Raw genomic sequence first — 576,716 nt, forward strand, 5'->3', positions numbered from 1 at the left:
AAGGCCACAAAACAGGCCACTTTGGTCAGTAAAGTGTAAGTTAAGCCACGTATAAGCCGGAATGACTTCCCCATACCTCATTATGTGCAGATTTTTCCATCATTTACCCTCTTCATTACAAGTGTTTCAATAGGAAACATCAATGATCAAAATATCTGTCCCTTGATGCTGGGGTGACTCGGCTGCTTGCCCTGGGTGTAGATCATGTCCCTCGGGGCTAGGCCTCTTTTATATTTGCCCAGTTAAGCCACGTTGGGGGAAACTGATGAGATACAGTCAACGAGCTCAGAGGTATGTTAATAGGGAAGCACTTCTTAAACTTTAGTATAGGCGTAAGAATTACATATTGGTAAAATGCAGACTTGAGCGCCTTGACCTAGAAATTACGGTTCTTCGTCTTCTTCTTTTTTTAAAAAAAATTCTGATTCTTTAAGTGTTTGTTATGGTACAGGAATCTGGATTTTAAACAAATGTCCTGGGTGATTCTGATTAAGGTGGTCCTGTGGAAGGCACGGAGACACACTGACTTGTTGGGTTGTGTCATACATACTGGGGTTGATTTTATTATTTGTTTATTTCTCAGTGACACCCAAGCAACTCCAAAGGGAACAATTTTAAGTGCTCTATCAGCTAAATATCTAGGGACCAGTAGGTGAATATATTTTATACAAAGAGGAATGGAATAGCTTTATGCAATAAGATCAAGTTCCTGGCTCCTATCCTAGAATAATGTAAGATCATTTCATTGGTTACCAGCTGGACGCTAACCAGAAAAAGATAAATATTTGTGGATTCAGAGATGGTATTCAAAGAAATACTGTATGGAAGGGTGAAGTCTAATGCCACCTGGAATTTTCAAAATCATCAATCAGAGTAATCATTTTTAAATGTGTCACAAAGTAATATGCCAAATTATAAATTATACATTCATTTGCTTAGTTCTTACCCGTGAAATTCTTATATAAATTACCATTTGTCTTTTTTTTTCCATCCTTTTCCTACTGTGTAGGTTGTAAAGGCTCAGAATAGATACTGACAGTTAAAAAACAAAATAATATAACTTACCATAATATATTCCAGCATCTAAGAAGATGTAAAAGTTTAAACCTAGCTGTCATTTATTTCTGTAAATATAAAGCTCTGTTAATGCTTTCAGGTGAGATAGGCCAGGACTGTCATAAGTCATTTAAGTTAATGTACTCTTTATACTCCAAATCTTAGCCCTTGGTGTCCTCCCACCCCCCACCCTCAATTTGGAGGAAGAAGCTAAACCAGCCTTTGTTGCTAAACTACACTTCTACTTTGTATATAGTACCCATGGTAAATGTGACCATATACTGTAAGACCAGCAATTCCTATAATAATGGTGAGGATGATGATCATGATGATGGAGGTGATGATGGCTAATATTTATTGAGAGCTTACAATGTTACAAGCATTAAGTACTTTATGTGTATTAACTTATTTGAATGGCACAAATCATTATTATTCCCATTTTATAGATGAGAGGATTGAGGCCCAAGGAGGTTAAAAAACTTACCCCAAATCAATTAAGTCATAAGTAGGCTTCAAACTCAGGCAATCTGGTTCCAGGGCCAAACTTCTTTACCTGGTACTTTCTATAATCCTACCTTCCCAATGCCTCAACAAAATTTGGGATAATATTCCAAATGAAGAATCTAAGAAAGGGGCTTCCACTGGAGGTTATTTCCACCCGATCTGCATTCTCATTCTGGAAGTGGCAACACATTATTTATAAATTTAGTAATACAATTGGTTTAAACTAACTTGGGAACATTTGGTACCTCTTTCATTACAGTTTTCTCCTTAATTTTATTTTATTAATTTATTTAAAAAATTTTAATTTTTATTTATTTATTTTTGGCTGCATTGGGTCTTCGTTGCTGTGCATGGGCTTTCGCTAGTTGCAGCGTGCGGGGGCTACTCGTCGTAGTGGTGCGCGGGCTTCTCATTGTGGTGGCTCCTCTTGTTGCAGAGCACGGGCTCTAGGCGTGCGGGCTTCAGTAGTTGTGGATCGTGGGCTCTGGAGCGCAGGCTCAGTAGTTGTGGTGCTCGGGCTTAGTTGCTCCGTGGCATGTGGGATCTTCCCGGACCAGGGCTCGAACCTGTGTCCCCTGTGTTGGCAGGCAGATTCTTAACCACTGCGCCACCAGGGAAGCCCTTCCCCTTAATTTTAATGTGTTGTGATTTTCATAAGAACTGTCTTGTGATATACAGTATTTTAAGCCTGGATCAGAATTTACATACAAAAACCCAAATAAGAGAGAATAACTATTGGCTTTCAAATGGAAAATAAGATATTTGATGAAATTGAAACCATGATCTGTTTATAAGGACCTTCCTTAGCAGGTACCTCATATTTAACCAAAAGAGTAACCTGTCCAGGACAGAAAGTCCTTTGGCAAGGGAAGTGGCTTAGATGTGGCAACCACAGACTTTACATGTAGAGACGATTCTCATTCCTAATTCTTCACTGCTTAGGGCTCTAGCATTGGTATTGCAATTTGTGGAGCAAAACCCAGCATCTGAAAAATGACAGTAATATGGGAAGTGTCTACGCAGAAAATATCTACAACAAAATACGTTTTTTGACACATTTACTCATGAAGAGGGAAATTTGCTGAAAGTGATGGGCTTCTGAGGGACAATGCAGAATTCTTTGGTGGGCTGGAGACTCACTGAAGGCATTCTCTTTGTTCCAGAGCCGGCAACAGAAGAGGTGAGGGCCTAGCTCCTCCCCTGGCAGCCAGACTAGACTATTTGGAAGAGCAGTGAGATGTCAATATATTTAATAATTCTAGATAAACTTCTTATAATTATAGATAAATCGAAATAACCTGAACTATTAGGCAGAACCGAGAAAATGAGATCTTCTTACCCATTGTGGTCAGCTAAGTAGACGCAATAGCGTGACTAGTGGTGATGGTGATTATGATGAAATCTGCAGTGACTTACATTTAAGATGTTTCATAATTTGGACACAAATGCCATTATGCAAGCATGGGGAAGCGTGAGAGTTTGTACTTTGTTTTTCTATGTCTAAGGATCAGAGGGTTTCAGATGGTGTACTTAAAATAAATAAGCGCTAAGGGGATTTTTTTTTTTTGAGACTTGACTCGTTTATACAAAGGTGGAAAAGCTAAATAAATCTATGAGGAAAATGAAATATTTCCCCAAGATGCACAGATACAACACAGAAATCATCACAGATCACTGAGAATAATAGATATTTTCGAGAAGAAATTTGATTAGAGGTGTAATACATTACAGGTAGTTCTGAAACCAGTGGAGCAACTGGAAAGCCATGCAATTCTCAAATTAATAATAATTAGTTTTGTTTGTATCTCTTAGTCAAATAAACCTAGACTGAATGACTCAGAGAGACAGAAAAAAATTCTAGAAATTCTTGGGAATCATAATTTTAGAGGAAGAAGGAACCATTGAAATTATTTAGTTTTTAAATCTCCTAATGTATAGACAATGAAACTGAAGATAAGTGGTTTGTTTGTTGTTACAGGTCAGCCTTAGAGTCAGAAAACAGCAGAGCCAGGACTTTGATGGCTCCAGGCAGGTCTCCTATCTCTACTGTTTCCTGTGTTTGTTACACTTGATGTCCTAACTGAAGCACATTATGTCTTAAAGCAGCTGTCCCCAACCTTTTTGGCACCAGGGACCGGTTTCGTGGAAGACAGTTTTTCCACAGACCAGGGGGTGGGGTGGGGTGGGGGGATGGTACAGGCGGTAACACAAGCGATGGGGAGCGACAGATGAAGCTTCTCTTGCCTGCCCGCCGCTCACCTCCTACTGTGTGGCCTGGCTCCTAACAGGCCGCGGGCTGGTAGCGGTCCGTGGCCCGGGGGTTGGGGACCCCTGTCTCAAAGGGTGTTTGCACTGAGTCTTCGTTGCTGTGCGCAGGCTTTCTCTAGTTGGGGCGAGCGGGGTCTACTCTTCATTGCGGTGCGCGGGCTCTAGGTGCGCGGGCTTCAGTAGTTGCGGCACGTGGGCTTCAGTAGTTGGGGCACACGGGCCCTAGAGCACAGGCTCAGTAGTGGCAGACGGGCTTAGTGGCACACGGGCTTAGTTGCTCTGCAGCATGTGGGATCTTCCCGGACCAGAGATAGAACCCATGTCCCACGCATTGGCAGGCGGATTCTTAACCACTGAGCCACCAGGGAAGTCCCAAGGGTGCTTTCTGAATTTCATTTTTTGGTCTCAGGCTAGGGTTAGCTTGTAAGTGCTTAAAGATGTCAGCCAGTTACCTGGGGCTTTTTTTATGTGAATGGTCCAATGCCCCTCATCAAAGTTTTCCCAAGATATTATATGAGGGCATAGAATAGGCAAGATAATTGCCTTGGGGACTAATTTCACGACACATACCATTTTTATGAAACAAAAGCAGCTTGGTGGATTATTCATTTCTTCTGAGTGGTTTATTCAAAATTAAAAATAAGTTGGGAAGGGAAATCTTCATTTTAGCAATCTTTAATTACCATAGCCAATTCGGGGGGCAGACCTATGTAGGCAGGATGAGAACACCGGTAGACAGCCATTTAATTATATGCGAACTCTGCTTAGTGCTCTTACCATTTGGTCTAAGTTAGTAACTCTTGTTAAAATGTGGTTGCTGGGACTTCCCTGGTGGCGCAGTGGTTGGGAATCCGCCTGCCAATGCAGGGGGCACGGGTTCGAGCCCTGGTCCGGGAGGATCCCACATGCCGCAGAGCAGTTGAGCCCGTGAGACACAGCTGCTGAGCCTGCGCTCTAGAGCCTGCGAGCCACAAGTAGAGAAAGCCCGCACACAGCAACGAAGACCCAACACAGCCAAAAATAAATAAAATAAATTAAAAAAAAAATGTGGTTGTGATTTTGGAAGCTTTTTCTTGCTCATTATTATTTCTAATACTAATATTTCTAATATCTTTAAAAATAATTTACCCTACTATTAATTTCATGGTCATAGTCATGATACTTCTGTGAGGCAGAGTGAAAAGCTATCATTATCCATATTTACCAGTGCGGGGACTTCCCTGGTGGTCCAGTGGTTAAGACTCCACACTCCCAATGCAGGGGGCCCGGGTTCGATCCCTGGTCAGGAAACTAGATCCCTCATGCCACAACTAAGACCCCACATGCTGCAACTAAACATCCTGCATGCCACAACTAAGACCCAGCACAGCCAAAATAATAACAATGAGAAATTTAAGGCACAGAAAAGTTAAGCAGATTTCTCAAGTTCACAGCTATTTGGTGGAAAAGTCAGGATTAAAAGTTTGGGATTAAAATATACACACTAATATATATATACAGTAGATAACCAGCAAGGACCTACTATATAGCACAGGGAACTATACCCAGTATCTTGTAATAACCTATAATGGAAAAGAATGTAAAAAAAAAGAGTATATATATTCATATATATATATGTGTAACTGAGTCATTTTGCTGTACACCTGAAATGAACACAACATTGTAAATCAACTATATTTCAATTAAAAAAAAAAAGTCAGGACTAAAGTTCAGGTCTTTTGACTTCCAGCCAAGTTTTTTCTTCTGGATGCTTTCTTTTGATTTTAACATTAAGAAAAGGATCTTACTTGGTACTTGTAACACCTCACTCTCTGTTTTGTGTATACATATGACTGTTTCTGTTTTTGATTATAAGCATCATTTACTCGTTACAGCATGCCCTGCCCCACAGTTCTTGAATATAGCAAGCACTCAGTAAATGTTTGTTTTTAAGAATCAAGTACGTGAAAATCATTTTTATAGGATGAATGCTATCTGTGGCAGGACAGTGAGGCATCGTATATAATTAATTCAATTCTTTTCCCCTTCATCACAGTTTAAGAGCTTCAGGTCTAATTAGCAGATACCGGTCAGAAGGCCTGCATCAAATTTTTGCTATCATCACTGAGCTATTAGCTTAAAACATGGGCCTCATTTTCTTCATTAAAAACATGAAGATGTAGTACTTTCAATATGAGAAAAATAGTTTCCATTTTCAGAATCACATTACATTTCTTGGATGGTAATTAATATTTCTTCAGTCTTACCATATGCAAAGCACAGTTCTGAGTTCTTCATTTAGGTAAGCTTTTATAACCTCCTAACTCAGAGTTGGTGCTATTATTATGCTGTTTACCCATGAGGAAACTGAGGCTTAGCAAGGTTAGGTAACTTGCCCAAGATCTGGTAGCGAATAAACGGCAGAGACAGCCGAAAATCTAGGTCTGTGTGACTCCAAAATCGAAGTTATTAATACTACACTATATTTCACCTATACCTTTACAACTCTGACACAGCTAAATTTTCCAGATGGCTAATATCCTCCCCATGGTAGACATTAAATTTCATGTAGTTACCCCAAATAGAGAACTGTGTTCTGTCAAGTCCTACTAAGATAAAAGTTCAGTCTAAGGAAACTCCTTTTCATAGACGTTCCTTGTTCTAGACCTGAGATTGTATCTTTATGCGACTTTAGGTTGCAGTATGTTCCCAACACCCACTTTTTAAGTGTTTTGCTCAGCCACCTGTATGCTTTCTCTACACTTCTCCAAAGTGGAGGAAAGGAAAGAAAAATTTTTCTGAGATTAATAGAGGGCTCCAGATTTGGGGGATAATATGTTTGAATCAGCAGCCCATTGAGCAGGTTTGGCCTCTAATTGATTACAACTCCCTCTGAATCACTACTCCAAGAAGAATGAAGGTGCTTTTTTTTTTTTTTTTTGTGCGGTACGTGGGCTTCTTACTGTTGTGGCCTCTCCCGTTGCGGAGCACAGGCTCCGGACGCGCAGGCTCAGCGGCCATGGCTCACGGGCCCAGCTGCTCCGCGGCATGTGGGATCTTCCCGGACCGGGGCACGAGCCCGCGTTCCCTGTATTGGCAGGCGGACTCTCAACCACTGCGCCAGCAGGGAAGTCCAAGGTCCAGGCTTTTTGATTCTTCCTTCTATCCCTCATTCAGCTTGGTTGTTAGGATTATGTTAACCAAGCAAAGAAAGTTGGGCAGGAAGGAATTGAACCAATTAGTTCAACCACCTCCTTTTCAGAGAGATAACTGAGTTCCAGGAGAGTGATTTACTGAAGCTCATGTATATAAATCTGTGCTGTCTCATCACCCAAGACTCTACAGTAGTTATCAAGTAAATGGCACACCTGACAGCTGATGAAAATTTCTGGACTGGGTTTAAGTGTGAGGAAGAAGAGGGCCTAGCAATTAAGAAAAACTCTGAAGGCACATATCTTGGATCCCAGTTCTGTCTCTATTTATTATTAGCTGTGCTCTCTTGGGCAAGTTACTTCTCTGTGACTCAGTTTCTTTGGTTGAGGGTGGTAACAGTACCACCCTCATGTGGTTGGTGTGGGGATTAAATGATTTATTACACTTCTAACGCAGCCATTAAAGCATGCGGCTGAACTCTCATTAACCATTAGTTATTTCCACCAAAAATTTCACACGCTTAACTCCTTGGATTTTGAGCTCTTCTGATACTCTCCTCCAGCGTTCCTCCTCGTCTGAAATCTTCTCCACAAAGTCGACGCTTGCATTTTCAAGGAACTCAAATGGCTTATTTTCACGGGGTTTCGACAAATAGATGTGACATACACATAACACACACACCACCTCACACCGAAGGTACGTGGAAACAGCACAATGGAAGAGTCTGGGGGAGCTGGCGACTCAGGGGTGACGAGTTGCTGAAAGAGCCTTCGTTCTGAGGAAGACGGCAGAGGCCGGGCAGTTAAGGACACACACACACACACACACGCGCGCGCGCGCGCCGCAGGCACAGGTGAGAACTGCCTCCCTCCCTGGGGCGGGCGCCATCGCGGCGTCGAACTGGACCGGTCGCAGCCCGCCAGGCCCAGGTGGGCTTGAGGGTGACCGAAAGGCACACACAGCCGGAACTGAACTCAAGTTTGCGCTTTTCCACAGCAATCCTTTAGACAAAGGGACTTCTTATCTAGGTCACTTTTTTGGTTTGTTGCCCTCCTCCTCCCGGCCCCCAGCTTTGTTCCCAATTTCCCCCAGCGTTGGCTCGACGGCGCCCCGCACGTCGCCCGTTCGTCTGGCAGCCAACCCGTTCCCCTTTGTCGTCCACCGCTCCTTCTAGAGAGAGGTGGGCTGGCCGCCGACCTCGGGCAGGGAGGAGGAATAAGGGGATGAGGAGGCGGAGATCCCCCCCCCGCTGGCACCGAAGAGCGATCCCCGCGAGCCGCCCGCCCACCGTGGCCAGACAGCCCCTAGTCCCCCGGGCCGGGGCCTGGGATGGAGGCGGGGCGCTGCCTGCGCCTTCTGATTGGCTGCGGGCGTCGGGGCGCCGCTCCGCGATTGGGCCGCGGGGCTGTCTGGCGCGAGGGCGCGCGAGGTGGGGAGGGGGCGGTTGGAAGCTGCTGGAAGTCAGGGGGCGGGGCGGGCGCGGGCGGTCGGGGGTGCGGGCGGGGACGCGGGACGCGGGGACGCGGGGGCGCGGGGGCGCGGGGGCGCGGTGGGGGCGTGGGGGCGCGGAAGGAGGGCCGAGCGGGTCACCGCCCCCGGCCCCTCCCCGGCCCCGCCCCGCGCGCTCCGACCGCGGGCGGCCAGGGGGCAGGCGCGCCGGTCGCTTCCCCGTCCTCGGCGTCGCCCGGCTCAGTCGCGGGCGAGCGGCGCGGGCGGCCGGAGCGCCAGGCAGGCCATGGCCACCACCAGCACCACGGGCTCCACCCTGCTGCAGCCCCTCAGCAACGCCGTGCAGCTGCCCATCGACCAGGTACCCGAGGCGGCCCCGCTGGCACCGCGCCCTCGCCGCCCCCTCCGCGGCCGTGTGCCATCCGCGCGGAAGCCGGGACCCGGGACCCGGGGCGCGGGCTGGGGCGGGGGCGAAGGGAGGAGGCGACCCGCTTGTTATTGTCCGCTCGCTGCCTGGCGCCCGCTGTCCCCCCGCCCCCAGCTGCCCACCCAGCCCCCACCCCGCCCGGGCAGCCCGCGGGGGCTCCGGGCACCGACGTGCGCGCGTGCATGCTTGGCCCTGCTCCCTGCCACAGCAGCGCCCGACCCGGGGCGTGCGTGCACCGCGTAGTCGGCGATCGGAGTCCCGAAGCCGCTTCCAGTGCGTGTGGGCACGGGTGTAGACAGTGCGTGGAAAGGCTGTGCTTTGGGGGAGCCGGGGTGTCTGTGCCCTGCGCGCGTGGCACCCGATACTCCACGGGGAAAGGATGGACGTGCCTAGGTGGACGGTGCGCTGGACACGACGTGTGTGGCGTGGAGGAGGCCAGCTCCGGGGTCGGCGACCGGCTCTTTGGGACAGTTTGCGTGGAAGTGCGGCGTATTCAAGAGAGAGAGGCAACAGTTTGGGGCAAGGCAGGCAGGGGTTAGGAAGAAAAGGCAAACTGAGTTAATGATCCCAGGGTGTCTAGCGGAGAAAGTGGCAACCTTGTAGATGGAAACACCTCTTCCCCCGCCCCCCCCCCCCCAAAAAGCATTTGACACAGTGTAGGGAAGAGTGACATCTAATTCCTCACTTTGAGTTTGCATGAAGGGCCTAAGGGTTACTGAGATATAAACAGGATTGTGTGGGAAAAGCAGCGCCATTTTTATTCAGAAAAGAAAGTTTGGGAGTATTTGTCAGAGTGACATTTAGGGTAGTTGGTGGGGCAGAGATAATTGCTTTAGCCCCAGGCTAGAGGTAGTTCACTGAAAATTTTGCTTAAAATTATTTCAAGTGGACTTGATCTAGAAGTGTTTGCACTTTCCAAGGGATCCGGGTTCACTGTCCGCCCGAATGTGTTGCTGTCATTGATGTCATCAGGGATTTCATTTATAATACTGGATTCCTCTGTGTCCAGACTCCGTTTCATAGCAGCAAGGTGGGAAATGACCCCTGTGTCTAACGTTATGACACTAAGTGCTTTGTGCTTCAGTGTTTTAAAAAGTTAAATAGAAGTATGTTCAATGAGTATAAAAAAATTCTACCTCTGTTCAGATCTGAATTCCTTACTTATAGTTCAGTAATAGCTGTTGGTTCTTAGTAAATACCTATCCCCCATACATCTTGAACTACAGTTATAATGTGAATCTTGCTAATAGATTCAAGTGCCACTAGTGAAATTAATCGCATACTATAAGAAAGTAGTCTTCTCTGTTTATTAGTAAACTGATCAGAACTTACGGTTTTTCGTCTTCTCAGCCCTGTGGAGAATTCTCACTTTTCTGAAGTGAAGCACAGTGTATGGCCTTTTAGTGTATTACAACCCTCCTTGACTTAAGTAGGTTGCTGCCAAGGTATCAGCAAATGCAGGGTAGGTATCTGTTTAAAAATTGTTTTGCCAATGAGAGCAAGAGAGATAGGCCTATAGCTTTCCACTTATCTTAGGGAACAGGATTATGCTCTCTTTCTCCCTCTTCCTCTCTGTTTCATTTTCTCTCTCCCTATCACGATGAAATATTTTCTCTACTGCGCTCATGGCTTCTAATTTATATAATGCCTGTGACTTTAAAAGTGATTTAATATAATAAACTCATTTAAAAGTCTCAGCAATCCGGAGCAGGTTCTTTTTAGTGCTGACAGAAGCAGGAGAATCACGGGAAGGGGACAGGACTTACAATTTTGACTTTCCTCCTTTATTATCTACAGGTTTTGATTTGGTACCTTGGACACCTTTGTTCTCTTGAGACCATTCTGAATTTGCATAGCCACTTGTATTTTGGGTTGTTTTCTCTTAGCAAGTCTTAAGAATATTGGATTAATACCACACAAGCCTTAACTTTTTATGGTAATAATAAACTGTTTCTCTGAAGCACCGAAGAATTGACTGTTTTGCTGATAAAGCACTTGGAATAACTGAAAAATCATTTAGTAAAATTGGATGAAAAAGTAGTCACTGAGCCAGTATTTTGAAGTTGAGCAAAATAGAAATTAACTTTGGTTACATGTAAATAACTGGGTCCCAGTTGAGAGAAAGCCTAAGAACTAGTTGTAATCAAATAGAGTGATTCAACAGGAAAAAGACAAATCAGGAGATGAAAAGTGTGAAAATATAACTTTTTAGTGTGTTAATTTGGTATACACTAATTAACAGTGTTTTGAAAATTTAGGAAATTATAAAAGCAGTTATTTGATGTCAGAGGAAGAAAAGGACCTTAGAGCCAGAAAATAGTTAAACTTTTTTACTAGAGTGAGTGTGGAATTTACAAAATGATAGAAAGTACTGGTATGTATGGAATAGAAGAATGCAGGTTGCAGGGTCAGGTAGGAGAGAAAGGAGGAAATATGTTGCAGTAAAGACCAGGCAAGGAACAGGGACAAAAGATCTTGCCTGCCTTAGGCTCCTGGATTCTTTCATCTTTTCTGAGAATTCCAGAGTGACCTTGAGGTAACCATAGTATTTGTTCAGTAGGTCTTATATTTAAATAAAAATATAAAATCTGGTATTGAGTGAGGTTCGATGATGCCTTAAGATGGGAAATATTTAGCATCTGATGTTTCCCCTTTCTAGGCCTTGCATTCCAGGCGACTTTATTTCTAGGGTGGTTAGTTATCATTAAAGGAATATCTGTGGGGATTTGGACTGAGGGAGAGACAAGGGCCAAACGTGCTATCGAGAAGACATCAGATGTCATTGAACAGAACCGTATTCTTTATTAGTTGGCTATGTGGTGAATTTTTTAAAAACCCCAACATGAATACCAAACAAGGGAGAATAATTGTGTCCAGATCAACCTATTTTTTTAAGAGGTTTTTTGTTTTTGTTTTTTAACCTGAACATATATGTTCTATTGCATTTGACTTACCTCACTTCTGAGTTATCAGACTGAGGGGCTCTCTAGCCCTCTCCTTCCTCCCTCTCTTTACCCTTCCTTTCCTTTCCTGTCAAACCATTTTTCTTTCCTTATTTCCCTTGACGCTGTAATTACTATGAAATTGGAGTAAGATTCCCTGGTGACATGATGTCCAGGATGGCATACTTGGCCGACAGCCAGTGAGGGATGAGACTGACCTCATCGAACAGTCCTGTTTGGGGACAGGGTCCTTGTTTTAGAGATGACGTGCTGAACTTTTTGGGGTGGGGAGAGGGGGCAAGAGGGAGACTTGAGATACTCGGAAAGGTTTGGAGGAGGGAGGAAGAAGGACCAGCTGTTGTAACCAATCCTGCCAAGTCAGGTAATAATTATCACGGGTCACATCTTACAGTTTGCAAATCTTTTTCACATGCGTTATATTATTCTCCTGCGTCCTCACAACACCTTATGAAGTCAGATAAAATTCAAGTCCTGAAGTGTTTTAGCTTCAGGTACGTATGTACATATGGTATTAAGCATTTGAGTAAAAGGTCCATTTTAATTTCTATTCTGAACACGTGGCAAATCATTTTGACAGATCCGTGTTTTAGATGCAGGTTGCCAGTGTATTTTTGGAGGACAGGGTGGAGAGGAAGAGCTTTCCCAACACTGGAGTGCTGGTGGTGATGGCTGGAGTGGGGAAAGCGATGTGTGTACAGAGCAAGAATCCTCGTTTCCTGCTTTTTGGCCATTTCGTTGATTGGCGGATTGCTGTATATTCTCCCCCGCCCCATGCCATGTAGACAACCAATGAAGTGAAATAATATATTAGGGAAAAGAATAGTTTAGAACATTAACTGCTTTAATCCTCTTACAATTCTGTGTTGTGATGAACCCTGTTGTATAGATGAAGAAATAAATGACGTTCTCAGTTTTGAGCCTTTTGAAGATAATGACTTTTAGGAGCAGAAGGTGAATGGCAACCAAACAAGAAAATCAAAGGTGTGTTTTATTTTAAAGTGGCCATTTGAATGCTTTAGGTTTTGGACACAAGTATCTAACTCACTTGTCGCACCTGTCTACTTTTACAGCCGTAGCGAGCCTCGGCCTTCATACTGAGAGCCCTGCCGTACTGAGGCAATCTGCTGTGGAAGATTCCTTTTCATCAGGAAGGCATATGGGCCTGAGAATCTTGAATCTGTATTTTGGGCCCTGTCAGTTAACTAATTTTAGAAATGTCACTTTACATAAATGAGTTTCCCCCTGTGTAAAATGTGTGTTGCACTTAGTTTTAAAATTCCATGATTCTGTGTTTGTTTCATCAAGCTGCCTCAAATTCTTTTTGGACCGAGTTGGAGGGAATATAAATATGAACTCAGGGGAGGAAAAGGGGCTAATAAATTTCGAAGTTGAAACTGCCTCTGTGGTTAATCTGAGGCAGTGAGGCAAAGGACCGCGTGCCCTAAACTGTAGTCCATGTCGGTTTCCCTGTGTCTGTTTCCCTTCATCGGTAGGAAGTAGTCATGCCGTGGTGATGACTGGCTTGGAACCAGATTCTGCCAGCCTTGTGCTCGTTGGCAAATTACTGTATATTTCTTTAAGGCCCAGTTTCCTCACCTATAAAATAAAGATAATAAATAGTAGCTATTTGTAGATTATTGTGGAGATTAAAATACATAATCTATGTAAAGTACCTGGCTCCTAGTATACATCTGCTGCACGTTCCTTTCTTCTTTACAAATTATGAAATATTTGGAACTTGTCTTCTGTTTTTCTTTTGGGAAGTTAACATCTGTTCACATATATTCCATTTTAAATCTCTAGGACTTCCTTTTTAGGAAGGGAGATATCAGGCTCAGGTTCAGTCCTATTCCCCACACAGTGATTAAAGTAGGATTAAAATCTCATTTTGAATTTGGAGTCAAAAGTGGTTTTTCTGCTTCCTCACTGTTCAAGAGGTCTTTGTCCCCTGCTTTAAAAGTGCTTCCTGTGTTATTACTGCCTCGATAGGTACAAATAACCCTAGTCTCTGTTTACTGTGGCCCATCAGGGCTGACTTTCCAGGGAAATAATCAAAACAGCTCACACACAGCTTTTGCCTGCAGTCGATTTAACAGGTGGGAGTCTACGATGATAGAACTTGGCAAGACTTCTTTAAAATAAAACAACCTGTAAACAGGACCCCCAGCAGAGCGATCATTTAATGATTTTACAAATGACGTGGGTCCTGCTTTGGTAAACGTGTAGGGTTTGGAAAAGGGGAGGGATAGCTGATATGTGGAAAGATAGAATTCGGATTCAGGAGATCTGAATAGGCAGCAATGATGTGCCCCCCTCCTTTGCTTATCAGAAGCCTCACTGTTCTTCCAAGCCCGCATCCAGTGCACCTTGCAGATGAATCTTTTCCTGAATCCCATCCGATGTGACTGCTGTTGTATTTGAACCACAGTAGCATTTTGGATTTGGCACTGTGCTGGCATTTACACTCTGCTTAATGTTGTATGTATCTGGCAGGGTTCTGGTAGGAGACAGATTGAACTAGGTAACCAAGGAGACTTTAAGAACCATTTACTAAGATATGGGCAGGTTTAGGGAAATCGGCAAGGAATAGGGTGGTCTCCCAGGACCAGCTCCTCTAGGCCTGGAGGGGCCAGAGGAAGGAAGGGCAGAGCCCTAAGGGGGTCAGAGCCCCACGAGGGGAGCTGTAGGGGCTCCTGTCAGGAGCAGCTGCGGCCCCCAACGAGGGACCCATCCAGCCTGCGGTAGCCTTGAGGGAGGGGGTGAGGGGAGATGAATACCCCACTCCCTCCCATCCTCTCTTTCCTGCTGGTGCCTCCTTCAGAGGGCAAGTTGATACTTTGGGGGCGCAGAGGACAGTGGAGAGTGGGTCTGGAGGCCGTGGAAATCCTGTGCAGGACGTTGTGATTACTGACATGTCCTTTACAGTGTTACTCATCTCTCTACGTGATGAACACAAATAAAACACCTTTTGTCAGGCCCTTAAGGCACATCCTTATTCTGTCTCTTTCTTCTCAGTCACACGTTTTGAAAGAACAGTTGCATCTTGCTAATCTCTGCTCGCTCTTACACCATCATAATCAGGCTTCTGCCTGCAACACTGGTAGCCACATCTAGCGCAAAGTGCGTAATACTGATCAGTTACTTCTTGCTTAAACCTCTTCCCAGCTTCCCTGCTGCCCTTTGCAGTGCTTTTTCAAGTGTGGCTGTGAGACCACTTGTATCAAAAATCATGTGGGATTGTTGTTATATATTCCCAGGCTCTGCCCAGAGCTACCCAGCGAGGGCCAGGGAACCTGCATTTTTAAGCAGGCTCATTCTTACCCACCTTCTCCTACCATCAGAGGTAGAGAGCTACCTGGCCACATTATTTTTTTTTTTTTTTTTTTTTTTTTTGTTGGTACGCGGGCCTCTCACCGCTGCAGCCTCTCCCGTTGCGGAGCACAGGCTCCGGACGCGCAGGCTCAGCGGCCATGGCTCACGGGCCCAGCCGCTCCGCGGCATGTGGGATCTTCCCGGACCGGGGCACGAACCCTCGTCCCCTACATCGGCAGGCGAACTCCCAACCACTGCGCCACCAGGGAAGCCCTGGCCACATTATTTTTAAGTTTCTCCATATTACTAAAAGGTTATCAAAGTGTGATGCATTTTTTAAATGTTTGCGTTTAACCGATTAACTTGTAATCTCCAAAAGGTCATGCAGTGTAATTGTGCTGTTGACAATATAGTCACAATATACGGGAAGAATAAAATTCGTAAGTGCACACTAGGCGGTGTGGCCCCCAGTTTTCAGCTGAATGACGTCCATGTCCCTTTCCAGTCCTGTCACTGGATCTCTAGTGACTGCCTGTGTAACCTCATGTGTAGAAAATGTCAGAAGTCTAACTTTGGGGTCCTTCTGGGCTGAGAGGCCTGCCCTGAGAGAGGCCCTGCCCCACGCATTCTCAGGCCTGCTTTATCTCTGGGAACCCCTGGCCCACAGGAGAGGCCTAGAACCTCCCGAATATGGCTGCCGGCTCCTTTTCTGTTATTTGGGCCCTGCCCCTACTTTGGCCACCCCTCACACACCCACACTCTCTCCCCAGAGGAGCAGGAAATTGCCAGAAGCCCCCATGCATGTGGCAGTGGCTGGGCTGGAAGTGCAGTCCTGGTCTGCTGCCCGAAGGATCTGCAGAACCAGTTAAGTTCCCCCAATATGTTTCCTTATCTTTTAACTCCATGCCTTTGATCAAACTATTTCCTCTGCCTGGAACCCCCTCCACACTCCTTTGGGTCGGCAAACCCGTATTTTGCAATACTCTGCTAAAGCTTATGCCTCCCGGATGAAGCTTTTAAAGATCTGGCCCGTCCTTTCCAGTGGCGCGTCACTCCCCAGGGGGCCACTTGTGCGCGTCTAATGCAGGCACCAGCGGTAGGTAAGTACATGCTGCTGCCTGAGGCTGTGGGCATCCCCGGCGGAGCCCCTTCGAGGAGCTGTTCCTCGAACCTCTGCCGCGGTTCTGCAGTGAGGCTGGCGCTGCAGAAGCAGCTCGAAGAGAAGATAGACAGGTAGCCGTCCTGCTCAACCTCTGTCGTTCGCTCTGGGCTCCCCCAGCCTCTCCTGTGTCTTCCAAGCAAAAGCCCAGCATCGCCTCGGTCTGGCTTTTTCAGGAGAGGGGTAAGGGGCACACGTTGGGGGTCTTTGCCCCTTTCCACAGCTGCCTGTCAAGGGTGTGTATCGTCCTCGCTCTCGGAAGTGGTGGTCCGAGAGCCCCCGCTGATTGGCGGTGATTTGGCCGCCCTTGCCCTTGTCAGTCGGGGCCTCGGGGGAGCTGCCTCGGCTTTCCCTGCTCTGATGGCACCTGCAGCACTTCATTTCTTTTGCTTACTTCGCGCGCCTCCCTGCCAGGGTGTAGACTCCTCAGGCACAGGGCCTCTTACCAGGTTTGCCTCTCTCGCGCTCAGCACCGCCGGGCACGGAGGGCGTCCGGAGTGAGCGGCTCGCGTGGCGGGAGCACCGACCAGCTAAAGTTCCGCTCAGCACTGATTAGCAGGGCGGTCCAGGCACTGACTGCGCTTTCCTAAGCGGCAGGTTCCTGGTGTGTATCCCGGGGCGGGTGAGGGCCCCTCCCGCAGGGCTGAGGTTGGCATCAGGGGTCCTGCCGGCAGAGGGCCGAGCACACAGAGCTCAGTCTGTGCTGGGTGTCGCAGCTGCCGAGCTGCTTTTCCAGGGCTTGTGGAGGACACGGTGTGTACATCCCTCGGGTGCATCAGGGTGTGCAGTGCCCGTTTGCCGTGATGCATTTTGCAGGCATTGGAGGGTCCGGCGTGTGGCGACAGTGTGCTGGCCGTGCGGGATACAGAGGAGAAGGTGGCTGCAGCTTAATGCAGTGGTTCTCACACTTTTCAAGGCAGCAGCTACCAGAGGAGTTGGCCGGGCGGCCAGGCGGAGGCTCCCGGCTGGGGTGGTACCCGTGCCCAGCTTCTGAGCAGCCCTGCACCAGGGGCTCTCAGGGATCCTTTTCCCGGGGACACTTCACTTTTCCAGCGTCTTTCGTTGACACCCACACCCTCCCTGGCTGGAAGGCTGGTCGTGGGGTCAGGACAGCAGTGGCGTCCCCTCCCTGGATGGGGTGCTGCCTTGTCTCTGCAGCTCCTTCGGCTCCCCAGCTGGCCGAGCTCCGCAGATCGGGGTCAGGTCACTGTGACTCGGTCCCTCCGTGTGGGCACTGCTGTGCTTCCTCCTAGCTGCACAGCCGCGGGAGTTACGGGGTGCCTCTGATGTGAGTGTTTACGTAAAGGGCTGCACAGTACATCTCCGTGGGTTAGAAGGAAGCTGTGTAAACCTTTCTGGCTGACTTTTATTTTCCTCAGGAGGGTTACTTAAAAGGAGATGTGCAAAGCATTGAAGAATTTTGGAGGAATGTGACTGGGGATTCAAAGGAAAATGAAGATAACTGTGAGAGGTACCAGTTATCCCCAGCTAGACGATTACACTGTCATTACACTGTTGGGTGATAAGAGGTGACTGGAAAGAGAAGCTCTATCAGCATTGTTATCAAGCTATTCAGAAAAAAGCCTTCAGAGTGCAGAACTGTCTTTCTCCAGAAAGAACAAAGGGCTGTCCTTACAGCCCTGTGAGCGGGGCCCTGCAAGAGGGCTCCTTGCTGATCCACCCCCTTGTCCCCCAGCCGGCCATTCCGGGGAAGCCTGGCTTTTGGCCGGCAGCAGGTGTCATCAGGGGATCCTCCCCCGGCGGCCTGTGTCCTTGTGGAGTGAGGAAGCCAGGGGCAGCCCAGTTGCCAACTAGAGGGACCTCCCTCTTCCGTGAACGTCTGGGCCTCTGACCAGCTCGCCTTGCTCCTGTCTTGGCATCGGACGGAGATGCCACATACTTTCTGTCTTAAGCCATAATCCCATAGAAACTTTTTTAGTTTTTAGAGGTTTTCTGTGCCAAACTAGATATCTGTGGAAGGTCAGAGTTGTAGACAATATATACTTTTAGACATATTTAAATTACTCAGTTACATGTTATTTTAAAATAAATAGCTCCCAGCTTATACAGACAAAAAATTCTGAATCCTTTTAGTTTCTTTTTTAAGGTAGATTATAGGTAAAACTAAGCCTATGAAAGACATTCAGGTGATACTTACCTTGTTAAAACTGGAGAGAGAGGCTCTGCCTTTTGCAAAACCACTAGTTTCAAAACCGCTCGTCCTTTGGGTGCACAACGAATAGTGGTTGAGTTGAATGTATCTAATTTAACAATATCAAATTTCAAAGATAAATGTAAAGACTTGCGGTGAAGTTCTCGAAGTTAACTGTGTAGAAGGAGACTTGCCTGAGACCAGGTGAAGTTCTCGAAGTTAACTGTGTAGAAGGAGACTTGCCTGAGACCAGGTGAAGTTCTCGAAGTTAACTGTATAGAAGGAGACTTGCCTGCGACCAGGATTAAATTTTATGAATAAATCATGGGAGTTTCTGTTTACTGTAAGATGTTGTTACCTGATGAGGTCATGGGTTAGGTGAAGTAGTTAATGCCAACATAAATTCCAAATTCACATGGCTAGAGGTTGCCGGGCAGGGAACATGAATGGATATGAATGTAGATGCGGCCATTTTCTGAGATATGGACAGCATGACCACGTGAAAATCCCATGCCCAGGCTAAAAGCAAAGCCCCCCTCACATTTGCTGGTGGTTACCAAAGCTGATTTTTCAAGGGAAGCTGGAATTCTGGAGTTTTTGGTGAAAATTTGTGATTTTTAAAATTTTGGCTGAAGTTTTCTTAAATCTTCTGTTTTTTGAGCCCAAAAAACATAGCTAGGCCAGATTTAGCTTATTGGCCATCAGGAAGTAGGTAGCAGTTTCTATTATAGTTGGTGGTGGTCATTCCAATCTGAAGAACACTGTGCTCTTCTGAGATGTCGGAGGACCCGATTATAACCATAGCAGGACAGTCAGGGCTGCAGAAGGCTTGGGAGCCATGTCATGGGATTGTTGAAGATGTAATTCTTGTATTTCATCACTTAGTAATTTCGTCCTTAAACTGGCCAGCAGGATTTCAGGTTAAATTTTGTCTGACTAGTTCTAGTCATTTGGAGAGGGTCACACCTTAGAAATAATCTTGAAAGTTAATATCCCATTAAAGTGGGAAGGTTGGACTTTCACACCGCTATCATTTTGTTCTTTTTGCAGATCCAGTATTTCAGTTATTAACTGGCCTAAGTGGTCAAGGCTATCTTATGGGTGTGATGTTAAAAAAAAAATGTCTAGCTAATAGAGAATGAAGTCTCTTGGAAAGGTCTTGATTGCCCAATAAGCCCCTACCAATGTTTCAGGTTTTTAACGTGTACATTGAGTTCTGGACAGCATATTTTATCTTGTGATAACTATTCAGGCTTTGGAGTTTAACTTTAATCTACAGTGCGTTTCACTGCAGGTGTTAGGGTGCCTTTTCTAATATGGGACTGGCACAGCTGTTCATGTGAGCTGCTTACCAAGGATAGAAGTGACGAAGATTTTTGGTGTCTGCGTAGAGCCGAGGGGACAAGGTAGAAGTACCCTTTGGCTGGTATTTAGTATCTCTGGGGATGGCTAAGTGTCCTCAGTCTAAGATTGTCATCCTTCTATGCGGTCCCTGTAGCTTTCCTGTAGTATGAGACTAGTTACGTCTTCTCCTTTTGTTCTTGGAAAATATTTTAAAAGCCACATAGTAAAGGAAAATCTTGGTATATTCGGCATCACAGCATTGAGCTTCAGCCTTCCGTTAGATTTGAATGGAAATTCTGATCAACTAGTCAAAATCAAAGAACAGAATTTTGGGGTATTGTCGGTATCGTTGGGTATTTGCTACACTTCTCCATATGGATTGGAAGGATTCGTTTCTAAAGAGTTAGCGTTCTCTTTTAAAGTATAGGGAATATGAATTAACGGGGAGCTAAGTGTGCTGTTCCAAGTAGGCTTTTGGCACAGGCTCAGTTTCAGCACATAGGACTATGAAATGATTGATGCAATAGCTTTGCTAGGAACGTGGCATTTGGTAGGAAACGTGTGAGTCGATTTAGAAAAAAATCCTGCTCGGAATATTAAAGACAAAAGGATGTTGGGACCATTTCAGCAAAGACAAAATAGATTAGAATCGTGCCAGAGGGCTGGTCGTGGATCGTTTTCTTTCTTATATTGATTTTATTGAAAGCAGGAACCTCTGGAAAATAATGGAAATATTAAATTGCTTTTGCCCATTTTGTCCCTAACTCCAGATTTGGTAAACGCACCTTTCAGCTGTTGTAAAATGAAGGCGAATGTCAGTACAGACCAGCTCCCTGGCTGGGCTAGTACTGTGGGTAGCAAGGAGATTAGCTATCTTTATGTTGGACAGTAAACAGTGAGCAGCAGGGCAAGGTTCAGCCAGGGAAAAGCAAGTGTGTATTAGTATAAGTTATATATCAGGGAAGATGGACTGGATCAAAATTAAGAGCCTTCTCTCGCGCTGGGACCCAAGGAAACGAGGTAGTAGCAGTGCCGAAGACAGACTTTGACAAATGGACATCATTCTGAGAATCGTAGAGTAGGAAAGTTTTAGTCTATAGTGAGTGTTGTTACTTTTATAACATTTTTATAAAAGGAAGTTGCTGGCTTATTGGTATAATTTTAGAGATTACGAATTACCATTTTGGCAGTAAAGATGGAAAAGGGTAAGTAGGTATTATTGTTCATCGAGCACCTGGTGTAGGCCAGGGGTTTTCTAGGCCCTGGAGGGATGCAAAGATGAGTGAGAGCTGGTCTGGCTCCTGAGCTTCTAGTCTAGAGGGAAGAGAAAGACTGATACATTTGCACAGCATGTAAAGGTGTGTCAGGTGGACTTAGCTTGGATAAAGCTGCTGCAGGGCGTCCCAACAATAAGTCAGGGCCTTTTTTTTTTTTTGCGGTACACGGGCCTCTCACTGTTGTGGCCTCTCCCGTTGCGGAGCACAGGCTCCGGACGCGCAGGCTCAGCGGCCATGGCTCACGGGCCCAGCCGCTCCGCGGCATGTGGGATCTTCCTGGACCAGGGCACGAACCCGTGTCCCCTGCATCGGCAGGCGGACTCTCAACCACTGTGCCACCAGGGAAGCCCAGTCAGGACCTTTAAAGGTAATAGACTACTTGTTTTCTCACATAAGTTTTGATGTAAATGGTCCAGATTGGTGGATAGTTCCACTTCACCTGGTCCTACAGAGACCAGTGTTCCTTCCAACACATTGTTCTGCTGCCTGGGGCCTTATCGCCTGATTGCAGTTGAGGCTGGTTTGTTGAGGGCAGTGGTCCTTAAACGTGAGTTTGCATGAGAATCCCCTGTAACACTGGTTAAAACACAGGTTGCTGGGCCCTATGATCAGAGTTTCTGATTCAGTTAAGTCCGAGTTTGCAAGTGTGACAGGTTCCCAAGTGATGTTACTGCTGCTGGTCTGGCAGCCAGACCTTGAGAACTTAGAAGGTTCCAGTCCTCCAGCAGACAAGGGGGGAAAGAACCCTTGTGGCTGCAGGTGTGGGCCAGAAGTGGCACATACGCGTTACTTTGACCGTGCTTCCTTTTGCCAGCGCTCTGTCACGTGGCCACAGGTCACAGCAAGGATACGGGTGGGGTGAGGGCTAGTAAATGTAGCTCGTCTGTGGGAGGGCAGGGCAGGCTCCACCATGCCGGCATCATCTAGGGAGAAACAGCCGTAACTCGGGCTTGGATTGGTCAGGGCAAGGTAACGTCTGAGCCAGAATCTCGAAGGATAAATTTTCCTGGCATCCCAGAGCAGAAGTGCGACTTGTAGTTAAGGAAGCAGGGAACGCGGGAAGCAGGGCAGGCTCGCCCTTTGAATAAGTATTGATTGATGGCCAGGCTTTTTGTGAGTCCTTGAGCTGCAGAGACTAGAGGGGAAATGGGCAGGGTCCGATGCAGCTGATTAAAAAGCACACGGGTTTCGTGTGTTAAGGGTCTAGCAGTGAAGACCATGGGTTCAGGAATCAGCTTAGATTTGAGCTGTGCTTCTGTGTGAGCGGCCTGGACCTTGCTTCATCTGCACTGCTGAGCCTCGTGGGTAGGAAGCACTCTGTAAATGTCAGCGATCATGGTCATCGCACCTTTGGTGTGAACTGCTTGTGTGAAACGAAACCCTCACGGGAGTCTCTGGTGAATGGCCTTCTGGCTTCTGCGTGAACACATCTGTGCTGGAGAGCTTGCTCCCTTCGCTAGGGCAGCCAAGGCCATTTCTGGGTAGCTGTCATGGTTAGAAGGTTTGTCATCTTGGTGCTTACGGACTTTCTGGAACAATCCGGAAGTGGTCTGAGTAAGCCCACTTCTTCATGGTCACCTTTTGGATTGTTGGAGACATTCCGTCTGTCTTCACATGGTTGGCTTATGAACAAGCGCACTTTAGTAAATCAGGTATCGCTACCCCTAAATCTTCTGCTTTGGAATGCAGAGGCTCGTGAGTGAACGTTTCTAGCTGTCCTGGGATGGGTAGCCCTGCACCTGAAAGTCTGGTTTCCAAGGGTTGCCCTCTTTAGAGCATTGCATACTTGTTTGAAGATTTATTGCTTTTTGCCTCTATTATTTGCTAGTATGTACTAAAAATAAAAATAAAATTGCTGATTTGGTAATAGGCATGTTCTTTGAGACAAAGATATTTGAGACACTGATAGAAATCACTAGGCATACCCCGAATACCACTTCTTTAGGCTCAGTGGACTCCTGGTACTCATGGTTTATTGTGTTCAGGCGTGAGAAAAAGAGCATCACTGAAGAACGTGGATGAAATGCTGGAAATGTGTTATCTAAGGTTGCCTTTAAATAGGGGCCCATCGAATCACAATTTTGGTCAAATGTCTGATGGCTGAGTGTTAAAATCAATAGTGAGTTAAAGCTGAATATTATCCAGACAAATCTCAAAACTTTCTTTGTCTTCGACTCCTGAAAATGGTTGATGGTGTCCTGTAATCATTTCTGCAAACAGTTGTTTCTTTGTAGATTCAAAATAATAGGAATTCTCTTCTTAAAACATTCTTTTTTTTTCTTAACGTCTTTATTGGAGTATAATTGCTTTACAATGGTGTGTTTACAATGGTGTTTGCTTTATAACAAAGTGAATCAGCTATACATATACATATATCCCCATATCTCCTCCCTCTTGTCTCCCTCCCACCCTCCCTATCCCACCCCTCTAGGTGGTCACAAAGGACCCAGCTGATCTCCCTGTGCTACGCAGCTGCTTCCCACTAGCTATCTATTTTACATTTGGTAGTGTATATATAAGTCCATGCCACTCTCTCACTTCGTCCCAGCTTACCCTGCCCCCTCCCTGTGTCCTCAAGTCCATTCTCTACGTCTGCATCTTTATTCCTGTCCTGCCCCTAGGTTCTTCATGACCATTTTTTTCCTTAGATTCCATATATATGTGTTAGCATACAGTATTTGTTTTTCTCTTTAAAACATTCTTATGAAGACTATTGATCTCAGGTTTAATTAGTGAGAATAAAACATGTTTTGGGAACCCCAATTCTCTTTAACACTTTCTTTTTTTTCCATACTCCTTATATATTTTTATTACATATGTATGATTCATTGTGGATATTATTGTTTGTGAGTTTAGCATTCTTTCTCCTTGTGAAATTGAGATGGCAGAGCTAATTATTCTGCTTTTAATTCATTTGCATAAGATGTATAGAATTCCCAAATAGAGCTTTTTCATTAAAAAAGGTCATTTTTTTCATGATGTAAAACTAAATAACTAAAAATCGAATATGGTTCTTAAAGGTTACTTTGTTTTATGTTAGTACACTAAACAATTTTATAAGTATAATAGAATTATAAAATAATATCTCTTATTGACTTCTAAAAATTTTATAAAAATTTTCCTCAGTGAATATAATGTTCTTCCTAAAGCTGTCGTATAAATGAACCCTTTCTCAACTCTCACATTAACTCATTTGCTTTCCTGTTAATAGTTTCATACTCATCAGTTATAACAGCATTTTACTCTCATGATAACAAGCACATATTCATATTTTAACTGATAGAATATTAATATATAGGCACACAAGGTGATTTCACACCAATTTAAATGTAGAATTCTTATTTATATATTTGAAAGTTAATATTCATTTATGAACAATAGATATGAATGACATGCACTGTTTATATTACTGGTGTTATTTTGCTGATCAGAAATGACAGTAGGATTAAAGACCTAAATGTAAGACAGGAAACCATTAAAATCCTAGATGAAAACATAAGCAGAGCACTCTTTGACATAAATCGTCATAATCTTTTTTTGGATCTGTCTCTGAAGGCAAAGTAAACAAACGCAAAAATAAACAAATGGGACCTAATTAAACTTAAAAGCTTTTGCACAGCAAAGGAAACTATTGCCAAAACAAAAAGGTAACCTACTGAATGGGAGAAAATATTTGCAAGTGATATGACAAATAAGGGATTAGTATCCAGAATATATAAACAGCTCATATAGCTCAATATTAAAAAACCAAACAACCCAATTAAAAAATGAGCAGAAGACCTGAATAGACATTTTTCCGAAGACAACATACAGATGGCCAACAGGCACATGAAAAGATGCTCAAGATTGCTAATCACCAGAGAAATGCAAGTCAAAACCACAGTGTTATCACCTCACACCTGTCAGAATGACCATCATCAAAAAGACCACAAATAACAGATGTTAGTGAGGATGTGGAGGAAGGGGAACCCTCCTGCGCTGTTGGTGGGAATGTAAATTGGTGCAGCCACTATGGAAAACAGTATGGAGGTTCCTTAAAAAACTAAAAATAGAACTACCATATGACTCAGCACTTGCACTCCTGGGTATATATCTGAAGAAAACAGAAGCACTAATTCGAAAAGATAGGTGCACCCCAACGTTCATAGCAGCACTTTTACAGCAATGACGATATGGAAGCAACCTAAGTGTCCATCAACAGATGAATGAATAAAGAAGAGGATATGTGTGTGTGTGTGTGTGTGTGTGTGTGTGTGTGTGTGTGTTTGTGTGTGTATACAGGAATGAAAATTTGCCATTTGCAACGATATGGATAGACCTGGAGGGCATTATGCTTGGTGGAATAAGTCTAACAGAGAAAGACAAATGCTGTATGTTATCACCTATATGTGGAATCTGAAAAATGAAAGGAATGAATATAAAGAAATTTACAGATCTAGGGAACAGACTAGTGGTTACCAGTCTGGAGAGGGAAGCGGGGGAGGGGCAAGATAGGGATAGGGGATTAAGAGGTACAAACTACTATGTATAAAATGAATAATCTACAAGGATATATTGTACGGCATAGGGAATATAGCCCATATTTTATAATAACTTTAAATGGGGTATAATCTATAAAAATATTGAATCACTATGTTGTATACCTGAAAGTAATGTAATATTGTAAGTCAACTGTACTTCCATTAAAAAAAAAAAAAGAAATTAGTCTATCTCAAGTGATAAAATTGAGATAAGTGTGAAATTCAAGGATGCTAGAAATGACCAGGAAAACGGCATTAGGCCTTTTTGTCCTTTTACAGGCCAAGATGCAGAGCAAAGCAAAATCGTGGATTTGGGCTGAATAACAGGATGAAACCAAACTTTAGTTCATCTATAACTTGAAAAGTTGGCGAAATTAGGGTTTTTGTTTTGTTTTGTTTTTTGCTCATTAGGAGCTGATTCTTCTCTTATAACATGTAGATGTGTTTGACGTTTGTGCATTTCCAATTTCGTGTGTTTTCACTAATGTATTTTGTATCCTAATAGGGAACTGAATATAGTTTGTGTGTTTTCTATCTGATTTTAAAAGTAATATATATTCATTGTATAAAATTTATAAAACACAGAAAGGTGTAAGATGAAAATTTAAAAATCACTCATTGTTCTTCAACTTTTGCTACCTTTCTTTTTAGTGTGTGTATATTTAAACAAAATTACCTGCATACTGAATGTAAGATTTTTGTAACCTTTTGTTTTTACGTAACACTTTGAGAGTCACTTCCAATTTTATTAAATCGATTTTCAAAACCAATATAGTGTTCCATCATTTGGATATATCATAGTTAATTATTCCTCTGTTGTGTACAATTTTTTGCTATCATGATATTGCAGTAAATTTCTTTATATATTTGTTTGGTGCATATAGCTGTTTATTTCCTTAGGAAAAGAAGTTTCCCGAGTCTGAAACAATATGCAGAATCACTGGTTTTGAAACAATTATTAGAACTTTTGCTTTTGCTTTTAATTTATTACAGTTTGTTTTCTCCTTTAATATTTTAAGTTGTTTTCACTTTTTATTTCTTCATACTTGCACCCTTTAGAAGTTACATTGCCTTGTCCTTCAGTACTTGAATGTTTTGTGAGTCAGAAAGTTACCGGAACTCCCCAGCTTGGGTGGTGTCAGCTCTGGTCCAGTGGCTGTGCTTTCCCCACTGCCTTTACCAAGTGCTGAAAGGATGGAGATTATGCCTTAGAGGCGTGGCCTCCTTTTACCCCTTGCCTCCGGGCGTCTTCTGCTCTGTTTCTGTGTCTGTTTACTCGGTCATTTCCCCCACTAGATGGATCTTCCTTCTCTCCATTGCTGGTGCCCTCCCTCTGCAGGCATTTGTCAGATGTTTGCATTGCATACAAGTTTGTGATGATTATATTTCTAATTTTTAGAAAAGTGACATTACATTCATTTTAAGACTCCCAACCACCTGGAAGTCTACCAGCAGGATTTATGCTCAACCTGTTCAGAGCATTTGCTCACCAGTTCTCCTTGCAGGCTTGGTTCCCATTCCAATTGGTTTAGTGTTGAGAGAGTTAGACACACCGTGAAGAGGAACCACACCACTGGCGGGTCGGCTGGTACGTTAGGGATGCTGGAGACTGGTGTCTGCTGCCGGCACACCTTGCTGGTGCCATCTGCCTGCCTCGTGCTCAGAGGTCCGGAGCCCCTGCCAGCGAGGGTCATGGTTAATAGAGCAGACATTCGCATTTTTCCTTCCTCCTTTTAGAAGCCCTACTTCATGTTCCTGAGAATAACAGGGAAAACTCCATTCTTTCTTGATTTCTCTACTTGTAGGTAAAGAAGAAACAAAAAATTATCACATAGCTTTAATCTTGTAAAGGAAGTGATGGTAGGCATTTAGTGCAAATCATGTGTCTTAGCCCTGCTCAGACCGCTGTGGGGAATCGTCTTCCCACTTGGAATGGACCCCCAGGTCCCGCCATGATTCGGCCCTGCTGACCTCTCTAACCTCATGTCCCACCATTTTTTTCTCCTCTACTTTGTCTCCACTGGCCTTCTCACAATTGCTTGAATACTGTGAGCACGTTCCCACCCGGGGCCTTTGCCCTGGTGTCCCTGCTGCCCAGATGTCTGTCCAGCTCAGTCCCTCACTTGCGGTAGCTCACTGCTCAAGGCCTTTAAAGGAGGCCTTCTCTGATCTCCCCATCCCCAAAATAGAACCTCCTATCATTTTGCTCTTCGTCAGTCTTTTTTAAAATATCGACCTTACATTCTTTGTACCTTTTGACATTATCCATTTATTTGTTTATTGTCTGTTTCTCTCACACTAAAGCGTAATCTCCATGAGAGCAGGGACTTTGTTTTTTTTTTTCTTTCTTCCACTGTCTAGTCCCTGGAGCAGTGCCTGGCGCATAGTAGGTGCTCAATACGGTTGTGTCTATTATGTTAGGGAACTATGAATCTGATGATTATATGTGCTTTTTCGATTTTAATTTCTTAATGCTAACTGAATACAATTTACAGCAGCAAATGATAGAGCAAATGACCTGTTTTAGCATTAACTGCTCTTTCCGTTTTGGAATTTCAGCTTAAGCTTAATGCAATACCAGTCTGGGAACTTATTTTTCTCTTGCTGCGAGGCAGCGGTTTCAAATGGCGGTATTGCCGCTTTTTAGGAAGGAAGCTTAACCTTTCTAGGCTGTAGAAGCCTCCATTCCCTCATATATAAAATAGAGTTAATGATCATGCTGACGTTTTCAGGTTCTAGTAATTAATAACCCTTTCTTGCCAAATTTAGCCCTGGCTGAGAGAGAGAGAGATACAAGAGTCAGACGTGGATCAAATTGTCGGCCTTACTGATGAAAGCTGAATTGGAGGGTGTGACTTAGGGGTCCTGCCACGTGGAGTTCCCAGTACTTTACTCCTGAGTTACTTGAACTCCTCCGACACAGGCAGAGCTGGGCGCCTGCAGGTTCCCCCGAAGGAGCAACTTCCCCAATTAACTTCCCACACAGTGAAGCAGGCTGAGGCTGGCAGGTGTAAAGGAAGCCCCAAAGGTTTAGTGAAGTCTTTCCTCCTCTGACGGGGAGGCGGGAGCATTGCACCAGAAGAAACAGGAGGCCCGGGGAGTGGAGGGTGCCCCAGTCAGGTAGTACCTATTGTGGGGAGGACTTCTGTCAGATATTTTCTCTGTAAAGAGTTTGGAACATAGCGAATGCTGAATACCTATTAGCCATTACTATTATAACACCTTTGCATGTCATCACTTATAGCAGTTATCGTACTGGACTACAATAGGTGTTTGGTTTTTTTAAAAATATTTATTCACTAGGGTAGACTGGAAGCTCTTGGGGGAAGGAGCTCTTCATTATCTCTTGAATCTCCAATGCTAGACTAGCTAGTGTTGGCTTGTAGCAGTCAGTGAATGGATATTTGTTTGAGAAGAAGAATGGCTTACTGGAAGGAACGTGGGTTTTGGAGTCAGAAGAAGGGAATCTGCTTTAAATTCTTTTTAGACCAAGGAGGAGATAAGAAAGAGTGAATACCAAGAAAGGAAAGTGGACTAATATATATATATTTAAGATTTTTAACAATAGTAGTTGAAACAATTTCTGCTTCATCAAAGAAAGTAGCTAAACAAAAGAGCACACACCCAAAATGTTTCAGTTTATCTAGGTTTCACTAGGTTTCTTTTCTTCACATTCATAGGTGGTGGTAAAGAAGTTAGGCTCCTGCAGAATGACGAATGGTTTACACATGTTAGGATGTGTTTCTAGTTAAAAAGTAAGGACAGGGACTTCCCTGGTGGCGTAGTGGTTAAGAATCCTCCTGCCAATGCAGGGGACACGGGTGTGAGCCCTGGTCTGGGAGGATCCCACATGCCGCAGAGCAACTAAGCCCGTGAGCCGCAACTGCTGAGCCCGTGAGCCACAACTACTGAGCCCGTGAGCCACAGCTACTGAGCCCGTGCCCTAGAGCCCGTGCTCCGCAACAAGAGAATCCACTGCAATGAGAAGTGCACGCACCACAACGAAGAGTAGCCCCCGCTCACCGCAACTAGAAAAAGCCCGCGCAGCAACGAAGACCCAACGCAGCCAAAAATAAATTAATAAATAAATTTATTTTTAAAAAAAGTAAGGACAAAGTAGGAGAAATAATTATTGAAATACACAGTGAGGTCTTTTTTGATATATCCCAATATGAACAGTAAGTGAATGTTTTATGGGAAGGTGTGCATATGTTCACAGAGTTTAAGAAGAGGGCAGATGTCACTAGTAGACAGTCGTTAGCCCTTTCCTGTCTGCCTCCCCGCTCAGGTGTCCTTGAATCCAAGCTCCTTGTCGTCCTTAGCGATGCTTTAGCTTTAGCCGTTTCTGTGCCCTGACAGCATTGTCACATACTCTTCCGACGGCGCGTGGTGGCACGGTGAAGTCTGTAACGATGTTGGTGCTCCTTTTTCACTGTGGCGAATATTACCTGCATTAGCTCTGACAGAGACAGCCTTTCTCTTTCTTTACCCTGGGGCTTCCTTGGGCTTCTGCAGTCATGATTTCACTTGCAGATTAAAATGTCAAATGGCACATTCTCAAGACTAGGTTTGGTCTTCAACATCCGGGCAAGCGCGCCTCCCCATGGCTGCAGGGGGAATGGGTGCCACCCCTGCCTCCTCGGGATGTCCCTGGAGCACACCACCTGCGCGGGTCCTGGACACGCCAGGCGCTTTCAGCCCCGTAGTCAGAATTAGCGCTTGTGTATTGGAAAATAGTAGTTTTCGGAGCTCCTGTTTTTAAAATGGGGAGGAGAGCGACTATTTTCCAGGTCATTGGGAGTGTTATTTAGTTAATGGAGGATGTAAGATGCCTCGCACGTTCTAACTGCTCAACGAACGACGTTTCGGAATACGGGCAGGTGGAGTGACATCACCGGCATGTGGTGAGCGCCCGCCTGTGCTGGCACGCGCTGTTCATTCTCATCGCTCCATCCACCCCACTGCTCCTCATGACCGCGCCCCGATGCTCTGGCTGCAGACAGACAGACGGCAGGGCCACAGCTGCCTGGTGCCTCCCCGGCCTCCTGGCTGGTGAGTTGGCAGGACTTGGAGTAGAACCCAGAGCTGGTGACACTTGTGCAGTGTGGCTTCCACTGCTATGTGCACACGGGCCAGTAAGTGCTTTTGATAGTCAGTTACTTCCGAAATGGGGGAGGGGGGATAAATTAGGAGGTTGGGATGAACACATACACACTCCTATATAAAGCAGATCACCAGCAAGGACCTAATGTGTAACACAGGGAACTACACTCAACATTCTGTAATAACCTATGAGCGAAAAGAGTCTGACAAAGGATATCTAGCTATGTATCTATATAAAACTGAATCACTGTGCTGTACACCTGAAACTAACGTGACATTGTAAATCAACTATACTTCAATAAAGTAAAAAAAAAGTATATCATGGAAAGGTTTTTTTGTGTGTGTGTGGATTTACTATTGAGTGGATAACTTTTTTAGAATTATGGGTTTGTTTGGTAAATCACTTCTAGTAGGACACAGAATGGGACCCTTAAAAACTGATCATTTTTGTTGGCAGTTAAATGGGAAAGGAAACTATTTTCTTTGTTTTGTGGGCTGGGGAGCATAAGATTTTAATGGTCATTGTTTCTCCTTTGGGAGGAAAAAAACTTCCAAAGACTTAGTTTTAGGCAGAGAAGCAGGCAAAGTTTAAAACTCTTTAAAGATAATTTTCTGTCATTTAAATTTGCTATTTAAAAGTTTTCTTTATATAAAAATTTTTTGTTATTAAAATTAACAATACTTGCCCGTTGTAGAAATTTGGAAGGTATATTATTAACATAAAATTTGGGGCTTCCCTGGTGGCGCAGTGGTTGAGAGTCCGCCTGCCGATGCAGGGGACACGGGTTCACGCCCCGGTCCGGGAAGGTCTCACATGCCGCGGAGCGGCTGGGCCCGTGAGCCATGGCCGCTGAGCCTGCGCGTCCGGAGCCTGTGCTCCGCAACGGGAGAGGCCACAACAGTGAGAGGCCCGCGTACCGCAAAAAAAAAAAAAAAAAATTTGAATTCCACACCCTTAGGGATAACATCTGCACTTCGAGAATTTATCTTTCTCCCCTTGGATAATGGTCTTCTGGAGCCTTTCACTTTCCATCTCAAATGTGGGGTGACTGCTCCCCTGGCCTACTGCACAGTTTGCATTCTTCAGCTTCCTTTTACTGTACCTATGAGCCAAACTCATTATTTCTGAATCCTTGCCTTCTTTCTTGGTTTAGACTTTTATTTTTGCTGAAGGGCATCTCCAAGTAACTTCCCAAGAAAGACTACATGGAAAGTAAGTTTTCTGCCTCTTTATATATTTGAAATTATCTTCATGCAACTTTAGGTTGAAAATATCTTTCCCTTATAACTTTCAAGATATCGTGCCATTATCTTTCAGCATGTAGTATTGTTGATGAGAAGTCTGATGCTAGTCTAATTCTCTTGACGAGTAGTTGACCTGATTTTCTTTCTTGAAGAGTAGTAGTAGGATCTTCCATGTTCCTTGATGTTCTTAAATTTCACATTGTGTCTGTGTGTCTGTGGGCCCCAGTCGTTGTGGTGCGTGGGCTCAGTAGTTGTGGTGCACAGGCCTAGTTGCTCTGTGGCACGTGGGATCTTCCTGGACCAGGGATCGGTCCCATGTCCCCTGCATTGGCAGGTGGACTCTCAACCACTGCACCGCCAGGGAAGCCCCTTTTAATTAACTTTTAATTTTAGGACTCTTTTAATTTACAGAGAGTTGTGAAGATAGACGGAAAGTTCCCATATAACCCACATTCACTTTTTCCTGTTGTTAATGTGTTACATTAGGATGGTCTTTTATCACAATTGTCCTTATCAGGGTGCCAGTGTGGTCAGCTTCTGGTGAGGCCTCTCTCCCTGGCTTGCAGATGGCTGCCTTTTTGCTGTGTGTTCATGTGGACTTTTTTTGGTGTGTGTGTGTGTCTGGGGAGGGAGAAGGGCAGGAGCTCCCTCTCTGGTGTCTGTTCTTATAAGGGCACTAATCCCATCCTGAGGGCCCTGCCCTTATGACCTGATTACATCTCAAAGGTTCCATCTCCAAATTCCATCACATTGGGGGTTAGGGCTTCAGTGTATGGATTGGGGGGATACAAATATTCAGTCCATAGCAAGGTCCTTCCTGTGACCCAGGACCCTGTGCAGGATATTCCCATTTACATTTAGTTGTCAATGTTTCTTGGGTTCCTCCGGACTGACAGTTTCTTAGACTTCCCTTGTTTTAGGTGACCTGATAGCTTTGAGAGTCATCAGGGATTTTGTAGAAAGCTCCTCAGGTGGGGTTTGTCCAAAGTTTTCCTCACGACTAGTCTGGCTGGTGGATGTCTGGGAAGCAGAGCACAGAGGTGCAGTGTCACTTCCGTCACGTCATAACCAGGGCACGTCTTTCAACCTGACCTAGCGCTGTTGATGTCAGCCTTGTCACCTGGCTGAGATGACGCTCGTCGGGGCTCTCCATGGATGCTGCTCTTTTCTACGCTGCCTCTCCACAGTGTCCTCCGGAAGAGGGCATCTGGGCAGCCCGCACGTGGGGGCAGGCCATCTGCCGAGCTGAACAGAGGAACGAGCTCATCTGGTTTCCTTTCGGCTTGTTAGTGCGTGGAGCGCTAGAGGAGAGCCAGGCGGAGCAGAATGTGGCGTGCGAGCAGCGGCTTTGCTCGGGGGCTCCTGGGGGAAGGGGCTGCCGTGACTTACTGGTGAGGGATGTATGTGAGGGAGAGGAGTCTGGGGCGACGCCTGTCCTGCGTGGTTGGCCTAAGCAGCAGGTCAACGATGGGGGCTCCGGGGGCGATGTGGCTTTTGGAGTATGGGAAGGGAACGATAGAGAGTCTCCTTTGGCCGTGTTAAGCTTAGGGAGCCTGTTAGACTTGAAGAAGGAATGCTGAGTAGACCATTGACTGTGAGTCTGGAGTTCAGGATGGAGGGCAGGGCTCAGGACGCAATTCAATAATTCCATTGTGCTTTCAGACTAAGACTTTGGTTTGGTAGAATAAAGAGCCTGTGGTAGTTTGATCAGAATGATGAGAAAAATTAAAGTCAAACAAATGTCCTTTCTGAGCGCGTCATGAACAAAAAGAAGAAATGATTTGGGTCAGCATCAGTAGCCCTGTGTCCCAGCTTTTATGGCCAGTTGAGCAGTGGGAAATCCAGAATTTGATTCGGATGTCTTAGTTTTTTCCCCGAGGAACTGTGTGCATATATCTTGGGGGTCTGGGAGACAGCCAGTGTGCAGGGCATTACATCTCCTCCTCCTTAGAGGGAAGCCAGGCAGGAGTGGGAGGCCTCCCGCAAGCTGGATTTTGACGCGGCCACGGCTGTGTCTTTTGTCTTCTCTCAGGCAGAACGCCAGCCCTGTGGCCCCTTCTGGATCCCTCCTGCTTGCGTTCCCTCTCCTGTGACCGGTGCGGGTGACCGGCTTTCCTGTCTTGGTTCCTCTCCTGGTGATGATGAAGAGAGGAGACTGAGGGATTTATATTATTTGGCGCCATAATAGGACTTTCTAAAGGTCTTTGACAGTTACACATCAAATGACGTAACATTTGACCAGCGGTACTGATGGCTTAAGTGTTAAGTTGCTATATACGTAGAAGGTGGTCCATTATCACTTAGAAAATGGAGTAAGTGAAGAATTTGGGGGAAGTTATAGTGCTTTCTTTTTTCCTTTTCTCCCCCAAAGCTCTTTACTTGTTTTTAGATCCCTTTTGTACCAGTACGTCTTCCCTTTTCTGGGGAGTATTTATAAAAATCAGATTTGCAGGAGATTGTGTACCAGTACCACGTGCTCTCAGAGGATGGTGAAACCCTCCCTCATGCTTCCAGCTTCAGGAGAACCTTTCCAACCTCCCTGGGTGCCCCTCTTAGGGTTCATCCAGGAGAGGAGTGATTTCCAGAGTTTGGGGTTTATCATTTCCTTGCTGTTCTTCATAGTGTTCACCACAAACGTGTGTATCTGTAACAGCATCCCGTTTAGTTTTGCTCAGTTTTGATTTTGACCTTTATGTAAATGATTCATACTGTGTGTTTTCTTCTGAGTCTTGCTTTTTCCATCAGGTTATGTTTATTTACATTGGTGGCTGTAGCTGTGCTTCGTACATTTTCACTCTGGACTAGTGTGAATATACTCTCACTTGTTTGTGTTCTCCTGTCCAAGGACGTTTGCATGGTTTCCGGTTTCTTACCGTATAAACAATGCTGCACTGGACGTTCTTGTTCATGTGTCCTTGTCACATGTGCAAGAGTTTCTCTAAGTTTTGTCTCCCTACTGGTGGCCTTATGGTCATGGAGATTGTATCTTTAACTTTACTAAACAATGGCAAAATGTTTTCCAGAGTGGTTATATCAGAATACAGTCCCACCGACCGTGTATTAAAAGTTCTTTTCTTCCTCATCCACACCAGCACCTGGCTCCTATTGTTACCAGGTTAAGAAATTTTGGCCAGTCTTGTGGGTATGAAAAGATCTTTTGTGATTTCCATTTTCATTTTTCCTGAACGAGTGAGGTTAGTGTGTTTTCATATAGCTCCTGGCCATTTGTATTTCCTCTTCTGTGAAATGCTTAGTCCTGTCTTTTGCCTGTTTTTAAATTGGGTAGTTTGTCTTTCTCATCTTGATTTTTACAGGTTCTCTCTGTTTTGGATTTGAATTATTTCTCCATTATATGTGTTGTAAAATATCTTTTCCCAGTTTGTAGCTTGATTTTCCATTTTCCTTACGGTGTCTTTCAATGAAGACATTCTCGATTATTTATTTATTTTAAAAAGTAATTTTAAAAATTAAAACATTGTGATAACATATATAAATATATAGAAGTTACCATCTTAACCACTTTTAACTGTACGATTCGGTAGCGTTAAGTATATTCACATCATTGTGTGACAGAGCTCCAGAACTTTTTCATCTCGTGAAATGGGAACTGTATACCCATTAAACAACTCTCTGTTTCCCCTCTCCTCCAGCCCCCGGTAACCACTATTTTACTCTCTGTTTCTACGAGTGTGACTATTCTAGATACTTCCTGTAAGTGGAGCTCCCCTCATGGGGTCTGAACCAGCTGACCAGCTAGGCAGACCACGTCAGGTCAAGGATCAGAAGTATGTCTCATGTTTGTTTGGGGGTTTTTGGTATATTTCATAATCTAGAAGTGTAGATAGAGGGTATTCTTATTTTCATATTAAGAAGCTATTGCATAAAGAGGTAATGAATGCCAGAGACTACCTGGTCAGGGCCAGAGCAGGGATTTGTGTCTATGGTTTATTAGGTAGTTATGAGCCGCTTACTTTAGACCGGCAGCCATAGGCCTGCTGTGATGCGCTTGGTGCCGTTCACCGTGGTCCCGTTTCTGTGCTCTTTGATACGTGTAGTTCCCAGCAAACTAGTTGCATCTCGATTGCCTTTTCCTTTGAGGGGAAACTTTATTAAAGTCAGTCGTTCACAAACTTGACTACTTTAACTTTCATTAGTAATACGTACTTGTGACACATCTCAAGAGACTCCCCTCCTATAAGTCGAAATCGCTGCCTTTGATGAATTAATTATGTGACTTTATCAGCTCTGTGGTGCTGCTTAATATTCACCTTGGAGTTGGTGTAAATATTTGATAATCTGTGTTGTACAGATGGTCTGCCAGCTGTGGCTTCCCTCCTAGCCCGAGAGCAGAAACTTGTTAGCAGTTTGCTGGGGCAGTCAGTGTATCAGACTGGTGGAGTCTGGCCTTCCAGGACAGCCTATGTGGCAGGACCCAGGTGGATCTCTTGTGATTGACTTACCACATGACACTGCAGAGTTTGCAGGTCAAATTCTTACTGTGATTTAGATCCAAGAATTACTTTTTAGCTCCTGCTTAGTGTTCAAATAACATCAAGCAATAGGAAGAAGAGATGACACATAAATTTGGAATAATATGGAGATCAGAATAAGGTAAAACAAAATATGAGTTTGCAAGTGTTTAACACACATGTGTCACGTGCTGGTCATATGTCAGAAACAGATGCTGAGGAATACAGTAAACGAAATAGACGAAAATCCCTGTTCTCATGAAATGTACATTCTAGTGATTATCTTAATGATTTACTATAGGATAATTCAAGCTACATGACATTAACAGGCATAATGATCAATTGTGATTTTCTGGGTAGCAGTGTCTGAAACCTTTAAAAGTTCTAAAAAAAAAAAAAGGAATTAAACATGCTTACATTGGCTCATTCAGATAATGTGTTGTTTAAATGCTTAATGGCTAAATATTCCAATGGCAAGGTGTTCAGACCCCAAGGTAATCATTAAAAGTTAATACTTTTTATGTTGACATGATTGTTATTGAAAGTGTACTATTTTTGATGGGAGGCAATGTAATTTCAAAATCAAGTCAACATATTTGTAAGTTGATATTGTATTGAACTGAAATCTGATGATAATGAGGTAACCCAGGAGAAAAGTGAGTCTTTTGCATCATTTGAAGCCTGTGTAATTAATAGGATAGCGAAAATTGACTTTTTTTTTTTTTTTTTAATAGGGTGGGTGCTTTTTACCCAGTAGCACCTAGGCCCCTGGATATGAATGCTTTCAAGTTAAGTCACTATTCTTATTTGGACTAAAGCTTCTAATAGTCATAGCAGAAATGAATGAACGAATGGGTATTAGAAATATAATAAATAAGTAAACAGATTTACAAGATACTTTGAGATAGTGATGAGTACTGTAAAGTCAGTAAAATGAGATATAGTAGATGTTAAAAAATGATTGGGATGCTGCTTTAGCTTGCAAGATACATGGACCTTTTGAAGACATGATGTTTGAGTTCTGATGTGAAGGGTGAAGTGTCTGCATTTTGTGCATTCCAGGTATGGGGGCCTGGGGAGGCTTGGGCCTTGAGGCGGAGGTGCGTGTGGTGTGTTAGGGAAGATCCCGCGTTGAAAGGTAGCCAGTGAGAGAAATAGTGGTAGATGAGGCTAGAAAGGGGGCCTGGCTCTTTGAGGGCAGAGTAAGGAGTTAAGATGTTATGTTGACCATGATGGGCAGTCTGCTGGATGGAGTGTTTTTTTAAAGAGGAGGACTGACATGGTCACATGACTGTAGTGTGGTGCCCAACTTGGAGAGGCAAGAGGGGACATAGGGAGCCCCTGTGGGCTTGGGCGTCCAGGCAAGAAGAGATGGCAGCAGTGGAGATGGAGACAGGGCATGCATGGCACATGCAATATGGAGACAGAGCTAAAAGGACTTAGGGACGGATTTGACGTGGAAGGTGTTAAGAGTGTGTGCTTGCTGGGTGTTCGGTTGAGCCACTGAATTTGTGCTGGTGCACTGGCTGAGATAGGTAGATTTGGGGGAGAAGTTGCCTGGATGACTAAGTACCCTTTTGACTGCAGCGAGTTTAGGATACTTATCATTGTTCAAGGAGGTGGCGAGTCTGAAGCTCCGTGGAGAGATCAAGATTAAAATTACAAAGTTAGGTGTCAGCAGTGTAGACATGAATTCCTGGGAGAGGATGGAATCTTCAGTTTCCTCCTTTAAGTTGAGGAAGTCGGACCGCATGGTCTTTCCTTCTTTCTGAAAATCAGACATTTATTGAGTCACAGAAGCTGTCTGTGAGAAACTTGAAGTGATGGGAATTTTCACTAAAATTCTTTTAGCTTTTTAAACCGTGAAAGTGACGAATGGGAAGGAAATACAGGCGTTTAAGTATTCCACATCTGTATTCCTTCCAAAATTGCTTGTCAATTGCTTGTCCACAAAGCAGGATATATAACTGAAATGAAATATCTTTCCAAAAGCAAAGGTAATCTCAATCACATTGTTAAGGTTTGCAGTTAAACCCAAATGATGGTCAATGTGGATTTATTTTTATTAAAACATTTAAACAGCTTTATTGAGGTATAATTGACGTACAATAAAATGTGCCTTTTTAGAGTGTACAATTGAATGTTTTGACACATGCATCCATCCGTAAAACCACCACTGCAATAAAGATAACGCACGTCTCCATCACCCCAGAGTCTCCCTGTGTCCCCTAGTAATACCTGTCTCTTGCTTCTCCCTGCCCTGCATCCCCAGGCAACCGCGGATCTGCTTTTTGTCATTATGGATTAGTTTGCATTTTCTAGAAATTTGTACAAATAGAATTGCACTCTTCATTTTTCTGAATTCTTTTACTCAGTTTAATTATTTTGAGATTCATCTATGTTGTGAGTGTCACAAAAGTTCATTCCTTTTTCTTGCTAAGTAATATCCTCTCTGTGGATGTACTAGCATTTGTTTATTGCATCATTGTGAATTTAGACTCCTTTTCCTTTTTCCCTTTAGTAAGTCTTCTGATTTGCTAATATTATTTGTAACCACCTAAGAGATAAATATTGAGTCTCTCTCTTTCACCACAAATGCTCCTAATAAAAGGGGAGATGGTTCCTTGTTCTTATATTTATTTCCCCTTTATCCTTTTTAGGAATGAGCTCCTCAGTCATTTGTCGGAGTACGTTTGACAAGTGGTGTTGATGCGAAGCAGATCAGCCCTTGTTTTGTGTCTGTGCTCTGTGTGATATTTTGGGATGTGTGTATGGTGAGTTTATTTTATCTGGGTTCAGCTTATTTCCGCAGATTGCCTTTACTTGAGTTTCATAATCTAGCAGTTGTGGATGCAATGAATCTAGCACCTTTTAATTTTCCAAGCAGTTAGAAATAAATTCCTTCTTCGTTCATAGGAATCTTGTATAGATGGCAAGACTGAAATTAAATAAACTCTCATTAACCTCGTAGGTAAGAGGTGTGTCCTTTTAATCTCTGGTGTCTTGATTGAATCACTTGCTTTCTGCTTCTGTTTCGGTGCCTTTGAGAAAGCTTACTACTTTTTGGTTTCTGTGGATGATCTGAGAATACACTTCAGGATCTGTCAGAGCCGGGAGTCTGGCTCTTTTTAACGTCGTCAAATTTAGCACAGAGTAGGAGGTTAGGGGATGTCTGGGCTCTCACTTTGCAGCTCTCTGTGCTGTTGTCTGGGAAGGAAGAGGAGGGACAGTTGTATCTAAGGGCCGGCCCTGTCCTGGTGGACACGGGGCTTTGCGGGCTAAACCCAGTGTGCTTTGTTTATGTGGGATTCGGGTAGGCAGTTGCCATGTAATTCAGGAGGCAGGATGGAGCCCCAAGAGGCGTGCCCTCTGCCTCCCAACCTGCCTGGCAGCCACCGTTGTTATAGCTCGTTTGTGTGTCTTCTTGCCCACCTCTGAGTTTTATGAGTGCAGAATCTCCCATGTCTGTGCTTTCTTCTACCTAAATAGCGTTTACAGAATGTTGAGGAGAATGCATACTTATGCTTACATATTTATTTTTTATTTCTTGTTACGGAGTTTCTAATTGGAGCAATTATTATTAAGGCCTTAAGTCTCTAAGGAAGAAGATAAGGTATGAGCTGGTATATTCATAATACTCTATACTATTTAGGCAAACTCTTGAAGCATATTTTTTTCCTCCACTCTTTCAGTAAATTAAAAGCACAGATGGAGCCAGGCACTGCAGTCTGGGATGGGTAGGGATTCATAGATGAATAAAATTTGTTCCCAAGCCCTGAGAAGTTCACAGCCTAGAGGGAAAGTCAGACTAATAGTCCAGTAAGTGACAAGTGCTGTATAGAACTGATTTAAAAAGTGTTCTGGAAGCCCCAGAGTATGAGTACAGGTTCCATAGTTTCTATTCGAGGAGCGGGGTGATCCCGTTAACTAAGATACGGGTCCTCGGAGGAAACAAGCCAATTGGGTAGAATGGTAAGATAGACGAGGATGCAGTGAAGAATTCTATTCATGTGTCCAACTTGAGTTTTGTGCAGAATGTTATTCTTCTGGCGAATCTGTAGATTTCCATGGCAGTTTATAAAGACTTGTTTCCCAAAGTTTTGGTTGGGATTCACTTTTACTATTTATGGGGAGGTTGTGGTTGTTGAATTAAATGAGTTTAATTTACCAATGTTGCTTCTAGTAGGAGTGGAGTTTAATTTACCCTATGCTTGAAAGAGTTGTTTTTCTGTGGCAGTGGCCTAATCGTGTTTGAAAATGCTTATATGCTGTAGGACCTGGCTGCCGTTGTGTTAAATTTAGGAGGATGAAGCTAGCAATGCAGACTCAGTGTAGGGAGATGAGATAATTACAATCTTAAATCCTGGTGCTCAATTTTTGGTTTGGAAATTTGAAAAGAAGCATGAATTACTTTATTTATTTAAAGAATCAATTTTATTTATTTATTTTTGGCTGCATTGGGTCTTCGTTGCTGCGCGCGGGCTTTCTCTAGCTGCGGCGAGCGGGGGCTACTTTTCATTGCAGTGCGTGGGCTTCTCATTGCGGTGGCTTCTCTTGTTGCGGAGCACGGGCTCTAAGCGTGCGGGCTTCAGTAGCTGTGGCACGTGGGCTCAGTAGTTGGGGCCCGCGGGCTCTAGAGCGCAGGCTTAGTAGTTGTGGCACATGGGCTTAGTTGCTCTGCGGCATGTGGGATCTTTCCAGAGCAGGGATCGAACCCGTGTCCTCTGCTTTGGCAGACGGATTCCCAACCACTGCACCACCAGGGAAGTCCCAGCGTGAATTACTTTTAAAACATTTATTTGGGGGTAGATAATACATGTCCATGGTGCAAAATAAAAAGCTGGACAGGGCTGTACGATGACAAATAAGTCTCCCTTTACCTCTGTCCTGTACCCTGAAGGGCAGCCACTCTTACCAGTTACTGGGGTTTCCTTCCAGAGAATGGTGTGGTAGAGACTGCTAGCTCTTCCCCAGAAGTCAGTTTTTTTCCTGTCCTGGCACGTTTCCTGGTCAGCCTTGTAGGGGGGCGGGCTCTGTGACTAGCTCTGTGTGTGAGTATGAGAGACAATGATCCGCGTCCCATTTTCAGGCGAGGGCTCTTCAGAAACAAGTGTGCCTTTTCCATCCTCTCACGTTTCCCTTCCGAAGGCCGGATGCAGCCATGATGAGGTTCTGGGTGATGGCATCACAAAACGGAGCCAGGACCCCGAAATCATCTGCGCAGGACGGCTGCCCACTGCCCAGGAATATCTGCTCTAGACTGTTACCTGAACCTCAATTTTGTTGGAGCCATTGCGTACTTTTTTGTGTGTCTGTTTATTACAGACACCTAATGTTACCACAGCTATTACATAAAGTTTAACAAAAAATTAAAAAGCCAATATCTCTGTAACCACCCTGGGCAAGAAACAGATGATCGCCTGCACACAAAAGCCCACTGTATGCCTCTCACTGTGACCTCTTCCCTTCCTCCGTAGATTATCACTTTGCTGACTTCAGCGATATTCATTTCATGCTCTTTATAGTTTTACCACTCATGTGGGCATCCCCAAACAGTATGGTTTATTGCTTGTTTGGGGGAACTTTTTATAAACATATGTTTTTATGTTGTATGTGTTCCTCTGCGTTAAATTCAAGAGACGTATGGCTTCTTTCACACAGCGTTGTGTGTTGAGTTTAGTCCATATGCTGTAAGAAGCTGTAATTTTTCATTTTCATTGTTCTGTGTGTTGCCTGTTGTATGAATACACCACCATATATTTAGCCGTTTTACTGTTAATGGGCACTGGGTGTTTTCTAGCATATGGCTATTATGAACAGCACAGTTTTGAACATTCTTGAACATGTCTCCTGATCCCCATGTTATACCTCTAAGTAGTGGAGTGGCTGAGTCCTAGGGTGTAAATATCTTTAGTCCTGTAAGAAGGTGCTGAGCTGTTTCCCCAGGTGGTTGTGTTAGCATGTGTGAGATCCCATTGCTCCACACCATGGTCTACTTGGTATTGTCAGACTTAAAAAGTTTGTCAGTCTGGTCGATACATAATGGTATCTTATATGGATTTAATTTATATTATTTCCTGAAGATACGAGTGGTTCTTTGCCTTGCCTTTGGGCCCCCTTGTATCTACTTGACTTTGAGGTTGGTTGATGAGGACACATTTCTCAAACATAAAGCACACGAGTTTTGCCTGCGGAATTAAAAAAAAGAATTCAAGGTTCTGTTTCAGACCAGGGGAATAAGAATTCTGGGGCTAGTATTCAAAACTCTATTTCTAATCAGCTATGCAGGTGGTTATTACACAGCTGGACTTACACTGGTGGATGCAAGCACAGTGCTGACGATGCTAAAGGTTGTATCTGTGGGGCCTTGAGAACCCCTAGGATCCTTGGCCACGGGCTGTGTGCCTCATTCCCCCAGCTCCGCCCATGCAGGGTCTCCCAGAGACTGCCTGTTTACCTTAGCAGCCACTGGCTAAGAATGTAAGTGTGCTACCCAAAAGCCATTTATACTGATAGAAAAGTAACATTAGATGTAATCTATGTTCCATTGATAGAGATATGGAGGCAGCAGCTGATTTGGGGGTACTTCTGTTAATTTGTTGAGTATTGCACTTCATCTTTTTAAAATTTTATTGAAGTATAGTTGATTTACAATGTTGTGTTAATTTCTGCTGTACAGCAAAGTGATTCAGTTATACATATATATATACACATTCTTTTTCATATTCTTTTCCATTGTGGTTTAACACGAGGTATTGAATATAGTTCCTGTGCTGTACAGTAGGACATTGTTGTTTATCGATCCTATATGTAACAGTTTGCATCTGCTAATCCCAAACTCCCCTCGCCCCCTTGGCAACCACACGTCTGTTTCGTAGATAAGTTCACTTGTCATATTTTAGATTCCACATATAAGTGATATCATATGGTATTTGTTCGTCTTGAGCTGCCTTGAAATTTAAGTTTTTTCACTCTCAACTTATTATAAGCCAGTTGTTGGCTTATTATAGAATGCTTGGCTCTGATGTGGCGGTAATGAACTGTCACATGGCATGTGTGGCAGTTTATACAGTTTTTCATAAGAGGTGTAGCTGTTGGTTTGGTATGTCCGTGGAAGGAGGTGAGCTGACAAGCCTCCGATGTCACTGTCGTGGACGCTTCCCTCCCTAAATGCTTTTGCAAATTTGTTTGGGGGTATTATTAATAATTTCTTTGAATATCCTTAAAAATAAGTGAATCTCGTTGCTGTTTCTTTGGAGTGGCATAAATTCCTGAGCAGCAGGCTTTCACCCTGCACGCCTGGACGCTGACTTAATTGTGAGGTTGAACCACGTCATTTGGTGTCGAAGAAAACTCTTCTCTCACCACCTCCTGTGGAACGTGCTCCTCAGAGGGCATCCTCTGGTTTGTCTACAACAGGTGCTTTCACAGGTACTTCTCTGTGCAACTTTTCACAAAAGTTAAATTTTTAATTAAAAAAATCTTAAATTAGCTAGATTTTATACCCTTGTTTCTTTCCGCTTCCTGCGCCCTGCCTCCCCTCCCACCCCCGCTCCCACATTTCTGGGGGCAGTTCTCTGAGGGTACATCAGGTCACTTGTATAGGTGTATTTTCAACAAAATGGTGTTGAAGAAAAGAACATAAAGCCTTTTGGGTCTGTATTTCTTTCCATTTGGAAGAAAGCTTCTACGAAGGGTTGACCTGTAACAAACCAAAACAAATGTACGCAAGCTCAACGCGGCTTCCCTTTTATTGTGCGTATTAGGTGTGGGAAGTAGCCGTTCGGCGGCCTTTTGTTAGCTAGGAGGGACACACTTTGCGGATCGCGAATTCTCTATATGGTCTTGTCTGTAGCAATCAGGTTGGACCTTCAGACCTCCTCTAGAAGTAGAGAGGCAGCCGTTGAACAGCCTAGACTCAGATCTGGGTTAGAGCCTGGGGTACTCACTTGTGTTGTAAGTGACCTTGAGCTGGCCGCGTAAACCCCGGGAAGTAGCACCTTGCTTCAAGGATTAAAGGCGGGAAGTCGTGGAAAGGGCCAGCCCATGATGTGATGGATGTCCACGCCTCGTAGGTCTGTTAGTTCTCTCTTGCTCTATTTCCATCTGCAGTATGCATTTGCCTCCCCAGCCCTACCCCGCCCATGAAAGAATGACTAAGATATGGGAACGTTTTACCTTTAAGACCTTTCACAACAGCTATTTGTACATCTGGGTGTGTGCCCATTCTGGTGTCTCCTATGTAAAGTAACAGTCTGCATTTCCCCACCTGCATATCCTACAGGTTTTTTTTTCTTGATATGAATTGCTGCCCCCTCCTCCTCGAGTTGCCACCTTTGTCTGACTGGCCGAACCCTTCTTCTCCTTTGCAGCCCAGTCACAAGGCCCGGATTCCCGCTGTGCCTCTGGGTGCTCCCCCAGGCCAGGGTCTAAACTGCACCTGCTCCTGGGGCTCTCCCCCTGGCACTTCAGTTGTGCCCTAGCTCTGCGTGCTTTCAGGGCAGGGTCCCGCGTCATGCATCTTGCGTCTCCTGCGCAGCTGTCCTGGCCGCTAGTGGGTAACGTGTGAATTATTCGTAGGCAGTATTAATTTGGACGGGTTACCTAAACACTGGGACTCGGCTTCCTCATCTGTGAAATGTGGCTTTCTGCTCTGGACATGCTCTCGCCAAGCTCACTGATAAAGGTGCAGTTGCCAAGGTAGGTGGCTTGTCTTGGATCTTGTGCCCTGTGCCCTGACCGTGACCGTGGCCTCTTGAGCCTCCTCTGGCCCCGCCCACACACAGTGTGCCCGTTCTTGCTGCTGTGACTTGGCCCGGCTGTGACTTGCCTGCTGTGGGGTTCTGCCCTGGGCCCCCTTGTCTGTCCACAGCTCTCCTTCCGCCGTGTCCATCACTCCCAGACTCGCATCTGCTCTGCTGGCTCCAGACCCGCCTCGCAGATGTCGTCTGAGCGAGCGTGCTTGCCCCCTGCACACTCTCAACTGAGCGTGCTCGAGGTGGGGGGGAGTCTTTCTCCCCTAGGACCCACGCCTCCCCGCATTGGTTCATGTCATCATCCACTGATGACTCACGGCCTTTCCTCTTCCTTCAGGCCCTGGTCCAGTGGCCAGTCCCAATGGCTCTGTGGCCTGAGTGTCCTTCGAGCTGGCTCCTTCCTCTCTGTCTCCTTGCCACTTGAGGCCCTCCTTTCTCAAGGAGGCTGGGACAGCAGCGGCCCGCACCCTGTTGCCACACACTCCTTGTTCTCGTCCTTCTTTTGCGAAAGCAGAGCTTGGGTCACATGTTGTCGGTGTTTTTTGTTTTTTAAATTAATTAATTTTATTTTTGGCTGCATTGGGTCTTATTTGCTGGACGCGGGCTTTCTCTAGTTGCAGCGAGCTGGGGCTACTCTTGTTGCGGTGCTCGGGCTTCTCACTGTGGTGGCTTCTCTTGTTGCGGAGCACGGGCTCTAGGCGCACGGGCTTCAGTAGTTGTGGCACATGGGCTCAGTAGTTGTGGCTCGCGGGCTCTAGAGCGCAGGCTCAGTAGTTGCGGCGCACGGGCTTAGCTGCTCTGCGGCATGTAGGATCTTCCTGGACCAGGGCTGGAACCCATGTCCCCTGAATTTGGCAGGCGGATTCTTAACCACTGCACTACCAGGGAAGTCCTTGTCGGTGTTTTTTCATCACTTATGGGCTCCGCAGGACATGCAGAGCCCCCCTCTCTCTGAACCCACCCCCATCCTGACGTCATCTCCCGCTGTCCCCACTACACCCTGCTGCCTTGCATTTTCAAGCCGCAGTGCTTCCTTCACATTGGGGTTTTTTGTTTTCGTTTTGTTTTTGCTGAAAATGCCCTTTGTCTAATTTTGCGACACCGTGGTTCTCATACCTGGAGGATTACTGGGACCTGTGTTGTTCTTTTTGAATTATCGACTTCTGCGCCTGCCCCCAAAGATTTGGATTCAGTGTCTGGAGTGAGATCTGGTCTCATTTTCTGTAAGACGACAACGTTGAAATGGATGCTTACAAAGATACAAAATTCTGTATGTCAGTGGTTCTAGAATGCTTCTGTATTAGTTCACACTTTGTTTTATGTTAGCCAAATAGGAAAAGAGAGAGAGAGGAGGAGGGAGAGGGAGGGAGCGACTCCTTGGATGTTAGTGGAGATCAGCTGTCATTAGGTCTTATGTCCCCAACTTTGTGACAGTCAGCCCTTCATGCTGTTTCCTTTGGGGTGTCCTCAAAGCACTTTCTGTATAGTCTTTAATAACTGAGTTGAAGTTCCTGGTGCGTGTGTTTGCTTTTATTTTTATTTATTTATTTATTTTAACATCTTTATTGGAGTATAATTGCTTTACAGTGGTGTGTTAGTTTCTGCTTTATAACAAAGTGAATCAGTTATACATATACATATGCTCCCATATCTCTTCCCTCTTGCGTCTCCCTGCTTTTTTCATTAGATTCTAAAGCCATCCAGGGCTAGCGCAGGGCTTATGCGTCTTTTGGTTTCCCATGCTTTGCCCAGAGTAGATGCTCCGTACCTTTTTGTTTAGTTATGAGATATTTGAAAGTTTTTAAACTGTAAGAAGTTTTGTAGATGTGAGTAGTTATTAATGTCAATATTCATTTTTCTGGTATATCTACTTTTTGCTTAATTAAAAAAATATTGTTGGAACCCTTTAGGAGAGAAAAAGTGCTTAGAACCTGTTGGAATGACATTTTGCTTGTATTAAGTCTAGCTGTTTCGAAGAACAATGGTCTCTCAGACAATGTACAACAATGTTCAACTGTTCTTCTCCTTGTAATGCAAGAAAAAGCACATAGTTGTCTGTGTCTTTAGGCAGAGATATCTCTGTGGATCTGTGGCAGCATCGACATGTAGATGGTGTGATTTGTTCCTAATTTAGGTCCCTGCAACAGTGATCTTGTTGTTGTTAAATGTGTTTCTTACAAGTTCCGAATGTCAAACGTATTTTTCTTGTATTTGTAGATTCTAAGGCATGTGTACCTTAACGTTCTGTGAGAATCTACTTCATAAGAGATAGAAATGCAGGTTTTTCTTGAGTCTTTAAATACCACAGGAGAGTCTTATTTGTAGTTTTTTATTTTATCATTTTGCAAAGGCAAAAGTAATGTTAAGGGAGAGAAAAGAGCGGCTGCACTATTACCAGCTTGTATGCATTCCTGAAAATTGAGAACGATGTCGTTCCTGGTGAGTTATGAGGACATTTAAGAACTTGCCTTGGCGGGCTTGGGGGTGAACGCTATCCCTCATGGCTTTCTCTTATTCACGTACTTGCCTCCTGGACCAATGCTTGAGGCCCCCAGAGCTGAGACGTTTGGTTCCTTTCAGTGGTGGTTTCAGACCAGCAGCGTCCCCTTGACCCCCTCGCCAGGGATGGTACGGAGCTCCAGATGGAAGAGGGTGCATTCTACAGACTCTCGGGGACCTTCACCAGATCCTCACCCACAGGAGTTTTGGAGAAACTCAGAGCTCTTCTTTTCCACCAGTTACAGGGTCGCCCAAGTCATTAAAATAAGTTTCTCTTTCTCCCAAACCATAGGGTACCCCGTGCTTTCCATTTCTGTGTCTGCATCCCTGTGTCTTCCAGGGTCCCCCCACCCCGCAGGCCTCTCCCCACGCTGGGCGCCAGCGTCCCTGCCGAGTGTAGCACCCAGGTGTGCGTCAGCCCTTCACTTTGAACTTGAGGCTGTCATCTCTGGGAAGACGCCCCGATTTTTGTTTTGTTTCTTTAGTAAACTGGGAGATCTTAATTTTCTGTAACCTTGGTGTTTTTGTCCTGAGAATTTAAATGTAACATCAAGTGAAAAATTCAAGTCTGTGTTGCTAATATGAAATTTTAATTTTTCTTTACAGGTCAACTTTGTAGTGTGCCAAGTCTTTGCCTTGCTAGCAGCCATTTGGTTTCGAACTTACCTACATTCAAGCAAAACTAGCTCTTTTATAAGACATGTCGTTGCTACCCTTTTGGGCCTTTATCTTGCACTTTTTTGCTTTGGATGGTAAGTAATTATTTTGATCATATTTAATGAAGACTTTGGACGTCTTTGTGAATTGAGTGTGTAGACGGATACATCATGTAGAGTTTTGTTCTTATAGTTACTAAAAAGTTTTATATTTTTATTTTTAATACAAAAAAAAGAGTGGAGAGTGGGCTCTGTCCCTTCAGTTGGGGTTCAGAGGGCAATTTATTATTATTTATAACTTATGAAAAAGGACAGATGAAGAAAAAGGATATAAAGACATTTTATTCTGCCATGAGTAGCTCTTTCACCTGTTTTGCAGGTCTTTTATGCCAAGACAAATGAACCATTTAAAATAGCTTTTTTCTTTCTGTGCAAGTGGCTTTTAAGAGTCTGGTAAAGCCCATTGATAGAACTCTATTACCATTTTTTAGATTCTGCCATTAGCCAAAAGAGGTTTCTTGTTTGGTTGGTTTTGGCGGGGAAGAATTATTTAGCATGGAAAGCTGTTATTTATGGCCCTTCAGATGCTGTGTGTATGTGTGTTTCCTTCACTTAGCTCCCTTCTTAATCGTCAGGGCTGTGAAGCAGTACAGAAACGCTGTCACTTCCTGTTCGTCCCAGGTGACGGTGGTTGTATGTGACAGAGGGAATCAGGAGAAGCGCACGGTGTCTCCACGAAACAGCAGAGACGCTCAGTGGGAGGACCCTCTGCTCTATGACTTCTCCCGAATTTTCCCTCTTAAGTGAGAGCTTATGCCGCTTGCTCATTTGCTATGCTTACACAGTCCCAGAGAAGGCTTTCTAGGTCTGCTGTTGAGCAGACCGTTGCTGGACATGGAAATTCCCTGAGAGGATGGAAATGCGGTCACTTGAGGTTTAGCAGCTTCTGTCGTGGGGTGCAGGCTGTTGGACTTTGACAGTGCCTCTGCATTTGTCCTAGGAGGTTTCTTTTGATTCTTGGGAGGGTTGAAATGTACTGGTATTTCTGAATCTAGTTTTTGCCTCTGGCAATTGCACATGTGTCCTAGAAACTCACGAAAAATCCGAGATAATTTATTCAGTCTCTGCCATGTTGCCCTCTGACAGGCCCTGCCAGTGGTGGGTGTGTGCGGAATCCTTGGGGTCTCAGTGGGATCTCTTATATCAGATCTAGGCATGGTTTCTCCACTTCTTTCATAACATCAAATTTATGTCATCCAAGTTTTCTTAGGTTTCTCAGGTGATTCTATTTAAACTTCTTGTAAATCCTGTCATGGGGGTAGTGTGTGTGTGTGTGTGTGTGTGTGTGTGTGTGTGTGTGTGTGTGTGTGTATTTAGCTTTGTGTTATGGAGCTTTCGAATACAAAAGTACAGAAAATAATATACTGAGCCCTCCTATATCCATTGTCCAGCTTCAACGATTATTAAAATTCTACCGTTCTTCTTTTATTCTTTCCCCAACTTATTTTTCTGGAGTATTTTCAAGCAGATCCCAGTCTACACATTTCACCCGTACATACTTGGTGTTCAGTGTGTATTTCGGCAGCATATTTTGAGGAGGGGTCGGGGAAGGCTTGCCGTCCAGAGTGGCCAGCTCCGGGACACCCTTCACGTTGCAGTCTGTGGACACAGAGTAGAAGACTGAGATGTGAGCTGTGTTTCCTGGGGCCGTGTGACTCGGAGCACTGCCAGAGGGGAGGTCTTTACCGACGGGGTGCTTTCTTGCTGTGAAGGCTTCTCACATGCTTTATCACAGTGTCCTGAGGAGCCCACCTTAATGTCAGGTGGTCCTAAGTATTTCAAATTATATGTGATAGCCAGGATTTTTTTTTTTTTTTTGCGGTACACGGGCCTGTCACTGCTGTGGCCTCTCCCGTCACAGAGCACAGGCTCCAGACACGCAGGCTCAGCAGCCATGGCCCACGGGCCCAGCCACTCCGTGGCATGTGGGATCCTCCCGGACCGGGACACGAACCCGTGTCCCCTGCATCGGCAGGCAGACTCTCAACCACTGCGCTACCAGGGAAGCCCCGGATTTTTTTTTTTTTTTTTTTTAAATAGAGTTCTCTATTCTTTTCTTGGAGGAGAAAATTTTTATATTCCTTTCGTTTGGAAGAGAGTTTGCTTGTGCCTCTGTGCCGGGTAAAAGGTAACTCCGCTAATCGGAATGAGCAGGGAAGTAGCGTATCCTTCTGATTTGCACTTTAGCACTTTGTTTTTTAGGCTCAAAGGTAGTCCTGTTTCCTGTTGATTGTGACTTCTCTTTTGGAAGACGTGCTAGTGAGTTGTCTAGATATAATTGGCTATTTTACCTACTTGTATTTGGCCTCAGCTTTTTTTTTTTTGAACCATCATTTATAAGTTTCTATGAACTGAGAATTACTTTATACTTTTATTTTCTTATTTAGCTATATGACAGCAGTGTAGAGTAACAGACTGGAGCTTAGACTCTGAATCCAGGCAGACCTGGGTTCCACTCTGTGTGCCTCGGCGGCAGCCGTGTGACTAAACATGTTATTCAGCCTCTTTAGCATCACTTTTCTCATCTGTGAAATGGAACCAGTGATGGTTGTGATGACTAAAAGATGTAATACTTCAGAAGGGGGCTCAGCACAGTAGCCAGCTCCTCGTGAGCAGGGAGGGTTACTCAGGGTCAAGACCGTTATTGTGACTGTGGTCTGTTGGTACCATTGTCCAGTCGGTGGTCCAGATTAGAAATGTTTATGTTTATCCAATCTCTTCCTCAGTTTATCATACAGTAGTAAAGTATGTCTTTCTCTCTAGACTGGAAGGTCTCTGAGGACAGAGACTGTATCCCCTGACTCTTTATTCCCAGTGGCCAGTACTGTGCCTTTCGGAAAATGGACATTCGTAAAGATCAGTGGAACAATCGAAGAGGTGTTTCTCAACCTTTTTAAAACTCTGTTTTTGCTAAAAATAAATTTTTTACCTGCCTTTTGTGTGATTTGAAATTCAACATATGTAAAATGTGATATCTAAAAACAAACTGAAGTTTGGGGATAAAGGATTGTTTTGTTTGAAAGATGGTGATACACAGTCCATGGGGTTCCACTCCAGCTCACCCTGTGAAGAATCAGCCAGTGGATCAGTTGCCCAGGAGGAAACAACTTGAGTCTCAGTGTCACTTAGGGTACTAACTGGGTATATGTTAGGGCTTTGTTTCCTCAACTCTAAAATGATGAGGGCTAGATTATAATAAACTTCTAAGATACCTTCTTGCTTGCATTTTTACCTCCCTAATACTATTTGAAAGCGTACTGTGTGCCACATAACCCAGCCAGCACTTTTCATGTGTTATCTTTTAATCCTGAAAAGTGCTAGGTAGCTCCTGTGCACTTATTATGCTCATTTTTCTAATGAGGGCAAGTAGAGTAGCTGTGGATGGGAAATTACGAAGAAAGTCACCAGTGCTACGGCTGAGTGTACAGGCAACCTGCTGCTCGTTGTGGAGGCCAGTGAAATAGGGGGCAGTGCGGGTCCACTCTGTACAGATAGACTTATATTATCCCAGGAACAAAGGCTTGTACAACTGACAGAGTGTCCTATTGCACTCCAGAAGATCGCCAAGCTTGTCATCTGAATGGCGATGCCCGGGGAGTGGGCGTCTCAAAGTGATAGAGGGAACCACTTCGCTATTTGAAACATAGAACTTTTAGCTTCTAAGTTGTCATATATCCCTCATGTTCCAAGGAAGTTTATTCAGTAGGAAAGGAAAGATACTTCCCCAAGAGTCTTCAGAATCTTTTTTCATTTAAGACATTTATCGTTGATGAGTTCTATTCTAATTAATAAAGCCCTTGCGGGTGTCCAGCAGGCCACTTCAGCATTTTCACATGAACTCCGTTAGTGCTGGCAATAAATAGGAGCTGGTAATTAATTTGAAAAGTGTGCGTTTTCATCATGTTTTCTTAGCTTCTTTCTGTTTCAGTTTATACACAAATATGTTTTTCTGCTGCCTCCTGGTCCTTTGGTTATATAGTAGCATTCCAGGCCAACATTGTTCCCGTGTGTGTGTGTGTGTGTGTGTGTGTGTGTGTGTGTGTTAGGCAGAGGAAGAGACAAGTAGACAGACTGACAGACGTTCTTTGTACAATGAGTAAAATAAGTTTTTTCTATGGGCCTGCCTTGGAGCCTACTTCTTATTTGTAATATTTCTATGGAAAATGAAAAAAAATTAAGTAGCTTTTCCACATTGGAGGTGCCTGTTATTCTATGATGATTAGGTTAGAAAGTAATTTTAATCATAGCTTAAGATACTTATTGATACTTTTAATTGTATACAATGATTTGAAAAATTTTTCATACATTATTCATGCCATCAAAGGGGAAAGAAAATGGAAATTTTGTGTTTGTGTGTGTGTGCGCACATGTATGCATAATCTCAGGGATAATTTGGGTGGATTTTAAAACCAGAGAACTGAGTCATGTTTTGCCTGAATTTTGTGACATGAATGGATAAGTTAGTTCTCTCATTTAATGGTAGATTTCTACGTTAGAACGTTAGAAGAAACTGTGTCATCTCAGTGAGAACGTTTTGTAGATAGATTACTGCACATTAAGGACTGACTGCATTTGTGTAAGGAAGCTTATTTGACTTGAACCATCATGTTTTCAGAATAAATAAATTAGGGTGTACCTGCTTTTAAGTGAATTCTAATGTTTAGTATTTTTTGCTATTTTGTAAGTAATACTTGAAAAGATAACTGCAGATACAGAGCTGTATTGGCGGAGTTAGTTTGGGTAAGCCAAAAGCTGATGTTCTGTCGAGACTATTCTGAAATCCAGGTTTCTTACTCCTTTTCATCCCTGTTCCTGAGTTACAGAAAAAGCTGTAAACCTTGAGCCTCAGGACCCCATAGAGCTTTCAGGTAGCTGGTAAACGTGGAATGCTAGGACCCCAAGTGTGGCTTTATGGGGTTTTGTCTTATTTTTCCAGCTCTTGTGGGGCTTGTGGGATGGGACTCCCTCTCTGGGGTATCCACAGAATTTTAGGCTTTGGAGGTTTGCTCCCTCTTTTTTATCTGGCAGTGTTGTGTGTTATGTATAAGCACTTTTTAGCCTAAATTATTTCAGTTTGATGTTTGTGCGTGGGCTCTTCTAACAGTGTGCTTACTTTTCACAGGTATGCCTTACATTTTCTTGTACAAAGTGGAATTTCCTACTGTATCATGATCATAATAGGAGTGGAGAACATGCACAAGTAAGTGTTCGCTTTATTCACATATAATACGTATTCCAACATAATGGAATTGGGTCAAGTAGAATTTTATTACATTAAAATTATTATTTTTAATAATAATTGTTAAAAATTATTGTAAATTGTGATCACTTTTTCAAGAACTGTCATAAATACAAAAATAAAACCCTTGGTGTGCAGCACTCTTCTGCTTACTTAGAGCAGGGTCTCTCAATCTCAGCGCTATTGACAGTTTAGGCTGGATCATTCTTGGGTGCGTGGGACTGGCCTGTGCACTGTAGGATGTTGAGCGGCTTCCCTGGCCCCCGCCCACTAGATGCCAGTAGTACCTCCTCCCCAAGTTGTGACAACCATGGATGCTTCTAGATATTTTCACAGGTCCCTCGGGGGCATAGCCACCTCCAGGTAAGGACCTACTGGCTTAGTCTAGGAGTGGCAGCAGTGGAGCGTTGGAGTGAGTCTGACACATTGGAGGGAGATTTAGAAGGTACATTCGGAAGGATTCAGTGATTGATGGGAAAAAGGATATCAGGAGGACTCCAGGTTCCTGGTGTGAACGGTCAGGTAGATGGAAGCACTGTTTTCTGAGTGTAGAGAACCCTGGAGGTGGTGAGCATGTCTAGGGGATAAGCGTTTCAAACAGGTATATAGTCACCTAAAACGGTGCTTCATATGTAGTAAACACTCTGGGTATTTGCTGAATAAGTGCCTGTTGCCTTTAGGGTGTCCGTGAGGCAGTTCATCGATGCTGGGGAGGTGGTGTGGAGGTCTGGGCCAGAGATGTTCACTGGAAAGTAGACGTGTGCAGCGCTTACTTGGTTGAACACCAGGGGCCGGGTCCCCGCAGATCTTGCTGGCTAATCCCGCTGGGGGTGTTCCGTGATATCGGTGGTGCACTGTCTCTGAATTCTGACGTACATGTGGCTCCAAGAGTTCTGTACAAGGAATGATGGACTTGTAACTAATCGATTAGCTTTTTTCCAAATCTCATGCTATTTTGCATCTTCCGTGTTTGACTCATGGGTCACCCACTCTGTTTTGACCCAGTGTCTTCCCTCAGTTTCCACTGGTGCCACCTGTGTTGATTTCCCCCTCCCTTCTGTACTGCAGTACTCCAGGTTCTTGGTGTTTTGATTTTAATTTTTATAAGAGGAGTAAAATATTTTGATGGTGTATCAAAAAAATATTTTGATGGTATATCAAAAAAAAGCAATTTTTATACCATCATGACCCTATTTATAAAATCTCATACAGATGACAGGTTCAAAGCGATACTGTCTTTAATATCTGAACAAAGGAGCTGTATGTTTTGAATCTGGAAAAAGAAGGAAAATCTGATTAGATTACTGAAAACAGGTAACTTGTGTATCCCTGCGTAAACAAAAGTCTTTTAAATCGAAAGGCTAGTAGATTCATATTTGGTCAAAGGAAATTGTTTCTTTTTCTGAAAGGCAACGGCAGTCTGTGAAGTTAACTTTTAAGGCTTCAGACCCTGTCCAGTATGGCGCCCTTAGCCACATGTGGCCTGTAGATTGAAATTAATTGACATCTAAAGCTCAGTTGTCCAGCCACACTGGCCACATGGCACGTGCTCGATAGCCACAGGTGGCTGGTGGCTACTGTACTGGGCAGTGCAGACAGAGAAGATTTCTGTGGTCATAGAAAATTCTGTTGGAAGGTGCAGCCTTAGAGACACACAGTTGGATACAGTTGATTTTGTTGCTCTTTTACAGTAAGTGATCAGGAGGAAAGTGCTACTTGCATATATGTTGCCCGTGTTTAGAATCTGACACCATCCACGGAGCAGGCTATTATAAATGGGTTTGCCATGTTAGTTGCTAGTGTTGGCAATAAGGAGTAGGTGAGTAATTCAGTTAGAAAGTGTGTATTTTAATCTCTTTTAGCTCCCTTCAATTTCAGTTTATACCTATGTGTTTTTCTGTTTGACTTTACTTTTTCCTTTTTGTTTTTTTTCTTGTTATCCGTACATGCTTTTTCCCCCCTTTTCACTTAGGCCTTTACATTAATTTAAAATGTTTAATGGGTCCAGACTTCAGAATTTCATTCAAATATACTGGATGGGGCTTGTAGCATTACTTTGTTGTCTGAAGTTATTGTTTATGTATAATACAGTTCTGTTTATTTCTTTCAGTCTAGTTTTACATGGTATGTGTAATATGTTTCTTTGAACAACAAGGGTTTAAATCTTTTTAAGTGAAGGATTTGGACTCCCTGAGTATTTAACAGTTTAAAAATTCTTGGATCTCTTTGTTTTATATACTTTGTAAGCTGTTCATAGTGTAGTTTTTGCACTCTCTGTAACAAATCCATTTGTAAATTAAAATATTTTAATATAAACTTTATTTTTGTAGCTCCCTTTATTTCACACTTATATGTATGCTGTTTTATTCTGATCCATAATTAGATAACTTACCATTAAAATTTAATTTATTCTAGAATTCAGTGCTTTTTAATTTACCAGTAAAATTTAATTTATTCTAGAATTCAAAGCTTATTTTCATATAAGCTTTGAAGTTTTTGAGGAAAAAAAATTGAAAACCTTAAGTGTTAGAGGCAAGAAGAAAAAGAGTATTTAGGGGTAGAAGGTCCTATATCTTAGGATAGTGATTCTCCTTAATTAGTCTGGGGAGGATTTAACTTTCACAGATTTGACCAGCGTTTCTGAGAGCAAGGGTTGGCAAACTGTCTGTAAAGGACCAGATAGCAAGTATTTTAGACTCTGCAGGACACACAGCCTCTGTCACGGCTCTTCTCAGTTCTGTCGTTGTGCACAAAGCCAGTATGTGAACAACGAACTTGACCTGTGCTTCCATCAGACTTCCTTTACCAAAAAAGCGGGTGGACCATATACTAAGCACACTCCTGCCACAGGGATTTGAAAAAAGAGAGGCAGGCGGACACACACTCTTCTGCTAGTTTCAAAACTATGAAATAGGGGCTTCCCTGGTGGCGCAGTGGTTGGGAGTCCGCCTGCCGATGCAGGGGACACGGGTTCGTGCCCTGGTCCGGGAAGATCCCACATGCCGCGGAGCGGCTGGGCCCCTGAGCCATGGCCGCTGAGCCTGCGCGTCCGGAGCCTGTGCTCCGCAGCGGGAGAGGCCACGACAGTGAGAGGCCCGCGTACCGCAAAAAAAAAAAAAAAAAAAAACAAAAAACTATGAAATAAGGTTTGCCAAGTGGTAATTTTAAACTTGCTATAGCACAAAAAATGGAATAATGGACTTTATTAATGATTCACTTTGGATTATTGTTCTGAAGCAGATGGTTTCTAAAAAGCTGGTTGAAATGTTCGCCTTCTTGGCATAGCTCTTGCTTGAAAGGGAAGTGAAATAATGCAGGACTCAGGACTTGATGTTTAACACTTAGCACGATAATGAAAAATATCTTATTCAAAAAATTATAAAGGGAATAGTAAAATCACAGTATATAAGAGCGATACACAAACATTCTTTTTATTTCTACATATTGAAATAGTCCAAAAGTGAAATTTGTTAAAAGTTCATTCACAGGAGCATTGAAAAGGATAATATGCTTAGGAATAAATTTATTGAAAGAAATGCAAGACCACTAAACTGAAAATAAAAATCTTTGCTGACAGAAATGAAAGAAGACCTAAAGCATGGAGAGAGACACCACATTCATGGATGGGCAGACTCAGTATTGTTAAGACGGCAGTTCTCTCACAGTTGATCCATAGAGTCAATGCAGTGCCTGTCAAAATTCCAGCAGGCTTTTGGTTGCAAAACTGCCTGTATAAATTCACTAAAATTCATTGAATTGTACACTTAAATTAGGTGAGTTGATGGCACGTAAATTTTACTTCAATAAAGCTATTAAAAAGATTTAAAAAATTGCAAAGGGAGGTGCAAGAAGGCGGATCAGTCTTAAAGTAGCGTGCTTTCTGAGAGTTGGTTCAAGAGTTTTGTATATTTTCTCACTTAGGCAAATTTATAGATGTTCAGATGCATCCACGTTTTCTTGAGTTTAGTTATAAGAATGAAGGGTTAAAAGGAACGTTGAAAACCTGCAGTGCCCTCGAAGGAAGGAAATCTAGGTGTTGAAGGGGGACGTGAAGCTGTCTTCAGATGCTTAAAGGGAGTATATGTGCTGTTCGTAGGAATTCTGAGATGGAATTGGTACCGCTAGGTGAAGTATGAAGATGCACATTTTTGACCCAAGGAAGGATGGCCTCAGTTACAGTGAGATGCTTAGGGGAGTAATGTCTTTTGCCTTCATGCGCCACAAATTCAGTGACGGCAGTCATGTCTTACCGGTTTGGTTTTCTGAATGTAGTACACCACCTTGGAGGTTGTATGCTCCCACTAGGTGTCTGCTGAATGAATGAGTGAATGATAACCTGACTTCTGCATGACAGCAAGCCCTTCCAAGTAGCCTCCTAGAGCTCTTGCTTCTGGGTCACGGTCTCTGCCTCCTTCAAAATCCCTGTGCACCATCTCAGGGCTGCCCCGTGAGAATTTTGTGAACAAGCATTGTAGCAGCCCTGATTCTCAGAACCGAGCATCTCCTGAGCTTTGCTTGGATCTCTGTTCCCAGGGAGAGTGGAGTGTAGGGGAGAGACAGAAGGGATGGGAATGGGGGAATGGGTGGAGGGAGAGCCTTTCTCACTTGGTTAGAAGAGGAAGGAGGATAGCGATGCGTTTCAGGTGCTCCCAGCTGGGGCTGGGAGGCATTTTCCCTGGAGAAGGTAGCGCAGTGTGGCTGCGTCCCGTGGTGTTCTGATGGGCTTAATAGGCTTCTGTGGATGGGCGTGAGAACCTAAGTGCCCTTCATGTTAGTTTTGCGTTTTTTGTTTTTTAACTTTTCTATGGGGAAGCTTGTTTCGAGTTCCGAAAAACAGTCCCAGATTTTGGAACATGGCACAAGGCAACTGCCCTTGTTTAAATATAAACAGCAGAAATGTGGGATAGTTAACATGGGAAGCACAGGAGAGCCTGATAACCTTGAGAAGTTAAGCAGAAGTATTTTCTTTATAACCTGGCAAGTAATTTTCACCAAAACAAATGACCTAAAGAAAACATGAAAAAGAGGTAGATACACAGAGGAAAACTGCATCTGTGAACGGGTTGCCAAGCTTTGTATGGGATGATATTGTACAAGCTGTAAGAAGGTGATTTTAACCCCACCGTCCCATGGCTCAGCTACCCACCAGTTTGAACAAACACCTTGTGTGCCACAGTGTTTCCAGAAACTCAGAGACAGCGGAGATGTGGTCCTTACCCTCTGATAGGCACCGCTGAGTTGGAGATGTTAAGACAGTCAGTCATGCAACAAGTATTTGTTACGTGATGCTGGGACCCAGTGATGGATAAAAAGACACGCTCCGTCTCTGCAAGACACTTGCTGTCAAACTACCGATCACACTGTGCTTACTGTTACAAAAGATGATGCCCTCAGGGCTGAGGAAGCATAAAGGAGTGACCAGCTGGGAAGGTAGTAAAAAGAAGAAAGTGTATCTACACCAGCCATTTACTATGTGCTCAGCAGAATGAAACAGTTGGAAACAGAATACAGACGTTTGGTGTTAAATAGACTTATGCTAAAATATATTTTTAAATATTGGGCACTATTAAAAACCACGTTCCTCAGAATCCTCTTGTATTGGTATAAGATTGAACAGCAGGCCTAGGGCATGAGAGAAGATCAGCTTCCAACTCTGAATTCCCCCCAGGTGGCCTTAGTGGTTCACTGGATGAGTAATGGGGGCAGATATGTATGGGTTTGAATTTAGGTTCTGCTACATTTCATTAGCTCTGGGACCTTAGCCAAGTCACCTTACCTTTCTGAGTCTAAATTGCATTAAACCGGTGACTCAGCTGAGGAGCATGTGGGTGCCCAGGTGAGCCCAGGTAAGCTTTTGTCTGCATACAGGGTTCGGTTGCCAAGAAGAGGGTTCACATTCTGGGGGAAATGCTTTCAGAGGCCGTTCCTGGTCACCGAGTGTTTCGCTGGGTTTTGCTGCCTCTGGCGATGTCACGTCAGAGGTTGCTGTCAGGATTCACGCAGTCGCTGTAATTCATTTTTTCTCCTCCCAGACTGTGAGCTCCTCGGCAGGGATGCTTTCCTCATTTTATGCTACCATTGCTGAGCGTGTGGATGACAGAAGCTCAGGAAGAGAGGTTCTCTGTTCTGTTCTGTTCCGTTGAATGAACGTTTGTCGGCTTTTTTTGCACCTCCTTTTGGTTGGGTGTTTCCGAGCAGATTATATTCATCCGTGCGGCAGGCCTCGAATGGCAAGCTTGATGGGTTGAGTGGCAGTCGGTGGTGGTTCCCGCTCCCTACCTGATTTTCTGCCCCTGACGCTGGCTGTAGAGCAGCGGGCCTGGGCATGGGGGTGAAGTTAGGGAAGGACCAGGCAGTTTTAGCTGCTGTGCTTTTGTCTCAGTCGTCCGTGACCCTGAAGAGCAGGTAGGCCAGGGATCCATTTTCACCTGTCATCTGCCAGTACCACCGAGACTCCTGCAATATGGATATCTGGAAAGAAATAGCGTGAAGAGCTGCTTGAAGTCTACTAGGAAGGAATGAAGATCTCGGAAATGCCGTCTGGCGGGCAGAAGCCTCAAGTCACTTGAAGATTTGTCCTCATGAAGTTAATGAGCAGTAGTTAGTGGCATGGCAGGAACTCTGTGGGGAGAATATTAACTTCACCAAGGACAACCCCATAATCCCATGAGAGGGAATAAAATGTGGCAAGAAGGAAACTGGACTCTTAGACTTTTTCTTTTCCACTCTCGGTGGACCATACTCAAAAGCCTTTCGGGCTTCCCTGGTGGCGCAGTGGTTGAGAGTCCGCCTGCCGATGCAGGGGACGCGGGTTCGTGCCCCGGTCCGGGAAGATCCCACATTCCGCGGAGCGGCTGGGTCCGTGAGCCATGGCCGCTGAGCCTGTGCGTCCGGAGCCTGTGCTCCGCAACGGGAGAGGCCACAGCAGTGAGAGGCCCGCGTACCGCAAAAAAAAAAAAAAAGCCTTTCAGTGGCTTGGAATGAAGGTACAGGCCCTTTGGGTATTGCTGTGCTATCCTGAGCTAAGAGCTGGATTTCAACTGGAAAACCGTAAGTAATTCTAAAATTGATTTTTTACATTATCTTATCCTTACAACAGTTGCTGTTGCAGTAATTATTCGTATCCATCACTGTGCAGAGCACATGGATTGACAGCTAATCCTAGCAGCAGCCCTGGAGGTGGGTGCAGTAGATCTGTTTCCCCAGAAGCAGGTTAGTAGGAGGTAAATCTGGGATTAGAGCTGGGTGTGTCTGATTGCACCCAGTACCCAAGCTTTTTGCTTCTGCACTTTATTACTTCTAAGCATTAAGCTTTTTTTTTTTTTAAGCCTTATGATTAAGAGAATGCATCATTAAATAGAAGTACCCTGAATTGATTGAGGAGAGGTAATGGGAGCCAACAGGGTCCTGAACAAAGGCAGGGATTTGTATGTGTTGGTTACGCTTCCTTAGAGCAAAGATGCAGATACTTGTATCCAAAAGGATGCAGTGGCCTTTTGGCATATTGTGCTCGGGAGCTGAGGTTTTTCAATATTCTCAATTCCCATGGGAAGGAAAACCCATTACTTGGTGAGAGGTAGTAGGATGTCCAGACCGTGTTGGATCCTGAAGAATCTTTAGGACATACCATCATACCATCAAATCCTGCACTCGGGAAGGGGTCTGATTCAGATTCCTTTACACCATTAAGGCACTATAGTATCTCTTTGGGAGGTATTTGAATTCTAAGTTGTGTTTCCAGTTGTAAACTGGATCTCTGTTAAGGATGCAGTCATTCTTGAGCCAGGAAGGGAAGCTTTTTTTCTCTTTGGTTTAAGGGTTTCTATATGAAGTAGGAGGATTACGGTAATGTGGGGTTGCTGACAACACGAGCACCCATCCCTTGGTAAATAACGCTGTTACTTTGGGTGTTGCTGTTATATCTGAATATGTTAGCGTAGGAAGAGGTTTGCACAGGTGGGTCATGTAATGGGGCCCTGCCAGGTCAGGTTTGTCTAAAATGCCAGTTTGATAGCTCATTCTCCAAATTAATCAATTAAAAAACAAAAGGGAGTTTTGAAGATATTATCCAATTAGATGACATATCTTTCTTGTTTTGAAAATAACAATTCATATATTAATAAACATAACCAGATAGTTGTAATAATTAAAAATAAGAATATGGGGCGAGAGAGAGTCATGGACATATATATACTAACAAACGTAAGGTAGATAGCTAGTGGGAAGCAGCTGCATGGCACAGGGATATCGGCTCGGTGCTTTGTGACCGCCTGGAGGGGTGGGATAGGGAGGGTGGGAGGGAGGGAGACGCAAGAGGGAAGAGATATGGGAACATATATATATGTATAACTGATTCACTTTGTTATAAAGCAGAAACTAACACACCATTGTAAAGCAATTATACCCCAATAAAGATGTTAAAAAAAAAAAGAATATGTACTTCTCATTGGCAAAGTACAAGGACTCACCTTTTCATCTTGGGTACCTCTGGAAACTAATCTTTTACAACAAGATCCTAATCCTTGGGCTTCCCTGGTGGTGCAGTGGTTGGGAGTATGCCTGCTGATGCAGGGGACACGGGTTCGTGCCCCAGTCCGGGAGGATCCCACGTGCCGCGGAGCGGCTGGGCCCGTGAGCCATGGCCGCTGAGCCTGCGCTTCCGGAGCCTGTGCTCCGCAACGGGAGAGGCCACAGCAGTGAGAGGCCCGCGTACCGCAAAAAAAAAAAAAAAATGAAAAGATCCTAATCCTTGATAGGATGTTGAAGGAAAAATTAAAACCCATGTAACCGTCTGTTAAAATGATGAACATAATCATTCATCTATGTGTCATAACACCATGCTATTTACCTAAAATATGTGGTCCGTGTTGGAGTTTTGGGAGAGAAAAAGCTTGCATGAATGGTCTCTTTTTTTTTTTTTTTTTTTTTTTTTTTTACTTTTAGGTAAGAAATGAGGAAATTGTTTTGGAAAATTCGGGCTTGCTGAATGCTGAGTCTGCTTGTGGTGTATTGTTATGGTACATTTATAGACTTGACATGGGCAGGTTTTGTCTTCACTGTGTTAGAAACAGTGTGATTTAATAGGGTGCTTGGACTTGGACTTTGGAGCTTGAATGGTGGAGTGACTTCCATGTTCAGTCACTTTGTTGAGTGCTCTGTATAAATATTCCATTTAACTGTGCCTACAGTCCCGTGTAGGGGTGTCATTATCCACTGTACAGAGAAGGAAACTGTAGTTCCAATATGTGAGGTCACTAGAACCAGTAACAAAACCGGTAACGGTCAGCCCTGGAAGTCTGTGAAGTTAATTTCTGTTGTTAGATTATTGATTTACTGAGATTCTTTTAAAGTTTTTTTGTTTCTTTGTTTTTTTTTTTTAAGTTGGAGAAACAAAAAGAGATTCTCGCCTGCTTACCAGATAGCATAAACAGCCTGGTTTATTTTCTGAAAAATAGCAAGAATGGAGACATTGTATTGGGACTGGCTTTTCCTTGGTCTTCACTAGAATGTGGTGTTGGGATCTTTTTAAAAGGCTTTACCCTTTAGAGAAATATTTGGATACTAGTGATTTTATTCTCTAAATAATCTTCCTCTGTTGAAAATTGTTCAGATTTTTACAAGCTCCATGCTTGAGGTTGATATTATTTCAAATACATAATAAATACAGACTTTTAAAAAATTTTTATGAGAGTTGATTTATGATGTTGTAAATACTACTATAAAATAGTGCTTTAGTGACTTCCCTGGTGGCTCAGTGGTTAAGACTTTGTGCTCCCAGTGTAGGGGGCCTGAGTTCAATTCCTGGTCAGGGAACTAGATCCCACATGCATGCTGCAACTAAGAGTTCACCTGCCACAACTAAGGAGCTGGCGAGCCACACGTAAGGAGCCCACGTGTTGCAACTGAGGAGCATGCCTGCCTCAACTAAGACCCAAGAGCAACAAATAAATAAATAAATATTTTTTAAAAATAGTACTTTAAAATACTATTTTAATGTCAGTTGACTAAAAAGAGAATTTTAAAATTCTTTCTGATAAATTAATTTGTGTAGGGGAAAGATAACTGACCTTGTCCCACCTGCTGCCGCTGGCTTATTAAACAGAGTCCGTATTTAGAGTAGTTATGGAGAGAGAGACAAAGAGTAACAGGGGAAATATCTGATGACCTGAAAAATGGCCGGGCATTTTGGTGAAAGGATGTTACAGCAAGTGAGCCTGGGCATCTGTTTCTCACAGTGAAAACTGAGCTGTGGCTTAAACTTAGCGAGGCCCAGAAAAGAGATGGGATTGCTCATCTTTTCCTGGCCTGGAAATTAACCTTGGGGTAGTACAGAGTATGTGCCTTACCAAGACTTGCCTTGGGAAGAAGATAACATTTCAGGAAGGGCTTGGCACTATTTGCCTTTCAAAGTTTTAAAAAATCTTGTCTAGAACTCATTTTGTTGGAGCATAGTTTCATTTCAAAACATGAGTGAATTTAGAGCTATTATTTAGAATAGTATGCAAAGCATTTTTCCTTAGACACGACAGCTTTAAAATGTATAGAGAGTGGACTTAAAGACTTGAAAGTAAAATCCAACGAAGAAAATGATAAAAGTTAAGAAATGAATAAGATGAAACCCCTAAAGGACAATGGACAACTTTAATTGCAAATAAGTTACTCTTATTTTTTTATTTTTTGCGATACGTGGGCCTCTCACTGTTGTGGCCTCTCCCATTGTGGAGCACAGGCTCCGGACGCACAGGCTCAGCGGCCATGGCTCATGGGCCCAGCCGCTCTGCGGCATGTGGGATCTTCCCGGACCGGGGCACGAACCTGTGTCCCCTGCATCGGCAGACGGACTCTCAACCACTGCGCCACCAGGGAAGCCCGCAGATAAGTTACTCTTAATAGCTAAACTGCCAGTAATAGCTGACGTTTATTAAACACAAATCCTATGTCAGATACATGTTAAATGCTGAGGTGCATTCCCATGCAATCCTTACAGCTGCCTGTACTGTAATGATTGTATCTCAGCTTTATAGTCGGTCATACAGAGTGAAGTAAGTGAGAAAGACAAAAACAAATACCGTATGCTAACACATATATATGGACTCTAAAAAAAAAAAAAAAAGTGGTTCTGAAGAACCTCGGGGCAGGACAGGAATAAAGGCGCAGACATAGAGAATGGACTTGAGGACACGGGGAGGGGGAAGGGTAAGCTGGGACGAAGTGAGAGAGTGACATGGACATATATACACTACCAAATGTAAAATAGATAGCTAGTGGGATGCAGCCGCATAGCACAGGGAGATCAGCTCGGTGCTCTGTGACCACCTAGAGGGGTGAGATAGGGAGGGTGGGAGGGAGATGCAAGAGGGAGGGGATATGGGAACATATGTATATGTATAGCTGATTCACTTTTTTGTAAAGCAGAAACTAACACACCATTGTAAAGCAATAATACTCCAATAAAGATGTTAAAAAAAAAAAAGCCCCATGCAGCCACTAAAATTGGCTCTTCCCCAACATTATCAACGTGTGCATTTTCCGTGGGAAATATTCAGTGTCCCATCCATTTTATTTTGGGGGTGTTTTCCCTCACTGCTAATTGGTGTGTATGCAAGTGGTATAAATTATTCTTAGTGTGAATGCTGAATTGGAAAGCTAAAGTTCTTAATTCTAATTCTTGTGTTAGTTTCTTAATTTATCTAGGCTTCATTTGACGACTCCTGTTAAATCTAAGAGCCATAAGTTAATCAGTGATTTTTAACCATTTTTCTCGCCCCCAGTACACCCAACAGAGCATACTTTTATCAGGAATAGTATTTTCTATAGCAGTAATTCTCACCTCTTTGGGATAAAGAATGGGATAGTGATTCTGATTTATGACCCACTCCATCCATCCCTCCCCCAGACAAACAGAAACAAAAGGTGCTGGCCAAATTTGGTATCTGATTTAAGGTTTGTGCCTGCTAACATGTCAGATGGAAGTTCTCTTGCCTTCCCACGACTTCTTTCCCAATCTTGGGTCTTATCTGGCCGCTCTGGTGTTTGTTCCTCCAAAGTGCTGTCATCTACCCTTCTCTAGGTTAGCAGTTTGCAAAGTATGGTCCAGAGACCCCAGGAGTCCATGCAATCCTTTTAGGAGGCTGTCAAGTCAAAACGGTTTTCATAATAATATTTAGATATGATTTGCTTTTTTCACTTTCTTTCCCCCCTGCATGTACAGTGGGGCTTTCCCGAGGCTACATGATGTGTGATACTGCAGCGGAAACATTTGCGAATTCAGCTGTCTTCTTATTAAGTCAGATGTTAAAAAGATTTGCAAAAGCATAAATATAGTGCTGCCCTTCTCAGTAATTTCTTTTTTTTTGGTTTTGGGAAACATACTTATTTCTCATAAAAACATTGTTTCATGAAAACCTAGCATTGTAGGTTTATTGTTGTTATTCTTGAATTAACAAATATTTTTAAAATTCTCAGTTTTGTTCTCATATGGTGAATATCAGTGGCCGTTATTTAAGTGGGTTATGCTTCTTTGGTTTTGTCAGTAATTTTGAAGAGTGTAGAGGACCCTGGGGCCAAAAAGCTTGAGGACAGCTGGTCTAGAATTCTCTCATGCCTCTTGTAACCTGGCCCTGCCATCGGAACCATCTGGGCTCTTACAGTTCCTTGTGTTCGTGCCCTTGCCGTCTACTTCTTTGCCTGCTGCCGCTCTGCCTCTGAAATCTGCCAGCTGAGACCACAGATTCTGTACCCAAGCTTCCTCACTCCCTTCCTCCACGATTGGACGAGCTCCTGGAGGTGCAGTGAAACGACAGAGACGGGTTGAGAGCGTACACACCGTGCTAGAGGGGATGCTGGTTCCAGGTGTTCTCCTGACCTCACCTTCCTGCTGTACGTCGTCTCTGCCACCCTTGCTCCCATGTCACTCTGTACACCAGGCAGATGTCCAGTCTGGGGTGGACACAGATCCCTATCGTATTTGGGCAGCAGAGTGTTGGAGAGAGACCCATGTGATGGTTCTGGGCTGCTACAGATTCATGATTTATTCCTTCACTTAAGCCTTCAGTTCTCTTGAAAATTAGTTGAATTGACACTTTTCAGTTCCCTTTCCCATTCTTTTCAAAGGTTAGTGTAAATCTTAGCCACCTTTATATCTACTCACCTTATCCACTCACGCTTAGCAGATAACATAAATTTATAAGTAAAAGTTGAAGATAAAGATACTTTGTGGGAGATGATCCTTAAAGATGCAAGGTAAGGCGTTTAGAAGTAACAGAAACGGAGACAAAGGAGGAGGGGAAATGTCCCTGGCAGGAGGAGACGGGAGTCAGTGGCCCGCAGGTGTTCCTTCCCTGCAGGATGGTGCTGCCGGCTCTCTGGTCCTGCCCGTCTCCACTGCGGCCCGAGTGATGAACACCCAGAGAGCATCTTGGGCCCCAGCTCTCTCCTGCCTTGCTTGCACCCTCTTCGGGCAGCTGAGCAGCAAAGCCAGGCCATTGGGATAAATCCTTACTTCTCCTGCATGTTAGCCATCACTGAGAACAACCTTGCTTCAGTTTCCTCTTGGGTTATTTTGAGGCTTAGACATCTGAAAACCACGCCTGGCGTGGTCAGCCTGCAGTCGGTGGTGGTGCCCGTCAGCTGTAATTATTTCCCTCCTGACCCCTCCAGTCCGCTGTTGCTCTGCAGCTCCAGCCGCTTCATTAGATCACATCACACAGCTGGACTTCCATCGTCTTCCTTGCTGCCCTTGCTTTGAAGATCTTCACAGAATTAATTGAATCACCTCTTTCCTTTTCTCCTTTTCCACCTAAGTATTTTTCACCCCGAAGTATAAGAGAAGAAAGATGAGTGACCTTTCATGCAAGTGGGGAGGGAGCTCAGGACCCTTTCTTTGTTACAGTGCAGCCCTGAAGAACAGAGAGTGACAGGTTCCTGGCCTTCCAGTTGGGAGGGGCCCAGGATCTCTGACTTGGGGTGGTAGGGGTGACATGAAGCCTTTTCCAAACTTTTTTTTCACGGTCCTGGTTTTAGTAGCAACTAGAATAGGCTGAAATCTGGATGCATTTTTGTGGGTAATTATCTTTCTCAGTTCAAGATTCTGTCATTACATTGTCTGCCAGACATCGTTTTCGATGTTTTTAAAAACTTTAAATTTTCATTTCTGTGTATTTATTGACTTAAGGACTATTTCATCAGATGATATTTTGAGCTACAATTCAGAGATCTTAAATCTTGATGTAAACTATAGAAGTCTTTGCTTTTTTTTTTTTTTTTTTTTTTTTTTCCGGCCATGCCGCGCTGCCTGTGGAATCTTAGTTCCCCAGCCAGGGATTGGACCCGAGCCACGGCAGTGGAAGCGCTGAGTACTAACCACTGGACCGCAGGGAAGTCCCATAGAAGTCTTTGCATTTTGAACGATAAAATAATCTTGCTTAATACCAACAGCCAATACCCAATTTTATTTGTGTATCTGAATCAACTTTGGAAATTTTCTTTATAAAACACAATTAAGTGACTTCATTATGTTATAGAGCCAGGTGTGGGAACAGAGTTAGATTTCTTAAAAGAGCTGAACAGGAGCCAGGCGGTTCGGGTCATTTCTGTCATCCATAAACAAAGTGAGGACAGGAAAGAATCGAGTGGCTTCATGTATCCATGTCACTGTTTGTGTCTGGTATAGTGAATACAGCTAAGCTCCTTTCCTTTTTTTCATGAATAAGGCTTTGTAAAAGAACAAACACAGTGCCTCACGACTTGTATTGTATTTGTAACCTGTGGAGACCTCATGGTTCCAGGTGAGAGGGCACCTGGGCAGAGCGCCAGGGCAGGGAACCCAGCAGGCCCTGCCTTCCGAGCCACAGAAGTTTTATTGTGGAACAGAGATTACCTGCAGGTCTCTAGGAAGAAATCAAGAGTGTGTGCTGGTCCCTGGACTCCAGAACCTGGTGTCTCTATATCCAGGGAAAAGCCTAAAATGGGGATCCTGGGGAGGTGGTTACTGACCCCACAGAGGACAGTGGCACATTAGTGACTGGGAACAAAAGGGGGGCCTCTGAATCTTTATGAAGACGGCATGGCTGGCTTTTGCTGGTAGAGCAGCTGGTTCTTTAAAGTGTTTTAAAATTCCTCTGTTAGAGTCACAAATACAGAGCCGATTTCCTAGTAACAGAGCTCAGCTGACTCTCCCATTGAGGGCTGGCAAGCTCTTCTTGCCACCAGGACTTTTCTAGGTGTGGATATGTTTCTGATTTTCTGGATCTATTTTAGAACTTGAATTTACCCCCCACAGAAATAATATTTCCATGCTAGCCTACCAAATCCTATTTTAATTGACAGAAGTTTTTGAGGAATGGGAAGGTCCGCAAATTTTCTCCCTCCAAAACAGCGATAAAACTGGATCAACTGGTCAAAACCATTTTAAGGCTCTGGAAATTGACCAAAAGTAAACAACAATTTGAGATGCATTTATTTAAAAGAAAATAGGTGACCTTTGAGTGAGAACAGTGGGAATTGTGGTGTTCTTGCCTGGGCTTACCTCCATTCTTCATTCCCTGGCAGAGTAGTTCGCCTGGGGCAGGGATGGCCACAAAAACAGCAGCTTTGATTGACTTGATTTAGAGTGGAAGGCAGAAAACCCATGCAGTGGTTCACAGAGAATGCCTTCAGCTCTCCTGTCCTGAGGATGAGAGATCCTGGCAGCGAGAGAGCTATAAAGGGACTAGAGAAAATCTCAGCACAACCCTGGCTGACTGGAGACTGCATCCACGCCAGGGGAGGTCTGGGAAGGCCTGAGGGACAGGGAAAGCTGGGGCGGACTTGAGAACTGCTGGACCATAGAATGAGCTCTCAAACCCACACGTAGATCCCTCGGCGGAGGGCAGAAGCCTTACTGGCTGCAGGTGTTTGAACACAAGCCCTGACCAACCCTTGGCTGACCACTGAGATTACAGACAGGGGTGACTCCTCGAGTGAGGCTGAAAAATAAAACCAAGAATTTAAAAAGCTGAGTGGAGATGTCAGCTGCTGTGTGCCACGGGTGAGAGAGAGTCAACACAAAGTAGCACAACAATGCTCAAGAAAAAAGACCAAGTTCAGTTACTATATTATTTTAACGTGTCCCTTTTTTTTTCTTTTTTTTTTGCGGTATGCGGGCCTCTCACTGTTGTGGCCTCTCCCGTTGCGGAGCACAGGCTCCGGACGCACAGGCTCAGTGGCCATGGCTCACGGGCCCAGCCGCTCCGCGGCACGTGGGATCTTCCTGGACCGGGGCACGAACCCGTGCCCCCTGCATCGACAGGTGGACTCTCAACCACTGCACCACCAGGGAAGCCCAACTTGTTTTTTTTAAATCAATTTTTATTGGCGTATAGTTGATTTACGATGTTGCATTAGTTTCTGCTGTACAGCAAAGCAAATCAGTTATACATATACATATATCCAGTCTCTTTTAGATTCCTTTCCCATATAGGTCATTACAGAGTACTGAGTAGAGTTCCCTGTGCTATACAGTAGGTCCTTACTAGTTATCTAAGTAGCGTGTATATGTCAATCCCAATCTCCCAATTTGTCCCTCCCCCCACTTTCCCCCTTGGTAACCATAAATTTGTTTTCTACATCTGTAACTCTGTTTCTGTTTTGTAACAGATTGTAGTTTTAAGTGCAGTGGGAGCCCACCAGGGAATTCTAAGTAGTGTCACAACATTGTTCCCACTGCTCTGTGTGGATAGGATTGTTAGAGGGTGGGCGTGGTGGAAGGACCACCAGTCAGAGACAGCGGGCAAGTCAGATGGGAGACAGGAGGGTAGCAGTGGAGATGGGGAGGGGTGGGTAGATACGGGCTCGGTTTCAGAGGTAGAACTAGTGGGATTGGATTGCAGATTGGTTGTGGGGTGTGACGACAAGGGAGGAATCGACTTTTTCTGGCCTCAGCGGCCGGGTGGACTGTGTTAGGTGGGAATGGGGGGGATGGAGGGAGAAGCCGCTTACTGGGCAGGAGGGCTTTCTCTGCCAGGTTAAGTCTGAGAGGCCTCATTAGATATTCGTGTCGGGACAGCAGGCAGACAAGGCTGGTGTTAGGCTTTCAAGGCTTAGAATTCAATGAAATCATCTAAGAAAAAATGTACATGGAAAAGAGGAGAGGACTGAGGCTTCATTGAACAGCTTGGCTGGAGTCACCAGCTGGGAAGAGATCAAGCCAGCTTTCCAGCCGGGCCAGTCTTCACTCCAGAATCGACTTCTGTGTTCTCCTGATACACCCTAATTTACAAACCTGACTTTTTCTTCTTAGTTTCTGTAGCCAGTATGTTACGAGATATTTTTTAGTTCCTCCTAGGAAATCCTTAGCATTTGCTGTCCCATCCCCTGTCTTAGCTCGGAACTTATTTCCTCCTGCTGTGTAAGTGCTCTTCTGACTCCCAGCCTTCTGTCTTACCATCCATCATATATATGGGTTAGTCTTTATTATTTGCCTAAAAACTATTTCATCGTATTGCTCTTTGTTCAAAAATCTTTGGACGCCTGTGGGAGAATAGCCTCAATACTCAGTCGAGAAACTCACGGCCCTTCAGAAAACTCTGAATCCATTTTACCCACTAAGCTCATTTCCTGTTGTTTCTCCCAGTTTTCACTAGGTAGGCGTCAGGCTGACCAGTCTTGGCCCTGGGCACTCAGCCTGACTGGGCGGCGTCATCTTTTCTGTGCCTGTCCTGCTCCGTGTTTGCAGCTACGTCGATGCTGTTGCTGTCCTCCCGAGGGGAGCCTTCACTTGCTTCCCTGGCCTGCGATGATCTTTTCACGCTGCTTCTGTTCTGCCTCTTCACAGAACGCCTTCTCTTTGTCAGGCACCACGCCAGGCTCAGACACGCAGATGTCTGAAGTCTTCAAGGAGTGCGGTCTAGTGAAGGATACGGACATCTAAGAGAGCAGTTTTCACAAAATGCGATTAAGACGCTCTAAATAGACATAGTGAGACGGGTGACTGGCATTTTGATGGCTGATCCCGGGAAACCCAGCACTGCAGTCACGATCGGCTGCCAGACATTGTGACCATTGTTCCTGGCTCGATGTCAGGTTCTTGAGATGGAGAAGCCATATCTTATTGTTCCTTCTATAAAAGGCAAGTGTGTGGAGTCAAAGTGACATCTTTAACAAACCAACTCTGGGAAGAGATGAGACACGTGATCTAAAAATGTGAAGAATGGCTACTGTGTATCTTTAAGAGGGTGTGTTTATAAATGTGGTGATAGTGGAAGGAGGCTTTCAACTTGGTTCTTAAAGACATCATGTGGTTAGATAGTTGATAGTCACCTATTGGCTACCTGAGGATAAACTTAACCTTTGGTTCTAATACTTTAGCAGAAATAATGTATTTTTTAAAAAAATATTTATTTATTTGGTTGCACCAGGTCTTAGTTGTGGCAGGCGGGCTCCTTAGTTGCAGCTCACTGGCTCCTTAGTTGTGGCATGCAAGCTCTTAGTTGCAGCATGCACGTGGGATCTAGTTCCCTGACCAGGGATCGAACCCAGGCCCCCTGCATTGGGAGCATGGAGTCTTATCCACTGCGCCACCAGGAAGTCCCAAAAATAATATATCTTAGAATGTGTTATTGTACACAAAGTAAAAAGAACAAGAAACGTTAAGGATCACATTTATTAAAATTCCATTAAATTTATGACTGGCCTATTAGAATAAAATGCAGATACTATCAAAAAGATTTTAGAAAACTGATGTTTTGATGATGGTTATAAAACTAAGTTTTGAGACTTGCAGTTAATTGTAGCAGATTAAACACACACATTTATCTGAAACTCCACTTAAATGGTAGTGAAACATCAAAGAGGTGTAAACTACAAGACGGGGGCTGGAGATGGCATAAGAAGCCGAAACCGAAGTGCCTGCGAGGATGGTGCTGTTGAGGACCAGCTAGTCTGTCCTGCCAAGTCCAGGGCTGGATCCGGGAACTGGCCTGGCAGCCTCTGGAGAGCAGAGCCTGCATGTGGGGTGTAGGGCTGTGGAAGGCTCTGTCCTGGTGACCGGTGTCAGACCCTTCGACTTTGAAATGGTGCACGTGTTACTTTCATAAAAGTAGAGGTGAAGGAAAAGCCGAGCGCACTCCGGGATGCTGGTTTTAGAATAACAGCCTCATATTTAGGCCACCTCCGAATGCCACCCCGTAGAAAAATAACTCTTCAGGTTGCCTTGCACATAATAGCCACTAAATGAAAGCGAACAGACTTGATTCATCATAAATTTTTACATAGGAAACTTGAACAGTTTTTAAGCAGTCATCTTTCCAGGTCTCTGCTGACTTTATCAGGCTTAAGATCCTGTTTTGAAATATACCCAGAAATAGAACACTCACCTTTGCTTTACGTCATTCGCCCGTAGGTCAGCAAACTCTCATTATGTCTAATAATTGTGTTTGTATTCACATGACTGTTGTATTTTTAGTGCAAAAATTTTTACCTGTGTACATATTTAGCATTTTAGCCAGTTGTCTCTCTGGCTAGTTAATGTGAGTATTGTACAGTTTTCTGGTTACTTGTTACCAAAGCCTATTTTTAAGATCCTGTAAATCATTTATTAAGTACTTTGCAAACTCTGTTTCTCACTAGTGCCATCTTTGGAGTTAAATCTAGTGTCCACCCCCTGCCAATATTTACTGCTTTTTTGTATCAACAGTTCTTGGCTTACATTTATTGCTATTTATATAGATTAAAATGTAGAAATAACTAGATTAAGTGAATTATAGTTTTGATTATTTAATTTGAAATGGTGTATTCTAGAAATGGAAATATGTAATTGTGGATAGTAATTTTGGAATAGATTTTGAAACGAACGGAGTGTAGGTTTGGAGAAGTATTTACTTAGAGGTGTTTGCTTTTTAAACTGAATGGAGTCTCTCTTCAAAATTACATAATAACCTATGATATGCAGGGTTATATGCCAGTAAGTAGAGGTAAGGTTTGGAGATACCAACTGGAAGAAAATTTGACCCCTGACTTAAAGGCTGTTGTGACCCCCTAGCAGTTTTAACCTGAGTTTACCTTCTGTCAGCTTTACAGTTTTCACTTAGCAGGGCCATCGAGACAGAGGGAGGGGAATCAAATAAGACTCAGGACAGTTTAGCAAGAAACGATGATAAAAGAACACAGTTAACTTTAAAGTGAAATGGAGCCCTGTTTCAGCAAATCGTGACCAACCTGAGACAGCACTGATGGTGACTAACTTATCCTCCCTCGAATTGCTGGAATTCCAGTGATCACCTGTGTGCATGTGTGATGGGTGATCTCAGTGTTGCCAGGCTTCTCTAAGCTTCAGTAATATTCTAGTTTCATCTGTCTTAAATAATTCTTTATTTCTTAAGTTATCAAAATAGAAGCCTCTGTAAATGTGTTTCATTCATCCAGTAGAACCAAAGAAAGAACTCTTTTTTTTTTAAGTTAGATTCCGGGGCAACAAAAGTTCGTGAAGAAATTTGGATTTTGTTCTAAGTGTGGTGGGTGGCTGCTGGCAAGTCCTGAACATTCTGGATGCTGTGTGTATAACAGACTTGGGAGGGCGTGGGAGCAGGGGGCTAGTCAGGATGCTCGTACAGTGGTCCAGGCCTGGACCTGCTTCCAGTGGGAATTACTCAGTCCAGGATAGATTTTGATGATAGATTTGAAAATGGATGTGGGTCATACATGATGTGAACTATGAAGAGAGATATGAAGATTCGGATATGGGATGTGAGTATAGAGATACATCAAAAATGCCTTTAGTTTTTTGGGCAAAGCAACTGGGTGAAAGATGATGCCATTCATCAAGACAGAGAAGACTAGGGAGAGGAATTGTTTTGGTGAGGTCAGAATTTCTATTTTGAACATGATAAATTTGAGATGCTTGTTAGGCAACCAAATAGAGATGTTAAGTAGCTTGTTGATTGTTTGAGCTTGGAGGTTAGGAGACACGTCTAATCTAGAGATATAAAATCTGGGTGCTGTTGGTATACAGCAGTAGGTAAACACCTACACAGCTTAAAATCATGGAACTGGAAATCCTTTTGGAAATAGGTGCAAATGGAGAAGAGGACTGAACCCTGGAGCCCCAGGTTGAGAAGGAATCTGCAATGGAGATTGTAAAATTTGTTTCCAAATAATTTTTTTTTTTTTTTTTTTTTTTTTGCGGTACGCGGGCCTCTCACTATTGTGGCCTCTCCCGTTGCGGAGCACAGGCTCCGGACGCGCAGGCTCAGCGGCCATGGCTCACGGGCCCAGCCGCTCCACGGCATGTGGGATCTTCCCGGACCGGGGCACGAACCCATGTCCCCTGCATCGGCAGGCGGACTCTCAACCACTGCGCCACCAGGGAAGCCCTCAAATAATTTTTAAATCAACTTTATTTAGATAAAATTTACCTAAAACAAAATAGAACCACCAGTTCCGTGAGTTTGGACAAATGTATAGACCTGTGTAACCACCACCCAAATCCAGAGACAGGACACCTCACTCATCCCCCAAAGTTCCTTCATTCCCCTTGTAATCATTCTAGCCCAGTCCCCTGCCACCAGCTATCTGCTTTCTATCACCATAGATTAGCTTGCCTGTTTTAGAAGTTCATATAAGTTGAAGTATATAGTAAGTAATCTTCTGTGTCTGGCTTTTTAAACTCAGCTTAATGTTTTAAAATTCATTCGTGTCATTGTGTTGATCAACAGTATGTTCCTTTTATTACTGAGTACCCTTCCAATGTGTGAATATACCACCATTTACATATCCTTTCACCTGTCTATTAATGGTCATTTGGATTATTTCAAAATTTGGGGGACTTCCCTGGCGCTCCAGTGGTTAGGACTTTGCCTTCCAAAGCAGGGGGTGCAGGTTCAACCCCTGGCCAGGTAGCTAAGATCCCACATGCCTTGCAGCCAAAAAACCAAAACATAAAAACCAGAAGCAATATTGTAACAAATTCAATAAAAACTTAAAAAAAAAAAACTGTCCACATCAAAAAAAATCTTAAAAAACATTGTATGTATTTAAAAAAAAACCCCAAATTTGGGTTATTAGGAATAAAAGTTCTAAAACATTCTTGTACAAGTCTTTTTATGGATATATGTCTTCATTTCTTTTACGTAAATACCTAGGGAGGATTTACTGGGACATAGGGTAAGAGTATGTTTAATCATATAAGAAACTGCCAGACTTCCCCAAAGTGGTTTTACCATTTCACACTCCTACAGGCAATGTGTGAGAGCACCAGTCGTTTACCTTCTCATCAACGCTTGGTTTTATCTGTCTTTTCAATGTTAGTCATTCTAATGTGTGTACAGTGGAATTTCACTATGATTTTAATTTAGATTTCTCCTGACTGATGATGTCAAGCATCTTTTCTTGCCTTTTTGACCAATTGTACATCTTCTTTTGGGACACGTTTATTCGAACCTTCTGACTTGAATTTTATTACTATCTTATAATTCATTCTTTCTGTTTTCTGGTTGTAAGTCTTTTGCAGGTATGTGGATATATTCTCCCAACCTGTGACTTGCCTTTTCGTCTTCTTGGTGGTGACTTTTGACAAATAGAACTTTTAAGTTTTGATGAAGTCAATTTAACAATTTTTTATTTGATACTTTAGAGCTTTGTGTGTCTTTTCTAAGATGTCTTTGCCTGCCTAAGGTTATAAATATTTTCTTCTAGATTTATGGTTTTAGTTTTTATGCTTATGTCAGTGATCCAGTCTGAGTTAATTTTTTTGTGTGTGCTATGAGGCAAGGGTTGAAATTAGTTTTCTTCCGTGTGTGTATCCATTTGTCCCAGCACTATTTGTCCACATACCGTCTTTTCTGTTTTGAATTGCAATTCACCATATATGTGTGACTTTATCTCTAGACTGTTTGTTCTGTTCATTGATCCGCGTGTCTAACGTGCACAGCACTTGTAACATCTGAATACTAACTTTACTTTCTCCTTAATTATTTTTTAAAGTTCCATTGTATAATTTTTTTTAATGTACTTACTTTATTTATTTATTTTTGGCTGCGTTGGGTCTTTGTTGCTGTGTGCAGGCCCCCTCCATTTGCAGCGAGCGGGGGCCACTCCTTGCTGCGGTGTGAGGGCCTCTCATTGCGGTGGTGTCTCTTGTTGCAGAGCACGGGCTCTAGGCACGAGGGCTCAGAGCACTGTAGTTGTGGCTCGCAGGCTCTAGAGCGCAGGCTCAGCAACTGTGGCACACGGGCTTAATTGCTCCGCGGCATGTGGGATCTTCCCGGACCAGGGCTCGAACCCAGGTCCGCTGAACTGGCAGGCGGATTCTTAACCGCTGCGCCACCAGGGAGGCCCGTCTCCTTAATTGTTTTTCTCTGTTTGCTTACATACTTTTTGTTTTACAGTGTTCCTTGTATTTTTAAAGTGGCTTCAAAAATTACTTAGAAATGCAAAGACTGCAGAATGTTTTGAAAGAGAAGAGTAAAGTTTGAGGACTTAGGCTACCTGATTTCAAGATTTCCAAGAGAGCCTTGGAGAGTATAGACAGTGGGGAAGGCAAAATAAGGAGAAAATGCAGTTAGTACTCAGCTATGCAGGCCTTTCCTGAATCTGGGCAGCACCCAAAGCCGTCTGAGCTCAGGCACCTTGGAAAGTGAACAGTTTAATTTGATTTCAGCACATTAAAACAGCTCCTTATTTATTAGTTTTTGTCTTTATTCCCATCAAGATTTTGAACCTTTTGTTGATGTTGCCTGTTTTCCTCATTTGGGGAGAAATTCTTTCTCAGTTCACAGCATTGCTAGCCCATTAGTTTCCATAGTCCCTGAGCACTTTGTTTTTCCCTGAACAATTTCCAATTTGTATCTAATATCTAGAGAATGGGTATTTTAGATGTGGTTTCTGTTTTTAAAATGGGGCAGTCATTCAACATTCATATTTTAATGAGTAATAAAAGGTTCTTTCTGGAACTCTTCAAATCTTGTTGATTTAATTTTGTTATGAGTGATGATAATATCAGGGTGCTTTGAAAAACTGCAAAGAGCAGAAATCCCAGCTCATAGTGGTATAATGGTGTAACAGTACAGGAAGATTTACCTCCTGAAGCAAGAAGTCCTGAGGCAAGGCAGTTCTAGTTGGTTAACTCAGCAACTCAGTTTTAATGAGGGCATCAAAAAGTTCTATTTTTTGTTCTATATAGCTTTTCTGCTTCGCCATGTCAGCATATTGTCTGTAGGCTCGCTCCTTTTATAAGCTGGGCTTATCAACATGACAGTAGCAAGTGTCCTACTTCAAGGAGAAAGCCTTTCCAAAAGCTCTGTGTCATGTTTCATTGACCGTACTTAAGTTTTATGCCCACATGTAAACTGGTCTGTTGCAAGGAGGGCGAGACCACAGTGATTCAGTTAGCATAGTCAGGCTCCCTCCCTGTGTGTCTGCCTTTTATAAGGGAGAGAACTACGGTTCAGAAGTAAAGAAACTTTCTTAAGATCACACAGATAGGAAGAGTAAAAAGTGATGGGGCCATTATTTAAATCTAGATCATGTCTGTCTGGATTTTATTTGCATGCATATTTTTCTGTTGGAAGACATTCAGTGAAACCCATGCAGTGACCATAGCACTTATAAGAATATCGTGCCCGTATGTATTGGCTTATATGTCTGCTTTCCTCTGCTGTTGTGTGCACTTGAAAAATCAGGGGCTTTCCCCATCACCCTTTCCTGCAGCCTATCTCAGAAGAAAAGATAACAACAAAAGTTTGGTGTGCTTTGGTATCAGTTAGGAATACATTTCAGTTGCAGAAAAAAACCACCACCTGAGATGTTTTTCTGGACTTAGGTTATTCAGAGCCAGTGTAGCTGCTCAGCAGTGTTTATTAAAGGAGCAGGTTTCTTGTTCTGCGGTGCTGTCCTTCGCCTGTTAGGTCGCTGCTTCATGGATGCAAGATGCTTGCTGCAGCAGCAGTCAGATCCGTATTCTGGGCAGAAGGAATTCACACCACACCAGCTGCGTGTATCCCCTCTTGTTCTTTGATTCTCACAGAATGCTTTCATTGGCTTTTGACAAACTCATAACTAACCTATGGTTGCAATTCAACCATGATTTGACAGAATTAGACTACAGATTTTTCTCCAGTTCAGTAAAGAAGTTCCTCACATCACGGGCAAACAAGTGTTATTCCGTTATGAATGTCGGTTGATATTTTTGTTTACATTAATGAGTAAATTGAAAGTGAAGCGATAAAGATATATGTGAGCACTTCACTCTCCTTGTCCGTAATGTGAGTAAGAGCAACTTCTTTGCTGAATTGAATAACAGTTTTTAAATACTGGAAGAATAAGATTTCCTCCTTTTTTTTGGCTGTTCACAGTGTAGTGGCTACAGGTCATGACACACTTTTACAAGTTTAACGTGCATTGTTGGCGTTCTCTTCATTACTTCTAATTCGGCTCAGCCAGCTTCTTCCGTAAAGGGCCAGATAGTAAATATTTTAGGCTTTGAGGGCCTTGCAGTTGCTGGTGCAACTATTCAGCTTAGCTCTTCTAAGGCAAAAGCAGGCATAGACAATATGTATGTAAACGGGCATAGGTGTGGTCAGATAAATTTCATTTATGTAACAGCAAGGAGGGGGCGGGATTTGTCCTACAGGCTTCAGTTTGATGATCCCGGCTTTAAACATTCTATAGTGTTTGCCAGTTTTCAAGGTGTAAATACTTCCACCACGGTGGATTTAAAGCTACTCACTTGATGCCCCTGAATGTAGAATTGGGAAGAAATGCTCAGTAGCTCACAATTACATACTGTTTCTACCGCACAGATACAGGAGATGGAAGTCACCTCAAGAGCAGAGAAAATAGCAAAAGTCAAGAAGTGATGGAGGAGTGATGAGTTTGAACATTTAATACCTTTGAAAGATAATTTCTTTCATCTTATGTTTGTATCATTTAGTTTTTAGTCATGGCTGAGTTTAACAACCACTTTACAAAAACTCTTGAAAAGTTAACAGCCTTCATAAGCTGGTATGAGCCGGATCTGGAACACTCCTGCAGACGGCCACCACCATGGGCCACACAGACGCGTACCTTCCCAGGAGCCTCAGCAGACGCCTGCGTACACCTCATAGGCAGAGCTGTGTCTCTTGCCACCTCTAATGGCAAGAGAGGCTGGGAAATGGAATATTTAGCCTTTGGCCTCTATAGGCAAGGAAAGCAAGGGTGAACAGAGATGGAAATGCACATGGAGTGAGTCAGCCTAGAGTGTCTGCTACAGTTCTGCTCTAGAACTTTTTCCATGATATATCCGTATATGTTTATATATATACATACATATGTGTACATATATAGAGAATCTAAAATGGGATTGCATTTTAAGCCCACTGTTCTTTAGCTTACTTTTTCCACTTGACTCTGCCTTCCATTGTGTGTACATATAGATACCTCTTTATTCACTGTTACTGAATGCTGTAGTGTGGCTTTCTATTTATTTTATTATTTACATTTATTATAGCTAATATCATTGGAGACATTTAGCTGGTTTCCCATTTTTATCATTAAATACAGTGCTTTAGTGAATATCTTTGTATGTATCCTTGTGCATATATATCAGTATTTTTATTTTTTAGGCTAGACTTCTTGCAGTGAAATTGGCGGTTCAAAGAGTATGTACAAATTCTGAGGTATGCTGCAAAATCACTACCGAAAAAAGATGTTTAAAATTTCATCCCTACCAGCTATGTTTGCGAATGTCTGTTTTTCCCTCCCAAACTGGATATTATCTACTTTTAAACTTTTGCCAGTCTTACTAGTCTTTTTTTTTTGGCTGCTCTGTGCATGGCATGTGGGATCTTAGTTCCCCAGCCAGGGATCAAACCCGTGCTCCCTGCAGTGGAAGCGCGGAGGCTTAACCACTGGACTGCCAGGGAAGTCCCTACTTTTAAACTTTTGCCAGTCTTAAAGTATTATCTACTTTTAAACTTTTTATATTGGATAAGTATTATAATTCTAATATGCATTTCTGGATTATTATTATTATTTTCTGGTCATTCTTTATCATGAATCTAATTTATTTTTCTAAATGGACTGGCCGTTATGATTTTTTTATTCTATAATTTGATCATTCACATTCGCATCCATTTTTTCACTTGAATTCTTAATTTCTTTCTTTGTTGACTTGTAGAATTTCATCATTAGGGATATTAACCAACATGTAGTAGATAATTTCTGTTACTTATTTAATTTTCTGTCATCTCTCATACAGAAATTTCCAATAATCTCTATATAATAAATATTGTCACATTTTGTCTTTGTGGCATTTATGATTTTTGTCATGCTTATGGAGGTTTCCCCAGTTCCAGAAATTTGAGGATATTCTTTTGTGTTTTATTCTAGACTTTTTACTGTCTTATTTTTTTTCACAGTCTGACTGGATTTTTGTATGTGTGTGAACTCGAAAACTATTTTTATTTCTGAAAGGAGAGCTAACATTTTACACTTCATTTGCCTCATTCATCTTTTTCCCACTAATTTCATATGCCAGCTTTATAATTACCAAAACTTTCAGTTGTACAGTGAGTCTTTTTTTTGAACCTTCTTCTCTGTAAGGTTAATCTTTTGGCCTGTTTCTGCATCAATACTGCATTATGAATCACCGTGACGTATTCTTTTATCTGGTAGGAGAGGGCAAGTCCTCCTCGTCATATGTTTGTTTAGTTTTCCAGAAGACCTTGCAAGTCAACTAATCAGGTTCCACTTAAAGTATTGTTGGGGGCTTCCCTGGTGGCGCAGCGGTTGAGAGTCCACCTGCCGATGCAGGGGACACGGGTTCGTGCCCCAGTCAAAAAAAAAAAAAAAAAAAAAAAAAGTATTGTTGGGATTTTGCTTGGGATTATGATGCTAAATTTAGAGATTTGAGGGGAGTGGACTCTAATGTTATTTGAATTTTCAAAATAAGTCTAAAAGTAAGTTATTTTACACTAACACATATACCTCTTCTTTCCCACTTCACAAACTTTCATGTGCTTTCCCCCATGAATTACTAGCGTTTCAGGGCCAACAAAGTACTGAATATTTTGAGAGATCTTTTTAATGTTAAGAAAGCATCCTCTTCCCTTAGTTTACTGAGTTCTATTTGTTTTGTGGAGACATAATAGAATTTTATTAAATGCCTTTCTATCTATCTGTTATAACTATTTTTCCCCTTTGACTCACCACTATGATGATACATATTACTAGTCTTCCTTTACTGAATCATTCTTGCATTTATCCAATAAGCCCTGCCCGGTCGAGGTATCTTATTTTAAATTACAATTCGTTTTAGTGTGCTAAACTCTTTTTTTTTTTTGGTGGTACGCGGGCTTCTCACTGTTGTGGCCTCTCCCGTTGCGGAGCACAGGCTCCGGACGTGCAGGCTCAGCGGCCGTGGCTCACGGGCCCAGCCGTTCCGCGGCATGTGGGATCTTCCTGGATCAGGGCACGAACCCGCGTCCCCTGCATCGGCAGGCGGACTCTCAACCACTGCGCTACCAGGGAAGCCTGAGCTAAACTCTTTTTAAGGAATTATTTCAGTTATCTAGTGCAGCAGGACAAATCACCCCAAGTTTAGTGTCTTAGCAGTGATCTATCATTATTTTTCATGGTTTTCTGTTTTGAGTAGACCCAGCTGAACAATTTTTGCCTAGGGTCCCATGTGGTTGTTATTAAATATTGGCTGGAACTGCAGTTATTTGAAAGCATGACTGCTTGACATCAAGAAGGTTTCCTGCTAAGGCTGGCAGTTGATGTTGGCTGCTGGCTGGGAGATCAGCTGGGATGATTGACTGGAGCACCTGCATGTTACCTCTCCATGTGGGCTTGAGCTGCTCACAGGTAATGGCTGGGCTCAGAGACAGTGTGCCAAGGACAAGCATTCCAAGAAACCTAGGAGGAAGCAGCAAGACTTCCTATGACCTAGCCTTGACGTTGCAGGAAGTCATTTCCATTGTATTCTGTTGGTAAACCAAGTTATTTCGACCAGATTCGAGGTGAGGAGAATTATATTCCAGCTCTTGAGGTGCAGAGCTACATGTGCAACAGGGAGGGTTGTTACTGGGGGCAGCAACCTTAGGAGCCCTTCTGTCCTCTGGCTCCCAAAGTTCACAGTCATCCCACATGAAAAATGCTCTTACTTGGCTCCCAGGATCCCCCAGAGTCTCCTCTCATTATGGCATCGAGCTCGAGGTCTTTGTCTCGTCATCTCAGTCAGGTCTAGTACGGATGAGGCTTCTTGGCTGTGGTTCTTCTCCATGTGAGGACCAGTAAACTAAAGGGGCCCCTGGGGGACCCAGTATACGGTGGTGAGCAGTGATAGGATAGCTGTAGTAGACCTTTTTGTTCAAATAGGAGGGGAAGGCAGGTCACTTAGCAATCCCCGGTCCGTAACAATTGTGAACTCCAGACAGACACCTGTTATCACTTCCTTGATTAGGGCCCAGACCTAGTCCCTGCAAGTGGTTCTCTGTGGCTCTTGGATTCACCCTCTAGACTCTTGACTCCACACCCTGAGCTCTCCTTCCTTTTTCATAAGAAATAGCCGGATTTTGCAGTTGAATAGTTTTCTTAGCCTACTACCCAACAGTAGATAGTTGGGCACCCAAAGATCTGTTTTCATTTTGAGCTGTCTCTCCCTTTCAGTCCAATCTCATGTAACTCCCTTAAAAATGATGTGGGCTTCCTGTGTATCTAATTATAACCCCCTGCATTAGACAAAAGCTGCACCCGCAGATCTCTTTTTGATAGTCTCCTTTTTAATTTGGTCTGAAAGTGCTGTGGGACAACATCCTTAAGGTTCCTAAAAGTGTTCTTGCCTCGTAGAGAGTCTAAGAGGTATATACCCTTAAGATTCTTAGAAACTCTTTTTTTAAATCTAAGAGGTTCTATAAAGTTGTCCTTAAATCTTTCTGAGGTGTCATCAAGAGACCCTTGACTTCATCTTTACCCTGATTACTTTAAGAATATTTTGCTGACAAGAAAGACTATCCTGAGCCCTTTCTATTTTTCCTAAGTTCTGCTCAAACCCTGCACATTTTCTTTTTTAGTTCATCTCTCTCTACCCTTACCTTGTTGTATGCATCTAAGAGAAACCTTTCAGCACTTTTATTGGGTATTTTTCTTATCCTCCACGTTACAGCAGGCAGCAGTGTTCCCCAGTCACTGTATAACCTGGGGTGCCTTTTCTCTGCTTCCAGTTAGAATTTCCCTCCTGCTCTTTAGGTCTTCGGTAGCAATCTCCTCGAGACCTTTCCTGCTGCCACCTGCTCCCTGTCCTACAGCCAGTGTGTGTTAGGTTTTTCCTATGGTACCACCCTGTTTTCACTTACCAATTTCTGTTCTGATTACGTCACTACCTCAAAATGCAGTGGCTTAAAATAAAGTGCTTACTGTTCTGTGGGTCAGGAATTCGGGAAAGGTTCGGCCGAATCGAGCCCTCGTTTTCACCTGACATCAGCTTCTTCACGTAACATGTCTGAAGACTTAGTGCTCTCTGGCACCTCACTCTCTGACACTCCCTCCTCCAGAGCCTGTACATGTGTTGGTCTTGGGACAGTCATGCTTTTCTCCTGACGAACAACTTCCAAAAGGCAGGAAGGAGAAACTGCCAGGCTAATTATGGGCTGCGCCTGAGCTAGCAAAGTGTTCCTTCTACCATAGTCTACTGGTCAGTGCAGTTAGAGGGCCAATGGAGATTCAAAGCGGGTAGAGAAAGAGACTCCGCCTCCTGATGAGGGGACAGAGGGGCAGGTTGTAGAAGAGCATGTGAAATGGGGCCCTCTTTGGAAAATGCGATCTGCCACATGATATTCAGAAGTTATGTTAGGTTTGATTTCTCAGCGTTTTGTGTGTGGGTATGCACATGTGCCATTTTATCAGATATAGCTATCAGGAATATAGTAACTCTGTAAATCATTTGAATAGGAAGCTTTCCCCCCTTTTTCTTTGCTCAGGAATAATCCAAGTAGCTCGGAATTACCTCCTGGTATAAAGTTTGAAAGGACCTTTTCATAAAAGCTCCTGAATTGCCAACCTGAGAAGTTTAAGGTTTTAACTTAGCCAAATACGTTGGTCTTTTTCCGTTGATTTCTTCATTATATATGTTTAGAAAGTCCTTCGCCAATTTGAGAATGTTTGAATATTTATCCACAGCCCCTTTGTGATTTGGTTTTATGTTGTATTCATAATTCTTTAATCCATCTAGAATTGTTTAGATGAAGATACAACTCCCTTCCCCCAGCCCGTGGTTAACTAATTAGGTGGTAATCAATCCATTCCTGCTAATTTGCATTGCAGCCTTCATTTTATGCAATGTTATATATCCTAGAGCCTGTGGATTTCTGTTCTATTGATATGTAAATTCTTTTTCCCATACTGTGTGTTTAATTATTGTAACTCTCTCCTATACATCTTAAGACTGAAAATTACTAAACGTTCATGTTTTAAAATGTGAGTATATACCACCTGACCCACACTGTTTATGATTTTAGACACTTGAGGACAAGTTTTAAAAATCCTATTAAGAATTTGTTTAATGTATATTTCAGCCAAATATTTTCATACTAGATTTTGTTTTCTAGAAGAAGGAGGAATAAATAGAACAGATATCAATATTCAACATATTCAGTTTCATGCTGTAAGCATGACTTTCAGATACATAATTTGGTGTACAGAGTTTTTTCAGAAGGAAAAAATGTATAAAGGTAGGAACTAAATGCACTTACCATTGAAGATGGTACAAAGTTCAAGTAAACTGAAGCAGACACTAGTAAAGATTTTTAAAACTTGTTGAAGAAAGCTATTTGTGGAGTAGATCTAGTAATGTTTAATTTTTTGAACTGTATCATATAGTTAATAAATTAGTTAAAAATGTATTCTTTAACAAAATGAATCTTTTTATTTCACTAATCTAGCTTATTTTTGTTTTCCAGATATTGTTTTGTGTTTGCTTTGGGTTACCTCACAGTATGCCAAATTACTAGAGTCTATATCTTTGATTATGGACAATATTCTGCGGATTTTTCAGGGTAAGCCTGTTTATCTATTCTAACATGTTGGTTAAAGGACAAAATATAGTTGCATTTAGTAGTTCAAATGAAAAACTCTGTTAGTTGAAAATTCTTTTATGAATTTAGCATTTTTCTTCTTGTAAAGTGGTCTTTTATAGTGCTACATAAGTCACAAAAATAACCTGGTTTTAAAAATTGACTTATACAAAATTGCTAAATATACGGCAATTAAATTTGTTGTACAGCATTCTGATATTGAAAGCATTTTCTAATTCTGTTAGAAATTTCTGCAATCACTTATAACTAATGAAAATCAGCCCCTTTGAGCCTGCATCCTTGCTACCTTCCCTCCTTCACGCCCCCCCTTCCCTCCGTCCTTTCCTTCCTTCTTCCTTTCTCTGGAGTCCCTTTTATACAGTCGTTTCACATCTGATTGCTTGTTCTTGCTTCTCAGCACACTGTGGGACTTTCTTTGGACCAGAGGTCCTCGGACTAGCTTTGTCATTCTGAATTTCCAAGAGAGGGCACTTGAGCGTGTATTTTACTTCTATGCATTGCGCTCCTATGGAATGTTTTACATTCTTATATTCAGTATTCTACTGAGTGGTAGAAATAACTTCTGGCTTTTATTCCTTCAAAGGAGATTGAGTCCCTCCTTGGTACTGGAGAGGTCTTTTCCCTGTAACAAAACTGATGGAGTGTCTATTATGAGATAAATGCAGTCCAAGTCCTTACAAATGAACTTGCTTACCATCTTTATAAAGGGACACCTGCTAACACCTAGGTACCAGGTGGGGAAGTTGAAGATAAAACTCTATAGTCTTTATGTCAAACCTGACAGATTTCTCTGTTGAACAAGATACAGAAGACCTGCTTTTAAGTCAGTCTTGAGTCATCTGGACAGGATAAAAAATGACCAGTAGGGCTTCCCTGGTGGCGCAGTGGTTGGGAGTCCGCCTGCCGATGCAGGGGACACGGGTTCGTGCCCTGGTCCGGGAAGATCCCACATGCCGCGGAGCGGTTGGGCCCGTGAGCCATGGCCGCTGAGCCTGCGTGTCCGGAGCCTGTGCTCCACAACGGGAGAGGCCACAACAGTGAGAGGCCCGTGCACTGCAAAAAAAAAAGAAAAAAAAAAATGACCAGTAAATCCAACTTAAGGATAAGTAAGTGGAAAAAATAAAACAAATCATGACATCTATGAAAAAAACTGTTCAACAATAGAAAAGGCCCAAAGTTGTATGAGCTTAGAGAAAAATCACTGTTATAAAACAAGAGAATTTCAGAAGATGAAATATCTTTTTCTCCTTAATGAGATCAAAGTGGATTTTACTTTTATTAAACAGATTTTTAAAACAGGCTTGGATGAAAGGAGACTGCATCCAAAAGAACAAACACAACCAAGACAAAACAAAATTGATTAAATACGCTGAAACACTAGTTAGTCAACTTAGCAACATATTGAATAGAATTGAGAAATACACCTGGCATTCAGAAGAAGTGAATAGGTGCTGGCCATCTAGCTTATAAACAATAGGAATTCTTGAAGAAAAGAGCTACTGAGCAGAGTCAATAAATGTATTGGGCCACCATGAAAATCTTGGTGAACCCGAAGAGGTAACCCAGGTCCCGCGTTGTCATCCTAGTATAACGAAAGTAGGAACTAGCTGCTTATATTTTTAAACCGCCAGATTTAATAAGTAGTTTAACGTAGCTGACTTGAGTTTATTAGTATGGATTGGTACAAGTACAAATTCATGAGGCCCAGTATTTGCTGGATCCTTGTAACCCCTCCTTCGTTTCAATCTTAGTCATTACCTTTTTTATTTACTTTATCTGCTGTTCTAAACTCATGTCACTCTCTAGCTAGGGGTAGGCTGTCAGAACAGCAACATCATTTCGGTGGCTTTACATAATGAAGGTTTATTTCCCATTCACAGTCCAGTCCAGTGAGGAGGGGCCCTCTGCTCTGCACAGTCATTCAGGGAACCAGGCTCCTGCTTTCTTGTGGCCCTGCCTCCTTCAGGGTCTCTGGAATCCTCTTGATTACGTAGATGGAGGGGGCGTGTCCAGCAGTGAGTCGAGCAAAGAGAGAACATGCCATGCTTTCTCCCATTCTGTTGGAAAAGGCTAGTTCCATGACCCCACAATTTAGAGGATAGTTTACGTTAAGAACAAAATGCGCGTGACATGGCTTTAAGTATTTTAATGAAATTAAAATGTTCATTTAAATGTTTAAGTATAATTTAAAATATTGAAGTATGTCAAAGAGAAATAACATAGCATTTTAACGGTGGACAACCTGATATAAAACTCCCAGTTTAATGTGTGATTTTTATCCATTAGGAGAAAATATCTGACCATTATCAGTGAACTGATAAAGATTAGACAGAGACACATCAGCTCAAGGAGAGCATCGAGGCTGAACTAAGTTAAAGGCTCTCTCTTATTTTAATGGGCACAGAAGAGAAAAGAAGCATTTAGAAGCCTTGAGTGTGTTACAACACATGAGCAGAAAAGATCCTGACTTGACCCTAATTAGGATAGATATGGTAGCCATCCAAAATGCTGGCTGTCTGAAGAAGGTAGAACTGAATAAAGGGAACCATTCTTTGTGCTAAGCTGTCCCGTTGCCCTGAAGTTGGAAAAGGGAAGCCAAGCTCTTGCTGAGGACTAGCAGGGGAACTGTGTTGTACAGGGCAGTGTTACTTGCAGAGGTGTGGAACACTGATTTTGTGTGTGTGTGTGTGTGCGCACGTGTGTATGTGTGTGCAATGAGAGAGAGAGAAATAGGTTGAATATACATTTAAAATGTTGATTAGATAAAAGGGACTCACCTCTTAATAGAAGCTTCTTTTTGCAGAAAGGTTGAAAAGCTAGGTTGTTAGCTTTCACGTTGGCCTCAGAAAATAGGTACAAGAGAAGTATAAAACTGAAATAGCTTTTCTTTATATCAGCAATAACCGGTTAGAAAATATAATGGAAAAAGGATCCTAGTTTCAAAAGCAGTAAAAACTATGAAATATTTAAGAATACATGTAAAAAGAAATGCCGGGACCTCTGTATAGAAAACTATGAAACTTTACTATAGGATATAAAAGAAGACTGACTGGAGAAACATCTTGTTTATTCAGAGTAACAGTCAGTATTGTAAAGACGGTCCTTTTTCTCTAGTTAATCTGTAAATGTTATGCAATTTAAGTTGAGGTTTGGAGGGAAATTAGACACATTGAAAAGTTTCTCTAGAAGTGTTTGAGAGTAGCAAATTCAATATAAAAACATACTCTGCTTGTAAAGCAGCTTTCATTTCAATATTGTAGGACTGACATAGGAGTAGCCAAATCCAAGAAGCCAGCATCGAGAAACAGACCCGTGGATCTGGGAAATAAGTGTACAGAATGAAAATGCTGGGATTATAGGTCAGTGAGGAAAGCCCCTCTCGATATTCCGTAAATGGTATTGAGACAGAAAAGGAAATGTAAATACTTGCATCCTTGTAGGTGGAAGCAGAAAAGGAGATTTTGGGGGAAGGAAGAGAATGAGTTCTGATTGGAATATGTCGATTTTGTGGAGCTGAAGGGCTGGTTAAGCATCCACCAAAAAAAAGATATGCGTGACATATTTTCCATTGAAGTCAAGAATATATTTTAGAGCTAACCGGATAGTATCAGATGCTCAGGAAGTGTCTTATTACCGGCTGCCCACGTGTGTTCATTCAGCTAAGATTTATTGAGCATGTGCTATACGTTTCGCTGGGTGCTAAGTACTTTTGCAGGTGACAGTCATGTCAAGCAGAAGAAGGGAGAGACCACTTGGCCTAAAAGCTCCGTGCCGTCCCTCTGTACTCACTGAGCTGAGTCCTGGAAGATTCCTGCTGCTCTTCACCGTCCTCCGCTCTGCTGTGCCCCGTACCTGTGTTGTAAATAGGGTTGATGTAAATTATTCAGCCCATAAACCGCATGTTCCATTTATCCTGTTTCATCCTGTGGGAGCGTCTCCCGACACCTTGACCTACATTTGGTTAGGGAAAGCATTCCGCCCAGCTGCCACTGATGTAGTTCAAGGTACCAGGAGTAAACAGGCACGGGTCTGTTATATGGTTTCGTATGTCTGTTCCCCGCCCTACCTGAGCCTTTCCCCCGATTTTATGTTTGTTCACAAAGCAGTGTGGTATCACGGTATTTACCAGAAATCTGCAGTGTTCTCTTAAGACTCGAAAGAGTGGATCACTGGCCTTCAAAGCCCCCACTGTGTGTGCCCAGCCTCACCTCTCAGCCTGTCTCGTCTGATGCTGCAGTCACTTTCATGTCCTCACACTTTACTGCCCGTCAGATTCTTTCCGCCAGGAGCACCCTTCCCAACCCTACCTGCATATCCAGACCTCCCTGCTCTTAAAGGCCCAGATGAAATGACTCCTGTTCGAGGTGTTTCCCCCTCAGTTTGCTTAGTTTGAAGTTATCTCTCATTTCTCTGCACATTTCTTCAAATATCTCATTTAGCACTTAACACTTTTATATGCAACTCTTCATGTACCGGTTTAGCTCCTAATTTAGTGAGAAAGCTCCTTCGGAGACAGCACTTTACAGTTAGTATTGCAGCCCTCCAGTGCCCTCTGCTGAGTAGCAGTTCCAATATTTATTGAACGAAGATTTTATCAAACATCTGCTGTGCCTCAGATACTGTTCATGGTATTTGTCCTATTGCCGTTTAATCTAATCCACACAGTGGCTTTATTATCCCCATTTTATGGATAATAATTTTGAGGGTGGGGCAGTTAAATAGCTCCCCCGTCTCCACAATTGATAAGTACTGGAGTCGGGACGTGAGCTGTTTTCTGACTCATGGGTCCACCTGTCTGTTCCCCACGTCTCCGCCCGGTTGTCCAATGAGCATCTCACACTGAACTTGCCTAACACAGAATTCCCAATTTCCCTTCCTGTTCCTCCTGCACTCCTTCTCAGCCAGCCCTATCCTTCTGTTTCTTGCTGTGGTCAAAAACCTTGGTGGCTTCAGGTCTCAAACCCTGTATCTGGTCCATCGTCAAATCTTCATCAAATCTCACTGTCTTTACCGTCAGAAGGTGGCTGGAATCCATTTCACAAGGCCTGTGCCGTCACCCTGGTCTGGGCTGCCGTTCTCGCCTGTCTCTTAGTCCCATCCCAGCACCCCAAAGTCCTTTCCACCCAGAGCTGGAATATACCCATTTAGAACCAAGTTAGGTCTCTCCTGTCACCCTCCACAGTTCCCAATGTGTCTTGGGTCACAGCCTGTGTCCTCACAGCGCCCTGCAGAAGCCTCCTAGATCTGATCCCTGCCCCCTGTCTGTCTTCACCATCTGTTCCTGTCCTTACTTGCCTCCTCCAGTCACATCAGTGTCCTTACCAGCCTTCCAGCAGGCCAGTCACACCCACCTGGGGGCTGGTGAACTTGCCTCACCAGGGCTTGCTCCCTGACTCAAGTTCTCTGTGAAACATCACCCCCGGGTGAGGCCAGTCCTCACCTGCATCCTGGCACTCCCTCTCCCCCACCCCGATGAGCAGAACAACAGCTGGCATATGATATATTGACCTGTAAGTTCATCTGTTATCCATCCCTCCCCAGTACAAGAACGAGAACCCTGTCTCATTCACGGCTGTGTCTCCAGCACCTGGTGCCTTGTAGGTGCTCATGAGATACTTGTTTTCAGAATGACGGAGTAAAGGGGATGGATGGATGGCTCAGAAGCCTTTTCCATCCTCTCTCACTGCACATTCCTTTGGTGTTAGGTCCGTGGGGTTTGTCGGTTGCAGTGGGTTTTGCTGTTTTGGAGGAGAGAACACCTGTGTATCAGACATGCCTGAGAGTGGAGAAGTAAGTTTGGTTCTGTTGTTAGGTCCCTTGTACCCTGGTGACAAACTGACCTTTACCTAGCAGGTGCTCGTAGTTGCTTTGTGGCAGCATTGTTAGAGTTCAGCAGTCTCCTAGAGATCATGGAACAATCCAGAAAGTGATTGTTCTTTTTTCGTATTCATTCTCTGATAATGTTTAACTACAGTTTGAGTTTCACTGTGTGATAGAAGTAAATCTCATTACTCTCCTTCTTTGTAGAGGAAAAAAAAAGCATGTCAATGTTTTAGTTAAAAAGCAAAGTTAATTTGTACGCTTTTAAAAAAATTATAAGAAGTCTAGAGCTTGTTAGTTCTTGACGTCTTATCTTATGTTACCCGAAGCTCTTTCATCGGTTGAGGTATTTGTTTTGAATAGCTAGGTGGCACATTTTTCCATGTCCCTGGCAGAGTGCCGGGGAGAAAGTGTGTGTAGTTCCACCTGAATCTAGCGATGTCGTGGTGCAGAACGTGCAGGCGGCTCCATCCAGGCCCGGACCTCACTCCATGGAGGCCCGGAAGCCGACTGCCTGCCCTCCCCACTCCACCTCGCAGCCTCCGCCCCAGGGAAGCAGGAGAGTCTGATTCACGTCGCGTTATCTCAGACGTCCAAGGACCTGGGAAGCGATTAGATATTGGAGGCAAACAGGTAGTTAAAATGTCAATAAAGGTGTAAGTGAAAATTGCCTGAGTCACTCTAACTGTCGCCATTCAGGTATTTGTGAACAAAGTGCACGGCTCGGAAAACCACTGCAGCTCATCTCTTTGTCAACCCTGGGAGCGTTTCCACTTAGAAACGTCCTCTGTGCACGCACGCCACCCCTGCCTCCGTCACTCTGCTCTGTCTCCCGGCCAGGCTCCTGCCTGTGTGGGACTCATCGGTCTGCCTTCCCCTCTGGTTTACTCTTCTGAGCTCTCGTTAGTCTATTCCTCCCATGCTGAGCTTCCCCCTAGTCCTTTTTTGCTTTCATTCATAAAGTGCTCCTTCATAGTCACTCTGTAATGATTTTGTCTTCTGTCATGTTCCTGTCACATTAGCCACCCCCTGACCCCTGCCTGGGGCAGGTTGGACCAGAGGCTGTGGAATGGCCACCCCTTTAAAACCAAAGGAAATGTTCCGGGGTAACAATCGTCGGTTAAGGAAACAGAGAAGCGATGAGAGACATTTTTACAAGCCGGTCAGAACTTTGAGCCCGAGTATATAGCAGGTGCCGAGGGTACAGAGGTGAACAGGGCAGGGTTCCTGCTGCTAAGTAGTCCCTGGGTTTTGTGGTGACAGGAAAATAACCCAATAATTACAGAACAGTCTGGTGCCTGTTTCCAAGCACAGAGGAGAGCGGACAGGAGGGAAGGAATGTAATCAACGTCCGGAAGGAGTGATGGGTCTTGACACTCAGAAGATTCAGTTGATGTGGTATTTTAGAGATATTTATTCAGCACACATCCTGTGCCAGGCACTGTGCTCGGCACTGGAGGGTCCGTGGCGAGAAAGACTGTTAGCTCCATATAGCAGGGACCTTCTAAAGAGGGAAGAGAGATTTTAAAACACAGCCATCACTGGATAAATGAAACACCCATGAATGTGAAGAATTCTTTGAAGGAAATAAACAGGACGCTGAGATGAAGTGAAGGGCGTGTGTTGCATTTGGGCAGAGGTGGCTGCTGGGGCGGAGCTGCGCACGGGCCTCTTGTACGAAGGGACTGTTAGCCTGAGACCTGAAGCAGGGGCCGGGGATCTCCTTGCAAAGCAGCTCCAGGAGGAAGCAGCATCTGGGGAGAGTCTGGAGCACGTGGGTCTGCCCCCCGCCTTCTTCCCGCCTCTGTTAGGGAGCGTGCTCCTTGGAACCACTCTGTCCCCCGACGCAGCTCACTTGCACGAGAGCCTGCGTCCCGCACACCTGACAGAGTAGAAGTTGCTTGGGGCTGCCAGTAGGCGCAGTAAGGGCGTGCACTCAAGAAGCACATATTTGCCTTTGGGGAACATCTGACGTATATGGACCTAACAATTTAGTACGGCACTGAGCTGATAGTATAAATTTAATAATTATTTTTTCAGGTGTTTTTATGATGTTTTAAGGTGATGCGAGAATTAAAATTTAGAACCGAAGAGTATTTTCTCATCCATTTTTTAACTAAACTATGAAGAGAATTAGGCAGGTGAGAAAAATGATTCTTTTCCCCCAGGGAAATGGGAGTTACAAGGTATTTTTATAATCCTCAAAGGCATGTAAAATATCTTGCAAAGTTAAAAAATAAATGGCAACTGGGTGTTGAAAGCAAGCAGCCTGGGGGATAGGTTAGCCGAGGAATCATTTCCTGAGAGTGAGTGATGCATGTGTAGGAACTGACCTTTAAGGGATCTCAAGAGGAATCCTCTCTGTTAGTACTTTGAGTTTAAGAGCAATCGTCATCTGACAGGTTTTTCGTGAGATCTTGCCTGTTAGGTGAGGACAGTGGGCTGTAAGTTCTCGGGGGGCCCAGGTCTGTGCATCTCATGCCAGCGGTCGGACCATTTACAACAAACCCTTGATGACGTTGCTGACACGGTGAGAAATCACCTCCTTTCTTTACATGTTTCAAGATGCTGGTTGTTTTGGTGAAGGTGGCAGTCTGTGCTCTGAGCGGTGGGCACGGGGAGGGGTGGGGGTGGGAGGGTAGGGGGGAAGCTCAGGGTCTTCGTGGTGCCGCTCCCCGGCTGCGATGGGCCTTCCATGATTTCCTCCTGGTTTTATTGAGATTCCAAAACTATAAACAGGTAACTTAGGGTTAATTGTTCTTTAATACTCATGTCTGTAAGCTAACGTAAAGGATGAAAATGTAGCCTGGTGGGTTTTCTTACGTGGATTTTGGTTTTCTTCGCAAGTTATCCATTCAATTAGAGATTAGGAAATATGGGGAAACGGTTGCCATTTTCTCACTTGTGACACACACTTAAAGTCCTCTTTCTGTGGAGTGTAACCTGGTTTGTGTGCGTTCAGTACTGCTCCAGGGCGTTTTAACAGCTGCTCCCCCGCCTTGCCTGGCTCCTGGAATAGCGACATAGATGTCGTCCTTTCTCTTTTTGCCCATTTCCCTCTTTCTGCTTTGCTCCACATTTCTTACCCAAACTCCTTTAATTTTCTACCTATTCGCCTTTTCCCAGGCGACTTACTTTCCATCTTTAAATTCAGCCCTGAGGCAAAAGGCAGCAGAGTATTGAAAAGTACTGAGTGAGAGTGGGGTGATGGGGTCCCCTCTGGTGGCTGTGTGGTCCTCAGCTCTGGCCTCAGGTTACAGGCAGGAAGTGAGGAGGTGGGGCTGCATCTCTGCTCACACGGGTTTCCTTTAGAGGATGAGCCTTTTCTTAGAGCAAGGGAGAGAACCCAGATCCCCTGTCTTCTGTCGCTTCCCCAAACATAACAGCCCTGGAGTTCTCTTTGAAATTCCTTGGGGTCTTGTTTCTATTTAAAAATTTCAGGATTTTGTAGTCATAAGCAGAATAAAAACTCTTTCATATATCATAAGTATTATTTTAAATTTCTTCTTGTAAAATATTTATTTTCTGTTTTGTCATAGCCCAATGATGATAATTACCCAGAAGATCACTAGTTTGGCTTGCGAAATTCATGATGGTAAGAATTTGGAAATTAATTTTTCATCACCGAAAAGGTTATATTCCAACCATCCTTTGTTTGAGAGATTATGATAACTTTCTGTTAGAGGAAAGAAAGGGATGGCGGTAAGATAGGGAAAATATTGAACTCTGCTTAAGGCTACTAACGTGTGCTTGTTTTCTTTCACTGTTTATTCTTAATTTTGCATTCAGTTCAGTGACAGAAACAAAGTAAAATAGTGTGAGTCAGGCCCGTGACCCACATCAGTGGCACTTTAAAATACGAAGGAAATAGACATTTGGTCTAAATCAAGTTTTATTAATCCCTGCTTCATCTCTGTGTTACATTTGTATTAAAATCTGCATGTTTTCCCCCTGCCCCACTCCCTTATACACATGAACACACGCACACTTACGTATCCTTTTAGTACAAATACGTACATATTCATATTCTGTATCCTCAGTGAATGGACACCTTGCCATGGCAAATGCTGGCAGTCAGGACTCTGAGTCCTAAGAGTTAGACTCTGGTTTCTTCAGAGATTGAAGGAGGATTCTCTATAGGACAATCATTTATATGTAGCCTGGATGGATTTGCAGCCTCCTAGTATCCATCACCCATCCTGTGCCACCTGCTCGGGAAGACCCACAAGAATTTTCGAAGTGTGTTGTTGCTTCTTAGACCTCCTCTGGCCTTTAAACTGGGTTTAAGATTTAGCAAGCTGAGGACTTCCCTGGTGGCACAGTGGTTGAGAGTCCGCCTGCCGATGCAGGGGACACGGGTTCGTGCCCCGGTCCGGGAAGATCCCACATGCCGCGGAGTGGCTGGGCCCGTGAGCCATGGCCGCTGAGCCTGCGCATCCGGAGCTTGTGCTCTGCAACGGGAGAGGCCACAACAGTGAGAGGCCCGCGTACCGAAAAAAAAAAAAAGATTTAGTAAGTTGATGTGTAATCATAGGTAACATTCTCCTGTTTGGAGGAAAGGTAAAGAAGTGGTTGAAGATGGTATACTCAGTTCAGTTTCATTCACTAGAGTCACGTAGGAGTGAGGAAATCCTTCCTTGCTTTATACTGTCCATACCATTGAGGTTAGTCATTGGAATCGTCCAATAATAGAAACATTTTCATGCCTCCTTTTGAAAAGTACTATTAAATATGCTAGCATTGGGGAACTTTTAAATGTAATAATACTTTCCTTTAGAAAAGAGTCAAATTAGTTCCCTGACATGTGTTATTTATTTTGCCCAGAGCTGGACGTGTTTGGTTATATGATGGTCCTTTCACATGACTGAGCCTGTGTTGTAATGAGAAAGAAAGGGACTAGTTATACCAAATAGTTAGGCCAAAATTGGGATTACAACCTGAATTTCGAAGGAGGAAAGTAATGCAAGTGTGAATGGGAAGAAATACCATTCTTTTCTTGGGAGAAATCATAATTGATAAATTGCCTATTTTTATTTCTCAGGGATGTTTCGAAAGGATGAAGAACTGACTCCGTCACAGAGAGGCTTAGCGGTAAGGTATGTGCCTTTAAATCGTCTCCTGCCGAGGTTCACGCTGTCCCTGCTGGGGACACACACTTACTCATGGCCAAGGCTAACTTGTCCTCCTAGAAGCTCTTAGTTCATGAAAACCAAACGATCCTCCGTCTGCACGCCTCCCGCCACAAAATCCGGCTGGGCTGGGCCTCCCTTCTAAGACTCCCACAGCACCTTGAGTATTTCATCACACAGCAGCACCTCCTGTGCACCACAAGGCAGCTACGAAGTCTTCTGTCTCTTCTGCGAGGCTCTGAGTTCCCTGAAGACAGGAAGGTTGTTTGGTCTTCATGTAGTAATTATGAGTCATAATCACAGCTACCATTTATAGGCCAATGACCTGATGGCAGGTGCTGGGCTTAGATGTGTTAATGTAGCACAGAGACGCCATGTTTGGAAATAATGAAGAACCAGCAGGATATTCTCATTGGTACTTGAGGAATTCACTGTGGGAGAACCTGCTCCTTGTTTACTGTGCGTCCTCTGTGGACTCAGCTGAGGAATAGCTTAAGTTCTTGGCAGGGCCTATCTTAATCTAATATAATTAGACGTCAGATACTCAATTTACCTAAAGAAGAACTTCCCACAAGCACCTCGTTTCCTGTAAATCTGGAACTAATAATATATTCTTGGCTGTCAGAAGAATGAAATGGTTTGTGTAGTAGGAAGGCCCTACCCTCAGTGCTCACCTTTGATCCCAGGTAGTACGTCTTGAGGATCTTATATTTTCCCCATCTTTAAAATGATTCTATTTTGATATTCACTCTGGCCAGTCTTTATATATCAGCGAATATGCACTTGAATTTATTTAGCTGCTAAGAGGTTAGTTTGACCTGGGCTCTGTGATCTGTATGAGTCCTGGGTCCATCCCAGGAACCGCTCGTCAGGAGCCACTCAGCCCTGGTCCCCCCTTTCCCTCCCACACGGCCACCTGGCAAGACCACAAACCCAGTTACATTCAACTCTCCACCTGCCCGAACAGCAGAAGGAGGCAGAGTGGAAAAACGTTGTCTTGCTGATTGGAGTGTTTCGGATTTGTTACCCCAGGTTTAAAACTATGGAGCTCAGTATTAACCACAGTTCCCCTGCCTCCCCCCGCCCCAGCCACTCACTTTCCACCTGCTGCAGCACTGGGAACAGCGTCCTCCTTTCTCCCCCACTCCCAGCACCCCGTCCCCGACATGCACGTGGGATGGTGTTTGCTTTTTGGAGAAAATAAGGCAACTCTGCTTCATTCTGCGACCACCAAACCTACCAGCCTGCCTGTGTCTGTAACAGAATACTCTCCTTTCCTTCCCAGTGCCACGTATACACCGTCCGCAGTCCAGCCCAAGGCCAACTTTTCACGTCAGCGCTGAGTCCAGTTGCTTCTTGAGTACAAAACTCAAGGATTTTGCTTCTTCGGTTATCCCATCTTGTGCCTTGTCGCTCATCAGTTTTTCCCCCCTGTGGGCTCATTCCCACCAACTTAAAGGGAAAAGACTCCTTGACCTCACAGCCCCTTCCAGCTTCCACCCATGACTCTCCACTCCTTTAGAGCAAGACTCCTTGAAGGATTTCTCTATTCTTCCTTCCTCATCTCCTTTTCTCTCCCCAACCCACTGCAGTCAGGTTTCTGTCCTCGATGCTTGTCTGCCACCATTCTTTCAAGGTTGCTCTTCACCTTGGCAGATTTAATGGTCCGCCTCGGTCTGTAGGCTGCTCGACCTCTCAGCACCGCGTGACCCGTTGGCTCGCTCAGTCCGTGAAACACCTTCGCCGCTTACCATCCGGGCCACCACGTGCATCTCACCGTCCTCGTGCCTCACCGGCTGCTTCTCTTGGTCTCCTCTGCTGAATCCCTCTGCCTCACTGCGAAGTGTTCCTGTGCTGCTGGGCACATCCTTGGACTTTTCCATCTTCTCCGGGCGATTGCTTGCCTTCCATTGGCTTTAATACGGTCCACGCATTTGAAGTCTCCTACGTTTATATCCCCATCCAGCCTCTCTCCTGGGCCCCGGCCTCGTATGTCCACCTGCCATTGCAGCATCCAGGTGTGGAGGGTAAACAGTGTCTCAGATGGAACCTGTTTGGAACAGAACTTCTGATTTCTGTGTCCCTTGTCCCGCACCCCAACCCCATCTGTTCTTCCACCGTTACTTCCCTCCCAGCTGCCTCGCTCTCTACCTGGTCCACTGACATCACCGCGGCCTAACCTCGCTCTCCACCTGGTCCACTGTCCGAGCTTTTCTGGCTGCTCTCCATTTTCTCTCCTGCCCACCCGGCAGCCAGAGATTCTTTTACTACGTATTGTATTATATTATCACCCTCTCCTGATGAAAACCCTCCCGTGGCTCCTCATGCCGTCGAGAATAAACTAACAAAGGTCTGACGGCCGCCTGGCAGGTCCCACAGGAGCCGTAGCCTCCTTTCCTCCCTACTCAGCCCACCCGTCACTGCACAGCCCTCCCCTCCAGCACCCTGTAGCCCTTGGCCCTGCTTTACTTTCCTTCATCATGTGTATCACTGTCTGATGTTTTATAATATATTTATGGGGATTGTCCCTCTCCCTGGCCCCCACTTGTCAGCTCCAGGAGGACAGACCTTCGTCTTCCTTATCATTGCATTCCCATCTCCTCAACGGCAGTTTGCCCTGGGGTGCTTGTGGGCCCCAGGAGACATTTGCCAATGCCAGGGACATTTTTGGTTGTCACTGAAGGAGAGGGGCAGTGCTACTGACTTCTGCCAGGTCAAGGCCAGGGATGTGGCTAACGTCCTACAGTGCACAGGACGGTCCCCTTCAACAAAGAAATATTGTCCCTAAATGTCAGTAACGCTGAGCCTGAGAAGCCCTAACCTGGGATGACGCACAGTTAATATCAAATAAGTATTTATGGAATGAAGAACGAATCTCCCACTTGATGTCATAAATAGAGTATTACGGTTATACTTAGTTCTCGTTTCATAGCATGTAGTATAGTTATCTGCCTCTTTCCTAACATGACTTGTCATTTGTACGTCAGCAAGTTTCATGGTTCAGAATCATCTGTCCTTGAAAATTGTGATACATATCTGGACATGGTAAGATTGAGATGCGCCTTGACAACCTGGCATTGTTTTGGTCTTGAAATAAGTGGTGTTGAAATGGGGCTCTGTTGCCTGAGCACAGGGGCTCTTCGGCAGCTTTGTGACGACGGGGCACTCGTCCAGGTGTGCGAGGTGGTGAGAAGGCCCTCTGTTACATGGAAAGAAGTACAAGAGAAAATCTGCCAAAACATTTTGCTCCCAATCACTTGTGAGCCCTCAAGAAAAATTACTTAACGTTCCAAAAACTTTTAAATGTAGAAAAGTAATTCAGGAAGAAATTTTTAAGGAGTTTTGGCTAAGGGGTGACCTAGCTGAGTGTCAGTTGAGCCAGAAGCACTGTTTTCTCTTTGTTTTATTTAATAAAAATATACGTGAGGGGGTTCCATCGACTCCTCTCGGCCATAGAGACTGTGCTTTTTTAGGAGATCGCCTGTCATATTAGAGAGGAAGACAGGGCTGTAACACGTTCAAGAGCCTACTTACTTTCCCCGGGTGTAGTTGTGCTTTTATTTGTGGTAGTTTATAGCTGTCAGTGGATGGCAGACTTCACAGATGGAGCTGGTTTTAAAAAATGAAAAAAAATACACTTCTGATGCATTTACATGATAATATACATGGTCTGCATAATCTCCTGCGTTATTAACTGGTTTTCTCCCGGTTACCTGCATTGAGAACTGGAATACTTCGTACACTTTAGATACTGTGTACCATTTGGACTGACCTGAGAGCAGTTGAATTAAAAATGTTGCAGTAGGGCTTCCCTGGTGGTGCAGTGGTTGGGAGTCTGCCTGCCAATGCAGGGGATGTGGGTTCGAGCCCTGGTCCGGGAAGATCCCACATGCTGCGGAGCAACTAAGCCCGTGTGCCGCAACTACTGAGCTCACGTGCCACAACTACTGAAGCCTGCACACCTAGAGCCCATGCTCCACAACAAGAGAAGCCACCGAAATGAGAAGCCCGCGCACTGCAACGAAGAGCAGCCCCCGCTCGCCGCAACTAGAGAAAGCCCGCGTGCAGCAACGAAGACCTGACGCAGCCAAAAATTAATTAAAAAAAAAAACATTGCACAACATCCTTGATTCCTTTCTCCCTTACGCCGCACATCCGGTCCATCAGCAGACCCCAGGGCTGTCCTGCCAGAAGGCAGGCAGACGCTGCTGCTCCGCGGCGCCAGCCCCGTCACCTCCCCCTGGAGGTCAGCGCAGCGGCCTCCTCACTGGTCTTCCCCGTCCACCCTTCTCTGTCCACACCCAGGGGCTAGAGGGATTCTTTCAGAACATAGGTATTTTAAAAGCCGACCGTAGTTTTTCAGCACATTCAGAATAAAATCCAAGGTTCCCTCCGCGCCTTGCAAGGCAGGCCCCTCACCTCGGCTCGCTGACTCCCTTCCTGCCTCTCTGCCTGGCTCAGCCCGCCCAGCCACACCGGGCTCCCTGATGCTGGCCCTGCCCCCGGCTCAGGGCTTTTGCCCTCATCGTTCCCTCTGCCTGGAGCCCTTGTCCGGGACATTCACACGACTCGCACGTCTCCTGATCAGAGAGGCCTCTTCTGACTTATTAATATAACAAAATGCCCCCTTCTCCTTGCACGTAGCATCTCTGAAGTTACGTTATGTATTTTTTTATTGTTTATTTTCTGCAGCTGTTCCGTAAGCTCTATGAATGCAGCGTTCCCCTGTTTGATTTACTGCGGTATCTCTAGACCCTGGAGCGTGTGTGTAGTAGTCGGTGCACACGTAGATTTGTTAAATGAGTGAACGATTGACTAGTAAGAGATGATTCTTCCTGCCGTATCTTGTCCTCCTCGGGTTTGTTTCATCATGAGGAGTTAGGCGGAGACCCTTCGTAGTTGCTCATAAAGACCTGTATGGAAGCTCTTTTATCCAGAAATACTGTTGCGCATTCCTTCATCCTGAACCTTTAAATTCTCATTGTTTGGATGCAAATGAAAATCAGAGCTAGTTTTATTTTGGAAATGCTAAGAGAAGTGAGGATGGAGAAGATCATTTCTGTCACATTTTCTGGAAGCGAACGTTCCCTCTCACATGTTGCATGTCTTTTCGTTGCAGACGCATGCCGAGCCTTCTGGAGTATTTAAGTTACAACTGTAACTTCATGGGAATCCTGGCAGGCCCACTCTGCTCTTACAAAGACTACATCACTTTCATCGAAGGCAGATCGTACCATGTGACACAATCAGGTGAACACGGAAAAGAAGAGATACAGTATGAAAAGACAGAGCCATCTCCAAATGTAAGGTCATGAGGTTCACCTGCAGCCTCTCTAACATGTATTGATTAGCCTTGTTTATTTCAAGATACTAATGTTTTCAAGTTTTGAGTTTACCCATCTTTTATTTTAAAAACATTTTTCGAGGTAAATGACACTTCACACAGTACCTAGTGGTGATGCCTGGTAGAAGTACAATCATGACTGAAGAACAAAAATAAGGTTACTTTAAAAGCTGTGCTGCGTTCCTTAGTGAGGATAATGCTTTGTAGTCATGGAGTATTTTACAGAAAAGCCCGTCTCGTGGATCTGGCCGAGCCTCATTTTCCAGGCTTTTTCCTTAGCTGTACCTTACGTCTCTCCTCATGCTGACCATTGCCAGTTGAAATCTTACGCCTCTTTAAAGGCCTACTTCAGATATCACCTTTTCCATAAAACCTTGTCCAGTTTTCACAATACAGAAGATAATAATAGTGAACACTTTCCCAGCACTTTCAGCCCCAGGACAGTCTTGCGAGGCAGACGCTTTATTCTCACGACTTCACGTATGAGGAGGCTGAGACTCAGAGGCTAAGTAATTTGACCAGGGTTTCCAGGGTGGCAGTGGGAGAACCGGAATCCAAGCCCAGGCTGTCTGAGCCTCACACCCGAATGTCATCTTTATTCCTTGGAACAACTGATACGTCTTGTCCGGGGAGCCCGTGCGGCTCTGTGCAGGCCAAGTTCTGCTGGATTTGATCTGGTAGAATCTAAAAGTCCATGAGAAATAGGCCAGTCAACAAGTCTGTGAGACAAAAAGGTGGGGCTAGGGCTTCCCTGGTGGCGCAGTGGTTGAGAGTCCGCCTGCCGATGCAGGGGACACGGGTTCGTGCCCCGGTCCGGGAAGATCCCACATGCCGTGGAGCGGCTGGGCCCGTGAGTCATGGCCACTGAGCCTGCGCGTCTGGAGCCTGTGCTCCGCAACAAGAGAGGCCGCGATAGTGAGAGGCCCACGCACCGCAATGAAGAGTGGCCCCCGCTCGCCGCAACTAGAAAAAGCCCTCGCACAGAAATGAAGACCCAACACAACCATAACTAAATTAATTAATTAAAAAAAAAAAGGTGGGGCTAGTATGCTTTCTCTGAATGTGGGGTTTGGAGCAGAGGACCAGCTCCTTGCTAAGTTATTATGAAACAAAGAGTGAATGAAGACGTGCACTCATTTGCAAAATCTCTCGTATTTTCTCTTTCGTGCCATGCAACTCATTGTGTTTTACACCAAAAAGATGCTCTCGTCTTCACAGTTTCCGTTAACTGGCCAAGTGTTAATTGATGAATGCCAGCTCAAACTGGGACGAGAAACTGGGTATATTCAGATCTCTTCGCTGACTGTTTTGTGTCAGGCTGACCACTTAACCCTTCAGAGGCCTCACTGCCGTAGGAGGAGCTCAAGGTACTTATAGACAGCTTCTATATCCCAGAGGTTTATTCTAGAATACTGAGAAGGGAATGAAATTAGGAATTTAGGAAATTCCTAGTAAGGAATTTAGGAATTCCTAACTAGGAAATTAGGAATTAAAATGCTAGACTTAATTTTGTAAAATGCTGGAAAAATATCAAGTGCAACAAACATATAAGTAGTGGTAAATCAAACCCAACAAAAACAGTGCAAAGTTGTGTATTACTTCTGTCACCTCACTCTGAATTTTTATGGGATTTGCTCTTAGAAAACATCACTTTCCTCCTTCAGGTCATGGACATCATAAATAAGAGATTGTTGACAATAGCAAATACTCTTCATATATTATCTCACTGTTTTAGTATATTTTAAATTTAAATTCCATATGTACATAGTTCACACACACAGTGGTAGTTATTTACAGATCACTTAAAGGCACTTAGAAACTCTTTGTGTTGTGAGTGGGGTGTGTAGACTCTTTGAATCCAAAGTGGGTCAGTCAGGTACCCAGAGGCCCCTTTGTTGGGGGCCTCCCAATTGTCTTTATCTGCGTTAGTTAAGATACAGGTTTGGCTGCTGAACCAAGGACCAAAATAACAGGAGGTTAAACAAGGTGGAAGTTTATTCTTCTCTTACGGGACAGCTCAAGTGTCAGCGGTCCATGGGTAATATGGCCGCTCCACGGGCGGGGGATCCAAGCTCCCGTTTTGGCCATCCTTAGGGCGTTTCCCTCATCCTCATGGTCTGAGGATGGTTCGCCACAGAAGTTGTCCATGTTACTTGTGACCACATAGCTACACTCAACTGCAAAGGAGGCTGTGACGTGTGGTCTTTAGCTAGACTTCACCGTGCGCAAATAGAAAATCCATTGCTATGTAAGAAGGGGGGCACGTCTCCTGGGACACCTGCCAGTCTCTGCTGTGATGCCGGTAGGTCTTTTCTCTGAGGCTGTTTGGTTTCTTGAGTGCGGGCTTCTCCCGTCTTCTGCCCCGGGTGTTCAGACTTGACTGCTGTTCTCTGGAGCTGGGAGGGAGGGGCTGCGGACATCGCCTCTCGGGATGCATCCACCACAGGCTCGATTCATTCCAGCCCCACTCTGGACCCGTGTCCTGAAGCCTGGCTCTTTTCTGGTTAGGCTTCCCTGAGAGTTAACTTCTGGCTTCCTGCCAGTATGGGGGAGAGGAGGCTGAGGGAACTGGGGTTACACCTGGCTTCCCAGCTTCAGGCCCCCTCACCCCTGCCTTTCAGAGTTCCTGATCCCGCATTGACTTAGCTTTTTTGGGGACTCTCGTTGGTGTGTGTGCCAGCTGGTAGTTGAGATCAGGTATATGTTACTTTAACTTGTTTTAAACTGAGACCTGGAAACTAGTGTGTACAGTCTAATGGCCACAGTACTTCTCATTATGTTACTCAAGTGATGTATCCGATTTTTAGGTTCACATATGAGGTCATTCGGTTCATCTCACTTCATTTACAATTATAATTTTTCCCTAGTTACCTGTTGCAAATTCAGATGTGTAGGTTAGATATTTTGGAGGTAGGAGTGAAGAAAAGGTAGCCTTACTTTACTGGAGGAAGCTTTGAAAGACGACCAGGAAAATGAGAATAAGAACAGTTGCAGCGAAGAGCCCTTGACCTTCCAGCGCCTCCTGACAATACGTAAAGACTTCGAAAGTGCAGGAATCAGGCATGTGCTCTGACTCTCGCCTTTGAGCCTTTCTTTTTGGCCCCATTACAGAAAGTGTTAAATACGGGTGTTCATCTGCAAATAACTGTAGTTAATTGGAATATTATTTGATTACTGTTCAGGACACTAAATCCAAGTATTTTGTTACATTCTTTCTTCTCAATCCAGCCTTTTCTTTCCTGTTTCTTTACCTCTGTGGCCTGTATAATCTCCTTTATATTGAATCAGATTGAAATAGTCTAGCCTACTGAAAACATAAAAACACCATGAGTTGGTGTTTGTCAAGGTAATTGAACCTTACCAGAATAAAGCTTATCCCTTTCTTTCCATCAGAATCTTTATGCAGATCTTTTTGTTTTCTTGGGTGTGGCTCTTTTGGTTTTATCATTTGAACAAAATTGCTTTAAAGAACTTTCAGGTTTAAAGAAACGTGAAAGTTGTTTATTGTAAAAATAGTTTTCCATGAAATACCTAGAATTTGGAAAGTAGGGAAAAAGCACAATGGAAAAAATAAGCCGTGTGTGTGTGTGTGTGTGTGTGTGTGTGTGTGTGTGTGTAGTCACGTAAAATCCACTACCAAAACTTACTAATGTTAACATTTTTACGTAGTCACCCTATACACCTGTGTTTGCTTTTAGTTTTTCTAAGTTTACTGAAAGTCCTGAAAATACACATTGGGGTTTCTAGTGTGATTTGAGCCATAACCCAGAGGCAGTCATTAGACATAAGGCTTCATGTGTTCATACTGAGACGGTGGCGGCTTTAAATGCTGAGCACGCCTGAGTTCAGGATTTTGGATGGAGTTACAGGGTTAATACTGCCTTCAGGAGGAGTTATGTGGCAATAATACGTAAATACGTATCGATTAAGTTTATGAAGAGTCTCGTCTTGCTTTCAGGTGGCAGTTATTCAGAAGCTCTTAGTCTGTGGACTTTCCTTGTTATTTCACTTGACCGTCTCTAAGACATTACCTGTGGAGTATAACATTGATGAGCATTTTCTAGCTACAGCTTCATGGCCGACCAAGGTTATCTATCTGTACGTCTCTCTTTTGGCTGCCAGACCGAAGTACTATTTCGCATGGACGTTAGGTAAGTGACACGTGAATAAACCTTCGTGTCAACGTGTGGAAGTATAAATCTTACCCTGGTGATAGCCGGGAGAGTACCCTGTTGAGAATATATAGTTCAAGACCAATGAGAAAAACTAGGGTCATCTATTCAGGAGAAGCAAACCTTATAGTTCATGTCCTACATATAAGGATAGAGCCTAAAAACTGTTAGGAGAGCCTGAAAACTGGATCAAGGCCCATTTTATTATAATATCATATAAAAATGAGAATGAATCTACTTTGACTGTTTAAGAATTAAAGATGATAGTATATGATAACGTACATCTTCTGGGAGAACACAGTAGTTTGTTACATAGGTTTGTAATAGTTTCTTTTCCTTTGTGTATTACAGCTGACGCTATCAATAATGCGGCAGGCTTTGGATTCAGAGGATATGACAAAAATGGAGCAGCTCGTTGGGACTTAATTTCCAATCTGAGAATTCAGCAAATAGAGGTTAGTAAATCATTAAGAAGTTGGTTACCATATGACACTTTAAGTAGCATAATTTGCCTTCATAGATTATGATGTGATGTCCCAACAGTGGTACTGAAAGATTTGTAATAATAATACTCATTCTTTCAATCAGCCAATATTTATTGGTCATCAACCATGTGCCCCAGGCCCTGGGAATAAGATCAGTACAATCTGGGCCCTCCTGGAGCTTTAATCTAGTGGGGGTTCCAGGGATACAGAAAGATTGGCTGTGATCAGAGAGGTATAGGGCGTTTCTAAGATAGGAGGCCAGCTTAGACTAGTGAGGTGATTGAGTGTGTGTGTGTGTGTGTGTGTGTGTGTGTGTGTGTGTGTGGGTGTTAGGAGGATGGGGCTATGTCAGGCAGAAGGCGTCGCCCTCCTGAGACAGTGACCTATTAGGAGGGTGCTGTGTAGGCCCAGCATGATGGTGGCCTCAACCAGGGTAGTGGCAGTGGGGCTGGAAAGACGTAAACACACTGGACGCTGTTTAAGAGACTCAGCAGAACTTGGTGATACACTGGAATCAGCAAGAGAGAACGAGTTATGAATCATGCCCAGAGGTCTGGTTTAGACCGCTGTGTTCACCGTGGTACCTTTCACTGGGGTAAGGAGCAAGGAGAAGGCTCAGGTATGAAGGGAAAGGTGGTGTGTTCAAATGTCAGACTTACCCGAGTGGTCCAGCAGGCCAGTGAACGCTGAGGCATGGGCTGAGATTGTAATTTGGCAACTATCGCACTTCAGGTTTTGGGAGGAACCACGAGAGTAGCCATGAGGGACACTGAGGGGATGGGAAGAGACGAGAGCCCCCAAAGGAGCCCCCATCTTACAGGCCAGGCAAAGGAAGGCATGCGGGACGGGGTAGCTGCAGAGAAGAGAGGAAAACCAAAAGCATGCATTGCTCTGCAAGCCTGTGTAAGGGGCTGCTCCCGATGGGAGAAGTTACCAGAACTTTGGGTGAGAGGCTGACTGGGAACGAATAGTGAGTGGAGCAGCTGGACCCACTGCTGGACCTTGGCACCTGCAGTTGTGGGACCACAGGAAATACAGGCCTGATCAGGTATCTAGATCCTTCTGCTGTTAGAAGGGACCCAGAAGATAGAGAAGTAAGTTAGACACCAGGGCCAGAAGCGGGGAGTGCCATAGGACCAGTGACCCGATTTCCCGCACAAATGCATGGCATGGGAGAAGTGGGGGGCAGAGAGGGGCTGTTACACATTAGAAGAGACATCAGCCAGACGTGCCATATGTTTGGATCCTGACTGACCCCACCAACTGGAAAACCATGTTTTTAAACTGTCAGGGGTATTTGAATACAAAATGGATATTGGATGATATTAAGGAATTATTGTTAATTTGGTTAGACCTGGTCATAGTTTTTTTTTTTTTTTTATTTTGGTCATAGTTTTTAAAATTTATTTATTTATTTTTTTGTAACATTATTTTTTTAAATTATTCTTATTCTTTTTAAAAAAATATTTATTTGGCTGGGCCGGTGTTAGTCGCGGCCTGTGGGCTCCTTAGTTGCGGCATACAAACTCTTAGTTGTGGCACATGGGATCCAGTTCCCTGACCAGGGATTGAACCTAAGCCCCCTGTGGTGGGAGCGCGGAGTCTCAACCACTGGACCACCAAGGAAGTCCCTGATCATAGTTTTTTTTTGAAGGTCCCTATTTATTGGACATAAATTCTGACCTATTTACAGGTGAAATAAGATGTCTGGTATTTGCTTTGAAATGCTCTTAACAGTGTCAGTAATAAAATGAGGAAGGACAGGCGAAAATGGATAATTGTGGAAATTGGGTGATGAATATATGGCCCTGTTTTAACGTTTTGTTCATTATTGCCAACTAAGGAGCTTTTGAGACTTTTTTTTTTTCCTAATCAGGCCCCATGAAATTTTAATAGCACAGATATATTGTATATCTCTTTATATCCTGTATGTATATATGTGCCTTATTCATGAAAGAGTAAGATTTTTTGCCTCTTAAGAAGTTTTCATCCTCAGAGTTTGATGAGAGCAGTAAATAACGGACCAGAGAATCTAAAGTGGTGAGAGGTGCGGAGCCAAGGAGGGATGGTTACACAGGGAAGGAGTAGCGGCCAGGAGACCAGAGCTTCTCTCTGAGATCGGAGGGTGGCATTAGTGGGGGAAGCTTGAGTGAGGCACTGGAAAGGTAGGAAGATGTGCAGACCACTCCTCCAGGGGAAGCAGGTCCTGGGAGGCCAAGACTCCCAGCAGCTGGGGAGGGGGGCACTGAAGGAAGTGAGGCTGCACCTGATGGGGCGTCCAGTCCGGCCCCCAGTGAACGGCCGCTGAAAGGTCATTCACCTGCTCCATCAGGAGTGTCTTTGGGATAATTCCATGGCAACCCCTGTAAGTGTTAACACACAGGAGAAAATGGTGAGAATCCATTTATCTCACAGATGTTCCCTCCAGTAACTCCTTTTATAGAATGATGTTACTCTATTAGAAAAAACGGCGTTAAGGAAAGAGATCGTACACTACCATCATTGTCAAGTAATGTACTCTTAGCACAGTAAGATGTTACTTACCTTTAAAGCTTCATTATTTTGTCGGCCAAAGAAGAAAGTTCCTTTGTTTTTCAGATGTCAACAAGTTTCAAGATGTTTCTTGATAATTGGAATATTCAGACAGCTCTTTGGCTCAAAAGGTAAGCTCCCTCCAGAACCACCATCAGCTGAGCGTTGGCCTCTAGTTCCTTTTTTTTTTTTTTTGACCTCTAGTTCTTGAGGCTGAGCTTCACTGGCTTCACATTCTTAAATAAATTAAATTAACGCTGTGACCTTGTGTTAACCGGGAAGCAGAGTTAAGCAGTCTTGACTCTGCTACCAAGTCAGAGAACTATTTAGGCGTGAGTCATGAATGTAGCCACCACTGACCTCGTAGCCTGCCTTGAAAGGTGCCCACCAAGGTTTGAGATCACCAGTATGTCCCTCATTCATGGGAGATTTGGCCAAACAAAAATGCCTACACAGCCACCATACGTATGCCCTAGATTTTGCACAACGCTTCCAGTTTTAAAATATTTCAGGACAACAGACCTTTATATGTTGGGCACAGGATGCAGAGACCCAGCCTCTGCAGTGGGAGGTCACCATCTTGGTACAAACTCGGCAGTCATCTCTATGCAATGCCCCCTGTCATGAGGATGATGAGAGAGTGAGTGGGAAGCATGCGAGAATGAGGGGCAAAGAGGCGCCTGTGCTGAGAATTATGAGGGCTTGTCACGTGCACACGGGGAAGGCAGAGGACCGATTACAAAAGACGGAGTTAGGACACTGCGCAGAAGCTCCCAGTCGTCCTTTCTCCTTGTTCTTGATGGGACACACTGCCCGATCTTGAGTTTATTTCATAAAAGACTGCTCCTGTGATGGGAGGGCTCTAAGCACCGTTCTGTGTAAAGAAGCCTTCTGTTGTCATGTCCTTTACTCATGACAAGTTCAATCCCTTTACCTCTTGAAATATCCAAAGCACATTATCATTGCTTCCTGGTGCCTTGCAGTCTCCCCAATGGGTTATTTTTTGTTGTTATATTTTAAATTTGATACCTTACGAAAATCTTATTTTCATCTGAGTTCTCTACCTGTGACAGGAAAACTTTACACTGAGCACAGCCTACTTCCCAGAAGACTATCGTTAGATCAGTTGAAAGTTCTAAATGTTACTAAAGAAAATAATAAAATAATGTAAAATAAAAATAACTTTTATATTTGTTAAAGTTCTTCTGTACATAGCATGGACTCCCAAACACTAGAAATGATCATTTTGGCCATTACGTGTACCCGTGAAAAGATGGAAATGAAATTTCTTTTCATACATCTGATCCCTAATAGCTACAACCTCCATTTTCCTAGCTCCTGACCAGGAATAAGAGTGATCGTTGTGGACCTGATAAGCTCTAATCACTCATGTTTCCATGGTTTCCAGGGTGTGTTACGAGCGCGCCTCCTCGAGTCCAACCATCCAGACGTTCATCCTCTCTGCCATTTGGCATGGGGTGTACCCGGGCTACTACCTGACTTTTCTCACGGGAGTGGTGATGACGCTGGCAGCGCGAGCTGTGAGTATGAGTTCCTTCTCATCCTGCAGTGCTGGTCACGTGACCTGGTGTCAAAGGCCCAGTGAGCCTCTTACCTACCGGGCAGCCTTGCTCCTTTGGCCAGGTCAGTGCTGCAGGCTGGCTGAGAGGTGCGCCTGGCAGGTGTGTTGAGTGTGCCTCGCGGGCTGCGTGCTCGGCTCATCTGGGAGGAAGGCCCGGCCCACAGAGGCCTCCACACCGTGTTCCTCGTTGTCACAGAATCTTCGGAAGGATTGCTGAAAACTGGGTGAAATGGAGATGACCAGACGCGTAGGTTTATTTTAGAGATGTTTCCTGAAAACTCCAGCCTTTGAGTCCTCTTTTAGATGAAGAGGGGACCGTGGCCAGGCCTAGATAACGTGGACGGGCCATTCCCCATGGCGGACACCAGTGCGAAGCAGGCCGCAGGTCTGTAGGGTATTTGAGACCTAGTGTATTATCTGGGAAACAGTTGAGGAATTAGGTTGGCGACATGGGAAAGCAGGGGGGCAGTTTAGTGTAAGTCCTTGGAAGTCAATCGGAGGCAAGTGACGTGACAAAAACAGTGTTTGAACAAGCTTCTTATGTCACTTACAGGTGAGGTGGCTTCACTTAACAAACTAGCAGATGTTTATTGTATTCAGTTTTAAGGTACCTTGGAGATATATGAGGTAAATGTCAAGAAGTATTAACTAAAGGCTATTCTTCTGTGGTTTGTAGTCTAGGGGCGTAAGGTGTATGTATGTATGTGTGTAGGTATCTGTCTGTATGTGGGGGTACATATACCACAAGGCATATATGATAGATTCCATCGCTTTTATGGATGGTAAGTACCATAGGTGTCTAGAGGGAAGGAAATCCTTTTTGGTTGGGTTGACTAGAGGTGGCCCCAGTAGGAAAGTGTGCTTGGATTTGGGCTTTGAATGATGAGTTATTTCAGTAGTGACTGAAGCGTAATGGGGGAAGAAAATGCCCTTCTAGGTGTAGAAATGACATTGGCAAAACCAGGTTAGGAAGTGTGTGGTGTATTTGGGAATGACGAGCAAATCTGGTTGAAGCAGAGCCTTCATGTATGTCTAAAGGGTGGATGATTCTGGAAAGGAAGAGGGCAGGGGCGGGGTGGGGCTGGAGAGAGAGGAAGAGGCCAATAATAGAAGAACTTGAACAGCAAACTGGGGAAGAGCCTAATCCTCATTCTGTCCCACATCAGGGAGTCAGGGAAGGTGGGTGAGGGTGGAGATGGGATGCTGAGAGCCATGCCTTGGGAAATGGATTTGCCCCGGTGGACAGAAGGGGAGAGAGTGCAGGTAGCTTTTGCCGCCTTCAGCAAGGCAGAAAACCTGGGTAGCATCCTGCCACTACGAGTGCTGGTGTGTGTGGAAGAGCCACTAACCTCAGACTGCATCCCCTCTGAAGAACTCGCGTGGCATCTCAGAGCAGGGCCACGCTTCACCTATAACCATATTAGGCGAAAAAAGCGGGGACACAAGAGAAAAAAAATAGTGTTCGGTTAAGTTTGCACATTTCAAAATTGAAATGTTTTGACTGTTTTAGAAGCTAAAAAGTATTAAAATAGTGGTTATTAGAAAGCACTTTTTTCCTGAGAAGCCCTTCCCAATTTCCCCTAATGAATGATGTGTGTAATTGCCGTTGATTTTAATAAGCGCTCTTTGACCTAAGCTCAGTGTATAATAGCTGTCTTTCACAAATGCAGAGGTTAAAGAATAGGAAGGATGTCTCCTTTCATTGTAGTAGAAAAACTGATCACGGAGTGAACCTTATTTACGTATAGGCAGACATTGCAGATTCGGTTCCAGACCACGGCAATAAAGTGAATATTGCAGTAAAGGGAGTCACACGAATTTTTCTGGTTTCCCAGTTCACATAAAAGTTATGTTTACACTATTGTGTAGTCTAAGGGTGCAATAACATTATGTCTAAGTATACGTACCTTAATTAAAAAATACGTTATTGCTAAAAAATGCTAACCATCACCTAAGCCTTCAGCAAGTCATAGTCATAACATCAGAGGTCGTTGATCACACAACACCATTACAAATATAATAATAATGAAAATGTTTGAAGTATTACAAGAATTACCAAAATGTGACACAGAGTCAAGAAGTGAGCAAATGCTGTTGGAAGAATGGCTCCAGTAGACTCGCTCGACACAGGGCTGCCACACACCTTCAGTTTGTAAAAACCGCAGTATCTGCGAAGCATGATAAAGTGAAGCACGATAAAATGAGGTGTGCCTGTACTATAGTTTACAAAATATGATTTAAGGAGCTCTAGGAAGTGTAATTTTTAACTTTGGGGGGGGAACTTTTAATTTTAATACCACTTCAAATCTACAGAAAAATTGCCAAGAACTCCTATACGCACGCCCTTTACCCAGATTCACACATTTTGCTCATGTGCTTCCCCATGCACTCTCCATATTTTTTATACATAACGTGTATTAGTTTTTTCTGAACCAGATCCAGCTTTTCCCATAGTAACAGTATCATTTTAGATGCCCACCAGCAACGTATGGGAGTTTCGCTTATTCCACATCCTTGAAACAGTTGATATAGTCAGTGTAATTTTATAAGCAATGTTAAAGGTAAATATTTTTGTTTATTTCAGGTGAGAAATAACTTTAGGCATCATTTCATCGAACCTCCCCAACTTAAATTATTGTATGATGTCATAACATGGATAGCAACTCAGATAGCAATAAGTTACACAGTTGTGCCATTCGTTCTTCTTTCTATAAAACCATCATTTATGTTTTACAGGTAAGTGTTACTCTTAAAAATATGCCATCAGAAATTTTTTAAAAATTTTTAATTGAAATATAGTTGATTTACAATGTTGTGTTAGTTTCAGGTGTGTAGCAAAGTGATTCAGTTATTTACATATGTATGTATGTATGTGTGTGTGTGTGTGTATATATATTCTTTTTTAGATTCTTTTCCATTGTAGGTTATTACAAGATACTGAGTACAGTTCCCTGTGCTATACAGTAGGTCTTTGTTGTTTACCTGTTTTATACATAGTAGTGTATATATTTTAATCCCAAACTCCTAATTTATCCCTCTCCCACCCTTTCTCCTTAGGTAACCATAGGTTTGTTTTCTGTGTATGTGAGTCTATTTCTGTTTTGTGAATAAGTTCCTTTGTATCATTTTATTTTATTTTATTTATTTTTCATTTTAATTTATTTTTAAAAGAAAGCTTCTTGCTCTTGGGTAGAATAGAAAAATAGTACCCTAGCTTGCTTTCTGCAGTTAAATGCATTGTCAGTTACTTTAAAATCTTAAACCAAGCAGTCACAAGTTTATTTATGGAATGATTAACACCACTCAGACCTCAGATGAGAGTGTGATTTACAGCGAGGAGTATCAGCTGGGTAACCCTTGCTTCAGATCTCAAAGGTTACACTGGGCAGTAGAGCTCTTCTTCCTACACTTGGATGTGAACTAGATGATTGTGGTGGTCATTTCACGATATATACATATACCGAATCATCATGTTGTACATCTGAAACTAATAATGTTATATGTCAGTTATCTCTCAATTAAAAAAAGAGAGAGACTTCAGACTAGCTTTGGCCCACAAGCTGTAGTTTGCTCACCCCTGCTCGAGAGCCAAGGTTTAAGAGTTTATTTGTTAAAGCAGAGGCTTAAGAGTCACTGGGGATATTTTAGGGACGGAAGTAAAATATATCCTCTGATAGTCACCAGTAACGGTTGGTAAAGTCCGTGGAACATGAGTTCAGCGATAAGACTGCTAACTCCCAAAGGAAAGGAAAACTTAAAAAAGATGAACAATAATGAATATGATGAAGCAGTTAAAAAACAGCACAGCTTGTTCTTTATAACGAATTATTAATTCTCTTCATTTCTTCAGTCAAAAGATAATAAATTACTTGCATTTCATTTATTGGTTCCCTTTTCACTCTTTTATATTTCATTGGTACTTTTTCATCTCTACATAATAGAAATTATTGTTTTTGTTTTTTTTTTTTTGGCGGTACGCGGCCCTCTCACTGTTGTGGCCTCTCCCGTTGCGGAGCACAGGCTCCGGACGCGCAGGCTCAGCGGCCATGGCTCACGGACGCAGCCGCTCCGCGGCATGTGGGATCCTCCCGGACCGGGGCACGAACCCGTGTCCCCTGCATCGGCAGGCGGACTCCCAACGACTGCGCCACCAGGGAAGCCCCAGAAATTATTGTTTTGAATTCCATATTTTGTTTATCTGTTTATCTTCTCTCCCTCTCCCACCAAATTCCATTCCCCCCATAGTAGATAGTGGTATCTTTGAGATCAAAAACTATTTTCCATTACCCTAGCATTTAGAATGACAGCACAGAGTCATAATAATCATACAGGAAGACATATGTAACTCCTACTAAAGTGTCCTTTTGAACAGAATTATTACATATGTCTAAATGTGACTGAGCTATTGGTTGGATTTTCTGTCTCAGGATTTTCTGTCTCACGTACTTTGTTCACAGGCACTGGCACTTACAGCTATAGAACCAGGAGGTCACATTTGGTTTATATTTAATTTGAGGCATGATACTTCTAATAATATCTTTAATAATGTGACCTTTATTTTGTGACCTTTATTTTGTAACCATCAAGAAGCAATATTGCTTATCTATTACTCACATCACTGGAATATTTGTAACTTAATTAGGGACAGTAAATAGCAGGCAAGGCTATTACTGTCCCTTTACTACCTCCATACTTTGCTCAATATTTGATTCTATGGATTTGAGAGTTTTTTTTTCAGATCTCTGCAGCTATTAATAAGTACATTTTGGTTTTTGTTCTACTTAGTCCTGGCCTTATGACCTTTACAAAGGAATGCAATATGATATCTAGTATGAGTGCTTTATAAATACCCACTGGCGTACATGGTTAGAGTTTCATCTAAGGGGGATGGGTAAAAGACTAGTGTAGGGCTTCCCCGGTGGCACAGTGGTTGGGAATCCACCTGCCAATGCAGGGTACACGGGTTCGAGCCCTGGTCCGGGTAGATCTCACATGCCACGGAGCACCTAAGCCCATGCACCACAACTACTGAGCCTGCTCTCTAGAGCCCGCGAGCCACAACTACTGAGCCCACACGCCACAAGCTGCTGAAGCCCGCACGCCTAGAGCCCGTGCTCCACAACAAGAGAAGCCCCCGCAACGAGAAGCCCGTCGATACAACTGGAGAAAGCCCGCGCACAGCAACGAAGACCCAGTGCAGCCAAAAATAAATAAATTAAAAAAAAAAAAGAATAGTGTAGTAAATATAGACATCCTAGGTGGGGCTTGTGACATTTTGACAAATGTCAAATTAAGTCTTGTTAATTATCAGAATATAATAAAGTAAAGTTTTCCCTTTTTTTTTTAGCTCCTGGTATTACAGCCTTCACTCTGCTGGTATCTTAGTGTTATTGTTGTTACCGGTGAAAAAAACTCAAAGAGGAAAGAATACACATGAAAACGTTCAGCTGTCACGATCCAAAAAGTTTGATGAAAGAGGAAATTCTTTGGGACAGAATAGTTTTTCCACAACAAACAATGTTTGCAATCAGAATCAAGAAAGAGCCTCTAGACATCCATCATTAAAGCAATGATGGGGAAAGCACTCTGATGGCTACTTTTTGTCTGTTAACAGAAACCAATCTTAGCACCTTTCAAGGGGTTTGTGTCTGTTGGGAAAGAGATCACGTGGGGGGAAATCGGACAGTTTTAGGTAGGGAATGCCCTGTATACCAGCTTGAAAATGGAGTGAAAGACCCCTCCCATGCCATGTCCCTGTGGGCCATGCCTTATCAAAAATGTTTCCATTATTTCAATGGGCACTCAGGACCTCAGCATATGTCCGTAGGGTCATAAGTGTGCCCTGCTGCTGAATGTATGTTGTGTATCCCAAGGCACTGAAGAGATGGAAAAATAATTGTGTCAATCTAGATGATTGAGAAAAATTAACTTTTCCAAATGAATGTCTTGCCTTAAACTGTCTATTTCCTAAAATATTGTTTCCTAAATGGTATTTTCAAGTGTAGTATTGTGAGAACACTATTTCAATATTAGATGTTGTATGCTGCACAGGAATTCCGGAGGAATTTGAACAGGATATTTAAGACTGTGGATACTTTAAAATGCAATAAACATCTCAGTATTTGAAGGGTTTTCTTAAAGTATCTCAAATGACTACAGTATGTTGTGAAACTGTAAAGTGATGGATGCTAATTTCCTGGAGAGTTTAATTACCCTGTGTCAGGCAGAGAGCCCTTCAAGGAGGGATTTCTTAAACATAATTAAAGGTTGGTAATGTGATATTTTAAGCTATTTTTCTTAAAAAAAAAACAAAAAACAAAAAAAAAAAAAAAACAAGGGAGAGAGAGAGAAGATGACAAAGGAAAGAAGGAAGACGTGAATGAAGAAAGCACTGCGGGGGCCGGAGCCTGAGCCAGTGGCAGCTGGGACCAGCGCACACAGGTGTGCAGGGCAGGTGACCGATGCTCTGCAGACGTGTGCTCTTCATCCCTATTTATCTGAGTTCTTTGTGATTCTGTAAGACATAAAAGTTTAATAACTTTTTATTACGTTGACTTTTAAAAGAAATGTATCAAGCATAAATTATATAGAATGATAAAAGGATTGTGAAAATAATAGTGGGAGATTGCTTGAAGGTTTTGAAAGAGAAAAATCACTGAGTGAAATTACTCTCTAGCTAATCACTTTTTATCCTTGACAGTTTAATTCGTATTTGGGAAAGTTTTAGGAAAATGAAAACTTAAAGTCATTGGGTCTGAACCACCTCTGTAGAGAATAATATAAATTAGTTTCCAAACTCTTAACTTCTCACATAAAAGTTTTGCCACTAACTCTTGTTAATGAGTTTCAGGTTATTTAAGTAGAAAAATGTGCTTTTATCTTATGGGCTGGTTTTACCATAATTAATTTCACCTGAATTGCTGGGTGTCTCCTTTAACCCCACAGTCTTGTGATGCTGCAGTAGCTGAAAGCAGAGGAGTGGGGTGTGATGCCAGTCTGGCATCAGGGCCACGGCCAGAGATGATGAATCACGGGCAGAAAGGGAGAAGGATGGGCAGGGCCTTCTGAGTTCACTTTTCTGTGACCCATCTTTTGTGGAATTTATTTTCTTTTTTGCCTTAAATTTTTAAATGAAATGCAAATTGTCTATCTATGATGAGTCTCTCTTTTTTTTGTCATTAATAAATTTGCAAATGAAGTTAAGGACAGAACAACTCTCTGGCTTAAGCTGTGTAGTATTTCAATTAAAGATGAAAGGAAAAGCAAATGTACTTGGAACTTTTGAGGTCTAATCAGCAAAAATATCAGTGTACCTTCCCAGAACTTTAGAAATAGCTTCCTCTTTGTTTATATGAAATGTTTTTATTTTTCTAAAGGTAATTTTTTTTTTTCTCCACCTGATGATGTTAGCCATGCCCTGTTACCTCCTGGGAAAAGATGGTTTGCTAAATAAATTTTCTGTTTTCCCATGCATTGAATTTAAGCAAACTGTGGAATGTGAGAGACTAGAAAAGATTAATCATGGAAAGTATCTGCCCCCCACAATGTCTCCTCCATTTAATTAATGCTGCAGAGAATCTGATCACTATTAAGAAAAAGTAAACAAATGTAGAGGTTAAAAGACAAGTCTAGACATGTCATAAGTGAAAATAAGAAAGTGCGTTAAAAACTTTCTTTTTGTTCAGCCTACCTAGCCATTAACAAATAATCATGATTTAGTTCTATTACCTGACTATTTTTTATTCCTCAGCCTATAAACCTAATATCACTGTTATCTGTTTTTTGCTCAATGAAGGTAATCATAGCACTGCCAACTAGAAAGCAAGATGATTGATGAATTTTCCAATTACTTTGAAGATAATACCTTATATATACAATTTGACTGATTTCCATCCCCCTGGATTATCCAGGTTTTTTGTTTTTTGTATGAAATGGGTTTTGAATAGCTTTTATTTAATTTTGGAGAAATTATAATCACAGGTATACAATCTAGGAGAAAAACTAAAGAAAGAATTCTCATTCTCAGCTTGACCTTCCTCCTCAAGAAGAGACTTTTTGTGCTCTATAAACTGAATATATCTACTTGGAGTGTTGTAAGGATTAATACTTTACTTCTAATTATAATAGAAGAATTGAAGACTGATATATCTCTACTATGTTAAACTTAAAGGGATTCGTTGTAACATGTGCTTCTTTTTAAATCAACAGAATAGGATTCAGGGCATATTTATATTATTTCTCCACTCTTCAGTTGCCATGAAACCACTCCAGAGATGATCAATCAGCATCATATTTATATCAATATTTTTGGTTATTATTATACTACTCAGGGAAAAAAATGGACAAAATACTTATTTTTCCCACAATTTTATTTTTTTGAAACAATAGCAGTTAATTTATTTTGATGTATCTCAGCTGTCACCATTTTACAACCCGCTTATTCTTGGTTTTTAAAATAAGCATTTATAATTGGAACTCAGGGTAATTGAAGAAATTTACTTAGCTTCTAAAATACCCAGCATAATAGAGAAGGTTTATTTGGCTTCCAAAATGTCCAGCCACCACTTATGCCTCCACCATACTTTTGCTTAAAAAGTATTTTTGTTACTGATTCCCACCATGTGTGATGTTCACATACAGGATTTCCACAGATACCAGTTTGGAGAAAAATTTTCCAGTAAAAAGAATGGTTTTAAAAAGTAGAGGTAACCCACATTGAAGCACTAATTGTCCTGGGAGGAGACCTGGGTATTCATCTGGCTCAGACATTAGTGAGCCTTGGGACTTGGACGAGTGACCTGTCCTCCGGCCGAAAGTTCCTTAATGAGCCCAAAGGGTTAGTTCCAAGAGTTTGTGACCAGTTGTGTTTGTAATGAATGGAAACCATTAGCAAGATCTGTAAGAGTCACGAACCGGGGCAGATTCACCATCAAGATTATCTTCATGGTCCCTTATTTTTACTACTTGAGCTCAAAGCCCTGACTTTTCAAGTTTTTTGAGGCAATCAGAAGGCGTGCAGCATACCATTTCTACTGAATACAGCCCTTGAAATGAATCTTTCATAACGAAATAGTCTCCACTGAAGGAAAATATTTTCTTTTTGATTTCTCTGCTTTCTGTTTGTGCTGTGTACAACTGAGGAATATATATGCTAAAAACTATGTTATATGAATTATCAATTTTACTGGACAGGGTTTACCACCATATAACTTCTCAAATATTATTTCATTCAAAGATATTTAAAGAATATTTAATTTAGTTATACCTTATTTTAAACTACAGAAAAAATTACTTTAAAATGTTGACATTAAAATAATTATAAAATTTGTACTTTTATTCGAGGACTAGATTACACTTGGGACAAAAATCTTTCCTATTTAAAATGTATACCTTGTAAATTTTCATTTGTAAGTTCATGAACAACTCTGGACATTTGTGCTTTTTTGTTTCCTTATTTTAAATTGTCCAAAGTTATCAGTTTATTGATTTGAAGAGTTCTGCATTTTAGTCGAAAGAAAAAATTACTTGAGAGAATAATTGTTTCAGAATGGTGCCTATTATTGCTGTGTCAGCGAAGCATTTGTCCAGAGGTTTAGATATGAACCAGTATTTCGTAGAGTTTTATTCAGCCACTAATAGTCCATCCTGGCTGACACTGAATACATCATATTTACCAGAGGTGCAGAATTCTAAGTAACACTGTGAAATGTAATCTTAACTGCCCTCCAGGACTTTATAAAAACTACAGGTAACCCAGGGTACATTTAATGAGTAGCTGATCGTTTAGATGCTTAAATTAGATGCTGAAAGTTCTGCTTTCTACAGCCCTTCCTTGTAAAAGTGTGTTTGTATCAGTGCACACTCCTTATGCTGAAGAAAAAGATGTGCTTTAAAAAAAGAAATTTCACTCTGAAATATGGATTTGAAAGACTAGGATGCAGAGGGTCTGTTAGGATGCAGAGGGTCTCTACCGTGTTTTCCTGCAGCACCATAGTCAAATCTATTTATAGTAACTCATTACAGAAGACAATTTTAAATGAAATTTTCCATGTTGGCATTTTGTAGGACTGCTCTTAGAATCAACAACTAAGCTGCTTTCTGAGCTCTTGTACAGAGGATGCAGCCAATTACATTTTACTTGGTGGGCTGCTTAATAAAGTTTTATATATGTTTTCAAATAATATTTATTTTAATAGGTTTTTAAACGTTATGCAAACCCCAGTAAAGAACTGACAAGCTTCTAGAGGTCATTGATTGGGAAGACTTTCTGAAATAGAGCCTAAAGACACATTTTTATGCCAACTAATTTGTCTTGCCTTTAAAGCTGATTATAACTGTCTTCTTTCAGTACACCTTTTATAAAGCAACAAAACAAAACAAAAGAAACCCCAGGACTGTATGATCTATAGATAAGAGTATAAGGATCCATGCAAAACCCCTGTCTAACTTCCTCAGTGATGATAGCCATCTCTCCAGTCACATTTTATCAAGTTTTGCTACTATAAAAAGAAATGGAAATGTAATGAAAAACCAGAAGTTACAGGGCAACATCAGTAGAAGGACTAACCATTTTCTTAATACCATGTTTGAAATGGAAAAAGTGACTGGCTGCCTTTTACTGGAGTCGTAAGTGACTGTATCCTGCCCAGTCTCTATTTTGGGTTAACTTTGAGAAGTTGATTTGTCAATATTTCTCTTTGTTTTTCCTATTAAAGGGCAAACACGTGTAAAGGGTTGGACAGAACTTTCAAATATGCTTCTTTTCCGATGTTAAGTATTTTTGGTTCTGTATCTATGGATTCGTCAACAAAGTACGTTTGCTCCTGACTTTTTAATCGCAGGAGAGAGGAATCAAACCAGCACACATGCTCCGTCTTCTGTCACTCGTCCGCACCTGCCTCCCCGAGCCCCAAGGGGCACGATGGAAAGCAGTAGGAATGAGAGTGAAAATAATTCCGGCGGAACAAGAGAAACCCTCCTCCATGCAGAGTGACAACGTGGGATTTCCTTCCTGCCTTCCTTTAAAGCTTGCATCTTGATCTCTGCGTAGGAGTAGTTGGACACTGTTACCCCAACACGAGGGGGGGCCCGAGCTCCAGCAGCCAGTATTCACAGCCCTTCATTTGCCTTCGCTGGGGGAGAATAGAACGTGGTGTCTGTGCTTTTTGTTTTTATGATTCCAAAATATTTTTTTAAAGATGTGTTATTTTTCGACAGATCCATAAAGTAGTTCCTGTTGTATGGTAAATTAAAATTACCACTGTGTCAGTTACACTGTGATGTGATAATTTCATAACCACTTGTTTCTAGTCTGTGTGTCCTCAGAGCTGCACTGGTGGCTTATTGCTGGGTTTTAAAGATGTTTTTAACTGAACACATAAATGTTTTTTTTCTAATTTGTGTGTCTTTAAAACTGATTAAACAGTAGTTTAAAAATATATGTGTGTGTTTGCTGATTTCAGAGGCTTTAAATTCCATCTCTAGAACTGAATATCAGGCCTGTCTTGAGAAGCAATGGTCTTTTTGCATTGAAGGATTCTTTAGTTCAATAGTAATACTCTCAGGAGTCATTGACTTTTTAACTGGTTAAAAATTATTTAAAAGAAACTATTGTCATGTTATAAACATTTTGGGAGGCAATTAAAAGAACCTTAGGTTAGTATATAGTATCTTGTATTCTCTCTTAAAACAGACTTATAGGGCTTCCCAGGTGGTGCAGTGGTTGAGAGTCCGCCTGCCGATGCAGGGGACACAGGTTCGTGCCCCGGTCCGGGAGGATCCCACATGCCGCGGAGCGGCTGGGCCCGTGAGCCGTGGCCGCTGAGCCTGCGCGTCCGGAGCCTGTGCTCCGCAACGAGAGCGGCCGCAACAGTGAGAGGCCCGCGTACCGCACAAAAAACAAACAAAAAAAACAGACTTATAAAGTGAAGAGGATGCTGACTGTCCTCAGTTACGAAGAAAAAGAGGTGGCTTTCCCAGTTCTGCTGTTGGCACTCTCACTGGCCTTGTATATGGATCTGGTCTTTGCTTTTGAGAAGCAGAGCACTGGGACGACCGCTCGGTTTCTGTACCATGATTACAGGCTTAAGGGAACTTTGGGGTGCACTTCCAGGCTCTTCTAGATGCTGTCGTGAACAGCCATGGGGAAAACGTCTTCTATTAACTTGTACTGTTGTACAAAGATGCTGGATGAACACGTATGAGTAAGTGCAGTTGTGGTGCTTTCTCACTGGAAGGCCTTAGACTTTATGGCAGATTGAAATGACCCCGTTTTGAGATTCATGATAGCCACGACCGGGAGAAGCACGGACCCAGGAGCCGCCTGCCAGCACGGCACTTCCATGTGCTGGTCCCGACAGGCGTGACGGCGAAGGGAACGTGATTAGCTGCTCGGTAAGGAAGGCCAGGAGGCCAGGAGATAACAGGACTCCTGCTGTACATAGATGAACATTTGTAAGGTGTTTCGTATTTTACGAAAGTCATTAAATGACTTCCAACCGGACGTGCTGGGTAACTAAACAAATCACGGCTCTTGCCTTTGAGGAGCTAATAGTCACCATATAATATGGTAAGTGCTTTATTAGAGGCAAGTACAAGGGTCTTGGGGCAATTAGAGGAGTGGGGAGCTCAGGAAGAGGCTCGGGTAGCTGCACAGAGGAGTTGGCACTTGGGTTTGTAGGAAAGCGTTTTGCTGCGCCGACAAAGAGGTGGGAGGTGAGTTAATTAGAGGAAGAAAGAAAAGCATGTGTCAACGATTTGATAGCGTTTACACAAGTAGAGTAAAAGCAACAGGAGTTATGCAAGTTTTGATCTACTGTGTGCCGACTATCTGTTTAACAATAACTTATCTTCCCCCAAATAGAAAAAGGAATAATAGGAAAACATTGAGTTTAGCCAATGTTTAAAAAATGAGACTTTACAAACTCTTTCAAGCGTATGGTTCAGTACAGAGCAATAAAACAGACTCTAGTGCCCACCGCTCAGATCGAACAGCTCTTTCTGCTTTGCCACGTTAGGTTTAAAGTTTGTCTTTTTTTCATAGAAAGAATGTTGCACATGAGGCCATATACCTGCCCAACCTTTGCCTTCCCCCTCCCTCCTTAGAAGTCACAACTGCATCAATGTGAGCCTTTTTTGGTAAGCTTTTCATTTGGTCGCCTTTCTTACAAGCTTAGCTATGTGATTTAAAAAATAATTTTGTGCTCTGTTTACTATAGTTTTCTAGGTGTTTATAGCAAGATGGCTCAGTCTGCTGGTTGCTGGAATCAGATGTCAGCTCACATTCTTAATGTCATTAAAAGATGGCATTTCCCTTTACTGGTAAAACCCTTTCTATTACGATGGATTTTTATTTTTCAGGTACGCTTTGTTTTTGTGCTTGTGTCTTCTTTTTTTGTCACATCATCCCAAGTGATACCCATGGTGTCCGTTAGCACAGCCTGAGACTCCCGCCAGCGGAAGGGCAGGTCCGGATCCGCCAGCCAGGGCAGGGCTGGACGCACTGTGCCCAGGAGACGGATGCCGCTCACCGGTTGCCGTCCCTTTTTGCAGGGTGAGCGTGAGCACAGCCTTATAAAAACAGGCCTAGGATCTGAGCTTAGCCGCCAGCTGCTTACAGCCGTCAGTAGGGAAGTTGGCTGCCCGGCACCCGGAGACCCAGGGCCCCGTGAGAAGGGGAGGCCCTGCAGGGGGGCCGCCAGTCCCACGGAAAGCTGAGTTCCTGTTTCCCTTTCCACGCTTTTTTAATGCACGAATCATCAGCCTCAAGAAGAGGCTAAAGAAGAAATTCGCAAGTACTGAAGTCCATCCTACAGTCCTGAACCTTTACTATAAATCTTCTGCAAAGAGCAGTCAGCGCAGCAGCCCGCTTCCTTAATTGTCTCCTACACTCTGCAAGGGTCATTTTTTGCCCGTTGCTGAATGTGATACTTAGTTTTCCATCTTTGCGTCACTCAATCTCTGCAGCATTTGGCTATGTTGACCACTCTCTTCTTGAGATGTTTTTCTCCATGTCTGTGAAACTGTCCTTCCTCGCTTCTCCTTCCTGCCTCTGGATGATCTAAGTCAGCCGAGACCCCTCGTCCTGGCCCCAGTTCACACACTTGTCTGTTCTCATAGGTCCTCTGTGCTGGCCCTACCTTCAGCACTGACCTCTGTCTCCTAACTTCCCCCCCACCAGCTCCAGCTAAAGATCTGCACCCGGAAATCACAAGCAAACTCAGAACATCCCAAACTGTGCAAAACGTGAGATTCCTCTTGTAGTGCTCATGCCATGAAATGTCCGGAGTGTTTCCCTCGTTACCCAGTCAGGAGCCTGTGCATCCCCCACACTCTTCTCACTCTTTCTTCCTTACCCACCAGCACGTGTTGCCAGCCGCCGTGTGTCCCGTCTCCCAGACAACTGACTCCATCTCACCGGCCTTCCCTCCCCATGCCTCACCTAGTTCATGGCAGGGACCTCCCAATGGGTCCTGCATCCTCCAGGCATGTCATTCTGTGACATGCAGCCTCGAGTCATCTCTCTAAAGTCAACAAATTGGGTTTTTATTTCCCTGCTTCAAAAAGGAAACTGTTAACCAAAGCCTTTGTGATAAATTCAAACTCTTAAGTATGGTGGAAAAAAACTTTCCATGATCTAAGCCCTGCTTACCCTTCATCATGCTTCTCTCTCCTGATTTACACCCCTCCCAGTACACATATGCTGCCATAGATTGAATCTGTCCCCCTAAAATTCATGTTGAAATCCTAACTGCGAGGTGATGGTATTTGGAGATGGGGTTTTGTGGGTGTGATAGGTCATGAGGGGAGGCCCTCATGAATGGGATTTAGTGCCCTTATAAAAGACAGATCGTTTCAAACGGTCTGAAAAAGAATATATATAGATATAGAGATATATATCTATATATCACTTTGCTGTATACCTGAAACTAACACAACATTGTAAATCAACTCTACTTCAATCAAAAATAAAATTCAATTTAAAAAAGACCCCTGAGGGCTTCCCTGCTGGCACAGTGGTTAAGAATCAGCTTGCCAATGCGGGGGACATGGACGGGTTCGAGCCCTGGTCCGGGAAGATCCCACATGACGCAGAGCAACTAAGCCCATGCACCACAACTACTGAGCCTGCACTCTAGAGCCCGTGAGCCACAACACTGAGCCCACGAGCCACAACTACTGAAGCCCGTGTGCCTAGAGCCTGTGCTCCGCAATAAGAGAAGCCACCGCAATGAGAAGCCTGCGCACCGCAACGAAGACCCAACACAGCCAAAAATAAATAAATAAAATAAAGTTATTTTTAAAAAAATGAAAAAGACCCCTGAGAGCTCCCTTGTCCCTTCTACCACGTGAAGATACAGCTAAACGTTTGCAGTCTGCACCCTGGAAGAGGTCTCTCACCAGAATTTGACCATGCTGTCACCTTGGTCTCCAGCTCCAAGCCTTGAGAACTGTGAGGGATAAGTTTCTGCTGCTCAGAAGCTGCGCGGTCTCTCGTACTCTGTTACAGCGTCTGAACAGACTAAGGCAGCTTATGCTCAAGCCACGCTGGGTAATCATACTTCCTCCCGTCCCTCTCCCTTGACTCCTACCTGCTGCTCCTTTTACCCAGAATTACCATCTACACCACATCCTCCCCACCTCTCTCCTCCAGGTAACGCCTGCTTCATCACTGGGATGCAGCCTGATCGTCACAGCCAGAAATGTTCAGTGAGCTTGTGCTATATGCCAGGTACTAAGATGAAAGCTAAGCGTCAAACAGATGCTTTTCTCTAGGCAGCTCTTCCTGACCCTTCCAGTCGCAGGTTCTCTATTCTCATATGTACCTTACACTCACCACACAGTGCTGTAGTTGTTCATATATATTTGTTCAGAGTTGCACAACCAAAGAAGGAAGTAGAGTGATGAATGCAGAACAATATGTAAATTCATAATTATCTGATATTTACCCCAGACTCATAAACTAATTCCTTTAGCTGCAGGACCTCCATTTCCAAGAACCCTCATTACCATCAACTTGTGGCTGATGTAGGAATAGATTCCCAAAGTCTCCACATTGTGTGGTAGAGACACAAACTAAGATGCTTAAGTCCTTGAGGCCACATTTAAGGCACGAGGACCACGTACGTCTCAGGTATGGGTATAAACAGAATCATTTAGAAAATCAGTCATCGTTATGCATTTGCTAAACTGAAGCAACCTATACTACTTGATGCTAATAAATTGCCTTTCACACAAAGCAACAAGGTTTTGTGGAATTTGATTAATTTTAGAAAATCTTCAGTATGGCCAAAAATAAAAACCTTAACATTAAGACCGAAGGTGTTTTGTAGGCAAGATTAAATGTTTTCTATCCAGACCTTCAGATTAGGAATTATTTCATCGGTTCCTCCACACCCATACTAACTGATTATCCCCCCCCCCCTTTATATTAGGCACATCGTAGCTCGTAAATGTATTCAAATAAGTCAAACAAACACCCATCATTCTGTCACTGATAACCGATTTTAATATTCTGGGGTTATTTCTAGTCTTTTTTCCTGTTGCTAGATAAACGTGTGTGTTTGCAAAATAATTTTGTAACCTTCATTTTTCACTTATATTTTGTACCTCTCTTTCCTTATTTCACCTATTACGTTTACTTAGAGGGGCAATAGCAAGAAGAAAAGAGAGAAATGAAGGATGTAGTTAATATGCACGTTAAATAAACCACATGTTCATTGAACCCTACTCCAACCCATAAAAACAGAAGATCAGTTGTCTGGTTCATTTATAAATGAATTTGAAGCAGGAAGAGAATCAGTCACATCTGCTTCTCCCCCTTTATACTGGTGCATAGTATTTTCCTGGAAGTACTTTTCTTTCAGGGGCACGTTAGGCCATATACAGATAAAATCATTTAAAACTCTTATAAACTTTCATCAAGAACAGAAAAGTGGATAATGGAATGATTCACGATAGATCCAATATAAGCAAACAGCCCAGATGACTGTCACCTGACCTTCTGAATCAGTTTGCTCAGGGAGAGACTGACTAATAATGAAGAACTAAGGAATTTTATGCCAATAATCATGTGCTCCTGACGTTTTATTCCATTAGAAATACGGACCCATAAACCACAATGTGAGTAGCTATTTTTAGTATATGATGGTGCAACTTGCTGTGTGAATGGCTAAACAATTTGAACTTCATGCTGCCACAGTGAGTACATCGAAGTGTCGTTTGTGTCTGGAGTCACAGCATTTCAACATGTTTATGTTTGCCAAGTCATCTCCATTTTCATCACTATTGAAAATAGAAAGCTTGCTATCCCCCTGCAGCTCTGTACACCCATCTTGCACTCCCCTCCCCAACTCCCCCAAACCTGCCACTCTCCTGGGACACATGGCACGTTGTTAGTAAAATCTCTCCTATTTCCTCTAGCTCTTTCCTCCACCTTTTGCTCTAATGAAAACCCACGTCTCTCCCAGGACGGGACATCCCTTGCTGACCTCACAAGTAGTAACTGGTTTCCCTCGCTCATCACTGGGCCTGGAGGTGGGGCAGGTGCCCTCCCTCCTACTCACTGTCACACGCAGACAGCGGTCCCTGCTCACCTCCTAAAATACTGGAGTTTAGAAGCGCGTATCATCCCTCTTTCCCGCCTCCATCTCCAGACTTCCCTGGGTAACTCCCCACTAGAAAAGATTAGAGCCTGATTGCTGTCAGTCTCCAACACAAGGCCCTTGATGATGTCAATATCCTTAGAGAAGAGCCTGCCAACACTGGCCTCCCAGCTCCCTGACCTGCCCCCCGACCTTGTTATCACCAATGGTCTCCATTTCCAGCACTCCACTCCCAACCCCCTCCAACTTGCCATCTCACTTCCTCTAGTAGACAGACTCCATCAACTCTTTGACGCCACCATGTGTGCTTACATTCCAGTGATTTTAGCCCGTGTCCTTACTCCTCCCTGCCCTGCTTAAGCTCTCTGCTCTGTAGTCAGTTTGTAGTAATGCTACTGCTACAGCCCTGTAGACTGCTACAGCCTTCAGTCCTAAAAGCACGGGGATTCTGATGAATTCTATATTGTGTGATTCAGCAAAAAAGAAGAATGAAGTAAGTGCCGAATCATTGTAAAAAAAATACTTATATTCTGAAATAAAAAGTTTATTTTAGGGCTTCCCTGGTGGCACAGTGATTGAGAGTCCGCCTGCCAATGCAGGGGACGCGGGTTCGTGCCCTGGTCCGGGAAGATCCCACATGCCGCGGAGTGGCTGGGCCCGTGAGCCATGGCCTCTGAGCCTGCACGTCCGGAGCCTGTGCTCCGCAACAGGAGAGGCCACAACAGTGAGAGGCCCGCGTACCGCAAAAAAAAAAAAAGTTTATTTTATATATGTATATAAAATAGTTTAGACACATAATAAACTTTTAATTTTAGGATAGTCTTAGATTTACAGAAAATGTGGTGAAGATAGTACAGAGTTTCCACATATCCCCACACAGTGTTTCCCAATCGTTAGCATCTTACGTTAGTGTGTACGTTCGCCACAGCTAATAAACCAATTCTGAACAAGGGCCACACTTTATTCAGATTTCCTTAGCCTTAGTTTTTTCCTAACGCCCTTTTCTGTCCCCAGATGGCTTGCAGGACACATTAGTGGTCATGTCCCCTTAGGCTCCTCTTGACTGTGACAATTGCTCAGACTGTTCTTGTTTTTGATGACTTTGACAGCTCTGAGGACTGCTGGTCAGGTATTTAGCAGAATGTCTCTCCATTGGGAATTTGCCTGAATTTTTTCCTGAAACATATTCTGACAGGAGAGAACATCCTTTTTGAGAAGGTGTAGATCTGCTTACAATTGTACCTGCCTAGTGTTAGAAGTAACGTTTATAGACTAGCTTCTGGCTCCGTCTGTTACAGACCTTGTCTTCCATCTTCCAGACGCTTCAGTGCTGGGTATCCCAGGACATCTTGTTCCAAATACACCTAGAACCTGACTTTCTTTCCTTCCACTACTAGGTGCCCCTGTTCAAGCTGTCACCCTTCACTTGTGTTACTACAAATGCCTCCTAAATGGTCTCCTATGTCCCTCCCTTGTTACCCCTGAAGGTCCATTTTTCACACAGTAGGTAGAATGAGTTTTCTGAAACAGCTCAGTTGTGTTCCTTCTCTGTCAAAACCCTATTTTCACCTGCAGTAAAATTCACCTTTGTTGTCGCAGAAGAGGCCCTGCCCACCCTGGCCTCTGGGGCCTCACCTCCTCCTTTCCCATCTCTCTCATGCTGCTCCAGCCACCCTGCCCTTGCTGTACTTTGAACACGCCAAGCACATCGCCACCTCTGCGACTGTGTACCTACTGTCCCTTTTGCTTGCACGGTTCTTCCTCCAGGTGGTGCACTTGCACTGTTCTTCCTCCAGGTGGTGCACTTGAACTGCTGCTCCTCCAGACAGTGCCTGGCTTCTGCGCCTGCGCACCTTAACCATCTTCTGCATGTTCCCTTTCTCCATGGCGCCTACTTCTGTCTGCTGACTAGAGCTGACTTGTTGTCTGTCTTCCTCATTGGAATGTAAGGTCCATGAGAGGTGATGGTAGGGATTGTATCCTCACTGCTGCATCCCTGGCATCTAGAAGGGTGCTGAGTGAAGCTTATAGTGGCCCGTTCACTTATTCAAGACGCATCTGGCACATAACAGGGGTTCGTGAATTTGGGTGAGTAAAATGAATGAGTGAGTGAATGGAGCCTGATCGTACAATTGAAAGCCTCTACTGATATTCCTGGTTTATCCCTAAGTAGACATCCTGTAGCTTTTTCATTATTTTCTTGTGAGTAATCTCCTAGTAGGTCTCCAGGGGGTTCTGTTAGCTGGGGTTACCCAAGTTTTATACTGACTGCACATTGCTTCAGGCTTAGTTTTCAGATATCTTGATACACTGCTATTTGGCTGGTATTATCTACTTTTCTTTACACCCCGCCCATACTCTGGTTATATAACTGTATTCGTCATTATTTGACTATACCTCACTCACATTCCTGCTTAAAATGCTTCTACCTGCTGGAAGAACCAGCTCAAATCTTATCTTGACTGAGAAGTCTTCCTAGCTTCCTCCAAACTGTAGTTACTCTCTTCCCTTTCACAGCATACATCAAAATATCCAGAGAGAAGCATGAAGAGAAAACAAAGTTAGAAAACACAGAGAAGAGAGTCGGAGCTGTAGAAGATATGGTGAAAAGGTCTAGCCTGTGAGTGACTGGAGTCCCAGAAGGGGAGAAGAGAGAATGTTAGAGAAATGTCTGATGTTGATGAAAAGTGTCAGTTACTGTGAACTTTACGGATAAATAGTGGAACCTCAAAGGGCCAGGAAGGGTAATCCCGGAAAATATTACAATTTATTATAAAGTGATAGTAATTCAGACAGTGTTGTATTGGCTCAAGGATACCCAAATGCATCAATCAACCAAGCTGAGGTCAATTTAACTTAATAAAGAACCACTTGGTAGGCAATTTGGAAGTAGAGGAGAAAAGATTTAATACTTCATAAGAAACACATGGAAAAGCAGCTATCTTTAGGATAAATATTTTAATTGAAGTACAGTTAATTTACAATGTTGTATTAGTTTCAGGTATACAGCAAAGTGTTTCAGTTATACATATATACATGTGTGTGTATATATATAAATATATATATAAATATGTATTTATTATTTTTCAGATTCTTTTCCCTTATAGGTTATTACAAGGTACTGAGTATAGCCCTGTGCTATACAGTAGGTCTTTGTTGGTTATCTATTTTATATATAGTAGTGTGTATATGTTAATCCCAAACTCCTAATTTACCCCTCCCCCCAAATGTTGGTTTTAAAGAAAGCTATAGGTTATATGATTAGAATCATTAGTAACAGAGGAGTTGAATTTAATGCTATGTTAAGTGATGTGCTGTCCTAAATTTCTAATGTATCTTTAGCAAGCGAAAACTGCTTGATAATTTAAAATATGAAAAAATAACACTAAATTTCATGATTAAGGTAAGAGAGGTGTAATTTCAAAACATATACCAACTAGCAGATCTGAATTACATAATTTTTATGGCACAATAAAATTAAACATTAATTCATAGTCTCATCCAACTGAAGGGGTGTAAAAACTCAACCAGTGGACTGAATGCAATGTTAACTATCCCTTTCTGTTCCAGCTCTTGTTCGCTTTTATGGGAGTCCGTGCTGATAAGTGAACTTTGGCTTCAGAGGCTAGGAGGGATTCAAGGTTCCAACTTAGCTAGAACGAGATGCTGACATCCTGGAAATGGAAAGAGTTCCACATTTTCAAGAAGGGAACAAAGCACTAGACCTCTTACTAACTTAAGGTTGCCCTAAAAATGCTTTTGATATAAAACTCAAAACGAGTACGGTTGGGTGTCAACCTTGAGTAGGATTTCCTGACCATGTAACGCCCATTCCCACCTCCTGGTCGATATAGTTCCCCTGACCCCTGCTTAGTCTCCTCGTTGCTTAGAGGGCTTTGCTCTCCTCCCACCAATCCCCAGACACCGCTCGCTCTTCTGAGCTACCATGTCCTTGGGGCTTAGCCTATGCCATCCAGAGCTGATAATACTTTCTGTTAGCATATTACCCATCTCCCTAATTGGATTGAACTCTCATAGTGGGGCCCCAAATCTTCAATCTCTGTTAGTGAGTAAGAATTTGGCAGTTTTTTTTAAATTAGTATTTTACTTTTATTTATTTGTTTATTTATTTATTTACTGGCCATGCCACGCGGCTTGCGGGATCTTAGTTCCCCCACCAGGGACTGAATGTGGGCCCACGGCAGTGAAAGAGCCGATTCCTAACCACTGGACCGCCAGGGAATTCCCAAGAATTTGATGATCGAAAAGAGCTTTTAGAGAGACTAAAACAGCCATGGCAAGGCGATGGGTTGGCAACACCAATGTGTGTCTGCCCTGCTGGTAGTTTCGTTTGACTTACGTTGAGCTTGCCAACCTCTAAAACCCAAAGTCGTTTTTATACTGATTCAGTTATAACTCTCTCTTTCCTCCAACTCTTTGTCTGACTCTTTTTCCACCACTCCCTGCCCGCCCCCCACTTGAAGGCAGGGTTATATATTTGCCCCTCTTCTGTTGCCTCTCAAATCTGTTCTTAACTCTGTCCGGGAGTGTGTTCCTTTTTTTTCTGACACCATCCCAGAGTTGAGGAAATGTCCTTCCACCTGTTTTTTATGTAGCAGGAACACGCTGATTAAATGAGTCAGGGAGGAGATTGGCAAAGCTATCAAGAGAAACGATAGCAGCAACCATCACTCTTCAAGGCAAAAAATGACATCTTAGGAACCTCCTTGTTACCCCTCCCCTTCTCACTAAGAAATGTTTAAAGTAATGACTTTCGTCCATAAAGTTTTTGTTTCAAATCTCTGTTTAAGATGTCAGGGAACTCTGAGTGGTAAATTAGGGGAGATCTCTCTTCTTCAAATATTTCTGTGTTTTCCAAATACTTTATAATGAACACATATTCCTTTTAGAGTCAGAGAAAAACATTTTTTAAAGCAAGATGGTATGTGAAACATCTTAAGATTTCCGTGGAAAATCTGATGTACAATGAAACTGAAACCATGTAAAAAGATTGGACTGCTGAAATCATCATCCCAATATGCTGATCTGTTGAAAAAGATGAAAGCGTGATTAAAATTACAGTTTTGGTGGGGAGAGTGGTGAGGAATGGAAAGATAACTCACATTTTTCCTCCTCCATATACATGACAAGTAAAAAAGACAGGCTCTCGAAGTGATCTGAGGGATTCTGCTGAAGCAAGAAACCCTTAGGATGCCTCTGCCAGAAAGATTTAGGCGAGCTGCATAAACCATAAAAAGACCAATGAAAGTGGAGAGAGTGATTCATTTGAAACAAAACTGAGGAGAAAGCATTTCAGTTCGATTTTACAGCAGTCGTATCATCACAAGATGAGAGTCTGAGTCCATAACTATGAAAGGAGTCAACAGCATTTGGCAGAAGTTGGAAAATATTTAATTTATTAAATGTAACCATAATGTAGATAAAGAAGAATGGGCTACAGTGGGATCAAAAAGCTACTTAAACAAGGTCCTACTGTATAGCACAGAGAATTATATTGAGTATCCTATGATAAACCATAATGGAAAACAATATAAAAAAAGAATGTATGTGTATGTATAACTGAATCACTTTGCTGTACAACAGAAATTAACACAACATTGTAAATCAACGATACTTAAAAAAAAAGCAACTTTATTTTTCCTCAGGGCAGCTCCTGTAAGTGCTCCGTCTCTTTCTTGTTTCCCAGACAAAATTTCTAATAGGTCTCATAATTTTTGTAATTTTTCTCATTACTCTTGGATCATTGAATATCACCTAGTCATGTTTGGTCATTAAACATTTTCATTTTAGTAATGAAATGCCTGGCCTGGACTATTAATAAAACCCCAAACGTAAAATTTCTCCCGTCCCCAGTTCAGACCTGCAATGGAGGGGGGACCCTAGTTGATAACCCTATTCCCTGCTCCAAGGCTTCTCCCCTTTCCTGCCATCCTTGAACCTGACCCTTCTCTCATCTTCCATTCAAACGTTTGCCAAAGGAAAGCCTGTTTCTAGTAGCTTCTTTCCAGGCTGTCATCTGGACTGCTTTTAAAATGTGCCTGAAAGGACAACTTGTACACCGAATATCTTCAGGATTTTTATCCGGGGAGAAGAAGTGGGGAGGGGATTCAGGTAGTGTGGGTGATGGTCTTAGTGTCTGGGACTCAATGTTCCACTTCTAGACGGGGATTTGCAAAGTCCTTGACTGAGAAGCCGCCAGCTGCGGTGCAGCGGTGCTTGGGGCCACCTAAGCTGGAGGACCACTGCTTCCTGTCCCCCCCCGCCCCCCCTGCTTTCTGTTATATTCCAGTTGTCCCCAGGAGAGGCGTTCTGGCCGTGCTGGTTCACTGCTGCTCAGTGTGGCTCACACCTGGTGGGCATAAGCCGACCTAAAGCCTCCTGGACTTGCTGTGGAGAGGCTAGCTCACCGACCAGGCGTTGCTTCCTGGAGTTACAGAATTTACGGGGTGAAGCGGCTGGGGGTGGTCATGGTGAGGCGGGCTGGAACGGTGAGAACTGTCATGGGGGCAGCTCTCTTCTCAAAATGGTGTTCCGTAGGGGAAGCACTTAGGGACTCAAGACCCCTTCTCCCTGAGCCACCATTTCATAGCCGACACACCTCAGTGAGATCTTGCAGGGCCCAATCTCTGATATGTAATCCACATTTTCCCTTGTGTCCCCAAGCTCATCCAGAAAGCCCGTCAACATCCCAGGGGAAGAGCAAATCTCTCGGAGAGTAGCTCAGAAGGTCAAGAAACTCAGAGACAAGGTTTAACGTAGAGACAACTTTCTTGGAAGAAGAGTAATCCAGATTTTCCCCAGTACTAGGAATCCTGGGAACAAATTTAACCATTGTGGGATGAGAGTGCAGCTTTTTCACACATGGTAACCCAGAGGTGTCAGGAAGTGTAGGAAGTCTCATCTCATTTTTAATATTTTTGCCCAGGGATTCTTAACCACTTTCGTGTTCTAGTCCTTTTTGGCAGACAGGTAAGACCTACAACTGCCTTCTCAGAATGTGTTTAAATAGATAAAAATAAAATCAATATGATTACAAAAGACACCAATAATATTGAAATGCACTCATTAAAATATTTTAAAAACACCCCCCACCCCCAAAATAACAAGAACAAAAAAGAAAGCCTTTCAGATGCCTTGCTGATGATTCAGATGGTTCCTTATGACGAGAGCACTGGCTCCCACGCTGGGGCCATAGATCCCTGTGAAACCACAGATTCCAATTCCCATGTTGCTTTCACAACCAGTGGCTACTAAAAGGCCACCTGCTATACTGTGTAGGTCCTCAAAAACCTGCTTGACACTGAAAAGGGATACTCATATCTGCTATCACCGATTTGGACACAGTGGGACAAGAACCACGTCTGAGAATGATGTTTCGTTGGAATCAGCTGGGAAGATATTTTAAAAATCCCCAACAAGAGTCGAGTTTTGATTTTTAAAAAGATCTACAGATGATTTTGATGTGCCAACTTTGGGCACCATTGAAAAGCATCTGAAATGGATCACTCCGGCAACTCATGGAAAAAGCCAACAAGGGGCCAGCGTGCGGCTCCATCAGATGTTGGTGTGGCACGCGTGCACAACGAGAGGACACCCCAAAGCGTGTGACGAAGACGTAAACGGTGCTCTTTCTTCCTTAAAGGCTTTCCAAGGCCACACACTGCTCTAAACAGGGCGAGGGAAGCTGGTGTGGAGTAAGAATGGAGTGAACCTTATAGTTGGGGAAAGACATGGAAACCGGTTAAATGTGCTTTAACACATACTTTTGGAATACCTGCTGTGCCCCAGGACTGTGGAGTAAGAAGGTGAATACAGACGATGAACCCTGGTTGAGGTCATGCAGAAAGCTACACAAGAGGGGACTGCTTAGGCTGCCTCTTAAAAGACAAATAGAATTCATCTTTTGGACTCATCTGGACAAGAGGCAGGACAGAATATCCAGGGGAGAGGGAACAACACTTTGGAAACAAAATGGAGATGACAAAGAGCATATGGCCCAATGTTCCGGGAACTGAACTTGCCAGCCTAGGGTGGGGGCAGGATGGGAGGAGAGCGGTGGACAGTACAATGGCAAGAAGTCTGGCAGGGGCCAGCTCCAGAGGAGACTTGCCTGTTAAGTACTATTTGGGAATCTGTTCTATGGAAATGAAAGGCTGCTGAGGAGTTTAATCAAAGAAGTGACATGATCCCCAGTCTCCTGGGGAGACGGTTAGTGGGGCACCAGCAGAGGCAGGGAGGGTAGTTGGGGGCTTTTGATATGTAGTCCTGGTGGGGAGCTTCTGAAGCCTTTAAGCAGCTCAGGGGTGATGAAAGCGGCTGCAATCAGGCGGTGTGGGCTGATTGGATGACATTAGGCAGGGGCGGAGGAGGAGGTGCATGACTTCCCAATTCCTGCCTCGGTGGATGGGGGCAGGAGTCAGGTCCCCCGACAGTGTCAGAACGGGAGGATCACACCAGGTCGGGGGTGGGGTGGGGTGACGAGTCCAGCTTTGAGCTGAATTCTGGAAACATTAACCAATTTGAAGGGAGGTGAAATCTGAGAGGAGCAGCTAGAGAAATGGGAGGAAAACGAGGAGAATCAGAGTCACAGAAGCCGAGGGAGGGGAACATTTCCAGGAGGGAGTCGCGAGGGAAACTGTGAGTGGAAAAGTGGTCAATCACATTTGGCCGCCAGCAGGTCAGAGGTTCCTTCTGCAGAGATCCGGGTAAGGACGGTCTGCCGGGCTGCAGAGGAGGGAATGAGGAAGCGGGGGAGGCGGTGGGCTCTCTGGGCCGGGAGATTAGATCCCACAGGTGTTCTGGGTTCAGGAGGACGGGATTTCAGCTAGCCTCCCTTCGCAATATGTTTGCAGAGTCGTTTGAAGTTATAATTGCGGTTTATTTCTCTGCATAAGCTTTGATGATAATGGTGAACTGGGATAAGAAACTCGCCATAATATGAAGAGTGACACTGAAGATGAAGAAAATATTGCCTGGGGCGCTTGCCAAAATACGCCAAAATTTGGAGGCCAGAGAGAATGTGCCGAGGGAGGCAGGGCTGGGTGACTCGCTTCCCTCGCCCCAGCCCGCCTACCCCGCTTCGCTCCAGCCGGCGCCGGCAGCCCCACCCAGCCCCGCCTCCTTCGGGCTCCGCAGACAGACACGGGGCGTGGCCACCCTCAGCCCCGCCCCTCAGCCAGGGTCACGTGATCTGTCAGTTTGCGGAGACTGGGGGGGAAAAAATGGCTGCCGGCTACGGTGAGGGCGACGCGCTGAAAGCCGCGGTCTCTCCCTTTCTAGTCTTCTGACAGCGCCTGCGGCAAAGCGGGCCCTTTCCGCCGGAGCTGTGGAAGCCGTCCTGGGGCCAGGTTCTGAGACGGTCAGTGTGGTGGTCGGCAGGGAGGGGCCGTGGTGGGGTGTGTAGGGGGCCGAGGCAGAGCGAGGACGGAGCGGAGGAAGGGTGAGGCCGGGTGTGGGGAAGGGGCCGTGGCCGGGTGAGGGGGCCGCGAGGCCGAGTGCGTGTGCGGGGTCGAGGGAGGGGAGGGAGGGGGCGGTGCGGGGCCGCGGTGCGGGGGGGCCGGTGTCCGGCTTTCGGGGCGGGTCCGCGCTTGCTGGGGCGCCGGGAAGGTCTTGGACTTGCTGTCGCAGGTGGTCAGCCTTTTGCGGGGGGTGAGATGGGGGATGCTAGTGAAACAAGTGTCTTTTGGTTATTTTTTCGGAGCAGCCGCAGGCACACCCACCACCTCGAGAACCCCCTTAGCTGGTACCGCTAGGGCAGGCGTTCGAGGTTTCTTTCCTTGGGCTTACACGGAGGAGGTGGTTGGTTTTTCTCCCTTTGCTTTCATATTGGGCTCCATTACTCCATTGTCCTGTGCAGGCCGTTATATCAGCAAAATGTCAGCAAGCCATCGATTACGACGCTTCCTTGATTTATTTATAGGGAAGCGATTTGTCAGCCAGTAACGTTGGATTATTTTTCTTTAAAATTGTTTTGACACATAGTAAGGTTTAAACCAATGAAGAATATTTTATTAATAACTATTTATGGAGCTATCTTTGCTAGCCGCTAGGGGGCAGTGGTTAAAAATGTAGCTTTCTTAGCCTTACCCTCAGAATTCCCATTCAGCCGGCCTGGGGTGTGGCTCAGGAATCACCCCTTCAGATAGGTGACTGTGATACGTTCTGTCACCGTCTCCACTTTGACAGCACTGAAGATCAGCCATCTAAAGTTTTTTAAAGCACCCTAGGAGACCTGGTGCAGAGCCGAGGGTGAGAAATGCAGCAGCAAGGTTGTGTTCTTTGTTCTCTAGGTTTGCTAGCGTGGAAACTTTCATCAGAATCATTTCGGGGTGCTTGTTAAAATGTCAGTTTCTGCGCCCCAGGTCTACTGAATAGGATTCTCTGGGGGAGAAGCCCAAGGAATTTGTGTATTGACAAGCTTCCTGAGTAACTTTGATGCACACAAGTATGAGGGTCTTTGTTTTACACTCTGTGTGAGTGATCTGCAGATCTGTTCTTCCCCAAACTGGGTGGATTCTCCAACCCAGGTTTTTTCGAGTACCTCACATTCAGCATGCAGGAGTGGTGGGGAAGGAGGGGATACTAACCAAACAGAGGAAAGTCCTGACCTTCTCCGGACTCCACTTTTTTTTTGTTAGTGGCACCATCATCCTCTCATCACCTATGCTTGGTATCTAGTCATCTTTGCCAGTTCTTTCATGTCTGGTCACATATTTTTTAAAATTTCTACATTCAGAATCTCTCTTCTGGATATTTTGGTAGGTCAAAGGGTCCAATATGGGGGATTTTATACTGTTCAAGTTCATCTCTCTCATTTCTTCTGCATCCCTACCGCCTGTCCCCTCTCCTGTGGGTTGTCTGACTGGTATCCAGGGGTCCGATTCTGGGCCGCATTCACTGCTGGGGGAAGTTTTCCTAGGATCATGTGAGTGTGCCATCCCCCTCTTCCTGCTTTTGCTCAGTTTCTCTGCCACTGTGTTAGTCAGGGCTGTTTAGAAGGCGAGGGACAGAGATTTACTCTTTTACCTCAGGGAAAAGGAGATTTGCAGGACTGACTGAGAATCGGAAAGAAATCGGATCTAAGGCAGCTCCACCTTCTGTAGATCTCTCAGGGGCCACATTTGTTTTCTCAGTTATGAGGAGTGTTCTCTGTTCACATCGTTGGATCCTCTCTCTGCTGACTGGCTGCCTCAAAACTGTATCATTTTGTTCATGGTCTGCAATGACTGGGTCTCTGGTTTCTAATTTCCAGTTCTAGAGAGAGGAATCTGACTGGCCCAGCTTATCTTTTTGAGCAGTCACGTGTCCTCATGTGCTCATCACTGGTTGTGCCTGATGGTAGAGAACATGGCTGTTGAGGGTAGTGGGAGCTATGGGCAGGCCTACAGAAGAGGCATGTTTAGTGTACCTATACAGTTACTCAGTTTGGCAGTTATCTTTGATGTTTCTACTTGCTCTGGACCTGTAATAGGTTCTGGGGACATAAGAACAAAAGAGAGACGGCCCTTATCTCGCAGAGATTACAGATCTAACCACCCTCACTTTCCAGTCGTAGCTCTAACTTTTTACTTACGTTTCCTATCCACGCTGTTCATTGTTTCCTGGACATAACACTGCATAGTCACTCAGCACTCTCTGTGTTCATTCTGTCCCTTCTGCCTGGTATGCCCTTCTTTCATTTCCTACCAGTGGACCCATTCTTCAGGGATCAACACAAAGTGATACTTCCATGATATTCCAGTAAGAGTAGGAACCTCTCTTGGGAGCTCTCGTAGGACCTTGGGTTTCTGCAGCACTGTTCTACCTTAAATCATGACTTGGATTTATCTGGATAGTACACATTTGCTTTTTGAATTATGTTGGGCAAATTACTTGTGTATGAAACCTGTTTTCTCATCTGTAAAATGAGAGATGATACTTAAGATTATTGGAAAATCAAATAGATCATAGATATAAAAGCATCTCATAAACTGTAAGGTGACGTGTAAATGCTCTTTTCGTGATGAAGTTCTTTTATGTCTCCTAGTGAACGGTAAGCTTGTTGAAGGATTGATAGGAATCCACTAAAGGCTGTCATGGGCCTTGCACATGATGGTGCCCCGGAAATATTTGCAGAACAGATGAGGCCTTGCCCCCTGGGCTGCCTTCGTTCACCTGATGCCTGTTGAGCCTGTCCTTTGTTCCTGGAAACGTGTCAGGCATGGGGGAAACAGTGGTGACCAAACCAGGCATGCTTCCTGCCTGGGAGCACAGTCACTGCAACGAAGTGCAGTGTATCTTTAAGGAAGACTGAGAAAGAAGGAGGGAGAGAGGAGGCCTTAAGCTGGTCTGGGAGGGGAGTGGGCGGTCAGGGAAACCTCACTGGGGGAAGTGACTTTTAAATTGAGACCTCTAGGCTGTCTGTTGGTGGGTTGGGCACACGTGTCTGTCGGGATGTCTGGATGATGGAGAGGAGAGCCTGGTCCTGTGAGGGGGAGGGGGAGGGGAGGATGGCTTGAAGCTGACAGGGAATTTCTGAGAATGACGAGAGCCAAGGATGGGTTGTGGGGGGTGAGGGTATTTGTTTTTAGGTGAGAACGGAACCTGTTGAAAGGATTTATTTAAGAGGGGAAGCACGGCTAATCAAAAGTGAAGCCTCTGAGGGAGAGATTGGGAGACCTGGCCATCGAAGAACATAATCTGATTTACTGGGCACACTTGAGATCAAATTCTTGATTTGTTAGAAGCCTGGCTCATGGGAATCATTTTATAACTGTCAGTGTGGTAGACTGTTTTCTCCTGTTAAATTAATAAATGTGATGTGACGATCAAATTCAATTCAGGAAACATTTAACAATTCTTTAATATGCACAAGAAACTGTTTTAGGCGCTTCTGAATTTGTGAAGGTAAGACTTGTGAAGTTCCTCCCATTAAGAAAGCAGCCGTGTAGCACAGGGAGATCTGCTAGGTGGTTTGTGACCACCTAGAGGGGTGGGATAGGGAGGGTGGGAGGGAGGGAGATGGAAGAGGGAAGAGATATGGGAACATATGTATATGTATAACTGATTCACTTTGTTATGAAGCAGAAACTAACACACCACTGTAAAGCAATTATACTCCAATAAAGATGTTAAAAAAAAAAAAAAAGAAACTTAACAGTAAAGAAGGGATGGGTGGATGAATGCAGAGATTACCAGAATTCCAGGCGTGTAATGCTGAACGATCAGCAAAGCCTGCTGTAATATTTCCCCCTAAGTACACAAAGTAGAGGATCATGATGAACCGTCATGTGCCCATCGCCCAGCTTCAGCCAACCAATTTTATTTCAGCCATTTCTCTCTTCCCCCAGTCACCTCTTTTATCCTCCAGTACTTTAAAGAGCCCTAAGTCTCCATAGGGCAGAAACAGTGTATTATTCAACTTGTCAGTGGTAACCTGAAGCATTGTAAATTACAGACTTCCAACAGACTACTGTTAGATCGAACTGTTATTCAGTTATGGCTGTGTAGAATTGCATTTTCTCAAAACTCTATGACAAAGGTAGATCACCTTTCCTTAATAGATTCGTTTAAAGAATATCTTTCAGGTGGCTTAAGGCAAGGCAGCTTCAATTTTTTTTTTTTTTTACTATTACCATTTTCTGCTTAATCTTAGTCTGAAAGGATCTAAGTCTGAAGTCTTTTAATATTAGTCACAATCTATGAGTGATAACTTTTAAAGTTTTATGTATCTCAAGGTGATACACATACCATCCACATAACAGATTGGGGGAGAGAGGTAACAAGATTTGAAGATCTTAAGATTTTCAATTTTTTTTTCTTTTTAACAACTGAGGTCAATGTCTATAACTACTTTTCTTTACTGTGCTCATTCCAGTCTTGTGTGATATTATAGTGAGGAAAAATATTTGATCTAAATAAGGGCTTTGTCAGACATTTGCATGTGTGTTTAAAATTTTTAAAGTAATTGCAAACTTACAGAAGACTTGTAAGAGTAGTACAAAGAACTCTGTTTTACACCTTAACCAGATTCACCAGGTGTAACATTAAAATTTAGGGTGCACATAGCCTCTGTAATTATAAAATATTCCTGTTAATTCCATAATCATTTAATGGCGATGTACCAAGCCTTTCCTTAGTTGCTGAGGATGAAAAGGTAAGACATGATCTTGTTTTCAAGGATTTCAAAGTAAATTAATAATTGTGATATGTTGTTATAAGTGTAATACTGCAGATATGCATGACATATAGGTGTACTGGGTGAAACTGACCAGGGCGGGGAAGGACAGAGTGAGGGGAAGGAAGGGGGAGGAGGCCCCAGAGGAGGATCCCCCTGAGGTGGAATTTGAAGGAATGTTTCCATTTGTTAGAAAGTTAAAGATGGGTGAAGAATTCCAGGTGGGTGCATCGGTGTAGGCATGCTCATTCATTCTTAGATATTGGTGTCTGCTGTGTGCCAGGCACTGTTCTACATGCTGGGGATTCAGCATCAAACAAAACAGGAATAGTCTCTACTCCCGTTGGGCTGCATTTTGGAGGTGGGGTGGACAATGAGGAGGCAGACGAAAAACCCAGAAAGCAAAACACAAAGGTTTCTTGAGTGATGCTAAGTGCTGCATGGAAAAGCAAGGCGGGGCGATGTAATGAGGAACGATAGTGGGGGTGATGGCTGTCTCGTACACAGTGGTCAGGGATGCTCTGATCAGGTGACTTTGGAACACAAACCCTGGGTAGCCTGAGCAAAATGAAGGCGAAAGAGAGTGGTAGATAAGCTCAGGGACATGGAGAGGGGCTGGAATAGGTCAGGCAGGGCCTTTTGGGCTATGATAAGGAATTAGGGTTTTTATTTCGAGTGAGGGAACAACTGTTGGGGGGTTTTGAGCACAGGATGGCCAAGATGCAGCTCAGTGATTTAGGAGTGATGTTCCAAATGCAGGGAGCAAATTGAGCAAAGGCAGGTGTGTGGAGCGTGTTAAAGATACAGATACAGGGGCTGCACCAGGACCTACTTGTCAGAATCTCTGAGGGAAGGGCCCAGGCATCTGTGTTTTACAAGCTCTAGGTGGTTCTGATGTATATTATGATTTAAGAAGCTCTGGTCCAACTTACATTTTCAAAAGATCACCTGGTTGCCTTGTGGAGGATAGACGGTGGGAAAGGCAACATGGAGGAGGGGAGAGCAGTTGGGATCTAGGTGAGAGGTCACGGTGGCTGGACCAGGGTGGTTGTGATGGAGGTGGTGAGTAGTGACCAGATGTGAAATACATTTTATAGGTAGAACCAAAGGATTTGCTAATAGATTGAATGTAGAGTGTAAAGGGACGAGATAAGTCATGGATAATTCCAAGGTTTTGACCTTGGAAGAATGGAGCTGGAGTGGCCATTTACTGAGATGGAGAACATAGCAGGAGAGGCCGTGGAGCGCTTGCTTTTATTTGTGGGTGGTGGGTGGTGGTGAGGAGGAGGGTTTGGGGGATGGGTCTGGAGTTTGGGGTTTGGATGAGTTAAGAGAGAGATGAGTGTGAGTCTTGGGAGGAGAGGGGTGGACATTTTGAGAGCTGAGCTATGGGGCCTCGTTTTTACTCCTGCCAATGGAGGTGTAATTGTACAAGTTTAAGGTTAAGAAAGTAATATAGTTAGTAGTAACTTTGTTTTCCTAATCCCAAATTATGATCTGATTTAACAGGTATTGTAGCTTTCTGTGAAAATGTCAGTTCTCATATCACAGAGCGTAATAAATTATGTAGAAGAAGAAAACATTCCTGCTTTGAAAGCTCTTCTTGAAAAATGCAAGGATGTAGATGAGAGAAATGAGGTAAGACCAAGTTTCTAAAATTAAATTCTTCTTACCAATATTTGTTGACTACCCACTATGTATGAGGCACTGTGCTAAGGATAAAGGTAAGTAAGAAATTTGTAGTTCTCACCCTCAGTAATGATATAATTTCTTATAGTTAAAAGTTCTTTGAATTCTGTATTGTTGGAATACATTTGAACTTGTATAAATGATTGAATATTGAATTTATGCTTTATGACTGAGACTTATGTTTGGCTTTTTTCCAGATAGAACAGTCACCCTTCAAGAAGTTTAATTACTGAAATCAAAAGTGTTTCTAGGAAACTTTAGAAGAGCTTCTAGACCCAATCTTCTTATAAGTAGATTAACCAAAAAAAAAAAAAAGATTAACCAGACAAAATTAGGACTTTCTGAAATATTTTCTTTTCTGGAGCCTCCACCCTCTTCCCGAGTTGTTCATTCCACACGCCTTGGGATTTTAAAGACTTAAATCTTTAACAGATAGTTAAATAGGTCGTGTGTTCTGTTTAATAAGACAGGGAAGTATATATTCATCATTTTCATTAACTCGTATTAGATATTTCTGTTCAACAATACAAGCAGATAAAATGTTGATTATTTTATTGTGAACAGCCAAGCTGCAACATTTTAGGGACTAATAAACTTATTGTATGAATTTTTTAAGTGGCAAATATGTATGTTTTATAAAACTTACGAAAAATAATCCTTTTTCTTAGGACTGTATTTCAATACAGTGTAATTTTTTTTTTTCTGACCAGTGAATAAGATGAACATGGACTGATTTTAGTTTTACACAAATGTATATGTATGTATATGTGTATATGTGTGCACATACGTGTATCTGTGTGTGTAGACATGCAGAGTTTTATGATTTTTTTTTACAGTGGGGAAAAAACATAAAATTTACCATCTTAACCATTCTTAAGTGTACAGTTCAGTGGTGTTCAGTAGTGTTAAGTAATTCACATGTGAAATACTTCCAGAACTTTTTCAAATCTGAAACTCCATATCTATTATACAACTCCCTATTCCCCCGACCCCAGGCCCTGGTAACCACCATTATACTTTCTGTCTTTATGAATTTGACTACTCTAGGTACTTCATAGAAGTGGAACTGTACAGTGTTTGTCTTTTTGTGACTGGCTTATTTCGTTTAGTGTAATATCCTCGAGGTTCATCCATGTCGTAGCATGTGACAAGATTTCCTTCCTTATTCAAGCTGAATAATATTCCATTATATGTATGTACCACGGTGTGTTTATCCACTTATCCATTGATAGACAGTTGGGTTGTTTCCTCCTCTTTGCTGTTGTGGATCCTGCTGCTATGAACATGGGTATGCAAATATTATAAATGTTTTGAAAGCTGCTGAATCAACAGTTATTTCTTTATTATTATTATTGTTTTTGACATGGGGTACCTAATTTTATTAAATGTTAGCTCTCGTTAAAGAAATCGTGATATAAAATTTTTGTTATTGCAATACATTGATGATAGCTGTTGTTTTTATTGACTATTTATGCAGATATGGTAATAGTTCTATATATTTAGCTCATTTAATTTGCATAGAAACTCCATAAAAAATTATACTCTTATTTATCTTGACTTACAGATAAATGACTTAATCCTTCAGTTTCCTATCCAAGATATTACCTGGTGAAATCCAGATTGAACCCATTCTGTTTGACTTCAAACAACCTATGATCTGTTCATGCTCTTTTGTCTTTGAGTCTTAAGCATAAATTCATCTAATGATAGTGTCTATATCTTCAATGTTTCTATATTGAACAAACTATATTTTGGTTAGTTGACATCATTATTCCCTTCTATGGTTTTGAATAGTCAATAATTGTTATGCATAAATGAGATAAAATTAATAATTGGAGATTGTTCATTGTTATAAAAGAACTGCTTATGGAAGTAGTCATTTTATTAGCATATATTAGCATATTTGGAATAATAAAATGATAGTTTAAAAAGATTAAGTTTTATTTCATAGACAGTTTCTTTGGGAATATTGAGAAAATAGCTTCACTTGGAAGGAGAAAAATAGCACATAATAAGCATAAACTTAAATTAATCTTACAAAGAATGAAGTGTATTTGGTTTAGAGCTTAACTTGTCATCATGCATGCAGTAGCATTTAATGGTTATTAGTGATATTTACATCTAGTTTAGTATTCAATAAATTAAAATTGGATTTTTAAAATAATACTTTGAAGCAACCTGGGATTTTTACATTATGGCTTAATGTGAAGGTTGTGGAGAAAGTAGCTTTCTCAAGGCCTTTTTTAGCATTTTGCTTCTACAGCTTCTGATTAAATTTAATTTTTATAGAATTCTAAAAAGTTGCTTAGACCTTCTTCCCTCTTTCTTGCCTTTAAAAAGTGAAGTACTTAATTACCTCATGTTAATATGTTTGGTTATCAGTTTTCAAAAAGTTTCTTAAATGTTACATCAATAAAATAAGATAATGTGGGGAAAATTGCCTGATGCTGTGCTTAGCATATGATGGGCTGCAATTAATAAATGCTAATTTCCTTCCTTTTTTTCTTTCTACTTTATTTGTAAACTAGATAAATCTCTTGGCCTCTGAATGTTCTCAATGATGGCAAGTCTTTGCCCTTTGTAGATCAGTGAAGGGCTTTAATTTAATTTAACTTTATTTTTGAAAAGAGCACTCTCAGCTCTCCTTGATACAAGGATATAGTGTTGAGGTTGAACATTATTCCCTGTCTGAGAAAATGAAACAGGGCTCTAAATTCAGGAGGTGAATTTTGTTACGTGCTTACAAATGTAGACCCTGAAGGAAGCTTCAAAGGAGAATTAAAAAATGTTCTAGTTTCACTACAATTATTGGAAGACGTATTGATCCTCCAAAGGTGACTGCTTTAAAGGGCAATGGTTATCTAGGCCCAGTACACCTGAATAAATAGAAGTGGGACTACCTAGGAATTGGGAAGAGCAAAAAGATGCTGAATAGGAGATGTTTTTGCATTGTAGCTTCTGGGAAGCTGAGATAAAATATGATAGCTGTTGTGCTGTATGTTAGTTGGCGCGCAGTGTTCTGTTTTGGTGTTTTGGTTTGAGGTCATTATCAATAGAGTATTATATGAGTTATGTGATCCTGTACTTTTTGGAAAGAAATGGGTTTGGGATTTGCTGGGATGTGTATGTGGGGTTAGGTAGGGGAGGGCCCTTTAGTGATTCATATTGAAGTGAAAGAGTAAAGTCGTCATGACTGTTTCTAAGTCACTCTGTCTCCACAACTGTAGTTACTAGATTGGCTAAGCAAGAACTAGTAGAATAAATATGTTTTGTGATAAGGCACAACTTATAAGGTAAATATCCTTCTACCTTAAGGGATTTAATAAAACTTAATGGCAGCCTTTCCTGAAAATCACTTATCTATTTGGATAATGTAGCTACAAAAGGTTAAAGATTGCTTTGGACTGCATGTAACAGCTCCCAAAATAGTGGCTTAATCAAATTAAGATCTTATTTTTCTCATGTAATGACAAGCTGGAGGAGACATTCCAAGGCTGATATGATGGCGTCAGGATACCTTCCCAGGCTCCTCCTGCCCTTCTGGCCACTCCTCTCTGTGTGCTTGTTACTTCACATCAGCTGTCTTGATACAACTGCAGCATTGTGTCCACATATCAGACAAGAAGGAAAAGGGAACGGGCCAGCCGAATTAGTCTAATTACTGAGCCTTCCTGGGAGACCTAGCCAGAGTGGTGCCATGGATTATTTCCAACTGCAAGTAAGGCTGAACAATGTAGGTGTTTTTAGCTGAGCATGCTGCCACCCCAACAAAATCCTGTAGCTCTAGATACTGGGTAGACAACTAATAGTTTCTGCAAGAGAAAGTTATGACTCTTCAAGTCTTTCATTTGGCTTGTTTCAGTTAAGCACGTTTACACCATCTGTCTTATTTGTGTTATGGATTTTAATACACATCTAACTTATTTTTTCCCTCATACTCTAAGAGCACCTGTCTTTGTGAACTATCTGAAATGTGACTGTGACCCCAGAGAGTAAACAGAAAGCTCCTGAGTCTTGGGAATTACAATTTTGGAAACTGATGTACAAGTCATATATCCTTAGGACCATAGAGCCAATTAGTTGGCTTTAATTTATATATTATACCATTGCTTTTGATATTTCACTTTTTATCCCAGTTAATCTAATCAGAAGGGAGAAACATGCTGTAGGAAGTAACTCAAAGACATTAGAGCTCACAGAGGCAAGCCTGGTGTAATAATTGATGTCTGTAGGTATGACTCAGAATCATAAACATAGTGTTTAAGTTAATCTGTTTAACAAGTAGCAATGTGTGTATTACTTTTTAGAAAATGGTAATCATAAAAGTTATAATCAAATTTAATATTTAAAGGCTAAACTTTTTCACCTGGAAAATCTATTTATGCATAATATCTCATTCCCTAATGACTCTGGTTGAATGACAGGTGACTACCACATATAATTTAGTATCCATCATTATATGAGTGTCTGTATTTAATTCAATTTACTTTTGTCCTTTAACTCAGTATTTGTGTTTCTCTTTACTTGTATTCTTATAGTAGCATCTGTTGCATATTGCCTGTTACTATAATTATTTCTATGTTTGTATGTTGCCGTTAGTGGATTTTTAAATTCTTTCAGACTTCGCTCACTCATTTACTCAATAAATATTTGAGTACCTGTGTGGCAGTCACTTTACCTCACGCTGGGGGTGTACAGTACTAAACAAACAAAACAGACATGCTTCCCACCCTCTGGGAGTTTAGGGCCTTTAGAGGAAACACAATAATCAGTTGTTAATCACACAAATAAATGTGTAATTACAAACAAGGATTAGTTTAGTAAATGAAACTAGAGGGGGTTAGCAAGGCTTCCCTAAGGGGTTGATGTTTGACCCAAGAGCTGCCGGGTGGGTGGTGGGTTAACTGGGTGGGGTAAAGGGAAGACTCTGTCTGAGGGTCCCGAGGTGGGAAAGAGCTTGAGGGCACATTGGTGAGGAGGGAACGGCCTGGCACAGGTTTCAAGGTAGGCCTTCTGTCGTCTCTCCATCGTTAGACCACAGGCCACGTAAGGATTTTGGTTCTCATCCAAAAGAGCAGTAGGAAACCATGGAGGGTTTTAAGCAGTGGAATATTGTCAGATTAGCATTTAAAAAAATCACTGATGTTTCCCCCCCCCACTGATACACATTCAGTAAGTAGGTGCTTAGATAAATATTTCTCTAATTGAACTTAGTTTTTGGTGTAATTTTCATATACCTTAGTATGTTTCAGCACCTTTAACCCAGTGCTTCTAACCTGTTTGATATCGCGGCATGTACAGAAAATGATAATGTGTGTGCTGCACTTGCAGTAGCCAAGGCTTGCTGCTGGAGGGAACCTGTCCCAGGATCCCGCTGCCCAGGCCCTGCCCTGCTGTCTCAGGGCTGGGGAGCACTGTATCTTATGCTGTGACTCATTCTAGGCACAGGCTGGGCAGCTCTGATGTAGCTAGTAGGGACTTTAATGAATTAAGGTTATAAGGGAAGGCTTAAAAAAACTACATAATATATACAGCACCTGTATTGTTTTTATTTATTGCTTTACTTTCCTCTCTCTAGTCCTGATAAAACATCTTATACATACAATAAAACCACGTTCTATATCATATTCTAGCTGTATTGGTAGAGAATTTGGTTACCACAGATATCCTAAGATTTTTATATACATCGTGGTAATTACTTTTCAGTGCCTAGTATTATTCATGCTTACTTATTTTGAATAAAATTGCAGTGCCAAAAACAGATTGCTAATGCTGTCATAAAGAAAGTCTCATTTTCTCTTTGACTTTTACATTATTAGTAATCTGAGAACTTAAGAATTCAGAGGTGTTTCTAAATTAATGAAATACTATAAATAGCGCTTAACATAACATCAGGAAAAAGTAAGTGTGCTGTAATTAACTGGTATTTCAGCTAAAGTACAGCATCTTGACAAGTTCTCTGTGTCTTTTATATCCCCAGTGTGGCCAGACTCCATTGATGATAGCTGCTGAACAAGGCAATCTGGAAATAGTGAAAGAATTAATTAAGAATGGAGCTAATTGCAATCTGGAAGATTTGGTATATATTGAAATAATTTACTCATTTGTCTTTTTCTTTTCCTTAACTTTGCTTTTAAGAAATGATTCAGAAGTAATAGATTATAGATTGTACTTCTTCTGTATCTCAACTTTGCCTAGTAATAGTCTAACTCAATTTTTTAAAAGGGGTAATAACAGGAGAGAAATTTTTACTTTCAGTGAAAGTTCTCAGCTCTTCAGGGTTTTTAATGTATAGATGGCACTGGTTGAATAGGGAGCACATATACTTAAAATTAAATGCCTGCCTAGAAGATATGTGTGAGTCATATTGTTAAGTAACTCCCCATAATGGTATCTTATTATTATAAATATCACATATGGTAAGCCAGAAAGATGTGGTCCCTTCTGATATCGTTTATGAGGGATAAATCACTATTCCAAGAGGCTTACTTTCTCTGTTTCCCAGGAATTATTTTTCAGGGTCACACAGCTACATCTGTTTTTCTGTTTGTATTTATGATTCAAATTGATGATATTAAATTGGTGATTTTAATTGAGTGATCATTTGAATTAAATTGTAGTACACTCATGGATAAAAGTTAGGATAGGATACTTGTAGGCTTTATTTAAAAAAATAAAGAATAGTTCTTTATCATACAGTTTCTAAACTCATCAAATGGGATCTCTTTAATAGTTTGTAAATGTGCCTTAAATCTGATTGCAGGCTCTTTAATTTCAACTTATAGTAATGGTTGCTAACCACAAAGGTTAGCTTTGAGGTTTTGATAGTCATCTTTTCTCCTTTTTGAAAAACACAGTATGTGATTAGAAGTCCAGTGAAAAGACTGAACAAGCAGTTGTGAAACCGTTTTTACACCATTGTAGTCATACAGGTAGACAGATAAATTCTTAACAGAGCTTATGCTTCAGTGTAATTTCAGAGTAGTTTAGAGTGGGTCGGATCATGTCAATTTGGTATGATCATCTGGTATATAAATTCACATTTATTTTTCCTCACTTTGGAATGTTATTTTTGGTTTTGAAATGGTAACATTTGTGTCTGTGTGTTCAAGGATAACTGGACAGCACTTATATCAGCGTCAAAAGAAGGGCACCTGCACATTGTGGAAGAACTGCTTAAATGTGGGGCTAACCTGGAGCACCGTGATATGGTATGGACATTCTTTATCCACTGTTAATCAGCTGGAATCTTATTAGCAGTAATGGATATGTGTTAAGTCCTGTATTTTTATGTGTGAGGTGATACTATAATAATGTTTTTAGGATTTGGGATTGGGCATTGAAATGACCCTCAAGAATGTTTTAAAACCCGGTGATATAATGCACCTCCTTTAGAATATTCTTAGTCATTATTTTCTGTTTATTTTAGAATTTTAATTCTGAAATGTTGTTAAAACAACCTATTACCCTTTATAATGTATCAGTTTTAGAACTCATGAGAAAGTTGTTCCCTTTAAGGAGAACTTTAAGAGGGACATAGTATAGTTTTAAAAATATTTTCAGTTGTTTAAAGTCATGATTTTCAGAATAATATTTATAAACTTATTTTCAAAATGTGATTGTGTTCCTAATGCCATCTGTACCCATTACAAGTTTAACAAGATATGATTCTTAATTATCTTAGCTCTTATTTGATCTTGGCATCTGCTTAAAGCATAAAGGTGAAGAAAGGGATCATTTCTGGCTTAATTATTCTGCAAAATGTACAGCCTTTTCAAAGATTAATTTTAACAGGGGAAAAAAAGAAGGAATTGAACTGCCTTGATATAGACAACATGTATTACTTTGCTGCTGATGCTTTATGAAGTACAGGTGGTCTGAATTTTTAAGAAACTGCAGCACTCCACCATCTTGCACTTAATATTGTACGATGTAATATATACACGGTGTTCTTCTACAGTGTTATATTTATTCTTAAAACTTAGTGAAGTGGGGCTTCCCTGGTGGCACAGTGGTTGAGAGTCCACCTGCCGACGCAGGGGACACGGGTTTGTGCCCCAGTCCGGGAACATCCCACATGCTGCGGAGCGGCTGGGCCCGTGAGCCATGGCCGCTGAGCCTGCGCATCCGGAGCCTGTGCTCCGCAATGGGAGAGGCCACAACAGTGAGAGGCCTGTGTACCGCAAAAAAACCAAAAAAAACAAAAAAACAAAACTTAATGAAGTGGTTGGTATACTTATTTTTATAGAAGGATACAGAACCATTTGTATCCTCCCTATTTCTGAAAAGAAATTGAAGTACATTGCTATAAAAATTTAGGGAGAGAAGGTAATGATGTCAGTAACCTAGCCAAAGGATGGGTATGGCAGGTAAAGTAAAATGCAGTGTTCTTATCTTAACTGGTGTATAATAAAGCAGAAGAGAAATTCATGGAATTACCTAGTTCTCAATATTTTATTAAAAGCACCATACCATTTTATCAGGTGAATTAATATTAAGTAGCTTTTGTATGCCTGATCCCTTCAGGTTCTTTTTAGCCTATCATTAATTGACTTCTGAGAAGAATCCTATGGGCTAAGGGTTAATTTTGTTCTCAGCGTATATAGTTCAGGAAATTGAGACTGGAAGAAATACTCTTTGCCCAAAGTCACTTAGCTCTTAAGCAGTCAGACTGAGTTTTGAACCCAGGACTGCTTACTCCAAAGGCTTTCTCCTTTATCATTCTTCCATATATCTCAGCAAGGGAGTTAGGAACTATAAAGTATACATTGTGAATGTGTAAAAACTTGTCAAGATTTGTACAATGGTTTCTTAAACTTTCTTAGTTCTCCATATTTCTCATTTCCCTGAAGTACTTATCAAATCACAGCATATTTTAACATTTAAAGGGCCTCTGTGTTTGGCTTTTAAACACCCCAAATTAGGGAGACTGAGGACTGTGTCTCCCTTAGTAGTTAGTATTGAGAGACCCTAACCTCAGAGAATTGGGTGGGTGGTGGCAGCTGCTGAACTGTGAGGGAGGGCAGAGTCCCTGGGACTTGTGTGAGGAGAGGAGGTTGTACCAGGGGTTGTCTGGGATTCAGGAATAATTCCAGGATATAATGTCAGGAAGTCTAGTGAGGATTCTTCCTTGAGAAGACCTTTAATGGACACCAAACTACAGCATTGCTATAGGCAGTCAGTTCCAGTCTTTTCATTTTGCAAATCTGGGCATAGGTTTCTCAAGATTAAATTTTTATCTCAGAGATTCTTGCATAGGGTGATACTATACAAATTAAAATGAGGGAATGATATTAACACAATTCTGGGCAGGAATTTTACAGATTACAATATTGGTGTGTGTAAGACTTGACTAAATGCCCAGCTCTATAATTTGACCTAAATAAATTATGTCAGCCTTTCTTTGTCTTTCATGACCTTGACACCTTTGAAGACTTCTTGTCTGGCATTCTTAGAATGTCTCTCAATTTGGATTTGTCTGATGTTTCTAATGATTAGACTGAGATTGTGCTTTATTGGGAAGGAGGTGATATGCCTTTCTTAGTGTACCACATCTAGATACATACATCACCAGAATGTATCACTGGTGATGTATCCTGGCTAAGGTAGTGTCTGTCAGATTTCCCTTTGTAATTACTAAATATTTGAGGGAAGATACTTTGAGACTGTACAAATATCTTGTTTTTGATTAAACTTTCATTCATTTATTTTAGCATCCATCAATGCATCTTGCATGCAGCAGTTATGACTGTGGTGTTATAATGGTGATTTTTCTATTTTCATCATTCCATCTACATTTATTAATTAGAATTCTTCTGTAAAGAAGAGTTCTCTCTCTCTGACTCTGTCTCTGTCTTTCTCTGTCTCTCTAAATATATATCTATATATAGATACATGTAGATATACATTTTAGCACTTCCTTACTTTCTGGCATTACAAAATGCTTCAGGCTCAGGTTCATCTTATATTTTCCCTGCCTTATTTCCCTGATTATCAGCCCTGGAATCAATCAGTTTTCCAAGGAACCCTAGTTACTGTTTTTTGAAAATGTTATTTAGAAACCAGTAATCTAGGTGTTAGGTATGCTTATTGTTATTGGGATGTCACTGCTGTAGTGCTTCTCATTGGATAGATGTAGGAAATACATGTCTGTATATTAACTCTTGCATACACATACATCTATTCTGTATCTGTGTGTGTGTGTATATATATATACATATATATATATTTTTTAAGATAGACCAGGTCGATAACCATGAACCCAATCCACTGTAGCCTTCTCCCTTTTCTTAATTTGTAACTCTCCTCTGACTGTGAGAAATCTGGCTCTCACTCTCCACACTATATATTTACTTATTTGTTCACCTCTAGTATACAGATAGTTTCAGAATTTCTAATCCATACCGTGAGAGAAACAGATTTGCTACTAAATACATTGTTTGTATACAGTTCTTTTCGTCTTTAGCGTTATTACAGAATTCAGTCAAAATATTGCTTTCCAGAGTTACCTAGATCAGCTTCTAAGTAATTATGTGATTCATTTGTAATATAATTAATTCATCCCAGTCTATATTCTGTCTTCCCCATATTCTAGTTGATTTTTAAAACATTTACTTACAATAAAATTCGTCTCTCTGGTGTTCAGTTCTGTGGGTTTTGACAAGCACATGATGTCATATGTCCACCGCCACAGCTCTGTACAGAGCAGTTGCATCATTTCAACAGTACCTCATGCTGCTTCTTCATAACCAGCCCCTCCACCCACTCCCCAACCCATGGCTACCACTGATCTGCTTTCCCTTTCTATAGTTTTGCCTTTTTCGGATTAGGGCAAGTATTTTTCTTAAATCTCTTTTTTAGTGACAATGAAACAGAATCAGAAGGATTAAGTGATTTATATTCTTGAACCCAAAGTTGGATTGGTGCAAATACTGATTTAAAAAAAAAAGCAAACAAAACATTCACTTCTTAGTATAATTTGATTGCATTTGTCTCTTTCATTGAACTGCATTATAGTTAAAGAGAACATTGCCAAAACAAGAACACTACTCCTGTAGCTTAAAAAATAGAAAGTTACTATGCTGTTAATTCATACTTAATGACTTTGCCCACCCCTGGAAATCATGGTCTACAGATCAGTGCCTTCTCATCCTCTCTTTTTTAGCAAGAGGTATGATAATGATCTGGAATTTATAGGATGGGTTTAGATGCAGGAGTTGAATAGGGTTGCTGGAATCCCTCTCTGGAAAACGTCTAGACTCATACCAGGAGGAGAATATCTGGAGACATAGAATGTTTACTGAAGGAAAATATTTATAAAACCAAAATAAATCTTGGAAATTTGGAAAGAGTCCAACATGAATGTTCTCTATGTCAATTTCCAAAATATAATAAAACTTCGGAGTAATCATTACTGGACTTAAGAGATTTGACTTTTTTCAGATACTATTGTGTATTTCTCTGGGGAGCTTAGGTGTTTAAAACTACATAGTAGTGATTTCTTAAAACAATGGTTCTATAAAGAATAAAGCTTACAAAAGGAACTTCATTAATGCCATTTTTGTGCTTAGAGACAATCCAGTGTTTTGTTTCCCTCCCCTGCCCCACCTTTTTGTTTTCTTTAGGGAGGATGGACAGCTCTCATGTGGGCATGTTATAAAGGCCGTACTGAAGTGGTTGAGTTGCTTCTTTCTCATGGTGCCAATCCAAGTGTTACTGGTCTGGTAAGCGTTAACAAAAAATCCATCTGTAATGTAAGTGGTAAGTTCTTTTAGGGAATACTTAAGGCTGGTTATGCTTTGGACTTCGTAGTGGATAAAAATGATCTAGATCTTACTAAAGATAATAATGCAGAATGTGATTTCAAAACACAATGAGAATTTCTTTCTGAGGCTAAGCTTATTTCTCAGTTTTTATCAACAAAAAGGCAACTCTTAGAGTTTAAATGTTAATTATAACTATACAATTTTTCAAAAGGAGATTTTGAAATCCTTAAGTCATCTTACCTGTTTTCTGTGCGTATGTATTCTTAATCTAAACTCTTTTAAAGAAAAGAGACATTTACCAAATATCCATGCCACTTTTCTATATTCTTTTTTTTTTTTTTCTGGCCCTCTCCACTGCTAAAACCTTACTCCAAGTCACCTGTATTAGTTTTCTGTGGTTGCTGTAACATCACCACAAACTTGGTGGCTAAAAACAGCAGACTATACATTCTTATAGGTGGTAATACATGCATTACTATTGTACTTTGCTTGAGACTTGATCTCAGACTGCAGATTAAGAAATTGTTTTATTGATGGGGGGATTCCTTTCACGATGTATATGTATGTCAAATCATTACATGCACTTTAAATGTCTTACAGTTTTATTTGTCAGTTATACCTCAGTACAGCCGAAAAAAAGGAAATGGTTTTATTCAAGTTAATGGACGGATTATAAAGAAAGGTTTTATATTCTTATTAGTCTTACCTGTTGGTTAGATAATTACATTGTGTATTGAATCTATAAAAATAGATGTGTTCATAATATATATTTAAGGTTGAGTGCATCTCAGTTCCCAGTTATGTATTATGAGTATTACATGTCTTTTTAAAGTGGAGAATGGTCTGTAACTTGATTTTGTAAAATACTACTTTATATTGCTCCCTTTGTTGTTTCCTCTTCTTAGCAAATGTGTGCTGTAAATATCCACCTAAAAGACTTTTTCTTTCCCTCCCTCCCTCCCTCCCTGTGTACCTACTCACCCACCTGCCTACCTCCCAGCAGTACAGTGTTTACCCAATCATCTGGGCAGCAGGGAGAGGCCATGCAAATATAGTGCAACTTTTACTGCAAAATGGTGCTAAAGTCAACTGCTCCGATAAGGTAGGTCAGCAAGATCTTTCCAGGTTCTAGTTCATATTATGTCCGCTCAGTGTGTCTAACTTACAAGGATTTTCATATGATCTCATGCGGCGGCTCTGATGTATCTTATGTTTATATTTATTAATACATTTTATAAAGACACACATCTCATAGGTGGGTTCCTCCTAGGTATTAAATACGTGCTAAGTGTCCTTCCATTGTCTTTTATATCACATTCATCATTCTTAGGAAAATAGGTAGGGTTGATTCCCTATCTTCATTATTTACTGTTGTAGCTCTTCTTTCTACTGTGGGTCCTGTCTGCCTTCTCTGTATTGTTGCCAGATGATCTTTTTTTTTTTTTTTTTTTTTTTGCGGTACGTGGGCCTCTCACTGTTGTGGCCTCTCGCGTTGCGGAGCACAGGCTCCGGATACGCAGGCTCAGCGGCCATGGCTTACGGGCCCAGCCGCTGTGATCCTCCCAGACCGGGGCTCGAACCCGTGTCCCCTGCATTGGCAGGCGGATTCATAACCACTGCGCCACCAGGGAAGCCCCCAGATGATCTTTTAAAATTTAAGTCTTGTTCTTTCTCTCTCATATTTAAAATCCTAAAGACATCAATCCCTGCTATGATGTATAAAGATAATCCTTGCCTCCGTCTCTACCCTCTCTCCTGCTCTCTCTACCCCAAACTACCTTTACTCAACTATCAAATGATGCAGGTTCCTGAGTCCATCTGTTTTTAACCCTCCACATCTTGCAGGTGCTCTTTCACAGTGTGGAGTGCCCTCTCATCCTCGTCTGCTTTAGCTTCTGTTCATCCTTCACACTCAGCTCATGTGCCATCAGCTCCAGAAAGCTCCCCAGGATTTTGTTCTATTCATTTTTTAAAATCCTTAATACCCCAAATATTTGATAAATATTTATTTAATTATTTCATTCTTTCTTGCTTTTGGAGAGCTTTGATAGCTTCTGTGGTTTCAGGGCAAAGCCCAGACTTTTCAGGTGGACCCCAGTCTTTCTTCCCAGGTTCACTTCTTGCCATTCGTCTCCATATACACTAAGCTTTTGGATACAGAAGATTGTCTATCATTCTGTGAACTTTTTTCTTTCTTTCTTTCTTTACTTATTTATTTTTGGCTGCATTGGGACTTTGTTGCTGCGCACGGGCTTTCTCTAGTGGCGGCGAGCGGGGGCTACTCTTCGTTGTGGTGCGTGGGCTTCTTATTGTGGTGGCTTCTCTTGTTGCGGAGCACGGGCTCTAGGTGCGCGGGCTTCAGTAGTGTGGTACGCAGGCTCAGTAGTTGAGGCTCTACTACTCAGTAGTTGTGGCTTGCGGACTCTAGAGCACAGGCTCACTAGTTGTGGCGCATGGGCTTAGTTACTCCGCGGCATGTGGGATCTTCCTGGACCAGGGCTCGAACCCGTGTCCCCTGCATTGGCAGGCGGGTTCACAGAAGCCCCATTCTGTGAACTTTTATGAATTTCTATGAAGTGCGTGTCATGGTTTATCCTATTCCCTCTGCTAGGAATGTTATGACCTCCTCTGCCTGATGAACTCCTATTTATTTTCTCAAGTCTCAGTTGAGGTGTTAGCTTCTCTGTTAAGTCTCCTTAACTTACCCAGTCAACTTAGATGCCCCTTCTTCTGTAGTCAGTATTCACTGTCCATACCTCCATCAGTGCACAAAAGTTCTATTGGTCAAGGGTGTTATAAAAAGTAGGTATTCATTAAATGTTCATTTCAACCTGCAGTCTCCCATGTAGTTAAATGTCACTGTGAGTATTCTTGTGTCTCTTCATTGTCTTATGAATCTCCCCAAAGATAAAGCATTGCTTTTATGCGTGATTTACATTCTCTGATGTCTTTTGAATCACGTTCCAGCAGAAGGCGCTTTTGAGTGCAGTTTCTAGGCGGACATTTATTTTGTCAGGTACAGAGGCCGATCTGGGGTGGTGGTTAAGAGCACAGACTGAAGCCAGGCTTGTTGGGTTCATGGGTCTTGCTCCACCTCTTAGTAGCTTTGTGACTTCGAGCCTGTAATTAACTTCTCAGGGCCTTGTTTGCTCATCTGTTAAAATGTGATATTGTGGTTTGTACTTATTCTTCTGATAAGGATTACACACGTTATCTCGTGTAAACTATTTAGAACTGTGTTTGGCACTTGGTTGTTACTATTTCAGACTGTTGGACTTTATATTTCACAAGATATGGGAAGCAAAGAAAGCTTGTTGGAAATTAGAGGCTATATGACATTATGATGGAAAAATTGTCACTGATTGTAAAAGTTAAATTTAATTAAAATACATTTCATGCAGTGGTTAATCATCTATTAAGGAGAAATAGTATGGGGAAAATATGATTTATCTAGGATTAAAATTATGATTGGTATAAACCATAATCTAAAAATGCTCAAAGTATGATTTTTATCAAAATTCATGGTGAGAGCTAGTTTCTTTTAATACACCTTAGGTAATAATTTTAAATTTATTATTTCTTTAATAGTATGGAACCACCCCGTTGGTTTGGGCTGCACGAAAGGGTCATTTGGAATGTGTAAAACATTTATTGGCTATGGGAGCTGATGTTGATCAAGAAGGAGCTGTAAGTATCTTTTCTATTTTAACTGCTGGTAGTAGAGAGATGTTTTTAGTTTTAAGAGAGAGAATACTTTTTCCTTAGTATATTCCTAGAAAAATTTCCCTATAGTTTCTAAACGATACTTAGAAAAACAAACATCTTCTGTTATCCTGGTAAATATATTATAGATATTATGTATTACAGATATGTGCTTTTAAGGATTTATTGCTAATGCACATAAATTTTGGGAGGCTAAAACTATATGGAATATCTTTTAGTAATCTTAGTATAAATTAAAATACTCCCCAAATCAAATTGTTTGAATTACTGTTGTGGAAAGAGTTTCTATTTTGTTAAAATACCTTTTCTTTAAAATTCTAAAATAATATAATTTTTTGATATTTTAATCTGTGACTTGTTTTCTCTAATAGATTTAAAAATATCAAAAATCTGTGGTCAAAACCTATATAGCTTAAAAATTGGTTCAGTATATCTTACAGTCTAGCAGTTATAAATTCCTTATTGAGTACCCGCTGTCCACCCAGCCCTGTGCCAGATGTGCTGGGGATACTGGAGAAGCCTATCATATCGCTCTTCTCTTGAGCTTGTAAGAATATAGGTAAAGGAGACGACATTTATGCACAAGAAACAATACAGACTTCTGTTAACATAATTATTGTTATTATGTGAGATGGATCATAAAGGATTCTGAGAAGAGTTGCTACCAAATCTCTGGCTGCAATGTAACAGAAGTGAATTCTAAATCATTAAAAGTGACTTCCTGGCATAATACCAACCAGCTCCTCCTATTGTCCATGTTGACAGAAGCTACTAATTGGTGACCTTCGAGGGGTACATAGTATTTTAGTGGTGTGCGGAGATAGAGCATGATTCTTACCCAGGCATGGAAGTCATACCTTTCACTTGCCTCCTTTCTGGACAGTTTATCAAGTGGATGAGTGGCTTGTCTCTATGGTTATTGACTGCTGAGGAATCTGAAAAGGCGGTGTTATTTTAATATTGAGAGAATTATGGCTTAGTTCTGGGGGCTGATATAATAACTGAAATATTTCTATAAGGAAATTGCATGGTATCTCAAACTAGATCAAAATCTCAACAATAAGTTTTAATATTTCTTTTATAATGAGTCAGATTCTTCTATTATGTGATTTTGTTATAAATTAAATGTGCAGTTTTTAAAAGAACCACTAAAAATAAGACACTTTTGAAAATGTGGTTTGTAGATCACTGTGGAAAACAGGGAAATATGTTATACTTTTATTGAAATATTCTATAGCTTATTAATTCATTGTTTTACTTCAGTTTTTCATACAGATTTTATTATAGACAATTCTTTGAAGTCTGATTGATTCTTACTTTGGATTATTTAACTTAGAATGTGTTTAATTTTGAATCATCCTGTCAGCTATTTTATATGTCAATACTTTTAGTGAGAGGGTTTGTTCATTGTAAATGACTCCAATTTTGGATTATCATTTAAAGAATTGAATGTCGTAACAGTCCTATTGACCGAAGAGAATTAATGTATCTTCAAAAATGGAAAATATGCTTCTGGCCACTTTTGGTCTGTTTCTGGTTATTTATATTGGCATTTTATTATCAGAAATAACTGTTAATAATAGGCCACCTATTTGAAAACATCAGTTTTTTGACTATAGAATAAATTATATGTTTTCTGAAAGTACTAATTTCTTGGGTGTTGTTTGATTTGTAGAATTCAATGACTGCACTTATTGTGGCAGTAAAAGGAGGCTACACACAGTCAGTAAAAGAAATTTTGAAGAGGAATCCAAATGTAAATTTAACCGATAAGGATGGAAATACAGCTTTGATGATTGCATCAAAGGAGGGACATACAGAAATTGTACAGGATCTACTTGATGCTGGAACATATGTGAACATACCTGATAGGGTAGGTTATCTATTTAGAATTTGTCTTTCAGTGGTGACATTGATGGAAGGTTACCTTAACTTCTCACCACCTTTCAAGATTCTTCCTGCATGACATACATTTAAGATGTTTTATTTCTGCCTTTAGAACTAATAAGTTAAAACTTTCCAATCTTTGTGGAAGTGTTCTTCTAAATTTTTCAGAAATAATGCTGTTATTGAAAATGTGATCTTGAAACCATCCTAACTATAGGTGTTGTTCATGGCTGTTGTTATTCATTGTTCCAAGGCTTCAAGTCTCCCACCCTTACACCTAGAATTTTCAAATTGGTATCTCTTGTTCTCACCTCTTCTCGGAAGTCTACACTTGTCTGTCCAGCTCAACTTGAACTGTCCACTTGAATGTCTAATGGGCTTCTTAACTTACAGCAAAACAGGTGTCTTGTTTGTTTCATCCCACACCTGCTTTTCCCTCAGTCTTCTCCCTCTCAGTAAGTGGTACCAGCATCTATATATCCTGTTGTTAAAGCACCAAATCCTACACATTAGTCCTGATTTCTCAAGACTACCCAAGCCAAAGTAGCTACCCAGTCACTTTCTATCAAATCACTGTATTTTATTTGCATTACATTTATCTGATTTCTTATTTGTGTTTATTGTATGTTGTCTGTTAGTCTCCTCTAGGCTATAAATTCTCTCAGAGCTGGGACCTTGTCTTTCTTATTTCCTAGTGCCTAGAACAGTGCATGACACATCGTAAGCAATGAAATATTTATAACCTTTTATTAATTTACTAGTCTGAACCCACATTAATGCTAATATTCTCAACTAAAATGTGTCTGCCATGGTTTATTTACACTTTTAATGTAGTAGTTAAGGTACTACATCATGGTGCTAGACTTAATGATCCTCGAGGACCTGCCTCTTGCTGTAGAGCCCCCTGGGGCCCACTTAGGATTGAGACGAGCTGCAGCTTATGGAATCACCCAGCCCAAACTCATACAACTGATTTGTAATTTAGCAGTTAAAAAAAAAGGCCATTTACAGTATTTGAACTAGGGGAAGATATAATTAATAATGATTATTGCTTGGTGGATATAATTTCAGGGCAGAGATGTCCTTATGAGGTAGTGAACTTCATCTAAGCCTTGTACTGGGGAGTGAGTCTTGTGCACTGTTGGCCTGTAATGCCAAATTGATAGAATATAGATGCTGTTCTGGGAACCAACCTTCTCCCTTAACTAAATGTGGTTATAAACCCACAGATGGCTCTAGCTTTATAGCTCCCTTCTTTTTAGAATCCATGGCTTTTGTCGTATAGCATTATTCCAAGGGATTTGTATTATGTAATTTCCAAATGTTCCTCTGGTTCATTGACAGCCACTGTGTCATTTTATTTAATTTACATCTGTAATGGGAGGTTGGTTACCTTCAAATAGAATGGCTTATTGTTCTGGGTGACTTATCTTTCTAAACTTTCGTCGTGGAATTTCAGGTATAAATGTTCTCATTTTGAGGTATAAAGTCTTCTGTCCCTTATTCTGAAGGTTATTAATATCAGGTATTAATATTAGTTAACTTTCTGTTATTTAGAGAGAATTTTTTCCAAGAAATTTTCAGAAAAAATCTGTTAAATTAATACATGACTAATTTTAACTTGAAAACAGTGTTTTTTGTTCCATCATCAATTCACCTTGGTTTTTTTTTTTGTCTTTTTAGAGTGGAGATACTGTTTTAATTGGTGCTGTCAGAGGTGGTCATGTGGAAATTGTTCGAGCACTTCTTCAAAAATATGCTGATATAGACATTAGAGGACAGGTGTGTGTGATTACAGGGCTGTTGTTATCTTAGTATAATTGTTTGTATATGTTGGCTGATCATAATGTCATTCTTCCAGTTTTCCTATGGAGACAAACATATAAATCCTAGTACGTTTAATGGATGCCTGTATTATTAAGTTTCACTGCCATTATTATGGAATTTCTGTATTGATGTCCAGTTAGATTTAGATAGAAGTAAAGCATAAAGAAGTTCATGTTTTTCAAATACACCTCCCTTACTAATGTCTAAATATATTCAGTTCTGACATGAGTAGTTTATGATACCGAGGCAGTTGGTGGCACTTTGAGTGTATGGGACTTATTTTCTTTAGTATGTGTTTCCTCTGTTTTGTCTTCTTCATCCATGTATTGTTCTTGTGTTCCTGTTGTTTCATCTTTCTTCTCCTTTTCCCCCATTTGCTAGCCTTTCCCAGGACCACTTGGTAGTGCCTATGGATTTTGCTTAAGGCAGTCATAGCTCACAGAGCTGTAAAGGTTATTTATTTTAGGGAAAAGCTTCCCTAAAGTTGAGAATATATCCAATATGTCAAGAGCTTTAGATTAAAAAAAACTGTACTGAACAGCCTGTTTTGTGGTTGGAGAGTCTACATTTCTGCTCAGTTTTTTCCCTTGTATTTAGCTTGTATCCAAATCCACTTTTGAATCAAACTGATAAATATTATGCCAAATGCCATGAGGGTCTTAACATGGGTCCCTTGCCTGAAGAAACATGTGTTTTAGTTAGGAAGGTTTTAGTTTGTTTTGTTTATATTTATTCTTATGTTTTTATGTAAACATAAAAAGTGTTGCCACTTTTGGTATAAGATAGTATATGATTGCCTAGTGAAAGGTTCAAATGTAAGAGTCTTGAGGTGGGGAAAGTGGGCAGTAAGGAGAGCTTTTAAGGGAAGGTAGAATTTGAGCTAAGTTTAAAAGGTGGGTTAGATAGGGAGAGAGAAGGAAGGCTCGGTAGTTCAGGCAAGGATAGTGGAATAATGGGATGAGAAAATTTAGTAAGAAGGGAAAGTGAAAGACTGTATTCCTTATTGGTGAATAAATCAGCTTGTCAGCAGGATGGCGGGGAGGGTGGGATGGGAGATAGAGAAAAGAAAGGGACGTAGTGCCAGAGAGGCTGGAAACTAGTGTACAGTGTTGAGAAGGGAACTGCATTGGGGAAATCTTGGTGTCGGAAAATTAATGTGGCAGCGGCAGAGAGTCATTCACTGTCTTTCGGGATAAAATCATATTTTCACTAAAAGTTGGTGACTGGATCATCTATTTAGACTTTTACCGATCTCCTTTGTGTCTGTCAATTTTGTTTTCCTGTGTTTTAGTCAGTGTTTTTGTTCTCTACCTCTGCATTCAAAGTCCACATGGATCTGTTTTTGGTTTTTGAACTAGATAGGATTTTAAAGGATCTGATGAAGATCAGTATATAGGTGCAGTATAGAGATTAAGAAAGCTAAACATGGTAAAAAAACAATTCACCATATGTTTGTGTAGTACACTCTTATGCATTATCTTTTGAAAAGATTGGGCAGATGAAAAGCCAAAAGCCGAAAGTCAGAGTATTTATGTGACTTATCACAGGATACAGAGCTCAGGTACTGATGACTTCCAACATAGTGCAGGGTCCTGAAACCTGTTTGCTTTCCAAAAGCATAGTTTCCCTTATCAACTATGTGGGGTTGCTGCTTTCTCAGTCAAGAAGTATTAAGTTTTCTTAGGCTTCTTTCATAAAGAATTTCTTACAAGTAAATGCAAGATAGAATAAGGATTAATGTTATTTTCTACCATGCTGCTTCTTGGTAAGATATATTAATGCTTTAATAGGAATGTTAATAATGTTTTATATTTACAAATAGAAGTTTTTAATATTATATCTTATATGAAGTGGTTGTTGATTTTTTTATTATGCAGGACAATAAAACTGCTTTGTATTGGGCTGTTGAGAAAGGAAATGCAACGATGGTGAGAGATATCTTACAGTGCAATCCTGACACTGAAATATGCACAAAGGTATAAACGACATTTCTGTTCTCTTAGCAATACCTAGTGCTGAATGTTAGTACTGCTTATTTTTTTCAATTTTTTACAGTTGTTTGATATTAGAATTATACTGATTTAACTGGAAATGTTCTGTATTAAATTGAGGAGTAAGTTTATATCCTTTCAGGAGTTGTGTATTCACAGCAAAATGCAATGTGTAATTTATTTTAATTGTTATTTAATTTATTTTAATCAGAAAGTACAGTATCAGCTCTTCATAAATTGTGGACAGATCATTTCCCCAGAATTATTTTATGCTCCTGTTGTTTGGAATGCAGAACACATTTCCTTTTAAAATATCATTGTGTGTGGTTATTGGTTCCCCAAACCAACCACTTTTAGTCTATTTTACTCAAATCATGTGGAAAGTATAAAACTGTATAAGACTTTAGTGATTATATTTGGCTTTACATGTGATAGTTGTCCATGAGGAAAATATATTTGGAGTTCTGGATTGAAATGGCAGGAATGAATAAAGCAAACTTACGGAATCACCCGTAAGACAATCCTATTTCATCCGTTAGAGATTTGGAGCAGCATCTTCTGAACCAGTGATGGTAACCTCAGTGCCCTGGGGCAGAGCTTCTCCTGGGATACCTTCTGCTTTGCAGGTGGTGGCTCCTTGGAATCTTGTTTCTTTTTCTTTTAGACCTTTGTGTCAGCTACTGTGACCACACGTGGCTTCTGACCAGATTTTGCTTTTTCCTAATTCAGTGCTGAACTCTGGTCTCTTCTTATTTCTATTAATTTGATTTTGAAAGCAATTGTAAACTCTTTTAAGGTTTCCCAAAGGCATACTGCTCGTATCAGGTTGTTTCCCTGTTGTACACAGGTCCTTCCTTAGAAGCACAGAGGCGCTGGTGACAACATCTGACAGATCTAGACGCTGGCTTGTCTGGACATTGACAGGCTAGGTAGTGGGCTACTTGGGTGAGGTGGTCAGAACGGGAAGCAGCCTCTGGAGGAGGTGGCGCAGGTGTCAGCGGTGGGCCTGGGGAAAGACAGTGGTGAGGGGCAGAAGCGGCTGATAAGTAGTGGGGCACATCTCTTGCTCTGTTGAGTGATATAAAAGTATTTTGATACAAGTGATTGGTTATGAAAGGAAAAGCACTTGTTAGTTTTTCCAACTATGTTTCCTTGAGAACATTTTCAATATAGACTGGTCAGATATTTGAATTCTTGACACGTGTGTTTATGTGACTTTAAAGATTTAGGAGTAAAGGTATTAATCTGGCAAACTTTCTTATCTGTGCCCACAGGATGGTGAAACACCTCTTATAAAGGCTACCAAGATGAGAAATATAGAAGTAGTAGAGCTGCTGCTGGATAAAGGAGCTAAAGTATCTGCCGTAGATAAGGTAAAAACATCTGTGTAGAGAGCAGTTTTTTTTGAGGGCTATAGGTAGACTGACTGTATATCCGGTGGGTTTAATGGGGGTCTGAGAGATTACTTGCTGGGGCTATTTGTGTGGGATTTGGATGCTGTGAGATCTTCTTGGCTGTTCTGAGAGCATGCTGAGGAGTGGGCGGGCTCAGTATGCAGCAAAGCAGCTGCTTCAGAGGTTCCCTCTATGGCTCAGATCAGTTATGGCAAGGCGCATTGACCACCATGCAAGGAGGATGTCATCAGGTGTGGAGCTTGTTCAGAGAAACAGGAAGAAAGAATCCAAAAGGGGCTGGAGAAGATAGACTCTCAAAGGAGACTGGCATTCACGTTCACCAGCAGGAGAGATGTTCTACCATGTGTCCTTGCCTTAATCCTTTTAGAGGAATGTTCATATTTTCCATAATAAATTTAACTCTCAATTGCTTAATATTTCATATAGAATTGATTCCTGGTTTTAGTTGGTCTACATTTTAAGCAGGTTTCTTTCTCTACTTCAAATTGATTTCCTCACAGAAAAGAAGTTATTTCTGTATGAACTAAGAAATATAAATTTTTCCCTCTGAATATATAATATGATTTGGGCTCTCCTAATCCATAATAGATTGAAGCTTATCTTTTTATTATTCGTGAGGCAATTAAACAAAAAACACAGAATTTATATCTATTTGCCTTTTATTTTATCAAGAAACATTATTAAAAAAAACACAGAAAAGCCTCCTACCTATTATTACCATATTAATGTATTTATATATGGTATATATATTAATGTATATTAATATCATATTAATATAAAAGAAAGAAAATATAAAGAAAAATTTTAATCTTAAAAGTGAGGGCATAAAGTCAAAGAGAAGTTGTTGAAATTGAATGTACTTAACTTTCTAGAAAACTTCTGTATTGCCTGTTTTTCTCATTCTGCTGTTGACTACTTTCTGGCACTGGTCCCCTAATTTGCAAAAGGGAACCCCACTGGACTACGTGCCCTTTAAGGTGCCCTGTCTCGGACCCTGTTGTGTGTGCTTTGTCTTAAGTCAGCCCATACTTGCTGAGAAGCACACGTGATATCTGGAATGTTCTTGGAGTGAATGTGCATTCGTTCACACATACTTACAAAGGATGAATAAGGTGCTGTCCTGCTCGAATTTGGAATACAAACTTGTAAAAGTCTTGAACCTGGCTCTTCATAAAGGATTACATAAAAAAAATTTAAGAATAAAGATTAATGTTATTTTTACCTGGCCCATCACCAATCTCTGTTTATCTTCAGCATAAACAGGCAGGGTGTGTTGATGTCTTCTCTGCATTTTCAGAAATTTTGTGTCTGGCTGAAATGCCACTGATGATATTCTTCCTTCTCACATGTTTGGGGATAAGAAATGGAGTTCAGGTGGAGAAATAAGATGGTGAAATTCAGTTTAGATGTGGTTAGTTTGAAGGCTAAGACGTTCAGGAGGCCGTGACCAATAGGGCTTGAATTTGGGCCAGAAATCAAGGCTGGTGATAGGAATTTCACAGTTAGTTACCAAGAGATGAGAGCTGCATGGAAGTGACTAAGATCATCAGTTTGGAAGAAAGATGGAAGCTGAGGTCAAACTTTCCTTACAGCGTGTGTCACATTCTAGTTTGTTTTACGAAAGTGCATGTTTATCCAGTCTCCTCCTGTTACATTGTAACTTAGTTAAGGCCATGGACTGTTTTGTCTATCATCTCCATATCCCCCAAATTATCCAGCTCAGTGCCTTACTATATAGTGAGCTCGATACGTAGCTTTTCTGCCATATTTAGGATGTAGGAAGGGAATCTAGAAAAGGAAGAAGTAGACCTGAGGCAGAAGAGGAGATTCAAAATCACGATAAGGTTGTGCTGTAGAAGCCACAGGAAGTGAGTGGGTGAGAACTGAGAATTTCATTTGTTAACTTGTGGGTCATTGTCTTTAAGAGAGATGTTTGTGAAGTAAAAAGTGGAGAACACCTTGCGGACTGAATTTGTTTTTTTTTTTACGTATTAGTTTTCTTTCCTTAGTGTTGGATGCGAATACTAATATGATGGAGATTCTAATAAGGGAAGAAGGCAGGTTGATGTTAGGGAGCCGTGAAAGCTGAGGAGAACGGAAGAAGTTGTAGTAGCCAGAGAAGGATGGATTCAGCATAGAGGACTCTGAGGAAGAGAATGTAGGGAACTAACATAATGGTGACAAAGGGCGTGAGGAAGGACGAGGTCGCTTGTGCTAGTGGAATATCAGCATGGATTGGGAAGCTGTCTAGACAAATGGAGACCACGTTGTGAAATAGAATATAAATCAGTTGAGGAAGGTGGTTGACATCTGTGGACAGTAAGTATCTGGATGATAGATGGTTACTAACCTGTGATGGAGGTGGATCCAGGGCCTGGGAGGAGCCGCAAGGAAAAAGCCTGTTGCTTGTCCTCTTTCGTTCTAGAAGGCTGTGGGAGAAATAATACCTGAGAAAAGCTAGGGAAGGAACTAGAGAAAGAAATTGTGGGGAGGTTACAGAGATAAAAATTCATATTATTTATACATTCTATATGAAAAATATGAAAAGTTCGGATTTTCTGTTATTTTATAGAAGCATGAAAATTGTTACTCTGTATGTACTATATGTAAGAAATGTGAAAGTTCAAGTTTCCTGCCACTATTTTACAGAAAGGAGACACTCCTTTGCATATTGCTATTCGTGGGAGGAGTCGGAAACTGGCAGAACTTCTTTTAAGAAATCCCAAAGATGGACGGTTACTTTATAGGCCCAACAAAGCAGGCGAGACTCCCTACAACATTGACTGTAGCCATCAGAAAAGTATTTTAACTCAAATATTTGGAGCCAGTAAGTATTGGGTTTTGTACCTAACTGGGCTTTTAAGAAATGAATGTCTATGAAAAAATTAAGAGACTTCCAGCAGTTTTGCATTTCTCACTTAACTGAAGATTATAAAAGTTAAGAAAGTTATTACTTTACTGTAGAAAAATAACTTTTCCCTGTCTAAAGCTGTTTTGCATTATATTGTAGCATTCACATTAAGTACATTCAGAGTCAACAATCAGCTTTTAAGACTTCTAGAAATCTAGCCTACTTTTCTAAAACTCTCTTCCCCCTGTTATTCTCTCAGGTATTCTTTGTGCTTTTATCAAAATGCACTCTGTTTTCAGAGTGTGGCTCTCTACCTTTGCTTGTGCTGTGTCCTCTCCATCCCAATGAACGTTCTTGTTAAAATCATCTCTCTCCAAGGCTGGAGTCAGTTGTCTTGTTCTCAGTGACGTTTTAACTGATCTGCCTAACCAGATACAATTTTTGCCTCATTTGAATACTTAAGCATTTGTGTTTATATTTCCTTTTTTAATACTTATTACATATGGCCTTTTATTTTGTTTCTTTTAAAATTTTCTCCCTTATTTCTTTTAGAATTTTCTCCCTTCCAGATTCCAAGTTATTCAGGGCAGGGATTCTTTCTTCTTGTATCCTCCATAACATCTAGCACATAATGCCTTGAATGTTGTACTAAAATAGTTTTTGCTTGTAAAGGATGCACATGAGAATGTAATCATTCACATGTGGTCTTTTGAAATACGGAACAGTTTTCTACTAGAGTTAAAAAACAGACATGTTAGTCCCAGAAACCAACAGGAGATAGTAGAATCCTGCCACCTTCCAGTTTAGCTGTTTACTTACATAAGCAAGTATGATTCTGTTCAACATTATGAGTTATATTTTAAAATATTTTTTTCTGTTGATAATAATGCACACATTAAATTTTAGGAATTAAAACACGAATACAGTAGAAAGTTCAAATTTCCTATCGTCCTTTATCTCCTAATTTGTAATTGTTTGAATGACTTGCCAAGATTTTCTTTACATTTCTAAAAATGTTTTATACTATGTATATAGCCTTAAAAAACTTGAGATACCATAATATAAAAGTTTTAAATAATGAACTATACCATATTTTAATTGTTGCACAATCTTTCATTCTAAGTTCTAATAGTACATTCAGTTCTTTATTGATGAATATTTGGTTTGTTTTGCTGTTAAAAGCTAGTGCTGAAGTGAACATCTTTTTTGTACGTATATCTGTTAACTCTTATTTTTAGGATTATTTTCTTGGAATAAACTCCCAGAAGTAGAACTGGCAAGTCAGTGGATGTTCAGTTTTGATAGACTTTCCAAAATGGTTGTAACAATTTCTCCTTCCTTAGACCATGTATGATAGTGCAGTTTCCTGCAACCTTGCTAAAACTGGATATTTCCAGCTTCCTTAAGCTTTCTAATCAGATCAATAAGAAAAAATTTCATTGTAATTGGCATTGTAAAATTATTAGTGAGATTGAGATCTTTTAATATGTTCATAGGCTATTTGCATTTTTGCTATTTTCCTCTTTGTATCCTTTGCTGTCTTTTTTCTTGAGTTTTTAAAATTATTTAAAAATTGATTTTTGTGTCTTTAAGGATATTGATCCTGGATCCAGCCTATATATTGTATCTCTCTCCCGTGCTTATTCTTTGTTTATGGTGTTGGGGTTTTTTAATTCCCCATCCAATAGTTATATAAATTTGTAGTTTACTTGTTGGTCTTTTCCTGCAGTTCTGGCTTTAGTATTATATTGAGAAAGAAAGGCCTTTTCCACACAAAGATTTTTATAGTTTTTTCTCTTATATTTTCTTCTAGTGCTTTTATAGTTTTACTCTTTACATTTAATTTTTTAATGTTTCAGAAACTTATTTTTGTTAAAGTATGAGATGCAGAGTTTTAATTTTATTTAAAAAAATGGATGGCTTACTTCTCCCAATACCACTTAACTAATTCATCCTTTCCCCACTGATTTGAAATGCCACATGTTAATATCCTGTGTGAGTTCTGTGATGTTGTAATTATTGTAGCTTTAGAATGTATTTTGATTCTTCTTCAAAGACAGCTACTTTTTGGTAGTCTTTAAATTATTTTTCATAGCTATTTTTACATGTTCTTCTTGCTTTTCAGCTTTTCAAAATACCCTCATGGAATATTATTATTGGAATTGCCTTAAAGTGGTAGATTAATGTGGGGGAGAATTGCTCTTTTTAAGTTATTGAACCTTTCTGTCTGGAACCATAGAATGTCTCGTTTTCTCTGGTTATCTATTACGATTTTCACTAACATAGCATTCTTTATATAGGTATTATACATATTAAAATGATTCTGAAGGACTAGTTATTGTTTTAATCATTTTATCAATTGTAAAATCTACTTTACTCCACATTTTAGCATCCCTGAAGTTGGAATATGTCTTATAATTGATGGGTAAGAAAGCATCGTGTCATAAATTGGCAGCACTTTTTCTTTCTTAGTCGTACATAATAATGATGCATCTTATAATTAGTAGGTATCTTAAGTTTTATGAAATATGGTATTAACTTAAGCACCTCTGAACCTATTTTTACACAGGTCTAACCATTTAAAATAAGTGTTTTTCCTCAATTAAGTAAACAATTAATAAATGAAAATTCATGCTACTTTTTAATAGTAATGTCTTTAATGCAAGGATATGATGTGTTTATAATTACAGGACACTTGTCTCCTACGGAAACAGATGGTGACATGCTTGGTTACGATTTGTATAGCAGTGCCCTGGCAGATATTCTCAGTGAACCTACCATGCAGCCGCCCATTTGTGTGGGGCTGTATGCACAGTGGGGAAGTGGGAAATCCTTCTTGCTCAAGAAACTAGAAGGTATGTTTGTAAAAAGTCTGCATATATAACAAAGTTTTCTCTTGTGTATTTTTGTTTTTTTAAGTAAAGAAGAATGGAGTTTTTTTTTTTTAAACATCTTTATTGGAGTATAATTGCTTTACAATGGTGTGTTAGTTTCTGCTTTATAACAAAGTGAATCAGTTATACATATGTTATACATATACATATCAGTTATAAATATACATATCTCTTCCCTCTTGCGTCTCCCTCCCTCCCACCGTCCCTATCCCACCCGTCTAGGTGGTCACAAAGCACCGAGCTGATCTCCCTGTGCTATGCGGCTGCTTCCTGCTAGCTATCTGTTTTACGTTTGGTAGTGTATATACGTCCATGCCACTCTCTCACTTTGTCACAGCTTACCCTTACCCCTCCCCATATCCTCAAGTCCATTCTCTAGTAGGTCTGTGTCTTGCCCCTAGGTTCTTCATGACCTTTTTTTTTTTCTTTCTTAGATTCCATATATATGTGTTAGCATATGGTATTTGTTTTTCTCTTTCTGACTTAACTTCACTCTGTATGACAGAGTCTAGGTCCATCCACCTCACTAAAAATAACTCAATTTCATTTCTATGGCTGAGTAATATTCCATTGTATATATGTGCTACATCTTCTTTATCCATTCATCTGTTGATGGACACTTAGGTTGCTTCCATGTCCTGGCTATTGTAAATAGAGCTGCAATGAACATTTTGGTACATGACTCTTTTTGAATTATGGTTTTCTCAGGGTATATGCCCAGTAGTGGGATTGCTGGGTCGTATGGTAGAATAGAGTTTTATGTATGGGTATGTGGTTGATCCCTACACCGTTATTTGAGTTCTCTTTCTAAAACAGAGATCCAGCTGTGTTATAGCATACTTAAAACCCCTTCGTAGCACATTCCCTGTGAGTGCTGTTTATAACTGTCCTACCCAGGTCCTTCACAGACTGTCAGTTTGCGTGAGCACCCCTGCCGGGACTGCCCCCCCGTGTGTGCTCAGGGCTGTAGGCGTAGGGGCTCTCTGCGCCCACGCGGGCCCACTAGACCCTTCCTGAGTGGCCTCCTCTACTAGGAGCTTCCTGGACAGGTCCCCCACCTCCCCGCTAAGCCCCACTCCTTTAGTTTGGCAAAATCTCACTCGTTCTTCAAGGACAGGTGTCAGTATTGCCTATAAAATTCTTGCTAAGTTTAGTAGTAAGAATGCCTTGTTCAGGGCTCATCTGGACTGAGCACACACCTTTAAGAGCAGTGATCCTCAAATGTAATTGGAGGGAGAAGGGGTGAGGAGGAGCGGGGAGGAATGGTGGTGCTATAGCTAGGTATAATAGTTTGAAGACACATAACAGAAAAATAGTTTTTAGTTTTATATCTGGAAACAGTACCTTGTTGATTGTGTGATACAAACCACAAGAATAAATATCAAAATCTTAACAGATGGGAATATATGAAAGAGGATTTTGTGCATTTTCAGTAGGAAGCAAGAGAGTGGGTAGGACAAGGGTCAAGGGTACAGGTACCCCTAGGGAATGAGATTCTTATCAGAAGAGAACGTTGGTTAAAATGGTTAAGTACCAGCATTCTATCTAGGGACTTGGTAAGTGCTCAGTAAATGTTTATATTGAAAATGTGAAATTTTCAAAATGTTTGAAGTTGTATTTCTTAAATAAAACAAATAATGTTTTCATATTAAATTCTCTTTCAGATGAAATGAAAACCTTTGCAGGACAACAGATTGAACCTCTTTTTCAGTTTTCATGGCTTATAGTATTTCTGACCCTGCTCCTTTGTGGAGGCCTTGGTTTATTGTTTGCTTTTACGATTGACCCAAATCTTGGAATAGCCGTGTCATTGAGCTTCTTGGCTCTCTTATATATATTTTTTAGTAAGTCTTTGCCTTTTGTCTTTTTCAAAAATGTAGAGAATGTCAAAACTCATTGTTTTACTTAAAATTGTATCTATATCTTTCTCCTAAAGTCTGTAAGAGATTTTCATAATTAGGTGAGAAAATTGATTTTTTGCTATTTTGTAAGTTGGCCTAGAGGAACATTGTTCCCAGCCTGGCTGGTACAGCTTTAAAAACTAGTGCACTACTTGTTAATATTGAAGCAGAACTTTTATTTATTATACTTTCCCTTTTATATGTTAATTAATTATTTATATTTAAGTCCTTTTTTAAAAATAAGTTTTTATAGCTGTCATGACGTGCTCTTGATCATTTTGACCATGCCTGTAATTTTTATTTTATCTAAAAGCAAAGTAATAAATATATATAATCCCTGTTCTCGCGAGTGTCTTCAGTTGCAAGAAAGGAAATAGATTTACCTTTGGAGGAACTACTGGTAACTTCAGCATTTGCAAGTAGTGATAAAACCAGTCTTTACGTTTGAATCTGAGCTAAGGGTTATGTTTCTGTTTAAGGCATTATCTTTCTGATTGTGTTTCTTATGTCATATTTTAGTCAGCTTACTTTCCATTTTTCACATACCTGATGTATGTTGGGGGAGGTTAATTAATTGAGTAATTCTTTGAGGAGTAGTTAGGAAATGGAATGGGACCATGAAAACTATGTAAGTCTGCCTGTTACTACTTGATACTTGACTGTTTGGAGAAAAGAGGCTGCTTGACTAATGATTGTTCTGGATAATTTTGTTTTAAACCGTGAATTTCAGTTGTCGTTTACTTTGGTGGACGAAGGGAAGGAGAGAATTGGAATTGGGCCTGGGTCCTCAGTACTAGATTGGCAAGACATATTGGGTATTTGGAGCTCCTCCTCAAATTGATGTTTGTGAATCCGCCTGAATTGCCAGAGCAAACCACTAAAGCTTTACCTGTGAGGTGAGTTGGTCCCTTTGACAGAAGTAACTTTTAATAAGATGAAGCAAGTAAAAGTTTATAATGCATCATTTCTCAATGTATATTCCAAAAAAACATTGGTCCCTTAAACTTTTTAATGTGAGAAGTAAAGCAAACAAATACTCCCTGGTCAAATCTGTGTGGGAAACACTTCATATTATAGCTCCCTCTTGTACATTAAAGGATCAGAGACACCTTTTCATAAAGAAATCAAGTTAACTTTGATTTACCAAATTTTATTTGAGCATAAACCCATGTTCCCCCCTTATGACACCTGTTGTCATCCTTTGGACAAATTTGAAAAGAGTGCTGGTCTATTTGAAAAGAGTGAAAGGAGTCTTGGCATCTGTTTACATCAGGGTGTAACTTTGGCAATTCAGCTTGCGCTCTGAGCTGCTCTTTCCTCACCTGTGGAAATATATTTACCCACTCCTCTAAAATTATTTTTAATATCAAATAGGAAATGTATGAGAAAACAGTTCAGAAAAGATGAGAAACATGTAAGTCAAAGAGTAAAGGAAGGCTAGAGGGCTCCAGAGGCAAGTAAAATGAAAAAAAAAAAAGTTTAGAGAACTGAAAGCAAAAGGAATTCAATAGAAATTAGTAAAATAATTAAATATGCACTAAAAGATTAAGAATTTAAAAATTATTATAAGATAAAATATGTTTAAGTTAAGCTGAAAGTAAATAGGCCAAACCAGATAAGACATCAAAACTATAAGAGAGGAAGATGAAAGCTTACAAATAATTGACATATAGGAGTATTAAGAAAAGGATTTAAAATGAGAAGTTAAAATGAAAAGCGTAAAAAGAAAATATGCGGAGTGTAATAAAAGAATTGGAGAAGATATTTTTATATAAAATAGAAGCACTTTAAATTAATGAGATGGTATTTTTTTTAAAAATTAGAACAATTAAAATAGCATGCAGATACATATTACAGTGTGATCCTAGATTGTATTTTGAAAGCAATGCCTATCTACAGGATTGAGATGAGAGTTTAGTTTAGGGGTAGAAGGGAAGAAAGGAACTAATGCAGAAATAATATCCATTCAGAGACTCAAAATACGAATAATTCAGTTACTTTGGGGAACAACTGTGAAATGAATATTTTATAGCTTCTTTCTAAATCCCTGGTAGATGTTTAAGCTATAAATAAAACATTCTAAAGCTTGAGTTTTTAAATGGCATTCAATTCTTAATTATTATAATATTTTCTCAAGGTTTTAATCTCTTCAGTTGATGCTTAGAAAACTTTTCTTTGTGCAGCTTTTTTTGGCTGATACGGGGTGTCACCTTTTTTTTTTTTTGCGGTACGCGGGCCCCTCACTGTTGTGGCCTCTCCTGTTGCGGAGCACAGGCTCTGGACGCGCAGGCTCAGCGGCCATGGCTCACAGGCCCAGCCGCTCCGCGGCATGTGGGATCTTCCCGGACCACGGCACGAACCCGTGTCCCCTGCATTGGCAGGTGGACTCTCAACCACTGCGCCACCAGGGAAGCCCTGGGGTGTCACCTTTTAATCATTTTAATCGTTGTATCATGAGATCTGTTGAGATGTCTGATTCCTTGGCTAAGCTGTCATAATCTTTTTCCCTTTCTGCCTTTAGTCAGAATTACTTCATATAAGTCTACTACATTTAACTTTTCTTATTGCCTTTTCCTGAGAAAAGTATATAAGATGTTAGAAATGGAAGATACCTAATTACAAGTTGTTTTCCCTCCTTAGAATTTTAAAAGCAACCTTTTGAAAGAGACATGAAGAAATACAGGCTAAATGATAGAGATAACATATGTTGAAATCGTTTCTTTAGATAGCTGAGTAACATTTTCTTTCCCCTTTCCCCAAGGTTTTTGTTTACAGATTACAATAGGTTGTCCAGTGTAGGTGGAGAAACATCAATGGCTGAAATGATTGCCACCCTCTCGGATGCTTGTGAAAGAGAGTTTGGCTTTTTGGCAACCAGGCTTTTCCGAGTATTCAAGACTGAAGATACGCAGGGTAGGACCTCCTTCTCTTCTTTGTGTGTATGTAGGGCTTGAGGATGGGATGGATGCAGTGCATGAAAACGTGAGTTGAACATCAGATTTGTTATATGCTGTCACCGTAATGATTGAGATTTTCTGGATGCTTGACATGTTAAAACCATTTGTTGTATTACAGGTAAAAATAAATGGAAAAAAACGTGTTGTCTCCCATCTTTTGTCATCTTCCTTTTTATCTTTGGCTGCATTATTGCTGGAATTACTCTTCTGGCTATATTCAGAGTTGACCCAAAGCATCTGACAGTGAATGCTGTCCTCATATCAGTTGCGTCGATAGTGGGATTGGCCTTTGTGCTGAATTGTCGTACGTGGTGGCAGGTGCTGGACTCTCTCCTGAATTCTCAAAGGAAACGCCTCCATAATGCTGCCTCCAAACTGCACAAATTGAAAAGTGAAGGATTCATGAAAGTAAGCACTCCCTGCTTCTTAGAAAATAATCCTGGGAGGTTCCTGGTGGTCCAGTGGTTAGGACTTCATGCTGTCACTGCCGAGGGCCGGAGTTCAATCCCTGTTCGGGGGGAACTAAGATCCCACAAGCCATGCAGAAAATAATCCTAATGTGAATATGCTCCCCATGACCATGGGGCTTTAGGGAGTGTTAAAGCGTTGCATTTGTTTTTAGTTTTACTCTAGATTTTTCCTATGAAAATACATATGTGAAGTGGGAAAAGTTACAAAAATAACGTATTTTTATAAAACAGACTTTTATAAGATACTCAAAAGGTTGCAGATTATTCCACAGCTGGTAATTACTACCTAATAATATAGGTTGCCCTAGAGCCTGGTAGAGTAAGCAGATTGAACCACCAAAACATATAAGATAGGAACATACTTTTAGAACAGAAAAGGGCTTTATACAGTTACCTGCAGCCCCTTACTTTGATCAAGGTCACGTGCCATTGGGGGTCAAATGTAGTGTGGTATTTAGATTATTTGGATTTGCATTCAAATATGTCTTCTGACATTCAGAGCATGTGATCTCAGCAAGTAAGTCACTCAGCCAAGTCTGTCCTTTTAAAATGGATATGACAGTGTCTACCTTATTGTAATAAATGCTCTAATTTAGGTGAAGCACTTGCTACAGTTTTAAGCGGAACCACAGCTGGCAGTGAGGACATTAGATTTCTTTTCTTCCTTTAGCTGACTTTCTGTCAGGCTTTTTAAGAAATGTGCTTAACCTTCTCAGATTTCAGTGCTTTGTATCCTTTCTTTTGCACAGGTTCTTAAGTGTGAAGTGGAATTGATGGCCAGGATGGCAAAAACCATTGACAGCTTCACTCAGAATCAGACAAGGCTGGTGGTTATCATCGACGGGCTGGATGCCTGTGAGCAGGACAGAGTACTCCAGATGCTGGACACCGTATGTCTGAACCACTTGAAACTTGTCATTGTCACATATGTGGCAGCTGAGAGGAGTCGCTTCATGAGTATCTCACGTGGAGTTTGAATAATACTTCTTTTGTAAAAACAACCATGTTTTATGCAGAAACATAGCAAGAGTAAAAGTTTCATCACAAGCAGATTGAAACAATTCTAGCTTAACGGCAGTGTGAGGAAAAAAGTGAATAGAGGGTCTCTAAAGTCCATAGTGTGACTCCAGCTTTTCTTTGCAGATAGTTATGGTTGGAATGGAGTTAAGGGTAGGGAAACCACAGAATTTGTAGAGTTCTATTAAAGTAGGGCACGTCAGTGGCTCTCTGTAAGGTACGTTATAAACAGCAGTGTGTAACTGTGGTCGGAGACCAATGTGGTTAGTACGTCATATGTATTCATGAATATTTCTCATGTGTGTTGATCTTACCTCTTATGTAGACCATAAGTGTCTCGAAATACGACAGTATTAATTGTTTTCTTTGGAGATTTTATCACTCTCAAATGTTGAAAAATTGTCAGATGGTGACAAACCAGATTGAGACTTTGGTAAAATTTGTTTTCATGTAGAATAATACTTGAATGAAAAGGAAATGGTATTTTAAAAATATAGTCACCAAAGGACAACACAGATTTTGAAGAGGTGTTTTATTACTTTGGATAATTTAAAGTTTTTATCTTATCATAACTATACATTTCTTCTACCGCAGGTCCGAGTTCTGTTTTCAAAAGGCCCATTCATTGCTATTTTTGCAAGTGATCCACATATTATTATAAAGGCAATTAACCAGAACCTCAACAGCGTGCTTCGTGACTCAAACATCAATGGACATGACTATATGCGCAACATAGTTCATCTGCCTGTTTTCCTCAATAGTCGTGGACTAAGCAGTGCAAGAAAATTTCTTGTAACTTCAACAGCTAATGGAGATATTCCATGCTCAGATAATACAGGTAGAGATCGAGTTCCTCAGGTACTTTGGGTTTGAAGTAGTTCTGTAGTTTTTTATGGTGCATCTCCTTTTACCTTGAAAAATACTGTTCATATTTCACTACTCTTTAAATATCACATACAACAGAGTTTTAATACAATGGTGCTTTCTTGATAAATTCTTTAAGGGTTGCAGGAAGATGCTGACAGGAGAGTTTCACAAAACAGCCTTGGAGAGATGACAAAACTTGGTAGTAAGACGGCCCTTAATAGACGGGTAAGTTACCTTATGTTTTGAGCCATTTGTTTATATTGCTATTATTTAAATAAAACCAAGGTGATGCCACGTAATATTTTATAAATACTGCGTTGAGCTCATCAGTAAATTTTATCATTGGATTTCCTTTCAGCTTCAGGTGGTTTTTCAAGGAATGTCTGAACCTAGAGCCATAATAACTGTAAATTATATAGGAGTGCCTGTCCTCTCCCAGCCTGCTCTCAGCCCAGGTGCCACTCCAGATTCCAGACCGATTGAATCAGAACCTCTGAGGGTGAGATTTTAAAGCTCCCCAGATGATTTCATCGAGGGTTAGAGAACCACTGGGTTCATTCCAGGTCAAGTTGTGTTTATTCCAGGGACCCATGTCACCATAGCTGTAAGGGAGAGAGAGGCGTGTAGTGTGAGAACAATTCCTTGCTTTGTTTTCCTGTTGGCCTTCCTCCTTCCCCGATGTTTGTGAGATGTGTACTCTTTTTTTCTCCCCATATAGTGATTTTTGTGCCCTTCCCAGTCCCTTGGTTTTCTCCTGGAACACTGTAGTTTCCCTGTCCTACCCTATCTTTAGGAGCCTTCTTTTGTAAAGAATAAGGGAGTATTACAAGGCAGGAAGATGTCCACTTGCAGGTAAGTTATGGTGATAGTGCTGCTTAAGGATGGCTAGGCTGGCCTAGCATTAGCGCCATTTATTTTCCCCCCTAGTTTGCTAACATTAAATTGGGACATTTTACATTTTAAAAAATGTGTCTTCAGTGATATTTTGACTTTATGCCTCTACCATGTACAAGTATGGATGTGAAAATAATATTATGAATGACAGTTGACAGCTCTAAATTAAGAGCAGGGTGTGATTTACAGTTTTGAATTTCTGTCCTGTGAGTCTGGACTCCTGGGTTCCCTATAATTGTATCCACATTCCCCTGTCTCATGACCTTAGATGAGAACGCACCTTTGTTGTGCCTGTTCCTCCTCTGATTAGATGGGATTCCCTACCCCATCCCACCCAGGAGAGAGCCTTTAATTCTTATGCAGATGTGAGGATAGTTAGAGCAGCTGTGTCATACGTTTAAAAATAACCTAAAAATCAAAATGCTGAATCCTTAAATCTAGATGAGGGGTTATTTGCTTTATTATTTCAGGGTTCCTATAAATACTGAGCTCCCATAAGAGTTTGAGTTGAATTTTCTTTACACAATTCTGCTTATTTATGATCTTCAAGGCATCGAGCTTTCTCTGTGCAACTATAAGTCAAAATACATCTGAAGCTAAACCATAGCATTTGATGCAGTTGCTGCTAATATTACTTTATAACTGTTCTGTAAATATTCTGCCTCAGGAAGTAATAATAATACCTGTTATTACTATATAGTCTTTCTCTTTGACTAAAATTTTGGATTGTTTTTGTTGTTGACATAAACATATATTAACTTCTCAAAAAGCCTTAAGTTCTCAGGCTCGAAGTATGGGTTCACTTGTTTCAGGATACTTACCGAAGAAGACAGATGCAGCGCACGATTACTCGGCAGATGTCCTTTGATCTCACAAAACTGCTGGTTACAGAGGACTGGTTCAGTGACATAAGTCCTCAGACCATGAGAAGATTACTTAATATTGTTTCTGTGACAGGTGAATTTTGTTTTCTTACTGTTGTATGGTAGATAATAAGGCTTAACATTAATAAAGCAATCCAATTTCAGAAACAAAAGGATGTACTGGGTTTATATGATTACACTGCTGAATACCAGTTTTATTCGCATTAAGTGTGTCTAATAAAACCAATATTAGCTTTGACAATGAAAATCAACTACCAGTTGTCTACTGTTATTTTAAAACTCGATGACTTAAAAATTTTAAAATTTCTTCTCAGCTTTAATTTTTCTCTTCGTATAAACATAATTCTATGCTAATTTGTATAACTGAGTATAATTAATTTATAATTTAAAATGTTGAAATTCAGATTTTACATGCTGCTCTTTCTGTTTTCAAAGATATATATTTTTTCTTTTTTTATTGTGTTAAATGAAATACACAAATATTTATCAACTTAACCATTTTTAAGGGTACAGTTCCCATAGTTGGGCAGCCGTCACTACCATCCATCTACGTCACTCTTCATCTTGTAAACCTGGAACTCTCTTCTCATCCTCCTGCTCCTCTCCCCCCGGCCCCTGGCAGCCACCACTATACTTTGTCTCTATCATTTTGGCTACTCTGAATACCTCATATAGTTGGAATCATACAATATTTGTCTTTCTGTGACTAGCTTATTTCATTTAGCACAATTTTATCAAGGTTCACCCATGTTGTAGCATATTTCAGAATTTTCTTCCTTTTTAAGGCTAATATTCTACTGTATGTGTATACCAAGTTTTGCTTATCCATTCATCTGTCAATGGACATGTGGGTTGCTTCCATATTTTTAGCTGTTGTGAATAATGCTGCTGTAACATGGGTGTTCATATATATTTTGGAGACAGTGCTTTCAGTTCTTTTTTGGTATATACCCAGAAGTGGAATTGCTGGGTCACATGGTGTTTCTATTTTAAACTTTTGGTGGAACCTCCATACTTTTTTCCATAGTAAAAAAAGAAGTTTTTCCCACCAACAGTAAACAAGCAATTTTTCTACATCCTCACCAACCTTGTTGTTTTCTGGTGTTTTGATAATAGCTATCCCAGTGGGTGTGAGGTGGTATCCCATTGTAGTTTTGACTTGTATTTCCCTAATGATTAGTGATGTTGAGCATCTTTTTATGTGCTTATTGGCCATTAATGTGTCTTCTTTGGAGAAATGTCTGTTCAAGTCCTTTGCCAGTTTTTGAGTCGGACTTTTTTTGCTGTTGTTGTTGAGTTTTAGGAGTTCCCTGTATATTCTGGATATTAATCCCTTTTCAGATATATGATTTTCAAATATTTTCTCCCATTCCGTGGGTTGCCTTTTTATTCTACAGATAGTGTCTTTTGATATACAGAATTTAAAATTTTTTATTAAGTTCAGTTTGTCTATTTTTTTCTTCTGTTACCTGTGCTTTTGGTGTCATGTCAAGAAATCATTGCCAAATCCAATATCATGAAGTTTTTATCCTGTGTTTTCTAATGCTTTAAGTCTTAAATTTAGGTCCTTGATCCATTTTGAGTTAATTTTTGTATATGGTGTTAGGTAAGTTCAACTTCATTATTTTGCATATGGGTATCCAGTTTTCCAAGCATCATTTATTGAAAAGACTGTCCTTTCCCCATTGAATGGTCTTGGCACCCTTCTCAAAAATCATCTGACCATATATGTGAGGATTTATTTCTGGGTTCACTATTCTGTTCTGTTGGTCTATTATGTCTGCATTTTGCCAATATCACACTGTTTTGATTACTGTAACTTTGTAGTAAGTTTTGAAATCAGGAAGTGTGATTCCTCCAGTTTTGTTCTTCTTTTTCAGGGATGTTTTAGTTATTCAGGGTCCCTTGAGACTCCATGTAAATTTTAAGATGGGTTTTTCTGTTTCTACAGAAAATGTCATTGGGATTTTGACAGGGTTACATTGAATCTGTAGATTGCTTTGGCTAATATTGACATTTTAACAATATTAAGTCTTCCAATCCATGAACTTAGGATGTCTTAGTTCGCTTATATTTTAAAATGTTGAAATTCAGATTTTCTATACATCTATTTTATTTATTTATTTTTTTGCGGTACGTGGGCCTCTCACTGTTGCGGCCTTTTCCGTTGCAGAGCAGCTCTGGGCTCACAGGCTCAGCGGCTATGGCTCACGGGCCCAGCCGCTCCGCGGCATGTGGGATCTTCGCGGACCAGGGCTCAAACCCATGTCCACTGCATTGGCAGGCGGATTCTTAACCACTGCGCCACCAGGGAAGCCCCCGCTACTGCTTTATTTCTTAACTGTTGTATGCTAGAACACTTCAAATACTTAACGTTATTTTTATTCACTCACACTTTTAAAATAGTTTATCTGTTCTCTGTATCTGCTAGTTTCATGAATTCATGACTGCATTTGCTGTTGCCTTTGTTTGACTGCCCTAACTTTCTCCTCTTGCCTCAGCCCTTCCTCATCAGATTGACTCATACTCACCTTGCATAGCTTAGTTCTAGGGGTTACTTTCTTAAGGAAACCTTCCTGTAACTGCTGCTTCTGGATTTGGAGTGCATTTTTTATTTTCTCACAGCAATATGTGTGTATCTCCAGAAGAGTCTTATCTGTTAGGATTGTAAGTAATTGTTTTCTTATCTATCCATCTTTTCCAGTACACTCTTGAGTTCTTTTAGGGTGGGAAGTAAGCCTTCTGTGTCTGTCATCAGTAACTAACATACTGAATGAGTGAGGTTTAAAAACTCAATAGAGCAACTGTAGTTAGATTTGAAGCCTTCATTGCCTTCCCACAAATGTGTGGGGGATCAAGCCTAATCATGGGATGAAAATTAGTTCACATATTGTTTTAACCCATGTTTCCAATTCAGTTCTAAAAGTTTTTTTCACCAGTTTTTTCATCTTTTAAAGTTCAAGAAGTATGTTGTCAATGTTGCAAGCACATTTTAATGCCTTGCTTCTAGTTGTCTAGGGTTTTAAACTTTTAGTTCTGTGTTAACCTGTTTATACTCTACTGAGAGTGGATCTCCTCTCGTCACAATTTGTGATTAAGTCATTTCATGATTTTTGTTTGATTTATTTGTCTGGCCCACTGGAGTGTAAGCTTCATGAAGGCTGGGATCATATCTCTTTTGTTAAGCATTTTATCCCCAGCGTTAGTATCATATATCCATATATTGTGATACGTCAGTGAGTTTTTGTAGCTCTCAAATGCATGTGACCGTAGCTCGCTTGGATCGAAAGTAAAGACCTTGTCACGTTTTTAGCAGACCAGATCCCATTTTCTAGGGGAAAAGGAATCCGGTGATGATAATGTGGTTTGCCCATAAAAGCAGATCTGCTGAGGGAATGAGGGTTGAGGATATGGGAAGAATTGGATGGGGGAATTACAAATCTATATCTATTAGTAGTAAGGGAAGGGATGATTCATATTTGAACCAAAACAAATAGATATCTTAGTCTAGATAATGATGAAATAAAACTGACAATGTTTAAAACTAAAAAGCAATGATATCAGCAGTTCAGAATCCCAGCAAGATCAAGGAAAAATTGATGAAGCAATGAAACAAATCATCTGTTCTGAAAGTTCAGGGATTGCCAAGTGTCCTAATGTAGGCATGCCCAATGGTAGAACACTGAATTAGAGTCCTAAGAAAACCCTGGTGATAGGAGTTTTTAAATATATGTAAACAAATTTTAGAAACATATTGTTATTCACTTGATAGATTACTTACATAAGCCACCCTTAGTACATAAAAATGAAAGTGTATGGGATTGTACATTTACCCGTAATAAAACGGGTAAATGTACAATCCAGCATATTTGGATTTGTTCAAGGTCCATAGGAGGATGGGGCTTATCATGGGTGCATTGATGTTCTGCTGTATGATTGTGGGTAGGGTCAAGACCGTCTGACATGCCATCCTGAAAGATTTTTGCCTGCATAAATGTCATCAAAGCAGTGTGTAGCACCAACGGCAAATCACAAAAAAATTACTTTAGAATTAAACAGAGTTGTGTTTAAGCCATATCCATATAAGTACTAGGTTTCAGTTTGTAGTGTAAATTAAATGGCAAATTTTAAAAGATTTCAAGTTGAATTGTTTTTGAATATACAGAATATTTGGCTTAACGTTACATGCCTATTAATTTAAAACATTTTTTGTATTCCTTAAAGGGCGATTACTGAGAGCCAATCAGATAAGTTTCAACTGGGACAGGCTTGCTAGCTGGATCAACCTTACTGAGCAGTGGCCATACCGAACTTCATGGCTCATATTATATTTGGAAGAGACTGAAGGTATTCCAGATCAAATGACATTGAAAACCATCTATGAAAGGTACTTCATCTGACCTCTTTATATTCAAGTTTACCTTAGACTGAGTTGACTTTTCAGAAGAAAGTTAATGCATATAAAGCAAAATGAATACAAAATGTATAAAATGTAGAGTTCTGGGTTCAACTAATCATTCTCATTAATTCCATTATAATTTGAAGTTGTATTAGCACAGGTATATATCCCATTATGGAAAATTTACAGACTTATTTGTCTATATTCTTCCTATCTCAGTGTAACCTATATGATGAAAAATGTTTCATAGTCCTGTTAGCTCGTTGTTATTTATATATACAAAATGAAAACCTTAAAACATTATTATTTATTTCTATTTTATTTTTTATTCTAAGTGTCTTTATAGAAATATTAAGGAGGTTACATTTTCCAAATCATTAGTGCAGGTATATTCACAGCTTTATATCTGGAGGATTTGGGGAACTGTGAATACTGGCTGGAAAACATTCTTTGCATTAAACAATAAAGGATTTATAAAATATATGAACAATTTATGGTTCTTTTATAGAACAATAAGTTGTTCTATAAAACAATAAAAAGAACTATTTTTCTTTTATAGTCAGTCATTTGAAGTACTTTTTTTTTTTTTTCACGGTACGTGGACCCCTCACTGTTGTGTGGCCTTTCCCGTTGCGGAGCACAGGCTCCGGACGCGCAGGCTCAGCGGCCATGGCTCATGGGCCCAGCCGCTCCGCGGCATGTGGGATCTTCCCAGACCGGGGCACAAACCCGTGTCCCCTGCATCGGCAGGTGGACTCTCAACCACTGCGCCACCAGGGAAGCCCCTGAAGTACTTTTTAAATCTACTTCTGGTAAAGAAATTGATTAATTTTTTCTGGAAAGCCATACAGTTAATGCTCAGTGAAATGTCAAACATGTCAAGTTTTAAGAGTTTGACTTTCTTGTCAAATAAACAAATAAAATTATAATCCCTTTTGTTTACCAGAATACTTAATACCTTCAAAGTTTTCAGTTACAACTCTAAATAAAAATACCTCTTAGAAAAAGTATAATACAAGGGAACTATACAATTGTATAAAACTTGGTATAATTGAGACTACTCTTTTGAACATGTAAATGAAATATTAAATCTAACGAACCATTCAGTGTAGAGTTTATACATCAGAACTTTTAAGATACCAAGTAATTTTTCTTAGAGTATTGTCAGCATGTGGTTTTCATTATTTTCCAATCACCAGTTTTCATGTACATATTTTATCTAATATTGTCTAGGTGAATAACTGATTCTAGAATATAGAGGCTGGTTGTAGTATCAAGTCTACAGACTTGAGCTCTTGTAGGTTTTGCTGTTTAATTTGTGCTAAATTAAACAGATTGAATTCTGTGAGCTGTGTCAAGTAGGTGCTCTCGTAGATGGCAGCGAAACACAGCTACCATGGGTCTGTGGAGCAGTGTCACTGATTGCATCTGCTCTTTGATGTTTTAGAAATCATCTTTTTATTATAAGATACATGACTGTTTTTTCCCTTGGTTGTGCAGTAAAATATTATTTCATGAATAAACGTTTGCATCATAGCATAGGTGCTGTATAATAATGAATGTTTGCTAGATGAGCACAGTTTTTGGTTTGATACACATAGGACTCAAGTCAGTCTCTTCACCTTCCTTTAATTGAATATAATGCTTAGAAGTTTATTGTGTCTCAGGAGTCTGGGAACATTGCTCAATTTCTCACATGTTAAGGACAGTGTGCCTAGGGTTCCCAGCACTGGGCCCTCTGCATGTTCTGTGAAGAGAGTGAGTAATTGGTGAAAGAAGGTCTGTGTCCTCAGGAAATAGAAGCAGGAGAGATGTGAAAATAAACAAAAAGTTTTTAAAGCTCTCAAAAAAATTCATAATTGAGTTCACTCAAAAAAAAATCTAAGCGTCTGCTACTTGGGGGCCCTGGTCCTGATGCTGGAGGTACAAAGGCGACCAGGCAAATATATGTTTACTTTTTGATCCTATAATCTCATGTGTAGAAATTTAAACACACACCTCCACAGTTATAAAACTGGTTGTACAGGGTTGTTTATTGTGACCTTATCTGTAGTAGCATAATTTAAATGCACATTTATGGGAACATTGCTTGGATAAATTATGGCACAGCTTCCATAATAGAGTGCCTCGTAGCTGTAGAAAATGAGAAAAAGCTATGATTTGATATGGTGAAAATTTCAGGGTATATTAGTAAGTGAAAAATGCAAAAGAGTATATAACATGTTTCTGTTTGTATAAGGAAGAAGGGGGAATAAGTATGTCTGTATATACATATGTAAGTATATATTATTTTTCATGAAAATATAAAACAAACCCATGGGAAGGGTAAGCCAGAAACTAATAAAAATGTTTACCTAAAGAGGATGCTTACTTAGATGGGGAATGAGATGTCTCTGAATGTATATTTTTATGTAGTTTGCCTTTCGTATCATAATCGAGAAACAAAAAGGATGGGAAAAGCAAACCCTAATATTGAATACAAACAGAAAGAGATGATCCTAATGGTACATGAAATTGAAAATATAACCACACAGAAAAAAATTAATTCAAACACCTTTGAACTCAGTTCTCTGATTCTTTATTCTTAGTATAATATACTGAAGACAAAATTAACTGCAAAGAAATCTTGAGCTTAGTAGGTTTGTTGCTGATAATAGTATTGGTATTATACTCCTGAAATCCTTTTGAATGTATCATAGGACAGAGTAAAAAATGAATTAATAGATATTTTTGGAAGCCGGTGTTCTCCCTGTGGGAGAAGGGATATACAAATATTGAATCGAAGAAATTAGGAGGAGCACTATGGTAGTAGACTGGATTTGGAGATATTAAATATTAACTCATAATTTAAAATGAGGTTTCCTCTAGTTTTGCCCACCAAAAGGGAGCAAAAATACCCCCAAATTGTGAGCGCATCTGGTGCCTAGATCTTGGTTTCTGATTGGGACTCCTTGGAGAAATGGCTGATTCCAGGTCTAAGGCAGGGAAAGCTCAGGGGGAGCCTGCATTGTTGTGCCAGAAATCAAGGAAGGAGAATGTTCAAAGACAGTGAGGTCTGCACAGAAGGGCACAGGACTTAGCTTGAAGGAGCACCTTTCAAACTTGGGCCCATTTGAGAATCACAAAGAAAAATGATGGTAATGGATTATAACATATCAACAAAAGAAATCCAGTGAGTCCACAGTAATACTTAGAAGAGAGGAAAAAGGAATAATTCTTTGTTTTAAGAGACTGCCAGCAGATAAGTGTAGAAGGAATGAATGAAGTAGAAAAATTATCATTTTTTTAAATCCCCAGTGTGATAATTGATTCAAGCAAGGATCATCGGTGGTTGCAGAAACCACTGGAGGAAAGTTGTTGGGGAACACAGGAGGCGTACATGGTCTCAAAATATCACCCCCAGGTTACATATAATTACAGCGAAGACACGTGCTTGCAGTGGCGATATCTGGCTGTCATCGCATTTTTAATCAAACAGTCAAGCCTGGCATCATTAATGGGGTGCATAGCATCATAGGCCACTAGATAAAATGTGGTAGAAGGTACCACATCACCTTTCTGGTACCGTTGCCAGCCGTGTTGTACTATGATTCTAATTCTGAGGAAGCAGCCAGATGAATCTGGAATGTGGAACATTCTACAAGACAACTGGCTTGAATTCCATATTGGTGACTGGGGAGACTGAAGAGATAGGTCCCACAGCCAAAATGCAGTGTGTGAGCTGTGATAGGGATCTGTATCAGAAGAAAAGCAGGTCACTGAAGGGCATTTTGCGGGCAATTGGTAAGGAAGAATTTTTGAATTAATGTTAATTTCCTTAGGCATGGTAAGGGTGTTTGGGGGAGGTTCATGCTGAAGTATTGAAGTGTGAAATACACTTTCAGATGGTTTGGCAAAAGGAAAGTGTATGTATGTGTGTGTAGATATGCACATGTCTGTAAGTATACCTGTGTATATATTATGTGGATGTGTATACATGTACCTATATATGGGGAGGAGGGAGATAGCAGGTGTATTGCGACATGATGTTGACAGTTTGTGAATCTAGGTGAGGTGTGTTTGGGAGTTGGTTGTCCTGTTCTTTCACCTTCTCTGTGACTTAAAAAGACATTTTAACGCAGTGGAAAAGCACAGTAAATAGTTAAAATATAGGACGATAAATGCTATGATTTGAACAAATAAAAAGAGAGGAGGGATACAAACATGAAGTACCTGGTTCTTATTAAGAAATTTTCCTCTTCCCATTACTTTTGTTCTCCATAGTGATAGTTCAGTAAATATTTGTTGCTTTGTTAAGATTTTTACTTAAGGACATAGTTTACATTAAATGATTCCAAGAACTGTATTCCTTAGTACACTTATGTGGTTTTAGTAACCTTTACACACATGCCACGTGTAATTGAAGATCATTATGTATATATACATAGCTCTATTGAAAGCTTTAAAAAAAAAAACCTACCATTTTGTTTCATGGTGGCAGGATGAATCACAAACCACACTTGATTGATTGATTGATTCTAATGTTAGAATCAGCTGGTACCTCTAAAAGGCATGGAGCAAGTGGATGCAGACGGTGCAGTGTTCATTAGTATTTTAAGACCTGCAATCCACAAATACCAAGAAGTCAAGTTAGCCAGTTCTGTTCCTGTAGGAAGTAAGATGGACAGTCCATCAGTGAGGTCAAGTATGATCAGAATCTGCAACTCTTGGGTTAATGAGCTATTCAAGTGAAAAATCACATATATTTTAAAAAATTTTTTTAAATGCACAGTGTCTAATTTCTTTGCAGAAAATTTATCTTATTTCTTCTGCATGTTGTCAAACTATATAGAAAATATTGAGCATGTTTTTATGAAAATGAGCTTTTAACTTATCATTGGCAGTAATTTAAATTAGAAAGTCATGGTTTTGTAGTTTTCTAGTTACTTTTTTGCTGGGATAGTCGCTGGGAGACAAAAGATATAAAAAGGATGAAGAGTATTTCAGTCTCATTTTATTTTATTTTATTTTTTTTGCGATACGCGGGCCTCTCACCGTTGTGGCCTCTCCCGTTGTGGAGCACAGGCTCTGGACGCGCAGGCTCAGCAGCCATGGCTCACGGGCCCAGCCGCTCTGTGGGATCTTCCCAGACGGGGGCACAAACCCGTGTCCCCTGCATCGGCAGGCGGACTCTCAACCACTGCTCCACCAGGGAAGCCCTCAGTCTCATTTTAGATATTATCATTTGAATAAAACATGCCTTCCTGAAATCTTGTCTCTTTTCTTAAAGAAACCAAGATGAGTAGGTGTGAGACCTAATGGCTTCCCTTGATTTTTGTTTATCCATTCTAGTTAATTTTCTTCATTTAATGTGTATTTAGTGTGAGTTTTTACTATGGGTCAGGGCTTAGATTGTTGTCCTTTGTGCTTTCATGTGTTCCAGGGGCTGGCTGAGCAGGTGGGGTACATAGAGAGACAACTATACAAAGCATCTTAGGCCCTCGAGCAACTTACACACATATCTACACACACATACATACACTTTCCTTTTGCCAAACCATCCAAAAGTGGTTTTCACACCTAAATACTTCAGCGTGAATCTCCCCAAAACAGCATTACCCGCCCCCCCCACACACCCTTTTTTTTTTCCTAGACCATTAGAGGGTGTATTACATACAACATATCTTTTGTCCCTAAATACTCAAGTGTTGAGAAACTTATATTCTGATTGAAGGTAAAACATACATATTTGAAACGACTGGAGGAAAGTAAAAATGTGATGGCTCAAACAGCCAATTAACAGGTGTTTATCAATGTCAGGCTGAAACATTGCCTTCTGGATGATAGAAAACTTTTCAGGCTAAAACTACTGTTATTTGCTAATAGGCAATTACTTGACCTTTTAAAACTTTCACCCTAATTTCTAGCATTTGAGCCTCAAGCTTATATGACTTCCTAATATTCAAGGAAACTTTCAAAAATTTATATTTTTAATTAATTAAAATATATCTTACAGACAAAAGAGAATGTATCACCTGTAGTTTAAAGATAATAGTAATTTTTCACTATAATATATCATTAATATATCAGTAGAACATTTGTCAAAGAAATGCTTTTGGGGGGGTATTTTTAATCATATAATAAAAATAGCTTGGAGTAAATTTTTGTAGGGGGAATATTTTATTTTGTTCAAATAAATATAGATTGTTATATATTGGAGGTATAATGAGGTAATGGGAACTTTGTTTTACCATTAAGTTAATTTCTTATTTTGGACTTCAGCTCTTGGTGGGCCTGCCATCCATGAATGGGTTGGATTCAGGGTGATTTTGAGATGCCTTTTTTTTTTTTAAAGAAATAATTGTGTCCTATATACCTGCAAATACTTATAAAGACTGCTTTGTCGGTAGTCTAAGGAAGAGAAAAAAGACAATGTAATAAGAATCTGAGAATTCATTAAGGAATTGACAAAGTAATTTAAGATGATTTCTTAATGAAAAACTATAGGAAGCCAATTTGATCAACATTGAAAAATCATATATTGGAATATGTTAGAATAACTTAGATGACTGTTTCTAGTTAACCATAGTTGAGTTCTCTGATGCTATTGCTTGTCATTTGAATAATAAAAAGTGTTATTTACAACAGACAAAAAGCAGCAGTATATAATTGATATTCATTTATTTTATTAAAGAAATCTGATTTGGTGAAAACAATCAGAAAATAGTATTTTTAACACTAGTAGTAAAATTTTTTTAATCCATAAAAAGCCTCATTTATTTTTATAGCAATTTGATGACACATCTGCTTGATATATTCAGCTGAAAAAGAAAATGTTGGTTCTTGGTGTTTGGTAAAATTGCTTTGTTAAATTATTTTCTAAATTGTTCAACTTTTAACAAATGACATTTGATACTAACACTGGAAAGCAATTTCAGCTAATTAAGTAGATCCCTCTGTAAACCATTGGAACATTAAGATGACATACTGTTCATTCAAGATTATTTTAATTGGTACAATTATTGTAATTTTCTGGCAATTATGTGTTGAGCTAAAAGCTTTTGTCTAGATCATTTGAGGGCTTTTTTTGTTAACATACATTTAGTAAGAAGAAAGGGAGTAAAATAAAAACTGTAGATAAAGATTTTCTGTCTACTTTTATTACAGAGTTTTAGACACCATTGAGATATTTTAGTATAAAACTTTATTTCTGATATTTTTCAGTTCGCATTTTAAGCAATGATAGAGGTTTTTAAAAGATCAATTTAAATAGTTTTCATGAAGATAATATTTCAAATTTCTGTTTTGACACTGCTCAACCAGCCTTTTACTTAGGATGATGTGGTCAGAATTAGTTTTGTGATAAGGATAATGCCTTACCAAACAATACTTTGTTTTGGTCCTTTATTTTGATTTTTTAAAAACAATTTAATAAGTTTTGAGGAAACCTCAGAATCATAGCCATTTTCTTTTTGCGGAAATATCTACTACTTGCTGACTAGACACTGCAGACATCTAGTTTGTAGCATTTATCCTAAATTCAGTATCTTTAAATTATTCAAGTAGCAGTATTTCTGTACTTAGGATGTTTTTCATAATAAAACATCGTATCATCTGATATTCCTTCCTGATACTCACCCGAAGTTTTCATAAGCTTAGTTTTATCACTTCTAGTTATCTCATGCCTCTGTTTAGCTCTCACTCACCGCCTTCCTCTTTCCTTGAAGTTCTGGGTGATTACTGGTACCCCTCCCTACCCCATTGTGTGGCCCAGATTATGCACAGGCTTGTTTCTTTTGCATGTGGACTTAAGTTATAAATTTGAATAGCATAAAAAAATTGGACAGTAGTTTAGATTTGCGAAGAAGTCTTATCTCCTTTGTAGCACAAAGTACATTCTTTGTACTGATGATTTTTTCTTAATTTAGGTTTTGAGATACTATAAATATTTATTCCCAGTACTGTTTTATGTATGCTCTTTTAGTGTTTTTTATATATAGTTGAGAATCTTAATGAAATTCTATCTTCTTGACATGATGTGTCTTCTCTGTAGGTGTTGGTGTTGTCATCATTCCACCATTATTAAATTACTGTCTTGTGTATAGTTATTATTTCCATTTTTTCCCCCCAAAACACTCTTGCCCTTAATGTATATCTAATGTAAATACTTTATTCAGGGGTTCAATACTTTATCAATATCTTTATCTTTAAAAAAAAAAAAACCTGATTGAATTTTTTGCAAAATCATGAAATAATTCTCCATATAGGAAAGGAAACTAAGCAGGTTTGTGCTGAAAAAAATAAAATATAATCTAAAATAGAAATCATATTTTAACTGGATAAAATAAATAACAGTATATTTGCTAGGTTTAATGTGAAGATTGAGTCTTCAAACCATGAACAAAGATGCCGTAAACAAATGTAATGTTGACAGTTAAACATGCATTTCTTATTATGCATTGTTTATTTTTATTCATTGTCTTTGTGGAAATTGATTGGAAAATTCAGGTTCCTAAAGATAAATAAAGGTGAAGGGCAGAATTTTTTAGTTTACTTCGATATACCTGCAAATCATGCCTGTTTGTTGTTCAGAGAAAAAAAAGAAGCATGAAAACTAGACATGTTTGACTGTTTTTTGAGTTTATCTATTTATATATTTTGCTACTTCTTTATTGTTGCTACCAGACTCGTAGCAACATCCAAACATATGAGAGAAATTAATGGGAGAAAGCTTAGAATTCATTCATTTATTCAGGAAATAGTTATTGAGCACCCATTATGAACCAGGCACCATTGTAGGAGCCTGGATATGTCCATGACCAATACAGACACAGATCCCTAAGCTGAGGAGCTTATTACTCTATCAGGGAGGTATGAGTGATAAACAGTCTCTGTAACACACACCTCTACAGCATGTTAAGAGGTGACAAGTGCTATGGAAAAAATAAAAAGCAGAGTTAGGGGGAGGAAGAGTGGTGCAGGGTCCAGACTGCTCAAGAGGCTCAGGGGAGGCCTCCTTGAGGAGAGAAATATTGACCAGAGACTTGAAGGAGGAGAGAGAGAATTAGCCAAGTAGGTATCTAGGGAAAGTGTTTCTAGGCAGAGGGAGCAGTTTGGACAAAGGGCCTAAGGCTGGAGAGTGCCTGGGTTGTTTGGGGAACAGCAACAACAAGGGATCTGGTGTGGCTGGAGGGAATTCTGTAGGGGGAAGCAGGGGAGATGAGGTCGGGGAGGTCAGGGGGTGCGGGTCACCGACAACTTTTAGGAGGAACATTGTAAGGACTTTGGCTTTTACTCTGAGTAAAATGGAGATCCACTGCAGGGCCTTGAAAAAATTGTACATGTACCCGGAATGCTCTAAGGTGCCTGTTATTTGGTCGTATCAGTGTAACTTGGAACCGACTTAGGGAACCCTGTTGACCTAAGGGAGTGTATTTTCAGACTCCTGTGCTGGGAAGAAGATAACGGTGAAACTGGGTAGAAAAATTAGGGTAAATGGAAAGTTGTGGAGAAAGTAGGTGGCAGTCGCACAGTAAAGATGAAATGAGCAGTAGAGAATGGTCCATGGTGGCACTCCACGAATATGAGAGAGATGAGAAATGAGTAACATCATCTATAGTCTTGTTGCAGTGTCCTGATAGAAAACTCATTAGTTACTCTAAACATCTGCAAGAATTTATATGACTTCCCTGCCTGTTTCTTCTGCTGTAATAGTTTCATGTTTCTTAAGATCATTTATTCTTTATTTGCTGATAAAACGATGGATTTATAAGCGTAATTTTTGGGTCAGTGTTTTCACCTGCCTCTTCCCTTTGGAATTGCCAACTGCATGCCCTGTCCCGCCCCGCTACCCCTCACATCTAAACCCCAGCTTGAGAGTGAAAGGTGCTTCCCGCTGCATTGAAAACTGATAGGTGTACAGCGCACCTTGCTTGTAGAGTAGTATTGAATTTGATGTATGAGTAGTGTAAGATGGAAGTGGTGGTCATTTCAGTATCAAATTGGGTTCTAAGGATAATGAGAAATAGTTGGTCAGAATTCTGAATACAGGAATCAGGTTTATCTGGAACTCCAAACGATCTTAGCATGGATTTCCGGCCCCTCCTCATGCCTTCTCCCTCTTGCCTTTTACCTTTCCACCTGTATTTATCTCTGGCCCATCCTCCCCTCTCCCACCTTATTCTGGTCTCACCTTAAATGTCACTACCTCGGGAAGCCTTTTGTATCCAGGCATATCCCAGTCTCCAAGATTTTATTAGATGTGTTCATTATACACTGGTATGTTACTTCATGATACTTCCCATAGTTACCTTTTATAAATATTTGCATTGCTGTTTCTTTAATATTTGTTTCCTGAACTAGACTCTTAACTCCACGAAATGTAACTTCCTTAAACCTTTCTGAATTCCTTGTTTCTAGACATTCTTGGCATAGAGTAGGCAGTAGTGGGTATTTCTGAAAGAATAAAGAAATATGATGATGACGTTTGCATTGAGGAAGGCATGGATTTGGGGAAGGTGGTAAATGAGAAGCCACATTTTATCTTGAAAAAAATAACTGTCCATACAGACGTGTCCTTCTTTGGTTCTAAACATGGGTAAACATTTTCCTTTGTCATTAATACCAGTAGATCCCTGGGCAAGGCACATAGAACGTTTTCAGAACACAAAGGTTGAATGGTGACTACATATTTCAGCTGATACCTAGTAGATTCTGCCTTTTGTCAGGTGATAGTAAAATCAAAGCAGTGTTTTCCTAGGCATTTCCCTGTAACGGTGAGTTCAGCTGCGTTTGGAAGGTTTCTTACATTCGTAATGGTTTTATGAATGGCCCGATTTGGAGTTGCTTCCTATGGGCACACTTTGAGACAGGTTCCTCCCACTTTAGTTTCTATTTACAGGCTGTTGTCAGTATTGTTTAAAAAGGCCCTTTGACTTAGCTGGACTCTGTTTTTGTTATGCTAAACATTTTGATTGTGTTCATTCATTAACCGAATGTTTATAGAGTTTATTACGTGCCGGCACATGCTAATAAAAGCAGTAACTAGTATTACTTGAGCCCTCAATATATGCCACACATTGGATTTGCCTAGATTATTTCATTTAATACTCATAACTCTGGGAGGCAGAGAGAGCGGGCATTACCTAAGTTCTTACGGCCATAGCTGTTGGAGCTTCCCCAGCCCCATTTCTGGAAGCCAGGAGGCTGTCTGTGACTACGGAGCTAGGCAGTGGGTCTGAGATATTAGAAATGCAGAACTAAACTAATTTTATTATTTCCAGATATAATTTATTCATTTTCAAGTGCATATTTAGAATCATTTATTGTGTATCAATGGGAATGTTGTAGCAAATACACATTTTTTTAGAGGATGGAATTTATCTTTTCCATTAAAAAAATGCAAACTTCTTAGCAACTTATGTAAAACCCCAAATCAGTGCTTCATTCAGTTCTGATTGTGTCTACCAACTGCAGTAGGTTTTGTATGGAAAACTGAAAAAAATAAAATCAGTTGTGATATTTAGCACTTAAACAGCTGGTACATCTGTGTGTTTAAGCCTTTATACCATTTTTATGTCTGCTAAGTGTCTGTAATTTTTTTCTTGATAGCGTTTTCAATAGCTTTTCTTTTGTTTTCAATAGGGTAAAATTGATTTTTTAAATATTTTCTCATTTAAACTCATAATGCCATTTTCAGTATTTTATACTAATATAGAACAAAAAAGGAATTTTTTAAAACTATTTATTTTTGGCTGCGTTGGGTCTTTATTCTTGCGCGCAGGCTTTCTTTAGTTGCTGTGAGTGGGGACTACTTGTTGCGGTGCGTGGGCTTCTGATTGTGGTGGCTTCTCTTGTTGCGGAGCACGGGCTCTAGGAGCACAGGCTTCAGTAGTTGTGGCACGCGGGCTCAGTAGTTGTGGCTCGCGGGCTCTAGAGCGCAGGCTCAGTAGTTGCAGCGCACGGGTTTAGTTGCTCCACGTCATATGGGATGTTCCCAGACCAGGGCTCGAACCTGTGTCCCCTGCACTGTCAGGCAGATTCTTAACCACTGAGCCACTAGGGAAGCCCAAAGAAGGAATTTTAAATGTTTCAAAGTTGTGTGTTTCTAACTTTAACATGAAAAACTAAAATAGATTAACTAAGAAGACTATTTGAAAACAGTATTAAAAAATCAGTTTTTCTAAATATGTTTTAATATGTAAAATAAAAAATATCATTACCTATGCAGGTTTATAGTTTATTTTATAATACAATAAGAATATTATGCATATTTACATTAAAAAACGAATATGATTATTGAAGGATTCAAATTTGTCCAAAAAGTTAAATATACCATTAGAGATCAGGTAGAGATCAGTATTTTCCCTGAAATTATTTTTTTTCAACAGAGGTTTGTGATTTCAGAATTTCAAATGAAAATACTTTTAAGACTCTTCAAAATTTGAGAATAAGCAAAGGTAATGTATAATAAAAATGCCAGCTAATTGAAGTGCTAAGGTAATGGTGAGATGCTTATGTAAAACCACGAAGCACATGACCTCTGTTTGCAATGTCCAAAAAGTCCACGAGGGGGGAGTATTTCACCAGAAACATTGTTAGCACGGTCGGCCAAGAAATAGAGTGAATGCGTTTTGCTTTCCCTTTTCCATGGCAGAAAAACAAGAAAAACACTGAGTTTAATGAACATTTTAAACTGTCTAAGGTTCAACTTTCACTCCTGTTATTTAAAGAATGGCTTCACAGGACTTTTGTAAGCACTGAGAATCATGATCATAAACGAATGGTTATCTGATCGTATGGTATAGTTTTTATTAAGTTTAGTGTAGTACTTTTTTCTCCTAAAATTCTTTTAAAGTTACTGTTGGGCAAAGGGATATGAAGAACAAGGAGTTTTTTTTAATTGATCTGCTTACAAATTTATGTTTATATATTAAAATACTAAATCCTAAACATTGTAGATCTTGGGTTCCATGCTGATTAAACGTTAAAGCTTTAAGATAACTCATATAATAAAAGTTTTGCTTTAATCTTGGGCATATTTATAGGCAGACTCTGAGTTCAGAGCCTCCATTCCCTGATTGTTATTCAGAATTTTACTGCAAAACATTTGTGCCCTGTATATGATTAGCGTAACACTTCTTACGATTTCTTAAAGGCAGCAATAACATGAACATCTCTTATTGCTTGCTAGCACCTCACGATGTTATTAGTGTTCCTCAAACAGCTATGAAAATTGGATCTTATTTACTTTTGTCAGAATATTTTAAAATGTCATATCATCATATAAATTCTTGATATAAAACTAGGGCTTTGCTTTTTTAATGAGAGAGAACTATTTTCATATTGTCTGTTGTGAAATGTTTTGCCTCAACCTCTTTACTGAAGTTTTCTCTGTTACCTTAGCTTGAAATTACTGTTTTGTCATCTGAATTGCTATCATCTGATCACCTGCATGGGAATACTGGGGTAGGCATCATGCTATAGTACATGGTTTTTCAGGCTTTTTCCCCCCTGGTGGAAACCTTGTTGCAAATTCAGTCTTATGTATAAACCCAATAAATAAAGCAGAATGAATATAAATTAATTGATTCAAATTATAACATTTCCTGATAAATTCAGATAGGAAAATGAGCTGTTCTGAAGAATATTAAAATTAAAACGGTGGATGATTGTTGCAGTCCTGTGTTGGATCAAGCATCTGTTTGTTTCTATACTTAGTTTTGGTAATGTAATATCAAGATAATTCTAAATCATGAGTAGATGCAAACGTTAACCAACTTTTAAACTTGCTTTGCAATGGTGGGATATTTTCAATTAATCTGATTCAGAAACTTGAAAGTTTAATTGGGGATTTTGTTTCTTAGATGAATCACTAATATAATTTTACAGTTGCTCACATTTTTTTTTAATAGTCAAAGTGTTGGGTGCTGCTTCTCTGACTGGGTCCTGTCACCTGGGTCACGTCACGAATTATTACTGAGATCTTCTAACTAGCTTTGGCACTCTGTGCTCAGGCACGTAGGGTGGAGTAGTGTACTGGCTTGAGTAATTTTGTTAACGGAAAAGTGCTGGTCTGGATTTTAAAACAATGAAGGAATTTGAATATATACATGAAGATGGAGGAGAAACTGTATTTCCAAGTCTGCAAAAAATTGAAACAAAAAACCAGGATAACTTGCTAACACAGGCTTATATGTTGGTCTTCTTCAGTGTGTTAAAATTTAATGTGTAACAGCATTCTATTTTATTATATTTTAAGGAGTTAAAAACAGGTAAATCATTAATTTAAGAATCGTGAGCCATGTCTGTGGCACTCGGTTTGAACCAGCGCAGGGAGCAGGGTACAGGGTTGTGAATCTGGCCGACGCAGGCTCCAGCTCTGCCCCTTACAGCCAGGCCATGTCAGGCCAGTTGCTTAACCTCTCTGAGCCTCAGGTTCCTCATTTTAAAAACTGAAATAACACCTCATGGAGCGTTGGGAAATTAGATAAACTAGATAAAACATCTGGCTCAAAGAATGGCAAGCAGTAGGTATTCAGCAAATACTGGTTTTTAAAAAAATTTTTCCTTTCAGTTCTTTACAACATTTAAATATCTTTTCTATTAGATTTTATATAAGAAAGGGCTACCTCACACAGAGCATTTTACATAATACACATAAATGAAGGCAGTGCCTTACCAGTATTACGGTTGAGCCTCAGCAGATACTTTCTTCGTTACTTCTCTGGGCTTTCGTGTCTTACCTTCCCTGTTGATCCTTTCTCATCCCTGCAGTTACCAAAAGTACAGTCTTGCAGCCAGTAAAATTATGCTTACGTGTCTCGTGTTTACACTGCGAATCAAGCGAGCTCGGACATGGAAGGGACATCTGTGCGTAGGCCAGAGCTTTCCTTCATCACTTTGAGAGAAAGAGCATTTCCCCACATGGCAGGGGCTTGGGAAGCATCTGGAGGGCCACAGATAGGCCCTCAGAAATCTACCTCAGCCCCTTTGAAATAAGGAAAGCTGGAGTCTAGAGAGTTAAATGACTTGTCCCAGATCACACACAGTTAACAAGTGACCCACCCTTTAAATACATTTTTATGCCTTAAAAAAGCCTCAAGGCTTTTAATTTTAATTGTCAAACATTACAGCCTTATTCTAAGGAATCTGAGATCATCAAGGCTGGATCTAAGGAAAGTCATTGCAGTAAACACTCTGCTTTTTGTTTCAGAATATAGCCAAGTTGCATTTCATGCAGGCATTGTATTCCTAGAAATCACTGCCTTTATTAAAACTGAATTTAATGGGAAGCATCTAACATGTAAATACGCAGTAAGTTTATATAACAGCCTCAGAGGGGGATTTTTGTCCCCCTCAGACTTTGATTATACTACATTTGTTTCCTAGGCAGTTGAACAACCTCATTTCTCTTTGAGTGTAAATGCCTTTGTGTCAAAATGATTCAGCGCCTTTTTTTTTTTTTTTTAACAAGAATGAGATTTTTGTGGTCATAAAATTTTCCTCCTATTACTTCTACCACCAAAGTTACACCTTGTGCTACCCAGGTGAAGCTCAGCTGAAGCCCAGCTGCAGATATGCAAATTGTGTGTCTAATGGTAGTCTACTGAGTTTGCATATTGAGCACTCTTTTATCCATTAAATTACAGGCCTACATGTTTCCTCATTAGTGTAAAAAAAGTAATCTTGGGCCCTCATGTTTTTGCCAAATAGATCTCCTTGGAAATGAACACCCTCAATGGGAAACAGTTTTTTAAAAATGTAGAGTAAGCTCTTCTAGTAAGTAAAAGAGTAACATTGTTTAGCTCTGCCAGTGATCCCTGTGGCAACCTGGACAAGTATTTTTATGGTTTGCAGTAGTTACCAACCCTAATTAGATCACCCTTGAGCATACAAGTCACACATATCAAATATCAGACATCAGAAACAAACGAGCAAGCCTGAAGGTTGGCATGATTACATACCCAGTGTGCCACATGTGCAAGTGCTTTGTTCGTTGTTTCCTAGTGCGCTTACTGAATAGGGTGCCTATAAAATGCAGCATTACTTTTGTGACTTTAAAGAGTGAGCAAACCTGACACTGCGCACTGTTGTCTTGAAAATCAGCTCTGACCACCACGTGGAGATGCCTCTTTGTTTTCTTTGCAACAAGTTCTTTGCTCCATTGACTGTTGCTTTGCACTCAGCACAACCTTCTGCATATGGAGAGTTTTAGCTTTTAATTACTTTAGTAACAGAAGTAATAAAGTAATTCTGTTACTTTAGCTATAGCAAGGAAAGTGTCTATTTTTCTGACCCCCTATGCTAACCGTTCTCTCCAACACAATATGAAAGGTGACTCATGGAATCATTTTCAAGGTACTTTTTTCTTTTTTTGGCTGCACCATGCGGATCTTAGTTCCCCTGACCAGTGATTGAACCCATGCCCTCAGCAGTGAAAGCACAGAGTCTTAACCACTGGACCACCAGAGAATTCCTTCAAGGTACTTTTTAGGGGTGATTAAAACTTATGGGATGCAGCACACAGGAAAATTTATAACTATAAATACTTACATTTAAAAAGGAGAAAAATCTTGTATTAATAGCCTAACTTTAACCTTGAGAAACTAGAAAAAGAGAAGCAAATTTTACAAATTTCAAATCTAGCAAAAGGAAGGAAATAATAATGATTAGAGTGGAAATAAATAGAGAATAAAATAACAGTAGTGAGAATTGACGAAACCAAAGCTCTTTGCAAAGATCAACAAAATTGACAAACCTTTCACTAGATTGACAGAAGAAATAAAAGACAGAATTAACTAAAATCAGAAAATATGGATGTTACCACCCACCTTACAAAAATAAAAAGGATTGCAGACTACTCAGTGGATACACAAAAGGCATCTGACAAAATGCAACACCCTTTCGTGATTAAAAAACTGTTAGAAAACTAGGAGTAGAAGGGAATTTACTTAACGTGGTAAAGGGCATTTATGGAAAAACGCATTGCTAACATTCTCGGTGGTGAAAGATTGCAGGCTTCCCCCCTAAAGACAGGAACAAGATAAGGATGCCTGCTGCTATGGGCTGAATGTGTCCCCTGCAAAATTCATATGTTGAAAACCTACCCCCCAGTGTGATGGTACTCAGAGGTGGAACCTTTGGGAGGTAAGTAGGTTTAGGTGAGGTCATGAGGGCTGAGTCCTTATGATGGGATTGGTGTCCTTATAAAAAGAATCAGAGAGCTAACTGCAAGTCAGAGAGGGTTCTCATCAGAACCTGATCATGCTGGCACCCTGATCGCAGACTTTCAGACTCTTAAGACCTGTGAGAAATAAATGTTGTTTAAGCCACCAGTCTATGGTATTCTGTTATAGCAGTCTGAGTTGACTAAGTCACCTGCTTTCACCACTGCTCTTCAACATTATACTGGAAGTTCTAGCTAGTACAGTTAGACAAGAAACAGAAATAAGTGGATCCATTTGGAAATGAGGAAGTGCAACTATCTTTAATCACAAATTACATGATGCTGTATGTAGAAAATCCCAAAGAATTTCACAAGAAAGCTACTAGAGCTGATAAATTCAATGTTTCAGGGTACAGATCAACACAAAAATCAGTTGAGTTTCTATACACCTCCAGTGAACAATCTGAAAGGAAATTAAGAAAGCACTTCTATTTACTATAGTGCCAAATAGAATAAAATATCCAGGAATAAATTTAACCAATGAGGTAAAGAATTGTACAATGAAAACTACAAAACATTGGTAAATTAAAGAAGTTCTAAATAAATGGAAAGATATCCTATCTTCATGGATAGGAAGACTAAATATTGTCAGTATTATCCAAAGTGATCTACAGATTCAGTGCAATCCCGTTCTAAATTCCAGTAGCCTTTTTTGCAGAAACAGAAACCTGACCCTCAAATTCATATGAAATTGCAAGAGACCCCAAATAGCCAAAACAATCTTGAAAAAGAATAAAGTTGGAGAACTCTTTCTCGATTTTAAAACTTATTACAGAAAGAGAGAAACAAATACCATATGCTAACACATATATGTGGAATCTAAAAATAAATAAATAAATAAAATACGGTTCTGAAGAACCTAGGGGCAGGACAGGAATAAAGGCGCAGAGGTAGAGAATGGACTTGAGGACACGGGGAGGGGGGAAGGGTAAGCTGGGACAAAGTGAAAGAGTGGCATGGAATTATATACACTACCAAATGTAAAATAGATAGCTAGTGGGAAGCAGCTGCATAGCACAGGGAGATCAGCTCGGTGCTTTGTGACCACCTAGAGGGGTGGGGTAGGGAGGGTGGGAGGGAGACACAAGAGGGAGGGGATATGGGGATATATGTAATGTGTATAGCTGATTCACTTTGTTATAAAGCAGAAACTAACACACCATTGTAAAGCAATTATACTCCAATAAAGATGTTAAAAAAAACCACAAACTACAAAGCTATAGTAATCAAAACACTGTGGCACTGATATAAGGACAGACATAAACCAGTGGAATAGAGTTGAGAGTCAGGAAATAAACCCATACATCTATGGCCAGTTAAGCTTTAATAAGGGTGCCAAGTCCATTCAGTGGGGGAAAGAATAGTCTCTACAAGAAATGGTGCTGGAACAACTAGATTTCCACATGCAAAAGAATGAAGTTGGACCCTTATTTCACACCATGTACAAAAATTAACTGAAATGGATCAATGTACTCTTTCCCAAGCACAAGGGTTTTTTTTCAATATCAGAAAGGGTAATTAAAGTGAAAATTATTTTAAAAGAATAGAGTTCTTTGGGAACAATCCTGTTTTGTGTAGTTTGTTCACTCTACAAATATTTATTACGCAAAAGTCATATGACAGCATTCTGCGCTAAGCACTGGAGATACAGTGGTGAACAAAACCAAACTTGTTCTTAGCTTTAATGGAATTTACCGTCTAGTGGGGGGAGATAGACATTAATAAAATAATTCCACTACTGAATAGTGTAACATTCTAATTGTGATATGTGTATGTAAGAAAGCATATGTGCTATCATGAGGGTTTGTAATAGAGGAGTGCAATGTGGTTTCACGGAAGACTTCCCTGAAGAGGGGGAGCTGAGCTGAGAGACAAAGGATGAGCAGGAATTAACCTGGTTAAGACGGAAGGGGAGAGTGTGGTTAGCTCCAAAGTTGTCTAGGGTTTTTGTCTGCAGATAGTAATGGGCTTAACAATGGATTTCATTTTACCTTTTGTTTCTGACCCGTTTGGCTACAATGCTGAGTGGCTGTTTTCTGTGTGTTCCATCTATCTTCCAGAATCTCCAAGTGTTCTGTGCATAGAGAGTATTTAACAAATGGACACTCACTGATAGAAAGTATTTGAGAGTCTACTGGAAGTTAAATTGTTTCAAAGTAATTCAATTCTGAGGCAGTTAAAAGTTTTCCCTTTTAAAATTTTTAAAGAAAATTTATCTTAATTTTTAATCTCTTACGATTAAATAATGACATTATTAGGCAGCTACTTTTAGACAAAGTAAGGTAAATATGCCTTCTTCATAAATTATGCTCTTAGAACCTATTTATATTTTGATTTAAAATGGAATTTTTTCTGTGTAATTTAAAACCTTATTTTGAATGGAAGTGATATGAATGGCTTATGTAATTTCTGCCAAGGAATTAATACGGACTTTCTCTAAACCACTGTCATTTATAATCAAAATGCTTTTAACTTACATTGATGTTGGCATTAACAAGTACTGCTAGATTGGTAGCATAGAAGGAGATTGCATTTAAACTTACTGGGAGATCACTGATGCCTGAGGTTTTATAATGCCTTCTGTGGGCCATTTAACTGCTGGCAACTTTAATTCACATGATTCATAATACTGGAAATTTAAATTCACTCCTAATTGAAAAGTGAAGTTGCTTAAATTCTTTAAATACTAACCTTTGGAAAAATATCTGAAAAATAAAGGCACATATGATTTTGGTGGCCTACTGCCAAAAGATTATCATTTACATAAATATCTCTTTCAGTAGAAGAGTTTAATGTATTGAGCTCAAAAGGTTAGAATAGAGACTTCAATCTGGAAACCAGCAGCAGACTGTTGGCTTGTGAACAGCAGTATTGTTCATCGTATTGAGAACACTGTTCACATTCAAGCTTAAGCAGAGCTGGCATTAAAATTCAGTTAATTTGTTTCATGTGACTTGTCAGCTGTGTGTTTTTATCTAAATCTTTCTAGCTTCTCTTCTTAGTATTTTATGTTAAACTCCTGAAATAGATGAACTACCTTTTTAACTGTTGAAGCTCTGATATTTTGGCCACTTCTGCAGATGATTCTGTGAAACCATTCTTCAAGTTTTCCATTTCATTTTAAATATATTTAATAATCAGTTTGAAAGCCAGTTTAATTTATTAAGAAGTAATCCCATTTCAGAGGGCTTTTTGTTTTGTGCACGTGTGCATGAGTCCATAAAAGGGACTTCCTGAAATTCATTAAGACAAAATTGCTATCCTTATTTTCTAAGCAGCACCCTATTCTTTTCTTGTTTGCTAATTTTGTTCTCTGGATTTTCTTTTAGATGGCTTTTAATAAATGGCTACTAGCCAAGTAGTGGGCCTGAGTAGTAAAGTGCTAGTCCCAGAGAAATTACGTAACTATAACTAGTATTAGAGTAAGATTCCATTTCACTTTTTTGAAGAACATGAAAATCTTACTGCTTCTCTGAAACTAGACTCAGTATAATCTCACAGTTAATATTCTTGACTAATTGGGAATTGAGTGTTTTGAAGACATCTTCAGATTTACAGTGATTCTAAAACAGCTTTATGGGATATAATTGACATACAAGAACCTGCCATATTTAAGTTGTACAATTCCTGAAGTTTACATATGTACACACATATACAGACACACAGCACGCATCCCCACCAAGCTGTCGCTGCTGTCAGGAGAGCAGACATATCACTTCCTAAAGTCCCCTCCCATTCCTTTGAAGTCTCTCCCTGTCATTTCTCTTCCTCACATCCCTGACTTCACAGGGAACCTTTATCCTTTTTCTGTCACTATAGGTTGGTTTACATATTCTAGTTTTATATAAATGAAAAAAAATACAACTATGTATTTTTCATTTGCTATATTCTTTCACTCAACATAATTTACTATGAGATTTATCCATGTTGCATATATAAATAAGTCCATCCCTTTTTATTGCTAAGTAGTATTCCATTATATGGCTATACTACAAGTTATTTATCTTTTCCTTGTTAGTGGACGTTTGGGTTATATCCAGATTTGTCATCTACTTCCTTGTCTTTTAAGCTCCTTCATATTTTCTATTCCTTTATCCCTCTGTGATGTATTTTTACTCACTGCCTCAGACTGGCGCATGGCCTGGCATGTAGTAGGTTGAACCCTATGGAATTGTCAATATTTGACCGTTTTGACCTATAAAAATGGCAGTTTCGTATAGTTCAACATAGAAGTGTTTACTAAGTACTTTTTAATGAATGTCACTTGTTTTTACATTTAAGACCTCTGCCTGATACAAAAGTATTTACATATATAAATTCAACTAGGTTAAAAGTTATGCATAATGAAAAATAGACTAAGTGACACTGTAATTGGTAGTTATCGTGTCTGGTTGGTAAAATGATGTGGATTTTTTCCCCTTTCTGTTTTTCTGTATTTCTTTGCCTTATATATATGCTTATATAGTAAGCACAGATTACTGTTATAATAGAAAATAAAACCTGTGACATACCTAGAATATGTTACTTTCCTTTCTCTGTGTTCCTAGCCCAAATCCTGCCTTTCATTAGGGCAATGTAATTCTGACCTCACACTTGTTACCTTAGTAATTTTGTAACTATACCACTTGTTTTGTTCCTTTTTCTTTTCTTTAAAAAAATTATGAGAGCAAGGTGTATAATGTGTTATTTTTATAAATAACAAATTTTAAGTTACATGCAGAATTTGCCACTAGTGACATTAATGACCATTTTTGTTTGTTTCTTACTTGAAGAATATCAAAGAATATTCCAACAACTAAAGATGTTGAGCCACTCCTGGAAATAGATGGAGATATAAGAAATTTTGAAGTGTTTTTGTCTTCAAGGACGCCAGTTCTTGTGGCTCGAGATGTAAAAACCTTTTTGCCATGCACTGTAAATCTAGACCCCAAACTACGGGAAATCATTGCAGGTGGGTATTAGTAATAAATTTACTTTTTCCTCTCTGCAACACTGAAGGCTTTTCCTGTTTCTGACTTAGCTGTGTAAGTTTCTCCTGCGCTCCATGAAACACCAAGAAATATCGAACCAAGCGCTACACAGGAGAATTAATGAAACTGCGGATCGGCAGTCTGACATCTTTTGGGAATGCTAGGAAAATGCTGTTTGTTAAATTGACCTTTTTATGTTTCCCAGCCTACACAGCTGAACCTTCCTTGGAATCAGGTTCCTCTTAACGGTATAATCACCACTTTAAGATGTCAGTCCATTGTAATTTTTCTGTCACCAGTCTTCTGTCTTTAATAGGGATCTCTATCCAGAGGGGTAAGAAAATCTATATCACTTTTAAAATTTTAGCTTAAATCTGTGGACTAGAACTTGAGGACAGTGACATGAGGATTTTGGAAGAATTTAAGTTGTCCTTGAGGCACCACTGTATGCACATGGACACACACAGAACCTTTGCTGAAACATACCATCTTCTGTATGATGCAGGTGCTCCTGACTCACCTTGGCATTTTCCAGGAATTATGGAGAGAGAGCCTTATACTCCTACATTCTTTTTTAGATACCTGTTATAAGGCTGTTGTCAGAGGTGTATTTTGTGACTATGGAATTGGTTATTGTTATTGTTCAGAGATGGATGAGACGTATAGTTTGCAAACCCATAATCTTAGCTAACGTTATATTTACTACACAAGTTTGAATTATTAATAATTAACAAAACTTTATGAGTCACAAGAACTGTTAGAATAGCACAGATACCTTGAAAAGTCAGAAAAAAAAGTTTATAGTTCTGGTAACTGAGGAGAAGAATCCAGATGTTGGTGACTTTTCAAATGGTGAACAAAAGCTTTTATGCAAAGTAGTTGAGTTTCTCTTGCTAAAATGTCTATGGAGTATTCAAAATTTCCTGTCTACTTCTGTAACCCCGTTGAAATCCTTGGCAAGAGCGATACAGTCATGTTTCTATCTGGTGCCTAAAGGAGGAAATGGTAATTGGATTAAGTACTAATGTTCTATTTTCTTTTGCCTTCTGGGGTGTTGTTTAATCTTTTAGATGTTCGAGCTGCAAGAGACCAGATTAATATCGGAGGACTTGCGTATCCCCCGCTACCTCTGCACGAAGCTCCCCCTAGACCACCGTCGGGCTACAGTCAGCCTGCGTCGGCCTGCTCTTCTTCCGCCTCCTTCAGTGCCCCGTTTGGAGGAGGGGTTGTGTCACCACAGCCTCATAGCAGCTATTACAGTGGTATGACGGGACCCCAGCATCCATTCTACAACAGGGTAAGCAAGTGCTAGGAATCTTAAATTTTAAGAATTTCTTCCAGGGAAGTATTAGAAGTTTTCTGCTAACGGGGTCTGTTATTATTTTAAAACTGTACTTTAGCTTTAAAGACAAAAAGTGTTAAGTTTGAATGTAGTATGATTTTTTAAAAATCAGAATAATTTTGAATTTTAATGGTTCTGGATCTCAATTGAGTCTGAATATTTGAGATGCTTTTTGCTTTTATTTATTATCTTAATAAGAAAGTGAACTCTATGGGGTCAGCAGAGACTATCCTATGCTTCAAAGGGATCTGTTTTTCTATTTGTTTATAAACAAATATTCCATTTGTTGTATCTTGTATAATAATTTGTATTGGAATTTAAAACAATGATAATTTTTATAGTAGTTCAGTAAACCTATATTTAATATGTGTTACAGCTTTTAAATGTGAGGTAATGGAAATACTGCTGGTAGGACTCAGGTGCTATTGCCAAATAATAGCACTGTAGCCAATTTCTAGACTTTTATTTCAAGTTATCTTCAGTCATGTATAATCATTTGCATAGTATAAATATGATCATTTTCTACTTCAAAAGATGAGAGCACAATTAATTAGCAGCAGTATTCAGACCCTATCAAGTTGAGTAGGTCCAAGCTATCCTCATTTTAATGGTCTTAAACACTAATATTTCCTATAGGAAAATGGAGCATCTGCTCTAGTATTATACTTTCTGGAACTGTACTCTAAGATCCCTTGCAGTTTCTTTATTTTTGTTGTCTCCCTCTTTAGTCTAATTTGAGAAAACACAGGGGCTGGTATTCATAGAAGCCAAGTGCATGCCTAAATAAATTTCTTATAAGCTAGGAAGATAGAGAAATTTGAATAAACGTGGCAAAGCAGGAATTCTAAAATTTAAATTTTCCAGTTTTTGAGAAATGCCAGCCATGTAAGTTATTAGGTATACCATTTATAGAGGTCCTGTGAATGGTATTCCATTCTTTTACGCAAATAAGGAGAAAAAGGTGGAGCAATAGCATTTTCTAATGTATTTCATCCTTGTAAACTTTATCTGAGTGGTAGGCAGTGTGAAATGCAGGTTTTTATTTGCCAGTCTTAAAATCTGCTATAATTTTTCGTAAAATGGTTCAATTGATAATTAGATGACAGTTGAAGTTTTGAGACCAAGAATTTTTTTTTTAATATTAAATTACCATACCATCTAGGTGGAGACCTTGTGTTCTCTAATTTCACATGAATAACAATGATGTGATGCTTTAATATCGTTTTATTATTTTTAAAACGTTTAAAAATTTCTCATGTTTTTAGACCTAGTTATTTTTTGCTCTAGTTATTTGAGGTTTTTAGTCTGAAAGTTAAAAGCAGAACAGTTTTCTTAAAATGGCAGGAGTGAAAAAAGTAAGGGAAGATGTTACATCAGTGTAATGAAAGTTAATATGTTTTAATCTTTATTTTTAGCCCATATAATCTGATAGCTCCTGTTTATATGAAGCTGGATACAAATAAATGGTGTATTTATAGATCTCCTCTAAACACTGAATTCCCCGTTTAAAAAATATGCTTGCTTATTTAGGAGACAGAGTAAACTCCAGGATATAGAATATAAAGTAAACTCTAGGAACCTAGAGTAACAGTATTCCTGGAGTCCATGTATAGGAGGTTCTCATATAATTCAGACTTTCTTTGGTCTTACTTAAGGCTAATCTTTTTTTGGTAAAGAATAGTATTCTATTGAGATTCTATTTTGCTTTTTTTTTTTTATGAGAGTGTGAGTTAATATTTGTAAATCACTTAGAACCTGACACATGGTAGACCCATAAAAATGTTAAATGTAAAGAGAAACTCTGGTGTCAAGTTGTAAGGTGCAAAACTTTAGTTGCTTTTTAAAAAGCTTTATTAAATCAACAATATAAAAATTTAAATAATATGTCTTAAGTTTGATATCTTAGAGAATATGAGTGAGGCATTTTTTCTTTTGTTTTGTCACTTGCATTAAAAACTTGGAGTTGTATTTTATTGGTTAGTTTCATTTGCTACATCTCATTTCACTTTGATTTCGGTAATTGTTTTGTTACGTGTTTTCTCCATAGCCATTCTTTGCCCCTTACCTTTACACGCCAAGGTACTACCCTGGCGGCTCCCAACATCTCATCTCACGTCCATCAGTAAAAACGAATTTGCCCAGAGATCAGAGCAATGGCCTAGTAAGTATAAAAAAGCATAACTAAAGTATTACTCTAATATGAAACATAGTCAGCATTAGAAGTTTGCTTATTTCCTTTCTGTAGTAAAAGCACAACTTATTTTATAAGTAGTTTTAAGAAACATAAGCTGTTACTAACACAAAATGTATTTTGTTTTCATTTCTGGTAAATATCAATGAAAGGAAAATGACTTGCAGCATCAGGAGGTAAATGATGAGTTGTTTACAACCAGAGTTTCTGGCCAATAATGTTTGTTATCAAACTTTTAAAACTAAACCTTTACATCTGCTAATTTCTGATTTCTTTTTAAAGGACATACATATATGGTAGTTGTGTCTATCTATGTATATATATGCTAGCCCTATGGTATAAAAATTAGAGGACGTATTGAAAGAACATTTTGATTGAATAGCAGAAATTAAGTAGAATCAGGGAAGTATTCAAATGTACTATTAACTCTAATCCAAAACAAAATACATTTGTGCCTAAAATTTTAGGTGTTCCTGATGATAAACATGTGTTAACAATTAAAAAAAAAAAGAAATTCCCTGTTAATGTATTTTTTAAATTAGGAGGCAAAAGCTATAGAACTTAAACTGTTATTTAAATTTTAAAATATTATCATTGAAGGAAAAAAATCTAATCAGGTCCAGGTTTCAGTGTTATATATTATTTCAACATCATGTTCATTCATCATCCTTGTTTGGCTCACTCCTTCACCTTTTACCCACACTCTTGTTTTGTGTTGTTAGGAGGTTATCAAGGAGGATGCTGCTGAGGGGTTTTCTTCACCCACAGACTCCTCGAGGGTAACGGAGTAGTCTTGTGGTGTGGACGCGAGCATCTCCCGCTTCTGCAGCAGTAACGACTGTCTTAATCATGATGACAGCAGTTCACTAACTGTGCATCTGCAGTGTGATGGGCAGCTGGTGTAGAGTAGCTGAATACTAATAATTATAGTTCACGGATTAATGAAAAAGCTAATGTTTAACTTTACCCTTCATTTCCTCCTGCTTTTCCCCTTTTTCAATGACATGGAATGGGTTTTTTTTTTTGTCGTCCAATAAGGAAGGGGTTTTTCCAGCATCCATCAGGAGCATTCATTTGGTGGTATTAGTTCCTTAATGTTGGGCTTTATTTTCACATTTGCCTGTTTTTCTGAAGCCTGCAGTTGGTACCATACATGTAGAATAGGTTTGAAAATATCTCCAATCAACCTTGAGACTGCAAAAAGACATTCTGAGCTCGATTGTATAGACCAGGAATGGATCCTTAGTGGCTCGTGCTTAATCTAGGTGCCCATGCTTAGTGTAAATTCAGTACTACTACAGCGCTACTTTTCTTTATCTGTATACAGTTGATCCTTAAACAATGCAGGGGTTAGGAGCACCAAGCCTCCTACCAGCCTAAAATCCTAGCAGTCTAAAATAGAGACTGTAACTTATAGTCAGCCCTCTTGCGGAAGTAGTTCCTCCTTATCTGTGGTTCTGCATCTCCGGATTCAACCAACGCAACCGTGTAGTACTGTTGTATTTACCATTGAAAAAAATCTGCGTATAAGTGGACGCGCACAGTTCAAACCTGTGTTGTTCAAGGGTCAACTGTATTAAAATAAAATTTCCAGATAAACAGAGCTAGTACAGCATGTAAAGGGAATTATTTAAAACTTTTTTTCCCCCAACACTTTAGAATGGGTGTCTAAAAAACCAACTTTTTTTTTTTTTTTTTGCGGTATGCGGGCCTCTCCCTGCTGTGGCCTCTCCCGTTGCGGAGCACAGGCTCCGGACGCGCAGCCTCAGCAGCCATGGCTCACGGGCCCAGCCGCTCCGCGGCATGTGGGATCTTCCTGGACTGGGGCACGAACCCGCGTCCCCTGCATCGGCAGGTGGGCTCTCAACCACTGCGCCACCAGGGAAGCCCTAAAAAACCAACTTTTGTAGGAAGTCTCTTTGTATATTTATTATTAAAGGCTTTGTACTTAATAAGAAATACATTTAATGTGATGAGCCATAAAATCTTCATTCATTCAATCAACGTGGAATTTAAGAACCCAGTTTGTATCTTAAGTTCTGTTGATTTATTTGCAGAATGTTATGCCCATGTAAACATGATCAATTTAAAGAAATGTAGCATAGCAGTTAGAATTACTTTGGTGAAATATTGCATCCTGAATTTATGCATAATTTTTAACTTAAAACATGCATTTGAATAGGCAGTAGTTTTTTTTAACTTTAATTTTCTTTGAATTAATATTAGTGAGATAGGAAGAGAACCATTTTGGTGTTTTCATTGAGGAGCTGATGATTCTTTTTAAGTCATTAACATTTTAGCTGAAGTGTTTGAGAGACTTCAATTATCCACGAATTATGGACACAATAAACCATAGTAATTCTATTTGGGTGTTGGGGGAATATTTAATCCATGGATCATTGCCACTATATGCAAGAATGACTTTCAGTTTAGTCAGAGAGCCTTTAATACATAGTTTCATGCATGCAGTGCAATTCTTTGAGCTAAAATTCCTCTGTAAACTTTTGATGAAAGTTGGATCCTGTGAAGAATTTGATGGTCTTAATGACAGAGACATGCTGAAGTAGTAGCTGTTCCCATGCTTAAGGAGAAACACTTGTGAGTAAAAGGTGTCAGTAATTTCAGGGACCAGTGAAGGAGCATTAGGCAAATTTTAAAATGAGTTTTTGGGGAAGGGGAAATAATGCAATTCTTAAGAAGTGTTTGCAAGCGCAATAACGAAGAGTGAAAATGCTCTGAATATATTAGTGCCTTTGTTTAGTAAAATAACCATACTATTTGCTGTTCTTTTAATATTAAAAGGTAGTTTTGTAATCTGTTTAGTGAGTAATAGTTGCTTCCCAAGCCTTCTTTGCTTTTAAGAAATTAACAATGACAATAGCATGTAAAATTTATTTAGAAGTAGATTAGTTCAAGTAGACACTTAGTTCAAAACTGTGTTAAAAACAGTGGTGGAAATGTGGAGAAGTATCTATACATGAGAACATTGTATGGGATTTTTATAGCTGAACCAATGAAGAAGTAGTTAATATAATACAAAAAATTTTTTAGCCCTTCATGGCTCCTGTAGTTTTCCAGTACTGTAGTAGAAAATGATATGATTTCTGAGATACGAAGACTGCAGGTGAGTTCATCTCTGCTCATTCATCTGTCTCCTGTATGCAACGCTTGATGACAAAAGCTGCTTATAGATAAGTCAGGAGCTATGCGAACATTTTTGGACAAACTGTCTTGTCATTATGGACACAGAATAATGAGTAAAAAAAAAAAAAAAAAAAAAAACACCAGAAAACCAGATCATAGAGAGTTAACCAGCTCTCTGTGGTCTTTTCAATATAGTTGGTGCCATCTTTTTTTACCTCAAGGAATTTCTCATAAACCTTCATAAAGCAAGGCCTTATGAAAATAGTTGAGTTTTCTCACATTAAGGAACGTTGTAATGATTGTGACTTGTGAAGACCAGCCAAGGACTTAACAGATAAATTACAGAGATGTCTGAGGGTCCCACTAAGGCAAAGACATAAGATACAAGCCTCTGTGCTGGCTTTTTTCCACTGTGATTTTATAATAGAGAAAATATATGCCAAATCTTGTAAAACTGAAAAAATATATATTAACATTGGGCCCAGGATATGATCCCCAGAATATTAGAGCTAGAAAGGACTAGTGTTTTTCAAACTTTCAAAGCAGAAAAGCCTTTTTTAGAACTGAAATCTTAATGAGAATTCTAGTTTACAAAACCAGTGAAAAAAGAACTCTGGCCCCCCACCTTGGACTTGCCTTCCCTCTAGGGGATCCTCAGAGAAGGCTAGGACCCATGGTCTAGTCCAGTACCATGGTGCAGACTTCCCTGCGGCTCACGGGAGGGGAGCGCCAGGTGCAGAGCTGGAATCCGTGTGGCTGTTTCCATGGACCGTTCCTCACCACCATGCTGCCCTCTTTGCTCCTGTTAATACTAAGCCTGACTTGGTCAGGTACTTGGTCATTCAAGTTAAATAGGCCCTGGTGATTAGCTCTTTGCCTTGGAGAAATTACTTAACCTCTCTGATACTCAACTTCCTCATCTGGAAAAAGCAGACCTACCTCACAGGTCTGCTTTAGGGATTACTCAGCCTTTGCATACTTTAAGTACTTAATAATCATTATTATTACTACTGTCCCAAAGACCAAATTCCATGGAGCTTTAAAAAGACTCAGAAACTAAAACCGTTTTGTGTTAAATAACCTCTTCTCAGTGGTGGGAGTAGTGTATGAACACTCCAGTCAGTTTAGATTAACTCAGCCTTTTATCTGTTGATGCTTCTCTGGCCTAAAAGGTGGTTTGATTTCCTAGAATCAGTTTGTCTTCCTAGAATTTAGAAGGATTTCCAGCTTATCTGAATGCTCCAAATATTTTACAGTTTTGAAAGCTTCCCAGGAGAATTGTGCTTGGTGCCTTTACCTTCTTTCAGTCCAGGTCCCACAAGGAAGTAGTGGCATTCAGATCATTCTGTGACCATGAAGGGAAGGACCCACCAAGGAGGGCCTGTCTCAAGCCAGGTCTCCTCAGTGGCATTTTGTTGTGGTCTTTCAAAGAGTTCTTACAAGTGTTGTGTTCAGTCTGTTTTTATTTAGGGTATGTTGCTCATGGTGGTAACTGTGTTTCCTTGAAAAGCATTTTTTCGAAGGAAGGAGTGATAGAGCATTTCTTTATCCTTTTATCCTTCCTTGAATTATTTAGCATTGAGTCCTTCAGATGCCTGTTTGATCATCCACTGGTTCACTGTTACAGTGGGATGTGGTAGTGAACAAAACTGATGGAAATCCTGCCTTCCTGGAGCGGATGGGCTTGAGGCTGCCAAGCGGGAACAATCAGTGTTGCTACCAAGTCATTCTTTCTCGACCTCCTGTGCCGCAGGGGTTACTAGATACCTTTAGATAGCTTCATTTAGATCAGCTACCTCACTGAAAAGGCATGAAAATAATTAGCACAACGTTTAATTGCGGAGAACTTCAGAGTTGCAGAGGCAGTGTTAATAACAGTGTCCTGCCTTACAGTGTGCTGTTACTTTTCCTTTTAGAGATTGATGAAATTTACTGAATTAATAAAAGTCTTAAAAATGAAGGTCTTGGTTTTCATTGAACCGGATCCAATTGGTGGAGTGACCAAGTTAAAAGGGAAAAAAAGATGGGACTCAACTGTAGATCATTTTTATTTCCACCACTGGTTTAGAACTCATAACCTGTTAAACCAAATACATGTCCAAATCAAGCTGTCTCTCATCGCGCAGGAGCAGACTGGGATGAGAAAGCTAAAGCTGCCGTGGGTAAGGCAGGGGCGTTTCAGGTTCATTTAGATGTAGGCCTAGGGCGGGTGCTCTTTGCCAGCGGTCAGCACCTTTTCTCAGGAGGTTCACTCACACTTTCTAAAGCATTTTAGGAGTGCACTTTTTTATTGATCTGTTTCAATTTGGAAAAGTTTTAACATATGTTTTCTCTAGTAATGTAGTGAAAAATTATATTCACTTCCAGCTTCAGAGTCTTTGTGCCAGACTTCAGCTCAAGAAAGTTTTTTTTCCTAAACAATAAACTGCAACTAAATTGATTGAGATATTATCGAAGAAGTAGGATACTGCAGTAAGGATATCATTGAAATCCTAGAGTACAGTTAAAAGTTAAAAAATAACAAAATCGTGTCCTGAACTTGTGTTTTGTTAAAGATTGCCCTTTACATGTGGTGTTAAACCTCATCTGTCAACTTTGACCTAATTATTACTGGGTTGGCCAAAATGTTCGTTTGGGTTTTTCCATAAGATGTTATGAACTTTTTGGCCAACCCAAAATTTCTCATGTAGTTCAAGTCTCCACAGATATACATAGTAACTTCCTAAAAAACCTACTTATAATAACGTTGATATGTAAACTAGAAAACAAGGTTTCCATAAGGTACTCCAGATAATGACATAGTAAAAGAAAAACATTGTAAATTAACTTTGACTCAATATTGTCAGTTATCTTTAGATTATTTTAACTATTTTAAGAATGTTTACCACCAACCTAATTTGTACAGAAGAATAATTAATAGCAGTGTGTCTGCTTTGAATTAGAGTTTCAAAGAACTACATCAGTAAAATAGTTACGTTACTCACAGTATGCAAATATTTTTCACTGTTATATTTATGATTTCTTGAGCTGAAAGGCTCTTAGGGCCTTTCTTTTCAAATGGTATTTTAGTGATCTATTACGTGCCACATGCCCAGTGAAACAAAACCCAAATTTGAAAAGTGTATCTCTGAATGTTAACTATAGTGTGGCTAGATAATATTTTATTTTATGAAGTGAGCATGTGAATTCCAAGTATTTAAACCCTGTTATTAAATTGGCCTGCAATTAATAGTGGCAGTTTTTAATCAGAATATTTAAAAATTAATTTTAAACTTGTACATAGTAGGAATATTGACTTTTTGTAGCAAATTTTATTTACCTGGTTTTCTTGTTGAATGTATGGCCCATGATTTATTCTTTTGAGAAAGAATATAAAATTTGAGAGTACAATTTTAAAATTACCAAGCACACGTTAATGACATGAAACTACTGTGTGTGTGTGTATGCGAGTGTTCCTTGCTTTGTGTTGCTGTAGAGGTGGTGTGTTCGAAGTCATGGGAAAGTAAGAGGAGTGACAAAAGTGCTGCCTGTTTTTATTACATATGTGTATTTGATGTTTTCCTTTAAGCTCGTGTCCTTCATTCTGTTTTATTCCTTCCTTAAAGCCGTGTGACTCTGGGTTTAACAAACAGAGACAGGTACAGAAACTTTCAGTGAAATCTTACTCACTTTCCTTGTTTTAGACTATTAGAAGCAATCATTGGCAGCTTCTTGCTGGGCTGTTTATAAATCTGTGCTCATTTCGGTGCCTTGGGTTTATTTTAATAGCTGCTTTCAGCCTTTGCATGGCTCTCATTTCTGGCTAATCAGTTCTAAGCTTGTTTAATAAATTTACCAAAGATGATAATGTTTCAGAGTGTAGCTTTAATCTACTTATAATATAAAATCATATAGTTATATCAAAGTAATTTAAATCTGTCTTGTTGTTAGCTTTACTTTGACCCGGAGGAATTCTGATTTGTATGTATTTTGAAGTTTATATTTAACAGTTTAAACAAACTAACATCTTCTGCAGTCAATCTCCTGTATCAGAAAAAAAGATTTTTAAATAAATTATGATGTATACTGAAGTGATCTTTTCTTGACTTGTAACAAGTAAATTTCAAGTAAGAATGCATGATAAACTTTAAAGTATTACCATTCTTTGTATTGCCAAAGTAATGTAATTAGTTTCCTATTAAGAATTTACATATTGAGTTATTGAATATGCTTTTTCCTTATCACTTTTATACTCCTTCTCCTTCTTTTTATGAGAGTTCCATCTAAAGGTCATTCTTTTGGCTACTAAGATTCATTTGGCTTCAAAATAATTTTATTATATATGATTATTTTAGAGGAGACCTGCGAAATAATCACTATTTCTCTTTTATTCAAAGAAGCATATTGTAATGTATTTTAATTTATTGATAATTTACCCCTTTTCTTGAGAAAAGCCAACTCACAAATAATGAATAGTCAAACTATAGCTTTGATGGAATTACAGGGATATCCATTGTGTCTTTTCTTATAGCTTCTCAAAGCCATTCAGAGATAATATATATTTTCTATATAATTCCCAATGAGGGACAAAATATGTTTTCAAGTGATAAAATGTAAAAGTTTTGAAGGATCATGAAAGTAAAATAATGTGGAGTTTTTTGTTTTAAAGGAAAGGGTAGTATCTTTATTAATGTGTCTCCATTGCTGAATTCTCAGATTCCTTTAAGATACTCTTTAACATTTTACATTTCCCCCCGCCATGCAGACAGAGTTAATCTGTTCCATGTCTGTTATACTTACCTTTTTTAGCACAATCAGAAATAGAGTTTTTTTGTGATTAAAAATTTTTTTTTTACTTTAAAATAATTTTAGACTTAAAAGGTACAAAAATAACATTCCCTTAATGTTAGCATCTTTCCTAACTGTAGTATATTTCTCAAGAGCAGAAGTGAAAATTTGTACAATATTCTTAATACAGACTTTATTTGAATCTGACCAGTTTTTCCACTAATGTCATTTTTCTGGTCCAGGATTCAATCCAGTTGTATTTTGTTATTTCTCCTTAGAGTTCCCTAATCTGTGACAATTCCTCAGTCTTTCCTTGTCTCTTATGACCTTAAAACTTCTGAAGAGAACTGATCATAGATATTTTGTAGACCGTCCTTCTATTTGGGTTTGTTTGCTGTTTCCTATGATTAGCAGATTATATATCTTTGGCAAGAGACCCACAGAAGTGATGCCGTGTCCTTCTCAGTGCATCATATTTGAGCATCTGTGAGGGCCTAAATCTTCCCACTGGTCATGCTAATAACCTCAGTCATGTGGTTAAGGTGGCATCTGCCAGATTTCAACACTGTGAAGTTTTATTTTTCCCTTTGTAGTGAGTAAATATTTAGGGGGAGATACTCTAAAACTCTGCAAATATCCTGTTTCTCCTTATACTTTTGCCCATTAACTTTAATGTCCACCAGTGCATCTAGTGTACAGCCACTCTTGTGGTGTTTTCCTGATGGTAATTTTCTGTTCCTTTCTTCTGCATTAATTAATTGGAATTTTATAAGTAAAAGCTGTCTCTTCTTCCTCATTTATTTACTTATTCAACTTTTTATTTATATCGGTATGGATTCATGGATATTTTATTCTATGAATTATAATCCAGATGATCATTATTTATTCTGGTGATCAAACTGTTTGCTTGTGATTTTTCTAATCAAGAAAATGTAAACAAGTGTAAATGTACCCAGAAAGAAGAGCTAGGTTGGGGAATAAAAACATTTGAAAGACAGTATTAAAGATCATTTAAAAGATAAATATTGTTCAGCAATAAAAAAGAATGAAGTACTGATCCATGCTGTAGCATGGATGAGCCTTGAAAACATACTAAGTGAAAGAAGCTAGCTGTGAAAGGTCACATGTTGTGTGGTTCCATTTATATGAAATGTCCAAAACAGGCAAATCCACAGAGACAGTAGATGAGTGGTTGCTAGGGAATTGGGACTAGGTGTTGGAAGGGATAGAGAATGACTGCTGACGGCACAGGATTCCTGTTTAGGGATACGAAAATGTCCTAACGTTGATTGCGGTGATGGTTTCACAGCTATGTGAATATACTAAAAGTCATTGAATTGTACACTTTTAATGGGAGAATTGTATGTGAATTATATCTCAAATAAACCTGTTTAAAAGAAAGAAAAACAAAACAAATATGGTTATTAAAAATTCATAGAAAGCAGTTTAAGTTTCCATAGTAGATACTGGTTAATGAACACTTTGAATATTGACTATACTCATCCAGGCAGAAAATAGAACTTTGTATATAAATATGAAAACTAAATTCTGGAAGTACTAGTGTTTTGCTGTTAGTATTTTTGAAGTAATTGAACCTCAGACCGTATAATATATGACATATTTTAAATTTATATTTAATTGAAAACAAACTATAAATAAATGTGTTTTGTGCAGTATATTCCAAGGCATTAATTTACAAATTTTTATGGGACTGTCTTACACTTGTAAACTTGCTAAGACTCCCTCTCATAAAATTACTGCCTCACTGTCCAATATGGTCTCATCTCCTAGCTGTACTTATATTTATATGTAATATAGGCATATTTTGTTTATATACTATGTGTGTATATTTATTTATCAGTTCATAATAGAGTATTATGTTATGCTTTCATGTTACAAATCATGTTTAACAAGTAGCTAACAGGCAGTTTGGGCTGTCATAGTCTACCTTGGTAATGGTAAAAGAGGCAGTAGAAAATGTAAATTTACACATACTTGAGGATAGGATAAATTGTATTTATTTTAAGACTAGATTGACTGGTAAACAAGACAGGTCATTTGGAGTGTTTTCCTCTATACTAGTTGGTTTGTCTTCTCTTTATTTTGGTTATAGTTTCTATAAACTCTTTAAAAATAGACAGTGCAACCAAGAAAATAGGAAGTTATAAGACCTGATAAGTTAGGGTTCCCATCCAAATCTACCACTAACTAGCTATTTATTCTGTGACGTTGAAGCCAGAACTTACCTCTCTGTAAGCCAGTGTCCACATCTGTAATCGAGGAGCTTCATGTACAGTTGGCCACAGGCAAATACTTCTTCAGTATGTCACCATATTCAGAAAAGGTTTTTCTTCTAAGTAAATACTAGATTTATTATTTTGACTTTTCTTTTAAATGAGACCAAATTTTAATGGATCATATTTACTTCCACATGTGTTAAGAAGTAATGCTGTTGTTTCATATTTACATGATTATTGTATCGATTCTTAAGGGGAAGTTTTAGACCCCTTGGGTATAAAATATGGTCACGATCTGAAAACTTCAGATAGTTAATAGTCGTAGACTGTTAAGGTAGTCTGTAAAGACATTCAAAAAGTATAGGCACTTTTAAAATTATTTCATAGATTTACTTTTTGTATTTTGTAATATAGGCATCAGTAATTCCCCCCATTCCTTTTCTTTTTTTAACCCCCTGTCTTCTGTTATTAAGGGCTACACCCTTCTCTCTTGAGGTTTGAAGTTAGGCTCTCTTGCCGTTGGCCTTGGCTTGGCTCGTGGAATGTTCTGTCTTCTTAGAAGAGTGGTTTTGATCAGGCTGTATCTGCTATAATAAAAGATACTTCTTAAGGTATAGCAGTAGCTAAATCTGTTCCCTAATGGCATTTCCCCATACTGCACACATTCGCTGTCTTTACTTTAGTTTGAAAATGTATTGTTAATCAGAGTACTTACAGTGTAACTTCACAAGTTTCTCTGTCACATGACTGCGTATATCTGACATTAAATGCTGTTCATACATGTATTTTTCCATGACTTATCTAGGGATCAGGCCCAGCCTCAGGAACAATATCACTGAATTCAATGAATGTGGATGCGGTTTGTGAGAAACTGAAACAAATAGAAGGGCTGGACCAGAGCATGCTGCCTCAGTATTGTGCGACCATCAAGAAGGTGACCAGCATGTTTCCCCGCTGACTCGAGACAGGGCTGAGGGCGCCAGTGGCGGGCTCTGTGCATGGCGAGCACTTTGTATTTAGCTTCTCAAAGACGAGTTCTCTGTTGAAATGGGAAAGCTCTAGGTGGAAACAGGTTTCTTACTATTTGTATCCTAAAATTGCCCCTTTATCCCTTAGTTTAGAAATGGATAAAAGAAAATAAAGTGTTGTATTACAACATTCCTGTAAAATGATCTAATATAAGGGGGAGTTCCCTGGCAGTCCAGTGGTTAGGCCGTGGTGCTTTCACTGCCTGGGTTCCATCCCTGGTCAGGGAACTAATGTCCCACAAGCCACGCGGCATGGCCAAAAAAAAAAAAAATCTAATATAAGTCAAAAATGCTTTGATGAGAAGTACAAAGTTCTAAAGGATTTCACATTAAGATTAACAATAACTTATATTTCCAATATGCAACATAGAACATTTGAAGGCCTTTTCTTTTATGTTACATTTTCTTTAATTATAGTATTTATTTGTGACTTAATAAGTATCCAAGTAAACCATACTTACTTCATTTTCCTCAGATTCTCACTTTCATGTCTTAGAGGACTTCTGATCATGTCCCGTTTGAAAATACCTCAGAGGTTTAGGTTTGCAAGGCTAATGCATTTGAGGAAGTTTATTTCTTCCGAGATCTTTTCTTGCAATTCCGGTAACTACCACGAGCCTGGGATTTTGAGGAGGCTTCCCATCTACAAGGCTAACCCAGTCCCCGTTTTAATAGATACTTCTGCTAAGTTATACTTTTTCTATCAGAGATACAGTGAAGGAGAACATGAACAACAAGCCTGTAATATTTACATACTTTAAAGTCTGGCATCTAAAAAGGTTTTAAAAGAATTATGAGCACATATACCATTTCACTAATCTTAAACTATGTTTGGTCAGAAAGGTTCGGATAACGTTAGTTTTCTCATAGATCTGTTTAGTGTTCATCCCCATTTGCAAAAGTGTCAAGCACTGCCTTTCCAAGGTACAAACCTGACTCTCCTCACGGCAGCTTGGTGAGCGTCAGGGAAGAGGGAGGTCTCCACGTGAGCCCTTTGTGGGGATTTTGTTTCCCTCAGGACAGCGGTTCTCTGCCCACTCAGCTCTTTACTCTCAGGCCTTGGCTGTTTGAAGCCCATCGTAGCAACTGGTTTCTTAAGTGCTGCTAAGCTCCTTGCATTTCTACAGCAGGACCTCTGCCGTAGGCTTGCTCTGTACATTCTTTTCTTCAGAATTAACTTGGAAACTGAGCATTCTTTTGGTTTTAAACCCAGGTATTCCATAATTTTACCACAGTTAATAAAGTCAGGTTTTGTATTTTGTGAAATAAGTAAGCTACCTGTTATTAATAAAGAAAATTCTATCATTTCTTACTTGGAAGGGACTGGAATTACGGAGACCCAATAGTGACAAGATCATTTTCTGTGAATTTAATAGACTGGGAAATTTGTTGGTGGACATTCTTGGTGGCTGAAGTTATCTCGTAAAGTTGATAAACAAGTTTGTCAGCGCTTCACTTCATTTAGAAGTTCATCAGTGACCAACATGCTGACAGATGTCTTTGTCCCCTCCCAGCAGCTTGCCTTCGTGTTCATGTTTTATGATTAGAGGGAAAAAGCTAACAGTTTTGGTATTGCTTATGGCAGAATAGGTAGTTTTGGAAATAGTTGGAGGGTGAGCTCTTGGGTTGGTCCCTGAAGAATGATTTATTTTACTCGAGCGCCTAAGACCCTTGGAAGAGTATGGAGTGGCTTGTGTTATTCAGATTCTGCTTGTTTATTAATTATTACATGGGGTGGTAACCTTCTTTAGGTCAGTATTTTCTAGTTTCTAATATAAATGTGCTTTTTAATCACTAGAAGTTCAGAATCTCTCACATTTTGTTTATCTTTGTGTTTGTTTCTATTCAGGCAAACATAAATGGCCGTGTGTTAGCTCAGTGTAACATCGATGAACTGAAGAAGGAAATGAATATGAATTTTGGAGACTGGCATCTTTTTAGGAGCACAGTAAGATATTTTTAATATTTGTAGAATTATTTACAACATTTTATAAAACAAGTGCCAGTAAGTACTGGTCTAAACTGATATTTTCCTATATTTTTAAAAAAACATGTAAAAATTACATTTTACACTTATGTGTACAGCTCTGGTATATCCTGTTATGTAGAATATACACAGCAGCACTTAGCACCATTTGCCTTTTGGGCATTTCACTTGGAAATCTGGGAGAGAGGCCACCTGCCAATTCTCCATGCTTTCATTGACCAGGACACTCTCCTTGACCTCACTCAGTCAGGCTTCCCGAAGCCTCTAGGCCTCGACCTTGGTGTCTGTCCTCGTTGCGCCTGCATTGCCCCGTTGTAGGAAGCATCCTGTTAAGTCAGTTGAGAAAGAACCTCACCCTCAGTGTCTGATCACCTTCGCTATCGCTATCCGATTACATTCCTCATCTTGCACCCCTCCTCTGCTCCCCGTGAGGTCCTAGACCCCAGGCCTGCCTCCAGAAGGTATCCTGTCAGGTCAGTTCAACCAGAATCCCACCCCCCCTTACCCCTGATGCTTCCTCTTAGCAACTTTCCATCCACTCACCCCCGCCTCGTTCCTGGGCTGTAAATGCCCACGTGTCCGCGCTGCTTTTGGAATTGAGCCCAGTTCTATCCTGAGGTCCGTTTTTCCCCGTTGCGATAGTTCCTGGTTAAAATCTGTTTTTACTGCTTTAGCTACTGTCCAGCTGTGGTTCTCTTTGACACACTCCAGTTGCATTTTGTTTTGTTCTTAAGTTAAATTTTAAATTAAAGTAGTAACACAGTGGTCAAATTAGAGTATAGTGTATATGTGATGGTTGTTGTCATTACAGTTATCTGTCAGTATCTGTGGGTGGGTGGTTCCAGGACTCCGGTGGATACCAAAATCTTCAGCTGCTTAAGTCCCGTATATAAAATGGCATAGTAATATTTGCATACTACACACATCCTCCTGTATACTTTAAATCACCTCTAGATTACTTATGATGCCTCATACAATGTAAATGCTGGGTAAATAGTTGCCAGTGTGTGGCAAATTCGTGTTGATTTTTGGAACTTTCTGGAATTGTTTTCCGAATATTTTAAATCTGTGATTGGTTGAATCTGCAGGTGCAAAACCACTAGATTCTGAGGGGCGACTGTACTTCTTTTAGTATAGATGATCCTTGAACAACTCGGAGATTAATCCACTGACAACAGAGTCAACCTCCGTATCCAAGTTTCCTCCGCATCTGCGGATTCAACCTACCCTGGACTATGTAGAAAATATTGCCGTCTTCACTAGTGAAAAATATCTGCGAGTAAGCAGACCTGCACAGTTCAAACCTGTGTTGTTCAAGGGTCAGTTGTATTATTAATGTAGAAAGATAAGCAGATAAGAACAAATGTATTTGAAATTCACTTACAGAAAGTATGCTTTCTCATTTCCATTAGAGTAACTTTATGTTTAATTTTTAAGATAATTTCTAAAGCTTCTAGAATGTGATGTGTCAGTGCGGATAGTGATGACTTTTTTTTTCTCTCTCTCTCAAGGTACTAGAAATGAGAAATGCAGAAAACCAGGTGGTCCCTGAGGACCCACGTTTACTGAGTGAAAACAGCAGCTCAGTTCCTCGCGGTGAATCTGCGCACCGCTCGTCACACGAGTTGCCTCACACCGAGCTCTCCAGTCAGACTCCCTACACACTGAACTTCAGCTTTGAAGAGCTGAACACACTCGGCCTGGATGAAGGGGCTCCACGTCACAGTAACCTAAGTTGGCAGGTATTTATTAAATGCCATTTTTCATATTACTGAAGAAGAGGGTGGTGGTTAATTCTCCGAGATTATGTCGGTGCATTTATATAGTCATTCAGAAAATCTTTAATGAGTCCCTGACTGAAGAGGATGGAGGGAGGAGTCCTTACTCTCCAGGAGCTGTGTTTTTCTGGAGAGGACAGTCAGTAGAACAAAAAGAAAATAACATGATTTCAGAAATTGATAAGAATTGAGAACATAATAAAATAGAGTCATGGCATCGAGGGTGAACAGGAACTGGCCTACTTAGGTGGTTAGCTGAGTTCATCTTTCACTTGCTGTTTCCTTGTTAAACTCAGTAATCATTGGCTAAACACATCTTTATTGGATAACCGGCCACGTTACCCCTTTGAGCACCATAACCTGGTTTTTCAGCATGTATGTTGCACACTGTTCGTGGATATTCGTTTTCTTTTTATTATCTGGTGTTAGGTACGGCTGAGTTCTTTCTTTGGATGTTCTTAGAAGAGGGAGGAGAGGCGAGGATCAGGAATAAAAACAAAAGTGAGAGAACGTGAGAAGGAGTAAGGGCTGGACGAGAAGAAAAATAAACTAGGAAAAGACCGAGAGCAGGGTACAGAGCAGAGAGAAGACAGGCAAGGGAGGAAAAGTAGTAAGTAGCCACCAAGAACTCTCTACTGAAAGGGAGCCGTATTTAGAGAAAGGAGTACCTGTTAGGTCTACCATTTTTAAGGGTGTTGTGTTTGATTTGGTAGTAAAAATATTTTTTGGTTGTTATTATCTTTTTCTACGTACTATCAATCTTATTTCTTTAAGTTGAGAAGCCATTTTATTGGGTGTTAACTAAGATAAAAATTTCCTTATTTTATGATAAGTCCGCACTTGACCCTTTTATCTCCCTGTTTCAACAACAGTAATTCCTTTCTTTTCCCTGGAATTCCTTTCAACATTTCTTAAGAAATCCTCATCCTCTGCTTTTCCATACTTGGTATTTACCACTGTGACCTGGAAAGTCTCACAGCCTTCCTATCAATGCAGCAGTTCTCAAACTTTTTTTAAATCTCAGAATCCTTTTACACTCTTAAAAATTATTGAAGACCCCCAAAGAGCCTTCGTTTATGTAAGTTTTATCTGTCAGTATTTACTATATTAGAAATAAAAACTGAGAAACTTAAACCAATTATATGTTAACATAAATAACATTTTTATGAAAAATGACTATTTTCCAAAACAAAACATATTTACTGAAAATGATACTGTGTTACAAATCTCTTTAATGCCTGCCTTTGTAGAAGACAGCTAGATTCCTATATCTGCTTCTGTGTTCAATCTCCTGGGAGGTCACACATGAACCAACCTCTGGAGACTCCACTGTACACTATTGTGAGAATGAGAGTGGAAATGCAAAGGTCATCTTCATATTCCTAGGAAAATAGTTTAGACCTCGTGGATCCCCTGAGAAGGGGTCCACATACTGCATTTGAGAGTGAGGGCGGCACTGTCCTGAACTGGGTCTCAGGGAACCTTCTCAGGGAGCTGGGTCATTTTCTCCCGGTGGCAGGAAGACTCTGCCTTATTTCTGCTTTGTTTCAACCTTTGCTCTTGCCCTTTCTTAAACTTCCTTGATTCTTTTTCTTCCATTTCCTTCCTCTTTTTCCTAATCTTTACTTTTTATTCCTCATGTTATTAACCTTTTCTGGGGTCTGAAGCAATTCTCGTCCTAAAACTTCACATTGGAAATCAAACTTTTAAAAATATTTTATTTCTGTTTACTTGGACCTGAATGTTGGCCTCAAGGCTTCCATTTTTGTTCATTTGGATCCTGTATTTGTCTTTTCCATTGCACTTTATACTTTTCCTTTTAAAATCTGTTTTTTTCTCTTTTTTTTTGCATTTTGAGTACATTTTTTTTTCACTGAATTGGAATTTGACAGAAACTTCATGTCGTGCAAGTTGAGAAAGGTTCTATTTAACATACATTTAAAGACTTGAGTATTTTGTTTTTGAGATATATCTTAGCTCTCATCTTCTTTCTCTTTTCTAAGGGGAACTTTTATATTTTATCAATGAAGGTGACTTTTGCCGTAAATAAATTTAAAAGTTTGAAATGATAAAAACAAGTCCTAAGGTTATTTGTTAATATAACCTTAAATTATACTTTTAAATATTAACAATAAACTAATTTTATTAAAATTTGTGTAAAGCTTTCTAATAACAGTAAAATTATTCATAAGTTCACAGCTTTTGTTAAACTGTGTTATGCAGAATTCTTCTAAAAGAATTTGGTATTTTAAGGACTTTAAAAATTCTTATTGTCCATATATATATATATTTATTTATTTATTTATATATATATATATATATATATGTATAAAATTTCCTAAGCTGATGTTTATTGTGCCTTTTTTTGGGTTTATTTGAATTCTTAAATTATTATTATTTTTTTGTCTTCACAGTCACAAACTCGCAGAACCCCAAGTCTATCGAGTCTCACTTCCCAGGATTCCAGTATTGAAATTTCAAAGCTTACTGATAAGGTGCAGGCTGAGTATAGAGATGCCTATAGAGAATATATTGCCCAGATGTCTCAGTTAGAAGGGGGCACGGGTTCCACAACAATGAGCGGCAGGTCTTCTCCACACAGCACATATTATATGGGTCAGAGTTCATCCGGGGGCTCCATTCACTCTAATCTAGAACCAGAGAAAGGGAGGGATAGTGAACCAAAGCCAGATGATGGAAGGAAGTCATTTTTAATGAAGAGGGGAGATGTTATAGATTATTCCTCATCAGGAGTTTCCACTAACGATGCCTCACCCCTGGATCCTATCACTGAAGAGGATGAAAAGTCTGATCAGTCAGGCAGCAAGCTTCTCCCAAGCAAGAAGTCCTCAGAAAGGTCAGGTCTCTTCCAGACAGATTTGAAGCTGAAGGGAGGTGGGCTGCGCTATCAGAAACTTCCAAGTGATGAAGATGAGTCTGGGACAGAAGAATCAGACAATACTCCACTGCTCAAAGATGACAGAGACAAAAAAGCTGAAGGGAAAGTAGAGAGAGTGTTGAAGTCTCCAGAACACAGTGCGGAGCCTATTAGAACCTTCATTAAGGCAAAAGAGTATTTATCAGACGCCCTCCTTGACAAAAAGGACTCATCTGATTCGGGAGTGAGATCCAACGAGAGCTCTCCCAATCACTCCCTTCACAATGAAGCAGCTGATGACTCCCAGCTTGAAAAGGCAAATCTCATAGAGCTCGAAGATGACAGCCACAGTGGAAAACGGGGAATACCACATAGCTTGAGTGGCCTGCAAGACCCACTTGTAGCTCGGATGTCCATTTGTTCAGAAGACAAGAAAAGCCCTTCCGAATGCAGCTTGATAGCCAGCAGCCCTGAAGAAAACTGGCCAGCGTGCCACAAAGCCTACAATCTGAATCGCACACCCAGCACTGTGACTCTGAACAACAACAGTGCTCCAGCCAACAGAGCCAACCAGAATTCTGATGAGATGGAGGGGCTTAGGGAGACGCCCCAAGTCATCTTGAGGTCTGGTTCCAGTTCCCACTCAACTGCCATTCAGAATGAAAATCTAAAAAGCATGACGCATAAGAGAAGCCAGCGTTCAAGTTATATGAGGCTCTCGAAAGATTCTTCAGAGCTGCACGCAGTAGCCTCTTCTGATAGTACAGGCTTTGGAGAAGAAAGAGAAAGCATTCTTTAAGAAAAACAAGCAACTTTAAGAAAAACAAGCAAAAGCAGAATAGTGTTACTATAATCCCTGTGACAAGACTGACCTGAGTTTTATGGTGAATCCATCCACGCACACCACCTGTACATTTCACTCACAAATAATTAACGGATGAGAAGGTCTTTGGCAAAAGAGACGTACACTGTACAACAGAGGGAAGTATAAGATAGCCTGGTCCATCTGTCAGCCCCCATTGTCTTTGTACTTAGCAGCTTAAAAACCCAATATTGTTATTGCACCTTTCGTTGGCATATAACTGCAAGACAAGATGAGTATAAAGATAGGTCAGAAGTAGTTTATTAAATATAAAGGGCTTAATTCGCCAACAGAAATTAAAAGCTAGAGACCCCTTTCGTAGAACATTCATTCATTAAATATTTGAGGGAAGACATGATGTTAAATGAACCAGAAGCACATTTTGCTCTTAAGGGGTGAAACATAAGAACTTACAGCTTATGGAATAGCCTAGAGACTAAAGGTTAATGCTCTGTAAGTTGCAAACCGGTGTTCTGTATAATAGACAAATTGCTTATCAAAGAGTTTTTAAATTTTAAGTAGAAAATATAAAGAGGGCTTTAAAAATTGGTAAGAATGTGAGTCAACAGTGCCCAAAGTAGAGCCCCAGTAACTGGGTCATTGTGAGCTGCTAGGAGAGTGGCCCATGGAGAGGGGCCGATCACCTTCCTATGACCTGGATGCTCTTCTCTCCAGATCCCAGACATGGCTTCAAGCACCATCCACCTGCCCGAGAACCCACCCTGGTCTACTCTGTAGCTCCTTTAAATTGTGTGCTCAGCTTTCCTTAGTGAGCCGAGCGATGAGAGGAAAAAAATGAATTCTTTCTCTGGGAGAATCAGGGAGACATGGATAATAATAGGCACTAAAAATCTTCATGGAATGGGAGACTGAGGACATAACTATAGCAGAAGGGTCAGTGACAGTTGACAAGTGACAAGGAAATATTTAGTTAGGGAGACCGAAATCACTGCCTTCTATACCAGGGCAAGGTTTATCTGCTTCACCTGTTCCTAAATCGGCATGTTAATTCTGGGGGAGGTTAATAAGAAATACTTGTAGACAAAAGTTTAAAAACATGTAACAAAGCAGGAGTAAAAAGAAGATAAATCTGGGTGTGACTTTTCATTTACTGTTAGCAGAGTTAAGAGAATGATCACATTTAACTATTGTGTGGACTAGAAATTTACCCTGGCATCATGTATTGACATTTTTTTGGTCATTTTAACATAGCTTACTTATGTAGAACAATTTTGGTAGTATATCTTCAGTCACAGATAAGATTGTAGGTGGTGAGATCATAGAGGAGCAGTTACCTAAATTTAGCGTTTACATTTTTGATGTTTTTCACTTACTGGGTTTTTAATATGCTGAATAGTTTATCTACTTGACCAGTCGTTGTATTAAAAAGTTGCTCTTTTGGGTTTCGTTGCCTTGATGTTTGAGTGTAATCTAACATTTTCATAAAGTGTTTATTTTGCATGACCTTAACAAATGTTTTAACCAATTAAAAAAGAAGGCAGGATGTTGTTGACATTGTATGGTGAAATGTTAACATTTTAGTACTTACAGTGTTTATTAGTCTGCAGTACTGTGTAATTAGTAATTATTTCAGGGGCGATACTTTGTTCCTTTTCAGGTGAGTAGATGCAGCTTAATATCACTGTAGTGTATTCTTTATTCTGTTTGTAAAGTTAATACCAGAGTATTAAGTGTACAGATAGATTTAGAAAACAATAAAAAAAGTTGCATGCTATTCTGAGTCATGAATTTTTATTCACTATAGTGATGATGATTCACAATTCAATTAAAAATAAAAAAGTAATTTGTGTGTTTGTTTTGTCAGAGGTCTAAAGTTCATTAAAGACGTTCAGGTGCATGTAGGAGTCGTGCAGCTGCAGGAGTGTTCTGAGCTGCTCTCTCTAGTCTTTCCGAGACAGCGTGGCTCAGTGCCTGAATGGTGCCTTTGTGAAGCATTAGGGCCCACGGTACAGCTCTGTACCGTGCATTTGTGTAACTACAAGAAGTAGGTTTTCCAGATCCTGGGAGGGTATCAATTTAGTTGTTGTATGAACATTCTGGAAAAGTTTGCTTTTTCATAGTGTTTTAGAAATTGACAAACCAGATGGGTTATTGAGTCACACCATCATCCCTTTGAATCTGTGTGTCTATGTGCATGTATATCTGTATCTATTTATAATCCGTAGCTCAGCCTAACTCTCACATATGCAAAACTCTGCTTTAAGCTGGGTGACAAATGACGGAAAAGAGAATTGGTGCTCTAAATTTGCTAGTCCCTTAGCTTCTGCCTCAGAGTCTTGCCATGTTTTATAGACCGTTTTGCCTTTACTTTAAGCCGCCGATAGTTCTGTTCATGTACCATAACGTAGGCCAGATCCATTCACCGTGGACGTATGGAGTGGTACCTACGAGGACAGCCTTTCAGTAGGAGAGACTAGAGAACAAGCTGTTGCTCTCTCTCAACTGATATAACTTTCAGGATGCTGAGCATTTAAGGATCAGCTCTCAAATTTGGAGAAATGTAAAATTCATAATAACCAACGTTTTCAATATTAACAGGAAAACTTGTTTTTGTCTTTTATTTTTATTTATTTGAGTTTTCTATAGCAGTCAGAATAATTTTAATTGCCTAGCCAAATAATTTTAGAAACTTACTTGCTAAAATTCTTCGTCTTAAATTGAGGACTCTTTGGATCACTTGCATGTTATAGTTCTGAGTGAAATATACTTGTAATCAGGATTTTTTTTCTTACAAATACTAACCATTAGAAAATATTTTCGAATGAAATTACATCCTTTATCCTTCTGGCTAAAATACTAAATTTAAAAGGTTTTAAAACTACATAGATTTTGGCTGTACCAGGAATTCTCAGCCTATTTAGAGCTTAAAAATCCCTGAATTCCTGGTTAACCCTTGAGTAAATCAGCGTAACTACCAGGAAAAGAGAACCAGAGGGCACTGTGCTCTCTACGAATGAGTGACATTGAGGGAAGAAGCAGGTAAATGGGAAGGAGCAATGAAATCAACTTCTTTGACAAACACTTGACACTGAACATCTAGGCTCCTTCGCCTCCTGCCCTTCTAGAACCGTGCTGACACTTGGCAGAAGGGAAGAAACAGCCGAACAGCCGGGGAGCCTTTTTTGCTTTGGGTGGGGGTGGGGCTGGACCAGCCTGAGTGGGCTGTCTGGAATGACTGCATTTTTAATTTCCAGGTTGTGGTGCCCCTTACCCTTCCCTACCTCAGAATTCTGAGCATAGACTATAATTATGCAGATGAATTGAAAAATAGAAAGAAATTGATCTGTAACTGAGAGCCTGCACTTGGATGGTCTTTTAATGTAATGGCTCATCACTTGAGAAAGGTTGAGAATCCTTGGTTGAGACTGATTGACTAGAAAGAGAATTTAAAACCTTACATATTTTAAACCTTTCATGCCTAGGAAGAAAATGCTGCCCTTGAGATAGATAGATCTTCAGAGGGATCCAGTTTAAGCTAAGGTATGTAAAAAATTAGTTTTCAAAGTAATTAGTTTTAAGCCGCCGTTGAAACAGTTCTCACCAATTAGAGAATTTACATTCTCACCACTTTAAGAAATAGAGTTAAGTAAGAAATATCTAAAACAGTTGCTAGAAATCAACCACTGTCACCTACATGGTCAAAGCTTTTTAAGTAAAATCACTGGTAAAGCACCGCCTTGGTTAACACCAAGTCTGCTGTGCCCAGGTCTGTGGGTGAGAGGTTTCCTAAAGGGGCTTCCCAGCACTTGGAGCAGAAGACTCTGGACAGGCCTGGCTGGCTATGTGGTGAGCTCTATCCTGAGTTTCCAGTTACAGTGAGGCATTAAGAAAACAAAGAATTTGTAAGAATAAAAGGATCAGTTCAGAAGGAAGAGCAGTTATTTCCAGACTGTTAGTAGGATGATTCCTTAAAAGTCAATAAAAATGCCAGTGATTTGACCTAACTGGAGTGAGGACCAAGCAAAATTGGCCAAAAGTGTGAATTACAGCAATACTGTACAAGAAAGGCAGTGGGACTGTTTCAAAGTCCACAGAATATTCTGACAATGCCGATACAGGATAACCAACAGTCATCTGTGTACGAAGAGCACGCTTAGGTCCCTAATCTCCTGGGCTTAATGTGCCTGTGGAGGGTTATTTACACCAGTGATACATATTACAAGCCCTTAGTTTTTGCCGGGATTTAACAAAGCACAAAACAGTCTATCAAACAATTATTAGAACTTGAATAAATGAAATTTTACTTTAAAAAAGAATATAGAACTACATGCTTCATATTATTCAAATTAAGGAGTTGTTTGAAATAATTAAGATTGTCTTGATTACCCACTATCATTTTCTAATTTTAACATATATTTCATACTTATTTACCTCATTTCCTTTCAAGGCAAGAAGGGCTCTAGATCTTAGTACCCTGCCCATAGACCATTCCTCCTCACAATTCGGTTACCTTCTCCCAGTTGCTGGCTTCCTCACCAGACACAAGGGGGTAATGAAGATTCTATCTGCCACTCAGTAAGCCTGCTCTCCAGTCGACTGAAGAAGAGAGACTTGTCACCTCGGCCAGTGTTCTTTGTTCCAAGTAGTTGTAAAATTTGAATTCATTTTAATGAAGTGTTCCTTTTGTAAAGGTTTAGATAGAAGCCCAAATGTATAGCAAAACGCATGTAAATAAACTCTACATAACCTGACATTTCATATCTTATAGCATCTTCTTGGTCAAATGTCTAATAAAAATTTAGATTGTTATTTTCAAATTACCGTAGTTCCTGACACTTGCACTTTTTATCTGTGTTTCTGAGAATTTGTAGACTGTATATTGTTATACTTAATGCGAATTTAACTCTCTTTATTTTTAAAGAATTTATTTGCTTTTTGAGTTCTTTGTGTTTTTTTCCCTCTATCTTTTACCTGGGTTCTTTTCTGTCTTTTTGTGTCTTAAGTTTTGTATCGGTTGTCATGTATTCATCCATTTTACCATAAAACATTCTTCAGAGCATTAGGATTGGAAAGAAACCTCAAGAAAGGCCAAGTCCTGGATTTCAGATAGCCAGTGGACATTCAGTCAGTACTTGATGAGTGAATAAGGTATACCTAAACTAGGAGAGTCTGCCCACACATTGTAAAAATGCTGAATGCCTTCACACTGTGTGTGTGTCTGTAGTTCCTTACAGGCCCCGCCCTTCCCTATCACTTTATAGCCACCTGCTACCTGTCTGGCCCTATAAGCTTTTCAGCTTATGACTCTGGGAATCTTTCAGGACATGACACCATGCTTTGTTAAAAACTCTCAGGGAGGAACATCCACAGCCCATCTTGCTAAGTGCTGTCACTTTAAAGTGCTAGGCTATCTGTTCTACATGGATGTATTTTAAAACCGCCTGTGTGCTTTAAGCCCTTTGTTCAGTCCTTTGTGGAGATGCCCATCTTATAAATTAATATAGTTATAGAATCAAATTAAAATGGTTCAATCCTACAATTAACTTAAGAATATTGGAAATATTTTTAGCTATAACTTAGCTATGGTGAGCATGTTTTCTCTGAGCCCAAATGGGGATAAATCATTATAGTGAGGATATTTAACATCAGGACCATCCCCCCAAATCTGATATGTAGGTTTACCCTTTCTCTAGCTCAGCTTTCCAACCTTTTTTTTTTTTTAGTTATTATTTTCATTGACCAGCTCTCATTGCTGTTTCTCATTCCTTATCTCAGGTTGACCACTCTGATAAATTTGAACTAGAATTCATGTGTTATACTGGGATTCTCTACTGACTTTTATACACGAGTGGGCCATCGTGGGTTCATTGAAAATTTCTTTATTAAGGTAGGCTAAACAACAACCTCAAAATCTCATTGACTTAACACATTTGAAGTTTGTTTCTTGTTCCTGTAACAGTTCACAAAGATTCAGGGACCCAGATTCCTTCATTCTGTGGCTCCACCAGCCACCAAGGCTTCAGAGTCCTCTGCCCCATCTTCTGTGTTCTGTCGATGTGCAGGGGAGGAGAGAGGGTGGAGGACCATGCATGGGAAGTGGTGTCTGCCCATCCCATCGGCCTTCCTAAGTCCCCTGGTCGTGCTGAGGGGCAAGGGAGGCTGGGGAATTCGGTGAACTGCATGCCCTGGAGGAAGAGCAAACATTTTTGAAGTTCATAGGCACCTGGCCACTTAGGTACTTGACATGGATGATCCATGGCAGACTCAACACTGCGACGCATCTTGTTTTCAGCTGTAGTAGCAGTGTTTTTTGAAGACATCTCTTTAAAATTTTGCTTTTCGTTCTGGTAGGGAAGTCTGTTAAAATAACACCTAACCTGGAAGAGTTTGAGGATTTTAGGGTTTTAGGGTTAGGTAGTTTTCAATCAGCCAGTTCTTTCCTTACATCCCCAGAAACTTTGCAAATTTCTAATATGGAGTGGGTTGCAGGAAGAACTAAGCAAGGTTGGGAATGGGGAAAAGAATAAAGTTTCACAACTTCTCTAGAACCCTTTTAGTAATCCAAAGACTCAGGCCACCCAGGCATCGGTGACTCTTGGGATCTGGTGGTAAGTACAGACCTTCCGTCACCACCAACTCTTTCAGCTTTCTGCCTCCTAGAGCAACGCAGGGGCTCCCGGTTCCTCCTCCTGGTACCTGGCAGCCGGGGCAGGACGTGGTCCCTGGGAGGCTCCTGCCCCCAGTGCAGGAACTGGTAGTTGAAGAGAAGCTAAACTTATGTTAGTGGCCACTCCTGTCCAGGAAATGCAGCTCCCACCCTTAGAAGGCAATGGGAAAATTAGACTGTATGTCTACCATTTTGTTTAAACAAACGCGTCTGCAATCTAACGCTGTTGACCACTTTCCAGTTTTTTTCCGACTGGTCAATTCCAAGGTGCATCAATTCCAAGGTGCACATTTTTTCACACTTTGACTTTTCTGAAATATAAGCCACAGCATCAACGGCAGCATTTCCCCCTCAATGTTTCCTAAAGTAACGACAGATCCTGCAGTTGATGGAGTCTTGCTTGGATTGATGAAACGTGATGCTACTTTAATATTATATATGCCGTGGTCACGTTGAGTTGTGATCTTTAGCAATAGTAATGGACTAGTGCTGATTTATGTTCAGCTGGCCCCCCAAAGTCAACATTTTGTGTTGAATATTTGTTTTATCAGTTATTATTCTATATTCATTTGGGATATTTAAAGTATCGTTATGCAGTTGTTATAATTTAAAAGTTTACGTTTATTGAACACATAATGTGCCTGACATTTTCCCAAGATCTCTACATCTATTAACTAATTTACTCTTCACAACAGCGTCATGACTTAATTGCTACTATCTTCAATTTACGAATGAGAAACTGAGAGACAGAGAGATTAGGTAATTTCCCATGGTCACACAGCTACTAAGTGGCAGAGCCAGGATTCAAGCCCAGGCAGTGGGGTTCCAGAATGCCCTCTCTTTATATTACAGTTATCTTCATTGTTCTTTAGCTAACTGGGGACTTTAGCTAAAGTCAATTCTTACATTTTTTTCCAAGGTGCACTTTAATTATAGCTTTATTCGCTGTACCATCACCATTGTCTTTTACTTGTTTTAAACCAGGGTTTGGGGTTTAAGAAAGATAAAAGTCTTTAAAAAAAATCTATATCCATGTAAACAGTATTTATAGGGAAAAATCGTTTTTTTTAAACATCAAACATCTTTGTTCCTACTAGTTATTTTGGAATGATGTTCAATTTTTGGTTAAAAATCTACCTTTTGTGTTTAACATCCTTTATCCCATTATTATTCATGCAGTAGACCATTACATTGAGGTTTGCACATAGTGTTGGATATGTACATTTTACTTGCAGTCTTACTGTCATATGGCCTTCGTATACAAACACTTGCCCTTCTATATGTCAATTCTATTGTCAGTATTCTGTGTTAGATTACAATCTTAAATACCACTCTATGTATTTTTCTTTATATTCTATTATTAAATAGTATTAATGCTTAATAATGTTAATAGATAAGTAATATATGTCTATTTAAAAAATCATTATTGCAGTAGAGGTTTTTTTTTTTAATGATTTTGGTCACTGTCTCCTAAGAAGAAAAGAAAATAGGCAAAATGGAACTCTGTCTTTCATAATGACAACTAGTCACTTAAAGGCAAGAAACCAATAGACATATCTGGAACAGTGGATAGACAGTGGATCGAGATGGTGGTAGGTAACGGTTTAGTTCAATATAATCATCTACCTAATAATTTGCGTGCTTACTTGAGCCAGACACTGTTATAAGCACTTCACATGGATTAACTTATTAAATCCTAACAAGCCTATAATGTAAGTGGTATCATTGTCCCTAGTTTATAGATAAGGAGACTGAGACACAGACGTTTAACTTTTACATGACAACAATGCGTTAGATTTTTGTAGCCGTTCCCTAAACTATTGGTATTATTGTCATTATCTTAATTTTGAGAAAACTGAAGATTTGGGAGTTTGAGAGCCCTCTTTCCCTCCCATCCCCAAGGTCACTCAGCTAGTAAACAGAACAAAGACACCAACCCTAGTTTTTTGACTCCAAATCTGATAATTTTTCCAACACGGTGCTCACTTCATTTCTGCCAGTACCCATCACTCTGTCCTACGTGGGTCTGTGGTGCTTCTGTTTTCCATATTCCATTGTTGTAGAAAATGTTAGTGGAGAGTATTAAACACATCTGAGTCTTCAGGCTCTGAGAATGTGTCCTGGGTTTTCCCACGGAAGCTCTATCTCCTTCTTCCGTCCTCTCCCTGTGAACCCTGCAGCCGCAGTGCCAGGCAGTAAAGGAGTCCAGATCTGCAGGCCATCTGGGCTTTTATTTAAATCCTTGTGTATCTTGAAACGAACCCTCTGTCTGGCTCTGTTGTCCTCACTGACCAGATCTCCTGAACTGAGCTCTGTCCATTTGGTATAAACATAACCATTGCAGCGTGTTTAAACTGGTGCTGGGGAAGGGGTGTGTGTGTGTGTGTGTGTGCACGTGTGCCCGTGCATGTGTGTATTTAAATGTGACCTTGCCAGATAGCTGATTTGACCCATCACTGAAATGGTGGGTCGGTTGGTCAATACATCACAGGTGAAAGAACACAGAAGTGAGTCACAAGGCTGGAGTTATGGACCGCCTGGCTCTGCTGTCTATCCGATGGCCATGTACTTGTCAGCTCTAGTTTCTTCATCTATTAAAAGTACATGATGGAGCTTCCCTGGTGGCACAGTGGTTGAGAGTCCGCCTGCCGATGCAGGGGACACGGGTTCATGCCCCGGTCAGGGAGGATCCCACATGCCGCGGAGCGGCTGGGCCCGTGAGCCGTGACTGCTGAGCCTTCGTGTCTGGAGACTGTGCTCTGCAACGGGAGAGGCCACAACAGTGAGAGGCCCACGTACCGCAAAAAAAAAAAAAAAGTATGTGATGGAGGAAAGAGGGCTTCCTCCCTTGATAATGGGTACTACTTCCCCATTACCTGTTATATATTAGTCACTAGCTCCCTAATCTTTGGAATAATATTGAGAAGCAGATACTTTTCCTATCTTACAAATGGGGAACTAAAGCTGAGAGAAGTGAAAAACCTTGCCCAGTGGCTCACAGCCATTATGGGTTAGAGCAGAAATTTGAAGCCAGGTCTAACACTGAGTTAGTGTATCCCCAGCTATGCCTTTTTGCCCCTCCAGTGATGTATGTGAACTCAGTTTGCAGCCATTTAGGTGATATTGAAGGGATGAACATGAGCACGTAGAGTGAGAAGTCTTTCTGGTCGTTTAGTCTAGCCCCTCAAGTTTACAGATGAGGAAATTATAAAGTGGTCGTATCATTACAAATATTTTGGTGCTACATAGGATGGTTTGCTTTCACCCCACTTTTAGCTTCATTTTATCTTTGTCTTAGCTCAGGCTTCTGTAACGAACAAACATAGACTTACCATAGGCTTATAAATAACAGAAATTTATGTCTCATTGTTCTGGGGTTTGGAAGTCCAAGATCAGGATGCCAGCACGGCCGGGTTCTGGTGAGAACCCTCTTCCAAGTTACAGACCGCTGACCGCTCTTTGTGTCGTGGTGTGGCAGAGAGCAGGGGTAGGGGAGGAAGTGAGCTCTCCCGTGACTTTTATCAGGACACTAATCCCTGGGGGCTCCACCCCATGACCTCACCTTAGAAGTCTCCCGTGTGTGTCTCTTCTGGAAGTACCCCTCAAATACCACTCTCTTGCCTTTGTGATAATCATTTCCTTGCTTACCTTTATGCTTTTGCCACTTATGTATGTATGTATCCTTGAACAATTTTACCTGGTTTTGAGCTCGTATCAATAAAATCATACTGTTAGTGTTTATCCTTGACTTGCTTCTTTCATTAAACGCTGTCTGTGAGGTTTATCCCTGGTGATGTACATAGTTGCCATTCATTAACTTTTCACTGCAGAATAGTATTCTGTTATATAAACATGTATAACGTATCTATTTACCTTATTGGATATTGGGTTGTTTCCAGTTTTTATTGCAAGGTTTGTATGAATAAGCGTTACATGTCTCCTGTTGCACATGTGCAAGGGTTTGGAGTTTTTATTACAAATTTCTGGATTTGAGTTATTTTTAAAGACACGTGTTTCTGCCATCAGAAGAAAACTGCAGAAAGAAAAGACTCTTTTGGTTTATCATATCTCTAAACCTCCCCGGGGGTACCTCTATGTCTGGACTGCTGCAGCAATCGTGAAATCTTAACCAAGGTATCAGGAGCCGGGAGTGAGTGAACACAAGAGATTGTCATTTGGAAACAGACTAAAATCGGGACCTTTTATTTTGGGATGATGCAAGGAGAAAACAGCTGTGATGGAGGCCCTGGCACCCTGATGGGTGTGACGGGGAGAACGTGCATGTGCCCAGCAAGCCCTAGATTCCGACCTCCCTCTCCTCCGGCGCCAGCTGAATGTTCCCACCCAGATGTCGGCCGTCGCCTCACGTACAGCTTGCCTAAAACAGAGCTCAAAGCTGTCCCCCAGACCAGCTCTCCCGCTGTGGTTGCCTCCTTGTCACTGGCGCCATAATTATCTCCGTTACTCAGGCTCAGAAACTGAGTCAATCTTCACTTCCTCTCTCTCTCCCATCCCCTCGCCCCGTCAGTCACCAGGCTCTTAGCTCCTCTCTGTAGTGTCTCTCTAGACCATTCCCTTAGGGCCCCTCCACCTTGAATCTAGCCACCAGCATCGCCTGCCTCTCCCCTCTCCCCTCTTCATTCCTGCCCACGAATGCCAGTGGAGCCTCTGAAACGCAGAGTTCACCTCCGGCTCATTAGTGGCGATGACTCCCCCGTCATTCAAAGTATCCAATTCCAGTAATCTTGGATGGACATTCAAGGCCCTTCAAAGTATGGTCCCAATTTATTCCTGTGCAAATTGATTTCTAAGCTAAAGTTGTCCGTTTACCTTGTTTTTCCTGAATACTACAAGGATCTTCAGGAAACTAACTTCACAGATGGTCCTTATTTTTGTGAGTTTGTCCTCACTTCCTCCCGTGCTCAGGCGCGTGCTCTTTTCTTCCTCACATGCTATACCTTCTTGGCACAATATCTTCTATTGAAGTACACTTATCTGGAGTATCCTTTAAAGCTTATTGCAACCCAAGGGAGCGTCCACTTGTAGCTTTGTGCACGCAGCCACCGCAAGGCACTGGGCCAAAGGTCAAACTTGAACTTGGTGGTTAACAAGTTAACGGAATTTATTACTGAAAGAGCTGCAATAAGTTGAAAGATAATTGAATCTCAAGAATTTTAGAAAAATCTAATGAATGATAAGTGATTAAGAATGTTATTGCATAACTTATGGAAGCCCAAGAGTCGAGCTTTAGCGACATACAGGAGTATAGAGCTCTCCAAAGAGACCTTAAAAGATTCAAGTCTTAACACCCTTAATTTGTAAATTAAAAACGGGACTCAGAGTGTTTTCCAGCATGTTGCAACTTGTTTTGACTTGCAGCAGGATTAATCTCAACATTGTCTAAATTAATCTTGTTCTAGCAGCCTTGAAAAGAATAGAAGAATGTATTATTATGCACTGGCTTAAAAGGAATTACCACTATTTGGAGCAAAGACTATCAAAGATTATGTGAAGTCAAATTTTCATGTAAAATTTAAGTAGATAAAGAGCGATTTGATTGGAATGAAATGACATCAAAAGTGAGAGTGTGGCCTTGAAAATTAAACAATGTATAGAAGATATTGATGACTAACCAAGTAAGCGTCAGTCACTTACACGATCATGAAAAAGGCAAGAGCTGTGACTACAGCAGTGTGACAAGGGCTGGGGAAAGAAGTACTTCGGGGAGCCAGTCACGTATTCTGAAAGACAACTTGAACACAAGGTAAGACTTTAAAATCTGTACCATGAATTCGAATGACAAGTGGAGAAATCAAAGGCTTAGCATTTGTTCTGGTCTTTCAAAGGAAACTGGACAAAAATAGCATGGATTTGAGGAAAACAGTAATTGGTGATGAAAGGTGGTGTTTTCTCTGTGACCCAGAAACAAAGTGTCAAAGTTTGCACTGGAAAATTACAACATTCCCAATATCCCCAAAAGCGCACATGTCAAAGTCACAAATAAAAGGCCCGTTGCTTTGTCCCTCAGCCATCTGTGGAACGTTCAAACCCGGGGGTCAAGAGTCCATCCAGCTCGTCACACACGTGTGCCGACGGTCCATAGGGTGCCCACAAAGCAGAGAGTTGCACAGGGCCTGCGGCCTCACCACATCCAGGATCCAGTTGAAAGGGGGCTTTCTGAGAAACAGTGTCTGGCCAAAATCGGTTACCAGATGTATCAGTTAGTTCAGCCTTTCCCTTGGGATGTTTGTGGAAGGCTGGTTAGGTGAGGATGTTGGCAGGTATTACACGAAAAACTGGATTTTTGGTCCAATAAGTTTAGAAAGTCCAATCAAATAGTTTTTTTTTAAATTTAATTTTATTTTATACAGCAGGTTCTTTTTAGTTATCCATTTTATACATATTAGTGTCTACATGTCAATCCCAATCCCAATTCATCCCCCCACCACCCCCACCCTGCTTTCCCCCCTTGGTGTCCATACATTTGTTCTCTACATCTGTGTCTCTATTTCTGCCTTGCAAACAGGTTCATCTGTACCATTTTTCTAGATTCCACATATATGCGTTAATATACGATATTTGTTTTTCTGACTTACTTCATTCTGTATGACAGTCTCTAGGTTTTTTTGTTACACAGTTTCTTAGAGCTTTCCATGTATATTTTGAAACTCCAAGAAAAGAAAATGATGTGCAATCTCTTCCAAATATATCCCACCCCAAATCCTTTTTACCCCAAACAATGTGTAGGACAGTATTCCATCCTGTAAAGGGCCTTGCTTAATTAAGGCCCTTTCCTCCAAAGGACTTCTGGAAATATCAATAAAGCAAATCCACCATTGAGCACATTAAAAAAAAACGATGGGGTTCCTGTTTAAATGATTCCAGAGGAGGAGAGCCACCCGAGGCTGGTCTTCAGAGCGAAGACACTCATTTGATTAAGTCTAAGTACTCGCGCTTTCTGTTTGCTAGTTACTTCACTACCAGTCAGGAATGGGAGAATGAACACATGCATCTCTTTCTTCTCCATCCTGACGTATCAACCTGTAAGGTCAAAGAGCTCAGGAAGGAAGATGACAGCAGGGGAGAAGTTTCAACAAATATTGTAATCCAGAAAGGCCAGGGGGGTGAGGAGACTTATCAGAGAAACAATCTATGTCCTGGGTGCCTGCCAACAGGCCCCTAAAGAGAAGAGACATGATGTGTGGGGCCCTCAAACGCCCTGAAAGGCTCTGGGAGCCCAGGGATGCCCCCTGGAGGCAGAGGTGAAAGTGGGATGAAAAACGGAAGGTTGGCTGAAAGTCTTCCAAGGCCATCTAAACCCCCTCCTCCTTTTGTTCCCTAGATCATCTTTGGGGAAATGTTCAAGCCCAGTGATTCCCAGTTCTTTGTTACCAATAAAATGGAAGCTAGATGTAATCGAGTTGTCACGGGGTAGAATACTAAAAATAAAGTTTGATAATGAATTGCTACATAGTTTCTAGCATATAACTTGGAAGAAGTTATGAAAGAATGACGTTGTTCTATCAAAACAGCTTCCAATTCCATCTACTTCTTTGTGTGAGTGAGGTTTCTTGGCACTTAAATCTATTCAAACAAAAATACCAGGATTAAAATTCATGCTGAACTCTGGCTCGTTCTATACAAAAGTAACATTCATCCATGGATACTTAAAATAATTGAAAATATCATTAAGAAATGTATTTCCTGTAAAATATTATCTTAATGTTTATAAAAATGTTAAAAGGATTTAAACATGAAGAAGGATTTGTGATAACTGGAAACAAAAATGTTTATAATTTCAATATATATATGTTCTTTTGCAGAAAGGCATAATAGGGTAATCAATGATTTTTAAATGCAAACATATATTACATTAGAACAAAATTTTGTGGGAGAAGTAGATAGAAATACTAGTTCAGGGAGAAAAAGAAACTGTGAAATTTTTGACTTCTAAAGAAGAAATGGTTCTTGTATTTTAAATATGGTTAATCACAGCTATCAAATTGCACCAATACTCCAGGAGACACACTTAAGAGAATAGTGCAATGAATTTGTGTGAAAATTTATTTTGCAAATAAAATTTTATTTTGCAAATAAAATTTTATTACAAAAATTTAAGTGACAAGTAAAAACTGTGTGAGCACATAGATGGTTTTTCAAAATCCTTTAAGGAGGTTATACCAAAAAAAATGTGGAGATTATAATTCTTAGACTGTGTGACACTTCACCTCTTCAGATCATGTTCATGTTATCCACTGCTATGTAAGGAATCACCCCAAACTGATTGGCAAAAACCGCAACAATTATATATATTTTAAATATATATATATATATTTTAAATATATATATATATATATATATATATATATATATATATATATAAAATAAATATTTTTGTCACAGTCCTGGGATTGACTAGCTCAGCCAAGTGTTCCTACTTAGGGTCTCCCATGCAGTTGTGGTCAGATGGTGGCAGGGCCGGAGGCCTCTCAAAGGCTTTCTTGCTCACAGGTCTGATGGGTGACATGGTGGCAGCTGGAGAGGCAGCTGTAAGTGCAAAACCCCTACACAGCTTGGGCTTCCTCACAAAATGACAGCTACATACCCAGGGTGAATGTCCTGAGACTGAGAGAGAGTGGGTATCAGGCAGAAGTTATATCACCTCTTACGACCTAGCCCTGGAATTCACAGAGCTCCTCTGCTGTTGCATTCACAAAGTCCAGCCCAGGTTCAGGGCCAGGAGACAGACTCCACCTCTTGTTGCAGGAGTGACAAAGTTCTAGAAGAGCACGTGGGTCCAGGAATGTTTTTGCAGTCAGTTTTGGAAAATACAGACTGTCACGGATCACCACAGGGATAAGGAAGACAAATAAATCCTCTCCTGTGATTCTGTCACGGCAGAAAAACGGATGGAAAAATAGCTCTTTTACACACTGGATGCGTCCAGCCTGATTTTAGAGAGCCGTTCATCTCCCAGGGCAGGAGAATTACAGGGAGCATGATGGAGCTGAAAGGATCGCTCGCTTTGCTTCTAGTGAGACTGAGACCTAGTTAGTGCACATGCTTGCCCACACCTCCCGGGGCTGGGGGATGCCAGCACCAAGGGTCGAATGCTTGCAGCCTCACCTCCCGTGGGCTGCCCAGAAGCTCTGTGTTCCATTCAGTGCCTGTGAGGATTAGTCTGGGGCAAGAAACTGTCTTGGTTGAAAATATTTGAAATCAAGTAGATATTTTCCCTTAACATTGAAGCCTTCAACATACTTTTGGTGTGTAATTGCCTCCATTTTTCCCCCCCAGAATGATTTGCTTCCTTGGGAAATGTCAGTTAAAATTTACACCCTTACTGTAGTGAAAAAGATGTAAAAAATAGAAATGGCTTTCTTTTCAGACATTGTCACTATCTCTCTCTTGCATATGGCTTCCAGTAAGAGTTGTTTTTTTTTTTCTCCTCCTATTTCACTGATGGTTTGGCTATGGAATCTCAGAAAACTTGGGCTCTTGCCTATAACTAAGAATGTAAAGGCCTTACACAGAAAATGTTGAAGTGTATAAGAATCAATATATACTATTTTTAGATTGCATATCAACATAAGACTTAGAATGCAAGTCCCTTGTCTTTATCTAGATGCCACACAAAAGCTACCTCCTTCCTGTGTATAAAGGTGTGGAAATGGCCCAAGGGCCACTTTCAACATTTCCAGAACTTTGGTCCTTTTATCTACTTCAACCAATCACTTGGACTTGAAGGGTGTCACTTTCAATGGTGAGACTGGAGAACACTATCAATTGTGTATAATATGTTTCCAGTAATTAAAATACATATGATAGCTGGGCAGGGGGAAGGAAGAACTGAAGTTTATCCTTGGCTGTTATACCTTGCCATTCCATTTATCAATAGAATAATCATCTCAAGTCCAAAATATTTAATAGTATGGTTTCCTATCTCTATCTATCTATCTAGCTAGCTAGCTAGCCTTTTAGATATGCCCAAATTATCCCTCCCGTTGTAGAAGTGAAAATATTATTTACCTCACTTCAAGGTTCTGCTTATAGCCAGGTATTGAATCAGGTGGGAATAATATTTGGGAAAAGTAAAATGATCCAATGAGTTATGATGCTCTACGATGTGTGGTTACTTAATATGCTATTTTTTCTTGAGTTCAAAAAACCAAGTTAGTTGTGGTCTTGTTAATAAGTTTAAAATGTATTGGCTGCAACTAAAAAATACACACGTCGTCCATTGACATCTAGACATCTTATCAGCTGGAGGAAATGCCAGCATAGTTCCTAAATTGAGAGTTTTAGTGACACAGCAAGATAGACTGGAGGAGTCACACGGCCAAAATTATCACTGCCATTTCCACCAAATGTTTCCAAGGAACTTCTAAAATGGTGCCTGTGGTAGGAAGTTGGCCATTTCCTCCTTTTGGGACCTCCGGATTCCAGCTCCTGCCCAGACTGTGCGTTCTCTCCACTGTCAGCAGCAGCAAAGGAATCAGGACCCCCAGGCTGGCCCTGATCCTACCCCACCCCCTCAGCCAACATTCTTAATAAAAAGACCTTGTAACCACTCTCCAAGATGGCCCCAGGGACCCCACCTTCTGCTGTTCACACCCACACCCTGGTGGTCCCCCCTCTTTGTACCCGGGTTGGTCTGTGTGACCGAAGGTGGTGGTCCGTCACTTCCGAGATTTGGTGAGTCAAGGCTGCAGCTTCTGTCTTGGACATTCTCTCCCTGCCACGCCCTGGGGGAAGCCAGCTGCCCTGTTGTGAGCAGCCCTATGGAGAGGTCCCAGGGTCTCTGGCCAAAAGCCGGTGAGGAACAGAGGCAACCACACAAGGGAGTCTGGAAGCTGATTCTCCAGCGCTGGCAGCCTTGAGTCAAGAGTCTTGGTCCAGAGCCACCGAGCAAAGCCACTCCTGATTCCCGACCCTCAGAAACCGTACAAGGTAAGAAACACTTGCTGTCTTAAGCTGCTAAGTTTTGGGGTGCTTACTTATGCAGCAATATAGGACCAATATATCACTAAAATTCTATTTTATTTATTTTTTGCTGTTTATTAATTTATTTTTAAATTTTTATTTCATATTGGAGCATAGTTGATTAACAACATTGTGTTAGTTTCAGGTGTACAGCAAAGTGATTCAGTTATACATATACATGTATTTATTCTTCTTCAAATTCTTTTCCCATTTATGTTATTACAGAATATCGAGTAGAGTTCCCTGTGCTATACAGTAGGTCCTTGCTGGTTATCTATTTTACATATAGCAGTGTGTACATGTGAATCGCAAACTCCCAATCTATCCCTCCCCCCCATCCTTCCCCCGCGGTAACCATATGTTCGTTCTCTAAGTCTATGAGTCTGTTTCTGTTTTGTTAATAAGTTCATTTGTATCATTTTTTAGGATTCCTCATATAATTGATATCATATGATATTTGTCTGGTTTACTTCACTTAGTATGATCATCTCTAGATCTATCCATGTTGCTGAAAATGGCATTATTTCATTTTTTCTATGGCTGAGTAATATTCTATTGTGTGTGTGTGTGTGTGTGTGTGTGTGTGTATATATATATATATATATATATATCACATCTTCTTTATCCCTTCATCTGTCGATGGACACTTAGGTTGCTTCCACGTCTTGGCTATTGTAAACAGCACTGCAGTGAACATCGGGGTGCATGTACCCTTTCGAACCAAGAGTTGGTGAGCCATTGGAGTTTCTCCTCTGAGCAGTACGGGCTCCACATTGTACAGGGAGGTTGAGGGGCTGGGCCCAATGGACCAGCCAGAGTCCAGGCAGGAACTTCCACAGAGAGAATACAATTGTCAACTCAGTGTCAATTGTTAACTAGGGAACCGCAAAAGGAAAAAAAGAACTCTAAGGAGGTAGCAGGGAGGTAGTGACTGCAGGAAGCATGTCCTTGTCTGGGCTGAGGGCACGGGGAGAAAGGCTGGAATTGTTGGAATGGTTAAGACCCAGAAGCCTTGAGGAGGGGATGCTGCTCACTGGTGCAGGGGAGGGTTCCCAGGGTTCTGCTGGCTGTGCTGGCGTCCCAGGGAGGGGAGTGCTTGGAAATCTGCATACTGGACCCAGGGTATGCATGCTGCAACTAAGAGTTCACATGCCGCAACTAAGGAGCCCACGTGCCACAACTAAGACCCAGTGCAACTAAGTAAATAAATAAATAAAATTTTAAAAAAGCCAAATCTATTAACTTGGAGCATCTATTATTTCATACTTTTGCATTGTGACTTTGGGATAGATTCCTAGGAGTGGGATGGCAGGGTCAAAGTGTAAATGCATATACGATTTTGCTAGATATCATCCAATTCCTCTGCACAGGGGTTGTACCACTTTATTATCAACAATGTACAGGATTTGTCAACACAGTACATGGCCACTTTTGGACTTTTGTCCATCTGCTAGGTGAGAACTGATATCTCATGTCGTATCCATGTGCACTTATTATGAATGAAGTTGACTATCTTCGTATGTTTAAAGGCCACTCTATTACTTCATCTGGGAACTCTTTGTCTTGTGTTGTTGAACTTTTTCTTCTCAAGTTTTAGGACGGATATATGTGTGGACTGCCAGCTTGGCTAAAGGCTTGTCTACTATTTAGACATGTCTAACGTTCAAGTTCAAGTTGCTTGCTCACTCCCCTCCATTGCCACGACCCTCAGTAAAGTCTGTCCTGTGTTGGATCTTCTCATTCTATCCTCTGTGCCTCTGGCCTTGATTTCATATTTGTGATATCTTTATCTCTTTGTGCTACGTTCTGGGATATTTCCTCAGATCTATCTCCCACATAACATAAAATTTACCACCTTAAGTACATTTAAGTGTACAGTTCAGTGGTACTAAGTACATTCATATTGGTGTGCAGCCATCGCCACCATCCATCTGCAGAACTCTTTTCATCTTGCAAAATGGAAATTTTATACCCATTAAACAATAACTCCCTCTTTTCCCCTCCCCCAAGCCCCTGTCACCCACCCTCCTTACTTTCTGTCTCTATGATTTTGACTACTCTAAGTACTGCATGTAAATGGAATCATACCGCATTTGTCTTTCTGTGACTGACTTATTTCACTTAGCATGATGTCCTCCAGATTCACCCATGTTGCAGCATGTGTCAGAATTTCCTTCCTTCTTAAGGCTGAATAGCATTCCTTTGTATGTATAGACCACATTTTGCCTTCTATTCATCTGTTGATGGACACGTGGGTTGCTTCCACATTTTAGCTATTGCAAATAATGCTGCTATGAATACAGGCATGCAATATCTCTTTGAGACCTTGCTTCAATTTTTGGGGGTGTATACCCAGAAATGGAATTGCCGGAACGTACAGTAATTCTATTGTTTAGTTTTGGAGGAGCTGCCATACTGTTTTTCACAGCAGCTGTATCATTTATATTCTCACCAACAGTGCATAGGAATTCCAACCTCTCTACATCTTCCCCAATACTTGCTCTTTTCGGGGGTGGGGGGGGACGGGTTTGGTGCATTTTTTTTTTTTTTTTTGATAGCAGCCATCCTAATGGATGTGAAGTGATAGCTGACTGTGATTCTGATTTGCATTTCCCTAATGATTAGTGATATTGATCATCTTTTCAAGGTTTATTGGCTATTCATATATTTTCTTTGGACAAATGTCTATCCAAGTCCTTTGCCCACTTTTGAATTAGGCTGTTTTTGCTGTTGTTGAGTTTTAGGAGCCTTTTATATATTTTGGATATTAATCCCTTAGCAGATATATGACTTGCAAATATTTTATCCCATTCCATAGGTTGCTTTTTCACTCTGTTGATAGCCTCCGTTGATACACAAAGTTTTAAATTTTCATGAAGTCCAATTTGTTCATTTTTATTTTATTTTTATTTTTTATTAACTTATTCATTTTTGCTGTGTTGGGTCTTCGTTTCTGTGCAAGGGCTTTCTCTAGTTGTGGCAAGTGGGGGCCACTCTTCATCGCAGTGCGTGGGCCTCTCACTATCGCGGCCTCTCTTGTTGCAGAGCACACGCTCCAGATGCTCATGCTCAGTAGTTGTGGCTCATGGGCCCAGCTGCTCTGTGGCATGTGGGATCCTCCCAGACCAGGGCTCGAACCTGTGTCCCCTGCATTAGCAGGCAGATTCTCAACCAATGCGCCACCAGGGAAGCCCTGTCTATTTTTATTTTATTTTATTTTTGCCTGTGCCTTTGGTGTCACGTCCAAGAGATCATTGCTACATCCAGTTTTGTGACGCTTATGCCATATGTTTTCTTCTAAGAGTTTTATAGTTTTAGCTCTTATGTTTATTGTCTTTAGTGCATTTTGGGTTAATTTTTGTATATGGTGTTAGGTAAGGGTCCAACTTCGTTCGTTTGCATGTGGCTATCCAATTTCCCCAGCACTATTTGTTGTAAAGCCTGTCCTTTCCCTATTTGATGGTCTTGGCATCCTTGTTGATCATTTGACCACATATGTGAGAGTTTATTTCTGGGTTCTCTAGCCTATGCCACTGATCGTTATGCCTGTGCTCATGCCAATACCACACTGTTTTGATGACTGGAGCTTTATAGTAAGTTTTGAAATCAGGAACTGTAAGTGCTCCAACTCTGTTCTTCTTTCTCAAGATTGTTTTAGCTTAAGGGTCCCTTAAGATTCCATATGAATTTTAGGATGGATTTTTCTTTTTCTGCAAAAAACACCATTGTGATTTGTCAGGGATTGCCTCAAATCTGTAGATTGCTTTAGGTGGCATTGTCATTTTAACAATATTAAGTTCTCCAATTCATGAGCATGGGATATCTTTCCATTTTTTAATGTTTTCTTTAATTTCTTCAGCAATGTTTTGTACTTTTAATTGTACTAGTCTTTTGCCTCCTTGGTTATGTTAATTCCTAAGTATTTATTCTTTTTTGATGTTATTGTAAATGGAATTGTTTTCTTAATTTCCTTTTCAGATTGTTCATTGTTAGTGTATAGAAATGCTCCAGTGGTTTTTCATCTGGGTTTTAACTTTTGCATTGTTTTCAATTTCAATAACTATATCTTGGGATTGTCTTATGTTTTCAATTAGTTCTTTGATTTCTTTAATCATTTTAGTCACTTTCAGCCTTTATAGTTCTCTTGTTCCTAATCTTTCTCTTCATTCTATCTACTGATTCTTTCTCATGTGGTAAATTGTTTTCCAGTGGTTTAAAAATTTTTTTAATTGTAAACTTACGTTCAGCAAGCCATTAAATATGAGAATTTTGTGCGGTCTGTATGGAGGGCTTTTCTCTCCAGAGAAGTTTTGTATTTGCTACTGCCAAACACCCCAGAAGCATCAACAGCCAGGACCCATTTTTATGTTAATTTATCAGCATTAGAATTTCTGAAACTAACTGGGTAGTATATATTTGAACCCCCATTCCCCATGAGGGCAGATCTACGGCTATGAATTTTCAAGGGAGATATTTCTTTCCCCGCCTGAGCTCAGGCTGACAGACAGACTTTCTTACGATCTTCCTGGGCTAGTGAGTAATATTTTATTTTAGTCTATAGCTTAGCTGAGATTGCAGGCCTTCATGGGTTCTGCGTGGTGGTCTCGGTTGCAATGTCCTGCTTCACATGGTTCAAACCCTTGTTTTCCATTCCTATTGGGCCCATGCCCCTAACTTGCTGAGCCTGGCACCCTCACCCAGGACGGCCACAGATGTGTGCACGCCCCTCACTCTGAATCAGCTCGCTCCACGTGTCCTCTGCAGGGTTCTCTGACGTTCTTGTGACTTCAGGCTGGTACCCCTCAGAGTGCCTATGTCAGTAGTTGGCACTGAACACAACACCTGCTGCTAAGCTTCTCAGCAGATCTTGCTGCCTCTGTCCCAAATTATCTTTATGATGAAATAGAAGGACATTCAAAGCCTTGTCAGAACCATCTCCAGAAGGACACTCAGAGCCTGGAGGCGCCTCTCCACCAGCAGAGAGCGACAGAAAGGGAAGGGTGGGTGGTGAGTCAGGCTATTTGACTATTTGGGTGGTCCTGGAGCTGTGTGCCCACACTGTGGAGAGCAAGCCCCATAAATAATGATCCTTGAATTTTTTTTTTAAAAAGCTCCACGGTATAGCTTTTTATTAACAAGAATGCTATTTCCTATTAAATTCAGAAGCCCCTTCTCCATTCCAGTAAAACACTGGGCTGAGTTGCTCTGTCCACTGACTGTTGTGTGCCCTTGTTCACTCAGATCACATATCTGAGTCCAGTTTCTGTAGGATGGAGAGACCACATGTCTGCCCAGCTCTGAGGATTTATCCATGGCTTTGAGGACTAAAAGTAAATGCAATCTGACCCACACATTTATTGTTTGAAGTCAGCGTGACCTTGATTCCAAAATTAGGTAAGGACTGCATAAGATACCACAGCTCAATTTCATTCTCAAAAATTCCAAGTAAAATATTGCCTAACAGAACCCAACAGTGTCTATAAAAAGTAATAATACATCATGTTCAGGTAGGATTTAGTGCAGAAATGTAAAGGTAGTTACCATCAGAAAAATTAGTGTCATACATTAGCGAAATTATATCAATAAATACAGTAAAACTACTCTACCAAATTCACCCCCAAATTATGATTTAAAATTCTCAAAAAAACCCTGTAACAATTGAAGAGTTCTTCCTAAAACTGATAAAGACTATATATTACAGCAAAATCCTAGAGCCAGGTCACACATAACAGACAGAGTTTGACCTGTTCTCATTAAGGTCTGGAATAAGACAAGGATGCCCACTCTCACTCACCCCTATTTCTTTAACATAACATTGGAGGTCCTGGCTAAGGTTATTAAGCAATTCAGAAACAATAAAATTAAACAAAAACTTAAGGAAAGAGAAGGGAAAACGTTCTGGCTTTCATTGGACTTCACATTTCTTTTTTCTGCACAATCTGGTTATAATCTCTTTGAGGTCCGGGATCATGTCTGATACTTTTATTAAAATCCAGGACAGTACCTACTGCAGAGTTGGTGGTAGATACTAGTTTGTAAAAGGGGATCGTATCCAAGTTATGAAGTAGTAAAGATGAAATAAGAGTCCCATGTGGAAACGACTGTACACATGCTAGAGAAATAGGCTTTCATGACATCATCATTCATTTTCAAAAGCTTGTGTCTCCCCGGTGATTTCTCCCCTAACTCTCCAGCTGATTAACTCGGGTTCCAAGCCCCCAAGCCCCGGGCCCCTTAGACCCCGCTCGCGAACTGCCTTCCTCGCGCCAGCCAGCAGGTGGCGCTCGGCCTCCACCGGCCGGACCTCGAAGGGCCGCCCGGGCTCCGCCGCGAAAAGTCCCCTCCGAAGGGTGCCTCTTTCCCTTGACGCTGCTGCTACTCTAGGTCGTCGTCCAAAACTTGCAAACGGTCCCCCGCTCCCAGTGACAGTGCAGCTGTCGAAAGGCCCCGCCCCGGCCACACAGCTTCCCCCGCAAAGCCAGGGAGCCCGTGCACGAGACCCTCCGCCGGGGTCAGATCCCCTCGCCATCTGAGCCGACCACGAGAGGGTCACCGAGGCCGGGGGCAACCCGGGGCTGGCGTCTGCGCAGTCCCCCCGCCTCCCCGCCCAGAGGAAAGGACGGGGGTGGGCAGCGACCTGTCCTCCCTCCTCCCGCCCTTGCCCCACCCGGGTCCAGCCCCACGCAGTGTGGCCTGTCGTGCAGGGCGCCGGAGGGGCTGACGACAGGTGGACGGACGTCAGGCGACAGGCCTGAAGGGAGGCGTGGGTCGGGTGACCGGCTGCGCCCAGGTGCCACAGCCAGAGCCCGCTTCCCTGGGGGTATGATTATCAACAACAACGACGGCCCTGGTACTGTGCCCGGATCAAAGGACGGGCCCACCTGCGGACTAGCATGATGTCCACGACGGGGATGACGGGCAGGGCGCGGGTGATGTCCAGAGCTGCCCTGGCCGGCTGCAGGGCGCCAGCCCAAGAGGAAGGAGGCTCCAGGGCCGGGACCGCTGCCGAGGATGCGGGAACGTGGCAGGGTTCGAGCTAAGATCCCCAGGCTGCCTCTCTCCCCATCCTCCACCCCTACCCGGCACTCACTGCTTACTGGTGATAGATTCAGTGTCAGGGCCGGAAACACCGCAGCCGCCAGGTCAGACTCGGTGGCGCCACCCAGCACCTGCTCGGCTGGGCCTGAGAAAGTGGCCACAGGTGAGACACCTATCCTCGCCCGCCTGTCCTCCAGCTTCCTTCTCCAGTTCCAGTCCTCCCGGGACCGAGCTTCCAGAACCTGCCCCCCTCCCCTCACACCCCTGCGGAAGTGTCTTCCAATTTGAGAATATAAATATACGTACACATATAAATTTTAAACACGTATCTATACTAACTATATATTTTAAAGCCGGGTCCAAAGGTTGCCACGTGAGGGCTGCGGTGGAAACAGCCGGCTGATACTCTGTCCTCGCCTGGGCAGGCAGTGCGGCGGCGCAGTCAAGGGTGAAGGGCGGTTTAATAGCCACCTGTCTTGGAACGTGGGCCCCGTCCTTCTCGGCACAGGGGCAGCGCGCAGAGGCTGGAGCTCAGGGCCGGTTACAGCGGAATTCCCAGGGCAAAGGGTCATAAGGAGACAGGGGCACTGAGGGGTTTCTTTTTGCCCTTCCTCTAAATCTTAAAATCATGTTCTGAATTCTATAGAGTCTTTTGTCTTCTGATTCACAGCAGTTTCATTTACTCCAGAAGTGTCTTGACATCTACAGACACGTAGGCCTCCAGAGTCCACATTTATTTGAATGGTCTACCTCTCAGGAGTCACCACCACAGCAATTCCTTGGTTTGAAACCCAACCCCAAAGCAGAGAACTAATTTTTCCTTGACGGACTTAGAGAAACTTCTGGGTTTATAAACTTCCCAGCCCCTGTCAGCTCTCCTAAAAAGCAGCAGCGGCCCTTTGCCCCTAAGCGATAGCCCTGACCACACATACGATAAGGCATTTCTCAGCACACAGGTTTCCAACACTTAGGGGGTGATAGAAGGGATGAAGGAGGAGGGGTTAAATGAAATGGCGCGATAGAGACAGAAAGAGAATCTTAAAAATCATTCAGAGTCAGGTATTGACTTCAGACATGTTTATTATAATCTTATACAGTCTACATAAATTTGAACTTGTATTTATTTGGGTTCAGTTATATAACATAGCATAATAAAAATCAAAGCACTGGTCCTCTGAAATAAAGCAGGCAATCACCATTCAATAAACACACTTGATTTATTTTGTATAAAAGGGTTAAGTTTACAACTAAACTTTTATAAAAAGTTTAGCATGAATAAGTACATCATTACACTTTGTATGCAGAAATATACATTTCTGCCACTGTACAAGAAAACTCTAATTAAAGAGTTCACAAGGTTTCACTCAATATATATATATTTATATATAAACATATACACAGCATTCAGTAGGCTTGCGTCAAAAAGGTAATTTCTGACCGAAAGACTTCATTTAAGTAACTGAATACTGGATCCTTCTGGAATTCACGCTCCACCTTTGAAAAAAGGCAAAGTCTGCTTAAATTGGGCAATTCCTTGTGATTTTAACGTTTTCGCTCCCCATGGTGGGAATAGTATATAAAGAAAACCTTCCAACTGCAGAAAGGGCATTTAAAAGTCTTTTTCATAAATAACTAATATCACAGTCCATGTCAGAAAACACCCTAGGGAAGTTGATCATTCTTAGTTTTCCTTCCATTTTTAAAAAAGGTCCCTTTGACTTGTTCTCCTTGGGAAAGGGTTGAAAAGTGAGTTCAGCGCCTTAAAAGAGCCTGTGGAGTTGTTGTTGTTATTGTGCAAAGGAAACAAAAAGTCAGCGCCTGCAAAAGACTGGGAGAGAAGGGGGTGTTAGGAGATTTTAACCTAAGGGCAGAGGCGGCAGACTGGTGCCAGGAGGAAGCCGCAGTCTGAACACTTAACCAAACACTCAAACGTTGGGCAAACCCCGGCGTCCAGATGCAACACACACACTCGGCCTGGACAGCGCAAATTCAACATTAAAATAGCAGAGACTCGGGGGAAAAGCTTCCCAACGCCATCTCTTATTTGGATCTCCAACGGCAGTGCTCACAGGCGCCAGTCTGCTTCTTGTAACAATTATTTGATTGAAAACAGCCCTTTCGTTAACAGATAGGGAAGTCGGAATCCCACATCACAGGGTCTGAGGCACAGGGCAGCAATGCTCGGGTTAGCTGAATCCCAGAGGGCTGCAGTTTTTGGGAAGGAGGATCCCTATGGAATTTGTGGCGATAAGATTAATTATATGGAGGTTAGTACCTCATAGTACCAGAGCGATAGCAGAAAACAGCCGGAGTATGTTACATGCCCACAGAAGCCAGTACACATTTGTCTCCACCACCTTCCGAGTAAGTTACTGGCATCATTTTTTTTTTTAAAGGTAAATGTCGTGGGATTTTGAGTAACAGGAGCTAGAGGCCCCTTCGTGTCTAGAGTACGTGTAAACAATGTACTACGTGTAATACAACGAAGTACACATTCATTTACCAAGCCAACATTTTTACAGATACGCAAGTACACACGCGCGCGCGCGCACACACACACTCCAAGCGCCAGTTCAACGCGAGGCACAAGCGAACACTCACCATTTATTCAGCCACAGAGCGCTTTGCTGTCATTTGACATTAACTCAGAAGGGAATTCAGAAGCCTGCGAAAAAGGAGATAAGAGGCACAACATTAGACAATCTTAAGGAGAAAGGGCCTTTTTTAAAACAGCAAGTTCCATTAAACACGTTAATACTACATTCAGACTCGAAGACAGATGCATTAACAGGTCAGAACTTACCAGTAATTTCACGCACGACTCAATCTACACCATATTTGTAAATAATAATAATAAAGTTATTAGCTCATCTGTAAGTCACCGACTACGGCCGGCCGTCTGGACAATGGCTCTGCCAGGGGCAGCCCAGGCATCGCTGGGGGTGCGCGGCAGCGAGTGGGGCATCGGGAGCAGGTCTTACCTGAAAGGACAGGATGCTGATGTCCGTGTTTAGGGTGGTCAGCGGCGTCCTGGACGCCTGGCTCTGCCCGGGCCGCTGGTGGTGCAGGCTGACAATAGTGGGGTGCGAGTCCAGGGCGATCTGCAGGTCCAAGATGTAGTCGATGACGTGCTGCAGGATTTCCATCTTGCTCACCTTCTTGTTCTGGGGGATGCTGGGCACCAGCTCCTTGAGCTTGGAGTAGCAGTCGTTCATGTTATACAGCAGGCTCATCGGGTCGTCCACCGGGGTTTTGCTCCGGGAGATGCCCAGGCTGTGGTCCGAAAGGCTGTTTTTCCTAACGGACCTCACTGGACTGAAGGCTTTCATGCTGATCGCGGGGAATGAGAGACCGGGAGGAGGGAGCGGGCTGCCCCGGAGCTCAGTCCGCCGCCGCCGCCGCCGCCGTCGTCGCCGCCGCCGCCGCCGCCGCCGTCTGCGGAGCTACCTGCCCTCGGCACCGGGCTCGGCTCAGAATGAAGCTGAAAGCCCGGCCCGGCGGCTTTTATTAGGGCTCGCCGGGGCAACACGATCCGGCTTCCCTGCGTCCCCATTGGTGGAAGTCAGCGTGTCCATCAGGCCTGACGGGCTCCCTCATTGGCGGACGCAGGCGCGAGGCGAGCGCTCGGTCCTTCCGCGTTCCCAGCCAATCCCCGCGGGGTGGGCGGGGCGGGCGCGAGCCCAGCTCGGGTGGTAAATAGAGTACAGTAAGCGCCGGGCCGGAGGGGAGTGCAGGGGAGCGGAGGGGAGCGGAGGGGAGCGGAGGGGAGCACGGGAGAGGGGGAAGACAGGGGAGGAGAGGAGCGGAGAAAAGGGAGAAGGCGGTCGCGGACAGGGTGGGGGAGGGGGAGACGGAGACCCCGGGAATCTAAATGTGCATCTTAATTCTACTCCCAATGGCTAGGCAGGACCCTCCCCGTAAGGTGTCCCCCGACGAAGCCTCTACACCTCGGAGCTCTCAGCATCCCTAAAATCACAGCGACACAGGCTAGGTCTGCACAGCAGAGGGAAAGTCACCGCCGTTCCCTGCGCCTCACGGAATGTCATCAAGATAGAAAGCATTTCTGAAGAAAGTGAAAACGCAAATAAGTTTGCCATCGACAAGTGACTTTTGTAGAGTGAGTTCGGTCTCTAAAGATAAGGAAAAGCTTTGTAAAAAACAAAACCAAAAACACCCACGCGCGCATTCAGCGACAGGTTTAGTGTGGGATCGTGCAACCCGGAGTGACGCAGGAGGCATTATTGTAAACTCTGTAAAATGAGTACTTATTGGAAACCATGCTGATCGCTAAGGAGCTCTGAGAGGCAAGACTCTGGGTTCCTTTTGTAGAGCTGGGAAGGCTATTATAATGATCCTAGTAATCGGAAATCATTAGGAAAACTTGTATACTGAAGCTGTATTTATATACGCTGCCCTTGAGAGGCTGTGATCTGTGTTCTGCAGTGTAGGTGGCACAGTAAGGTGATTAATTATGCACAAATCGTGATTTCTGGTGTCACATTCCAGCGCCTGCTGTATTTTTAAATTTTTGCATAGGTAGGTGGCCCCAGCCATTGGTCGATATCTTCACACTATTTAAGAAAAAAAATCTGTCAGGTACCAGGTTGGGAATCTTTTCAGCACTAGGACTGGAAACAGCTTCAGTTTGTGTCTCCCCCGCCCCTCTTTTTTCTAGACATATTTTAAGACCTCATTCCTGCGGTCTAAATAAAAAAAAAAGTTTGCAGTTATTTACTCAAATCCTTTTCAGTAAATTCACACATAAATCTAGCTTAACTGAAGACTACAATAAATTAGTTGTGTGTTTTGAAAATCATATTTCTCTAGAATATGCTAGAAAATCTGACAAAATATTATATTGGTAAGTTTACTTTTCTGTCTCAATCTCCATCCACCTCCTCTGCATTTAAGAAAGAGGAAGAGGGCAGAACTGGAGAAAAAGCAAAGCTTAATAATGGGGATACAGTATTTTTTCCTTCAGTGAATGATTAATTCGTCACCGGTGAGCCAGCTGGTCTGGTTTCGGACACCAGTTGCAGCCATGTGCCTGCCCCACGGCGTCTCTTTAGGGAGGGAGAGTTGGTGGCGCTAGGGTGGATGTCACTTTCAGAAAATCCAACCACTTCAGTTTGGAGGATGGAGATGGTAGTTTCCTGACCAGCAGAGAAATCTGCTCAGGGCCTGGCTGGGCAAAGGCTGCCTGCGACTCTGTTCCTGACAGTGTTCCATTAACAACCTCTTCTCTGATATTAAGTCTGGAAATGATTTCATACCCGAGTCCCCGACAGTTCGAGCCTTTTGATGTACTTTGTGTGCATGTGTTTCTGTCACATACGTGCCACAGTGGAACAGATTTTGTTTTGACACTATTTTGGTTCATGATGTTATACTTTGACTATTTTACAATAATAGCCAACGTAAACAAACATCTTTGGGATTCTCAAATTATTACTTGTGATTCTTGGACATTGCAGCTCTGAGATACTGACGCGTTCCTAGCTTTTTCCAAGGACACCGTATGTTAACATCCGTGCCAGCCTCATTATCCCTACAGTCAGGCTCTGGGCTGGTTCCTAATGAGCGTTGTGCAGGATTACTTTACACACTTGCAAAGCTGACTGAGCCACTGCCTTCTCCCATGATCATTTTTGTACCCTGATGCAGTAAAATGGCTAAATATGGTTAAAGTTTTCTGGTGTTTCTTTCTTTAGCGGCCATGTCAGAGTCCAGTCAGCCTGATTGTGTTGAATTCGATTCGATTGGCACGCTACCCAGTTCTACATTCATTTAAAGATCATTTTAAGGGGATTATGAGGCTGTATAAGTCAATGATTAAAAAAAAAGGCTTGAATTACTAGTATGTCTGTCTCAGCAAACCCAATACGAAATTACCTTTAAAATTATGCTTTCATCGGCAAAACGGTGTTGGAGCATTTTCGGGGTGGGTTACAAAGCATTGAAAAATCTGTCAATTGGTGTCTCAGTGGGTTTGCATTTGAGGACTCTTAAAGCTGTAGAAAGGGCCCTGGATTTGCTGGATCTGTGGCTGGTGGGAAGGTGTGAATGGCTTCCGGTGGGGGGGGGTGGAGATGCAATTCCCCCCCCTACACACACACCCACTTAAAGCCACACGCCTGCCCTGGAAGTTCCCCTAACCTGGTTCCAGGGCTCACTCCCTCGGTCTCCACCCGGGGCTCGGCCGCCGGCTCCCAGCGCGTCCAGCCCCTCGCTGTGATCAGAAGCAGCTCCGGGCCGGGCGCACCGGGCCGGCTGGGCCGCCTTTGCAATCCCCGCGTGATGCAACTGGGGGCGGGAGGAGCCTGCGGGGGGCCGGGGGGGGGCGGTCTCAAGGTCCTCCCTGCACATCTGGCACAATTGGGAGCGCTCGCCTTTCTTTCCCCCGGTTTTGTTCTCACAGCTGTGTCCATTCCGCCCGTGACCCCCCGAGTGATCCCTGACAGGTGATGAATTGGCAGCGGCGGCGGCGGCGGCAGCGCGAGGGCCAGGCCGCGGCGGGGCCGGAGCCGGAGCCCCGGAGCAGACTCTCTGGCGCCAGGCGCGTGACGCCGCCCATTCACGCCGCCCTGCAGCCTTGTCCTCGCGGCGCCGCTCAGGCGGCTGCCATGGCAACCGCGCCGTCACTCAGCGCGCGCGCCCAGCTGATCAATGCCTGCGAGGCCCGGCCGTCCCAGGCTCGCCCCGGCCGGGCCGCCCGGCCCGCGAGCACCTGCAGCCGCTGCACGTCTTAAGTTTCGAGCGATTTGGGGGAAGGAAGGACGACCGAGAAGAAAAGAAAAGGGGGGTTGGGGAGAGAAGAAAAAAAAAAGCCGGGAGAGGGAGAAGAAAGAAATCTTCCTTGTGCAGGAGGCGTAATGTGGCTTAGAGGTTGCCAAAGCAAAAAAAGGTTTTGCTTTATTTTATTTGTTTTTGCAACCGAGGCGTTCAGGGTGGGGCTGGCGCGAGGGTTAGGGCGGATGGGGAGAAGGTGACTGTCTTAGTGGATGTCGAGATTTATGTGTTCCTTTGGATCCTCGCGGGGATGACTTTGATGCTGGACTCCCCAAAATACCTTTGAAGGACCCCTCACCCCTGCACCCCTACTGTCCCCTGCCTTCCTCCTCGGAACCCTTGGAGGTTGAGCTAAAAACCCTCAGATTTTTCCAGAACAGCCCCCCACTCCGCCCCCCGGGAGGCGGGAGGATGTGCAGCCTGGTCCCGCGGCTCCCAGCCTCGGAGCGCAGCGGACCCGCGTCTGCGTCCTCATTACCACTACAAAGACGGGCAGGCTTTTAGCCCCTTCCCGATGCTGCGTTTTCAACAGAGAACATCAAGAGGCCAGAAAGTTCCAAGTCAGCCCTCGGACGCAGACGCCTCCTCGGTCCCGGCTTTATCTCTAGGGAAAGTTCCATTTTAAGAACCAGATGCCAACATTCCCGGACAGTTTATGGCATCCGGATCCCTCAAGGGTGCGCATCTGCAGTTTAGAGTGCTAGCAGCAATTATTTATCGTCTGTCCTGGAGAGGAGTTCCTGAACATGGATGTCCTCTGCTGGCCCCGAAACCGCGGGGGTGGGGCCACTGCTGCTCCCGATGCTGTTATCTGGTTTAGCGGGGTTTGTTGTGGTTTTCGAGGAAACGGCATCTGGATTACATAAGGATTCAAGTTTTTGCTTTACTTGTTTATTTAATACCTTGGCAAGAGGGAGCCCTTACCCTGAAACCAGATAACCGAATTTGGGTTGAAAACAGCCTTAGATGAGGGGCAAAGAGAGGGGAAGAAAATGAGCAAAACCACAAAAAGCAAACAAGGGGATGTTTATTTTTCTCCCTTTGGGTAGTTTTGAAGACCTGCCTAACCTCTTCTCGTTCTTGTCGCACACAGCTAATAAATTGCACTAACAAAGCGCTTCGGCTACTACAATGGCTTAGCAGTCGTACCTCCCCCGCGCCGCCGCCATCCCCATCCCGGCCCCAATTCCTTCTAGGATTCGCGCGCGGTCCTGTTTGCCCAGAGATCTCAAGAGCACCAGGAAAAACGCCTTGCTAAAGCCAATTGCTTTCAACCTTCTGATCTCCTTGTAGGGAGATCACCTTTCAGCCCCGTTCAAAGAAAGCAAAGTTTGGAAAGTTTGGCGGAGGGGCCGATTTAACTACCAGCACGGCAAATATTTAGTTACAAATGCTGTGAAGTGCCCCGATTTGTGGGCGCGTTTAGCTTTCACAAAGGATTTTCCTGTGGCTTTTGTTCCGGTCACCAAATTAAAAAAGAAAATTAACTTGAGCGAGAGATAAGGTCTTGCAAAACAATCCCGGGCCGCCCGCGAGCTGGCGGGCGCGGGGCTGGCGTCGCCGAGTCTGCGCCGCCCCGGGGCGCGCGTCGCGGGGTCCGGCCCCCGCGGGGAGCCCGGGTCACAGCGGGGACCCCTGGCCGCCGCCCACCGTGCTCCCCCCCGCATGGGCCGCGGCGCCCGGGCCGCTGGGGCTGCCCACCGGCGTCCGTGGGAATCCGCAGCAGCCCTCTCTGGCCAGCGACGAGGGCGGGCTTGTCCGGAATCAAGCTGCATCTCAATATTATAATGCGGCACCAAAAGTAAAACCCGAGGCCCGGCTTGCGAGTCCCTAACAAGAAACACATTGTGCGCTTTTTTTTTCTTCTTTCCCCTGTTTGGCCGAAGCCACATTTGCGCGCCGGCCGCGATGCCGAGCGCCAAGTCCATGACTTCAGAGGGGAGGAACCCGCCCGCCCCGCACAGCGTGCGCGCCCGGTCCCGGCTGCCGCCTCGCCGCGCCCCGCCGCCCAGCCCCGCAGACAGGTCAGGGGCTCAGGCCGGGACTGGGGCGCGCTCGGCGGACACGCGTCCTGCGCCCGCGGTGCTTCGGCCACTGCCCTTTCCCGACCCGAGAGGCCGCCGATGGGGCGCTGGTGGCACCCAGGAGGCGCCAGGACGGGTACTTCTGATCACTGGCCACTCAAGTCGGCTGGTGGAGAGAATTTGTTTTTCAAGTAGTGACACACTTCTCTCCACGCCCTCACCCTCACCATCCCCACGTCTTTGAGGCTTTCACTCCCAGAGTCTACCCTCCCACTTGCCTAAAAATGACAATTTACAATATCCCTTCTCCCCAGCTGGAAACAGCACAAGGGTTCTGCAAGCCCCTTGATGCCTGTCACGTGTCACTGCTACCCCTGTCTGCGGGAGGCGACAGGACCTAAGGCTGCATTTTCAGGGAGGTGAGTGCCGGGGACCCAGCCAGCAGCGGGGACCTGCTGGGGCTGGAGCAGTCCCTGGGCACCCATCCTCAGCTCAGCCAGGATCACGCTGTCTTCCCAGCGCCGCGGATGCCAGGGCCCTCATATGTTTCAGTGCTGGGGCTGCCCATCAGCGGGACCCTGGAGGAAAGGCCGGTTGGATTAAGTGGCACATTTTATCTTAACCGTCTCTGCCTTTCCCGGAGTTTTTGTGAAGAGCATAGAGACACCATATTTCCAAGAAAAAAGGGCGACGTGATGGCCCTCTTTAAAGAAGGAGAGGTTGGGACTTCCCTGGTGGTGCAGTGGTTAAGAATCCGCCTGCCAATGCAGGGAACACGGGTTCGAGCCCTGGTCCAGGAAGATCCCACATGCTGCGGAGCAACCGAGCTAGCTCAACTACTGAGCCTGCGAGCCACAACTACTGAACCTGTGTGCCGCAACTACTGAAGCCTGTGTGCCTAGAGCTCGTGCTCTGCAACAAGAGAAGCCACCACAATAAGAAGCCCGCACACCGCAACAAAGAGTAGCTGCAACTAGAGCAAGCCCGTGCGCGGCAACGAAGACCCAATGCAACCAAAAATAAAAATTAAATAAATTTTAAACAATAATAAAAAATGAAAAGTGAAAGCCACAGATGAAATCAAATTTAATTTAAAAAATTAAAAAAAAGATAAAGAAGGGGAGGTTAATCATTTACATTGGGCAAGAATAGTCATTTACAAGCCCATCATAGCTCGCTTGTTTTACTCTTCAACTTGACCCCATCAGTTAGGAAATGCAGATGCTGTCCCCGTTTTGCAGAGGAAGAAACTGAAGCAGAGAAGAATAACAGATCCGTCTGTGAGCCCACACTTCCTAGAACAGTACCCTGTGATGATCCAGAGGTTTGTGACCTTGACCTCAGGTGGGATATTGATTACTTTTTTACCTTAAAATTTGTTCCAATCTTGCAGGGAATTTATAAAACACTTTGTTCTCATCTTCCTCAGAAGTTAACACTGAGTGACTGAGCCTGATTCTTTATTAACAAAAGTTCAACTCAGACCTGAGGACTTTACACCTTAGTGTATGTAACCATCACCTTTGCAAGCAGAGTCCTGCAGCCCATCTCTAGAAATTCTGATTAATTGGGTTTGGTGAGTAGCCCAGGAAACAGCCTGAGGAGACACTGATGCACGTGGTGCAAGCACCACAATCTGAGAAGCTTCAGGTAAGCAACTGGCCTCTTAAATCAATCCTGCAGGTGGTGCGGTTTGCCTACGGGTGAGAATGAGCCATCTTGGACCTCTTGAGGACCCATACACTTGCTTTTAGAAAACCCAAGAGGACAAGGGAAATTTATTATATTTACCCGCATTTTTACGTTCTCTCGTGTTCATTCTTCCTTCCTGATGTTCCAGTATTCTTTCTTTTGTCATTTCCTTTCTTTTTCAAGGGCATCCTTTAGACATTCTTTAAGGGTAGGTCTGCTGGTGACCCGTCGTCTTAGTTTTCCTACATCTGAGAAGGTCTTGTAATCCTCTCGGTTCCTGGAGAACGTTTTTGCTGGATCTAGACTTCTGGGGTAGAGTTCTTTCAGCATTTGACATGTTGTGCCACTTCCTTCTGGCTTCCATGGTTTCTGATGAGAAATCTGCTGTTCTTCAAGTTGCTTTTTCCTCTGAAGATAAGCTGTTATTTCTCCTTGCTCTTTTTATCTTTGGTTTTCAGAAATTTGTCCATGATGTATCGTGGCATGGCTTTATTTCTTTTTCCAGTTTGAGGATCTCTCAGCTTCTTGACTCTGTAGGTTTAAGTCTTTTGCCAAATTAGGAATATTTTCAGCCATTATTTCTTCACATACTTTTTCAAACCCTCCCTCTTTCCTTCTCGGGCCCTGATGACAAGAATGTTAGATCTTTTTGCTATAGTCTCACAGGTCTATGAGGCCATGTCCATTTTCTTTCTTTTTTTTTTTTTCTTTTGTCTACTCACTCTCTCTGTTGTTCAAATTGGGTAATTCCTATTTTTCTATCTTCAAGTTCAGTGATTCTTTTCTCTGTCCTCTCCATTTTGCTTTTGAACCCATCCAGTGCATTTTTTGCTTTGGCTATTGTATTTTTTAGTTCTAAAGTTTCCATTTGGTTCTTCTCTGTATCTTCCACATCTTTACTGAGATTATCCTTTTTTGGAGCATATTCATAATTGCTTCTTGAAAGACTTTGATGGCTGTTGTAAAACCCTTATTAGTTAATTCCAGCATCACGTCAACTCAGTGTTGGCAACTGTGGTCTCTTCTCATTCAAGTTGAGCTTTTCCCGGTTCTTGGTACGAAGAGTGATTTTTGCTTGAACCCTAGACTTTTTGGGTGTTATGAGACTCTGGATCTTACACCTCCTGTTAGAGCAGGTCTCTGCTGACACTATCCTGGCTGGCAGGGGAAGAGATGCCTCCTCCTGGACCTACACTCTGGGGGCTGAACACCTCTTACCTCTGGAAGGGAGTGAATGCCCCAGCTTTTCACTCAGCCTGCTCTGAGACCACCCTGTGGGGAGCGGAAACAGTGCCAGGTTACTGCTGGGTGAGGGTGAAAGTCCAGGCTCGCACGTGATCTCTCTTAACACTGTCGAGGGGGCTCATTGCTGACTAGCAGGGCGGCTGCCTCTGCTCCCACCCCCACCATCTGTAACACCACCCAATTGCAGAGGGAGGCTGAGATGGGGGTGCCTCATGACAGCAGGGTGAGGGTGGAAATGTCGGCTCTCCACTTGGCCTTTGCTGATGGGGGTGGAGCCCCAGTTGTATCTTTGGTGCTTTTTTTTAGGGTAGTATAGTTACTGTCTAGACATTTTCTGTCTTGCCAGGCTGCATCATTCCTGGTCCGTTGCTTGAGAGGGCAGATTTTTCTTGTTTTCTCTCCTGTCCGTGTCCATTGGTGTTTCTGGGTGCCTGCTTCCCCAGCACCTGGTCCAGGATATAAGAGGCACAAAGAAAACCCAGGGAAAACACCACCATGTCCTTCCTTGGGCTCCACAGTCACCAGCCAGTCTGCCCTTGTCTCCACCTCTCAGAGTCTGCTGATGACTGTTTTCTGGCTGGTGTCTAGAGTTTTTAGCTCTCCTTGGCAGGAGGAACAGGGAGAAGTACATCTACTCCATCTTATCTGGAACTAGAAGTTCCTATTTGTTGATCATTAAAAAAAATAGGAAACATGGAGGAGTGGTATCTGTTTAAAGAAAACTATTCACATGTCTTTATTGTTTGCATTTGCAAAGTACTTTTCCGTGTACCTTATTTCATCAAGTCATGGATTTTGAAAATATGATTTAACTGTTGTTTTATCAGGCCCAGCCTGGCCCTGACAGCAGGTGTGTTGAGGCATCATTAAGCCTGATGGTTGTAGAATCCCTGGCCTAGACGAGTACTGTCCTCACCCTTGGCTGCAAGCGTTGCTTAGAATTCTTTTAGACTGAGCCTAATTCATTCCACTAGCACCCTGTGCGTCCTGGCCAGCTAGGGGAGCTAGAGGGATCTTTCCCCCCGCCACGGCAGGGGTCCCACTCGTACAGCACTGCTGCCTGCTCCTACTCTGTCATTACTCCTTGGCAGGTCCAGCTCCATGGGCATGTCACCTGGACACCTAGCTCAGAGGGGCCCCACACTTGGGGTTTAATGCTCTACAGGTGTTATCCTGAGATTCATTTTTTTTTTAAATAAATTTATTTATGTACTTTTGGCTGCACTGGGTCTTTGTTGCTGCACACGGGCTTTCTCTAGTTACAGTGAGCGGGGGCTACTCTTCACTACGGTGAGCGGGCTTCTCATTGCGGTGGCTTCTCTTGTTGCAGAGCATGGGCTCTAGGCGTGCGGGCTTCAGCAGTTGTGGGACATGGGCTCTAGAGCGCAGGCTCAGTAGTTGTGGCGCACGGGCCTAGTTGCTCCGTGGCATGTGGGATCTTCCCAGACCAGGGCTCAAACCTGTGTCCCCTGCATTGGCAGGTGGATTCTTAACCACTGCACCACCAGGGAAGTCCCCGAGATTCTTAATAATTTTAACCTTTCAGTTGTGTTTTGTGAGTGACATCTGTTGGGACAGTGGAGCACGTACTGGAGGCTGGCAGCCTGGACCATATGTGGTCCCACCTCCATGCTTCCCTGGGTTCTTCCACCTGCTTCCTGCCCCTTGCTGATCCACCACTGCTCTTCTGTCCCCCATGAGGGCCTAGGACTGGGGGCAGGAAAGGTCAGAGTGGGTGAGTGCACCCCGCACGCTGAGTTGAAGACCAGGGCTCTGGGCACCTGTGTCTTTATTTGCCTAAGTATCCTTGTGGCCAAGAGGGTATGCCTTTAAATCACAAATTCAAAAACACCATGACAGGTGAGAATTCTTTTAGACTGAGTCTAATTCATTCCACTAGCACCTTTTGCGTCCTGGCTAGCTAGGGGAGCTAGAGGCAGAGAGAGAGAGACTGTGGAAGAATCCTTTTTTCTGCTTTTTGAATGGGCCGGGGGTGGGGGCTGCATTTTCACTTCACAGTGGGCCCTGAAGTTTATGTATCTTGCCCTTCACCTTGACCTACAGGTTTCTGGTAGCTTTTGAGGTCACTACTCTCCAAAGATGCCCCCTGATGAACCATGCTTCCCAGAGTTCCTGCTGCATGTCATCCTTCCCAGACTGGACCTGGGCAGGCCCCATGAACCCAACAGATTGCAGTGGACGTGGTGCTGTGTGATTTCCCAGGTTAGGGTCGAAGAAGCCTTTTAGTTTCCATTTTGGTTTCTTGATTTTTCTCTTACAATCACCATGGAAGAAATCCAGGCCTCTTGGATTCCACCATGCTGTGATGAGGACGTTCAAGCTCACTGCATGAAGAGGCCACACACAAAGAGCTATGGGAGGGAGGGGCCGGCCCCAGGCCTCTAGCCATCCCAGTTAAGCAATTCACTGTGAGTTAAGGAGACAACTTGGATGTCCAGCCTAGAAAGGCCTTAAGGTGACCTCACTCCAGCCACTAACTGACCACATTCACCTGAGAGCCTTTGAATCCAAGCAATAAGATTGTGAGAGAAGAAACTATGGTCTGGAGCCACTAAACTTTGATGTAGTTTGTTACACTGATGACTAAATGGCCACCAAAAGAGAAATTACAGATGGCAGGGGGATGATTGGTGAATCAGAGTTTCGACGTATAATCTTACACGTGCATTGCAGTTGTAATCACGGAAAACTTACTTCAGCTTTTTTCTTCCTGAAAGCTTTACAACAACAAATGATTTATAGTGCACAAAATAAATGTTATCTCCACGTCCAACAAAAATGCCTTAATTTAGAAAAAAAAATGCATGGTTTTATTTGACATCGTGGTGTCTCGTATATACTCAGGTATATAGCGTGGGTCTATTTTTAACCAATCAGAATTCCTACTGACTTTCCCCTAAGGTATAGGATTTATACCCATGTGTGATGAACCCAAACCAAGTAGGATAAATGGCCTGACTGGCTCCGGGCCCTGGAGAGGATGGGAAAGCTGAGTGGGGGAAGACGTGGCCACCTGTGGACCCCTCAGCTTCCCTGGTGAGGGGGTAAGAGCACCTGGTGCCTCTGGACGTTCCAGAAACGGCATCTTAGAAACACCTCCTCACTTCTCAGCATCAAGATTTTAAGGTGATTTTGGCATTTTTCTTTACATGTCGTGACTTTGAGTGTGGGGCCATCAGGCTTTCTGGTTGGGGGCAGGCTCTTTAGCCATTGTCTTGCTGATTTGACTTCCAGAGACCCCTGGGATACCGTTTTCCCCGAGGGAGACCCTGCTGGTGTGCGGACTCGAAGCTTGAGTACCGCGAAGGGGGCTGGGAGCCCCCAGGCTGTGGCTCTTAGCAGCTGCTAGAAAGCTGAGGTCCGTCTTCCCGCGTCGCCATTCCTGGTCCTGAGACAGGGGTCAGGAGGATGCCGTGCAGCTCCAGTTCCTGAAGTCCTGCGCTCCGCTTCCCCAGAGAGGAAGAAACCCAGAAGAGCAAAACGCTGACAAGAAAGTGTCTAGGTTCTGTGGCTGCTGCTGTCGTTGTGTTTGGAAGAGGGGCTGGCGGGGCGCAGAGAGGGCAAGGAGGCGGCAGCTGCGGGCTCCCGCCACCTACCACGCCTGAGCCTGAGCCCTTGGCCTTGAGGGGAGCTGCAACCTCGCCCTTCATTTCCTTTTGCTCTGCGGGCATCTCTCCCTGGTTGCCGCTGCCCTCGGTGAGTCCACCTGCATGAAGAGACTCACATCACACGGAGGGTGGGACGGAGCATTTCAACTCTGACCCTTACTTCTCAGAGTGTGGCGTGAGAGCCGCGGCCCGGGTGCTCCCAGGGGGGCAGAGCCGGCCTCCGGTCCTGACCCACTGAGTCAGAACTTGCAGGGAACCAGAGCCGCTGGTGACTGCACAGCAAGGCCTGCAGCCAGCGCCAGTGACAGGCCACCCCAACCCCCATGCCGGGGGCTCTGCAAGGAGCCAGGAGCACAGGTGTGTGAGCTCTCCCGGCTTTTGACTTTAAAATAGCGTCTTTGCAGAGCAACTCCTAGCATGTGAATCACAGGGTGGACTTAACAGCACTGCCCTCCCTGACTCTCACCTTGACCAGCAGGGCAGGCACTGTCCTTCCCGTTTTGCAGAGGAAGCATTGAGTGCAGAGGTGAGCCGGGCTGCAGGGCCAGGTGTCAGGTGGGGTCAGGCCTGAACCCCAAGGCGCCCGTCTCTGTCCCACGAGGAGTGGGAGTGCCTGTGGACGGGGAGGGAGCAGGTGTGTGTGTGGGAAGCAGGCCTGGGATGTGCCGGGCACCGCGGTGCGGCTGTGAGTCCCACATCACAGACGCCGGGCCGGGGCCGGGCTCGGGCAGGGGGTAGAGGTCCCCTGGCTGAGACCGCAGAGCCTGGGAATTGCGGGGCTGGGACTCCCACCCTCCAGGCCCTCTTCCCCGCGTGGCGAGGGGCATCCCGCAGCCCCCCTCACTCCAGCGCAAGCCTGGCACAAGCCCTTTCACGGCCTGGTCTCCCTAAACCCTGCAAGACCCTGCGGGTTGGGCCGCAGCGCTCTCCTGCCTCACCTGCCGGAGACTGCCCTGTCACCCATCCTGTCAGAACAGCCAGGAGGCGGGAGCCAGAACCTGGACCCTGGCCTGTCTGACGTCAAAGGCTCATCTCTGTCCTGAGTTACTGCCTAAGGCTTTCTGAAAGTGTATCAAATCCATTTAATTATCTTCCGGAGAAATGCTTGCTCTAAAAGAGGAAACATTGACAATGAGTATTTTACAAGCGTTCGAAATATAACATTTCGAAATAAAATATTCTGCACCATCCTCACCGTGCCTTAGGGTCCCCTTATGGGCTGATGGTTGCCGATAGGAACAGAAGCCCGTGCCGCTGTCAGTGGGGTTTGAAGTGCTGAGGTTGGAACGGCTCTGAGTGCGGGCGGTCCTCGGAGCAGCGTACCCCTTGGGGAGCGCCCGAGCACTTGGAAGGAGCCTGCCTGGGGCCCCAGTACCGAGGCCATGGCCGGAAGTGTGTGATGCAGGGAAAGTGCAGAACAGACTGGGGTTGGAAGGGGAGATGTACAAATCTAGGGTTGGTGTCTTCCCCGGGAGGGACTGTCATTTGGAAGCCCAGTGAAGGGGGTTGCTCCATCACGCGCACGGCACACTGCATTTTCACGTGATTATGCCTGGAACAGGAAACATGTAGGAAGCTGTTTTCATAGTTTTCTTTATTAACATTTACATGAGTTATGGAGCACGCAAACAGATCTGGCAAAAACATGTCAGTAGTAAAACAACAAAGCTGGTTTTAAAGAGGGAAGTGACTGGCTTGTGAGTAATCATATCTTACCTCATCTGGAAAAGGAGACAGGTTTTCCAAGCTCAGACATGCAGCCAGTGTGAATGGTGGCACAGATGAAATAGAGCTCAAAGGCAGGTACCCTTCCATCCACTCATCCATCCATCCACCCACCCATCCACCCACCCACCCACCCATCCACCCACCCATCCATCCATCCATCCGTCCGTCCAGTACTTACTGAACACCTACTGTGTACCAGGCACTCTTCTAGGAAATTAGAAATCATCAGTGAACAAAACAGAAGAACATTCTGACCACCAGGACGCTACATTCTAGAGGGGAGAGACAAAGAAATGAAATTGGTGAGTAAATCACAGAGGTTATTATAAGACGGTGAAGACTGGCAATAAAGCAGGGGTGGAAATGAGCAGTGCCCGCAGCAGGGGACGAGAGTAATGGTTTCGATGGTGGTCCTGGTGGGCTGCATGGAGAAGGTGACATTGGATCAGAGACTTGAAGAAAGCAGTCTCCCTGCTTCCATGGCTGGAACCTGAGTAAAGGAGGAGAAGGCCGGGTCCTCGTGAAGCCTGCACGAGGGTGTGTACCTGAGCCCGACAGCACCCCGAGAGGAGCTTTAGGGGCTCTGTTTTAGTGAGTCAGAAGCTGAGACTTAGAGAGGCTAAGTAACAGGTCTGAGGTCGCAGAGCCACTGGGTGCCAGGATTAGGGAGTAAAGACGGGGATGATGGACACACTGTATCTGAGTCTTTCAGTCAAGTATGGGAGAAATAGTGAGGAATGTTTTTCTCAGGTGGAAGAGAGTAACAAAAACCCACAGGCAACATTTTCATGTCTGCTCAGAAACTGAGGGTCATCTAGGCAGTGGTGGGACTTTGCTGTTTTGTTCTTGTAAGCAGAGCCAGGGAAAACCCAACTGGAATGATCTGGACGCTTCTGGAATATATGGGTTTATAGACCCCACCTTTACCTATCCCATAAGAATTTGAGGGTAGGGTGAGGAATAGGGCTGAGCCCTTTATATTTTTCCACAAGATTCCTGGGCAATCCCGGGATCATGTTTTAAGATATACTCCTGCGACCCCCAGCTTCTTAGCAGAGGTGGAAAGATGACTACGGAACCTGCATTTTAATTAAGATGATTCTTATGGCCATAAGGTGATTAGAAGTGGCCATTTTATCATCCCATGAAGGGTCTGACTTTTGGGGACATTGAAGGAACTGTAGGAAATAACCACCCCAATTTACCATCTTCCATTTAAAAACACAATTATTCAGAGTCGAAATCAATTAGTTCATGACTTTTGAATGTACACCACACAATACTGGAGAGGACAAATTAAAAAACAAAAACAAATGTATGCAATCATTTAGTGATCAAGTTCTGCTTGTCGGCCTTTTATTTAATATTATTTCTGTCTACAAGTGTCTTTAGTCCCACTCATTGCTCTGGCTCCATCTCCGCTATTCTCCTCTGTAGGCAAAGTTCTAGAAATTCAACGTTTACAGGACTTTGCTGTTTGGTGAGAGCCGTGGTGCTTCGGCCGCTTGTGGAATCTTGGCCTGACTCCGCTCCACCGTCCACGCCCCGGTCCCTCCGAGGAGGGCCAGCCAGGGCCCCGTGTTTGCCCCAGCTGTTTTGTATCCCCTCCCCCCGGGGATTTCTCGGGGCAAGTGACTCAGCGTGACTCAGCAACCTGGCTTTTTAGGGGAGCCAAAATGTTCTGCCACCCGGCCAGCATATGGTAAACATTCACACTGCTTAGCAAAGTCATTGTAAATGAGACGCACCAGGGAAAAGGAAAAAGGCCCAGATTTCCTCACGCCCAAACTGGAGAGATCGGATCAAGGATGCAGAGGACAAGCTGAGAAAGCATCTTCCCCCTGGGGCCCAAGTGCAGAGCTGTTGCCCTGAAGATGGGTGGGGGAGGAAGAAGCAGTAACACCCTGAGTTTCCTTGTGGAGAGGGGTCCGATGGTAGTGTCTCCTCCTGGCTTGAAAAAGCAAACAGCCGGCCACGAAGGAAGCAGCACAAATGGTTTGATGCCACTGCCGCCATGGCGGCATCAGCTGTATTCACTGGGGGGAAGGTACCCTTTATTCCAAATTTTTAAGCTTAGTGAATCTCTAGCTTCTTTTCGTTCCCTTTTCTTTCTTAGTGGCGTGAAAGCACAGATCTTTAAAAAGGCCATCGGAGCCACTGACACTTGGCATTCTCTACAAATGGGATTTTGATGCTGTGAATCCTGCCAAGAGGGACCTTCTGGCATCCCTCCTTGGAAAGCCAGTGCGAGCTCTCGGACTGTTTCCCCTCGGCATTTCTAGGGTCATTGTGTTAAGCCTTCCGCTAAAGAACAGCCTCTTTGAAGCAGCTGGTTTGGGCCGGCCTCCTCGTCCTGGGATGGTTTCTCGGTATTTGGTGCTCACGTGACAGAGAACATACACTGGATTCCTCGCCTTTTAGAGTCCGTTGTTTTCTTCATCTGAAGTAGCTTGTTATGCTTTAGAAGGATTTTGCTTTTTAGGTCATAAAGTGGAGCTTGAAGACTGGAAGAGGGTTTTTTTTGTGTGTGCGTGTGTGTTTTGTTTTAATGTCTTGACTCTGTGTTGAATGTTTGAAGTTCCTGAGAGCAAGAGATGAGAGCCCGAGGTTGGCTTGGAGAGGTTTTGCAGGATGTCCAGCTTGTCCTAAGGGGGCGGCATTGAAGGGTCAGCCTTGGGCTCAGGGTTAAGCCCTGGTCAGATGGGTCAGGTGGCTTTCAGGCAGGTGTCCCCTCGCGTGCCGACCTGCTCTGGTTCCTTGAACGGCTCCTAATGCCCTTGTAATGTTCTCAGAGCATGAGCTCCCCGGGAGCAGGGTCTGGTTCATCCTTTGCACCCCTGTACCCCAATACCTACAACAGTGCGTGGCACAGGCCACGAGAAGGGATGGATGAAGATGCATTTGAAATGTTGGCTGCAATGAAAAATTCTCTAAGGGGAAAGTGGGGAGGGATAAATTAGGAGTTTGAGATGAACAGGTATACACTACTATAAATAAAATAGGTAACCAACAAGGACCTACTGTATAGCACAGGGAGCTATACTCAACATTTTGTAATAACCTACAAGGGAAAAGAATCTGAAAAAGAATATACACTACACATACATACATATGTATATATCTACATACATATATATACACACATGCATACATATAGTATAACTGAATCACTTTGCTGTACACCTGAAACTAACACAACATTGTAAATCAAGTATACTTCAATTAAAAAAAAAAAAGACATTCTCTGCATCAAAGTCCATTCACTGATTCTTATTTTAAAACAAGAGATCAGTGTCTTCAGTTGCCCCCAAATCAGTGGGAAAGGGGCAATGAGAAGGCCCGCGTGTACGTACTGAAAAATGTTTGCTGAGCAAGGAGTCCAGGGAGGAGAAGAGCTGAAGAACACGGGGCCGACACGGAAGTACAGGACATCCACAGCGAGGCACAGACTGTGTAACCATTTACGAATGGATTTTGACCGTCAGGGAATGCTACCAAATGTTTTTTTGATCCTGTCGGGATCAAGAGAAAGCCAGTAATTGATTGCTTTTTAAAAAAACATGACACTCACATGGTCTGAGTTTCGTTCTGTTGTTTAATTTTTAACTGACAGTACCTCCTTTCAGTTTGCTTGTGGAAAGAAAATTGTAGTTAGAGGTGACCTGCTCTTTACCAGAGTACAGGGAAGATAGCATGGGGCTTCTCAGAGATGGCCCAATGTTTCTTCAACAGTACTGGCTTTTTCCCATGTGAAGCCCTTTGGAAACTGAAGTAAACGTCAGCTCTGATTTCTCCCCTCCGCCCCGCCCCACTATGGACTGGATGTTTGTGTCCCCCCCAGATTCATATGTTGAAGCCCTAACCCTAGTGTGATGGTGTTTGGAGGTGGGCCTTTGGGAGGTGGTCGGGATTAGATGAGGGAGGGGCCGCCATGGTGGGATGAGTGTCCGTAGAAGAGGAGGCACCAGGGAGCCTGCTGCCCCTACCCCATGTGTGGAGCAGCCCTGCAGAGGGCAGAGGGCTCTCCCCAGACACGGACTCTGCCAAGGCCACGATCTTGGATTTCCGGCCTCCAGAACTGTGAGAAAGAAGTGTTTGTCATTTAAGCCACCCAGTCTGTGGTATGTTGTGATAGCAGCCTGAGCTACCCACCCCTTCAACTCTCCCCACTCAATCCTGGGTCCCCGGACCCCTGGCCCTGGCCCCTCGAAGGGCTGTTCCCTCCGACCCCTCCCAGCAGCCCCTGCTTTCTGGGTTATGTCCAGACTCTGGCTGTCCCGAAGGCCCCGTGGGTCATGCCCTGGCCCACCGTCCAGCCTGAGCTCCTGCCCGACCTGCTTGCTGCTCTCCGGGACACCGAGTTCTCTCCTGTGCCAGGTGCGGGTGCCTGCGTCAGTCCCCCTCTCTGGGGCTCCCTTCATCCCCTCCCTTTCGTGGCCTGGCCCTCCTTTGTCGCTCAGTCTCAAGTGTCACTTTCCCCAAATCTTCCTTGGTCCACCTGGGCCCCCTCCCCTCAGAGCTACCTGCCGCTGGGCTGGGCTGCTTCCCGGCCGAGTCCTATAAGCTCTTCAGCAGAGGGACTGCGGTGGCCTGTGGCCCTGGCAGGGAGCTTTCATCACAGACCCGGGGGGTGGGGCCATGTTCAGGGGCCAGAACTGTGCCCATCTCACTGGGGCACTAGGGCAGCGGCTCTCAAAGTGTGGCCCTTGACATGGGCCCTTTGGGAGCATCAGGGATGCAAATTCTCCGACCTCACCCCAGACCCATGAGTCAGAAGCCCTGGGGAGAGGTCAGAGGTCTGTGCCGACAAGCCCGCCCGGGGGGATTCTGATGCTTGCCCAGTATGAGAGTCCCTGGGCCAGGGAGGGAATGATGAGGATACCTTGCAGCTCCTCTGGCAGCCTCCCCTGTCCCCTGTGCACTCAGGTTTCAACATAAGCGTCCAAAGCCACCCGAGGGGGACCCCTGTGTCCTGAAGGCACCCTCAGAGGATATAGTTTGCCACCCACAGCTTAAAACCAAGTGTTAACAAAGCCACGGGAGACCAGGCCAGACCAGATTTTGGAAGAAAGGGAGCCAAGTGTCCATCAGTGGGTCCAGCTAAAGGCTCATCAGCTACTGCTTTGGGCCCCTGGGCTGCTAGCCAAGCACACCTGACTGGATGGGGAGGGGGTGTTAATGGGCATCGGGTTGGGGAAGCAACGGAGCCAGAAGTGCTGGGTGAAAGTCCAAGACGGGAGCAGTGGACGCTGCCTGGAATCCTGGTGGGGGAGGATTATCAGGCCTGGACATTTCATCTGTTGTGTTCACGTACTCATAAAATGTTACTGCCGAAAAGGAACCCGGAAGGTCACTTTGTGCTATTTTTTTGTTTTGTTTTTGCGGTACGCGGGCCTCTCACTGCTGTGTTCTCTCCCGTTGTGGAGCACAGGCTCCGGACGCGCAGGCTCAGAGGCCATGGCTCACGGGCCCAGCCGTTCCGCGACATGTGGGATCTTCCCGGACCGGGGCACGAACCCGCGTCCCCTGCATCGGCAGGCGGTATCGGCAGGCGGACCCTCAACCATTGCGCCACCAGGGAAGCCCTCAGCTGCCTTTTCTTACTCATCTCTTGTCCTCCGCAGTGACTGTCACCAGGCAGGCGATTCTCGGTTAGCCGCTGAGTCGGTTGGTTTCATCCACCTGCAGATCTTGAGGAAAGGAGATCCTTCTACTCCGCCTGGTGCCACCTGCAGCATCTTCCAGGGACGCAGCACATCAGCGTTAGGGAATCTCAGAGTCGGTGGGATCCCAGGGATGGCCTGTCCACCTCGGGCGAAGTGACCGCTCAAGGGCACACGCATGGCCCTCGTGTCCGTCCCGGGGCCGGGGAATCCCATCCGCGGCACACAGCGCGTTCCTCCTCATAAACGGTGAGCGAGGGATGGAAGAACCTGCTCAGTTCTCTTCTTCAGCTGCCACTAGAGGAGTTTCTCAGACTCTCACATTTGGTGGACCCGCCCAGGGGACAAAAGACCCAGCCCTTCAAGGCAGCAGCTCCATGGGCCGCCCACCGCCTCCCTCTTCAGCCTGATCCCCTGGCCTGGTCCCTGGGTCCCTGCATCCAGCGTTCAGTCACTCACAACCATCCCTGCTCCCCGAACAGGCCAGGGTAGGCCACCCTGGTGCTTGTCAGCTTTCCACAGAGCCCCGTGCCCCCTCCCCAGTATAGCCTGGAAGATCTCTCATTTGAGACTTGCCTCTGCAAAGCCTTTTTGTGGCCTAACCCTCCAGTTAGAAGAGGGCTGTTCCTCCCTCGAGGCCCCATCCTACCTGGGGTAGATGGCCCCTGAAGCTGAAACAAGCAGGGTAAGCATTTGGCACGCGGCTTTTGCTAATTCTGCCTCGCCAGGGCACTGCCAGCTCCTTAGGGATCTGCTTGGGACTTCTTGTTCCATGTTCCCAGCACCTTGCTCCTGCCAAGCACCTAGAAGTCCTCAATGAATGCTCACGGAGTGAATGAATTTATTTTTTTCTCAGCAGATAAGATAATGGATGAAAGACGCATAACCAGTTCACAGGTATCCACGACATCGGGAGAAAGTAAAGGACGTGGATGTATATACTGAAGTCAGACCTTGACTGCCTTACTTCATTAAGTTAATTTAACCTAACTGACACACCTTCTACCTCTAGAAGGTTCTACATCGGGCTTGAGAAAGTCAGCACTCAGCCACCAGGTTTGCTGGCTAAATGGTGCCTTTGGACAATAGGAGGTCTGAGTGGGGGGCCCACACAGCCACTTGCGCATGTGATGCACAAAAAGCAGGGAGAGGAAAGTGCCAACACCCGTTAGCACCTTGTTGCTTTAATTAACTGACTTTCTAAGCCTGACGGGTAAAGATGTTAGTTGGCCATCACGCCTCTGATTTATTCATTTCCCAATAGCGAAACCACAGCCTGATGGGAAGCAGGTACAGTGTGACCTGTTAGATGATCAGCTTCTGCAGAATATCTTTTCCTGTTGCATTGCCCAAAGGTATGATGCTTTTGGAAATCGCCTTAATTTGGAATGTTATTGCTGCCATTTCAAAAGGGAGAGGGAAAACAAACGGTCCCTTTTTCATTAGTTTTAATGTCACTCCTCTAAATTAGTGGTGTCAAATAATACACTTCTAAAATTTATTTCTGGGGAGCACTCCTTATGAGGCCCTGAAATTTCTGACTCGTCACCTAAAGAAAATTGGCATTTTCAGAGCTAGTCCATGACGGACCAGGAAGTTGGGAATTTGCCCCAGGAGGGCTGTGCCGCGGTAATTTGCACTAAAATGAAAATCTTCATGTTTATCTCCTCCTTTCACCTATAAAGCAACTCTGGGGCTTCCCTGGTGGCACCGTGGTTAAGAGTCCGCTTGCCAATGCAGGGGACACGGGTTCGAGCCCTGGCCTGGGAAGATCTCACATGCTGTGGAGCAACTAAGCCCGTGCACCACAACTACTGAGCCTGAGCTCTAGAGCCTGCAAGCTACAACTACTGAGCCCGTGTGCCACAACTGCTGAAGCCTGTGCTCCTAGAGCCCATGCTCTGCAACAAGAGAAGGCACCGCCATGAGAAGCCTGCGCACTGCAGCGAAGAGTAGCCCCTAAATGCCGCAACTAGAGAAAGCCCGCGCGCAGCAACGAAGACCCAAAGCAGCCAAAAATAGATGATAATAAATAAAATAAATATAAAAAAAAATCTTACCTATAGAAAGCAAGTCTGCTCACCAATCTCACTGGTTGTGTCTTCAATCAGGACAGAGCCTGGTTCTTTCCTTGCCTTCTGAAGGCTCTGAGCATTTCTCTCCTCTTGCTGAGTAGATGATCCTTTTGAAGAAAGTTTAGGGAATTGAGGTTATTTAATTGGGGGAAGGTCAGGAACGATTGAGGACCGTCTCAAGTGGCTATCAAGGCTTAGGAAAGGTGTCCGCCCACTCGTCTCCCTTTTTGCACAAAGCTACTCAGCTTCAGTTCCAGGAAGGAGGAGTGGCAGAGAGCCCTGCTGCCTTATGAGAGCTTTCAGCCAGGTCCTCATTCCTGATAGCCCCAGAGGAAACAAACGAGGTTCCAAGGCAAAGAGGCTAAGCTGAACTGCGCTGGGTACTTCAGACTCCAGTGTCCTTTCTGAAGGGGAAGCAGAAGACATTCTCTGTAGAGAAAACTCAGCCCTTCGGTTTTGTGAACCAGCTGGTGGGAATCTCCAGGGCGAAGATGTGCTGAACAGTCAGTGTTCCAGGTGAAAGGAGGCCTAAAGCTGGTGCCACGCAGATTTGCCCCTCCGCTCTGCTCCTGGTTGAAGGTGGGTGGGCAACAGCTGTGGCAGGGAGGATGCAGCTGGACAGACAGGAATACTCGTGGTTCTCAGCACCTTGGAGCCTAGGGGAGCAGAGAGGGCTCTGTCATCATCAGATGTCCTTGAGAAGAGGCTCAACAATGAAAGAACCTCTGCGCGCACAGTGGGATAGATGTGTCTGTCCCTTCTCCCATTCATTCATTCATTCATTCATTCATCTTGAGCATCAATGCTATGGCACCTACCAGAACAGAAGCATAGGAAGCAAAGATGAAAGGTGAGGCAGGTGAATGAAGGTGTATGTCGTGATGCCACATGGTGAGTTCTAGGAGAGAGGCAAGACTGGGGTGCTGGGAAGCCCAGAGCAGGGGCCTTATAACCTGGGTCATGGGAGACGAGACTTGCTGGGGAGATGGGCTTAGAAGATGGTAGGTGTGGTGTGCGATGGTGATAGCAATGCTGATGACAGTGGGGGAAAGACCTTAGATGGTCTGCCTTCTACGTTCCTTCCTCCATTGGAGGTGGGCACTACCTCAAATTCCTTTAGGAATTTGAACACAGGGTGGGGGATTCAAGCCAAACAAGGGGACAAGGGCACCAGAAGGGGTCATTGAGGAGCTGGACCTCAGGCCAGGCCACGTGCTGGGGGACTCAGGAGTGCGGAACGGACGCTGCAGGTGCTCCTTGCAGGTAAATGCTTGACGTGGGTGGTCAGGGGTGACTTTGAAGCAGGTGGGTAACCAGGTATGACTCACCCTTCAGAGAGATCCCTGGAGCCTGCACGGAGGAGTGGAAGAGGAGGAACAGGTCAGGGAACAGGATTGGAGTGACAGGGGATTCGAGGGAGGGCGTGTCACCTACTCCGTCAGCCCCAGCCCTTGTCCCAATGAGGACACCGAGGGTCAGGGTGGATCTCAGAAATACAGCAGGTGTTTCATAGGGTTCCAGGGCAGCTCTCTTGACTACGAGGTGAGCTGGCTTTCCACCATGCCATAGAAACCCAGTGTGACCTTTTGTCCTCCCAGTTCTGTGATTTTTGTCTAAGTCTTCCCATCCAGCCCTGCAGGCTACAACTGGGTCTCTTTCAGGGTCACGGGAGGGAGAAACCCTTTCCTCTGAGCTTTCCCCTTCCTGTTCCGCTTCAGTAGACACTTGTAGGCTCTGAATGGAGAGCCCAGGCTCCTGGCTCACGTGGGTTGGCGGGTGGTTCTGAAAGCAAAGCGGCTCACACATGTGGCCAGCCACGCTGGCTGTGTGCCGGTCCCCAGAGAACTCTCAGTCCACAGCAGACGGGCTCTGGGCGGATCTTGGGTAGTGTGGCTTTCTGTAACCCCCAGGCTCTCCTGTGTTGCACTGTCTGGCCTTCGGGATGAAATGGATTCACTTTTACCGAAATACACATTTCAGTGTTTAGTGGCTTCTAGAAAATTTTGTTAAAAATGAGTTGAAATTGGAACCTACAAGAGAAATTTGAAAATCTTCCTTAAACTCTGAAAATAAGGTCACTTGGCTAGGACCCAAGAGTAAGAAACTTCATCCCCAATGATAATTATCTCGAAAAGCTAAGGAGTCAGTAATGATAGAAGAGAAAGGGTCTCGAGCAAACAGGTGACTGTTGGGAGGACATAAAGGAGGAGAGAGCCTGCCCCACAATTGGACGTGGTCCATCCCAGCCTGCCCCCTGGCTGTTTATCCTGTTTCTGTCTGTGCCTTTAGGGAAAGTGCTGGGCGCCACAAAGCTGGCCTGGCCTCCTCCCTTTTCCTTTGAAACCTGCAATCCTATTAATTACCAGATTCACTCCCATATCCCTTCTTTTGATAAGCCTGGGTTTATTCAGGCCAGCACTGCTCAGCTTCTGCAGAAGCCCAACCTCTTCGTAATTGCAACTTCCTGCCCGGCTCTGCAGCTTCCGGCAGGATGCGCACATATCCGCAGGCTCCCAGGCCAGCTTGAAGCCTTTGGCGTGCACGTTTGCCCTGTTCATTGGCTAACAGAGGAAAAGGGTATTGAACAGTATTCGGTATGAAGGAAAGCTTCCAGCTCCCAGAAGCTTCCAGCTCCCAGACTCAAGTTTTTCCAAAAGAAGGAGGGAATTTGTAGATGGAAGAATTTGCTGAAGGCCAAGACAGGAATGAATGAGCTTTTGGTTTAAACGATTTTCATGTATGTATTTTTTTCTCTCTCTCATTTTCCCTGGAAATAAAGTAAAGGGAATTATGGGTAAAGAGAAGTGCACAAATGCCCATAGCTGTGAACACTTTAAAAGTGGCAGGTTAACGGTGAAAATGAGCCAGAAACAGAAGGAAACATCAGTAATACTGGTCTGGTTTTTATTTAACAGTATGGCGTTTTGCTAGCCATGGATTTTGCATTAATTTTGACTTCTTACGCACTGCATGAAATGGGTTTTATCCTGATCACTGAGTTTTTTGACATCTCCTTCAATTTTACACTCAAGGCGTCACTTCCCTGTATCCCTTCACCCCAGTCCTGGCCCTGGGCTGACCCATTATGTCATTAGCCATTGGTTCACTGATGGAGGTAAAGAAATAGACTCACTCAGGCCTCCCTGGACCCTCTGCATGGACCTCCCTTCTCCCTTTTCTGTCTGGGGAAATTTCATCCTTCAAGGGCCTGCTCAGATGTGCCCTTCACGATTAAGTCTTTTTTGCTCCTCCCATGCTGGGAGAATCGCCCTTCCCCGTGCTCCCACGGCACCTGTGTTCACCTGTGCCCGCCTGTGCTCTAGCCCTGACCTCCCTGCATGTAAGTTTCCCCCATATCCGGGTCTGCATCTGTGTTCCTCACCAGACGTCAAGGTTGGGCACCATGATTTATTTATTTATGCCTTGCTTGGTTTTCTTAGTATATGGTTGGCGGGCATCCCCTGAATGATTAACATAGAATGACACGGTGCTAAGATGGTTTCTTTGAGTGTTCATAAACTGTTAGTTTGAAAAAAGGAACTGGCCAGGTGTGAGTCCTCTGCCCTGTTCCTGCGACCGTGGGGCCCTTCCGCTGGTCTAGTGATCAGCAGACTCTGGTCAGTGGCTTGTGGGGCTAAGGTGGGGAAGGTGTTTACATCTGGGAGTGTAGGAACTTGGAAGGTCAGGAATGTCCTAACAGGAAGACTTGTGGCGGGATAGGGAGGGGAGAAGAGGGGGTGAGGGGAGGCTGTGGGAGCACCTAGGGCATGAGGCTCATTCAGTAAATATTTGCTGACCAGCTATGTGGTTCGGTTGACTAAGAGATAAGTGAGCTGTGCTTTCAACCCACAGGTGGAATTGGATGCAGGGCGGGGAGGCTGGCAGGAAGGACAGGGGACCCTGCCGTCGGGGGACTCAGGGAATGCGGCGGCCTCTAAGGGCACCGGATGGCCCCGAGGATGGATGGTATGGACAGAAAGAGGCGATTAGGCGACGTCTTTCCAAAGTGTAGATTTTCAGGGTGATCTGCACATATATTTTTTCCTGTAAACTTGGGTCAGAGAGATGAGGAAGTTAAATGCTGTGGAAAGGCTGTTGGTAACTCCAGCCAAAGTGACTTGATAATATTTTTAGTTTTACTGCTCTGGGATATTTAAGGAAGATAGATAGGTTTTGTAATGAGACTACAGTGCACAGACTGTTTGGCTATTATAAGCTGGACTCCTGGAGAAGCAGTCAGCAATGATTTAGGAAAGTCATAAAACGGAAAGCAAAAAACAAAAACAAAAGCAGTGGTACCTTGGAATCCAAGGAATGATTCAGGCCTGAATACAAGCGGTTTAGTTATCTAGGACTGTACGAAAAAGGACCCCAATATAATGGCCTGAAATGACAGCCACTGTATTGGGTACAGTTCTGTGGGCCTGGAATTGGGAGCTGGGGACGCCCTCCCTGGCTCTCCTGAGTGCGGCCTCTCTCCCTCACCTTCTGGTCACATCTCCCCTGAGTTTCTTTCCAGGCTGTCTACTGGTCCATGGACCCCCATCCTCCTTGGGGGGCAGCAAGTCACTTCTGCGGTGACAGTGAACTCAGGGTGGGTGAGGTTCTTGCCTGCAGAAACACAAGCCGTGAGATTCCGGGGTCAGGGCTGGGCGCTGATGGTGGGTGTCAGACAGAGTGAGGGAAGGAGGGATCTGGGTTCAAGGGACTGACTGATCACTGGGGAGAGGGGCTGGGGCACTAGGAGACCCCCGTCACAAAGGCCCTCCAGCTGTCCCTCCGCTGAGGGACCCCCTCAGCTCTGGAAACGTCAGGTGGTCCTGCACGCTGTGGGTCCTGCAGGTCAGGGGTCGGGGGACGCAGGGGAAGGGGAGCCTGGGGGTGATGCAAAGCAGGGTTCTAGCCTGGGGGGGTCACACGGTTGGCTGACGCCCAAGGGTCCCGTGACCCCAGGGGAGGCGTCGTCTGCATAACGGGCCTTGTCAGACAGAGTCTGGGGCGAGTTGGAGCCTGGTGACAAGACGGCTCTCAGCTCCCAGCCCCGGAGGCACCTCCACTGGGGGGACTCAGCTCCCAGGACCCGTGGCGTTGAAGGCTCTGCGTGGGCCTCCCACGCGAGGCTCGAGCTTGCCCGGGTCACACGCGGAGGGGACAGCCCAGCAGTGCTCAGAAACGCTGGACGCTTTGAAAGGGTTATTTGCCCGAGGGCGCGGCCACTGTGGGAGAGCGGGTCTTGATTAAGTGATAAACCTGGGGAGAGATTGTTGGGAAAATCGAGGAATGAGGATATTCTCCGAGATGCACAGCTTCCTGTTACCTGGCAAGAACCCCTGAGGCCTGGGCAAGGGCCCCCTTCCCACCCCTCTCTGCTCCCTCCCTGGCACAGGGTAGAAGGGGAGTGGGACCACTTCTGATATTCAGGGGGCCCAGGGAGAGGGGCAGCAGCGCTTCCCTGCCTCCAGTCTCTCCTCTGCTTCCCACCTTTGGGTCTATCCAGCATCGTGAAGGCCCTTGCAAGTGGCCTGTGGCTGCCCCAGCCCTAGAACCCAAGCTCCTTTCCACACCCCACAAAAAGCTGGTCCTCGGGGTGTGCATAGCAGGGGTATGGTCCCTCCTGGGAGGATGCACCCAGACCGCCTCCTGCTTCTTCTTGTCCCCCGAGCCTGTAGCCCCTGGAGGTCAGCAGGCAGAGGGCTCTTTTTCAATGATGAATGAAGGACAAGTGTCTGCCAGGGATGCATTTCCAAGTCCTGCGATGGCGGGACAGCTCAATCTCGACCTAGAAGCTTTGGAAAGATTCTGAAGAGGGAATGGGGCACCGGCAGAAAGCTGGGGTCACGCTGGCCTGTCTCCCTGCTGCTCTTCAAGGAAAGCATGGCTTCCTCACGGCCTGTCCGAACGGGCTGCTCTGTGAGTTCCGGTTGGCAGCCACAGATCCATCTTGCATGCGGTCCCTGCTTGCCTCCCTGCTCCCAGGTCCCCTCTCCAGGACGCCCGCAACTGTGTGCCATGAATGTGACATTTATTCTTCTTGGCTATGTGCAGAGTCAGGTGAGGTTATTGCAAATAGAATATAGAAATATTCATTTTTCTTTCCAAGAAGGCTCTTAAATGTCACATTAAATTAAAGGAAATCATTGTATCAGGGCAGAACACATATAAGTTGCAGATGGTGCAGTCTTTCTATAAATTCCCCCAACTCCACTGCTTCCTCTTGGGTTTTATTGACCTGGGCCAGTTTAAATAAAGTTCAGACACACTTATTAGTCGAGCGAAAGTCATTTGCTAGAATCTGAGCACGATTCATTAGCTAACTTCTCCTCGCTCTCAGCACCGAACACATCCCACCGCCGGCCCAGACCCCCCAGGTTCTGTCTGGTTTCCTTGCCGGGCATTATAATTATAAGGTCCTCCAGCAGCAAGTTCATGTGACGTGGTTTAGCTCTTCGGTCGACCTTTAACACCTGAAGATGATCAAACAGGAATTCCAGGTACTCAGCATCCCGGCGGCCTTGGCACTGGCGGGCACAGCCGCTTTGGAGCACAGCGGCTGCGGGACCGGCGAGAGGCGGGGACCCGGGAGGCTGGCCGCCCCAGCCGGCGAAGGGAAGCCCGGGCACGTGATGAACGTGCCCAGCTCCAGAGCCGGGAGCCCTCTGCGAGGATGCTGTCATGTTATGAGATAATTGGGGGGCCTCCGCGGGGTGAAAGGGTGGGTTTGTCAGAGGGGCACATACCTAGGGCGGCCTTTTCAGGAGCCGCACGGACACTTCATTACCATGTCAATCCTGGGAGGAGGCCCTTTAGCGCAGCAGTTGGCTGAATGCATAAGGAGCGGATGGACCCCTGAATGAATAGTGAATGGAGAACCGGCTGGAATCTGCCTTCAGCTTTGTTCGGGGATGACCAGGGTAAGGGACCCCGGAGCTTGCAGCCCAGATGGTAGGAGGAGGTGACGATCTGGCGGGTTTCTCTCCTTTCCCTTTTTATCCTACCACTCGCGGGGCTTTTCTTCCATATTTGTATACATATTTCAGTTGCTTAATCGAATCTGCTTCGATTTCCTCACTCCACGAAAGCAAACTTGAAGATGAAACACAATAGTATCTGCAGCAATAAACATTTACATTCTTTTTCCAAAAAAATGGAAGTTTAAGATACTCAATTTCGTGAGGTGTAGAAGCCATCGAACATGTAATAAAGAAATCATGAAAAAGACAAAAAAACCCACTTTGGAACGGCGAGTTCAGAATTACTTCTGGGTTCTCCCGTGTGAGCTTGGCAGCATCCGAGGACAAGGACAAGTGCTGTAAACCAAAGCGCTGGCATTATCTAGTTTCCTTTCTGGCTTTAAAAGTTAGAACAGATGTCACCAGAGAGGACAAAATGGATTTTACCCACCAAGAGGGGCTTTTCTTGCCATCCGTAATAGGAAGCGCCTTGAAATGCTAATGTCCACAGTCTGTGTTGCCAGGGTTTGCATAGAGATGGTGGGAAACAGCTCTGATCTCAACAAAACCTTTTGTTATTAATCAAGAAAATCTGGTCTTCTGAAGCCGCGAAGAGCTGGAAATTAGCAAGGCCACTGGCAATGAGGCCAGGGAGCAAAAATGCAGGAGAAGATCCCAGAGCCCCAGGGAGACAAGGTATCTGGGGCCGCACTGCGTTTGCAGGCACCCCGGCCTTCTCTGCTCTCCCCGAGTCTCAGGATTCAAAGGGGGAGGGATGTGGCTCTTGTCTCTTGTGCTTTAAAGCCGTGTGTTTTCTTTCTCGGCAATTTCAAGAAGCAGGCTGGAGGAGCCTCCGTTAAAAGCACGCTAATGAAGTAGTGCTAAGAAAAGAAAGCTAAACACCACAAAATCAAAGCGGAACATTTTGCTCAGCTAATGGGCTTGATTATGAGATTTTACAGGCCCTTTTATAAACTGGAATTTTATTTTGTGCTGGGGAACAGGAAATTTCTGTTTGGTTTTAAACATACATGATCACACCACCAAATATTCCTAATTTAAGACTGTGAGAGTAGAACAAGATTTTATGCCTCAGAGAGGAAGGGGTGGAAACAGCTCCGCCAGTGGTAGTTAATAAAAGCACAAACTTTAAGCCACTTATTTTACAGAAATGGAAACGGAGGCTGCAGCAGCCCTGGTGACTTGTCTCCTTTCCCCCACGCCTCTGGGGTGCTCAGAATCTGACGTTTCCTTGCATCGTGCCCTTGGGTATCAGGTGTGTTCATTTGGCCCCACCTTCTCAACTACAGCAGATAGTTCTTTGTTGTAGGGGGCTGGCCTCTGCCTTGGAGGGTGTCTAGCAGCCTCCCTGGCCTCCACCCACTCGACGCCAATAGCACCCTTCTCCCAAGTGACCAGCAAAAATGTCTCCAGACATCACTGAAAGCTTCCCTGGTTGAGAACCACTGAACTAGATCCATCACCTGCCTTCGGGTGATGGAAACCACACTTGGGACATTCTAACTTACCCAGTGTCTGGCCTGGCGTGGGGCACAGAGCCTCGGGGTGAACACAGGCTGGGGCGGCAATGCTGCTGAGAACGTGGTAAAGGACCGGACACGCCAAAGCCAACAGCAGACTGGTCGTGCTTTCAGTCTCCTTCCCCACGAGACCAATGGCTTTGCATTCTCCCTGGTCTTCTAGCAAGTCAACTGGAGGGGAGGAAGCAGGCGAAGGAAGAAGCCCAAACAGTCCACAGCCTGGACAATCAACTAGGTGTCAGGTGCGCTGCTCTGCATGTGCTCGGCCCTGCGGGCAGGTGGTGTCCTTGTGGAGTAGAAATGGGTCTGCCGGCGGGTGGTCGGTTTAATCTCCAGCGAGATTTTTAAGTGAGGCCTTGCTACTCTTTGAATGACGCTTCATTATCCTTGTAGGGACGCCTTGCTTTTTGGAATAACTTATTAGAACGTTGCCTGGGGAATTCCCTGGTGGTCCAGTGGTTAGGACTCTGCGCTCTTACCGCTGAGGGTCTGGGGTTCAATCCTTGGTCGGGGAACTAAGATCCCACAAACCATGCGGTGTGGCCAAAAATAAATAAATAAGTAAGTAAAATAAATGTCGGCTACAATTCTAAAAAAAAAAAAAAGTTCCCTGTATGTAGGATGATAGGTTTTCACCTATGAAATACATACTGTATGTATTTTTCTACTAAAAGCGAACCTAGAGAAAATCTGCTCTAAAGAATTTCATTGTACCATCATTAATTGTATCATCACCTTCCTCCCCATCCTGGGTCTGCCTGAACTGTGGTACATGCAGCCCTAGACAAGAGCTGGAAGTCCCCACGGCCTCGTGGAGCTGCCACAGAAGGATTGCGATCACCTTAAGCATAGTTTACTCGCAAGAGCTCGAAGAGGGAATTGAGGTAATATAATAAATGGAGAGATCAAGGGCATCCCCAGAGAGCGGCCGATATGCATTGCGCTTAATCCCTAAACCGTGGATCAGTGGTATTGCTCACACAGGGAGGTGGGTCCCGGGGAGGCGTGCTTCCCCAGCTGTGTGCAGATGTGAGGCTCAGCGACTTGGGGGTTCCCAGGACACAGGAGGTCCCGGCATCACCAGCACGTGGGTTTATAAACAGCCCCTCTGCCACTGCCTCATCTGCTGAGGGAGCTCCGGCGTCCTTGACCTAAGAGTCGTCAGGGAAACCTGGGGTTTTGGGAATGTGTGGGGCAGGGAAAGCGAGACCCTGCAAGTCAAGGCCAGCTGAGGAGCGAAGCCTGGGGGGCGACAGGCTTCAAAGCAGCTTCTTCTAAACTGTCTGTGCTTTCATCACACCTCATGACGCTGCGTTGAAGTCTACCAGGTCGACATTCACTCGGCCTCACAAATGCGTTGTTTTAAGTGTGCAGGGACCACGGGAGATGGTCTAGGGCCCCAGTATCCTCACTTGATAGAGGAGGAACTGTCCACAGAGGGGAGGGGATGAGCCTGCTGTGCAGGGCCATGGCCGGCTGCACCTGCTGCCCTTCTCCCCGAAAGGGTGCTCACCAGGGGAGCTGCCTCCTGGCCTGCACGGCTCCAGCAGGGGCTTGGGCCTGGGCAGTGGGAGCAGGGATTAGCCTGCAGGGAGAGTGGAGGCTTGGGGATGGAGGGGTGGGCAGCCTTATTTGACCTCATCCCCTGAGGATAGGGTGCTGTAGAGTGAGCTTTGGGGTCAGAGTTCAGGACTGGTGCCCAGGGAGAAAGGGCACAGAGATGGAGGGGTGAGCCTTCACTGAGGGCAAACACTGCCCACTCTGTACCCTGCCACGCTCACCTTATCTGGAGGGCGGGGGGTGTCCCTGTCGGGCTCCCCTTTCCCCTGGAGCTGCTCCCCACGCCCCAAGCTCCCTCCAGACTCAACATACACGTCATCATGCGTGTGAGAAGCCAGCAGCCTCAGGGATGGAATCAGATTCTGTGGGCTGGCCGGGCCCTCCGGGACAGCTAAAACATTGCTTCTGAGGACAGAAGCGTTCTACCTTTGAGCTGTTTAACTTCCCAGTGATTTTTTGGAGCCCAGCTGGTGGGTTGGGGCCAGAGGGAGAAAGGGCTCCAGCAATCCCCCTTTCTCAGCCTTGTGCTTGGCGGCCTTTCCGACTGCCTGGTTAGTACCCAGGGCGTAAGAATTGCCCCAGTTTACCGGCCCTGCCACCAAGTCTAAAAACTGCTCCCACTCGAAAGCAACCTAGTTTATTCTCCGGCAGTAAGAAAAGAGCTGTCGGTGATTGGAAAGCAGCAGGCTAGCCTCCTAGACTGAGACTTCACCTGGCGGGGGGAGCGTGGAGCAGAAAAAACGGCTCCATTATAAACACCTTAAAAACAGACAACAAAGGAAATGCTGACATGGCCGGGCCCCAGGGCCGCTCCAGCAGGCAGTTAGGGGAGGGAAGGGTTTTGTGTGGAGTTCAAAGCCCCAGTGAAAGCTAATGAGGACCATTGTATTTGTGGGCAAAAGACAGTGCAAGGGCTTATCAGAAAGGAGTGTTAGGTTTCCCCGCCTCTGGGCTCTGGAGTCTTAAAAGGCAGACTTTGGAGCCCCTGGAGGCTTCCAGGGACACTTTTTAGGGGACCCCTTGCTCCTGGGGTGTGCTGGCTGTGTGAGCCGAACCCACAGCAAAGGGGCCGAAGGATGGGTGGGCTGCGGGGCAGTTTGGGGAGGTTACCCCCGAGATCCCTGGAGTCCTGCAGAGTGAATGCTGCCGGGGAGCCGTCATGGTCTAAGGGGCCAGAGAGGCTGCGGTTTCTCCATCAGTGAAGAAACCAAGAGCTGAGATGCCTTTTCTGATGCATCTTGAGACAATGTCCTTAGTCCAGGAATGCGGGACTAAAAATCAGCGGGTCTCATTTAACACTGACCAGTGAGTGAGTAGAAGCAGGTGGTCCCTTTCCAGAACCGGCCCTAGTCCCTAGGAAAGGTCCCATCACTGTTAGGGATCTGGGCTGACGGGGACCCACACCCCACTTAGGGAGCCGCGAGACGTCCCGAGGGGAAGGCCTTCCTGTGGGTCTGGGGGGCTCCCGTGGTGCCTTCTTGTCGCTGAGCAGGGCTGTCCAGGCAGGCTGGGCTGTCCCCCTCCTGGGAGACGCACCTCACCTTGCCCGCCCCCGTCAGGTGCCACCCTAGGGAAACTTTTCTCTAAATCTGCTCCAGGGTCACTCATGTCAAGAAATCTACTTTTATTTTGTTCTTTCACTTCCCCATCTATAGAACGAGAAAAACAAGAGTTTTTACATAAAAAACGAACCAGCTCCCTCACCAACAAGACAAAACAAACCCAGCCACGCCCACTTGGTGAAAATTGCACACCGCTGTTAAAGTGGACTAGGGAGAAGCGTGAAACATGATAACACGAATGATGTGGAATGAATGATAATGAAAGAAAAATGGAAAATAATTATGCAGCAGCGTTTCTGGGAAAACATGCCTGGCCCTTCAGTACGATATCCCACTGGCCCAACGTTGACGTCTAATTAAGATGTTAGCTCCTGGGCTTCCCTGGTGGCGCAGTGGTTGAGGGTCCACCTGCGGATACAGGGGACACGGGTTCGTGCCGCGGTCCGGTAAGACCCCGCGTGCCGCGGAGCGGCTGGGCCCGTGAGCCATGGCCGCTGAGCCTGCGCGTCCGGAGCCTGTGCTCCGCAACGGGAGAGGCCGCAGCGGTGAGAGGCCCGCGTACCACACACACACACAAAAGATCTTAGCTGCTCTTTCCTCCCAGCCTTTCATTCTTATCAATTCTTCTAAAAGTCTCCAATTTCGTACAGCTGAAACAGAAATAAGAGAGGCCGGCCACGCAGGGCTGCAGGGGTAGAGGAGAATGTTTGAGGAATTCAAGGGAGGAAAACGCAAGAAAGGCAAAAGATTTTAACAGCCTCGTCTCTTTCATACTTTAAAAACAGCTTGTGGCCAGAGGAGCCCTGGGGCCAGGGAGACAGTTTGAGGCCAACTTCCGGGCCTGGACAGAACCTGGAGGATGAGGTGAGACAGCCTGCAGGGATCGCAGTGAAGATAGGCAGTCTGCAGCCTGAGCACAGAATTCTCCACCAGCTAGGAGTCTTCAAATTCTCAAAGCCTCCCGGTGCATCTTCAGAACAAAATAATTTTTTTTTTTTTAGTTTATTTTATTGAAGTATAGTTGGTTTACAATGCTATGTTAGTTTCTGCTGTACAGCAAAGTGATTTGGTCACACACACACACACACATATTTCACGTTCTTTTCCATTATGGTTTATCACAAGAGATTGAATATAGTTCCCTGTGCTATACAGTAGGACCTTGTTGTTTATCCATTCTGTATATAATAGTTTGCATCTGCTAATCCCAAACTCCCACTCCTTCCCTCTCCCACCTCTCCCTCTTGGCAACCGCAAGTCTGTTTTCTATGTCTGTGATTGTTTCTGTTTTGTAGATAGGTTCATTTGTGCCATATTTTGGATTCCACATATAAGTGATACCATATGGTATTTGTCTTTCTCTTTCTAATTTATTTCACTTAGTATGATAATCTCTAGGTCCATCCATGTTGCTGCAAATGGCCTTATTGCGTTCTTTTTTTATGGCTGAGTAGTATTCCATTTAAGTTGTTTCCGTGTCTTGGCTATTATGAGTAGTGCTGCTGTGAACACTGAGGTGCATGTATCTTTTTGAATTATAGTTTTGGCCAGATATATGCCTAGGACTGAAACTGCTGGATCATATGCCAACTCTATGTTTAGTTTAGAACAAAATTAGTTTCAGTTCACTGGAGTTAGAAATATGTTTGCTGTCAGTGGCCTGACTAGAAATTCTAGGCTGGGGTCACTGCTGGGATAGTTCTACACACCCCCCGAGATGGGGAGAGAGGTCTGGGAGGGGTGGGGGCCAGCCGGGAAACAGTCTCTCTGTTTAACTGGATGTCAGCTCTGTGCGCCCCTCAGGGTCTTCTGTGTCATTCTTCCTGCAGGAGCCCCTGATCTCCAGCTCTACATGTAGGGAGTGGAACTGAAGTGGCTGACGGGGGCCAGGGAGGGAGGATTCTGATAAGCCTCAGCAGACAGCTTCTTGTTGAATTTAGCAAGGCCTCAGGCTCGGAAGAGAATACCTCTGGCCTTGATCTCTGGATTCCTGTTGGAGTCTCTCCTCCCCTAGGAGACGCGTTTGCACAGTAACTATGGCAATTCACAGGTACCGAGCTCTCAGGATCTGCCAGGTGCGTGCTGTGTCACGAGAATATTCCACCCATCTTCACAACAACCCCATGAGGTGGGTGCTGGTATTTCATGGATGAGAAACGGAGGAGGTTCAGATTGCTGGAAGGACTTGTCCACGGTGTGCAGCTAGCTAATAGTGAGTTGGGATCTGGGCTGGACAGCCAGACCCCAGACAGACCTAATCTCTCAAGGAAGCTGCAGCTGCCCTGGGCTGTAGGGAAGGGTGAGGGGACAGATGCTGGCTAAGGAACTCTGTGCTGTATCTAAACTGATGGTTCTTAATTGTTTTAAGAACTATTGATGTTTCCAAAATCGATCTTCGTTATAAAGTGGCAAAGTTTGCCAGGGATTCCTTAATTAAAAAGAAAAAAAAAATAAAAGTAACACAGATTCCAGGTTTGGACTCTAGTATCGTTACTCTCACTCTGATATTTTTTCAGGAGAGGAAGAAGAGGAAAGGAGAAGTAGCAGTAGGTGGGCCCGAAGTTATACCTGCAAGAATGTCTTGTGGGTCTTGACAGAGAAGGGTTGAGAAATGTGTGCCAGGAAGTGGCCAGTTTCCACCTGCGTTATTTCATCACATCCTCATAACTACCCTGAGGGAGAGGGTGTTATCTTGAAGATAAGAAAACTGAGGCTCAGGCAGATATGTGACTAGCGTTGGGGTGGAGAACTGTGTCCTCCAGAAAGGTTCACATCCTAACCCCTGCCACCTGTGAATGTGGCTTTATTTGGACATGAGGTTTCTGCAGATGTAATCAAATTAAGATGAGGTCCTGTGGGTGGGCTAGGCCGATGACTGGGGCCCTTATAAGAAGAGGGGCATTTGGACACATGCACAGAGAGGACACAGGGAGACGCCACGTGGAGATGGAGGGCAGAACTGGAGTGGTACATCTGCAATCCAAGGACCACCAAGGGTTGCTGGCACCACCAGGAGCTAAGAGAGGCAAGAAAGTGTTCTGCCCTGGAACCGTCAGAGGGAGTCTGGCCCGCCTGACACCTTGATTTTGGACTTCTAGCCTTTAGAGCTGAGAGAGAGTGACTTTCTGTTGTCTTCAGCCACCCAGTTTGTAGTAATTTGTCATGGCAGCCACAGGAAATGAATGCACCAAGTACTCACCTTGCTTCCACTGTGTACTTGAACCTGAATTAGGTTCTCTGATGCTGCCTGCATCTGGCTCCTAAGGTGGCTCACTCTCCAGTACTAGAGAAGGACATGGAGCTAAGAGGGCCTTGAAGGAAAGAGGAGTGGAATTTCACCGGGTGGAGACAAGAAGAGGGCAATGCGACCGAGGGCAGACAGCGAACCCCAGAGGGCTGGCCCTGGGGAGGGACTGGGTGGACCCAGATGCTGGAACCAAATGCTAAAAGGTCTTAAGACCAGAAGGAGGCATTGGGATTTGGTGCCGTCCATGATGGGGAACTTTGAAGGCGTGGTAGCAGGCAAAACGGTAAGAGCGGGATGAGAATGTTTAAGATATTTGCGCGTCATTGAGGGATGGGCGGAAGTGAAAGAGATGGCTTTTCCCTGTTACACCAGGAGTGTTCCCAGAAGGAGGAAAATGGAGAGTTCCCTAAGGACATGTGGGTGCTTGAGAGCGGGAGAGAAAGCGGGCAGGAAGGGACTGTGAAGGTGGCCTGGCTGCGGGGGACGTGCGTGGAGGGAGGGGTCCGGGCGCCCGAGGAGGACGAGCTGACTCTGGCTGAGGGCGCTCAGCGCTGGAGACGGGAGAGCGGAGAGGGCAGCCCAAGGGACGCTGAGGAAGTGAAGCTGGACCGGAGATGCTGACATGTACAGCGTACGTGACTCCTGACGATAACTAACCCTGGAAAGGCATTGAGTGCGGTGCTGGCGAGTGACTCAGAACCCAAGCACGCTGGTCCTCTTGTCATGTGGGCGGCCGAGCTGCGCTGGCGAGATGAGGCTGAGTAGATCATGAATGTGCGTGGGAGGCCGACTGACTGCACCGGATAAAGAGTTAACGATTAAACCGCTGGCGCCACTACAATGGGCTGGGCTGGCCCAGGGTCCTTGGGGCTGACCCCGTTGCTCTCCCGCCCTGTCGGCATGTGGCCCACGTGGGGACACCCCAGGAAGCTCAGCCCGTGGGGCCCCAAACAGCAAGGCGTTTTAGTTTCGGAAACTGCCAGGACCGGAAGTTAGTGAGGCTGATTGAGAAGACCAATTCGGCTTGACTTGAATTTGGTAGGAGCTGGAGAAAGGGCGGGGCGGGAGAGCCAGGGTCTGATGCGGGCTCAGGGGATCCTGCACTCCTCCGGGGGGCCGGGGCTATGAGCCCCTCTTTTCTGGGGGAAACTGAGGCTCAGAGAGGTTCAGCAGTTGGCGGAGCCTCCGTAGATGGCAAGGGTGGCCGAGCCAGGAATGAGGGGGCAGGCCTGTTGGCTCCCAGGCCCCCCAGCCCGAGCCCCCACGGCAGCACTGCCTCCCCCAGGCTCCTGAAGCTGCGGGACGGTGGCGGGGGGGGAGCCTGAGGCCAACGGGAAAGCGGAGCCCAGATCCCGCCTCTGGCTCTGCCCCGTTTCAGGTGCTTGTGGGGGGAGACGCCGGAGCAGGGCTGAGGACCCTACACCACCAATACCTGCCCGGTGACCCTAGATGACCTCAGGGCTTCTGCAGAGGGGTTGACAGTACCTTCCTCTACCTTCCTCTGGCGGGTGTGGCTGCCCAGGTGACATTTTAAGGTGCTGTCCAGTCCTAAGATTGCAGGGTTTGTGATTTCTGGAGATCTGAAGGGACAAAAAAATGTCTTTGTGTTCAAAGGAGCTGCGCTTTGGGCAAAAAGTCACTCCCTTGGGGCACTGGACATTGCTGCCCCCCCTGTGCCTGCCCAGCGAGCTTCCTTTGCTCTAGGCTGCCAGTCACCGCCCTCCGGCCCCATGATTCCTGCCAGGGCATACCGGCGGTCCAGCCGTCTGGCTTCCCTGGCTGGGCAGTTCTGCCTCTTGCCCCACGATGCCCCACCACCCACTCTCCGGGGTCTATGGAGGGAGCCTGCCCCACTCTCACCTAGACAATGGTGCCTGCGTCTTGGAGCGCTTCCGGAGCTCCCCAGACCTCTGCACTTCACACGGCAGGCCTCACCCCTGCTCAGAGCCCCCCAGGGGGTCCCCAGGATGGCCTCGCTGCCCGAGGACTCCCTTGGCCAGAGCTGCTCAGAGCCCCTGGGCTCCTCTCCCTTCTGGGGGGCCACAGCCACTCCCCAGACCCAGCCCTTCCAGCTCTTTCCAAAGCAGGAGAAATGCCGCCTCTTGGAGGAGACTTCCTACGGAAGACGGCACACCCCCTCTCTTCTGCCCGCTCACAGGGGGACCACCGGTCCCTGGGATGGTCCTTCCCCAGCCTTACACGCCTTTGATTACAAAGACTGTACACAGGTACGGCTCCAGAGGCTGTCTAGTGCCTCCCAGACGCTGGCCCGGAGCGGAGGTGTCTGCGTACTCACAGCGTGTCCTGGGGAGGCTCCCTCCTTTGCCTGTGAGGGCAGAATAATGCACTCCACCCCCCAAGGATACGCACATCCTCAGCCCCAGAACCTGTGAATAGCAAAGGGACCTTGCAGGTAGGGTTAAGTCAAGGGGATGGAGGTGGGGAGATTATCCTGGATTATCCAAATAGGCCCCAAGTAATCTCCAGGGGGCCCTTAGTGCGGAAGAGGGAGGTGGAGAAGTCAATGTCCCAGTGATGCTGTGTGGGAAACACCCAGCGGGCCAGTGCCGGCTTTGAAGGTCGAGGTGGCATAAGGCAAGGAGCGCGGGCTCCAGAGGCTGGAGGAGACAAGGAAGCAGGCTGCCCCCGAGAGGCCCCGGAAGGGACACAGCCAACACCTTGACCTTAGCCCAGTGAAACCCATTTTGGGTGGCATAAGGCAAGGAGCGCGGGCTCCAGAGGCTGGAGGAGACAAGGAAGCAGGCTGCCCCCGAGAGGCCCCGGAAGGGACACAGCCAACACCTTGACCTTAGCCCAGTGAAACCCATTTTGGACTTCTGGCCTCCAGAAGTGTAAGATAATAAACTTGTGCTGTTTTGAGCTGCCGCGTTTGTGGTAATTTGTTAGGTAATTTCTATTTGTGGCAACAGAAAGCGAAGAAACCAAGTGACGCTTTTTCTCATGACCTGGGAACAGAGGGGACAGCTCTCAGTGTGCACATGTCCAGGGTGGAGCTGGCAGGTCCCGGAGCCTCTTGCCTCCGCCCCAGCCTGGCAGCACCCCGTCAGCGCCACGCTCAGAGAACGAAGCTTCCCCACACCTCTCCTTGTAGCTGACCTCATAGCGTTTCCGCAGAGGCTCCCGGGCGCAGCCGCAGCAGGACACCCTTCTCTTGTCTGTTCAGCTGCTCCTCCTAGGAGGAGAGCATCAGGGCTGGAGGAAGGAGGCCCTGTCCCGGCCCCCATGGGCTTTCAGTTCAGCCAGGGACAGGTGTGTGCAGAGAAGATCCCCAAACAGGGCCACGCTTGGGCCGTGGTCACAGGGCATTGGGAGGGCATTGGGGGTCATGGGGCATTGGCCCGCACTGAGAGGGGAGGCCAGGTCTGCAGAGGGTGAGACAGGACCGGGGACCCGGCAGACGATGGAAGCTCGGAAGCCGGGGATCCAGAGGCAGGACCGGGGTGGTGTGACCCCGATTCCTCCTCTTCCTGGGCCCTTGGAGTCTTCCCAGCCCCCCGAGGGATCTGGGCCCCTTCGGCTGCTGGGCCGTGAGCGGAGCTGATGTGAGTTCTCACCGACTCAGCAGACCTGGAAGCCGCGTGCTCATGAGGTCGGGTCCACAGACATGGAGCCCGTGGGCCCCGTGCACTTGAGTGAGTGAAGCGTGACCTTGGCTCCTGAAGCCTCGGAGATTCCTGCGTTAACTCCTCATTCCCGCAGGGTCTGCCTATCTTGGAGGATTAACTGGGTTTAGAAAGAGCCCCGGGGTCTTGTGAAGGGCGTGTTGTGTGCAGTGGAAAACATGAGTACAATGAGCTGATAGGATGGGAGACCCAGGAAACAATCACAGGGAGTTAGTGGGAATGGGGGGCGGCAGATGTCAAGCAGCGCAGTGGCCACGGAGGGACAAAGGCCACCTTGGAAGAAAGCCTTTGACTCTTGCTTCCAAGCTAAGGATCTAATTTTAAAAACTACTCTCGAGTCTTCTCTGTTCCAAGAGTGTGAGTGTTTTAAACTGTTTTCCTGGAGACCTAATTCCACGCCCTGTACAGCGGGGCCCGGGCGCCCACAGGTGCTAGAACAATGAATAAGTTATTTTGGAGAAAGGCAATCATACTCAGGCACGGCCAGAATAGGAACTTTTAAAAATAAACGTTTTTGGAAAATAAACTTTTGAGACTCTTTAGTTGAGAAATCAATGAAACCCACTGCGGTAGCCTATTCATTGGCATTTATTCTGTGATTTTATGGGTAAAAATCTCGTTCCCTGAATCCTTAAAGGGGAGTATATCCCTCCCTTAAGACTATTAATACATAATAAGGAGAGTCCGGTGCCCCTTAAAATAAATTTGAAATCAAGTATAGTGTATAATGTGCAGACACTTACTATGTTTTACTCAGTGAATATCCCCTGCCTTTGTATTTCCATAAAATGATCATTAAGGTAAAATAAATAAAACCGGAATTTTATGATAAGTGGGGTTATTCTTCCCCATTAAATTTTCTATTAATTAATTCAACCCTCAACAGTGATTTGGTGAACACGATGCCCTTTTGTTGTAACCAAAGCTAAGGTCTGTGCTCGGCTGGGGCACGTGTACTGTTTCACTTAATCCTCACAAGAATTTGATCTGGTGGCTTCTATCATGACCCTCAATTCAGACATGAGGAGACTGAGGGCCAGAAGGATTGCGTCGTTGGCCAAGAGTCACACAGTGTGTTGGGAGGGACGAAATCCAGGCCCAGGCGGTCCCCTCCGCGTTGTCACCTCTCCGCAGGGCGGCCGGGAGGCCACAGGCGTGAGCGGCTCCCCCCAGGCCAGGGCAGGCTCTCCTTCTGTTAGCATTTACCAGATGGCTCCTGCCCAGGCACCAGCTTTGAGGTTGGACGGATGTGCTGTCCTGGCACCTCCCAATTTTTGCCAGAGCGAGAGCCGGACGCAGGTGGCATCGAGGCTACTGGCAGTCGGCCGGGGGCAGGGGCAGAGGCAGCAGCAGGGAGCTGGAAGTTGACACATTTTTCATTTTAAAGTTTGCTACACTGACTTGTCAAGTAGAAGTGAGAGCTGTGCTGATTTCAGGATGTTCGGAGGTGACAGGCAATGCTTCTTAACCTCGTAAGGGGCGTGTTCACTAATTGGGCCCGTCTTAAGGGCACGGAGCGTATTACTGAGACAGTGCGTGGTTATGTGGCCTTTCTGTAAAATTCCTTTAAAAAATTGAATTGAGAAAAGTCCTTTCTCTCAAATCAAATGAAAACCCTCATCCCTAAGGGCATGACCGTCGTACCCCAGGTGTCACCTCCGGGGGATGGCAGCTCTGTGGAAGGTGAAATCATGGTGCACAGCGTGGGCGCTGGCTGCCACCCCCGCCTCCTGGGCTCCCGAGGCTGGTGTGTGCCTGAGGCTGCCGGGCCTCACCCTGCTCCTCGTGGGTGGGTACCAAGGGCCTGGGTTGGTGCCGTCCCCGAATTCCCACCGGGTAGGTGACCCTAACCACCCGCAGCGGGGGACACGAGCTGGGGCTCGCGAAGCGCAGGTCGGTCTTGCGGGGTCGGGGTGCGAGGCTGCTCTGATGGAGAGAGCCCCGCAGCAGAGCACTCCCGGCTGCTTCTCCAGAGAAACAGTGACCCAGATCTAAACTCCTCCGAAACTCCCTCCACCACAAGAGCGCCCGCTCTGAGAACCCGGGTCAGGGGGTCTTAGGGGTGATTCCGAGGGGTTCTTCCTGTTCGTGGACTTGGGCAGGTCCGTGGTGGCCCCCGTTCCCGATGGCCGAGCACCTGCTGGGGCGGCCAGGCCCTGCGCCCCAGGCTCTCCTGCCCCTCCCTCGGAGGCTGATGGGCCCTGGTGTCCGTGTGCCCTGTGCGTGTGGGGGAGGGAGTGGTGGGGAGAAACGCAGCTCCGCAAGCACGAATGAACGAGAATGCTCAGTGAGCTCATGGTCACAGAAGGAAACCAGGAGAACTGGGCTGTGTCAGTGCTTTGCTGGATACAGTGTGTTAGCAGAGCGAGCGGCCGCTGTGGCCAGGCTGAGTGACAGCCCTGTGGCTCTTGGACCTTGGGCTCTGGCCTGCTGGGTGACCTCAGACGTCCTCAAAGGGAAGTCTGTGCTTCTCCGTCCTACTCGGTACACAGCAGGACACCAGTGCCCCAAACTACAGGCCCCGGTTGCCCCCTGCCTTGCCACCCCCCACCTAGCTGGTCCTCTGATTCTCTCTCGACAGGTTCATTCTCAGGTTTGACACTTGCTAGCTGTGTGACTGTGGGCGAGTGTCTTAACCTCTCTGAGTCTCAGTTCCTTCATCCATCAGATAGATACGAGGAGTCTTACTTTGGAAGACTCTGGTGAAGGTGCTAGGCATCTGACATAGGGCCTGGCATTGTAGGTGCTTAAAAGGGATGTCACTTCCTACCGTGCTCCCGCTGTCTTTAAAGCTGTCACTCTCCTCCCTCCTGCTTCCATACTTGTCCTGTCTAGGGGCAGCCCTGTGCTCTCCGTGGGCCGTCCCTCTGCTGCACCTCCGTGGGCTCCCCCCCGACGTTTGACGGCCCCTGGTTGCTCCTGGCCACTCGGGCAGCAGCGAGGCCAGCAGAAAGGAGCAGCGAGGCCAGGAGAAAGGAGCAGCAGTGTTTTCCCTGAGTGAGACCCTCCTCCCAGGCTGATGGGCGGGAGAAGGCCCCTTGGGGCCGATCTGCTTGGAGCACCGCCAGCCACAGGATCCTAAGTCTGAGGCCTTTCCTTTTTTGGAAAAAAAGGAAAAGAAAAAAAAAGTGTTTTCTATGGCTGTTCAGTTGTAGAGACCAGTTTTCCCAGGGAGCTGAGGCACGCAGGCCTGGAGTTGGGGGTCCCGGGATAGGGGCAGGAAGATGGAGGAACTGGGTCATCCTGTCTCGTGGGGGAAAGGTGGTCTCTGAGCACGTCGTTTGGAAGGCCGGCATCGAAAAGTGAGTGTGTATGTGTTGGGGGTAGCACCGGACCCCATCCTTGCCAAGTGTGCCCCCTTGTCCCGGCTGCTCTCACGAGGGTGGGGAGCCCGCTTCCCAGGAGGAGCCGTGGGGACCTGTCCTCGACCCTGGCTCGCAGCCGGGCTCTCAGCCTTGCAGAGGGTATCATGGGGCCGTCGATGGGGAGAAACAGGGCCTTGTCTGTTTGTCTACTACACCCAGGTCACCGCAAGCTTGACCTGGTTCCGATAGCACTCTATCACACCACTCCCTACTCAGAAAAACCCCTGTCATTTAGGGATTTCCTATTTACCTTGCAGTTTTATGGCCACTTGGTGAGATGGTCATGACTATGGCCTGTGTATTTAGCTGTAGAGGTAAATTATATATTAATCAGAATCTCTCTCCGCATTTCTCTCTCGGTGTCTCTCCTACACTGACACACGCACACACACACACACCCCTCGTCGACACAGCTGAGGCACAGAGGTGTCGGGGGTGGGTGAGGGCTGAGTGCCCAGCAGCATGTTCCTTTTTTCACTTCGATCAGACGAGCTTCACTTTGCCGGTTTGTCTGCTGGAGCTCGCCCTGGGTTTTCATCTGAAGAAGTAATTCTGTTGCCCCCTGCTCGCCCCACGGGGCTCTGAGGCACCTGGGGGGTGTTCTCCAAGCATCTAGGTTTCCAAGCCTGATGATGCAGGGAGGTGGAGGTCTCTTTGGCTGTGAGTCTGGGGGCGAGGGCCAGAAACCGAGGGGGCTGCACTAGTGTGGGGGGCGGGTGATAGAAAGAGCACTTCAGGGGTGAGAGAGCATCTCTCTTTAGAATCCTTTCTGGGGCAGCATCGGACTGTTTTCTCTCCTAGAGGCAGCTCCTCTGTGGCCCCCTCAACTCCTTCATCCGTCCTTCCTCACTAACCCGCCATCCATCCACTGTCTACTCACCATCCAGGAAGCCCTCCCTCTCCAAGGCCGCCTCCGGTCCCACCCGCCGCTCCTGGTGGCTGTGCGTGGTGACTGGGGAGTGCTGGCAGCCTGCGGTTAGCTGCATCCCAGGAGATTTGGGGCGTGGGCCTGGACCCCTACAGCAGGACCCACTGCTGGACCCAGGGAGGCGAGCGGGGGGAGACCCTGTTACGGCCTGATGAGAAAGTGCAGTCTGGCTGATCAGGGTGTAAGCTCAGGGTGGGAGACAGCAGAGGTGGGTGTCCCGAAGGGCAATTTGCTCTGAGGGTTCTTCCTGTAGTAACAGAGTCTCCAGCTGGAGGGGGTGATACGGGGAAACCTGGGCGGGTCAGGGAGACGGGGTCTCCGCTACTAGACCGGCCAGCCTCGGACCACCAGGGCCAAGGCCTGGCTCCCATCCCCGTTGCCCACAGATGCCCAGGATCCCGACCTGGGGTCAAGGGGTAGACGGGCATGTGGCTGGAGAAGGCATCTGCAAGCACGCTGGGCACGCGTCCGCCTCCGAGCTCTGTTCCAGCCATTCCCTGTGTCTGGAAGGGGTGCTCCCCAGATCGCCCCTTGACTGAACCGAGCCTTTGCTGACCTCTTCTCCCAGAGAGGGCCACGTAGACCCACTTAATTCATGCAACAGCTGTCCCCCTCCCCCGCCTCCCAGGCCCCCTTCCTCACTCTTTTCCCCCCAAATATGTGCGACCTTTAACCCAACATAGCCCTTCTCTGTGTATTAAGCTTATCATTTACTATCTACTTCCCTCCTCTAGAATGAAGATCCTTAACCAGTATCTGATCTGTGAAGAAGGAGGGGCTTGACGGCCTCCTTGTGGGCATGGCTGCGGGGGTGAAGGCCTTTTCCTCCCCACCATGTCCCACAGGGAAGGAGTGATGTGTGACTTTTGGAAATACAATAGAGCTGTCAAAAGGGCATGAAATCAGTCCATTCTGTTTGTCTGGAGCAATGAAAAGCTGGCCAACTTACCAACAGGAGAGGGAAAAGCCCCTCTGCCCTGCGCGTGATGTGCCTCTTCTGTACGGCCACGAGGGTGGCACCAGCGTCACCCCATTTTAGAGAAGAGGACACGGACATCGGGCAGTTACGTAAGTCTCCCAAGGACTTGTGGCTCCGAATCGGGGTTGCTGCCCAGTCTCCTGGAGCTCTGTTCCCGCCTGCTCCGCTGCCCCCAGGTCAAGCTCGCCTCCCCTCCCGGAATTCTCGGGGAGCTGCTTCCCCGGGAGGCACTGTGTGTCACTGGGCTGCACGGTAGCCCTGATCCCTACTATCTAATGACGTCTGTGAGGTACAGTGAGGGAGAGGGAGGGGCGGGGAGCAGCTGAGCCCGGGAGCCGTCGAGGCCTGTGTGCACGACACCCAGCGCCCAGCCCCTGGGCAGATGTGCACATCTGGCCTCAGCCCACCAGCCGTTCAGAGTGGCAGCTTCGTGTCCAGACTGAAGGCTTAGGCCTGGGCCAGTTTTCACTGGTTTCTCCCCACGCCGGTCCTGCAGACAGGGCTGCTTGCTGGGTTCTCAGAGGCTGACCGGATTGCAGGGTGGCCCGCTGAGCATAGCCCTGCTGGGGCAGCCCTCCGTGGCCAGGACACGGGGCTGGAGGGTCGCGTTGGTCAGCATAGACCTGGGTCCACGGGTCACACCTGGCTTTTCATGGGCAGTCAGTTTGCAACTTTGCATTTAGGACTGTGGGTCCGAGGCCTGGGTGCCGTCCTGGTGCCTGGGCTGGCCGGGGGCTCTGATGTTCAGCCATGTGGCCTGTCAGGCCCCTGCCCCTCAGGTCCCGGGAAGGTGGAGGGCACTCCCCAGCGACCTGTGGCAGACAGAGCAGCCAGCTCTGGGAGAACATCCTTACCATGTCATCTGGGTGCCCATTGCAGCCAGGATTCTGGGCTACTACTCAGTGGAGCTGAGGTCACCAGTTTGAGCTCCTCTCCCTGGGACTGGGGGACTCACATGAACTGACCACGTATGGTCGGCCTGAACCCTTGTCACCTGGACCAGCCGCTCCCCTTCCCGTGATCACATGAGGATCGGTGTGGGGAGGAGAGAGCACAGGGGACCAGCCAGAAAGGCAGAGAGCCCAAGACCTGGGCATTGTGCTGTTCTCTAAGACGAGAGCCACCAGCTTTGAAAATCGATTGCAAGAAGCTGGTGGAATATGTATATCTGAATCGCTTTGCTGTACACCTGAAACTAGCACAACATTGTTAATCAACTATACTTCAATACAAAATAAAAATTAAAAAAGAAAAATAAAAAAAGAACCTGGTGGAGAGAGAGAGAGAGGAGAGAGACACAGCTCATCCACGTGACAGGGACCTGGGGAAGCTGGAAGGGGTCAAGCAAGAGCCCAGCTAGAGATTGGCCTTGGGGGGAAGGAGGGACAAGACAGGGCAGAGGTGGGCCTGGCTGCAAGTGGGGAGAGTTCCTCTCTGCTGGTTGCTTCTGAAACGCTGACAGGGAGGGAGGCGGCAGCGCCTAGCTTTGAGGAGGGGGAGAAGTTTGGGGCAGTTATCACGGGGCTGGCAGCAGCTCTGGGTGTCAGGGCAGGGACTCCAGGCTGTAGGAGGGAACCGGCACCTTTGGGACTGGGGTATCCCCTCCTGGGAGCCACGCAGGTAAAGGCAGGGACAGGGTCAATTTCTGGTCCCAGCGGTGGGACAGGGTCAATTTCTGGTCCCAGCGGTGCCTCTGACCTTGTGTGACCTTGGGCAGAATGCTGTCTCCCTGGGCCTCGGGTTTTATCCGTGTAATGAGGAGGCCAGACTAGAAAAGCAGTAAGGCCCCCTAGAGACCTGGGATTAAATTTAAGGCCACAGGTTGAAGACGGAGGGCTTCTTTCACTCCTTATTAGCATAGGAGAAGAGGAAGTGCGGAGTTAATATCCAGGCATGCCTGAAATGTGAAACTAAGAAGCAGGAATTTTATTACTACGTTGGGATTTGGCACTGGGTTCTTTTGCACAGAATTTAGGTTTGTAGGTTAATTATAAAAACGTTACCAGAAAAAGAAAAAACCCTCCTGATTTTCCACGGTTGATTGATCTCGTTGCTGCGTTCTCTTCTGTCCCTTTGATGTCTGCATCTAGATGATTCTGCCGCTCTTTGGCATCAACAGCTGGCAGTGGGAAAGCGAAGGAAGGAGGTGAAGGCATTTAGCATTGTTACGTGTTGGTAGCTCTGATGAAATCATCAATTTCTTCACTCATTTGTCCTTTCCTGCATAAGAAGAGGAGTGAATGAATAAACGTTGGGATCAAGAAAGGGTGTGGAGAGACCATTTAATAACTTCATTTATCTCTGCTCTCTTGGCCTCTACCTGCTATAATGAAAAATTAGGGAAATTGAAAATAAGCCATTTATTAGATCCAGGAGGGAAGAAATGCAAAGATAAAGCAAGCGAGCTAGGATTTAGCCCTGTACCGAAACTATTGATAAATTTGGAATTAACACCCGTCTCAAGGAATTTGAGAAATTTGAATAGGGTCATTGTTTTCGCTCATGAAACAAGCATCACGAAGTCACGTGACAATATGCAATGCGTCCACACGAAAGGAAGCATGTTGAGCAAGAAAATAGCATTTCTATTTCTTTAGACTCCATTCGGGGGCTCGGCTTATTTCTGCCTAAGCCCATGAGGCTTGATCAAAGTTGTCAAATCATTCATCTGTCCCCCCTCCCATTTCCCTCTGTGAGAGAAGAAGGGTCTTTGGGAACCTCTGTACTTTTGAGGAGTCTGTGGACGTATGGCTCCATCTCCACCTCTCCTGCCCTTGCGATGCTTTCCTCTTCTCCTTGAGATCCTGGATGTTTTGGAGCAGGTCAATGTCATCCTCCTGAAATGACCTACTCTGGCATCTCTTGAGCTGCTCCAAGCTGCACTGGCAGCCCTTTGGGCGTCTGTACTGACTGTCCTACAGGTAACTCCGTCATCTTGGGGCATCCCTTTGTCTTTCTGCCTTTTAAAAAATTCACTTACTTGAAGCATAATATGCATACAAGGAAGTGCACAAAGCATGCGTGCCTGTCTTGATGAATTATCATAATGTACACATGCACTTGTCAAGAAACAGAACCTCGCTAGTATCCCAAAACTGTCTCGTATTTGCCTCCCAGTTACCACTCTTATCCTTCTCCCCAGAGGTAACCATTATCCTGATGTCTAACAACAGATTAGTTTTGCTATTTTTCATCTTTATGTAAATCGAGTTATGCTCTTTGAGAAGAAAGTGTATTGTGTTGTAGGACAGAGTATTCTGTAAATGTCAAGTAGACCACATTGACTATTCAGGTCATCTCTATCTTTACTGATTTTCTGCATGTGGTATCTACCAACTACTGATACAGGGGTGTTGGAGCTTTCAACTATAATAGCTAATGTGTGTACTTTTTGAAGTTCTATCAGTTTTTGCCTCTTGTATTTTGATGCTCTGTTATTAGGTACCTATGTGTTAGGGACTTTTATGTCTTCTTGGAGAATTGACCCCTTTGTCATTATGTAAGTCCCCTCTTTATCCCTGATAATCTTTCATATTTTGAAGTCTGTTTCGTCTGAAATTATGTAACTACTCCAGCTTTCTTTTGATTAGTGTTAGCATGATATATCTTTTTCCATCCCTTTACTTTTAATCCATCTGTGTCTGTACATTTAAAGTGGGTTTCTTGTATCCAACATATAGTTAGTTGGGTCTAGTTTTTTATCCCCTCTGATAAACTCTGTCTTTTAATTGGTGTATTTAAATCATTCATGTTTTAAGTGATTATTGATATAGTTGGATTAATATTGACCATATTTCTGCTTACTATTGTTACATTCATTTTTTCTTTGCTTCTTTTTTCCCCATCTCTTCTGTTTTCTCTGATTTTAATTGAACATTTTATATGATTTCATTGTATCTCCTCCAAGTATCGGTGATACTTTAAAAAATTTTTCAATAGTAGTTGCCTTAAAGTTTAAAATACACATTTTAAACTATTCTATGTTCACCTTCAAATAACACTGTATCACTTTAAAATTCACTCAGGTAACTTTTAACTGACAGTTTCTAATCCCTCCCACTTATCCCTTAAATATTGTTGGCATTCATTTTCTTTATTTACGTGTTATAATCACTCAACACATTGTTACTATTACTGCTTTAATCAGTTATCTTTTAGATCTATTAAGAGTAAGGAAAACAAAAGATTTTATTTTACCTTTATTTATTCCTTCCCCAACACTTTTTCTCTTTTAAGTAGATCTGAATTTCTTACCTATATCATTTTCTCTCTCTCTGAAGAATTTCTTTGAACCATTTTTTGCAGTAGAGGTCTGCTGGTGATGAATTCCCTGTTTTTGTCTGGTGGAGAATGTTTTTATTTCTCCTTGTTTATTTATTTATTGAAAACAGCTTCATTGAGCTATAACTGACATACAAAATATTACACACATTTTAAGTATACAATATGGTGAGTTTGAACATATGGATACCTCTGTGAAAACATCACCACAATCAGGTAATGACATATTCATTACCTTCAAAAGTTTCCTTGTGTTCTCCCTTTTGTTGACATACAGAAAACTGTACATAATTACTGTAGAAAATTTGAAGAGTTTTCTCCTTCACTTTTGAAGGATAATATCTCTGGATATACAATTCCAAGTTGGTATTTTATTTTTCTTTAAATATTTTGCTCCACTCTCTTCTTGCTTGCATGACTTCAGGTGAGGAGTATGCTGTAATTTTTGTATCCTTGTTCCCCTGTAGAAAAGGTGTTTTTCCCTCTGACTGCAATTCAAGATTTTCTTTTCCGCTTTCATTTTCTGTAGTTTGAATATGATATGCCTAGGTATAGACTTGTTGGTGTTAATCCTGATTGGTATTCTCCGAACTTCCTGGATTTGTGATTTGGTATCTGTCACTAACTTTGGAAAGTTCTTGGCCATTCTTGCTTCAAATATTTCTTTTGCTCTATTCTCTTCTCCTTCTGGCATTCCAATTATGCATATGTTAGACCTTTTGAACACATTCCACTGTTCTTGGATATCTGTTCTATTTTTTCATTCTTTTTTCTCTTTGCCTTTCAGTTTGAAGATTTTATTTTGACTTATCTTCAAGCTCACTGATTCTTTTCTTGGCTATGTCCAGGCTACTAATGAGTCCATCAGATGCATTCTTCATTTCAGTGTTTTTGACATGATAGTGTTTTTAATTTACTTTGATTCTTTCTTAGGGTTTCCATCTCTCCACTTACATTACCCATATGTTCTTACATTTTGTCTACTTTTTCCAATAGAATCCTTAACATATTAATCATAGTTATTTAAAATTCCCTGTCTGATAATTCCAACATCTGTGTTATATCTGAGTCTGGTTCTGACGATTGCTTGTCTCTTCAGGCTGTGGTTTTGTTTGCCTTTTGGCATGCCTTATACTTTCTTGTTGAAAGCCAGACATGTTGTGCTGGGTAAAAGGAATTGATGGAAATAGGCTTTCGTGTGAGGATTTATGTAAATCTGACTAGAAGCTGGGCTGTGTTTCATATTTGCTGTAGCTGTGTGTGCCAGAGGCTTCAAATCCCCTGAATGTCCTTGTTTCTCTCCCCTCTTGACTGTGGGCTTCCCTAAGCTCTCCTTCTCAGAGAAAGGCTGAGTCTTGCAGCTTTTCCAGTTATTATACTGAGACCTACTGGTGCCATGGTAAAGCACTGGGAAGGGGAAAGTGTTCTATTATCTTCTGATTAAATCTCAGTCTTTAATGGACCTGCGTTTTGAGGCTGTGACCATCACAAGTAATGTAGTTTTGTCTCCCTGTCTTCTACTCACTTCCTTGGATGCAGTGTTCCAAATCTATTTCCTTGAAACTATGATCCCTGTTAACTATGTTCCCCTGCCTTTCCCCTGATACATGATCCAAGAAGACTTGGGGGGTGCTGTATTGGGAGGAATGCCCTTCCCTCAGCTGGGATAGGCCTTGGCAAACTCTTCTCCCTTGAGGAGTTGGCATTTGTTATGGAGAATGCTCTGGGCATATTTCACATGATTACCTTTCCTCCCCCCTGCCAGAGCCATGAGGGGATCTTTCTTGGATCTTCACTGTGAGAACTTGGTGGGGTTCCCAGAGGTAAAGCCCAAAATAGTGTGAGAGCCCCCCCAATCCCATAGCTCCAGAAGTTTTCTTTTTTAGGCTAGTCCACACTAAAAGACTCCAGCAATTCATCAAAATTGCCTTTTAAGTGTCCCTACTAGTTTATGACTTCAGCAGATTTTGCTCCAGGTAAGATCTTGGCTATGACTCTGGATGTACCTGCCTCTCCAGATTTATGGGTGGCAGTTTGCCCTGCAACATCAGTTACCTAATGAGTCCAAGAAAAGTCATTGTTTTTCAGCTTGTCCAGCTTTTCTTGTTGTTGTTGTTGTAAGGATGGTGGATGATGACTTCAGAGCTCTTTACATGTTGGAGCTGAAACCAGAAGTCTGATATTTACCATTTGATCTTCTCTTGAGTTGCATCCAATGCATGTTTTCACAGTTTTCTCTCTTGTTTTGGATGAGAAAATCTTCTAGTAGCTTCCAGAGGTATGTGGTAAATATCTTGACACCTTGAATATCTGACACAGACAGCTTGTAGAACCTTCTGTTTGTCCTCAATGTTCTTAAATTTCATGATGATTAACTTGGGGTGTGTCTATTTTCATCTATTTTACTGGGCATTCAATGGGTCTTTTAGGCTAGAAAATCATGTCTTTTAGTTCTCAGAAATTTTCTTAAACTATATCTTGATCATTTCCTTTCCTCTGTTTTCCTTGGTTTCTCTCTCTGAATTCTATTATCGTATGTTGAACTTGTTGAACTAAACCTTCAATTTTGCTCTATTTCTTCTATTTCTCTATTTTATCTTCTAATCTTTTAAATGAGATTTCTGTTCTTGATATTACATTTGAAATTTTCCGTGGATTTTTTCCCTCTAAATATTCCTCTAAAATATAAATATTATAAAAAAGTTTCATTTTTTATGGATGCCATATCTTCTTCTCTCTCTGTTTTTGATGTTTTCTTCTCTGTGCATTATCTCTGTTTCCTCCAAGTAGCACCTCTTCTCTGTGCTTTGGTTTCTATCTCTCATGTTAGAGGCTTTCTTCAGATGTCTGACACCCTTGGTTCCTGGCTCATATGTACAAGTGGGGCATAAGAAGCTGATTGGCAGCACTGAATGTGTGATTGAGATTGCCGACATGGCTGGGCTGTTTTGCTGGGGAACTATCAACATTAGGACCTTTATATCTTTCTTCTTGTGCTGGTTTAAGTTCACAAGGAAGGATGGTTTAACCTTCTTCCTGGAGGTGACAGGGTAGACATTCTGGAAGTCGAGTGAGAAAAGAGAGCTGGGGGTGGGGTACAGGGTCTCAATATTCAGTATACAAACCTTCATTTGCCCCCTGTTTCTGTATGGTTCCCCAGGCTTCAGCTGTGCCTGGAAACTCCTGTCTAGATACCTTCCATTCTATTCTCTCCAGAGCATAAACCCTCAGTCCTCTGCTGAGGTGGGAAAGGGGATTTGAAGACAAAACTGCTTCATAAACAGACTTTCAAGTCATTCCATTTATAACTCCACTTTTACCTTCAATTGCAGAAGTATTTGGGACCACCAAATCCTGAGCCCTCCATGGATTCTGCTGAGAAAATCTGGCTGCTTCTTGGCAAGGCTGCCCTTAGACCTGGGATGAGAGCTTTGGAGAGTCCCGAGTTCCCTCTTCCAGCTGTGCCTTTTCACAAAGACCAAGAGGACATGCCTACCCAGAGCCTGAACTTCATTCTGTCCTTCTAGAACGTACTTTAAGGGAGATGGAGTCTTGAAATTCCCTGTCCAAATGACCCCATCCTTGCTTCTAGGGCCTTCGTGGACCTCTTTCCAGGGCTCATCCTCCTGGAGTGGACAGTGCTGCCAGCATGTGTACACCTAGGCCGAGGGGTGGCCGAGAGGCAGTGGTTGGTGGGAGGTGTGGACGGAGAAATGACAAGGCCCCTCCGGTACGGGAGGAATCGGGGGTGGGAAAGAAGAGACGGGGCCAGGCTCTTTTTGTGATGCCGTGTTCTGGTGTAGAACTCAGGGACATCTGAGGACTCCAATTGGAACCTGGCTGTTACGGGTTGAATCAAGTCCTCCTAAACGGACATGTTGGGGTCCTATAACCCCCAGTACCTCAGATTGTGAGCTTCTTGGAAATGGGGTCTGGTAGATGTCATTAGTTGATGAGGTCACATTGGAGTAGAGAGAGTCCCTAATCCAATGTAGTTGGCGTCCTCATAAGAAGAAGGCCATGGAAAGACAGAGACACAGGGAAAAGGCCATGTGAGGATGGAGCTAGTGATCGACAAGCCAGGGAAGCAAAGATCGTGGACCTTCACCAGAGCGAGGAGAGAAGCGTGGACGGTTTCTCCCTCAGAGCCCTCATGAGAAACCAGCCCTGCCCACACCTTGATTTCAGGCCTCCAGCCTCCAGAACTGTGCCACAAGAGATTTCTGTCATTTTAAGCCCCCCAGTGTGTAGTACTTTGCTATACATTGTCGTTTTATGTCACCAAGTAGGTATAGTAGTCAAGGTAGAAGAGAGATGGCATTTTTCAAATCCTTTCAATGAAGTTCATTATCTTGGTTTAGCCATTTTTCAGAGTTAGGGCACGTGGCTTCCTTTGACACTCCTGCTCCGTCCCCACAAAGGAAGAGGGTGATCTGGCTTCTTGCATCCCCCAGTTCTGGTTTAGGATCCAGCTTTATCCCACCTACCCAGCCAGTCACCACCCATCCTGCACTTCCCAGCATTTTCCCACTGTGCTCTCCCCATGGCTTTTGCTCCTAGCAGGTCTATACCAGCACCATCCGATAGAATTTTCTGCTGTGATGGAAATGTTCTTTATCTGCTCTGTTCAGTATGATAGCTACTGGCCATACGTAGCTATTGAGCACTTGAGATGTGGCTAGTGTGACCTGGAAACTGAAGTTTAGAACTTATTTAAGAAAAATGTAAATTTAGCACATGTGACTAGTGGCTATCATATTGGATAGTACAGCTCTATACTGTATTATCTATACTGTACAAAAAAAAAACCCCAAAAGTTTTTGTTTTCAAGGTCACGAGGGAGGTAATAAAAGTAAAGGAATGTGTTCCACCTGCCATCTTTACACTAGTATCTCTTCCAAGTCTTGAATTTTATTTCAAAGAGATCTTAGAACTAAACCAGCCATAGTGAGGTAAAAAGAAAAAAAAGAAGTTCTGGTCCTGTGCAGTCGATGAGCCCTGTTATACGGTTCTGTGCAAGGAGGTGGCTTTGCAGAGGTCCCTGCTGTCACAGGTGAGGGGCTGGCCGGGGAGGAAGTGGAAGTGCTGCCTGGGGTCATAGGACGAGCTTGGGACCCCTGCCCCCAGGCCCGCTTGTCTCCCTGCAGCCCACCTTTCCTTGTCACTCAGGGGTCGTGGGCCAACTCCCTGGATCTTCGGTGGTCCAACCTCCTGTCAGGTCAGGGATGCTCGGAGTTCCCAGAGGCTGCACCTTTGTGACTCGCGAACATCCAGGTTGGCTTCCCAGGTCCTGCCGCCCCTTGGCTACTGGAAAACAGATTGGGTTGGTGAAAACGTGAGTGCGTGTTCTCACAGAACCTGAGAAAATCACACCTGGTCTTTGACAAAAAAATCTGTTTGTGTCGCTCTGATAATCACTTCCTACCTGGTGGGATGACAGGCCATATGCCTGCGCAGTGGCCAGGGGAGAAGACGGTCTACCCTCACGGCACCTTGCAAAATATATTTTCCTTGCTGATCAGCTCTAAATTATAAAGAATCGAAGCCACAGGCTTCTGCTTGCAAACAATAAACCCAGTGCAAACTGCTCCTGGAGGTGGAGGGAGCGGGGACCTGGACTCTGGCCCCGAATCTTTGTGACCTTTGTGCTTAGGGGTAAAAGCAGCCAATGGGATTTTTAAGTTTAGAAGGTCAGTGTCTGGGGTTGAGGGGAGACGCCAGCACACCGAGTGTAAACCAGGCCTCGACTGAGTGAGGAAGGTTGGTCTGTAGAAAGTGGGACTTGCTTTGGGGTTTGGTTTACTGGGGAGCCCTGCCAGCCCCTCCTGGACACTGGGGCAGGTCCACACAGGGAGGCTCTGTATGCTGAGCCCCAGCGCTCATCTCACACCATCCTGATGGTTCGGATGCTGAAAGGTGGAAGGTGAGCTGTCTGTGATGCGGGCTTTCCTGCCTCCCCTCCCGCCCATTCCTGGCCCTCGGGACTATTTGAGTGTGTGGCTCAAGAATTCAACCCTTAAAGTGGTCACTGTCCCATGGAAGCTAGTGCACACGACACAGAAATGAGAGCCCAGGGGTTTTTTGTTCTCTCTGTACCCTTTCCCCAGAGTTGACCAGAACTATTCTAGAATGACCGGCGTCTTTCTCACAACACTGGTTCCGGAACAAGCCTCTCTTGACAAGTGACCCTGTGACCTTAGGTTGATCTTAAATGTTACACGTTTTGGTTCTCTTACCTGTGACTGCAAAGGGTAGTGTGAAAAGAAATCAGGTTAAGAGATGCAAAAATACTTTTTAAAATAAGTTACTGACTTTAGTTAGTGTCCATTTCATTATTTGAAATTTACTTGTTATATAAATAGTTCATTATGTGTTGGACTTGAGATGATTCACTCCCCTCCCTTAAAAAATTATTCACGGGCTTCCCCAGTGGCGCAGTGGTTGAGGGTCCGCCTGCCGATGCAGGGGACACGGGTTCGTGTCCCGGCCTGGGAAGATCCCACATGCCGCGGAGCGACTAGGCCCGTGAGCCATGGCCGCTGAGCCTGCGCGTCCGGAGCCTGTGCTCTTCAACGGGAGAGGCCACGACAGTGAGAGGCCCGCATACCACAAAAAAAAAAAAAAAAAAAAAAAAAATTATTCACATCCTTTGTGGTCCAAATTCGTTGATTATTTGGAAGATCTGAGAAGTGAAGTTTCTCTCTTGGATTTTTCATTACCAACAGGAGTGAATTTGCAAAGGCGTGCTATGTGCTGAATGTTTGTGTTTCCCCCAAATTCACATGTTGAAGTCGTCATCCCCAGGGTGATGGTATTTGGAGGTGGGGCCTTTGGGAGGTGATGAGATTGTGAGGGTGATGCCTCCATGTATGGGCTTAGTGCCTTTATAAAGAGACATGAGAGAGATGATCTCTCCCTCCACCATGTGAGGACACAGCAAGAAGGTGGCCATTTGCAAGCCAGGAAGAGAGGTCTCACCAGAACCCGACCAGGCCGGTGGCCCAATCTCCTCCAGCCCCTAGAGCTTGGAGAAATAAATGTTTGCTGTTGAAGCTGCCTAGTCGGAGGGATTCTGTCGGAGGGATTCTGTTACAGCAGCAGGCGCTGTGGTACTCGCAGGTACCCTGAACCACACACGATGTAAATACCAGCCATTCCTGGGGTCCTGCTTGAACACCTCTGTTCCCGCAACCCCAGGAGATGCCCATGGAGGTCCAGGAGTCAGCTCTTTTTACCATATTAGATTCATTTTTCTGTTATCATCCAAGGAACAAAGGGTATTAAAACAGCACTGTGACAGCAGTGGGCGCCAGTTAAACCAGAAGGAAGCCCAGGCCAGATGAAGGAGAGAAACCATTTATTCCAGAACCTGGAAGTGACGCTGCTAAGCACAGACTAGGCCTGGACCCCAAAGACCCTGCTTCAGGTGTTTCTTCCCTGATCTCTTCCAGCTGGAAGTCATCTCCCTGTGGAACCCCCTCAGCGCAGCATCTGCTCCTTGCCTTGGGCACTTATTGCTGTCTGCCTCTGGTGAGTTATTTCTGAACCCGCCTTATCTCACTTCCTGGACCTCTGGTGCCTCAAGGGTTGGGACTGTCGTAACCACCTGTTATCTTCCTCCAAGGCCCTTGGCTTTCCTCCGAGGCCAAGGGCCTCGCACAAGAGTTATCATTTAGCTGAACCCAGTCCTGTGTGGTGTCAGAGCCATCCCTGGATGACAGGGCTGAGCAATTTCTCTGCACCAGCAGGCTGGCACCCCAGGCAGGGTGGGGGGCAGCATCCCAGCTCGGCTGCCATCTTGGGATTTCAAAGGCCCCTGGAGGAAGTTGCCCTGGGGAGGTTATTGGCTCCCATCGCCATCTCCTGCCATGTTCCTTCCTCCTCTGGGTTCAATGTCTTTCCATCAAGTATCACCTCTCTCTGTTGTATCTTCTCTCACTTGCCTCCTGCCGGCTATTTCCCCAGTGGATGGTCCTTCTTCCATTCTCCCTGTTTAGCACTCACCTCTCTGGACCCTGCATCTCCCTTAGCCTCCCTCTCCCCTTCTGGCTGAGCTTCTCCAGCGAGATGTCCCCTCTGTCTCATTCCTTGGCCACAGGGATTTGGTGCCCTTCCCCTTGCTCCCCTGGGCTGGCTCTGGGTTGGATGTGAGGTTTCAGTGGCCTGCTGTTTGCTGGACCTGTGTGCTCTTTTTGGTGTTAATCCGACTCGCCCTGTCTGCAGCATCTCACCCTGTCGATGCCTCTCTTCGCGAAGCCTCTGCTCCCTTGGCATCCTCGTCAAACTCTCCTTTTGCTCTTCTTGAATGGCAGCATCTTACTGGCCCTTCACTGACTCCTCTTCTTGTTTAACTATTAGTGTTCTTTGCCCTCTGCATCCCCCGCTCCCCAATGCCAGCCACTTCCTTTCCTTCTCCAAGACTTCAGCGACCACTTGGATCTGATACTCCCAAATCCACCGCTGCAGCCCTAGCCCTTCTCTGATGCATTTCTAGTCACCTCTGTTTCCTTTGTCACAAGCACCTCGAACCCACATGTCTAGGATAAAAGTGACGGCTTACTGGCCAGTATCTCTGGCTATTGTTAACGGCACCACCTTCATCTGCTTGCCCAAGTGAGTCGTCCGAGGCTCACCTCTCTCCCCAGCCTGGTCCAACGACAAGTGCTCTAATTCCCCCATGTGGTCAGGTGGGCTATGCTCTGGTGACAACTATCCCCAAATTTCAGCGGCCTAACACAGTAAACGTTTGTGTCTTGCGCACACAAGTGTGATGTGGGTTGGACATGTCTCCTGGCAGCTCTCCTCCAGGCAGCCACTCAGGCATCACGCCCTGCTCCATCTGCACCAGAAACACCTGGAGCCCGGGAACACGCTAGGTGCCGCCGAAGGGGAAGAGCAGACCAGAGGATCCCGCAAGGAGCCTGGAAACGGTTTACGACACTTCTGCTTCATCCCGCTGACAAGAACTCAGTCCTGTGGTCCCTAAGCTAACTGCCAGGGAGGCCGGGGAACGTAGCACCCCGTTTGCCCAGGGAGAGGAAGCGGTTGGATGCCCTGCCCCCTTGCCCTGCCCCGCCCCCTTTGCCCTGCCCTGCCTCTCCGCCCTCACAGCTCTGCTCTGGTCTGCACCCTTGTCATTTCCTCCTGGGCGAGTGGGTGCTGCCCTGGCCAGTCTCCCTGCTCGCAGGCCCTTTCTTTCTGACCCAGCCCTTCCTCGTCCACGGAGCACACCACCTCCTGCTTAAAATCTTGCAGCGCTCGACTCCTGTGCTCTTAGGATGCAGCCCAGTCTCTGCTTTAGCAACAACCAGGAGGTCATTCATGGCTGGCCCCTATCAACCCCTCCATCCCTAGTTCCCACCACCCTCCCCAGCACAGCTTTCTCTCCAGGGGCAACAAGCTCCCTGCAGTTCCCCAGACATTTGGTATTTACGATATCTACGAACGCCCCGGCCTTACCTGCAGGTGTTCCCTCTTCCAGAACATAGCCTGGGATCTGGGCCCTGGCCAGCTTGCGAGGCACCTCTTCGGACCCATCTTTTCGCAGCCCACCGTGACAGAGTCAGCAGTTCTCTCCTCTGGGCTTCCAAAGCCCTTTATTAGGACTCATTGCATTTTCTTCCTATTGTTTTTCCAAGAGTCTGACTTCATCTGCAAGCCCGGAGGTGACCAGGGCCTCTGTGTGCCCGTCCCTGTGCTGACATCTTTGCATGTTTTAACTCATTGGATCCTGTGAGAGAGGCGTTACTCTGATTTCTATTTAAAGCATACTGGGGAAACCAAGGCACAGAGAGGTTAAGGAACCTGCCAAGCTCACACAGCCAGCAAGAGTGGGAAGCAGCTTGGCTCCAAGTCCACACGTGTGGCCTCCATGCTTCACGGTCTGTCGCCAACAGTGCTGGACAGTGTCCATCTTCATGCCCGTCTCTCACCCACAGAGTGCTGGTCACTACTGGTCGGTGAGATGCACAGGTGAGTTGGATCCATCTTCCAGTTTTTTGGGTTTTTTTGCGGTACGCGGGCCTCTCACTGTTGTGGCCTCTCCTGTTGCGGAGCACAGGCTCCGAACGTGCAGGCTCAGTGGCCATGGCTCACGGGCCCAGCCGCTCTGCGGCATGTGGGATCTTCCCGGACTGGGGCACGAACCTGCGTCCCCTGCATCAGCAGGCGGACTCTCAACCACTGCGCCACCAGGGCAGCCCTTCCAGTTTTCTTTAACTCCCTCCTCCACCTACTTCCATCCATGTTTCCCTACTTTTGCCTTCTTGGTCCGTTTCCGTAACTTAAGAAGTGCAACAAACATTCGTGAGACTCTTGCTATACTTTGTTTAAACAAATGAACTTGATCTTGTCCATAAAAGTGGTCACCGCTCCCCTTGACCAGTCACTCCAGGGATGTCAGCGCTGCCTGAGACGTTTCGAATGGCTTCCTCGGGAAGTGATTGCAGAGATAGCTGGAAAGCCATTCCCATGACTTTATATCATTATCTGCACGATACAAGCAGTATCCCAGGGATTCTCCCAAATAGGTGCTGCTAACTAAAAGCACTTTGCTCAGCATATCATCTATGTCAATAACTGTGCAAAAATGACGTACTTTAAAATTCCCATTCCCTAAATGCTGCGTGTTTGGGGGAAGCAGAGAGGGGTATATGTTAGTGAGCTAGGGCTGCTGTAGCCAAGCCCCACAGACTGGGTGGTTTAAGCAACAGAAATTTATTTCTCACAGGTCTGGAGGCCAGAAGGCTGCGATCAAGCAGGGCTGGTTTCTCCTGAGGCCTCTCTCCTTGGCGTGTAGCTGGCCCTGTTCTCAGTGTGGTTCATGTGGGCACCCATCTGTGCATGTCTGTGTCCCAACCTCCTCCTCTTATAAGGACACCAGTCATATTGGGTTAGGACTGCCCGTATGAACTCATTATAACATAATTACCTCTTTAAAGACCCTCCCTCCAAATACAGTCACATTCTGACATCCTGGAGGCTAGGGCTTCAACATATACATTTTAGGGGGTTGGAGTTCCACCATAGCAGGCACTGACTAACGCTCTGGCCGCTCTCAGCTCTGCATCCAGGGCCCCCTCGACCTTGGATGAGTCCCCACCTTGCTGGGTTTCACTTCCTTCTCAGCAACACAGGGAGTCAGACCAGATCACCCTGGGTCTTTACAGCTTCCACGTTCTGCTCTGTGATGACCTGTAAAAACATCACGTTAGAGTGAAATACTGCTTCTGTGACACAGGCCTCACAAGGGCGTTCAGCGTTCAAGGCCACGGATTCCCGTGCGGTCTGAAGTTTCTCAATATTTGACGACAAACTTTATTACCCCTTTCTGTTGGCAGGCTAAACATTCCTCCTGGGCTCTGAAAGGAACCGCAGCATCATCTTAGCTGGAAACATCCTCTGCGAGACAGCGTTTGCTGTTTTCCAGTCTGTTGAGCCCCGAGCTGGAAGCTCTGGATCCCGCACGGGAGGAAGGAGGGTGTCTGGTCCCTTCCAAGCAGAACAAGGACACTTTCTTTCCAGGGAGGCGCTATAGACATGCACTGTGAAAGCTCAAAGCCAAAGCCAGCCAACTGCGGAATGGGAAAGAGTCAGCAAGGACAGCAGTACCCTCCTCCCTGTGGGCGCCCTGGAGGACCCGCTTGGTCACAGCGCTGAGTGGCTTCCTGGGAGCCCATGGTCACTTTCAGGTTCCCTAGAGTCGGCCGGGAGGCAGTGCTTGGAGCAGCTGCGTGCAGCCTGTTCTTTATGGAGCAGCGACGTGGCAGGCTCTCGGAGTGGACCCCAGCGCCCTGTCTGCCCAGGGCAGGGGTGGCGTGGGCCCAGCTGGTCCCCTTCAGAGGGGGCAGGGGGAAGAGAAGCAGGGGCTGGGGGTCTCCGGGCAGCACCAGGCTCTCCTTCTGCCTTGAGTGGGTCGCTGCCTGCTTCTTTTCACTCCTTTCCTCCCCCCATACCCCTAATTTGCCCTTCGCCCTTCCATCTCCCCGCTAGTAACCACTAGTTTGTTTTCTATATCTGTGAGTCCGTTTCTGTCTTGCGTGTGCATTCATTTGTGTCTCTTCACTTCTTAGAGCCGCTCTTCAAACCCAGCCCCTGGTATTTATGCAAATACCTGAACTTTCCAGATTCTTAGCTTCCTTCTCCATAACGTTGTCCCACTGATACCCAGGAGAGTCTCTGTGAGGGATAAATGAGGTCTTGTGTGCACAGAGCCGGTACCCAACAGTGGCAGCTACCGGATTTTGTATTTTGTGCGAGTCTCTGTTGATCTGGGGGAGATGGGATGAGTCTGGACATGGGGGTGAACTTCCTTGTCAGGATGCTTGCTTAGCCACTCATCTTCATAATCGACATGGATACAGCTTGTTGGAGGCATAACACGTCATACGCACTCTCTCCTCGGGTCCTCAGATCCCCTCCATCACACTGTGAGATCAGTGCTACAGCCTCCCTTTTACGTGAGGGATGCCCTGGAGAGCTGAGGCTCACGTGAGCTACTTGTCCAAGGCCAGACAGCTCATACGAGCATGAGGGAGACCCTGGCCTCAGTCCCCCGCTGCAGCTCTGTGCTTCTGTAGCCCACGGACCAGGCTCCTTTCCCACTCTTAGTGCCCATGACGGTCCTGTGGAAACCCTGCTGACGGACGGCCCTGTCTGAGCTCACGTCGAACCGGGGCCTCTGCACTCCCATCTCGCAAGCCGCCTGGTTTTGGTTTATCTGAGCACGCCAGCCGCTAATCCACACGGAGGCACTGCGGAGGGCTTTCAAACCAGATGAACAACTGGGCTTTATTGAGTTGTCCTCTCTTCACCACATTAGTGAGACCATTTTTGCATAAACTGCTTAAAAGAAATATGCATTAAAACCTGAGGCTGATCGTTGCCCAGTCGGGCCAAATTATCTGATGCTCTGTGTGGCATAGCTTCTAAATTCGCAAAGGACCAGTCTCCTTCTCCTACCCTGGGAAAGAATAAACTGACCACAGGGTGTAAAATCGGGTTTATGTGGGGTTGACCCAGACACAGGCCATAAAGATCAACTCTTGGTCTGCCTGGACTTCTCCTCATCCTAGTGAGAGCATGTAGGTCTTTATGGCCTCGGGATGGACCTTAACAGGGGAGGTACCTCCTTTATCTGCAGACTTCTCTCTCTGGTTTGCATACCAAAGTTGTCATATCAGTAGGGAATTCCGTGTGTGGTTTTGTCACATAAAACCTGATTACCCCAGAGAGGCTATCAGAGGGGTTTGTACCTTGATCGTCCCCACAGAGGTGGATCCCTTCCCAGGACAAAGAGCAGGTAAACAGAAGCTCAAAAGGCACGTGAGCTTGCAGTCTAGTTTAGGGCTCCGGCTGCAACAGTGATAATTGGGGGTGGGGGCGGCAGGATTAGTGGGATGTCAGCCTCATCAAAACGTGAGAAGGGGGCCCTCAGGTCCTGAAATGTTGGCACCAGCCCAAGAGCTGCTGGTTCCCAGCTCGAGGAGAGGGGCTGACAAGGTCCCCCGAATTGTTTTGGGGGTCTATGACTGGAAGGGATAAGGGGGGAAGAAGTTGGCTGGAGGTAGGTAGAGTCTGGTGGCGAGAACACTCGCTTTGGATTTGGACCCGTCTAAGCTTGGACTCTTGCTCTGAAACTGAGCGCCTTGAGGTAAGTTAGTCAACCTCTCGACAGTTCTTGATGTAAAAGAAGATACTAACACTGACTTCGAAGGGATGTTGAGGGGGTTTGATGGAAAGTTATCTGTCTCAAGACTGGCTCGTGGCGGCTGCATCATAGTGGCCACTTCTATTTGCCCAAGAGCTGGACACCAAGTTGCTAGGGCCTGGCACAGAGCGAATGGACAGCGAGTGGTTGTTGAATGAATGCTTGATGGATGGATAAGACGACACTAACCCAGGGCAGCTGGTGCAGTCAGTGAGTCACAGACAGTTGTGAGAAGGAGGTATCCGGGTGTCTGGCCCAAATTTAAACCTGGCTCAGCTACGTTAAATATTAGCTCCCACAAAGGGAAATCAAGAACACATCTAAAATAAGAAGAAGGCTCCTCACATCTTTCCTAGGTGTTTTCTTCATTGAGGGTAATTGAGTAGGTTTATCTCAGACATAGCCTGGGAGAGGAAGAGACAGGAGAGGAGGAGGGAGGAAGGGGAGGGGAGGGGAGGGAGAGGAGAGAGGGGGAAGGGGTGGGGAAGAGGGCAACCTTGGAAGCCCAAAGGCCCAGGAGGGCCTCACTTGCCCTCCGTGGGTAGGGACGGTGGCTTGCCCACTTGGCCCTGCAGGGCACCTGGCACTGCCACTTACTAGCTGGTGACCTCATGCAGGTTAATTGACCTGCCTCAGCCTCAGTTTCTTTGTCTGGAAGATGGGGATAGCAATAGGAACCCCACAGGGGTTTTGTGGGGTGTATGTGGAAAAAAGACCACCGCCAAGCATAAAATGCCACTCTTGTCTGAAGGCCATTTCCCAGAGCTTTGAGGGTGGGAAGCGAGATGAGGCTTTGGGAGTCCCTTGGGAAGATTAGAGAAGAGATAAGAGGTGACCACAGAAGTGGGTGGCCTTTTGTTAACATCACTGTTCCTGCAAACATCATTGCTGCCTCCTCTGTGCGGGGCTGTGCTCGATGTTTGAGAGCCAGTGATGCAGAAGTCCTCAGTCTAGGGGACGTCGCGTGGGCTCACTGTTCCCTCTGTCTGGCCAGCTCTGTGCTTGGATAGCTCATCCACCTTATCCAGGTGAGGATGCTCTGACCCCTGACCTGACTCCTTCACGTGTCCCATACCTCTGCCCCAGCTGCCCTCTGCCCCCTGGCTGTGGTCCAGACCCCATGGTCACTCATCTTGGGCTCCTGCCGCTTGCCCTGCCCTGGGTCCTGATGCCTCTGCTGCCACCAAGGGCCAGCCCAGCCTGCCTCTTGGCCCTGACCTCTGTGTTTCCTGAAGCTTCCTGCCCAGACGGCGTCTGCTGATGGCCTCCACTGCTATTTGCTGTCAGACCGGGGTGCTGGGACCAGTGTTGCCCAGAGGTGCTTTTGGAGGGATGTGATTAATCTCAGTCAATCACAATGCTGACTTTAGGTTTCTTTTGAAAGAGGACCAGGAATGGGAGAGCTGCGCCCCCCTCCACCCCGAGCTGCCGTTCCTCCCTAACACCTCTGTCCACTCCCCAGGCCCCTGGCCCCCAGGCCCTCAGCCCTGAGGCCTCGTCCTGTGACCACACCCATATGGAGTAGGGCCTTCTCGGCCGTCCGCTGTGCCTCAGTTTCCCTCCAGATTTATAGGACGTCATAGCAGGACCCTTGTGGAGTGAGTGGTCCTCGACCGGCCGTTGGATGAGGTTAAGAATGATGGCATCTTTTTCTTTACAAGAAATAAAGGAAAGGACTGTCTTGCGAAGTCGACAAAGCTGCTTCTGTGGCAGTTCCTTTGCCCAGGCACCTCCTCACTGCCTTGGCACGGGCTTCGGCTCCGCCAAACCCATTTCTCACTGTGATCGAAACTGTTGATCACTGAGCGTCCGGCGCGTCTGGGGCCTGGCGCAGGAGCTCGCAAACAGCGGGCAGGGCTGGGGTAAGACATTAGAACTGACCTCGGGGGTCTCGGATTCCAGTCCTTCCCTTTTACAGATGAGGGCATGCCCCCCGCCCCCCCAGGTGAAGGGACTTACCCAAGGTCCCTGTTGATGGTGGCCGAGGCAGGGCTAGAACTCGGGGCGACGGACTTGTCCCAGTACTGTTTCTGACAGCATCTGCCTCTCGTCACCGACATCCCTTGTGAATAATTCTTACGCAAGACGCGGGTGGAGCTGAGCAGGTCCTCCTGAGGAGCTGTGTGGAAGGGCCAGATGGGGAGAGCATCCCAGCCTAAGCATCTGTAAAGATGGAGGAGAAAATGTGGAGAAAGCACTTGCCACTGGCCTTGGTCACTGCCAGGCTTGCAAACCTGGATGACTGCCCTGGTGAATTTCTCTCTCAAACAGAAACAAACAAAAATCAAGAGCGATTTGTTTTGAGCTCTGTCGGTATCTCTTAAAGCATTTCACATTACAGTGCCGGTGAGGAAGTGGTATCAGTATTTTGTTTGTGGGCAACAGAGAATGGAAGCGTCTGGCTCCAAGTTACACGGGCTCGGAGGTGGAGACCTCGGCTAGCATTGGACATCTCTTCATCTCTTCTCCCTGGTGTCATCTGCTCTCAGTGTCACTGAGCCAATGGCCTAGATCTGGCTGACATGTTCAAACATCTGAAGGACTTTCACGTGAGCTAGGAGTAGATTCCTTCTACAAGCCGCTTCAGAGCAAAAAGCTTGAACCTCTGTGGGAAATCTCAGCAAGGTAAACTTCAGCCCAGCCCAAGAGAATCAAATCAGCCGGGAGAGCCGCCTTGTGGGACGGAGTTCCCGTCACACTGGGTCTGCAGGACGGTCTGCCGGGCCTGCTTCTGGGATAGGGCTCCTGACGGGCGGGAAGGCTGGACTTGGTGATCTGTAAGCCACCTCCTTCTCGGAAAGCTTCTGGGCTGCTGGGCCTCTGGCTTTCCTGAGGTTACCTCTGCGGTTGCGTTCCTAAAGCACAGGCTTCATTCTTGACGGCAGTTTTGGGTTAAATCGAAGGGAAAGTTAGGAGCCTGCACTTTAGAGAAAAGCATGTCTTGTTCACCTGTGGGTCCGTTACCTCTGGTCCGAGGCAGCCTTCTGACTTAGCGCTGTTGCCTGGACCGGACGCCCAGGCGAGGTGACGCTTCTAAGAGCGGGTTTCACAAACTGATCCAAAAGTGAAGATGAAGCTTCGGTGTCAAAATGTTGCTCATCTCCTGACAGCCCAGCTTAGCCTCCTGAGAAAAGCTGGCCTGTACTTTTTCCATCTTTTTTTTGGACAATAAGAAGTGATCTTTGGTTCACAGTGGGAGACAGAGAACAGCGTGTGGACGAAAAGCCCCGGCTGGGGAGGGGTGTAAGCAGCAGGACTTACTGGGACTTGTAGCTGCCGTATTTCACTCCCAAGAACTACTCAAGTCAAGAGTACAGGTTCATAATAAAAATGTCAGGTTTGAGGATTCCTATGTGACCGGATAGTCCAATCTCTGATTGGTTTAGAGAGTATTTAAACCTCGGGCTTACAGATTTGATCACATTTTCCTTAAGCTAGTGTGATTTTTTTCTCCCAGATCACCAACGGATCTGAAATCTTCATGTGAACATTGCCTTGTGTTATTAACTCAAGGAGAAAACATTCTGTTCATTATCTGCTGAGGTCATCTTGAATATTATTCCTGTGGCTGTCACTGGGAAATTCAAAAGTTCTGTGCTATAGAGTCCTTGTATCCGCTATTTGGGTTTAAAATGACCTGTAAATAATGATTCATCATACTTTATTCTTTAAAAATTCAGATACACAGTTGACCCTTGAACAACATGGGTTTGAACTGCGAGGGTCCACTTATACGTGAATGGTTTTCAACAAATATATACCACAGTACTACACGATCTGACGTTGGTTGAATCCAAGGATGCTGAACCTTGGGTACAGAGGGCCGACTGTAAAGTTGTATTTTCGACTGCACAGAGTGTCTGCGTCCCTAACCCCGGCATTGTTCACGGGTCAACTGTAATTCACACACCATAAAGTCCACTCCTTTAAAGTGTCCGATACAGCAGTGTTTAGTATATTCACAGAGTGTGCAACAATCATTACTATCCAATTCCAGAACATTTACATCCTCAAAACAATCCTGTACCTATAAGCAGTCACTTCCCTCCTTCCCTGGGCCTGGAAACCCCCTACTTTACTTTCTGTCTCTATGGATTTGCTTTATTCCATTTAAGTAAAATCATACAATATGTGGTGTTTCGTGTCAGGCTTCTTTCACTGAGTATAATGTTTTCATGGTTTGTCTATGTTGTAGCTTTCATTGTATCAGTTATTCATTCCTCTTAGTGGCAAATAATATTCTATTGTATGGACAGACCACATTTTGCTCATCTGTTCATTGGCTGGTGGACGTTTGGGTTGCTTCCGCTTTTGAACATTATGAATCTGCTGCTATGAACGTTTCTGTACAAGTTTTTGTGTGGACATATGTTTTCAGTTCTCTTGCGTACGGATCTAGCAGTGGAATATCTGGGTCATGTGCTAAGTATGTTTACCTTTTTGACGGACTGCCAGACTATTTTCCACAGTGACTTCACCATGTTACATTCCCACCAGGATTGTATGAGGGCCCCAGTTTCTCCACACCCTCATCAGTGCATTTTATTGTCCATTTAAAAAATTCTAGCCATCCTAGCTGCGTGTAAACATGTTATCTAATGATGATTTTGATTTGCATTTCCCTAAAGACTAATGATGTTGAGCACTGTTTTGTGTACTTATTGACCATTTGTACATCTTCTTTGGAGAAATGTTTATTTAGATTCTTTGCGCATTTTTGAATTGAGTTACTTTTCTTTTTAGTGTTGAATTGTAAACATTCTTATATGTCCTGGATACTATATCCTTATCAGATATGGGACTTGCAAATATTTTCTACCGTTCTGTGGGTTCTCTTTTCATTTTCTCATTGGCGTCCTCTGTCACACAAGTTTTTAATTTGATGAAGTCCAATTTATGTATTTTTTTCTTTGCTTGTGTGTGCTTTTGGTGTTACATGAAAAGAAATCATTGCCTAATCCAAGGTCATGAAGATTTACAGCTATGTTTTCTTCTAAGAGTTTTATAGATTTAGCTCCTAACTCTTAGGTATTTTTTCTGCTTAAACTATCAGTCTCAGCTCTGGGAATACTTCTTTCATTTTCAGATAATTTTATTGTAGAAAAGAAAAAAATTAAGAAATTAAAATTAAAGAAAAATATACACTTTTTACTAAAGAGTAATTAGACCTTAAGATCAGTTTCATAGTTTGCTTTTTCATTTAATATATCTGAAACATTTCTCTATGTTATTACTTTTTTATATCACAATTTGATTGACAGCACAATATGTCATTGTTTGGATGTATATTATTTGTGTAATCCCTTATTATTCGTCATTTATGTTATTCCCATTAAAAATAATAGAAGTAGTATAGCAGTGAATGTGGGATTATTTCCTTAGAATAAACTCTCAGAAATGATTTTGAAAGAGTGAGCCCCTATTTCCAGCATCCTAATAAAACAGATATACAATGGTTCCCTGAGAATATTCTAGAACAAAGTGAAGGGCAGTTAGATAGACAGATTAAACAAAAAAGGAAGTCAACATCTGCTTTCATTCTGGGGAAGTGCCTTCCTGACCTTGCCCAATATTCCCACATTTTTTGTAGGTTATCATGTAGCAATACTAATAGCTTTTTCTTTGTTGCTACAATTATCATTTTAACCACCATACAATATTATACTGATTTGATGGGACATAATCTACTGATTGTGCCCAGATGTTGAATACTTCAGTTGCATTCAACATTTAACTTATAAATAACACCACAGTGAACATATTTATCCACGTAGGATTTTTGTTCTTTCAAATTGTTTCTTAGTGCAAGTTTCCAGCAGGCGGGTTTCTGGGTCAAATGGTTAAAACGTTTTGAGAATGCACGGATTGTTCCGTTGTTTCTGAAAGGGTCGTATCCCTTGTTCAGCGATGTATGAGGGTCCAGGATCCAGGCAAGCTCACCTCCATCCTCACACACGTTTTCAGATGTTTCCGTAACAATTGCAGGTGAATGGCTCTTGGGTTAGGGGAAGGTAAAATTACCTTCTATCTTATTACTATTTTTAACTTTTTAATTTACATTGAAAGAGGATTCTGTGTTCTTCACATGGACTGCATAACTCACATCCATTCCATTTTTTTTCTTAGTGTGAAGTCCAAAACTTATCTTTAAGAAAACAGAATATAGGAGGCTATACTATATCTGCAGGATTGATGTTCATGATCTCTGAATTGGGAAATGTTTACTGTGTGTGGAGAGATATGACATCATTTCCAGGTTAGGAGGGAAAAAAAAGAGGGCGTTCCATTTTTTCATGCAATGTTCATCTGTAGCAGGGGTCTCTCCATGTAGTGTTGTGTGACCACGAGGTTGCAACCAGCCCACAGCTGCCTTCCCCTCCACGTCCCTTGATGGCTGTAAGTGACTAAACCTGGGTCCATGGGAATTTCTGAGGGTCACGCTCTGTATCCACTTCCTGGGTTATTGTGGTAGCGACATCCAGCCGCCTGGGTACCCGTTGACTGAGGGAAGCGGATTCACCAGTGCATGGTGTGTCAGGGTCTGCCTCAGAGGAGGTGCCCTCGGCTCTGGGGCGTCTCAATGCCCGAGGCCTCTGACGAGGATTCACTGCTGTCACGAGAGCTCTTGGTGGCCTGGATTGTCCTGTGAGCCATTTCCAGTTAAGCTGGACTTAGGAAGGTGTTTGTGCCCTGCACTTCGGAAGCGGGAAGGCTGTTCTCCCGCCATCCCTGTGGGACCCTTGAGCCCTTGGCCACAAGAGGGGCCGTGTTTGGTGGGTTTGGAGGAAAACTGGGGGGTGAAGGACGAACGCATGCGAGGGGGAACTTTGGAGAAAGCAAGGGGCTTTTTTGGCAAGTTAATAATAGCACAACGCAGCCTCTCCTCTGTTTGCTGCGGAGCCCGGAGAATAACCAGCATTTGTTTGGTTACTGACGTTGCGTTGTTTGGCCATTGAAAGAGCCCAGATCCCAGGCCTCTGTTTTGAGCCTGGTGGAGATGGTGATCCAGCCCGAGGGCTTTTGACTCTGAAGTTTGGCTCAGCTGGGATCCTGCAGACCTGACTGAGGAAGACTGCCTCCCACCTGCAGACCCGAGTCTGTCTGAGTCCAGGTCTCCCCGATGCCCACGTGGACTTGAACTCAGCCTCCACCGACGGGGCTGCCTTGGGGAGCTCTTCTGGCCCAGTTCTGGACTCTCTGAACCCAGCCCTCCGCATCCTGGCCTGAGGGGGCAGGGACTGTGTCCTTCTGGTTCTTCTCCAGAGGGGAAGGAGCAGGGCTCCTTCCTACCGTCGGGCTCACCTGTATGCAGGTGATGCCTCCTTGAATCCTCCTTGCTTCCAAGTGCTGGGAGCATCAACTAGAAGACAGAGGGGCTCCCGGGCAGGCTGGGGGAAGAGGGAGATGCAGTGGTCCCAGGAGGGTTGAGGTGTTCTTAGAGGTCACACCCCCTGAATCTTGGGGTAGCACCATGACCCTGGCATTCTCCCAAATTAGAGGCCAGAGAGCGGTCTCTGGGGCCTCTTCACCAAAGCCCATCACCCTGCTAGCGAGCCTGTCCTGGTTATGTCTGCCTGCCCTTGGCGCCCTTGCCCAGCCGTCTCATTTCCACTCCCCCGTGCATTTCCAAAGTATACTGTCCAGCCATGGCTCTGTACATCCACCGTATACTGTATGCCCATTGTATTCTCTGTATCCACCGTATGTTGTATACCCTTCATATACCAACTCAACTGATGCAACAGGACCCCTAGGTGGTCTCCCAGGCCAGGTCTCCCCACCTCCCGAGTGACTTTTCTCCAGTTCCAGCCACCTGCCCTGTTTCATGGATCAGGCCCCAGACTCCCTGGGGCGGGGTCCCCCCTCCAGCCTCCTTGCCTGTTTGCCGCTCCTCCCAGCTTCCTTACGTCCCTTGACAACATCAGGCTGCCTCACTCTCCAGGCTTTGCCAGCACTGCCCTCTCTGTCAGATCAGCTGACGGGTACTTTTTGGAAACGAAGACCAGCAGTTCCGCAGCATGTGGGTCTCAGAGTGCCTTGGTGGACTGGGTTTGTTCTTGACAGCGGTTTGAGGGAGGTGTTGTTAGCATCCCAGGTTGCCTGGTGAGTGAGGCTGAGAGAGGTTGGTTGACTGGGCTAGGGCCACACAGCTCAGGCGAGGCGGGTCTGACCGCCTCTTCCTTCTCCGGGGCCAGAATATTTCCATCCCATGCGCTGCCCTGGGAGTCCCTGATGGTTCTGCGTTGACGGCCTTGATTATGGAATCGGATTTGCCCCCTTGCCCTTCACTGATCTGCTAACTGTGCTTCGCCTGGATTGGCCTGTTGTCACTGGGGGCTTGCCCCTGACCGCATTCTCCACGTAGCCTTGACCTCCATCGATTTCAGCTCTAGCTCTGCCCCTGTCAGGCTGGGGGTTCCTGACGGTCCTTTCTATGCTTGATAGCTTGCCAACGTGCTGGGGCACAGGGCTCAAGACGGGAACTTTCTCTCGCCCCCGTCCTGCTGTGCTCCCACCAGACACCTGGGGATCCACACCGTACCCCACCATCTGCAGGCTCCCTCCAGTGCATCACACACATGCACACACACACACACAGTCCCCATGTTCACAAGTACTCGCACGCCTTCTGGTCACAAACTGGTCCAGGAAGCAGGAGGGCCCAGAGCTTGTTCCAAGGACAGCCTCCGTGATCCAGATGCCAGAAAGGCCCTGACGCTCTCTTCTCCATGGCCCACAATTATCAAGCGCCTGCCAAGTCTCAAGATAATCAGGTAGTTTTCCCAGTAGGATGAGTGCATGCCCAGGACATCTGTGTCTGTGGGTGATGAAGAGAAAGAGAGACAAAGGGGAAGACCTGAAACGGGAAGGGGAGGCAAGGCTGTCCTCGGGACACGTAGGTAGCGGTGCTGTGGGTGACTCCACTGGGCGAGACAGATGTGGCCAACACGTACGGGCTGCTACTCGGGCAAAGGCTCCTCGCCCCGTCTTTCTTCCTCTGGTTCAGCCAGAGCATGTGATTTCCTTTTTCCCTATTGGATATTGCAATTTCTGGCCACATGGCAACATGTAGTTTAATGACAGAGGCAGGGTGTGTGTGTCTACTGTGTGGCGTGTGTGTGTGTGCCTGCCTGTGCACAAGTGTGTGTGTGTGTGTGTGTGTGTGTGTGTGTGTGTTTAGCTATGTGCCAGCATTACTCTGAAAAAGAGAGAAAGAAGAAAGAAGGAAGGAAGGAAGGAAGGAAAGGAAGAAAGAAGGGAAGAATGACATGATCCGCCTAATGAAAGGTTTACTGGTGGGCACTCTGGGGTAGGGCAGAGTCTGGCCATTGTGGTGTGAATGGTTTGTCTCTTTTCTCCTGGCTTGTCCCTCACGGCTCTGACTTGGACTGTAAGGCTCTGGAATTGACCGTGGGTTGCAGAACATGGATAGGGGGCCTGCCGTCCTCCCCGCTCCCCTTGGAGGAGTCTGGGATTCGTACTGGGAGTTCCCCGTCAGGGCAGGGGGTGAGGCAGGCTGAAGACTAGGCTGAGAAGGGAGACCAAAGGGCCAGTCACCATGGACGGGGTGGCAGGGGTTTGGAAGCGGGGCGGAGCCAGGCGTCTGGGCTGCAGTCCCTGAGCAGGGACCCCTGGTGGGCTCCGGGCCAGCCTGGGGGTGGGGAGGGGAGGATGGGGGTCCTGCAGCATCCTCGCTGCCTGACTGCTGTCTACACCGCTGCTCCTGGGCAAATTCAGTCTCCGGATGCTGCAGCAGGTGAGGGCCGGGCCCCCTGAGCTGGGAGGAGTTTCCCAATGCTTGTCCGGGAAAGGATGAGAATTAGCCTCTGGTCCTCTTCAGTTGGTCTGCTGGCTGGGTGCCTCCTCTGAAGTCAATACAGGTACGGAGGGAAAGGACACAGGCGAGGGGCAATTCTCATGTGGACAAGTGGCTTTCTCTCAGATAGGCACCACTCTTAGCAACTTAAGTCATCACTGAGTGGGCAGACATATGGAAGGCAAAGCGCTGCGCAAGTTGTAAGCGACTCTGGTGACCCATTTCTGAGGCTGGTGGCCGTGTTTCCTCCCTCGAAAGGAGTGGGCACAGCAAGGACCCTCTCGGGCCCTGGGACGGGGGCCCTGACCTTAGGCCCTGGGCTGTCACATGACAGCCGATGATTCCATGACTCACAGCCTTTGTGATTTCCGCCCATTTTCATGTTATTACCCTTGTGTCCTTCCAAAGAAGGCACATTTTTCAGAAAGAGAAAAACAAACTACTGGCTATTTACCTGATTTAACATTTTTATACATGAAAACTGAATTTACGTACGAACGAGAATGGTTTGGATAAAGAGAAACACCAATTTTTCTTAGGGGGTGGGCCTGAGGGCAATTTTAGCCTTGGATTCTTATTTTATTCTCATGTTGTTTTATTTTTCAATAAAATAGCATTATGAAAAATGCAAAGTCGTTTTTAAGGTGTTTTATTTCCACAGTTTCCCTGGATGGAGAAACTGTTTTCACCGGGTAGGGCCGTCTGAAAGAAGAAGTCTACATTCTCGCTTGGACTAAATGGTATCTTTTGAAAGCTTACCAGGGAGAAAAGCCATCTCAGAATGACTTATTGTTTTTGGTGGGTAGATCCGCCTTTCGGCTCATCTGTGACCCTCACTTCCAGGGCAGTGGCTTCCTTCAGAAAAGAGCAGCCTTTAGCAGTGAACAAAACGGATGACAGATCCCCTGACACTTCTGAGTTCCTGGCAGCTGGGGCGATCTCTTGCGAGGAAGATGAAGTTGATGAAGTTTCGGGAACGTCTGCGGGGTTCTGCCTGGCTCAGGGAAAGTGGCTCGCACAGTCTGGAGTCCCGTGTGCGCTTGGAGCCTGGACGAGACGGGAGCTTCCAGCGCTCCCGCGGGTGTTCTGGTAACGGCATGGACCTGATCTTAAAATCATAGCCACAGCGTTATTTATTAGAAAGGCAGGGGGGATTAATTATCTCCTCCAAATAACACGGCCACGGCTATTTTCAGTCAAGTGGACCACGACCTGGGAAAAGGCAAATCAGGATTTACCCAGACTGTAATCAGTGCTTGAACTGGTGGAGGTGACCATGTTTTATCAGAGAGGTTGGTGAGTAGAGGGCATTATGGACAGTGTGTGTACGTGTGTGTGTGTGTGTGTGTGTGTGTGTGTGTGTGTGTGTGTTTGCAGGGGACACAGCCTATGAATTCCTCTTATAAGGACCTTTTATTTACTCTTAGAAATGAGGATAAATGCATATGGCTCAAAAACATTTAAAAGTATCGGGGTGATAAATAATGATTGTATTAGTTTGCTAGGATTGCTGTTAACAAAATGTCACAGACTGGGCGGCTTAAACAAGAGAAATGTATTTTCTCACAGTTCTGGAGGCTGGAGGCCCAAGATCAAGGTGTGGGCAGATTGTTTTCTCCTGAGACCTCTCTGCTTGTGCTGTAGACAGCTGTCTTCTACCTGTGTCCTCCCATGGTCTGTGTGTGTCTGTGCTCTAATCTCTTCTTCTTATAAGGACACCAGTCCTATTGGATTAAGGCCCACTCTAGTGACCTCGTTTTACCTAAGTTACCATTTTATAGATCCTATCTCCAAATATAGTCTCATCCTGAGGTACTAGGAGCTAGGAGTTCAACATATGGATTCGGGGGGCCACAGTTTGGCCCATAATAATGGTTTTAAGTTTATACAGCAGAACAATGGGCTCGAGCATCCAGCACGGGCCTGGCCCAGATTAGATGCCACTCTGTGTTGTTTCCATTGTTTTTCACAGCTGTCCCTCCCTCTACAGCTGGGGATAAACTCTCAACATGGGACCAGCCTGGATGGACGGCAGGCCCTGCAGAGTTTTGGGGTTTCTCCCCTCCTGCCTCTGGGTTCCTCCTAGAGATGACTCCACAGATGTTTGGAAGGACTCTCATGGAATTATTGCCTTTTCCCCGTTCAGCAGAGTCTGTGTCACGGGTCGCCTTCGGAGGATGGATTTTTATGGGCCTTTAGAGCCCTCTGCCTATTTTTGACACTTCCACAAGGTGAGAAGGGACCAGGTGTCATGTCGATCAGATGGAGAAGACTCTGGAAGGGGAGCCCCGTGGCTGCCCGAGGCTGAGTCAGTCCTAGGCAGAGCCTGGAACAGAGCCCAGGTCTCCTGATTCCTTCCCCGTCCCTTCCCACAGCCCCGAAACCCACCCTTCTGAGAATACATGGGTCCCACCTTTGTGGTGCCTGGTAAGCAGGGCGGCCTTTGGGGCATGTGGGTGAGGAGAGAATGTTGCTCCGAATTCAGCCAAGAGCCCTCTTCTCCAGGCTCCATCCTGTTCCATTCTGCTCCCCACCTGCCCCCTCCCACTGATTCTTGGCATCTAATGACAGCCTTCCTCTGTGTCTGTCTGTCTGCTAACTGGTTATCTGTCTGACTCAGGGCCTCGGTGCAGCTGGGAAATCTGTGCATTGCAAAACTGGCCCCCCTGCCCCTGATGGCCCTGGATGTGGATGTATTGTCTGTCGGACTAGAAGCTCCCTGAACGCAGGGATGATTTCCTATCCAGGTTTTGGTGAGCGACTCCTAACATGTTGCTAAGCACATAGGAAACTTTATCTATGTGTGTTGAATAAATGAATGAATGAATTTTTTTTTTTTTTTTTGCGGTACGCGGGCCTCTCACTGTTGCGGCCTCTCCCGTTGCGGAGCACAGGCTCCAGACGCGCAGGCTCAGCCGGGTGTGTGGGGGGGAAGAAAAGGAGGCAAACTTGTCTCAGCTGGAATGAGAAGACACGATGATTCCAATGGCCCATCAGCCCATCTCCCGCCACATTTCTTTTGCACGTGAGAGAGGGTGTGTTTTAATAAAGTTAACAGACACTTGGGCACAGGAAGCTCAGAGAAGTAAAGTGTTACATCCGGTCACCAAGCAAGTCAACTCAGTTTCTCCTCCTTTCAGAAGCTCGGTTTGCAGAGAAATTTGGTAGAAACCATCTTGGCCTGAGCATTTTGTTGGGGGTATTTGTTAGCTGGTCCATTGGAATCCGTATGAATTATTACCTTGGAGCTGACACCAGGCAGAGGTGACTGCCCCACAGTGACTCAGAGAAACGTCTGAACATCTCCCTTTACATCTTTTCTGAGCCTTCGTCTCACATTACAAAATGAAAAACCAATAACTTGGGAACACGCAAACGATGCTTAACGTCACCGATTCGTAACTGCCAGTCAAACGAGACGCCATCTTTTCACCCGTTATATTGGCAGAGAGGAGCCATTTGGTCACTTGCAGTGTTGAGTGTGAAGACACAAGACTCCTGCACATGGTTGGTGGTAGGGTTAATTGGTCCCAATTTTACATCATTTGGTGGTAATTTCACATTACGTATCAACACCGCAAGGGCCTCCAGTTTTAATTCTAGCGATTTATTCTTCAGGTATCCTCTGGTGATGCAAGAGAAGGTATGGGAACAAGGTGGCTCATTACAGCAAGATTTGTAATGGTGATAAGCGAGGAGCTTGGTCAGTAAATTACGATGTCCATATAATGGAATATTATACTGCCATTGAAATGAATGCGGTAAATTTTGTATGGAAAGCATGGCAAGATATTACATTTAAACAAAAAGGTAAATACTCATGACAATAGTACACATCCACTGTTTACAGAAAGATATTTGTATGTGTTTGTGTAGATGGGAAATTTCTGGACAGAAGCATAGGAAGCTGTGGGTGATGTTACCTCTGGAGAGTAGGGGGAGGGCCTCTGAAATGGGCAGGAAACTAACTTGACACAGTATAACTTTTTGGAGTGATCAAATTTGTTCTCTACGGAAGCGTGAGATTTTCATTTGAAAAAGGAACCCCCTCCTCCAACAACAATCTAATCCCTCACAGGCCATTGTGAAAATCAAATCAGATACCTCAGTTCAGCTCAATAAACTCTTTCCACACTGAATCTGTTCCAGCCACCGGCTAAGGTCTGTAAAAACTGCTTCCCGAACTGTTAACCACCACGAAAACTGAGAGCAAACGATTTCAGATAGTTCAGCCAATGAACCAAATTCTCGTAAGAACCAGCTTCCATTCATCAGCTGGAACCCTCCAGAACATCAAGATTCGTTGCAGACGAGGAGTCATTGTTCTTTTATTAAGTGTTAGATTTTAGCAATACGGGTTACAAACTTCCAACCTTGAAAAGCACACGCTCCCTCCAAATCCTTCCGGAAAGCCAGAAAGCCCTATGAAGATATTAAGGACTTGGGACAGACTGTTACACATCACAAGACCTGTGATAGGAGAGAGAGAGGGAGGGAGAGAAAAGTGCTATTGCTGAGTCGTCTTTTTTCTTTTTTAACATTGTAGCAACTGTAATTATTTTTTTAAGTAGTTAGGTATTCAGTATTTTATTTATTTATTTTTCGCTGTGTTGTGTCTTCTTTTCTGTGCGAGGGCTTTCTCTAGTTGCGGCGAGAGGGGGCCACTCTTTATCGCGGTGCACGTCTCACTGTCGTGGCCTCTCTTGTTGCGGAGTGCAGGCTCCAGACACGCAGGCTCAGTAGTTGTGGCTCACGGGCCCAGTTGCTCCGCGGCATGTGGGATCTTCCCAGACCAGGACTCGAACCCGTGTCCCCTGCATTAGCAGGCAGATTCTCAACCACTGCGCCACCAGGGAAGACCTGCTGGGTCGTTTTTAAACAGCACAAGGCAGGCATCCTTCCTCCAGGGTTCCATTGCACCACTTTAATTCTTCGACTCATCCTTACTGTGACTTCTCGGCTTGGAGATGTTTAAAGAGCTCGTAAATATTCAGATATTCCATTAACCAGCTCTGCTCTGAGCACCCACTGCCTTCTGACTACTGTCCTCTGGTAACTGTTTCCCGCCTCCCCCCAACCCCTGCCCACCCCGCTGCACTCCCAGTACACTGATTTTATTAGGTGAGCCTCTTTTAGTTAAGATTTCTACTGTCCCCAACTGGCCTGACAGCCTTCTTCGAGCTTCTTCTTGGGTTCTAGGGAATGGATTACAATGTGTGTCCCAGTGACCCTGTGAGGCCATGGCCAGTGTGTTTTCCAGCGTCATCTCCCAGAGCAGCTTGAATCAGTAGATCAGTGAGCCTCCGTCCTGGCCCCCTGGTGACTATTCCTAGAAGGTAGAAAAGAATGTGCTCTTAGAGCCGCCCAAGGCATCACCCTGCCCTTGGGGCTTTTCCCTCGTTGTCCTGTGCACTGCAGCCAGGGCCCTGCCACATAGTACTGGCAGCTTTGGTGCCCTTTGTCACTGCAGACCAGGTGGGAGGCTGCTGGAGGACACCTGGAGGGAGATAATGAGTTGGGGACCTAGGGGACAGGATGGAGGGTGGTACGGGGTGCTGTGCTGTTGAAGTGTCCACTGGTCACATTCTACCTGGCATCTTTCTAACATGCAGAGTTTTTTAAAAAATTTATTTTATTGAAGTATATTTGATTTACAATGTTGTATAAATTTCTGCTGTACCACAAAGCCGTAAGGTTATATATACATATATATATGTGTGTGTGTGTATATGTATATATATATTCTTTTTCATATTCTTTTCCATTATTGTTTGTCACAGGATATTGAATAAAGTTCCCTGTGCTCTACAGTAGGACCTTGTTGTTTATCCATCCTGTATATACTAGTTTGCATCTGCTAATCCCAAACTCCCAATCCATCCCTTCCCCAACCCCCCAACCCCTTGGCACCACAAGTCTGTTCTCTATGACTGTGAGTCTGTTTCTGTTTTCATTTGTGTCATATTTTATTTATTTATTTATTTATTTATTTTTGCGGTACACGGGCCTCTCACTGTTGTGGCCTCTCCCGTTGCGGAGCACAGGCTCCGGACGCGCAGGCTCAGTGGCCATGGCTCACGGGCCCAGCCGCTCCGCGGCACGTGGGATCTTCCCAGACCGGGGCACAAACCCGTGTCCCCTGCATCGGCAGGCGGACTCTCAACCACTGCGCCACCAGGGAAGCCCTGTGTCATGTTTTAGATTCCACATGTAAGTGATATCATATAATATTTGTCTGTCTCTTTGATTTACTTCACTTAGATAATCTCTGGGTCCATCCACATTGCTGCAAATGACACTATATCATTATTTTTTATCACTGAGTACTATTCCATTGTATGTATGTACCACATCTTGTTTATCCATTCACCTGTTGATGGGCATTTAGGTTGTTTCCATGTCTTGGCTACTGTGAGTAATGCTGCTATGAACATTGGGGTGCACGTATCTTTTCGAATTACAGTTTTCTCTGGATATATGCCCAGGAGAGGAATTGCTGGGTCATATGGTATCTCTATTTTTAGTGTTTTAAGGAACCTCCATACTGTTCTCCATAGTGGCTGTATCAATTTACATTCCCACCAACAGTGCAAGAGGGTTCCCTTTTCTCCACACCCTCTCCAGCACTGGTTGTTTGTAGACTTCTTGATGATGGCCATTCTGGCTGGTGTGAGGTGATACCTCACTGTAGTTTTGATCTGCATTTCTCTAGTAATTAATGGCGTTGAGCATCTTTGCATAACATGCAGAGTTTTATAGAGGAAAGTGAGGTTCCCAGCCCCTACATGGGTGAAAGGTCCACTCCTCAAGGCAGTCCTGCTGTGCGGGGTGGAGGAAGCAGAAGTGGGAGAGCTCACTTCCTCCCCTCTGCGCTCTCAGCTCACTGCGGTCCCCTGGGCCCGGGACTCCCGAGTTCACCGCAGAGGAAAGCCAGCAGCCTCGGAGGGTCAGACGTGCCATTGCCCCGGACTTGGCCAGGTGTCTATGGAGGTGACAGTGCTCTGGGTGACGTGGGATAGCCAGGCAGGCAGAGAAGCCTTCCAGCTCAAGTCAGTTCTCCTTTAGAATCACATCCTAAGCTCAAGATTTGCTTTCAAACCTCATTTTTCTCTCTGTAAAACAAGCATGTGTAGTCTTCGGGTTTAGCTGCCAACGCATCCCGAATCGGGGGCTGGTTTAAGCTTTGTAGGCAGGCTGTCCTGAGCTGGTCCCTGCCTTGTCTTGGTTTGATACGAGCTGTTCTGGCTCCTGAGAGGTGCCCTGACCCAGGGCCACCCTTGTTGCCCTGTGGGGTCGGCCCCTGGCTGGGCCCTGCGTCCCGCACGCCACTTCCATCTGGACGTGACTGGGCGTGCTCACACCCTCCCTCCCTCGCGCTGAGCTCTGCTTTGGTCCCACTGGCCTCCCAGTTGCCTCAGCCCCTCTCCACCTTGAGTCCCTGCAACACTCACTTCCTACAGTTGTTCTGAGAAGCAAATGAAGTAACCAATAGCCCCTCCGGCTTCGCCGCCACTACTCTGTCTTCTGGCTGCCAGCTGAGTCCTGACTCTTGCACCTGGCGGGGTGACCGCTGTGGCTTGTCCATGTCCTTAGGGCTCAGGTGGAAGCTCACCTTTAGGCAGGCAAAGCAGAGCCGGGGCCCCTCTTGCCCCGCCCCCTCCCCGCAGCCTCGGAGAGTGTCAGCCCCTTTCTTGGAAACCAGCACCTTCTGTGCTGCCAAGCAGCCCAGGGCCAGTCTCCTGCTTCTGAGCTCAGAGCTGTGGCTGCAGGTATGGGAGGAGAAGCCTCTAGAGGGGTCCGGTGTCCTGTGTGTGTTCCTTTGTGTGCTATCGCGGGGACTGAGTTCCACACTCAGTAGCCAGGAAGCTCATCACTTACAGGGCGCCCTCCCCACGGCAACCTTTCCTCCTGTATCCAAGCAGGATGACTTCTCAAGCTCAAGATCTTTAATTCTCACCTAGCAACACCCGGGTCAGGTGACTTACAGCCAACTTAGAAGTGGAAAGTTCAGGTGTTTCTGAGTGGTTTGAATAATTATAAAAAAGATTCTAAAACAAGATGAAAAAGGCCCCAGAAAACCCAAACTTCACAGATCCCCAAACCCAGTTGTGCTTCTCCTTCCTTGGGAAGGTGACGGGGTTTCAAGATCTTATTACTGAGATGTGGCAGAGGCCACACTTGAGGTGCTCCGGCCATGATGGGAGCTCATGGCAATAGTGAGCTCAGGAAATGACCAGGAAAGTTGAAGCCTATGTTAGTCCGGGTTCTCCGGAGAAACTAAGTCAACAGTCAATAGAAGGTATTTGTAACTATATCTATAACTGTATCTATGTATTTCCATCTATCTATCTATCTATCTATCTATCTATCATCTATCTATCTATCATCTATCTATCTACCATCTATCTATCTACCTACCTATCACCTATCTATCTATCTATCTCTTAAGAGAGGTGATTAGTTTGAAGAATTGGCTCATGGGATTGTGGAGGCTGGCAAGTCCAAAATCTACAGGGTAGGCCGGCAGGCCAGAGATGCAGAAATAATTGGTGGTGTGGCTCAAGTCCAAAAGCCATTTGCAGGCAGAAGTCTCTCTTCTTCAAGGAAGATCAGACTTTTTCTATCAAGACCTTCAACTGATTGGACGAGGCCCACCCATATTACAGAGGGTCTGCTTTCCTCCAACTCTGCTGATTTAAATATTAATCTCATCTAAAAAATACTTTCATGGAAACATCTAGAATAATGTTTGACCAAATATCTGAGTACAGTGCCCTAGCCAAGTGGCCATCACGTGGCCCCCGAGGACCTTGGACACTCACCTGTCTACCTGCAGGCCTATTTGTCCCCACCTGCATGGTGTAATTCCTGCTGTCCACCCCGCTGCCACCATGAGCCACAGTGCTCCCAGCTCGGGAGCCCTTCAGCTTGCTGCTTGCTCAGACTCAATCAGATGTCTTCTCCACATGGTTCCCCAGACTATAGTGATAGGTTTTGATGTCAGACACACCTGGAGTTTGAATCCTGGCTTTGCAACTTCCATGCCAACGTGGTTAAAGTTCTCTGTCAATCTTTTTTACCCATACAATGAGTGAAAATACTTCTTAATCTTGTAGGGTTCTTATAAAGATTAAATGAAATGACGGATGAAGTATATTTATATGCTAGCCAGCACTGGACACGGTGCTGGATAGGGTTTTAAACTTTTCCAAGCACTGTATGGACTCATTTAATCCCCTCCGATAATCCTGTTAGCTGTGTATTATTATCATCTCCATTCATTTAAAAACAGTTCTATTGAGATATAATTCACATACCGTACATTGCACCCATTAAAAGCCTATGATTCATTGCTTCTTGGTATATTGCATTATTAACTTTGTGAAATTGTGATAAAGTATACATAACATAAAAATTTCCATTTTAACCATTTTAAGCAACATTCAGTGACATTAATTACATTTACAGTGTTGTGCAGCTATTACCACTATCTATTTCCCAAACTTCTTCATCAGCCCCCAAACAGACTCTGAAACTGTTCAGCATATTATCCCCATTCTATTGATGAGAAAACCAAGGCACAGAGAGGTGAGGCAACTTGTCCAAGGTTACACAGCAAACTCGTGGTGGAGCCAGGGTTTGAACAGGTAATTTGGGTGCAGAACTTGGGCTCTTATTCCCCAGTGAACTCAGTGTCCAATAACAGCTCATGTTTATTGAGAACCCACAGTGTGTCACACTTTCCTTACATCTTTATGACAAGTCTGCAAGCAAGTCATATATCTGCAAGCTATTATTGTCTCTATTTTACAGCTGAGGAAACTGAGGCTCAGGAAAGTTGGGTAACTTTCCCAGATCACCACGACAGCACGTGTTAGGGCCAGAGTTTGAAGCTGGGTCTCCCTGACCCCAAGGTTCACACCCTTCCCACTTTGCTGTGTACCCCTGCACGGCACCAGCTGTGTCTCATGGCTTTCCTCCTGTCTCATCTAACACCCAGCACATGGTAGGTGCACAAAGGTGCAGGACCGGTGAGCGGAATTGCCCTTCAAGATTGCAGTTGGGAGGGAAGCCTGGAGGTTCTGAGGAGCACCCAGTGGGCTCCTATAGATGGAGGCGAACTCGCGTCAGGGTGGAAGGAGCCTTTCCCAAAGGCGGGGTGAGGGGTGGGGGTGAATGAGGTTGTGTGTTCCCATCCTGGTTCCTGAGATCTGCACGGGAAGGTGTGGTGTGAAACCCGAACCAGGCAGAGTGTAAGGGAGGCAAGTCTCCCCTCATTCGACTCCATAAGTGGTGCCCAAGGACCCCCAGTGCCCGCAGTGGGCAGACCACAGGGGTCTGTCTGGAGCTCCTAGAGTCTGATCTACTAGATGAGATGTCCTCACAAATCACGAGGGTGGGACGGGGTCGGGGAGGGGGTGGGGGGAGGTTAAAAGAGAGAAAGTTTATATCAAGGCTCAGGAATAATGAAAGGATTCATCAGAAAAAGCAATGAAACGGACTTAGCAAAAAGGTGATTCTGACAGGTCGGGTGATGCCAGGAGGTAGGAACAGGGAGGCAGGAGCTGCAGGCAGGAGTGGCAAGCTGTCCTGCAAGAGGCTGGGAAGGTAAGCAAGGAGGAGGAGCCCTGCGGCTGGAGGCGTGGCCGGTGGGCGAGACCGTGGTCGATGGGCGGGGCCTACTGGAGCCCCTCCCTCAACACTTGGCTCCTCCCGGAGGGCCGCAGCACCTCTCTGCAGTGGCAGGTGCTCTGTCCCAAGGGGAACCTGTGGCGTGCCAGAGAGCAGACGACCTGTTTCTCCCACTGAGCAGAAAGAGCTGGCACAGGTGGTATCCAATGTGTGTTCCTCTTTGCCTCTGACGTCTGGAAGGGGAATTCAGCAGAAAGGACTCCAGTCTGGACCTCTGACCTCAACTTCCTCAATCCAAGCTCTAGAGAGGCACCTGTGTAGCCGAGCCCCGGGGTCCTGTGGGACCCGCACCCTCTCTTTCTTTCCCTTCTCTGCACCACCGGCCCACACTCCCACTGTGCCCTCTATGCCCGCCGCAGCGCTGCATCCCTGTGCCGACCTGGGCTGACCATCACCTTTCATCACCCTACATCAGGCGTGTAATCACGCCTCTCCCCTCAGCCAGGAGCTCCTGGGGGCAGAGACCGCTTCTGTTTTATGACCCTGCAGAGTGAGGCATTAGGTGTTAGGGACTGAACGCGAGTGTGTGCAAAGCCCCTTTCCTCCCCTGAGTCCCGCTTTGGGCCGAGACCCCTCCCTCCAGCAGCCTGATCCCTGCATGACCGTGACCAGGCCGGCTGCACAGCACTCAGTGTGCCCATCCGGGCAGGACCACATCCCACTTCCTACCCTGGGGCCCAGGCTGCTTCTGGCCTCGTAGGCCTGGATGGTGGGGTGCCCACACCTCAGGTGTGCTTCCCGGGTCCTGGTGTCCTTGGCGTTCCCATCCCCATGATGAGTGAGGCCTTAGGTGGAGGGAGAAGCCAAACTTGGCTAATGAAATACTCTTTCCTACAGATGCCATCGGCACTGGCTTCTGAGCCCTGGGGTGGCCCTGGCCACAGTATCTCTAGGTTCCTGCCTGGAGCACCTGCTCCCTCCCCTGGGAACAAGGCCTGTGGTCACTGGCGGAATCTGTGCTGGGGCAGTGCTTCGTCCCAGTATCTCAGGGTTGTGGACAGCAGCCTCATGGACTCCTGGAAGAGGAAAGGAGCTTGGAACGTTCCCGCTTCCCCTTCGCACGGATGCCACTCCCTCATGTCGCTCTGGTGGTGGAGAGTCAGTCCCAGGGCCGGGAAGCCTGCCTGGCTGGCTCAGCCCCCTTGGGGTGAGGCAGTGCTGCCTTCCAGCTGCTCTCAGGTCTATCTTGAGCACCCTTGTCCTGCCCCCAACCCCCAGAGGTGGCCCCGAGGCAGGTCAGGAGGCTGGTGAGGGTCTGAGGCCTTTGTTAAGCTGCAGATGAGTTCCCAGGCTGCGCGGCCCCGGGGCCCGGTTCCCTGCGGGACTCTGACCACAGGTCCCCCCCTTGCCTGCTGTCTCTGGCCACTGTGCCTTCTCTCTGTGTGGCCTTTCTGGCCAAGCCCTGCTGATCAGGGAAGGACTTAGAGGTTAAGCGAAGGGAGAAAGTTGGTGGCTCTGACGCCTCTGGGCTCTGGGACCTCTTGTGCCCGAGGAGGGTGAGTATCGGTGGATCCATTTGGTGTCAGAAACAGTGGGCGGCTCTGGGTCCCCTTTTCTGGAGGTGGTAGGCCCTCCCCTGGGTCCCTCCCTCCCATGGTGCCCTGGCCTTGGTGTTACCCATGCTTCCCGCCGGGGTGTCCTCATCCCAGAGGGCGATGTGATAAGGGGGTTCCTAGGCCCTGGGGTTGGGAGGGGTCTTAGGACCGTGGGCTTCGATGAGCCCTTAGTGTCCGCAGAGGAGCAGCTCTGACACCTGAGCTCTAGCCACATTCGCCAGCAAGGCTCTGGGTCCTGGTTTCTGCATCCGGCTGCATGCAGGAGGCACTGACCTTGTCTGTTCACCGGTCTGCATGTCTTCAAGAGGAGGGTCTGCATCTTGGAACACTGTGTCCAGCACAGAGTGCAGTGTCACACGTACAGGACCCTTGGGAAGTGTGTGTCCCTCCCTCTGGCTGCAGTCCACCAGCCGCCACTGGCAGGTGACTGGGCCTCTGTTGCTCTCTGCCTGCTCGGAGGGCCCGCGAGTTCCCTGACTGCCTCCCCACAGCCTGCTCCCAGCCCCTCTCCTGCCCGCCGTGGCTTTCAGATCCTGAAGGGCTGTCCCAGCTCCTCGCTGGTACACAAAGACACTGCAGTTTCCAGAAGAATCCTTGGACCTGGAGACTCCAGCCACCGCAGTCTGCCTCACTTACCCCTCTGGGAGTTTCTCTGCCTCGGACCCTTCTCTCCACTTGCACAGCTCTGGGGAACCCCTCCTCTTCTCTGCTCAAGGGGCAAGGCCTCACCCTTGCCTCAGTGGCCCCAGGGCATCGTTGCAGGGTCAGCAAATTCTCCTCTGCAGGTTGGGCCCCTGGCTCCAGGCCTCGTGATCTGGAGACACCAGCTTCACAGCTACCAAATATCTGCAACCTTGTCCTTGAGAGGAGGCCTTAAGCCTTTTCTCTTTTGCCCCAGAGTAACCTCAAGGGTGTAGGGTGGTGGGAACCACTCCTCAGGATCAGGGTGTGGTCTGATGTGGTCACTGAAGGCTTCTCCCAGGGAGCTTCTGGAAGAATTTCTGATACTCACATGGTCACAGGACAAAGTAAACCATAACTGTTTCATAACATATAGCTGTAATTTCCGGCACTGTTATATTCCATCTTATGAAAAATATTTGACGGTGCCTCCAGGGGAAGACTTGGGCCATGCTTGGGGGTGGGGTGATGAGTGCCTCTTATCAGGACATTCGTACCCTGACCTTCCCAGTTCCCTGGACCCTGAGACTTAATTAAAGTCACAACTATTTTTTTTTGTTAAGTCTTCTTTGTTGAGAAGTTGCTGAAGTTTGCTGAGCGTGGACGATTGATTCAGGAGTTCAATCATTTATTCATTAAATAAGTAAAACTTCTTGAGTGCCTACTGTGTGCCAGGCGCCATGCTAGATCAACGGTGGAGACACAGCCCTCGTTCATGGAACTGTCGGTTTGCCGGTTTGAGTTCAGTTCTGCTGTTTACTGTGTCGATGAATCTGGGCTTCAGCTTTTATCTCTCAGGTGAAGATGGGGATTTCTGTCTCGCTGAGTTTGCCTGGCATCTAGGAGCTACATGCAATAAATAGATCGTTCCTTTTTCTTAATTTAATTTTTAAATTTTATATTCGAGTACAGTTGATTTACAATGTAGTGTTAGTTTCAGGTGTACAGCAAAGCGATTCAGTTATACATATACTACATCCATTCTCTTTCAGATTCTTTTCCCGTTTAGGTTATTACAGAATATCGAGTAGACTTCCCTGTGCTCTACAGTAGGTCCTTGTTGATTATCTATTTTATATATAGTAGTGTGCGTATGTCAGTCTCAAACTCCTAATTTATCCCTCCCCCGCACCTTTCCCCTTTGGTAACCCTACGTTTGTTTTCAAAGTCTGTGAATGGATTTCATTCTTGATGCTATTTTCCAGGCTATAGACTGTCCTCTTTCTTCTTGCATGGGCATTGCCTGAGGAGGCACTGAACCACTGGCTCTTGGGTCGCTGACTGTCCTGAGTCTTTGAGTGACCCGGAAAGGCCCTGGGGAGCCGGCTGACTGGCTCCCGGTGCACGCCAGGCTATGGGCCGTGCTGAGCGACCCGGATGGGGAGCCGTCTCTACGTCCTGTTCTGTTTCTCTGTGTGCTTTGTAACTGAGCCACCCTTTCCGTCAGCTAGAGTTGCTGATGACCTTGAGAAATGATCCCAGCCCTGAACAGACAGCCCTGCTCTTTTGAAGTCACCCACTTTCTTTGTGGGTCTAAGCGTGTTTGAGTTTTCCCCTCTTGGGCACACCCTCTCTTCCACTTTGATGCTGCCTCTGTAACAACAGGGCTCAGAATTATTAATTCCTACTGCACAGCGAGGTGCAGTCTTATTACACAGAGAAGGGGGGAAATATAATTGCTACCTTGAGTAATCATTTTCCGAAGGCTGCGAGCATAACCTTTAATTAATATTTCATTTGCAGCCAGGATGGGTAACTTGAATAGGGCCTAAAAATATTGCTGTCCCTGTGCATGGAGAGATTATTAACTGGGAGACACGGAGCCAGCGTGCTATTCGATTGTTTGCAATCATTTCTAAAATTAAAAATGTTTGAGCCACTAACCCATAATAAAATGCGGGAACAGGCTTAGAGGGACGCAGCTCTTTATTGAGGGGGATAAAGGTGCAAATTCCAGGCCTAACCCAGCTCCCTCCACCTGACCGTGGAATGAATTTGGGGCACAGGGGTGTCTGGGGGGCCAGCGACTCACTGATCAAAGCTGGGCTCCCAGCTCGTGTCCGACAGGCACCGTGTGGCTGGTCACACACAGGTCACTGGGTCTAAGGATCAGCGGGAAGCACCATCGTCTTTGATGTTCGCTGGAGAGGGGCACTTGAGATGTTCAAAGTGCCTCCTGGGAGAGAGCCAGAGGCTATTTCCTGGGTGGCTGGGAACCCTGGGAACACTTGAGGGGCGGGGGAGGGCGGGGGAGGGCTGTGGGCAGTGGGGGAGGGGAGCAGGTCAGCGGCGCAGGAATGTCGTGGCAGATGCTTTGGCGGCTGAGCGATTCTGGACCGCTTCCTTCCCGGCCTTGGGGATACTAGCAGGTGGGGGACCCAGGGCTGGCTCATGGGAGGCGGCTGAAGGCCTTCAGACACGCAAGCCCGTCATAGTCTGCACGGGATTTCACAGCCCATGAGCCCCTCCGTCTGAGAGCCGTGGGCATGCTGGGCGGCAGCCGCTGTGGGGATTGGGCCAGCTCTTAGCTCCTGGCTTTATCTCATCGGGCCTCCCGACAGCCCCCGAGGAAGGTGGTGCTTCCTTACAGGTGAGGGACCTGGGCCTTCTGGCTCAGGTCGCTGACTCCCAAGGGCACATGGCTGTGGTGTTGATTTTGACAGCCTGGTTGGGTGCCGTGGACCCTTGGAGGCCGAGGTGGGTCCTCGTGTGGCGACGACGGCAGCACAGACGTGTGAGGCCAGCTGCACGGGGCACCGTCTCCCGTCAGCGTCTCCCTTTGAACTGGAGTTTGCAGGAGACCTGACCCCCTAATCCAGGGCGTATCAATGTGAAGGGGCGGATCGTTTAACTTCATCCACACCATTGGGATTATTTAAAACCTTCCTGCTCAGCCCCAGGGCTGCTGTGTTTCTGGGTTCTTGGGCTTACTGAGTTTTCCTGAAAAAAAGAGTTTTAAAAACATCGGCCAGTAGGTTTATTGCCACATTATTGATGACAGAGGGGGTTGTCTCAATCCTTAATCATCTTGGTGTTTCTAGATGTGCTCAAGTCGGCTTCTCATTTGTGCCCAAAGCCTGGCTGTTGTCAAGAGTTCCCTCTCTGGCAGAAAGGACACCAGGCGTGTGTACTGCCGCCTGCCCCCTTGCTGGGTCCGGCCGTCTGGGAGGCGGGGGAGGAGGGAGGATTTGAGGGACAGCCATCAGTTTGGTGTTTCTTTTTCTCTGAACCTCCTATAGGAAGGAAGTCGCAGGACAGGACGCTGATGGTGGCCCCCTGCTCTCTTGATTTATCTCATTAGACCTCAAGGCAGCCCGGCCACCACGTAGCCCTGTGCTTCCCATTTCACACACCGGAGACTGAAGTCCTACACCTGCTTAGTGCTGGGCGTCAGGGTTTGAACCTGGTCCCCTCCTCTCTACCCTGGGGAGAGCCGGCCTCTTGGAGCAGGGCAGTGGTCCCTGCCTCTGTCCCCTGGACAAGCTCCCTTCCTCCCCTCACTCCACTTTCCCGAGGCTCTGCTCCTGCCAGATCTGTGCCCTACAGAGGTTCAAGAGTGACTGCATTTTGTTTATTTTCTCCTTCACTCATTCATTTTTTAAAAATTAAAAAGTGACACTTGCTTACAAAAATTTGAGTTTCCTTCCGTAATCTTATCCCTCAGAAGTCAGCACATGAACTTGGTGGGTGGCATTCCAGACTTTGTTCCTAGACACATACGAACCTTCAAAGATAAATGTAGATATCTCTACACAGAGAACTTCTTTATTTGAAATGAGTACATATAAGCAATGTTTGTAAAAGCCCAAGGTTGGAAATACCTGAAGTGAGATAACCTCGGTAGGGGTTCAGTTAGACCTTTTGTGACACGGCCATTCAGTAGAAGTATTGCTTGGCTGTTAGAAAGACAGCTCTCCACGTGCAGCGGCAAGAGCTGTTTACAACAAGCCTTTAAGTGAAGAAATGAAGGAAGGATTGGCTGCATCATGGAGACTCACTTAATTGGCACAGTAGCTTCTCATGGATGGGCAGGCAGCAGGGGCAGCCCATCCAGACACAGCCCAGGACCCCTGTGCTGATTTGACAGCGGTGTCGGTGGCGGGATGGCTCTGGTCCAAGCTCCCTCTGACATAGCGATTCCTCCAGAGAGCTATGGCCACCCCAGAGGAAGTTACTTGCTGCCACACTCAGGGGAAGTCCTGTGCTAAGTGCTTGGGCGGGGGGAGGGGGAGGGACTGAAGGGCAGGGGTGACTGAGGACCCCAAACGTGAACTGAAGACTTCCTGGAGGGCAGCACCTCAGAACTGTTCACCCCATTTCTCTACAGGCAGAAACTCAGGCCCAGAGAGGGGAAGCGACCTGTCTGAGGTCACACAGCAATGTAGAGACAGGGCTTTGCCGGCGCCTCAGGCCTGCTCTGCTGTGACTCTGGAGTCTGTGCTCGGCGGGTGTGCATGAGGGCTACAGCCGGCTCTTCCAGCCTTCCCAGGAGCTGCGTTCTCTGCAGGGTCATCTCAACTTTCCTCTTCCCCCCCTTCCTCATCCTGCCTGCAGCCCCCTCAGTTTGGTCTCTATGCCCGCTGGACAGAGCTGAGGCAACTTGGGGCAACTTGTTGGGAAACCTGGGTGGGCACACAGATGCATCCCATTCTCCTCAAACCCTTGGATGTTTCTGGTGAATGCTGTGCACGTGTGTGTGCCGTGTGCACTTGCAGGTGCATGCGTGTGCACACGTGTGTCACACACGTGCATGTGTGTGGTGTGTGTGTAGCGCGTGCAGGTGCGTGTTCAAGGGGAGACTGACGGTGACTCAGCCACGGCAGCGTCGGAGCTGACCCAGGAGCAGGGGCGGCCGGCAGGACCCGTGTCTTGCCGAGCCGGTCGGTCCCAGCAGAGCCCGGAACCGCGGGTTAAGAGAGGCACACCTTCGGAAAGAGTAAGCCACTGCTTTCTTGCCGGCTGTGTGCCCTTGTTAACTCAGGTAGCAATTACCCATTCTGAATATTTGGCGACTAATTAGCTTTCCCTGTGGAGATGGCAGGACAAGGAACGCTTTGCTCTGACCTGATTCACTTGCTCGGTTTCCTGAGGAGGGGGCGAGGGAGGCTGACGCGGGGCAGGGGCGACAGAGGGCGAGAGAAATCTGCCCGGTGCCTGGGATGCCCCTGTAGCTGCCCGGGTCTTTGCTACAAGTCTACGGGGTGATCAAAATAACCCTCCCAGTTTGGGTTTAATTCTTGCTTTCACGTCGTCCGGCCCATTTCCCCTGTGAAAGCAGCTTCTGGGCGTTTGCCTGATGATGTAGGTGGTGGTGTCACAGCGAACGTTCGAGGCTGCTGGCTCCGCTGGTGTCACCTCATCCGGGAGCTGTGCCCTCTGAATCCACAAGGTGACCAGGGACCCTGAGCGCAGGGACAGCACGCTGGGTGAGAGGACGGGCGCTCACGAAGGGGCTGGGACGCCGAAGGGCGCGCGGCTCAGGGTGACGGCGGGAGAAGCCGGCCAGGCGGCCCTCGTGCCCCAGCTCCGCCCCGCGTGGGTTTGGCTTCTTACCCCCTGAGGAGCCCCTCACTCAGCACCTGGCCTTGCTTTGCCTCTTTGCTCTTGAACGTTTGGTTCCTGGGCAATAGCCGTCAGTGTCGTGATTGTTCACAGAAGCACCTCTCGGGAAGGGCTCCGGTAGACAGGAGGGCTAGCAGTTCAAGTCTGGGCGGCCTCCTGAATTGGAGCAAATGACGGGCAGGAATGTATTCTGGGGAAGTGGTAAGTGGACAAGTCAAACAAATATTGCTGTACCTGTTCTGGGGACTGGGGGGCAGTGGGGCTCAGATCTGGGCGCTGCAGCCTAGCCCACCAGAACTGGGGGCGGGCGCTACCCCCTAACCCCTCCCGGGCTTGCTCCCCTGCAGGGATGCACACAGGGTGCATGCGGTGTAGACCCAGTACAGCCATGGTTAGGGTCTCTGAAGGGTGATCTCCACCCGCCTCTCGTTTCAGATGAATATTTCTTCTGGGGTTGGAAGGCCTCCTGGACGCCTTCTCCCTGCAGCTGTGTCCTGGGGCCCAGTCTCGGCTGCGGGCGAGGCCTGCTGCCCCTGCAGCCACGTCGGGTGGGCATCAGCGCTTACAGGTGGGCGCCAGCTGGCTGGCTGCATCGCCCCTCGCACCGCGCGGCTGTACAGGTCTCCTCGGCTTCCCCGCGCCCCTGACCACTGGGCACGTGCCTGTCTGTCTGACGCAGCTGGGCCAGCCCTGCTGATGCGGGAATTAGACTCTGGTCATTTGCACCTGCTGTCCCACAATCTACGGCGGGTCACGGCCAGGGACTCTGTCTTCTGGCGTCTGGGGTTTCCCCAGAGCACTGAGGCTCGTGCTGGTTTCCCTAAACCGTGGTGGCCACGGTTCCTGTTCAGATCGGCCCTTGGGCTCAGGCCTGGCCCCGAGTCCGGGTTCTTCCAGTGACCTGTGACCTTGAGTGGGCTATGGAAGCACTTTGGGCACCTCTTCTGTCATGCTGCCTGTGTCTTTGTGGTACGCTGCCGCACGTGTGGCATCAGAGGGAACCAGATGCTCGGGGTTTCTAGCAATGTGATCTGGGGGCACAAGGGTGCGCTTGCCAGCAATCTGGACAAGTGGCCTTGCGATCTCCCTCGAAGCCCCCAGGAGCCCCTGGGGGACAGAGCATTGCTCCATCCTCTCTGGACCAGAGAGCCTCCCTGCCGGCCCGCAGGCTGTGGCTCTGAGGGCCCCTGGCAAGGGGTCTGGCTTAGACCAGGTGTCTTCCAGGTCACCTGAGGGCTGGACTTTAAATAAGCTCCAGCATGGAATTTCCAGGCTGGGATGTGAAGTGGCTTGGAGTCTAAGCTGTCTCGGGAAATGCAAAAACACCAGGTGCAGGGCTGGCGGTTCGAGTTTCCATTTACATTACCTGGGACTTTTCTGTCCAGCTTCCCCTCCCCCACCCCTCGCAGCTGGGACTTCACATGCCCAGGCCAAGCCCACCTGAGGGATGGACATACCAGGCAGGGGGGCACCGCTGCAGGCGGGGCCCACCCTCCACGGGGACTTCCGACCCCAAAAGGCAAAGCAACATGACGGAGGCCGGGGCCCTTGGGAAAGTCATCTGAGCACGGGGATAATAAGACTTCCTTGGAGGCGGGGGTGAGGACTAAATAAACCAAGAGACAGAAAGGCTTCAGTGCCCTGCTGGGTGGTGGCAGTGAGAGTAGTAACAGCAACCTTTGCGTGCCGCTTCCCTCCGTCTGGCTCCGAGAGGGCTTGAGGTATCAGCTCATGTAGACGGCACAGCAATCTTCTAATGTGGAGACCATGGTTTCTGTCCTCCCCATTTTACTGAAGGGGAAACTGAGGCACCGAGAAGCAAAGTCACGTGTCCAAGGTCACAGAGCTGCTACGAGGTAGAAGCGGGCGTTGCCCCCCAGGCACTTGGGCTCCAGGCCTGTACCGTCCCTGTTCCTCACTCTGCTCGGGACATCGCTGGCCTTGGAGGCTGCCAGCCAGTTCTCCCCGAGCAGCTCCTGTCTCCTGATGTCCCCGTGGGTCTCAGGCAGTTGGCCTGACCCGCCCCTGGACTCCATGCTGTGATTAGCTCCAGTGAGCCTGGGTGGGGGGGGGGGGCAGCTCCAGCCCCGCTGCCGCATCTGCAGGCAGCTGGCGCCAGGGAGGGTGTGTGCTCTCAGCTCTGACCATTACAGCCGGGGCCCCTGATTCTGTCACGAGTAAGCGTAAGTAGCAAAGGGTGGCTACTCTTATTATGGGTGCTCTTTTTTAAAAACATTTTTAAGACCATTTTTTTAAGAGCAGTTTTAAGTTCACAGCAAAATTGAGAGGAAGACAGAGATTTCCTCTATGCCGCCCTGCCCCCACTCATGCGTAGTCTCTCCCACTATCAACACTCCCACCAGGTGGGACGTTTCGTACAACTGATGAACCTACACTGATGATCGTGACCACCCAAAGTCCACAGTTTACATTAGGGGTCACTTTTGGAGTTGTACCTTCTATGGGCTTGGACGAATGTACAATGTACGTCCATCATTACAACGCCATACAGAGTGTTTTCCCTGCCTTCAAGGTCCTCTGCGTTCCGCCTACTCGTGCCCCCCCCTCTCTTTCTTAACCTCTGACAATCACTGATCTGTTTACTCTGTTCATAGTTGCGCCTTTTCAGAATGTGATGCGGTTGGAGTCAAGCAATATGTGGCCTTTTCAGATTGGCTTCTTTCACTTAGACTCTGTATTTAAGGTCTTTCCATATGTGTTCATGGCTTGATAGTGCATTTCTTTTTAGTGCTGAATAGTATTCCGTTCTTCGGATGTGCCACAGTGGATTACCCGTTCACCTGCTGAAGGACATCTTGGTTACTTCCAAGCAAGATGGATTTGGCAGTTATGAGCAAAGCTGCTGTCAGTATCCACGTGTAGGGTTTTGTGTGGGCATCAATCTTCATCTCCTTCGGGTCAGTACCAAGGAGCACGACTGCTGGATCAGACTGGGAAGAGTATGTCAGCCTGTCTTCCAAAGTGGCTGCATCCCCACCAGCATTTGGTGTTGTCAGTGTTCTGGATTCTGGCCTTTTTTTTTTTTTGCGGTACGCGGGCCTCTCACTGTTGTGGCCTCTCCCGTTGCGGAGCACAGGCTCTGGACGCGCAGGCTCAGTGGCCATGACTCACGGGCCCAGCCGCTCTGCAGCACGTGGGATCCTCCCAGACCGGGGCACGAACCCGTGTCCCCTGCATCGGCAGGCGGACTCTCAACCACTGCGCCACCAGGGAAGCCCGTGGCCATTTTAATAGTTGGGTAATGGTGTCTCATTGTGGTTTTTAAGGGTGTTAGTTTTCACTTCTAGCCTTACCTACATTCCCCTGCCGTGGGCCTGGTTTCTGTCAATAAAACTTTCTGGAAGAACTTTTAATCCTCCTAGCTAACGAGAAGACTCAGCCCTCACTCACTGTTAGAGGGCGTGTGCGGGTGTGTGCTGTGTGTGTGTGCACTTGATACATAATTATAAAGATGTAGAAGTGAAACAAGAGGACTGGAAAAGGGCTCTGACAGAGGCACTGGGAGGGGCTGAGACTTCGAATCACTGTGACGTTTACTTGCCCCTCCAGGGTCGAGGCAGGGATCCCTTGGTTGCCTGTGAAGCGCCTGAGCCAGGGTGGACACTCAGGAAATGTTTGTTGAATGCATAAGAGAAAAATCAAAGAAGGCTTCCCAGAGGAGGTGGCAGTTAAGCTGAGGCTGAAACTTAAGTCATGTTTGATCGGGGAGAAGGGAGGGGGAGCTGGTGGGGGGACCAGGCTCAGAGACCTGGAAAGGCACACAGCTTCCAAACTGTTGTGGAGTGAGGGGTCTGGCTGGGTCTTGTTTTGTCACGAGCTGTGTGTTTGAGGCCAGTGACTTCCAGGAGGGAAGTAATACATAGCCACATGTTTGCTGAATAAACATTCCCCTGACGTGCGCCCCGTCGGAGGCTCAGTGAAGGCCAACGTGAAGCTGTGGACGGTGCTGGCAGGCTTGGGGGAGACCCGCCTGGGAGCCACATAGGCCCCCGCGGCGTCCCTGGTGCCAGGATGGGGGTCATACAGGGAGGGGAGCGTGGGGAGTCGGGGCAGCTTCGGTCCAGGGGCAGCAAGGAGGGCATCGCCTGGCTGTGGCTTCGTGGGTGTCAGAGAGGGAAGGCAGGCCCGGCAAGGATGCTCCGGGAGCTTGGACTTGGGCGCCAGGGAGGCGCTGCTGGACCCTGGGAGGGCCCCAGGCACACCTCGTGGAGCTGGTCGGGGGCTTGACGTTTCCAGGGCAGAGGCGCTCATGTCCTGAGCTAGGACTTACCCGGTCAAAGTACGGGTCCCTGGTCCCATCCATCCAGAGACTGACTCAGTGGGCCCCAGAAACGCGAGTTTTGGTTTTGTGCGTGTGTTTTCGGCAGCCCAGGAAATTCCTACGCTGCTGGTCTTTCGACGGCAGAAACACCTCTCTGGGGGGCTGGGAGCCATGGAAGCTGGAAACCCCTTAAAATCCCTAACATGGCTGCTTCTGCGGGAGCCCATCCTCTCCTGGCCCCAGGGGGACACGTGCAGGGGTGTCACACTGGGGCTCTGCTTCCCCTCCTCGGTCAGGCGACAAGCTGACAGCTGATCATTCATCTCATCCCATTTCACTTCAGGTGTTTTACTGGATCCTTCCCTGTTCAAGAAAGGATTTCAGGTGGCTTATAAGGGAATAAAAATGTACGAACATAGCATAAATGAAAAGTGGGGTAAAAAAAGGTAGAGAAACAAAGGAGGAGACAAAGTGGAGTGAAGAAGAATAGCGTTCAGTGATCCTGGCTGTCACCTCACTTAAACCTATTCTCATCTCTTTCACGGTTTATGGCTACTCTGGGGCCCGCGTGACGGATTAGGGCTTGAGCTGCCAGCGCTCCTTCCGCTGCAAAAAGCCTCGCATCTCTGCAGAAGCTGGAGCCACCAAACCTGTACTTGGTTTGTTTAATGAAACGCTGTGCTTCTTAGTAGGCGTGCGATGTCGATCGAGCATTGTCTGCTGGTGAGAAAGTCTGGCTGCCCGGCCGTATTGCTGAGCACTTCTGCCAATGACATTTTGTGCCCGTGAACGCGGGGTCCCGCGGCCGTGCTCTAAGCCAGCCCTGAACGCAGACGGCTGGCGCTGGGCCTCGGCCCCCGGAACTGACCCGAGGTTCCTCGGCCCCGGAGGCCCCCGGGCCTCGGCTCAGCTCTGTGGCAGCCACCTCAGACTCGGGGGTCTTCCTGGAGCCAAGGGGATGACAGGCCCCCATCGTTTGGCGTGTTGGGTGGAAGAGAAGCAACAGTGATTACATTTGCGTTGTGGTCCTTCACGGAAAGAGCATCCCGTGGTGCAGAAGCAGGAAAAACACCTCCCCACCGTCCATCTGTCCCCTGCACACTCTTTGCTGTCGTGTCCCCTTTGGGATGAGTGAACTCATGAGTGGAGGCACCTCCCGGCTGAGCCTCTATTTCAGGAAAGGAAAGCAAACGTAACTAGATCAGGATGACAGAGCGCTCCCCTCACTTCCTCTAAAGGAGGGCAGATCCACCTGTGTGTCTGCCGGGAGTCAATCTCGGAAGGTACTCTGAGGACGTTATGTCTGAGATATGAGCTAATTTAAGCCAATTCGGGGGAATAAAAAAGCGATTCTTTTCTCCAGTGACCTTCCTTTTCTTGACGACTTGATTCCTCAGGGACACCATTCAGGAGTAGCATCTGCTGTGTGTGTGAGTGTGTGTGTGTGTGTGTGTGTGAGTGTGTGTGTGAGTGTGTGAGTGTGTGAGTGTGTGAATGTGTGTGTATGTGAGTGTGTGTGTGAGTGTGTGTGTGTGTGCGTGTGTTTTGGGGTGGGGGGCTGTGACTTTCTCTAAACAGTAACTATTGAACAAAACCAAAGGGGAGTCTTGTGCAAAGATGCTGTTCACAAACGTCTGCCCCTTTCACAGTCACTGACTGAGGCTGCAAAGCCTCGGGTTCTTAACTCCTTTGCTGACTCCTTCGGCGGCTGCTTTGAGGGCTGGGGTGAGTCTCCCGGGTGACACGGCCTCGTCCGCAGGCCGCTTCTCTCCTGCTGAGCCCTCCCTGCATCCCCTGCCCCTATAGCTCATCTTGTCCAGGGCTCTTCACCTTGATTCCTGTTGCAGGTTCCGGGAGCCTGGCTGCTGAAGTCGCCTGCTTGCTTCAGGTATGCGGCCCAGGGCTCACCAACCTGGAGGCACCTTGGCAGGGTGGCCTGTGAGGCCCCTGGGGGCCAGTGAGGTGGGCTGAGGTCGGGCTGCCAGCGCCCGCAGGAGGGGCCCGGGTCGCCGCGTGCAGCCTCAGGAAGGGAGAAGAGGCCATGGGCAGAGCTGTGCCCTCTGCCTCTTGCAGGCCCCTCTGTCCACGCCTCCGTCCTGCTCAGGACGAAGCAGGTGCAGCAGCTGAAGAGGGAGGTTGGTTGCAGGTTGCGTGGGCTTGGAGAGGTCGGGCCGGGCTGGGCTCACCTGGGTGGCGGTAGCCATGGGTCATGGGTGGGCTGGCGGCAGCATCAGGGGGAAGGTGGTGGGAGCTCACTCCTTCGTGGAGCGGAAGCCGGCTTTCCAGCGGTGGCTTCGGGTGGGAGGCCGTTGGCAAATGCAGGGGCCAGATGGAGGGAGTGGTGAGCTGGAAATTGGGCCGGGGACGGCGTTCGCCCTCCCTCCCTCCTACCTTCTTTCCTTTATTCAGTCAGTGTTTCTTCGGCATCTAGCACCTTCCAGGTACTAGGCCAGGCACTGGGAAATCAGAAACGAGAAGCCATCCTGCTACAAACAGGGAGCTTAGCGCCCAGGAGGGCTTCCAGGGGTGTAGAGGTCAGCCTTGGGAGCCAGGCCCCCTCCCCTTCTCGAAGGCTTCCTTAGCAGCTTAGGGTCTTAACAGGCAGCCTGCAATAGTGCTGGGGGAAACACTGCATCTGTTTACAATACATCTTTTCTTTTAAACAGAAGGGCCCTGTCCCCTTTCCCTAAAGGCGGGATGAATGATCAGCTACCTTACCCGGCAGCTGGTTGGAAATGCAGATCTCAGGCCCCACTACCCGCTCAGCCAATCAGCACCTGCATCTCGACAAGATGCTGGGGGTGATTCCTGAGCATGAAAGTCTCACACTTTCTTCTGTAGTCCTCATTCCCCTCAGATACACAGAAAATTCCCTGTAAGATCCAGAAGGATTGACAGCCTAGATGACAAAGATTTTTAGCGGATGCAAGAGGTTGGAATTCATCCCTAAGCCGAGCCTGGGAGGCGCCCAGGTATCTGCCTCTCGGGCTCAGAGGGAGACAGCCTGGGCCCCTTACTTGGTGTAAATACGGCTGGAGAGACGTGTGTTCCCTGAGGCTCCCCCAGGGGAGGCGAGCCTGTGTCTCGGCACCTCCTGAAGGGATCTTGAACAAGAGGCTTCAGTTTTCCAAGACAGTTGCTCCTCTATGAAATGGGGTTTTGGGAAAATGCATGTGGATGGCGTGTCGAGAGCCAGCCGGGGCCCTCGCCTGCACGACAGCAGCCGGTGCGTGGGGAGGGCTGCAGCTCCCGGGCTGGTGCTGGAACCAGCCGGCCTGTCGTCTCTGAGTGGAGGTAACGCCTGCTGCAGAGGCTGTCCTGAGCATCGAGAGAGCCTATGCATGCCACGCGGCAGAACAGCAGCTATTATTTTTATAACCATTGGCTTGTGTAACTGCCCTGAGTGCAAAGCCAATGGGCTGTGGCTTCGGGAGGCCACTGTGCCTGACTCATCCAAGGACAGGTGGGGACAGGTCGAGGAAGAGGCCACTTCGCCTGTGGCAACACCTACTAGACTGTTCACCCTTTGCCCCGCGGTACTCAGGCCTGGATTCCTGAGAGAACCCGTAAGAATCACAGAAGTTAACCTGACATGTTGCCAAGTAGATTTCTTTTAAAACGTGTTCTCTCTCTGAGGTAATGACAGATGTGAGTGTTGCTATGGTGACAGGTCATCTGTTTAGAAGCACACGGCACCACGGTTCAGATGCCTTGCCTATAACCTATGGTCATGGGAGGTTAGCAAGGCCCCTCCCAGGAAATTTTAGCGGGGGTGGGGGCTTCTCCTTCTGAGTTCTGATTTCCAAAGCTGACTTTACTTTGTGCCTTGGGTGACTGGGCAAGATGGGGAAAGCACTGCAGACATTCAGGACAGAGTCTATGCACAGCACATGATGAAAGGTTGAGGTCTTTTCAAGAATTGAAGGAGATTTATAAAAAAAGATTCCACGGGGAGCTTAGAGCTTCGAAGAGTTGGATGTGCTGGGGTCCTCTGAGAATATTTCACCCACCTGTGGATTTCATTGTACCAAACAATACTGCCATTTTGCTAGATTAGGAGCAGAATCTGTAGCTGGCCGTGAAGTTATGTCAATATTACAAGCCTTCACTGACTGCCTACTGTGTACAAAGAGGGTCTTGTCCTGGAAGGAGATGGTGGTGGGGTAGTGAGATTCGAACATGAACAGGAGGTGGTCTCTGCCCTGCAGAGGTCAGTCGGGGGGACCAGGTGGATCTAGGACTGAGGCAGAGGCTGTAAGTGCTGTGGAAACAGGGGGTCAAGAGTGAGTGTGTTTGGGGAGAGCCGGGTCTAATTCCAGTGGCAGGGGTCTGGTCTGAGGGGTCTGTGTGGCAGTGGAGGGGAATTTTAGCAGGATCGCCAAGGACGAGCAGGGTTCCAGTGGGAACTGATGCAGGAGAAGGGCCTCCGGTAGGTCAAGGTGCCGGCCGAGGTGGAGGATGCAGAGACGCTGGGGCAGAGCCAGTGGCCGGGGAGCCTGGAACCCCAGGGCCGTGTGGGGTGCAGTGGATGAATCTGGAAACTGGAAAACTTGGCCAAGGCACCTTCAGTGCTGGGAGAGGGACTTTGAGCTGGGTACCACTGAAGACTCTTCACCAGGAAGGTGATGCAGCTGTGTAGGCCCATTGCTGTCAGCGGGAGAGGGTGCTGTGAAACGGAGAGACCGAGGCAGGGGCGGGGGAGGACCGCTCGGCAGTCGGGAAAACGGTGATGGCGTCGGCCCACACCCCTGCCCGGCGAGGCCACGGGCTCCCTGGCTGACCGCTCAGGCTCAGCTGGCTCCCAAACCCCAAGGGTCTGCTGCCTCCTCTGAGGCCTGGTCAGAGTGAAGGGCTTCTGCCCCAGGCCTCAGAGGCTTTGCCCTCCGCCAGCGGGGAAGGCCCTCCACGCTGCTTGCTTCTGGGCCAGAGAGTCCCATGGTTCTGACGGGGCACCGTTCTTCTCCCCGCGGGGTCCAGGTCAGCCCCGCCAAGCAGGAGCAAATCTCCTAGATGCTGAGCATCTAACCCAGGCTGGTCTGACCCGGCCTGGAACCCATCCCCAGAGACTCAGAGCTTCCGGGAGCTGACCCCACGGATGTCACACCTCCTGGACGGGGCGGTCGGGGGTGTGCCGGAACAGGCTGGGAGGAGAGCTCGGTGTCCGTGGGAGCCCAGGCCATTTATGGCGAGAAAAGTGCCCACTGGAGGCTCCGCTGTGGCCCAGAGCTCGGGCAGCAACCTCCGTCGTGACAGGAAGTAACTGGACACAAAAACACAAAGCACAAAGACGACGACACTGGAGCTGAGAAGAGCTGAAGCAGCGCCTTGGTCTGGGGTCTTCAGCCCAGCTGGGGGCCGGCACAGACCTGGGGGGACCTGGGGCGCTTGTCCTTCTTAGATTCTGCACTCCCTTGATTTCCCCAGTGAAGAAAGAGCCCCGGAGATCCAGCCTAGGGTCCCTCTGTTCTAGGCAGGAACTGGTCAGCCTGAACCCCACTTCCCCAGCCATGAAGTAGAGACCAGAATACCTGCTCCGGCGACCTCAGCGAATCCCAGGATCATTTAATGCCAAAGAGCTTGTAAACCACAGATATGGTTCAATTCCATGGGATTTGAAAAATGAAACAAAAACATTAATTTTGTTCCAGAACATAAAATTGATACATGTTCACAATTTGGAAAATACAAAATAAAAAAGAGAAAATAAAACTACCCGTTACGCCACCACTCAGATGGGCATGCTCCTTGTATTTTGTGATATTAGCTGCCAAATTCTTTTCTACTCCTGTATGTAAATTCCTGCCTTTTATATCCTTCGGCCGAAACTGGATCGTATTCTATGTCCGTCTTTGCAAACGTTTCTTTTTCATTTGGCAACCTCTTCTAAACATATTTCCTTGTCAATAAACCTCCCCATACAACATCAGCTATATGGCCGCCTGAAATTTCATCCTGTGGGTAAGCATCCCATTTTATTCAGTGGATTTCCTCTCCTACGTTCATCTAAGGTGCTTCCAAATTTTCTCGTTTATGAGCAGTGCCACACTGATTGTCTGATTCTGCTGTGTACCTCTGCCTTTTGAACTGGACAGTTTTTAATAGGAGGTACATTAGTGTAGGCAGTGTTTTTCTTCTAGAGAAACGTACCCCCACCTGCTCAGGTCTGGCCCACCTATGCTTCACCTCGGGCAGATGTGAGTCCTTGTCCCGGCATTTTCTGGGCTCTGTGTCTGTTCTTTGATTTTTCTGTATCTGGTGTCTTCTGAATGAGAAAAAGAAATGCCCCTGCTTATGAGAACGGAAAGGACTAAGTAGCGGGAAGAAGTACCAGTCCTTTCTTGGCGCACCGGCAAGTGGCCATCTCATTGCTGTACAGCGAGCGCCACTGTCATTGTCCCATGAGCTTTAGACACCAGCTCTGGGCTCATCTCCTAGGGTCATTCTCCAGCCGTTTCTGTTCTGTTTCCCTGGCACCACCCAGCAAGGCAGTCACTGTCTCCAGAGCCCAGAGCAGGCACTGCCCTTATTCTCCCAGCCTCTGGCTTCCCTGATCACAGGTGCAAAGATCTACCCATGGAAGGTGGAGACACTTTCTGATGGCAGCCGTGCCCAGTGATGGGATGGCCCAGTATTCAGGACTCCTTCTGCCATAATTACAAGAAACACATGATGCCTGCAGGGGCTGCCTTGTGTCTTCCCTGTGACGGTTTCCATCAGGGAGGGGAAAGGAAAGAGACCACCATCCACCGGGTCCCTATCAGGATGTGGGCCCTGACCTGAGTACCCACACACCAGCTAATGATTGGCTTTGACCTCGGATCAGGGCTGCCTGTCACTGTGGCACCTGGGCTGGGGTGCCTTAAAAGCTGGGCTCAGCTGGGACTGTGATGGGATCACCTACACTTGACCTCTGTGTGGCTTGGGCTTCCTCACAGTATGGAGGCCTCAGGGTGGTTTGACTTCTTGGCGGCATCTCAAGGCCCTGAGAGGCAGCAGAACAAGCAGGAAGCTGCATGCCCTTTAGGGCCTCACCTTGGAAGGCACGTTCCACTTAATTGGTTGGAAGTCACCTGTCCAACGAGATTCAAGGAGAGGGGACATAGATCCCCCCTCTAAATGGAAGACATTTCAAAGGACCTGTGGCCATGTTTTAAAACTGCTTTACCCTCCTTTACTGTATGTTGAGCTTCCATTTCCAATGGGTCTCTTTCTGGACTCTGATATATCCCACTGGTCTATTTGTCTATCACTGCACAAATATTCCTGGTGCTTTAATTATTACAGATTATTACATGTTCTGATAGCTAGAAGGGCAAGTCCTCCCTAATAGTTTGTCTTTTTCCCCCAAATCTTTTAGACAAAATTTGTGTAATTTTTTTCTGTAAGATGTTCAGAATCATCTTGTTAAGTTCCACAACAACTTTCTGTTTTGCATTTATAGTCTATATTGGAGGAGAACTGACGTCTTTAGAAAAGGAGGCTTCGCATCCAGGAGTAGGATTTTTAATAAGAAATGTTTGATAATTTTCTTTATATAGGTCTTACATTTCTCTGGTTAGGTTTATTCCTGTATATTATTTTTATAAGCTATAAATGGTAATGGGAGCTTAAAAGTTTTCTAATTACTATTGCTCTATAGAGAGCTACTGACTTTTTTATGTTGTTCTCCTCCTGCCATCTTACAGAACTCTTGGTTCTGATAATATTGTTAGATGACTTCTTTACACATTTTTGGTTAGGAAGTCATATTATCTGTAAACAATGATGGTCTTTTCATGTTCATTGGGAGTTCATGGAATTTGTAGGGTGAACACACATGGTGGTATCAGTTGCTGACGTCTCATAATCACACCTGCACTTCTCAGAAGAGAGTTTCAGAAACCACTGAATTCATCCCCCCCACCGCTCATCACTTTACAGGGCCAAGAAATCCAGCTTTTCAGCGGTTTGGGCGTGGGCCCCGGCGTGCTGGAGACAGGTCTGGCCCTGGAGCCCGGCTCTCCTGACCCCAGCACGATGCCCCGCCCGCTGTCATATCCAACTGGACCCTTTTGTCACAGCCTCATTTGCTGTGTCTTGCTTACTCATGGAGGTCACTTATGGTTGCCTGTGTGTAAAATGCTGACAACAAGCTATCGAGCAAATGCGGACGTGCTTGACTTTCTCCAGCATCTTCCTACTCCCAAGTCCCTCAATCTTAGCAGAGGAGAGGAGAAGGCTCTGGAGTCTGGGGTACGCCTGGCATTTCGTGATTTGTGGCAGATGCCTTAGTTAAGGGGATGATATTTGGAACTTCACTTTCTTGTGATTACACGCGGTGATGAGCATTGCAAGCTCTCCACGGTGGGCATTCTCCCCCTCCCCCCGTCCTCTTCCAGCTTCCCGCTTCTCACCGCTCCACCACCTTCTCCTCATCTTTTTCCTTCCTATTTTGAGCATTTAGCCAGGTAACTGTGTCCTTTGAATTTACATCTTCTTTTTTTTTTTTTTTTTTTTTTTTTTGCGGTATGCAGGCCTCTCACTGTTGTGGCCTCTCCCATTGCAGAGCACAGGCTCTGGACGCGCAGGCTCGGCGGCCATGGCTCACGGGCCCAGCCGCTCCGCGGCATGTGGGATCTTCCCAGACCGGGGCACGAATCCGTGTCCCCTGCATTGGCAGGCAGACTCCCAACCACTGCGCCACCAAGGAAGCCCTTAATTTACTTCTTATTCAGCTACATTCATTTCCTTAGTTCCTGACTTTGGCAAGAGTGGTGGTGATGTTGACAAAGATCTCTCATGAAAGGAACTCAGACAGGGTCCAGAGTCATTGCAAACTGAGGGTCAGGAAACTTCCTCAAGATGCAACTGTGGGTGGAACAGGCCCAGGAAGCTCCCACCTGACGGGCTTGTGGATGGAGGGCCAGTGGCTGCGGCAGCCCCGTGGCTGTGCCCGTCTGCTCGAATCCCCCTTTCGCCTGTCGTGTGTGTTTTCGCTCAGGGGGTTGTTACCTGTTTTGCAGGTACTTCCTGTTTGAGCCACCTGTGCTGACTCCATGCCTCTCTGAGAATCTGAGGTTGAACCGTCAGCAGCCCATCCTCCGCCCTGCTGCCCCTCTCCGGTGACACCGTTTCTGGGGCTGTGCCTCGTGGGGCAGGGGTCCCATCCCCCAGGTTCTCCCCCCAGGGCTGGCACGTGGCCCATGTCTGGGTGTGGAGACCGTGTGGACTGTGATGGGGGCTTTCACACAGCTTTCCCCAAATGCAGGTGTCTCCCCTGCTTGGATGGCTGGGTGGGACCTGTGGGTGCTACCCGGGTCACCCCTCCTGTCACCCGTGCCCACACTGGAAGGTGATGACTGTGGACCACCTGGGACAGCTCTAGGGGAAACACGGGGTCCTGGGTAACCCCCAGAACCCCCATCTCCTCTCAGACCCATCAGATTTCCAGACCGAAGGGCTCCTGTCTGTCCATACTCATCACCCCTCACTGACAGGAGGGGGAGAGCCGGGAGGAGCTACCTTCTGTTTAACTTTTCCAGATTCCTGGCCACGCCGTCACCCAAGGTGGGCTGCCTGGGTGCTGGGAGAGCCGGCCGGTCCCTGAGGCGCTCCCAAAGGGTGAGCATGTCTGCAAATGGCGAGCCCACAGTAGCAAGAATTGCGTCCAGTGAGAGCCTCAGCGTAAGTAGGCCACTTGGTTCTCACAGTGGTACTGCCGGGTAGAAGCTATTATTATTATTTTTTTTTGTATTAATGGGACTGTGCAGTTTGTAGCCTTTTTAAATTTAATTAAATTTATTTTATTTTTGGCTGCGTTGGGTCTTCGTTGCTGCACGCGGGCTTTCTCTAGTTGCAGTGAGCAGGGCTACTCTTCGTTGCAGTGCGCAGGCGTCTCATTGCCCTGGCGATGCTATTATTATTGACCCATTCTACAGCTGAGGAAACTGAGGCACAGAGGAACTAATTAACTTGGGAGTAAGTAAGACAGCCAGGATTCCAACTCTGGCAACCTGGCTCGAATGGATGGCCTTACCCACCTCTTTTTGCCACGCCTCAAACAAAACAAAACTATTCAAAATACATGACAGCTAGTGGATTTTAATTAACAGTGATTAAAAAATGAGTTGATATGGCTTCAGATTCCAATGGCAACTAACCTGTAAGAAGCTACCGCTTATAAAGCAGAAACTAACACACCATTGTAAAGCGATTTTACTCCAATAAAGATGTTAAAAAAAAAGAAAGAAACGACTGCTTGTTATGTCTCAGTGTAGTATCAAAGAATACCCACCATCATCTGAAAATCCTATTACAAAGTTGTCCTCTCTTTCCAGCTATGTATTTGTCGGAGGCTAAATTTTCTTCGCACACCTCAGGCAAAGCAGCATAATGTCCCAGCCTGAGTGCAGAAGCAAGGTGTGAGGGTCTGGCTGTCTTCTGTGAATTCAGATGCTTAGGAGCTTGGGAAAACTATAAACAGTTGCCATCCTTCTTACCTTTTTTTTTTGTTTGTTTGTTTGTTTTGGAAAATATAGTGGTTTCTCTTAAAAGTTATGCCAATATGTAATGAATTTATGATTGTTATTTTTGATACAAATTGATAAACCTCCAAAAATTTTTCTTAGTTTTAATTTCTAATACAGTAAATATCTTCAGATACAACCCACATGAAAAAAAGCTCTTTCATTTTTAAGGATAGGAAGTGGTCCTCAGACCCAAAAGTCTGAGATAAGGTGCTTTTCAGAAAAGCCAGCCTGGGTGGAGAGCAGTTACAGGAGTTCCTTCAAGGCCCCTGGTTGGTGGCGGCAGTGCCAGGAGAAACGCAGGGCTGCACATGCCCTCACCTGTCAACTTTCACCGCAGCTAACTTCCTCCTTCTGCGCAAAAGGCCTGCCCTCCCCGCCTTCCCGTCTCAGAGAGCACTGGGCATGTCTCCTCTCTGGCAGCTGTGTACAAGCAGAATGTAACGTGGGCACCAGTGTTTATTTCTGAACAACGTGCGAAAAGAGAACAGCAGAATGTAAAGCTGAACGGGAAATGTGCAGTGTGTAATGTGGGTGTCGTCCCATGGGGCCCAGGGAGCGGGAGGCATTACCAGGAAGACTTGGGGTTCACCCTTGTGTCAGGAGGTAGGGTGCGATGCTCACCCTGGATCTGCTTCATGTCAGCCTCTTCCTCAACTGCGTTGCTACCTCCCCGTCTCACCTGGAGGTGCTGGAAAATGGGGCCTCAGGCACACGTCTTCCTGGGCTCTGTGGCTGCTGCTCCTGCAGCAGCCGCTGTGGCTGACCTCTAGCGCTTCGCATCCTTTCTTCTGCGTCAGCATAATACTGAGTTTATATTCTTCGATTTCAAGCAGGAACACAGCTTTGTGTTTCTGAGCACTGAAGAAAGAGAATGAGGCATCTCTGGTGTATTATTTAGAGAGGAGTTGCCACCATCTTCCTCATTCCTGACAATATTTACCCCAGTCTCAGCTCGGTTCTGGACTCAGAGATGGACTGGACACAGCCCGGCCATGAAAGTACTCAGACTCGGTCGGGGTTAGGGTTAGATGCGCATGGCTCGGAGGAAGCAGGTGTTCAGATGAGAGGGCGTTGGGAACCGTTGCCCAGCTGAGCTGGAAAGCTGAGTCTGGGGTGACCAGAGGGTCACAGGTCATGCAGAGGAGGGCGGGACCGCGGGTTTAGGGAGCGGAGCTCAGACGGCTTTTCTAGCGTAGTTTGCTTGCTGCGGTGAGTGTTTTCATTTAACAGACCCCGTTGAGCACACCCTGCCTCCTCCAAGTTCTTCCTTGGAGAGTCGAGTCGGAGTAGCCTTGGAGAGGTTCATTGAGCAGGTGGGGCATGAACTTGACCTTGAAGGGAGACCAGGGTTTGGGTAATTCAAGAACAAGAAAAGTATTTGAAGGTTGGGGAATGGAGTGAGTGGAGGCCCGGAAGCAGGAAGGTTCCAGGTGCGTGGACCAGCGTAGGTGGAGCGAGGAGGGCTGTGTGGGGAGCAGGTGTGGGCTATAGGATAGGGTGGGATAAGGTCTTGAGTGCCGGACTCGAGTTAGGGCCTTGCCCTTTGGCCACGGGGGACCATGGCTGGTCTCCGAGAGGCGGCCTGTCCTGTGTGCACAGGGATTCTCAGGTGACATTGACAGTGACGCCTGGAGATGATTGAAGGGGGAAACTCTGACACTGGGACCGTGGGGGCATTTCTTCATTGCGGGAGCTGGGGAGGAAGGGAGAAGATGAAAAACTAAGCGCTAGAGAGGCGCTGGGCTGGCTGAAGTCAGATGGCGAGCGAGTGGGCAGAGGGAACGGCAGTGCCAAGTTCTCAGCCTGACGCCAACGAGTACAAATACACTTGTGTTTCTTTACATAGCTGCGTGTGCAGATGAGCGAGAAGAAGCGCTCGTCTCATTCGGCACTTACTTCCTGGGAAAAGCAGGAGGACGAGTTCTCTCAGGCTGGGCGTCAAGTTTAACTCACTCTGAGGCTGTTCTTATTACTTAAGGGGACACAATTAGGATTCCTGGGCTGGGGAGTAAAACAAGAAGATAATGAGCTTACGCCCCATGTTGTTTGGGGGCGCCCGTCTCCTCCACGAGCCCCCGGGGCCCCTCCCACTTCTGGGGTCCATGCCCTTGCGTAATACGCTTCCCTGGGTGTGGGCTGAGCTTGGCGACTCGCTTGTCATGAATCGACGCGGGCAAAAGTGAAGGGCCGTCACTTGCATGCTGAGGCTACACAGCAACTGTGGCTCCTGTCGTCTTCTGTCTCACTCGGAGGGAAGCTGGCTGCTGTGTCGGGAGCTGCCCTGTGCAGAGGCCCAGGAGGCGAGGCGTCCAGGGCTCCAGCCAACAGCCAGCCGAGACGGGAGTCCTGCAATCGCCATGAGAGTGAGCTTGGAGCCAAACCCTCCCCTTGCTGAGCCTGAGGTGACCACTGGCTGTCACCTGGATAGAGAGGCCGGGAGCCAGAGGAACAAGCTAAGCCACGCCCAGATTCCAGACCCATCGGAACTGAGGCAACAAACATATGTGGGGTTAGGCTGCTAGACCTGGGGGCCTGCGTCACACAGGTAAAGAGAGCGAGTATCCCCAGACCCTCTTGATGGTGTCTGAGAGCGTTGTTCCCAAAGCCAGAGTGCACGGGTTCAAATCCTGGCTCTGTCGTTTGCAAGCTGTACGAACTCAAGCAAATTATTTATATCTGTGTGCCTCAGTTCCTTTGTTTGTAACATGGCGGTAAGATTAACACCTATGTTGTAGGGTGACTGCAAAGATTATGGGAGATGATAGCCCGTAAAAATTGATTAGGACACTGTTAGGCTCAGTCAACACTAGCTACAATTATTATTATTATTAGCCTACCCTTTAAGGGACAGCCTGATGCTAATCCCTCCTACAGTTTCTACTGTGCTGCTCCAACGCGTGCTGGACTCTCCTCTCAGAGTTTTTATGGTATCTTGACTGCACTTTAGACCCTCGTTTTCCAACTAAAACCCTCTGACTTGAGACGGTCTCAGATCTATAAACTCTTCCCAGCTCTGAAGGGTCCCCAGGAGGCCTCCTCAGGGTGCTTGACACATAATAAGGGGTGGGGTTAAATAAAGTGGGCAGATGACAAGGCGAACAGGACCAGCTGTGAGCTCGTGAGGTCGGGGAAGTGCGGAATTACTGGGTGCCGAGGGACCAGGGCCTTAGCACCGTCCCAGCGCACAGCAGGTTTGAAACCATCTTGTTAAACCAGATGGAGCGAGTAGACACAGGACGGGAGACAGGCCACACGTACACGCACGAGGCCAAGGAAGTGGGGACATGGTGGGCCATGAGGTCCACGTTAGGTGGGCCCATGACACAGAGTGAGTGCTTGACAAATGCTTTTGGACAAATGGATGATGAGGTCCAGTGTTAATTCTGGCTGATCTGGTGAAAGTTCTGGGAATCTGAGTGAAGTGGTTGGAAATTGGATGATAGCGGAAAGAAGCTCATCACTGAGAGGAAGGGAAAAGCTCAAAGACCCTCGAAGTAGAAGTCAGAGCGCTGTGGCTGTCACATCCTGGCCTCTACTTTCCAGTTCGTTTCTTCCTGGCAGCCAGCTCTCTGGGCAGCCCTGAATAGAAGGTTGTGGAATCTAAGAAAATGGTACAAATGAACTTATTTACGAAACAGAAATAGAGTCACAGATGTAGAAAACAAACTTATGATTACCTGAGGGGGAAAGGGCAGGGGAGGGATAAATTGGGAGATTGGGAGTGACATATACACACTACTCTATATAAAATAGATAACTAATAAGGACTGACTGCATAGCACAAGGAACTCTACTCAGTACTCTGTAATGACCTATATGGGAAAAGAATCTAAAAAAGAGTAGCTATATGTTTATGTATAACTGATTCACTTTGCTGTACAGCAGAAACTAATGCAACACTGTAAATCAACTGTACTCCAACAAAAAAAAAAAAAGAAGGAAATGCTTAGGATCTAGACAGAATGAACCAGTCGCATCTTTTTTTTTTTTTTTTTTTTGCGGTACACGGGCCTCTCACTGTTGTGGCCTCTCCCGTTGCGGAGCACAGGCTCCGGACGCGCAGGCTCAGCGACCATGGCTCACGGGCCCAGCCGCTCCGCGGCATGCGGGATCCTCCCGGACCGGGGCACGAACCCACGTCGCCTGCATCGGCAGGCGGACTCCCAACCACTGCGCCACCAGGGAAGCCCCAGTCGCATCTTTAGTTAAAAAAAAAGAAAAGAAGGTTGGCAGCAGGTAGGGAGACTGTGGAGACCCCTACGAGCAGAGAAAGGACCAAGGGTCCTCCTTGGCGCGTGGTCAAGGGAGGATCCTCTCCTTGACATTGGGCAGCCACAGAAGGTGAGAGGACGCAGCGGCTGACTCAGCCCTGCCCGGCTGCACTCTGGGCAGTACCACGGGGTGACCATCCCCAGGGTGCTGAGGGTCACGCTCTAGTCCCCCATGGGCAAGACGGCTTCCTGGACCCCAACCAGAAATTCCTTGTGAGCTCCTGCCAAGGTGATCAGAGCAGCTTGTTCAAAAACCTACAAGCAGGAGCTGCCACTCACGCGTCCAGGTGTGTTTTCTGAGCCACCGATGGGTCCTGGGTCCTCCTAGGCAGCCAGGGCTGGACACACCTAGACAGGATTCCTGTCCCCGCTGCTCCTGTCATCTAGGGCAGGTGGCTGGGGTCCAGCCACCCAGGGTGTGTGGAAAGGCACAGGGCTTCTGATGCTGTCACAGTGGCTGGGAGGGCGGCAGACACTTAGTAGGTGGGGCTTGGCCCTCCTGCCGTTCGCAGACAATCGCCGGGTAAAGCATTACGCGCTCAAAAACTCCTCCTTTGGGAATAATTAGCCCAGTGGGAGAGCTAGATGTCAATCAATTAACCACACAAGTAAGTGACTATCACAAAGCGAAGTAACTGCAGTGAAGACAACGGTACAGGAAGCTGGGAGGGGGAATAACAGGGTCCTCTCCTGGGTGGGGATAAGGAAGGCTTCCCGAGGAAGCAGCGATGGGGCTGAAATCCAAAGGGTGAGTGTGGGGTGCGGAGGGGAGATAAGAGGAAGATTGCGAGAGACACACACACACACATGCGCAGACACAGACACGTAGGCTGAGGCTAGTCGCCCAGGTCCTGAGAAGCCAGGCTGAGATTCCGGTCTGAGTTTCCTGCATATGAGGGTGACCTGACTGCCTCTGAGATTTGGGAAGATCACCCTGGAAGAACATGGAGGATGGACTGGACGGCAAGGCTAGAGGGGAGACCGGTTAGATGGTGCCGCGTGGCCTGGCCCCCAGAGGTGGCGTTCGCTTGCACCGGGGGATGAGGGTGAAGACAGAAGATCAAGAGAATGGGTTTGCCGGATGCTAGGAGGGACGCGGGTCTGGGCGTAGATTAGATCTGGGGCAAGAGAGGGGATGGCGGCCAAGACGACCAGGTGGCAGTGGCCATTCGGGAAGTGACCACCTCTGGAAGCAGAGCGGGTCTGGGAGAGGGTGGTAAGCTCAGTTTTGGACAAGCTGAACTTGAGGTGCTTCTGAAACAGCCGAGGCAGTGTGTGGAATGGACTTTGGCTGTGTTGCCCGGGGGGCGGAGTAGCAGTCTGGGCGGGGCACATTTGGGAGAGGTCGCTATGGGTCTAGAGGGACAGAGGCCACTGGGCTGGGCAAGCTCCCTGGACGGGGTTTAGCAGGGGAGACATGTCCCCACCTAAGGCTCCAGGCAGCCTGACTGTCATGCCGGCTAGAGGGAGATGCCCCAGGAAAGAGATGCAGAAAGACAAGCCGAGGGAGGGGCAGCGGGAGAGCTGGGTGGTCAGCAGGGCCTCCCGGTGCTGCTGGAAAGTTGAGTGAGAGGATGACTGGGGAGTGTCTCTTGGATTTAGAAAAGGAGGTCACTGGTGACGTCGGCAGGAACTGACCAGGTGGCTGATGGGGGCCGAGGCTGCGGCCATAGGTGGACCAGTGGGCGGGAGGAGACGAAGTGGAGCCGGCCTGACAGCATTTGGAAGGAGTGTGTGAGGACAGCAACCATAAAGCAGTAGCTGGAGGGGGATGTGGCGTTGAGGGGAGACAGTGCTTGTTGACTTCGGGGTGGGCGAGGTTCTAACTGCGCCTTACAGACACGTGCCGCTGGGAGAGTCACGTGTGTGACCTCCGTTATGCACCTAACACACCAGCTATGACATAGGGATTATTCCTACCCAGCGGTTACTCTTAAAAGGAGGGTGACACTTCTGGGCCTCACTTCACACCTGAGGCCCAGAGTAGATATGTAACTTGCCCAAGGCCACACAGCCAGTAAGAAGAGGCAGGACTTAACCAAGTTAAACAGGTTAACAGCTAACCACAGAGTCTAACTGAAGACCCTCATTACAGGGGTCTGCTTCTCAGCGGTCATGGGCTGGGCGTTGGAGCTCGTGAAGGTGGATCCTGCAGTAGCTTCCCAAGTCCACGTTCGGTGATCACACCGGCCGGGGTGGGGATATTTGCCCCATGAAAACTGGCACGAATCAGAGCTACTTTTGAATCCCCTGCAGAGCCGATTGTTAAACATTTACCAGCACAGCTCACTGCTTCTCCCAAAGGACCCAGAGGTGAACCGGGTAGAAGCTGTCCATCCCAGACAAAGCTTCTGTCTTGGACAAGTGACCCGAGGGCCTCCTGGCTCCCTTGGAGGGCCCGCCCCTGCCCTGCAGCTGGGAGGTCTCCCACCTCTCAGAGACCACGAGACTGGGGCTCTGTTTGCTGAGCTCTGAGAAGTTAGGAGGGAGGCGGGGTCACCTGCCTGGGGAGCCCTCGCCGCGGCCCTGGGCTGCTGGCTTGAGCAGGCTGCCCTCCTGCTGCCCGTTCTGGGGCAGCTGGCTTCCTCCGCCCATCACAGCCTGTGGTGTCTTTCCTGTCATCACTTTGCCCTCCCAGCGCACAGGGCATCGGCCCCGAGGGTGTAACATGAGACCCAGACTTTCAGAGCTGTCACTTCCAGTTGCCAAACCATAGCCTGGTTTAAATAAGGACGCGAAAGGAGATTTCCGAAAAGGGGAGCAAAGGCCCAGGGCTGCCTCCTGCCTCAGGGAAAGACCCCCGAGCCGTGAGCTCGCTTTCAGACCACCTCCCCAGGCAGGGCTGCAGCAGACCCTCCACCCTCCCTAGAGAACGTTGCTGAGTTCGCTCCATTTTAGAGATAAGGGAACTGAGGCACAGAAAGAGGAAGCGACCTGCCCCAGGGCGTGCAAACATCGAGTGGCAGATCTGAGATTTCTTCCAGGGTGCCTCGGAGGTCCATGGCCTTGCTGCTGTGTCCCCAGTGCGTGTCTCTCAGGCCCAGGTCCTCTCTGTGGCCGTGGGTCACTGGGGCTCAGGACTGTCATGGTGTCGCAGACTCTACTGCCACCACCTCCTACAGGCTGGGCAGACAAGGCCTCCCTTTCCTGCCTTCCAAGCCCCAGCCACTGCAGCTGGTGCCCGGCCCCTGTGTCCCAACCTGCAGCCTGCAGCGCCCACCCCCAACAGGACCGGCGGGCTCGTACATTTCCCCATTCAGCTGATGGTGAGTGCTGTGCTATTTTAAGCCCACATGGAAGTATTTTTTTTTTCTAAGGACCATCTGCTACGGGCCCCAGCCCAGATGATACAGTTAGAACCTACCCACAGCATCCTCTCCCGCCTTCAGACAGTTCCAGGAACAAGGGTGAGTCAGTCGCCCAGCTGAACTCCCGTCTTGCTACCCCAAGAGATGGCCCCGGTTCCGTGCCAGCCGAGGGGTCTGCTCCTACTTCAGGGGCAGATGCACTGTGCTGCTTCTCAGAGACAGGAAAGGGACCCCCGCCCCTCGCAGCATGCTCCCTGCAGAGAGAGTCAGAGGAAGGCCTGGCAGTGCCCACGATAGCCCTTCTCAGCTGAGTCTCTTTGCCCTCGGAGGCTGAGACCTGGTTCAGGAGTTCAAGTGCAGACGTTGGAGCTTGTCAAAAAGGGGTTACCAAGAAGTGGGCGGCCAGCAGGGCACCCCGCTCTGGCTGCCCCTGGAAGAACCCCTGGGTCAGCTTTGGGGTGCAAAGAGGTTGCGTGCCCTCTCACTGGGCTGTGTGGGCCGGTGACCACCCCGGGCCATGGGAGGATGTTACTAAACGCTGACCACAGGCCCTTACTCTCGGCTCCGCTCACCTCCCCCCGCCTCTCCCTCCCTTCCCTCGCCGAAGGGCTCCCTGTGCATAGAGGGTCATGAACTCAGTGTACAGCCCAGAGACTGCAGTCAGACCTCGCATCTGGGCTCTGTCCCTCATAAGCTCATGACCCAGGGCGAGGTGGACTCATCCCCTGAGCCTCAGTCTGCCCATCTGTAAAATGGGGATGATCCTCCTAGGAGGTCTGTAAGCATTAAATGTGTGCGAAGGGTCTGGGGTGCTGCCCGGCTATTGTCTTCTCTGTCACTAGGAACTTCAGAGGGTCTGTCCCAAGAACAGGCTGAGGAGCTGCAGGAGTATTGGAAAGCGTTGGGCCTGTGTTCTGTAAAGAAGTGCTTCCTTGCTTTACGTGCTCCGTGGGGCTGGGCCCCTCTGCTCTTGGGAGCTGGTCATTTTGCTGCAGGGATCCTGATTAAGAAATGCACGGGCAGCGACTGACTTGACCCCGACAGGGTAGCCCCCGGGCCAGCTGTTACTTCATCACAGGACCGACGGCTAGAACCGTTGCCTCTGCCGCTGCTGACGGCAGAACCTGGAACTCCCATCAGGGGTTTTCTCGGTGCTTCCTCCTCCCGCCTGGCCCCTTCTTTCCCTCTGGGGCTGAGGGCTATGCCAGTCTGGCCGCGCCTCCCTTGGTTGTGACCGCACAGCTGTGTCCCCAAGCATTATCGGGTGCGTGCAGCCCCCGGTGGCCCCGGGAGTGCCCTGTGAGCAGGCGTGGGGCTGAGGCCTGACAGCTCGACTTCCTGTCCCAGGGTCTATCTGCTGCTGCTCTGCGGAGGCCTACAGTTTATCTGGGGTCAGTGCTCTCACCCATTTCCTGCCAGCTGCTACTGGTTTTCAGTCAGCTCTGATAGCTCCGGTAGCTGGGAAAGGACCGGGCTGCGTGATTCACCGGCTCTGGCCAGCAGGGACGCTGCGCCGGTGCGAAGGGGCACCTCCCCCTGCGTGGGGAGGGGCGGCACCTCCCCGGTTCCCCGGGCCTTCCCCGTGGGCCGCAGCGAGTGAGACACAGAAAACACCCGCACGTTTGTCGCCAACCAGAAGTTGATGGTGTGGGCGCGTGTGTACGTGTGTGTGGCCTGTGCGTGTGTGTGGTCTAAGGGAGTTTTTCCTGGGTGCGCCCCTGCTGAAGTAAAGGGGGTCACGTTTTGAGGAGTCATAACGTAACTGCCTAGGCTGAGTGCTGCCCCGTGTCGCGGGGAGCCCCGGTTCTCTCTGAGGAGGCGCAGATGAGGAGAGGGGAGTCTCACCTACCGTTTTACTTCCTGGCATTTCAGAAAGCGCAGAGGAAAATTCCCCACTATAACAAATGACTGCTTCAAATAGAAAACTGAGAGTATGTTCATTCGTCTTGTAATGCCAGGGACCAGAGGGTTTTTTAAAAACTTTTTATTGGCGCGTAGTTGCTTTACAATGTTGTGTTAGTTTCAGGTGTACAGCAAAGTGATTCAGTTATACATATACATATATCCACTCTTTTTTAGCTTCTTTTCCCATGTAGGTCATTACAGAGCATGGAGTAGAGTTCCCTGTGCTATACAGTAGGTCCTTATCGGTTATCTATTTTATATATAGTAGTGTGTATATTCCAACCCCTATCTCTCGATTCATCCTGCCTTTCCCCCTTTGGTAACTGTAAGTTTGAACCAGAGTTTTGAAGTTGTCCAAAATGTTGGTAAGCCCCGTGTGAAGTGTCTTTAGTTGGCTAGATGGTCACTTCTCAAGCCTGGGCTCAAGTTGAGAGAGCTTGTGTCTCCGAAGGCCGAGGCCAGGCCTGGCAGCACCTGGGAGCCTGTGTGAGATGCAAAACCTCCAGCCCAGCCCGGCCCACTGAGCCCACACTGGCTCGCTGAGCCCACCCCCTGAGTGGCGGCCCACAGGCAGGGAGTCTGCGCTTTACCTGGCTCTCCAGGGGGTCCCGTCTCATCACCCAGCATGGGAAGACGCAGACTGCACTGGTAGGTTTTATTAGTTTCCTTGATAGACGTGGGTTGTGAAGAATGAAAACGGTGCTCCAGGGCAGAATTAAATGTTTCACTCCACACATAGTTACTGACCCCGTCGTGGGTACCAGGCTCTGTGATGGACACGGCGAGGGACCACCCGGCACTGAGCCCAAATCCCTGTCCCCAGGGGTCCCAGTCTGGAGGAGGCAGATAAAGCCAACGACAAGGTTGCTGCCTCGTCTGGAGAAGCTCCCTGGTCAGACACGGGCAGGGTGCCTGGGGAGGGGTTCCTGGGAGCAGTAGGTGAGACCTAAGCTCTTCCACAGGGATAGGAATTAGACGGAGGGGAGCGAGAAAGTTGGACGGCCTTGCTAAGTTTGGGCTTCCCCCAGCTCTGACACTGTACAGTGCAGTGGGCTCAGACAAGTCCCTGAGCTTCTCTAAGCCTCGACTTTCTCTTTCGTATAATGGGCTGCATGATATTTCCTTTTACGCTTGTTTTGAGACTTCAATGAGGGAACACACGCCAGGCGCGTAGCACAGCTTTCTCTAATCCCTGTAAGGACGATAACAGTGATGGCATCCGAGGGCAGTGGGGAGCCACTGAGGGACTTTAGCTGGTGAGAGACATGAGCGGAATACTGCAATCGCTCCTAGAAACGCCTTGTACATTTGGGCAGATAGCTGCTCGTTGTTGAGCTTGAGACGCACGTACCCTTAGTATTTCAAGCTACAGTCAGGTTTAAAATGTGCCTGAGAAAATACGTTAAATCCTCAAAAGCACCGCCCCTCCTCCCTCGTCGTATTTTTGGATCCTAAGGTCAGCGAAATGCAGAATCTGACCATTATCCAGAGTAACGCGCCCTTGGATTGAGAACAGACTCGCAGGACAGCACTTTACTTTTTCCCTCTCAAAAAGTCCCAAGGCCCAGAATACAAGAAACTTTTGGCTTCTGAAGCCTGTGCTTCTCAGGGCAGCTGACAAACTCCACTGCCTTTGGGTGGGACCAGCTCTGGAAGTGCCCACGCCGGCGGCCCGCTTTCTACACACGCTGCCCGGAGTGGCTCTGGGCAACGCTGAGTGGACAGCTGACCAGGATTGGTTCTTTTCAAAGACAGAAAACCTGTGGAGGGAGGAGAGTAGTGGTTCACAGGGGGGTGAGCCCCGGGTAACAACTAGTACCACCCCCAGGACGTTCTGGGGAAGCTCCAGCTTAATCCCCTCCCGCTTCGAGGCAGCCTCTGCACAGACATGCTTCATCCATCCTACACGTGACCGCTGGGCACTTTTCACATATCTGTGCTCAGAGCGCTTCTGTAGTGGGAGAGACGGGATTTGACAGATCATCGCACGAAGGTGAGGATGAGGCCTGGCTGGAGAAAACCAAGGTCCTCACCTGGGCTCTGCAGAGCCAGACACAACCAGCCTTAGCTCCCCAACAAGTTTCCTTTCTGGCCTTAGGTTTTTCTTCCTGGACAGCTCCATCTGCGGCGTCGGAAGGAGGGGGACGGCGTTTCAGCACCCCGATGCCCACGTTTGGAGGCAGTGCAGACAACCAGGTGCGTTTGCAGGAAAGCGCGTGCAGCTGCCATGCCCACATCAAAGGCGTGTGGCCCAGTGTGGGAGTCCAGGGCGAGCGGGTGCTATTCCCGGCACAGGTACTGACTTACCGTGATACGAAGCCTCCCACTATCTCGGTTGCCCCATCTCTAAAATGGGGCCAGATCTAACTTATCTGGTTCCACAGAACTCACGGGCAAACCACATCACTGGTCAGGAACCTGGATGTCTGCTGGGCCCTGGGACCAGGCCCTTCTGTTCCCTCCCTGAGGCTTTCTGCGCATGCATCCGGCACTGTCTCCGCTCAGTTTCTTAGAGGCTATCCCATTAGAAGTGCCCCTGGTTTCAAGGGGAAGCATCCCCGCGGCTCTCACAGCTCCAGCCTGGCCTCTGCGCTGCCTCCCAAGGGCCCTCCCCAGCCCATAGTCTGATTGTGCCTCTGTCCTGCTCAACTCCCACTGAGAACCGCTGGGCAGAAACACACAGGGCTCCTTCCGTCCCCTGCCCACCCCCTCTGGCCTTCTGAAGTACACCTGCAGGTCCTCTTCAAGTCCCAGGGCCTCAGCAAGTGCTGTCCCTGTACATGCCCTTCCCCTCTGACCAGCTCAGCAAACTTCTCTTCATGCTTCAGAATTCAGCTCCACGACCATCCCCGCTGGGAAGCTTCCCTGACCCTGGTATTTCCCTGTCCCCACACTCAGCATCAGGGGGCAGGGGGTGCCCCAAGGCCTGCTTCTCTTCACCTCCTAGGACAGGCTGGCTGGACTGCTTCTCCATCTGGGGGAGCAGGGGTGAATCTGTCTTGTCTCAGACGCCCGCCCTTCACCGGGAAGTCTGGAATTCCTGTTCCAGGAAACCCTGGGTCTGGAAGGCTGGGAGCAGGGAAGGACAGCTGTCAGGGGACAGGTGCAGATGCCTTTTCAGGTTTCAATCAGACTGGAGCCAATGAGAGGAGTGGTTCAGCACAGACCCATCTGAATGGGTTACGGGGCTCCTGGCCCTGTGGGTGTGATCACCTCCTGCTGGTGCATTCGGTAGCCCAGGGATTGTTCTTCGGAAGGTAGGAGAAGGTGCTGGGAGGGGTGGCACTCCAGCAGGGCCCTCACTACCTTAAAGCACAAGTGCGCCCAGCGGGTTGTCAGTTGCCAGAGCAGCGAGTTTAGGGAAGGGCCTGAAGTTGACCTGACTCCAAGAATCCTTCTGCCCGGCTGAGCTGCCGCCTTCAGGAAGGCAAGGAGGCTGTGAGAAAGGAGAGGCCCAGTTGAACAGGAGATAAAGACAGGGAGGGGAGGTGCTGGCAGCCCATCCTATTCCTGCCCGGGGCTGACGGCTTGTGACATTCAGATGGCTCCCTGGGTCTGGTTTTTCCTGTTCCTGAAGTTTCTGCAGTACCGCATGTGCTGGGCTAGGTCAGAAGTAGCCTTTGGGGTGTAGCTCGTGAGCACGTGTGTGTGTGTGTGTGTGTGTGTGTGTGTGTGTGTGTGTGTGTGATATCTCAGTTTAAAGAAACAGGGAATTCAGGGTTTGTATCAGCGCCACATCCCAGGCCGCCTTGTTTCCTAGAAAGGAAGGGCAGATAGCGTGGAGGCTGGGCCCGCGGTGAGGCTGGGGCCTGGCCAGCAGGAAGGGCTTCTGGATCTGTCCTGGCTTTGGCCCAGGGCAGCGTCTGGCCCCGGGGCGTCTGCATTCTCTTCTGCTAGAAGAGGCCCAAACTACTTGCTGCCAGTCTGGATGAAGCCAGGTCGGAGAACAGGCGTGGCTCGGGAAAGTTCTGGACTCTGGGTCTTGCTGGGTCTGTACGTTCTGGTGGCCTCTGTCCTGGGCAATCAGTGAGAGTGACAGGAAGGGGGACTCTGAGGGGGGTGCTTACGGAGGAGGGGGGTGCTGCTGGGACAGCCTGGAGGGTCCTGGGCCTCTCAGCTGGAGTCTCAGGTTCCAGAGTTTAGGGCGGTGGGAGCTGGAGGCGGGGCGGGTGGGAGAGGCCCCTTCCTTCACAGCCTAGGAAGCAGGCCCCGGTGTCGGGTGGCTGGTCCAGTGTCCATGGCGCTCACCTGCCGGCCGGCCACCTGCCATTAGGTGGTCCCAGACGTCCCTGCTCCGAGCGCCGGCCGGGCACCCGATGGGGCTCGCCCCCTGCCGGCTTGCCTGGGCCGCCCCTCAGCGCAGCGCCCCGTCGTAAGCACACGCAGGCTTTGCAGTTCCGGCTCCAATGAGGGGTGCAGACCCCGCGGCCCCGCAGCGTGACATGGTCTGGCGCCGGGTCTCCGACCTGGGGCTCTTTGGATATATCTCTGTCTCTACCGGCTACTCTTATTCTGCTCGAAAGACCATGATCTGGGTGTCCAGCTAGGAGGCTCCGTGCCGTGGGGAAGAGGAGGGCCTTGGAGAAGCCGCCTGGGAGCTGAGTCCTGGCCGCTGAGCCCAGGCCTCTCCCTGGTGTGGGCTCCCTAGAGCTTCGCCCCAGAACGCAGCCCTCAGGTCTCCCCGCAGGCCCTCCCTCCCTCCAGGATCCCTCCGATCTCTGACCCTTGACCTCGGTGCCCCTCGGTGCCCGGGCAGAGCTTGGAGGCTAGAACAGCTCACGCTGCAAAGTCTCTGTGCACTGATTTCCCCCCAGCTTGTTCCACTTTTAAAAATAGCTAATGAGGAAATTAATTTTGTCACCCAGATGTATTCAGTAAAAACATGTCAGGGAAAGACAATTAACCTCTGCACCAGTAAATCCTTCCCAAATTAATGGAGTTAATATCTGTAGATGCTGAGACCTTCAGCCGGGGAGAGGGGCCACACTAGCAGAGCTCCTTCCAGGCGGAGAAGGAGAGACGCCAAAAAGAGAAGCGGGGAGAGAGAGACACAGAGAGACTGACACAGAGAGACATGTACACACACAGAGACAGAGATGGAGAGACAGACGCAGACAGAGAGAGACAGAGAGAGAGACACAGAGAAAAGTATATATTAAGAGAAAGAATGGGGGTGGGGATAAGCAGACAGGAAGGAATGGCAGAGCAAGACAGACAGAATGAAGGAGAGAGGCGGGAGCATGTGTTTAGAGGGAACAGGGCTGTAATATTTTCTGAGAATTTCCAATTATTCCAGGTGTTCGGTTGCAGTAGGTTTGGGGGCAGGAGAAGACTCGACAAGCGAAAGCACAGAATGAAAGGAGTTGGGGTTGTTCACATGTGGATTTTCCAGCCCACTTGGAGGCAGGCTTCTCTCCGCTTGAAGGTTCTGGATTCTTTTTCTCATCAGAGGCATCCAGGGAGCCCCGGGCCATGGGAAGTGGCCGGCCAGCTGGAGGGGGCTAGGCGGTTGCTGCCCGTCTTCCTCCTGTGTTTCCCTGGGGGGGTCGCCTGGCTGGAGACACGGTCAGGTATAACCTCCCCGCCAGTGCGAGCCCTCCTTTATCTCCTCCCCTTTCATCTGGAGGCACCAGGCCAAAGATGACAGCCCCTTGGAAGAGGTCAGCCTCTGCCCTAGTTAGATCTTTTCATCCCAGGCTGGGACTGGAGAGCAAGGACAGGAGACGTTATGCCAAGGAGAGGGACAGGTCGGGGGGGCAGGCAGGCTGGCACTCACGTGGGCAGGGGTCAGCACAGCCGGACCCTTGAGCTCTTACCCTCTGTGGTCTCGGCCCCCATTTGGGGGGCACCAGCTCCGGAAGCAAATCCCGACTTGGCACTCCTGGAACTCGGATTGAGATGGAATCTTCTTTGGGGACTTTGGGCTGTCAGAGAGAACGGGGAGAAGGGCTGAGGGGCCATGTGAGCTCTCGGGGTCCTGCCGTCTCTAAGGCTTAAGTCTGGGCCCTGCGCCCGAGGTGCTGACAGGCAGGGGACACCGTGCAACCCAGCCCGCACAGTTTTCCCAGAGGGTGGGACTGGGCCATCGGACACCAGCCAAAGACGCTGCTTTGCTCTCGTCCATTAAAAGACCCTTTCTTCATTAATTCCTTCCACCTGTGTGACCTGCAAACAGGCCATGGAGCATTCATGACTCCAATCCTGTCAAATCACTGCTTCTGGGGAGCAGAAGCCCGGACCGGGGTGGGGAGGAGCCTTTCCAACGGGAGGCAAAGGGAAAGGGAGAGATGCGTGGGACTGCGCTCCTTTCCAGAAAACCCAGGGGTGGTGACAGTGACCAGCCAAAGGCAGGGCCCCAAAGGCCCAGCTGGGCTGCCATTTCGGAAAGCTGAGGGGGCCGGAGGGAGCCTTCGGGGTGTGGAGACGGCCGGCCAGGAGGGGGGCCGGGGACAGGGAGGCCTGCCCGCTCCTTTCTACACTTGGGAAAGAGCCGGCCAAGTCGTTCTCACCGCGGGCACAGACAGCAGAGAGTTAGACCTTAGGTATCTGGAGTTGGATTTCTCACTAATCTAATCTTCCCAGGCCACTGTGACAAGCTTGCAGATTGCAGGGAAGTGACAGATGTCACCTATCTTGAGCTCCCGCTAGGCTGTTGCTCTCCTCTGCGTGACATTCCTCCCCCCCGCCCCAGAAAATGGGGGGTCTTTGTCCAGATCTCTGAGTCCTAAGCTGCGTGGACCAGGGCCTCTGAGGGCCAGCCACGCACAGGGCTCAGAGGGACCTCTCAGGGCTCTGGCCCCCCCGATGGTGTCACCCAGGACAGGAACCTCGTTGGGTTTCGCTGAGGACCCCGGTGTCGGTGGGCTGGGCTCGGGTTGGGGCGGGGCAAAGGTTCTGTCTGAGTCCACGCTGGCCGAGGGAAAGAGCAGGCGTGGTGAGAGACAGAGGTGAGCAGGCTGAGGGCCCCGCCCACCTTCCCGTGCCGGTGCTGAGCTGGGCTGCAGGTCATCTTATTCTGTCACCAAAGATGAGGGTCTGGTACCATGTGGAGGAAGGAACCCAGGGATGCCCCTGACTTTTATACTGGGCTCTGTGCTGACCCCATGCCCCCCACCCTCAAAGCCCTGTCCCCAGAGAGCAGTAAAGGCAGAATTAGGGCGGGAGGGGAGTCTGGGGGGTGACGAGACTTTGTGTAGGTGTTACATCTGCAGGCTCATGCGGGCTTTTACAGGGTGAGGGCTCCTCTCTCCTCTGCTCTGGACAGAATACGGGGGACAGGCTCGGGCTGCCACTTGCAGGGCTGGGGTAGAGGTAAGGAAAAGGACTTGGCCGGCAGGGGTTAGCTCTGCAGAGGCTCTGAGAGTCGGGCAGGTGCTGCTTTGTAGCCGTGATCCATCCTGAAGGGAGGGGTCCATGACACTGAGGGCATCACCCGGGACTCCCACAGGTTTGAATTCCAGCCCCGTCACGGGGCCAGTCTAAATCCCAGTTTCCCCATCTGTGCATTAACACAGCCGTGTCAGCCTCATGGAATCAGAGGGAATAACGCGCGTAAAACATGTTTTTAGTGCAGAGACGCCAAGTGAACGCTCCTGGCCAGCGCACATGCGTGTACCTGAGTAAAGGCTCTGGTCCAGGTGAACTGTCGCGTGTTCTGGGTGCTCACGCACTCCCCCCCTGCACCTTCCTGACGAGCAAGCCCATCTGGCTTGGGCTGAATTGCTGGAGCCCAGGGCACAGAGGACAGCCTGCTGGGATCCCTCCCGGTCACCTTCCCCTGTCTCCAGATCTGTCTCACCCTCGTGAACAGGATGAGAGGATTTCTCACAGAGTGGGGGGAGAAAGGGGAGCAGCTGCATTGACAGTAACCAGCAAAGCGGCCTCCGTGGTCTGAGATCCCCTCCTCCGAGGGTAGCTCGGACAGCATCCCCAGGTGCTCCAGGGAGAGAGGTTTCACCGACCCCTCAGTTCATCAGACTGCTCAGAGGGCGCTGGGGGCTCAGGGAGTTTCTGGCGCAGCGGCTGCAGACCTGGGCTCCTGCTAACCCCCAAATCCCTCAGCAGGAGCCATCGTGCCTCTTCCTCCCCCTCCCCCTCCCTCCGGGCTGGCCTGGCTCTGCAGGGGATGGAATACATGCAGGGCAGTTACAAAAGGGAAAACAGTGGGGAAGTGGCAGAAGGTGAAGAAATCTCACGGCTCTGGCAGCTGGGGCTCTAGTTCCCGATTCTCCTGCTGAGATAGTGCCGAGGGCCCCGGCCTCTGGCTCCCCTTCCACCCGGTTGAGCCCATGATACCCGTGACTCAGCTCCTCCCACGGGGGTGACCACGGTCAGGGGTCAGTTGCATTGCCAGGCCGGTCTGGACTGGATGTCTCCTAGTCTGGGAGGTCAAGAGACAAGTGACAGGCCAAAGTTCACAGGGTCAGCGGTGCCACTGACATCCAGTCCAGATGCAGCCTGGTGCCCAGCTCTGCTCTCCACAGGGGCCCAGAACTAGGCCCCTCTGTGGCCACGTGAACTTGGCAAAGTCCTTCATCTCCAGACCTCCAGTTTCCTCAGCTGTAAACTAGGTGTCATCATAGCTCTCAGGTTGCCATAACAAAATACCCCAGACCGGGGGGTTTGAACGACACAGATGTACCCTCTCACAGCTCTGGAGGCTGGATCTGAGATCGGGCTATCGGCAGGGCTGGTTCCTGCTGAGGCTGGTGAGGGAGAATCTGTTGCCGGTCTCTCCCCCAGCTGCTGGAGGTTCGCTGAGCACTTGTGCCAGGCTAGTTGCACAGCCTTTACACGTAAGCCCAGCCGCCCCTCACAGCCTGGCACCCTGGACCTGCCTCCACGTGTTGGCTATTGGTCCTTCCTTGATGCTGACTGGCCTCCTGCACCAAAGCCAGATGCTCGCTCTGAGCCTCCAGCCCAGGGCCCTGGTGCCTAGCCCCGTGCCAGCCCCAGCGGGACCCTGCCCGCCCATCCCCAGACTATTGATTGTTTGATCCTGCGCCACCCCCTGAGTGGAGGTGTGCTTTGGGCAGGGCTGGGGGTCTGAGGTCGCTGGGGCTAGGTGTGGGGTGGGCTGATGCAGCTCTGGGGCGCTCCGTTCAGGGAGCGCAGGGGCGGCCAGAGTGCCCTTGGCCAGGGGGGCCCCGCAAGGTACGGCTGGTGTACGGGTGGCCCGGCGTGAGGATGGGAGGCAAGTCCACCGTCGGGGATCACCTCACGGGGGCCTCACCGCACGGACTGTGTTTCTCACCGCCAGGTGTTTACGGAATCAGGACTGAGGCCGACACCATGGCTGAAGGCCCTATGTCCCCCCCAAGAGCCTCCGTGGGAGGGCCACATGCTCCCCAGATTTGCCCCTGTGGGTGGGACCCATGAGGCTTTGCTTCGGGGTTATTCCCTGATTCAAGTCTGCTTCTCGGGGAGTTGACTCCCCACAGGGAAATGTCACACTAAGTGAAGTGTTAGTCCAACAGGATTTGGTACCAGAACTTTGTTGAATGTCATAAATACTTTCATAAGTGCCCCTCTGCGTATTGAATAGACGCTTATCAGACCTTAATGTGATCCAGTTAAAATACAGAATCTGACTCAGTAGGCCTGATGTGGGGCCTGGGATCCTGCATTTCTAAAAAGCTTTTGGAGATGTGCATCCTGCTTTGGGTAGTAAGTGACTACACCAGTATGTCCTGAGAGTTTTGCTCTCCGGACAGCTTTATACTCTTCAAAATGACTGAGGACCCCAAAGAGCTTTTGTTTATGTAGGTTATATCTGTTGCTATTTACTGCATTAGAAATTATAATTGACAAATGAAAAAATTATTAATTCATTAAAAAATAACACTAATAAAACCATTACATATTACCTTAAATAACGATTTTATAAAATAAACTATATATTCTTTCGAAAACAAAAAATAGTAGAAAGAATGGCAATAATTTACGTTTTTGCTCTTTAATGTCTGATGTAACAGAAGATGCTGGATTCTCTGTCTCTGCATTTAATCTGCTGCAACATATTTTGTTGGTTAAAAAAAATCCAGTCTCAGACAATATGTAGTTAGTATTTTAATGTCTTTTTTCAGATAGATATATATTTTTTGACACTGCACTAAAGCTCTGCAAGTGATAGTTTCTTAAAAAGTTAATTGCGATGCGTGTTCACGGTTACTTTAAAGTCTGTTAGTCTACCTGTTTCTTGGCGTGGACCCTTTGCTCATGCGTGATTTTGCATTGTCATTTGGAGAAATACTGGCTTACTGAATTATGAAGACCTCGCAGATTTGGCACATTTTATTAGGCAACATCCAGAAACCACCATTCACTAATTTACCATCAACCTCAACAGAAAAGTCTTGGAAATCTCTCCCTTGACTCTTCTTACGTCAGGTATGGAACCAAGTGGGAAGCAGCGGGGACGCAGAGCTAAGGGGTCTAGCCGTTGTCCTGCAGGACACTGGGAGACATAGCGGCACTTCTAAGTGGGAAAGTGTGCGGTCAGGAGTATGTTTTGGGAAGCTCACTCTGAGAGCAGTTTGGAGGATGAATCTGGGAGTAGCAGTGAGAGGGGAGGACAGAGATCCAGTTGAGAGGCTGTAGCCTAAAGCCAGGAGAGAGTGGACAATGGCTGGTGGTGGCAGTGGCCCCAGGGGAGGGGAAGTCCTGCGTACCAAGATGAAGGAGGCAGACTCTCCAGGACCAGGCAACAGACTGGACGGGGGGTTGAGAGCAGAGCGGTGGGGGAGAGTCCAGCATGGTGCTCTGGTCTCTGGCTGGGATGCTTGCATGTGTGCAGAGACCCTTCCCCAGGATGGAAGGCACAGGGTTGGGGGAGGAGAGGTGACCTTGGGGGGCAAAGGGCTTTGAACCCAGGTCTTTGAAGATCAAAGTTCTTAATTATCTCCATTCAAATATCCTGAAGCTAATGGTATGGGAGTGAGCACCCTGTCCCTGGAGGTAATCAAGCCTAGTCTGGTGGCCTCTCACTGGGGCATGTTTAGAGGGCTTCCTGTCCTGAGAGGGAAGGTAGAGGGTGTTTTAGTTAGCTCAGGCTGCCATAACAAATTACTAAAGGTGAGGTGGCTTAAACAACAGAAATTCTCACAGCTCTGGAGGCTGGAAGTCCCAGATCTGGGACAGGTCTGGCACGGGCAGGTTCTGGTGAGAACACAGAGAGAGAGCTCTGGTCTCTCCTCTTCTTATAAGACCACCGATCCTATTGGATAAGGACCCCACCCTTATGATCTCAATGAACTTTTTTTCAACTTTTTAAAGAAATTGAGGTGTAGCTGATTTCCAATATCATATTTAAGTTTCAGGTGTACAACATAGTGGTTCACAATTTTTAAAGATTATACTCCATTGATAGTTATTAAAAAATATTGGCTATATCCCCTTTGCTGTACAATTGATCCTTGTGGCTTATTAACCCTAACTTCTGTTACGGTCACACTGGGGGTTAGGGCTTCAACATCACACAGGACAAGCCTACATGGTTCCCGCTGCCCTGTGGCCATGCTCACGCTGACCTCCTGGCTGACTCTGAGGAAGGGGAAAGAACTAGCAGCACACCCTGGGCTATACCTGGCCCTGAACTTGATCACAGCCCTGCAGGGCCCAGGACTTGCATGCAGAATGAAAGGCCCACCTGTGTGCCGGCTGCCTCTGCCTGTGCCACGTGGCATTTGGTCGTCCCGTGGAAGTCACTCTGGAGCCAAGCAGCTGAGGCATCTAATTAGTCCTGCTCTCCAGCTGACAAGTGTCAGCTCCTCTGATGAAAGGACAGGTTCCTCCCAAGTGCTTCCTTCTGGCAAAGCTAAATATTAATTATCTCCCTTTATTTGATGATTATTCACGGGCACTGATGTCACCACATCATGGAGTGAGAAGTCAGTGCCAGGAGAGATGAAAAAGTGGGTAACTCGTAGTGAGCTGCCCAGCGACCCTGAAACATGGGAGAGATTGTCGTTGCCCGGGGAGCGGGGGCCCCTTTGTTCCGAGCTGTGCCTCTGAGCTGTGCCCGGTGCACGAGCTGCCGTCCCAGGTGGAGTTTCGGGCTGGAAGGGAAGGGAAGCTCTGCCCAGCCAGGCAGCTCAGGATAGAGATGCTCCCTTAGCACCAGAGTCAGAGGTGTGTCATACATGACAGACCCAAGAGATGCTGGTGCACTCCAGGTGGTCCTGGTTGAGCAAACGTCCACAGGGAACCCAGGGAGCTCCAGGCAATAGGTCAGCCCTGGAGGTGGAGGAAAGGGTCAGAAGATGTGGCCTGATGTGTGTGCGGGTCTAGTTTTAAAACTGGACACTGGGAGTTCATGTCAGCAAACTACTTCTATGGGTGTGTGTGTGTGTGTGTGTGTGTGTGTGTGTGTGTGCATTTTGCACATTGGTGGCAGCCCCAAAACTGACAGAGAGTAAGAATAGTGCACGGCGATGATGAAAATCCATTTTTTTAAAACATCTTTATTGGGGTATAATTGCTTTACAATGGTACGTTAGTTTCTGCTTTATAACAAAGTGAATCAGTTATACATATACATAAGTTCCCATATCTCTTCCCTCTTGCGTCTCCCTCCCTCCCACCCTCCCTATCCCACCCTTCCAGGCGGTCACAAAGCACCGAGCTGATCTCCCTGTGCTATGCGGCTGCTTCCCACTAGCTATCTACCTTACGTTTGGTAGTGTCTATATGTCCATGCCTCTCTCTCGCTTTGTCACAGCTCACCTTCCCCCTCCCCACATCCTCAAGTCCGTTCTCCAGTAGGTCTGTGTCTTTACTCCTGTCTTACCCCTGGGTTCTTCATGCAAATCCATGTTTTAAATGACCCCCCTTCTTGGCACACGGGGTTTGCTAAACGCCGGCTCGTTGGGCTGGGCCTGTTGGACGCCCTCGACTCTGGTTTCCTTCCGAGGCCACTGAAGGGAAGGGGCCCGTGTGAAGCCTGGATCTTCCAGCGTGGCAGGCGGAGAGTGAGTTCCAGCATCCTACGTGTTTCTAAGTACTGGAGGAGCGGGTCTGTAATTGTCATATGGGGTCATCTTAATTAGAATGACATAAAATAATGTCTAGCTAGGCATCATCCTATCTTTTAGAGACTTGTCACAGATTCAAATGGGAAACCTTTCAGCTTCTCGGTGGTGAACTTTGAAATTCTCAGTTGGTGTTCTTTTTCTCTCTGTCCCCTTGGCAAGTGGCAGGGCAGACCAGCTGCTGGCCTGCAGTGGGTGCTCAAGCCTGTGTGCTGGCCCTCCTTGGTACCATCTGCACACAGAGGAGAGGCAGGGCTGGAGGTGGTCCAGGGGGAGCCAGGCGGGCTTTGGAGGCAGGGCCAGGCTCCCCCACTTTGCTCTCAGGGACCCTCCTTTTCCCGGGAGAGAGTGTCGCAGAGGATGAAAGAGCCACAGTAGGGACCAGGACAGCTGGGCTTAACCGCAGACAGCCTTCAAGGACCTGTGAATGCCGCTGTTTCTCTGACCCTCTGTTTCTCCATCTGTGAAATGGAGCCGGTCTGGGAGTGGAGGTTGAAGAGCGAGGTCAGAACAGAGCGATGGTTTGTAAAGTTTCAAGAAATCTCCTCATTCCTTAAGGTAGGCCAAAGGGTTTTGCTGCTGAAACCAAATAATAAAGTTTCCCCTGGTTTGTAGATGCAGTGACATCAATACTAATGGCAAAGGACCCCAGTTCCCCACTTGCTTTGAGGTCACTTGTCTTGAGTGTCGCACTGGCACCGTCTGAGCCCCCAGACGGGGGGCTTGAAGGAGACACAGCCTTTCCCAGGCCTTGCCATCCCATCCTACTGAGCCCCGGGCACCTCCAGCCAGGCTGCCACGTTGGCTTTCCCACCAGTGGCCCTTGGCCAGCTGGTCACAGCGTCTGCTGGCCCGCTCCTTTGATCCTGCCCCTCTCCAAGAGTGACAGAGCCCTCCCTGTGTCCCCCAAGCTGCCACGTTCAACTGGCTTCTTGGAGGCTGATGACAGGGCCAGGGGAGGGTCAGCGCTGTAGCTGCTAGTTCTCCCGTCCCGTGCTGGCCAGTCTCCTTCTGTCCGGCGTCCTCGTGTCAAGCCGAGTGTCCTACGCTTCCTTCCCTCCTCACCCCGTCCCTGCCTTTGAGACCTGAACGGAGCCCTTCACGCCTCACTCTGAAGAATCTGCATTTGGGGTATTTCACCTTTGAGGGCTTCCCCCCAATAATGGGGAATTTCTCACCTCACATTTGCATGAATAAAAGGCTCATGTAAGGGAAGTTCTTTCCAGAGGACAGAGTTCTCTCAGAAGGCAAAAACCGGGTGTTACAAAAACCAGACAGACTAACTGAAAACCAAACTCACCTACTTTGTGTTAGGTTTTCATACAGAATAGGACGTTCTCAGTTTGAAGTTTCTCTTCCATCACGTTTAAATTGTGGCAAAATACACGTAACATGAAATGTGCCACCTTCACCATTTTTAAGTTTCTTTTCCATAACTTTTAATACTTCGTAACTTGTTACCACCTGACAGCACTGCCTTCTTCTATGAGGGGGAACAGAACGACAAGCTCTACGAATCTGTGCTTCTCCAGAAAGCACTGGTCCCTAGGGGTCGCCATCCCCGGCCGCTCTGGATTTGGGCCAGGTTGGATGTCCACCCTGGCGTCCTCCACTTATTAGCTCTGTGATTTTGGACAAGTTCTTTGGTTTTCCTGTCCGTAAAATGTTAAGTAGTGAGACTTCCCCTGGGGAGAGCGAGTAGATGAAGATACTACTGCTCAGGAGGCACCCAGCGCCCATGGGCCGGGAAAGCTACTGCCCTCGGGTGGTCACCAGCAGCTGCTAACCAAGCAGGAAGCCCTGAACAGGCCGAATCCTGTCAGAGCAGGTTAAGAAAAGGAAGGCAACTCCAGTAAGGGAGAAACTGGAGGAAAACGACCCAGGCCTGAAGCCGATCACTGACCTCCCGCTTTGTAAAGTTGATACGGATTATCCATTTCCTCTTTGTGGCTTCACTTAATGGGAAAGTCCCTGCAGGTGTGACCTGGGACTTACAAAGGACGCTGGGAGATAGTAGCCCTGGAAAAATAATTCCACCTATAAACACCTGTGTTAACAAGTGCTGTATTTGTCCAGCTAGTTTCTTTTTCAAATACTGTTTACACACACCTATTCTCTTACCCCGCTCAGGTGTGTGTTGCGTGGCGTCTAGGGACCCGCGGGCTCGGGGCCAGCCTGCACGTCGGAAATGCTTCCCCTCTTCGCCCGGCCAGCCTGGGTCTTCCCGGGGCCTGCTGTCGCGTTAGTGCTCCTGGGGTGACCTCTGGGAGCTTAGCCAAGTCAGGTCGGAGACCTCAGTGTGGAAGGAAGGGCCGACTGGGGGCCCCTGGGGGGACAGTGACCCCAGCTGGACGAAAGAGGATACCTGCTCTTTTCCTAGCTGGCCCAGGTCACTTTGTGTTTTCACACCGAGAGGAAATTTGAACCCTTCAGCCACCTGATTACAACAGCCTTCCAGGACTCACTCGGGGTGATGGGGGGCAGGGGTGGGAGCTGCCAGGGATCCAACAATGAGACCTTTAGAGGCCTGTGGGCAGGGAAGGAAATGTGTTTTTTGTTCTATGAGAACTCCAGAATTTGTTCAGAATTCCATCTGCTTCCATGGAAGCCCTTCGGACTTAACTCACATCTTACCCTGGCGAGTGGTTTCACCCCCATCTGCATGGGACACTCACCAGGACCTTGTGAATGTCCGAGGTTCAGGCCTCAGGCCCGGGGACTCCGGTTTACTTGACCCGACATGGTCCAGCATGTTAGAATCCCCAGATCTGTCTCATGCATGGTGAGCTCAGCACAGCTTCTCCGGTAGGGTCGCCAGACAACTCTGCATGTTTGTTCACTATAAACCTTTCACGTAGAATAACTGTGCATTTACAGAGAAATTGCAAGGATGCACAGAGAATTCCCGCACCCACTCACCTGTCCCCTCTTGCTAGCAGCTGGCAGAGATGTAGTCGTTTGTCTCAACTAAGGCACTGGTGTCTGCCCATCACAATTAACTAGACTCCATGAGTTACTGGGGTTTCACCAGTTTTTCCCAAGTCCTTTTTCTGTCCCAGGGTCCCCTCCAGGATCCCTCCTTACATTTAACTGTTACGTCTCTGCGGCCTCCTCTGGCCTGGGCCGGTTTCTCAGACTCTCCTTGTGGATGACCTCGATGGTTTTGAGGGCAGGTGCTTTGTAGACCCCACACTCTGGGCTTGGAAGCTGTTTTTCTCATGCTGAGACTGGGGGGTATGGGTTTTGGAAGGAAGACCACAGAGGCGAAGTGCTGTATTCATCTTGTCATATGACTCATCGCTGCCGATGCCGGCCTTGATCACCTGGGTGACTGAGGCAGTGTCCGCCAAGGTTCTCCATGGTAGAGTCACCCCCCTTCCCATACTGTCGTCTTCGGAGGCAAGTCGCAGAGCAGAGCCCACACCAGTGCGGGAGGGTGGTCCCCCTCCACCTGTTGGAGGGGGTGGTATCTACACAAAGTCTGTGGAATTCTTCTGTCAGGGCGAATGGCCTCTTCTCCCCATTATTTATTTTTTCAGTTATTTGTTTATCTTGGTGTGGACTCTGTGCTATTTAAACTTTGGGTTATAACGCAATACTCCGTTACTTATTTTGTTACTCACATCCATCCAGCTTTGGGCAGTGGGAGCTCTTTCAGGGTGGCTTCTGCCTCCCTCTGAAATGCCCCATCCTTTTGGTGTTCAGGTACTTCCTTACTTAAGAAGAAAAGCACGGCTTTACGGACACCTGCTGGCTTGTTTTAGGCTCTTTATTTGCATTTTCATTGTTTAATCATAACCACTCATTTCTTTCCTTAACACACTCTCTCTTCCTCTCCGACCCACAGTTTTCACTCTTGTCCCAGGAGTGGCATCACAGGGTGGTAGAAGGAGCCAGGATGGAGAGTCGGGCGTGCCGAGCTCCTGCCCAGGTTCTGCTTCTCACCGGATGTGTGACCTAGAACAAGCGCTTCCACCTCCATCAGCCTCGAGTCTCGGGTCTGTGAGAGGCAGACAGCACTGAGTATCTCGAAGGAGGGCTGTGAGCCTTACAGACCAGTGTAGACGGTGCCTGCTACACGGGAGGTGCTCATACAAGCAGCTTGGCCCTTCCTGCCCCTGGCTCTGTTGCTAAGTGACTGTCACCTTTTTGACCTCTTTGGTCCTCAGTTTCCTTGTCTGTAAAATCAAGGGACTGGACCAGATGGTCTTGGAAGAGCCCCCGCTGCCACCTCGATGTTCCGCGTGGGCCCAGATGCAGCCGGCTGGTGGGGATGGTTGATGGCGGGAGAGGGCTGGAGAGGGGTCAGCAAGCATGGCGCTGGGAGCCCAGCAACCAGGCCCAAGACCGGCCCCAGCCTCCTACTGGAATCAGCTTTGCAAATCTGCCAATCAAAGAAGGTGGCTTTTTGCCCTAGAAGACAAACTTTTATACTGAGAATGTAACCTGCATGTCTGGGCTGCACCCCTGCTGCCCCCTGCCACCCTCTAATGCGTTTCAGCTCTTGGCATGTCCCGGCTGGCCGGGCACAGGCTGGAGATCATAAACCAATCTGATCTGATAGAATGCGAAACACGTTTGCGGTCACTGGTGCGCATTTCGTACGTTCTTGGGTATCTGGTCTCCCATCGCTGCGCGTCCCTTTCCACCCAGCAGTGGTATTTGTCAGCTTCTTTCGACAAGTGGGATTTGGGTTGGGGTGTGAGGTTGGGTTTCTGGTGTGAATTTCTGAGGCTGGTTACAGGTGCTGAAACCAGGGCCAGGGCCTGGCTGGAGGTGGGGTGTGGCTGTTCACTGTGTTTCCTGTGGGAGCCGGGCCTCAGGCACCCATGTGGGCCAGTTTACCAGAGCAGGAAAGGGGCAGATGGGGAGGACGGGCTCTGGAAATGGCTCGGGGTGCACAGGGCTAGGAGAGCAGACCCAGGTGCCCGCAGCTCGTCTGCTCTAACACGGGCTGGGGACGGATGGGGGCTGGGCTGGAGGGAGGCCTGCTCAGGGCAAGCCTGGGTTTCAGTCCCAGAGGAAGAAAGCTAAAGATATTTACCCAAACTGGGTCACAGGTTAGTGGGAGGCCAGGGCTCTGGCCAAGGCCGTGGATGTCCCACAGGATTCAGGCCTGGGCAGGGGGGTGAATGAAGAAAAAGTGGAATCTGAGTGTGAACCCTTGGTGATGGGCTGGGAGGGCAAGGGGGGCTCAGAAAGTCCAGTCAAGGGAGTCAGTGGCAGCATGGACAGAATCCACTGCACAAATCACTAAAGATGTGTCCCACGTGCACATAGAGATACACCTACTAAGATGTTTGTGGAAGCATTGTTTGTAATAGGATAAAAATGAAACAACAAAAATGTCCATTAGCAGGGGATCAGGGTTTATCTGTAATATATATTTATACAGTGAGATATTCTGGGGATATTGAAAAGAATAAGGTAGGCCTGTAGGAATCAATGAACTAACACCAGCAGGGGAAAAAAATACAGGTTTATTTTTCTCATGTAATCCCACATCTGGAGGGAAGCAGCTACTGCTTACCAAGGTTGTCAGGGACCCAGTTTCTTTCTTTCCCATGCCACCTTCATGAAAGGTGTTGGCTTTTAGATCCTTACATTTATTTCCTCATGGTCCCCAAATGGCTGCTGCAGCTCCGAAGATCACATCTAAGTAAAAGGAATGAGGAAGGAGGACTGGTCAGTGCCAGACACAGTTGTCTTTTTTTAAATATGGAAATTGAGAGCTTCCCAGACGTCACCTGACTCCTCCTTTCCCAGCATGGGCAATCTTGCCCCTATATCTCATTGTCCAGGACAGAATCTCACCTGTACACTCCCAGCTGCAGGGAAGGCTGGGAAAGTATCTGGCTTTCTAGCCACAATAGCAAGGAAAGAGAGTCTGAAAATGCTGTCCAGTTAGCCAGCAAATAGCATTTGCCCAGTGCATGTAAAGGACTCCATGGGAAGGGTCTCCAGGGGGCTTTTGATAGTAATTGCCTCTGGGGAACAGGATGTGGGATCTTACAGGGGAGAGCAGCTCGCTTTTTTTAAAATTGCATAACCTTTCCTGCTCTGACCTTTTTTTTTTTCTTTGCGGTACGCGGGCCTCTCACTGTTGTGGCCTCTCCCGTTGCGGAGCACAGACTCTGGACGCGCAGGCTCAGCGGCCATGGCCCATGGGTCTAGCCGCTCCACGGCCTGTGAGATCTTCCTGGACTGGGGCACGAACCTGTGTCCCCTGCATCGGCAGGCGGACTCTCAACCACTGCGCCACCAAGGAAGCCCCTGCTCTGACCTTTTGGTTACCATGTGTATATGTGACTTTTTTCCATTAAAAAATTTAGTTAATTAAAATCAAATTAAAGCAGAGTGAAATGCAGGGGATGCAATATGCCGGATGAGAGAGTTGATTCAGGAGACAGAATCTGGGTAGAGCCCTGGGGCTTCTGTTTGTGGGGGAGCATGGCCATTTATGGGGTACCTGTGGCCGAGTCTAAGGGTGAGAGCTGACGATGGGTGTGTGGGAAGACCCTAGCGCTTGGCATCTGGGGAGGTTGAGGTTGGGGGCGGGGCTCCCCCAGGTCAGCACCAGCAGTTGGGAGAGAAGGGAGGCAGGGGCAGGGAGCTGGGAGAGCTGGCTCTCCCCATCTTTTGAACATTTACTTGGTGAGTGTTCATGATTTTCTTGCTGCCTCTTCTTCCAGAGGGCAGCGTTGAAGCTGACATCTCAGGAGAAACCCTCCCTGCCCTGCTATAGAAATGGACGTCCCTGCCCTGCTATAGAAACGGACGTATGTTTCTAATTCTGCTCACCAACTGGACATGGGTCTTTGACATCACAACATGAAACAGAAATGGGATGAGGATTGGAATCAGTCCTTGAATCAGATGACTAGGATGAGATTGGAAGAGCACGAGGGAACATGTGATTTTGCTTTTCCTGAGGGTGACCTCGCTTACGGTGGGCAGGAAGGCATTTGTCCCACTGTACATGGTGAAGAAGGGGGTGTCCAGAGAGGAGCGGAGGCCAGTTGGCCCAGTTGACACCACCCAAGTCTTTCCCTACCCGGCGAGTGATCTGAAATGACCCCCTGGGGAGACACATCATGGCCAGACTCAGGAAAGGATCAGAGAATGGGAGACTCTTAAAAATTGGAAGACTCTTTAAAATAGACCTGAAGGATTCTGCAGAAGAAAATGGTCCCCTGGCTCTCCATCAATCAATCTGCACGAGGTTCTTCTCTGTTAAAGTCTAAGGTGGGATATACTTTAAGTTTGCTCTACTAAAATTCTCTTTAGTAGAGCGTCGGCCTGTATTAGTGTGTATCTGATCTGCTAGCATGTGCACGAGAAAGCCCAGCAACACGTGAATCCTGATGTGCGTGAATACAAAAGCCAACAGGGGGCAGTGCTCCAGTGCCTCCCTGACAACTTACGGGAACTGATGGTGGAGTCCAGAAAGGACTTATAGAAACGTATAGATTTTTCAGGTAGCTATTCCTGAAACTCACAAAGTACACCAATCGCCTGTTTCTGAGAACCTAAGGGTAGATGTATCCGTCAGAGCTCATTGCAGGAAGCAGAAACTGCTCTAGGGATGTTAAGCAGAAAGGGTCTTAATACAGGGAATTTGGTCTTTACAAAACAGATGGAAGGGCTGAAGGAGCAGATTCTAGGCTGGAACACTGGAACGATTCCTATAAGAATGCAGAGCTGGCCACCGGGAGAGCTGCTGCCTCTGAGGCTTCCCCCAAGTGGGGCTGGAGTAGGGTGCTGCAGAAGCATCTACTTCTACTAAAGAAAAGCCGCCCGAAGCCGCAATCCAGGGGTTAGGAAGCCAGGTCAAGACACCAGGAGCTGGAGAATAGAATGGAATAGGATTTTGCTGTTGGAAACCCCCGCGTCACCGAGGCTCAATGCACAGCAACAGCAGGCGAGTTCTGCAGGCAGAGGGCATCTGCCTCACTTCTACCTTCTAAAGGTGTCATTTGGTGCAAGCTAATTTGCATCCAGAGCCCTAGCTGCAAGGGGGCCTGGGAAATGCTTCCAACTCTTGCATCGGATGAAAGAAGAGGTCAAATGGGCCATTCCAGAGAGTCTGGCTCATGGGCATTGCCAACGGGTGCTGGATGGCTAACGTGGATTCGTGCAATATCGCTCCTTCGGGAAAAGTCTGAGTCAGAAACATGTTCTGCTTTGGGTGGGTAAGTTATAGAAATCAACCATTTCTCCCAATTTCCACGTGTGATCCTAGAGGCTTCTGGTCTCAGCTCTATGATATTTTGAAATGTGGCCTTGAACAAGCCTCAGTTGCCCCAGTTGTGAAATGAGGGTGTGTGACAAGCTCGAAGGTGGCATCTAGCTTTGGGGTGGTTTCTCACAGTATTATTTAGCTCAGGCTTTGGGTCTTGAGTCGCGCAAGTCTTATGAGCCCTTCTGTGAACAGCGACCCTTTGTTCCTGGGTTTTCCAGACTTCAAGTGCACTTCAGTGGGGGAGGTTTCTGAGAGCTCTTGAAGATCAAAGCAAATTAGGAGGAAGAAAACTTGTGGAAATCTTGGTAAAACCCAAGCAACAGTGGATTGTTGCCTGAGCAACGGTGTCGGGGAAGGTCCTGTTTCATTTGCTGTACCCAGCGGTGGCCTCCTTTTGCAGATGGGAAACTATGGCTTGCTCAACTCTATGACATTAGGTATGATGCTTTATCCACCACATGACAGGCGTGGGACTGAGGGGAGAGCACGTGTCCCAGTGCTTTGGTCCTGTGATGTGTGCCCTCGACCAGTGATAGTCAAGGGCATCGTCCCCTTGGAAGTCCACACCAGTGCCCTGCTGGGCTCCCTGGTATCAAATGGAGAATAGAGTGGGGAATCGAGGGTTTAGTGTGGGGTCCTCTCTGCCTGTCTACCCGCGGGCTCCAGTGGCATGCTGGTAAATGTTTAACAACTGACCGAAAGAAAGACAAAATAAAATAGCCCACGTCTGCCCATTTCTGTGGTGTAAATACTCTCACCAGGCCGATTCCAAGCTACCAACGAGACATCACCGAGTACACATTTGGGAAGAGATGCTCATGGTGGCCACAGCGATGCGGTGAGGGCTGGCTCTGCACACACTGGCGTGGGTGGTCCACCGCCGTACCGATCGATGGGTGACGTGTCCCATCGTTCACGAGACAGGTGGGGAGGGGTGACTGACCAGCCTGAGGATCGTGGAGACCAAGGGAAACAGGGGCTGTGGGATTCAGGGGTCCTACCCCGAGGAGGCATTGACGTCACCCTGAGGTGGAGATGCTCTTAAGCCACATGTGCTGACTGCTCTCCAGAAGGGACGGTTTTAGGGCGTCACCCTAACCACTTCCTAACCAGCACCAGCGACCTCGGGGACTCATCCAAGGTCAAACAGCTAGTGACTGCCCATCTGAGGCTCTTGTCTCAGCTCTGTGAATAAGGTCTCACTTCTCAGAGCCTCAGAGGGCGTGATGTTCCGCAGCTCTCCTCCCCCAGTGGGCCAGAGGGACAAGAAGGGGTGCTGGCCTGAGGCCTGGAGAGGAGCCCAGACTCCCAGGCTGCGTGGAGTCATTCCTTCCCCACCACTGGAAGCTCACTCTCCCTCACGGGTGGCCTGGTCTCCCCCTCCCTTCCCTTCTGCTTGATCTAGGATGGAGCTGGTGTCCAGGGCGTGCAGGGGACATTCAGGGGTGGCCCTTGGAGTTCTGGAGAAGCACCACAGACACCCCTCCCACCAGCGTGGCTGAGACAGGCTGGCCCTGGGCAACAGAGGAAGCCTGAGGAGGAAGCAGGGTGGCCCACGGCCTCGGGCTTCCGGCACCAGTCGTGAAGGACTCCAACAGGAAGTGACTCTTCACCACAGTGGGACCCCTGGACGCCCTTTGGAGCTAATCCCCAGCTCGCCCTTTAAAAAATTAAAACACAGTCCTAGAAAGGAAAACAGCACACTGATAAAAGTACAGATGCCAGAGCCCCGTTGGCTGGATTTGACCCCAGGCCACACCGATTCCCAGCTGTGTGACGTTAATCACGTTTCTTCTCTCCAGCTCAGTTCCTTCATCTACAAATTGCTAATAGTTCTGGTCACTAGAACCTACCTTGGGAGGTTGTTGTGAGGACTGAGTGATTCTAGATACTTTAATGTTGTCCTGGCGTATGTACCGTCCCTGGAACATGATAGGATGTCAGTCAATATAAGTTATTTAGTATTATTTATATTAAAGTTGGTGGTCTCTGAATACTGAGGTCCCTTTAAGTCTTTGGGGAGTTTGGCTGGTTGGGAGGGAGAATTTGTGCTTGTAATTCTGCTCCCGGCCAGCGTCCTCCAGGTTAGCCCTGTGCAGGCAGCGAGGGGTAGAGATGCCTGCTTACTGGCAGTTGTGGTGCGTCCTTCTACCCCAGGCTCCCTGATCTCCATCTCTAAGCCTCTTGCCCCATCGCACCCTTGGGAATATTGCCTCTATGACCACCGAGGTGCATGGACTGTCTGGAGGAAGATGCCGAGGGGCAGAAGGACTCAGGTGGGCCTCAGTTCCACTGGATGTGGAATTCCAGAGCTGCCACTTCCAAGCTCTGTAACCTCGACCAGGTTGCTTCCCCTCTCTGAGCCTTGACTTCCGACCTGCCACAATTGAACTATAGTTACTGATACTGATGGTGAGAAAGTAGAAGGCACAGTTGTCAATATTGAAGGAGATCATGGGAATGTACCAGGTCCGGGGTGGAAACACAGCCTTTCACACCCTAGTGCCAAGCCCTGTGTTACATGGTTGAGGGCACTCTGTCACTTCATCCTCATAACAGCCGAGGGGGAGTCACAGGTCTCAGCGCCCCAGCGTACAGATGATCGACGGAGGCCGAGGGCCGGCCAACCTGCCCAGAGGCCGCAGAGCCAGGCGTCAGCCAAGTGGGTCAGCTGCGCTTCCCTCTGAGGCTGTAGGGAGGCTCTGCCGCCTCCTACTGTGTGTTTCCTTTCTTTCTGCCGCTTTTGAGGAACTCGGCCCAAGAACCACCAGCCACAGAGCTGAATGGGCCCTTTCTTCCCTGAGGACACCTGGATGGAGGGTGGGGCATTGGAGGTGGCAGAGTGACAGCAGGTGTGGAATGGTTTCTGTTTGCCTCTTGGTGCTCAAGTGCTTCCTCTGATAACATTCACGGAGAGCAGCGCTGCTGGATGGGGCTGCCCTGAGGCTGGAAGTGTCTGGCTGGGGACGGGGTGCGGGGTGGGAGAGGCGGGGGGGAGAGGGGGGAGCTGGAGGATGGAGGTGAGGAGGGGGGATGGTGGGGAGGACAGCAGAGACTGCCCAGGGCCTGAGCACACTGTTCCTGAAGGCGTTCAGAAAGTCTAGCTTCCTCCAGGCTGAGGAGTTCCGGAGGCATTTGCAATGTAAAGGGCGGCCATCCTCCATGACGCAGGGGATGAGATACCATCAGAACAAGAATATATTTAGAAGACAGGAAATGAGCCCTCCAGCCTGCCCTTGACTTTACACCAGGCGTTTTCGCCTTGTGAGCCCCCAGCTCCCAGCCGACCGAGAGGCTGCAGGGTGATGCGAGAGGAAATCGCTCCGGTCTTCCCGCCGCGACGTCCTTTTCTTCTCCCTCTCTCTCTCTCTCTGTGTCTCTGTCTCTGTCTCTGTCTCTCCTCGCAGGCTTTGCTGGGGTTGTCCCAGAGTGATGGGGAGAAGTGACATTTCGCTAGGAACTGAGTCATTTTGCTGGATTTTTTTGAGCCATGTCCCTGATTAGTAAACCTGTCTCAAAAATGGGAAAATGCACAGGGCTATTTTTAAGTGTTCTCAGCATCAGTGTTCCTAATTCCTAGAACAGACATCAGCGTCTTCCTCTTCTCAAGTGTAGATAAACACTGAGCAGCTGCGTGACCTTTGGCAAATGAGACTTGCCGAGTGTCAGTTTGCTCATCTGTGAAGTGGGCTAACGCACAGGGGGAAGGACAGGCCGACTGACTGGGTGCATTCCACCGCACCCACCCCCAGCGTGCGGTGCCTGTGGGCATTCAGTGTGTTCAAAGTTCCTCTTGTTATTTTTATAAGATTGACTTGTCCACGACCAGCATGGGGACTGGGTGATTTCACCCATGTGCTAAACACAGGTGTGTCTATCAGGTTGGACTCCACCTTTGGTTGGCTAATGGGAGAAACAAACTGAAACTCGCACTTAAATTATCAGGCAGGGGAAGACCTGGCAACTTCTGTCCAGTAAATAAACATTTGCCAGGGTCCTCTGTGCTATCCTGTGAGGGCATCTAGAGAGACAGCGAGAAATGTGACACTGGCCGGGGTCGAGACGGACACACATGATTACAAGGGGGCACCTCACTCAGCTCGGGGACTGTGGGGACGGCTTCTGTGCAGAACCCATTGTCCATGACTGTCCCAGGACACTGGGATGCGGTGGTGTTACAAAACCTCGGACAGCTGATGGGGGAGATTTTATAGGTATGCTTTGTGCAGACGCGTCCCCTCAGAATAAGCTGTGTGCAATAGGGTACATTCCAAGAGAAACACATGTATGCGTCTCATAGAAACACCAGCTCCTCTCAGTAAAGTGTCCCCTGTGCGCCGGACACACTGCTCGGGGCTTGGCATGGCTCTCTTTCATCTCACAACAGCTCTGTGGGGTCACCGCTGTGACGGTCTCCAGCTTACGCATGGGGCCAGACCCTCGCCCCAGGTCTTACAGCCGAGAGAGGGTGGAGCTGGGATTTGAACAGAGATCTCAGTGCCCCTTCAAGTTATCAAGGTCCACACGTGTGTGAAACCTTCCTGACCTCGACCTGATCTGACGCCATGGAGAGACATGATTTTGCTGTGGTCACTTATGGCTCCAAGAACATTGTCCCTTTGCTGACAATAGTTTCTCCTGAGTGGGATTCTCCGGGGACCCCTGGAGAACAGAGCTCTCCTCTCTCTTTGCTATCTGCCGTCAACATTTCTGAATGGAGGTCAGCAGACAGTAGGGTCTGCTGATCCTGTAGCAGCTGCTTCTGTTGCCTCAGAGCCCATGAGGTCTCCTGTGCCCCGTGTGGTCACCAGGGGCTCAGGCCAAGGCCAGAAGACAGCAGAAGATGTACCAGCCTTGGCGTGAGGGGCGGAGAACTCCAACAGCCAACATGAGGCCCACGTGGGGAGCCCGTGCAGAGACAGAGGGGGATTAATGTTGTCGTGGAATGTTCTGTGTGCTTAAAGAAAATAGTTTTAAGAAACTTTAGCAGGTTTTTTCCTCCTCTTGCAATATAACTCAATGTGTCATATTACATGAATTTATATTATATGTGAAATATGATACACGATTAGTTATATATTGCATGATTGGTGTCTTGGTTAATTTCCAGGCATACAGCTTTCTTACCAGGGGTCGGAGTTGAACTCAGATTAGTCAGTGGAGCTGCTGGTTAGCATTTCTCATACGTCTGGGGCTGGGGAACATGGAAGTTACTGTTGGAAAGAATCATAGGTGAGCCTCGACATTGAGGAATTAGCAATTTGGACGACAGTCGGCCTCCGTATTCTTGGGTTCTGCATCCGTGGATTCAACCAACCTCGAACTGAAAAAATAAATTCCAGAAAGTTTCAACAAGCGAAACTTGAATTTGCCACGGCTTGAATTTGACACAGCGTTTGCATCGTATTAGGATTATAAGTGATCTAGGGATGATTTAAATAACTGAATCACTTTGCTATACAGCAGAAATTAACAGGACATTGTGAATCAACTATACTTCAATAAAATAAATTTTTAAAAAGTATATGGGAGGATGTGCATAGGTTATATGCAAGTACTACACCATTGTACAGGGGACTCGAGCATACAAGAATTTCGGAACCAATCCGCCAGAGATACCGAGGGGATGCCTGTATTTTTGAATGGCTCGGAAAGCCCAGATGCAATGGTCTGAAGGCTGTTGACGCGCAGCATCTGGGCTGGGAGGCTGGTGTGCTGGTAAGAAGGGCCGGGACAGCTGACTTGGGCCTCTGGGTGCAGCTTGGTGTCCCATGTGGGAAGTGAGGAAAATCACATTTCTCTGTTAAGAAAAAAAAAAAAAATCCAGCACAGAAAGTCAGCTGCTAGGGCGCTGATAAGGGACACAGAGCGGTGACGGTTGTCCTCCAGGTGAGAGTCACCGTGCAGGCTTCAGAACGGGATGGTTGCAAGGCGATAGCAGGGTGAGAGATCTGGGGACTCTGTGGAATTTCCCATGTGCCCCGAGGCCCATTACGTCATCAGAGGATCCCCAGTGGCTGCCTGGGTCTCTGGAGATGGGGCAGAGGGTCAATGCAGAAGGCTGCCCTCGCTGGCTAGGCTCTGGGTTTGCTCTCCTTCCGTGCTCTGTAGCTGAGTGAGGGTCCTGAAACCCAGGATCCCTTAGAGCACTCCGAGGGGACTGACGGAGACCCCGAGGCCCATTCTGATGTTTTGGGGGTTTTCTGGAATCCGGCTGGACACGCCACATCTGGTGGTGGGTAACATGGGGAGTGCCCAGACGTTGGAGTTAGACCTGAATTCTCGTTCTAGCTGTGTGGCCTCAGACAAGTCATTTCACCTCTGAGAGCTTCGATTTTATTGTCTTTCCAACGGGGATAATAATATTTATTATGGTAGTGCAGGGAGGTGTAAACGAAACGAGATATTTACGTAAAGCACTCAGCACGGTACCTGGCATACAGAAGGTATTTGATAAACAGAAACTATTATTAATGAAACACAGTAGTCTGGGATTTGGCTTCTTTAAGAAAGCTGTCTTGGAGAGATTTTTACATCCCACTGTACTGTGCTAAAGAGACAAGTAAATGCCTGTTTACATATGAACCTAAACGCTCTTATTCTAACCGTGGCACCTATATTTATGCTTTCGGTTTTAGCTGTTCATATGTTTAAAAGCGGCACACACTTCCGGATTATGCTAATATACCTAGGAGTTTACCAATCGCACTGACTGCTCTAACCATCTATTTGAACTACATTGTGCAAATAAGATGTTATCTTAAATAAACTCCTAATATAACTCGGTAATCACTATAATGCTTTCTGGTGAAATTGTGGTGTTATTACTGAATTTAACCATGAATCTCAAATACTGAATTTTTGAGCAAACACCAGCAGTGTCCAGTCGCTGAGTTCCTGGCCTGGAAGAGCTGGACGTGGCTGTCCGTTCAGGCTGGGGAAGGGCAGGGGCAGCTGGCGTTGTGCAAGGCCCCGGCACTGACACGCACAGCTGTCGGTGCGCCAGGGTGTAGGATCGCAGCTGCCTGAGGGAGAGTCGCCCTTATCAGACGACTCATCAAAACGTGGAGAAGGAATAAATACTGCAGGGGCTGCGCATTCCAGCCACAGCAGAGAGATGAGGCAGGCTGGGCCTGACTCAGGAATTGGGATGCAGACCGGGAAGAGTTTCAGCCAGATGCCGGTCCTCTCTGCCAGGGACCCCACCTGCACAGCCTCTTGACACTTACGAGGAGACTGAGAAAGGGGCTGTGGGAACTTTGGGGGTAGGTGGATTTCTCTGACTGGCTCAAGGGGGAGAGTCAGTTTATCCTCACATCGCATTAAAGAAATAGGAAAACAGAACATCAAGGTGCAAATGGAGGATTTAAAAATGATAATAACTGTCTCTTCTTCCCTTCCTCCCTCCCTCTCTCCCTCCCTCCCTTCTTTTTATTTTAATGGTTGGAAGCACTTAGCTTAAAAGAAGGAAGTGGGAGCTGAGCTGTGAGGGTGCTAGGCACCAAATGAAACAGATTTTAAGGAGAACTTCGGAAGGGCTAATTCGCCAAGTAGTCTGAAAGCAAACATGGACTGCAAAGTTCAACGTCCTGGCTCGAACAGTTCAGTGCAGTTCTCATGCCGTGCAGGTCACTGGACTTCCTACAGAGGAAGAAGAAACGTTTTATTTGTTTGCCATGGAAAGAGTCTTGGATCTGGAATCAGCAGACCAAGGTGAAGGGTGTTAGATGTGACAGTGTGCTCTCTAGGGGCATGTGTTGATCACCTATTAATTCATGGCACCAGGAAGCACTTTTATTTTTTTGCGGTATGCGGGCCTCTCACTGTTGCGGCCTCTCCCGTTGCGGAGCACAGGCTCCGGATGCACAGGCTCAGCGGCCATGGCTCATGGGCCCAGCCGCTCCGCGGCATGTGGGATCCTCCCGGACCGGGGCACGAACCCGTGTCCCCTGCATCGGCAGGCGGACTCTCAACCACTGCGCCACCAGGGAAGCCCAGGAAGCACTTTTTAAACTGCAAAGTGCTTTGCATGTTTAAGGTGGTATTAGAGTGTCTTCAAAGGCTAGAGTGAGAAGGCCTTGAGATATATAGATGTATATTGGTACTACATGATGAGTGTCCTTTGTTGAGTGGAGAAACTCATGCTTGGAGAAGCTGCGGCACTTACCCCCAGTCCCTTGGTTAAGATTCAGAGGCGCTCAGAAGTCATGTCCCCCCTCCACAAAGTCAAGTCCTTTCTCTGTCTTTCACCCACGGCCTCAGACAGCCACAAACATTTTCCTTCTCCTCTCTGATTTTACAGATGAGCAGCTAGGAGTCTAGAGATGGAGTTTCCCCATCATGAACCAACATGGCACAAGGGTCTGGAGCTTCTGGGCTTTTCCTTCTTCTAGAACACCGGCTGCCTCACGCACTCTTGTTTTCTGCAGAAAACAGAGAATTCCAGCGGACCCTCTCTGGGGGGTTGTCTATCTGCCACAGGGATGCTTCCGCAGGCTCCAGCACTTTAGAAGACACGCAGTCTGTTTTCTTACACAAACTCATGGAAATCCAGAGAAGCCGACTGCCTTTGGTCTGGAGGTGGTCTTAGGCAGAGGACTTACTTCAGTGTCTCACAATGACCTGTGATTTAATTTACGTTTATTATGGAAAGTGAAACCTCCGAAGCATGAATATAGTTTGTCCTCAGGTGGCTTCCATGTTCTCTGGGAGCTTGTTTAAACTTTCCTTTGACTGGCCCGCCAGCCCTCCTTCTTATGGCCCGAGGTGCTTAGCAAGGCAGAATTCACACCCTAGAGATTTGGAATTAACCTCTCCCTTTTACAGAGAGGATACTCAGGCTTGGCAAGTATTAAATGACTTGCCAGAGGCCAGAGCTGTTAGCTGAGTCTGATCCATGAGACTTTCATCTTCCAATCCAGAGCTCTTCCATAAAGGAGCCAGTGGGAATTTTATTTGGGCTGGTCTGTGGTTACAGGGCTGTGGAGAGCTGAGCGCTCAGTCTAAAGGATGGTGGGAGGGGGCAGAGGCTGCAGGTTCAGGGAACGAGCATTGGACTCTGGCCTCCGGCCGCCAGCACCAATTTGCTTTGAGATCGAGGTAAAGCCTCAGCTCTCTCATCTGTAAAGTAACAGTTTGGAGGATATTATGGTCTGAGTTGTGTCCCCCAAATTCATAGGTTGAAGTCCTAACCCCCAGGACCTCAGAATGCCACTCTATTTGGAGATAGAATTTTTAAAGGAATGATTGAGGTAAGATGAGGTCACATGGGCGGACCTAACCCACTATGACTGGTGAGGAGATCAGGGCACAGACACACACAGAAGGGTGACCGCGTGAGGACACAAGGAGAAGGCAGCCACCTACGAGCCGAAAAGAGGGCCCTCAAGAGACACCAACCCTGCCGACACTTTGATCTCGGACTTCCAGCCTCTAGAACTGGGAGAAAATAAATTTCTGTTGTTTAAGTCCCCCAGTCTGTGGCGGCCCTGGCACACCAATATAGACGCGTGTCTCCGGTGTAAAGAAATGTCACTTCCTGTTGTTGGTTACTGAGGGTTGGGTTTGCTGGGAGTTGGGCAAATGAAGTTGGGTCTAGAGAGGTGTCTGGAGCCTGAGGTCTCAGAATTGGCACTTATTGGTTCAGGGAAGCACTCTTGCTGTCTTTCTTCACAACCCCGCTCCCTTGTGAGCTGCCCCTGGGGCAGAGCACGTGCTGGTGTGTTCCTTGGCCCCAGGCACTCCGCGTTCTTGGCAGATTTTGTCCAACGAGCAGGTAAACGCCGCAGGAAGGAAAGCATGGCGACTTATTAAATGGTTGAAAGAGCGAAGAGAAAAATTGGAGACCATCTCACCATGGTGATGGGAGTGGAATGAGGTTACTGTTGGTGGGGCTAGTAGGAAACTGAGCCGTGATCTGGTCCAGACTGTGCATTTCACAGATGGGAACTGGGCCCCCAGAGGAAAGTGACTTACCCAAGACAGGGCTGACTCTAGACCACCCATCTCCTGAGCACCACTGTGATGCTTTCACTGGATTGTCCTCACTTGGAGGAGGGGAAAGGAAAAAAGAGATTCTCTTCAGATTCAGAAATGCCTAACACAGAGAACGCAGCACACTTAAACCCTGAAAGTCCCCGAAGGAAATGGCTTAAGTTGGCTCTCCACTGTGTGGAGGAATTATTAGAAACAGTTAAATGTTATCATCCTCCTATTGTGTGAGAATGACTGTGAAGGTCAGGAAGAAAGGCAACGTGCTTATCTCTGCTTATCTGAGAATGACCCTCATCACCGGCATAGTTTATGTTCTGTGGGAGCTGAGGCTCCAGTCACACTGGTACTTTCTCCAGGTGAACTAGGACGAGGGCCACAGAGAAGGGGGGCAGGGTTGGATGCCCACCATGGAAGGTGCTGGAACGCTCTGTTTTTGCTGAGTCCCTCCCAGACCAGGGTGCCTCAGCCTGGGTCTTTGCTCCTGCAGTCCTGTCCGTGGTCCTTCTCTGGAGGGAAACACAGCCACTCACAGGCCACGTCTGTGCCACTTAAGAGACTCACATCACCCCTCAAACACCCCGGAATTACCCTTAAGAGGTGGTCTGAAAAATGGGCTTAGTGACCCTTGTTAGATGGAATGAGGGTAGCTGCTGGGGTTCAGCTAAGTCACAAACCATCACCTTCCTGAGCCCACTGTGGGGGGCACGTCTCTGGGTCGGCACTGCTGTGCAGGGCTGCTCATCTCGTGGGAGGGGAAATGCAGGGACAGAGGGGCTTGGGGACCCCCATGCTCAGGTTCACCCACATGCTCAGGGATGGACTGAGCTGGGATGCACACTCAGACCTGCCCCGTTGCCAGGCTGAGCCCTCTTCATTCGACCGCATTGCCTCCGTTGGGGTATTTCTTGAATGCTTGTGACCTGGGAGGCCCTGGGCCATGCAACCGGGACGTGGGGAGGAAGCAGAGCCGCTCCCTGACCCGGTCGCCAGCAGCCGTGACGGGTGTGAGGCTGGTGGGAGTTAACATAGGGGGCACGTGTCTTAAAAGACATACACAATAAGTGTATGTCTAAAGAGAGCAATACTTACTCATCACTCCAAATTTAAAAACACAAAAAGAGTGAAAAGAAGAGAAGAAACCAAATTACCTGTATTTTCACACTCAGAAGTTCACCGCTATTACTCTTTGGTGTATTTTGTTTTGGTCTGTTTTTTCCCTACACAATAATTTTCATATCTAGTTCTAATGACCCCTTGATGGTAGCCTTCAGTATTCAGGATCTACGTTTTTCTCATTTTCCACTTTATCCCCTAACAGTTATGCAACTGGAGCTCAATAAATGGGTTTAAATACATTTGTAGAATAATCACATATATTCAGTTGTGTAGTCTCACGTTCTCATGTAAAATTATAATGTGTTTTTCCCACATGTTCACCATCTTTTTCTAACTAGTGTCTTTTTAATAAATGCATAGGAAACCATAGTTGTGTGTACTTCACCATGTCCCTACTGTTGGACGTTTAGGGGTTTCCCAGAATATAGTTTATTCTTAATAAATAATAAAGCAGTGAACATCTTTGTACATAAAGCTTTTTTTTCTCCATATTCTGGGACATTTAACCTGGATGGATTCCCAGAAGGGATTTAACATGTCAAAGTATATGAACATATTTATTTCAAATCCTTTGGACACAGATGGCTAGAAACAATTTTCAAAGCTTTGTACCACTGTACACGCCCACCAGTAGGACAAGTGGCTTGGAGACAGAACACGAGATCTGGGATCTGCCATCTGGGCTGGAGTTTTGGCATTGTCCCCTACTTGCAGGTGACCTCATTTTCCTAGATTGTAAAGTGGAAGTGGTAGTGACAGGTGAGAATCGGGTGAGAAGAGTTTGCAGAAGTTCTCCACAGCCTGTAGGACTCTGAAATGTGAGTTCTCCGTCAAAGAGACTTACTGTCAGGAGGGCATCGAGCCTACAGCATCCTGGGACAGAAGGTCACAGCTTCCCAGGACGCAGAATACAGCACCCTGGGGCTCAGGTGTGCAGTACCTGGGGCTCAGGAATTCAGTCTTGAGGATGCCATGTGGTCTGTTCCCGCCCATCTCCTCAGACAGCTGAAATCCGAGCTGTGCCAGTTCTAGTGACTCAGTTCAGAGTTTACCACCGGCCTGTTCAGTTACACCTGCCTCCCAATGCACTGCTTGCCAAAGGGTCACGTAAAGAAGCACCTGGAAGTAAGCATTGTAATTTCTTTTTCTGCTTATATATATTAAAGTCAAAAATACCCCAACAAATCGATCCCCAGAGTTGCAGAGGCAAAGGAACAGCTGTGTTAGACTGAAGGGCATGGTAGGCGAGGCCTGGATCTTAGGGGGGATGAAGCCAGCGAGGGTCACAGGAAGGAGGGAATGTACTGAATACTTCTTCCGGGAAACTCTTCACGTTTCCCTCCTTCCTTCCCTCCTTATCTCTCCTCCTTTTGTTCTTTTGCTCGCTTACCCAATATCCACTCATCGCTGAGAATTCGAGGGTCAGAAGACACAGCCCCTGTTGTGAGGGGCTCCTTAGTCCGAGGAGGCGTTGGGGAGCGACAGAGCGGTGATAACGCAGCGAGCGTCTGGGCGTGCAGAGACGGTCCGTCTCGACCCAAAGCACCTGGGTCACATCAGCTCTGCGTTGAAGGGACCTGCTGTGCAGAGCACGATCATATGGGGTGTGGGAGCTCCATTTGTGGAAAGAGCTTTTCCACAGTGGCCTGAACCGGGAGGGAGGTGAGGCCTGGCAGGCAAGTGGGCTCCATGATGGGCGGGTATCTCGGGGAAGCGAGATGCCGCTGGTTCAAGGGCAGGTCCCACGGCACCAAATTCTGCTCCTGGAGGCTGAAGGCAGCAGGAGAAACCTTCTCTCACAGGTCCCAAGGGCACTGCAGAGAGCTTCTGTGGCCGTGCTGGGCCGGCGGGACTGTCAGTTCCCAGGAGGAAGCTGCGCGGCTGTGGAGATGCAGCCTCTGGCCATGTCGCCTGACTCCCGCGCTTAGCATCACGCCTTCCCAAGTCAGCGGCTGGCCTGACCCGGGACTCCTCCGTCAGGAAAAAGAGAATGGGCCGCCCCGTTTGCGTCTGTGCTATCGAGTGTGGGAACCAGCTGGCTTTTCTTTCCCCTGTACTTTTGGACTCAGGCTTGGCATTCTATAAAAATGCACAGGTGCTGTCGATGGCACAAGTTTTAGGGGAAAAGCGTTATCATAGTGAGTGCTTCCTATGTGCCGGGCCCCGGGCTTCGACGCTGACATTTAGTTCTGGGAAGGAGCCCTGAGTTAGGCGCCATCACTTACCAGTTTACAGAGGAGGATCCAAAGCTTAGTGGTAAGTGAGTTGCTTGAGGTCACACAGCTGATAGAAGGAGACCCGATTCTAGGACACACGCTCTCACCCGCTGCTCTGTACCCGTCAGAGGAGGAGAAGGCATGGTAGTATATACTGTATATATGGCTTTCAGGAAGTTCTGCTTTGAGGAACTGGGGTTACACGAGTACGCTTGGCAGTCTCCTCATTATTCATCCAAGTTCCCAGGGGTCAGGATTTACGTAGTCTGGACACTAGGCTCTGGAAACAAAGGTGGGTCTGAGGGACAGGCATATCTGAAGGAAGATCAAAATAAAAAGAGATTAGAAGTTATTGATGGGTTAAGACCTAGACCAGAGGTCAGAGGGTGGAAAATTCACCACTGTGAAATTTAGCACAACAAAAATGAGGACTTTATTAATAAGAAGATTGTTAATCAATATGGAGTAAAGAAAAGAGTGAAGTGCTTGGGCCAGCTCTAATTCTGACCGTGTCACGTAGTAGCTTGAGACTTGGGTTGCCTTGATTCTTCCAAGCCTCCCTGACCTTATCTTTAGTGGAGATGCCACCAGGATGTATAATTCACAAGGCAGTCATAAGGGTTAGAGAGTAAATCCACTGGTGGGCACCTAGACTTGCTGGCATATACTGAGAGCTCAATACATAGTAATTCCTCCCAGCAATGGGAAACGTCTAAGAATGGAATGACCTGCCTCCACGGGTGGGCATACTCTATCGCTGAAGAAATTTAAGGACAAGTTAGATGGCCTCTTGATGAGAGAGTGGAAAGAGGATACTGTGACATGAGGAATTTCCAAATCTGATGGAGCCTGGGGTCTGGTGGATCGGTCAGGCCTTTCACAGAGAGTGGGAAGGTTTTCAAACTGAGAAGAAGCACCCTCAGGTCCGTCTGCCTCCTGCCTGATAAAGGTGTTCGCTGTGTTGAGGACTCGGCTAGAAATACATCCAGACTAAACTGAGGGCTTGTGGGCATGGTGGTGGAGCAGGGTCGTTTCCTGTGGAGGGTTGTCCTTGGTGAGGATCCTGGCTAGGTGAGGAGATGGACAGTGGGGAGCCCTGACCTTCCATCACAGCTGATACCAAAGCCTGAGAACCAGGTCCTGCCCTGATGCCAGCACCCTTGCATCCCAGCTGGAGAGGAAGATCTATTTACATAGAAAGGTCAGTAATAATAGGGACCAATTTATGATTGAGCCACAGTAAGAAGCTTGAAGTGGGCTGCATGATCCTACATTAGGGTTGGTGGATAGGCTCGGGACACTTAGAAATGTGGGCCAGAAATCCAGGCAGGGAGGGACCAGAGTGACTTTTTTTTAAATTTTTCTTATTCTTTTTAAAAAAATTTTTATTTTATACTGGAGTATCATTGAGTAACAATGATGTGTTAGTTATAGGTTCAGAACAAAGTGATTCAGTTATACCCGTACAAGTATCCATTTTTTTCAAATTCTTTTCCTATTTATGTTATTACAGAATATTGAGCAGAGTTCCCTGTGCTATTCAGTAGGTGCTTGTTGGTTATCTATTTTACATATAGTAGTGTGTATAAGTCAATCCCAAACTCCCAGTCTATCCTTCCCTCCCTCCCCCAACCCCTTCCCTCTGGTAACTATAAGTTCATTCTCTAAATCTGTGTTTCTGTTTTGTAAATAAGTTCATTTGTATCATTTTTTTTCAGATTCCCCAGATAAGTGATATCATATGATATTTGTCTTTCTCTGTCTGACTTACTTCACTTAATATGATAATCTCCAGGTCCATCCATGTTGCTGCAAATGGAATTATTTCACTTTTTTAATGGCTGAGTAATATTCCGTTGTGCATGTGTACATCTTCTTTATTCATTCATCTGTCAGTGGACATTTAGGTTGCTTCCATGTCTTGGCTATTGTGAATAGTGCTGCTATGAACATAGGGGTGCACGTATCCTTTCGAACCATGGTTTTCTCTGGATATATGCCCAGGAGTGAGATCTTAGGATTGTATGGTAGCTCTATTCTTAGATTTTTAAGGAACCTCCATACTGTTCTCCATAGTGGTTGTACCAATTTACATTCTCACCAACAGTGTAGGAGGAACCAGATTGGCCCTTTGCTGTAGAGAGGAGGGCATTTGAGAAGAGGCAGGAGAGAGATGTCAGATCCATGTTGTGAGGGCTTTCCTGCCCAACCCTCCTCCCCTGGACACTGCTTCCTCGATGGCGGGGCTGCTGTCTCATCCTTCCCTCCTTCTGATGGTATCTGAACAGGGAGGGGCTCAGTACAAGTTGTGGGTGTGAATTTTCCAGCCCGCTGGAGAAGGGATTCAAGCCGAGGAAGGAGCTGGGCGGCAGAAGGTTACTATGGCGGGGAAAGGGAGGGATGGAAGGATGGAAGGATGCTGCAAAGGAATAGTACTTGGCAGTGAAGAGGGAGTCGGAGACAATGCTGACTCTTTTCAGGCTGGGGGAGGGTGGGTTCCAGGAGAGAGGGTGAGAGTCACAGGAATGGTGCTGCTGACATCTACCGTGCCTATTTCCTGCTTCTGCTGACACATCAGGAGCCCCCATGGCACGCTGGGCTGGTTGGGGATGCGGACAACTGTGGGGGCAGGTGGAGACCATGGGAAGTGATGGGACCATCCTCACAGATATGGTTTGCTGCACACCAGCCAAGCAGCAAGTAGTGTGCAGGGCTTCACATACTCCATCTGTTCTAAAACCAGCCCCCAGGGAGGCAGGTTAGGACCCACCACACTGAGAAACTGATAAAAGGATAACGTGGATTAGTGGGTGCCCACAAGGAGCTCTGGGCCGGATCCCGTGCCCTCCTGATACCCCACCCCGTGCCCAGCTGATGCGTGACGGCACCTTCCTCATGTTTGGAGCGTGGTCCGGGGAGCAATCTCCTGGTCGTGTGAGAGCCGTTCCCTCCACCATTTCCCCACTCCTGGTGGGGGACTCAGAGGCTAGTGGTCAGAAGCTGGTCCCTGGGGAGGTGGTGCAAGCAGCTCTTGGTGCCCAGCGGGTACCTTGTAGAGGGTGGGGGTGGATGCTGAGTGAGGGGCCACAGCAGAACTCTTCCAGGCATCTCGGTAGATTCACAGGGGCTGATGCCTGTCATGTGAGCTTAGGGCTGTCTTTCTACACTCAGTTATGACGGGTCTCCTAGACTCAGTGCCCCTGGGTCAGTTGCCATTTTAGCCAAAGTTACCAAACAGTAAACAAAGTGAGACTGTCCCAGATTCTTCCGGTCCTCTTTGCTTCCTGCCTCTCCCCAATCTAGCCCATCCTTCATCTAAGGGATGGGTCAGTGTCAGCATACATGTTAGGTGTGTGTGTGTGTCAGATCCCTCAACCTTATTAAACAGTTATGCTGTGTCTACTCCTTGATGGGCACCATGAGGCTAACTTAAACCTCTGAAGAGCCCACAGACAACTGAGAGAAATAAAATTATTTATTAATCTGACATAAAGTAGAATGCAGTAATCTCTGAGAGCAGGTGCCGGTGAGACCCCTCTTCCAGGCTGCAGATGAGTGTTTGCTCGTGTATCCTCACAGGGTGGAGAGAGACCTAGCTAGCTCTCTGGCCTGTTCTTGTAAGGGCACTAATCCCACTCATGGGGCCCCACCTTCATGACCTAATTACCTCCCAAAGGCTCCACCTCCAAATACGTCACATCTGGATTAGGGTTTCAACATATGGATTTGGAGGGGACACAAACATTCAGTCCATAGCACTAAGGGTTGCTGGGAACCACCAGAAGCTGGAAGAGGCAAGGAAGGGTTCTCTCCTGAAGGTTTCAGAGGGAATGTGACCCTGTTGTCACCTTCATCTTGGACTTCTGGCTTCCAGAACCGTGAGTGAATCAATCTGTGTCAGTTTAAGCCGTCCAGCTGACAGTACTTTGTACTGCAGCCCTAGCAAAGAATACAGTGGGTACATTGATGCCGCTAATAGCCCCTCCCCTGGCTTGCTGCCTTGGCTCAGGGTCCTGCACTGGGGGTATGGGTCACTTCTCAGCTCACTGCCCACCTCCAAGGTTGCTCTGGTAGGGGCTACTGACCGTCTCCTTTTCACCCCAGCTGAGCCATTCAGTTCTGATAGCATTGGGGGTGAGCTTGTCAAAAGCTTGAATTGTTTTGTTGGCATCTGGTGGGGGAATAGGTGGGAATCCCTCCAAGCAGGGGCTGAGGTCAGAGAGGAGGGGTAGGAGAAAGGGTCTCTTCTGCTGGCTGCACTGGTCGGTCAGGGTGAAGGGATGCAAAAGACGCTGCTGCTGGTCTGTATCCCGTTGAGGAGAAATGCAACGTGCTTTTGGCTTCATGTGGTTAAACTGAGGTCTGTGTAGCTGTTTCTAGACATGTCAGGAAAAGCAAACAGCTGTGGCGCAGGGTTCAGCCCATCACCGAACCTGTTCGAACCTGGTGGGGACAGATTTGCGTGAGTCGAGGCCATAGCTGCATCTATTAAAACAAAGTGCTGGAATGGCTCTCCCATTCCCCATTGCCCTGCCCACCCTTCTCACTCCAACACCTGCTCCCAGATCCTTCATCAGCCTGTTTCTCCAAAAAAGGTGGAGGAAAAAGTCACCCTTGTTGGATACTGATCGAAGGGCTGCCTGCGTCCTGCACACTGGGGACATTGTTTAAGATGGTGCCACCTCTGTGAAAATATTGGTTCTGTAGTGATGCCAAGATTTCTGAGTTAGCTATCAACCAGAACTTCTTGTGCAAACCCAATCTGCCTTCTGACAGGTTTAGTCAGCATGAGATCCTTGTTAGAAAATGGTCACAGTGCTTGTGTGCACGTCTTCTCTGTTCCCTGATGGTCACCAGCAGCCACTGGGGTAGGAGCCATGAAGCTGTGGTCTTGAGGGAGAGTTGAGTAATTATGACACAGAGAAGGGCTGGAGAATTCTTTCTCCAACAGGCTGGGTGAGATGACAATTCTCTTCATACTGGAGTGTCTTTAGAGAATATCATTAAGCCAAAGATTAAAAGGAAAAGTGTTTTAGTCGCTGAAGGAGATCCATTGTTTGCACTTGAACCTTTGCTGTTTAGATTCTGAGACTCTCATTAATGAAGTCAAGATTTTAAACTATGGATATCTATTGGCTTGGAAAGGAAAACATAATGGTATTTCCTTTGATGTAATCGCCTTGGAAAATAGTGTTGTAATTCCTAGGCTGTAAGCAAACCCTGCAATCTGTTTTTTTGTAAAATAATTCTATACAGATATGTAGATTGACAGGTGGAATTTATCCAGGAATGAGGTTATTTTAGCCATTAATTTACTTGGGATTAGAAGAGATTATTTTCAAGTACTAAAAATAAATAAGGAGCTCAAAATTTATGTAAACATTAGATGAACATTTTTAAAAAAATTTAAGCATGGCCAGAAATTTGTAACAATATATGCTGGACCTTTGAAGTAACTGAGTTAATATGTAGCGTATACAAAAGACAATGATTTGATAGAAGCATCAGATAAATTTCCTCCTGCCTTTCCTCACTCCCCCACCCTGTCTAGTTGCGTAAAAATGACTGTTTTGAATTACGGATTTACAGCAGGGAGGAAATTAATAGAGAAATATGTACTTGGAGCGGTGGCCTGGGAAGTTAGAGTCTAAGCCTATTGCTTCTCTGCTCCTGACTTCCTGTGTGGCCTTGGCCAAAGCAATTAACCTCTCTGGGCCTCAGCTTCTCTGGCTGCGATGGAAGACTATTGCTTGTCAACTGCCATATGGGGGGAAGATGAATGAGCCAGCACTTGGGAAGAGAAATAAGGGAAGGACTGGAAGACGTCCGGCTGGAAAGCAGCAGGGGAGTCACAGACGGTTCCCGCTAATCCCATGCCTCTGACTTTGGCCCCTGATGTCTGTGATCTGTGGTACCATTCAAGACCTGGGGTAATTTGGCCTATTCCTCCAAAATCCTGAAAGCAAATATTAACTCAAGCTAATGCAACTCAAGAAATACAGAGGCCAGCTAACCTGGAAGAAGAAAATATCCCCACGTTTTAAAACGACGGCACACGACCCATCCAGAATGGCTCATAAATTCCTGTCCTGTGGCGGCAAGAACCTGCCTGAGAAAGGAATGCCGGGGTATCTCAGGGCAGCCTGGTAATCATGTCAGATCTGCACACTGTCCCCAATTACTAAAGCTCTTTGTGGCTGATAAGGTGCTTGTTACAGAGATGGGAACTAAATTTATAGCCGTCTTTTGTGGAGCCAATTTCCATGTTGTGCTGCTGGGGTTTGAAACGAAAGGAAATGTGCTTGAAGCCAAAATTGGCTTTGTGGCTCCAGTTTCCTCAGCTCAGCACCACCTGCCTCCAATCAAACTGTCCAATTACAGGAAACAATTGTTTTCTTGCTTTCTGGGAAGTGAAGAAATTCATCCAGTAAAGGACTGATTTCTAAATGTTTCTCCTCCCCCCGACCCTTTTTTAAAAAGAAAAAAAGAACAAAAATCAACAACAAATCCAAACCATCCACACTGTTTTGGGGGAGAAAGTGTTTCCCTAACAAATTGCTTTCAAAGTTCATAAGTCAGAGTGATGTGGTCCACGCATTATGGTGTGATTGACCACAGACCCCTGATCTGTAATTTCCTCCGATAATACTGTCGTGAGCCATTCAGAAGAAAGTTTCTCCCTTTTAAGATGTGAGGCAGTAATTAAAGGCTGTGAATTTCACAGGTGACATCTTGCAGAAAGTACAATTTTGAAGTCAAAGAATTTAATGATCCACCTCTGGTTAATTAAACTTTCTTCTCAAAATAAAATCTTGTATTTGAAACAGTGGAATCAGTGGCAATGATACTATTTATCTCTGAGCCGGAGTCTCATTTCTTTACACTCTCATTTGACTTGCTCAAGCTGCTTTCTCTGAAATGGTTAAAATGGCAGCAGAGAAGTTGAAGGGAGAATAAACCATTGGCCACGTGGAGATGATATTTAGCCTGCACTGAGCATGGATGGTAATTATAGTACATACTTTCCTCGGGCAGGTAATATTTTAATGGAACAAACAAATTTCCCTTGACGTGTTTTTGTGTCATCTCCTGAATTTTCTTTTTTAAAATGAAAATAGAACTGCTCAATATTTCATGATTCAATAAAAATCATGACCTCATGAAAACCACTTATAAGCCCTGTTCCACATCACTCTGGAGGGCATCTACATATCTGAGGCTACCTCCAAAAGCTTACATGTACAACATTGATTTTTGCCACATTCACAGTCCACTCATGTGGTATTTCAAGGGAGGAGCCCCGCTCTGCTCCATGAGCTCTCCTTCATATGGGCGTTAGCTCATAAGAATTAATGTTCTCCTCCTCCAGGAAGCCTTCCCTGATCAGATCAGGTAGAGGCCATCTCTCACTTTCTGCTCCCGCTCTAGTCCTGTTTCAGCCTCTGTCCTGGGCAGTGGTTTTCACTTCTGCAGTGTAGAGTAGCCCTTTGGGAGTATGAGCTCACTGGGCACCAGGCTATTTCTCTTCCATTTGGTTAAAATGAATGAGTGGATGATTTTCCTCCCATTTACTTACTCTGAGCTCCCTTAGAGAACTTTCCTCTTCTCCGTATCCCCCAGGTAGTGGCGGGACACTAAGACTCCAGCCTGAGCACCTTTTCCTTTCATTCTGCAAACTTTCTGGGTGACCTCATGCTCCCTCATGACTTTACCTAAAACCTTTGGTCCCCAAAGCACAGGTCTGTGTTCTCCTTAGGCCCTGGTGAGGTCTGGGGCTAGGTGCTTAGCATACCGGCTCTAGATAAAGTACCCCTGACAGGATACCCCTGTCGCCTCAGGGACGGTACTTACACTCCTGGAGTCTTAGTTTTCTTACCACATGGGGGTGTGGGATACCAGTGAGAGCAAATCTTTAATCCTGAGAAATCCCTCCTCATTCATCAGCCTCAGCTGGGCTCAGGCATCATGGCTCGAGGCTCTCCCTGCCTGTACACCCACGTCTACCACCCCAGCCTCATGCTGCCTGGAGCCACCCTGCTTCTGTGCCCGGCAGGGACTGGAGCTCTTTCCAATCAGAGCCACTGGAAAGTGAGTTTCTCCAGGGCAGGGGCTGTCACTTAGCTGTGTTTCCCTGGTGTCAAGAAGGCACCCGGGAAATCTTTACTGAACGGACAGATCTGCTTTCAGCAGCAGAGTCTGTGTTCCTTACCCACCCGGCACTTTATCCACAAGAATGAATTTCGGATACTGCGAATCTACCGCTTCACGGAGGTCTGGTGACTCAGGGGAGAACTGTGGGCATGGGGGCTTTCCAGCAGCCTAGTTAGATGAAACCACACAGTAACCTTCCCACCCCATGGGGTGACCTATTTCTCAATTCCTGTAGTCTCAGCATCCCTTGCTGCAGAACTCTGATGAGGCTGGGCCATTTCATGGCTGGTACTTGATGAGAAAAGGGAATTGAGATGTAGGTGATTGATTTGGACCTTGAGAAGCTGATGGGACGTCATCCCATTCTTTCTGACAGCGGGAACTAGTCTCCGGGAAGGGGGCTTCCTGTGACCCCTCCTGGGCCTCCCAGAAGTTCTGCTCCATCCCTGCAGAATGAGACGGGAAGGCTGCCCTGACACATGGTGCAAGGGGTTGATTATCTGGGCTCTTGTAGCCTCTCTGGGTGAGTTTCCCAATTAGAATGAAAAATCTCTAACAATCCCGTTTCCACCCGGATCCTCATTTTGCTTTTTAGAGCTGAAGTGAAAATTGAACTCTACACATCTTGCCTGATTTAGTTTGTCTGTGAGGTAGTCGGGCTGGTGGCTGCAACTCCTCTGGGCTGATGGGCAGATGCTCCTTCCTCCCCGTGCCCGGCAGGACCGAGTGGGCAAAGCAGAAACCGCTGCATCTCTGGTGGGTTGTGTTTCCTCAGCCCCCTCAGCAGCAAGGAGAAGTGGAGATGCTACAGTGGGAGATTCCTTTTCTCCCCTGCTTTTCTCTGGGCACTTACTCATCTTAGCGTCCTCTCTTCTATAATCCCTCTCCTGACCATTCAGCCCTCCCTCCTGCAGCCTCCCTGGCACCCTGGACGCCCCCGTCCTCAGGCTGGACGTGGTTTTCTGCTCACGACTCAGCCTCCTACTGTCTGGCAGCCTCTGGAGGGCAGGATGCGGGGTAAACGCAGGGGCCCAGTGCCCGTGACCACGCAGTACAGATTTGTAAGGAAGGAAAGAACCTTGCGGTGGTGATCAGCCCTGTGCCCAGTGGACTATTCGATCTTCTTAAAAATAATGCAGAAGCCCTGGGCCCCCCCGAACCAATAGGATCAGTATCTCTAGGCATCAGCATTTAAAAAGCTCTCCACTTGGTTTCTCTGTGCAGGCCAGCAGGAGGACAGCTCCAAAGGGCAGAAACGGGGCTTTGGGCCTGGATCTGGGTTTCCCTCCTCACTAAGTCTGGTTTCCTCGCTTAAAAGGAGGAGGTTGCTGGGTTCTAGATGTTGCATATAAAGTACCTACAAGAGAATATGCATTCAGTAACTTTTGATCTTGTGGTTGCAGATGTTGGTGTCCATTGGGCTTAAGCCTATAGGAGCTGGAGTTAGGCAAGGCCTGGTCTGAGTAAGTCACCAAATATTTGAATCTGGGCAGACTGCTTGACTTGTCTGAGTATCCGCTGTGAAATGGGTTTCATCATATTCCGCACATGACAGGGGTGTAAGGATTAAATGAGCTGAGCCATTCAAGTGATACAATATGATGATCGGTACCTGTTCAGTATTATTATTCTTCACAGGGTAAATGCTGCCTGACATTCATAGAAGACAAAACCATTAGATATTGACAAATATGAATGGTGGTTACTTGGACTTCTAAAGCCTATCTCTTTAAGGAAAATTTCTGACCTCCATAGATCGAAATATTGATGAGACTTTATTATGTAATGCTAGATTCGTGAACGGGCAATACATCTCTGGAGTGGAAATACATTTTCATTTGCTAACTTCTGTTAAAAAGGCAAAAAGCTTTCTTAAATAAACAATTATATTGTTAGGGGAGTGTAAATTCTTAATTTTAAGTGCTTAATTTAAGCACTATTCAGAATTTCGTTAAGCTTGTCTTCCTTCCGACTATTATTCACTCTGTTGATCACACTGTTCTTTGGGCTGTTAACCTGAGGAACTCTTAGCCAGCCCTCAGTTTCAGCCGTTAGACATAGGTGACCCTGGTCGAGATTTTGTTTGGGATGGAGCCTGTGAACCAGCAGCCAGGTTTGAGATCTGCAGGCCCCTGTCCTTTTTTCCCCACCAAGGTTAATGGCGGTAAGGAAGCCACCATCCAAATGTGGACAATTTAGCTTTCCAGTATGAGGATGAATAGACTCTGGTCATGAAAAACCAACTAAATGCTTAAAAACCATGGGGAAAAATTATGAATGTCTCATTCCAGTGTCTGCTGGCTCAAGAGATGCCACCTGACTGATAGTATAAGCCTTCTCCCAGAGAGCACCCAATTATTCCTGACATTCCCCACCCCGGTCCCCCTCAGACCAGGTCACATGGGGTCACCAGCCTCTTCTATCCAGGGCTACTGCCCATGAATGAATGAGTGGGCATCTTACTGCTGTCACTGTCAGCCTGGAGAAGGCTACTGTCCAGGGCAGGGTGCTACCTCCAGGGGTGCCCCAAGCTTCCAGCTTGCAGGGAGCCAGCGGGTGCTGGGTTTCCTGCAGACACAGATGAATGGATGGCTTCTTCCCAGGGATCCGTGTGTATGAGGCAGATTGGCTGCCCAGCATCTTCCTAGGGGTCCAGTGAATGGTTCTGCAGGCTCCCCTCCCCTTGGGGCAAAACCCTGGGCAAGTTGGGAAGATACCGTGTGGTCCCCTCGATTTTCCTCCTGATATGTGACAGTAGGGAAGGGTGAAGCAGGCCAGGCCTTAGCTTCGCCAGCTGAAAATTCCCTGTTTCGTATATAAAACCCAAACCCAGCTCATCAAGCAACTGACAAAGATAGCATGACTTGGTAATGCCTTCCTAGAGAGCAATTTGGCAATATTGATCAAGAGTCTTAAAAACGTTCACAGCCTTTCACTCAGCATTTTAACTCCTGGGAATTTATTCTCAGGAACTATTTTGTTATGTTCATAGAGAACTATGTTCCAGGATTTCATCTTAAAATGTATCTCCCTAGTATACGGGTAAAATTGGAAATGAACCTTAATGTCCAAAACAGAGGAAGAATTAAATAAATTCTGCTGTTTACATATATATGGTAAAATATCTTAAACCCATTGAAGTCACATTGAAGAGTAGTTAATGATATAAAAGATGTTTATCTTGTAATGTTACTTTTAAACTCTTGCATGTAAAATTGTAGGTATGGATTTTACAATCATGTAAAATCATATATATATATATATATATATATATATATATATCTCCTATATTTGTATGTGTGTGTGTGGTGTGTGTCATAAAAAAAAAAACAAAAAACAGAAAGCATGCACTAGGATATGGACAGTGGCTATATCTGGGCAATGAGACAATGACAGATAATTTTCTTTTTCATAATACTCTGTTTCCCCCTAATTTTCTAGAATGAGCATGTATGATCTAAAAAATGCTTTATAATGATTCCAACGACAGAAGGTAACAGAAACTCAATGAGAGCATCCTACAGCCGAGAGCGTAGGCTGTGTTCCCCCAGGTCTCCTTTGTGGGGACCTCCCAGGCTGGCTCCCCAACTCGTGCCCCTCCCTAATCTCTGATGCGGCAGACTTTCCCAAGGAGACAGAGAGGCAGAGATGGACTTGTGTGAGCCTGAGCCCCTAGCCCGGGAGAGCCATGGTCCCTCCCGTGTCCTGGGGGCAGTAGACAGCACTAGCTCTGGATTCGGGCAAGTCTGTGGTGGTTCCCAGCTCCACAACTTGCACGCATGGACCTCGGACAGGGATTCCTGCCTCTAAGAGCCTTACTTTCCTCATCTGTAAAATGGGGACAGCAATACCACCCGCAGGAATGTAATCAAGACGTATGACAAGAGCTTAGTGTTGTCCCTGACATGTAGTAAAGTGTCCTGCAATTGGGGTGTGTGTGTGTGTGTGTGTGTGTGTGTGTGTGTGTTCCTGTGTGTCTGTTTGGGTGAATTTTCTCCTCTGATATGTGGATCCAAGATAATTTTCACCATTCACTTCTTAAAGCTTTGGATTAATTTATGTAAAAACATTTATATAAGTGTTTTGTTGCCAGGTGAGGTAAGTGGGGTGTCTTTGTGCTGAGAAAGAGAAGCGGTCGTGGAAAGGGCGCTCAGTCTCTGCAGGTGGACAGAACCATTGTCACTGTTCTCTCTTCACAGCACAAGTGGAGGAGGGCTGCTGGTCAACCCTTAGGGTCCTTTGTGTCCACTCTCCTCACAGCCATGTGGCTGGACCATGGCCTCTCACGCTAGGCACACTTAGGTGAGTCAGTAAACAGTTGCCAATACAATCGTGTCCCCCTCAATGAGGGAATGATACCATTGAGAAGAGGCTGATAGCATCATCATCACCATCATCCTTCTCCTCTGCTTCCTCTTCCTGTTTGTCATGGCAACGTAAGGCATGGATGACGATGCAGTCCCGGTGTTACCTGGGAGCTCAGAGCCTGGTGCGGCCCACACTCTCCCTTTGCCGCTGGTTCCCTCCTAGAAGCTCAGTGTGTAGAAGCTGCCGTCTGTGTACCTGGCCTTACCCCTTTCTGGAAAACTCTGCTGTGGCTGTGAAGGGAGCTGGCTGGTAGGGAGGGTACCATGGGAGTGGCTGCATTGCCAGCGACTGAAGCCGTGATGGGGCTCTTAGGGCATCCTGGCTCCCAGCCTAGGTGCCATTGCAGAATAATCCCACGCTTGCACCATGGGGCGATGCCAGCAAGAATAACAACGCACGAGGCCGAGTACAAATTGTTTGAAAACACACAAGTGAGCTTGGTTCAGGTCGTGCCAAAGAATTTTCGATTTCAGCAGAGAGTTATTTTGTGCACTTTTACTACTCTCAGCCAATAAAAACACAACAGTTCAGAGTGTCATTAAGTTGTAGTTTTAGGAGATGCTGTCAGAGAGGAGGCCACAGATTTAACCTGATTTGGCAAACTAATCTGAGTTGCGTTTTTCAAAGCCACATCGAGCTTTCAAGTCTGTGTGCTTTCTTTTTCTTGGTGAAATTGTTACTCTGAACATTTCGAATCAATTTGATGAAGTGATACTCACCTCAAGCCACTCAAAGTGCCACAGGACTCTAGGGTATATGCTGTCATTCCTTATTTCAAGGAGCTACTAGGAAAGGTGGCACAAAATGGGGTGCTAATGGGGACACGTGTGGCACACGTGGGTATCATCAGGGATCAGGAAACAGAGATGATGTCACCTGCCCTGTAATGAGCACCTCCTCCATCCAGGGCCAAGTTCATGCCCTGCAACCTGTGGAGCGGCACAGAGCCGGTGCTTGGAAGGGTCCTGAACTTGGTTTAAGCCTCTGTGTCACAGTTTTGAAATTCTTAGTAATTGTGAGCCTGACCCTCTGTATTCTCATTTGTACCAAAGCTGTTTCCTTTTCTTTCTGGACACGCAGGTGGACTCTTCTTGCATCCTCCCTGCAGTCAGGTATGGTCAGGTGCCTAAGCTTAACCAGAGGAACTCAAGTGCCATTTCCTAGCTGACCCATTGGAACATCCAGTGCACGGTCCTTTTAAACATGCATACACGTGCTCCTGGCTCAAGTAGTGCCAAAGAGTTCTGGACCTCAGCCGAGGTCCCAGGGCTCTGCTCCTGCTGTGATCCAACAATAACACAGCTGCCCATGGGGTCCACAAGCAGCTTCCAGGGGAGGCCGTCAAGGAAAGTGGGCCCTTTGGAACTGGGACGTGGCCCCCGGGCAACGCTGGAAGCCTGTTTTGAAGACCACGTAGCTGCCATCAGCCTGGGTTAGGTCCCTGAGTCGCTGCCTGGAGCAGAAGGCTGTGTGCCCCGCCTCCTTGTTTCAGCCACTTGGAGCTGCCCTGGACTGTCACCGGAGCAAGAAATAAACGTCCCTTGTGTTGAGAGACTCCAGATTCGGCTCTGTGGTTTCTGCAGCTCTGCCTGCTGGGATGCCTCATTTTCAGAGGAAGGAGGCTTTCTCAGAATCTCCCAGCAGACTCCCTCCCTCAGATTACTGGCCAGAATTTAGTCTCATGTGCGTCCCTACACGAATCCTTTTCGAAGGGAAAGGAATTGCCATGATCAGCTTGGATACATAAGGACTTGCTCCCGAGGGCCAGGCAGGCCTATGTCTCCAGAAGCCTATGGCTCCTGATACATGGACATAACTGGGCTTGGAATAGTGGAGAATGGGGGGGAATTGCCACTGGGGAGGGAGCTGAACTGTTTGCCATAAGGGAGGAAAAGGAAGGCTGTAGGCTTTCTTCCCCAGATTTACTGAGATATGATTGACGTATAACATTCTGCAAGCTTAAGGTCTACAACGTGATTCTTTGGTACAAGTATGTATATACTGGGAGATGATTACCGCGATAAGGTTGGTTAACATGTCCATATCCGTATCCATATGGGCGTATATTTGTGAAGAGCATTTAAGATTTACCCCCTTAGCAATTTTCAAGGACATAATACATGGTTTTCTGTTGTTGTTCAAACAACAAATATTTGGTTTTAAGCTTCTGAGGACAGAGAGTGACCGTGTTTCTTTTGGAGCAATAAATTATCACCTGTAAGTTCTTATACATTGGGAGATGAAGAAAATTATACATGTTACATCGGTAAAGAGAAACCTCCACTGTGACGTTTACATGGAAATGAGAATGATCCCTGTAGATCTTCAACAACAACCACTAGTTTAAACCCTCAGCTTTCCCACCTCAGGTAGACACAGTGACGTACAAAGGGAAAGAACATGCTGAGACCTGTGGGAATTGTGATTAAAGTGGGCTGTTAGGCAAAAGGGTGCTTCAAGCAGTGACTGAGCTCCTCCGGAGTCTACGTTTTTGGACAGCCTACTTTCCCTCTTCATGTCTGGTTGTACACCAGTAGAGGATGTCAAAGGCTGCAAGTAACAGCATATCTGACTATCTGACTGCAGGGGTATAAAGAATAAGGGGTTTATTTTTTTCTAACAGAACAGGAAAACTGGAGGTAAGTGGTTGCTGGCACTGGTCCAGAAGATTGGTGTTATTGGTGACAACCTTCTGCAATTTTCTTGGAGTTCCCCTAACAGTCACATTAGGGCTGTTACAGCCCCAGCTGTCATGACTGAGGCAGGATGAAGGTGGCAGGGTAAGGAGAGATATTTTGAGCCCTGCCGTGTCCCATTTTATCAAGACAGCAAAGTTTTAAAGACTCCAGTCCTGAAGTAGTCTCTGCCTTTGGTCTCAAGCCCAGAATTGGATGATGGCCCTCTTGCTATGAGGGAGGTTGAAGAGTGAGGGGCAGAATTGATAAGATGGCTTTGACCAATCGTGACCATCATCTGGGGCTGGCTGATGGCTGCTGTGAACCAAAGAGGGATTCTTCTAGCAGGAAACAAGGGAGGAATGGATATTGACTAGATAACAGATAGTGTATGTCACGGTCTGCAAAGAAGTTTGGGGTAAAGAGAGTGGTTTATAAACATAAGGCAAGTGGGAGTTGAACTGGTCCTGGCCAGGAGGAGGGAGGTTCTGGGTCTGGAATACTTGATACAAATAAAGCCCAGATCAAAGTGGAAACCAGAGCAGAGCTTGCATCTGAGCTGATGCACATGTCCAGAATGGAAACCACCATTCTTCTTGCTGTCAGAGTTTGTCCTACTCTTATCCAGTCCTTATAACTTTATTGGGTTGTTATTGAGTCTGTATCATAGAGGCCAGTGAGCATGGTAGATTATCTGTCCAGTCAACTAGATGATCAATAAGAAGGGCTTGACCTTCATATTTGTGTTCTTTAGGCCCAAGTGTAGCATTTCACTTGCTCTCCCATGACCTCACCTTTGTGTGCTTCCTTCCTTTTCTTTGCCTGCCTGTGTCAAAGGGACAGCTCAGTTCACTTCTCACCCTCACCAGGCATGGGCCTCAAGGCAGCACTGCCCAAGAGAAGTGTAACGTGAACCACGTGCATAACTTTAACCTGTCTCACAGCCATGTTTATAAAAGTAAAAAGAAACACATGAGAATAAATTAAAACCTATATTTCAGTTAACCTAATATATTAAAAATATCATTTCAATATGTAACGAGCAGAAAAATGATTAGTGAGCTATGTTTCACTCTTTTTCATACTAAGTCTTTGAAATCTGGTTTGTATGTACACGTCACCCATCTCAATTCAGACTGGCCACATTTGCTATGATCGATAGCAGCCACCGTACTAGAAGGCACAGTTCTCGAGGACAGACACCCTGCTATTCATCTCGTCCTCTTTGGTGCCTGCAGAAGAGTAGGCCCTGAGTAAGCACTGAAGAACAGATAGGGCCACACTGTTGGGAATGGGTCTTCTCAAACATAGGTACTTGGGAGGTAGACCAGAAAGCCCTGGAGTGGCGTGGCTGGTAATCAAGAGCATGGACTTGCATTCACACCCCTTGGGTGTGGCTTTACTGACAGCTGACCCAGATCAAATCGCTTAGCTCTATGTCTCTGTTTCCTCATCTGTAAAGAGAGAGAGCAACACCTGTCTTGCAAGATGTCAAGGAGATTAAATGGGAAGATATACAAAAACGTGGAGTGTTTGGCACAGAGTAAGCACTTAAGGAGCCGGAGCTGTCGCTGTTTGAAATTAGATATTCTGTGCCTCACACGGAAAACTTGGGTTTTAGTCACAACAGTAGGGTTTGGCCGGAGCAATGCTGGTCCTCGCCGAAGGTATGGGTTCTCCCTGCTTTGGGAATTAGCCTGGGGAGATCTCAAAGTCATTCATGGTGTTTCTTTTTTTGGCTGAAGCTGGGTAAAGTCACGTGCCAACTGTAGGGCTTGGCAAGCAAGGACAAATGCTAAGCGAGGGTGGCCCTTGCTCTGGGAGCCGCTAACTGTTCACCGTCCGTCCACAGCCTGAGGGTTCCGATTCCCATGGGAACTTGACGGCAGCCTTCAGAGCAGAGAGTGAGGATCCGGGTCCCTGTTGCCTGCTGTCTCTGCTCCCACTGGGCCATCTCCATCTCCATGCTCATCCCTCCTCTCTGTCCTCCTCTGGGACTTCCACTGACTTTTTTTCTCTTCATCGACTGCCTTGAAATATGGTTGTTCTACGTAATGGAAACAAGCATTTCATTATTATATCCAGTGTTGAAAAGCAGGCAAAACAAGCCAGATGCATAGTGACATTAAGAAAAGCAAAGACTAACTTTATTAAAAAGCTTCTTTGTGGCGTTAGGCAGGAAGTGAAATGGCTTTAAATGGCAAACATTTCTCAATCACTTAATGCATCAGTAATCTTGGTATTCTTTTTCTTCTGTCTGCTTAAAGGAAAAAGAGAAAAAAAACGAAACAGTGCCCAGATATAATTCAGACAAGATAGGGCGAAGTGACTGAGTCAGTGCATGGTCACAGAGCCCCTCGGAAGGCTGGTCATCCCTTCAGTGACGCTTAACAGGACAGCCGATGATGGGCATGCGTGCAGAGGAAGATACGGGTTCTGTCGTGTGGCTGAGCCCGGGCTACCCCACGGACTGCTGACCTTTTGTTTGCACCGTCAGCCAACTCGCTCTCTCAAATCTGTTACTATTAGAAACACCAACAGTGTCAAAGTTTAGACTTTAGCTTGTTAAGCCCATTTTCCGGGGATGGTAATATCCCGATCTCCACATATAATATTTGCTTCTCTTGCCACATGCCATTGTCTTTATTTCTACGGCAAGTGAGGCTCTTTGCACAGAAAACAAAAACATAGAAAAGCGTGACTGGCTATACCTTTCCTTGAAGAAAAAAAATCGTACTTATTGAGTACCAAACGAAAGGGGAAACCAGAAGATTTGTGCCGCTGATAGACTCTTGCTTGGTTGCACTTTTAAAGACTTATTTATAGATGGCAAACAGGATATGGCCCAAGGGAGGCGTTCAGTAAATACTCCTTAATTGATTAAAACACAGAAATGTATTTGAAGGTCTTTAAGGAAATAAGTATACTTTAAAAAAGAGCAGTTGACCTTAATCAGCGATAAAGATGGTGCCAGATGGAATCACGTTGATTAGGACCAAAAGTCTAATACGAAAGAGCTCTCAAATGCGATGATTTTGGGATCTTTCCTGAAATTTCTCAGGATGGTTTCCCACATTTTCCCATTAACCTTTGAACAGCTCTGCAGTGTCAGGAGGCAGGCATTCTAATAAGGCACTGAGGAAAGCAGAGGTGCGCCTTCACGTGTGGCTGGAACTCCCATTTCTGAACTTTCAATCTCATCCTTTCTTATCCAATCTCTACCCTTCTCCCTGCAGCAAAATCCCCTTGTCCTCGAACCCCACAGTGGACCAGCTGGTTCCGGTATCACGAGCTCCTGCCCCTGCTGTGCTGCTGGCCCCCGGTAACATAATTGTTTTCTTAGTGCCTATCTTTTCCTGTGAGCTCCTCAAGGACGCAGACCCAGACTTATTCATTTTTACATCCCAGTAACTCCCAGCGTCTGGTAGGTAATAGTTTAACCAAGGCTGGTTGAATGAATGAAGTGCGGATACGTTCCTGGGTGTTCAGAGTTACTCACTTAGTTTGTTGCTGGTGTTCTTTGCGGTGTGTTTCTAGTCCTGCTTCCTGTGGCTCCCTTTTCTCCCTGAGATAAAAAACGAAGCCAGACTTCTCAGTTTGCAAAAGGTTAGTCCTATTTCTAAAGCCGTTTTGTGAGCTCTTATGAGAGGCTTGAAACGTCTCCTAGGTCCCCGGGGAGAATCCTAGGTGAGGGGTTGGCAAACGTTGCTGCAAAGCAAAAGAACTTGCCCTTGAAGTTAAATGAAAAGGGCATTGTGTCCCTTCCCTTTTAATTTCAATCCCTGTCATTGTCATTTGTCTGGCAGGGAACTACGTAGATTGGGAAAGCTTGATTTTTTTCCCCCACTCTGAACTCTTCGTAGCCGGATATACTTTGTGATTTTCCCTCACTGGTTTTCCCTGCTTCAATGTACTTGAAACAACCTTTTTGAATATGGAAAGGGGTTTCAGCACAGTCCCAGCGGCTGTCAGGGGACAGCCGTTATCCTGGCTGTGCTGCGCTGTGCTGAGTTTACGCAAGTATTTTTTGAAGCCCTGACGACAAGTGGCTGCTTTCTCAGGTGGTGCTTTGTATAAATGTCATAAACAATGGCTATTGTGGAGACGAGTCTAACTTCTCTGGATCACATTTCTCCAGAAAGTACTCACAGGTTGATGGGCTGGTGAAGGTTCTTCCTTGTTTCCATCCATCTGATTATTCTAATGCTCGTCAGACCTATGATTCCCTGTTTGATAACCCTCCAACCATTAAAGGGAAGTATTTGTCATCTCGGCACCTGGTTTCAGGAACAAAGTACTCACCTCCCAGCCAAGTAAGCCATTTCAAAATAACCTTTGTTCAGGGATCTGAAAAACCTGAGTAGCTCAGCAGCCAGGACAGGACAGGACTGCCCCACCGGCTGGGCTGGTGCAGGTAGGGGCAGGGATTTCAGGTGAGCAGGGCTTTAGCAGTTTCCATGGAGACTATCAATCATTTGATGAAACCTGCTGGGAGGGGGAGTTGAGGGTGAGAAACCACAAGAAAGTCATCTGCCTTTTAACAGTTTGTTAGCACTTAGTGCGGCTCTCAGGCTCAAGGCTTTGGGAGCACTTGATTCTGGAAACAGAGAGAAGCTAAGCATTGTAAGTAACTTCCTTTAAGAAATGCATATAGACACTACCAAATGTGAAATAGATAGCTAGTGGGAAGCAGCCGCACAGCACAGGGAGGTCAGCTCGGTGGGTGCTTTGTAACCACCTAGAGGGGTGGGATAGGGAGGGCGGGAGGGAGACGCAAGAGAGAGAGGATAGGGGGATATATGTGTACATATAGTTGATTCACTTTGTTATACGGCAGAAACTAACACAACAGTGTAAAGCAGTTATACTCCAATAAAGATGTTAAAAAAATAAATAAAAAGAAATGCATCTGACTTGTGAATCAGGAGCCTCATAATCCTTTAGGGGCCTTCAGGGCCTGCCGTTAAGTGTGTGTGTGTGTGTGTGTGTGTGTGTGTGTGTGTGTGTGTGTGTGTGTGTATGTTGGGATGGGACAGCCTTTTACCAAAATTGCCCTGTGCGGCCCGTGCGCACAACTTGGTGGCAGTAGGATTTCCTGGCTCTGATGCTGAATCCTGTTCTACAGTTTTCTGTTTAGAAGCCTAGTGATGACCACTGCCATTCTGGTACCCAACCAAGTGATGATAACGTCAGCTCTCCTGTACTGAGGACCTGCTGTGTGCAACAGACGTTACCCACATCATCCCCATTAGCTCGTATTGAAGCAGAGTGGTACCCTGTGGTCCTTGCCCACCTTGTCCTCCGCCTGCCTTTCGTCTGTAGAAAAACTTTAGCCAGAGAATGAGTTTAATCAGAAGTGAGAGAATGCAGAAACAAAGAAAAGCAGTCAACTAGGAGAAAATAATAGTAGTCTGGTCAGTAGGCAGAGTCAAGGACCCTTAGTTCCTTCCCAAGGGCTCTAGATAATATTCTGAGCCATATCCTGTGAGCTGTCTTATAGATACTGAAGCCTCCACCAGGCGGAAGAAGTTAACTACATGAAGACCAGGCTGTAGACTTGACACAAGCTGCCACAATTCCGAGAACTGGCTGCAAAGAAATGGGAACAAACCGACCCTGGAACTGAAGATGAACTGTACTTCAAGCAATCAAGATGATGCCGATTGGTCAGACCACCGCATGACCAATTTCAAGATGCCCATCAGAGCTGCTGGTGCTGTTTCTGCTCCATCTATAAAACTCTTGCCCCCTGATTGTCGGGGTCAGTGTGGGAGTTGGCCTTTGGACAGGCGTCTGCCCTCGCCGCCACCCCTGGTTGCCAGCATCCGAAATACAGCAAACTTTCCTTTCCACCAACTTGCTTCTTTACTGGCTTTTGAGTGGCGAGCAGCTGGACCCCACTTTCGGTTACGTTACGACCCCTTTGTAAAGGATGTTGTTAACTCTACTTTACAGACAAGGAATAAAGGTCTAAAGAATTGGAAAACGAAGCCTCTTCGAGGCCACAGAGCTAATAACTGGGGGAGCAGGGACTTCACACCAGCTGACGGTGCATCTCGTGTCCTTTCGTCTCGGCGCTTCTCAGCGGATTGATGGAGGAACGCCCTCTGTGCTAACAGGCAGTCACCGGGGCAGGGTGGTGCTTCATCAGCAACTCCTATGGCCCTCTGGGGCACTCTCGACCACCTCTGCTCTCAATTCCCTGCAGCTGCGCTCAGCTGATGCAGCCCCCTTCCCGAGAGGAGCCTCCTGGCACCGTCTCACCTGATAACACCTGGTAGGCGAATGCTGTTTGGGACCTCAGGCGTTGGCCACCCCCCACTCTGCCAAGGGCCAGAGCTATCAGTCTAAGCAGCTGACCCTGGAGTTTGGGCCCAGCTTCACGTGTGAAGAACGGGACTCTGACTTTGCTAAGGACAGCGGAACCACATGGGAAGAGCCGCACTTTAGTTGCCTTTCTGCATGCTCAGTAGATGTGTAAGTCTAGACACTCAGGCACTCTGTTTGACTGAGTTCTGCCAGGACTTGGGGTGCGTCCAGCTGTGGAAGTGACCAAGCCCATCATGGAGCTGTCACTACCTCGTGAGTTTTGGGTTTCGTGACACGGGCCTCTTTCTCCCATGGGAAAGACTTCAGACTCCATGGACAGGCTGGAGCCAACCAGGGTCTGGTACCCCTTTCCCTGCCTCCCTGTCTGCTTCTGCCTCTTTCCAAAGATTTAGATCTGGCCATGTCCCAGGTCCCTATGGAAGGACTGTCTTATAAGAAAGAGAGAGGAGAAGCCAGAGGCCTCCTGGTTCATTGTCTCGTTATAACACTTAATGACATCTATGGACGTATAGGACATCTTTCCTTCTAGAACCACAAGTGACGACATTGGGAGAGGGGGTGTGGCAGTCATGGTGGCACCAGACAAACCGGGCTCTACCACGACTGTGAGGGAAAGATCTTGACGTCTCCACCTCACGTTCCACATCTGCAAAATGGGAATAATAACATGTAAGTTGCCAGAATAAGAAACAAGGCGTGTTTAACACCTGCCACCAAGTAGATTCCCCACAAATGGTGGAAGTTATTATTACCATGGGACAGTCTTGTATAAACCCTCACTCTGTAACTCCTTTCTAAGCTCACAGGAGTTGGAAGGGCTCAGCTCCAACGTTCCCTTCTTCCTGACCTCAGCCAGAAAGGCTCTGTCCTTCTCTTCCTCCTTCAGCTCTTGGCTAGTTTGGGTACAGAATCCATCGAATATCAACCTCATGATTGTATTTGAATAGAGACTGTGTCTTATCTGCCTGCTAGAATGATGCTCACAGAGGTTAAGGGCCCCAGACCACAGGCTAGTTGGTGTGGAGCTGGGCGTTTGAATGCAGACCCCTCTTCCTTATCCAGGAAAACAGGAAAAACAGCGTTAGGCAGCAAGTTCTAGCAACTCGCATGAGGAGCTTTCTCTCTCTTTGGCTTCACGGTGGAAACTAGCAGGCGTGTGCTGTCCCTAACTGCGCCTGGGAGCGGCACGGGCCCCCTGGCCTCCAGCTCACAGCATATTTATAGGAAACTACCAACTTGTCGTTTTCCCAATCGGGGTCGACTGCACGTCTAGAAACATCCCCTGGAAATGTGGGTGTCGAAGCTCCTGATAAAGAGGACAGCCATGGAGGAAGCGCTCAGAGGCTGCTGGGCGAACCGGAAGTGGGAGCTGTTTCTAGCACAGAGGATGTGGCTCAAGACAAGGTATGAGAAACGAAAGTCAAGGAGGAAGTAGAAGTGGGATCCGTAGGGGCCTCGAGGACAAGGAAGTGGCTTTGTTGCCAAAGGTGGAAGGAGGAAACTGTGTCGAGGCTGAGTGTTGAGGTGGGTGTGGGAGCCTTTTCCCCTCTGGTAACGTCTGCAGGGCGGGAGGAGGCATTGGAGCCTGCAAGCTGGACATTGCCCAGTGGAGAGCTACCGTCCACGCTCATAGAAACCGCTCTTGCAGAGAAGCATCACTTCTGAAGGCAACAGAACATTAAGTAGAGAGAGGTGGAGTTGGTGGCCTGGGCTTGTGTTTTAGTTCCCGGCCATGGTGGGGTCCCGGGGGTGTGCTGGGTCGCTGGGAGTCACCCCAGGGAGAAGGCTCTGGGGCTCCATAACATCTACCCCCCACCGAGCACCAGCAGTGCACTGGGGTTTACAGATATTAAATAATTTCATCCTCACAATAACCCCATGGAGCGAGCAAATGCTACTACCCACAGGAGGAGAGTGAGACTTACAGTCCAGGTAGTTTGTCCAGAAGTAGAGTTGTTCTGGCGGGTTGATTTCAACCGGGTCTCTCTGTTGTCAGAATCCAAGGTTCTTTCCGCTAAGCTGCTTGTTCACATACAGGTCTTGCTTAGAACATTTTCTCCCCTGCGTTTGAACAAGGAGCATAATCAGAGGCTATTTTGAGGTCCAGGGTCCCTTTGAAAATCAGATGAAAGCTAGTGTATAAGAGCACATATGCCCTTCAATTTTAGGGGTTAAGGACCCTCTGAAGTGTATCTATAAGCATCTTAATGTCCACAGACCCAGTTCAGGAACTCCTGAGATAAGGAAAAGGAAGCTGAAAGAAGTTAGAAAAGAAAGAACCCTCAATGGAAACAGATTTAAAAATTGAGCTGTCCTTACAACCTATACTTTCTGAATTTGTTGCCGTGAATAAAACAAGCTTAAATAAACACAGCTGTATTATCTCACATGATAAATATTCTTCTTGTTCACGATGTACCTGTGAAAATGGACAACTCATTTGTATATTCTACAGGTAGATATTTTTTTCCTACTATAGAAGCCAAAACGCAAAATAACTTATAATAACGTATAGGAAATCTTAAATGATAGCATCGCTTCATTTTCCTTTCCTATTCAGGTATTTGATGTTCAAGGCAGTCATCCATTCTTCTAAGCCATTTTGGGCTGACCTCATTGAATCATCCAGAATCATTTTGTTGTAGTAATCGTAAGAGGACTTGCATCTCATTGGAATATGGTTCTCTGTATATGTTTTACTAAATTGATTATTTCTTTTATACTACTTTTGAATAATACTTAAAAATGCTCAGGCACAGAGAATCACAGGCTACCGGAGATGAGAACTGTATCAGATAGGAAACTGCAATGTAAGAAGGTTTGGGCTGGATGATCTCTGAGGCAAAGAGAGGTTAAACTGGCAGTTTCAAGGCTACCCGTTGAGTTGGTGGCAGAGCTGGGACGAGAACCCTAGTGTCCCGGCTTCTTCCAGGACTCAGCTCATTGCAACACATCTGTCCCGCAGACACTAAACACATATCTGTTAAATATGTGGCCAGATGGAATTTTCTTCGGACCTCACTTTCTCCTTCCTTCTGCTCCAAAGTCCTGGCAGGGAGAGGATCTTTGGTCAGCTGGGGGGAGGCACAGAGACTTTGCTAGCCAAGAGACCCCACACTCATGATGAAGGCCATGGCCATGGTCAGAGAAAGGTGTGCTGGTCCAGGCTATATGGGTAGGACCCGCCTCTGCCTCTGGAGATGGGGCCAGAAATAATGGGCATCACCAGCCCAAGGACACTGGGGAGCAGCTCCAGGAGGGGGTGGTGTCCCAGGGGGCCAGAAATAGCCAGAGGCATGTGGGGCAGGGAGAGGAGGCCGGTGGACCATCGAGGAAAAACTTCCAGGCGCCCCTTGAAGTAGACCCTGTGTGGATTGAAAAGTGGCTTGATAGGAGAAGGAAAACCATGTGGCTTGGTGTGTGACACCTCTGTGTGTGTTTGGGTCCGTTTGGGATGGAGGGGAGAGCTCAGCTGTCAATGTACAAAGGGCCTGTGTGAGCACGCTTCAGACCAGGCCCTTGTGGGAAGTTATAGAGGAGGAGAAGTCAGGGTCTCTGCTTTTAAGTTCCTAACCTCAGAGGCTGATGTGGTTAGGCACCAGATTTAGCCACCTAACCTTCAGTGTATTTTCAGACATTTCCCCCTTTCAGTTGGATTAAAACCTGGCTTGAAATTCAGTTCATGCAATCGCTATCTGAGCAACCTTGGATAAGTGAGTTGCTTAACTTTTTTGAGCCTCAGTTTCCTTGCTGGCCAAATGGAGCTTCTTCCTGTCTCTTCTTGTCTCCAAGAAATTAGAAATAACCCACTCTAAAAGTTAAAGTATAATTGAAATTAGAGGAGCAAAAAAACCTGGCTCCAATCAGATCCTACATGATCTTGTCCAGAGAAAGAGAGTGTGTTTCAGGAGGAGAACTAGTCATCTTGGAAGCAGAGGGAAGGGACTCAGGGCGCAGACACTGATGTCCAGCCACTGCAGGGAGAGGCCCACACCTGGGACCATCATCTCCAGCACTGCCAATGTCTTGTTATGGAGGCAAGTACACCTGACGTCAGGACACATCCACATCAGGACAAATTCAATTCTCCCTACTCTGGCTCTGAGCTCACCAAGCAAACTTCTGGCTGTAATTTGGCATCCTGTGTAATTTGCCTACAAGGAGCAAATATTTGGCCATAGGAAGTAAGTGCTGGTGCCCTAGGCGGTCACATCTTGTTTTAACAATAAATTAATACACTGGCACTCTGGTTTCTGTTCTTTTGTGTCCTGTGGGTTGGTGAGCATGAGTCAGCATGGTTCTCACGTACAGCCGCAGACCCCCAGCACTGCGTCCTTCCACTAACCCCAGGCCGCTCTCTTTCCCCCCAGCTGCTGCCTCTGCCCCTCTCCGCTAACCACACAAGGGGTCAGAGCCAATCGGAGATCCCAGGGATGGCTCTGGGCCATCACTCAGCTCCCACAGCTGCATCCCAGTGGAGGCTTGGAGGAGGGACCGTGCCTACACCTTAAGCCCAAGGCCTATTGGCCTCAAAATGCTAATGGAGTGAATGGATGACTTAACGCCTGGACTTAAGTAGAAGGACAATAGAAGGCAAAGCTTTCTCAGGGGCGAGGGGGTTCCTATTTGAAGTTAGTGGAGGAAGCACTGGGCAATGGGACTTGGGTTCTAACTTCGTTCTTCCTCGGATTCTCTGCATGGTAGTGGGAACATCAATGGGGTTCTTACTTGTAAAATGAAGCAGCTGGAGTTGGGATCTTGGTATTATGGATGGGGAGGTACAATAGCACAAAGTTGTAGTTAATATTAATCTATAAATTCAATGCAGTTCATGGAACTTGAATAGAGAATCCTAAAATTCACTTGTGAGAGTGAAGGACCAACAATAGACAAGATGATTTGAATGGAAAAGAATATGATGTGGGACTTGCTTTCTAAATATTAAGACGTATTAAAAAGCTTAAATTAAAAGTATTGAGGCAAGAATAGAAAATGAATCGATTGAGCAGACCAGAAATCCCAGAAATAGATCCATATGGAAAGTTGGTCTAGAACGGAGGTAGAATTACAAATTAGTGGGGAATGTCTGGATTCGATGTTTGGAATATCCAAATGGGAAAAAAAAAAAGTTAAATTAGATCTTTATCTCACAACATCCAAGGAGGTCAATTCAGGTAAATTAAAGACTTATACGGGAAATGCGGAAATGTAGGGGACTATCTTCCAACACTGGAATAGGAAAGCATATTAAATAAGGTGTGAGAAGAAAAAGCCATAAAGGGGCATTCATAAATTTGATATTAAATTAAAATTACTGTACAATAAAGATAAAGGCAACCATATATTGGGGGAAGATATTTGTGACAAATATTACCGGTAAAGATAAGTGTTAAAAATATGTAAACAGGAAGACAATATGGCAGCTCCTCAAAAAAAGAAACATAGAATTCTCATAGCAATTCCATTTCTTGGTATATATCCAAAATAATTGAAAGCAAGGACCCGAATGTATATTTGTAGACCAGTGTTCATAGTAGCATAATATCCAAAAGGTGGAAGCAACGCAAATGTCCATGGATGGATGAACGGATAAGCACAATGTGGTATATAGACACAATGGAATATTAGTTAGCCTTAGAAAGGAAGGAAATTCTGACACACTCTCTAATGTGGGTCAGCCTTGAGGACATGATGCTAAATGAATTGTCAGTCACAGAAGGACAAATATTGTATGATTTCACTTGTATGCAGTACCTAGCGTAGTCAAATTCAGAGACAAAGTATGATGGTGGTTGCCAGGGACTGGGGGCAGGGGGGATGGAGGATTTTGGGTTAATGAGCACAGAGTTTTGGTTTAGGAAGATAAAAAAGCTCTGGAGATGGATGGTGGTGATGATGGTATTACCTTGTATTGATACTTAATGGCACTGGACTGTACACTTAAAAATGGTGAAAATGGTAAGTTTTATGTTATGTGTATTTTACCACTACAGAAATAATGAAGTATTGATATAGATCACAACATGGAGGAAACTTGAAATTTGCCAAGTGAAGAGGCCAGTTCCAAAAGAGCATATGTTATATGATTCCATTTATACAAAATGTCCAGAAGAGGCAAATCTAGAGGGACAGAGAGAAGATTAGTGGTTGCCTAGGGCTGGGGGAAATGGGGAGACAGAGGGGTGGTGGCTGAAGTGTACAGTTTTTTTGTGAGGGCTAACGACAAATTTCTAGAATTCTAGAAATTGATTCTAGAATTGATTGTAGTGGTGGACGCACAACTCTGTGAATATACTAAAAGTAAAGGAATTAACTGACTGAATTGTATAGTACGTGAATTGTATCTCAGTAGAGATGTTACCAAAAAGGCAACAAATGAGAATATATAAATAACACTTTCAAAAGAAGAAACGGCAAACAATAAAGAGAAAAGTGGGCAAAGAATATGGTTAGACAGTCAACGGAGGGGGAAACGAATATATGAGAAGAAACTCAACCCCGGGGAAATGCAAATCAGAGCAACAGAGTCTCTATAGCACAGTTATATGATTGACAAATACTCAGGTCGTTTAACAACTAATATTGGGGAAGATGTGAAGCGATGATAATGGTCCCACACTGCCGTGTGGAAATGCAGATCTGTACAGATCTTTGCAGAACCATTTGGAAATACCTGGCAAATGTGGAGAGTTGCCCACTTTGATTCAGCAATTCTGCTTCTGGGGACACACCCTAGGGAATCTCTCACACGGGTACCTGAGGAGTTATGTGCCAAAAACATCAATGCAGCATGTTTTTGGTAGTAGGAAGAACTTGCTAACATCCTAAATGTCTATCCCAGCCTAAGGAATAAACAAATTGTCATATATTCAAACAGTAGAATACTATACAGCAGTTAACATGTACTGTAGGTGGACTGTATTAATATGGATAAATTTTTCAAACAAAATATTAAGTCAAGAAAGCTAGTTATTGAAAGACAAGTAGCACACGCCACATATAATGTTTATAAACAGGCAAAACAATGTTCATATCATTTATAAAAAGGACGTCAACTATATCCGTTTTTTTTAAAATCGCTCTTTCCCTTCTAAAATGAAAGACCTGAAGGAAACATCAAAATGTTAAGAATTATTAAATCGCAGATATTTCTGTGGATGTACAGTATTTATGTAATTATGAATACTCCAGAATTAAAAATAAATTTAAAGACACACAAACTGCCGTACAGTTGACATCATGTACATTACTTTGAAAAGCGTATGCTTCTGCATTTCATTAATGGTAACCCAGCTAACTAGAAGGCATCCTCACCTGGAGAGTAAGTAAGCTACCTCCAGAGTCTAGAGTCAACCTACACGGCTAGTCAACAGCAAACACACATGTGAGCAACGTGAGGGCACGACCTGGGCCACACTTAGCTTCGCTCCTCCCGCCTAGCATAGTATGTGGCGTAAATGATTGCTTACGGGTGAACTGCCACCAGAACACACTCAAATAGGAAATGCTGACTACAACCAGAAGAGCTGATTGGAGTTTAGAGAAATGAAGTGTCTTAAAAGTCACTGGGCTCTGGGCTTCCCTGGTGGCGCAGTGGTTGAGAGTCTGCCTGTTGATGCGGGGGACGCGGGTTCGTGCCCCGGTCCGGGAGGATCCCACATGCTGCGGAGCGGCTGGGCCCGTGAACCATGGCCGCTGAGCCTGTGCGTCCGGAGCCTGTGCTCCGCAACGGGAGAGGCCACAACAGTGAGAGGCCCGCGTACAGCAAAAAAAAAGTCAGTGGGCTCTGCCTGCTAGACCACAAAGCTAGCCTGAGAAGATACTCATACTCTGCCCCTTGTTCCAGGTTCAAGGGTAACCCTACATGCCAACTCAATAGAGTCACTTACTCTCGCGGAAGAAATGTATTTTACTTTTAATTTTTAAAAAATAAAAATTGTGCATATCTGGGATGTACAATATGATGATTTGCTATACATAGACTTAGTGACGTGATTACCACAGTCAAACTAATTAACATAGCCTCTTCCCATAGTTGCCGTATTTCTTTTGTGATGAGAGCTCCTGAAATCTACCCTCTTAGCAAACTTCCGGTATTCAGGACAGTATTACCAACTACAGTCGTCACGCTGTACCTTAAGATCTCCAGACATTCGTCTTACATAACTGCAACTTTGTCCCCTTGGACTAATATCTCCCCATTTCTCCTGCTTCCCTACCCTGGTAACCACCATTCTGCTCTCTGCTTCTCTGTATTTGATTTTTTTTTAATTGAAGTAGAGTTGATTTACAATATTGTGTTAGTTTCAGGTGTACAGCAAAGTGATTCGGATATATGTGTATATACGTATATTCTTTTTTCAGATCCTTTTCCATTATAAGTTATTACAAGATATTGAATACAGTTCCCTGTGCTATGCAGTAAGTCCTGGTCTTTCTTTATTTTATATATGGTGGGTGTGTATCTGTTAATCCCAACCTCCTAGTTTATCACTCCCCCCCTTTGGTAACCATAAGTTTGTTTTCTATGCCTGTGAACCTGTTTCTGTTTTGTAGATAAGTTCATTTGTATTACTTTTTAGATTCTACATTTAAGTGGTATCTGTATTTGATTTTTTAAGACTCCACATATAAGTGAGATTATGCAGTTTTATTCTTGCTGTGTCTGGCTTATTTCACTTAGCATAATGTCCTCCAGACTCATCCATGTTGTTACAAATGGCAGGATATCCTTTTTTGTTTTTTTCCCTTTTCTTTATCTAGTCGTTCTTGGAAGGTATTTCTCAACCATGGGTGCGACCACAACCTCTCTGATGTGTGGATGTTGATAACTGCAATAAAGTCATGCTCATCAAAATGCCATCTGCATCCCTTTCCTAAAAATGAAAAAAAACGCTTATTACTTTCAGGCAAGTTTTTAAAGTAGGCGGGACTGAGTGCCCCTGCTAGGCCGAGCTGAGACGCTGAGCTTTAACTGCAAGTGGCAGAAAGGAAGAATGACGGCGTCTATTTTGCTGACGCAATTCTTCTCCTGCTGTGGGCAGAGGGTAGCTGATCGTTACAGAAATGAGAGATGAGCTAGTTTTGTAGGGAGAGAATGTGTCTGTGACATAAGTTAAGAGAGGACAATAGTTTCCCTCTTCAAACTAAATTATTTGATTTTGCCTACATGAGCTTAGCTCGACGCCTGCTACACCATCAATGAGCCCAGGGCCATCTCATTTCTGGTCCACCAGAATCTACCAGGCATGGTCTCAACTGAGTGCAGAAGCATTGGTGAAACCTGTAGCACCCTTTGCTGAAAGCTCTCTACTTCTGTACCGAGGAAGGAGTGGAACAATCATGACCGTAGCAGCTGAGATCCAGGCAGAAGATTTCCAAGTGCTGATGGCTTCTGAAATGTGTTTGCTTGGCTTTCAAATAGTGACTGAGAATGTGTTCAATTTAATGCAGAAAATCTGAAAATAGTGCCCAACCAGTTTAGTGTGGAAGAATGTGATAATATTTTAATAATATGAACTTTAGGCAAAAATTGCTTTCATCTGAGCAATGAGGAAAGGTTTCATGTGTACTTACTGAGCACATAGTAATAACAGTGATGAACCAAACGAGAAGGCAACGTGGACACAGACTGCCTTTTCTCTTTCAGTTCGCTGCAAGTTGAGTCCTTTCTTCATAATGTCTACCTTGCTGAACAATAAAATTGGTTCTAAACTGAAATGAGAATGTCTAAGTGTTCAACCCAAGTGCATTAGAAAAATTACATTGGTAGGACACTTACTTCCTCTTGAAATGCTTGTGGGAAAATAGTTTCTTTACTTTGGCCTTGCAAAGTCTTTGAGAATATCTTCAGTCCTGCAAAAAGCTTTATTTAAGAATGCCACAAATCTTTTCCTAGCTTTCATTCTCACCAGTGGAGAGAGTGATATACTGCAGAATATGAGTGTTTAATTTTAAAATACTTCGTGTAAAATAGTTCTTTCATGTCAGTGATCTCCCATTTAAAAAAATAACCCATTCCTGGGAGAAATGGTTTAGTAGGATTCTGACTTTTGATTACCCCCAGGGGAATTTTTCTCTGTGGATGTCACATGGCAGGTAGCTGTCAAGCGGTAGGCGGGGACTGGTAGAATAATGGGCGGTGCTAGCTTCTCCGGTTGGAGAGTCCATTTAAAATATTTACAAAGTTCCCAGGGCACCAGGTTGAGGCGGGTAGGCAGCCAGCCATCCCCCAGACCTCAGGGCCAGCACACATTTGCATGGCTGCTTTAAATGGTAGAATCAATGTCAAATCCACAGAGAAGTCATAACGTGTGACCAGAATGAAAAATTGGGGTTAAAAATTCAGAGCCATGTCTCTATTTCATTCTTTGACCTTAGCAGCTAACAGTAATTTCTTTCCTAAGTAGGAGATTTGAATGCAGCTTATCGGATGACTTTTTTTTTTTTTAAATCTCTGTGCTTCCTTTTATGCAACTTTTTCTTTTTCCCCACTAAGCGCTTAAAGAGGCACAACTTGGAAAAACCAGTCGTCTCTCTGGGATTCATTTCAGCTGGAGTCATCAGAAAAGGCACCCAGCAAGGTGGCAGGAATTCAGTAGCCGGCCGGAAAGGGACTCTGGCTGGAATGGGGGCAGAGCTACTGTGTCCTGGTGTGACACTGTGGCCCGACTGCTATAGGGTAGAGCTGTGATGTTTCACCACGACTTTGACCAGGAGCGCCTTGCCTATCTTTGCTCGGCATCCAAATTGGCAGCAAGGTAGCCTGAGAGGGGCTCCCACCGTCCCCTCCCACGCACGCCCTCCGCCTCGTACTGGTGTTCCTGGGTTTGGGCCCTGCCGCCTGGCTTCTGAACTGCTCTCAGGATCCACCCAGACCTTCTCCTTGGCCCCTTCCCGCAGTCTACTTATTTTGAACTCTTTTAGGGTCTCTTCTTTCTAGAAACCCCGCCTCCCGTGGACTCCACGCTTCTCATCACTGCCCTCTCGCTGTGGGCTCACCTGCTCCTTGGTCTCCTGAGCCTTCCTGAACAGGGACGTCCCACATGGCACTTCCCTCCACATTTCCCCCCACTGGATTTCATGCAGGAGTCTGCGTTTCAGTTTTTACTTCTATGCAGTGCCCCTCCCCCTCTCCATTCTGACAGTCAGCCTCACATGTCTATTTCCCACTGGATTTTCCCATCTGGACACCCTGTCGGCCCTGACATTTAATTTCTCCTCCATCCTTCCCTGTATCATAGCCTCTCCATCCAGCCTGCAGGTGATAAAATGCCCACTCCTCGGGATGCTACCTTTTCACTGTCTCTCACCTCTGTCCCTTTCTCTCCTTGTCTCTCCGTGTATTCTCGCTAACACAGCCTTAGCCCTTTGTGGGGGCTTCAAAGCTGCTCCCCTACTTCCATTTCAACCCTCCAATCTACCCTGACTGCTGCAGCTTTCATGGGGTCTCCCCCAAAGAGCAGCCCTCTTCCCTGCCTGACTTCTGAACGTGTTAAGAACTAAGACAGTAAACTAAGAGAGAGGCCATGTAGGGAGGATCTGACTCTGCCTGGCTGGGCCAAGTGGCTTTCAGGACTGACCTCAGTTTAGGCCAATGTGGCCACCTATTCTGTGCAGCACCAGCCTGGGGCGGGTGTACAGGTGGGGGGCTGGCACAGGTAAGATGGCCGGGGGTGCCTGGACCCTGATGTATGGCATCAACCCCAGGTGTGACTAACAGCCTAAGGCAGCAGCGGAGAACTCGCGTTCTTCTCAGAGTGGAGAAAGAAGCGCAGAGCTGACCCAAGCTTGCCCAGTTATGCGTCCTAAACGCCACCCAGAGAGGCATCTGTATGCCCTGGCAGTGAGAGAGGCTGCTAGAAGGAAGCATCAGGAGAGCGGAGAGTGTTCTCTCCCTTAGGAGAACAGACTCATAAAGTGTAAGAGCTGATTCTCTTGGTCTCTTGCTCAGATGCCTCCAAGCCCTCAATTTTTGTGCTCCCAACTTTATACTGCAAAAGAAAATAGCCTACAGCCTTCCGTTTTGTCTAGATTAGCCAAAGTTCAACAAGCTCATCTTGAGCTTTTCCTTCTTCATCTATGTTAAGTTGGAGACACTGAAAATCTTCAAAGACTTCAAGGACAAGTTCGACTGCCACAGTGATCACTGCAGGGACCACGACCACGGCCGTAGCATCAGCAGAGCAACTCCGTGTGATGCTTTCAACACGCTGCCTCATTTATTCTCAGGTGTCAGAAAACCTAACCCAAACTGACTTAATCAAACAGGGAATTTACTGGGTCATGTAATTAAATAGTTTCTTAGACCCAGCTCCCTCTATCAAGGCTCGAAGAGCAGCATAAGGGGTTGTCTCTCTGTTGCTCTCCTTATGTGGTCCATGGCCCGTGTTCAGGGCCGCAGTAGTCATAAGATGCTTCACAGGAGTGACAATCCCACACCCTCTCTCCTCATCTTGAGGGGAAGAGCAAGTCAGCTTTCCATGTGATCAAACACCAGCCTGGGGGCTTCCCTGGTGGTGCAGTTGTTGACAGTCCGCCTGCCGATGCAGGGGACATGGGTTCGTGTCCCGGTCCGGGAAGATCCCACATGCCGCGGAGCGGCTGGGCCCGTGAGCCATGGCCGCTGAGCCTGCGCGTCCAGAGCCTGTGCTCCGCAACGGGAGAGGCCACAGTGGTGAGAGGCTGCGTACCACACACACACACACACACACAAAACCACCAGCCTGGTTGTATCTGATTGACCCTGATTGGCCTGATCTGGGCCACATGCCCATCCATGGACCAGCCACTGTGGCCTGGGCCATGGGATGCACTGATGAGTTTAGCTCCAAGCCCCGACCCCTTGGTGAGTGATTCACAAGAGAGAGGTTGAACTGGAGGCCCGCTGTGCTATGAGAAGAAGTGGACTTAGAAGTAGCAACAACCATCATCCTGTACTGCAGGCTTCTCACACCCCAGCAGACATGTAAATTGTCATCAAAATGCAGATTCTCTTCCGGAGGCCTTGGGTGGAGCCCGAGAGTCAGAGTCGATACCAAGCTCGCAGGTGTCGCCCATGAGCCGGACACACTGTGAGCTGAAAGGCGTCGTAGTGGCTGAGGTCATAGAGTTAGCAGGTGACAGAGCCATACTTGAGTCCTGGTCTGGTTGATTCCATAATTGGGTGCCTTCCACTACTGTCTACACTGCCTGATCACCCTTGGTGAAAATTCTCTTTTCCTCTGAGTCCCATCAGCATTTTCTATTTCTTTCATAGTATTTAGGTTCCATGTCTTATGCCAGTTGTTTGGGTAGGTGGTACGATGCATTGCAAGTTACCATAGTTCACTTTTTCCCCTTGAACTTCTCACCTAGAATCCTATGAAGGTAGTCAACTGGCTGGAATGTGGTTTTATTGAGGTCAGGGTGGAATCCCTTCCCTGTATCAGAATCCAGTACTGAGAGCTGATTACCGTCTGGTCACAGAGGGATTTCCGTGGAGACTGATCATCGGTGGAAAGATCTAGTCAACCCACCAGCAAGGATGTTTGAGCCCCTTCTAGGGCTCAGTCTACACCTGCTCCTCTTGGGCAGGACCCAGAAAAGGTAAAAGACATGAAGACATGGGCCCTGCCCACTACGACCTACATCGGGAGACCAGAATAACCCACTTGAAACTGTGGTGAGCAATACAAGACAGCCTGGCAATTAAAGGCTTATTTGAAGGACTAGAAGTGATGTGGGCTTCAGAGGTGAAAGAGATTCCAAAGAGCCAGAGTAGGCTAGAAAGACTTCTGGAGAAGGTGGGACCTCAATTAAGTTTTGAAAGACAGGCGGGATCTGCAGGAGGGCAGAGGGCATTTTAGGCCAGGGAAACAAATAACTCAAAACATTCACTTCTTCATGTAAGAGACAGAACGTCTCTGTAGAGGTGTTTGTATTGGGCACTCTGACGGCATGGTAGGTAACTTCCATCCCTGCCAAAAGTGACTTGATATTTATTCAGCCTTTAAAATACATTGGCCTATGACATCAGGTATAAAGAATCTCGTTTGAACAGTGACTAGATTTGAAGGGTCAAGTTCTTTCACAACTTTAAAAAAATTCAATGGCTCATTCGATGAATCAAAATTAAATTGAAAACTGAAAATTAATTCAATGTTTTCCTTCCGTGAAATCTAAAAGCCTGGGAACCACAGACCTCGGAATGCAGGGAGCAAAGGACAGTAGGGGAGAGAGATGACGGGCAGCCACCTTGGTTATGCTTTGACTTGTTTGTTCATGCCCTCAGGACGTATTACAGGCCTCAGTTTTTATTTAATTTGAGCACTGCAGAATTTGAGGAGATATTGGGGGAAAACTGTTCTCTGGGGGTGATGATTGAGGCTACGTGTGTGGCTCAGAGGAAGCTGGGGCACTGCCTTTGTGGAACCCACCTCAGACTCGGTCATGTTGCTTGGGATGGGCTGTCTCTCAGGGGAGGGGTCTTCAGGGATAAAGGAGGAGTAAGGTGGTCAAAGAGAATCAGGAACCGAAACAAACCTGTTAGCTCTTAGGGGCATTTCAACAGAAGAAGTGTGAGAAACAGTAATACGAGAGGTGCTCCTAGTACTGGTGGGTCCAGCAAGAATTGTTTACTGGGCACCGTGCATGGACCAGATGCTATGCTGGATATATCCTCGGTTACTGAATAATGCTGCTTATTTCACCAGCATAAGCAGTGGGTTTTTTTTGGCTGCGTTGGGTCTTCGTTGCTGCCCACGGTCTTTCTCTAGTTGCAGTGAGCGGGGGCTACTCTTTGTTGCAGTGCGTGGGTTTCTCATTGCGTTGGCTTCTCTTGTTGCAGAGCACGGGCTCTAGGTGCACGGGCTTCAGTAGTTGCAGCATGTGGGCTCAGTAGTTGTGGTGCACGGGCTTAGTTGCTCTGCAGCCTGTGGGATCTTCCTGGACCAGGGATTGAACCCGTGCCCCCTGCATTGGCAGGTGGATTCTCAACCACTGTGCCACCAGGGAAGTCCCATAAGCAGTGTTTTATAGGCCGAATGAAATCGTGAAGTGGTCCAAAGCCACACTACTTTCTGGGTGTTTTAGGGGATCAGTAGTTGAGAACGCTGATCAGCACGCTTTGGTGAATTTGGAGTGTTGGATGCACGTGTGCATGTGTGGAGAGCAGTGGAGAGAAACCTGCATGACCAGGATGAGAGGGATGTGACATTTCTATGGTGGAAGGGACCAAGGCACTTGCAAGAGCCAAATAGGCTTTTCTTTTTTTTCCCCAGTTTTATTGAGAATAATTGCATATATCACTGTATCAGGTTTAAGGCATATGGTGTGATGGTTAGATTTACGTATGTTGTGAAATGATTACCACAGAAGGTTCAGCTAATATCCGTCTTCTCATATAGATACAATGAGAAGAAAGAGGAAAAGGAAAATGGGAAAAAAAATGCCCCCTTATGACGAGAACTCTTAGGATGTGCTCTCTTCCTTTCCTGTGGATCATACAGCAGTGTTAGCTGTGATCATCATGGTGTACATTACATCCCTAGGACTTATTTATCTTATAACTGGAAGTTGGTACCTTTTGACCACCTTCCTCCAATTCTCCCACTGGCTTTTGAAAATTCCACTTGCAGGGCTGACAGTCTTTGTGCCAATGATCGAAATGAGATGCAACTCACCATGAGATTCCACCTGGTCGGGTCAGTGCGGGGGCTCAGTGGGGAGGTGGGTGGGATTTAAGGCCCAAGTCTTCAATGCCTGCAGGCCTGGGTTGGAATCCTGACATCATTTCAGAGTCAGGACTCCATTATGTCCACTTCCAGAAGCAGGTCTGGTCACAGGCCAGCCCTGGCACAGGGGCTGACGGGCCTGCAGGGTGAGGGGCCCGGGCTGCTCTGCTGTCTGCTTCCGGTGGGGCATTGGTGTGAACATGAGCAAAGACTCACATCCTTCCTCCATCCGCTGTGTAAGGTAGTAATGGTGTGAGCAAGGTAATAATCCTTATTACAGCATGAAATATGTCGTAAACCCAAAACTAACCAAGGACACCAGAGGAGCAGGCAGGCGCATAAATGGCAGGTCAGTCTTCAGCACACCTGGGCACCCAGCTCCCACCTGGAGTAACAACAAAGCCAATCCCTTAGAAAGGAAACGATTCCTCAAGTCTTCTATTCCATCAACGTGCTTGCATGTCACTTGAAAATGCACTCATCCTCTCTGTTGGAAATTAGGATTTTCAAGTAAGACTCTAAAAATCAATAAGCAGATAAATATTGCAGCCATGAGGCTGGGAATCCCTGGGAGTTCAAGAAATAATACAGAAACCAGACAGAAAATACAAGGAATTTTCCTGTGGTGTACCCCAGCACTTAATTTTTATGCTGATTATACAATTATTATTCAATGTTATTTAACACCTGGGAAATCAACTTTATTTTGCTTGTTAAGAGAGCATAGACCATGGGATGGGGGTGAGGGTGACACTCATTCACAGATCTTAAACAGAATTAAAAGTGCCTGCTTATATCAACAGGGAAGGTAACGAGAACATAAAAATCGACCAGCAGAAAAGGCCTGGGGAATCCAGTGAGACCCTAAATATAGTCCAGTGAGTAATAAAGGACAGATATTTCTAGTAGGTGAGAGGCAAGACGATACACCAGGTAGGCTGCACCTGTTTTTCTTATCTACCCTTTTAAGAATGCTCTCACCAACTTCCTGTTTATCCCCACCTCCAGCCGAGGAAGGAGATCGTTCCTGGGGGAAGATTCTCCTTGCGGCCGCTCGCTTCTCCACCTCCCCTAACACGAGCCTTTGGCTTTTTGTTTTATTTCACATGATGGATTCACCCACCTTGCGGAAGGAGGCCACTGAAAGCCGGCTTGGGAGGTGTGACTGCGCTTATTTTCAGTTATGTATTTAATACAATTAAATACATAAATGAGACCCTAGTCATTTCTCAGCACTCCTTTCTGCAAGGGCCGTATACACACACACGTGCGCGTTCAATAAAGTAAGTAAAGAAAGAAAGGCTTGAGAGCGCTCGGCTGCGCGCTGAGATGCAAGTCGGGCTCAGCATCCCCCGCCTCGACCCGCTCCCTGTATCCGGGCTGGGGATCCAGCAGCTGCTCGGCTGCCGGGGCCAGGCGCTCAGGCCACGGTAGGCAGAGCCCGGCGCGGCCGGCGCAGCGGGCGGGACCTCGACTTTCCGGGGAGAACGGGGCGGGCGGCGGGGAGGGAAACGGGAGGGCGCGCAGGTGCTGCAGGCACGGGGCGTGGGTGCAGCCTGAAAACGCCCCGCCCCCAGTTCTCCGCATCCCCGTCCCGCGCCCCTACGCGCGCGCCCCCGGCCGCCCCCCGACAGGAGCGGGGCTGGGCACGCTCGCTAGCCAGGCAGCTGCCGTCGGTGACCCGGGGCTAAGCGTCCCCTCGGTCCCGCGCCTGCCCTAGAGGGCCGGTGGGACTGAGTTCTCCTATACCTCGCTGTCCGCGGGTATGCAGTTTCCCGTCTGGAGGGACCGGGGAGGCCAGCGTCCCCACGTTCGTGGCTAGCGAGGCTGCGCCTGTGCCCGGCCAGGCGTCCTGCAGCCCCTCCAGGTGCACAGGTGCCGGGCGCGCCCTCTGCCTTATCCCCGAGCGGTTCTAATGAAGTCTGAAAAGCATCTCCTGGGACACAAGCTTTCGAGGGCCCGCATCGCCGCTTGGCGCGGGCGGTCACCTTGCCCATCTTTAAAACGAGCAACGAAACAGCCCACAGTCAGGGTGGCAGCCTCGGCTGACAGCGCTCAGCCGGCTTTGCGAACCGCCTGGCTGAGGCTTCCTCGAGGAAGCAGACCCGGCCGCCACAGCCCGCTGGTTTTGGAAGATCATAGAATCTCAGAGATCTGCTGCTTTACCGACAAAGCCAGCTGTCTGTGCGGCCCCCCTCCTTTTGCTTTTTCCGTGAGTGAGGGTGCAGACCCGCGTGGTGGGTGACGGAGCAGTGTGGGCGCCTGTGGAAGGCTGGGCCGGGGAGTTGTGGCTTTGCCGAAGGCTGCACTCTCCTGCTCTGGGAGCCTTTGAAGGGCTTTTGGGCGAGCTAGGCGGTTGAGTTTCAGAGAGCAGCCTGCTTTCATTTTCTTGGTTGCCTTCATCAAGATATAGCTCATTCTTTGACATTTCCTGCCCAGAAACCTTTGAACCCTATTCTTTTTTGCTGATTTTGTGTTGTGCTCTGGGAAAGCGTGTTTATTTTTTTTGTCCCTTCTTCTGCCTAGCTCTGGGCGGAAGAAACCATGGAAAGGGGGAAAGGGTGGATGGAGGTCCTGCCCTACTCCAGGCCAGAGACTCGGTGATATGGGGAGGGGGGGCTCAGGCCTAGGGTGACCTTTGAAACGTCACGATTCCATCCTTGGGCCGTTGTACTAGGCAGGAAGAACCCGACCTACTTTTAAAGAACTCTGGAAAGATATCCTGTGTCCTCCTGAGACAGCCACTATCGCCCGAATGCTCGTTCACCAGTCACCCTCTGACTTCTAGCTCCGAGCCCGTCTCTGTGACTAAGTTGTGTCACCACCGTGGCCAAGGCTGCGGGGGCCTTCCGCAGAGCTCTGTCAGTTACGCAGTATTCAGGATCTGGGTCAGGATGGAAAAAACTGTTTTTCTGTTGAAAGGTTTCTTCCGCGTCTTTTGTGAAGACGTGCTTCTTGGTGTTCAGTGAGAAGGATAAACTCCTGCTGCTGGTTGGATCTGGGGGAAATTCCCACCCAGTGTAGGCGGCTCCCTGCTCCATGACTTTCCATGGATGCCTCTGCTGTGATCTGCGTCCGCTCCAGGTCTGTCCTGGTTACCTTTGTGTGTTTCCAGCCTGGAAGTGGCGGCAGGGCTGGACCTTCTCCCCGCCTGTCTTTCCCGAGTCTGTGTGAATGTGGTTTCACTGGGGGGCGTTTGGCCCTGTGCTCCGCCCCCTCTGGATGGCTTCCAGCCTTGGCATGTGCTGGAGACAAGGCAAGAGGCAGTCACGCCCAGAGCGCAGCCAGTGGCTCCTCTTTTGTACACTTTGGCCTGACTACGGTTGGCTTCCACTGGCAGGATGCGTCCAGAGGAACTCCTGTAAGGTGGTGTTGGGCTCTTGGGGGCCTCACCTGCAAATGGCCCTGAGGGTGACATAAGGGCCATTGACTTCGGTGGTGTCTGTGAAGGAAGCAGCCTCCTTCCCCCTGCTACAGCCCAGATTGCTAGTACGATGATTCAGTACCATACTGGGCATCTCATCTGGAGACTGGGCCACGGAGCGCCGTATTGAACGGAAGAAAGATGGAATGAGCTTGGAGTGTAACAGCTGACATGTGGGGATGTTTGGGTGCTGCTGCTTTAGAAAGGGTTGCAACTTTTGAGAGGCTGTTTAAAATTGATCTAACGATTGTTATGCTTCCAAAAATCCTCTTCCTTTACTTTGAAACTCTTGTTTTCAGCTCAGCATCCAGACTCGTCTGGTTCCACTTCTCGAACATCTGTGTTCAGGAGTGTGCACTCAGGAGCTAGACAGTCTGGGTTGGAGTTCAGGCTTTGCCAATTATGACTTGTGTGACTTAAGTGTCTTTGTGCCTTAGTTTCCTCAGTTGTCAATGGGGGATAGTAATGGTATCAACTTCTTCATAGTGTCGTTGTGAGGATTAAATGAGTTTAAGTGAAGCATTTGAAATGGAGTCTGGTAGACTCGGCACTACGTAAGTGAGGGCTTAGCTATTACTTTACTCTTGTGTTGTTTGGCTAAGCCATCGATCTTAATCCAGCTCTTGGTGTGTGACTTGGAATTTTCTTGTTTAAAGAGAGAGAGAATGAAAGAGAGGGAAAAATATAATTGACCTATTTCCCTGTTAGACCAAGTGGAAACCATTAGCTAATGTACGTTCCAGATACTTAGTGGATCCATATTGGAATAACTAGGTTAACTTCTTGTGAGTTTCTAGGTCTTTAGACAGTTTGGAATGGTGAGGGTTCAGTAGAGTCCTGAGGGAACTGGATTTGAACATTGGCACCATAAACTGCTAATTCTGGCCAGAGCTCCACGGATGGGACCTATTCCAGGAGGTATTGGTCTGGGCATAATCAGCGCCAGCTCCAAGTTTGCAGAAAATGCAGTTTCAGGAGATTGTTGGTCAGAACACCCTTAGGTCTGATGAAATTGAAAAATGAGAAAGTATGGTGGTTACGTCAGTTTAATGATTCAGTACCAGTATCTGAAAGTAGCACACCTTACCAAAGGGGAATTTCTGGACTACACCAAGGACTGGGTAAAGGTTCACTGTCTGTTTCTGACCCGTGTGAATGCTGGGTGGTAAGTCAGGCAGGGACACATCCAGCACGATGTGCATGGGAGCCCCACGCAGCTGCGCCTGTTCTCACTTGGAAGCCCCTCCCTGGTCGGATGCATCCTCGGGTGCCATTCCTGCCAATGGGTTCCAAAATTCTTTCTCCTCCAGGAAGCCCTTTCTGGCAATAATTCTGAATCAAGAGCTCTGGGGAGTGGGCTCGGGAGCCTGCATTGTTAGCACCGGATGAGAATTGCTGGAGCAAGTGCTGACTCAGGGCGGATGATGGAAACCTCTGGGTGGCACCTCGTACATGATGAGCCGTAACTCAGAGCAGTCGTGCTTATAGGCTCAGCCTTGGTAAGACAAGGTGGTCTGAGTCGTTTTTGTAGAAATGGAAACAGGCTTGCCCTGGGTCATTCATACCCTTGCCAAATCGCTTTCATTAACAATCAGTCACATTCCCTAGATAATCTCTTTCATGTGGGCTTCTCACAAGCACATCTTCCTCCTCATGGCCTCTGCAGTGACCAAAATTATGACCTGGTGTGTCCTCACCAACACTATACCAGCTGGTGAACTCAGAAGGATGCCCGGTGAAAATTTCACAATCTTCAGAAGGATATTAATGATGATACAGAAGAGAAAGTTTAAAAAATGACTGCTGTTTATTTATTTTTATTGAAGTACAGTTGATTTACAATGCTGTATTAGTGTTAGGTATACAGCAAAGTGATTCAGTTATATATATATATATATATATATATATATATATATATATATATAGATTCTTTTTCAGATTCTTTTCCATGATAGGTTGTTACAAGATACTGAATACAGCTCCCTGGGCCATACAGTAGGTCCTTGTTGTTTATCACTTTTATATATAGTAGTGTGTGTCTGTTAATGGCTGCTGTTTATTGTGTGACAACTGCATACATGCCCTTGCTAAGGGCTGACCTCCCTTATCTGCAATCTTTATACGTAGAGAGTCTACCTGCCTGGTACAGATAAGGACAGTGAAGCTTAGAGAGGACGTGTTCGTCTTGTGGTGGACTTCTGAGTAAGAGGAAGCGCTGCTGACACACTAGTAGTGGGTTGTGCTCTGCCCCAGGAGGGGGGATGGTGTGTGCTGATTCTCCAGTGACTCGTGCTTGTCTTGAGCTCCTTTTTGTGGCTGACGTTTTGAGCCTGCCTGGGTCTGGGGTTGAGCGTGTGGCAATGGACCACATGAACACTCAAGCCATGGGCATCTCCATCCTGGTGAAATCGAGTAATTATTTGAGTTATCAGTTTTCATTGCTTTTCCGTGCATGTCTCCCACTCTGGAAAACTCAGGGGATGGGTAGCACAGCAGGGTAGGAAACTCAATTCTTGGCAAAACTCAGGGCATGAGCAATACATTTGGAAGAATACTAGCTCAGAGCAAGTTTTTCTTCTGTGTTGCCCTGAGATCAAACAAAGGTTCTAGAGGTTGGAGAAGGGTGGAAAAGATCTAAGTGGCCCAGGGCTCTGTCTTCACCCCCTTACCCCTCGCCAGTGCTGGGTCCTTGGCTGGAGTGGTGATGGAGGTCCCTACAGAAACCTCAGACGTGTTTGAGAACTCCAAGGGGAGAGAGCTGTCCTTCTTGTCATCCCTGAAATGCCCTCGGTAGGACCTGGGGAAACAGTCGTAACCCAGAGTCGCCCTGGTCCCATCAGGTGAAGTAGTTTCATCATGTGTTTGGGTGGACAGGCCTGAAGCAGCCTCCTCACAAGCCCCGCCCCCCATGCCTAGAGGACAAGCAACAGCACAGAATGTTGACTTCAGGGCCAGAGACGCCTAGGGAGCCCCTGCACCTGAAGAGGGTCCACAGTTGCGCTGCGGAGGAAGGAGGGGTCAGTTGCATGAAGTGACGCTAGGAGGCTGGAGGGGATACTTTTGTGGACGCCCAAATGTAGACACTGGTGGATGGCAGTGACCAGGCTTGGAGGCGCTCACGCGTCCACCCACTTCATTGTCACTGCAGGGCGTCGATGTGAGCCTGTGAAGGAAGAGATGAGACTCTGAACTTAAATTCGGTCATAAAAATACAGTATTTATGCCGTATTTCTTATGTTCTCTGATCTGCAGGCCAAGATTTGCAGCCACTGCCTGAGTGAACCAGCAACGGCTGTGCTCTCACGTGACACTGGTGGGGAGAGCTCTCGGCTGTGGTACAGATTTCAGGGACACCTCAGTGACAGTGCTGCAAGGTCATGGGGTGAAGGGTCACGGGGGCTAGGATGCCTGGTGTTTCAGCTCTGCTCTTGACCTTTATTCAGAGCATGGCCTCAGCCACTGATTCACCTCTCTGGACCTCAGAGTTTTCACTGATACATTAAGATTGGGTTAAATTATCTCTAATGTCTCTTAGCATTCTTATTTTGTGAGACCAGGAAATGAAAATCAGATCCTAAATTCATTTTAAATGGGGAAAGGAAAATACCACGAGTTTCTTCTCCCCCCCTTACTTCTATTATCAACCAACTCACAATCTTTTCATTTCGACCCTAATTTGTGCTTAGTTTTTATGCAGCCCTGTAGGCGGTCACTTAAAGAATGTGGACAAGGTGACTCGGTCCCATTCTGTTCCGCGGCTCACTGGTGACATTTCTCCTAGGTGACTGCTTAGGCATTCTAGATATTTGCCTTGGTCCTTGGCTCTCCAGTGTTCTTTGTTTGGTCTTAAAATAGGCACATGCTTTATCATGGGCTGACCTACTAACGTGAAGAAATCCCCAGTCTCAATGATTAAAAAGGGAGCCCCGGGAAGGTCACAGCGTTCTCGTCCCCAGGGGCGGCCATTAAGGAGGCAACCTTCCTCATGTGGACATCTGTCCTTGGATGTCAGTTTTGTACTTTTAAAAAACCATGGAACCAGCGAGACCAAAATGGAGAGTCTCTGATACATATGTGGTTCTCCAAACAAAGAAGAATATCTAGGTCAGAAAACATATGAATTCTAATATTTCACATTTTCACTAATTATCTAGTTGGGGAACATTATATTTATTTAGTTCCAGTGAATGACTGAATAGAGATGGAAAGAAAAATCGTTACACTTGTATATTGGGGGCGTTTTTCTTTGTATGTCCTGTAGATGATTATCCACAGGTCAACGATACAAAAGGTGACTTTGCAGACATAACGGTACTTTTACTTGTGGTTGTGATGCCGCCTGCCCTGCCCTGATGTGGTGCCCAGTGCCCATCTTCGTGCTTCCTTGGTACCCTCAGCTCGCCTCTTATAAAGCATTTCTCACCCTTTCCTATGATTTTTGTTAATGTGTCTTCTTTCCACTCCGGACTGTGAACGCCTTTAAGAGAGCAGTTGTGTCATGTATTATTTTCTACCAGTGCCTAACAGCCGTTGAGTGGCTGGAAGGCTGGATGGATGGGTGACGGGCGAAGAGCAGAGATGCTGAGAAGAAATGTGTGACCATATTTGGTACAATGAATTAATATCAAGTAACGCATGAAATTAAATGGTTGCAAGTGAGCTGTTGGATCAGTTAGGAGCCATCCACAGAGCACAAATGCTGCTGGTAGCTAGAATCCCTGATTTCACACAGGTTTTAAAGAAGGTGAAGATAGGTCATCATGTAAAGAACTCACTTGTCCATGATGACTAAGGCGTATTTGCCAGTTACCAACTTGATCAATGAAATGACTCTGGAAGTCAAAGTGGCTTCGAATAAAAAATGACCAATTGTAAGAAGGATTTCTAATTTGAAACTCTGTTATGTTTGCTTCCAAAATATCAAGCTCATTATAATATATATATTATATATTATATAATTATTATTATATATATTATCTTATAGTAGTGGTTCTCAAACTTAATTATACATTAGAATCACCCAGGAAACTAAAACAACTCTGATTCTCATGCTGTGCCCCAGACATTCTCGGACTCCCTGGGGGTGGAGTCAGGCACCCATAGCTTTTAAATCTTCCCAGGTGATTCCCATGAGCAGCATGACCTCTTACCTGGACTAAATACACACCCTAACCCTAGACTATAAGTTGCAAGAAGAAGTTGGCCCAAAGAGAGAAAGAACTTGGTTCAGAGCTTAAAAATGGATACTTTGAAAAAGTATCTTCAATGAATAATAATTCAAAAACGCACACACACTAAGAACAGGGTGAAAATGCTCTACAAATCAATTTTATTATTTTAAATTCATTGTTAACTAAAACCATTGTTTTATACCCAAGTTAATTGGATTTCATGCCCTAGATCGAGCTTTCTCTGTGCTTAGAAGGGTGAAGATGTTTCTAGCACAGTGTAGATGTGAGTGTGAGAGGGCAGGAGTTTCCCGGCTCAGCTGCCACTCACTCTGGAAGCCACCGTCTCAAATGCCACAGGTGTAGCAGGGCCAAATCTTTTAATACCACTTCCACCCCCGGGAATTAAATTCATTCCCAGTGAAAAGGGATTCATAAATCCTGGCCCTGCCTTCCAAACAGCAGTCTGATTTCACCAGGGTGATAAATTGCTCCTATCAAAACAGACATCAAGCTCGCAGGGAAATAATGGGCTCCAACATACCAAGTGGAACCTCTTAAGTGCTTACGAACAGGGGATTCCTGACGAAAAATCAACTCTTGGGAAATCAGTGACTCTGTGTGTGTGTGTGTGTGTGTGTGTGTGTGTGTGTGTGTGTGTGTGTGTACTTGAACACCTTTCAACCTCTCTTAAATTGTAAGAGGTACAGAAGAGCAGATGAAAAGGCTAATGTGATTATTGTATTGTTTTAAAAAAATTTATTGGAGTATAGTTGATTTACAATGTTGTGTTAGTTTCTGCTGTACGGCAAAGTGAATCAGTTATACATATACAGATATCCATTCTTTTTTAGATTCTTTTCCCATATAGGTCATTACAGAGTATTGAGTAGAGTTCCCTGTGCTATACAGTAGGTCCTTATTAGTTATCTATTTTATATATAGATATAGTTATCTATTTTATATATAGATATAGTTATCCATTTTATATATAGTTATCTATTTTATATATATATATATATATGTATATGTCAATCCCAATCTCCCAATTTATCCCTCCCCCCACCCTTAACCCCTGGTAACCATCAATTTGTTTTGTACACCTGTAACATTTCTGTTTTGTAAATAAATTCAATTTGTGCCCTTTTTTTAGAATCCGCATATAAGCGATCTCATACGATATTTGTCTTTTTCTGTCTGACTTACTTCACTGAGTATAAGAAGCAGAGTCTGCAGATTCAATGATTAACTTTAAATGAAAACAAAAGCCCCATCGTAAACAGGTCCCTGGGAGCACATTTGCTTGAGGGCGTTGGTCTGAGCTGGGCGTTGGCTGTGGCCGCGGGGAGGTGTGCCGGCTGATCTTTTGCAGCGCCTCCCCGGCAGGATTCCTGGGTGGGGAAGCCGGCTGTCAGTGAGCCATGATTTACTGCAGGCTGAGGGGCATTCCTGGCCTGAGAGAACCTCTTCCTGCCCGACCCGCCTTAATTCCCTACAATTCTCTCATTACTGGGGGCGAAGTCAGAGGCCCCCCCAGTGAAAATGCAAATGTTATCTGGACAGAAAGACCCATGAAACCCTCGCCAGCTAGTAACCAATTATCTTAAATCATTTTCCCCACATAGCCACCTGGCCTCTTTAGATGACCTAGAAAGAAATGGACGCAAGAGTTATGTCACGTGTCTTCCCCCGTTTACTAACACATTATCTTGTGCTACTAAGACAATAGCCTCTTCCCCAACTCACAGTGTGTTTCTCTTTCCTGGGGCTGTTTCTTGGGTCTGGAGATGTCTTGGCTGCATCCTCCAGGACCCGGCCCAATGCCTTAGGAAGCCTTCGTGAATTCGTCCCACCCTACCCTGGGGGATTAACCGCTGCTTTCATAGCCCTTTGTAGGTCCTGTAACACTTACGAGAGCCGAGTGGCATCTGAGAGCACAGGTGACTCATTCATTCAGGCATTTATTCAACAGGAATGGGTTCCCACTGTGGGTCAGGCACTATGCCCTGTACCCGGGATAGAAGAGAGATCCTGGACAGAGACCCAGATCAGTGTGCTTTGTATCCAATTCTAACATGCTTTTCCAGGCGTCAGGGAAGCCTAGGTTCTGGTTCTCTGTGCAGAGAATGGGGGGCGGCCCTTGTTTCTTCATTAGTAGAGCGAGAGGGCTGCAGTAGATAACAAACTTTCTCTCAACTCTGAGAGTCTGTGAACTGTCGAAATCTAAAACAGGAATACTTTTTAAAAATGTGATTCCTTCTGTCTCTGAATTCCTAAAAAAGTAAAATACTTTCCTTGTAGAAAGTTTATATGCACAGAGGATCAAAAAGAAAATAAAATCATCATGATTCTACACCTTAGGGATGTCCACCATTAACATTCTACTCTGGTAATTATGTTTTATTATGCATACATTCCTTTAACGAGGTCAAGAGCAGCTACTGTTTTGTTTCCCCATCAATTCCCACAGGTATGGCTTTTTCCATCTGTCTCTCTTCCCCTTGGACATGATTTTTATGGTTTACTATTACTACTGCTACCATTATTATTCTTACTCTTTTTACTAAGTAGTGTTTATCAAGTAATTACAACATGTCAGGCACTGTGCTGAGTGTGTTATACAGCTTAGGCGCTTTAATGACCCAATGACCAGATGAGGTAGGTACTGTTATTTCCATTTTACAAGTGAGAAAGTTGAGGCTGACAGTGCTGTGCAATGTACTGAAGATTTACCCTGGTAAGTGGGTGTCCTGGCTGTGGAACCCAGATGTCATGGGTTCCACGATGACCTGTCACTGCACGTCTTTTCCAGGTGTGAGTGCTAAGGTATCTGGTCAGCCCCCCACTGTCAGCCCTTTAGACGGCTTCCTGTTTCCCATTGTTATAAACAATATCCTGATGAAATCCTTGGAGCTGAAAATTTGCACAGGATCTGGTCTTATTCTCTTTAGATAAATCCTTAGCTGAAGAATTGCAAAATCAAAGGCCAGGTTAACTCTGAAATATATGTGGCCAAGTTGCTCTTCTCTCCACCACTAGAGGTGTAACAATGAACACTCCAGCCAGTGGTGTATGAAGTGCTCCAAACCTTGGTGAGCAGACAAAGGGAACCGATAGAAGGCTAAAGAAAAGATGAAAAGATCAGACACATCCAAAGAGAGACAAGCATGCTGAGGATGGAGGGAGGCAACTGACCCCAAACTGGAAGCCTCCCAATTTTACTGGTACCTGGCACCCCTGATTTACAGCAGGTAGAAGGACCACCTTCCCGGTTATGCATTGTACCCAGTTGTATCATGTCCATTGACAGATGAATGGATAAAGATGTGGTACATATAGACAATGGAATATTACTCAGCCATTAAAAAGAATGAAATAATGCCATTTGCAACAACTTAGATGGACCTGGAGATTATCATACTAAGCAAAGTAAGTCAGAGAAAGGCAAATATCATATAATATTGCTTATATGCAGAATCTAAAAAAATGATATAAATGAACTTATTTACCAAACAGAAACAGACTCACAGACATAGAAAACAAACTTATGGTTACCACAGGGGTAAGGATGGGGGGGGAGGGATAGATTGGGAGTTTGGGGTTGACATATACACACTACTCTATTTAAAATAGATAACCAACAAGGACCTACTGTAGAGCACAGGGAACTCTGCCCAGTATTCTATAATAACCTAAATGGGAAAAGAATTTGAAAAAGAATAGATATATGTATATGTACAACCGAATGACTTTGCTATACACCCGAAACTAACACAATATTGTAAATCGACTCTAATGTAAAATAAAAATTTTAAAAATAATAAAACAATTAAAAATAAAGTTACTGATATTCAACAAATGCTGATTTTTCATTTGCCTTGAATTCAAAAGATAATACCGCCTTCATTGTCTTTTTCTGCTATCAAGGCTGATGCTTTTGCCAACTTTTCCCCTATAGAAATGTCAGAATAAATTCCAGGGCCATCAAGTGAGACCTTTATTCCTCCACCTGCACATTATGACTCTAATAAACAAGTTATCAGCTCACGAGAATGATGGCAAACAGGTGACTGAAGGATTTGATAAGTCAGCAGTGAAGATTAACTGTTCTTTTCAGAGAAAGCTGTGAGAGGTTCCCCTATTTAAAACAATTGTGGCGTGTGAATTTACAGCACTTAAATCATTATCAGCAATTAGTTTGTGTCAAAAAGGTTGCAGCTGGCTTCAATTACAGGTAAAATTTTTATAATTTGAACTTAGTAGTGTGTCTGATAAGTAGGACTTAGATGAACACACTTAGAGGTATTTACAATTTGAGAAAAACTTCAAGGCATTTCAAAATTCAAAAATTCATTATTTTCAGCAACTCTTTGTTATTGACATTTATTATTAACTTCCAGAAAAATTTCCATAGACTTTATCCTTCTGCTGTTTTCTTCCCTAACAGAAAAATTACTGTTAAAAATTGCTTTTTTATTAGAAAAGCACTACAGGCACATTATAGAAAAAAATCTGAGTAGCACAGAAGATGCAAAATAAAAATAACTTTCTGAACATCTCCTCATCCTTAGTCCTCCTTGCCCCAAAGATAGGCACTTTTGCTTTTAATTCTTCTAGAAATTACCACCATAACTTCATATAGAATTATTTTTACCCTTATATCTTGATCAATCAACTTTGGACGGTGTGTATTAACTCTTAACTAGGAAAGATATGAAATTTAATGCCTTTGCATATTCTTCCATCTCTCTTTTGCTTGTTAACTTTTGTTGATTATGTATTTTAAAAATGTTTCCAGTAGTTTCATAACTTTAATATGATTCTCTATTTCATGATCCATTAACTGTAGATTTTCACCATTTTAATAGGTTTATAGTGGTATCTCATTGTTTTAGTTTGCATTTCTCTGATGACATATGCTGTGAGCATCCTTTAAGATACTTATTTGCCATCTGTTTATCACCTTCCATGAAGTGTCTGTTCAGATCTTTCACCCACTTTTTTAATGGAGTTGTTTATTTTCTTATTGTTGAATTTTAAGGGTTCTTAGTATATTCTGGGTGACAAGTTTTTCTCAGATATGTCTTTTGCAGATATTTTCTCCCAGGCTGTGGCTGGTCCTCTTATTCTCTTGACAATGTCTTTCACAGAGCAGAAGTTTTTAATTTTAATAAAGTCCAGCTTATTATTTCTTTCATGGATGGTATCTTTGGTGTTGTAGATCCATTAACTTCAGATGGTATCTGTTGATACTCCACTAAGGAAGGTGGAAAAATCAGCATATTTATAACTTGCATCTTTCTTTCCTCTCTGTCCAGCTGTGCCATTATATTTTTGTATTGTCAGAATCAAACATGTTTATGTTTACTACTGTAACTATAACTAAGTTTTCTATGCTTTTAAGGATCAATTATAAAAATTAAAATAAAAAAACAGCATTTATATTATTATGATTATTTAATATTTTATGTACTGCAAAATAAAGAAAAGTTATTTCTATGTTAACCAAACTGGTGTATTTGAAGGATGATCTCCTAAGAGTCAATATTAAATCTAATTTTCTTTTCCTAAACTCCATCTATTCCTCAAATTAGGGCACCTGTAAGTTTGCTTCATATTTGGAGCATGCATGTTTTGTACAGCTATCTTCCTCTTCCTCTAATTCCTCTGGTGTTTCCTTTCTTTAAAAATTTGTTTGTTTGTTTGTTTGTTTTTTGGTAAGTGTTGACTGCAGGGACATATGTAACCAACATGTCTTTTAGACCTGTCAGGTTATATCATATAACGTGTGTGATTGGATTTGTTTCTGTCTTGAAGATGTTCTTCACAAGACATCTTACTTTCTCTTTTAAGGGGTCCATTGCTTTCTAGACATGCTGCACAGCTGTCAACATTGGATTTCTTTCCATTGGTCTCCTCCTTATTTCACTGTGAGTTAAATTTTATAGCATCTTTTTTCTTGAGTTCCCTTTTCAGTGTGTTAGAGTGTAGCCTCTCTGTGCCACTGTTTCTTCATCTATAAATTTGGGATAAAAATAACATATAGGGTCAATGTGAAGATTCAGGGAGTTAAGTGCATGCTAAGTGCTAAGAGGAGTACCTTGCAAGTATTTACTACTCTGCAATTTTTTCAGAAAGGGAAGTAAAACTCTCTGAGTCCTACAACTCTTAAAATATCTTTATTTTCCATCACCCCATTTGGTTAATAGTTTGGAATATACTTTTAGTTCAAAATAAGTTTCACTTAAAATATTTGTTTTTGTTTTTGTTTTGCGGTACGCGGGCCTCTCACTGTTGTGGCCTCTCCCGTTGTGGAGCACAGGCTCCGGACGCGCAGGCTCAGCGGCCATGGCTCACGGGCCCAGCCGCTCCGCGGCATGTGGGATCTTCCCAACCGGGGCACGAACCCGTGTCCCCTGCATCGTCAGGCGGACTCTCAACCACTGCGCCACCAGGGAAGCCCTCACTTAAAATTTTGAACGTCTTGATCCTTTGTCCTTCAGTGTTACATTCTATTGATAAATACCTGGGGATTTTTAGTTGAATCTTCATGAATGAAGGACTGTGTTGTGAGCAAAGGTAGTAGATGTGGTTTCCTTTGCAAATGTATTGGTCTGTAAAGCAGAACCACCCCGCTCTTGACCCAGAAAGCTGCCTGCAGGCTCTATGCACATGGGCAGTTCTAGTGACACATGTGCTTCCCCTGAGGTATTAGAGAAGAGAGCAGGCAGGCTTGGGACCTTCCAGAACTGGCACTTTCCCCAAATTATCCCGATTCCTTGGAGTGAAAAAATATATCAATAAGGGCGATTATATAGTTGTCTCATTGTGCAAACCTGTATATTAACTAAATTTTATATTCTCTCATTGCTGAAGGGAGAAGGCACAGTACAAGGGACTGACTCGTAATAAAGGATTAGATACAGAATTTGTAGATTAGCATAAAGGTTTATAGAGATGAAGCCCCGTCGCAAGTCTTCATTCATGATTGCCTATAGTTTATCCATCTTTTTGCTGTCATTGAAGCCGAACACTTGTTATTGAAGCTTCCACAGGCGTGGAGAAGCATGACCCTGGGGCTTGAATGGTGTTGCTGTGAGAACGGCTGTTTAATGATGATGTGTTCATTTCCTATTGCTGCTGTAACAAATTATCCAACCTGGTTACCTACAACAACAGACACTGATTCTCTGTCAGTTCTGGAGGGCAGGAGTCTGAAATCCATATCACCAGCTGAAGTCTGAGGGCCGCTCTCCCTCACAAGGCTCTGGGGGAGACTCTGTTTCTTGCCTCTCCCAGCTTCTGGTCACCGTTGGCGTTTCTTAGCTTCTGGACACATGACTCCAACCTCTGCCTCCGTGGTCACGTGGCTTCCTCTTCCTCCCCACGTGTCAAGTCTCACTCTGCCTCTCTCCTAGCGACACCGTGATGGCATGTGAAGCCCACGCTGATGATGCAGGGTGACCTCCCACTGCAAGATCCTTACCTTAATCCCAGCTGTAAAATCCCATATAAGGTAACAGGTTTTCAGGTTCTGGGGATGGGGATGTGGATTCTGGGGGGCCGCTTCTCAGGAGACCACAGGTATTCTACACTGTGTCAGTGCTGAGTGTTGGGTAGTAAAGCACGGGACTGGGCAGGGGTTCTCTCCTTGCTTGCCTGTCCTGAGGGCAGTACTGGCTACCTAGGTGACTGTGGCTCAGTCCTGGGAGCAGAGCCTGGAACACAGTGAGAGCTGTGTGAACATGAGCCCCTACAGTTAGGACCGCATCATGTCAGCCGCTCTCCAGCTGTTGCACAATGATCTTCGGGACAGGGCCTTTCCAGGTGTCCTCCTTTCAGGTGCATCCATCCCCTCTTGGGACCGCAGGTGACATGGTTCTGCTTCCTTGAATGCCTCTGGGTCTTTGGGAAGCTGGTAACCATCGAGTTTCAGGCACCACTTCTGGGAGTCTCTGAGGGCACGTGGCCAGGAGAGCCACGAGGCTGCCAGGTAGCGGCTGCAGCCAACAGAATGGAGACCAGGGAACCAGTCTTCCCTGGAAGGAATTACCTTCCCTGCTCTCAACAGACGCCACACGCCCCGATTTAACCAATTCCTATCAAATCCCCTACCTCACACCAGACGTCGCGTGCTTGAAACAGAGATTCAAGGATGGTAAGACCAGGGCCCTGTCCCTCCGGGAGCTCTTGGTCTGGGGCAGTGTTTCTCAAACTCCAGAAATATAGTGATTCCTTTTAAAGGACCAAAAAAACCCCTGGGTCACCGGGTGTTGTTTTGAACAAGTTCTGTTTGTACAAACACAGCTAGGAGTCGACCTTTTTATGCTTGTAGCTCCCACATTTCTATAAAACAAAAACAGTTCTCCGGATCAGGTGTGAACCAAACTGAAACCCACTAAAGTTCAAGTGTGTGCGCTGAGCCTTTGCTGACGCACACGGGCCCCGGCGCTGGCGGCCGGGCAGATCCTGGTTAGTTTGGCCCCATCACTGCCCAGCTTGGGGTGACTCAGCCCTCCCGCTGGAGGCCTCTGTTTGAACTGCTGTGAAACTGTCGTTCATGCAGTGCTCGGTGATGTCATTCAGTCTTTCTCTCAGCCCAAGTTCATTACTTGCGTCTGGTCGGCCCACATCTGTGAAAGCAGAGCTCCACATTCCAACATCGCCGTAAACACAGAGGTGGCAGAGCTGGGCTGTTAGGAGATTCGCCAGGTGACCAGGAGTATGTAGAGAGCAGCCTCTTCTTTTAAGATGATGATCACAGTGAAAACAGAAAATGTTAACTTTTTCTAAGAAAAGACACAGACTGTTAAGAATATATCCTGGGATCTGAGTCTGGGAAATGTCAATCTAGCCACCATAGCTGGCATTTTCCAGGTCGTTCCCATTTCAAATGCTCTGCTTCCTTGTCTGTCTGTTTGCTACTCCAGCTTCTTTTGGTTTGAAGAAAGATGGCCCCAGACTTGAGTTCTGACCACCTTGAGTCACCTGTTTTGTGCCTTTGCTCACTCCCCCCTTCACCCTGGAAGGCTTCTGTCCCTTTATTCCTGTTGAAATTGTCTTCTCCTTCAAGGAGACCAGCTCAGATCGCACTTCCTCCAGGAAGCCCTCTCTGCCGTTGACTTGGTTCTTTTCCATCACGCCCTGACCTTGAGCGGCCGCGTGTGATCTGTCCATCTCCTGCTCTGAATCCTGTCTTTGCCCCACGGGATGAGGCAGTGTCTGCACTCACCAGGTGCTCAGTGCGCCTTTGGGATTCAACTGGATTTGCGGGTCCTTCTTCTGCATCGTGGATCAACCAGGGAACGAGTGAAATGCTGCTGTGGGAACAGGGATGGCTGCCCCTGTGTCCCTAGAATGAGTTTAATATAATTTTTCAACACTGACATGCTGAGGAAGACCCAGGAAGAGTCCTGAAGAGGGGCAGAGCTGGCATGGGCTGTGTGTCTGCACGTGTGTGTGTGTGTGTGTGTGTGTGTGTGTGTGTGTGTGTGAGGGTGAGCATCTTTAACCGTGTGCTATAGGTCAGTGTACCTGCTGGTGGAGGTGAGGACAGTGGGACATTCTTTTCACCCAGGGAGGTGCCCTTTCTCAGGTCTCCCCCCCAATCCTTTCCCCATTTTTCCTCCTCCTTCTTCCAGCGGGACTAGTGGTAAACAAAAGGGGCAGTGGGACTCTCTAGAGGATCTTTCTAATTGGCCATGTTTAAAATGGATCCTATGAAATGATTTACTGGGTGAACCCCTTTGCCACCGTCCTTTGATGTGTGATACCCCGATCACACCCTTGGGGAGCTGCCAGACACAGGCTGCTTCTGAGCCTCTCTTCTTCCCAAATGGTGCGATTTTATCTCAGACTATTCATAACACTCCATGGCGTTTTAGTTTTGTTTTTGTTTTTAACCGGTATAAGTTAATCAATTATTTAAGGCAATCACTTTGGTCATTACCAGCTGCCGGTTTGCGGTGGAGAAACTTAGCTGTTCTCGGAAGCCCCGTCCCCTCCCAGCACGCGGTGCAGCCCTGCCCTTCAGCGGGACACTTTAGCATCATGCGTCCTGCTGTGGCCAGCAGCTTTGAAATCAGTCACCAGGCGCCCCTCGGAACCCAGAGCAGTGTGGGCTTCGTGGAATTCCCACAGGAGACCCTTCATCTGAGAACGTGGGCACAGTCTAGGCTGAGTAGATATCCCAGGGCATCCGTGATGCCTGTGATCTGCGCCCCCTTCAAAGGGGTTCCCCAGGGGAAGCCTCTCCTGTCATCCTGGGAATCCGGGCAGTGTGTTCTCTGAAACAACACTGACACTGGTTGGGCAAAACCAGTGGGTTAGCATTATATCATAATATATATGATTATATTATATATCATTATTATATCATTATATCATAATGCTAATCACAAATTAGCATTTATATCATATTAATGAAGTGCTAATTGCTCTTGCAATCTTTTTAAGACACAGTCTTCTAGTCCTGTTTACACTGTCAGGTACCCAGTGCAATATACTCTAGCCTGTCCATTATTGTCAAAGTCATTATCAGCGTGTCCGTGGATACGTAGCATCTTTCACTGCGGCTCTCCACTACACACTTGGCATCTTTGGGGGGAATAAGACTGTTCTAAGCCTGTTGGGGTTGTTTTAAAGTTACAGTGTCTCCCAAGGAGAGGGGCATTGGAAAGGGTGCCACAGTGACATGCTCGTGTGGGATTTGCGTGGACGGGATGAGCCAGCTGGCCCTGAGCAAGTGGCACCGGTGACCCCGGGAGGCTGGGAGCTGGCTAATGCCATTGGAGGTCCTCATCCTTGTCTGTCTCCTCCCTGCTTTCTGGGTGCAAGAAACACTGAGCAGCTGGAGGGAGGGGGTCACACTGGGGCTTGAGGCAGTAATAGGAATAGGTACCCCATATATACTGAGCAAAACCTCCTCCCATGTTTCAAACCAGGCAGAACAAGTAAACAGAAGCTCTGATATCAGAAAACCATGACTATAGATAACCCCTCATTCCTCAGGCTGTTTGTGCCCTGACGTCAACCCTCACGGGGTTGAAGGCTGCCCCGGCCACAGTAGTGGGTCTGGGGACATGGGAACCATGGCCCGCTAGAAACCACTGTTTCAGAAACCGCAGAATCTAACACATAACAGCCTGCCTTTGTTTAAATGTTTGGATATTTTGTTCATGATGGATTTTGGGGTTAATTTTTATTTAAGTTATTGCCTTAAAAATCATGTATCTTGATGACCGAGATTCCGGCTCCTTCTTCCGTGGTGCCTCACTTGCTGTACCCAATCCTGGCCCCGGGTTGAAAAGGCCATTCATCCAGTAGCAGAGGTGACAGCCTGGCTTAGACGGAGTATTGTCAGAGGAGCTGGGGATTCTGGGTCTTTCTTGGACTTCTCATCTTCTTATACATTTGGGGAAAATCCCAACATTTTTGTTGTCTTTGAAAATGAGGGGTGGGTCGTTCAACTACGTTTTTATAGAGGGTTTTTATAGAGGTAGCTGTTTCAAGTCTCCTTAGATATAAGTGGGGTATTATGAATAATAAAAATCATTCTCCAGATAAAACTAGAGTCATCTGAACACGTGTAATGTTGAATGTTGAAGATGAACTTTGGATTTGGGTCGTGTTTGGGTTTTAGTTGGCTCATCCCCTTTTTAGCTGAGTGACCTTAGACTTTGATTCAAGATCTTTGAGCCTGTTTTCTTATTGGTAAATGAAAATAATGCCTATGTATAGGGTTGTTATAAGGATTCAGTAAAACAATCTGGGCAAAGAATCTGGCATACCTTAGACTCGATAAATTTCTAGTTTCCCTCTTCATCTGAAAAAAAGACCTGTGTTTACAAATGAATTCTGAATTCATGCCCAGCGAATGGTCATTTGGTCTTTTATTTATTCAGTCACACAGCTAGTAGATTCTAGTTGCTGAAGGTCACCGTGCTTCCTGAGGCCCCAGAGCCCCAAGGTCCCAATGTAGTTTCATGCTACAGCAGGACCTCTGCACCCCGCCTCCCCCAGTCATTCCCTGCAGAACTGAGGGCCCCTTAGGGATGCGGGGCGGTCCCTGTTCTTTTCCCTGCAGCATCTCTCTTCTTTCCTCCTTTCCTGCCCCAGCTCCTTGGGGTGATCTTTGCGTGCCACAGAGCTTCTTCCGGGCTTCATGATGGCTCTCTGGGGCAGTCCATTGCTGTAGGGGGAGGGGCACACCAGTGAGGGGGCCCCGTCACCGTGTGGGGTGGTCCTCGGTATGTCCAAGTCACTCTGTGCTCTTGGCAGGCGTCGGGGGAAGCTGCTTTCCAGGTCGGGGCTCCGGTCTTGCCGTTTACGCTAAAACTGAACCCCGTGTCGTAGGACTCCCCTTAGCGGCAGATGCCACAGGCTTACGCTCCCAAGCCCCATGTGCAATCCCCTTGATATCTGTTACCTCTCAGCTGGGGGCGGCCACCGGGTCTAGTGCCAGCCAAAGGGATGAGAGGAAGCAGAGTTCGCTTAGAGTTCCTGAAAACTTGTGCTGCAGGGTGACTTCCTTTTTCTTTCTGATGGAGCACACGCAGACATGGTAGGTGGGACTGTTCTCACCAAATGCAGCCCATGACCGGGTCACCACGGCAGTCTCAGAATGGGGCCACTGAACCAGAAAAGTGAGCCCCTGATTTGTTTAAGCCACTGCGGTCAGGTTTGCTGTCACTTTCAGCCAAAAGTCTTCCTCTCTGGTACACCACCAACTCCTGCGATCCAGGGAGCACCTGAGGACTCCTGGAGGATGAATACGAGGCCAGGCCTGTCTAGTGCTTCGGATGGTCACCGCTGTGATCTGACGCAGCCGGGTTCCTGGCCTGCTCTAGACTTTGGATGAGTCACCCTGGTTTCTGATGCACATGGAGCCCCGGAAAGTCCACCTCACCTCCTGCCGGCCCTGCCCAGATGTGTCAGTTACAGCCGCAGACTTTGCTTGTGCTCCAGCTGGGCCCCCTGTTTCTAGAAATGCATTATGACCTCTTGACTGGGAAAAGACATGGTTCCCACAGAGTGAATACCTGAAGAGGGGGGTGAGGTAGGCTTTGTGGACACCACCATTAAACGCGAAAATATGACCTTGTTCTAAGAAATTCTTAAAAACCTACTCTTATCCACTTAATGTTTATTGATGAGATGACGAACGGTAACTTCTGTAAAATTGGAGGGAAAAGGCATTGCAGAGACAGAATAAATCATGAACTGTGATTTTCAAGGAAGGTGCTTCCAAATGGATTAAACACGTCAGAGGGAGGGATGTCACATGCTGTCTACTTTGCAATCATGCTGGGAGGCTCTGATGCAGATGCAGGGGTCCTCGGGCTGCTCATTCAGCGCCCCTCCCTCTTTGATCCTATAGCACCGCCTGGCCCTGGGGTCCCTCTGGCCTCCTGTGCTCCTCGGTCTGGCTGGGTCCTGCCCATCACTAACTGTTGGCAACTGAGCTGATCACTAACGTTGCCCCCAGGTGAACACAGCCGACACGAATTCAGTTTCCCAGTCGTCACTATAAGTTCTAACTTAAAGGCATGAATAGCATTGCAGGCACCAGGACAGACTTGATGGGGCTGGGGGGCTGATGGGCACTGACGAGTGGTGGGAGAAGGACATGTTTTCCAGACGGAACAATGCACAACCCCCTCCCAAAGTTCTGGTTATGTATAAGGGTGACGTATGTTTATCTAGAATAGCTCCTGAGGAATCTGCTTTTTAGAAAGCTCCAGACAAAAACAATCTTTGCAGGTTGTGCAACTGGGGGGAGGTTAATTGTACAGCGAGCCATGGGGCAGAAGATGATCCGTTCAGAGACTGAAGTTGGCCAGTAACAGGCGATGACTTGGGTAGCCGAGGGACGGAGGGTGCTCGGAGCAGATACCAGGAAAACAAGCTGCAGGAGGGATTCCAACCAGAGGTCCTGTGGCTTAGGCCAGGGCTCCAGTTGGGCTTGGGAAAGAAGTGGCCCTGGAAGCCGACCCAGCTGCACTCTCTAGGGGAGAGCCTTGTTGACAGGGACTCTGGGGAAGGGGGTGCTTCCTGAGTGGAGGCCGAGGCACTTACACAGCTCAGGCACAAAGGATCAGGACGCCCACGACCTCCAGAGAGCTCAAACAAAACCAAAAACAAACCAACAAACAAAAAAACCTCCAACGCTTTACTGGTCTGGGAAAAAGGGCAGAACAAGAGGAAGAGCCCAATCTATGGATTTTTAAATTTCATCTTTACCCCTGTGGTTTGCCTGCCTTTGTTACTTAAACTCGACATGGAGACTTGAGTGATCGCACCATGGGGGGTGGGGTGTTTTCACTCCGCTTGTCCCCACGTGAAGCCCAATGCTTTGTACGCGCGGCGCCCAGGGGTGTTTGCTGATTGGATGGGAAAGCTCACCTGGGCAGGCAGGCTGGACTGAGAAGCCTGGGGTCCAGGAGAGGAGAGGCCCTACTCCTCCCTCATGCTGCTGGAGGCACTGGCTTCTGGTTGGGGAGATTTCCTGCTGTAGGAGTCTTTCTGTCCCCGTAGACTCCACCCTCCTGCAACGAATGGGAGAGAGACAAGGGATTTCACTTTCTGGGCCCAACATGTGCCTCTCGGGCTACTGCCCCTAATCGATGATTATAGCAACAGAAGAGGGGTGATCGGGGCACATTTTCTCATCGTTTTTCATGAACTGTCTTTGTTGGGAACATTTGGACACCATTCCAAGTGTGATCTTGAATAAACGTGAATTTTGACTTGATTTACTTTTTAAAATGGGCCCCATTCGTAGAGCTCACTTGTAAACTGAAATTAACCATTCCCTGCCTGTGGCCTCCACCGTACAAGCTTCCATCACAGCATCAATACGCCAGATTCACGTTGCTGTCCTTTTCATGCCCCCTCCCCCCCCCTAAGATGGGGACTTCTTTTTGGCATCTACACCTTTCCCAGCACCTGACACACAGTCAACTCTCATAGACATTTTGCTGAAAATGATTCCAGTGCTGAAGATTCCTTTAAAGTGTATCTTCCATATATGGTGGAAAATAGACGCTTCAATTATCTAGCTATTTCAAACCAAGAAATTCACCTTGACGTCAACTGTCTCTGTGTATAGGGCAAAATGTATTTTTGACCTGAAGCATATAGGTAACTACCCTCTGCTTCCATGTTGCCCAAATAAACATGTCATTGGTCTTTCCAGGTACAGTGTAGCCTGTGGGTGATACTGTGTGAAGCACTCACAAAATTAGATGCACGTATAATTATAATTCAACAGTTCACTTTGGCTGCCCCCTCCTCCGTGTGTGTGCACGTGTGTGCGTGCCTGTGTGTGCCCTGTGTGCACACTGACAGCCGGCGTGCACATGGCATGACATGCATTATATTATATGGCAGCTCTCTGCCAGGCTAGTCCCCGAGCCTCTTGCTTCTCTGGGTTGCAGGTGCTGTAAGAAGTAAGATGATGAACAGAGGGTTACAAAATCCTGGAAGCCTGATACGGAAAGAGAAAAGAGAAGTCCACATTTTTGTTTAGCAGTGTCTTCTAGTAATTAAAATATTTTTAACTTGATAGAAAGTTGGGTCAGAGTGTAAATTTAACAACATTAAATCAGTTAGCACTTAGTGACTGCCTTCTCTGACGGGTGCAAAGATGAATCAGGAATGGTACCTGCTCCCAAAAAGCTGATAGTCAATGAAAGCAAAAAAATACAGATAGATACAGATATATAGAGACAGGTAAACAGAGAGTCGATAGATACAGTGTACATTTAACTGAGTGTTTATTGTGTGCCAGGCTCGGATGCCTTAATCATAGCATCACAATGAATCTTCATGACCCCCTGTGCGGTAGGTAATATTACCATTACTCTTTTTTAAAATTTTTATTTATTTATTTATTTATTTTGGGCTGTGTTGGGTCTTCGTTTCTGTGCGGGGGCTTTCTCTAGTTGTGGAGAGTGGGGGCCACTCTTCATCGCAGTGTGCGGGTCTCTCACTATCGCGGCCTCTCTCGTTGCGGAGCACAGGCTCCAGACGCGCAGGCTCAGTAGTTGTGACGCACGGGCTCAGTTGCTCCGTGGCATGTGGGATCTTCCCAGACCAGGGCTCGAACCCGTGTCCCCTGCATTAGCAGGCAGATTCTCAACCGCTGCGACACCAGGGAAGCCCCACTGTTACTCTTTTATATCTAAGTAACCTAGGCACAGAAAGGTGACAAAACGTGTGAAGGTGCCCAGAGCTAGTAAGCAGGAAAGCCAGAATCCAAGCCAGATTCTATGACCATGAAGTCAGTGGTTGCCCTAGGTGTCAGGTGGACACCGTGTCATTTGCACTTCTGCTTTTAGCTGACTCAGGACAGGGAAGTGGGGGAGGGCAGACGGGCCCCTTCTCCCTGGCGGCAGCACCAGGGACAGGTCCTGGCCCATGGGGACAGAGCCAGGCACGGGCTGCCCGAGCTCCCCAGTCTAGTTATGGCATGTGACCATGTGTTGGCAGGGCAAGGGGTTTTAGAGGACATTTTAAAAATTGAAGTGCTGGTTAGAATCAAGTTGAATCAGAATCCCGAAAGTTAGAACCTGGTCAAGGTTAATGGGCGGTTCAAACTTTGGAAGCAACCACATGAAGTTATGAAAGGTTAAAGACTGATTCGTTTACAATTAAAATAACATTTTGGAGTCAGGGTACAGGTTCTTTGGCAACAATGTATCGGGGAGGGTAACAATAGAAAAACTGAGGTCACAAAGTAATTAAGTCCAGGTGACTGCTTGTTTCAGATAAGTGGAAACACTAAAATATATATGAAAAGAAGGCAGCTAGAAATCCTTTCCTTATGTAGTCACGCATTGCTTGCATTCATGGGCTAAATAATCCGTGCTGTTTTTAAGAGGGTCTTGACGTAAGCCCACCTTGAGAATATCAGGATTTTGTTCCGCCGCTTGGTTTATTGATGGTATTGGAATCCCTCTTTCCAGAAGATAAGCTATTGCTATGAACAGGCAGTATCACATATGAGATGTTGTTGCCACGAGGTGATTACAGATGCTTGAAGACGAGGTGGCAGTGGAAAGAGGCCAACTGAATATGGGGCCCAGCCCGGCACGATGTGAAGATGCCTGAGAAATTGCAGATGTGGGTCACAGAAACCGGAAGTTTCCTTGTCCACTCAGCTGAGGGACTTTCCATTCTGGGGAAGTAATAGCACCTTTGCAACTGCCTGGTAAAGCTGACATTAAAAAATGATATCTACACTCCAACGGGGCTGCAAAAACTGACGCAGGAGGACTGCTGGGCAAAAATGTGGCAGCCCTGATTTACTACTTAATTTCTGAGAGCCGGGAAGTTTCCATAAAGAGGAATGTACAGGAAAAAGTGCTTTCATTCATTCATTCATTCACTTATTCATTGAAGCACTATTGAGAGTTGAATTTGTGCCTAGTTCCTGGCAAGGCGCTGATAACTCCCAGAGACACAGGTTTGGTCCACTGCTAGTGGTGGAGAAAGACGATGAGGCACACGGTGACGTGCACAGGGCAGTGCAAATGGCAGGCACCCTGACGTGGTCATTAGAATGAAAGGGCCAGGATCCCCAGAGAGGCCCGTGGAGGAGTGGTTGAGCTGAGTTTTGCAGACCGCGAAGGTGACTGAAGCGGTGTGGAAGGGCTCTCCCAGCGCATGCAATGTCCCTGATTCGTGTATATTCCGCTTAGTCTCTTGCCTTGCTAAGGTTTTCTGTTTTGCTTGGGCTTAGCATCACAGAATTTGGGATCCAGTTATTCTCTAGTCTTGCCTCCGCAATTAGATTCACTTCCTCTGTAGGGCACAGGGCATGAGATTGGGCACAAAGACAGTGCTAAGTTGGGGAGCAACTGGAAATGTGTGTATCTTCACTTCTAACTATAAAAAGCAGCTTCATCAATACCCCCTTCTGCCGGGAGACTTGTATCAAACACTGTAAAATTCAGTTGTTAGTGTTTACTAGACACAGGACCCTTTTTGCTTCAGATTAAATGAGATGACATTCATTTGCAATAATTCAGGGAGCAAGCAGTCAGAATTTTAGACTTTTGAAAGAGTTACAGTAGCACAGCTAAGACAGAAACGTGGCCTTTCAGAGTCTTCAGGGAGCTGCAATAGTGAATATTTAACTATGACTTATTTCCTGTAACAATTATTTTGTGAGTGAGTGCTTCCCATGTGCTGAAACAACGTCTTCCCTGATGCATTTTGACACTTTCCCCCCAAATACTGTTTATAAATTTAAATTGCTGTGTGAAAGAAGAAGAGGATTGCTGGGCAAAGTTAAACCTCAGCCCAGCACGAATGATTTCAAATCAGCAAATTCTGGGTTAATGAAATTTTACCCCGGGTCACAGTAATAGGTTTTGCTCTGTCAAAATGTGAAACATGCTTGGGGAAGGGGACGTGGTGGAGGCAACATTTTGGAGGATTGATGGGGCCAGTCAATGGAAAACAGTTCAGGGAAGTTCTATGTCTTTCCCAGGGTCTATGCAAAGGACATGTGTTACACAGGGGAGCTTGGAGGGGCTGAGCTCTCAGCTGCCTGCTTTCTGCATGGTGTCTGCAGCTAAGGAGCAGCAGAGTCAGAGCCTGGTCTCAGGGGGACGCAGGACTTTCTCAAGACCCCTCAGCAGGTGTGCTGAGCCCAGAAGGGGGACTGGCTCACTCTATGCGACATGCACCGTGCAGGCTCGCTGGAAGCCCGCTGTCCAGCTCACAGCCTGGCAGTGACCATGCTGTGGAGGAGCGAAACAGCTCTCCTTCCCTCCCGTGAACATCTCCACAGTACTTTCCTCATTAACCACAGTAGGCTCCGCCCCCAGCATCTTCGTCATGAGATAAGGGGACTAAGCGAGAGGGGTGAGATGCTGGGGACCCCCCCTCTCCTTTAGATTTGCATGAAGTATGGCTCAAGACGACTCAGGTCTATTTATTTTTATTTTTTATTTGAGGAAAGGATTCAAGATCCAGGACTAAGAAATGTATTAGCTAATAGAAGAAAATGTTGCAAGACGATCCCCCTCTGTTTTTAAAGCTCTGTGGTCACCTTGATTTCAGATTTTTAGGGTGCTTTTATTTTGGGGTGGGGCTGGACTGGAAGAAGGCTTGTCTCAAATTACCTGCCCTTGAAGAAACAGACAAGGGCAGCGCCGTGGAATCAGTCTGTCTGTTCTGAAGTTCTGCAGGAAGCTTTGAAGTCACCAGCATGCATTTTCTGTATCCGATTGTCACCTCTTTTTCAACATCACCTGATTGGAATACAGATTATTTTTGCCATGCAGAAGCACTTGGACATGTGAGGCAAGGCTTCACTTTCACTTTTATGGCTTATTTTTAAAGGGGCGAAATGCTGATGAGTACCAGCTGACAGTTACCTTGGGGTCATCTGGCTGCATCTCTAACTAGCTTGTGCACCTCTTGCTAAATGCTTTCCTGTTTGCAGAAGCCCGCTGGTGTGGCGAAAGAATTTCACAAGAGCCCTGGCCCATTTCTCTTACAGTTCTTCCCATATTTTATTGTCTGCTTTTGCTGATAAGAAATGCCTATGTAATTTGGGTTGAAACCACATCAGGGAAAAGTCAAAGAACTAAGTCCAGAGAGACCTTCTTTTTAAAAAAGTACATTTTGGCTTTTATAATCTAGGTACACTTTGTCTTCCATCTGAGGGTTTATTTCACAGAGAACCACTGAGAGCCCTGGGGAGCATGCTTGCTCGTTTGCCTGGGCAGGACCGGTTAGCACCTTCTCTGTTTGCTCTCAGAAATGTCCTGCTTTGGACAATGTGTATATGAGACAGGCACCACACTCAGAGTGCACACCCTGGCGCGTCTCTGGCTCACGGATATCCTGAAACACTCCAGGTTTCTCCTGGTTTCTAGAGCGCTTTCACTCTGCATTTTCAAAGATGCAGCTTTACAGCTGGTCCCGTGTGGGGAAACAATCCCTTTTATTTCAGAGTTATTCATGGCATAGTGACCAGTTATTTTGCAGACCCCTGGCTCCTTTAGAAAAACAAACAAAAAATGTCAAAATGTACCTGATGCCTTTGGACCAGTTTTCAAGTGCAAACTTAGAGTAGGGAAATGTGCTTCCACAATTTCTCAAGCCCTCGAATGCCTGTGCGGTGAGGATAAAAGCCATCTTTCCAGCAACATTCAAGGGGGTTGGGGTGCGTGTGGACAGCCGGCCAGACCGGGGGCTGCGAGGTGTGCTTTCCTCCCCAGGAGTGGTGCTGTGTGGCTATGATGCTCTAACAGAGCTTGTTACTCTAGCCTGCCGTCTGTTGCAGTTTTATAATGTAATTTCCCCAGATTCCTTGAGGAATGTTTCATCACAAAGGCCTGCTCTTGCAATGCCCCGGGGAGTTGTTCCGTCTCTATTTTCCCCTGCACTTTTTATTGCCCCATGCTTAATGAACTTCTCTTGGCTGTTCAATCTGTCAGTGTTTAAAGTCCACTGGTGAATGTTAGTTGGCTTTCTCTGCACTGAACTGGACTGTTCAGTGGCAATGATTGTTCTTAATCACCATGAGAAATTCAAGGGAAAGGTGAACCTTCCAAAAGTCTGTCAATACAGCAGCAGGAACTGAGTCTGGTAGAAATGGGAGGGGAGGAAACGAAGGTCCATTCTATTCTCCTGAGACAGAATGTGGCATGCACTGGAAGGGTCTATGGAAATAAAGCCAAAAGGAAAGCAATGCTGGCATTGTTTATACGACACAATTGGCATTTGATCCATTCACTGCTGGGTTAATAAATCATTAATGGAATGCCTACTTTAGACCAGGCAATGCCTAGGCTTTACTGCAGGGACTTCTAGATAAGCATGCATAACTCTGGACTTCAGGGAGCTCTGAGCTTAGTGGGATGACCAGCAATAAAAGGGCTCTTAGAGAATAGTCTCTGAAAGGGGAGATAGACCTGGGGAAGGCCTGGAAGCTGCTGCGCCAGCAGGGAGCCGGCTAGACTGGGATGAGGATGGGCAGAAGTCTGTCTTCCTGGATGACATGTCTACGGAATCAAAAAGAATTCAGAAGGGCCACAGGGAAGTTCTGATGGGGAACCTACGGGAGATTCATTCATTCTTTCATTCATTCACTCATTCATTGATTCTTTCCAGCTGTTTATGGAGAGCCTGCTCTGTGCTAAGTAGGGGAAGCCCGCATTTATGAAGATGCGGCTAGAGAAGCAGTAGAGATCATAGAGGGCCTTGAGTACAGACATTAGCCATGGAGAGCCTTGGGAGGGCTTAACCAAGAGAGCGATCTCATTAGATCTGTGTGTTGGCTGTTGTGCGGGAGACACGTTGGAGGGGAAGACCCAGCCCAGAGGCAGCGGGGAAGGACAGAGGAGAAATGGTAAGTGGATGGTAGTGGGAGCGGGAAGGGTTCATCCCGTGTGATGTTTTATTGGTGCATCAGGTCTATTTAGGGTTAGAAAAGGAAGGGCAGGTCTAGGACCACCATCTGAGTTCTCTCATGGGTAACAGCTGGCTGGTGACGCTACTCACCCAGATCGGGGAGGAAAGACAAAAGGTTGAGGAAAGATGATGAATCCAGTTTTAGATGGATCTGGAAAGCCGGAGGTGCCTGTCAGTATGGCGAGAGTTACAGGGCGATGCCCACAAGACCGCTGGGTTACAGGGCTGACTGTTAGGAAAGAGAGATGGGCCTTGGATACAGACTGGGGGGGTGTCAGCTTACAAACCATGGTGAGGGCATAGGTGTGAGTGAGATCACTTAGTAAGAAAATAATAATTAGTAAGAATTAAACTTTGTGAGCACTCACTCTGTGCTAAGTGTCCTGGGAAGCACCACCTGTTTCATCTTCAGTAGAATCCTATGAGATACTTTTTTTCACCATTTACAGAGGAGTCGTTTGAGGCAGAGAGCAGTTAAGTAGCTTGCCCAAGGTGGCACAGCATCTTAGGAGCATGTGGGGAGGTGCCCCCCAGGAGGCTGAAGAGGAAGTGCTGAGCCCGGGCAGGGAGTTGAGCAAGCCGATGGGGCAGGGCCGCTCTCTCCTCACCCTGACTCTCCCGGGTTCCTGGTCTGATAACTGCCCCAGTCACTGCTGACTGCTGATGCCCTCCTTGTTGGCACAGAGGCCATAGCGCAAAATACCCCTCATGCTAAGAGAGCGAGGCTGCGTGCTCTGGATGCGACGCCTGCAGGGCGTGAGACTCCCTCCTTCAGACCCCCAGTAAAGGGAAGGAAGCTCTGTATGTGCCTTTGTGACCTCCCGAGGCTCCCAAGACTTCGGCCCAAACTAACCTCCCATCCCAGCCTGTTGAAACCCCACTCGTTCCTGGAGGCTCACTGCAGATGGCAACTGCTCTGGGAGACCCTCCAGATTGTCCCAAACAGGGCTCCTCTGGACTCCACGCTCCCCTGGTGCTTCGCATGCGCAAAGAACTTATGACAAATCCTTTTCCACTGTTGTTTGTGTCCCTGTCTTAAAGTCCTGAAGGGCAGAAACGATACCTTTTTTATTTGTGTGCCTTGCAAGTAGTAGGGGCTTAGTAAATGCTCGCATTAGTTGGTGCCCAATAAATGGATTTGATTGGAGGGAGAGAAGGTCCTGGAAACTTTTTTTTCTTCCTTAACTTTCCCTTTTCTGGTTGATTTCACAAGCAGGCTTTCCTTGCAGACTATTCTTCTGATGTTTCTTGGTTTCCTCTCTTTATATTCCTGGGTTTCCTCATCTGTGCCTTCATTGGCCTGACATATATTAGAATTAGCTGTGTCTCTGTGTGTCTGAGACCGCCCCCCCCCCCACCTTGACTCTAAGTCCTTGGGGACTGGGTTCTTATTCTCCTTGAAGCGCCAAGTCAGTGGCAGTAAGGTAGAGGTGGGATTCTAGACCCCCGAAGCCCCTCTCCAATCTTCCCTGGCTCATCTCCTCCGCATAGACCATTCTCCCTAAGCCAATCAGCTGCGCCCTTTCCTCCCATCCTAATGGGGGGAGCAGGTGGCCCAGCCTTGCTCCGTGTCCCCTCTGTGCTTCTTCTGGGTCTTCCCAGACCCAGGCTCACATGTGATGTTATGACGATATGGGCTTCAGCTCTGATCAAAGTTGAAAACTGCAGCTGAGACCTGAATTGGCTGATAAATGAGCAGGGACTTCAGCTAGTTGGGCCAGAGTCAGTAAGTATGCAGGGCCGAGAGCCCTTGCCACAGCTACAAGTCAGACCCTCTAAGCCATTCCTCAAAGAGTGACACACCGTTGGGGGGTGGGGGGAAACAGGTGCATTGCCCAGGTAGGATGATGGCTAAGGGCTCCCGGTGACTGAGAGGCAGGCCGTTGCATTTGTCATGTTGATTTTCTGCCAGGTCACTCCCACTCTCTTGATAAAGAGCCGTAGGAAGAGGTAGAAAAAGAGCAAAAGCGAAGGAGAGAGCATGCATGTTTCTGTTACTTATTTCCAATGTAAACATTACAAGCAAGCTCATGAGGGTAATATTCTCAGTGGAAATAACGTATTTCCACTGGACACAATGCAAGAATGTTTTGCTCATGGAATTTTCACTCAACAATAGGGAAAAAAAAATGTTTTCACACAGGCAGTTTTGGCTCCAAATATGGCTTTGACAAGTGTTTCCCCAAATGCCACCAGGACTGAAGCATGCAGCTGCTATGGAAACTTCAGAACTCTCCAAAGAACCCCAAATGCAGTTTTTTAAAACTATCACTGAATCACATACCTAAACCGTGCTTTCTATTGTTATTAACACTGGCGTATGATAATTGGAGAAACCTCAGAGATCTCGTTGAAGAAACACGAAACAATCATTTTGCTGCTGGACTTTTCTGCACTTTCATTTAGCGTCATGGCGAAATGAGAACCGTCTGTTTGGCTAGTTTCACATCCTATTCATTGTCAGTTTTACTTTCTGGGCCGAAGACATTGATGTTTGGGTTTTCAGAACAGAAGGATGATCTTGAGTTTGAAACTCATGTATCTTGGTAGCATTTTCGCTGAAGTCTCACCTCTGGTCTCTGCATCCCAGGTCAGAAGCTGTCCACGCATCTCTCTCTTGATCTGATGTGATTTCCGGTCAGTTTAATGCAGTTCCCATACGGCCCACCATCAAAAGCAAAGAAAGGCCACGTCTTCTATTCCGAGTCACAGTGTTATCAACTCGGCCAGGTGATGCCATCACCGCAGGGCTGGGTGCAGTTGGTTGGCTCCGAGAAGAAGACAATTGTGTGACCTTCCCTCCTATGCTCACGCTGGGGACTTCCACGGGGCCTTGAAATTCAGTCAAAAATGACTCAGCTTTCTCATGGTTTTATTTTTCAAGCTTTTTTTTTTCCCCCTCAAGCCTGATATTGGTTTTCTCTCTCTGTTCCTTCTGGTTAATCTTATTATCTTCGAAATGTAAAATTAAGCTGCTCAATTTGAAATGAATTTGCATATGCTAAGGACTCTTTTTAGGTGACTTTCTGTCATGATGACATTCGGCAGGGAAAGATCTGCTGAATTCCTTGAGTCCATTCTGAGATGAATTGGCAATTCAGTTTACGCACGTTAAAAATCTGTATCAAAGTCTCCCCCGATATTCCCATGAACTGAATCGTGTGGCTTATGGAGGGTAACTTGGGCATTACCGTAAGGATAGAAACAGGAGGTCTCAACTGTTTTATAGGCTTTGCTATGTACCCATCACGGACAGGTAGGTAGTGGGATTGAGTAACTCAGTGAGAATAACTTTTCGTCTTAAAAGAACTTCTCTTTCTCCATGTTCAGTGTTACACCTGTAGAACTTTGACTCAATTTCACCTTTACCCAATGACCTGAATTAGCATCGTTTCTGGGATCTTTAGTGAGCATAACTGTACAAACTAGATTCAACTTTCTTTTGACGATTGAAGTGTCAGGAAGTTCACTTTTTTAAAAAAATTAATTTTTATTGGAGTATAGTTGATTTACAGCGTTGAGTCAGTTTCTGCCGCACAGCAAAGTGAACCAGTTATACCTACACACATGTCCACTCTTTTTTAGATTCTTTTCCCATCCAGGTCATTACTTCTCTGTGCTACGCAGTAGGTTCTTATTAGTTATCTCTTTTATATATAGTAGTGTGTATATGTGAATCCCAATCTCCCAGTTTATCTCTCCCCTCCTTTCCCCCTTGGGAACCGTAAGTTTCACGTTGGTTAAGAAGTTGGGAAGTGGCAAAACCTGTACCTCATAGAAAACGTTCCTATCTTGAAGCTCAGGAAGTATTTTCAGTGAATTGCTGGTTCTGGGGAAAGCCGGAGAGGAGAGTGATGATTTTGGACATAACTTCATCCGTGCTGGGTCTACCTGGGAAGCAGACCTGCTCTGCAGTGTTCTGTGCGACTTAAACAAAGACCATGCTAGAATTCAGCTGTTTCCTTGATGGCTTTATCCGGTATGTTGAATAAGCGTGGAAATTCATGATGAATGGAAAGGCTGGTTTAGTCTTTTCACGTTGTCCTGTTACCTGAGAGGTAGGTCTGAGGCACCTGTGTCCTCCTCGGTGCCCAGGGTAGGCAAAGCATGAAACTGGGGCTCCACCTGCATCCCGAGGCTGTGACCCATCGGACGCCATTGTAAAGCAGTTCCTTTATTTGTGCAAGAACGAAGACACAACGTTCTTTTTAAATTAGTCTGTGTGTGTGTGATGTCTGCCTACTTCCCCACGTGTGTCTACACTGGTGTGGCTTGTCTCCCAAGTTCCCAAAAGGAGTGGATGGTGGTCTTGACACCATTTGAATTGAAATTTCTTTAAGAATAATTTTAAAATAAAACATTTTCTAATTTGGAACAAGAACATTTTTATTAGAAGATTTTTGTTTCAGAATCTTTTTTTTTTTTAATTAATTTATTCCTTTTTGGCTGTGTTGGGTCTTCATTTCTGTGCGAGGGCTTTCTCTAGCTGTGACGAGCGGGGGCCACTATTCATCACGGCGCGCAGGCCTCTCACTGTTGTGGCCTCTCCCGTTGCGGAGCACAGGCTCCAGACGCACAGGCTCAGTAGTTGTGGTTCACGGGCCCAGCCGCTCTGCGGCATGTGGGATCCTCCCAGACCAGGGCTCAAACCCGTGTCCCCTGCACTGGCAGGCAGACTCTCAACCACTGTGACACCAGGGAAGCCCTTATTTCAGGATCTTATCCATAGGCCCTAAAGTGCTCGTCTTAGAAAAATCCCCTCCTGATGTCCAGGTGAGACCACATGTGAAGGACTCCTACGATACCCAGGCTTGTCTCAGTTGGACAAGAAGCCTGCATGCTTTGAAAAAGCACCTCCCCAGGAAATGGATTCCTTTCTCTGCTTCCTTAGTGTAGGGAATTCTCGCATGTGTCTACCTTAATGAAACTTAAAACCAGTTTCTCTTCTTCCTTTAGTGAAGGAGCAGGAAGCCTAATGAGTTATTCTTAAAGCTCTTTACTAAATTACCCAGTTGATTTTTTCCTTTTAATGCTAAAGTAATCATGGTTCTGTTAGCCTTTCCTCCTAGGTCTTAATCTCTTCTCTTTTAATCACTTCTGCAGATGGAAATTACCGTGACGTGAACTTCACAGTCCCGAGGTCTCTCTCTCTCCTTGAACCAGAGCCCAGGCGGCCTGTTAGCTGCCTTTCTGAGCCTCCTCATGGGGGTGTCACCCTACAGTGACAATGACTGCCATCCATTAAGGTGTGGAGTCGGAAAGAACGTGACTTGGATCCAACCAGCCATTCATTTTGCAAATGTTTATTGAGCACTTACTAAGTGCCAGGCATGGTAATGGAGCTTAAAGTCTACTGGGGAGCCAGCCTGCAGTACATAAGGACACATGGGGATTACAGTTTGTGATTGTAAATTACAATTATAGCTCATAATCAGAATTTAAATATAACCAACAACAATCATTGTCGGTTATAAGTGCAATGAACATGATAGGAGAGAAGGACGTGTTGGGGGTGTCCTTCGAGGCCCAGGTCCAATGTTGCTCTTTCAGGCCTTCACCCCGACCCCTCCCATCCTTGGGCACTGGCGGGCACCCACTCCTTGGACCCTGGTCATAGTCTGTGTTCCTGCTACTTCAACATTTCACCCCACCCTTCTTGCTGTCTTGCTGTCGGCCCCATGGTGAGCCTAAGATCTTTGAGGGTCCAGGCCATATTACTTCTTTATCTCTTCACTTCCCAGCAGCCAAAGGGTCAGGGTAACAGTGAGGAACTAGAGGATTTGGAAGCTGAGACCCTAAGTTTGAGCACAGGGACTACCGATTATTAGCTGTGTGGTCCTTGTCACTCCAATGCCTTGGAGGCGTGATTTCCTCATTTATAAAATGGAGACAAAGGCCACTCCATTCCCATTTACCTCGTGATGACCCAGCGAGACCAGGACGGACCTCTGGCATTTCTACAACGCTGCACATATGCCAGTGATCTACCCAGCGCACTTCAGGTGCCGGACGAGGAATGGGTGAGTGCGGGGATGGCTGGCTGGCATACTTGTTCTATCTGATCTGTTCCAGGCTACTAACACCATGGGAAAGATGGTGGATGTCAGAAGAAAGAGACGAAGCATATGAGGCGGAGAGGCGCGGCCCCGTGGAGCTGGCCCCAGGAAGGCCTACTGTGTGGCCTGATGGACAGCTTAGTGTCTCTGACCCCCACTGGATGTGGGCTTGGTCTGGGGACAGGGAAAGGGATGGTTGGCACGTCAGGACAGTTGAGTGAGAGGGGATGAGCATGGGACAGGGCCTGGGAGGTTCTCCAGGACTGCCCAGTGCCCCTCTGAGACAGCGGACTGGAGTTCATAAGGCTGGAAAGGTGGTGGGTGGCCAGCATCGCAAGATCGCTTCAGAAACTGGGGCCATTCATAGCAAGGACTTTGGCTCAAACACAGGTGTGAGCCTCAAATCCACTACAAGTCAAAGAAAATACCTTTGGGAGCCCCAAGTGCACAAGGCACTTAATGATCTCTCCTGCTGACGCACCCCATCACTGAGAGGAGGGTTGGGATTGAAAGCAGAAGATGGAAATACTTAAAAAAAAAAAAAAGGAGGGGGGAAAGTAAGAGGAAACGATCAAAGACAAGAGATGCGGCTTCAGAAAAATGTGTGATGGGAGGAGGGCGGCTCAAAGGGTTTCTATTGTGGGAATTCACTGCAAGAGGGGGTCTCCTTTTACTTCTTCTCCAAGGCTGGGCTTTAGACATCATTACTGTCCAAACTGTGATTTTAATGTAATGAGGACTTGGGCATGCTGGGGGTGCGAAGAGCTCTCCAGCACTAAGAACGTCCTGAAACTTCTGTGTTGTTCATTGAAGAGAGTCCCCTGGATCATTTCTTTCTGAACTGTAAGGGCTGTAGTTATTTTCCCTCTTGATCAACATTTTCCTTTTCCCTCTCAATCTCCATCATTGGTGCCAGGTTTTGGGGTTAAGGTGAGTAATTGAGTTGGGGATGTTTCCAGAGTGACCGAGCCAGGGTGGGAAAGGCACCAGATGCCCAATGTCAAGTCAACAGTCATTGGTCATTTTATGTCTCTCTCTATTCTCCAAGTAGATGACTTCTGAACCAAAAGGCAGAACAGAAGCTATGTTAGAAAGGGAGGGTGAGGTTGAGTTTCCAACCAGTAGAGGCAGAGCAGAGACCCCGGATATCTGTCTCCCGTTCTGGGATTTTGTTATTAGCTGACTCAGAAAGAGAGGCGGCCCATTTCAGAAGATGCCGATTATCAAGGGACCTATAGGCAGCAGTGCCACTGACCTCCAGGGCAAGTGATGAGAGATGCGGGGACCTGCAAGGACAAATGCACCCAGTGAAATGACAGTTGGCACATAACTGGACACCTGGGTGGAGCAAACAGGTGAGAGGAGATTGGCTTTCAGGAGTTGAAGCTTTCACTAAATGGTGTCTGAAAAACATACTGAAACAGGCTTGTGAGAGTCGCAGATGAAGGAGAAACCTGTGGTTAGAGTGAGTCCACAGTCATTTTTTTTTTTTTTTAATTTTTATTGGAGTACAGTTGATTTACAGTGTTGTGTTAGTTTCAGGTTACAGCAAAGTGAATCAGTTATACATATACATATATCCACTCTTTTTTAGATTCTTTCCCTATGTAGGTCATGACAGAGGACTGAGTAGAGTTCCCTGTGCTCTACAGTAGGTCCTTATTAGTTATCTATTTTATACACAGTAGCGTGTATATGTCAATCCCAACCTCCCAATTTATCCCTCCCCCTCCCTTACCCCCTGGTAACCATATGTTTTTTTCTACATCTGTGACTTTATTTCTGTTTTGTAGATAAGTTCCTTTGTAACCTTTTTCAGATTCCACACACAAGTGATATCATACGATCTTTGTCTTTCTCTGATCTGACTTACTTCACTCAATATGACCACCTCTAGGTCCGTTGAGCCCACAGTCATTAAGGGGAGGCCAGGCACCATGGTGGGGTGAAGGTCACCTCTCTCTTCTTGAGAACTGCGGCTCCAGGAGTGCTGCCCACGTGGCCCGCTGGCCTCAGGGGTCCTGGTGCTGAGAGTGGTGACAACGTGGATGAGAAAGATAACTCCCCCTCCGGCTATGCACACCTGGAGGGCCAGCTCTTTTCTGCAAGAATGATTGAATTCCATGGGCGGGCGGGGTGAGGCCCAGAGTCGCTGAGTCCCCTCTGTGGACAGCTGGGCCCGAGGTGCACTGCGCTAAGGGCCCTGGTCGCAGTGCGGGCCTGGATTCTTGCCCAGGGGCAGTCAGGAATGGGGCTGTCCGGCCCCTGGCCCCAAAGCAGGGAGCAGGGGGCCCAGATACAGTGTGGGGTGCTCCAGCATCCTCGGGGCCCCAAGGCACAGAGGCACACGCTGGAGTTTCTGCTGGAAGGGCAGGCAAGGGGGCGTCACTCCTAGGGTCAGCCCAGAGTGCAGGTCACTTAGCACCAGTGCCCACCCCCCCCACCCCGTTCCCTCACAACACCCGCCCCCTGGGCACTCCCATCCCCTCCCCGGCTTGGCCCCTTTTCACCCAAGCCTGGGTGAGGCCCCTCTCCCTGGTTGTTCTGGTCTCAGTGCCCTTTCGCGGCCTAAATACCTTCTTTCTGGCACACAGGACCTCCGGTGTCACTGCCTTCCAGCTCTTCCAGCAACCCGCAGGCTAGAGACACCCCCCTTTTCCAGCCAGGGCTCCAGGAAACCACTCAGCGGGCTTCCCTCAAGCCCCGTCTGCCTGTCCTGTCTGCAGCTGGGAGAGGAGGAGCGAGAGGCTCTCGACTGGAGAACGACTTCCCCCAGAAACAGGGTGAACAACCCCTGCAGGGGTCCACAGGAGCGGTCAGTCAATCGTCATCAGGGCAAATGAGCATTTGTCAGCTGGCCTGAAAACATTTTTTCCACGGGACATTACAGTCCGAAATAAAAAATATCGACTAACAAATGCACTTTTAGAACAAGGGTTTTGTTTTTGACCACTTACAATTTTCATTTATTTATTTATTTATGGCTGCGTTGGGTCTCCGTTTCTGCGTGAGGGCTTTCTCTAGTTGTGGCAAGTGGGGGCCCCTCTTCATCACGGTGCACGGGCCTCTCAACACTTACAATTTGTAAAATTAATTTTGGACTGTAAACTAACGGGACTGCGTTATAGAAGTTGGAAAAGGAGGGGTGTGCACGCCCACCCTCCCAAGCCATCTATTCTTGTGCTTCTCAGCTCGTCGCTTCCCTGCGCATCAGTATTTTACATCGTGGCGATCTTGGTGCTGATCCAATTTTGCATATTGCTTTTTTTCCCTTGAGGTTTGGGTTCTAGGCCCATTCGATGTGGCTGCGAATCCCTGCGACCCAACAAGGATAGCGAGTGAAGAGCCTGGTCCTGAATGAACGGGCTGTGAGTCGCTCAGGTCGCTGAGACACTGTCTGTGTGAGACCTGGGAAGTGCCTATCATTGGAAGTGTCATTAATAGCCTCATTCAAAGTTCTAAAAAGGGAATGGAAAAATTAAATGTCAAGTCACAGGAGGTGGAACAATCAGGGTGTCCTGGCGTGTCCTCTCACCTAATTAGGCTACTGGCTGTGTCAGCCATCACCTGCCAGAAAGTATGGTCATACGAGAAACTTGGGATCTGGGAGTGTGTTTCGGTGAGTTTCCTCTCATCTTTTCTCCCCTCCTGCCCAGCAAACCCGAGCACCTGATTCTCTCTCCCCTTCTTCCCGTTGCAGCGTTTCGTTTTCATTTGTGCACCTGGGGATCCAGGCTATATAATAGGAGGGGGTCTCAAGACAAGTGGGTTTGTGAGTGCGGTGGCTCCCCTCTCCCTTCCTCCCTGGCTCCATCCTCAGAAGTTGGGATAAAGCTCAAATATGACACATTTGCCTAAATCTTTCTCTTGTTGCCTGAGATATTGCATTATTTAGTAGCAGAAACACTGCCTTTTCAAAAATTATAATTTGGGTGCAGAGCCTCGTACACCCAGGAGGCATTTGGGGAGCATTGCTTTGGATATTATCTTGCAATGAGCCTTATTTTCTTGGGGAGCAGAGCTGCTTCCTGACATGTGAGGAGCTGATTCCGGTGACTTCTGCCTATTTATGATCTAGGAGCAGTGATCTAGCTGGATTCCGGTCCTGTGGCATTAAAAGCTAAATCAGACCCCAAAGTATACAGAAGGCAAGAGGCTTCCCTAGTCATTGTTGGGGAGCACAGGGAGGAGGGACAAGAGGTGAGCTTTCCTCCGGGGAGGTTCAGCGAAATGTCATCAGGACGAGGGAAGTGACCGCAGGCAGTGGCTGGTGGACCGTGTCAGGCACTGTGCTCGGAGGTGCATTTAGGTCATCTTACATCCCCCAGCAGCCTTGCGAGGCTGGAGCTGGGATCCCATCTTGCTGAGGAAGAAATGGCACTCGGAGAGGGTCAGCCCATCACTCTGTGGCTTGGGGGCCAAGCCGAGCCTCTTCCTGGGTCTGGCTGAGTCTGCTGGCAAGGAGTCTGTGGCCGGCTTCCTCCTGTGTGCCAAGCGAGGGGGGAAGAGGAGGAAGGAGGGGAGAGAGATCCGGGAGCAGTGCCTGTGACTCAGGGCATAACCGGCGTGTCTGTTTTCAGGGAGGCTGCTGATTCCCACTGCAGAGCCATCTCCCACCGGTGCTGGTGCAGACCCGCCCGCCACCACCTTCTGGGGCTGGGCGTCTGGATCCTGAAGCCCCACGCATTGCCCAGCACGGCTTTTGCATTCTTTTCAAAAACAGCTAAACGTGATCCGATTGTGGTCCCAGAAACAAAGAATTGAAGACCAGTTACCCACCGAACAGGCGATGTCATTCGTGGGCCATGTACAGTCTCTCTTACATCTTATAGCACAGAACAAAATAAATCAGGTCAGCTTAGAATTGAGTAAAGCTGCCTTGACACGCACTTTAAGATGCTGAGCTGCGTACTGCAGTGAAGCTCCACTTAGAGATGGAAAATTAGAACAAAGCCACCTACTTATCTACTCACCGCTTGACGGTGAGCCCTTGTCGTATTTTGGGTCGGTCTCTGGACAGTTGACATGTGTCACCTTCCCTGTGGAAACCATAAACTTTACATCTTCTGGAGCATCTTGCCTTTGATGGACTTTCTTCTATGCTCTGTTTTAAGAGCTATGTTTCCTTTCATCCTATTTCTTTACTAAATATATGTTTCTAAGGTTTTGCGCTTCTCCTTTACGGAAACAACTTGATTTCACCGTGGTTCCTTCTGTGCTTTCAGGTTTACTGTAATTATTGGCTGCCAATTACTTTTTGATTAAGGGACACGCTAAGGCTTATTTTAAGAGCATTTCTGCTCGTAAAACTGACACAACAAAAAGGCCTCCGTGATGGTCAGGCCTAAACAAGAGACATGCCTGCTCTGAAGGCCGAGTGGCTTCTTTCTTTCCAAAGCAGTGTTGAACTCTGCAAAGAGGCAAAGGATGAAAAATGGCCCTCTGGCTCCTGAGGGGAGAGTGGAGACCACCCACTAAATAGTGCACTGAAAGTGGGGACCCAACCTTCCACCAGAAGGGAAATTGTCAAAGTGAGTGTTTCTGTCTAGGTAGCCAGTTCTTAAATTTTGAACACTGTAAACGTAGACCAAGTATCTGAGGAGGGCTAACGGAGAGCGTAAGCTATTCATTAAATCGTTTGTTCTTTGAAAGATTTGTCTGTTATCGAGTTGATACAACCAGAGGTCAGATATTCACACATCTTTAATTGCAATTCCACTGCGTGGAACAGTCCGTCCTTAAGGGAACGGTGGGACCAGGCAGCATCTGAACTGACTCCTCGGCCTTGGCTGAGTTATTTAGCATCTCTAAGCCATCAGTCTCCCTGCCCTCAAGTTGTTTTTACTCAATGGAGATACAGACAACAGCCAAACAAAGACCCAAATAAAACATGTAAGTTCACAGTTGGGTAGGTACTTAGGAGGCTGCATCGGGACTCTCTAAGAGGTTAGGGAGATGGGGAGAGCGTCCTGAGGACGTGAGGTTGAGCCGACCTGAAGGATGGGTGAGAGCTGACTGACGGGCGGGGTGGGGGTGGGGTGGGGTGGGGGGTTGGGGGTGTGGGGGGAGGGGAGGAAAGGGGGCTCTCGGCGGAAGAAGCGTGTGGGCAAAGGCCCTGTGGTCAGAGGGAGTGAGGCAAGTGTGGGGACTGGCCAGTGTGCTGGGAGGGAGGGCAGAGACCAGGACATATAGAGTCTCGAAGGCCAAGGTCAGAAGTTGCATTTCTCAAGAGCGCTGGAAAGCCAGGCGTGCATTCCTGTACGTGCGCGAGTGTGCAGGCAGCTGGGGGGAGGGGTAATCAGGACTCGATGTGCATTTGGAAGGGTCCCCGTGGCTCCAGCCGAGAGAGCCGAGCGGATGCAGGACGTCTAGAGGAGGGTGCACCACTGGGGCCCAGGTTAGGGCTGCCGGCAATTTGCGCAAGGGTGCGGTACCGAGATTGGAGAGAATTGGACGGGTTTGACAGTATTTTGGAAGTCACCGCACGTTTTGGTAATGGTTTAGTTATGGCCCTTGGGAAGAGTGAAGGGGAGAGAATGACCTTCACTCCAGCCCCACAACTGGGTAAATGGAAACCATCCCCAAGCCAGCCAGGGGGCGCTGGAAGGGGGCAGGGATGATGAGGGGAGATCAGGATTTCGGGTTATGTCTCAGGCATCTGTTTTAAGCTGCCTTCGAGGTGTCCTAGGGAGAGGACAGCCAGGCAGGCGGTTGATGCACGTGGAATGCAGAGTTTGGGCTGGAATCATACCTGCTGAGTTGTCCATGCTGGGAGGCGTTTGAGGCTGAGGTGTGGCCGAGCTTTCCCAGGCAAAGAGCCCACCGGGAGAGAAGCAGAGGCTCTGGACTTGAGCCTTGAGGGCCTCCAGTGGCAACTGGCCTGGGGAAGGTCTTCGAAGTGGCAGAGAAGGTGAGGCTGCAGAGGTAGCAGGCAGACAGTCAGAGAAGTTTTCCGAGCTGGGAGCGTGGTGGGCTGGGCTGAATGCTGCCCAGAGGTCAAATGAGATGTAGGAGGAACATTTTTGGTTGGATTTAGGGATAGTGAGATCATTGACAATTTTTGATCACACTTGGATTTTGTAGAACACAAACTTTCAGGTCACATTACACAAGATTGTTTCAGATAGAAGCAGGATTAAATGAGATCATCTCAGCAAAGCACTGGTGCATTCAAAGCACTCAAGTCCAGGGAACTCTCTCTCTTATTTTCTATAAGAAGGAGAGTTCCTGTTGATATATCAGATGTTATTGCCCTTGGGACTGTTGACATTCTGGGTGGGATGAATCTTGGTTATGGGGCTGTCCTCTGCATTGTAGGATGTCTAGAATCATCCCGGGCCTCTACCAGGTGCTGGTATATCCCCCCCTCAGCAGGAGTGACAACACAAAGTGACATTATCAAATGTCTCCTGGGGGCAGAGGGCAAAATTGCCCCTAGTTTAAATAAAATAAATTTTAGAAATGAGTTCGATAGGCTCATATTTTTTCTTACTTTTAGAACCAAACAGCTGTAAGGGTTTGGCATCTTTGAAGTAGCTATGATGTCACAAATATAAGTCACAGGGAGGGAAAAAAAATCATTGACTTAGTATATTTGAACGTCTTAGTTGCCACCAAATATGCAGCTACTGTGAAAGATAACATTAAAAATACGGATGGGCTGACTCTAAATGTTTTCTAATTCTTTAGGAATCATGAAAGCAGACAGTTTATGTCCTAGGGGAGAAACAAGCCCGCTCTCCCTAGGAAAGGCACAGTCCGTACCTGGGGGTACAATCTGCTAGTTGACCATCCCCCACACTTTGGGGCTTACGCTTTGCAACAAATTTTGTTAATATTTATGAAGAGATTTAATGCCCTTTGGTGTTAAAAAAAAATCTAAATGAACATCACTCATAGGACAGTGCCCTATCTCCCCAAACATATAATCTCCCTTCTGGGGGTTGGCAAAGTTTGCAAAATACATCTCCTCCATGCCACACACTGACTGCAGGATGTATCTCTGACACCCTGTGCTATTGAAGTTCTTAATGCCTTCCAGCTGACTTCAGCAAACAAATTTAACAACCTAGTTAAAACCAAATAGTTTTATAGAGATGCTGTAACTTCTTTTTTTAAGTTCTAGCAGGGCAGATTTAGACAGGCAGACAATAAAAGTCCTGTAGTTGCTCATATACTATATATCACTGCAGAACATGGACGCATAACTCTGACCCCAAGGCATCCCGGGACGGCTGGCTTCTGGAATCCAGGGCTCCTTTGGCTGGTCACTCTTTGGTCCCAGAACAAAAGGCATTTCAGTTTCCTGCTATATTGCAGCATCACGGGACATGCATTTAAGGATTTTTTACCCTAAATGAACCATAACAGGAATGTACTAATAGGCTCTGATGATTCTGTGACAAAGGGAGAAGCTTCCTAACAGGGTGGCATGGATCTTATTTTCCTGCAGAAGCCGTTCCCCCCGGAACAGGCACTTTAGGCTGTTCAGGTCGGGCAGTTCACAGAACAAGGCTCCTGAGCCTGTGGGTGAGGAATCACAGGCTTTGCCTTGTCTTTCTTCTCTGAATTAGTTTCGAGAATATCGACTGATGATTGATTGATTGACTATGAGAAATTGGCTTGTACAATTAGGGAGTCCCATGGTCTGCCGTCTGCAGGCTGGACGCCCAGGGAAGCTGGAGGAGTAATTCAATCTGAGTCTGAAGGCCTGAGAACAGGACCACCAGGGACAGGAGGGGATCAAGGTCCCAGCTCTGTAGCCAGGCAGGAAGGGCCCAAGTTTCCCCTTCTCCACACCCTCAATGGATTGAATGAAATCCCCTCTACCCCACACTGGGGAGGGCAAAGTGCTTTCCAGAGTCCATCAATTCAAATGCTGATTTCATCTGGTAACACCTCACAGATACACCCAGAAAGTCCAGTTGACAGATAAAATGAACCATCAATAATGGGTCTTTGGGGAAAGCTGTTCTCATTCTAGGAATGCTGGGATTTCTATCATGGAATGAGGGTATTGTTGCTGAAGGGAGCCCATAGAGCTTCAGATGCATCTAGCTCATGGGACAGAAGGGAAACCAAGACTCAGAGCGAGTCTCAGAGCGATGACCTGACTTGCCCTGAGTCTCGCACTTAGCGCGGCAGAGCGGGGCCAGGACCTCAGTCTTCGGAACCCCAAGCAGTGTACTTGTCACACTAGCATCTTGGGTTGATTCCTGGGCCTGGCCCCCCAAAAAAGGAGATATGCAAAAGGGCGCAGGAGCTCTGGGCTGCTGGGCAGGCCTAGGTGTCTGGGCCTGGGTGGTCAGCCTGTTTCATTGTCGCCAACGGTGGCAGTCCCCTGTGGACTGTGACCGAACTGTGGCGTGACGATGTTGCCTTTTTGGGCACCACTGAGCTTTCTCACCCTTTCTCTCCTTTTTCCATCATCTTTGCCTTCTTGTTATCTGCCATTCATATCCTAGGAATTAGGTTAGTTACCTCTCCCAGGGGATGTTTGCCTGTGAAACCTTTTTCCTCATTGGATTCCAGCATGGATTTGAGCAGAAGCCTCCAGAGGCGCCCGCAAAGCCCTGTTCTGTGGGGTGAGGTTCTCTGTGTCAGGATCCCCTGCAGAGCGGGCGTCAAGGGGGCCTCTGAGTCGGTGGACCTCGCAAACCTCCCCTCAACCTAACCCACCGGCTAGAAACCTGGGAAAGCCTGTGGTCAGAGCTCCTGACCACAGAGGGGAGGGAGACTTCCTGTTTCTGGTTCTGGAAGATGGTGTCCATCCTGAGCTTCTGCAAATGACCCTGAAACGGCTCCCTGTGCCCCAGGCTGGGACGTGCCCTCCAGGAGCAAGAAGCTACCTGTGCTGCTTTTGCCTGAGCTTAGCAGCTGGAGCAAAAGCACAGAGGATGCTGGCAACCTCTGCAGGCACCCCTCCTTTTACGGCGCTTCACAGATACGGCATTTTTTACAAATTGAAGGTTGGTGGCAGCCCTGCCTTGAGCAGGTCTCCTGGCGCCATTTCTCCAACACCATTTGCTCACTTTGTGTCTCTGTGTCATGTTTTGTTAATTCTCACAATGTTTCAGATTTTTTTCTTTTATCATTGCTGTATTTGTCAGGGTGATCTGAGATCAGCGATGTCACTACTATGACTTGCTGAAGGCTGGGATGGTGGTTATAGCATTTTTAGTAAGAAAGGATTTTTTAAATTAAGATACGTACATTGTGTTTTAGACACAACGCTATTGCATACTTTATAGACCACAGTAGAGTGTAAACATGGCTATTTGTGTAAGTAAACTGTTTTATTTTTCAATAACTATGTTCACGACATACATAGCTCTCTTTAACCATCAAGGGTGTTAATGTTTCAGAGCATCTTTCTCTCACTAGATAAGGTTCTGAGAAGGAATGTAATACTTATATGCGCTGGGAATCGGAAAAATTCACGTGATTCACTTTACTGCAATATTTGCTTTATCACAGTGGGCTGGAACTAAACCAGTTTTATCTCCGAGATCTGTCCGTATAATGATTTTTCAAAGAGAACGTTAGTTTTGCGTCTCTATGTTTAGAACTTTTAATGTATTTAAAGAAATATCCTCTTTACTTTGCAAGTGTGAAATTCTTGCAGAGAAGTTTCCAATTTGTTAGTTTCATTTATTCTGAGGCTCTTTGGTATTTTCAAGTAAGTTTTTCAAACCCAGCAAATATTTACTGAGTGTGGAATGCAGGCTACCTATCATGGAGATTCAATGGAAGGTGTGATACAGTCCTGTCTTCATGGGGCTTCTAATCTAGAAGGAAAGAGAAGCTGAAGCCCGGAGATGTCAACTGCCGATAAAGTAGCCACAATTTAAATAGTGCTGATTTCCCAGAGCTGTTAAAGAGCCCGAGGTCTAAAGCGCTGTGGTTTTGAGGTGAGCGGCATTTGTCTGGGACTCCAGGTCTGAGTCGGCTGCCTAATGGGAGACGCACAGAAAGGTCATCTGCGTCTGTACCTACAGTGGCAGGAACATGCTTTTCCTTATTTTTTAAATTTGCTCAATATTGGTTTCATCTTAGAACTTCAAACGATTTTATCCACAGAAGTCTTGTTGCAGGAGTTTTCTCGGAGGAGACTGGGATTCCCTTCCTTCTCAGGAGGTTACAGGAACCTAGAATCCGCAGAGTGGGGACTTGGACAAAGCCGACGGCTGAGGCCGCCGCATGCGGGACAACAGCTGCTGGGGCGCCACCTGCCACGTGGCGAGGCAGTCATGATTGTCACTGCCTTCACCAGCCTCTACCACTGTGTCGCATACAAGGAAGACAGGGCCCAGGACCGCCTGTCCTGTCACGTGTATCGTGTGACTGCCCCTGGCCAGTGTCTGTCTTGGAGGATGCGAGTGCTGATGACATAGTCACGCTGCTTTTCAGGTTATAAAATGCCTCATTTTAGGACTGACGGCAAAGCCAGCGTGAAAAGATAAAGAAGCTGCGGGGGCTTTCAAGGCTGCACTCAATTTTATCGAGAACGTTTCTTTCTTCTTTGATTTTTTTCCCCTTCAGATCAAGATAGTGTGTTTTCCTGTAAATACTAAAAAAAAAAAAAAAAAAGAAAAAGAAAAAAATCAACCTTCCTCCCCCAATATACCTCATAACCTATTTTGAGGTCCTTGCTCCAGAAGCGTTCTGAAGCGGTTACCCCCGGGGGATGAGAGTGAAATTACAAGGACAGCGTGATCATTCGGGAAGGAACTGGTTCCCTCAAAAGCGAGAAACAGCTTACTGTGTAGCACAAGGAACTCTACTCGATACTCTGTAATGACCTGTATGGGAGTAGAATCTAAAAAACAGTGGGTATCTGTATATGTATAACGCATTCACTTTGCTGTACAGCAGAAAGTCATGCAACATTGTAACTCAACTGTACTCCAATGAAAATTAATAAAAAAAACCACTGAGCATCAATCAGTCAACAGACTTACTGTGATTGAGACACTGTGTGAGATGAAACGGTGGGTAAAACAATTTGAGCAGTAAATAAACCAACGTTTGAAAAGGCATAAAAAAAAAAAAAAAAAAAAAGAAAGTGAGCAACAGTTGCTTCGGATCTAACCCGTTTCTGGCCCCATTGCGCTAACATTTACTTCTTCGCATAAATGTCTCCTCCAGCCTGGGCCTCCGCCCATGCTTCTCGAGGGCACCCCTGTGTCCCCGGGACCCAGGCTGGAGACCAGGACTCCGTGTGACCCTTCCTTCTTCCAGCTCTCTGTCCACACTAAGCAGCTGCTGAATCCTCACCCCTCCAGCCTCTCATGCCTTCTCTCCCCAGAACCATCACCCAGGGCACCTTCCCTGGCCCTTTAGTGGGCTTGCCAAGGAGAGGGGGCAGACAGGAAGGCTCAGAGGTCTCCCTGCGGGCACCCAGGCCTGAACCTTTCCCCAAAGCAGGATTAAAGTGGATGAGGATGGGACTGACCAAGGGACCCCCCCAGGATGCAGCAAAGGCCAGTGGAGAGTGGAGTGGGAGTTTTGGGGCCTCAGGGGAGCCAGGCAGGTGGGCTTGGCCTGGAGACCCCACTCTGTCTCAGAGCATGGCTGGCCAGCGGGCCCCTGTGTTACCCACGCACTGGGATCTCAGGGCCTCCAGGACAGGTATTGTCCCCCCAGACCTGGCAATGGAGCTTGAGCTCTTGCTGGGCCTGAAAGAATTAGGTTGAATCTAAGTGAGTTCTGGGGACCCGCATTCCACTAGCGGGGAACACACTCAGGTCTGGAAGTCCAGGTCTGCACAGACCACTCACCGCTTGTCCAATACCCACACGAGTACTTGCCCGGACTCTGAGAATTAGCTCAGGAAGGGGCTGCACATAGGCCCGCCTTGGGCCCCAGGGAGATACTGGAGGCTGGCTAATCCCTCTGGAGATGCGTTGAGTATTCCGATGGAGCAAGCCCTGTTTTGCCCAGTAGACGTTATTTGAAGAATCCTTTCCACAAGCCCATTTCCAGAGCCCCCGGCTGGATAGGATTTTCCAGGACTGCTTGATTCCTCTGAGCCTGGTTTGAGATGGAGACTACAGAAGACAAACGTTAAGTGCTTTCATCTCTAAAGTCCCGTGATTTATTTCTAAAAAGGGATTTCCTTATAAGGAGTTTGCCTTAGATAAGTGAATTCTGACTGTCCAGGGCATTAAAATATCCCAGAGTAGTTTCCTGTGCAGATGGTGACTGCGTGGAGCCCCCAGGTTGGCTCTCCGTAGGGTGGAGGCTGGTTCCCAAGCTCCTTAGATGCCTCTCTCCCCACATAGGGTCCCCATGGCTTCTGGGTTCCATCTTCTCCCAGGAACTGGTCCGGGAATACTGGCGCTGCTTTCAAGAAGGACCTCGAGGCCTGTCCCATGATTGGAAGCCGCAGGTCTAAGGAGCGTGGGCTGATGTTTAAGGAGGTATAATGAGATTTGGAGTCGTGTTTGGCCTGGACACTCGTCCCTCCTAAAAGTGGCAGAGGACCCCAGAAGGTGGCCCAGGAGGACCCTCTCCCTGGACATTCTGACTGGTGCATAGACTGTTTTGGCCAGATGTGACACTTTTTAACATCTGAAGGCCCACAGCGGGTTGACCATGTCTTGGTCCTTTGGGATGGGACTGAGAGCTCCTTGTTGAGAGGCTGACCTCTCAACCAAGAGCAGCTGCTGTTTAGGTCCAGGCTGCCTCTTTCTAGCTCCTTCCAACTCCCAGGCCCCACGGACTTCACAGATGGCTGGTGTCAGGGGACCTCTGAGCAGGGCCTCTGCGCCACCTCTGCCTTGGGTTCCGTGAGGAAACTGGAATCTTGTCCTGCTGTTTGCAAGCCTCGAAGACAAAACCAAACCCATGCTGCATTCTCTGGAAAGAAAATCGAACATTTTCCAGCACTTCACCTCTTCCAGGTACCTGGAGGAAAGACGTAAGGACAGGTGCGTGCAAGGTATGGAGCAGCAGGGGCCCCTCACCTGGTCCTCACCGTCTGTGTCCTGACATCCCCGTGGCTCCTGTCTCCAGAGCCAGCTGTGCATTCAGCTCATCCCATCCCCTTTCCCTGAATTCCCTTTGGTTGAACTCCCCCAGCCCCAGCCCCTCCGCGTTTATTAAACATCTTCTGTGCGGGACTGGTTCCACTGTCTGCACCCACCGCTGACTAGCTGTGTGTTCCTGGGCTGCTATTTCACCTCTCACAGCCTCAGTTTTCCCACCTGTATAAGGGGAGTTTACAAGTGATCCCCCTTTTGCGGGTGAGGAAGTACCTGGTGCCTAGTAAATGCTCTTTTGCTTGTTCCTGTGTCCACAAACAAGGCAGAACCTGACCTCTCCAACAAGTGTGAATCCAGCCCAGGGATCCAGGTCCAGGTGATGTCACTGAGTCTTTTCTCATACCCTCAGCCAGGTTCAGTTTTATGTTCTATCTGGGCCTCAGAAGAGATAATTGAAAAAAAAATTGAATTAGAAAAAAATAGAAGTTAAATACTACTTATAGCTTCTCAGCTGCTTCAACTGTTTCTGCCCTTTTTGAAGGAGCTGGGGGTGGAGGGTGTGCTTATCCGCTGGCTCTGTGGCTGTAAACACTGTCCACATTGTCACACAACTATTTGTACTACATGTCTCTCTCCTCCTAGGGTGTCAGCTACTCACAGCAGAATAAAGGAAGGAAGGAGGGAATAAATGAATAATTCTGCGCATGCGATACATGACCCAAGATTTTGAAAGTGATTAATATGCTCTGCTGTCTTCTCCTTTTCTGGTTAGGGTTGATAATTCTCTACTGTGCAACAATTTATTTCTTTTAATTTAAACAATCCTACAGCTGAAGCTGTCTCAGAAATATTTAGAAGAATATGTTTCATATCACTTCTTTTTCTATGAATGTTGGGAGGAAGGTGTGGGATATGGACCCTGGTTGGAATTTGAGAGCATAAAGGGATCAAATCAGGTATTTTCTGAGGGCTCAGTTTCTATTTATAGTGCTGCAATGACTTTCCTTCACTACCAGCCAGGGTGGAATTTAAATGATTGACCAAGGAAGAAGTAATTCATTTCTCTCTGCCATCCTATCCCTTGCCCTCTCTTCTGCTGTTCAGCTCCTATTATGATCTTTCTTTGTCAAGGACATTTCTCAAAATTAAGTGCTTGTATCTGCTGCCCCCATCATATCTGTTTAGATATATTTAGGACAGATACAAATGCTAAAAGCAGCCTGGATTCCCTCTGCTCTAGACAGAAATGCAAGGAAGATTGTTAACTAATGGCATTTGACTTGTTTCAATTATTACAAAGTTATAAAGCTTTGAGTTCTATATGCCTCTAAAAGTCTAGATCTTTTTGGTATTGAAGAAAACATGAGAAGCTTGAGTGAACTACCCAGTTTCACCTAATCCTTTTTATTTGGCCACTGGGAAGACCCATACGAAACAAAGGGGGCTTTGATCCCGACCTGGACCCTGACTCTGTGTGAAATGTGTGATGGTGTTAATAAAAAGTTGTTGCTTTAAGCCAATTTCCTTCTGGTGAAGTCTGTACTTGAAGTTCCTCTGCTAACGTATGTTTGCAGGTGGGCAGAGCTGATGGAGAGCCTTGACCGACAACCCTCCCACCTTGGGGCCCTTCCAGTAACCACCAGGTCTATGGGGAAGTGCAACTCGAGGGCTCGTGGAAGTGAAAACTGCAGTGGGAGCCCAGAGCCCCAGTGTCTATTTAGAGGTTTCTGACTTGGGACACTCACCTATCTGAAGGGCTGGCTTCTAGCGGACTGACTTAGGACCTTTCTTTATAGAACTCAAAAGCTTTGGTTGGTAGCCTCATTTTATTTGTCCTTGTAAGGTCGCTTGTCATCAGAAGCAAAGACATCTTCAACTACAGTTTTCCATAACTTACATTTTTGTCCCATGTTCTGTGGTCATTGGTGGAACTGATGCTGGTCTTGTTGCCAGGTTGTAGCCTGGGTCTGAAGAGCTGGGACCAGGAATGTCTGACATGGTGGGGTTGGACCCCTGGCTCACAACTTACCTGTGTCACCAAAAAGGTACACTGATACACAGAAAATCATTACTGCCCTTCTCATTCCCTCATCCTTGAGAAGGGGCAGAAGCTGAATTTAAAGCAGCTAAAAAGTTGTAAAGGGTATTTGGCTTCTGTTTTTTCCCATTATGGTTTTTTGATGATTCATTCTGAAGTCCACTTAGAACATAGAGTGGAATTTGATAAGAGAAAAACCAGTGCAACTTGTATAACCTCCTTCAACCGCTTCAGATAAAAGATATCACTTTTATATTTCCAATTAATTTATTACAAGTCCATATGCCCCTGTATACCTGCATCTTGAGGGTATCCTCCAAAATGTATGTAAACTTGGGGAGGAGGGATTACTCAGTCCAAAGAGGTCCAGTCAATCCTGCTTCTAAATGTCAGCCCTGGAGGGAGTGAGAAGTGGCTCATCTCCACTGCTGTGGTTGTCCCTTCCTACCACATGGTGTCACTGTTGTAGATCAGCCCTGCGCAGCCCTGTGAATGCTTGCCTACTACGTGTCCTCCATCCCTGTATAGGCTGGTGTGGAGGTCCCTAAGTGGCCTCCCACACAGACAGGCATAGCCAGGCTTTCCCAGGAGCAGGGTGCAGTGCCCGGGTACCATGCTCCGAGGAGCTACCAGCACAAGCTGTGCCAGACCGGCACCCCCTGCACCCACCGCAAGACTTCAGGTCATGCGTTGAGCCCAAGCAAACAGTGAGACTCCCAATGACTCTCTGCTGAATTGTTCTTTGGGACCTTTGATATCTTTTCTTACAGACCTTGGGTCGGGGCCACCACAGTTCTTCCTGACAGGTCCTTAATTTTGAATGTCGGCCTCTGTATTTTATTTTCTCGACAGGCTTTGGGCTTCTTTTACAGATATCTCAACCCCGTCTTCAGTGGCCAGTTCATCATACCAAGGGGGAGGAGATGTTTTCTTTTGTTTGAATGCCAAATATTCATTAGGCCCTAAAGGAAACCCTCCAGAGACTCATCACTGAGCAAATAAGAGGTGTTCTGGAGTGGATTGGTATTTTCACTTGGACAAAGAAGGATGTGTGTATCCCTGGAGAAGGGTGGTGGGTACGGTGGATAGCAAATAGTCTTTGACATTCAGTTACAAAAGAGTCAAAACCGCATAGACGATGGTTTGAACATAGCACTTACGATCTGTGGGCTACAGAAGCCTTAATCTTTCTACAAACTCTGTTCACTATCAGAAAGTCTCACTGGTTATTTGCTGGCAACTTGACCCATATTTCTGAAGTTTCAAAATTGGTTTCTAAAATTTAAGTAATTTCTTTTCACAAGAACAAAGCCTTTAAAATTGGGGGGGGGATATTTCTTTAAAAATAACTTTTGGAATTTTTAATATTAGAAAGTAGACCTATGTTAAAGGATAATTTTTTAAAAGGGTTAAAATCCTGACCCTTAGACAAACACAAATGAATGCCTATCAGAGGTTTTATTTAGCTTATTAATTAATGAAGGAACAAATAAGATGTTATAAACAGTTCAAAAGAGAATTCAAAATGCACACATAGAGGTAATCAGGGACACCGAAGTGAATTTACAAATTGATGCAAAATTGATCAAAATCCAAAGAGCAGCAATCAATTGCATCAACACTAAACACAATTTGAATTTCTATGGAAAAGAATCATTTGAAGTTCTACCAGTTTCCTACAATTTTTTCTATTTCTACAACTATTGTGAAATAGCTCAAAGACAATAAAAGGTGGAGAGAACCTGAAAGGAAAACTAGACGAGGCACACAGTAATCTTTTTTTGGGTCCATTTCAAAGTCTTACAAAATTTTTATAGACACTAGACTGGTTCTGTGGTCAGAAAAGGGTTGATGGATAGCTGGAAGGATATGTTAATGATGGTGGTAATTGGCTTTGGTACCTGAACTTTAAATCAATACCTGTGTAATCAAAAGAGTAAATTTCTGATATGCTAATTTCAGATGATTCTTAGGCACTCTCTTCTTGGACTCTGTGCGCTTCTCAGTTTCTGTGTGGCGTGGTGGAAAGGATACTAGATTTGGAGGAGGTGATTCTATTCTCAGAGATTTACCTGTTGTTGCAGCTTTAGTAGTGCTAACTCAATCTCTCTGAGGCTCAGTGTTGCCCCGGAAAATGGGGATAATAGTTACTCTGTGTACCTCACCATTAGCGGATTAAATGAGAGGCTGTGTGGTGATGAAGTAGAACAGTGTACCTCTTTTCAGGTCAGATGACAAGGAGTTTCAGATTCACGTATCCGATGATCTATTCTATGGCTCCACTTTGATGTCTTACCATCATCTCAAAGTTAACGAGGTCAAAAACTCAACTCCTGGTTGCCACTGCCCCTCCTCAAGCCTGTCCTCTCGTCTTACTTGTTTCGATTAATGGCACCACCATCCACCCAGTTGCTTGATCCAAAAACTCAAAGGATTGTCTGATTCCTTTACCCCTGATTCCATACATGGAATCTAACAATGTCTTGTTAGCTTTACTTCCAAAGTATCTTTCCAGTCTAACCAACCCCCATAATTTTCAATGTTGCCACCCTGGACCAAGGCAACATCAGCTCTTTTCTGGGTTACAGTTCTTGAGTCTTAATCTCAAGTTGGTCTTTCTACACCCAGTCTTTCCCATCTAAATTCCTTTCCCCCAAGGCAACCAGATGACTTTTAAAAACTGTATAGCAGAGCATATTGCCCCTCTGCTTAAAATCTTCTGATGGGTTTTTCTTGCAATTATAATAAAAATCTAGAGTCATCCTCCTTCACCCCTACCTCTCCACATCTCAGAAAGTCTACGTGATCTGCCTGCCGTCTGACTCTCTGACTTTTTATCTTTATGGTCCAGCCGCACTGGTTTTCCTGCTCCAGGCCAGGCTCATTCCTGCTGTGAGGACCTCTGGTTGGCTGTGCCTTCCGCTGAGAACATTCCTTCTCAAGAGTCAGTCTCAGGGCAAACGTCACCTTCTCAAAGAAGTCTTCCTTCCCCATCCTTGTAGGATTTGTTATCGTTTTTGTCTGTCCTCTGATTTTGTGTTTTCTCCCTCTTTTCCCAACTCCTTCCCTCCTCCTCTCCTTCTCCCATTGCTTTTTCATCTGTTTTCCCTCTTTTCTTCCCTTTTCATCTATAACAGACCAGACATAGCACACACTGGGCTTGCCTATTGATGGTGCCTTTTACCGAAATCATTTTATGTGCCCCATTCTTAATTTTAAAGGCGATGAGTCACATTATTCATATTTTTGGTCTCTAAAACACTCTTTGCACACCCAACCAAAACATATGGATTTTAACATGTTTATAGTTCTTAGTGCATGTTTCTGTAAATCAATGGCTCTTAAGGAAAAAACCAACCAACCAAGCAAACAAAAAACCCCAGGAGAACAGCAAGGGTCTTCATAGCTCTTCTAGACACAGGTCTTAGCTCCCGTCCTTCAAGGAGGAAATTCTAGAACAGTCAATTTCTGTTACTGGTGAAAAAATGCAATGACAAGTGTTCTATGAAAACAGGCTTCAACTTAGGTTCATGCATTCTTGAACTTGACTTATTTTCCTTTCTAATTTTTGCACTGACAGGCTGCTTTTTACACAATTATTATTATTTTTCTCTCCCAGGAAGATAAAAAGTCTTTTCATGATGCACATTAATTCTAGAATCTTTAAAATAATTCAAAAAGGCGGGTGAGATAAATTTAGAAGTCATTAATAAATTTGTAGAATGGTTTGACTTTAGAAGACCTTTATAATTAAAATCTTTCTTTTTAGCCTTCAAAATATTGCCTGAATCAAGCAAACAACTAAACAGAAAAATGGACTGTAAAGAAAGATGAACACACTGCTCCTGGGTGAACACATCCTTGAGCGAAGTTGATAAGATATACTCTTGCCTGAGGTCCCCACAGGCTGCTACTCATGGAACAGAGTGATGTGTAAGTCCTTCCCATAGGGAGCACCCAGCATCAACTCATAAAGTGTGAACGTGGCTTTAATTCAGTTGGAGTTTATAAACCGTCTTGCTGTATACATTAGCCTGGTCTGCTTTGACCACTAAACTATGCAGAGTCTGTATTCTATCTGGAAGGCAGCCTTGGCACCAAGCATTTTATCTGTCAATTTAGTCTTGGATTTGGGGAAGTTTCTGCATACACACGTCACAAGAGCAACCTTTGTGTCACTACCAAGTGTTGAGTGCATTTTGAAAGACACTTGAACCTTACAAGTCACGTGTGTGTGGATGACACACACTCAAGAGTCTAAGAAGGGTGAAGCAAGGCGGGAGTTTTACAGTTTGACTTAATGCAGTTCTGGGGGTCACTTTACAGATATTGTTTTCATGAATTTTATTGCAAGGATTGTTGTCACTATTATTGGCACCCCTCCCACCATAGCATCAGCAACAGGGCAGCGCAAGCAGGGGTGTGCGCCGGGAATGCAGACCTCCAGCTTGCTGTGTGCTTTGCACAAGGGCATGGACCATCTCAGGCCTTCCTCAGAGATAAATACATTTCCAGATCTGGGTGCAGGGACCTGCTGTCACTACCCTGGGCGATGAGAATATATTGTGTCTTTTTTCTCTCCCGACACAGCATCCTCTCTCAGGAGGGTCTGCCCTGCATCTGAGCCGCTCTCCCAGGCATTACAGCTGTGATCTTGTGTCCTTACTTCCTTGACATGCTTCCGCCTGGCTTCCTGGAGACCCTGCAGGGGCTGGACGGAAGAAGAAGGCACAGGAAATGACTGACTGGGCGTCTCTCACCCAAGTCCCAACAGGACATTACGTGGGAAACTTTGTGGGTATGAACCAGCTCCCTCTACCAAATGGGAAAGCCGCCGGCCCTCAGCACTCCAGCTCCTGCAAAGGCCAGACTTCTGCCCCCATCCACGTCCCAGGTAAGAGAAGAGACCCCCAGGTAAAGGAGCTGTCACTGCAAGCAGGGAACAACCGGCACGGCTGTATTTCTGTAGCTGTCAAAGTACAGGGGGCAGAGCCACAGATTTCAATGTCGACGTGCCTTAACTTAAGAAATAAAAACAAAAGAGGCTTGCAAAAACTGGGTCTGAAGTCCCCGTGGGAATCACGAGCAAAGGCAGAGTGAAGGCGGGGAGGGGAGGCTGGGAGCACGTGGGGCAGCCTCACGATCAGAGGTCCCCCCCAGTCATTTATAAAAGGCAAGTGCTGCCTTCCCCGGGGCCCCCCGAGCACCACACTGCAGGTGTGATTTACGAGGAAGAGACTGGCTATAAATCAAACTCCCTTGGTTTAAGCAGTAGTTTTGATGTAGCCGATCAATTCACATGCAAAAGAGAGTGAGGAAAAACTACACCATATTATAAGCTACAAATATCATAGATTCCAATTTCAAACGTGAACCAAGTTTCCACTCTCTGACCAAGTGCCCTCCGTGGAGTTCTTTGCAGGGCAGAGACCAGAGAGCAACAGCTGGGGGCCTCCAGGTCACAGGAGGGTGGCTTGATGGGCCCCAGGTGAGGGGCTTCAGAGCTGGGACCTGAGGGGTTCGTTCCTTGTGGAGCTGACCTGACCCTCAGGGCTCTCAGAGCAACCTCATCAGGGACAGACCCTGGGCGGTGATTATCCTCATCACCGTTTTTGCCCCTTGCTGTGTGGCCGCTCTGGTGTTCGCTGCATCAGGAAGGAGTAAAAAGACAAGGCTCCAGGCGGATTCTCATCACCCCATGTATCTGGGGGTGAGAAAGAAGGTCTGGGTCAAGAGCACCCAACTGGCTCTCGGAGTTTCTATGGGACACTTGTTCTACTGATTGGACTTGGATACTGTTTACTGTCTTTTTTTTTTTTTTTTTTACATCTTTATTGGAATATAATTGCTTTACAATGGTGTGTTAGTTTCTGCTTTATAACAAAGTGAATCAGCTATACATATACATATGTTCCCATATCTCTTCCCTCTTACATTTTCCTCCCTCCCGCCCTCCCTATCCCACCCCTCCAGGCGGTCACAAAGCACTGAGCTGATCTCCTTGTGCTTTCCGGCTGCTTCCCACTATCTATTTTACGTTTGGTAGTGTATATATGTCTATGCCACTCTCTCGCTTTGTCCCAGCTTACCCTTCCCCCTCCCCATGTCCTCACATCCATTCTCTAGTAGGTCTGTGTCTTTATTCTTGTCTTACCCCTAGGTTTTTCATGACATTTTCCCCCCCCTTAAATTCCATATATATGTGTTAGCATACGGTATTTGTCTTTCTCTTTCTGACTTACTTCACTCTGTATGACAGACTCTAGGTCTATCCACCTCATTACAAATAGCTCAATTTTGTTTCTTTTTATGGCTGAGTAATATTCCATTGTATATATGTGCCACATCTTCTTTATCACTGAAGAAGTCAAAGAGGAAATCAAAAAATACCTAGAAACAAATGACAATGGAGACACGACGACCCAAAACCTATGGGATGCAGCAAAATTAGTTCTAAGAAAGAAGTTTATAGCAATACAATCCTACCTTAAGAAACAGGAAACATCTCGAATAAACAATCTAACCTTGCACCTAGAGCAATTAGAGAAAGAAGAACAAAAAAACCCCAAAGTTAGCAGAAGGAAAGAAATCATAAATATCAGATCAGAAATAAATGAAAAAGAAATGAAGGAAACGATAGCAAAGATCAATAAAAGTAAAAGCTGGTTCTTTGAGAAGATAAACAAAATTGATAAACCATTAGGTAGACTCATCAAGAAAAAAAGGGAGAAGACTCAAATCAATAGAATTAGAAATGAAAAAGGAGAAGTAACAACTGACACTGCAGAAATACAAAAGATCATGAGAGATTACTACAAGCAACTCTATGCCAATAAAATGGGCAACCTGGAAGAAATGGACAAATTCTTAGAAATGCACAACCTCCCAAGACTGAATCAGGAAGAAATAGAAAATATGAACAGACCAATCACAAGCACTGAAATTGAAACGGTGATTAAAAATCTTCCAACAAACAAAAGCCCAGGGCCAGATGGCTTCACAGGCAAATTCTATCAAACATTTAGAGAACAGCTAACACCTATCCTTCTCAAACTCTTCCAAAATATAGCAGAGGGAGGAACATTCCCAAACTCATTCTACGAGGCCACCATCACCTGTTTACTGACTTAATGGTTCATAATTATTTCACTTCTTGTTTCCTTTGAGAGATGAACTCCCCAGAGCAGGGCTCAGACTTTGGTCCTCTTGCATTTCTCAGAATGCTTAGCGCTTTGTTTGGGAAATAAGAGATTCTGCGCCATCCTTGCTGGCTTGAATATCCAAATATCTACGGAAACAGGGGAGAGCCATTGCATGAATCATCAAAACCCTGGGGAGATTCAAAGCCTTCATTTCAGCTCTGAAATTTTGTTCTATTTCCCCTCCAACCTTTTATCATAAATACCACTAGAAAAAAAAAGGGAGATTATGATGTCACCTCTTTTTGCTTCTCCTGGCCTCCTGCTGGTATTGAAATGATCAAGAGAGTAGAAAAGTGGCCAAAAACAGGTAGAAGGGAAGAGATGCAAAGGACTTAGAGAACCACAGAGAGGAGGCTGGTGTTGCCCTGACTGGCACCTTCTAAACACCTGCCTCTTTCTTTCGAAACTGTCATGTCTCAGAATCCATAAATAACGGAGGCTTCTTTGTGGTGCATTCATGGCTTTCCCAGTGGGGCAAACTTAATTTTACACATTTGCATATGTTTTCACATTAGGGTTTCAGGTTGACTTTGAAGTGCATTCTTTCAAGGACAGAAGGGAATTCCTAAGAATTCACTGACAGTAAAGTTTATGATAAAGCACTTCATCTGCATACCAGGGCTGTAGGTTTGGATGTTCTTGGAAACTGTTATCCTTTTCACTCTTAAAAAAAAATCTGTTTATTGAATACAAATGCTCAGTTTTTAATAAAATTTTGGAGTGTTATCGACATCTGTTAGAGGTGATCTACCGGTTATCAGTACTTTCTAGATTGTCATAATTGCTGGCGGGGAGAACCAGGCCATATTACCAGAGAGTAGCCTCAGTGGATTCCAGCTAAGACAGAGACCATGTGGGTCAAATCCCAGAGGGGAATTGAGGTTGAATTGGGTAAAGGGAAAGCCAGAAACTTTCTGGAACTGCTCGCTTGTTCCTTCAGCAACCATTTACGGAGTGCCCTGCACTCGCTGAGAACAGTGATGAGGGCTTGGGCCTCTCAGGGGAGAGGGGCTGTGGTAATGGACGTGTCCAGGGCCACGGAAAGGAGAGGAGGGGCTGGAGGAAGGGCCCTTCTGGGCAGGACAACTGACCTACTTTTGAGAGATGCACTCTTTAGGCAAAGAAGTGGGGAAGGGTGTTTCAACTGTGTAGACACATGCCAGGATTTGTAAAGAAAATATCCAGGTAAGGCATTTTCCAAAACACAACTATGATACAAAATCAAACCCTTTAATCTTAAAACACTGGTTACTGGCACGTTAGAGGAGGTACTGGACTGTGAATTGCGTACCCTCCGGCATCTTTTCTGTATACTCAACAATTAGCACCACCTCCTGGCACAGAATAGGGGCTCAGTTTGTGTTTATGGAAGAATCAGTTTACCTCTTTTTTTTTTTTTTTCTGGCCGTGTGGCTTGTGGGATCTTAGTTCCCTAACCAGGGATCAAACCCATGCCCCCTGCAATGGAAGCACGGAGTCCTAACCACTGGACTGCCAGGGAAGTCCCTCAGTTTACCTCTTATATGTGTGTTTCCTTCATCTTCTTTTAACACTGAGCAATTAGTAGTAGAATAAAATGTCACCATAGCTGGTAATTCAATGGCTATCTTGGAGATAAGGATGAGATCTTTAATCACTAAGAAAGTTTACTCTGTTTGTAATAACCACATTTTCTCCAGCTAAATCAGGATGGTTCTTCTAGGGTGATGAATGACTTTCCTAAGTGACCTACTGCTTCCAGGGCCCAATGGAAGAAGGCAGTGGTTTTATTTTTGAGAGTGAGAATTTTAAAATAAGAGAAGTTTGTAAGCTGTGGGTTCCCTTTGTGCCAAACTCAGAAGGAGAGCACAGGTTTCTGGCTTTTCGGTCTCCTTACCTTCCCACACGAAGACACAGCAAACAAGGAATCAGGACCAAAAGAGTCCGGCATCACATACACAGCCGGGCTAACCCTTCCTCTGCTGGCAGCCTAAGAAGGCACTCACTTCTCAAAAGAGTTGAACTGAGGGACTTCCTTCGTGGTCCAGTGGTTAAGACTTCATCTTCCAGTGCAGCGGGTGTGGGTTTGATCCCTGTTCAGGGAACTGAGATCCCACATGCCTTGCAGCCAAAACAAAACAAAAACAAAGAAACAAAACCCATAAAACAGAAGTAATAATGTAACAAATTCAATAGACACACACACAAAAAAAGGTTCATGTCATGAGACCCCAAATCTGAAAAATAATCATTTGTCACTTCTGGGCCACTTGCCATGGGCTAGTCACTCTTAGGTGTTCTACAAGCATGAACTCATGTAATCCTCACAACAGATTTAGGACAAGGACACTGTGACCATCTTCATTTTACGGATGGGGAATCTGAGGCATGAGGAGGTTACAAATTGCTCAGGGTCACAGACTGGTAAATGCCAGGGCTGGGCTCTGAGGCCTGGCAGCCTGGCTGCTGGGTGATGTGCAGACTTCCCATCTCCGTTCTGAACAAGGCAAAATACTCGAAAATGGAGGCGACCATCCCACGGTAATGATGCTAGGATGTTTTGTGGTCAAAACCAACATGGAAATAGATGGCACTCTGTGTTTTGGTTTAAAACAACTTTAAATGTTGTTATAGGAGCATAACAGAATGGTTATTGCTTTTTTTTCAACAGTTACTGAGATGTGAGTTTTGAGACCCAGAATTTTTATGAGCTCTTTAAGGCTCCAAAGATAAGAATCCTTAAGAACTAATCATGAAATGAGAAACACAGCCAGTAAGAATATACTCCTTTCCTATTGATTAGAATAGATTTTAGATAGTTCTTATATGCATGTGATACAACATTCAAAGCTACGAATAGAATACCATGAAAAGTGAGTCTCTTCCATTTCTGACTCCCATTCACCGAATTCCCTTCCTCAGAAGCAACCACAATTAGGTCTTGTGTACCCTTCTAGTGATAGCCTATGTGTATATAAGCCTATGTGTCTGTATAGTTTATTTTTGGGAGGGAGTGAGGCACAAATCGTAACTTACTATTTATAAATAGTTCAGGACTTTGCTATTTTTACTTAAGACTGTAGACTTTGCTATTTTTACTTCAGGCCGTATGCTGGAATTCAATATGAACTTGGTCCAAAGTAGTACACTGAATCTTATCAAACTAGTCATTATTTATAAAAGCAATGATTTTTCTACATAAAATTTGCATCTTACAAAATTATCTTATTCGTGATAGTTTCTCAATGATTCCTTTTTATTTTCCAAATTAGAGGTCAGAAAATCTGAATTCCTCTTTCAAATTTTTATACTTCATTTGTATTTCTTTTATCAAATTGGATGGGCTACTACTGCTAGAACAATGTCAACAGCTGTGGTAACGGACATTCTTTTCTTTTTCTTGACTGAATTGGAAGTTACTAGCTTTTCTCCATTAAACATATTGCTAACTTTTGGGTTGATACACACACGAACTAAATATACATACACACATACTTAATTGACATTCTTTCAATAGATGTTATATCTTTATATCATGTTGAGGAATCATCCATCTTTTCCTATGTTTAAGAATATTTATTAAAAATAGATGTTAATGTATATAAAATGCTTCTTTATCTTACACGGAGATGATTATTTGTTTTTTTCTTTTGATATACTCATATGATGGCTTGTGAAAATTAACAATAAATTTTAACCATTCTTGCATTTTGAGATCAATGTTACTTGGTTGTTGTATATTTTTCTTTTAATATTTGGTTTGGGATTTTGAATTGCTATTCAGAAATGAGACTTTTCCATGTCCTCTTTGTTTTTATTGTTGTTGTTGTTCTTAATCAATGTTATGCTAGCCTGAGGGAAAAAAAATGGATTGCTAGCCTCCGTTATTCTTCCATGATCTAGAATAGTTTGAAAGAACACTGGAGTGAATCTGTTTCTTAAGGGTTTGGTAGATGTCCATTATCAAATAATTGAAGCTCACTGCTTTTGGGGGATGTTAGCACTTAAACAATTCTTTCTACTTCCTCTATAGTAATTGATCTAATTTCAATTCTTAATTTTTTTTGATGTGAATTTCAGTGATTTATATTTTCCAGGAAATATTTCAACTCAGATTCTTAATTAGAGCCACATAGAAAACTGGTCTTGTATGATTCCTAAAATGTCTGCCCTTATCATTCCTTATAGTGTTTGTTTGTGGTTTCTTATTTGTTAAAATTAAGCTAATTAATAGCTGACTTATTTATTTACTTATTTAAGCACCTGTATTTATCATGACTATCATTTTTCAGTTTTCTAATTAATCAATTTCACATTTTATGTTTGTCAATTCCTTCCCTCTCATTCTTGGCTTTATCTATGTTCTTTCACCTTTCATTGGATGATCTATTCATGTATTTTTGTCTTTTTCTGTTTATTAATGTATCTAAGCAATTCTATGCCTTTTTTTTTCCTGAGCCCTGCTGTAAATGTAAACCATAGGTTCTGCTCTATAGCTTTTAAAATGATTGCTGTTTTCTAGTTATAATAAAATTCCAGCTTTGATTTCTTCTTTGACTATGAATTGAAATTGTTTAAGTTTCCAAGTGGTTAGGACTTGTTTGTTTGTGTGTTTTTGTTTCATTGTTAATTTCTAGTTTGTTCATTGTGGTCAGGGTATTTGGTTTCATTATGTCTACTTTTGGGAATTACTTGATGTTTTTTTTTTGGGCCTAATTATCTTGGTATGTGTATGCATATTTCTTCCAATAGTTTCCAAGGTTTGTATTTTTGTGCTCATGTTCTTTATATTATTTTAGAATATACTTAATCCTCTATTTCTTCAATGTATCCATTGACCCTGTCAATTTTTCCTTGGACATATCTTTTGAGTCTGCATACTAAAGCCTTTTATTTCTGGAAAGTTTTCTTAACATATCATTTAAATATATGTATTTAACCCTGTTCCATCCTGGGGACACCAATTAGGCATATGTTGGATCTCTTGATCTGTCTTATTTATCTTTCATTTTCTTCCTAGCCCTTCCTAATTCTTTGTTTATTTTAATTTTATTTTGATTGTGCTTCTCTGTCTCTTGATTGCTGTGTCTTTTGCTAGGTTTTCAGTAGTTTCTTTACTCTTCAGAGCTGCTGTCAAAGTGGCCTTCATTTCTGTGATGGCTTCATTTTTCTCTCCTACATCTTTTCTGAGCTCTATTAACTTGTTTTATCTCCTATTCTTTGAAAACCATGGATTCCCTGAGCTCCTGTATCTGCTTTGACATCATGTTTTGTCAAGGTGGTTGCTTTTTAGTTTTTTAAAATATGAGTTGATATGCTGTAGGTCACAATTTCAAGCTTCCCCTTAGTAACATTTTTCTGGTCAGTGTTTGTCTTTTCTTTGTTTTACTGGATCTTTACTTCCTTTTCATGCAGTATTTAAAAAAAATGATCTGGGTGTTGGATACTTTTTGGTCATTAGTTATATTTGAAAGAGGCAAATTCTTTCTGGTCCAGCTAATTTCAGAGTGACACAATGGAGAGCAGGACCATGTATCATACAGCAGGAGTGACTACCTAACATAGACGCTTAGCAGAGTTCTTCAGAGGACACAAGGCCTTGTGTTTAAGAGCATTCTTTCCAGCCTTTACTTTCAAAATCACCTGACATGTTCAGAGGCAACTCTGCCCTGAATAATGCTGGGTTTCTCTTCTGCTTCCTGCTTCACTGATGGACAGCTTCCTGCAGATATGGTGGACCTGACTGATTTCCCATCCAGCCCACCACATCCTGCTTTCCTTTTGAGTTTTGTACGAATCTCAGTCCATGGAAACTTCCCACTTCCCACCTCTGCCTGCTGTCCTCAAGACAGGAGGTGAGCTTGACCCTTAGGCTTGCCACTTTCTTTGGGACCTTTACCCTCTCAGTCTTGTCTACAGTCTACAGCCATGGAATCCTCTCTCCTGTTTGACCATTACTGAATTTCACTTCCATTCCTTATACAGCATGGTTTGGGGCTTCCTATGCCTCTGAGTTTTGTTAAAACTTGCAGGTTGATTTTGCAAGAAGGTTGAAATATCTTCTTTACACTTCTGTATTAAAACTGGAGGTCTCCATCATGTTTGAAAAATATTTGTGTTTTAAATACAGAGAAATTCAAATTTTGGAAAGCGTTTTGTACTGTAACATGTGTAATATTTTAGGATTCTCTCTTGGCAGATATTTCCTAGCAATTCAAGAATTTTGTTAAATACATAGTTTTGTACGGCTTATAAATTTAACTTAGATTATCAGATAAAATGTTTTGATATGAAGAAATAATGATGTGATTTATGAATTCTTATACTCAAATAGTTATAGTTTATATTCTATATAAATACCATTTTGGTAGATTTTGCATGAAAATCTCTTACAAATTTTCAGTTTCTAAGAAAATTGATGCCACATGCTGAAATCCTCAAAATGCTGTCTGTTGTAAAACATACACATTTATATTAAAAAAAATCATCATTTCCCTTTGCATGATTCAAACATTAAGGCCTGTTCTCATCTCTCTTTTGTACCATCAGGTGGTGCTAAATATGTCATCTTCTGATGATTACATTTTCAGGAACATTCTCTATGCATAGTTAATGAAGTCAGAACCTTTGAGTAGATTGACATGATTATTACATCAAAATTAAAAATAGCATGATTAGAAAGTACAACAGCTTAATATAATTACATAAACTATAGAGGATGCTAAGTATCAACAGCATTTTTAGTGTTTCAACATGAATCTCATCATATGTGAAAGTGAATTCATGACCTTTTGTAAGGAATGGCTCGGGCGTATCCTATCCATGTTTAACAGAGAAGTTATGTAACTTTCCTTCAATATCATTTCACCCCTTTGTTCTTTGGTAAGTGAAAATTTGCTTAGTTTATTTGTCTAACATCAGCATATCTGATTTCTCCATGTCATATTTGATAGGGGTTTATTGCATTAATCTCGACCCTGGGATGAAAAATCGTTTCTATAATTTGCTTAACTGCAGAACCTGGAGGAGGAACTCCACATAACCGTGACCTCAACACATTCTTTTTCTTACATTTACTTTTCTGCTCATTATGGAGGTAGAAACATAATAGACCTTCCAGAGGGGAGCGGGTGACTTTTAGTGACTCTTGATTGAATTTCAGAGGCCAGACATTATACTGAATAGTTTGCATTTAGCAGCAACATAATTACTAAATTTCTTTAGCAAGGGAAAAAAAGAGAGAGAGGTCATATGTTACTGATTTCCAAATCCCTGGGGAGCGCTTGCAGTTATTCAATGTTGTATGCTTTTTAAAACAGATTTTCTGCTTAAAAACAAATATTCACTTCCTATATTTCAAAACTACAGTATCACCATGAATGCAAGTATTTGGTGATTCTCCATTATCTCATATTTAGTAAGTGTTTTTTTTTATTATTTTGTTTTTTTTACATCTTTATTGGAGTATAATTGCTTTCCAATGGTGTGTTAGTTTCTGCTTTATAACAAAGTGAATCAGTTATACATATACATAGGTTCCCATATCTCTTCCCTCTTGCGCCTCCCTCCCTCCCACCCTCCCTATCCCACCCCTCTAGGTGGTCACAAAGCACCGAACTGATCTCCCTGTGCTATGCAGCTGCTTCCCACTAGCTATCTATTTTACGTTTGGTAGTGTATATATGTCTATGCCACTCTCTTGCTTTGTCACAGCTTACCCTTCCCCCTCCCCACGTCCTCAAGTCCATTTTCTAGTAGGTCTGTGTCTTTATTCCTGTCTTACCCCTAGGGTTTTCATGACATTTTTATTTTTTCTTAAATTCCATATATATGTGTTAGCATACGGTATTTGTTTTTCTCTTTCTGACTTCACTCTGTATGAAAGACTCTAGGTCCATCCACTTCATTACAAATAGCTCAATTTCATTTCTTTTTATGGCTGAGTAATATTCCATTGTATATATGTGCCACATCTTCTTTATCCATTGTTCATCATCGGATGAATGGATAAAGTAAGTGTTTTTTAAATCATTAAAACTTTCATAGCTTCTCTGTTTAACCATCATCAGGCTACACAGTGGAGAGCTGGATGTGGAAAGCACAGATGCAGGGATATGGTTACCTGAGCTAGGTAAAAGTCAGTTTAGGGGCCAGAGGTCAGAAGAACAGGGACGTTATGCACAGGCAGCTCACACACAGAAAGGATGGGATGAGACTCAACTAGGATTTCATATCCTCTCCCTGGCACTCCCCAGGCCATCCTTAATTATCGTAATTATCACAATCATGACAAAGACCCAGAAGAATAGCCTACTATGATTAGTTAACTGCCTGACACACCTCCATGACGCATTTTCCCCCTAGAGTTTGTGGCTGTGTATCCCTTGCTTACCTCTTCATAGGACAGAAATTTTATAAAATTATTTTCTGTCTAGTGAGTAGAAAGAGAATCCAGTCTTTCTCCTGGTGTAAATGATGGATACTTGTTTCAGATTATTGGCGGTTTAGGGAGGGCTCTTTCAGCTGTGGGACTCCATGCTGGTGGTGACACTTTCTGCAGAGCTGCTTCCCGGGATGGCCTGGGAGAAGGGCAGCCTCACACTTCCAGGTGTGGGCTAGTGCACGACTACCTTAGCAGCTCCGCCAGGTCCTTGCACCCCTGGTCCCCAAGCTCAAGAGCTGTTGGTGGTCAGCTGGCCCTTCCGACTGGGCTGTGATAGCCCCAAGCACAGAGCAAGATCCGCAGGACAGATGGCTGCTGTTCGGTTCCTTCCTGATGGTCAGACCTGGGGCCTGGATGCACAGTTTGGGCCAGTTTGTTGGCAGTGGGCTGGCCAGTGTGGCCACAGGGCTGCCACCTGAAGCTTCGGTCCATCCCCGCGACCATCCCCAGGGCAGAGAGGGAGGCCTGCAGGCTGGGGCTGAGCTGCGTTCTTCCAGGGAGGGGCTGAAGGTGCTGCTTCCTCCCACGTCTGGGAAGAGAGCATGTGGGGTCTCGGAAGGGCACTGGCAAGTGATGGGCCCTGAAGCTTAGGCTGCGTAAGCAGATGGCATCTGCTTGGAGAGCATCGTTGGCTGTCATGACCCTCCCTGAAGGTGGAGATGGATGTGGGATCTTTTCTTTCCCAAGCTCATAATATGGAACAGCTATGAGGCGTGTAAGTGTGTATCTGAGCTTCTGTCTCATGGTAACGGCTCAATGGCTGGCAGCTATTATGGCTATTAGGAAATTACCATCTGCTTTAATCCTTATCCTGTGAGTTTTCTCTGAGCTGAGCGCCCCAGAGTCTGCTCATGCTGGGAGGACTCAACAGGCTGAGCACCAGCTTTGACTGGGGCTCTCCCGGCCCTGTCATTGATACCCTTTGCTGGAACACCTTGAGTAGAAGTGTGGATCCTGCCTGGTGAACAGCGTGTGAATTACCCTTCAATGTCATGACCTGGACTGTCCATCCTCTCCGTAAGCACTGACTCAGTGGGTCCTCTGGGGAGCACCGTGCTGGGTCCAGTGGAGGATACAGGAGAAGATACAGGGCTCTTGCCCTAATCGATTACCCCAGAATCAAGTGAATTCAACACATCATTAATGTAGATGCTTTGATTGCAAGACAGAAATTCTCTTTTGCAGCTTAAGCCAAAGAAGGGAGTTTATTGATTCATGCAGTTGAAAAGTTTAGGGTTGGGCCACCTGGCTTACATGAGTAGAACTGGAGAAATGGGTTAAGAAACCATCAGGACCTTGTGTCTCCCAGCCTGTGGCTTCGTGCTCAGCTGCGTGTTCTCCAAACAGTGGGTTCAGGCAATTTCAGCTTTACGGCCCCAGATCCAATAAAACAGAGAAAAGAAAACTGCAGTGTCCTAGTTTCCTCCCCTATTCTGGAGGCTGAGGTTCTGGTTCTAACTGGCCTGTATGGGTCACACTGTCCCTCCATCCAGTTGCTGTGCCAGAGTGACAGAATGGTCCAATGGCCCAGGCCCGAGCACTCCGTCCACCCTGGGAGTCGGGCTGCTTGCCAGTCCAACCCTCGCCATCTGGCCTGAGAGTGGATGGGGGGGACCCCTAAGAGTAAGCTTGGTCCTTCCCCAAAGTGGAGGCTTAAGTAGGCAAATACTGTAAACACAATAAAGCAATGTAAGATTTAACTGTCTTAGAACTCAACTGCTGCTACTGCAGCATTCTACATAAATGATAGATTTGGTCACAGTTCTTAGCAAGTGAGCAAAAAATGCTTCCTGATTTGATCAGCCACCAGATAAAAGAGTTCTGGCCACAAACACTGGTGTATCCTTGTCACCGAGCAGACTACTTAGCATGTACAGGTGTTTCTTAAGTATGTGTTGAGTGATTTTGCTATAGGATTTCCAGGAAGGAAGAGAGCATATCAAGACTGATTGCTTTAACTTGGTTAACTGGGAGGCTGAGATGATAAACTTTTGGGGTCACAGCTATATTTTTGTGAAAATGCAATGCTGCCATTTTCTCCTGCATTTAGAAGTTTTCCCATGAAAACGTGAGTGGAGCCATAGGTTTGTGGCCTCTGATAACAAGCTGTCAATTTTACGAACATTTGTCAAACCTATTTATTTATGCTGTGATGGGAGCGCTTACCTTTTCTTGTATTTTTAGGCTTTTTTTCACCTTGCAATGGAGGCCATGGCAGATGGATTTCAACATTTGTTCCCTGATGCAAACAGTCCTGGCGTGTTCCTGTCTATAAACACATCTTCACCCTCGAGTGCTGCGTGGGAAGCCGAGAGGCAGATAGTTTAAAGTTGCAGAATTGGGGCTTCCTCTTTGGGGCTCCCACCCTCGTGCTCTGCCCTGATCTTTCTTACACTGCCGGGCATGTGTATGTTATCTGGACTGTTCACCTCTCCAGCTAGGCAGGAGCCCTGTCACACAGATACCTGGGTCACCGGCACACGGCACCAGCACATAGTAAGTGCTCAAGAAAATACATAGCGACTGAAAGAATGAGTGGGGCTATTTTGAGGGATATTGCCTTTCAAAGGCAGGGACGGATAGTAGTTGTTTGGGGAAAAATTCTATTGAAAACGAAGGCAGCACATCTAAGGTTATGCTAGATGGTACACACAGAAGGTTTACTTACTGAGCATTTATTACTGAGTACTTAGGCCACAGGAGTCCCAGGAGAGTGTAGAATCAGACACTCTGGTTGAGGCACTCAGGATATATTCAGGAAGGCGGTAGAGAAAAATGCAAAGCAGCATGTCCTCTATCCCACAGAAGTGATGCACGTGGGTTCTCTCTACACTTTTTAAGAGCTTCTGTGGAGATGGGGACAGTGAACTGTCAGTGGTCTGTTAGTCAGGATTCTTCCAGGGCGATGACAGGACACCTAATCAAAGCAGGCTTGGAATAAAAGAAAGGATGGGGGAGGGCTTTATTAGCTCAATTAACAGAAATGACCTGGGAGTTCGGGCCTGGAGAGCCTGGGGCTGGCACGGTGTCATCGGGGGACCCCTTTGCTCTGTGTTCTGGCTCTGGTTTCCTCTGGGCCTTTGCTTCAGGCCATCACAACATAGCCCCACACTTACATCCACGTGGGTCTTGCTTAAGGTGGGGCTCTCTTTTCCGATGGCTCCAGCAAATGTCCAGGCTTAATTCTGGTCCTCTCCGGTCGTCTCTGCACCAAGCAAGGCTCTGTGTCTGAGCCTGTACCACATACTAACTCCCCGACCAGTGGTGGATCAGAAATTCCACCTGTCAGGGAAGTGCATTAGGTAAATAATGTTACATAAATAAACCGTGAGTGAGGGAATCCATGGCAGGATCAATTATGGATTTGGGGAGATCCAAGGACATAGCATAGAGAGGAAAGTGCCTCTGGCTTCTGTGGGTGTGAAACCCTCTCACTTGCAGCCCCAAAGGAAGCCCAAGCACGGGCTCAGAGATGCGTTGCCCATGTGGTCCCCATGTGCACAGTCTGGTCCGCTTACAATAGAGCCATACCCACTTTTTTTTTCACTGAGCAGGTGCAATGTCCGCTTAAGGCTGAAGCTACTGGACCTTTCTTGCCCCTGGATGCCTGAGGGCAGGAGTGGGCTCTGGGCATGGGAGGGGACAAGTGAGGTTGCTTAAGCCCTGAGGGGAGACAAAGCCTTGCCTTTGTCCCTGTCTACGTGGTTTGGACAGGCTTGCCCTTCCACGTGTTAGAATCCAGGATCTGAGGTTGGGAAGGTGAAGTTGAATGGAGATCTCAAAAATGCATGTTGCTTTGAATGGCCTGCAGGCCCTTCACTGATGGGTTCTCTGGTCTCTGGTGTACAGCGTGTCACCTGTAACACCCGACCCTTACCATTAAGATCTAACTCAACATCTGGGGGTCAGAATATAAGCAGCGCTCTGCCCCGTCGGGTCCTGCAGGCTGCTTCCTGCCGAGGTGGCCGGGATCCAGCCCTTGGCCGGCAGCTGGTCTTGCCGGTAGTGAACTTGCACAACTGCCCCATGTGGAATGCTGATCACATAGACACCCCCTCTTCTCCATCTCCTGCCTTCGCTCTCCTTTCTTCTGGAAGTATTTTCAATGAAAATACTATGTGATATACAGAAATTAGCAGAGTGTTGTATCAAAGTGCGGATACCCCATACATCATACTATCACCAGTGGCGTTGGAGTCTCCTTTAATTATCTGTCAGCTTTCAGATTGAGCTGAAACAAATTTTTATTATTAGCCAGCTTCCCAAGTCAGTACCTGGGAGTTGCCCTGAAGTCTGTCTTCCCCTCGAGCTCTGGCCAGTCAATCACCAAGTCTAATCAATTTCGCATCCTTCAGATCTCTTGAAGTGCTTCTTGCGTGGCTCTTATTCAAATCACCTAATTGTCTCTCTGCCTTCAGTTCTGCTTACCATCCCATGCATTTTCCACACTTGCACCTGCGTGATATCACTGAAACCCCATCCGCCTACCACCTTTGCTGGTCTCCCCTATCTTAGGGGACACCTGCAGACCCCCGGGAACTGGTCTCCACCTCCTTCTGCAGTCCTAGCTCTCACCTGCTCCTGGCTCTGGATCCTCTGAGAAGAAAGGGGATGGTTTTTTGGCCAAAGGTCACCAGAAAGACCCTGATCTTTGGACTTTCTGGATTTCTTCCTTTGCTAGCTCCCAGATTCAGGGCCAGCTTGGGATCAAAGGCTGTCTTGAGGCCATGTGTCTCTCTCCTCACCCTGATTTCTTTCACCCACCTGCAGGGTTCTGCATTGGCTCTTACGCTGGCACCCTCAGTTTTACCCCATTGACTTAAACAGGGCAACACAAGTGGCACAGTCCCTGGTAGAGCTGGAGTCAATGTCACGACCAGTTTCTGTTCAGCCCAACTTCCCGATCTGTTATACATTCTCCTGCCCATCTTTATGTCCTCCATAAACATAAGCTGTGACCGTATTTATGCCCATCTGAGTTATTGACCAAGATCTGGATACTGGTTGTGCTGGGGACAGACCTCTTGTGCCTCAGAGAAGACTTTGCTCTGGCTTAATAGAAATCCTTTAATTGGCTCGGCACTCATGGGTTCAGTTTTGCAGCCAGCTACTCCTATGTTTCTTTTCTTTTCAAGGAAAACACAAGAGATTATGTCAAATTAAATGCTGAACTCCAGAACTATCCTGCGTAAGGTATAGGCTGGTATCTGATGGAGTGGGCTTTGAGTCATAACTTCCTGACACGGACCCGTGTGAGCCTGAACAAGTGGGCAGTGTTCCTCAGCATTTCCGTCTGCCCTGTGGGAGCAATGACCTGGGGGTAGGTCCTGGCTCCACCACTGTTTTCTTGTATGACGCTTGCTGAGTATGAGTGCCGTTTTGAAAGCTGGGGTAGGAACAGTGACAATAACCCACGCAAATGGCTCTGGAAATGTAGCCCGTAGGAAACACTCAGAAGCAGGAGTGTCAGCTCTTGTTTCGGTTATAGTTACCATCATTAAACTTCTCCACGCCTCAGACCCCCATGCACAAAACGGGAGTATGCTACTAAAAACACTTGTTGGGCTGTCCAAGAAACGTGGGAAATGTCCAAGCCCGCCTCCAGCCCGCGTAAATCCTCCGTCAGTGGCGCTGGTTAAATTCACGGCACTCGTTTCCTCTGTCCCTTCAGTGATATTAGAAGAGAAATGATATGGCAGTGGCTTGGGAGGAAAGGGACAGTGTGAGTGAGTGTGTGTGTGTGTGTGTGTGTGTGTGTGTGTGTGTGGGTGGGTGGGTGTTCATGCTCTATGGTAACAGATTTACTCCTGTGTTTTGAAAAGTGTGATGGCTCCTTGATTTCACAAGTTCGATCCTCTCAGTGTGCCCCAAAACAGGCTGGTAATTACCTCCTTGGCAATTGGTATTCCCTAAGGATTAATGTGTGATGCCAGCTTTAACATTAGAGCCATAATTAGAATATTCATTATGCTGTTAATGTTACACCATTCATCGTATGTATATTTACGTACGAGAAGATAAGATAATTCCGTGTAACTTACTCGGGGAGCAGGTAGGCTCCTGGATCATGTGAAACATTCTTTTCCTAATCAGCTAAGACAGGAAGGAGGAGGAAATAAACATTGGCCGAGGACCCGAGATGTACCCAGACCTGTGTTAAGTGCTGTGAATACATGATTTTGCAGAATACTCACAATAGTGTCCAGAATACGCATTACTGTTTTCTCCATTTTCAGAGGTTTGGGGCAGGAAGGGACTGACTTCATGTCACAATAGTTAACTGGTGCTTAAGTCAGGGGTTGAGCCCAAGGCGTTTGTGAATCAAGATGCCAGGTCTCTGTCCAGCTAAGAGGACCACTCCATCTTCACCTTCCTCGTGAAGGGCGTGGCCGGACTCAGCTATGATTTTTGCAAAGCAGTTGGGGAGATTTTAGCAAGAGAGGGATTGAGGCAAACATGAAGCACCGTTTAAATAATGCAGGATCTCATGACTTAAGTCCTTCGTTAAAGGCATAGAAATGTGTTAATTCGTACAAACCAGAAGCAGCAGTAAGAGAATGGCTGGATTCTCAGTTTGGGGCATTTTTAAGAGATTTCCAGGAGCGACCTAGTCTTTCTGTTGCCGTGACTCTAGGTCAAGAGTGGTCAGGAGAAGGGCTGGAGGGGGTGGGAGGGGACGTGTGAAAGATGCCGGTCACTCATCTTCCTGGGGGTCCACTCTGAGCACAGGCCCTTGGTCGCCTCTCAGCCCATGCAGGGGAGCTGGTGCAGCAGGAAGGCCCTGGCCGGGCCTTGGGAGTCCTGAGGTCTCCTTGCTGTGACCTCGGGAAGTTACTTTGCCCACCTGGTCCTCTTTCTCCTGCCTTGTAAGATGAGATTGTGCTAGTTGGGGTTCTTTGATCTGTAGGTGACAGAAACTCACGTAATAATTGCTGAAACATCTCTCTTTTTATGGCCTGCAGATGAGCTTCCTTTAGGCAGTGAGAAGGCAGTGGCTACAGGTTTACCCTGCCCCCCAGATGAGGACCTGATCCAGACGTAAAATTCCAAGGAAGGATCTGGATGGTCTGTCCTGGTTTCAGCTTTACTCAGGTGCCCGTGACCAAGAGAATGGGATAATGAGGCTGATTTTTATCAGAAGGTAAGGAGCAGAGATGCTGGGCAGGCAGTAACGACCGCTGTCTGCCAAAGAGAAGGAATAATCACCGTGAATTCCAAATTAAGCAAAATATGTTTGCCCGTTTTATCAATTAAATATTTACTGATTTCTCCCAACAAACACTTTCTTCTTTCCTATTTTCTTCCTTCTTTAGTGTGACCGAAATTGTTTATAGAGTAGGTTGGAGTTTTATCTTCCTGTTCAGCATTTCTTCTGCTAAGAATTCGTTTGATCACTGACTGGCCTCTCTTCCCTTCAGCAGGTGCAGAAGACCCTCCCCACTGCCACCCCCCATAAGTCCTGGGCATCTGTAGTCATGATAGACAGACTCCCAGTGCGTAAAGGGGCCCCTTTCACTGCAGTTATCAAGACAGTGAATTTACTCTTCTCTCTATCTTGTTAAAACATACCCAGGTGAAAAGAGATCAACTTCCAAACTTTAAATTTTATTATATGACCCCATTTGCAAAAGAATCTGCAGAAACTTACCCCTAAACACTCACACATACACACACAGACAAACAAACAACAAATCAACCAACCAACCAACCAACCAGCCAACCAACCAACGAACCAGCCAAAACAACTACAGCACCAACACAGTAAGTTCATCAAAAATCGGGTAGAAAGAGACATTTGAGGGAATAAAGAAGACGGCAGCTGAACATAAGGGTGATAACGGTCCTTGGATTTAACATCACATCAGTCCCAGGTTCTTGGTGTCCAGGACAAAGACAGAGACATCCTGTGTGTGACCTTAGAGAACATCCCAGTTTATAGGGAGCTATAAAGATCCTCCCCCCTTGAGACAGGCATTATTATCCTCATCTTTTCTAGCTCTATATTCTCAAAGAGATTTCACGTCTGAATTTCTGCTTAAACGTCCATGAATGGCACAAGGGCCTATTTCCTCTACTGCAGGAACAGACTGCATGTGACAGGTTCCTGTGACTCCTACTGACAAGAAATGCTGGTCATGACATTGAGGACTTCTGGCTGGCTCTGCATGGAGCTCACTTGGGGGCATTTGAGGGGCACTTGCTGTAGAAACTGAGCTGTGGTTACACACGTCTGTCACTGTCAAGTTCCAGGCCCGTGGATGCATGGCCTGAGTGATTTCACAACTTCCCTTGTGGCCGTGGGCCACGCCTCCTTCCTGAAATGCCCTGAGGTCCTTCAAGTGCCCCTTCTGGGGAGGTTTCTGATCTCTCCCAAGGCTGGCGGCTGCCCCTTCCCCGTGGTTGTCTTCCCCGCACTCAGCCCTCCCAGAGTCCAGCTGTCTGCACATGCCTCCAGTGGATCCTGGAAGCTCCTTAGCAAGTATTTGTCTACTGAATGGACAGAGGCTAAAGGCCCATGATCTTCAGAAAGAGACACTACCTGGACAAATTTCAGGTGAGCCACCATACGGCCTTGAATTAGACACCATTTTTAGTGCCATGGGATGAGAAGGATGAAATGTATCCGCCAAGGGAATCAGAGGTAGGAACTTTCCAAAAGTCTGAATATACTGGTTTTTTAAAATTTATTTTATTTTATTTTTTACTTTTTGGGTCTGCCACACGGTATGGGAGATCTTAGCTCCCCGACCAGGGATCGAACCCATGCCCCCTGCAGTGGCAGCGCAGAGTTTTAACCACTGGACCGCCAGGGAAGCCCCTCAATATACTTTTATTTAAGTGGCTCTTCTACAGAAAACTGAAATACTGGTTATATTGGAAGAATCCATCAGTCAGCTGACGGTAGTTATTGAGTGTCTACCATGGGCTGGTGTCATGGGCGGCGTGAGCGTCGGCTGGATGGCCGTGCAGTGCTGGGGTCCCCACTCGCAGGACCCACGGCTCCTAAGTTCCTGCCTAAGCAGCTGGTGGTGATCCGGCTGTTTCCTGAGAGAGAAGAAACAAGAGGAGACCTGATCTTGGTGATGGGCTTGTAAGGAAGGGGCTGGGTGGGAGGGTCAGGTAATAGGGTTTTTTTGGGGAACACATTACATTTGAGATGTCTATTGGATGTCCTGTCAGTTATAACCAATGGGAAGCTGCTTAATGCCAAGTGCATTTTCCCGAAGATCTTGGAATACACTGTATTCCACTTCTGTTATAGGGGTCTTAATTTTTGTTTGACTTTTCACCAACCGAATGCTGCTCAGGCACCACCTCATTCCTCCTCCACTTCCTTCCATCCTTCTCTTTCTGTTTACTTTGCTTCCTTTCTGTTGATTTGGGGGAAAGAAAATAAGCCCTGTCCTTCTCTACTCCCCTCAGGTACGGTATTTCTAGATAACGGATGCCTGCAATGCATTCATTCATTCAACAGACCTTTACCGACCGCCTTGCTCTGCACTAGGCTAGCATGAGAAGTTGAAAGGAGTAAATACAAAGAAGAATAAAGCAGAATACGAAGTGAAGTGAGGATACAGAATGGTAACCAAGTAACTGGGACATTCAGTTGCAAGCAAACATGAAGAGCACAGGGAACCTCGGAGGGGTGGCTCTAGGTGTACCAGAAAAGCTGCACAGCGGAAGTGTCTTTGAGGTGCTCCTTGAAGAATGCGAGTCCATGAAGCAGAGGGGAGAGGGGAGCAGCTGGGGCCGGGCTGGAAGAGTCCTGGGGGCCGGGCAAAGGGGTTTGCACTTTGAGAGTCTGGAGCTGGTCAAAGTTTAAAATAATAACCTAATGACACCATCAGGTTGGACGATGTCTTACCTGCTGATTCCACAGTAACCCTGTGTCTGGGGAGAGGTTTACTGCTCTCCTCCTGTGTTACAATGAGACCCAAAATTCCAGAACCTTCTGCCCTGGCAGACTCTTCTATCCTGGGGACATAGGGGTGCAGCCATTACTCCCTCCCCATGGGAACAGAGCTCGCTCTCTAGACCCCTGTTACGCTGACCCTCACTTCCAATTCTAGAAGGAATTAAATGTAAAAACTACGGTTGGAGGTAAGATTGCTCACCGCTTTCTGTGGCCAACAAAGTGGGGTCCCATCTGCCAGCATTTCGAAATAAGTATTCTATTTTTTACATCTGGTCAGACCCCCTCTACCCCAGGTGGTGATACACCAGTGTGTGTGCTAGGGATATTTTATATTGGTGTTGTGGTCATGTGTGAGTGTGAGTATTTGTGGGTGTATGTGTGTCTCAAGGTGGCAGCCACAGCTGACCTGCCCTGAAAGAGGGCATGTCAAAATCAAGGTAAAATGCTCGTCAAGCTGATTCACAGGCAAAGAAAAGGATTGCTTTTGTTGTGAGAGTATTTTCACAGTTTAGAACCAGAGGCTTCCAGACATGGTTGAAAGCTATGCTGGGCAGGAGATATAAACCTTCCTTGCGAACCTCCTATGAAGGGCATGCCAACCATAAATATTTAGCATTATTAAATGCAAGTATTTATTAAAAACATGGGGCTTTATTTTAAAGGATTTCTGGGCTTATTGTACTTCGTGTCAACAAACGTTAGCATGTATGGCTTTACCTCCCAGAGAAAAGTTTCAGTAGCGGGCATTTAGTGAGATCTGTACACCTACACGTTGCAGATGGTCTCGTTCTATAAGAGATGAAACTGCATTTGGTGGAGCTGATTAAATATAAAAACACCACCATCTGCCATTTATTCTAATAGAAAATGGTTTGGGCAGATGCTGACATCTTTGGAGATGATTGATTCATCCCTGACAAGAGAAGAGGCTCAGAGCCATCCAGCTGCCCACGGCTCAGACAATCCCTGTTCACAACACAAGGGTCAAGTCGGGCGCTCTGATTTGGACGTAGCAGGTGAACAGACAGCACTTCAATAACGAAAAGCCAAGAATTTCTAAGCGCATCGACTGTCTTCTCCCCACTCCCTGCCTCTCTTGACTTCTGGCCTATATTTAGCTGGAAGAATATTCTAGCCACACGCTGCATTGTATTAAGTGCCGGTTACTCCAGCACCGGGATACCTGGAGGAGAGTCTATTCTCATTTTAGTGTTAAAAACTTTCAAATGCTCTCTTCATGTGCTACTGCTGAGTAGAGAATTATTTTCCCTAAGCCGACTGTAGGGTTTCATTAAAAAATATATTGTTTACAAAGCAACCATGACACCTGTTCCAAACTGACTTGGAAACAGCTGTATCCATACTGTGAAACATCTATGGTGATCAAATGCCCTTTACAAGGAGATAACAAACTGTGTCTTTCTGTAGGAATATTTTTGTAACAATTTTTTTACAGCCTAAATATTTTCAGGAAGAAAACTTAGACATCAAGACATTTATTTGGTGCTACGTTTATAAAATATCTTTCTATTTATGTAGTGATCGTTAGATGTGAACTAATTTTTTTTTTCTCTGATAGAATTAAATTCAGAGGTGAAGCTGGGTTTTCCCATCTTGTTCATCACATTTTAAAATATTTGAATTCTTTATGTTGTGTTAGGCAAAGTGATTTAAGACTATTTCTTGATATTATTTTCAATTAAATGCAGCCAACCTACACCCCAGTGCATTTGTGCTGCAATTAAATATATTTGTGTGCCTAAAATTATGCCTGTTTGTACAGATATGTTTCCATTTTGTGCTCATAGAAAATTCTGTTATTTTGAATTAGGTGCTCGTCCACTTAGTGCCTCTCTATTTCTCTATTTCCTGTTGTCTATTTCTTCTAACCGCTGTCTACTCTAATAATCAAAGCAGCAGAATTAAAGTTCATCTATTTCTCTGCCAGCATTTTACGTGAGACGTGCAGTAAGTGTTACTGGAAACTCCATCTCTCAGTCATGTTCCCAGCATCTCTCTGTCACGTTCCCAGCATCTCTCCTCTACCTCCTCTCTTCTCTGCCTCATAGACCAGCCTTTGAACCACTTTTCATATCCTGCCGACACCTTTCCTCCCCCTGCCCCCGACATTGACCACTGGTCTTCTCTACATTGTTTATGATCTTATTTCTTTCTTATTCCTCCAGGTGATAGGCATCCTAGGAGTCACCTTTCCAGAGCAGTGGGAAACTCTGATGGGGTAGTTTTCTCCTTTCACTGGAGTTATCACCACAGACTTTGGCCACCTGCCCACACCCTTCTTCTTGAACTTTCTCCTTGTCGCTCTACACGCAGATACATCCTTTTCTTCCCTTTTCCTTCCTCACCTGTCTCTCCCTTTCCGGCCTTGCTTGTTCCTCCTCCCTGCCAAGAGGAACTACTCGCTGAGAGCTGGAAACACCAAGAAGAATAAGATGCCGTTATGGGTAGAATTGTCCCCCACCTTGTCTATGTGCTGAAGTTCTAACCCTCAGTACCTCCAGATGTGACCATCTAGGAGAGAGGGTCTTTAATGAGGGAATCAAGTTAATGTGAGCTCACTAGGGCCGCCCTGATCCAATTGGACTGATGTCCTTATAAGAGAGTCACCTGGAGGGAAGGTGACCCCACGAAGACACAGGGAGAAGACGGCCATCTACAAGCCAAGGAGAGAGGCAGGAAGGACAGAACCTTCCCTCTCAGCCCTCAGAAGGAACCAATGCTGCTGACACCTTGACCTCGGACTTCCAGCCTCCAGAACTGAGAGACAATACAGGTCTGTCGGTCTTCCCCCAGCCTGTGGTGCTTTGTTACAACAGCCCTAGGAAACTAATACAGAGACCATCCCTGTCCTCGAGAGATAAAGATGCAAAAGGCAATCATGAGATGGTGGCAGTTGCTAAAGAAGCGCGGTGGAAAGACAGAGAAAGTCAGAATTTGGAGGAACGGTCATGTGAACGGGTTGGGAAGGCTTCTTGGAGGATGGGGCACAAATGTTGCAACTTAAATGATGAGTAAGGAGTTTTCCAGCAGATGTTTAGAAGCAAGTATTCTGGGCAAATGGGAAAACTTATGCAAACGTAGGAGGACGCAGGGGAACTGTGGTCACAGGTGAGTTTTGTCTGGGCACTCGGGTAATGATGGTGGTTCATGTGGTACTTTTTCCCTGCATCCCTCTTCCTTCAGGACACGAACCCACTTCCTGCCTCTTCACCCTCCTTCATTCTGACGGACGTTATTTGGAATCCAAACCTTGGATTTGAAATATGAGAGGAACATGCGTCCTGCTACCTCTTGCTGCATAATTTAGTGGTTTAAAGTAATAACAAGTTGCTGTAAATCACAGCTCTGTGGCTTGGCTGATTTCAGCTGGACAGTTCTCTCGGGGTCTCTCAAGTGCTGCCATCAGAGGGTGACTGGAACTGGAATTCATCTGAAGTCTTGACCGGGCAGGAGTCCCAGACAGCTTCTTCACTCACGCCTGGCACCCAGCTCGAATGGATAGCTGGAACAGCTGCGGTTGCCTGCATCTTTCCATGCCGCTTCTCCACATGCCAGCAAGGGCTCCCTCACAGCATGGTGGTGCCAGGTGTCCAGACTTCTTGCTTAGGGCCTGGCTTTCTCCAGAACCAGTCTTTCAAGAGGCAAAGGCAGAAACTTGCCCCCAAGCCTTGAAAGTCATACAGCAATGCTTCTGTCACATTTTATCAGCTACTCCAGCTGGGCCAAGATTCAAGGTGAGAGGGACTGCAGGGGGGCATACCTACTGGAGGTGTGGCTAATTAGAGAGCAGTTACCACAAGCAGTTTCCAGGTCCTGTTACTGGCTTGTGTTGAGTTCCACCTTTCTTGTGGTTAGTGAGGTGAATCTGTGAGATCCTTGTCAGGAACTTGAACTAGTAACCAGCACCACAAAATGGATTTTATTTACTTGAGAAAACTGGACCAAAGGAGTGTCAGATCTAATAACTAAGTCCTCTTCGCTGGAGCCAGGATGACTGCATGCAGATGTCGCAGTCCGGAGCTCTGTTGGACAGTTCAGCTAGAGCCAAAATTGGCCAGTGATGGAGATCAGAAACTCCTCTGGTGGTTTGATACTTGCAGGGTGACTAGAGGAATAAAGGGCATCATTTGTAAAGCCGTGAAGCCTTCCTTTAACGAATGAGGGCCCATTAACGTGATCATTCGGCCCCTTTATAGGAAGTGCCTGGGTGCTCTCTGATGCTATGACCCACGGGTCATGATGCGGAGCCTTTCAAGGACATCCTCTTTGAAGCCAAAGCAACTAAAATATAAGTCAAGGTAAAAATTAAACTGACTGCTAATTCCCTTTCTGTGAAGTATCTTTCAATCCTAGTTAACAGGATTTAATCTTCAAAGCAAGGAGCCTTGTTTGCTAAATCCTTGTAAGAGACACAGTCGTCAGCAGGGACAGGACAGCTGGATTTTCAGTTGCAGTCAGAAGCCACGAGTGGTCTGAACTCCGCACACACAGCATCCTCCCCTGGGGTGGCCCACCGTGTGGGCAGCTCCCAGCTCTTCATCCTCAGGTTGGCATTGCTGTGTCCACAGACTCTTGGACCACTCTGTGTAATTTGTACCATTTCCCTGTGATATTAGTTTTCTTTCTTTTTTTTTCCTGTGAGCAGATTTTTCCTGCCATATGCTCATTTAATTCTAATTGTGGTGCATGAACATCTTGTGCAGTAAGTGGCCATGTCCCTGGAGGCTCTGTGAAGCTGAGCTCCATGTGACCGGTGACACCCTGTCAACGTGAGACACTCATTGGGCAGGTCCCAATAACATGGATCTCCCATCCCCATGCACAGGTCCAGAATTTTTTTGTTCTCTTAGTAGGAAGCCTGTATTGTTTGATTGCTCCTAAATTGCTTACACATTGGTTAGGGAAAAAAATCCCTATGTGATGTGTTTTTAGAAACAGTTTTCCTGAGTCCTGGGCCCTACAGTTTGAACCTGGCCGGTGAAGGCTGAAAGGTGAAATGTTCATTTTTAAATTCCCCAGGGCCAGCAGTAGAATTTCTTGGCCCCGGCAAGTTGACGAGACATAATGGTCCTCACCAGTAGGTCTTGAGAACATCCAAGGCAGGCTTTTTCCCAAATGTTCACCTTCTCAATGGAAAGCTTGGCTTCTGTCAGCTCAGTGTCACTTGGCCTGGCCTTGCAGGTAAAGGGAGATGAAGGAAGGGGCTGGGCAATGACATCCTGCCCTGTGATGTTCTCACCTCAGAGATGAGCAGGGCAACGATTTCTGTAGAACTGTAGCATCTCTTCCTGTGAAACTGATTGATGCCTCCTTGTTTCTGGTTTGGCCAATGGTCAATTAACCTTCTCCTCTCATTGCCTGCTTTTCTCTCAGTGCCCACCCTTTTTAGGAATGAGTCCTACTCATTTCTAAAAAATTTCTCCCAGCTAGATTTGAGTCACCCTCCTGCTGGCTGTGTGCATATTTGCGTGTCTCCAGCCAGCATGTGGAAGAGATCAACCATGGTAGTTTTTTTTTTAATGTTCTCCCTTTCTATTTATACTTTAATGCCTTTGCAGGTCTCAATCAGTTCACTTCTCAGTCTTCATATTTCCAAACTTCATATTTCTATATTTCGTTCATGTCGAAGCTCTTCTAATCCTTTGGATGACTTTTGTTGCCTTTCTTCTGCTTCTCTAATCTCTTTCTGTAGAGATATTAATCTCTTTCTGTAGAGATATTCACCAGAACAGCACCAGGTATGTCAGGGGGAAATTAATTCATTCACCATTTCACTAAGATTTAATCTGGTCCTGTGTTTTCCCAAGAGCTATGTTAGCTGTGTCAAGGTTGACAGATGTTTTTTGTTTACTTTACGATCACGTTTCGGAGTTTGGTTTGCTCTTTAGGAGGCTAGAAGCACCTTGAATTTTCAAGAAATAGCCTAGACAACTCCTTGAAGGTTGTGAAGCACAGCCTTCCTTCAAATCAGCTACAGTGGGAGCATTTACACCATGGAAATTGGCAGACACTGCAAAGGCTTTTTTTTTTTTTTTTTTTAATGAAGAGCCAGTTTACCTTTGCATCACTAGTTATGATGGATAGATTTGGTATCCATGGGCTCATATGTACAATTCAGGTCAGTTTATGGTTCATGAAACATTGATGCTCTATAAGACTATAATAGGTGTTCATTCAGCAAAGGGATTTTGAACAATTATGGGGTAAAGACAATTAAAGATGGTTTTTTTAAATCAAAGGGCATCTTCTGGTCTTTAAAAATGGTAATGTACTTCGTGAATATTCAAGAGAGAGAGAGAGAGAACTTGAATAAGTTGTTTCCCTAATTATTTAACTGAAGAACCCTCTCCCCTAGAATGCTGACCTGTTATGATGTCACTGGTCCCTGAGCGATTGTGTTTTAGATTCTTTCTCCTGAAAGTATACCATTAGATGCATCTCAGTGGGTTTGTGAAAGCTTGCTGTAGGTGGGGCTCCACCCAAAGTCAGGGAGCTCACAGACTTCATGGTCCCTTATTCAGCCTGCATTCTTCCATCTCTGTCTTAGCCAGTGCTTACTCAGTGTTCCATTCCTAACAAAAACATTCTTGTCCATAACACCCAGTCTTTGGGACTTGACGAAATATCTTTTTTGAAAGTCTAAATAAATGTGTTTTCTTTTTCCTCAAGGAAAACCCTAATTAGTTAGATATTGCTGTAAGAAGAAAGCACCCCCCGCCCCAGTAATTGTGCTTATGTGTTGGGTGACCTCACCCTTGATTACAGGTTATGCCTACGTGTGACGAGCAAAGCGGTCCTCAGCTAAATACAACACAGCTACATGCTTCTTGTCTCGTAACCATGATCCAGTGCCTGTGTTTGGACAAGGCCATGACTGTTAATTCTGCTTAAATTTGATTAAATATTGACAGTAATATTGGTGATTTTGTAAAGCGATTTTTTTGTATGCTAGTAGATTTTATTTTGATGGTCCATTGATATGAATTGTGAGGAACAATTCAAATAGAGTATTAACAGATAGCAAGAAAAGATTTTAATATGGAAGTAAGAATTGGAAGGGAATTGTTAACTCTCTGAATAAATACACATACATTTTTCTCAAGATCTTAGTTTTATGTTTCCTGAGGTCTGTGCCCTGACAATGTGCAAGTCTGTTTTATTGAGATTTTACTAAGGGGGTGGGGGACCCGAGACCACTTAGGGATGGTCTAAACAAATGAACTTCCAAGTGATAGATGACCCTGAGGTCCAGAGCCGTTGAGAGACTGGACCTCTCACATAAATATTCATGAGCTGCTACATGGAGTTCAGTTTGGCAACAGATAACTAAAAAATGGGCTTAGATCTGATGATTTCACTCTTAGGAACTTAAGGAACTAACATACAAGGATATTTACTGCAGCACCATTTATAAATTCAAGAAAATGGGAAAACTTTAATATCTACCAATGGAGGATTTGTAAAGACTATCATGGTAGATGTATAAAATAAATATTATACCAATCATTTAAAATGATGATATTGATCAATATTTTTTGACATAGGGAACATGCATGATATATTGTTAGGTTTCAAAAAGCTGCTCGTGAAAGAGTCTGGTAGTATACCTATTTTACTAGCCCATGGGGGTTAGTTACTCCATTTTGGGGGCTAAAATTTACATAAGTATAGATGTAAACCCAGAAATATATGTGCATATATCTGCATAGGAAAAATGTAGAAGTTTATACATCAGGCTGTTAATGTTCAATTGCTTTTAGGGAAAGAAATATGGGTTAACTTTCTGCTTAGTGTTTTCTGTTATCTGCTTTTTTTTTCACTTTTTAAAAATAATTTTTATTGGAGTATAGTTGATTTACAATTGTGTTAGTTTCAGGTGTACAGCAAAGTGAATCAGTTAATGACCTATATGGGAGAAGAATCTAAAAATGAGTGGAGATATATATGGAACTCAGCCTCCAGGGACTGCCTACCTGGATTCTGCCTTGTTCCTGAGCCCAGGACTGGTCTTTGTTTTTTTTCTGATTCCCCATCCTTGAGTCCTCGAAGTGTAACCTGTAGCATCCTGGCTCTTCCGGTGCCATGTTGCCTTGGTTGGGGCCTCCCTTGGCACTGGCTTGTGGCCTCCCAACTCGCCCTGTGTCTGCTGAGGTCCTGCTCCTGGCTGACAGGCCAACTGAGACCCCCCTTCTTGGGATCCATCACCCATCGAGACGGTTACCTCCTTGCACACCTTCCAGACGCCCAGGACAGTGCACCCACCCGATGGATTGCCTCTCAGTTCCCACCGGGGTCCTGTCCCCTCATCCCTGTGCCTGGCCCTGCTGGTGGGTCTCCTTCCTGCTTGGGCCTGTGTCCATTCTCAGGTATGAATCCCAGGAGATTCCACCCTGTAGGCCCCATGGCCCCGGACAAAACCAACTCAGACCGGATGCTGGATATACGTGTATAGAACGACCTGGATAAACTCACCCAGTTAGCGGGGATTCTGTCAGAACCAGTGACATGCTGGGGCAGGAAAGCTCATGTGAGAATCCTTAGAAGGGTTGCTTGTGGATCACGGGTCCTTTGGGGGCTTTTGGTGGAGGCATTCCTGTGTGTCACTTTAGGGCCCTGTGCGGCCTTCTCACTTTCCTACCCCGGCCTTCTCCCCATCCCTGTGAGGCCTGCCCTCTGATAAGAACCAAAGAAGCCTTGCCAATGAGCCATTATGACGCGGGAGCAAAGGTTTGTCTTCGAGCAGGGTTTTTCTGGGACTGCGTCCCAGCCCCGAGATTAGGCGAGGGTGATGCTGGCAGGAGTAGTTCTGTTATTCTGTGTGGAAGTCACAGACCCCGCTCTTTCCTTAAAACTAAGTGGCAGCTGCACCCCCGTGAGCTTGAGCTCTGCTCTCTTCTCTCCCATCCTGAGTTCATCTCTTCTGCCTTCGTCCTATTGCCACTTCAGCGCCCACCCCCCTGTCATTAATGATGATTTTTTTGTGGGACACAGTTCAACCCAAATAGCCCCTCCTCTGGCCCCTAAATTGATATCCTTCTTACATGCAAAATACATTTCTACCCATTCTATTGGCCCAAGTAGTTAAATATCCCTAGCTCACCATACAGGGGCTCTGAAAGGGAGCCTATCTGGCAGACAGGCAGTTCTAGGTCGGTGTGCAGCGCACACAACGCTTTTGCATCAGGAATTTACTTGATACTCACAACTGGCAGGAGACAAACCAAGCCTGACACAGGTGGAGCAGACATTAAAAAAACAAGTCAGTTTTTTAATATGGAAACAAGGCCCAGGGGGCTTCAGTGGGGGGTGGAAGGTCACATGGCTGGTGGGGAGGGAGGGGGGCCAGGTCAAGGCCCTTTCAGGCATTCTGTAGCATTCATTTGTCTGTGTCTTGTCTGCAGGAATTGATTTATTGATGGGTGACCTCAGAATCGATGTGTTTTTTCAGGTAGGCTCTGTAACACGCATGGTGTGGTGCAGAACAGGGGAAACCAGGTCCCTGTAAAGGCCAAACAACCAGCCTGCAGATCAACGTGTCTGGGTTCTAGAAACTGGGGGTATGTTCTCTTTAGTCAAACTGTTTGGAATTCGATTTCAGGGATTCCACTGTGTTGAACTGTAGCTTGGAAAGCACACAGCGATGCTTTTGGAGAGCGGAGGAGAATCTGGGGGGCCGTTCTCTTTTGCACCTCGCTTTGTCACTCCGTTCTCGTCACAGCCCTGCCGGGACAGCCTCTAACTCTTTGGGTGAGGCATCTGCTTTTCTTTGGCTTTGTCCAGTGTCCCGAACAGTCCGCAGCTGTTCAAATGGGGCTTTTTCTAAGCAACACCTCTGTGTTCACTTCCGCTGTTACAGGCTTTACTTCAGCAGGTAAATAAGATACAATGGAACTTGGTGTTCGGTAACATTGAATAAGTGGGCAGTGAAAAAACAAACGTGAGATGGGATTGCCCTGGAGGCAGGACAGGAAGCTCTCTTCTCCCTCTGGCCAAGACGCTCTTCTGGCTTCACTGCGTGCAAGTCACTTAAAATCTCTTTTTCCCTCTCTCTCTTCCTGCCTCTCCCCCTTCTAAAATTCATTTTGTAGATCAATACTATGTCTCTAGGGTCAAATAATTGATGCAAACGCCTCTTCTCCTTCAGAGGCCATTTGCCAAAAGGAAGATCATTTCTCTAACGAAAATTAGGCCCTAAAATTTTTGCCAGGGTGTTAGCTATAGGAATGGCGGTTAGGAAACGTCCATTGTAAATCACGCAAGTACAACGTTGAAAGCTTATTAAAGTCACGCTTTACTACTCAAAGCAATTTTTGGCTATTGCAGATGTGGCTTCTTTGTTTTGTAGCACTATGTGGCCAATGCCATGGTGTGGAGTTCCCTAAAGAAATCTTATCCTTAGATCCACAGAGTGAAATTGAACCGCGTGTGAACACCTGAGAAATGCGTGTGGCAAGTACAATATAATGGCCTTTGTTTTCTACTGGTCAGCACAAACGATAAGGAATCAATCCTAGAAACATGGAATAGAAGTTAAAACAGCCATAGCAGGCCTCCATCTCTATTTTTTTCCACTGTCTCAACTATTTAGCCTGCCACTGTCTCCTATCCGGCTCTGTGCCTCAGTTTCCTCATCTGCATCTGCACTGTGTGACTATTGAAAGGTTAAGTGAAATAACACACACCGTGTTTAGAAGAGTGCCTGGCATGCAGTAAGCACACAAAGACGTGTGTTATTACGATCATTATTATAATGCCATCAGCAGCCCAGACTCGGAGTGGGCTCTATTCCTCCAAGGTGATGGCCGGCAGAACGATGTTTTTGTCAAACTGGTCCTTCCATAAGCACCATCTGTCTCTGGACCAGGAGGGTGCAGTGCTTTGGAACGTGTCTAACGGACTGCGGGATGATTTACAAATTAGACATCAATGCTTCTCGGAATCTGCAGGTCATAAAATCCGCTTCAAGCAAAGCCCACTCAGAGCTGTCAGGATAACTTCAATGGGATGCTTTCCAACAATATATGGGGAGATGGGGCCCTGGCAGAAATTACATCTATTTTGATCATTTTATACAAAACCGCCCAAACTTTATGACTGGAACCTCATATGTCAATCTCACTGATACATACGCTGTCAGCTCAGTGATCACGATCATGTATTTTGACAGCAACATCTGTCACCTGTTCCGAGGCCTCTGTTTATTTGATGTAACAGACTATGTGGCATCGTACGCTTTCTGTTCCTTCAGGTACATTTTCCCAAATTCCACGGGCTCCTGGAGGAAATGCCGCTTCAGATGGAGGAGGAAGGACCTGGGGTCTCAGCCACGCTTCTAGCTACATGCCCATGGCCTGTCTGGCAAATACGGGGTTGCGTCACAATCGTCAAAAATATTTGTGTATCCCTCAGACCGAGGCCCTTCGGAAGACTAAATACACAGGATTTATAATGAGACTCGATTATGGCTGCAGCAAAGGTGAGAATTACAATAAAACCCAAAGCCAAGTCTCATTTCTATGAGAACGTGCAGCCGCCTCTCGCAAACCACATTTTTTACCAGAGTTGTTCACAAGTCCATCTATGGACATGTGCTAGTTTCATTTGTAGTAAGATGATGCATGGGGCCTTTCTCGTGCAATGAGGACCCGCGGGGAGAAAACAAAACAGGTTAAGTGCTCCCACATTCTAACAGAGTGCTAGAAGTTGGGGTCGGACACCTCCACAGGCCCCACCAATGTCACCCGCCCCCCTCGTCCCCAGGCTCAGCCCCCCTTGCCCCAGGCTGTATGAGAAGAGGAATGGGGAGAGAAAGGCAGGTCTGGAGGCTGACCTTCTGGGAAGTGCAGAGTTGGGTGGTGGTGGTGAGAGCCTTTCCTTTCTGCCATGGTGGAGGGTGGTGTCTTCATCCTTGAAGTCAAGGGCAAGTCTCCAAGGGCATCATCAGGGTTGATAGAAGTGTCTGTGAACGAGGGGCCTGCAGCTCATCCTTTGGTAGATGCTTGCTGAGCTCTATCTCCTCCCTGTATCTTATCCCTGGGCCCATCCTGGTGCTACTGTCTAAGTGGAATTGGGGAGGGTTCTAAGGAGAGCTCCTTAGAGATTCTCTGACAATTAAAGATGTGCTCCGTTGTGGAGACTGTTACCTTTTTGGGTGCAGAGATTTCTGAAGGCAGGAGGCCAGCTGGGATGAGAGTCTGATGTGCCTTGGAGAAAGGTGGGTTTGACCCCCATCCATTCCAGCTTTCCAAGGCCATTAGCAGGCACAGAAGAGAGGATGCCGGGCTTCTTGCGGTTCCACATGAGACCATGATGTTATTAGAGGTGCAGGGCCCCGGAACCAGGGCTTCAGGACACGGAGAGGCCAAAGTGGAGCTGAACAGCATCCCGAGAAGACCACACCAGCCAACCACGGGGAGAGGGTCCTATAGCAGGGGGCGTGGCAGCAGACTGGCGCCCTCCTCTCTACTGCACCCATCCAGGAGCTGTGCCCCGGGCCCTCATCCCCCTGCTGCCCTTTGCCTAGAAGTCTCCTCCATCTGCATCTACCACCCGTCCCCTGGCTTCATTCAGGCCGCCACTGACACGTCTTCTCCTTGTAGACACACCCCCTGGCTGCTTCATCTGTGCGAACACCTCTTGTCCCTCTGCATTCCCAGACCCTGCTTTATCTTTCGACAGCACTGTCTGACATTGTACTACACGTTCATCCGTTCCCTGGTATCTCCCCTGCCCCCGACACAGGGTGTGTCAGGTCCAAGGGGACCCGGGATTTGCTTCAGCCGACACGTTCTCTCCATGGCCTAGGAGAGGTGCTGCATGTGTCAGGTGCTCAGAAAACATCTCTTAGATGAATGAATGAATGAATGAATGAGCTGGCCTGATCCTTCCTCCTTCGTCAGGCGGTCGGTCGTGGTGGGCAGTCCCCAGCGGGAGTCGTTCAGGTTTCTTCCCTTCGAGAACCATCGTCTGTCCTTCTTGGGCCTGACCCGTGCCTTGGGCTCAGCCACCAGGGCTGGGTTTGACCAGGAGAGACACCTGCAGAAAACTTGGAGGAGAGAGAGTTAGGGGTCATTCTTCCCAGGCTCCGTCCCTGCTGGGCTGTGCCTGGCAGCGGCTGAGGCCACCAGTGCCCACCGTGGGTGCCCCCTCCCATGGCTGGAACTCCCGCCTCATGCCCCTGAGACCTGGGCAAGGCTTCCTGCCACGGCCCATGTCCTGGTCTTCCCTGCGCCGTCCCCTGCTCTGTGAACAGGCTCTTCATTAAGCTCATCCACGGCCCCTTGAGCGTGTCGTCTCTTTCCTGCTGAGACGTGACTGATGCACCAGCCTCCCCACGCGCTCGCCCTCCTTCACCCTGAGCTAGCCACGCAACCTCGCTGCCAGGGTGCAGTCCATGGCCAGCTGCATCAGTGGTACCTGGGAGTGTGTTAGAATGCAGACTCTGGCCTCCCCATGGAGTCTGAATCTGTATTTTGAGACGCCCCGGATGATCTGCGTTTGAGTCTGCACAGCACCAACTGGAGAAGGGGGGGCGTTGTGTGACTGTGGGGCCACGCTCTACCCCGACACTCCGTGGTTCATTTGTAAACTAGCAAGGCAGGCTCTTCAAACATCGCCTACACACTTCTTCCCTCTGCCTCTTGTGGGCAGAGTCGGGGATGCTCTCCTGCTCTGGATTCAGGCTGCCTGGATTCCAATCTTTCTTCTCCTCCTCACTAGCTGTGCAACTCAGGGAAATTTCCTAACCCTCTCTGTTCCCTTGCTTGTCCAGTGAGGATGGTAATCGTGCTGCCTAATGGGATTGAGATGTAAGTCACATGATGCATATGCCTAATGGGATTGAGATGATTAAGTAAGTCACATGATGCATAAGAAGTGAGGGAACCAAGTATGCGGATATATGTGGTAAGATGGACTCAAACCAGGAAGAAAAGCCAAGGAAGCAGTGCCTGGAGCCGGTGCCGCCCACAGCATCACTGCACGGAAGCTGAGGAATCCTGGTGGAGGTGCCGGTGTGTCATTTTGGGTAGGAGTGAGGGTGGTCGGGTTTGGTAATATACAGGCTGGAAAACCCTTTTGTGTAGTTCACCTCCTAAATAAGAGGCGATCACCTGAAATGATAATCACTAAAGCACTTACATTTACTTGAGAGTTTGCAAGGCCCTTTCGAAGACATAATACAGATACTTAAAAGCCTGAGAAGCAAAGTCCTGAAAAGATCATTCTGGGCAGTGCTCAGTCAGATGGAACCCTTCCAGAATAAAGTTGACTGCAAATGAATCCCTGCTTCCAAATGTAATTCTGCAGATGCACTCTGATTTCACAGCCATTGATCAATAATTCATTTGGCTCGTGACTGCCGATGACATGATTTAATATGTCCAACTAAATTATGTCCCCATAGGAACACTCATGGGGTGTTTGGAACATGCATACCAAAGGAAAAAATTACAATTACCACAGTGTCGGCCCCGAATTGAAGCAAGGCAGCATACGTGCCTAGACATGCAGTTTGAAATAAAAGAGGGACTTGTGATCAGATCAACGGAAGACCTAAAGCAGAGACAGCTCCATGAGCCCAGGACCTTCTGTTGATATCCACAGCTCCTAGTCTGGAGCACCGACCCTTGCTCAGGATCTGTCAATACCCACGGCCAAGATCAGAACAGGAAAGGCCAAGGTGGGGCACACCCAGAGAAATTAACGTTGCTTGAGTAATCCCAAGTACTTATTCGGACTTCCTAAGAAACACGTTTATCATCTTTACTGTTGGTGGGTCTCTGCCTAGTTCTCTGTAATTGTCTTTTGGGCCCCCCCTCATTTAGTGTGAGGCAATTTGGGCGAACCGACAGAAGTAGCAAGGCACGTGTGTGAAGACACTGTGGTGTGTTACCTGAAGAAAAAATACTACAAGGCTTAGTTTCTAACAATAGCAACAAAAGGAATACGCCATCCAGGAGATTTTGTGTGAGACAAAGTTAAACACTAAAAAGAGCCAGATCTGGGCTTCCCTGGTGGCACAGTGGTTGAGAGTCCGCCTGCCGATGCAGGGGACACGGGTTCGTGCCCCGGTCCGGGAAGATCCCACATGCCGCGGAGCAGCTGGGCCCGTGAGCCATGGCCGCTGAGCCTGCGCGTCCGGGGCCTGTGCTCCGCAGCGGGAGAGGCGACAGCAGTGAGAGGCCCGCGTACCACCAAAAAAAAAAAAAAAAAGAGCCAGATCCTACCCCTCCTTTGTTTTTGCTGGGGTTACACATTTTGGAGCCATATCTGATGGCTTTTCCTCATGTTGGGATCTCCTTCTTTCCTTGTCTGCTGCCACTGTCTTTGAGTGTAACAGTAATCACAGCATAAAAATGGTAACTAGGAGCATGGGGCGTGACATCAGACAGCCTGGGTTCAAATTGTAACTCCATTGCTCACTGGCTGTGTGATGTTGGCAAGTTACTTGACCTCTCTGTGCTTCAGTTTTCATGTCTATTAAATAGACATAATAATACCACCTCCATAATAATACCACCTAATAATACCACCTCCATAATAATACCACCTCCATAATATTAAATATGTCTATTTAATATGTCTATTAAATAGACATAATAATACCACCATTAAATGAACTCTAATGCAACTACATTATTAGTGCAGTGCTTGCTATATATTTATGATACAATAAATGTTAATAATTCACATTCTCTATTATTATTATTATTACATGTGGTTTCCTAATTGGTCAGCTTACCTCCAATCTTTCTATCTCAAATGCTGTTTACACAGCTGCCAAAGTAAAATTCTGGAAGACCTCCTCTGACTGCAAAAACCTTTGAGGCTTCCTAATTCCTGTGAATTAAAAAGCGGGATTTTTGGAATAATATAAGAACATCCATTACCTGTTTTACTTATCTTTAGATTCCTCTCTAGCCATGCTAGCCTATTCCCAGTTTCCTAAAAGTCCTGCATTTGTCAACCTGCATTTGACAAATGCATGTCAGTCCTGCATTTGTGTTCATGCCCCCCTTCCTTCCACCCCTCTCTCCACTCATCTGCTCACCTACCCACCTGCCCATCCACCCATCCAACAAATATTTATTGAATGCTTACTCTGTGCCAGGTGCATTGAGGACACAATGATGAACAAGTAAAGAAAAAGCTAAAAAGATATTGGGGATAATGACAACTCTTCTGAAGAAATGCGACAGGCTCACGTGGGTGGAGGTGCTCCTTTATGAAGGATGCTCCGGAAGCTTTTATGGAAAGGCCTTTGACCCGAGACTTGGGGAGGCCGCTATGGAAATACCTGGAGTGAGAATGTTCTAGGCAGGGGTGTCAGCTCCGGCATAGGTTTTGCAGAAAGCCAGCTGTTGCGACAAATAACCCCCAAATCTCAGCTGCTTAACACAATTAGTGCATTTCTTTCTCACTTCAGAACCCAGTGTGGGTGGAGGGCATTGCTCCACCTGGCCACACTCGGATGATGTAGCTCAACAGCCTCCAGGGGGCCAATAGCTTACGGCATCTGAGCAGAGTCAGAGCAGGGAGGGTCGTAGGGGGAGGAGCTGGAGTGGTAAATACCACGCTATGAGCTAACTGCAAGGGAGTTTTGAAATGTAGCCTCTTTTTTTTTTAACATCTTTTTTTTTTTTTTTTTTTGCAGTACGCGGGCCTCTCACTGTTGTGGCCTCTCCTGTTGCGGAGCACAGGCTCTGGACGCGCAGGCTCAGCGGCCATGGCTCACGGGCCCAGCCGCTCCGCGGCATGTGGGATCTTCCCGTACCGGCGCACGAACCTGTGTCCCCTGCATTGGCAGGCGGACTCTCAACCACTGCGTCACCATGGAAGCCCTTTTTTAACATCTTTATTGGAGTATAATTGCTTTACAATGGTGTGTTAGTTTCTGCTGTATAACAAAGTGAATCAGCTATACATATACATACATCCCCATATCTCTTCCCTCTTGCGTCTCCCTCCCACCCTCCCTATCCCACCCCTCTAGGTGGTCACAAAGCACCGAGCTGATCTCCCTGTGCTATGCGGCTGCTTCCCACTAGCTATCTATTTTACATTTGGTAGTGTATATAGGTCCATGCCACTCTCTCACTTCGTCCCAGCTTCCCCTTCCCCCTCCCTGTGTCCTCAAGTCCATTCTCTACGTCTGCATCTTTATTCCTGTCCTGCCCCTAGGTTCTTCAGAACCATTTTTTTTTTTTTTTTGAGATTCCATATATATGTGTTAGCATACGGTATTTGTTTTTCTCTTTCTGACTTAGTTCACTCTGCAGCTTCTCCATGCGACTAGGGAGAAAAAAGGACGTGGAAACGCATTCTGATCTCTGTCCCAGGCCTGAAGGCAGGAAGAACCTGGACTTATCTGAGGAACAGGAAGAGGTCTCCAGGCTTGGTCTTCTATTCAGTGTGAGGGAGGGGAGAATGGAAAGACGCCAGGGCAGAGGGTGGGCTGGAACAGGGCTGGTGGGCTATTTGTAGGAATTTGGATTTTATTTTAATCTCAGATGGAAGCCTTTAGAGAGAGTTTGATGCTAGGGAGTGACTTCAGCAAATTTATAACCTAAAGAGACCTTGCTGATGGGGGAAAGAATTGAGGGCATGTATTGGATTCCTATTGCCGTGGTTACAAATTACTACCAATTTAGTGGCTTAAACCAGCACACATTGTTCTGCTACAGTCTGGAGGTCAGACTCCCAGAATCTAAGTGTCAGCACGGCTGTGTTCCTCGGGGAGAGTCCGTTTCTGGCCTTTCCAGCCTCAGAGGCTGCGTACATTCCTGGGCTCAGGTCTCCTCCCGCATCTTCAAAGTGCATCTCTCCAACTTCTGGCTCCATCACCACATCCCCTTCTCGCTGAGTGTAATTCTACTGCCTTCCTCTTGCATGAACCCTTATGACCACATTGGCTCACCCAGGTTATCCCGGGTAACCTTCCCATCTCAGAATCCTTCACTTTACCAGAGCTGCAAAGTGCCTTTTGTCATGTAAGATAACATACTTCCAGGTGCCAGGGATTAAGATGTGGACATCTGTGGGGGGGGGGAGGCATTATTCAAAGGATGATGACAAGACACTCAGTAGCAAGACTGATGTCTTGGTCCTAAACTAAGATAGCTGCGATGGGCTGCATGGATTTGAAAGCTATTTGGGGGCAGGATGTACAGGTGGTGACTGGTCCTGGGAGATAATGAAGAAGGAGCACAAGAGAGGTCCAGGTTTCTTGCTTGGATGTAATTGATGAAATAATGACCGGAATTGCTCAAGGCGTCTATTCAGTAACCAATGATGAGTAAAAATTCTAAAACTGTCTGTAATTTGTAAGGTTTATGACAAGGAAAGAACTCATAATTATAACCTGGTTATCACTGGATATTACACACTGATTTTGTCTGAATCATTAATTAGCAAATGAATCAACAGTCGCTGATAGCTCATAAACAAGCTATTATTTATTTTTCAAAAAGCACCATGCAGTAAAAGGGAAGACTTATAGAGGTGAAAACTGAGAAATGGTCTTAGAATTAATTTCATGTTCCAGGGCATGTTTTAAAAACGGTATTGGTGAGTCATCAACTTTCACTCAGTAAACTAAAGCAAAGGTCGAGCTACAATAATTTAAACATACACGGTTGCATAGTTTCCTATGTCTCAGAGACATTTGAGATTTTCCTTGCTCTTCAGAGACTGTGGGCCTTAGCTTCGACTTCCTTTTTCCACCTTCTTTCTTTCTCATTTCTCTCTGATTATCAACTGCTGCATGGCGAGCTACCCCACCATGCAGTGGCGAAAGACAATACCCATCTTATCATGGTCTATGACTGTGTGGGTCACGATTTCAGGCTGGTGATTCTCTGCTTCCCTTGGTGTAGACTGGGATGGCTCGGTGGTGCTCATCTGGGGGCTGGTCTGGTCAGGACCATTCCAGATGGTTTCACTCACATACTTGGAGCCTCGGCAGGGTGAGCTGCATGGCTGGACTCAACCAGACCCCCCACACCCCGTGGTCTCTCCAGCAGAGTAGTTCAGCCTCGTTACATGGCTGCTCAGGCCAACAAGGGACCAAAGCAGAGGTTCCCAGTTCTCTCGAAGTCTAGTCTTAAAATTTGTGCAGGACTGCCAGATGTAGCAAAGAAAATGATAGGATGCCCAGTTCAATTTGAATTTCATCTGAACAATAATAACTATTAGTATAGGTGTGTCTCAAATGTTGCATGGGGCGTACTCATCCAAAGACAACTGTTATTTATCTGAAATTAGAGTTGAACTGGGGATTCTGCATTTTTTCTGACAACTATGGCCTGGAATCACTTTTACTGTCCACTTGGTCAAAGCAGTCACAGGCCAGCCCAGACCCAGGGTGGGGGGCAGATGGAACCCATCTCCCCATGAGAAAAGTGGCAATGAGTGTGTGTCCTTCCTTTAATCACATCCAACCCTGAAGTCCTCCTGGGACACTTTGCTCGCCCTTTGGGACCTCGGAACTGCCAGTCTGATGCTCTCTGTCCTTTTCCTAAATGCTTTCCCTATTGTTTCTATCTTCCTAAATAGTGCTTGGTGACACTATTTGCCTCAAATGCCAAATACCTTGGTCCAGCAGGCAGCAGGGTACCTGGGGGAAGGATCAGACAGACCCAGGTGAGAATTCCGTGTGACTGAGACAGGACCTTCATCTCTCTGAGCCTTGGTTTCCTGCACAGCCTACATGGTCGTCATCGTAATGCCACAGGTAAGGACTAAAGAGGGCAAGGAATAGACCTAGAACAAAGCACCAGAAAACAGAACGTGTTCTCCATCGCTGGGAGCTGCTCCTACCCTTATCATTACTTTAGCGAGTAGAAGAGACGTGAAACGGAAAGATGGAACTTCAGTGGCCATGACATTTGTGAGTTGGGCCAGCTGCTTGCTGACTTACTTGGCTTTGCTCTTGAGATTTCACTTCTATGAAGTTTTGGTTCCTTTTAATGCAGAAAATGCCTAGTCTTCCAGGGGATCCAATACAAACGTGCATGCAGCTCTTAGCGCTTTTCACCAAGGCGTCCCGTCAGGAGTAACGTTGTAACGATTTTAGTATTCGAAGATCAGGCTGGGAGGACATGGATTTTCTTTAACCCCACCCAAGTGTCTTAATATCTCCTAAATTGCTATAAATATTGACACATGTATCTTTTTAACATGCCAGGTGATTTCATCCTGTCCATCCCACAGTTGCCATCTAAGTGTAAAGAATAAAGGCCATTTCTGGGCACAGAAATGCATTTCCAGCTCTGGTCCCAATTGCAGGTTCACGTAGCCACCCTCGAGTTGACTCTCCTCGCTCCTGCCCTTACCTGGCGCTCAGTTTTTCACCTCCCCTAGTGGAGACTTGGAGAGGACAGTCAGAGTTCTTTGTATTCTAAAGATGGATCAAATTACAGATAGGCAAAATAGTCGCCAAAACGCATTTTGAAAAATAAAAATGAGTTTTAGGGCCTGTCACAGCCAGTAACTTCACGTAGATGGAAGGCCCTATGTGTAATAAAATGTCACATTTAAGAAATTAAACGATCTTGTCACTGGTAACAAGAATTAATGGAATTTTTAAACGGAGTGAGCTCACATGAAGCTGGTGAGTCACAATGGCCTTTCACATTTGCAATATTCCTAAGATAATTATTAATTAACACTTCAGGAACGATTTTAATGTGACATTATGGTACAGATTTAAACACCCAAGTGGAAAATGCTTCTTATGAAGATTTCTCATCCTTTCTTAAAATTAAAATGCTAATTAAAACCAAAGGTACTTTAAAAACAGTTTGCTTCCAAACAGATTTTTAATATATGGCAAGCCAAGTATGAGCCTAGAGCTATTTCGCTGGGGACAGAATCAGAAATCTATTAACAATGAAGTTTCTGAATGATGTCTTAACAGGCTCTCCTCCACCTCCAGGTAACTGCAGGGCAATAAGGCCATTTATGGCAGAGTTTCGTACCAGGTGGTGTATTTATTAAGAGGGTTAGTGAAAATTTTCTAAAAGATAAATCACACTTTATCATTACTTTGTTTAAGATATTCCTATGATCGTCCATTGGCTCTCCTGTAAATTTCAATTTCCTTGCTGTGACCAAGAAATCTCTACATGATCCAGCCTCTAGCTATATTTTCTCCTTCATGTCATTTTTCTTGTTGCTGTTTGTACTTCTGCCATTTTAGTCCTCATTTTTTTTTTTTTTTTTTGAACAGGTCAAGCTTGTTCTTGCCCCAAAGATTTTGTATTTTCAATTCCTTCTAGAATGTTCTTCCCCAAATCATCTCACAGCTCATTCCTTCTTATCATTCTGGTTCTAACAGTCTTATCCGATAGGCTTCTAGTCTAGCCTATGACCCTGTGTTATCCATTTGGGGACACTTCTCACGGTCTATGGTCACTTCATGTTTGCTTCCTTCTTTAGCATCTGTCTCTTTCAACTAGAACACAAGCTCCATGGAAGACGGGTCCTTTTCTTCCTTGTTCAAATCTGGATCCTCAGCACCTGTCCCAAAGCTCGATCCACCTCAGTGGACTGACGGAGGACATCTGTGCCATCCATAAATCACAACAGGAAATGATGACCCGACAGCTGGCTAGGAAAACTGCATCCGTTTTTAAAGAAGTTGCCCTTGTCTCATTGTGGGACCTTGAAGAAATTTAGATAAAAGTGTGTGGGCAGGAAGTGGGAAACATATGTATTAATATGCTCGTCTAATCTCTGAATCAAAGAGAAAGAAAAAAGAATGATGACATTGAAATGAAAAGGCTGATAGCAGTGAGGGGCCTGAGTATCAGTGTTAAGAGATGGAGACTGTTTTTTTTTTTTTTAATCTTTCTTTAAATTTATTCTGTTGTTCTTTTTCTAATTTCTTTTTTTTTACATCTTTATTAGAGTATAATTGCTTTACAATGGTGTGTTAGTTGTTAAATTTTATTTTATGGTTATTATTTTATAATCTGAGTCTCTTTTTTAAGTCTCATTTTTTCTTTTCTTTCTAGGTTTGGAAGCGTTCACGTAATGCTTGTCAAATGCTTATCTGAGAGTCCCAATTCTCTCTTTCTTCCTATTCCTCACAACTAGGAAGATTCACGTTCACCCACAATAGTGAATAAATGGCTTACTTACAACATGACAAGATTGTGCTCTTTTGCCCTGTCTCCTCTCTCTTCTCTGGTGCAAAGTCACTCTAGCCTCCTCCATCCCCTCTGCTCCATCTCACTTTCTGACCTGGCTGCACCTGGTACCCAGGAATTTATCTGACAATGTGTTGATGGATTTGATCATTCTGTGGAAACTTGCTGTTGTTCTGGAGGGACATTTTTTAGGAAAACTTCTGTTGTAGAAGTTTTGGTAGAATGATCATCTTTTTCCCCCCTATTTTAGGATTGTGTACTTTTATCCTTCACTTTCTAAATGACTCTCCCTTATGCACCCTGAAGCCATGCATTTGTTGCTAATTTATCAGGAAGGTCTCAACCAGCCAGCCTCAGCTGTGGTCATCACCATGTGAAAAATGGACCTGACATATTGAAAGACTCACTATGGTATCTGCTAAGAGTGAGTATAAATAAAACAGCTACAGGAGAAAGAAAATTTCTCGCAGCACTTATTACCCCTCATTGGTCTACAAGATTAAGAGTGATAATTCTTGTTTTCCTTTAGTACAGCTCTAATGTAATTTAGAAACAAATTTAAATCAAAGACAATCTATGTATCTATCTATCTATCTATCTATCTATATCATAAATGCAATACATGTACTAGATAGGCAATTTGACATACATGTATTGACTGTCTCTGTGAGCCAGGATACGTGAAGGAGTTGGCAGTGACTCTAGCCCCAGAGAAGGTCCCCTCTGGTCAAGAACACACGTTTGTCAGGAAGTAACTCTATCACTTCATTCCATTTCTGAAATTTTAAAAATATAGTTTCTGATTTCAGAACACTGAGCAAGCACTCTGTGTCCACACTTTATAAAAATTTTTGTCAAAAGTAAACCACCCAAGTAATAAGTTAGGGTAGAATGTTGACTGTCTCTGAGAAATCAGGGCAGGGAGCCACCAACCCACCAAAGAGCCTGGAGAAAGAAATTGCCGATTTTAGGAAATCAGCACAAGACAGGTGAAGGAGCCTAGCTCTTGGAATTAGGAAGGACCGTGTTGGAATCCCTTTCCAACGTCTACTAGCTTTTAGCATTAGTTCAGTTAATGTCACTGACTTCATTTATGGCTTCTGTAAACTGGAAGCTGCACCATCTTTGTACTCCCAAGAGAATTACTGAAGGTAACATATGTAGAATGGCCAGCAGGACGTCATACCCTTTGCTTGAGCTGCTAACAATCACAAGGGACCACAGTTACTCTCTGAGGGGTCTGGTCTGTTTCCAAGTGTGTGTCTAAATCTCTCACCTTCGGAGGCACATCTGTATGTCACACCCTGCTCCAGCCTTCACCCCCGTACCCCCCGTGGGTGCCCTTCATCTGCAACTCGGTGATCACTGTACCCCTCGAAAGCTTGGTTTACCATCGAACCTTCCATTCTCAATTCCTAGTGACTTACTGTCGACACAGTTTTAATTTCTACTGTGGTTACGTATTGATAACACTCATACAGAAAAATCCTTCGGAATTGCAATTGTTAAGAGTGCAAAGTGGTCCTGAGACCAGGAAGTTTGAACTGTTGAGCTATTAGATCGGGTGTAAGCTTCGCTGGCCATCTGGACTGGGGATTCTTTCCTGTCCTTTATTCATTCTGTTATTTAGCAAAGCTAGCTGGAAATCTAGTTTGTACAAATTATTTATCTGTATTTTGGGGGCACAGCAACCTCTTCGGGAGGCTGATGTGAGTTGCGGTGGACGGCCACCTGTCTGTTAGGAGATTGATGGCCTACTTTGCAGGGTGATGCTTAGCTCACAAAGCAGGCCCACAACCCCTCTGTCTTTCTAGGGAGCGGGCACGGCAGTTGAGGTGGTGACAAGGGTAACACACATGGGAGTAACTGCTGTTTCTGCTTTTCTACTTGTGGGGCTCCTTCGTGGAGGCCCTGGCTTAGCAGAGCCTTGCACGGCACGCCCACGGGTGTGCAGCCCTGCGATGCTGACCACTGACCACACTCCCAGCAGATAACAATCTCCAGCTCCCCTCTGCCTGGAACTAAAGTGCGCTCTGAACACATTTGGGTTCTGCGGTCTTAACTGGGTAACTGCTTTTCTACACTCTGCTCCTTTTCGAAACAAAGTCTTCTGGTGTTGGACCTTCAGAAGAATTGCCTCCCAAGACTGAGCTGTGCTCCTTTTACAAACCACTTCGGGTTCGAGAGGCCGCACGTGCTGTCGGAAAACTTCTCTTTTTACCCCTGGCTTGTTTTGTAGCCCCTTTCATTCTCAAGTTGAATGTATGACCCAGTTTTCTTTCCTTTAAATTGGTAGCAAAGGGGAATAGGAACAAAGGGCATTTTCAATCATTTTATGAGGAAATTCAAGACTGATTGAAACTTCCTGTTGGTTTAGCCCATGGGACATTTCATCTTCTGTTGGTTTACACTGGATTTTCTAAGTAACTTCCAGGGCTTTAATATTTGCTTCCTTATTCAATAAGTGACATGATTTTACCCAAAATAGTTGTACACAGAAACAGATATGTTCTTGGGACCAGTTCTTACCTTCCATATTATTACTGTATCCTTTCGCAGGGAGAAGTCTTGTCTGATAAATATATTATTATATTATAGTAATTTACACATCCCTTCGCATTCTCAATAATAAGGATAAGAATAAGTTGCATTAAGGGTCTAGCAGTTTGCACATATGTCTTCAAAACTTTGAGTTTCATTTTACTTTGAAACCAGCACCAAAAATATAGCAAATCATATGATACCTCCTCCATGCCGGACTTGCTTAAAGCACTGTACTGATATTAATTCATTCACTCCTCATTGAAACCCTGTGAAGTAGAGTTTCTTCCCCCCATTTTACAGATGAGAAAACTGAGGCATGAGAGGTTAAATGACTTGTCCAGGTCACACAGCTGGTGCAGTGATGGGGCAAGATTTCTTTCCTCCGTCTACACCCCAAGCCCACGAGCATAACCATAAAGATTTGGAAGGGTCACCTAGTGGATCACTGAGCACCTAGTGTCTTGTGGATCACCTAGAGGATCATGGACCCCTTAGTGGATCAGTGATCACCTCATGGATCATGGAGCCCCTGCAGAGCATCCCGCAGGCAGGGTCTGGGGGCGGCAGGTTAAATGTTTACTGGGAGCCGACAGCAAACAGGTCAGGATATTTACTTATTTTCAAGATCTTTCCCCTCACATGTACTGGGCTCTTCCCCTCCTCATTTATGAGCTAAAGTTGCTGAAACGATGAGGGTTCCCCCACGATGAGTTGGGTGGCGACAAGAAGAGGAAAGGTCCCCAGGGAAAGAGTGCTGGGAGAGGTCTCCCCTTCCCTGCACAGTATCCTCTGAACAGAGAGCTCACGGGCTCTGCTGATCACTGATTCTGGACGAACACCGGCCCCGGAGAGCTCAGCGAGGACCCCAGGTGCCAGGTCTCGAGTTGGGTGCGGGGAACCAGCCCTAACCACGAGGAAGGGCTCAGTTTTAGGGGCTGCAGGTGGGATTTTCCTTTCCTTTCTCACATCCCCTAATCGTAGAATAAAGAGAGCACGTGTGACATTTTTATTCTGTAAAACACTATATATTTAAAGGCCGCAATGGATGTGCTTGGCTGTGCAAACCAGAGCTGCGGCCTTTGGGCAGACCTGTATGGGGTGCACCCTCCGACGGCCCTGGTCACGGGGGCGCCTGCACAGCTGGGGCCACCTTCTCTGGTGAAGTCCTTCTGTGCGCACAGAAGTTCCTGGTCTGAGGCTCACGGTTTGTAGCTTGCTATGCGTTTGCTGCATCATTTCTGGACTCCCCTGATTCCAGGGCACACGACGCCTCACCCGTCTGCTAGCTAAGAGCCTCAGCTGTCAGGGGCGCTTCCAACAGCTGTGCAGCCAAAACCAAGCTGGCTTTGCACCGTCACCTAGTAGACGCCCGCTCTCGCTCCCTCTTTGTTTATTTCGGCGCATCCACTCCCTTCTTTTTGATCAGGGACTCATGGTCCGGTGCAGAATGGCAACGCCTGGCCGCTGTGCGTCCGGATGCCGGGCTGCTAGGACAAGGGTGCCATGGAGACCATGCTGGGTGTGGAGTACCTGTGCTATGCGCTTTACCTAATTGTTTCATTTAACCCTCACAACAGCCCTCTGAAGAATACAGAACTATCCTTGTCTATACACATGAGGAAGTCTAGGTCAAGCGAGGCTAAGTCTCTAAGATGTGGTCCCACAGCTAGCAGTTAAGTGGCAGAGTGAGGATTCCCATAAGCCCACACCTGGCGGTGGCACAGGGCAGCAGCCGGGTCCTTACGTGGGTGCTCCCAGAGCCAGCCCCTGTGGTTGGTGGTCGGAGCGAGGACCAGCACCCTCTGGACTGCCCTCAGCACCCTGGGGGGCTGGTGCAGCCAAAGGAGCACAGGAAACTTGCAAACAGGTTTTTCAGGATTGAAGGGGAGCTGGAACGTGGGCGGAAGTTCGTTTATCCAACTGGCAGCTCTGGGGTCCTCTGGTAACTCTGCATCTGAATCCTTGACTGCTGGTGCGGGAGGGGCAGGGGCCGCCAGCCACTCATCCCAGGCCTGTAGTAGGTGCTCAGGAAACACCTCTTCGACAAACCAGTTAATGAAGAGGGAAACCGGCAGCTGGCTTCCCTCCCAGGCCCGGGGATCCTGGACGGCGTGGAGGTGGCCGGGAGGGGCCCTGGCGAGGACGGCAGCCAGGGAGGATGCCTCCTCCAGCCACTGGGCACCCTCTGCTACTTCCGGTTGCCTGTCACCTTGCTCACCTGCATCTGTGCCCTGGGTTCAGTGCAGGCATCTAGTTTCAGAAAAAGGAGCCCTTGAGACAATGAGGCGGAAGGCTGGCAGAGCTGGAAATGTGGGTGTGGGTATGTGTTCAGTCCTCACGTGTCCACCCCTGAAAGAGAAGATGGGTGGTTTCTGGTCCACCTTCGACAAACAGGTGTTTCATTCCCTTGGGCGTTGGAGAGGTGACCCATCGCGGTAGCTTTTAGCCTGTTTGAGGGGCTGGTGAGAGCCGTGGCAACTGTCTCTCCAAGAGAAAGACAGTCAACACAATAATTTCAGAAGCCCTGTGGACCCCTGCACCCGTCTGGCTTTGGAAACTTTGCATTAAAGGCACGAAGTGAGGGGTTTACCGGAGGCCAGGTGAAACGAGCAACAGCTACACACAAGACTGTCAGGCTGTCGTCTTTTTAAAATTTGTATCATTTAATGCAATTACGGTCTTCAGCATAAAAAAAAAAGATCACGAGAATACCAGTACTTTCTACCAACAATTTTTTAATCCCTTGGCCGAGCTAAAATTTACTTGGAAAAAAATTCTACACCCCTGAACTTAAAACCCATGAAAGGTCACCCAAAGTTCTCTTTGGTGGGAGGAGGTGACCAAGTGAGGTGGGGTAATGTCCCCTCACGCACGTCCCTTTTAGGATCACGGGAGAGCAGCACATCTTCACTGAATTTCTTCAATTTCTTCCAGAAACCTGCCCGGTACCCCTGCTGATCATAGAACACCTCCGTGACTGTTCTTCAGAGATGTTTCTGAGGATTATCTAGATGCTTCTCAGCTAAGATAAAGGCTGGGGCTCAGAGACGCTGACTCACCCACAGAGCCACAGAGCCAGGCCAGGGCTTGGACATGGGACTTCCCAGAGCTGCCCCACGAAGCCGTGTCCATCCCTGGTCATTAGCCTTTCAGCAATAAGAAGTAATCAGGCAGCACAGCGCTGGCCCATGGATGGGTCAGGAGCTGCCGGGCTGGGCTCTGGCGGGTGGGAGCAGGGCTGTGACCCTTGCAGGGACGTTTGCCAGGCCACAGCTCTCCCCTACGCCTGCCGTCTCACACGGAGTCTCTCTGTGGTCAGCTGTGGCCCTGAGGTCTGGCCAGCACCCCGGCCAGTGGGAAGGGCGGTGAGGACAGCCGGGCTGTGTGAACACACACCTGTGTTCTCCTCCCAGCTGTTGGCTTCACAACAGGGCTGCTGTTAGCGATTGCGAAACATTTTCACACCAGCCACCCACCTACTCCCCACTGCTCTGTAACATGTGTTGGCACTCACCAGCGGGGTTGAACCGCTTTATTTATTTTTATTTAAAAAGGGACACCAGAATTCTTTACGTCTGGGACTGAGCCAACCTGGCCCAGCGTTGAGTGCAGAAATATTCCATCTCCCTTCTGCGCCCAGAATTATTTTTATTTTCTTTGATACACAACCTAGATACGGCTACAGCAAGGAAATCAGTTGATTTGCGAAACCCAAACTCCTTTCCTGTTTATCAGCATAGAAAAAAATTCCACTGTTGTCGATCGGCTCCAGTTTAGCTCTTGTGGGTGGTGTTGGATTCATTTTCTCTTTCATCTGCTGTGTGCTCCTAACATTGTACCAAAGGAAGTAGCTGTCCTATCTTCCGACCAAGATTAGTGAATGAACATGATTCTCAGGATTGATGCTAATCCCTGACACAGGAGGGATCTGGGAGTGGAAGGCACGCAGGCCTGGCATCCGCCCTGCTTGGTCCCTTGGGAGGGAAGTGCCACAGGTAGGGGGTCTGGACGAGCTCCCCGAGCCTCATGGGCTTCATTTGAAGGGAGCAGCGGGGATGCTCGGGCACGAGGGTGTTGGTCACCACCCTTCCTGACACTCAGTTGACTGCCTTCTTGTGTGTCATCTGCCCCTAGAAGGTAAGCCCCAGGAGCCCAGGGCCTCCTGCCCTGTTCACTGCTGTACCTCCAGAGCATGGTGCGGACACAGAGCCGACACTCAGCAAATACTTGTTGAAGAAATGAATGGACGTGTGAATAAGTGAGTGAATACCAGCGTCTCTTTGGGAACTCAGCCTTCCTGAAGGGCATTCTATCCATCAGTAAAGCAAAGCGAACGCTTGAGGACAAGTGTGCAGTGGGGGAAGTGGAAGTGCCCAGGTCTAGGAGGTTTTGGTAACTCCCACCCTCTGCCACCTGCCTGACTGTTTATCCTGCTCCCTTTGATAAATGAGGCCATATGGGGGAGAGCCTGCCGCAGCAGAGGGCAGTGGAAGGTGCTGGAAAGGGCCCTGAATGCTTGCAGGCACCAAGGGCAAGGGCAAATGAGCGCTCACACGTGAACGATCTTCATGTTTAAAATGATGTGTTTAGCTTATGAACTGTTGACTGGAATAGTTTCTCTCCTCCTGCCTTGGATGGTCAGCTTCGAGTTTGGAATTCAGAGTCCGTGAGGCTCAGTGCCAGCACGTGGCAGCAGAGGGAGAGCAGCCCCCTGGCGCTCCCCCTCCGCATGCGTACCCTCCCGTAGCACCTCCCAGGACCTCCCTCCGTCCCCCAGGGGCTCCCGTGAGTGTGGATGCGCCAGCCCTTGCATCCCAGCTCCTCTGTCCCCACCCGCAGGGGAGGCCTCAGCTTCCCTGGTCTCAGGGGTGGGCGTGCCACAGCGGATTTCCCCGAGGAGGACCTTAGCATCATCTTCTGGAAAATGGGGGTAACGACAACATTTACACCAGAGGATTGGTGAGCAAATTAAATGAAATAAGGTCAATGCAAGGCCCATGCAAAGCACGCTGTGAATGTTAATTGTCATTTTGAGCTGCTCAAAACAAGCCGACCCTCTGTGACCCGATAGCTCTTAAATTTTTTTTTTTTTCTTGCCGTACGTGGGCCTCTCACCGCCGTGGCCTCTCCCGTTGTGGAGCACAGGCTCCGGACGCGCAGGCTCAGCGGCCATGGCCCACGGGCGCAGCCGCCCCGTGGCATGTGGGATCTTCCCGGACTGGGGCACGAGCCCGCGTCCCCTGCATCGTCAGGTGGACTCTCAACCACTGTGCCACCAGGGAAGCCCTCTTAAAATACTTGATAATTGTTACCATATATTGAGTATCTTCCACACATCCAGATGTTGCCCACGCTCTCTCTCTTAACTCTGGCCTTTTACAGGAGAACATGAGGCTCCAGGGCAATCAGAAGGCAGATGTCTTGAGATGTCGTGCCCAAGCTGGTCCAATCTCCAAGCCCATACTCTCTCCACTACATGGGTTTGAACAACACTTTCATTCTTCCCTTTCTCCCAGAAACACCTGCCCCATCTTTTCACCACGAAATTTCTAGAGCTGACCTTTGAAGTGCAAAGAGGAAAGGACAGATGCTAACCCCAGGGAGTGGGTTCCACCAGGAGGGAAGGTGTGGACAGGGGCTGCAGGCAACCAAAAAGCCAGCTTACGGCAGGGGTTACCGCATAGAGCAGACCTCCCCTGAGGCGCCAAACAAGCAGAGGAAACTGACAAACTGAACTTAGCTTTGTTTGAAGGTGTCAAGAGAATGCCCGGCGCTGAGAGACATTTCCACCCAGCAAAAGACCTCGGGGGTGGGCAGCTTTCCTGATGCAGGAGGACGCAGACGCACTTCCCCTCTGAGATCACACGTCCTATGTGTTGGATGGTGTCTGGCAAGTGTGAGAAAGGCGGCCTTGAGAGAGTCCGATTGACATCTGGAGCGGGTGGGGTTGAGCCCCGCGTTCACGCCCTGCCGAGTGTCCTGTCGTGAAGCAGTGGAAGCACCGAGCGTTGATAGTTTTTCTTTTTGAGTTGATGAGGAAAATGACTTCTTTCACCACCTCTGGTATGTGGGCACCTTGAGTGAGGTCGTGGCCTTCACTGTTGGCTCCTTTGGGGAAAGTGTGGCTTAGCTCCGTGCAATGCTCAGAGGTGACAGCCATCGAGGGGAGCATCAGGACCCGCCAGACAGTTGTCAGGGTCATGAGGCTCTTTCATCATTATTAACCGGGCTAAGCTTCAAACATAGCACGGCATCCAGCCCACCTCTTGCAGCTTCGAGAAACATGCTTTCACTGGTGGCTGTAATAACATCTGGTGCTTTACCTATCTTTTTTTTTAAACACTTCATTGGGGTTGCTTGTTTAAATCACTCTTTAAGTAGCTTACTGAGATTTATGTCTCTTACTAAACTGAGATAACCAAAGGATATTTCCTGGACAGCTGTGGGTGGGACTTTGGAGGATGTGTGGAAGGTCTTTGTCAGCATAGGTAACACTATAGAGCAGAGTGAAATGCAGATGAAATTCCTAGTTGCAGTTTTTCAACTTCACTTTGGTATTTGCGGATTTTAGAAGTGGGATCATCCGGGTTCATCCTCAGAAAACTTGTAATTGCAGATCTTTTGTTAAAAACTGTGCTTTTTAAAAAAATTAATAAAAGTGTACTTTGGTGCAAAAATATTTTGAAAACAGATCTGGATATGAATTTTGGTTTAAGTTTATAGTGGCAGTGGGACACCAGGTAAGGGAATTTCTGAGTTTCTATTTCCTCACCCATAAAAGGGGGGATACTAAAAGATACCTCAAAGGGTTACAAAGATCAGAGGTGATACGTGTGGAAAAGAGCAGAGAGCGCAGTTTCAATTAGTTTACTTTCACTGAGGCAGAACGGCTGGCGGGCCAGCGAAGAGTGAAGGCGAAGTAACAGGAAAGTAGGAGGCTGTGTTTTTACCTTAGAAGGAAGAATGAAGGGGCAAATCTGTCAGCGATGGATCAAATCACCCCGATGGTGAGAAACAAGATAAAAGCCCTGTGGGGCCCTGCGCTGATGTCTGGGGGCTTGGTTCAAAGAGAAGGACACCTGACGACATCTGAAGGAAACTGCACGTTACTAGCAGGCATGCATGCTGAGCAGGCTTCATCACTTAGACTCTGGATGGTAAATGCTTCTCTCCCCCCTGCAAATTCCAACTCACAACTGGGCATCACAGTTGAAAGATACCTGCTTGTTCATTTTTACTAAGCCGACTGTTTAGCTTTCTGACACCTCTCCTGAAGTGACATTGTTGGGGGACTTCCCTGGTGGTCCAGTGGTTAAGACTCCATGCTTCCACTGCAGAGGGCAGGGGTTCGATCCCTGGTGAGGGAACTAAGATCCCGCGTGCCGAGTGGCGTGGCCAAAAAAATTAAAAAGTGAGATCTTGGGTGGGTCTGGGAGTAAAAAGCTGTGGACGCCATTCTTGGCTCTCCCCAGATTCATCACTTCAGCCCCTGGGTTTATGTTTCCTCACTTGTGGGTGAGGGTTTGGAAGGGACGCTGCCTCAGTTCCTTCCTGCTCCAAGGGTCTAGTGTCTTCTACTCCAGGACCATCGCCCCCTTCACTGACTTCACCCAGTTATGAAGTCTTGCCGTCAAAATACATCCATTCTATTCCCTGTTACTAAGTAATTGCCAAAGTGAAGGAAATTAGCATCGATAAACATGCTTTTGAAAAATATAAAGACATCAGAAGAAACTGGGAGGGAGAAATTCATTATTCTTTTCACTAATAATAAGGGATGCTTAGTTTCCATGGGCAAGGTTCAGAAGCTGGTTAATACCATACACATACAGTATTTGATGGATATAAAGATTTCTGTTTACCTGTAGGCTGAAGATAATGATGTTAGCTTCAGACTTGGAGGTAAGACTTTTATTGTAAGAAAGCTCATGGACTTTTAAAAATTTGGTCAAGATTTTTAACTAATGACAATCCTGAAATTCAAAGTAAGATTCCCTAATGTTTGCTCATGGCTTTCAACGCTTTCACAGCACGTTCACAAACACAATCTTAGATCTTATTGCATTGCCCAACCTCGTGAGGCTGGGAGACCGGGGGAGTTCTACCCGTTTTATAGAATGTGATTCCCTTGAGTTAAAAAAAAATCTTGTCTATTTCATTCCCCATTTTGTTTTCAGCGGTTGGCATAGTGTCTGGAACATGGAAAGAACTTTGAAAATATGTTATATGAGTATGTGGATGCCTGACTGAATAAATGAATGAATGAGAAACTGAAGCACACACACAAAATTAAGTGATGTAGCCAAGATGATTTGGTATCAGTGCCAAGATTTTCATGAAAGAGACAAACATTTTGTACTCTTCAGAAATCAAACCTCAGAATGGTTCATGATCCTATTGCAACAATGAATGGTTAAACAGAACAGTTAAATAGTTTTGCCATTGTATTATTCCATTGTTGCCCAAATAATGCTGTAACAAACAGCTTTAAACTCTCAGTGGCTTGTAACAAACACTGATGTGCTGCAGATGCGGGTCTGTGGGTTGGCTGAGGTTCTGCTGATCTTATTAGGTTGGCCAGGCTTGGTCCCAGGCTCAGGTCAGCCTCAGGCTTGCTCCATGGGTCTTATTCTGGGGCCCACGTTAAGGGGAAGTGACTATCTGGGCTATGTTCCCCTCATACTGCATCACAGGAGCACAAAAGGACAAACCAACCGGGCACGCTCATTGAAAACCTTTGCTCCCATCGTGTTTGCTCACAGCCCATTGGAGAACAAGCAGCTGGCCGATTCCATAGTCAGTAGGGCAGGAACGTACGCTCTATTCCAAGAAGGAGGGGGAGTGACTATTTGCTAAACCATGATTCAATTTATCACTGTTAATCCGAAGCCAAGCAATTCAATTAAAAAAATTCTCAAGCTCTCCATCCGCTTTGTGGACCTCCAGTTCTTGTATCAAACATTCAAGGGAGCTCAGTCCTTCACAGGTAGAAACAGTCTGGTGTACCCCGATCAGAATTCAAGGCCAAGCAGGGACCGTTATCTGAGCCGTAGATTTAGCCATTTGGTATTCACACATCCCTAATGATCTTGGAAAGTATAATGTGTTCTAACAGCTGTAAGGACAAGAGATTCTAACATGATCAACTGTATATCATATCCATGAAATTACATTGAAAAATGTAATGAAGTGCTGTGCTGTCATTAACACATTAAGAATACCTGATTTGAAAGGTTAATGAAATTGACAAACATGTGAATACTGCTACTAGCATCAATATTACTTAATGACAAATCTCTTGCCTCCATTTATGGAATCATCTGAAAATGGAAGACTCTGTCACTATAACTGTATTTTTCCCTAAATTAAAAAGAGTCTGCACAATATGTTTTGTTTTAATTTGAGTGTAGGTTTATAAAGTATTTTATACTGTAGGTCTATGTGTAAATAATATATAATGTATATATATATATATATATATATAATAATATATAATGTAATAATAATCATTATTTGAAATGGCCATTTTGTAGTTTTCCTGAGAAGGGTTACCCTTGCTAAGGGTGGGTATTTTTTCCTTGGACAGATCAAAGACAGCATCAGGCCCAAAGACAACTGCTGTGGGAGAAAGAATCCTTAACAGCAGGTTGTGTTCCTGAGAAAGGACACTCCCATCTGGGTTAAAGGAAGTAGAGCTTTTCACCTTAAAACTGGGAAGAATGATATGAGGAGACTATTTCCTTTCTCTCCAGAACCCTGGGTAAGCTTTTAGTTTAAGTGATTAGTTTTAAGCAGTTGAATGTCTATAAATAAGCTAATGAATATCAAGAAAACTCAAACAGGCAGATGGGACCCACATTATTTTCATTCTCAGTATAGCAGCCCTCAAAGAATGAATATCATCTATGTTAAGATTTTCAAATAAAGAAAAATTTTAAATATATGTTGTTCCTCAGTGTGCAAGTTACCTCTACGTCAGTAATAGGAATACGAATACAAATACTAATACTAGTACTACAAGCGCAACAAGAGCAATGACAGCATGGGTGCCTTTACACTATACGAAGCACTTTATATGCATAAGTGTTTGGTTCTTTGAGAAATCCAGTGAAATTATTGAGAAAACATTGCAACTCCACTTTGTCAATGGTGGAATGAGGTCTGGAAAGATTGTACGCGATTTACCTAAAGTATAATGGTCAAGATGTGGCAGGGCTGTGACTTGCCAATTATGTGCTTTTCAAATTGTGCTTCGCAGCTTTGCCATCTCCAGGGTCTAGAAGCCACGACTTCCTATTAGCCCTTTGTAGTTATATATCGTTTCTGTTTAAAATGATTATTATTTTTCTGACTACGAAAAAGAAAAGTGGTCATTGTAGGAAATTTGAAAATATGGAGAGTTAAGGAAAAAATAATAGCCACCTTACTCCTGGAATCCAACCATGCAGGAAGAACACATGTTAACTCCATTCTATCTGGTGTATGTGTGCGTGTATGTGTTTCTATGTGTGTGTGTGTGTGTGTGTGTGTGTGTGTGTGTGTGTGTGTGTGTGTGAACAAACTCCATTCTCCTTGGTTCTGCCACATGGTTGGATGTGACCAGTGAGAACCTTGGAGAGTACCAGGTCAGAAAACTGACCCCAAATCCTGAGCCTCATGGAATCGCAGAGTCTGGAGGTAGAAGAGACAAGATGTAGGAATTGTTGCAAAGTTCCAGGAAAATGGTCTTCCACCTTGAAAGCCCCAGATCGCGTGAAGCTTACTGGGAGTGGGCTGGCTGCCCCTCTCGTGGTTCTCAGGCAGCTATGAGGCTGCACTGTGGGTGGGGAAGGCTTCATGGAGGGTTCCGGACATTCCTTACTTATTCCTCAGACTCTCAGAGTCCCACTTCACAACAAATTTCAAGTCACGGAGCCCTTCCAAGCCTCTGCTTCTTCATCTATCACGTGGTGATATGAGCACAATTGATTAATACGTGGTCAGGACCTTGAACAGGACCCAACTGCAGTTCATCCTCAGTAAGTGTTAGTTGTTGTGACTGTGGTTCTCACGGTCAGTACTATTGTCACCATCACCCTTTCATCCCCTGCCTGGCTCCTTTGGCATGAGCCGTGTTCACTTGTTCTCACTGGTCCCAGACATAGGACACACGTTGTACCTGCACATCTCATCCCGGTTCCTGTGGTTTCCACCCCAGAAGAGGTTCCTGGAAGACCTCCTTCCCCAGTCCGTCACCCACACAGAGGCGCCCTCTGCCCTCTCGGAGACTGTCGCTCACCCTCAGGAGCTCAGCTCCAACCATTTTGTCACAGGCACGCTGCCTCAGCTGGGAGACCAGTGGCCGGGGTGCGGGGGTGAGTCCAGTCCCTTAGAACTCTGCACTTCGGGAATATTTACTTAACTCTGTGTGCTTCATGGTTCTTATTCTTAAACCAGAGACAATGCTTCTGGGAAGGTTGTTCTGAACACAAAACAAGACGAGATACTACAGCTGTGTGTTGAATAACAGGCGTGTTCAGAAGACCGGTGGGTCGTTACCTCCTTCCAACACATTTCCCCACTTGGACCTCCCTGCAGCCTGGGAGGCAGGGATCATCACAGGTGAAAACACGGAGCTTTGGGGGAGAAGTGGCAGGCTCAAGTCCTCCCAGTTACTCAGGGACTGAACTCAACCTTGAATCTAGGACTTCAGACTTTCCATCCTATGTGTTATCTACTGTAAATTTGCAAGGGTATTGCTGCTTTATCTAGCAGGCTCTCAAACTTTCTCAAATTAAATCAAATCAGACAGCAAAATACTATTATATTCTGATTATTTATTTATTTATTTATTTATCTAATTTATTTATTCTTATTGTATGTTGGGTTTTGGTTGTAAGGCTATCTGGAAAAATCATCAATACTTCTACTAGAAAGGAAAGAAATAGATGGATAGAGAAGTTGCTTTCTTGTAGCAGGGCACCAAAGGAAGCTTCCTAGGCAGCTTATTTTGGGGGGCCTTGAGACCCCAGATGTTGCAGCACATGCATTCAAAAGCTCAAAAGACAAAGTAGCCTCTTCTGACACGTTCATGATGTTTCCTGACACCAGAATCTGTGCATGAAAGAAACCACGATACATACATGTTGAAAAGTGCTTTACTCTGTATAGGATAACTTTTGCAGCTTGGCATGTTAGTTGATGTTAACCAGCCAGCAATACTGTGGGGTGTGTGTGTGTGCATGTGTGTGTGTGTGTGTGTGTGCAGTTTTCTGTCTCCAGCCGACCCTGGCTTTACCTTTCAGCCCAGTGGGGCTCTCTCCATCCCCAGATCTGGTGTCATAGCTCACCCTTCCACTTCCGAAATCACATCAGGTATGATTCTATCTCAAAGACTGAGGATCTGACTTGAAAAGGAGCCAGCTCTCGTAGCGTCATTCCTGACAGATTTCTTAATTAATTTGCTCAGATTGTCAATAATGTAATTCACTGTTGATTTAGAAACTAGTTATATGAACACTGCTAGTGCCGTTGTGGGAAAACATCTGAATAATTCAGCTAATAGATGGGAAACTAACCCAGATTGCTGGGGCACAGGAAGAGAACAGCAAATCTGAATGAGATGAGCTCAAGCAGCGTGATTCCAGCACATTCCAGGGAGCGGGGAGAGGTTGTCATATTACTGGGGGTGGCAGCTGCCTGGTTTAATTATTGTCATTTTGGTTTTTGGAAAAAAGAACATGTGCCTCACACTCTCTCAGGCAGAGGCCATTAACACGCTCTTGAGAAATACTGTGGAATTTCAGGGTAAAGTATGTGGTCTAGTTGATTATTAACTCTCACCTACACTTGTGCGTTAGAGGGTCTTATTCTTGCTATGCAATATTATTTTTGTATGATTCTTACTGAAATATGTGAATTTAGTAATAGGCATCATCAAAGGAATATGAAAGTGACTTCTTTTTGTTTCTGGGGGATTCACGGTAATTCAGGTGTTTCCCAGAACTGGAGAGACATGCCTTGAGATTTTATGGTGATCACTCTTTTTACACCAAAACTTGAGGCTGTGTTGAAAATGAAGTTTATAGATTGGTGAGTCTAATTATGTGAAAAGTCTTACATAAACATAGAAACTCAATCACTTTTAGTTCTATACTTAACATTTCATTTTATTGAAAATAATAAAATCATATGGAGTTGAGCGGTTATACTAAATTTTTCTCTATGATGGTTAGAGTTTTAACAACACTTAAGTGCAGATGAGTTAGTGCTTCACTGTAAATGTTAATAAGAATCATGGTGCTTTTGATAGGAGATGTGAATTCAGTAACATTTATCTGCAGTCTCAACTTTTCTTCTGTTTCTTTCTCTCTCTTCCTCTAAAATACACACACACACACACACACACACACACACACACACACCCTTCTCTGTCACATCTCTTCCAAATTTCTATCCTGAGCCCTTCAAAAGGAGGGAAAAACCAAACAGTGTCCAGTTCTGATACTTTGACACTGACAAGCTTCTAGCAGGTGAGACTCAATTCTGTATGGGACCTGTTGCCTTATACTGGAATAGAGTCACGTCTGATTTTACATCCTAAACTGCACTGGGAAACTTAGGGGACAGAATTACCTTCCAGGGGCATAATAAACAGAACATCAGCAAATAGTTCTGAATGAATTGACAATAGAATGACAAGAGCGCTGCCTCTAGATAAACTGTGGGTTCCTGATGCCCACACGTCTTGGGCTGTATAGAGGAGGTGTGTAGAGCGTGGCACGGGTTAGGATTGGCTGTCTGTGACAGAACACCCCGACCCACAGTGGCTCGAAAAAGATAAGGGCTGTTTCTCTCTTCCTAAAGGAGTTGGTGCTGGCAGCTGAGGGCAGGGGCGGCCACTCCACAGTCACAGTCACAGGGACCAGCCTCCTTCTGGCTTCCTGCTCCACCATCCCAGTACATGGTTTGCTTCAGTCTCATGGCAACCTCATGGTCAAGGTATCTGTGGGCGTTGGAGATATCACATCCATATTTCAAAGAGCAGAGAAGGGGAAGAGGATGAAAGGGCGGCCACTCCCTTCCCTTCTGCTTTTATTAAGCAGCCTTTCTGGAAGCTCTCCCTGGCCACACCTACACACATTTCATCTTGCACATCCTTGGCGGGGGCTCAGAGGACCACGCCTAGCTGCAGAGAGGCTGGCAAACGTTGTGCTTTCAGATGGGCATAAATAATACTGAAGTTGTGTTACAGGGAAGGAGGGGAACTGGATTTCTGATGATAGCCTGAAGCTAGCTTCTAAGACCTAACTGATTCCTGTAAAGAGTGGATGCTTCAGAACAAGCAGTTATGTTATCTTAGCTCTCATGAAAGCACAAATAAATGCTTCCTCTTTTTACCGAGTGCTAGAGTATTTTGAATTGAGAAAATAATTGGAAAAGACTAATGTTTAATGATAGCTTAAGAGGAGAGGACATGGATCATGGCTTGCTGTGACTTGCACTGTATACATTCCCAGCTCCTATCAGGGGGAGAAAGTGATGATAAATGCTCTCAGCTGTGGGTGGATGAGGTGGCAGGTCCCTGAGTTTCCTAATGACACTGGTTATTTGGAGAATGGTTGGTCTTTTACTGAGAAAAGCAATTTGTTGTTATTTATGTGTGTAACACTAGCATTCTCTGACCATATATTCCCAGGGAATCTAATTTGTAAATAATTACTTGACAGAATGGAACTGGCTGGAAAATTCTGAATATGCAGGGGCAGAGGCAGCCTCCCGAGAGGGGATTTTAGCTGAAAGGCCAAGCACCTGAATGGTCAAATCACAATTTCTCATCTTTCAGCAGTTAGCAGCTAATAAGGTCCCCAGTTAAAAAAAACAAAAATTCTCAGGCTGCAGACGCAGTGGATATAGGCAGTCATTAGCAGAGGTGCAGGGAGCAGCTGTCCCTCTGGGAGTGCTGATGAAATGCTTCTTCCCTTTCACCTCCCCACACCAGAGGATGGTGGCTGGGACAGCAGAGTTGTTCTTCATGTGTGTAGAGTCGGAAGTAGGGGGGTGTCTGGAGCGGTGGGGAAAGCGATGCTTTAGACTGAATGTTTGCATCCCCTTCAAATTCATACGTCAAAGCTCTAACCCCAGTGTGACTATATTTGGAAATGGGGCCTGTAAGTAAGTAATTAAGGTTAAATGAGGTCATAAGGGTGGGGTCCTGATCCAATAGGATTAGTGTCCTTAGAAGAAGAAGAAGAGATACCAGAGCTCTCTGTGCATGCACCTAGGCAAGGTCACGTGAGGACACCATGAGGGGCTGGGAAGAGAGCCCTCACCAGAAATCTACCTGCCCAGACCATGGTCTTGCACTTCCAACCTCCAAAACTGAGAGAAAATAAATGTCTGTTGTTTATGCTGACCAGTCAGTGGTTGGGTAGCAGCACAAGCAGACTAATGTGAGGTGGTGGAATGGAAGTGATGCCTCAGAAGGAAGATTCTGCACCATGGCCCTCCCCGGAGTTCTCCTGTGACTCCCCAGCACCAGTGCTCCTGTTCCTGCCAGCTGCAAGCACAGCACCGGCTGTGCTCTCTGCAGGGAACACTGGGCTTTTTCTTCCCTTCTGGATTCTTTCTTCAGATTATTTATTTCAGCAGAGTCACTGAGCACCTACCAAGTCCCAACGTGGTGATACAACAGCAGGAAGAAAGAAACCGCCCAGTTCTCACGATGACCAGTCAAAGGGGTGAAAATAGGCAAGAGGGCCAGTGTTAGTTACCTCTTTGGGAGTGCTTGCTGTGGGCCAGGGGCTGTCGTAAGCACACAGGGCACACACGTAAAATCACTCAAGGCTCATAATATCCCTCTAAGGTAGAGGCTGGTATTTCCCTATTTTACAGGAAAGAAAGAGGCCCTGAAGGTGCAGTGGCTGCTCCATGGACACAAAGCTGGAAAGTGGCAGAGACAAGAGTCACAGCCAAGCAATCTGCACCAGCCCTACTACACTCAACCCTGCTGTAAAGACAGGTCCTTACCACTCAGTAGAGAGGTGCTTCCATGGCTCAAGCCCAGGACCCTGTGGGAGCACAACTGGGGGACCCTCCGAGATCTGGAGGGGAAGGGAAAGTCTCCTTGAGGAAGTCATGTCCAAGCAGAGATCTCAAGGACCATAGGAGCAAAGGTGGTGCTTCCAGCAGCAGGGACGGGGGAACAGGGGAGCCGGGGGTGAGCTGTGAGTACGTCATGCAGGGGATGGCAGGGACCCCGTGGAGAGGCAGGGAGTTCACATTATGGAGGGAGCTGGAAACCGTAGAGAACCATCGGAGAGTTTTATTCAGGGGGTGACATGATCATCCTGCATTTTAGATAGATTACTATGGCTACATAGAGGTAGGGAGCCTGGTTAGGGAGACAATGTAATAGCTCCCCCAGAGACAGGATGGCGGATTGAACCCAGGTTGTAGAGGTACGTGAAGGGATACCCCAGGGGAGTTCTGGAGAGCTGACTGTTAAATTTTCAGCAATTTTGGCATCTGGTTATTCAACACAGCCATTATTACAAATTAAAATATAAACATTTATCATTAAATGATTTATAGTAAAAACAAAGATAATAAATACTCAAATTCATCATTTTCTAATTACCTTTCTCTAGCCTCTTGAAGTTATCTGTGCCCCTTGCATCTATATGGTGGACATAACAGTGTGTCACACCTGTCATGTGTGAATTCCCAACTCTGTGTTCAGAGATGTCACTTCGGTGACTTGAAATTTGCAGTTATTCAGTAGGAGTATTTACACCAAGGACTCTGGCAAACATTATAAATCAAGTTTTTTCTTTTCAACACACTCTGGATGTGTCATTACCTTTTCGAGGTAAAGAACCTCGAAGAACCCTCGAAGAATTTATCCTTCCAGGCTCCATCTGGAACCCTCTCCAGCCATTCTCTCCTCTGGGGCCCCCTGATGTGCTCTGCATGCCTTCCTCGTAGGTTTCATCTCTTGTAACTGTTACTTGTGTCTGCCTTTCCTTTCCTTCTGCAAGCATCTTGATTCTTCTGTAGAACAGAACTTAGCCCAGACTTGGAGCTCATTCTGCACTCATGAAATAATGGACTTGTGAGCAAGTGAGTAAGAGTGGCTCCCCCTCTCCTGCATTTGTGTCTGTTCTACCTTTGGGATGAGCCCTCCCTCCCTCACTAATGGGCAAAACATGGAGACAGCGATAATCCTGCCCTGCTTGCAGCCTCAGAAGCAGACCGATGGTTGAGGTGACATTTTATAAATGTGTGTACAACTTGATGCTGAAATGTCTACTGAGAAACTCCTTGGAAAGGGTCACTTTTGAAAGCAACTACTTCCAAAACGACTTGATAGTCAGCTGAGCTGAGGAAAGTGTACCCAGGGACCTAGGAGGACACATCAAAGGCATTCTGCAGGACGATTTGAAAGGAGAGCCAAAATCCCGGATCACCTTGGGGAAAGTTTTCCTTGTAACTGATCTCAATCGAGGGCAGTAGCGCACAAGGACATCAGATTTGTTTGAAGAAAACAGCACGCTGTTACTCTTGGGAAATAATTACACAAAACCACCAAAGCGCCACTTCCTCCCCTCCCCCCACGCCCTCCTCACCAAGGAAGACGTCATGCATCAAAGATTCTTCGAGCCGGACATCTGCCTCGCATGTCAGCTCAGTTTACCATTTGCTGGCAGATGCTCAGAGTGTTGATTTGAGGGTTAGAAAGAGACCCCTCCCTGCCCGTTCGCTAAGTCAGGGGACCTCAGTTCCACTGCACCCTCTTCTCTGGGGCTCACCCACACCCCCAGTCTTGTTTTGGTAATTTTTCTAGATTCCGAGTCTGGAGAGCTGAGCTCATGGCCTGACTCCACCAGCTCCCAAGAGAGCTGGGCAGATCAGGCCGACCCACTGCCCCGTCTGCATGGTGAGGTCTTGCTGTTGGCTTGCCCACCCCAGGGAGCTCTGGGGAGACATCTAGACTCCACAGAGCTTTCAGCTGCTGGCCTTGGACTCCTTGCTGCCTGTATTAGTGTCTCAGTTCCCTCTCAGAGGCGTGAAGGACCTGACCAGGGCCCGCCCGGGGTCTCACTGGTGGATCTGGGGTGAGACCTGGGCGCCTTCTGCTTAGAATGTGTGACTTTCTGGGCGGCCTTTCTTATCAACTGTCACTCATCAGTCCTGCGGCGGTAAATAATCTAATAATAGAAAACAACGGCCACCCATTTGCTATGAATTTCCATCCCGGAATGCAGACACACCCCTATGCCCCCGCCCCTTGCTGCTTGGTTTTAGAATGCGAAAAAGTGCACCCCGGTAATGCTGCCACCATAGCGAGATGAGTGCATGCTCTCTCACCACCTAATAACACCATAAAATCAGGTTTCCCATGTCTTTAGTGCTATGTCCCTTTATTACTGTATAAATAATAATAACGGCAACAGCGGACATAGTGCTGACTATACCTGACTCTTCCTGGCAATTTGCATATAGTAGCTCATTGAATTCTCAGCTCTGTTATGTAGGTACTGTTGTTAGTCCCATTTTTCAAATGAGGAAACTGAGGTACAGAGAGACAGTGTAATTTGCTGAAGTCTCGCAGCTCGTATGTGATAGTCAGGATTGAACCCAAACAGCCCAGTTTCAAAATCTACGCATGTTACGCAAGGCTTTGTGATGCTTAGTACCCGAGACCACGTGTGCCGAGTGTTAGGGTGGTGTGGGGCTGTCAGGGTTCTGAGCAGCTAACTGCGGACACAATCCCCATTGCATTTTCCTTTCTTTCTTTTTTTTTTTTTTTCCGGTACGCGGGCCTCTTACCATTGTGGCCTCTCCCGTTGCGGAGCACAGGCTCCGGACGCGCAGGCTCAGCGGCCATGGCTCACGGGCCCAGATGCTCCACGGCATGTGGGATCTTCCCGGACCGGGGCACGAACCCGTCTCCCCTGCATCGGCAGGCGGACTCTCAGCCACTGCGCCACCAGGGAAGCCCTTCCTTTCTTTTTTTAATTGAAGTATAGTTGAGTTACAGTGTTGTGTTAGTTTCAGGTGTACAGCAGAGTGATTCAGTTGTACACACACACACACACACACACACACACACACACACACATTATCTATCTATCTATCTATCTATCTATCTATATCTCTCTTCTTTTTTAGATTCTTTTCCATTACAGGTTATTACAGATAATAATACAGTGAATACAGTTCCTTGTGCTATACAGTAGGTTCTTGTTTATCTCTTTTATATACAGTAGTGTGTATCTGTTATTCCCAAACTCCTAACTGTATTTTCATAAGCCTGACCGCAGAACAGTAGCTAATCCCAGGAGGCTGGGAAAAGACAAAACGAATCAGGCATGCATGTCCTCGGCCCTGGCTGGGGATTTCAGTCCCGAGCTGTGTCTGGACCTCTCCCCTCCAAGGTTCGTGTAGCTATTTCCCTCTATTGCTCTGGCCATTGTTTGGCCTCTTTTTCACTGTCCTGTTCCTTCTGTGTATTGTGCCCTTGAGATCACAGCTCTTTGGCCACCTTGGTGACCTGGCCCTACACTGATCTCAGCTACGCCCCTATTCCAAGGCAGCCAGTCTCCTCAGCTTCTAGCCCTTTTCCCTGGGGAAGAGTGTCATTTCCATGTTAAGACCTTCCTAAGCATCTCCCAAGCTCGGAGGTGACCGTATTGGCACTTGCTGGGCTCCCTTGCATGCTGAGAGGTTCAGGAAGGAGGGCAATGATTGCAGTGCACTCCAGTGAGTGCTTGGGGTGGTGGCAAGCCTTTCAATGGGGGCCAAGCCTGGAAATGTCCCTGTCCCCTGACACCGCACCCTGTGCATCCCACTGTCCTTTGGTCCAGCAACAGAGCTGGTCCTCAGTAAATATTCATTGAATGAATGCATTCTTGAGTCTTCCCTTCCTTGTCAGTTTTGCTCATTCATTCAATTAGTCTTCATTCAACCTTTATCATGTGCCACCTCTGTGTGAGGCACTGAGCTAAGTCCTGAGAGTACAGAGACCACTTAGATACACACCTGCCTCATAGAACCTCACTCCAACGAAGGAGGTGGGAATATACACACGTAATCCTTTTGCAATGAAGTGAGAGCAACAGGGGGGAAACATGACAAGGCACTGGTGAGAGCAGGGCCTGGTGGACGGGAAGGCAGGCTGTATGAGGGGTGCAGGAGGGGTCCAGGGAAGATGCCCAGGAGGAGGGAGGCTGGGAGAGCCAGAGCCCGGGGTTGGCAGCAGATGGCTCCCGGGGATCCACGGCCAGCGATCTTTTCAGGACAGATGATGTCTGCTCTCTCTGCGTTAGTTTTCTACCAAATTTTCTTGTTCTGGCTTCTGGGTGACACTTGGACCAGGGGGAAGACCAGAGCTCCTGAGTTCAACACCTGACCCTCTTCCCTTCTTTCTCCTCTTTCTGCCTTTCTTTCCTTTGTCAGCAACTTTCAAGTGGGCTTGGGAAAGTAGGTCTGTAAATCTCTGCCTTTGTGCCTCAGAATCCACGGTCCAATTACTGTAATTTGCTCAGAGCACTGCTCCTTGCAGAAGTCATTTCATTACCCCGTGGACTTCAATAATCGCCGGTTCTTCCGGAGGCAAAGTGCCCTTCAGAGCGGCTTTAAAGTGCAGTCCTCGGATAGAACAGTTTTCCAAGGCTTTAGAATGCAGTGGGTCTCCTGAGTGGGTCTCGGTTCCACATAAATCAGAAGCCATTCAGAAACAGCAAAGCCCTCAGCTAGCATGCAGAACTATACCCTAGTATATAGGTATATAGCTATACCTGTACCCTGAAGAATTGCCTTTTCTTTACATCCCCTTTGATGAAAAGAAACATTTAGAATGGGTGGTCTCTGGGTGAGTTCCTTCTGAGGCTGGGTTCTTGGTAACAAGCTCACAGAGAAGCATAACGCCAAATGGGTCTTGCACTTCACATTTGGTACAAACTCTTGATTTTATAGATAAGGTCAGGGAAGGCCACGGAAGTTCCTGAGTTAAAGCAGCTGGTGAGTGTTCTTGCTACCACAGAGCATTCATAGGCAATAACTTAATTCAATTGATCAAACAGCTATGATCACCTATGTGACAAGCACTGGACAGGTGTCCTGGGGAGACACCAGTGAAGAATGCAGAATCTTGATCCCTAAGTATATTACAGTCTAGTAGAGGACAAACTCCTGTATGGTAACCTCACCTTCAATGCCAAATGACATCATCGCTAAATAGAGAGGAACAAGGAGCTCCAAACACCAAAATTTTCCTTTGAAAAATAGTATTTGAACAGGACAAATAGTCCAAACTGAGAGATGGCTGAAGAAATGGCGGTAAATTTATGGTAAACTGTGCCTCTGGAAATATACTTGGAAACAACTCTCAAAATCACTACTTCAACTACAATTTTGACAATTATTCTTGCATTTATTTCTAAATGAAATAGAAGTTTCGGATTCCTTTTTCTTCTTCTTTTCTGTTTTCTTGGAATGGGTGGTTTTGTTTTAAGTTGTGAACATGCACACACACCCTCACATACACACTCACACACACTCATACATGTACACACACACACACACACACACACACACACACACGCACACACACACACGGAGCTGTCCTTTCAGGAAAGAGCAGCTGCATTCAACATGGAGAATTCTCCCCTATAAACTTTTCTCCAGCTAGATTATATGTGGGACAAGCACTGACTTTCAATTTGTACCTCTGACATGAGTCACTGAGTGCTCTGATTCTTAGTTTATTTGTTCTGTCTGCAGTAAAATGGATTGAACGTAGGGTTATCCAACCATGATGTGGTGCCTTGATGCCTCCAATATGGGGCTGATGAACTCTGAGTGCCTGGCACTATCTTACAGAAATATAAAAATTTGATTTGGTCCTTAGCCAGCTTCCCTCCAGCTTTGGAACATGGGTGGAACATCTGGGGAAAACATGCAACTCATTAACTGCAGCCTCGGACATTTGCATAATACCTGATCTATCAGAATCTGACACACTTCCAGTTGGCCTCAGATACAGCTTTCATAGCTTATCACAAGAATGAATCTTGCTTTGATATCTTGCATCTTTTAATTTTTTGATGTACTATCCAGAATTGTGGCTCAGTTTTTGAAAACTCAGAATGAGGTAGCTATATTTATTTCTAAACTAAAATTTCACATTGCCATACTTCTCCAGCTGCTGTATCTTTTGCTTCTTTTTCAGAGACATAGTCTTTGGAGATCTCTTCCTAAAGCCAGAAGTTTTAAGCCCATTCTCCACAATTGGCTCCAGGGGTTCTCTGAATCCTCTCTCACACTCTATCCATAAACTGTGTGTTTATGAAGCTTTGTGTATATTTCTAAAGAGAAGACCCATGTTTTCATCAGATACTTCTAGTGACCCGTGGTCCCAAGGGGTTAAAAAGCTATTTTTACAAGGGGTTTTAGAGTGATTTCCCATCATTTTGAAACTAGAAAGGATCTGAGATGCCATTTAATGTAAACTCTGATTTCACAGATGGGGAAACTGAGCCCCAGAAAGATACAATTATTTTTCCCAGGCCAATGCAACAAGATAGTGACAAAATAGCTTGAGAATCCAGCAGCAGAACTTTGATTTTCTTTTAGCTTGTAAGTCTGAGCAACCGTCTGTGCTTCTTCATCTCATCTAAGGCTTAGTAATCTGTGTTCCTAGGGAGTTAGGATGGTGGATGTATGTTAAATGGATCATTTTCCTCATTTACGTTTTTTGGTAATTTATTCTGGCACCTGGTGGGTATCTTATCCCACAGTCCTGTCCAGAAAATCTTGTTCACAATGTTAAACCACCCACCCAGGCAAATAGCCGGTGCTGTTTTTCTTGGCCATTAAGAATTGTCAAACCTCAGGCAGTACTCCACTGTGTGTGTGTGTGTGTGTGCACTTGCACACACGTGTGTATACATGTGCTAATGCAATTGCAGAGCAAACAGCAAATGCCTATAATAGGGAATCAAGAGAAAAATCTCAAGGTTTGCTTTTGATTAACACTTGTCTTCTGAGAGGTTTTTAAAGAAGGAATATGTTTAGGGGATGTCTTCTTAAGTCTGGATGGGTGCCCTTACAGATGAGAGTGTGGACTCGACTTTGCTTTTTGTTGTGAGCTGTAAGCCTGGTGAAATTCAAGCACATCGGAAATTTACTCATCAGCTGTAATCACAGCAAGGGATACAAACACTCTCTAAGGGTGGCTTCCGCATGGGGAGGATGCCATGAGTGGCTTGGAAAGGCTGAGGTTGGTCTCGGAGACTAACTTCATGCATGGACAAGCCGGCTCCATCATAGACTGTGTTTTATGAAAGCACAGCCTCAGGAACTGTTAGACGGGAAGACAGTTCAGAGAACAAGAAGCAAGAAGCTTGCATTTTACCAGCTAAGGAAACTGAGACCCCAGAGAAGCGACTGGCTCAGTGGCAGGTTGGAGATGAAAACCCCAGCCGGGGGTCTTGCTCTTGTGTGGTGTTGTTTAGTGCCGTTTGGCTGTGTTAGGTGACATCCCAAAGTGAGCTCCCGACGTACACGTTAATCATCTACTCAGTATTGCAATGCTGCAAAAAACCTGCAAAACTTACACAATAATAAAGTAACGGGCAGCATGGAGGCCAATGTGCTAAGCACTTTACAAGAACTGTCCTATTTAATCTTTACAACAATACTGTGAGGAAGATAGCACCGTTATCATTGTCATTTTACAGGTGAGGAAACTGAGGTTCTGAGAGGTTAAGAAGCTTGTTCAAACGGCATAATTAGTGAGTGGCCAATCTGGAACGTACAATGAAGAGTTTGTAAAGATCATGCTCTATAAGATTCCCTTGCCTACCTGTCCTCTTTGTTTTCCCCTAGAGCATTACTCAAACTTCTCTGAGTTACCTATCTCATGGAGCAGGATGTCAAGGGCTTTCATTTGCACTGGGCAGAAACTTGAGTTGATCTACACTAAGCCTAGATTCCTGAGATGTGACATGCCCTGGGCAGGTGAGTCCATCCCAGGCAGGACAAGGTTTGACCTACAGGTTCTTTATCTCCTCCATTGGCCACCTGCTCTTCTGGAATCCCCTTTCAGCAGGAAGTTGAGCTCTTGGACCAGAGGCCTTTTATAGCAATCTATAAATTGCTTTATAGCAATTACACCATTATCCTTTACAATAATTTGCATTTTATTTCTAAACAAAATAACAGTTTGGGATCCCTTTTACTTCTTTTCCTTTTTTGGTTCACAGTCAACTCGATTCCGATTTTGTTGTGACAAGTTCACTGACTCCTTGCTTACTTTCATTCATCCTTCTATTCATTGAACAAACAGTTCCTGAGCACCTCCTACTCCAAGGCACCCAGGGCTCATGGCTCAGCACAGGTGAGGTTTTCCTTTCCCTTCCTTTGACTCTTAACAACACAAATGGTATTTTAATAAATATCTTGATTTAGACTCAACCACCCAAATGTCTGTGGTTGATTGCTTCTGTTTGTCCTTCATTACTCCTTGGATGCAATTCTCTGACTTACCCATGAGGGCTTCTCTCTGGGAAGAGTCAACAGTGGTTTGGCAGAAAGGGGAGAATTCTTCATGAATTCAATGTGTGCTGTGTGCCAGGCCCTGAAGAGGTAGAGGCGAGCATGACAGCCCTGACCTCTTGGCAGTCTCTGTCACTCACATGCATCTTTCATTTACTTTGATTCCTGCCTCATGGGTGGGAGGGGACCTGTTGACCTGATAAATAAGCTGCCAGTTATTTCTCCAGTAAAAATGAGTTTATTAATGATCAGCAAAGAATTGCAATATGGGGTCTGCAGCTATGGCAAGCCATGTGTAAGAATACACTCAACAAGGGAAGGAGAATGCTTTTATAGAGAAAAAAGGAAGTTGGAAGGGCAACAGCAAATGGAGTTCATGGCTTTTCATGGGCTGAGTTGTTGCCAGGAAAGAAGAGGAGTCTTTCTTCTTCCTGTTGGGCTCCACTATCATTGCAGGTCTTGAGAGCTCCCCTCTTCTGGTCTTCCAACTTTTTTTAATGGAGGTTTCTGTTTATTAACTTTTTTACATTTCCCCCTTTTGCTCAAGATTTGTTTCTGAAAGCATCACTGATCAAGAGTATGGTTTTCCAAATTCAGCAGCTTTTAGTCCCTCAATGTCTGAAAGGATCTTTCCTGGGTATAGTGTCCAGGAGAAAAAGTGAACAGATTAAAAGCCTATTGAAATGACATTCAAATCTTTTTAATACAAGCAATTAGATCTTTGCAATATTGGAATATCTCTTCTTTTATCAGTTGTGGGTCAATAAAGGCAGGAACCAAGTGCATTGGGTGTCCTATGACTATTTCAAAGGGTAAGAGTTTATGAATTCCAAGAGGAGGAGGATATAAGATTTAGAAGGACAAATGGCAATGCTTTTGGCCAAGATATTTTGAGGGCCTCTACAAATTTTGCCAATTGAGTGTTAATAATGCTGTTAGTGTGTTTGACTAAACCAGAGGACTGAGCATGGTAAGCACAGTGAAAGTGTTGTAAAACTGGCCAAACAGTGCAGACTTGTTGAAGTACTTGGCCAGTAAAATGGAGTCCTTGTTCACTATAAAGTTTGAGAGGAGTTCCTGAGATAGGGTTAATCTTTTCTAAAAGGACTTTACAGACAAAAGAGTCAGTAGCTTGCCTGCAAGCAAAGGCTTTAGTCCAGTGTGAAAACATACAGACCATGACTAAAACATATTTATATTCACAAGATGGAGAAATTGTATGAAACCCATACAATTGCCAGACCTTGAATGGTCCAGTAGGCAGTTTAAAATGTCCATCAGTGTTAGATAGTCCGAAGGATTTTGTTGATAACAGAGGGGAGAAAATATCAGGGTTAAGGTTATTATAATGTAAAGGTGTTATGTGAGTAGCAATTAACAAAAGGACTTCATAGGAGGTGAGGTGGCTGACTGAGAAATGTTGATTGTGATAAGAATTCAGGAGGCCCTCTATGACATGAGGCACAAAAATGGTTAAAGGGGACCCCACAACTAGTTTGTCAGTGGCCTTAACCAAAAGGGCAGTGGCTATAATGGCTCTCAGGCAAAGGGAATGTCCCCATGCTTCAGGGTCCATTTGTTGGCTCTAATGGTCAATGGTAGTCCATGTGTATTGGGGTGAGTACCCCAAGGGCATTCTCTTCCTTTTCATATAGAAAAAGGAAAAGGGGAATCTGATAATTGGGATGTCCAATGGCAGGTGGGCTCATCAAACTCCCATTTAAGGCCTTAAAGTTTATGTCCTCTGGTTCTTCCTATAAAATTAAGTCAGGGCTACTGTTTAGTAAAACATACAGAGGTTGGTTGGAAGAGAGAAATTTGGAAATCAGTTTCAGTAATAACCAAATAGCTCAAGAAAACCTTGTAGCTGGTGTTTAGTTTTGGATTTTGGGAGACTTAGGATGCTAGGAAGCTGTCTGGATGTAGGGGTAGCTCTTGTTCTGATATCAGATGCCCTAAGTATTGAACCTGGGTTTGGGAAAAGTGCAATTTTTCTTTGGTGACTTTATGTCCCTTTAAGGCTAAAAGTTTTAGGAAGTGGATGTTGTCTTCCTGTGAGGAGGCTTGAGAAGGAGAGCAAAGAAGCAAATCATCCACATACTGCAACAATGTAGAGCCCCTAGGGAACTTCATATCATCTAGATAAGCCTTCAGAGTTTGTGAGAAATAAGGACTCTCAGTAAAACCCTGAGGCATTACTGTCCAGGTGAATTGCTTTTCTTCCCAAGTGAAAGCAAAATAGATATTGGCTAGTTTCATCATTGAAATACATCATTGAAAGAATGCACTGCATAAATCAATTACAGTAAAGAATTTGCTTCCAGTGAGAATGGATGTTAGTAATGTATGAGGGTTAGAAACAACAGGCTGTCCAGGTTTAACACAGTTGTTTATTACCCAGAAGTTCTGGTAAAATCTCCAACCTTGGCTGTTAGGTATTACAGGGGCCAGTCCAAGGGATAATGAGGCCTTGAGTTTGGTAATCTTCTATTATGGGCTTCATGCGTTGAAGGGTTTCTTTGCTTAAAGGACATTGATTAATTCTGGGAAGAGGTTTTGAGGATCTACTTGAATCTTGATGGGAGATGCACACTGAATTTTACCAGCATCAGTCAGAGATTTGCCCATAAGGGGGGTGTTAGCTGATTCAACAGGGACAAATAATGAGTGTTTCCAGAATCAGCTTATTACCCTCAGAGATGAAACAAATAAAAGATGTCAAAGAGTTACTTAATTCACCTGCTTGGCTGCTTTGATGACTACTATCAATTTCTAGAATTATTTCCCCATTTTAGGAGAAAGAAATTCTGGCATGATACTTCTTTAAGAAGTCTTGGCCTAATAAATATATAGGGAGGAGGAACTAAGGAGAAAAGAGTACGTTAACTCTCAAAGGGCCTAAACAAAAGGGAATAGGCTCAGAGAAAGGAACCTCCTGAGGTTTATTAGAGATCCACAGTAACGTGAACTTTTAGTACCCCAAGGCAGGGGATTGAGCGCCGAGACTGTGGCTTTGTATCAAATAGATTCATCCACAATCCGGAGAAACGTTTCTCCAAGCCGAGTGAGAGGGAGGATTGGGAAGAACCCCTGTAGCTCCTCGGAGCCCACCATTGAGAATGGGGAGGATGATGCAGAAGCTGGTTAGAAGGCTGAAAGGGACTGATGTGCTGAAATTTCTAACAGTTTCACTTCTATTGTCCTGGATCTTTGCAATAATGGCTGAAAATAGAAGGCTTTTGGTTTTGTTTAGGGTCTTCACTTGCTGGAGTCAAAGACTGAGAATTTTAGTGGCTTTAGGCGACTCATCTAGAGTATGAGAGAGCTGGTCTGCCAGATTAACTAAATCTGGAGTGGACATAGTTTCCCATTCCATCCTGGTCCTTTTTACAAGAAGGGAAAGGTCTCAGTTCAGCCAGTTAATAAACATAGAATTAAAAGCTACCTAGGTGGAACTAACATCTGAAGGAAGACCAGAATTTTCTTTACAAATAATCTGAAGTTGATTGTAAGATTCATGAACAGATTCAACAGATTTTTGAGTGCAAGACTGAATTTTGTTTCAATCAACAGTCTTTGAAAAAACCCTAGGAATTGCCTGATGAAGTTGCCTAGTGATTGCCTGAGCCTGATCATATAATTAGTGGGCTAGTCTCCCCATTGTCATTCTAGAGACCTTTCAGGATTTCCCTAATTAGTGGTTTTCATCCAATGCCAAGCCTAGCCTTCACTGACAAACATATGAACTAGCTGATATAAATCAGAGAAACCAGGTTGATAAGTTTGAATGACTATATTCAATTCCTCAGCAGATCTGCGAGAATCTTTAGTTACTTTGGGAATAT

The 576,716-nt window shown here is 45.4% G+C and overlaps 3 protein-coding genes and 1 long non-coding RNA gene across 8 annotated transcripts; 3 read left to right on the top strand and 1 right to left on the bottom strand.

Moving 5' to 3' along the window:
- The first annotated feature begins 8,513 nt into the window (after positions 1-8,513).
- MBOAT2 (membrane bound glycerophospholipid O-acyltransferase 2) lies at positions 8,514-122,144 on the top strand. Of its 3 annotated transcripts, XM_079941590.1 has the most exons (13): positions 8,514-8,770; positions 48,242-48,387; positions 53,474-53,551; positions 85,501-85,596; positions 94,995-95,050; positions 96,497-96,551; positions 101,704-101,887; positions 105,887-106,079; positions 106,452-106,555; positions 109,184-109,248; positions 110,526-110,658; positions 113,284-113,435; positions 116,047-122,143. In XM_079941590.1, exons 1-13 carry the CDS (start codon positions 8,696-8,698, stop codon positions 116,270-116,272), a joined length of 1,563 nt encoding a protein of 520 aa, XP_079797716.1. In that variant the 5' UTR covers positions 8,514-8,695; the 3' UTR covers positions 116,273-122,143. The 3 variants fall into 3 exon arrangements, with proteins under 3 accessions (XP_079797716.1, XP_079797718.1, XP_079797717.1); XM_079941592.1 differs by lacking the exon at positions 48,242-48,387 and having other exon boundaries at positions 116,047-122,144; XM_079941591.1 differs by lacking the exons at positions 8,514-8,770; positions 48,242-48,387 and adding an exon at positions 51,116-51,228 and having other exon boundaries at positions 116,047-122,144.
- Positions 122,145-137,539: 15,395 nt separating this feature from the next.
- On the top strand, positions 137,540-235,195 carry KIDINS220 (kinase D interacting substrate 220). 3 transcript variants are annotated; one of them, XM_079941173.1, is made up of 31 exons: positions 137,540-137,681; positions 143,988-144,116; positions 150,148-150,246; positions 151,280-151,378; positions 155,792-155,890; positions 156,933-157,034; positions 159,521-159,619; positions 161,331-161,528; positions 163,226-163,324; positions 165,247-165,345; positions 166,635-166,733; positions 169,425-169,602; positions 172,317-172,481; positions 174,185-174,364; positions 175,152-175,317; positions 177,183-177,334; positions 177,497-177,786; positions 178,598-178,738; positions 179,460-179,703; positions 179,869-179,957; positions 181,439-181,583; positions 185,735-185,897; positions 207,888-208,066; positions 209,156-209,382; positions 211,475-211,588; positions 222,572-222,700; positions 224,644-224,742; positions 226,293-226,523; positions 228,974-229,054; positions 233,743-233,800; positions 234,708-235,195. In XM_079941173.1, the coding sequence occupies exons 2-30, from the start codon at positions 144,009-144,011 to the stop codon at positions 233,797-233,799; spliced, it is 4,131 nt and encodes a 1,376-aa protein (XP_079797299.1). In that variant the 5' UTR covers positions 137,540-137,681; positions 143,988-144,008; the 3' UTR covers position 233,800; positions 234,708-235,195. The 3 variants fall into 3 exon arrangements, with proteins under 3 accessions (XP_079797299.1, XP_079797297.1, XP_079797298.1); XM_079941171.1 differs by lacking the exons at positions 233,743-233,800; positions 234,708-235,195 and having other exon boundaries at positions 228,974-232,427; XM_079941172.1 differs by lacking the exons at positions 233,743-233,800; positions 234,708-235,195 and having other exon boundaries at positions 156,936-157,034; positions 228,974-232,426.
- Positions 235,196-255,706: 20,511 nt separating this feature from the next.
- Positions 255,707-258,409, bottom strand: ID2 (inhibitor of DNA binding 2). Its single transcript, XM_079941365.1, has 3 exons — positions 257,930-258,409; positions 257,550-257,613; positions 255,707-256,776 (listed from the first exon to the last, which is right to left on the bottom strand). The coding sequence occupies exons 1-2, from the start codon at positions 258,275-258,277 to the stop codon at positions 257,557-257,559; spliced, it is 405 nt and encodes a 134-aa protein (XP_079797491.1). The 5' UTR covers positions 258,278-258,409; the 3' UTR covers positions 255,707-256,776; positions 257,550-257,556.
- Positions 258,410-301,405: 42,996 nt separating this feature from the next.
- LOC307196229 lies at positions 301,406-312,495 on the top strand. The gene is made up of 3 exons (XR_013831075.1): positions 301,406-301,599; positions 303,325-303,745; positions 311,183-312,495. It is a non-coding gene; the product is annotated as an uncharacterized lncRNA (long non-coding RNA).
- Positions 312,496-576,716: the final 264,221 nt, after the last annotated feature.

The sequence above is a fragment of the Stenella coeruleoalba genome (genome assembly GCF_951394435.1).
Source record: "Stenella coeruleoalba genome assembly, chromosome: 13".
Classification (NCBI taxonomy): Eukaryota; Metazoa; Chordata; class Mammalia; order Artiodactyla; family Delphinidae; genus Stenella; species Stenella coeruleoalba.

Coding starts and splice junctions, on each gene's coding strand:
- KIDINS220 (XM_079941171.1), top strand. CDS start 144,009: ATGTCAGTTCTCATATCACAGAGCGTAATAAATTATGTAGAAGAAGAA. Junction 172,482..174,184: donor CTTGCTCAAGAAACTAGAAG/GTATGTTTGTAA, acceptor ATTCTCTTTCAG/ATGAAATGAAAACCTTTGCA. Junction 178,739..179,459: donor TACTCCAGATGCTGGACACC/GTATGTCTGAAC, acceptor CTTCTACCGCAG/GTCCGAGTTCTGTTTTCAAA.
- ID2 (XM_079941365.1), bottom strand. CDS start 258,277: ATGAAAGCCTTCAGTCCAGTGAGGTCCGTTAGGAAAAACAGCCTTTCG. Junction 257,614..257,929: donor TCAGCATCCTGTCCTTTCAG/GTAAGACCTGCT, acceptor CCTTTTTCGCAG/GCTTCTGAATTCCCTTCTGA.
- MBOAT2 (XM_079941590.1), top strand. CDS start 8,696: ATGGCCACCACCAGCACCACGGGCTCCACCCTGCTGCAGCCCCTCAGC. Junction 53,552..85,500: donor GGAGTGGAGAACATGCACAA/GTAAGTGTTCGC, acceptor TTTGTTTTCCAG/ATATTGTTTTGTGTTTGCTT. Junction 85,597..94,994: donor TATTCTGCGGATTTTTCAGG/GTAAGCCTGTTT, acceptor GTTTTGTCATAG/CCCAATGATGATAATTACCC.